The 538,606-nt window shown below is 43.7% G+C and overlaps 4 protein-coding genes and 1 long non-coding RNA gene across 7 annotated transcripts in view; 3 read left to right on the top strand and 2 right to left on the bottom strand.

The window, feature by feature from the left end:
* Positions 1-162,192: 162,192 nt before the first annotated feature.
* Positions 162,193-167,775, bottom strand: LOC311233866 (polyubiquitin-C). The gene is made up of 2 exons (XM_084320926.1): positions 167,648-167,775; positions 162,193-165,052 (listed from the first exon to the last, which is right to left on the bottom strand). The coding sequence occupies exon 2, from the start codon at positions 165,042-165,044 to the stop codon at positions 162,531-162,533; it is 2,514 nt and encodes an 837-aa protein (XP_084177052.1). The 5' UTR covers positions 165,045-165,052; positions 167,648-167,775; the 3' UTR covers positions 162,193-162,530.
* An 11,731-nt stretch (positions 167,776-179,506) lies between these two features.
* Positions 179,507-179,977, top strand: LOC311232882. Its single transcript, XR_014619988.1, has 3 exons — positions 179,507-179,570; positions 179,724-179,793; positions 179,874-179,977. It is a non-coding gene; the product is annotated as an uncharacterized lncRNA (long non-coding RNA).
* Positions 179,978-181,548: 1,571 nt separating this feature from the next.
* pigl (phosphatidylinositol glycan anchor biosynthesis, class L) lies at positions 181,549-249,001 on the bottom strand. The gene is made up of 7 exons (XM_084319716.1): positions 248,712-249,001; positions 248,168-248,267; positions 196,711-196,801; positions 189,967-190,034; positions 188,072-188,103; positions 185,988-186,121; positions 181,549-183,195 (listed from the first exon to the last, which is right to left on the bottom strand). The coding sequence occupies exons 1-7, from the start codon at positions 248,995-248,997 to the stop codon at positions 183,067-183,069; spliced, it is 840 nt and encodes a 279-aa protein (XP_084175842.1). The 5' UTR covers positions 248,998-249,001; the 3' UTR covers positions 181,549-183,066.
* Positions 249,002-249,626: 625 nt separating this feature from the next.
* On the top strand, positions 249,627-487,211 carry ncor1 (nuclear receptor corepressor 1). Of its 3 annotated transcripts, none has more exons than XM_084320851.1 (47): positions 249,627-249,764; positions 270,969-271,154; positions 283,281-283,375; positions 283,920-284,127; positions 287,526-287,711; positions 297,426-297,539; positions 307,760-307,816; positions 307,945-307,997; positions 314,492-314,558; positions 318,882-319,054; positions 331,488-331,544; positions 333,088-333,178; positions 334,028-334,206; positions 334,822-334,876; positions 335,037-335,159; positions 367,223-367,359; positions 372,981-373,273; positions 391,344-391,415; positions 404,783-404,919; positions 408,897-408,990; positions 420,560-421,007; positions 421,579-421,699; positions 424,553-424,826; positions 429,627-429,794; positions 434,428-434,594; positions 435,662-435,776; positions 440,071-440,156; positions 441,780-441,948; positions 443,059-443,184; positions 443,388-443,471; positions 444,584-444,834; positions 446,300-446,606; positions 447,976-448,200; positions 450,070-450,279; positions 451,403-451,555; positions 452,014-452,244; positions 455,181-455,322; positions 456,632-457,095; positions 464,450-464,566; positions 466,682-466,833; positions 467,103-467,326; positions 468,188-468,331; positions 472,334-472,476; positions 473,778-473,831; positions 476,342-476,533; positions 479,493-479,666; positions 484,611-487,211. In XM_084320851.1, exons 2-47 carry the CDS (start codon positions 271,044-271,046, stop codon positions 484,799-484,801), a joined length of 7,434 nt encoding a protein of 2,477 aa, XP_084176977.1. In that variant the 5' UTR covers positions 249,627-249,764; positions 270,969-271,043; the 3' UTR covers positions 484,802-487,211. The 3 variants fall into 3 exon arrangements, with proteins under 3 accessions (XP_084176977.1, XP_084176978.1, XP_084176979.1); XM_084320852.1 differs by having other exon boundaries at positions 472,334-472,437; XM_084320853.1 differs by lacking the exon at positions 429,627-429,794.
* Positions 487,212-508,676: 21,465 nt separating this feature from the next.
* The window catches only part of specc1 (sperm antigen with calponin homology and coiled-coil domains 1), a 292,788-nt gene continuing 262,858 nt past the window's right edge, over positions 508,677-538,606 (top strand). The window contains exon 1 of the mRNA XM_084320784.1: positions 508,677-508,744. The gene's annotated coding sequence lies outside the window, so the exon portion shown is untranslated. The remainder of the gene's footprint in view (positions 508,745-538,606) is intronic.

Consider the following 538,606-nt stretch of genomic DNA (forward strand, 5'->3'; position numbering starts at 1 on the left):
GGGAGAGGAGCCAAACTATGGGCGTGGTCAACATAGACCAATGAAAGAGGACATCCCTACTGAGTACAATAGCACAACCCACTAGTATCTACGACAAACGGTTCAAAAGATACAAAAAGGGGGCGGGACCTAATTATAAGGGGGATGGGCCGAACCATGGGGGCGTGGTCAACATATGAGTAATCCCCTGAAGGGGGAGGAGCCGAACCATGGGGGCATGGTCAACATAGACCAATGAAAGAGGATATCCCTACTGAGTACAATGCCACAACCCGCAAGTCTCTACGACAAATGGTTCAAAGGATACAAAAAGGGGATGTGGCCTAAGGATCTGGGGAGTGGTCAACATAGACCAATGAAAGAGGATATCCCTACTGAGTACAATGGCACAACCCGCAAGTCTCTACGACAAATGGTTCAAAAGATACAAAACGGGGGTGTGGCCTAAGTGGGTGTGGCCTACGGGTCGGGGGAGTGGTCAACATAGACCAATGAAAGAGGATATCCCTACTGACATACATCAAAAATACATCATTTTGAAGTGTGTGACTAAATTGTGTTGTGGAAATAGTTTGTAATTAGTTTCACCCAGCTGACAGAAACTGGAGGTGTGGCCTTTGTGCATGTGGCTTTTGTAGTTAAGTGGGCACTTGTGACAGTTTTTTTTTTGGTTAAATACCAGCTTTTTCTCTGTTGGAATCATTCTGATGACAGCAGCAGAGAGGGTAGGATCTTTTAACTGAATAATACTGTGTACATCATTTTGAAGTGTGTGACTAAATTGTGTTGTGGAAATAGTTTGTAATTAGTTTCACCCAGCTGACAGAAACTGGAGGTGTGGCCTTTTGCTGCAGGTGTCACTCATCAGTAATTAGTGATAGTGATTTAAGGACTTGCTGGCATAGCGTCAGCGAAGCGTCGAGAAACGAAGAGGGACAAAGAGGAGTTTTCCTGGAGTTATCCGTGAAATCCACCCAGTGCTAAGTACACCATAATCCTATATTTCCCTCCCACTCTGCCATTTCCCTACTATCTCGCTCCCTCCCTACAACCTTCTCCCTGCCACTCTTGACACCACAATGTGCCTCATACCTATATCCACAATCTGCTCCTCCAGAACTGACTCTACCCATCCACGCCAGTTTGCTAGCAACCCGGCAAATCTCTCCTACCCTCCTACAGCCACTAATACACCTGTCACAGTACGGGGAGGCTTATGGAATTGTCAATCAGCAGTCAAGAAAGCTGACTTCATTACTGCCTACGCCCATAGTCTAAATCTGCAGCTCCTGGCTCTAACTGAGACCTGGATAACTCCCAATAACTCATCAACACCTGCAGCATTATCTACAAACTATAACTTCACTCACACACCTCGACCCTCCAGACGGGGTGGAGGCACTGGCCTCATGACATCTCCTTCATGGGCTACAAACCTAACACAACTCCCAGAACTGTCACTCTCCTCCCTCGAATATCATGCAATATCTGTCTCTAATCCTTTCAATCTCACCATTGTTACACTCTATCGCCCTCCAGGTCCCCTCGATCACTTCATAGATGAGCTGGACATGCTTCTAAGCTCCTTACCGGAAGATGGTACCCCGCTCCTTCTATTGGGCGACTTCAACCTGCCTGACTCATCTCAGTCGGTCCCAGTGGTCTCCCTCCTACAACAATTTGACCTGACTCCCACTGCCATGCCTCCCACCCACAAAGTAGGCAACTCCTTGGATCTCATATTTTCCCGTAACTCCAGCATCATTAACACCACGGTAACTCCCCTACATGTATCTGACCATTCCTTCATATCCTTCTCACTAACTCTCATGCTTAACCGAAAGGTCTTCACCCCAACTCAAACCGTCTCACTCAGACGTAACCTGGCCTCCCTATCCCCCTCCACCCTCTCCTCTGACATAATATCCGCTCTACCTTTGAGTGACACCTTCTCTGCTCTCCCCACAGAGATGGCAACCTCCACCCTCCTCTCAGCCCTTGCAACCTCCTTTGACAAGCTCTGTCCCCTCGTTGAGAAACCTGCCCGCCGTTCCCCACCCAGTCCATGGCTGACGGATGCAGCGAGAGAACAAAGACAGATCCTGAGAGCGGCTGAGAGGAAGTATAGAAAGTCACGCCTCACTGCTGACATCGACACATATCACAACCTCTTGTTAACATTCTCCAAAACCATTACTAATGCCAAAGCTTCTTTCTTTCAACATAGGATCGAGGCCTCTGCCAAGAATCTTCGCAAACTGCATGCTACCATGTCCTCCCTCCTCACTCCCCCCCCCCCCTCCTCCCTCATCTTTTTCTGCCGAAGACTTTGCGATCTTCTTTGAGGAAAAAGTGGAGAACATCCGCAGCTCCTTCTCCCAACCCCCACCCATTCCAAACGCTGAATCGAGAACCTCATCCTTCACTCTGTCATCTTTCTCTCCCATTACAGAAGCCGAGACCCTGACACTGGTAACGTCGAACCGTCCGACTACATGCCAGCTGGACCAGCTACCCTCCCCACTCCTCCAGACCATAGCACCGGACATCCTCCCATTCCTAACTGCAACCATCAACTCCTCACTCAACTCGGGGGTGGTCCCCACCTCCCTAAAACAAGCCAGAGTCACGCCCCTCATAAAAAAACCAACCCTGAACCCCACCGTCATAGCCAACTATCGTCCTGTCTCTCTTCTCTCCTTTCTTTCTAAAACACTTGAACGTGCTGTATCCAACCAACTTACTGCTTATCTCTTACAGAATGACCTCCTAGACCCCAATCAGTCTGGCTTCCGGACTGGCCACTCCACAGAAACGGCCCTCATTGCGGTCACAGAGGCACTTCACTTAGCAAAAGCGAAAGGCCTCTCCTCTGTCCTGATTCTCCTAGATCTATCTGCAGCCTTCGACACAGTCAACCATCAGATCCTCCTCGCGGCCCTCGCAGGAATGGGAGTGGCTGGATCTGCGCTGACATGGCTGACATCATACCTCAACGACCGCTCCTACCAAGTGTCATGGAGAGGGACTCTGTCGGCCACCCGCCCCCTCCGGACGGGTGTCCCCCAGGGCTCAGTCCTAGGACCCCTTCTCTTCTCCCTCTACACTAAATCACTGGGTAACATTATCACGTCTCATGGCTTCTCATATCATTGTTATGCCGATGATACTCAACTCTTCCTCTCCTTCCCTCCCTCAGATATCCACGTCTCTGAGCGGATCTCGGCCTGCCTGTCCGACATCTCCGCCTGGATGACGACCAACCACCTCAAACTGACCCTAAGCAAAACAGAATTGCTCCACCTGCCGGCCAAATCCTCCCCCCTGACCGACCTCTCCATCACAGTCGAGAATGCAGCTGTGACCGCGTCCCCGACCGCCAAGAACCTTGGTGTTGTCCTCGACGACCAGTTGAACTTCTCTGCTCACATCGCAGCGACAACCAGAACCTGCAGATTCCTCCTGAGCAACGTCAGAAGGATACGCCCCTTCCTGACAAAAGAAGCCACTCAACTCCTCGTCCAATCAACAGTCATCTCCCGCCTCGACTACTGCAACGCACTGCTAGCCGGCCTCCCGGCCACTGCCACCAAGCCTCTTCAACTCATTCAAAACGCAGCGGCCCGCCTGATCTCAAACCTACCGAAGTCGGCCCACTTCTTAGGGACCTGCACTGGCTCCCCATTGCTGCACGTATCCGCTTCAAGGCCCTCGACCTAGCATACCGTGCGGCAAAGGGAACCGCTCCCGCCTACCTCCGGTCAATGGTCTCTAACTACACACCCTCAAGACCCCTACGCTCTGCATCTTCTGGCCGCCTCAGACCTACTCCTATCCAAGCTCCCGGAGGGTCATCAAAGAGAAGCCGCCTATTCTCAGTCCTTGCCCCACAATGGTGGAATGAACTACCCATCCCAGTTAGGACAGCCGAATCCCGTCCAATCTTTCGCCGTCGACTAAAGACTCACTTCTTCAACCATTATCTGAAATGATTTATAAAAAAAATAAAAATAAAAAAAAATCTAACCCTGACTAACCTTACTGTCATGCACTTGTCCTAATAAACTAACCTACACTGTAACACGCAACACTTGATGAACATTGTTACTCAGCTGATAGAGTTGTACCCTTCTTGCTGTCTTGTCGTACAGAACTTGTAAGTCGCTTTGGATAAAAGCGTCAGCTAAATGACTAAATGTAAATGTAAATGTACTGAGTACAATGCCACAACCCGCAAGTCTCTACGACAAACTGTTCAAAAGATACAAAAGGGGGTGTGGCCTAATGATCAAGCGGTAATCCCCTGAAGGGGGAGGAGCCGAACCATGGGGGCGTGGTCAACATAGACCAATGACAGAGGATATCCATACTGAGTACAATAGCACAACCCGCAAGTCTCTAGGACAGGGTATCTGCAGGTTTAGCCCAGTCAGATTTAAAGCTTTTTAATACTATTTTTTTTTTTTTTTTTTTAGCGTTTATCGCTTTATTCTACTGGGCAGTCCAGTAGAGAGAGAGAGAGGAGGGATGGGAGACAGAGTGGGGGGAAGACATTCGGCAAATAACGACGGGTTCGGGGGGCGCCCCTTTTTAATACTTTTTAATGCGACTCAGAATGAAATTTAATACCAATTTCACAATAACAAAATGGGAGAAATCACGCAACGACACCAATTAGTTTAAGTTTATGGACACATTGGTCCAAAGATGTTTATTAAAACATAAAGGAGTAACTGGATTGGATGAAACAAAGGGGTGACAAACATAAATATCTCTCCGTCTCTCTCCCTCTCTCATGTCAGAAGTCACCTCGCTGGCAGACTGCCGTCCCTCTCTCTCTCTCATGTCAGAATATAGTTCCTCCATGTACTATAGTATTGCAATTGGGCCAGGATCACATAATAATAGTGTCTATCCGGTACATACAATCAAAACTAGAATATCTCATTACGCTCCGCTTTACCCAGCTCGTCCTTGTGCGATAAACCATGCCAACTTAATTGCGATTAAACCTACCCGCATGGCTGAAAATCGTGCTGTTAAATATACAGAGTGCGTGAAGGTTGGCCTTATCAACATTCGCTCTCTGCCAACCAAAACTCTTTTGGTAAACGAGTGAACTGTATTGGGCCTCACTGAGACATGGCTTAAACCTAATGACTTTCTGCCCTTAAACGAGGCTTCACCCCCTAATTTTAGTAGCTCCCATATCACAAGCACCTCCAAGAAAGGAGGCGGAGTTGCTCTAATTTACGACTCTAAGCACAACTTTACATCCGACGCAAACTGTAAGTTTTCCTCGTTTGAGGTGCCCCCTCTCCCCCCAACAGAAAGTGTGGCGGTCTGATTCCTACCTCCACTGCATCCTTTGTAATGGCTGTCCTTTACCGCCCCCCAGGCCCTTACACCCTCTTCCTAGATGAGTTTTCCACTTTTATCTCTGAGCTTATTACGCGCTCAGATAACATTTTAATTGTTGGTGATTTTAACATTCATTCCAACAAAACTCTAGATCCCCTAAATAAGGCTTTTCCCGACATCATTGACTCTGTCGGTCTCATTCAAATCGTTGACCAACCCACTCACAGTGGTGGGAACACCCTTGACTTAGTCCTAGCCCGCGGTCTCACTGTGTCAGATTTGACCGTTTCTCCCTATGTTCCTGCTCTCTCAGACCACTACCTCATCAAATTTCAAATTGATTTGACGGTTTCTGGTCCAGACAGTGTAGAATCCTACATGAGCCGTCGTATTAATGCCTCAACTGTCCCAATTCTAGTTAACTGCCTACCAGACACCCTCTCTCCCTTCCTCTCTTACTCTGGCCCCCTTGATCTCTTTACAGACAAACTTAACGCCGCCCTTCGTAGCACGCTCGACATTGTCGCTCCCCTTAAAGGGGAACTCCACTTTTTTTGGAAATTAGCTTATTTAACATCTTCCCTGGAGTTAGACAAGAAGATGCATACCTTTTTTGTCTCTGTGCGTGCATTTTAGCTTTGGGAATAGACGCTCCATTAGCATAGCTTAGCTTCATCACTGGAAGTGAGGCAGGACAGTAGCCTTACAGTGCCTTACAGTGTATTGCAAGGTCTGACATTGACCAAACTTGATATGCATGACCTTGGTGGGCTCTAGGTCAACTCCTGAAAAGGGGGTCAATGTCAGACTTTGCAATCAAAAGTTAGGGGGCTAATAACCCTTGCCATAATTTCAGTGCGCCCCCTAACTTTTGATTGCAAGGTCTGACATTGACCCCCTTTTCAGGAGTTGACCTAGAGCCCACCAAGGTCATGCATATCAAGTTTGGTCAATGTCAGACCTTGCAATACACTGTAAGGCACTGTAAGGCTACTGTCCTGCCTCACTTCCAGTGATGAAGCTAAGCTATGCTAACGGAGCGTCTATTCCCAAAGCTAAAATGCACGCACAGAGACAAAAAATGTATGCATCTTCTTGTCTAACTCCAGGGAAGATGTTAAATAAGCTAATTTCCAAAAAAAGTGGAGTTCCCCTTTAAGCCTAAAATTAAACGAGCTCCGCAAAAACAAACTCCCTGGTTTACGGAGGAAACTCGCTCCTTTAACACATTGACGACCAGCATGTAGCGCCGATTTATAGGCCAGAGGACAGAGGTTTGTTTACAAACCGATGTACTTTCTAACAGCTATATATATAATTTATAGTATTGCTATCGGTCCATTCTCATTGTCACTTGAGTGCATAAACCGTGCCTTCATAATGGCTTAAAGAAAATAAAAATCCATCGGTTGGTTGTCATTTTATAGCACTGTGAATATAAGGTTTATCGCAGTTTTCGCCTCGGTTTTTTTCTGGGGAGCTAGATAATAGGCTAAAGGCTAGTCACGTTATATCAAACGCCATTTCTGCTGTATATATACAAATGAAATAAAACAAAATGCGTAGCATCCGGACTATTACAGAGCATCTATGGATGAAATGGGGGCGACGGGGAACGCCGATTACTATTATTGATTAGCAATACAGTGTGCGTTCAATATACCATTTTCACTGATCGATCACGTTACGTTTTAAAACAATGTCCAATCCAGCTGTAATTTGGGGGAATAGTATCCTACCGTCAGGCCATGTGATCGCCGGCAGCATTTCGTCATTAGTCATTGGAATCTGGTAGATCGATATGTCCATTGGCTAATCATAAATCCCATTATTCCAGGCTGAAATATGCGTTCGGTAACGGGATCAAAGATGGAGGGTGTTCGTTTGGAACCGAGGCTCATATGAAACGCCCACAGACAGTGAAAAGAATTTTTTTTTCAATCGCCCTCAATGATACTGCAGTGGAGCGATGGCACCCCTAAGCGGATCTGGCCGGTATTGCATGTTTCGAAAATCAAATATGTGGGTAGGTCCTGCAACTCGATCGTGGACGTTAATAGCGTTATTAATATGGAATAAAACAATAACAACTCGCCACGAGTTAACTCGTGGTTCTGGTCCTCAACGGGTGGAATCGAAACACGTATATATACGTGGACGGTCCACATAGTGTTAAAAAGGCATGTCGCAAACTTGAACATAAATGGCGTTCGACCAAACTCGAAGTATTCCGCCTTGCCTGGAATGATAGTTTACGTAACTACAAAAAGGCACTCTCACTTGCCAAAACCTCATATTTTTCCAGGCTCAAAAACAAAAACAACTCAAAGTTTCTGTTTGACACAGTTGCAAAACTTACTCAGAAACAATCAAGTGCCCTAAACCATGCGTTCTCGGCTAACGAATTCATTAAATTCTTTACCAAGAAAATTGATCTCATAAGAGATGAAATTGTTGGCTTACTCAACAATCAGAGTCCCTCCCAACCTCTGATGGGCTTTCCCCCCGACTTTGAATCCAGCCATACGCTATGCTGCCTTGAAAACATCTCACTCAGTGCCCTCTCTAAACTAGGCCCTGCCCTACTCAATATCTTCAACACCTCCTTGTCTACTGGCGTGGTGCCCCTGGCTTTTAAATCAGCCGTCATTAAACCACTACTTAAAAAACCGAACCTAGACCCTCTAATCTTAAAAAATTTAAGACCCATCTCCAATCTTCCGTTCCAATCCAAAATATTAGAACGGATTGTTGCAATGCAACTTACTGACCATCTATCAAACAATAATCTTAATGAATCTTTTCAATCTGGCTTTAGAGCTTTACACTCCACCGAAACGGCGGTTACCAAAGTCACAAATGACTTACTGCTCTCTCTTGACTCAAACCTAACTTCTGTGCTCTTATTGCTTGATCTCAGTGCAGCCTTTGATACTATCGATCATTCGATTCTTCTAGCTCGGCTTGAGAATCATGTTGGCATTCGGGGTCACGCACTTGCTTGGTTTAAATCTTATTTAACTGATAGAACACACTGCGTGGTTTATAATGATTTAACATCTGAGACCCTCCCAGTGCAATGTGGGGTCCCACAAGGCTCTGTCCTGGGCCCTTTACTATTTTCGATTTACATGCTACCCCTCGGCAATATCATACGCAAATTTGGCATAAACTTTCATTTTTACGCTGACGACACCCAATTATATATACCTATTAAACCAAATGATTCCTCCCAATTACAAAATCTTGAGGCTTGCCTGCTTGCCGTCAAAGAGTGGATGTCGCAAAACGTTCTACTCCTTAATGCAGATAAAACTGAGATGTTAATTGTTGGCCCCTCAAACCACAGAGGCTTGTTTCAGGAGATCTCCCTCAACTTTGATACTTGTCATGTATCCCAGAGCTCCACCATAAAAAACCTCTGAGTAATTTTTTATTCCTCCCTCTCATTTAATGCACATATAAAAAATTTCACCAAAATTGCCTTCTTCCATCTTCGTAATATCGCAAAAATTCGCCCCATTTTAACTCTGGCTGATGCTGAAACCCTAATTCATGCTTTTTTCTCATCACGTCTAGACTACTGTAATGCACTTTTTTCAGGCCTACCTAATTCAAGCATAAAAAATCTTCAACTTGTGCAAAATGCGGCTACACGGATACTAACTAAAACTAGAAAATTTGATCACATCACACCAGTTTTGTCCGCCCTACACTGGCTTCCTATTCAAGCCCGATCTGACTTTAAAGTGCTACTCCTCACCTACAAAATTTGAAATGGGCTTGCACCGCTCTATCTATCCGATCTCATCTCTCGATACTCGCCCGCTTTTGCTCTGCGCTCACAAAATGCGGGGCTTCTATCGATTCCTAGGGTTAAAAAGAAATCCGCCTGCCACAGAGCTTTTGTCTACTGCGCTCCCTACCTGTGGAACAAATTACCTGCCATCGTCAGGGGCGCCTGCTCTGTCGAAGCTTTTAAATCCCTGCTTAAGACCCATCTTTTCTCTCTCTCCTTTAACCTACCCTGATCTCACCTGATCGGGGTCTGACCCTTAGATTAATCTGTCTAGTTTAGTTAGGATGTCTATTTGCTCTGGTAACCCCCTCCTATAGGTTTTAGTGAGTTTTTCCTTTTCCTTACCTTCGTGTGGGGTATGTCTGGGAGTGTTGCTTTTATTTATTTTGCATTTATTTTAATTTAATTTTAATTTTTAATTTTTAATATTATTTTTATTATTATAATTTTTTTGGACCTTGTGGTGTTCTTGTTTTGTTCTTGATTTGATGTGATGTTTCTTCTTGACTTGTTTGGGGAGGACGTGTACGGCCCATGGGGACATTGACGTGTGTTGTTGGGCCTTATAAATAAATTTGATTCGAATTTGATTAGAAGTCACCTCGCTGGCAGACTGCCGTCCCTCTCTCTCTCATGTCAGAAGTCACCTCGCTGGCAGACTGCCGTCCCTTTCCCTCTCTCTCTCATGTCAGAAGTCACCTCGCTGGCAGACTGCCGTCCCTCTCTCTCTCTGTCTCTCTCTCATGTCAGAAGTCACCTCACTGGCAGAGTCCTGTCCCTCTCTTTCTATGTCTCTCTCTTCAGGGGTTTTGCTGCCACTTCCTCCATTAGAACAGATTAGATTAGATTAAAATTTATTGTCATTAAAAAACACTTAGTAGTTGTACAGTACAACGAAAAGAAGTTTGGCCTTCAACCAGAGTGCAACTGTAACAGTAAAGTGCAAAAGTAATATACAATGTACAGGTGAATAAACTGGGTATATAGCATATATTCATTAGTACTACTATTGAGTAATAGTGCTAATCAGATGTATGTACAGAGCTGTATTAGAGTAGTATTAATTAATGTGTACAGTGATACAGGTATAAAGACACTAAGACACCCACCCACCCTCTCCTAATGGACAGTCTCCTCCCCGCCGTATGTATATATTTTCTCCCACCCACCCACTCCCTTCTAATGTACAGTCTCCATCCCATCATATGTATATATTTTCTGTTAGGATCTCTGGGTAACAGTACTGTATATTTGCATATCATATATGTCACAAATGTAACAGTACTATATATACCTGTATGTCATGTATGTCCCTATGTCATAAATGTCATGATGTCACGTACAGTATGTTCAGTTGTGTATGTCATAAATGTCACTATGAATTGAAAATGGGGGACCCTGATGTAAACAAGACAAACGTCTTTCTCTGGTCTGCATCCAATTAACAATTGTGTATTGAGCCGTACTGTATTGTACCCATTCTGCAATCTGTTAATAAAGTTTTCATTCATCCAGCTCATTAAATTATAGTAGATATTATAATGTTGCCATCTGCGAACCACCAGAAATAGGTCTGCAACTATCTGCACCCATAAATAAAGCAGGCTTCAGAGGAATGTCTGTTATGGCTGTGGCCAATGCATCTATCTTCTGTGTTACAAAGGATCAGATTAAACCGAATATATATATTTATTGATTGATATATATTGCATAGTATTTGTATATCGTTTGATATCCCTTGTATATTCCTTGTACATATACACGGAATATCCCTTTAGCCTAGTACAGACCATAATATTTCATTCTCCTATTGGACAGCGGTCCACAGGCGCCAGGGCCATGCCTCCAGAGTCAGGTTCAAGGCCACCGTCAAGACATGTCTGTACATGCCCGGCCTTGCCCAGGGATACGAGACAGAAATGAGGTTGGCACTAGATTGTTCGCTGTGCATATAAATATGGCGCAGGTGAATACAGAAGTAGAGTTACCCAATAAGTTGAAGCCTCACCCACGATACTCCGTGCGGTGAAGTATGGCCTGTTTGGCCCCAAATAGAGCATTGAGGCCGCGTGCGAATTAATAACTGAATTGTCAGAGTTTGGCGCTATACCGTCGAGTGCGACATATTTCTATTAAGTCAGTAATAGTCTATTTGTGTATAGTGTATCGTGCGGCTAAAGTTCTACAGTGACCAGCATCACCAACGCTTCCTCGTACCAGCTAGAGTGCTTATCCAGGCTGGGCTGCTTTCATGGCGCTTTCACCCGAGGAGACCTAGACGAGAACCGTGTGGACATGTACACTGGATTAATCTACCCGACGACTACATAGCCCTTTGCGGCTGGATTATATTTGTTTTGGTCCTGTGATTTATGGAGCGGAGAATCGCCGACGCCTACACGTGTGGGATTTACCCTGTGAGGAGCCACGTCGAGTCTGCGCCTCAGAGAGCCTGAGGCCGGCTAGCTTTCTTCACTGTGGAGCTACAGTCTACGGAGAACAGCTGTATTCGTCTGTGGATCAAGAGACTATTGCACCGTCTCCTGTACTTGGAGTCTCCTTAGTCATCTTTGACCAGACTCTCTACTACCGACAGATCCTCTACCCCTGCTGGCTTACAACCGGGGGGACCCTTCCAGTATCTCCCGCTATATATTACTAGTGTACCATAGATATAATTCCCTAAGATTCAGGTTGTATAATTACCTCCTGCGTAACCAGAGAATGGACATTCATTATTGATTTGCCTACGCACATTCCTTTGCCTTATAAGCGCATCCAAAGTAAAATAGAGAAGTATATTATGTACCTTTTGCTGCAATAAATACTTAATTACCACTTTGTGTGGAACCGATTCATTGTGGGAAGTGTTCATCATATTTATATATCATGTACTGTATGGCCAGTAATTAAAGTACATAAAGCGGTAGTGGTTTAATGATACCATACTTATCAATACAGTCAGGGAATTGTACCCCTCAGTTACATTCTGCTTGTGTAAGGAAGTTGAACTCTCAATTTAAACATATCCCAGTTTTGCGCTATGCCATTTTCTTGTTTTGAGTTTTTTTCCCCACAGGTTTATGTCTTCTTTCTTCTCGGAAAATATGCCTGATATTGCAATGGATACAGTATTTATACGAGACCCAATACGTCATTTGGTGGTATCCATCCGCCTTTAAAATAGTATATTCCAAAGTACAACACAATTGAATCTACATTTATCGTATTTATCTTGCTGAATTAATTTGTTAATACTCTTTACACACATTTACTATACATATCCAAAACGAAATAATTTTGAGGCACTATGAACCAAATGTGAGCCTAGAAGACACTTATGAGTATTGCAGAGTATAGCAATGACAACCAATTGTATAAGTATTAATATTTTGGAGAGGTTATCCTTTCAGCTTCCAAGTTAAACATTCAGATGAAGAATCTTGTTTTCAGATTAGTGATATTGCTAAATAACCTTATCTAAATACGTTAGTTTATTCAAATTTAGACTGTAGAGGTTGTGTACTTCCAAGACATAAAACATTCACACTCTAGATTAAATTACAACAGCATGTTCACACAAAAAAAATCTAGTATATGGTTTATTGTAAGGCTTCAAATGTTGGGTCTACTTTATACAAAAGTATTGGACATTTAGTTACTCTGCGGAAAGACAACATTTTGCATACAATATACCATGGTTAATGAAAATAATGTATAATATTGTATGCAAATGGGCCTCATTCAACAATACTCTCTTATTATTTTTCTTATATTCTTGCTTACCTGTCTGTTAAGAGAACAATAAGAAAATCCACCGCCACATTCATCAAACCATTCTTAAAGTCCAAATCTGTTCTTACCCAGGTTTTTTGAATGGTGAATTCCACTCATTCTAAACTGGATGCGCGTTCTCGCGCAAGTCATTTGCATACAGAGACACGCCTCGCGGGCTCATTATAATACGAGAGCGGTGGGCATTGTATATGAGCGGATCCCCCGGCCGTATTCAAGCGCTGGATCAAAATTAGATAGGAATCAAATGTATTGTCATCATCATACAGCACCTATATAGCTATATAATGGAATAGACTGTATTAATATAGTAATATAATAGTAGTTGGCTAGTTGCACGCTTCATGGCCACCTCCCGCAGTGCGTGCATACACACGTACTGTACAGTACGTGCAAAATTAATCGTTCCAGCAAAGTACTGTAGGCTTTGTCAATATACTGAACGACTGTGCGTTGTCAAGAGCCAATCGCACAGGTTGCCTCATCTCATCTGGCTCTGCAAATAGATCTAGAGTCCTGCTGATGATCTCTCTCTCTCGAATCTCTGTCAAATCCATTCTGAGAACGGAATGCAGTGCCCGCGACGCAGGTCTTGATTGATTGATTGAAAATTCTATTAACAGATTGCAGAATGGGTACAATACAGTACAGCTCAATACACACAATTGTTAAGGGGATGCAGACCAGAGAAAGACTTTCGTCTTGTTTACATCAGGGTCCCCCATTTTCAATTCATCAGGATATATGACATACATCATCATCATCATCATCATCATCATCATCATTTATTTATTCGTACATGGAATTACCACAGTCCAACAGTACATATTCATATAATTCACCAAATACCATGGCCGAAAGGAACAGGAAGAAGAAAAAATCTTATATATACCTGCCCCTACACACACACAACACACCGATAGACTTATTGTGTAAAACCAAACAGAATATACCGATTTTGCAAAAATGGAAACATCAACACAACCAAATTAAATCAACATAAATAAACCCATTTTGTGTATCTATCAGCAAACTACATATTTAGGTTCATTCATTTACACACACACACACACACACACACACACACACACACACACACACACACACACACACACACACACACATACATGACAAACAGATAGACAGTACTGCTACATCTATACATTTATGAAACCGTACATTAGGTGGGGTGGGGGGGGGGCTGTACATTGGAGGTGGTTGGGTGGGTGGGGTGGGGGGGGGTTGGGTATATGGGTAGGAGGGGTGGGTGGACACTGTACAACTGTACAAGCACAACTGTACATTGGAATATTGACAAAACCATGTTTGGTAATTTACTGTACATTGGAGGGGGTTGGGTTAGGACATTTTCGAATTGCAGTCTCCCGTAGGTGTTCTTTGAGAGTGGTTTTGAAAGTGGGTAGTGATTCACATTCCTTTACAGCTTTGGGTAGGGCGTTCCACATTGATGTGGCATAATTGCGAAACGTGTTTAGTCCCTGTTTGAGCCGAATCTGGGTTTAACATGATTTGTGGAGCTCCCTCTGCATGGTGTTGTGGTCGTGGTATTCACTGACCTTTGGGAAGTATTTTGATGTACACATGGGTACCTTGGTCGTGTAGTGTATCTTGTAGACCAGGCCCATTGCAAGTTGCTGTACTCTGTCGTCTACTCTAAGCCATCCTAGGTTGTCAAAGTGGGCAGGGGTGAGGTGGGTTCTAGGAGTAAGGTCAAGCAGTAGTCTGACCAGTTTGTTTTGAGATGTTTGTGTAGCAGGGTGGATTATCCCTACTTTATGAGAGTAGATGTACACTGTCACCAGGTAGGGGGAACGCAGCATGCAGATCTGAGTCCAACTGAATCCCCGACTTTAGTGCAGGAGTATTAGAGTGGAGCTTTAGCAGAGGGAGTGGATGGGGCCTAGGATTTACTAACCTAGGGGTAGTGCGCTGGTCCTTCTTGCCCTCCAGGGCGACTCGCAGTAATTCCCCACACACCCACACTTCTCCTAATACTACCCGCACCCTCCCACACCCGGTGGCAGTAGTGATAGATGATATACTTTCTCCCCAAAGCAGTACCTTTCCTTGCTGATGAGCAGAGACCTGTCCCAATTATGCCTCCCCTGTTAGGGTTGAAATGCTGGGCTATCACACAACAATCATGTGTACTTAACCCATGCTAGCCTGCTAGGCCTTAGCGCCTTTGAGGTGCTATGGTACCATGAGGTGCAAGTAGTGATAGATGATATACTTTCTCCCCAAAGCAGTACCTTTCCTTGCTGATGAGCAGAGACCTGTCCCAATGATGCCTAGGCTCCCCTGTTAGGGAAGTTTAGGCTGCCGAGGACTATGATGGTCCAGTTCTACACTGCCATCATCCAGTCCATCCTCACCCTCTCCATCATCACCTGGTTCCCTGCAGCCACGGTCAGGGACAAGGCCAAGCTGCAGCGGATGATACGATCAGCGGAGAGTGTGATCGGCTGCCCCCTTCCCTCCCTCGAGTCCCTACATTCCTCCAGGGCCTTGAGGAGGCAGAGGAAGATCATGGCAGACCCCGCCCACCCGGGTCACGACCTCTTCACCATGCTTTTCACCCTAGCAACCACCTAGAAACACCCTAGCAACTACCTATAACACCCTAGCAACCGCCTAGAAACACCCTAGCAACCACATATAACACCCTAGCAACCACCTAGAAACACCCTAGCAACCACTTATAACACCCTAGCAACCACCTAGAAACACCCTAGCAACCACATATAACACCCTAGCAACCACCTAGAAACACCCTAGCAACCACTTATAACACCATAGCAACCACCTAGAAACACCCTAGCAACCACATATAACACCCTAGCAACCACCTAGAAACACCCTAGCAACCACTTATAACACCCTAGCAACCACCTAGAAACACCCTAGCAACCACATATAACACCCTAGCAACCACCTAGAAACACCCTAGCAACCACTTATAACACCCTAGCAACCACCTAGAAACACCCTAGCAACCACATATAACACCCTAGCAACCACCTAGAAACACCCTAGTAACCACTTATAACACCATAGCAACCACCTAGAAACACCCTAGCAATCACATATAACACCCTAGCAACCACCTAGAAACACCCTAGCAACCACCTAGAAACACCCTAGCAACCACCCATAACACCCTAGCAACCACCTAGAAACACCCCAGCAACCACATATAACACCCTAGCAACCACCTAGAAACACCCTAGCAACCACTTATAACACCCTAGCAACCACCTAGAAACACCCTAGCAACCACCCATAACACCCTAGCAACCACCTAGAAACACCCCAGCAACCACATATAACACCCTAGCAACCACCTAGAAACACCCTAGCAACCACTTATAACACCCTAGCAACCACCTAGAAACACCCTAGCAACCACATATAACACCCTAGCAACCACCTAGAAAAACCCTAGCAACCACATATAACACCCTAGCAACAACCTAGAAACACCCTAGCAACCACTTATAACACCCTAGCAACCACCTAGAAACACCCTAGCAACCACATATGTGACCAGGTATGGACTTCAGGGTCATGTTGAGGGATCTTCATTTTTTTTTTTTTTACATATTATGAAAGTACAGATTCATACCTTCAAAATAAGCCATCACTTGAACATTTTGGTGGGATACTTTGCAAGCTACTTCCTATGATTCATGGTGATTATCACAAAACGTATTCAGAGATAATAGCCTTCAAGAGACGAGCAGGCTATTCGGTGACTGTAACTGAGGGGTACAATTCCCTGACTGTATTGATAAGTATGGTATCATTAAACCACTACCGTCTTATGTACATTCCTACTGGCCATACAGTACACAGGTATCTAATGATGAACACTTCCCACAATGACTCGGTTCCACACAAAACTGGATTTAAGTATTTATTAGCAGCAAATAGTACATAATATACTTTACTTTACTTTACTTTGGATGCGCTTATAAGGCAAAGGAATGTGCGTAGGCAAATCAATAACGAATGTCCATTCTCATATTACGCAGGAGATAATAATACAACCTGAATCTTAGGAATTATATCTATGGTACACTAGTAATATAGCGGGAGATACTGGTAGGGTCCCCCCGGTTGTAAGCCAGCAAGGGTAGAGGATTTGTCGGTAGTAGAGTCTGGGTCAACGATGATAAGGAGACTCCAAGTACAGGAGACGGTGCAATAAGATCTTGATCCGCAGACGAATACAGCTGTTCTCCATAGCATGCAGCTCCACATGGAAGAAAGCTAGCCGGCCTCAGGCTTCTGAGAGGCGGACTCGACGTGGCTCCTCACAGGGTAAATCCCACACAATTGTGGGTGTCGGCGATTCTCCGCTCCATTAATTACAGGACCAAAAGCAAATATAATCCAGCCGAAAAGGGCTATGCAGTCGTCGGTAGGTTATCCAGTGTACATAATCCACACGGTCCTCGTCTAGGGCCCCTCGGGTGAAAGCGCCATGGTAAGCAGCCCAGCCTGGATAAGCACTCTAGCTGATACGAGGAAACGTTGGTGATGCTGGTCACTGTAGAACTTTAGCCGCACGATACACTATACACAAATAGACTATTACTGACTTAATAGAATCGGTCGAACTCGACGGTACAGCGTTAAACTCTGACACTTCAGTTATTAATTCGCACGCGGTCTCAATGCTCTATTTGGGGCCAAACAGGCCATACTTCACCGCACGTTGTATCGTGGGTGAGGCTTCAACTTTTAGTTACTAAGACTTCTGACTAAGTGCTTCTGTATTCACCTGCGCCGTATTTATACGCTACGTGAACAAACTAGTACCAGCTTTATTCCTGTCTCATATCCTTGCGCAGAACCGTTCATGTCCAGGCAAGTCCCCGGCGGTGACTTTGAACCAGACCTTGAAGGTATGGCCATGGCGTCTGGTGGACCGCTGTCCAATAGGAGAATGAAATATTATGGTCTGTACTAGGCTAAAGGGATATTCCGTGTATATGTACAAGGAATATACAAGGGATATCAAACGATATACAAATATTATGCAATATATATCAATCAATAAATATATATATTCGGTTTCATCTGATCCTTCGTAACAGCCGCCTCCTAATTAGTCCCACCTAATTAGATAAGCAGAGACAGATTAACCGCACTGTCCACTACTCAATGTCTGTTGGGAGGGTAGGGCAGTTCACAAAGTCAGGGGGTCATGGTCGTCATCAATAGTATCGGGGAGCCTTGGCAACTCTATTAGCCTCGCCACGGGTCGGGTGTAGATCCGCCCTTGGACGAGCACTTCGGCCGCTCTGACCTTTCCGTCGGCACCGGTGATCACTTTGCTTACGCGGCCAGCCGGCCACATAGCTCGGGGTAGTGACTGGTCGATAATCATGACGACTGTTCCTTCTGTCAAATTGTCTCTCTCTTTCACCCATTTCTGGCGGGTCTGTAGAGACGGTAGATAGTGGAGTAGGAAACTGTTCCAAAACTTGTCAGCCAATACTTGACTGTACCTCCACATTCTTCGGCCGTTCGCTTCTTCAGGCCTGTACACTGTCTGTGGTAGCGCGGGGTCCAGCCGCCCCATCAAGAGAGTGTTGGGGGTGACTGGGTCGACATCTGCTACATCACTTGAGACGTAACCGAGGGGCTTTGAGTTCAATACTCCCTCGATCTCCGTGAGGACTGTCATTAGGACTTCTTCCGCCACGGTCTGGGCCCCAAGCACGGCGTACAGGGCTGTCTTTATTGAACGTACTTCTCGTTCCCAAGTTCCACCGAAGTGAGGTGCATTCGGGGGATTAAACTGGAAATCAATCTGGTATGGAGCGAGGTGGGTCTTAAGTTCTGGGCCCATAGCTTGGAAGCTCTCTCTCAGCTCTCTTTCTCCGCCTTTGAAGTTTGTCCCGTGATCAGACAATAATATAGACGGTTTCCCTTTCCGCGATGTGAATCTTCGGAAGGCCATAAGGAATGAGTCTGTGCTCATGGTTGGAAGGAGTTCTATGTGCATCGCTCGGGTGGTCATGCATTTGAATACAATACCCCACCGCTTCTCGGTCCCTCTTCCTTTCTTTACATACAGCGGGCCGAAACAGTCCATACCGGTGGAGTGAAAAGGCTTGTCGCCGAGTCGGAGGCGACAGGGAGGTAGGTCAGCCATCCGGGGTATACTGGGCTGTGCTCGCCATTTACGACAGTCTAGACAAGTCCGCTGGAAACGTCGTACTGCTTCTCTCCCTTGCAGTATCCAATAACGACGTCTGATCTCCGCGAAGACTCTCTCTGCCCCGGCGTGATGCACGTCCTCGTCGTATTTCTTTATGATAAGCTCTGTGACCTTGTGTCGGCTGTTTAAGACTATCGGGTACTTGACGTCATCCGGTAAGTCTGGAGCTCTCCTCAGACGACCACCCACTCTGATGAGGTTATGGGCGTCGCTCTCGGGGGCTAGGTGGAGCAATCTGCTGTCTGACGGGACGGGCTTTGCTCCCTGTAGACAGTCTAGCTCATCGGGGAACGAGTCTCTCTGGGCTCGCTGTAAGAGAAGAAGTTCTGCTTCTTCGTAGTTAGCTGCAGTAATGTCAGTAGTGGGCTGAACCTCTGGGTGATGCCACAGGAATGTCTTTAGCTGCGCACTCTCAAGGGTGAGGCAATCGTCTATGTTGGGGTCTGTGGGGACGAGTGTGTGTGTCAACCCACAGAACATAGATTTCTTGTTCTCTGCCTCCTCTTTACTCGCCTCCCGTGGGGTGGGTGTAGGCCACTCTTCTTCCGGGAGCTTGAGGAACTCTGGCCCGTCACTGTATAGATTGTGACGGGTGAGGTCATCCAGGGACATTCCCCGGGTGATGACGTCAGCTGGGTTGTGTTTTGTGTCCACATACCTCCAGCTTGCTGCTTCTGTTAAATCTTGGATCTCTGTGATTCTGACTCCCACGAAGACCTTGTATCTACACGAATCAGACCGGATCCATGTGAGTGCGGTCGTGGAGTCTGACCACAAGATTGTTCTTTGCACCGGGATGGTGAGTTCACGTTGGATTAACGTGGTGAGTTGCGCTCCTGCTAGGGCTGCGCAGAGCTCTAGACGCGGGATAGATTGTTGCTTGCGTGGGGCTATTCTTGAGCGAGCCAGGATGAAAGCAGTATGTATTTCTCCTCCCTCCTCTCGGGCACGCAAGTAGGCCACCGAACCGTAGGCTACTTCGGAGGCGTCGCTGAAGACGTGCAGGTCCATCTGGCACGTCTCCGGCCTCACTGTGGGTGGGAAGTAGCTGCGGCGTATGTTGACACCTGGGAGTGAGCTGAGTTCTGTCTCCCACTCTCTCCATGTGGAGGCAAGGTGTTCGGGTATGGGGTCGTCCCAGCCCTGGTCCTTGTCCCATAACGCTCTTACAATCATCTTTGCCCTGGTGGTGTAAGGTAGAATACATCCCAACGGGTCATATTGTCTGGCGAGTGTTCTGTATACACCCCGTCTTGTGGTCGGTAGTGCAGTCGACCTTCCCTGCTCCTTGGTCAGGGGTGTGTGTTTATAATGGAGCGAGTCTGTTTTGAAGCGCCAGACTAGTCCTAATGTCATTTCTTGGGCTTCTCCTGGGATGGTCGCCATCCAGGTCTCGCTGCTTGCTGCCTTGTCCTCTGGGGAGAGGCTGCGCAATACTTGAGGGTCGCTGCTAGCCCACTGCCGGAGATCAAAGCCGCCTTTGATCAGGGAGGCGCGGAGCTTGAGTAGGAGGGCCTCGGCTTCTTCTGGCGTCGAGACGCTTTGCAGACAGTTGTCCACGTAGAAACTATTTCCTACACTTTGTCGGACCTCTTCATCAGCTGCTGGGTCCTCTGCGACGTGTTTTTGCAGTGCAAACGTAGCACAGCATGGGCTGCATGTGGTTCCGAAAGGGAGGACTTCCCATTGATAGATGGCTGGTTGCTCGTCCCCGATCCTCTCTCTCCATAGGAACCGCAGCAGGGGCTTGTCCTCCTCCACTAGTCGCACCTGCAGGAACATCCCTTTGATGTCGCCGCTGATGGCCACCTTGTCTTGGCGGAAACGTAGTAACACGCCTAGTAGAGAGGGGCCGAGTGTTGGGCCGGGCAAGAGCTCTTTATTCAGATTTTGTGATCCGATCTGGTAGCTGCAGTTGAACACAATACGATCCTTGCCGTTGTGGTGGACTTTGTGGTGCGGCACGTACCATGATTCGGTCGTCTGATCGGCCTCTTTAATGTCAATTTTCTTTATGTGTCCCGCTGTGATTAGCTTGTCAATCTCAGCGCGGTACACAGTCTCTTGAGCGGGGTCTCTGGCTAGGCGCCGCTCTGTGTTCAATAGATACCGCTCCGTCGCTTCTTTTGGGGCGTGGAAGGTAGGCATACCCTCTCGCCTCAGGAGTGGAGTTGCGTATCTCATCACTCCGTTGACTTTGACTCTCTTTGTCCCCCGCTCGAGGAGGGCTATAGCATAAATGTCTTCCTTGGAACGAATGTCTTTCTTTTCGTTCTTAAAGGGCATTGTCTCTAGTGTCCATAGCCTCTCGACATGCTGTAGGAGGGTGGTGTCTTCACTTAATCTGATCCTTCGTAACAGTGACAATAGTGAAACAACTACAACACTACCCAGAAGTCATTGTAATCCATGGCCCCCCTCTCTCTAGGGCAATTAACACCTGGCAGCTTTCCAGTCTGAGGCTCTTTGTTATTACAATGAGTCTGGTGACTGCAAACACAACACCCAGAGGAAAAAGGAAAAGTCATGATAGTTTATTAAAAAATTAGTGTGGTAGTGAAAGGTTAACCTTCTGTAGTGTGGTAGTGAAAGGTTAACCTTCAGTAGTGTGGTAGTGAAAGGGTTAACCTTCTGTAGTGTGGTAGTGAAAGGTTAACCTTCTGTAGTGTGGTAGTGAAAGGTTAACCTTCAGTAGTGTGGTAGTGAAAGGGTTAACCTTCTGTAGTGTGGTAGTGAAAGGTTAACCTTCTGTAGTGTGGTAGTGAAAGGGTTAACCTTCTGTAGTGTGGTAGTGAAAGGGTTAACCTTCTGTAGTGTGGTAGTGAAAGGTTAACCTTCTGTAGTGTGGTAGTGAAAGGTTAACCTTCTGTGGTGTTGTAGTGAAAGGTTAACCTTCTGTAGTGTGGTAGTGAAAGGGTTAACCTTCTGTAGTGTGGTAGTGAAAGGGACCCTGATAATAAACAAGAGACAAATCAAGTTTCAAGATTTTATTAGTATTTAAAATAACACGAGATAAAAATAGACATGCTAAAGTCAATGTTCAATGTTCTGATGGCCTCTCCAGAAGCATTTAGATGTAAATACATGTAGTGTGGTAGTGAAAGACACAACAACTAGGTTAACCTTCTGTAGTGTGGTAGTGAAAGGTTAACCTTCTGTAGTGTGGTAGTGAAAGGTTAACCTTCTGTGGTGTTGTAGTGAAAGGTTAACCTTCTGTAGTGTGGTAGTGAAAGGGTTAACCTTCTGTAGTGTGGTAGTGAAAGGGACCCTGATAATAAACAAGAGACAAATCAAGTTTCAAGATTTTATTAGCATTTAAAATAACACGAGATAAAAATAGACATGCTAAAGTCAATGTTCAATGTTCTGATGGCCTCTCCAGAAGCATTTAGATGTAAATACATGTAGTGTGGTAGTGAAAGGTTAACCTTCTGTGGTGTTGTAGTGAAAGGTTAACCTTCTGTAGTGTGGTAGTGAAAGGGTTAACCTTCTGTAGTGTGGTAGTGAAAGGGACCCTGATAATAAACAAGAGACAAATCAAGTTTCAAGATTTTATTAGCATTTAAAATAACACGAGATAAAAATAGACATGCTAAAGTCAATGTTCAATGTTCTGATGGCCTCTCCAGAAGCATTTAGATGTAAATACATGTAGTGTGGTAATGAAAGACACAACAACTAGGTTAACCTTCTGTAGTGTGGTAGTGAAAGGTTAACCTTCTGTAGTGTGGTAGTGACGGATAAAAAAAACGGATAAATAGTTTTTTTTACCATATTTCTACACATTTCGCTGCCACATTACAAATTATGAAATCTCGACGAAATACCTCTGAATAAGAATTAAAAAAAAATTAAAGATTCGATGACTAATTCGGCCAGAAACGGCTTTGAGGCGAAGCGTTACTAAGCGCTTCTGTAGTGTGGCAGTGAAAGGGTTACAACAAAGGGTTGCAGCAGCAGCAGCAGCTCTTCAGCGTTGCTGTCAGCGTTGCTGTCAGTGATTATAGCCCGCATAACGTCTGCGTTGTCTTCTTCTTCTGAACCAGAATCTGAGTTTCTTTTTGGATTTTTATTCTGCACAAAGAAATCCGTGTTACTAAGCGCTTCTGTAGTGTGGCAGTGAAAGGGTTAACGCGCGCCTCGTCTCCCCTGCTCGACTCATCTCCCCTCGCGCTGCACCAAGCAGCAGCACCAGTACCAGCAGCCGCGCGATTGGACATTAACGTCGACACAGCCAAGCTTTCAACAGTGTTATTTAGATGTATTTACCCATTAGGTTGGAAAAAATGCACCCTAACGAAATTCGTTCGCTCATAAAATTCTAACTGTGTTTTAATGGTTTTTAATTAAGTTAAAACATGCGTTTTATAACGGGTCAAGGTCTCTCTTTTTTTTTATCCTTTTTTTAGACACTGCGTTACGTTGCTTATAACTTATAACATTAAGATAGTGTATTAATAGTGTGTTATTCTCTCTCTGAGAAAGGAGAGCTAAATAATGATGTCTGTGTGTTAACACCTATTAAGTACAAGTACTTGCTACCTGTGGACAGGCCCACAGCCCGCTCGTGTAGTTTTTTATCCTCAATTGAAAGAAAATTTGTGGAACTATTATAGCAATAATTACCTCATTTACAAGTTGTATTTAAGTTTGCAACTAAGGGCAAATAAGGGAACAGATTAATGACAATTCAAATATGTAAAAAAAATCAAGATTTCGATTTTTGGGATTTTCTGGACAGCAAGACATTTTGTTCATTAACAGCACCTCCCCCTTTGCGCATCAAATCGGGTTTGGTCACGGCGAGTCACATATAACATCCTAACAACCACCTAGAAACACCCTATCAATCACTTATAACACCCTAGCAACCACCTAGAAACACCCTAGCAACCGCCCATAACACCCTAGCAACCACCTAGAAACACCCTAGCAACCACCCATAACACCCTAGCAACCACCTAGAAACACCCTAGCAACCACATATAACACCCTAGCAACCACCTAGAAACACCCTAGCAACCACTTATAACACCCTAGCAACCACCTAGAAACACCCTAGCAACCAGCTATAACACCCTAGCAACCACCTAAAACAACCTAGCAACCACCTATAACACCTTAGAAACCACCTAGAAACACCCTAGCAACCACCTATACCACCCTAGCAACCACCTAGAAATACCCTAGCAACCACCTAGAAACACCCTAGCAACCGCCTATAACACCCTAGCAACCACCTAGAAACACCCTAGCAACCCTGTGGGGGGCCTGTGCAGGGGCCTGTAGAGGGGCCTGTGGAGGGGTCTGTGCGGGGGCCTGTGGGGGGGTCATCAGGCGGGGTCGGGCCACAGGACCTCGTTGACATCGCAGGCTATGTTTTCCCTCGCCAGGCAGCAGGGGAAGAAAGCTCTGGCATGCCGGCTGTTTGGCACCTTCAGCAAACTGTGCATTCTAAACTGGCCTATATAGGTGTTGTCACATCATTGGCAGGTGTCTTCAATTTTGATTCAAGTCATTGTGTTTAAGCAATGAGGTTGTGCATTCTAAACTGGCCAATATGGATGGTGTCACATTATTTGCAGGTGTCTTCAATTTTGAGTCACCGTGTTTAAGCAATGACACCCGTGCTTTCATTGTGTTCAACTTTTGATGAATGAGTCTACCATTTTGCATTGTGTGAGCAAAATGTGTTCAGTGAATGAGAATGTGTTGTGCAACGTGTGTTTTAGCAAGTGCGGAAGTGTTTAGAGTAAGTGCGAATGTGTTTAGAGTTCTGCAACGTGTGTTTTGGCAAATGCCAATGTGTTCAGAGTTTTGTGAAATCTGAGATTGAGGTGAAATGTGTCCTGGGGGCCTGATTTATTAAATGTGTTTAGGCAACTGGTCATTGTGCTCAGAGATCTAGAAATAGTGCTTTAGCAATCGAGAAAAACTGTAAGGGGATGCAGACCAGAGAAAGACTTTCGTCTTGTTTTGTATACAATATTAAAATTACAATATTTTATTGTGAAATAAGAATAATATAATGTGATATGTTGATATGCTATTGTGAGATTACAACATCTGATGTGATATTACAGAGAAAGACTTTCGTCTTGTTTTGTATAAAATTACAATATTTTTTTGTGAAATAAGAATAATATAATGTGATATGTTGATATGCTATTGTGAGATTACAACATCTGATGTGATATTACAGAGAAAGACTTTCGTCTTGTTTTTTATAAAATTACAATATTTTATTGTGAAATAAGAATAATATAATGTGATATGTTGATATGCTATTGTGAGATTACAACATCTGATGTGATATTACAGAGAAAGACTTTTGTCTTGTTTTTTTTATAAAATTACAATATTTTATTGTGAAATAATAAATAAATTATGTGAAATATTCATATGCTACTGTGAGATTACAAAATGTGATGTGATATTACAGAGGATTTTGATTGCAATATTTTATTGTGAAATAATAAATAAATGATGTGAAATATTCATATGCTACTGTGAGATTACAACATCTGATGTGATATTACAGATGATTTTGATTGCGGTATTTTATTGTGAAATAAGAATAATATAATGTGATATGTTGATATGCTATTGTGAGATTACAACATCTGATGTGATATTACAGAGAAAGACTTTCGTCTTGTTTTGTATAAAATTACAATATTTTATTGTGAAATAAGAATAATATAATGTGATATGTTGATATGCTATTGTGAGATTACAACATCTGATGTGATATTACAGAGAAAGACCTGCGTCTTGTTTTGTATAAAATTACAATATTTTATTGTGAAATAAGAATAATATAATGTGATATGTTGATATGCTATTGTGAGATTACAACATCTGATGTGATATTACAGAGAAAGACTTTCGTCTTATTTATTATAAAATTACAATATTTTATTGTGAAATAATAAATAAATTATGTGAAATATTATATGCTACTGTGAGATTACAAAATGTGATGTGATATTACAGAGGATTTTGATTGCAATATTTTATTGTGAAATAATAAATAAATTATGTGAAATATTCATATGCTACTGTGAGATTACAACATCTGATGTGATATTACAGAGGATTTTGATTGTGGTATTTTATTGTGAAATAAGAATAATATAATGTGATATGTTGATATGCTATTGTGAGATTACAACATCTGATGTGATATTACAGAGGATTTTGATTGCGGTATTTTATTGTGAAATAAGAATAATATAATGTGAAATCAAAAGATACTGTCTTTTTTACATGTATTTGTTGGGATATTACAGGAGGCCTTAATTACAATATGTTACTGTAAGATAATACTGTTAAATGTTGTGAAATGCTGGTTAATTTTTAGTGTACAGATATAGACAGTACTGCTACATCTATACATTTATGACATACCAGATTTACAAATACAGTACTGTTTGTGATACAAAAATAGTAAAAAAAAGAAAAAAAAAAAAGAGTATATACATTTGATGAAGAAACTGTACATTGGAGGAGGTGGGGGGGGGGTCAGGGCCGCCTCAGGGGGTGTGCGAGCAGTGCGGTCGCACAGGGCCTCGCGGGAAGGGGGGCCTCGCACAAAAAAAAGAAAAAAAAAGAAAAAGATTTTTTTTTTTTTTTTTTTTTTTTTTTTGCGAGGCCCCCCTTCCCGCGAGGCCCTTTTTCATCACAGACCTAAAATCTAGTTTTGCTTATATGCTTATATATTTCACATTAGACACGTTTGTAGAATGTGTCTGACTTGTTCCTGGCTCTGCGGCTCTGCAGCAGACATACTCACTATTGGAGCTCTGGGGCTCTGCAGCAGACATACTACTATTGGTTTCAACGAAGGGAGGGGTTACATGTGTACAGTCAGCCGGCGTGCGTCAGCTGCATTTGACTATTTCGCGCGTGCAGCATTGGCGGTTATGCTTATGCCAGCCAAGACGAAGAGGACGGTCGTTCGGCAGATGGACAGAAGATGAAAGTTGTTGCATGTTAGACAGTTCAGTCAGGCTAGCCATGTCGGCTTAGCTAAAGGCAGGGACAGCTAGTTAGCTTTAGCTACGTTATAATATCGAGTGCTAACGTGTGGTTCAGTCGGGATAGCCATGTCGGCTAGTAGCTAGCTTAGCTAAAGGCTAACTAGCATTAGCTAACCTAGAGAGTGCGTGCAGCATTGTTATGCCAAGATGAAGAGGACGGTCGTTCGGCAGATGAACTTCGTCAACTCCACGCGGTTGTCTCCATCCTCTTGGACGTTTGGTGAGTTTTTAATGCACTCTATTCTATTCCCGCCGTGGATATATCTCTCTCTCTCTCTCTCTCTCTCTCTCTCTCTCTCTCTCTCTCGGGCCGGCTAGCTATCATGGCTAAGGCTAACGTTATGTTGGCTAACGTTATGTTGAGCCAAGCGGGCCGGCTAGCTAACGTTATATTGAGCCAAACGGGCCGGCTAGCTGTTGTAGCTAATGTTATATTGAGCCAAAGCGGGCCGGCTAGCTAACGTAGCTAACGTTATATTGAGCCAAACGGGCCGGCTAGCTGTTGTAGCTAATGTTATATTGAGCCAAGCGGGCCGTCTAGCTAACGTAGCTAACGTTATATTGAGCCAAACGGGCCGGCTAGCTGTTGTAGCTAATGTTATATTGAGCCAAGCGGGGCGGCTAGCTAACGTAGCTAACGTTATATTGAGCCAAACGGGCCGGCTAGCTGTTGTAGCTAATGTTATATTGAGCCAAAGCGGGCCGGCTAGCTAACGTAGCTAACGTTATATTGAGCCAAACGGGCCGGCTAGCTGTTGTAGCTAACGGTGTGTACCTGGTGTCAGTACCTAGCTACTCTATTTGCAGTTAGCCTATTTAGCTGATGTCGGCCGTTGGCTCCTTGCTACTTTGTTGTCTCTGGTATAGACCCTCTTCTCTTTGGATTTAAGTGTTGATCTTTGTCCTTTTGGATCTATGTATATTCATGTTGCCTTTGTGAAGTTATCTTTTCCTTCTGTTTTGTTCTTCCATTAAAAGTTGAATATCCTTTAGGGGCTCATCTTAGCTGTCTTGCTTATCTCTCTCATACATGCTCTCTCTCTAACACACACACACACACAGACATGCTCTCTCTCTCTAACACACAAACACACATGCTCTCTCTCTATATTTCTCTCTCTTTCTAACACACATATACATGCTCTCTCTCTAACACACACACACAAACAGACATGCTCTCTCTCTATCTCTCTCTTTCTAACACACACAGACATGCTCTATCTATCTCTCTCTCTTCAATTCAAATGGGCTTTATTTCACATTCTTGTATTTCTCCCAGTAGGTATGGGAGTTTTGAGTTATTGTCCATGTTTTCAAAGTCTCTTTGGGTGTTTGCAATTTGTGGGAAGTATATGTCTTGGTATAGTGGGCAGGTTGTTAAGAAGTGGAGCTCGGTTTCCACCTCATCTTGTGTGCAGTGGGTCTGTCTTCGCTTGGGAGCCATATCTGCCTATGGCGGCCTTTCTCGATGGCTAGGCTGTGCTCGCTGAGTCTGTACCTAGTCAAGGATCTTCTTAGTATTGGGTCAGTCACAGTGCTCAGGTATTCTGCCACTGTGTACTCTCTGTTTAGGGCCAAATAGCATTTCAATTTGCTCTGGTTTTGGGTTGTTTCTTTCCAATGTGTGTCTCTCTCTCTCTCTCTCTCTCTCTCTCTCTCTCTCTCTCTCTCTCTCTCTCTCTCTCTCTCTCTCTCTCTCTCTCTCTGGCCTTGCTCTGGTGGAGGGTCAGGGGCATTGCCGGGTCTGTGCAGCGATAACACTGTATATTGACTGTAGAACGGGAGCTCTCTCTCGCTCTCTCTCTTGCTATATGTTGACTGTATCATGCCCAGCCTCGGGCAGCGCTATTATTTAAAGGGACTATGTACTGCTATTCCTAGCACTATTTGGGCAACTTTACACAATTCCTGTTAGTCTATTGAAGACATTTGTAAGGTTTTTTTCAAAAAGAATGCATTGTTTTATATTTCTAATCAAGTACTCAAAACCATCATTTTTCAGCCTCAAGATTTCAGGCTGTTATGGCCTGGCTCCGCCCATAAGCACTTTGAGTGACAGTCAGTCCACACAGTCTGCACTGGTAGAGAGAGAGAGAGAGAGAGAGAGAGAGAGAGAGAGAGAGAGAGAGAGAGAGAGAGAGAGACAGAGAGAGAGAGAGAGAGAGAGAGAGAGAGAGAGAGAGAGAGAGAGAGAGAGAGAGAGAGAGAGAGAGAGCGAGAGAGAGAGAGAGAGAGAGAGAGAGAGACAGACCGCATTAACTCACTGTAGTTAGTTGAAACGTGGTCCGGAGGACTTGATAAAGTGTATAATGTCCACTGTCCCACAGTCCCAGTCTCCCAGACTGTTGTAGTCGATGTATAAATATCCCCACTGTCCAGAGTGACTGCATGTCTGCATCACAACACTGCATGTCTGCATCACATAACTAACATACTAACTTCCTAACCAGAAACCGGCGTTGGCCAATCAGAGAGAGCGTCTCCGCGAAATGCGGCTACGGAAAAAAATTTGACGTCGGCCAATCAGAGAGCGTCTCCGCGAAATGCGGCTACGGAATTTATAGACGCTGCTAAGGCTGCTTGCCTAGACCACTTCAAATCGCGCCCGGCTTCCAACATAATACATCATATTTCAATGCACAGCGTGTTACGCACTGATTGGCTGCGACGGATACAGCGATGAAACAGTGACGCGCACTCAGAGCGCTATTGCGTCTAGCCCGGGCCGAGAGAAATACGGCTAGGAGAAATGCGGCTATGCATTCCTGTTCAGGAAAACGATTATTTTTATTTGATATATTAACGTTATATTGTGCATTGGAAACACAAACATACTTAAAATGAGTAAATATTATTCATTTTAAACATGTTTATATTATTTATAGGGCTATAAAACAAAAAACAAAACAAAAAAGATTTCTTGTTCTTCTCTCTTTTAACCAGGGGGGGTCGCCAGCCAGCCGCCACTGTCTGCCATATTAGAAATGTCACTTCCTGCCTATCTGAAACAGTATTTTGCCAGTTTACTTGATGCAGATGTGAAATGTTGCATACTACCGTTAGTAGATCCATAAAAGTAGTAAATACATTATCCATATTTTAATAACAATGCCAACATTTTTAAATGCAATGTTCAAATTTATTTTATTGGGTCATGACCAGTAACAAAAACAAAAATGATCTCTTACCACGGTAATACTGCTGATATTTTACTCATGTATACGGGAAAATTGGTAATCAGGAGATTAACATGCATATAAACACCACCATATCCTATCCAAGACGGTAACTGGATATTGGCTAGTATCTGGAATATTCATAAGCATATTAACAATCATTGTAAAAACAAGAACAAGTAGTCAAGAAAATGGAATAATTTACTGCCCCATTAAAAAAAAGTTATTACTCAGGTTGGTGCCAATAAATATACTGCAATGGGACCCTTACAGTGTGTAGACCTTTCTTTCATGTTTACACTTTACTGCCCTCCCCTCAGAAGACGCAGGACAAGGTGGAGAGTGGATTCTTTCTGGATGTTGTAGTCGGATGTTTACAGTGATATATTGGGGGGGACATATCATATTTTTCTCATGATGGGGGAGACATGTCCCCCCTGTCCCCCCGTGGGATTTCCGCGCCTGCCTGAGACGCAGGACAAGGTGGAGAGTGGATTATTTCTGGATCTTGTAGTCGGATGTTTACAGTGATATATTGGGGGGGACATATCATATTTTTCTCATGGTGGGGGGGACATGTCCCCTCTGTCCCCCCGTGGGATTTCCGCGCCTGCCTGAGACGCAGGACAAGGTGGAGAGTGGATTCTTTCTGGATGTTGTAGTCGGACAAGGTGCGGCCATCTTCCAGCTGCTTGCCGGCAAAGATCAGCCTCAGCTGGTCTGGCGGAATGCCTTCTTTGTCCTGGATCGTGGCCTTGACATTCTCAATAGTGTCACTTGGCTCAACCTCTAGGGTGATGGTTTTGCCGGTAAGGGTTTTCACAAAGATCTGCATGCCTCCCCTCAGACGCAGGACAAGGTGGAGAGTGGATTCTTTCTGGATGTTGTAGTCAGACAAGGTGCGTCCGTCTTCCAGTTGCTTGCCGGCAAAGATCAGCCTCTGCTGGTCTGGGGGAATGCCTTCTTTGTCCTGGATTTTGGCCTTGACATTCTCAATAGTGTCACTTGGCTCAACCTCTAGGGTGATGGTTTTGCCTGTAAGGGTTTTCACAAAGATCTGCATGCCTCCCATCAGACGCGGGACAAGGTGGAGAGTAGATTCTTTCTGGGTGTTGTAGTCGGACAAGGTGCGGCCATCTTCCAGCTGCTTGCCGGCAAAGAGCAGCCTCAGCTGGTCTGGCGGAATTCCTTCTTTGTCCTGGATCTTGGCCTTGACATTCTCAATAGTGTCACTTGGATCAACCTCTAGGGTGATGGTTTTGCCAGTAAGGGTTTTCACAAAGATCTGCATGCCTCCCCTCAGACGCAGGACAAGGTGGAGAGTAGATTCTTTCTGGATGTTGTAGTCGGACAAGGTGCGGCCATCTTCCAGCTGCTTGCCAGCAAAGATCAGCCTCTGCTGGTCTGGGGGAATGCCTTCTTTGTCCTGGATTTTGGCCTTGACATTCTCAATAGTGTCACTTGGCTCAACCTCTAGGGTGATGGTTTTGCCGGTGAGGGTCTTCACGAAGATCTGCATCTCTGCACCTGTACAGTAAAAACAAAAACCTAAAAAAGAGTGCAACACGTTATATAGATCCACAAATCAAGCATACATTTCAGGCAAGCCCACTGCAAACTTAGTCATAATCTCAAATAGCATTATCTTACAGCTAGCAGTACTAGGCTGTCTTGTGCTGCTGGGACGAAAATGCTCGTTTGGTCGCAGCTTTCGTTACACAGTAGCGGGAGTTGGTTGGGCTTGACGTGCCGAGACAGCTTGTACACAACCCGAAACCTGTCTGGCCTCACGTGGTATGAGGCTGCAATCCATTACCTGGAAGACAATAGGTCAGGGGAGGGGACTAACAAACCAACTCCAAAACACCAGAAGCCAGAAATGGTGGAAGGTTGGGCTTGGGGCCAGCGACCCATCCTGTAAAAACCCCATTGCTACAAAAACGTCAACAAAGAAAAACCAAGAATCTCCGGCCCTGAGAGGATGGACCTCAGGTAGGAAGTATGACGCAGTGTGGTGAAAGCCGGAAACATCCGGAAGCTACCCTGCCGACCACCATTCTCTCAAGCAGGGCCATTACCACCATCGGAACATGGAATGTAAGGACCATGTATGAAGCCGGAGACTGCGCAGGTGGCTGCCGAGATGAGGAATTACAATATTGCCATACTCGGAATCAGTGAATCAAGGTGGATCAGATCCGGCCAGAAGAGGCTTGCCACGGGTGAGATGACACTGTACTCAGGCCATGAAGAGGACGATGCACACCATACCCAGGGAGTGGCCTTAATGCTGTCCAAGGCTGCCTAGAGAGCACTTATTGGATGGGAGGCACATGGTCCCAGGATCATTGCATCTTCCTTTAGAACTATGAAGGCAAAAATAAACATGAACATTATCCAGTGCTATGCCCCTACAAATGACAGCAATGAAGAGAGAAAAGAAGAATACTACAGCAGACTACAGGACATCATTCAGAAATACCCAGAAAGAGACATCAACATCATAATGGGAGACTTCAATGCCAAGGTAGGAAGTGACAACAGAGGCTACGAGGAGACAATGAGAAAGCAAGGTATAGGAGCGATGAACGACAACGGGGAGATTCGCAAACCTATGCGCCACTAACAACCTGGTCATCGGCGGAAGCATTTCCCCCCACAAAAGGATACACAAAGCTACTTGGATCTCACCGGACCTCAACACCGAAAACCAGATAGACCATGTGTGCATCACTAAGAAGTTCAGGAGGTCCCTTCAAGATGTATGTGTTGCCTCAGACCACCACCTCCTGGTTGCCCGGTTGAAGCTGAAATTAAAAACTGGACAGGAGAGAAGAATCGGAGACAAACATTCAACACAGCACTTCTGAGAGACCCAACCAAGTTAGAAGAATACAAACTCACACTTAGGAACAAGTTTCAAGCCCTGCAAGAGTTGATGGAAGAAGAGGAGGAAAACATCGACAACAAGTGGAAGTCTGTGAAGGAAGCAGTAAGTACAACGTGCAAAGAAGTACTGGGCCAGAAGAAACACAACTATAAGGAGTGGATATCAGCAGAGTCATTGAGGAAGATAGAGGAGAGGAAAGGGAAGAAGGCACTAATCAACAACAGTCGCACAAGAGCCGAAAAAGTCAAAGCCCAAAACCAGTACACAGAAGCCACAAAAAGGGTTAAGAAAAGCATCAAGGCAGACAAGAAGGACTATATAGTCTTGCGGCAGAGGCTGAAGAAGCAGCTAGACATGGACATTTGAAAGACTTATATAACACCACCAAGAAGCTGTCAGGAAGGTTTAGTAAACCAGAAAGACCAGTTAAGGACAAAGATGGACAGCCAATCATCGGAGAGGAAAGACAAAAGGAAAGATGGGTAGAACATTTTGAGGAACTGCTAAACAGACCAGCACCACAGTACCCACCAGACATCCAGCAAGCTGACAGGGATCTGCTGATAGACTGCAGCGTGGCAACAAAGGAAGAGATCCGCAAAGCCATCAAGAAGCTGAGGAACGGCAAGACTGCAGGACCCAACGGTATTCCGGCAGAAGCACTGAAGGCCGATATAAAGACGATGGAAGAGATGCTCCATCCTCAAGAAGATATGGGAAGAACATATCCCATCAGAATGGAAGGAGGGCTACCTCGTCAAAATACCAAAGAAAGGAGATATGAGCCAATGTGCAAACTACAGAGGGATCACACTACTCTCCATCCGAGGAAACGTATTCAACAGGATTATACTGGACAGGATGAAGGACGCCGTCGACCCACAGCTACGAGACCACCAGGCGGGCTTCCGCAAAAACAGATCCTGCACAGACCAGATTGCAACACTGCGGATAATACTGGAGCAGTCATTAGAGTGGAATTCACCCTTATTCATTCATTTCATTGACTACGTAAAGGCTTTCGACAGCGTGAATAGAGACCCTCTGGAAGCTACTCAGACACTACGGAGTGCCAGAGAAGTACAGAAATATCCTCAGGAACTCCTATGAGGGGATGACCTGCAGGGTGATTCATGGCGGTCAACCCACCGACGCCTTCCAGGTAAAAACTGGAGTGACAGGGCTGTTTGTTGTCACCATTTCTGTTCCTGCTGGCAATAGACTGGGTCATGAAGCAATCCACGGCAGAGAAACTAAATGGCATACAATGGACATTATGGACGCAGTTAGAAGACCTCGACTTTGCAGATGACCTGGCCCTTCTCTCTCACACCCAGCAGCAGATGAAGTACCATCGCTGACAACTCTACTTGGCTTGGGCTTAACATCCACAGAGGGAAGAGCAAGGTCATGAGAATCAATACTGACAACACATCACCCATCATTCTGGAAGGAGAAGCGTTGGAAGAGGTAGACAACTTCACCTACCTGGGCAGCATGGTTAACAAGCAAGGTGGAACAGATGCTGATGTGCGAGCCAGGATTGGCAAGGCCAGAGGAGCCTTTCTCCAACTAAAGAACATCTGGAGCTCAAGAGAACTTTCCATCACAACCAAGATCAGGATCTTTAACACCAACGTGAAGTCAGTCCTACTCTATGGCGCTGAGACCTGGAGGACCACTGTCACCACAACCAATAAACTACAAGTTTTCCTAAACACCTGTCTGCGCCGAATCCTCCAGATTCGCTGGCCTAACACCATCAGCAACAAAGACCTGTGGCAACAAACACAACAGCCAGCAGAGAAAGAGATTCTCCAACGGCGTTGGAGATGGATTGGCCATACACTCCGTAAACCATCCCTGAGCATCACAAGACAATCTCTCAGGTGGAACCCCCAAGGGAAAAGAAAGAGAGGCCGACCACGAAACACCTGGCGCAGAGACTTGGAAGATGATGCCAGGAAGATGGGACACACCTGGGGCCAGCTTGAGAGGTTGGCTCAGGATCGGGATGCTTGGAGAACCCTTGACGGCCTATGCCCCAAATGGGGTAAAAGGCGTAAGTAAGTAAGCAGTACTAGGGTGGGTGGGGGGGCTGATAATTGATTATTTCTAAGATAAATTAAAGATAATCAAAAAATATATATTCAGTGTTGTGATATGGTTTTGACTATCATGAGCCAAGAACTAAGATATACCTGGCTAAATCCAACAGATGGCAAAGATTAGCCGAGGAGAATGACTCATGACAAATACAATATTTGTAAGGTGTATAGTAATCTCTAGACTAGACAATTCCGCATGGGGAAATTGTGAAAGTGTGGATGATGCCTGTGCACCGCTGGCCAACGGGAGAAGGTCTGTATTGTCTCTGTATTGTCTTTCCACAGCAAACCGGTAGGCAAGGCACCTTGGTTGAGAAATGCAGGCTTCAATCTATGTTGTTTAGTCCATCTGTTCAGTACTGTTCAGTACTGTTTCAAGATGCACAATGAGATCTTCTGAGAGAATTGTTGAATAGATACACAAATGTTCTAGAATGTTTGATTATGACCTCATACTGTGACATCACAAATGTTGTAGTATGTTCTATTATGACATCATACTGTGCCATCACAAATGTTCTAGAATGTTCTATTATGACATCATACTGTGACATGTCATAGAAAATATCATCATGTCATTATAGATCTGTGTTGAGATATCATTTTATCTTTGTACAGCTTGACTGGTTATGGCCAGCTAGTATAATGTGTGTGTGTGGCTCTTTAAAAGGTCCAAAGTACCCAGCTAGCCAAAGCACGGTTGTGTTATTACTCCCCTACTGAGAACCCAGTTTGTTTATACTTTCATCATCATATCTGATGTATAATGTTACGTCTTGCAAGTGTGTATAAACTATGTTCTGCCCAGACCTCTTGGTCACTTTGCTGGTCAGATTCAGGGGCTGTCTACACGAGCGCTGGGTTTAATGTAACCTAGCCCCTTACATGACTGCGGTTTGCAAGCCTGGGGCTTTTGTGACCGCAGTCACTTGCTGGTGGGACGAGACCAGTTTAAAAAATAACAACCAAGCGTGATCGCGGTGCTGGGGGTGTGTCAAAAATATATCAGATATGAATTTCAAAGATACCCAGCATACAATATGGGTTTAACACAGCTTTACAGTGGGGTCTGGAAGCTCGGAGTTGCTCCACGAGTGGTACTCACAGAGCCAGTGGCGGCTCTGCCACTAGGGGCGCAAGGGCGCCGACCCACCTGCTGACTGCTGTTAAATCAGAGAAGAAGAATAAAATAAAACTTTTTAGTTTTTTGTTTTATAGCCCTATAAATAATATAGACATGTTTAAAATTAATAATATTTACTCATTTTAAGTATGTTTGTGTTTCCAATGCACAATATAACGTTATTATATAAAATAAAAAAATACTCGTTTTCTTGAACAGGAAGTGACATCACTTTTTTTTTTTATATATTTCTCGGCCCGGGCGAGAGGGGAAGGGAGGAGAAATTAGGTATTGTGGCCTTCGTGGCAGGGGTAGTTACTGGTATGGCAGAGGCTAAGGGTAGAACAGAGATGGTGAAGATGATTGTTAGGATAGCGGTTCAACATCTGGGATTGGAAGGTCTGGACTGGAAGGAGGTGTATAGTGAATTGGCTGAGGGGGCTGCGAGGGACAAGGCTGCGAGGGACAAAGCAGCCCAGGATAAGATAGCAGGGGGCAAGGAGGGTCCCGCGGAGGGGGGCTCAGGCAGGAAGTAGCAGCAGTAGCTGCACTCCAATGGACAATGTAGTTGATGACGGGGTCCAGTAGAAGAAGAAAAAGAAGGTGAAGAAGGAGAAGAAGGAGAAGAAGAAGAGCCCATAAAAAGAATTGCGGAGGGCAGTAATACGCCACGATGCGTCTACTCTGCCGGAAATTCAAAAAAGAAGAAGAAGAAGAAGAAGAAGACGCAATAGCGCTCTGAGTGCGCATCACGGTTTGATCGCTGTATCCGTCGAAGCCAATCAGTGCGTAACGCGTTGTGCGTTGAAATAATTATGACTATTATGTTGGAATCCGGGCGCGATTTGAAGCGGTCTAGCCAGTAGTGTCAAGAATGTCTGTAGCCGCATTTCGCGGAGACGCTCTCTGATTGGCCGACGCCAGTATTTTTTTCCGTAGCAGAATTTCACAGAGACGATCTCTGATTGGCCGAATCCAATTTCTAATGTTCCAATTCTAGCTTATTCCGGTCCGTTGCTGAGAGATAGTTGTGTTGTTGTGTTGTTGTGAAATGCAGGCAGCAGAGCGTGCCGTGACTGCAAGTTCTTTAGATGGTTAAGCTTAGGCACTCTTTCAAAGTTGGTTAAGGTTAGAGTTTGTCTTAGAGCATGGCGATAGAACGCCAGGTAGTTTGCAGTCTGTTCGACGCGGAAAAATGGACAAAGAAATGTACTTGTGTTGTGCTAACAAGCTAACACTTGGCTAACAAGCTATATGGCGGATGCAGTCTGGAGACAGTGGACAGTGGTCTGGAATACATCATTCAACAGTGGATTATACACGTTTATCAAGCTCTCCTGCCATGGACGTTTCAACTAAACAGTGAGTCTCTCTCTCTCTCTCTCTCTCTCTCTCTCTCTCTCTCTCTCTCTCTCTCTCTCTCTCTCTCTCTCTCTCTCTCTCTCTCTCTCTCTCGCTATACACAGCTGTCTCCGCGAAATGCGGCTACGGAAAAAAGTATTGACTGTGCTTGCTGAGACGATAATTAATAGGCTAGCGATTCAAAACGCGCTGCTGTGTTGTGAACTATAACATTAATTTAGCTGCTGCTGATGCATAATGAATGAATGGTGAGTTGTTTAAAATGACAACATACATGTGTTAATTATTTGATTTGATTGATCCGAGAGACAGAGAGAGATTGCTCCAGAGCATCTCAGAGCATTACATTTTCAACTCGACCTATTAACGTGAACTGCGACTTACAAGGCACCAGCGCCAGCGGCCGCCACTGCACAGAGCGAGCCGTGTATTTCCGCCTGTAATGCCTGGACCAGGCAGCCAAATGCCTGGTGCGCATGCGCGGTGACACCAATGGCGGAAATACACGGCTCGCTCTGTGAGTACCACTCGTGGAGTAACAATGATTTCAACTGTTTATTAGAAACTCTGAGCTTCCAGACCCCACTGTAAAGCTGTGTTAAACCCATATTGTATGCTGGGTATCTTTGAAATTCATATCTGATATATTTTTGACACACCCCCAGCCCCGCGATCATGCTTGGTTGTTATTTTTTAAACTGGTCGCGTCCCACAGCAAGTGACTGCGGTCACAAAAGCCCCAGGCTTGCAAACCGCAGTCACGTAAGGGGCTAAATGTGATTGTATGTGCGCAGTTGCACTGTTCGCCCACACACAACCGGGGTTTTGCTACACTCCAACCGCAGTCATTTAAAACCAGAGTCCAGGGTGAAGTTTTGCGCACATCCCGGTTGCAGTGGTTGCGTGTGGGCATAGAAACCGAGGTTATTTCCAGTGTTTACAGCAGAGCTGTCCCAAGTAGTGTTATATGAAAATGATTGTAACAAACCTTTGTTCGAAACGTATCATCTGTGTTGAAGAGTGTTGTGATCGACTGATAATGTCTGTTGTCGCATTCCTGATCTGATGCTCAGAGTAAACCTGTAGCTGCAGCTAAACTAAACTCATGTGTTGTCAAGTTATTGTTATAAGGAACCCAGTCCAGACTGCATCCCCTTAACAATTGTTTGTATTGAGCCGTATTGTATTGTACCCATTCTGCAATGTGTTAAATAACGTTTGCATCCATTCATTCTACTAGCGTTAACGTTACCATATTATTACGTTAGCATGTAAGCTAACAACACCGGAGATCTTTTTGTGAGACTAAACTATCCGCTCTTGGTGGTAAATTGTGTTGATGTTGGTTTTGTTTCATCAACAAATGAGGCAGAACACACAGTGAATGTATCCGTTTTTGTTTATTGCACTTCTTGCTGAAAAATAAATGCTAGTTTGTGTTCCAGGGCTGCGTGTATATTTCCGGTATTAACCCTAAACGCTTCTGGTTGGTTGAAATGGCCTTCATGTCTGAACAACATCGCCACCTACTGCTTTGGCATTGTACTACATGTGTAACTGAGGGGTACAATTCCCTGACTGTATTGATAAGTATGGTATCATTAAACCACTACCGCTTTATGTACTTTAACTACTGGCCATACAGTACACGATATCTAAATATGATGAACACTTTCCACAATGAAATCGGTTCCAGTCAAAGGTAATAATCAAATATTTAATGGAGCAAAAGGTACATAGAATATTTATCTTACATTTATCATTTGAATGCACTTGTAAGGCAAATGAGTACTCATAGGCAAATCAACACTGAATGTCCAATCTCTGGTTACGCAGGAAGCAAGTATACAACCTGGCTCTTTATATTATATCTATGGTACACTTAATGATATAGCGGGATATTCTGGAGGGGGTCCTCCCGGTTGTAAGCCGGTAGGGGGGGTAGGAGAGCCGTCGGTAGTAGACCGTCTGGTCAACGATATCTATGGAGACTTCAAGTACAGAAGACAGTGCAATACTCTTGATCCGCAGATGAATACACCTTGGTTCTCTTGTAGGCTGTAGCTCCACAATGAAGAAGAAGCTAGGCGACCTCAGTCTCTCTGAGCGCCGACTCAACTTGACTCCTCTCGGGGGTAAATCCAACACTCACAGGCGTCGGCGATTATCCGCTCCACAAATCACAGTACCAAAGCAAATATATATTCCAGCCGCATAGGGCTCAGCAGTCGTCGGGTAGGTAATCCAGTGTACATGTCCCTCGGTCCTCGCCTAGATCTCCTCGGATGAAAGCGCCATGTGGTCGGCCCAACCTGGATAAGACTCTAGATAACACGAGGAAGCGTTGGAGATGCTGGTCACTTTAGAACTCTAACCGCACGATGCACCATACTCGATAGACTATTATTACTTGATAGAAATACGTCGCACTCGACGGTACAGTGCCAAACTCTGACAATTCAGTTATTAATTCGCACGAGGTCTCAATGCTATTCTAAGGCCAAACAGGCCATACTTCACCGCACGTCGTATCGTGGGTGAGGCTTCACGTTCTGTTACTAAGTTGGGAAGAAGGGTAAGGGACTTCTACATTTACTTGCGCCATATTTATATGCACGGTGAACAAATAGTGCCACTCTCATTTCGGTAGCCGTATCCCTGAGCGGAGCCGGGGCTAGTACGGACATGTCTCGTCGGTACCTTTGAACTTGACGCCAGGGGCTGGTCCCCTGGCGCCTGGTCCTTTGTCCAATAAGAGAATGAACTATTATGGGCTATAGTAGGCTAAAGGGATATTCCGTGCATATGTACAAGGAATATACAAGGGATATCAAACGACATACAAATACTATTCAATATATATCCATAAATAAATATATATATTCGGTTTAATCTGATCCTTCGTAACAACATGCATATGACTTCACTCTGTGCGGGGTTCGTGTGGAGTTTTATTTTTTGAATAATAAAAAAAAGAAGAACGGTGTCATTAATACCCGTGATCGTGTGGACTGGGCCTCAATGTGTGAACACATGTTGTCTCTGATTGTAAACTGAACTTTCATTTTGTGGCCACAGATGAAATAAACTATGTTTCCTATTTTTAATAACGACTCAGAATGATTTATACAAACGGCTCATCTTTTTGTCCTTTAACATTTCCCATAACAGACATCACAACAAAACATGTTTGAGTTCCATTTGAATAATATAAATAATATGTTTGGTAAGGCTGTCCCCAAAGCCTGTTTTTGGGATTCAAACTTCGTCAGGGTTCTTCGAACGGACGTTCGAACCTTCGTTTTTATTCGAATTATCCTCATTTCTTTTTATAATATATATATTTTTTATTATATCCTCAAACTCAACCCTCAATTTGAATAAAGTGATTAATCTGATTAAATTAGTCTTTTTTCTTTTATTCAATTAACTTTCCAGCCCCCTGTCAACTGTCAAATGATGTCAACTGTGAACCTGAATTAACATTCAGTATTCAATATTGTCTGATTCAATATTAACATTCAGTATTCAAGTAGAACAGCTAGCTAGCCGTTGTGGACACTCACCTTTCCACAGCAAAACGGTAGGCAAGGCACCTTGGTCTAGAAATGCAGGCTTCAATCTATGTTGTTTAGTCTATCTGTTCAGTACTGTTCAGTACTGTTTCAATATGCACAATGAGATCTTCTGAGAGAATTGTTGAATATATACACAAATGTTCTGTAATGTGTATTATGACATCATACTGTGACTTCACAAATGTTCTAGAATGTCCTATTAATAATTAATAATATTATATTTTAATAAATAATATGTTTGGTAAGGCTGTCCCCAAAGCCTGTTTTTGGGATTCAAACTTCGTCAGGGTTCTTCAAACGGACGTTCGAACCTTCGTTTTTAATTTCTTTAAATCTAATTATAATATTTTTTTCTTTTTTATATCCTCAAACTAAATCCTCAATTTGAATAAAGTGATTCAAACTTCGTCAGAATTTTTCGAACGGACGCTCGAACCTTCGTTTTATTTTTTATTTATTTTTTGTCGTTGCCGCCATCTTTAGTGTTACATCCCCTCACACACTCCAGTTCTCAGGCTGCAGCTGTTTGAAAGCTAAAGTAAACCGGCTTCTATCTTTTTCCGCTTTTTTGGTGGACAAACCACGCACATGTGCACCGTGACTGGAGACTAGCTCTGCTAGCACACAGCCTACTGTGTACAGACGGTTTCAAACTGTATTTTACATTAGAAAGCAAACAAAATAAATGGACAAGAGAAAAAGAAATCTCAATTTGGTCAGTATTGTCATTTGGACAAGCAAAGCCATTACTTTAAGTTGCAGGCAAGAAAGACAAGTCTGTCCACTGTCTCTGGGTTTAACAAAAAAAAAAGTTGATTATTAAAATATATCACAATAATTATCGTTATCGTTATATCGCCCAGCCCTAACCACTTGAATGTGTAAACACCATGTCCTCATGCCTCACCATAGTGTGAACAATATGTATATATATACCATCTTATATATCTTTACATATTGTTTTCAAAGGCATTTGTTTTGGTCTCATGAGTTTTACAAAGGTGTGAGAGAGAGAGAGAGAGAGAGAGAGAGAGAGAGAGAGAGAGAGAGAGAGAGAGAGAGAGAGAGAGAGAGAGAGAGAGAGAGAGAGAGAGAGAGAGAGAGAGAGAGAGAGAGAGAGAGAGAGAGAGAGAGAGAGAGAGAGAGAGAGAGAGAGAGAGAGATGATATAGACAGACAAATGATCAACCATATTATCCTTTGCTGTTTTAAGCTTGTTCTGGAAGAAATTACTGTGAGTGTCAACCTTTAGTAAAGTCCATTAGTTATCCTAAATAAATCTTATACAATTGATATCTTAATTATAACTTATTAACCTAGTTGTATAGTGCATAATGAAACGTTTGTCAATCTGTATTGTTCTAGAGAAAGAATGGGCATTCATTCAAGTCAAAGTTAATTTATCATAATGATTCTAAAATGTATATATTTCAGTTGTATATTGGTATAACGAATTTAGATGTTGAATCAACTAAAGATATTAACCAAATTACATTATGAATCGTTGTCAATAAGCAAGTTATAGTGCTGTTATCGTTATTTATCGCGAAACCGGACGTGAGATCAAACTACAATTCAAAATGGTCGCTCCTCGTGGCGTCACTACGCCCTTTGTTGTTGTCTGATTCTCCGTAAACCCGGAAGTGTTTAACACTTTGAGTGCCAGCCACGAGAAAACTCGTTAGTTCATGCCATGCGTTGAGTGCCAAGGATGAGAAATCTCGTTATTTAATCGTTATTTCTTTTATTAGCGATTTCCATTCATTTTAAATCAATCTAGCCTCACGTTACCATTGGGACTGTCTCTGAGCTCGAACAGGGAAAATATGTGTATGTGTGTGTGTGTGTGTGTGTGTGTGTGTGTGTGTGTGTGTGTGTGTGTCAGTGTGTGTGTGCTGATCAGGAAATAGATAATAAATTGTTCAGCCCGCTTCTCTAGCGTGCATAAGTACACATATACTATCGATAATATAGCGTTTATTTGAAAACGATTCATAAATAGGCCGAAAAATGACAACGTGTTTTGTGTATTCCACTAAAGGGCGATTCCTGCAGAATCTTTTTTCCCTGGAAATTTCCAAAAACTAGCTTTTTTCAAAATAGTATAAAACGGAAATGTACAGATGAAAAAACAATCCGTTTCCTACATGTTGACTGGAAGCAAGTCATTGATAAGCGACAGGCGTATTAGACACATAGCGATAATTTAAGATATAGTTTATGCGTTCGCAAATGTGCTCGCCCTCTCATTGACTTAAGCGCTGGCACTCAAGCGATAAATCGTGCGCCCCCTGCTGGCACTCAAAGTGTTAACAGGGTCGCTTTTGTTGACACCGGAGGTTACTAGGCTAGCATTTCGCGCGATTTACAATGGTCGGGTGCATGAGACTGTCGACTCACGACTGTCTAAACACAGTATTAATATGAACACAACTATTTCGAGTGATATAGGATCGTTGTGTATGAAAATAAAGTTATCTCCTGTAATTGTTACACACACTAGGCAAAGCTATAGTGTTCACGCCGACAATCACGGATCTAACACGCTGTATAACGTACGTACCCCAAAACACGTTATCTAATTTATCCTCCTCTCTCCTGTATACGCGCTCTCCTGTATCTCTCCCTAAACAACACAACCAAAATGTCTCGCCGTTTCCCTGCCCGCCTATCTGTTATGACAATAGTTAACTTAACCTAAGATCGCTTTCAGGAAGGAAGGGGAAAATAATAACAACCACAACGTCTTTTATGGCCAAACTTGGAGCTTTTGAATAATACAACAATATTTGGATGAATTACCTCAATCCCCTGTTGTCAGTCGCACGTCCTACCCATTACAGAGACCGAGAACAATCCAATCCAAATATTGTCTCCAAGAATTACACACAACCGTATAGCGTTAGCTATGCGTACAAACACACGTACGCTCGGTCGAGTCGTACACACATAACAGATATTGTACCTATTTCTTTGTCGGCAACACCCAAACTGGGATTTGTACACCACAACCCAGCAAATCCCCCAGTAACACTGTAGAGGGCCGGGATGCGTGCGTTCTCCCATAACAATTCACAATACGTCCCCCCCCCCCATATCACACAAGGCCATCTCGTCTGATCAAATGTCCCCGAAAGCACAGTACAGTCAGTGCAGTGCAGTATAGCACAATTGCCATGCCATCTCTCAAAACATACCAGTAATCATAACCAGCCAATGGCATGGTGAAAAATATACACTGTTGTGAAGGGCCAGATTAAACCGAATATATATATTTATTTATATATATATATTTAATTGTATTTGTATATTCTCTAATATTCCCTGATATCCCTTGTATATTCCTTGTACAATATGCATTGAATATCCATTCTAGCCTACTGAACATCCCATAATAGTCTCCATTCTACTATTGGTCGAGACCTTGGTGCCAGGCTGCCATACCCCTCAGACCCAGTTCAAACGTACCGCTCGACATGTACGAACAAGTCCTAGTTCCGCGTAGGAATTTGGCTACCGCACCACTAATGGGACTATTTGTTCATAGTGCGTATATATACTGCGCTACTAAAGTAGGACTTTCTTTTCAGTCAAGTTTCTTACCCTCCAATAGAGTCACAGACGTAAAGCCTCCCCGCGATGCCACGTGTGGGAGTAAGGCCAAGTTCGGCCTACCATCGGTATTGAGACATCGTGTATATTAATATTTGAATAGTCATATTTGGCACTATATCGTCGAGTTGGACGTAGTCTATTAAGCTAATAATAGTCTGTTAATATATAGTGCTTCGTGCGGTGAGAATACTACCGTAGTCAGTACCCCATCGTTTCGGGCAGAGAACTGGCTGCTTACCCAGGGTGGTTGACCCTATGTGAAGCTGCACCCGAGGAGCCCCAGAGCCGACGAGCGAGTGGACCTGTATACCGGATTATTCTACCGACGACAGCCCGCCTTCCCAGGCACGGATTATGCTTTGGATACTTTGATTATTCTATGGATAAAGACCCCCGACACTACCGTGTGTTGGAACCCCCCCCCCTGGAGAGGACGCAAGGTGAGGAGACGCTCTGCAAGACGAGGTCTCTCCACATCTCTCCCCCGTGGACCGGAGAGAGCCGGCCCACAAAGAGTCCACCTGCTTTCATCTGTGGTCCAAGGATCGCCGGCGCATTGAACGGCACTACAGTGGGTTCACCTGGGATACCCTTGGCCGGACGAGGCAGCTGGATTCTACCCCCCCCCCCCTCCTACTCCTGTCGGCTTACAAGCGACCGGATTAACCCCCTCTAGTGTATCCAGCCTATAATCATTAAAGTATCATTGCTGTTATTCCTTAACTATTCCAGGTCGTATATTTACCACCTGCGCCTTCAGAGATTGGACATTATCTATTGATATACCGACGAATACTCCTTGCCATAAAAGTGCATACTATTTCAATTCATAAATGTAATTAAGTGATTAAGTGCTTATTCTACACACCATCGCTGTGTAGGAAATAAAGACCTGTTTCTAATTCGTACATTTGTGTTGGATCCGTTTCATCTACGTGAGAGTGTTCATGATAATATATTTATGCCGTGTACTGGGTGGCCGAATATTAAGTACAAAGGTAGTGGTAGTAAGTATCATATCTAGTAATACAGTCAGGGAATTGTACCCCTCAGTTACAATTGGTCCTTCGAGCCGGAGGGTAATTAGTGTAATATTAATATAGTGTTATTAATATTGAAATGGCCTATGATGAACACTCCACGAAACGATCCTCCTAACCAACGCCCGCAGCGCGAACGACGGCTCCCTCAGTACTTAGAGGCTTACGCTGTCAGTCAACAACCTAGCCTTCTACTAACAGTAAACGCGGTAAAACTAGAAAGTAAAAGTATGTCTAACCCCAACGCCCAGACTACCCCGACCATAGAGGCCCCTACGGGCTCTAATGTAACTGACCAAGTTCACGGTGGGGACCAGTGGGAACCAGACATGACTTCACACCCCGCCAGTACTGAAGAAGTAGTCCCCGATGAGTCCCGGGAGGAATACAACGCTACCGAGAGAGAACTCGGCACGGAAGAAGACGGGGAGAGCACCGTGGAGATAGAGCTCCAAGGCTCCGCAAGGAGTACCCCGAGGGAAGGCTCCCCTATACAACCGCCTTCTCCCAGCGAGGCAGAGAGGACCCTACAGCAGGCATTCCTCGTCAGCCTGAAAGCCTCTACTGAACGCGATAGACTCCAGGGTGAACGCGATCGATTGCAGATACAGCAACGGAGCGAAGAAGAGCACATACGCCTGGAAATAAGACGCATTCAGATGGAAGAGAATGTGGCCCGAGACCGAGCAGACAGCCAGCGAGCAGCTGCTGGTGCTCTACGGGACGCAGAGCGCGACAGACAGCAAGCGCAACTAATAGAACAGCTGATCAGACGGACAACACCCTCTCCCTCCGCCAGAGGCTCCAGGAACTCGTCTAGACACACCTCCAGGGCGGCATCCCCTAGCCGAGTAAACAACCCTGAACTTGACCAACAGACGAGGTCTATACCCCCCACAGACCACCTCCCCCCACCGGTCCAAGCGAGACCTAGCAACCGGGAAGGAGCAGCATATCCTGTGGAGAGGCTAAACCAGAGACTACAAGCACTGGATGACCTAACTGAAGACGAAGAGGAAGAGGAGGAGAACCGCGCCCGAAGACAGCACAGTACTCTACCGGACCAGGAGGTCCGGTACAGCCCAGGCTATACTCCCGCGGAGCTGCGCTACAGACCCCCGACTCTATACACGGGTGAGCACGACGCACGACCCGCACCGAGGAACAGCACCTAGACAAGCGGGCCATGGTACACTGCCGGTACCAGCCCATACCAAGGAGCGGGAGGAGACTCGCCTAGGAGGCCTCTCCCCCAACGCTCGCCGATGTATCCACAGTCAGCGTCATACATTGGCACGCCTATGGTACCCGACTTCACCCAAGAGAACCGGGCCCAGTATACAGAACTCCGCATGTGTCTGGAGACCATGTTGGTGGATGTATTGGATGAACGCCACAAATACGCCATCCTACTGCAGCACTTAAAGGTGCCCCGCGCACATAATATAGCGCTCGCCTACGCGACTTCCACCACCCCATACACAGCAGCGCTGGTAGCATTGGACCAGAGGTATGGGCGCATATGGGATTACGTGATCCAGGAGATCCGACACATCGACCGCTTACCCCCAGCAATAGACAATCGAGCACTGGACGACCTGTCCATCAGAGTGCAGTCCCTGGTAGGGATGTTGGGAGCGCAAAGAGAGAAGGGGAAGTATGAACTTTACGCCAACTCAAATGTGGAAAGGATCCTGGAGAAGCTGCCGCCCGCTCGTCAGGAGCGCTTTAGGCGGCAGAGGGACCACAGAGACCCGAATGGCCCCGAACCGAACCTCCTCGATCTAGCAGACTTCCTGGCGAGAGAAGTCAGCAGCCTACGGCTAGATACATTCGGACGGAGCACCCCTGGCTCCAGAGAAGGAACCAGACGACTAAATGATGGAAGAAGATCGGTGACTGTGATGCACCAATCGGAGTCAGTACCGAGCAGCAGGAGCCACAGTACCCCCTCCAGAACGGAGAAGTGGAAGATAGTGTGCCCCTACTGTGTGAAAGAACACTGGCTAGCGCAATGTGACTCCTTCCCCAAGCTGAACGCGGAGGAAGCAGGTCAATGGATAAAGTCCAACAAGCGCTGTTTTCGCTGTGCGCGCTCACACATGGCAGCCGAATGCCGCTTAAAGAAAAGGTGCACCAAGTGCGATGGAGCCCATCTGGACATACTTCACGACAGTAACAGACGGCGCCCTTCACCTGCACCATCCAGCCGCAAAGCGAGCGTCATGTACATCGATCCCGCCAGCAGCAGTGGAGCCCGAGTACTCCTAAAAGTAGTGCGTGTGACACTAAGCTACCAGAATAAAGTCCTGGACACTTACGCCGTCCTCGATGACGGGTCAGAGAAGACCCTGCTGCTCGCCTCCGCTGCGGCCCAGCTAGGGCTGCGGGGAAGCAAAACCCAAATGACAATTCGGACAATAAGACGAGATTTGAAGACGATAAAGGGCGAGAATGTCTCATTCTCTATCGCAGCAAGCGGCCAGCCTGAGCGACGGTACCAGATTGCAGACGCTTTCACCAGCCAAGAAATAGGACTGTCGCGGTACACATACCCCGTCGCCAAGCTGATGGAGAAATATGCACATCTGCGCAAGTTACCGATCCCGCTCATAGACAATGCTATGCCGACCCTGTTGATAGGCTCCGACCATGCAGACCTCATTGTCCCGATAGACCGGGTTCATACCGGACCCCGAGGCTGTCCTGCAGCAGTCGAGACCCGTTTGGGATGGACTCTCCAAGGCCCGCTCGCCAAATCTCTCAACCGAAGTACAGCCACTAGATGTCTCCACTCCCGAGTCACAGAGGGAGAAACCGCACTCCTGCAACACGTAGAGCGGCTATGGAGCTTGGAACAAATGCCCTTTAAGAATGGAAAGAAAGACATTCGCTCTAAAGATGACATTTACGCCATTCACCTCCTCGAGACAGGGACCAAGAGAGTCCCGGTCAACGGCGTGTTGAGATACGCCACGCCACTCCTGCGGCGAGAAGGAATGCCTACTTTCCACGCCAAGACAGACGCCATAGAACGGTACCTGCTGAACACGGAGCGGCGCTTAGCCAAGAACCCCGCCCAAGAGAGTGTATACCGCGCTGAGATTGAGAAGCTCATCACAGCGGGACACGTCACAAAGATGGACATTAAAGAGGCTGACCAGACCACTGAATCGTGGTACGTGCCCCACCACAAGGTCCATCACAACGGTAAAGACCGCATAGTATTTAACTGCAGCTACCAGATCGGATCCCAAAATCTGAATAAAGAGTTACTGCCCGGTCCCACACTCGGCCCCTCCCTACTCGGCGTTCTACTCCGCTTCCGCCAGGAAAAGGTGGCCATCAGCGGGGACATTAAAGGAATGTTCCTGCAGGTGAGATTAGTAGAGGCGGACAAGCCCCTGTTACGGTTCCTATGGAGAGAGAAGCCAGGAGATGAGCACCCAGCCATCTACCAATGGGAAGTCCTCCCCTTCGGAACGACGTGCAGCCCCTGCTGTGCGACATTTGCACTACAGAAACATGTAGCAGAGGACCCAGCAGCGGACGAAGAGGTCCGACACAGCGTAAAGAACAGCTTCTACGTAGACAACTGTCTACAAAGCCTTTCAACCCAGGAAGAAGCCGAGGCTCTCCTGATTAAACTCCGCGCCTCATTGATCAAAGGCGGCTTTGATCTCAGGCAGTGGGCCAGCAGCGATCCGCAAGTACTGCGCAGCCTCTCCTCCGAGGACAAGGCAGCCAGCAGCGAGACCTGGATGGCTACAATCCCGGGAGAAGCCCAGGAGATGACCCTGGGATTGGTGTGGCGATTCAAAACAGATTCGCTTCACTACAGACACAAGCCCCTGACTACGGAGCAGGGAAGGCCGGCGGCGGCGCCGACCACCAGACGGAGTGTGTACACAACACTCGCCCGACAATATGACCCGCTAGGATGTATTCTACCGTACACCACCAGGGCAAAAATGATTGTACGAGCATTGTGGGACAAGGACCAGGGCTGGGACGACCCCATTCCCGCACACCTTGCATCCACCTGGAGAGAGTGGGAGATGGAGCTCCACTCACTCCCAGGCGTTAATATGCGCCGAAGCTACTTCCCACCCACGGTGAGGCCAGAGACATGTAAAATGGACTTACACGTCTTCAGTGACGCCTCAGAGGTCGCATACGGATCAGTAGCCTACTTGCGGGCCCAAGACCAGGGGGGAGAGATCTACACAGCATTTGTCCTCGCCCGCTCGAGAATAGCCCCACGCAAGCAACAATCTATCCCACGTCTAGAGCTCTGCGCAGCCCTAGCCGGAGCGCACCTAGCCACGCTCATCCAACGTGAGCTCACCATACCGGTGTCTAGAACAATCCTGTGGTCAGATTCCACGACGGTACTCGCCTGGATCAAATCGGACTCATGCAAGTACAAAGTCTTCGTGGGAGTCAGAGTCACCGAGATTCAAGACTTAACCGAAGAGTTAACCGGAGAAACAGAGTGGCGCTACGTTGATACAAAACAGAACCCAGCTGACGTCATCACCCGGGGGATGCCCCTGGATGACCTCACCCGTCGCAATGTCTACAGTGACGGCCCCGCATTCCTAAGACTCCCGGAAGGACAGTGGCCCATGCCTATCCCGAGGGAAGCAAGTCCAGAGGAGGTGGAAATTAAGAAGTCTGTGTTCTGTGGATTGAGCACCGTAGCCTCCACCGACCCTAACATAAACGATTGCACGTCCATAGAGAGTGCACAACAAAGAACATTCCTGCGGTACCACCCGGAGTGCAAGTCCCCCGCTGATATGTCAGCAGCTAACTACGAGGAAGCAGAATTGCTTCTACTGCAGCGAGCCCAGAGAGACTCGTTCCCCGATGAATTGGCCTGTCTACAGGGAGGAAAGCCCGTCCCATCCGACAGCAGATTAATTCACCTGGCCCCCGAGAGCGACGCTCACACCCTCATCAGAGTGGGTGGTCGCCTACGCAGAGCCCCCAATCTACCGGATGACATTAAATACCCGATCGTATTGAACAGCCGACACAAGGTCACAGAGCTGATTATAAAGAAATACGATGAGGATGTACATCACGCAGGAGCAGAAAGAGTCTTCGCGGAAATCAGACGTTGTTACTGGATCCTACAAGGAAGAGAGGCGGTACGACGCTTCCAACGAACATGTCTAGACTGCCGCAAGTGGCGCGCGCAGCCCAGCATACCAAGGATGGCTGACCTTCCTCCATGTCGCCTCCGAATCGGTGACAAGCCATTCCACTCAACGGGTATGGACTGCTTTGGCCCGCTGCACATAAAGAAAGGAAGAGGAACCGAGAAGCGGTGGGGTATTGTATTCAAATGCATGACCACCAGAGCGATACACATCGAGCTTCTCCCGACCATGAGCACAGACTCATTCCTTATGGCCTTCCGTAGATTCATATCACGGACCAGAAGACCGTCTACCCTATTGTCCGATCATGGGACAAACTTTAAAGGCGGCGAAAGAGAGCTGAAAGAGAGCTTCCAAGCTATGGGCCCAGAACTTAAGACCCACCTCGCTCCAGCACAGGTTGATTTCCAATTCAACCCCCCAAACGCACCCCACTTCGGTGGCACTTGGGAACGAGAAGTGCGCTCCATAAAGACAGCCCTGTACGCAGTACTTGGGGCCCAGACTGTGGCGGAAGAAGTCCTAATGACAGTCCTCACGGAGATTGAGGGAGTACTTAACTCGAAGCCCCTCGGATATGTCTCCAGTGATGTGGCGGATATCGACCCAGTTACCCCCAACACACTCCTGATGGGGCGGCTAGATCCCACATTACCCCAGACAATGTACCGGCCTGAAGAAGCGAACGGCCGACGAATGTGGAGGTACAGCCAAGTATTAGCCGACAAGTTTTGGAACAGTTTCCTACTGCACTACCTACCGTCTCTACAGACCCGCCAGAAGTGGGTAAAGGAGAGAGACAATTTGACAGAAGGAACAGTCGTCATGATTATTGATCAATCACTGCCCAGAGCTATGTGGCCGGCCGGCCGCGTAAGCAAAGTGATCACCGGTGCCGACGGCAAGGTCCGAGCAGCTGAAGTGCTCGTCCAGGGTCGCACTTACACCCGTCCCGTGGCAAGGCTCATAGAACTGCCTCGACTCCCAGACACAATCGATGATGACCATGACCCTACAACCCTATGACTTTGTGAAGTTGACTGACCCCTACAGCAAACCCTTATGTGTAAATAGACAACGCGATTAATCTGTCTCCGTTTAACTGATTAGGTCTGGGACCTATTCAGGGGGTGGCTGTTGTGAAGGGCCAGATTAAACCGAATATATATATTTATTTATATATATATTTAATTGTATTTGTATATTCTCTAATATTCCCTGATATCCCTTGTATATTCCTTGTACAATATGCATTGAATATCCATTCTAGCCTACTGAACATCCCATAATAGTCTCCATTCTACTATTGGTCGAGACCTTGGTGCCAGGCTGCCATACCCCTCAGACCCAGTTCAAACGTACCGCTCGACATGTACGAACAAGTCCTAGTTCCGCGTAGGAATTTGGCTACCGCACCACTAATGGGACTATTTGTTCATAGTGCGTATATATACTGCGCTACTAAAGTAGGACTTTCTTTTCAGTCCAGTTTCTTACCCTCCAATAGAGTCACAGACGTAAAGCCTCCCCGCGATGCCACGTGTGGGAGTAAGGCCAAGTTCGGCCTACCATCGGTATTGAGACATCGTGTATATTAATATTTGAATAGTCATATTTGGCACTATATCGTCGAGTTGGACGTAGTCTATTAAGCTAATAATAGTCTGTTAATATATAGTGCTTCGTGCGGTGAGAATACTACCGTAGTCAGTACCCCATCGTTTCGGGCAGAGAACTGGCTGCTTACCCAGGGTGGTTGACCCTATGTGAAGCTGCACCCGAGGAGCCCCAGAGCCGACGAGCGAGTGGACCTGTATACCGGATTATTCTACCGACGACAGCCCGCCTTCCCAGGCACGGATTATGCTTTGGATACTTTGATTATTCTATGGATAAAGACCCCCGACACTACCGTGTGTTGGAACCCCCCCCCCTGGAGAGGACGCAAGGTGAGGAGACGCTCTGCAAGACGAGGTCTCTCCACATCTCTCCCCCGTGGACCGGAGAGAGCCGGCCCACAAAGAGTCCACCTGCTTTCATCTGTGGTCCAAGGATCGCCGGCGCATTGAACGGCACTACAGTGGGTTCACCTGGGATACCCTTGGCCGGACGAGGCAGCTGGATTCTACCCCCCCCCCCCTCCTACTCCTGTCGGCTTACAAGCGACCGGATTAACCCCCTCTAGTGTATCCAGCCTATAATCATTAAAGTATCATTGCTGTTATTCCTTAACTATTCCAGGTCGTATATTTACCACCTGCGCCTTCAGAGATTGGACATTATCTATTGATATACCGACGAATACTCCTTGCCATAAAAGTGCATACTATTTCAATTCATAAATGTAATTAAGTGATTAAGTGCTTATTCTACACACCATCGCTGTGTAGGAAATAAAGACCTGTTTCTAATTCGTACATTTGTGTTGGATCCGTTTCATCTACGTGAGAGTGTTCATGATAATATATTTATGCCGTGTACTGGGTGGCCGAATATTAAGTACAAAGGTAGTGGTAGTAAGTATCATATCTAGTAATACAGTCAGGGAATTGTACCCCTCAGTTACATACACCATCAATGCGTTTACCTGCTATTAACCTCAGGGCCATCACGGTCAAGCCAAAGCAGACCTCCTCTAAAGAAGTCCAACAAATAAAATTAGCTTTCCTAAATGTCAGATCACTGAATAATAAAACATTCTTAGTAAATGATCTGATTAAAGAAAATAACTTAGATTGCATCTGCCTAGTAGAGACATGGCTAAATAATGACACAGCTACATCAATAATGATAGAAGCTTGTCCACCAGACTATAACTCTTTTCAAATACCCAGAAAAAATAAAAGGGGCGGAGGAGTTGCAGCAATCTTCTCCTCAAAACTCTTGTTTAGAATCACAGAACTAGGCGAGTTCATGTCAATGGAATATCTTGCCATTGAACTAAAAACAGAATCAACTATTATTGTCACAATATACCGCCCGCCTAGACACTCACCAATATTTATACAGGAGCTCTCTGAACTGATCTCACTATGTGTTACCGGATATGATAAGGTGATCCTAAATGGAGACTTGAACATCCATTTTAATAAGAAAACAGACTCCAAAACTATAGAACTAAAAAATCTACTGGATAGCTTTGACCTAATACAGCATATAACAAATGCAACTCACAGGCTTGGGAATACACTAGACTTAGTTATAACAACAACTGGGCTAAGCATAACAAATATCTCAATAACTGAATTACCTCTCTCCGACCATCACTGTATATTTTTTGATACTCAAATAACCCTTACTAAAACAAAAAAAGAAATCATAGTTAAAAAGAGGTTCTTAAACGACAAAGCTGAATCAAAGTTCATTGATCTTATCAGACTACATGAACCACACAATCATGACAGCTCTCTAAATGAAATGGTAGAAAATCTCAATGATGCAATGTCATCTATATTAAATTCTGTCGCTCCATTAAAAACGAAAAAGAAGAAAACTAGAGCCTCGCCCTGGTTAAACTATAATACGGTCAACGAAGAAAAAAGGAAATGTCGTGCAGCGGAGCGAAAATGGAGAAAAACAAAAACCACCATATGCTGTGATATATACAAAGATGCTTTAACTGCTTATAATAAAACCATCCGCTTAGCAAGGAAAGATTACTTCTCTAAAATCATTACAGAAAATGCTGGAAACTCCAGAATCCTCTTTTCCACTATTAATGTACTACTCAACACTGCCCCTACACCTCCTCAGTCATCAACGGTTAAGTGTGAAGAACTTGCACTATTCTTTAACAACAAAATAACCTTGATCAGGGCCAGCATTACTCATGATGGAAATAAAGCTGATTGCGGCAAACCGTGCAATGTAACCATGAGAAGTTTCACATGCATCACATTAGATGTACTCTGCAAAACTGTCTCAGAATGTAACTCCTCCACCTCAGACATTGACCCTATACCTACAGCTTTCTTCAAACGGGTATTTAATAGTGTTTCAAGTCCTGTGCTAGATATCATAAACACTTCCTTTAGGACTGGTATTTTCCCGGATGCCTTTAAAACAGCAGTTGTAAAGCCATTACTAAAAAAACCTAACTTGGATAGTAATGAAATGGCAAATTATTGTCCAATATCCAACCTACCATTCATTAGTAAAGTACTTGAAAAGATAGTTTCAGTTCAAATAAATTCCTTTCTTGAAGAAAACAACATCTTAGAAGAATTTCAGTCAGGATTCAGAAAATATCATAGCACTGAAACTGCCCTCACCAAAATAATCAGTGACCTCAGACTAAACTCTGACGAGAATAAGATCGCCATCCTTATCCTGTTAGATCTCAGTGCAGCATTTGATACAATCGATCACGATATTCTAATCGATCGTCTTGAAAACCATGTCGGTTTCTCAGAACATGTGCTGGGCTGGTTTAAAACATACATCAGAGGGAGGAAATTCTATGTTAAACTAGGATCACATGTCTGATATATACGACAACAACTATGGAGTTGCACAAGGGAGTTGCTTAGGTCCTTTACTCTTCTCCCTTTACATGTTACCGCTGGGTGATATCATCAGAGAACATAATGTAGATTTCCATAGCTATGCGGATGATACACAACTGTACATATCTGCTGAACCAAATGCTACAGCGATTAGCTCCATTACAGACTGCTTACTGGCAATAAATAAATGGATGAGTAAGAACTTCCTGAAACTAAACGAGAACAAAACTGAAATTCTAATTATCGGCTCCAAAACTAGAAAAGAAACATTAATAAAGAACCTGGGGGGACTAACCCCTTAGATCAAATCTGAGGTCACTAGTCTTGGGGTTATCATAGATTCAGAACTGAACTTCAATTCTCATATTAGCAAAGTGACGAAAACATCGTTCTTCCATCTCAGAAATATAGCAAAAGTACGACCATTTATTAATCAGAACGATGCTGAGAAGCTAATTCATGCATTAATTTCTAGCCGGTTAGACTACTGTAATGCACTTTTCACAGGTCTCCCTAAGAAAACCACAGAGAGGCTTCAGCTAATCCAAAACTCTGCAGCCCGACTGCTAACTAGAACCAAAAGGAGAGAGCACATTTGTCCAGTCTTAGCTGCTTTACACTGGCTTCCTGTAACATTTAGAATTGACTTTAAGGTCCTTCTCCTTACATACAAAGCTCTAAATGGACAGGGACCTAGCTACATCGCCAACACTCTAATAAATTACACACCAGCAAAAACACTGCGATCATCAGCTGCTGGACTACTAGAGGCTCCCAGAAGCAGTCAAAAGAGGATCGGTAATGCAGCCTTTATCAACTATGCCCCAAAACTATGGAACAAACTACCCCAAAACATCAGGGAAGCCAACTCGCTAGACATCTTTAAAAGACAGCTTAAAACCTATCTCTTTGCTCAGGCATTTCACTGATAGATATCTGCTACCACCTAGTGGCAAGAGGAAACATCAGGGATATCCTGACACAACTTGTATTTACCTGCACTATTCTTACCCTGCCTACTCTTATACACTGCCTATCAAATTCATGTGTCGGTTATTGCACTTTTTACTTCTTACTGATGACTATTTTTAAACTGAATCATTTTAAACTATTTTTATTATTTGCTAGATCCAAATGTGAAACACTGTGATTATTTGTTCATGCAATAGGTCCCACTATTTAGTATGGGTTCGAGTCCCTGTGATCTAGTATCACTAAAGTTACAGTGTGGGTTCGAGTCCCTGTGATCTAGTATCACTAAAGTTACAGTGTGGGTTCGAGTCCCTGTGATCTAGTATCACTAAAGTTACAGTGTGGGTTCGAGTCCCTGTGATCTAGTATCACTAAAGTTACAGTGTGGGTTCGAGTCCCTGTGATCTAGTATCACTAAAGTTACAGTGTGGGTTCGAGTCCCTGTGATCTAGTATCACTAAAGTTACAGTGTGGGTTCGAGTCCCTGTGATCTAATATCACTAAAGTTACAGCAATATGTACTGGGAAGTATGTTGGGAATTACAGGAGTATTACTGAATAGAGAGCCTATTAGGATGCTAGATCCAAATGTGAAACACTGTGATTTGCCATATCTTGCTATGCTCGCTCATGCCTGTATTTTTTATGTCCGTTCTATTTTATAATTTTTTTACTATTTTTAAACTGAATCATTTTAAACTATTTTTACTATTTGTGTTACTGAAAACTGTAAGCGGAGAGCCTATTGGGATGCTAGATCCTAATGTGAAACACTGTGATTCTACCTGTCTATCTTTTTATGCTCGCTTATGCCTGTATTTTTTACTGTTGTGAAGCACTTTGAACTGCAACCTCTGTATGAAAAGTGCTATACAAATAAAGTTATTATTATTATTATAATACAGACCAAATATTCAATGCACGTCACTCTACTACTAGCCATGATCTCAATATTAATATACACCGTAGATGCTCAAGCGTGCGCAGAGAAAGAGGGGGAATGCACCAATGCATTCCAATAAAGCCGGCTAACTACTCCCTTTTTTTCTATGCATGAGAGCAAAACACAGTTGAACAAGCACGAAAGTTTGCGATGCCAAATTGTAGGATATATCAATAGTAGGAAATTAGTCAAATTACTTACTCACTCTGTGGGTCCGATTAATAACAAGGTTTATTAGCCAGATAGATCAAATATACAAGGTAGTTAGAGAAAATGGCTGAGGCTTCCGCCCAGATAATCAGCTGAAATTGCCCAAGTAGAAAAGACCGATTGTTGTCGGGAGGAGCCCTATATAGTGAAACGGGGGGGGGAGGAGAACACTCACATGATAGGTCAAACGAGTGGGGGGGTGGAACACAGGATAGGCGACAAAGGAGAAGGGAGGGGGATATCCCTACTGAGTACAATGCAAGTCTCTACGACAAACGGTTAAAAAGATACAAAAAGGGGGCGCGGCCTAAGGATCAGGGGAGTGGTCAACATAGACCAATGAAAGAGGATAACCCTACTGAGTACAATGGCACAACCCGCAAGTCTCTACAACAAACGGTTAAAAAAATACAAAAAGGGGGTGTGGCCTAAGGATCGGGGGAGTGGTCAACATAGACCAATGAAAGAGGACATCCCTACTGAGTACAATGGCACAACCCGCAAGTCTCTATGACAAACGGTTCAAAATATACAAAAAGGGGGTGTGGCCTAAGGATCGGGGGAGTGGTCAATATAGACCAATGAAAGAGGATATCCCTACAGAGTACAATGCCACAACCTGCAAGTCTCTACGGCAAACGGTTCAAAAGATACAAAAAGGGGGTGTGGCTTAAGGATCGGGGGAGTGGTCAACATAGACCAATGAAAGAGGATATCCCTACTGAGTACAATGGCACAACCCGCAAGTCTCTACGACAAACGGTTCAAAAGATACACAAAGGGGGCATGGTCTAATGATCGGGGGAGTGGTCAACATAGACCAATGAAAGAGGATATCCCTACGGAGTACAATGCCACAACCTGCTGCAAGTCTCTACGACAAACGGTTCAAAAGATACACAAAGGGGGCGTGGCCTAAGGATCGGGGTAGTGGCCTAAGGCTCGGGGTAGTGGTCAACATAGACCAATGAAAGAGGATATCCCTACTGAGTACAATGCCACAACCCGCAAGTCTCTACGACAAACGGTTCAAAAGATAGAAAAAGGGGGTGTGGCCTAATGATCAAGGGGTAATCCCCTGTAGGGGGAGGAGCCGAACCATGGGGGCGTGGTCAACATAGACCAATGAAAAAGGATATCCCTACTGAGTACAATAGCACAACCCGCAAGTCTCTAGGACAGGTTTAGCCCAGTCAGATTTAAAGGGGAACTATTTTACTATTTCTTTCACTATTTGGGCACTTTTACACAATTCCTGTGAGTCTATGGAACACCTCTGTAATATATATTTTTTTTTTATTCATTGTTTTGTATTTCTAATCAAGTCCTCAAAAACAGCATTTTTCTACCTCAAGATCTCGAGCTGTTTTGAACCTGGGCTCCTAAACCACTGCGCCGGGCCGGCCCCGCCTGAACATTAACATGCAGCGGTGTCTTTATGACATCACATATAGGGCACATTTTCAAATGACTCAGTTCAGTGAGGGTGAATATTGTGAGAGGAGAATTGGAAGAATGCGCCAATATGAGAATTTTGAGACATAGATCATATTAATATAAGTTCACATAGCTAGGAAACAATGCTAAACACTCAAAAAGGCCATTTATAAGATAGTTCCCCTTTAAGACTTTTTAATACATGCCACTCAGAATGAAATTGAATACCAATTTCACAATAACAAAATGGCAAAAATCACATAACGACACCAATTAGTTTAAGTTTAGGGACACATTGGTCCAAAGATGTTTATTAAAACATAAAGGAGTAACTGGATTGGATGAAACAAAGGGGTGACAAACGTAAATGTCTCTCTCCCTCTCTCATGTCAGAAGTCACCTCGCTGGCAGACTGCCGTCCCTCTCTCTCTCATGTCAGAAGTCACCTCGCTGGCAGACTGCCGTCCCTCTCTCTCTCATGTCAGAAGTCACCTCGCTGGCAGACTGCCGTCCCTCTCTCTCTCATGTCAGAAGTCACCTCGCTGGCAGACTGCCGTCCCTTTCCCTCTCTCTCTCATGTCAGAAGTCACCTCGCTGGCAGACTGCCGTCCCTCTCCCTCTCTCTCTCATGTCAGAAGTCACCTCGCTGGCAGACTGCCGTCCCTCTCTCTCTCATGTCAGAAGTCACCTCGCTGGCAGACTGCCGTCCCTCTCTCTCTCCGTCTCTCTCTCATGTCAGAAGTCACCTTACTGGCAGACTGCCGTCCCTCTCTCTCTCTGTCTCTCTCATGTCAGAAGTCACCTCACTGGCAGAGTCCTGTCCCTCTCTTTCTATGTCTCTCTCTTCAGGGGTTTTGCTGCCACTTCCTCCATTAGAACAGATTAGATTAGATTAAAATGTATTGTCATTAAAAAGCACTTAGTAGTTGTACAGTACAACGAAAAGAAGTTTGGCCTTCAACCAGAGTGCAACTGTAACAGTAAAGTGCAAAAGTAATATACAATGTACAGGTGATTAAACTGGGTATATAGCATATATTCATTAGTACTACTATTGAGTAATAGTGCTAATCAGATGTATGTACAGAGCTGTATTAGAGTAGTATTAATTAATGTGTACAGTGATACAGGTATAAAGACACTAAGACACCCACCCACCCTCTCCTAATGGACAGTCTCCTCCCCGCTGTATGTATATATTTTCTCCCGCCCACCCACCCCCTCCTAATGTACAGTCTCCTCCCCATTATATGTATATATTTTCTGTTAGGATCTCTGGGTAACAGTACTGTATATTTGCATATCGTATATGTCACAAATGTAACAGTACTATATATACCTGTATGTCATGTATGTCCCTATGTCATAAATGTCATGATGTCACGTACAGTATGTTCAGTTGTGTATGTCATAAATGACACTATGAATTGAAAATGGGGGACCCTGATGTAAACAAGACAAACGTCTTTCTCTGGTTCCAAGTTCCAAGTCAGTCAGAAGATCCTTAAGAACTTCTACACATGTACAATAGAGAGCATCCTGACTGGCAATATCACCGCCTGGTTTGGGAATAGCACCGCACAAGACCGTACAGACTACAGAGAGTGGCCCGTTCAGCTGAGCCCACTCTCCATAACATTTACAACAAGCGGTGCAGGTGTAGCCGGTCTGCAGCCTACTCCTCTGTCGAACGTGTATAGGAAGTGAAGACAGGCTCGTGATACATTTTAGTATTTATTTCACCTGTCAAAACAACCAGACAGATATGGCATTACTTCTTGTCCACTAGATGGCACCAGTTCACAGGCTCCTCAATACCCAGTAGTAACTGCTGCGTGAGGAGGGGCGGTCGAAAGGAAATACGTCACTTCGGGAGGAAGTGACAACGGTATCGATTTCAAAATAAAAGACTTAGCTCCCAAAAGTGCAGTAAAACAAAAAGAAAGCAATGAAATAAAACCAAAGCAATAAAATAAAATGTGAGGGATTATTTGTGGAATACATAACAGTATATTATATATACCTGCTACATACACCCCCCCTGAATTCCACTAAAATCCTGAACCGACAGGACACACTAACAGGGACCTCCAACACTACGTCAGAACCCGCACGGGTTTACCTAAAGATACGCATCTTCAAAATCAGCTAGAAGCTACCTGTCACACAGGTTCAGAGAAAACAAAAAGATGATTGGTCCTATGTTCCTCCTAGAATCACTCAGTGCCTTGTACACCAAACTACCCGGCCTACTTGAGTCCCATATCTCATTTGTGAGCACATGTAGTAAGTACGCCACTTACAGTGTCACAGTGCAAGATAATTTTTTTTTTTTTAAACTGAAAGAGATAGTACAGAACGCCTAGGACAGAGCGAGAAGAGACTGGGGACTCCTACCAACTGAACGGCCTCTGAACCATCGTCTCTATCAAACGGTTGACTCCCCTAACCACCCTGCCAGCCCGTGTCCTGACTACACCCTCTGTGCCCCTTAGTGTAGGTGTACGGCAGTCTCGGTCCCGTTCTACAATAGCCGGAATGACTACAGGGATAATGGTCGGGGCCCTTGGCACTGTGTCTGATGTGTCAACTGCAGACACTGGACCGGAGGACTGGGCACTACTTGCATCAACCACCGACACTGTCCCTGATACACTCCGCAGACTCTGGTCCATATCAGACTGATCTTCGTCCACATCAGCTACGTCACGGGAATCATGACTGGTAGCTTCTTCAGCCCCACTCAACACCCATGCACCCGTCCTATCCTCCGAACCTCTCTCTTCTTCCAGAGAGTTGACGAGACCCATCTGAGACCCTTCCTCTGATCCTCTCTCTTCCTCCAGAGAGTTGACGAGACCCATCTGAGACCCTTCCTCTGATCCTCTCTCTTCCTCCAGAGAGTTGACGAGACCCATCCGAGACCCGTCCTCTGATCCACCAAGACTGTCATCAGTCTCCGGTGCGTCCCCATCAGCAGTCTCTATGGGTAGGAAGCTTATATCCAGGATAAGGTTGCAATGCACCACTCTCGTCTTCCCCTTGTCATCTTCCAGCTTGTAGACATGAGTCTGTGGGTTGCTGTCCATGACAGTATAGACTGTTGGTTCCCACTTGTCCGCAAGTTTCTTCTTCCCCCTCTCGCCTTTGTTTGCAAGGAGCACCCTGTCTCCCACGTTTAAACAAGCCCCTCTGACTTTACGGTTGTAACCTTTGGCTTGCATGTCTTGCTCCTTGATGGCATGTCTCCGAGCAATGTCTGCTGCTTCATGGAGGTGGGACATAAGCGTCGTCACATAGCTGCTGTAGTCAACAACCACTGGGTCATGCAGAACCTGTCTGAACATCACATCAACAGGGAGCCTCGGAACCCGCCCAAACATTAGGTGGAAAGGTGCATACCCAGTTGTCTCATGCACCGTCGCATTGTATGCAAATGTCAGAGTCTGTATTTGCTGAGGCCACCTGGCCTTCTCTCTCAGCGGCAGTGAACGGATCATACCTCCCAGGGTTCTGTTAAACCTCTCAGTCCCTCCGTTCCCCATGGGATGGTAGGCGGTAGTGTGTAACTTGGAGACACCTGACAACCTAAGCAGTTCCGCTATGAGCTCGCTCTCGAAGTTGGCTCCTTGATCCGTATGTATGCGCTTCGCAAATCCATATACACAGAATACGTTATCCCACAACTTCTTCGCAACTTGCTTCGCTTGTTGATTCGAGCATGGAAAGGCATGTGCCAACTTTGTGAAATGATCTGTCAAGACAAGGATGTCCACCGAACGCTGTTTGCTATCTTCCGCACTCCAGAGGTCCAAACACACTAGTTCCATGGGAGCGGAGGTCCTTATACTCTCAAGTGGAGCCCTCGCAGATGGATCTGGAGTCTTGGCCAAAATGCACCTCTGGCAGCACTTCACATAGACTTTAATTTGACGCTCCATCCTCGGCCAAAAGAAGCGTTGTCTTGTCAGGTCGATCGTTCTTGCCTGCCCTTGATGTCTGGCTAAGTCATGTACGCCCGCAAGGCCTTGTCCACTAGACTTCGGGGCAAGACGAACTGAAGCCTCTTCTGCTTGCTCAACGGATCCTTAGTGACTCTATAGAGCACTCCATCAGTGACCTTCAGTCTCTCCCATTGTCTGATCAGTACCAGAGCGCTTGCACCCAGACCGTCTCTCTCTCGCCTCGATGGTCTCCTCTGTCGAGTCAGAAAAGACGTGACCTTAAAGATGTCAGGGTCACTCTCTTGGCTTCTCTGAAGTTCTGCCAGAGAAAAGGCAGGTAGCAAATCCTGTCCTGGTGGAGCAAAATGTTGAACGGTTTGGACCAACTCTGTTGCCCTGGACTCCGCAGCTGCATCCCAATGGTCATGGGAATCAAGGACCGCCTTCACAGCGTCGTTACACAAGGGTGGCGAACACTGGGACTGCATCACAGCAACGTGCTCTGACCTCTCTGTCCGTTGACACTGGACCTTCAAACGGAAAACATCTTGAACCCTGTCCTCTCCAACCTCACCCGATTCGGCGAGCAGATTGCTGTAGGACTCTGTGACCAGCCTTCGCCCAACCGTCTTGGCAAACGGATCCAGACTGAGAGCATCAGCCACTACGTTCTTGGTTACTGCGATGTGCTTCAGGTTGAACGTATAAGGAGCAAGCTTTGCGACCCAACGTTGTTCGCAAGCATCGAGTTTGGGCTTGGTCATTATATAAGTGAGTGGATTGTTGTCCGTCCATACTGTGAAGGAGTTGCCCTTCAGCCAATGGCTGAACTTGTCGCACACACTCCACTTCAGTGCCAAAAACTTGAGCCGGTGGGCTGGGTAATTCTTCTGAGAACTGCTCAGGGTCTTGCTTGCGAAAGCTATGGGGCGCGCTTTACTTTCACCAGCTGGTACTTGTGACAACACCGCTCCGAGCCCATCCAAAGAAGCATCAGTTGACAGAATCAAGGGACGTGAGAAATCAGGATGCGCCAGAACCACACAGTCCAGCAGACTCTCCCTTAGACTGACGAAGGCAACGTCACACTCTGAAGTCCAGTCTTCGGGTCTCAGTCTCCTGAATGTTCCCGCCTTCACCTTCACCTTCATCCTTCCTCTCCTCTTTTGTCCCCCAGTCAGAGCGAATAGCGGTTTGGCGATGGAAGAGCAATTAGGGATGAAGTGCTGATAGAAGAAAACCATTCCCAGGTAAGATTTGATCCTGCGTACTGAGGGTGTACACCCATCCTCCTCCATGAGATCTGTCTTGGACATGCTGGATATGACTTCCACCTTTGCGGGATCCACAGCCACTCCGCTACCGTCTATGATATGGCCCAGAAACTTGACAGACAACCTCATCAGATGACACTTCTTCGGACTCAACTTGAGATTGTGGTCTCGCAGTCGCTGGAAGACGACCTCCAGTCTTTGTAACGCCTCCTCTTCCGTTGATCCGAAGACCAGCAGGTCGTCCAGATAGCATAACAGGCTGCTGAAGTTCATATCCCCGAATATACTCAGCATCATGCGCATAAATGAGGCGGGACTATTGCACAGTCCCTGCTGCATTCTATTATACTCATGTAGGCCTATCGGTGTAGTGAACGCTGTATATCTCTTATCCTCTTCAGCCATGGGAACGTTGTAGAAGCCAGACGGCAAGTCCATTGTGCTTGAAGGAGGTATTCCCTCCCAAGGCAACCAGACAGTCCGACTGATGTGGAAGAGGATGGGAGTCCTTGAGTGTCCTCGCATTCAACCATCGAAAATCGGTGCAGATCCTCAAATTACCGTCCTTCTTCCATACCATCACCAGCGGCGAAGCATAATCGCTCAGTGATTTCCAGATTATCCCTTGTTGCTCCATGTCTGTCAAGACCTGTCGTAGTTTCTGGTAGTGAGCAGGGGGTACTCTCCGGTAAGGAAGGCGGAATGGACGATCATCGCTAAGTCGAATGCGGTGGACGAAGCCCTTTGCCTCACCACAGTCCATCTCATGCTTGGAGAAGATGTCGTTGTAAGACTCGAGTAGCTGGACTAACTTCTCCTTTCCTGTGTTGCTGGTATGACAGGGTTGGATATCGAGCTTGTCAAGACCAACATCACGTAGCCTCTGTTCGAAGTCTGAAAGACTGGTTGCCGTATGGCGCTCGGTCGGAGGAGCCCTGTCAATCCGACTACAGCCTTGGAGAAGCTACAAATCTTCCACAGCCAAGCAGGGAGACACATCTGCCAGCTTACAGTTCCTCTTCAGCGTAACTGGTCTATCAGACAGGTTGGTGACCTTCATGGGGACCCACCCATCACCCCACAGAGGTGTCACGATCCGACCAACCATAATATTCCGTGGCATGGATCTTGATGAAGTCGGTTCCACTATCACGGTGCTTCCCGGCAACATGATGGTATTTTTGGGTAGTGTAACTGAGGGGTACAATTCCCTGACTGTATTGTTAGATATGATATTTAATACCACTACCTCATGTACTTTAACTTCTGGCCATCCAGTACAAGATATAAGTATGATGAACACTTTCCCACCTGATGAAACGAATCCACACAAATGTACCAAATCGAAGGTTTAATACAGCAAAAGGTGTATACAACGATCACTTAATTACATTTATGATTTGAAATATGAAATATGCACTTTTATGGCAAATGAGTATTCGTAGGTAAATCAACATTGAATGTCCAATCTCTGGTTACGCAGGGAGTAAGTATACAACCAGGAATATTTAGGAAACGATAGCGATGGTACTTAGATGATTATAGCTGGATACACTAAGGGGGGGGGGGGTGTCCCGCTGGTTGTAAGACAGTAGGAGGGGGGGGTTAGAGAAGCCGCTGGCGGTATCCCATCTGGCCGACGGTGTCTTGGGAGAATCCAAAGTCTTGGACACGGTGCCCACAGAACCTCGGACCGCAGACGAATACAGCTGGACCCTCTGTGGACGGTAGCTGCCGGTCCACAACGGAGAGACGTGAGGCGACCTCACTGGTGTAGAGCGCCGTCTCACCTGGAGTCCTCTCCGGGGGGTAGTTCCAACACTCTGCAGTGTTGGCCTTTATCCATGGAATAATCAAAGCACCCAAAGCATAATCCAAGCCGTGGAAGGCTCGCCGTCGTCCGGGTAGAGTAATCCAATATACAGGTCCAGTCGCTCTTGGCCCGGAGCTCCTCGGATGCAAGCACCACTAGGGGTCTGCCCAGCCTGGTTAAGCGTCCAGATAACGTCAGGAACGATGGGGGTACTGATAACTTTAGAACTCTAACCGAACGATGCACCATACATAAATAGACTATTATTAGCTTAATAGAATACGTCCAACTCGACGGTATAGTGCCAAACTATGACTATTCAACTATTAATCTACACGATATCTCAATGCCTATTCTGGGCCAAGTAGGCCTTACTACACCACACGTGCGTCGTGGGGAGGCTTTGCGTCTGTCACTCTGTTGGAGGGTAAAGAACTGGACTAAAAAGGAAAGTTCTACTTTACTTGCGCCATATATATATGCGCTATGAACAAATAGTACCATTCGTATTTCGCCCGACATATTCCTGCGCGGAACCGGGGCTTGCCACGACATGTTAGGCGGCACGATTGAACTTGGACCTAGGGGTATGGCAACCTGGCGCCAGGTTCTCGTCCAATGGTAGAATGAAACTATTATGGGCTGTTTAGTAGACTAAAGGGATATTCAGTGCATATTGTACAAGGAATATACAGGGGATATCAAACGATATACAAATACAATTAAATATATATATATAAATAAATATATATATTCGGTTTAATCTGATCCTTCACAACAGCCGCACCCTAATTAGTCCCAGCTAATTAGCTAAGCAGAGACAGATTAACCGCACTGTCTACCACTCAAGGTCCGCTGTAAGGGTCAGTCAACTCACAAAGTCATAGGGTCATGGTCATCATCGATAGTATCTGGGAGTCGGGGCAGTTCTATGAGCCTCGCCACGGGACGTGTGTAGGTGCGCCCTTGGACGAGTACTTCAGCTGCTCGGACCTTGCCATCGGCACCGGTGATCACTTTGCTTACGCGGCCAGCCGGCCACATAGCCCTGGGTAGTGACTGGTCAATAATCATGACGACTGTTCCTTCTGTCAAATTGTCTCTCTCTTTTACCCACTTCTGGCGGGTCTGTAGAGACGGTAGGTAGTGAAGTAGGAAGCTGCTCCAAAACTTGTCAGCTAGTACTTGGCTGTACCTCCACATTCTTCGGCCGTTCGCTTCTTCAGGCCTGTACATTGTCTGGGGTAGCGCGGGGTCCAGCCGCCCCATTAGGAGTGTGTTGGGGGTGACTGGGTCGACATCTGCTACATCACTGGAGACGTAACCGAGGGGCTTTGAGTTCAATACTCCCTCGATCTCCGTAAGGACTGTCATTAGGACTTCCTCCACCACAGTCTGGGCTCCGAGTACGGCGTACAGGGCTGTCTTTATAGAACGTACTTCTCGTTCCCAGGTTCCACCGAAGTGGGGTGCGTTCGGGGGATTAAACTGGAAGTCAATCTGGGATGGAGCGAGGTGGGTCTTAAGTTCTGGGCCCATAGCTTGGAAGCTCTCTCTCAGCTCTCTTTCTCCGCCTTTGAAGTTGGTCCCGTGATCAGACAACAATGTAGACGGTTTTCCTTTCCGTGATGTGAATCTTCGGAAGGCCATAAGGAATGAGTCTGTGCTCATGGTCGGAAGGAGCTCGATATGTATCGCTCTGGTGGTCATGCATTTGAATACAATACCCCACCGCTTCTCGGTGCCTCTTCCTCTCTTTATATACAACGGGCCAAAGCAGTCCATACCTGTGTAGTGGAATGGCTTGTCGCCGATTCGGAGGCGACAGGGGGGTAAGTCAGCCATCCGTGGTATGCTGGGCTGCGCGCGCCACTTACGGCAGTCTAGACAGGTTCGCTGGAAGCGCCGTACTGCTTCTCTCCCTTGCAATATCCAATAACGACGTCTGATCTCCGCGAAGACTCTCTCTGCTCCTGCGTGGTGTACATCCTCGTCGTATTTCTTTATGATCAGCTCTGTGACCTTGTGTCGGCTGTTCAAGACGATCGGGTACTTAATGTCATCTGGTAGATCGGGGGCTCTCCGCAGGCGACCACCCACTCTGATGAGATTATGGGCGTCACTCTCTGGTGCCAGGTGAATCAGTCTGCTGTCTGATGGGACGGGGTTTCCTCCCTGTAGACAGTCTAGCTCATCGGGGAACGAGTCTCTCTGGGCTCGTTGTAGTAGAAGAAGTTCTGCTTCTTCGTAGTCAGCTGCTGACATGTCAGTGGTGGACTGAATCTCTGGGTGGTGCCGCAGGAATGTTCTTTGCTGCGCACTCTCTAGGGTAATGCAGTCATCTATGTTGGGGTCTGTGGAGGCGGTCGTGCTCAGTCCACAGAACATAGGTTTCTTGTTCTCAGCCTCCTCGTTACTTGCTTCCCTCGGGGTGGGCGTAGGCCAATCTCCTTCCGGGAGCTTGAGGAATTCTGGTCCGTCACTGTAGATGTTGCGACGGGTTAGGTTATCCAGAGACATTCCCCGGGTGATGACGTCAGCTGGGTTGTGTTTGGTGTCCACATACCGCCAGCTTGCTTCTTCTGTTAACTCTTGAATCTCGGTGACTCTGACTCCCACGAAGACTTTGTATCTGCATGAATCAGACTTGATCCATGTGAGTACTGTCGTGGAATCTGACCACAAGATTGTTCTATGCACCGGAATGGTGAGTTCACGTTGGATTAACGTGGCTAGATGCGCTCCTGCGAGGGCTGCGCAGAGCTCTAGACGTGGGATAGATTGTTGCTTACGTGGGGCTATTCTTGAGCGGGCCAGGATGAAAGCAGTGTGTATCTTTCCTCCCCTCTCTTGGGCACGCAGGTAGGCCACCGATCCGTAGGCTACTTCGGAGGCGTCGCTGAAGACGTGTAGATCAATCTCGCATGTCTCTGGCCTCACTGTGGATGGGAAGTAGCTGCGGCGTATATTGACGCCTGGGAGTGAGCGGAGTTCCGTCTCCCACTCTCTCCATGTTGAGGCAAGGTGTGCGGGTATTGGGTCGTCCCAGCCCTGGTCCTTGTCCCATAGTGCTCGTACAATCATCTTTGCCCTGGTGGTGTAAGGTAGAATACATCCCAACGGGTCATATTGTCTGGCGAGTGTTCTGTACACACTCCGTCTGGTGGTCGGTATCGCCGTCGACCTTCCCTGCTCTGGAGCCAAGGGTTTGTGTCTATAGTGGAGCGAGTCTGTTTTGAAGCGCCAGACTAGTCCTAGTGTCATTTCTTGGGCTTCTCCTGGGATTGTCGCCATCCAGGTCTCGCTGCTGGCAGCCTTGTCCGCGGAGGAGAGGCTGCGCAATACGTGCGGGTCACTGCTGGCCCACTGCCTGAGATCAAAGCCACCTTTGATCAGGGAGGCGCGTAACTTGATTAGGAGAGCCTCGGCTTCTTCTTGAGTCGAAACGCTTTGTAAACAGTTGTCCACGTAGAAACTGTTCTTCACACTGTGTTGGACCTCTTCATCTGCTGCTGGGTCCTCTGTGACGTGTTTCTGTAGTGCAAATGTAGCACAGCACGGGCTGCATGTGGTTCCGAAGGGGAGTACTTCCCACTGGTAGATGGATGGGTTCTCATCTCCGATCTTCTCTCTCCATAGGAACCGTAGCAGAGGCTTGTCCTCCTCTACTAGTCTCACCTGCAAGAACATCCCTTTGATATCCCCGCTGATCGCCACCTTGTCCTGGCGGAAGCGCAGTAGCACGCCTAGTAGGGAGGGGCCGAGTGTGGGGCCGGGCAAGAGTTCTTTATTCAGATTTTGGGATCCGATCTGGTAGCTGCAGTTAAACACAATGCGATCCTTGCCGTTGTGATGGACCTTGTGATGCGGCACGTACCATGATTCGGTCGTCTGATCGGCCTCTTTAATGTCAATCTTTGTTACGTGTCCCGCTGTGATTAGCTTCTCAATCTCAGCTCGGTACACACTCTCTTGAGCGGGGTCTTTGGCTAGGCGCCGCTCTGTGTTCAGTAGATAGCGCTCCGTGGCGTCTTTCTTTGCGTGAAAGGTGGGCATTCCCTCTCGCCTCAGGAGTGGAGTTGCGTATCTCATCACTCCGCCGACTGTGACTCTCTTTGTCCCCTGCTCGAGTAGGTTGATGGCGTAAATGTCTTCTTTAGAGCGAATGTCTTTCTTTTCGTTCTTAAAGGGCACTGTCTCTAGGGTCCATAGCCTCTCGACATGCTGCAGGAGAGTGGTGTCTTCTTCTGTCGTTCTGGAGTGGAAGCAGCTAGTGGCTGCTGTTGGGTTGAGAGATGTAGCGAGGGGGCCTTGTAGGGTCCACCCTAGGCGGGTCTCGACTGCTGCAGGACAGCCTCGGGGGCCTGTATGGACCCGGTCAATCGGGACTATGAGTTCTGCATGGTCGGAGCCTATCAGCAGGGTCGGGGTAGCGCCGTCTATGAGCGGGATAGGTAATTGGCGCAGGTGCACATATTTATCCATCAACTTGGTGACAGGGTAGGTGTACTGCGATAGTCCTATTTCTTGGCTGGTGAAAGCATTTGTGATCTTGTACCGTCGCTCTGGCTGCCCGTTGGCTGCGATGGTGAAGGAGACATTCTCGCCCTTTATCGTCTTTAGATCTCTTCTTATTGTCCGAATCGTCATTTCGTTCTTGCTCCCCCGCAGTCCCAACTGGGTCGCAGCGGAGGCGAGCAGAAGGGTCTTCTCTGACCCGTCATCAAGGACGGCGTAAGTGTCCATGACTTTATCTTGGTAGCTCAATGTCACACGGACTACCTTTAAGAGCACTTGGGCTCCGCTGCTGCTGGCGGGGTCAATGTACATGACACTTGCCTTGGTGCCGCTCCGTGGTGCAGGTATAGGCCGTCTTCCGTTACTTTCGTGTAGTATATCTAGATGGGCTCCATCGCACCGGCTGCACCTTTTCTTTAGGCGGCATTCGGCTGCCATGTGGGGCCGCGCACATCGATAACAGCGCCGGTTGGACTTTATCCATTGACTCACTTCTTCTGCATTCATCTTTGTGAATAGGTCACATTGTGACAGCCAGTGTTCTTTCTCACAGTAGGGACACGCTATCTTCCACTTCTCTTTTCTCGAGGGGGTGCTGTGACTCTTACTGCTCGGTACTGACTCTGATTGGTGCATGACAGTCACCGATCTTCTACCATCATTTATTCTCCTGGGTCCCTCTCTGGAGCTTGGCGTGCTCCGCCCGAAGGTATCCAGTCGTAAGCTGCTGACTTCTCTCGCCAGGAAGTCGGCTAGATCAAGGAGGGATGGCTCGGGGCCGTTGGGATCCCGGTAATCCCTCTGCCGCCTAAAACGCTCCTGTCTTGCGGGTGGCAGCTTCTCCAAAATCCTCTCGACGTTAGAGTTGGCGTATAGCTCATGCATGCCCTTCTCCCGTTGCGCTCCCAGCATCCCTACCAGGGACTGCACTTTGATTGACAGGTCATCTAGTGAGCGATTGTCTGTGGCTGGGGGTAGGCGATCAATATGCCTTATCTCTTGGATTACGTAATCCCATATACGTCCATATCTCTGATCCAGCGCTGCAAGGGCCGCTGTGTATGGAGTCGAAGAGGTAGCATAGGCTAGCGCTATATTGTGCGCTCGCGGTACTTTCAGGTGCTTCAGTAATATTGCATACTTGTGGCGTTCATCAGCGACATCCACCATCATTGTCTCTAAGCACATCCGGAGCTCCGTGTACTGTGCTCGACTCTCATAGGCGAAGTCTGGGAATGATGGTGTGGCATTGTATGACGCCGTGGATGGCTGATACATCGGCGAGCGTTGGGGGAGAGACCTCCTGGGCGAGTCCCCTCTTGCGCCTCGCTGTGGGCTGGTACTGGCAGGGTACCATGGCCCGCTGGTCCAGGTGCTATTCCTCGGGGCTGGTCGTGCGTCGTGCTCACCCGTGAATAGAGTCGGGGGTCTGTAGCGCAGCGCCGCGGGGGTATAGCCTGGACTGTATGGGACCTCCTGGTCCGGTGGAGTACTGTGCTGTCGTCGGGCTTGGTTCTCCTCCTCTCCCTCTTCTTCCTCTATCAGATCTTCCAGATCCTGTAATCGTTTATTTAGCTTCTCCGCAGTGTATGCCGCTCCTTCCTTGTAGCTGGGTCTCGCTTGGACCGGTTTGGGGAGGGGGTCTGCGGGGGGTCTAGACTCGGTCTGTTGGTCAAGTTCAGGGTCGCTTGCTCGTTGAGGAGACGCTGCTCTTGACTGTTGTCTCGACGAGTTCCTTGAACCCCTGGCGGAGGGAGAGGGTGTTGTCCTTTTGATCAGCTGCTCCATTAGCTGCGCTTGTAGCTTGTCGCGCTCGGCTTGTATTCTGTCGCGCTCGGCTTCGCGCTGGATGAGAGCGAGTTCGCGCTCTGCGTCTCTTTGGGCACCGGCAGCGGCACGCTGGGTGTCTCCTCGGTCTCTTGCCATATTCTCTTCTATCTGAAGGCGTCTCATCTCCAGGCGTATGCGCTCTTCTTCGCTCCGTTGTTGCGCTTGGAGTTGTTCGCGCTCGCTAAGCGTCTGTGCTTGGAGACGATCGCGTTCGGTAGAGGCTGTCAGGCTGACGAGGAACGCCTGTTGTAGTATCCTCTCCGCTTCGTTGGGGGAAGGTGGTAGTGGAGGTGAGCTGCTCCTGCGTGAGCCGCTCCTGGGGGTACTCGTTGGGGAGTCCTGGAGCTCTATTTCCTCGGCGCTCTCCTCCTCTTCTTCCGTGCAGAGTTCTCTCTCTGTAGGGTCGTCTTCCTCCCGGGGCTGGTCGGGGACTACTTCTTGAGTAGTGGCGGGGGGTAAAGGCATGTCAATTCCCTCCTGGTCCCCACCGTGAGCTTGGTCAGTTACATTAGGACCTACTAGGGCCTCTGTGGTCGGGGAAACCTGGTCGTTAAGGTCAGACATAATTTTACTTTCTACTTCTACCGCGTTTACCGTTTGTCGAAGGCTAGGTAGTTGACTGACAGTGTAAGCCTCTAAGTACTGAGGTGTCTGTCGTCTGCGCCGCGGGCGTTCTAGGTTAGGAGGATCGTTTCGTGGAGTGTTCATCATAGGCCATTTCGATATTAATAACACTATATTAATATTACACTAGTTACCATCCGGCTCGAAGGACCAATTGTAACTGAGGGGTACAATTCCCTGACTGTATTGTTAGATATGATATTTAATACCACTACCTCATGTACTTTAACTTCTGGCCATCCAGTACAAGATATAAGTATGATGAACACTTTCCCACCTGATGAAACGAATCCACACAAATGTACCAAATCGAAGGTTTAATACAGCAAAAGGTGTATACAACGATCACTTAATTACATTTATGATTTGAAATATGAAATATGCACTTTTATGGCAAATGAGTATTCGTAGGTAAATCAACATTGAATGTCCAATCTCTGGTTACGCAGGGAGTAAGTATACAACCTGGAATATTTAGGAAACGATAGCGATGGTACTTAGATGATTATAGCTGGATACACTAAGGGGGGGGGGTGTCCCGCTGGTTGTAAGACAGTAGGAGGGGGGGTTTAGAGAAGCCGCTGGCGGTATCCCATCTGGCCGACGGTGTCTTGGGAGAATCCAAAGTCTTGGACACGGTGCCCACAGAACCTCGGACCGCAGACGAATACAGCTGGACCCTCTGTGGACGGTAGCTGCCGGTCCACAACGGAGAGACGTGAGGCGACCTCACTGGTGTAGAGCGCCGTCTCACCTGGAGTCCTCTCCGGGGGGTAGTTCCAACACTCCGCAGTGTTGGCCTTTATCCATGGAATAATCAAAGCACCCAAAGCATAATCCAAGCCGTGGAAGGCTCGCCGTCGTCCGGGTAGAGTAATCCAATATACAGGTCCAGTCGCTCTTGGCCCGGAGCTCCTCGGATGCAAGCACCACTAGGGGTCTGCCCAGCCTGGTTAAGCGTCCAGATAACGTCAGGAACGATGGGGGTACTGATAACTTTAGAACTCTAACCGAACGATGCACCATACATAAATAGACTATTATTAGCTTAATAGAATACGTCCAACTCGACGGTATAGTGCCAAACTATGACTATTCAACTATTAATCTACACGATATCTCAATGCCTATTCTGGGCCAAGTAGGCCTTACTACACCACACGTGCGTCGTGGGGAGGCTTTGCGTCTGTCACTCTGTTGGAGGGTAAAGAACTGGACTAAAAAGGAAAGTTCTACTTTACTTGCGCCATATATATATGCGCTATGAACAAATAGTACCATTCGTATTTCGCCCGACATATTCCTGCGCGGAACCGGGGCTTGCCACGACATGTTAGGCGGCACGATTGAACTTGGACCTAGGGGTATGGCAACCTGGCGCCAGGTTCTCGTCCAATGGTAGAATGAAACTATTATGGGCTGTTTAGTAGACTAAAGGGATATTCAGTGCATATTGTACAAGGAATATACAGGGGATATCAAACGATATACAAATACAATTAAATATATATATATAAATAAATATATATATTCGGTTTAATCTGATCCTTCACAACAGGTAGCTTACCCCAGACGAGGTGTTCTTGCATCGCCAGAAGAGTGATCGACTGCTTGAGCTTGACCGTGCCGATCTTATCTGGTAGCTCTTCACCCCTCCAACGGGATGTATTCGCCATGAGGTCCAAAAACTGTTCACACCCTGGGGATGAGGATGGACTGCAGACGGAGATGAGCCGCCAGTAATCGTCACTGTTCTTCAACTTGTACATGAGGAACTTGATCACATTTGTGCCGATGATGAGATCATCCCGCTGGCCTGGCACCATAAGAACTGGTACGATGCAGCTCACCCCATATACTTTCAGTTCAACTTCGTACACACACTTCGGTTTAGTGAGTTTTCCTCCACACCCCACTAAAACCACTTCCTCAGTCATTGGTCTTGATTCTTGCAATACTTTTCCCTTCAACATCCTTTCCTCTGCATTTTCACTGAAAGTACATGCCATGGAACCTGAATCGAGCATCCCTTGCATCTGAAACATATTATTTACATTGACTGGAGCATAGAACAGCTCATCATACGACTCAACTCTATGCGTGTTCTGTGCTATGATCTTCACACCAGCCCGTGCTGCACTGCACTCTTTTACATAACACTGTTCATGTTCACTTTCAGCACTGAGGGTTTGTTCGTCCTCACCCACACGTTCCCTCTTCCAATGCGGGTTAGTCAGTTTAAAGACTGCTGCTCTCGAGGTGAGTGCGCGGCCTGGTCTCCCCGTCCAGGAGTGTAACTGCGACAGTCTCTGTGGATATGGCCAGGTTTAAAACAACCCCAGCACAGGTGCTCCCGCATGCAGTGTGACTTGGTGAAGTGCTCCGCCAATCTGCATATCTTGCAGTTAACCTGTTGTCGTCTATACATTGGCTGGTTGTTCTGAGCCATCGGCTGGTAGTTCTGAACCATCGTCTGGTTGTTCTGAGCCATCGGCTGGTAGCTCTTAGCCCTCGGTTGGTTGTTCTGAGCCATCGGCTGATTGTTCTGAGCCATCGGCCGATTGTTCTGAGCCATCACTTGGCTGTTCTGAGCCATCGCTTGACTGTTCTGAGAGACTGTTCGGTCAAGCAGGCCAATCAAAGTCTTCAGGCAGTTACCATCAATCTGAGGAGCAGACGTGTCACGTGACACTCGCTCCAACCTGGACAGGGGGCGACTCTGGAAGGCTAGGCGTAGACACCTCCTCAAACACAGGTGTCTGGACATGAACTGTTAAAGGTCTCCCCAGACCTGCACGGTCCGTTCTGGTGTTCAGCTGTCCTCTCATGCTGATCTGATGACGGTCAACATGCTCCTGTATTTCACCAGCTGTCCACTTCTCTGGTGCTTTGAACCGAAAGATTGCAGCAAGGGAGGGATCGGGGCAATACTTTATGAACACCATGGTCACCTCTCGACGGGGGTCATCAATATGTCGCCCATGCCTGTTCAGGCCCTCCTCAGCTGCATCAACAGCTTTGTTAAGGCGGATCCAGTATTCAACAGGGTCCTCCCCTGCCACAGGCACAGTGTTATAGAAATCTGCAAGAGGCATGCTTGAACATGACATGCCACCGAAATGTTGTTTCAGTATGTCAGTCACAACTCTCGGGTTCTCACGAGGCCTTAGCAATGCGTTTCTACGGAGCATTATCTTTACAATGTCTCTGGCTCTGCCCATCAACCTGGACAACATCTCCTGATGCTGCTCGTCCACTCCTATACCCCTCTTCCTTAGGTAGGTGTCCATAAGCTCCTCCCACTCATGCACTGAGATCTTGTCAGACCCATCTCCTCTGTACACTGGAGGCTCCCTCACATCCGACTGCATGACCAGCTTTACGCCAGTCAGATTGAGTGTGGAGTCGACGCGTGGTTGGCTCCTACCTGGGTATTGAACCCGCTCTTGACTGCCTTCATTCGCCTGGCTCTCTCCTCTCAGCTGAGCCGATATTGACTGTCCCACCTGCTGGGCGATGTGTGTTATCAGGTCACTCAATGCTGGGTCGTTCCTGTCGGGAATGGCCGCAGGTGAAAAGGTAGGTCTGTGGGCAAAGGGTGTGTGGCTTGGTAGATGGGTTGAGGTGAAGACTGGGGAACCTTCATTGCCCGGGACACTAACCTGTTGGGTCTGACTGGGCGCTCGTGACCTCCCCTCACCTGGGCTCGGCCCTGGGGAATTAAATAGCTGTAACCCTCTCCCATAAGAATTAAGCAGCGATGAACCCCTCCCCAAACCAACACCCGATGAGTTAATTCGAGCCAAAAGCTGTGCCCCCCTCCCGGACGCAAAATCACTAGGGCCATGAACCACCCTCTCCCCAATGGCTCCCCCCTCTACAACAGACCCGCTCTCTTCGACGGCTCCCCCCTCTACAATAGACCCGCTCTCTGCGACGGCTCCCCCCTCTACAATATTGGGATCCATCCTTTTTTTCTATAAAATGAGCTATCAGCTACCAGGGAAGAAGGACATTTTTATTTATATATTCTACTGATCACAATACTTTTTTCTTGACTATTCCTACACCAGGAAAGAGGAGAAAATATATATATATACTGATTACAATATTTTTCTTGACTATTCCTACACCAGGAAAGAGGAGAAAAAAAATATATATACTGATTACAATATTTTTCTTGACTATTCCTACACCAGGAAAGAGGAGAAAAAAAATATATACTGATTACAATATCTCTCCCTTCTACTTGACTAAGAGAGGAGAAAAACCAGATATAAAAGATAAAGAGAGAAGAAAAAAAAAATTCACATAATTTCACATAATTTCACGTTCGACGACTTCCGGTGACCAAGCTGGTGTTGGTTCTTGTGCAGATCCGGGTCAAACGGCACCAATGTAGCCGGTCTGCAGCCTACTCCTCTGTCGAACGTGTATAGGAAGTGAAGACAGGCTCGTGATCCATTTTAGTATTTATTTCACCTGTCAAAACAACCAGACAGATATGGCATTACTTCTTGTCCACTAGATGGCACCAGTTCACAGGCTCCTCAATACCCAGTAGTAACTGCCGCGTGAGGAGGGGCGGTCGAAAGGAAATACGTCACTTCGGGAGGAAGTGACAACGGTATCGATTTAAAAATAAAAGACTTAGCTCCCAAAAGTGCAATAAAACAAAACGAAAGCAATGAAATAAAACCAAAGCAATAAAATAAAACGTGAGGGATTATTTGTGGAATACATAACAGTATATTATATATACCTGCTACACAGGGGTAAGGCTAAGAGAATTATCAAGGACTCCAGCCACCCAAACAACTGCCTCTTTGAACTGCTGCGGTCAGGCAAGCGATACCGGAGTCTCATGGCAAGCACAGAAAGACTCAGAAGAAGCTTCTATCCCCAGGCCATCAGGTTGCTCAACAAACAATAACACTATGCAACAACCATCAAATGCACTCACAGCACACACATCCACACGCACACACTCACTTTAAACAAACAACACACTGCAGCACCCACTCTCCACACTTTAGAACACCTAGACACACTTTATATTTATTGGCAAAGAATTTGCACTACAACCCATACCTCAGTACACCTACTGTAAATTGTACCTAAATTGTACCTCATCCCATTTCTGCTTTGCACTATATAGTATATTGTATATTAGTATATTGCATAGTATATTGTATGGTAACTCAGTTACTTCTATTCTGCATTGAACATTGTACATATGTACATACTGAACACTTGTGTCTACGTACGTGACTTCTATTTTTTACATGCTATACTTATTTTATTTCATACTTATCTTTTTTGTCTAGCACAGTCTCTGGAGCGTAACAGAAAGAAGCATTTTGTATAAAAGTATTCTGTACTTCTGCATGACAACTATTAAAGAAACTTGAAACTTGAAACTGCATTCCCTTAACAATTGTGTATTGAGCCATACTGTATTGTACCCATTCTGCAATTTTTTTAAATTTTTTTTAACAAATGTTTTTAATTTTCCCTTTTTTTTACATGAAACAAGACAAACAATACAGTAACAGTAATAATCAATGATAAATCACAGGACAATAACAGAAATAATAATAACAATAATGACAGTCCAGTAATTAAATCAGAATGAAAGTAGATTAAAAGACATAAAAATAATAAATACAATACATGGGCTCTTGCTCGCTCTTCCCCCCCCCCCCCCCCCTCCCTCAGGACCCCCACTTGGACTATACATCCACTCAGGGGCGTAACCGGGGGGGGGGGGGGAGGGGGGGTAGTTTAGGATGATTCCAAGGGCCCAGCACTGGGGGGGCCCACATTTTTTTTTTTTTTTTTTTCTTTTTTTTTTCTAGACATCACTCAGGTGTATTATTGATGCTCTCATTGATACTATGTTTGTTTCTGAAGTGTGTGTGTGTGTGTGTGTGTGCGTGTGTGTGTGTGTGTGTGTGTGTGTGTGTGTGTGTGTGTGTGTGTGTGTGTGTGTGTGTGTGTGTGTGTGTGTGTGTGTGTGTGTGTGTGTGTGAGATATATAGAGAGAGAGGGGGGGCTTTGGTAGACTATTGCATTGGTCCATTCATTGAAGATGAACGCAATGCGACATCCTTTACTAGGCTCACCCACCAACAGTGCAGGTGCTGAACTGCTGATCCGAATGTATAGGTAAAAACCATATTATGCGTTTTCATCAATAAAAAAATTTCCAAAAAAAATTCTGCTTACGCGCGCTCGCATTCACTGGGGGCCTACAAATACATTCTTTCATGGGGCCCAGAATCTGGAGCTACTTCATTCAACATCAGAAAATTCCACATTTATATGCGTTCCTTTATCTTATCCACCACAGCTACCCAGACTGCTATGCTGGCTTCATTAACACCTAAAATTCGTGCAGTGGATATCTCTAGATAAATCACATCGAGATAGGTGAGAACCCATACCTTCTGGCACATTTTATCCGGTTGAATCCAGCGTGCCGCTATCAACTTTTTGGCAGCCATAAGACCTGCCAAAATGAGTCTCTTTACATGTACAGAGGACGATAACTGAGAAACATCATTCAACAACAATACAGAAGGAAGTGTAGGTATGGTCAGAGACAAAAATTCTGATAATTGAGTGGTGACATTTTCCCAGAAAGTCTTGACAGGAGGGCATTCCCAATACATATGCATATATGATATATGTACCAATAGCATCATTTGAACACAAGGAGCATCGAGAGTCCGGTCTGAGACCCATTAGGTGCAATCGTCTAGGGGTCAGGTAAGTCCTATGAACAAAGTTAAGATTAATCTGTTGGTGATCTGGGTTGCGTGATGATAGCCGAACATTTTCCCAGACTGCATCCCAATCAAAATCTACTTCCAGGTTTGGGATATCCTTCCTCCAAGCCGAGTCTAGGGGAAGGACCTTATGAGGACGTAAGTAAGTGGCAATAAAAGTCAGAGACGAAGCCTCTCGACGTCTCCTTGTCATAAAAGAATTTGTGAAATTTGTGGTGCTCAAGTGGAACATCGAATGGGACTCCGTGAGCCTTCAAAGCTGCTCTTATTTGTAGATAGAAGAGATAAGTGGAACTGGTGAGGTCAAATTTGTTGAATATATCTCGATAACTGCGGAGACCATGGTCATGGAAGATATCCCCCAATGTGTGTATGTCTTTCTTTTCCCAACCAGGGTATCTGATAGGTTGTTGTTGAATAAGGATTAAATTGTTATTAAATAGGGGAGATTGCCTGTGCCATTTATGGTGGTTAGTACACGTTTTCTGTGTGTCACGCCATATCCGGATCACATGTGTAATAAGAGGGCCAAATCTTAAGTTGCATTGCTTAATTGATAAGTTGGTCTACACTATATCCTGCAGTCTATGTGGTGCCACTATGTTCTCCTCTAATGGTCTCCAGGATACCGCTGATTGAGAATCAAACCAGGTGATCAGTGGTCTCAAAGAGAACGCTTTAAAGTAATAATTGAAGTCTGGAAAGGCTAAACCCCTGTCGGTTTTATTTCTCTGTGCAGTGGATCTTTTTAATCGTGGATGTTTGTTGTTCCAAATAAATGTATATGCAGCGGAGTGTAGTTTTTGCCAGTAACCAGCAGGGGGGGGTAACGGTAACATCGAGCTGACAAAGTTAATTCTGGGCAAAACATTCATCTTAACTATTGACGCTCGGGCCTGTAATGAGTTTTTTTATTTTGACCACCTGCCGAAGTCATTTGTGATCCTGTCTCGCAATCCGGAATAATTATACTTCACCGTTTGGCTTATAGTGGGGAATATTTCAACTCCAAGACATTTAAAGTGTTCTACCATGGGTATATTTGCTGGGAGGGTGGTAGCCTTCGCAGTCAGATTGAGTGGAAGGAAGGCCGATTTTGGCCAGTTTATCTTAAATCCCGATAGATTGCCAAAATCATCTATTACTTTGAGAAGATGAGGTAGGGAAGTGTCAGGGTTTTGCATGAACAAGATTACATCATCTGCATATAAGCTAATGTGATGCTGTGTGCCCTTAATTGAGATCGGTGCTATGGACAGGGATTGTCTTATGTACTGTGCTAAAGGTTCAAGGGATAGAGCAAATAGTCCGGGACTAAGAGGACAACCCTGTCTGTACGAGCGCGATACAGGGAAGAGTGGAGAGCAGAGTTTACCTGTTAAAATCATGGCTGATGGACCTGTATATAGTACTTTGATCATATGAATGAACCCATCACCTAACCCCATCCTTCTAAGTACTGCTCATAAATAAGACCATTCCAACCTGTCAAAGGCTTTCATCGCGTCTAAGGATAATACAGCCGTAGGAGGTGCGGCATCCTTGCTGGCATCTATCACATGCAGTAACCGTCTAATATTATCCGTGATCAGGCGGCCTCTTATGAAGCCTGTCTGATCAGGCTGAACTAAAGATGTCATATGCTTTTGAAGTCGGATGGCTAGTACCTTAGCGTACAGCTTGAGATCGGTTCCAAGGAGGCTTAAGGGTCTATAACTGCCACATTCGGTGGGGTCCTTATCTTTCTTAAGTAGGACAGATATGAGTGCCATATTGACATCCCTGGAAAAGTTTCCCTCTTTGACTGAGTGTAAAATCATATCAAGTATTAGGGGTCCAATTACATCCCAGCATGAGAGGTACAGTTCGGATGGAATGCCATCCCAGCCAGGGGCCTTACCACTTTGCAAATCAGAAATAGCCTCCCTAAGTTCCTCTAGTGTAATAGGTGCATCTAACCGTTTAGCGCAGGGGTAGGCAACCCTAGGCACGCGTGCCTGCATAGGCACGCAGGGGCATTTTTATAGGCACAGGGGGCAGCATAAAAAATAAAAATATTATACTTTTTTTTTTCTTTTTCTTTTTTTTGCTTTGAAATAATTGAGTAACATTTGCAGAGCCTTATAACAAAAACATTATTACGGTCACCATTGTGACCAGTGGGATTAATCAACAAATTGTATTATTTATTTTTCTATTTCATTGAACATTGCACATGTTAAAAGCCATTTCTTTTACTCAAAATGTGAGTATTACCAAGTCAACTTGTGTTCTTAAAATAATGACAATAAACATAGTTTTATTAGGTTGAAATAATGTGGTTGTGTACTTATTTTTCTGTTAACTTATTATGGATTGAAAACTGAAAACCTTAATGCACAGTAACTGAACTCAATATTTTAAAGTTCTGGTAACTTATTATTATAATTTTTTTTACAGTGTAGTCTTGCGATCAATCAAAACTTATTTACACGATATACCTCACATTCATCCTCCATTCACATCCTGGTGTTCTCCTGGTGTTCTCCATTAGGCCTGTAGGTGGAGCTATGACAGCACACGTACAGTACACACACCGATGGTGTGTGATGTGTCCAAAAATGAATGGGCAAATGTGAGTGAAATGGTCGCACTGTATGCAGCTGTTTGTCTGCATTGCACCCCCCCCCCCCCCAACTCAGATTTAGGGTTGATACAACCATCATAATAATATTGTTAATAATAACAATAACAATAATGATGTAATAATGTAAAAATTGTCATTAAAAATACCTGATTATGAGAAAAAAAATTACGATGCATGGAATATTGTTGAGGCACACTAGTTACAACCATATTTCAAACAGGCACTCCATGTCAAAAAGGTTGCTGACCCCTGGTTTAGCGTCTTCCTCTGAGAGTTGTGGTAAGTTAATTTGATCAAGGAATTCCTCCAGTTTATTATGATCGAAGATCACTTCTGACTTGTACAGGTTAGAGTAAAACGTACGAAAAGTCTCGTTGATTTTTTTGGGGTCGGTGGTAATCATCCCTTGTTGGTCCTTGATGGCAGGGATATCCGCAAATTGTTCACTGGACCGTATCTTCATAGCTAGTAGGTGACTAGGTTTAGAGCCATGAAAGTAATAATGTTGTCTTGTTCTGTGTATTTGAAATTCAGATTGTTGTTTTAGGCTATGTGGCCACCGGGGATGTTTTTTTCAAGGCGGACCGATTTGAAAAGTAAAAAAAAGCATGTTCAGGGTGTTTTGATAGCGTTTTTTTTGGGGCGCCGACAGCGTTTATTTTTGCGTCATCTGCGTCACGATCAACGCGTCATCCGTAGGAGGTCTGCACCTGGACACACTTGATTCAGCACCACATGCTAACGTTACGCCCTGCTAAACGGCTCTGCATTTTTTTGGTCTGAGGTAAGTAGCTAAAACGATCTTGACTTCTGTCGGAATTTTAAACTGGATAGCCCGCTTCTTGTTGACTGCAAAGATGAATGCCAGAAACCGAGCCATTGCTGTTGCTGCTTTTGCGGGTATTGATGAAGACCCCCCTGTCGCGAGAAGGCGTGTGTGGGTGCACGCCATTAATCGTGGTAGGAGGCAGTTTGGTGAATATCACCGGCTTGTACAAGAGTTGCGCCTGGACGATGCCCGGTTCAAGGCCTACTTCAGGCTGAACAAGGAGCAATTTGAGGCGGTACTCTTGAAGATCGGGCCAAGCATAGCCAAAATGCAGACCAACTACAGGGAGACCATCAGCCCTGCTGAACGGCTCTGCATTTGTTTGAGGTGAGTAGCTAACTAACTTAAAACTAGCACCAACGTGGCTAGCTAGCTAACGTTACTAACTTAAAACTAGCACCAACGTGGCTGGCTAGCTAACCTTACTAACTAGCACCAACGTGGCAGGCTAGCTAACCTTACTAACTAGCACCAACGTGGCTAGCTAGCTAATGTTACTAACTTAAAACTAGCACCAACGTGGCTGGCTAGCTAACCTTACTAACTAGCACCAACGTGGCTAGCTAGCTAACGTTACTAACTTAAAACTAGCACCAACGTGGCTGGCTAGCTAACCTTACTAACTAGCACCAACGTGGCTGGCTAGCTAACCTTACTAACTAGCACCAACGTGGCTAGCTAGCTAACGTTACTAACTTAAAACTAGCACCAACGTGGCTGGCTAGCTAACCTTACTAACTAGCACCAACGTGGCTGGCTAGCTAACGTTACATGTACTTGCAAGTCGAGTTGTGTCTCAATGGCAGGTGGATTACAATAGATTGATTGATATTAGACACAACTCGACTTGCAAGTACATGATCAATACAATACAGTACAGCTCAATACACACAATTGTTAAGGGATTGCAGACCAGAGAAATACTTTCGTCTTGTTTACATCAGGGTTCCCCATTTTGCAATTCATAGTGACATTGATCAGGGTTCTCCTGAGCTAGCCAACGTTACTAAACTATATAACTAACGTGGCTAGCTAGCTATTTTGTCTGTCTGTCTAGATAGATGCAGTATCTATTTAAAGTATATTGATAGGTCTGTGTCTGTCATATCAATTCAATATTGCCAGAGATAACTTAAACAGTACTGTATATTTGTATATCTTGTATATCATAAATGCCTGGATGAAACAGTACTGTATATCTGTATGTAATAAAAGTCTTGATGAATTGAAAATGGGCGACCCCGATGTAAACAAGACGAAAGTCTTTCTCTGATCTGCATCCTCTTAACAGTTGTTTTGTATTGAGCCATACTGTATTGTACCCATTCTGCAATCTGTTTATAAAGTTATCAAAATATACCAGATGAAATTAAAAAAAAAAAAACAGCAGGAGTATTTTTTATTTTAAAAAGATGTTTACAAACAGGGTTCTAGAATCTTATAGTAAAACTTAAACTACAATCTGTTTTTCTCTACCATGAAACTCTGGTATTGCAGATGAATTTTTTATTTTCCTATGTTGGCTTATGTTCTTTTCAGGAACGTTTTTTGTTGATTTTCGAAATAAAATAATTCATTCATTCATATCAATCTATTTATTTATCCTGTGTACTGGTATACATGGCATTAAGACGCACGCCGACTCGACTAGTTTATTATGCAATTACACATGCAAACACAGTTCTCTTTTGTATCTTTTTTATGTTGCAGGTATCTGTCAACTGGAGACTCATTCCGCTCCATCGCCTTCAGCTACAGAGTGGGGTTCTGCACTGTATCCCGGATTGTGCGGAGTGTGTGTAAGGCCATATAAGTGTATGGTCTCTGACTACATGCCCGTACCAGATAGAGATATGGTGAGTAGCTCTGGTGTTATAGAGATACGGTGAGCAGCTCTGGTGTTATAGAGATATGGTGAGCAGCTCTGGTGTTATAGAGATATGGTGAGCAGCTCTGGTGTTATAGAGATATGGTGAGTAGCTATGGTGTTATAGAGATATGGTGAGCAGCTCTGGTGTTATAGAGATATGGTGAGCAGCTCTGGTGTTAAAGAGATATGGTGAGCAGCTCTGGTGTTATAGAGATATGGTGAGTAGCTCTGGTGTTATAGAGATATGGTGAGCAGCATGGTGTTATAGAGATATGGTGAGCAGCTCTGGTGTTATAGAGATACGGTGAGCAGCTCTGGTGTTATAGAGATATGGTGAGTAGCTCTGGTGTTATAGAGATATGGTGAGTAGCTCTGGTGTTATAGAGATATGGTGAGCAGCTCTGGTGTTATAGAGATGGTGAGTAGCTCTGGTGTTATAGAGATATAGTGAGTAGCTCTGTTGTTATAGAGATATGGTGAGTAGCTCTGGTGTTATAGAGATATGGTGAGTAGCTCTGGTGTTATAGAGATATGGTGAGTAGCTCTGGTGTTATAGAGATATGGTGAGTAGCTCTGGTGTTATAGAGATATGGTGAGTAGCTCTGGTGTTATAGAGATATGGTGAGTAGCTCTGGTGTTATAGAGATATGGTGAGTAGCTCTGGTGTTATAGAGATACGGTGAGCAGCTCTGGTGTTATAGAGATATGGTGAGTAGCTCTGGTGTTATAGAGATACGGTGAGCAGCTGGTGTTATAGAGATATGGTGAGCAGCTCTGGTGTTATAGAGATATGGTGAGCAGCTCTGGTGTTATAGAGATATGGTGAGTAGCTCTGGTGTTATAGAGATATGGTGAGCAGCTCTGGTGTTATAGAGATATGGTGAGCAGCTCTGGTGTTATAGAGATATGGTGAGCAGCTCTGGTGTTATAGAGATATGGTGAGTAGCTCTGGTGTTATAGAGATATGGTGAGCAGCATTGGGGTTATAGAGATATGGTGAGCAGCTCTGGTGTTATAGAGATACGGTGAGCAGCTCTGTTGTTATAGAGATATGGTGAGTAGCTCTGGTGTTATAGAGATATGGTGAGTAGCTCTGGTGTTATAGATATGGTGAGCAGCTCTGGTGTTATAGAGATATGGTGAGCAGCTCTGGTGTTATAGAGATATGGTGAGCAGCTCTGGTGTTATAGAGATATGGTGACAACTCTGTAGATGAGGGAACGGGTACATACAATACGCAACATCTAATAAAAACGTAACTAAATATCCTAACCGACATAACACAAAGACGCTATGGTTTGGAAAAGCCTTATGGACCCAACTCTGTAGATGAGGGAACGGGTACATACAATACGCAACCTCTAATAAAAACGTATAATATAATAATAAATAAAAAAAGATGAGAGATGGAAAAATGATGTCACTGGATAACCACTAAGTTTAACACTGCTGGAAATGCCAGAAAACACATAGTGGTGGTAACTGACTCCCTCTACTCATCTCAAAACCTTAGTCGGTGTACCTGGCGCTCATATAAATAGAAGCGCCACCCCACGGTCGCAAAAATAATAATAATAATCCATTTGGCCTTTACAACACCCCCCCCCCCCCCCCCCCCCCCCTCTCTCTCTCTCTCTCAATCTCTCTCTCCAACTGCTACTCTGATCCAGGGTTCCTGTCCTTCATCACGGTTGTAACTAGGGATGCCCCGATCATGTTTTTTGCCACCGATACCGATCACCGATCGTCTTGAGCCATATCGGCCGATACCGATCCGATATCGATCGTTTTTGGTATAAAAAAAATAAATAAATAAAAATATATATCTAATTTTTTTTTTATAAAAAATATATATTATATAATCATACTTGTAGTTGTATTATCTGCGAGACATCCACTGTCTGTGTGTACTCGAGTAGCCTCCAGCTACGGCCAGGATTCTCTGGCGCTGCAGCTGGACCCTATTGGTATAAATCACATTCAGCATGCCCTCAGCTCGAATACGCATCGAATCAATGTTATAAGACATTGATATCAGGAGCTATCTGTAGCTACTGCTAGCCGGCTAGATAACGTTAAGACAACGCCTCAGTGAACTATTTAGTTTAGAGCTAACGTGAGCTAACGTGAGCTACCGAGTCAACGGAGGTAACTTATCATACACTCGACTATTGCTGGAGCATTTGTTGATATCAGCAGCTATCAGTAGCTAGCCAGCTAGATAACGTTAGACAATGCCTCATGTAGTCACTGGGTCATTTAGTTTAAACAGTAACGTTAGCTCGGTAGGTAGCCAACGTTAGCTCACGTCGCATGCACCAGACTATAGCAGACTGCGAGGCAGAGCCTCTTGTTTACACGAGTGCGGGAGGGGCTGGGGAGGAGGAGGGGCCGTACACTGCAGGCAGCTGTGTGTCTGAGAGAGAAGTCAGCAGTGAGATCTCCGCTAAGAATTGGATCATGTTTTTCGATCGGTTTTGACGATCGGCGAAAATAAAGCATTATCACCGATCTCATATTTATACTGAATATCGGCCGATACCAATCGCTGGCCGATCGATCGGGGCATCCCTAGTTGTAACGGCAAGTATAAACAGCTATAACTGAATCCTGAAAAAAAAAAATCTACATCTCCCTGATTATGACTTGGGGTTTGCCGCCTTGTGTTGCGTTTGTTTGTATAATGCATAATACATATGACCTTTACCTCTTTTCAGTTATGTGTGTATTTTAGATGCCAGCATGTTATGTTATATGTTATGAAGTATGTATTCTGCTAATTCCCTGTATACTCTGCTTATCTGTTGCAGAATACCACTCACTACCGAACACTAATCTCTCTTTCATCCAGCCTTACAACCTGGATGAAACCCACTCTGGAATACCATCACTCTGAAACACTCCTTCATTTTGAGAGATCTCTCATTCAACAACAAATCCTAATTAAAATACAAAAGGACTGTTCTCTGTCTCTTGTGTCCCACTCTCTGACCGGGGTTGTGCTGAAGTGGCTCTAGCAAGCAACAGTACAAAACGTTATATCTTCAATAGATATAGTATCTAAACTATCTACACTCTACAGAGTTGTAAAAATTATTATATGCAGGTATGTACAGACGTGGATATATATATGGTAAGAGTAAATACAGCATTATTGTGCATGTATCATACAGAGTTGTATGGGTTATATGCAGGTGTATAAGTACGTGGTAATCTATTGGGTTTTGCTGAGGTTGGTCTGTCTTAGCTTGGCTCATCAAGGTCGTGATTTACATACAATACACTTGAATTGCAACTGACAAGATGTGAGGAGGATTTGACTTGTTTTCATGAGGCATGGATTCTAACATCAGAAGCAGACAACAATCAAGCGAGAGATGAGCTACTAATGTGCCCTGCTTCTTACCATTGGCAGCAAACCAGCTGCTACACACATCCCTACCTAATACATCTAGTGATGATGATAATCAAATAAAATATCTAAACTTATTAAAAAGGTAAAATGCAGTGTGGCAATACATTTTGTATTGTTGAACTGTTCCACTGCATGCCAGCAGGCAAGTAACAAGTAAAAACATCCGTAATTTAAAATAATTTATTGGAACATATAAAACAAGTGAAAGAACAAGAAAAAAGAACAAGTAAAAAGCAATCTTATTTGAAATATTTACAGAACATCGGGACATTAACATTTAACATTAAACACAACGCAGACCAGTATGATCCGTCACAGTGGTGCTCAGTGACCCGGATGTCCTGAGGGGCATGAGTTTAGGGAGGTGAGTGTAACGGGGAAGCCCGTGGGTATGTCCACAGTCACGGAAACAGGTGTGTTGACGAGTGACTGTGGCAGTGCGGGCTGGTAAATTAAACTCACTTCCCCATAACAGGGTTAACAGACGCATAGGTACGGTAGTTAGGAGTGAATTCACTTCTTAGTGCAGCGGCCTGTGTTGTCGCCTGCGGACGCGGGAGCCCCCTGTTCGACTCCCCCTCGGGACATTAACATTTAACATCAAACACAACGCAGACCAGTATGATCCGTCACACAAGCTGTGTTAGGCAGGGGGCAGTAGCGGGCTGGAGGCGCGTGCTGGGTGATGGCGACCTCTGCTGGACGGGACGAACTCCCGTGCTAGGCTGCTGACTGCCGGTGCTGAGAAGCTGCTGACTGCCGGTGCTGACAGGCTGCTGACTGCCGGCGTCGACAAGCTGCTGTCGACGAGCTGTGTTGACGCGCGTGGTAATCTGGTGGCTACCTTAACTGAAGCTACTCTGTGGGTCCTAGACAGCCCTCCTGCTAGTCGAACATGCAACAACGCACGGTGCCTCTAACCACCAGTTCTCTTCAGGCAAGGATAAGGGAAGAAAGAAGTTCAAGGAGGGTCTCTGTATGCCTTAGTCAGTATTAAATTTTTTTGAGTAGGTATTATATTTGTATACCTGTTTAAGGGCGGTACACAATCAGTCTTTGTATTAAGTACCTGGAAAAACAACTGAAGTGGAACCAGATAACTAACCATGCTAACCATGTAACCATTTATGTGCACTGCATTCTTTCTTATTGTGTTGTTAGTTTCATTTTTGTGTAAGTGTTGTTTGTCTATAAATGTTAATAAAAATTTAAGTAAAAAAAAAAAAAAAAACGTGAATTCACTCCTAACTACCGTACCTATGCGTCTGTTAACCCTGTTATGGGGAAGTGAGTTTAATTTACCAGCCCGCACTGCCACAGTCACTCGTCAACAGACCTGTTTCCGTGACTGTGGACATACCCACGGGCTTCCCCGTTACACTTGCTAGCTCCTGGGACGAGAGCGCTCGACGTCATCTTACCACCCGGACTAGTGGTGGTGCGGCGAGGCCGCCATCTTGGTTGAGTACACTGGCACTTCGGTGACCAAGATCCTATCGTACATTACACAGTGTGTCGCGGCCTACGGGCGAAGCTAATGGTTGCTAACCACAGTTCATAGGGGTACCCCATAAACATTACATGCCGGCATTAGTTTAGGACTTTTGTTAGGTAAAGTGGGCCCACCTTTTTCATTTCCTTTGAGTGTGATAACGTGTATGTTCCTTAATATTACTTTCCCATCTACTTAACCCTTTCCCTCTTGGAGGTAAACGTAACGCTGCCATATAAGTAAAGCCTTAGAGAGGTATTATTATTGGTACTAGCCCAGACGTGGGTAATGAGTCAAGTACATTGAAGTCTACAATATCTGGGTCTATTATATTTGGGTCTGCAATACCTGGTTCTATACGGTGTGGGTGTACGATATAAGTGTCTGCAAGGTATTGAATTACAACTGAAGTAATAATAGAACTACCTTCCATTTGACCCATTGCTATTAAATATTTGTAGCTGACCAGTCCTTAAATAACGATAAAGAATGTAGATGGGAGTCTTGTGTGCGTGTCAATTCCTGAGCCTTAACATTAACCCTTTTGGTGCGGGTAACGTTAACACACTTAACCCCTTCCTACCCAACTTCCCCTTTCAGCTATTAAGGTCTCTAATGTCACAGAGGGAGGGTACTGCTTGCGGGAGGAACTAAGCTATTTATTTACATATCAGTCACTAGGTGTGGGAGGGTTAACGGAGGTATTGGGGGAAGTGAGAGCGAGTTGGGGAGTACTGCTGACCGCGTCGGAAAGGCGAGGAAGACCAGAGTACCAGACCAGGTTGGTAAATCCTGGGCCCCATCCACTCCCACTGCCGGCCTCCAGTTCGACGCTCCAGGCCCAAAGACGAAGGTGCAGTCAGACGGAGCTCTACTGTGTCTCGCTACCCAGTGACTGTGCACACCCGTTCCCATGAAGCAGGGATAATCCACCCTGCTACATATACATAAAGGTTTAACCGAGTTGAGAGTATAAAAAGAGGCTTTTAAAGTCAAATACAAAAAAAAGGGAGCAGCAGCTTAGCAGAATGCGACCTCACATCCTGTTAAATAAAGTTTTCATTCATTCAAGTCGTACTAGCCAGCAGCGTAACTAAGAGTAAGTAAGATATATGTACAGATATAGATATAGTATTAATAGGTTGAATGAATGAATGAATGAATGAATGAATGAATGAATGAATGAATGAACGAACGAATGAATTAATGAATGAAAACTTTATTTAACAGATTGCAGAATGGTACAATACAGTAGGGGAGAGTGGGGTGAGCAGTGCCAATTTTTACTTAAAGTGCCTTTAAAGCAAGGGGATTACAGTAATTCCCCCAACTAAAATATGTACATATAGTTTAGGATGTTGTGCATCCCTGGGGACAATCACTTTGGATCTTAAATAAACTGTTTCAGAAATATAGCTTTAGAAAAAATAAAGTGGTTTTGTGGCACAACTTGCCCCTGGTGCAGGGTAAGTTGTGACATTAGAGAGTGGGGTAAATTGTGCCATTGATAATTTTAAGTAAAACAGATCATTTTAATCTCAAACGCGGTAAAAGCATCCTGCAGATCTTCATCTCCTTTCCAACCTGACGTATAGTCTTCCCCTGTTGCACCTCTTTCACTGCTCTTTCCAACTTCTCAAGAGGAGTTGAAACCCTGTCTGTCTTCCGTTTGTATATCTGCGTGGCATGATGGATTTTGGTCTAAAATTAAGAATATCACATAGTTTTAATGATTAAATGTAAGAATACAATGTACAATAACAATAAAATACAATAAAGTAATATATATATATAGTTAATAATTATAAGTTGGGGCAACAAACAGAACACCTGGCACAACTTAACCCAGGCCCTTTGGCACAAATCACCCCAAGCCTACCATTTTGAAAAAAATACATCCCCCAGCTGTTTTGAGCTAGCATCATGCTAACTGTATAGACTCATGGTGTAGCTTACTAAAGCACTAAAACATGTGTGAACTGTTTTCAAAGTTGTCTATAATTGTTCAAACACAGCAATCAGAAAACCTTGATCATACAAATTTTACTTTGGAGGGCACTTTTTTTTTTTTTTTTACTTAAATGTGCTTACCTCTCAAGTCAGGTGTCTCCCTTCTTTGAAGGTTGAGTGAAATGGATGCCTCTTCAAAAATATGTTGTCACATGACCAACTTCTTCTAGTTAGTTCTAGCTAGTTATAGGCCCTGAAGCATATGATAGATTATCGATTGACGTTTCTTTCCTATACACGCTATATTAAAAAATTCAAATTTATATGATCGGTATACATTATACTTCATCATGCGTGAAGGAAAGGGGGGGGGGGTCGTTTATAATTCCTTGATCGTCAGTAACGGCTTTATTTAGTATGGGTTTATATATTGATCAGACTGATTGCAAACAAAGAAATGGACAATCAAGCTAACGTTAGAAAGTAACGTTAGTTTCCTCTTACCGTTCGCTGATGAGACTGGAGGAAAAATATCCCAATTATTTGACGTCGATCTGCTAGATCTTTCCGGTTTGTATGACGCAATAAACGCCGAAATCATATCGATTATTGCGTTTCGAAAAGCGATCCAAATCCACTTGAGTGTGTATATTGATCCACGTAACAACATCTCTCTGGCGGAGGAATTTCCTCGATGCACCGATCGCCACTTCCGGTTTGGCGTGAGTGTAACTCGCCCGACCATCCACCAGGCGGCGGTATAGAGGCGTTGCAATATCAGAACAGGCTCCGGCTGTGATTCGGAGGGAGGCTGGATGAATTATGAATGCCATGGCGAAAAAATGAAATATTGATCCCAAACACATGATACGGCGTTGTTGCCGTTCAACGCATGGTGGGCAATAACGATTTACGCCGTTCTTGGCGCACAATGTGTTAATTGTTGATAAACAAATTTAAGACTTTTTTTTGTATCTACTTTTTCTCCCCATTTTTCTATTATTCTCCCGTCCCCAATTTCGCATTGTCCAATTCTACCCTCCCCTGTCTCGAACGTTGTTAGGCCATGCCTCTCACAAGCCGGCTGCAATGTGGACGAAGCCTTGCATCACGTGTCCCCTCTGGTACTCGAGGAGGCAGCCGTCTCATCTTTTCACCTGCACAGCGCGATCTCTCAGCGGCGAGGGTCTGCGTGGGAGGGACACGCCGCCCTCGTCACTTCCTGATTCTACTGTGCTGGCGCACCAACCGACCTGTAGGAGTCGCTGTCCACAACGTCCGATCCCCACCCACCAGCTTCCCACCCCCTAATACTGCCAATTGTATTAGTATGAACGACCAGCCAAGCTGGTAGCAACGCCGAGAGCTGGGCTCGAACCCAGCATCTCCTGCATTGGTGGCGAGTGCCTTGCCCACTGCGCCACCTAGCCACCCCAAATTTAAGACTTTTTAAGACTTTTTAAGTTTTTAAGGATCCGTGGATACCCTGTAGGACAAATGGTTCAAAAGATACATGTGAAGGGTTATGTGCGATATTGTGAAATTCCGTCGACAATTGTGGCCTGTGTGGCGATCGGAAAACAAGGGAAGGAACGGTAAAAAATCTGATTTTAGCTATAGTGGAGAGCCCATTCGTGTCTATGTGGAGCAGTGATTCCCAACCTGGGGTCCGCGGACCCCCTGGGGGTCCGCCAGGGGGCGCAGGGGGTCCGCCAGACCACAGATGATTTGATTTTTTTTTCTTTTTCAGATAAATATTTAATTAGCATATTTGTATCATCAGAAGCATGAATAGTCTCTCCACTACAATAAAAAATAAAGATAAATAAATAAACATCTAGACATGATTTTTGAACGTTAACAGTAGGCTACCGGGTAGCCGCTAAAACGCAAATCAGTTGACTGTATCACTTTCCGTAGCTAGCCTAGCACGCTAGTTAACTTTCTCGGCTCGTCTGCAGTCAGCCGCCACAGGCGAAAATGTGTGACAAACGAAAAGGAGATGACGGCAGCTCCAAAAAAAGTTAGGACCTACAGCAATCGCGAAAATTACATCACCATGGGCTTCACTGAGGGACCAGACAAACGACCTGAGTGTGTGATTTGTGGAGAAAAGTTGGCAAACTCGAGCCTGAAGCCCAGCAAGCTGAAGAGACATCAGGCGTCTAAGCACCCAGAAACCGTTGGGAAGGATCCGTACTTTTTTCGGAGGAAAGAACAGTCTCTCAAGGCGAACAAGCCCGTTGATGTTAGAGTAGCGTGGAGCAGGGGTGGCAGTGATTTACTGTTCCTAATTTATGCAAATGACATGTCGTCAGCTTGTGACTGCAACTTGTTCCTGTTTGCGGACGACTCAGCCCTGCTGGTCTCTGACAAGAACAAATTACAGGTTGAAAAAACCCTCAGCTCAGAACTAAGGAAAATCTGCATATGGCTCGCTGATAACAAACTATCATTACACATGGGCAAAACAGAGTCCATTCTCTTCGGTTCAAATAACAAACTCAGCAAGACCGACGGCTTCTCAGTTACAGTGGGTGACAATATTGTCACAAGGAAAGAAGATATTACCTACCTGGGTTCCATCCTAGAGGCAAATCTTTCCTGTGACAAAATGGCATCCAATGTAATAAAAAAAGTCAACCAACGAACTCGTTTCTTGTACCGGATCTCCTCACTGGTAAACAAGAATACCCTGAAGACTCTAGCAGGAGCACTCATTCAAGGGTACTACGACTATGCTTGCACCTCATGGTACCAAAGCACCTCAAAGGCGCTAAAAACAAAATTACAAACATCTCAAAACAAACTGGTCAGACTACTGCTTGACCTTACTCCTAGAACCCACCTCACCCCTGCCCACTTTGACAACCTAGGATGGCTTAGAGTAGACGACAGAGTACAGCAACTTGCAATGGGCCTGGTCTACAAGATACACTACACGACCAAGGTACCCATGTACATGACTAAATACTTCCCAAAGGTCAGTGAATACCACGATCACAACACCAGAGGGAGCTCCACAAATCATGTTAAACCCAGATTCGGCTCAAACAAGGGACTAAACACGTTTCGCAATTATGCCACATCAATGTGGAACGCCCTACCCAAAGCTGTAAAGGAATGTGAATCACTACCCACTTTCAAAAACACTCTCAAAAAACACCTAAGGGAGACTGCAACTCGAAACTGGCCCCTGTAAATGTCCGAACACAACCCCCGCCAACACCCCCCCCCCCACACTCCTACCCCCCCCCCCCCCCCCCCCCCCCCCAACCACCTCCAATGTACAGTCCCACCCCCACCTACCCAATCCAATGTACAGTTTCTACGCCTAATGTATATACTCTTTTCTTTCTGGACTCTTTTTGTATCACAAATACAGTACTGTAATTGCAAATCTGGTATGTCATAAATGTATAGATGTAGCAGTACTGTCTATCTGTATGTCATGTATGTCATATATGTTACGATGAATTGGAAATGGGGGACCCTGGTGGAAACAAGACGAAAGTCTTTCTCTGGTCTGCATCCCCTTAACAATTGTATGTATTGAGCTGTACTGCACTGTACCCATTCTGCAATCTGTTAATAAAGTTTTCATTCATTCATTCATTCATACAGAAGGCTACCGAAGCCTCCTTTGAGTGTTCGCTTTTAATTGCAAAAGCAAAGAAACCGCACAATATTGGCGAGCAGCTCATCAAACCAGCCTGCATCAAAATGGTTTAGAAACTGTGCGGCCCACAAGTGGCGGATAAACTAAAATCAGTACCACTCTCGAACAATGTAGTGAAAGACCGAATTGATAAGATGTCAAGTGATTGCGAGCAGCAGCTGTCAGAAAAGCTTAGAAAGGGTCCATTTGCCATACAACTTGATGAAACTACAACTGTCGCAGACGAGGCTGTGCTCATCGTTTATGTGCAGTATATCGAAAATGAAGATCTGAAGCAGGACATTCTCATGTCAGTCAACCTTACTACCACCACTTGAGGTGAGGATATTTTTACTGCAGTGGATTCTTACTTCATTCAACATAAATGCAAACCGTTCACCATTAGGGCCTGATTTGAGAGGATGAATACAGGATTTGAATGTTGGCCAACATTTTGAAATACATATGGTGCAAGATGAGATTTGTTGATTGAAGGCACAAGTCAAAGAAGCATAGTGGGTCTAATTATGATGCATATGCCTGTGTATAAGCAGTTTGTTATTAAAATGACAAAAAAAAGTATTAAAATGACAAAAAAAAAGTATTTTATGGTATTTTATTAGGAGGGGGGTCCAGGAATTTCATCAGAGATGTTTGGGGGTCCCTGGGGGAAAAAAGGTTGGGAACCCCTGATGTGGAGCATGACTTTCAAAGAAATGGTCATATACACACTCGAGTGCAAATGGTTGAGATAGAAATGTCCAATTCCATTTATTTTTCTTTTGTGAGCGGGACAGTCGTGTCATCGTTTTGGTGTGTTGTTTTTATATCTACGTCCAAAATTGAGATCACTGTCGCAATTTACAAAAGGTGATGGTAAAACAAAAAAATGCAGCTTCTACACTCTAGTTCTGCCATTCATTCCTTATGGACCAAAATGTCCTGTTTAAAGTCGATTTGTAGCCAAACGGTGCGGTGAAACTTTCCAAAAAGTTATAGCAACTTGAGTTGGACCAAGCCGGTCGTTTTGATACCTTATACATTTGTGTGTGGTGTGAAAGCTCTGGCAGGAGTTACTGGACAGAAATCGGCAGAATAAATAATAAATAGTATAGATGGTCACCCACACTAAATATGATGAATAGCCTATATAGATATGAATTTTAGAGTCGCCATTCATAATTTAATTCATGGGAGTGCCCACCCACCCCTAAGCAGAACCCACAAAAGTCTTTCTCGGGTCTGCATCCCCTTAAGCAACTGACGGACGAGATTTTGGAGCTAGATAGACTACATAGCCACTCGCCATCAACCGACACGTTGAAAAAAAACGTATATCGCTGCGAACTGAGTTTGACCTCCTGTCAACGCGACAGGCTGAGTACCTCATTACTAAAAGGCGACAGGGGTACTATGAACATGGGGAGAAGGCCGGACGGATACTTGCCCATCAGCTGCGACAAAGAACTGCCAACCAGTCCATCCCCACTATCAACGACGAGCGGGGCTCAAAAGCTACTGACGGGGAGCTCCAGTAGCTCACCACGTACCTCGAGCGCTATTTCGGCGCCGGGGACAACCGTGCTCGTCACGGATCTGGTGTTTAGCGAGTTCGAATCCCGGACTGCAGCCGTGCCTTTCCCAGAGTGTCTTCCCCCCCATCTGTACCCCTTCAGCCTGTTTCTGTCGGTCATTCTTGACCAGAGTAAATGCGATAAACGCTAAAAAGAGCCAGGGGAATGGCCAAAAGTTTAAAAAAAAAAAAGCTACTGACAACCTTAAAATTAATAAAAGTTTTAAAACTTTCTACCAATCGTTATACACCTCGGACTCGCAAGTGGGGCCCTCCACGCTAGACGATTTCTATAGGACCCTCTGCGTCCCGACAGTCGACCCAGAGAGGGCCGCAGATCTGGAGGAGGAACTTACGGTTGCGGAGATTACGTCAGCGATTAGATCTATGCAGAGTGGCAAGTCCCCGGGGCCAGACGGCTACCCTACAGACTTCTAAAAAAATTTCTCAACCCAGCTGTCCCCGCTGCTGCTAGCCGTATTTGATGAATCATTCTCAACAAATTCTCTTCCTCCGACCATGCACCAAGCGGTTATCTCCTTAATCCTTAAGAAAGACAAGAACCCACTGGAATGCGGCTCGTTCTGTCCAATTTCCCTCCTTAACGCCGATTTCAAGGTTCTCGCTAAGGTTCTGGCCCGTCGTCTGGAGGGGGTTCTCCCCTCAATTATCTCGCCGGACCAAACAGGCTTCATCAAGAATCGGTACTCTTTCTTTAATATCAGACGCCTCCTAAATATCCTGTATAGCCCCTCTCCACCCGGAACACCTGAGGTGGTCCTCTCCCTTGATGCGGAAAAAGCGTTTGATCGGGTGGAGTGGGACTATCTTTTTCACGCTCTGGAGAGGTTTGTGTTTGGCCCTAAACTCATAGCTTGGATTAAAATTCTATATACGTCTCCGATGGCTGCCGTTCATACCAACAACAATCTATCCACCTACTTTGAACTCCATAGGGGTACGAGACAGGGATGTCTTTTATCTCCACTCCTTTTCGCGATCGCAATGGAGCCCCTTGCGCTGGCTCTGAGGCAGAACACCGATATCAAGGGGATCATGCGCGCGGGCTCGGAGCATAAAGTCTCGCTCTACGCGGACGACATGTTGTTGTATATATCACAACCCCAAACGAGTCTTCCTCGGTTGATGACCCTACTTGCGGACTTTGGCAAAATATCCGGATACAAACATTCAAAAAAGCGAACTGATGCCCGTCGGTACCTCGGCGGATCGGATACCTCTGAGCACATTCCTGTTTAAAATTAGCCCTAAAAAGTTCAAGTACCTCGGGATATGGATCACGCATGAACATAAGGACCTATATATGGCTAACTATCAACCTTTACTGTCTAACCTGGCGAGAGATATTGAACGTTGGGACCCCCTGTCGCTATCCCTGGGTGGGAGAATCAACACAATAAAGATGAATGTATTGCTGAAATTTCTATATGTATTTCAGTCTTCCAGTCTTTCTGTCCAAAACATTCTTCTCCAAGATAAACAACCAGATATCTTCCTTTATCTGAAACAAAAAAACGCCCCGGATCAAAAGATCTATGCTGCAGAGACCCCGCGTAATGGGTGGGATGGCGCTTCCAAACTTTATTTACTACTACTGGGCAGCAAACATAAGATCGTTATTATACTGGGTAAAGGGGGAGGACACAGCCCCCTGGTGGACAGTACTGGAGAGAGCGTCGGTTAAATCCACCTCCCTATCTGCCTTGTTATGTGCTAAGCTCCCGTTCACACAGCCCATATCTAGCTTTACCTCGAACCCAGTTGTCATCCACTCGATAAAAGTGTGGAACCAATTTAGAAGAACCTTCTCCCTCAGGGAACTATCACTGACTGCTCCGATCACAAGAAATCACATGTTTGTCCCATCAACGATGGATAAGACCTTTGACAGTTGGGTTGGGAGTGGAGTGATTACGCTGTCTGACCTCTATATAGACGGCAACTTTGCCTCCTTTGAACAGCTAGTACAGAAATACAAGATCCCTAGGTCACACTTCTATAGATACTTGCAACTCCGGAGCTTCGTAAATTCGAACTCGGACTGCTACCCAGTGTGTCCTCCTGCCTCCCTTTTAGACTCAATCTTGAACAGTAAACTGATCCAGAAACAGGCTATAAGCAGAATTTATGAACTACTTAATAGAAGCAACTCGACACCTTTAGACCTCCTCAGGGGCAGATGGGAGACTGACTTAGGTGAACCAATCAGAGGTCACATGGGACAAGATAATACAGGGGATTTTCTCCTCATCCATTTGCCGTAAACATGCGGTTATCCAATTTAAAATTGTACACCGACTGCATTGGTCTAAAGACAGGCTCTCTAAGATATATCCCGACATAGACCCTCTATGCGACCACTGCAGACAGGCTCCAGCCACTCTGCTCCACATGTTCTGGACATGCCCAAAGTTGCACACCTACTGGAAGACCATCTTTGGAAAGGAAGTGGAGCCATCACCATATATTGCATTATTCAGAGTGGCCCCAGCGGACATCCACTTTAGATGGTGGGAATCTAGAATGCTGGCCTTCTGTTCACTTTTGGCCAGAAGGCTGATACTGTTCAAATGAAAGAACCCAACTTTCTTTGAGGGTATGGAAGCGGATAATGTGACAGAGGCGATCTGACTGGCCTTCCTGGTCTCTCAGCTTGTTATTATTTATTTTTTCTATTATGTTCTTACTTTTCTTCTTCTCTATCTGCAGAATGCAAGCGGTGTGACTGCTGTCGGGTGATTTAAAAGCTAAAAGGAAAAACAATGATTAATAAACTATCTGATATTTTTGAATGATTTTGTCTGGTATAGGGGAGGGAGGGAGGGCCTTATTTAATTTTTATTTTATTTTGGCCCATGTGGGACCGCCTGTTAAAACGAAATTTTCAAATAAAAAAAAACCTTGTTCAAAAAAGAAATGTCACTTCCCGCCTATCTGAAACAGTATTTTGCCAGTTTACTTGATGCAGATGTGAAATGTTGCATACTACCGTTAGTAGATCCATAAAAGTAGTAAATACATTATCCATATTTTAATAACAATGCCAAACATTTGAAATGCAATGTTCAAATTTATTTTATTGAGTCATGACCAGTAACAAAAACAAAAATAATCTCTTACCACGGTAATACTGCTGATATTTTACTCATGTATACAGGCAAATTGGTAATCAGTTGTGTAACGGTACACAGAAGCCACAGTTCGGTACAAGTTCGGTACAACAGAAAATTGGTAATCAGGAGATTAACATGCATATAAACACCACCATATCCTATCCAAGACTGTAACTGGATATTGGCTAGTATCTGGAATATTCATAAGCATAATATTAACAATCATTGTAAAAACAAGGACAAGTAGTCAAGAAAATGGAATCATTTACTGCCCCATTAAAAGTTATTACTCAGGTTGGTGCCAATAAATATATTGCAATGGGACCCAGTGTGTATACCTTTATACAATTGCATGCAAATTTCTCAATTCTCATTGGCTGAAACAGTCAAGTTACACATGGTCATCATAACCCCCGCTCGTGGTCCTAGAATCTGCCCACAACCGAATTACGATCACTCTGCCAGTCGTGGATTTAGAAGTGAAAGCAAGATGGCGGACAATAAACGTTACGAATGGATATGTTGACAGCATCATAACGACTAAATCAAAAACGATTCTGTCACGGAGAATGTGTTAGTTCCTTACACAATGTTGGCTTATGTAATTGGTGGGTCATGAGTCATTGTGGAACAAAATAAATATTGCGCAAATTGATTGATTGCAAATGTTATTTGCAATTTTTATTTTTATTTTTTTTACCCTACTTTCTATAGAAGCAGCTGGGAAGTGCGCTGTTTTAAGTGAGCATGGATTATTAAATTGATTGATTGATTGCACATTTTATTAATGTCCGCCTTGTTTCCAACTGGTTAAGCTTAGGCACTAGGGGTGTAACGGTACACAGAAGCCACGGTTCGGTACAAGTTCGGTACAACAGAAGAAAAAAATTATAATAATTATTATTAATATACTTTTCTTTAAATTTATTTATTATTATTTTTTATTATTTTTATGATAATTACTAAATAGAATAATTTTCTATAGGCTTGCCGTGGTAGTCAGTGATACTGGTGTCATTCTGTGTTCAGGCATCCACTTGCCTACTGCCCCTTTAACAATTTATCCTTGATAAGTTTCAGTTTCTCTTCTAGAGAGAATTTAACTTCACGACGAGACTGAATACTAGAGAACAGATGACATATTACAACAATGGCAGAGGATTATTTTGATTTAAACACAGTAGCAGACAGTTCAACTGGAGAAGAGCTCAGATGATCTGTCCGGAAAAGTATGTTTCTTTTTTTATTTGATGAGCTGTGCCTGTGAGTCCGGCGGGGGAGAATGTTGATGTGTTTGTTGGCGCGTGTGTGTGTCGGCGACGCGTGTGTGTTTCTTTCCATTGGTTTCATTTGGTTAACGTTATTGGGCGAACAAGAAAACGAAAGAAAACTGTAAAATTGTAATGACCCTGCAGCTGTTCCAATGTATGTGCCTTTCTCCGTGCACTTTCGCCGCTCTGAAGTCTGACTCGCACGCTGTTCTCCCACGGACCTCGCGAGTGCCTGCATGTGCGACTCGTGTGTGTGTGCTGTGGGGCGTATTCGTCGCATGGCTGCGCGTACCGCACCGTGACGGCCGTACCGTAAATTCGCGGGACGAATACACGTACCGTTACACCCCTAATAGGCACTCTTTTGAAATCGCCCTCTTTCGAAGTCGGTTATGCTTAAGAGTTTATCTTTAGAGCAGGGCGATAGACCACCAGCCCTGATTCCAAACTCTAAGCATAACCAACTTTGAAAGAGGGCGACTTCAAAAGAGTGCCTAAGCTTAACCAGTTGGAAACAAGGTGGACATTAATAAAATTTGCAATTAATCAATCAATCAATTCAATAATCAAAACTCACTTAAAACAGTGCACCTGCCAGCTGCGTCTATAGAAAGTAGGTTAAAACAAATATATTCCTCCTATAGGGCAAAGAAAACAATTTTTTTTGTTTACCTACTTTCTATAGAAGCATCTAAGAATGAAGTTCTATAGAAAGTAGGTTAAAAAAGAAAAAAAAATTTATGTGTTAGTTTGTTGGATGTGTTAGTGAGAACAGTTGGATGTGTTAGTTTGTTGGATACATGTGTTACTGAGAACAGTTGGATGTGTTAGTTGAGAGACAGTTGCACTTGCGAGCTACTTCCACACGGAGGCAACTTCTCTCTTTTTTTTTAGGAACTAGTTTTTCTGCGGATGGTTTTGTCAATAAATCTTCAATTAACACATCCACCGCCGGAAACGGCTTACGACGTGTTTCAAGGTCATGCGAATTCCGCCATTCCACGGCGTACAACGTTATTGAGATCATATTTAATTTTTTCGCCATGGTATTCATAATTCCCTCACCGAGCCTGGTCTGATACAGTGGGAGCCTGTACAACAGTGCAACGCTTCAATACCGCCGCCTGGTGGATGATTGGGCGAGTTACCAAACCGGAAATGGATCGAGTCGATCTCCGTGCATCTGGGAAATGCGTCCGGCAGTCACATATTGTTGCGGGATTCTAGACACACATCCGTGTATATGGATCGCTGCCATAACTCAATAATCGATATGATTTGGGCGTTTATTTCGCCGTCAAAAAACCGGAAATGGATCTAGTCGATCCACGTCAAATAAGTGGGATCTTTTTCCTCCAGTCTCATCGGCGAACGGTAAGAGGACAGTAACGTTACTTTCAGCGCGATTGTTTATTATTATTAATGCAAACTGCTCTGATCAATATATCACCCATAGTACATAAAGCATTTACTGACGATCACGGAATTATAAACGACCCCCCCCCCGTTCATCCACGCATGATGAGTCATAACGTTTAGGATCGTATTCAGTTGGATTTTTTAATATAGCGTGTATCACGAATAAACTGCAATCGATAATCTATATTATGCGTTTAGGCCTATAACTAGCGTTCTAGGAATTACTGCAGAAAACGATAAAAACATATTTATATTCTAGATGGTATTTTCGTGTGAATCTATAAATGAAAAAGTATAACGTTTCTACATCCTGAACGATAGATAATCGATGTTGAATGGGCCATAGTAATGTCAATTTAGCAATACAATTAAAAAAGTTATAGCCCTGCAAAGAAGGTGAACATCTCCATAGGCTTAAGAGTGGTGGCAGAGAGTGGTATGAGAGGGGTAAACTGCGTGGCAGTTAATGTGTTAATGCGTGTTTATGGCGGCTGAGTGGCGCAGTGGGCAAGGCGCTCGCCACTAACGCAGGATATGCTGGTATCGAGCGCAGCTCTCTGCGTTGCTACCGGCTTGGCCAGTCGTCATACTAACACAATTGGCAGTGTTAAGGTGCTCCCATAGTCGAGCGGACTGTACACGGAGCAGACTCCCGTGGACTCAAAGCGGACCCAAAGGGTACTAAAAGCAGACCCAAGGGGCGGTCAGGTGGCGTAGCGGAGATTGTGCTCGTCACCAATGCAAAAGGCTGCGGTCTCGACTCCCGGAGAGTCAGCATTGCCTTGGCTCGGGCTGATCGCTATACTAACTCGTTTGGCTGAGTTAGGGGGAGGGGAGCCGTGGGTGGGTCCTGGGCATTGTGGACAGCGACCCCTACAGTTCGGTCAGGGCGCCTGCTCAGCGAAGGTAGGATCTGGTGAGAGGTAGTGCGGCCTCCCACACGTTACACTCTCCCAGTGAGAATCTGCGCCGCCAAGCTGGCTGCCGGCTGGCTGCACATGCGTCGGAGGAAAGCATGTGACAGTCTCCGGCCTCTCGGACCAACAGTAGGGGAAAGTGTGCAACAACCAGGAAGGGGGTTGGGAATTGGCATAACGACTAACAGTGGGATGGGAGAAAAATCGGAAAAAAGAAGGAGGGGGAAAAAGAGAATACAAAAATAAAAATAAAAAAAGCAGACCCAAAGCAGACTCCAAGTGCGAAGCTCCAATTTTCTAATGCGCGGACGTACGCGGCGCTGACTTGGTGTCACACAAAACGCTGCTCTGCGTTTTGGTTGACATCGAACTGCATTTAATGTGACGCCGATCTGCATTTTACTCTGACCACTCGCTCCGTGCCAAGAGAGAGTAGGGCTTGAGATGTTTGAATGGCTTTTCTAAATGAAGTGTGTAAAACTGCCAGTTTTTTTTTCGAAATATTGGAAACGGAGATAACATAGAATGAACCAGTAGAGGGCGGTTAGGTGGCGTAGCGGAGATTGCGTTCGTCACCAACCCCGGAGCTGTGAGCTGGATTCGCCTGTTCGAATCCAGCTCACAGCTCCGGGGTTGTCACCAGCTTGGCTGGCCGTTCACACTAATACAATTGGCTGTATTAGAGGGTGGGAGAAGCTGGCGGGGTGGGTCCGGGTCGTTGTAAACAGCGACTCCTACAGTTTGGTTGGGGCGCCTGCTAAGCGCGGATAGGACCTGAGTGGGATAGTGTGATCCTTCCACACACTACGCCCTCTCTGGGAGGATCCGCGCTGCGAGGTGAAAAGAAGCGGTTGATTGGCTGGACGTGTGTCGGAGGAAGCACGTGATAGCCTCCACTCTCCCAGATGATCTGACTGTGGGGGGTAAGTGCGCAGCGACCAGGAAGGGGATTGGGAATTGGCATACGACTAACATTGGGATGGGAGAAAATCGGAGGAAAATGGAGGGGGAAAAAGATCAATAAAAAAAAAAAATGAACCAGTAGAACCAGTTTTATTTCGAAATATTGGAAACGGAGATATCTCCGTTTCCAATATTTCGAAATAAAACTGGTTCTTTTATTTCATGCAATGCGTGTTTGTCATTTCAGCACCAGGCGCTGTCCACCTCAAGCCTATACGGTACATTGCACCTCGCTGCCTATATACCTGTTATTCAAGTGTGTAAAACTGCCCGTTTTATTATCGAAATATTGGAAACGGAGATAACATACTCTTTATTTTGACATCGGATGACGACGACATGACAGAAGTTGAACAGCGTGGGAAGAATTGTGTAAACTGGCGCGAGACATGTAGGAAATTGGTCCACGGAGGTCCGTTCGACTATGAATGCTCAGAGTCCAGCAGACCTCCGCTGAGTCCAGTCCGCGTAGTCTGCTCGACTATGGGAGCACCTTTAGAGGGTGGGAAAGCCGGTGGGTGGGGATTGGACGTTGTGGACAGCGACTCCTACAGGTCGGTTGGTGCGCCTGTACAGTAGAATCAGGAAGTATCGGGGGCAGCGTGAGCCTCCCACGCGTTACTCCTCGCCACTGAGAGATCGCGCTGTTCAGGTGAAAAGATGTGACAGCTGCCTCCTTGTGTACCGGAGGGGACACGTGATGCAAGGCTTGGTCCTCACTGCAGCCGACCAATGGGAGGCATAGTCTAGCAACGTTCGAGACAGGGGAGGGGAGAATTGAAGGGAGAATTGGTGAGGCGAAATTGGGATGGGAGAAAAATTGAAAATGTGGATAGAAAATTAATGTGTGTTTATTGTATAGCAATAAGGTTGGATGACGTCGGCCATTGTATAAAAGCCATTACACCACGCAGTCGTGGGTTATGAGAATTAGACCATGCCTAGGGGGGTCTAACGACCCTCGGCTGCGCCTCGGGCCTAACAACCACCCGTAGGCATGGTATAATTCTCATAATCCACTCCTGCGCGTGATGTAATGCTTTATTCTTTCATGTTTACACTTTACTGCCCTCCCCTCAGACGCAGGACAAGGTGGAGAGTAGATTCTTTCTGGATGTTGTAGTCGGACATGGTGCGTCCATCTTCCAGCTGCTTGCCGGCAAAGATCAGTCTCTGCTGGTCTGGGGGAATGCCTTCTTTGTCCTGGATCTTGGCCTTGACATTCTCAATAGTGTCACTTGGCTCAACCTCTAGGGTGATGGTTTTGCCGGTAAGGGTCTTCACAAAGATCTGCATGCCTCCCCTCAGACGCAGGACAAGGTGGAGAGTGGATTCTTTCTGGATGTTGTAGTCGGACATGGTGCGTCCATCTTCCAGCTGCTTGCCGGCAAAGATCAGCCTCTGCTGGTCTGGGGGAATGCCTTCTTTGTCCTGGATTTTGGCCTTGACATTCTCAATAGTGTCACTTGGCTCAACCTCTAGGGTGATGGTTTTGCCGGTAAGGGTCTTCACAAAGATCTGCATGCCTCCCCTGAGACGCAGGACAAGGTGGAGAGTGGATTCTTTCTGGATGTTGTAGTCGGACATGGTGCGTCCGTCTTCCAGCTGCTTGCCGGCAAAGATCAGCCTCTGCTGGTCTGGGGGTATGCCTTCTTTGTCCTGGATTTTGGCCTTGACATTCTCAATAGTGTCACTTGGCTCAACCTCTAGGGTGATGGTTTTGCCGGTAAGGGTTTTCACGAAGATCTGCATGCCTCCCCTCAGACGGAGGACAAGGTGGAGAGTGGATTCTTTCTGGATGTTGTAGTCGGACATGGTGCGTCCGTCTTCCAGCTGCTTGCCGGCAAAGATCAGCCTCTGCTGGTCTGGGGGAATGCCTTCTTTGTCCTGGATTTTGGCCTTGACATTCTCAATAGTGTCACTTGGCTCAACCTCTAGGGTGATGGTTTTGCCGGTAAGGGTCTTCACAAAGATCTGCATGCCTCCCCTCAGACGCAGGACAAGGTGTAGAGTGGATTCTTTCTGGATGTTGTAGTCGGACATGGTGCGTCCGTCTTCCAGCTGCTTGCCGGCAAAGATCAGCCTCTGCTGGTCTGGGGGAATGCCTTCTTTGTCCTGGATTTTGGCCTTGACATTCTCAATAGTGTCACTTGGCTCAACCTCTAGGGTGATGGTTTTGCCGGTAAGGGTCTTCACAAAGATCTGCATGCCTCCCCTGAGACGCAGGACAAGGTGGAGAGTGGATTCTTTCTGGATGTTGTAGTCGGACATGGTGCGTCCGTCTTCCAGCTGCTTGCCAGCAAAGATCAGCCTCTGCTGGTCTGGGGGAATGCCTTCTTTGTCCTGGATCTTGGCCTTGACATTCTCAATAGTGTCACTTGGCTCAACCTCTAGGGTGATGGTTTTGCCAGTAAGGGTCTTCACAAAGATCTGCATGCCTCCCCTCAGACGGAGGACAAGGTGGAGAGTAGATTCTTTCTGGATGTTGTAGTCGGACATGGTGCGTCCATCTTCCAGCTGCTTGCCGGCAAAGATCAGCCTCTGCTGGTCTGGGGGAATGCCTTCTTTGTCCTGGATCTTGGCCTTGACATTCTCAATAGTGTCACTTGGCTCAACCTCTAGGGTGATGGTTTTGCCGGTAAGGGTCTTCACAAAGATCTGCATGCCTCCCCTCAGACGCAGGACAAGGTGGAGAGTGGATTCTTTCTGGATGTTGTAGTCGGACATGGTGCGTCCGTCTTCCAGCTGCTTGCCGGCAAAGATCAGCCTCTGCTGGTCTGGGGGAATGCCTTCTTTGTCCTGGATTTTGGCCTTGACATTCTCAATAGTGTCACTTGGCTCAACCTCTAGGGTGATGGTTTTGCCGGTAAGGGTCTTCACAAAGATCTGCATGCCTCCCCTCAGACGCAAGACAAGGTGGAGAGTGGATTCTTTCTGGATGTTGTAGTCGGACATGGTGCGTCCGTCTTCCAGCTGCTTGCCGGCAAAGATCAGCCTCTGCTGGTCTGGGGGAATTCCTTCCTTGTCTTGGATCTTGGCCTTGACATTCTCGATAGTGTCACTTGGTTCAACCTCTAGGGTGATGGTTTTGCCGGTGAGGGTCTTCACGAAGATCTGCATGCCTCCCCTCAGACGGAGGACAAGGTGGAGAGTAGATTCTTTCTGGATGTTGTAGTCGGACATGGTGCGTCCGTCTTCCAGCTGCTTGCCGGCAAAGATCAGCCTCTGCTGGTCTGGGGGAATGCCTTCTTTGTCCTGGATCTTGGCCTTGACATTCTCAATAGTGTCACTTGGCTCAACCTCTAGGGTGATGGTTTTGCCGGTAAGGGTCTTCACAAAGATCTGCATGCCTCCCCTCAGACGCAGGACAAGGTGGAGAGTGGATTCTTTCTGGATGTTGTAGTCGGACATGGTGCGTCCGTCTTCCAGCTGCTTGCCGGCAAAGATCAGCCTCTGCTGGTCTGGGGGAATGCCTTCTTTGTCCTGGATTTTGGCCTTGACATTCTCAATAGTGTCACTTGGCTCAACCTCTAGGGTGATGGTTTTTCCGGTAAGGGTCTTCACAAAGATCTGCATGCCTCCCCTAAGACGCAGGACAAGGTGGAGAGTGGATTCTTTCTGGATGTTGTAATCGGACATGGTGCGTCCGTCTTCCAGCTGCTTGCCGGCAAAGATCAGCCTCTGCTGGTCTGGGGGAATTCCTTCCTTGTCTTGGATCTTGGCCTTGACATTCTCGATAGTGTCACTTGGTTCAACCTCTAGGGTGATGGTTTTGCCGGTAAGGGTCTTCACGAAGATCTGCATATCTGCACCTGTACAGTAAAAAAATTAAAATAAAAAGAGTGCAACACATTATATAGATCCACAAATCAAGCATACATTTCAGGCAAGCCCACTGCAAACCGATTCATAATCTCAAATAGCATTATCTTACAGCTAGCAGTACTAGGGTGGGTGGGGGGGCTGATAATTGATTCTATTTTCTAAGATAAATTAAAGATAATCAAAAAATCTATTTCAGTGTTGTGATATGGTTTTGTCTATCATGAGCCAAGAACTACGATATACCTGGCTAAATCCAACAGTTGGCAAAGATTAGCCGAGGAGAATGACTTGTGACAAATACAATATTTGTAAGGTATATAGTAATCTAGACTAGACAATTCAGCGCAGGGAAATTGTGAGTGTGGGTGATGCCTGTGCACCGCCCGCCAACGGGAGAGGGTCTGTATTGTCTCTGTATTCCTATTTCCACAGCAAAACGGTAGGCAAGGCACCTTGGTTGAGAAATGCAGGCTTCAATCTATGTTGTTTAGTCTATCTGTTCAGTACTGTTCAGTACTGTTTCAAGATGCACAATGAGAGCTTCTGAGAGAATTGTTGAATAGATACACAAATGTTATAGAATGTTTGATTATGACATCATACTGTGCCATCACAAATGTTCTAGAATTTTCTATTATGACATTATACTGTGACATCACAAATGTTCTAGAATGTTTGATTATGACATCATACTGTGACATCACAAATGTTCTAGAATGGTCTATTATGACATCATACTGTGACATCACAAATGTTGTAGCATGTTCTAGTATGACATCATACTGTGCCATCGCAAATGTTCTAGAATGTTCTATTATGACATCATACTGTGACATGTCATAGTAAATATCATCATGTCATTATAGATCTGTGTTGAGATATCATTTTATCTTTGTACAGCTTGACTAGTTATGGCCAGCTAGTATAATGTGTGTGTCTCTTTAAAAGGTCCAAAGTACCCAGCTAGCCAAAGCAAGGTCGTGTTATTACTCCCCTACTGAGAACCCAGTTTGTTTATACTTTCATCATCATATCTGATGTATAATGTTACATCTTGCAAGTGTGTATCAACTATGTTCTGCCCAGACCTCTTGGTCATTTTGCTGGTCAGATTCAGTGTGTGAACACATGTTGTCTCTGATTGTAAACTGAACTTTCATTTTGTGGCCACAGATGAAATAAACTATGTTTCCTATTTTTAATAACGACTCAGAATGATTTATACAAACGGCTCATCTTTTTGTCCTTTAACATTTCCCATAACAGACATCACAACAGAACATGTTTGAGTTCCATTTGAATAATATAAATAATATGTTTGGTAAGGCTGTCCCCAAAGCCTGTTTTTTGGGATTCAAACTTCGTCAGGGTTCTTCGAACGTCCTCGAACCTTCGTTTTTATTCGAATTATTCTCATTTATTTTTATAGTTTTTTTTTATTATATCCTCAAACTAAATCCTCAATTTGAATAAAGTGATTAATCTGATTAAATGAGTCTTTTTTCTTTTATTAAATCAACTTACAAGCCCCTTGTCAACTGTCAAATGATGTCAACTGTCAACCTGAATTAACATTCAGTATTCAATATTGTCTGATTCAATATTAACATTCAGTATTCAAGTAGAACAGCTAGCTAGCCTTTGTGGACACTCACCTTTCCACAGCAAAATGGTAGGCAAGGCACCTTGGTCTAGAAATGCAGGCTTCAATCTATGTTGTTTAGTCTATCTGTTCAGTACTGTTCAGTACTGTTTCAATATGCACAATGAGAACTTCTGAGAGAATTGTTGAATATATAAACAAATGTTATAGGATGTTTGATTATGACATCATACTGTGACATCACAAATGTTCTAGAATATCTATTATGACATCATACTGTGACGTCACAACGGAACATGTTTCAGTCCATTTGAATAATATAAATAATATGTTTGGTAAGGCTGTCCCCAAAGCCTGTTTTTGGGATCCAATTTGAATAAAGTGATTAATCTGATTAAATTAGTCTTTTTTCTTTTATTATTTTGTTAGTGATGTAATAAAAAATAACACTATAATAAAAAACGATAATATACGATTGGTAAACACTCTGATTAACGTTAGGTTATGACTATAACCAAGTTCTGTTAACACTAGTGGACGCTCAGCGTCTCATTGCATATATCTCGCTTCAGCATACTGAATACATTTGTCTGGCCACACCCCCATCCGCTTACCTACATAAGCAGGGGTGGTGCCACCAGGGACGCGGGCGAAGGGGGGGTGCGCAGGGTGCTGCAGCACCCCCTCTCAATTATTGCAAAAAAAAAATTTAAAATAAAAAAAAGATTTATGGCAGTATTTATATATTTGTATATACTGTAACTGTATAACTGTAACACTGTATATTATAAGTTTATCCTGCTCAAAGCACGTCACCATTTTAATATTGTGTGTATTGAGCCGTACTGTATTGTAGCCATTCTCCAATCTGTTAAATAAAGTTTTCATTAATTCATTACACTACTGTATGTACACAATCATACGTGTAAAACCGAGTAGATTTTCGAGTGATGACAGACTGTCACAGACTGATTGAATGACAGGTGAAACAACTAATTGTATTCACCTCCCGTCTCCCGCCCTTCCCACGCGTCACGAACCACTGAGCCAGTGGCGGACTGGCCATCGGGACGTTCGGGACGAATCCCGATGGGCCGGGACCAAAGTGGGCTGGTCAAAAAAAAAAAAAAAAATTTTTTTTTTTTTTTTTTTTACTTTTTTTTAATTTTTTTTTTTTTTTTTGGGCCAGTGTTTGGGCCAGTGTGTGGGCCACTAATGTGGGCCGATGTGTGGGCCAGTGTGTGGGCCAGAGTGTGGGCCAGTGTGTGAGTCGGTGTGTGGGCCACTAATGTGGGCCAGTGTGTGGGCCGGTGTGTGGGCCAGTGTGTGAGTCGGTGTGTGGGCCACTAATGTGGGCCAGTGTGTGGGCCAGTGTGTGGGCCGGTGTGTGGGCCAGTATGTGGGCCGGTGTGTGGGCCGGTGTGTGGGCCAGTATGTGGGCCAGTCTGTGGGCCGGTGTGTGGGCCAGTGTGTGAGTCGGTGTGTGGGCCACTAATGTGGGCCAGTGTGTGGGTCGGTGTGTGGGCCAGTATGTGGGCCGGTGTGTGGGCCGGTGTGTGGGCCAGTATGTGGGCCAGTGTGTGGGCCGGTGTGTGGGCCAGTGTGTGGGCCAGTGTGTGGGCCACTAATGTGGGCCGGTGTGTGGGCCGGTGTAGTGTGTGGGCCGGTGTAGTGTGTGGGCCAGTGTGTGGGCCATATGTGGGCCGGTGTGTGGGCCATTATGTGGGCCGGTGTGTGGGCCAGTGTGTGAGCCGGCAATAAAACAATAAACAAGTTGCATAAACTAAATCAGATTAAAAATGATCACAGTTCTGGTTTGCCTTAAGATGCAGTTTAAGATGGGTCTTGAACATGGAGTATGTAGGGCACTCTCTAATCACAACTGGCAGGCTATTCCAGTAGTTACCACTTTTAACAGAGAACACAGTTTTTGCAATGGTAGTATACCGAAAAGGCACCTTACAGTCCCCTCTACTGATGGCCCTGGTGGTAATGCCAGTGTCTGCTTTCTGTTGGATGAACTCATTCAATGGGGGAGGGGCAAGTCCATGCAGAACCTTGTACATGAAGCAAGTATATTTGAAAACTTGGAAATTCTCGAAACTTAGCATGTTATGTTTTTCTAAAACATTACAGTGATGAAATGAAATTGGTTTCCTATCAAATACTTTTATGGCTTTTTTGTAGAGTAATTATATTGGTGTAAGAGTAGTGACATATAAAAGAGACCAGTTGATAAAACAGTAGGCCTACTCGATGTGTGATAAAATCATTGAATGCAGAAACATCCTTGCAGCATTAACTGGCAGGCAGGGCCTGATCTGCCTGAAGTTTTCGATGTTAAACTTGACTGTTTGTCACTTTCTTCACATGACTTTTTGAAGGTCAATGTAGAGTCCAATGTGACCCCAAGATACTTGAATTAATGTACAATGTCCAGCTCCGCCTCTCCCAGAAACACATTAGAGTGAGTGACCTCTACTGGTGACTTTGTGAACATCATACACACTGTTTTCTTGGTGTTAAGTGAAAGACATGCTTTTGTTAGCCAGTCTTGAATGAGACATGAGACATCAGTGAATGAGATTCACGTTTCCTCCCAACCGCGAGTAGGCCTAGAAGCGCAGAAATGGAGAATGCAAAAAAAGAAAGGGTGGAGCTGAAAAAGCTAGAATTAAAAAACTAAAATTGCTAGTAAAAGACGCAGAACAATGTTCTAAAATTACAGACATGTTTACCCGCTGCTGCTGCTAATGATGATGAAGTTCAAGTGGAAGGAACCAACAGTAACATGACAGGTACATGCAGTAGCCTAGTGCATATTCTACTGTTGGTGTCTGCCGGTTCATGAGGGCTAGCTAGCCTATACTAGCTCTTGCAGTGATTTCAGTCATTCTATTACAAGACAATGTGCTTTCCGTATTCCTGATTCCTTACAGCACGTGGACGAAAATAGTTGTGACTCGTGATGTTTTTTCTCTGACTAAAAGTTTAGTTAGCAATGTTAGGACTAGTGCCCACCACAGCATCAGAAGCTAAAGTGCTAACCTAGAGAGCCAATCAGAACCTAGGACGGGCTGCAAATTAATCGGCTACTAATATTATAATAGTAAATACTCAAATAAAATACTATTATGTTCCCTTCCAAATTTTCATGTTGATATAATATTGGTAATCTAATTGATTGAATTGATTAGTTGCCATTTTACATGCTTAAATAAGATGTACCTTAGAATTCCCAACTGTTAGCCATGTTCTCGAACTGTATATGATTAGTCTCATCTACATGTTTGTAAATAACCACAGCTAACTAGCTTAAGCTAACAACTAGGTCAACTACTACCCCGTAGTTAAACATATGTGATTGCATATAACAGCTAACTGCTACAGCTAAGTTGGTAGTTAGCCTATTCCATTAATGTTGAATGTATTTATGAAGGTTGTTGATGGTGGTTGGCGCTGATTAGCAGACATGATTCCGTCAGTCTGCCACAGGGCAGCTGTGTTTGCTGATGCTGCTCACAACCACCAGTAGTGTATGACTGTGTGAGTGTGAATGCTTGATGGTTTCTGTGAAGCACTTTGTGGAACAATGCTGATATACAGTTAAGAATGAGTAATTCGCTTTTGGTTTTTAAGAAAAATTTGTAAAGCTATTTTTGAAAACTACAGGGGTGAATAATACTGTTTTCTTTTGCTATTTTCTTTTAGAATACTGTTTTGGAGCCTTAATTTTTTTAATTTTTTTTTTGTATCCACTTTTTCTCCCATTTTCTACATTTTCTCCCATCCCAATTTCGTATCATCCAATTCAACCCTCCCCTGTCACGAACGCTGTTTCTTGCCTCCCACAAGCCGGCTGCAATGTGGACTAAGTCATACATAGCACAAGTCCCCTCCGGTACTTGAGGTAACAGCAGTCGCATCTTTTCACCTGCGCAGCTCGATCTCTCAGTGGCGAGGAGTAACGCGTGGGAGGCTCATGCTGCCCCCGACACTTCCTGATTCTACTGCGCAGGCACACCAACCGACCTGTAGGAGTCGCTGTCCACAACGCCCAATCCCCACCCATCAGTTTCCCACCCCCTAATACGGCCAATGTGTATTAGTATGAACGACCAGCTAAACTGAAAGCAATGTGGAGGGCTGGGCTCGAACAGGCGAGCCCAGCGTCTCCAGTATTTGTGGCGAGCGCCTTGCCCACTACGCCACGTAGCCGCCAATTTTTAAAATTTCTGTTAAGAATATAGGACAGGCATATATAAGCATTATGCTTCAGTCTGTACCTTTTCAGTCACTGTAAAAGCAAATATTGTTAAATGATGGGGTATATTGTATTGTGTGAGATGATGACTGAATAAACTACTACTACTACTACTACTACTTTGGGTGTTTTCAAAAGGCTGAAAAACGCTGTATGAATTCAAGCCATTATTATTGATTGCTGATGTTCTTCTTATGCAGTTGACTCTGAGGAAAGAGAGAGCGCCCAATCCAGCACAGCTGACCCTGAGGAGAGAGAGAGCGCCCAGTCCAGCACAGCTGACCCTGAGGGGAGAGAGAGAGCCCAGTCCAGACAGACAGACAGACAGACAGACACACAGAGAGAGAGCCAGAGAGAGAGAGACACAGAGTGAGAGACACACAGAGAGAGGGAGAGACAGAGAGAGAGAGACACACACACACAGAGAGACACATACATAGAGAGAGAGAGAGAGAGAGAGAGAGAGAGAGAGAGAGAGAGAGAGAGAGAGAGAGAGAGAGAGAGAGAGAGAGAGAGAGAGAGAGAGAGAGAGAGAGAGAGAGAAAACAGGCTCTTGGAATGGGTGTCTGGGAGGAAGTGGGGGGTCTTTCAATGTTGATTAAACGGCAAGCAACTAATGTCATGAGTGCCAAATTAAAGGACAATAAATCCAATCTAACTGAAATTGTGTAGCACAGACCTTTCTATTAGGGATGCTCGATATTGGCTTTTTTACCGATACCGATATACCGATATTGTCCAACTCTTAATTTCCGATACCGATATCAACCGATATCAACCGATACCGATATATGCAGGGTTTCCCGCCCCAAGAAATGGAATAATTTCAGGTAATTAACATTACATATCTCTTGTTGTGGAATTAACACAACATTATGCATACTTTTGACAATAAATAAAATCAGAATTGGTTCTTACTTGCTTGCCTGGGTAAATAAAGGTTATAGAAATGTAAATAAAATATTATTTCTTTAAAACCGATACCGATATTTTTCGATATCACATTTTAATGCCGATATCGGCCGATAATATCGGTAGGCCGATAATATCGGACATCCCTACTTTCTATGGATCAAAACCTCAATATTATTATGGTGTAGTTAATACTTCATGTATCCTTAATCCCTAGGCTAATGAGGCACTAAGATGTTAGTAAAAAAAAAAATATGCCAATGACGGGAAGTAACGGTATATGTATGTGTGTGTCTGTGTGTGTGTGTGTGTGTGTGCACTGTGCATGAGTGCACATCTAGGGGCGGTGTGTAGATTTGGTCTCCCTGATGTTGACTCCTTAGCCTCCTTAGGTTGTTTAATACTGGACAAGTGTTTCATAACGCCCGTTGTGTGGGCCGGTTTCGGGGCCGGTGCGTGGGCCGGTGCGTGGGCCGGTGTGTGGGCTGGTGCGTCTGAATGTCCCGGGCTGAATTTGTGTCCCAGTCCGCCACTGCACTGAGCTACTGTGATACAGTGCTTGCGCAGTCAGTCGATTTGAGCTAGTAGTCAGACTTTGCTAGCACAGAATGTCTCACTCGCAGAAAAGAAAAATATCAGATTTATTTTCTAAACGTCCCGCCGGTCCCAGTGACAGTCCCACTAAATCTGATAAACGTCAGAGAGAGACAGAGACGACAGGTTCAGCCTCAGCATCAGGTATTGAAGAGTTAACTGAGTCTGTTCCCCTATACCCCCCCTCGGGCGCCAGGGGCTTCCACTGAGGGGTGATGAAAATAGGGATGGGGTGTTATGGCAGCTCATGATGGAAAGAGTGCGTACCGAGTCTGATCCCGAGTTGAAGAATTGGCTCCTAAAGAGAGACAACTGGATGTCCAACAACATCCAAAACGAAATCTTACAGCTGCTTGCCCATGATATTCAGCGACAAATTAGAGGCAAAGCATCCAAAAGCCCAATCTTTGGCTTGAGCGCTGACGGAACCACTGATGTCACTCACTGGAAAAGAACAATTCTTGTGTAATATACAGTTAGCCGATGACAACTTGGAAGCTCAGAACTTCTTTTGGGGTTTTTACAATGTCCGGCCCAGACACAACAGCCGAGACAACAATTGATGAACATTGTTACTCAGCTGATAGAGTTGTACCCTTCTTGCTGTCTTGTCGTACAGAACTTGTAAGTCGCTTTGGATAAAAGCGTCAGCTAAATGACTAAATGCAAATGTAAATGAGACGCTGTTTTTGTGTATAAAATACTTTTACGCCTCGACCTGCCCATGGAGAGGCTGATAGGATACTGTTTTGACGGGGCCAGCAACATGTCTGGGGGGTACAGGCTAGACCAGGGGTTCGCACATTTTTCAGGCCGCGACCCAAAAAAAACGGTGTCAGAGAGCCGCGACCCCCACTATTATAGGAGGTAAAAAAGAATTATTTTAAATGGAAATCTATGGTTGAAACATGCAAACGTTCAAACGCACACACACTAATGAGCATTGGAGGCTTTTAAGCAGGGCCGGACTGGGGAAATCATTCAGGCCAGGAAATATAGCCCCAGTCAGGCCACTTTTTAAGCAGGGGGTCTGGGGGTCCCCCACCAGGATTTTTTTTGTTACAAAGACTTAATTTCCTGCATTCTGGTGCAGGCATTTTTTTTATTTGTACCCTTTAAATGCCAGTGTTTGTGATGGCATCACAACTTATTGTTAAAAAACAGGCTAGCATATGTATGATTAGCAACAACACAGATTTTTATGGATTTTCAGTTTTTTGTAATTGATAAATACAATATTTTATTCAACTTCAGCCCTGATCATAACACCACATATTCATTTTATAATTCTAACCCTTTAAATGCCAGTGTGTGTGATGGCATATATTTGCAATATATCAAATGCAAAGTACATTTTTCTGGGGGGGATTATTACAGGCTAGCATGTGTCAATGATTAGCAGTTTTTCGTAAGGATCCCGCCTCCACCAATCACATGCGGCTCCCTTTGTGTGTGTGTGAGAGTAAGAGAGAGAGAGAAAGAGATAGTTCTCCAACTTGTGTGAGTTGCAGTGATCTCCTGGTTGTTCCCCACCTAGGTTATCTAACTATTGCGCTGGTGCAACTAGAAACACTGGCCTGGCCTGCTTCTAAGTTCAGTGGCCTGACCGCAAAAAAAAAAAAAAAATTATCTGGCGACCCCCAGCACCCCCTGCCGTTTTATAGTTCCCGCGTGCCTGGGTGCCACACACTCATCTCCTTCCCAACAAATTTCACCACAATGAAAAATCAAGGGCCGCAGCGGCGTCTAGACGCTGAGCGTCCACTAGTGTTAACAGAACTTGGTTATAGTCATAACCTAACGTTCTGTATCACACTAGCTCCCGCTCAGCGTCTCATTGCATAATAGGAGCTGAGCGGGAGCTAGAAGCTCGACAAATGTACCCCGCTGAGGCCCCCCACAACCATCAGATCAGGGAGGACCGAGCCCCCCCGACCCCCCCTAATGGAGGGCACCCCCCCTATTGGGGGCTTCACGGGAGGGCGACGGACCCGACCGTGCGAAGAGGCACTCAAGCAACTCAACGCACAGGGTGAGCAGACCGTGGCTTGACCCCACGACTACACACACGCACAACCCGCATGCCACCCGGGAACGAACGGAGGGAACAACCTCGTTACTGCCCCCAGAATCACGGGGGCAAGGGCAAACCCAACCCCGTGGCAAGGCCGTAGCAGCGGAGCGTGAAGGAAGACCCAGACCCACCAAAGGGACTGGATCCCCTGGAACGGGGGCCCGGAGAAGTCCATGATGCCAGCATCAAGACCCCACCAGGTGGGCACTTAGTGATCCCGCCCCCCACATCGCCAGCGTATTCGGACAAAGGCCCCTCAGCCGAGCGGGCCCTGTCCCCCCAATAGTACACCGCCTGGCACACTGACCCTGCAGAACAGGCAGTCAGCATGGCCGTAAGCACACAAAAAAGGTTAACCAACGGAAGCAGGCAGCGCACCGGGGAAAAACCAGGCAACAGGCTGTTAACCCTAGCCTGGAGACTGCGGACGAGACAGGCGCCAGAGGGGACAGCTGAACACAGCCGCCCCGGCGGAAGGGGCATATGCTGGCGTTGTTGCATGACCAAGCCTCCATTTAAAAAAAACCCACCCAGAGGGGTTGAGGCAGAGAAGGCTGACACGATTGGCAGACGTCATGAACGTGCAGGGGCACCCTCAACCGGGTAACCCGGGAGTTGACACTGCTCCCAACACACCAGGGAATCAACCACCTTGGTGTTACCCAATGCGGTGGTTGTTCCTATAACCCCTCAAGAAAAAACTCCAAAACACACCTGCGGGTATACACCGGCTATACCGCAGTACAAGTGTTTCAGTTTTCAAAAAAGGGTTAACCCAGGCCTACGGGTCGACGAAACATTACTCCGGACCGGGCCCGGCGATACGGAAAGCACAGGGTCACCAGAGGAGGTCAAAGACCACCCCAACAGGCCCCTCTTCGCCATGCGTGAGAGAGGAGCGAAAAAGAATGGAGAACCAGCCCCAAGCACACCGTACTTGGTATTCCCAGGCGGTCTCCCAACCAAGTACTAACCAGGACCAACCTGTGTAGCGGCCGAGATCTGACGAGATCGAGCGTGTACAGGTTGGCATGGCCGTAAGCCATTACGACAGTGCAGAGTAAAAAATGTACCCAACCAGGGTCTCCATAGCGCTTAACCCTGTGACACCCGGACCGACCTGGCATTTTTCCCCCTGAAAAAAGCCCAAGTCCCTCAGGGTACCAGAACAGCAGATCTGCATCCCCGGCGGACAACGGGTTCAACTGATCCGGACCAGCGTGACCAGAACCAGTCCCGTGCCCTAACCACGCCGATATGCCTACTCCAGGAGAAGGGGCAGATATGCGTGTTGATCTTAAACATGAAAAGAAGGCGCCACCCAGACGTTCGGGGCGAACCGCGCCCGGTGGCCCACCCCCAGGGCGTGAGACCCCTCTACATACGTTCAGATCCATTCCGTCATCATCCCCCAGATATGAACGAGAATCCGTGGACAACCAAAACAGGTCGTCGGAAGAGGAAAAACCTCCATCCCAGTTGCTCTATAAAAACGCCGTTTTAACCCCAAGCAACCAAGGCGTGCCAGTCAGTCGCCTGATTACAGAACACCCCGAGCTAGCACTATGCGTGCGTCGGGACACACCCACATCAATGAACAGGCTATTTAGACCTGTCATTGAATCCCCAAGGCGCCCAGGGGAACGACAAGAGGGGTGTGATACTTCCTAACTCCAACTCTTTTTAAAAGAAAAGAAGGAAGCACCAACAGTATGTATCCCAGTCTACACGGCCGGGGGTAAATTTTTTTTACATTTTTACATTCCACCACCCTCCCATAGAGAGGAGACGGAAATCCCCAGAGAGACTTCCCACGCGAGCTGCACAGATTGAAAAGAATATATTGCACCTTGAGCCATGTAAAAGTTTGGTTTTAGGGCTCTCCGGGGAGGAGGCACTGAACCCATACACACTCAATAATCGAATTGAATCGAATACACACACAATAGAGTAGGACTCCTTCTTGAGGTTCCACTCACCTTATCAATCTGAGGAGGAGGCTCTGTACTCTGAGGAGGCTCCCTCACATGGAAGGAGAGTCCCAACTCACAGAAGGCCCGAATAGGAGCTTCGTGAGGAGGAGCCCTGACCACCCCCCGTTTTAAACAGATCCATCATATGGACCTGAACAGCACACGGAAGTCCTACCAAAAGAGACGCGCACAGTGACGTACTCTATGGTGGGGGAATTTCTGCGGTGCACACGCCCAATATTCCAGGGCGTGGGACCAGGAAACTCCCTCCCCCCCCCCCCCCCCCCCCCCCTCACCCTGTAACGTGCCGAACCGCAACGTGACAGGAACCTTGAAGGACAGGTGGGTTTACCCCTGACCAACAGAAAAAAGGGAAGGAAAGGTTACCAGTTCACCCCTTTACGACCCCACACCCATGATACGATGTAATGACAAAAGAGAGTATGACACAGTCATAGTCAGCTCCATGAAGCGTCTAACAGCTTCATACAGCGCATGTGCTAACCTGCTATCTGATTTTTACTAAGGAAAAAACACAGAATAGAGAGGGCTCTCCAAGAGCCCTGGTACCAAACTTACACATGTGCTTCTGTGGCCAGCCCAACCCAGTTGTAGGTCACATGACACACACAACCCATCATCACCTACAAAAAATGGCAAAAACACTCTACAGAGGAACACCGTTTTTCATAATGAGAGAATACATAATTCTCGATTAGTATCGGCCACAGGCCTTGCTAAGCACACACGAAAAGCGACCAAAAAATTTTTCTTTTAGGAAAAATAAAGTTTCTCAAGCAGTGTTTAGCACAACCTCAGCAATCAAGCTAAGGGTTACATCGTATCCCTACCACACAGTGACACAATGTAGTGCAACAACATGTCTGAGAGGAGGATGAAGAAGTCCCCAGGGAACCGGGGGGAAACACAAGCCTCCTACTTTACCCTTAATACGGCCAGTTGAACAGGTAAACCTGTTAAGTTTCAAGTTTCAAGTTTCAAGTTTCTTTAATAGTTGTCATACAGAAGTACAGAATACTTTTGTACAAAATGCTTCTTACTGTTGCGCTCCAGAGACTGTGCATGACAAGATAAGTATGAAATAAAAACATAGTAAAAATTAGAAGTAAAAAAAAAGAGGTCACAGTGTTCAGTTTAGACATATGTACAATGTTCGTAGACGTAGTTACCATACAATATACAATACTGTGCAGTGTACTAATATACAATACTATATAGTGCAAGGCATAAATGGACGAGGTGCAGTTTAGGTACAATTCACAGTAGGTGTACGAGTTGTAGTGCAAATCCTTTATCAATCAATATAAAGTGTAAGTGTGTTTGTGTGATCTAAAGTGTGGAGAGTGGGTGCTGCAGTGTGTTGTTTGTTTGAGTGAGTGTGTGCGTGTGGGTGTGTGTGCTGTGTGCATTTGATGGTTGTTGCATAGTGATTATTGTTCGTTTAGCGATTATTGTTCGTTTAGCAGCCTGATGGCCTGGGGATAGAAGCTCCTTCTGAGTCTTTCTGTGCTCGCCATAAGACTCCGGTATCGCTTGCCTGACGGCAGCAGTGCAAAGAGGCAGTTGTTCGGGTGGCTCGAGTCCTTAATAATTCTCTTAGCCTTCCCCTTGCACCGCTTGTTGTAAATGTTCTGGAGGGTGGGAAGCCCCCCTCTAATTGTGCGTTCGGCTGAACGTGTCACTCTTTGTAGTCTGCTACGGTCTTGTGCAGTGCTATTCCCAAACCAGGAGGTGATGTTGCCGGTCAGGATGCTCTCTATTGTACATGACTAGAAGTTCCTAAGGATCTTCTGACTGACTTGGAACTTCCTTAGGCGCCTGAGGAAGTAGAGGCGTTGTCGTGCCTTCTTCACAACACTGTCAATGTGTGTGGTCCATGTCAAGTCCTCGGATATGTGGGCTCCGAGGTACTTGAAACTGTTCACTCTCTCAACTGGTGCCCCGTCGATGCTGAGGGGGCTGTAGTCCTTGACCCCCGACCTCCTGAAGTCCACAATCATCTCTTTTGTTTTGCTGACGTTCAGGGAGAGGCAGTTCTCCTGACACCACTGTGACAGGTTCTCTACCTCTTCCAGGTAGGCCCTTTCGTCGTTGGCAGAGATCAGGCCCACCACTACTGTGTCATCAGCAAATTTGATGATGGTGTTGTTGTTCCGCTGTGACACTGTGACACTGTGACACTGTTCATTGTCATTACAGGCTGAGAGAAGAATCATTCTTTACTCATATGTCACTAAGCATAGCTTTATAGGTTAGTTTAACCGCCTTAGTTGAGAGTGCTCGGTACAAGAACACACATGATGTTTCTCAACACAACAAACCAGATCATTTTCACATCTGTAATAAACAACCCTATTTGCATGGAGAAGCTAATACCAGTGACAAGACAATTCACACATAACTCGCATCGTATCTGAATAAAAAAAAAAAAAAAAAAAAATCTAACCCTAACTAACCATACTGTCATGCACTTGTCCTAATAAACTAACCTACACTGTAGCACTCAACACTTTGATGAACATTGTTACTCAGCTGATAGAGTTGTGCCCTTCCTGATGGCTTGTCGTACAGAACTTGTAAGTCGCTTTGGATAAAAGCGTCAGCTAAATGACTAAATGTAAATGTAAATGTAAATGTATCCTAAATGTAGTGCAGCAACACTCGTTTTGGAAAACATCGTTATTTACAAAACATTTAGAAGGGAAAGCAAGAAGACGTGCTCAAGGTCTGGTCCAGACCTTGCCTACCTGGAGCGCAGATCAAGCGAAGTGCAGTCTCAAGGCACCGTAGTAAACACAGCCGTTCTGTGTTGTCGACCTGGGCAGCGTCGCCGCTCCATCCCGTCGCTACGGTCCCCCTTGTTGACGCAGTCCTTGCCGTCCTGGCTCAGGGCAGGGTCGACGAACATCCTCTGTCAAAGATGACGTTTTATTCAAGAGTGTTTAAAACATGTTATAATCAAAGCACGTTCAAAAGTGTAGCATTAAGCTAACGGCCGCTCTAACCGTCGGGCGCTACCGCCCCTGCCCGCGAGACGCCGAGCGAACGGCGCACACGACCAGAGGGGAGACTTCGAATCCCCCCCGCCTCTTCCCGTGAGGGAGAGGGGAGTTGGGAACCGCGGCGGTGCGCGAGGGGCCGGAGCCACCCCGCGCTGGGCCTCGGCCGATAGCAGCAAGCTAACGTTTCCTAGCCTAGCCTAGGTAGGCCACGACTAGCACGCAAGCTAACGTTTCCTGGCCTAGTGATCACAGCAGGCTAGCGCCGCAGCTAACAGCTGACTGGCTAACAGTAGGCCACCACTAGCACCTAAGCTAAGCAGCTATCACCTGAATTTGTACACAATGATATAACACTCACTCAGACAGGCCGCCGTTCTGAAACCCTCCTCACTTTTTAAGAGAAAAGAGAAACAAGATGTTAACACAGTTTTACAACGGTGATTTTACCAACACCCGACAGAGCCAGCACAATACCCAACTGGCCTGTAGCTGACTTGAACACAGATCTTCCGCTAATGAACATCCATGCCCATATTTCCTCGTGAGGGAATACTCTCATTTGGATATGAAAGACGGTGACAGAGAAAACATCCACTCGTCCAGAAAACACAGGAATCACCAGTGTTAATGGTCGTGGCCCACTAGTTAACTATAATGGGCTTCAGATCAAGGTCTTCCGCTGTTGCCTAAGAGGCTGAACAAAAGACCTTAATCTGGGGCCGGTGTTCGTAAACATTGTCAGCCAGCCCCCATAGCACTAACAGACAAGTGGAGCCGCAAGCAAAACATCACTCACCAACCTGGAACTCACCGCTTCTCACAACAGCGGCGCGTCCTACAGTTCAGCTGTGTCCTGAAAGGTTTTACCGCAACCAGCCACAGCAAGGAACTGCAGTTGAGAGGCATGCAGCGGCGTGCTCCCAATACGAAAACCGGTGGAGGATTTTAGAATGATCACCATCTTCCAGACACTCCAGTGACGAAGACAATATCGCCGTATTTTCTCGAAAATAGTGAGAGAGAAAATAAAGATATGATGTCAACGTATCTCCTTGTTCTTCCTTTCCTCAGAGTAAATATTTTTCTCCACGTCAAGTGGGCATATGAGCAACACGTTGCTTGTGATGAAATTTGAGAAGGAGATGAGTGTGTGGCACCACCCCTGCTTATGTAGGTAAGCGGATGGGGGTGTGGCCAGATGAATGCTGGCATTTAAAGGTACATTTTGAAATGTATTCAGTATATATATGCTGAAGCGAGATATATGCAATGAGACGCTGAGCGGGAGCTAGTGTGATACAGAACCAAAACACTTAAAAGAAAACTGGATGAATTATTATAATAATATGTGGTTGGCACTTCTTTATCGTTGCTATTGTAGATAACTGTGGCAATTCTAGAGTTAATACATGTAAAAAATTGTATTCATTGATAACCCAAAAAAAACATTATCTACTTGAGGAGAGAATGTGTAAATCTGTGTTTTAACTTTGTGTACACACTTAACGCCCATAATGGGAGTAGGTATGCGTTACTCATAAATTGTTTCTGCTTGGGGAGAAGTCTTGGTTTTGGGGAGAGTAATACTTAGGGTTTCCAACCTGCTCTACTTCTAGAAACAAAACAGTGAACAAAATGTGTATTTTAGCAGCTTTAGGGGCTACAGGCGTGTAGTTCACCAGTTTGATAAGAATCTATTATTTGGGAAACAGAAAATACTCTGTTACACTATAACCACTTGTAGGGCTGGGCGATATGGCCAAAAATGATATTGCGATAACGATATCGATAACAATATCATATCACGCGATATCGATAATTATCGATATTGTTATAAGTATTATTTTAAACAACAGATATATGTTTATTTTGCAGCAATTCTTTGTCGTTGCCGCCATCTTTAGTGTTACATCCCCTCACACACTCCAGTTCTCAGGCTGCAGCTGGTTTGAAAGCTAAAGTAAACGTACGGTTATGTATATAACCATAGTTATATGAGCATAGTGATGCTCTGCATCTACTGCAATACTCTTCCATATCAGTATTAGCACTGAATAAATTTTCACATGCACCTTTACATACCTCATCTGTCTGGCCACACCCCCATCCGCTCCTCTACATAAGCAGGGGTGTGGCCACACCATCAGCTCCTTCCCAAGTCTTTCACCACAAAGGCAAGACCACGGGGTCCTCAGTGAGTCCGACGCAGAGCGTCACTATGCTCATATAACTATGGTTATATACATAACCGTACGTTATATTATCGCATAGCTCCGCTCTGCGTTTACTGCAATACAGGAGCTGAGCAGAGCGGAAGCTCGACAAATGTACCAGCTGAGGCCCCCCACAACCATCAGAACCTGGGAGGACCCGAGCCCCCGGACCCCCCTAGCGGAGGACGGGAGGGTATCGGATCCGACTGCGCGAAGAGGAGTTTAGCAACTCAAACGCACAGGGTGAGCAGACCGTGGGACTTACCCACGACTACACAAACGCGCAACCCACATGCCACTAGGGAACGAACGGAAGGAACAAAACCCCTGTTACAACCCCTAATATCACAGGGTCAAGAGCAAAAGCCCAACCCCGTGGCAAGGCAGTAGCAGTGGAGCACGAAGAAGGACCCAGACCCAGGAAGGGACTGAATCCCCCTGGAAAAGGGGGCCTGGAGAGGCCAACGACGCCGCAGCATCGAGACCCCACCAGGCGGTCACTAGTGACACCACCCCCCACATCGCCAGCGTATTCGGACATGGGCCCATCCAAGAGCAGGCCCTTCCCCCCTACAGCACGCCGCCCCGAAGCACTCAAGAGGCTACACCCACAGCGGGAGCAGGCAGCGTACCGGGGTGACGACCCCCAAAAGAGGTCGATCCCTGAATCCAGGCAACAGGCCACTCGACCTGAGCCTGGAGCACTGCGGACTAGACAGGCGCCAAAGGGGTCTGCTGAAACAGCACCCCAGCGGACGGGGCGTATGCTGGCATGTTGTGCACCATGTCGCAGCCTCCACAAAAACCCCTTGACTCTCTAGAGGGGCCGAGGCAGAGAAGGCTGACATGATTGGCAGACGTCATGAAAGGTGCGGGGGCACACTCACAGGTAGACGGGGCCAAACCCGGCCTACCCCGAGAGTTGACTCCGCTACCAACACACCAGGGAACCAACCAACCCCTTGGTTCTAACATGAGGTGGTTGTTCCTATAACCCCCCAAGAAAAAACTCCAAAACACAACTGCGGGTATACACTGGCTATACCGCAGTACAAGTGTTTCAATTTTCAAAAAGGGGTTAACCCAGGCCAACGGGTCGACGAAAACAATTTCGAACCCGGGCCCGGCGGACCGGGACGTACACAGGGATGCCAGAGGAGTTCTATAAGAACCACCTCAACAACCCCCTCCCAGCCCTGCCTAAGCAGGAGAAGAGAGGGGCGAAAAAGAATGGAGAAAGACCAGGCTTCTTTAGCACAGCGCAAGGTACAACACAACATGGACCAAGCAACAGTGAGGGGTAACACGTAGTAACACAACCACGAACATCTCCATAACGTCAAACCCTGCAACGCCCGGGCCGACCCGGCATTTCCCCCCCCGAAAAAAGCACAAGTCCCTCAGGGTACCAGAACAGCAGATCTGCGCCCCGGTGGACAACGGGGTTAACTGACCAGGTCCGGCGTGACCAGAATCAGTCCTGTGCCCTAATCACGCCGCCATCCCCAGTCCCAGGAGGGGGGTAGGTACGCGTGTCGATCCAAAACATTATAGAGGGCGCCACCCAGACGGTCCCTTTCATACCGCGCCCGGTGGCCCACCCCAAGGGCGTGAGACCCCTCTACCTATGCTTTGATCTATTCTGTTAACATCCCCCAGATATGAACGAGAATTCGTCGAGACAAGCCTAGTACACTGGTGCTCGGAAGAGACAAACTCCATTCCAGTTGCCCCATAAAAACGCTGTTTCAATGATGAGCAACCAAGGCGCGCAAGCCCATGCGTGGTTCCTATCAGAAGCACCCATGGGCCAGCACTATGTACTAGGGCTGCAACGATTAGTCGACATAATCGACGACGTCGATTATAAAAAAATCATTGACGAGATAGTGTTGCGTCGATTAGTCATTAAAAAAAAATAAAAAAAGTTATTTAATTTTTTTTTTTTATTATTATTTTTTTTGCACTACCTATCTTTGTGAGAGTGGCTTCTCAGGGTTCCAGACAACATCATAACATGATGATCCCATAGCAAATTTTGGACATTGAAAACATTGTTCCCCTGCAGGAGATGCTGATCAGACTAGACACACAATACATTACACACGCACTCCTCTCACTCACACACAGCGATCAGAGTAAGACACACACATACACACTCTTCTCACTCACACACAGCGATCAGAGTAAGACACACACACATACACACTCCTCTCACTCACACACAGCGATCAGAGTAAGACACACACACATTCACACTCCTCTCTCTCACACACAGCGATCAGAGTAAGACACACACACATTCACACTCCTCTCACTCACACACAGCGATCAGAGTAAGACACAGAGTAAGACACATACACAAATTACACAGTACACACCTCTCACTCACACAGCGATCAGAGTAAGACACACACACAAATTACACAGTACACACACTCCTCTCACTCACACAGCGATCAGAGTAAGACACACACACATACACACACACACGGACTCCTCTCACACACAGCAAACAAAAGTTATTTAAAGTACACTTCCACTTTAATTTGTATTATTTAATTTATTTATCTTGTTATGAGAGATTGCTGTATTGTTCTTCAAATACATTTTCATTTAAAGTGGCTTAAAGATCCAAATTCAAATGTTTCATCAGTCATTATTTTAATTTGCTATGGGATCATCATGTTATGATGTTGTTGTTTGGTCCTGACAAGAGTCTCAAAGTCTGGGGTGATGGTAGACAAGCAACTCTGAGGTCATGCTCAATGTCCAATCTGTTCCTCTGCTCTGTCTTCAGCTGGACCAGAGCTGAGAAGCCACTTTCACAAAGATAGGTAATTAAAAAAAAAAAAAAAATCATTTTTTTTTTTTTTTTTTTTACATTGGTTTTCGATTAGTCGACTAATCGAAAAAATAATCTGCAGATTAGTCGACTACCAAATTAGTCATTAGTTGCAGCCCTACTATGTACACGTCGAGACCCAAAACATATCAATGGACATTCTAACAAGAACCCAGATACCGTTCCTCCAAGCCGCCTGGGAGAACGACAAGAAGCCGTTTTTTTCACAGAAAAAAATACGGACATGGACATGGGTCCCATACGACGCGGCTGAGGGAAAACAACACCCCATCAACCATGCTCCATAAGGGCGGTCAGGTGGCGTAGCGGAGATTGCGTTCGTCACCAACGCTGGAGACGCTGGGTTCGCGTGTTCGAATCCAGCTCCCGGCGTTGTCACCAGCTTGGCTGGCCGTTCACACTAATACAATTGGCAGTATTAGGGGGTGGGGAAAGCTGGCGGGTGGGTCCTGGGCGTTGTGGACAGCGACCCCTACAGTTCGGTCGGGGCGCCTGCTCAGCGAGGGTAGGATCTGGAGAGAGATAGTGCGGCCTCCCACACGTTACACTCTCCCAGTGTGAATCTGCGCGGCCATGCTGGCTGCCGGCAGGCTGCACATGCGTCGGAGGAAAGCATGTGACAGTCTCCGGCCTCTCGGACCAACAGTAGGGGAAAGTACGCAACAACCAGGAAGGGGGTTGGAAATTGGCATAACGACTAACAGTGGGATGGGAGAAAAATCGGAAAAAGGAGGGGGAAAAAGATAATACAAAAAAAAAAAAAAAAAAAACATGCTCCATAAAAGAGGGGACGGGAAGCGACGTACCCTATGACGGGGGGAAACCCATGACTCAACAGACCATTACAGGCGAGGAGTCAGGGAACTCCCTAAACAATACCCCGTCAACCTGCTCCATAAAGGAGGGGACGGGGAACCCCCAGCTTAGAGACTTCCCACGTGAGCAATAGATTGAAAAGACATATTGCAACATTGAGCTATGTAACAATTGGACTAAGACTCCCTGAGGAGGAGGCTCTGAAACTCCCTGAGGAGGAGGCTCTGAAACTCCCTGAGGAGGAGGCTCTGACCCAATACACACACTACTAGTAGGGAGCAGAGCAGAAGAACAAATCGTCTCTACTGCGTTGCATCACCCACCAAGCTCAATACACATACAACAGAGCAGAACTTCTTTTTAAGTTCTACTCACCTTGACAATCTGAGGAGGAGGCTCTGAAACTCTGAGGAGGCTCCCTCACTGAGAGGGACGGTCTGAACTCACAGGAGGCTCTGAAACTCCCTGAGGAGGAGGCTCTGAAACTCCCTGTAACAGAGGTCCACAACATGGAGCCTGAATAACTCACGGAAGTCTAACCAATAGAAACGCGCCCAGTGACGTACTCTATGGCGGGGGGAATTCCGTGGCCCACCGCCCAATATGGCGTGGGACCAGGAAACTCCCTTACCCCCCCCCCTACCCTGTGACGCGCTGATCCAGCAACGTGACAGGAAGCCCGAAGGACAGGAGGTTTTTAGCCCTGACCAATCAGAAAAAGGGGAGGAAGGTTTTACCATTTCACCCCCTCATGACCCCTCACCCCTGATACGATGCAATGACAAAGCAGAGCCATGACACCAGTCATAGCATGCTACATGAAGCGTTAACAGGTTCACATAGACTCATGTGCGAACCTGCCATCTGAATTTTTCAAAGGAAGAAAAACACAGACCAAACACAGACCGGTACAAGAGCTTACACATGTGACTTCTGTAGGCCAACACCTAACCCAGTTGTGGATCTTAACGACACACACAACCCTCCATCACAACAAAAAAAGGCAAAAGTACATGTGGTACCCTTGACTGAGATTTCATAATCAAAATGTTAGATCAACCCTGAAAACTGAAAATATCTGTGGTAATAGTTCATTACATGGACTCTCAGAGTACATTCCGGAGGAAACCTTCAGGCAAAACCTCTCTAATGATAAGGTTGTTTACACAGTTGTAGAGGCGCCATTCCAAACCCCCAGGAACCAAACACCTTCTAGACATGTGACGGTTGAGCATAGCACAAGAGGCTGAAAGCGGAGATGCCTCTGTGAGACAAGACCAATGTGGTTGAATCTATACAATAATAGATTACCATTTTAGGAATGCCAAAGCTGGTTCCTTTCATAGAGTAATACAAAGTGTCAGTTTGGTAGATGGGGTTTGGTACTGGCTCTTGTGGACTGAATGGTATTAACCTAAGAAGCAATGACTGTACTGGGTTAATGCTAGATCATTACACAAGCCCTATTAAGGGAAGTTTAAAAGGTCTGAAGTCATCAGACCTCCTCGCTGTTGAAAACTGGAAGAAGACACCAACAAGGAAGTCAGGGGGGGGGCTGACTAGCCTCCCCCAGAAGGTCATCTAAGGAGAAAACGCCATGTATGGAAGCAAGGAAACTAACTATGGGGGGAAGTCAGAGTATAAAACAATGTATTTGGTGAGGGGGAGGCAGGCCAGCTCATGACCCACCACGACCGTTCCCCAGGGGGTCTGAGTCTGCGCCTCCATCACCCATCGACCATGGTTTTCTACGTTGCCGCTATGTAAGTAAACTGGATATATAATCACTGTTGGTGATTAGAAGATGTCTATTTAGACCAGGTTTACCATGTGGCGGCAACAAAGTACTATGGTCTATTTCATAACATAACATGAATACTATTAATGTGCAATACTGTCTTGATGTAGAGAGCCACCGTGTCTGGGCTATTGGGATTTACCTCATCAAATCCTTTTGTACAATCATGTATTATGCTGAAAACATTTCCTGTATGTAACCAATGCATTAACTCTTGGCCGCGCTGCAAATAAATGAGTTTGGACCAAAGCTCCTGGTTGTCTGGCTAATACAAGCTTATTTCTCAGCTGACTAAGTCAGGTGAGGAGACCATTCTATCACTCTGTGATCTTTCCCTCCTTCCAGATAGCAACCTCATTGTGCTGTAATTAACCGTAGATATTCATTAGGAATATACGACATACACTCTCACTACCGTAAGAGGAACGTCGTTTTTCATAACGAGAGAAGACACAAGTCCTCGATTAAGTACTGGCCACAGGCCTTGCTAAGTCCACATGACAGCGACCAAACAATCTTTTCTAGAAAAAATATTGCTTCTCTAAGCAGGAGCACAACCCCAGCAGAAACTGAGGGGTTACACCGTATCCCCACAAACATAGTGAAACAATATATTGTAAACAAAATCATGTTTGAGGGGAGGCCCAGGGGAAAACCGGGGGGACCACCCCTCACCACCTTACCCCTGATACGACTCGGTTGAACAGGTACAGCCCTGTTAATATGTGAACACGCCACCTGTTTTATTGTCATCACAGGCTGAGAGAAGGACTCACCCCTCGATCACATGTCACTATGCATAGCTTTGCAGGGTTATTAACCCAACCAGTTGTGAGCTCAACTACGTTGCCTAACGTTACATGAACACACAATGTCTCATCATACAACCAAACCAGTTCATTTTTACTCACGTAAAAAACAACGCTGATTTTCTAGGTAGAGAGAAAGCTATACCAGCGATCAAGACAATTCACACACAACACATGTCGCATCCCCAATGTAGTGAAGCAACATACGTTTTGGAAAAAAACATCGTTATTACAAAACATTCAGAAGGGAAGGAAGGAAGAGGCGTTAAGTGTCCAACGGACCCTTACCTGCACCAATGAACGCAGGCTGAGAGGACCGCAACAGGCTGGTCTCCTTACGTTGACGAAGGCCCTCGCTGGCGGGGCAAAGAAGCTCTTCAAGGCCGGAGCAAGGCTCCGGCGAAACGCCCCCCTCCAACAGCCGATCATAGTGCAGGGTCGACTACATCCTCTGTCAAAGATGACGTCGTAGTCAGAGTGTTATGGCCTGCTATTCTCACGGCTAATGTTCAACGGTGTAGCGTAAGCTAACAGCCAACTCCAGGCCAACTGGTAGCATCAAGCTAACGTTCCTAGCCTAGCGAGCGTACAGAGCTAGCGCCGCAGCTAACAGCTAACTGGCTAACAGGTAGCTCAACCCAGCTAGAACGCAAGCTAAGCAGCTATCACCGAACTGTACAGCGAGAAAACACAATATAGGCCAACACTTCAGACAGCCGCCGTCTGTCCCCCTCCTCATCCTAAGAGAGAAGAGAAAAAGAAGTTAACACAGTCTTCAGAACGGTGATTAACAGATACAGCGGTGCCAGCACAATCCCCATGGGCTGCAGCCGACTTGGGCGTGGAGAAATTCCGATAACGAAACACCAAAACCCACTTCCCTCGCGCTGGGTAACTTTCATCTTGAAAGATGGGGCCTCGCACGGTGACAGAGAGAATCCGTTCGTCCAGAAATCCGGGGGTTTGAACTGCAGATTCGGTCACGGTCCCAAGCAAATAGAGCTCCCGATGAGGAGCTCATGTAGCGTGGGCGTCAGACCAGAACCCTCTCCACGCCGTTAAGAGGCAGCAAAAAGGGTACCAGCCTGGGGCCGGATTTCGTAAGTTGTGTAGCCATTCCCCCCATAGCAACACAACTGGCGCTCGCATATCAAAACCATCACTCACCCCGAGAGGCAGCTAGCTCTCACAACAGCCGATCGCCTCTCAAGAAAAGTCCAGCTGCAGTAGCGGAGGTGTCACATACAAAGGTCTGATGACCATATAGAATATACCTGGAGCGGGCTGTATGTGAACACCAGCCCGTCCAGTCAGGTGCCTTAGCACGGGTCCAGGTAGGCAAGTAATAAACAAAGGCGTTTTCAAATGGCAAGGGGAAAATTATGTTTATTTTAGTGGGGATTTAAACCCATAACACACACAAAGGGAAAAAGGTAAGGGGAGAACAAACAAGGTAAGTATAAATAAACAAACTAAATTAGCGTCCACCGACACTAACCAACCAGCCAGAGGTTGGTACTGGGAACCACCCAGCAAAACGTACCAAACGTACAAGTCCACACAAAGTGGCAATGGCATACAGTTTACAAATACATATATATATACAGTTCCACTTAAATGGAACAATGGCAAAATGGCAGCAGAGTATCACTCCACACTCAGTGGAAATAGGCACAAAGGCCAACAAGAGAATACTCACTCAAGTAGAGAAGTGGCACATAGGCCAACAATATATATATATTAACACACAGTACTTGGTCCACACAAAGTGGTAAATAAGCACAGTATCGTTCCACAACAGTGGCAAACAATGGCAACCCCACTCCACTCTCGTCACTGGCAATTGACAGAATGAGGCGCCCTGGATGTGTGTCATCCTCCAGGTTATATCCCACTCATCCCAACTGACTGCCCGCAGGTGCACTCGAGCAGGTGCAATCAGCCCAATCAGTGAGATGTGTGGCATCTGGGAAGGGGAGAAAGAAGAAAGGGTTTAGGAGATGACACACATCACACACAAACAAAATAACACATACTACATATACTAACCTGATGTTTACATGGTGTTAAAAATATGGCAATAATGATAATGAACAACCCACGTACGTGACAGAGGTAATACCTGTCCAGCTGCAGCTTGGAGGAATGCAGGTGGGGATTAGGCCAGCGACGCGAGCCCCTAATACGAAAATGCCGGTGGAGGTCAGAATGATCATCATCTTCTAGACACCCCAGTGGCGAAGACATTATCGCTGTATTTCCTCGAAAATAGTGAGAGAGAAAACAAAGATATAATGTCAACGTAGCTCCTTCATCGTAGCTCCTATTCCCTTCTTCAATATTTCAGCAATCTCAAAGTGTGATACATGCAGGCACTTGACGTGGTAAAAACTAGGAAGGAGCTGATGGTGTGGCCACACCCCTGCTTATGTAGAGGAGCGGATGGGGGTGTGGCCAGACAGATGAGGTATGTAAAGGTGCATGTGAAAATTTATTTAGTGCTAATACTGATATGGAAGAGTATTGCAGTAGACGCAGAGCGGAGCTATGCGATAATATAACCAGCTTCTCTGCTGGCTGTGGCTCCAGGGGAGTTGAACATTTCTGGCTCTGCTAGTTTCTTTTCTATCTTTTGATGCTTTTTTGGTGGACAAACCACCACACATGTGCACCGTGACTCGTGACTGGAGACTAGTTCTGCTAGCACACATAGTCTACTGTGTACAGACGGTTTCAAACTGTATTTTACATTAGAAAGCAAACAAAATAAATGGACAAGAGAAATAAATCTCAATTTGGTCAGTATTGTCATCTGGACAAGCAAAGCCATTACTTTAAGTTGCAGGCAAGAAAGACAAGTCTGTCCACTGTCTCTGGGTTTAACAAAAAAAGAATCGATTATTAAAATATATCGCAATAATTATCGTTATCGTTATATCGCCCAGCCCTAACCACTTGAATGTGTAAACACCATGTCCTCATGCCTCACCATAGTGTGAACAATATGTATATATATATACCATCTTATATATCTTATTCTTTACATATTGTTTTCAAAGGCATTTCTTTTGGTCTCATGAGTGTTTTACAAAGGTGTGAGAGAGAGAGAGAGAGAGAGAGAGAGAGAGAGAGAGAGAGAGAGAGAGAGAGAGAGAGAGAGAGAGAGAGAGAGAGAGAGAGAGAGAGAGAGAGAGAGAGAGAGAGAGAGAGAGAGAGAGAGAGAGAGAGAGAGAGAGAGAGAGAGAGAGAGAGAGAGAGAGAGAGAGAGAGAGAGAGAGAGAGAGAGAGAGAGAGAGAGAGAGAGAGAGAGAGAGGGGGGGGGAGAGACAAACAGACATGATATAGACAGACAAATGATCAACCATATTATCCTTTGCTATTTTAAACTTGTTCTGGAAGAAATTACTGTGAGTGTCAACCTTTAGTAAAGTCCTGTCTTTAGTTATCCTAAATAAATCTTATACAATTGATATCTTAATTATAACTTATTAACCTAGTTGTATAGTGCATAATGAAACATTTGTCAATCTGTATTGTTCTAGAGAAAGAATGGGCATTAATTCAAGTCAAAGTTAATTTATCATAATGATTCTAAAATGTATATATTTCAGTTGTATATTGGTATAACGGATTTAGATGTTGAATCAACTAAACATATTAACCAAATTACATTATTTATCGTTGTCAATAAGCAAGTTATAGTGCTGTTATCGTTATTTACAGCGAAACCGGACGTGAGATCAAATCAAACTACAATTCAAAATGGTCTCTCCTCGTGGCGTCACTATACGCCCTCTGTTGTTGTCTGATGATTCTCCGTAAACCCGGAAGTGTTTAACACTTTGAGTGCCAGCCACGAGAAACTCGTTAGTTCATGCCATGCTGTAACGTTCTGGGTTCTCGGGTCTGGTTGAACTGAGATCCCGGGTACCATCCTGTCACCTGTCACTTGTCCTCTCCCTTGATTGTATTATTGGTTGTCACCTGGGATTACTCTGTGGAACGTATGGAACGTCTGGTATGTTGCCCTCAAATAACTCCTGTCTTCTCTGTTCCTCGTCGGCTCTTCACACATTCTCCAGAACCAGTATGCGGCGGTACCAAGAGACAAGTGCTGCAGTAACTAGCATTCTATTCTTTTGTTCTCTGTTGATCAGTACTCCTATTTACCTAACTGCTCTACGGTTGTTCCTAATAAAGAGGATACCCGAATTGTGAAGAATGAACCTACTCTCCGTCTCCTTATTGCCAACCACTATTGGAACTCTACACTCTTACCTGGTGCCATCGTAACACCATGCGCTGAGTGCCAAAGATGAGAAATCTCGTTATTTAATCGTTATTTCTTTTATTAGCGATTTCCATCAATCTAGCCTCACGTTACCATTGGGACTGTCTCTGAGCTCGAACAGGGAAAATATGTGTATGTGTGTGTGTGTGTGTGTGTGCTGATCAGGAAATAGATAATTGATTTTTCAGCCCGCTTCTCTAGCGTGCATAAGTACACATATACTATTGATAATCTAGCGTTTATTTGAAAACGATTCATAAATAGGCCGAAAAATGACAACGTGTTTTGTGTATTCCACTAAAGGGCAATTCCTGCGGAATCTCTTTTTTTTCATGAAAATTTCCAAAAACAAGCGTTTTTCAAAATGGTATAAAATGGAAATGTACCGATGAAAAAACAATCCGTTTCGTACATGTTGACTGGAAGCAAGTCATTGATAAGCGACGGGCGTATTAGACACATAGCCATAATTTAAGATATAGTTTATGCGTTCGCAAATGTGCTCGCCCTCTCATTGACTTAAGCTCTGGCACTCAAGCGATAAATCGTGCGCCCCCTGCTGGCACTCAAAGTGTTAACAGGGTCGGCTTTTGTTGACACCGGAGGCTACTAGGCTAGCATTTCGCGTGATTTACAATGGTCGGGTGCATGAGACTGTCGACTCACGACTGTCTAAACACAATATTAATATGAACACAACTATTTCGAGTGATATAGGATCATTGTGTATGAAAATAAAGTTATGTCCTGTAATTGTTACACACACTAGGCAAAGCTATAGTGTTCACGCCGACAATCACGGATCTAACACGCTATATAACGTACCCCAAAACTGTCAGGATGGAGGTAGGTGAGTTCCAATTGTTGTAGGCAATCACAGAGACGGAAAAGGTATACTCTTGAACAGGTTCGACTTTAATAGTAAAAAACACAAAGAGTAATACTAGGATACTATGCCAAGGGCAAAGGAACGAGAGAATAGATAATGGAGCTTAGTGGTGGTCCAGAACTGGAACCGGCCGTGTTATCTCCGAACGCCTATAGTGAAGACCTGATGAATGACAAGCAGAGGAAAGGAATGTTAAATAGCCACCAAATACCAACATTCCACACACACCCCCGTGACAGCCAATCAGAAGCCAACCCCTAAGTGACAGCACTAAATGACAGGGAAAAACAAGTGACAGCAGTCAGGTGACAGGTGACAGAGAAGGTGGGTGGTTCCCGACCGTAGTCAGGAACCAGAATCGTAACAGTACCCTCCCCAGACGAACGGCACCAGACGTTCACCTGGGGGCCTCGGGATTCAGCCGCCGGAAATCAACGATCAGGCTGGGATCTAAAATATCCCTTTGAGGCACCCAAGAACGCTCTTCTATCCTGTACCCCTCCCAATCCACCAAGAACTGAAACCCCCTACCCCTCCGCCTACAACCCAGTATCCTCTGCACCGTGTAAATGGGCTGACCACCAATAAACCGAGGCGGAGGAACCGTAGGCAGTGGCGGGGCCAAGGGCGATGAGAGGAACGGCTTCAACAGGGACACATGAAACGTCGGATGAACCCTCATAGAGCTCGGAAGCCGTAGCCTGTATGCCACAGGATTCACCCGACGTACCACTTTAAAGGGCCCTATAAAGCGAGGAGCCAGCTTCCTGGGCCCTCATTCATCAACTTGACGTAGAAAATGTTCTATTTCCACACGTAAGCACAGAATTTAGAATGAGTGCACGCACAAAATAAACGGGATTTACCACACGTGCGTACGCAGGTTCTACGCACACCTGTCATGATAAATATCACCTTGGCCCTGCGCCGAGGCTCGTGCACACTTTCACGTATTTGCATACCAAAACCGCCCCGATTAACCATATACGGTAATGGACACCCCTATGAAATGTGGAAGAATGGACTAAACCGAGGGAAGCGTGTTATGAGACAGGCTGACAGACGTGTACACGTACGGTGATGTCGGATATGATATCTATTAACCATTGCTGCCTGGGCAGCGCAAACACTAATAAAGACCGTGCTGGAATATGACTGCCTTTTTCCGTTTTGTTTGATTAATACCCAGGGATTAAAGTTCTCCTCAATTTTATTCCAAATCGCGACGGATTTTCCGTAAATTTTCTACCTGCTGCATACAATTTCTAGAGGCATACAATCTATTTTGATGTCAGTATTGGGTAGCCTATATAAACAATAATACGAGAGCATATACAAGAACAATGAATCTCACTGCCAATGATGTAGCCTATACGCCATGTGTAGCCTGCCTATATGTGATCAATACAAACTTGAACTTGAATTCCATCATGTCTGTGTGCGGGTCACTGCGGGAACTCACAAGGCTGTTGTCACAATGTAAATAAGAACGTGCACTGAAAAGTTACAGTATGTAGTTGGTTGATTATTTGTATGACAGTCAGTAAACCCTTGCAAAAAGTATCCGTTTTATTTAATGAATTGAAAACATTCAGCATCGCCTTCCTCCCGGCATGCAGCAACAACATGTATCAGGCAAATGCGCATCGCAACATTGACTGAGTGGAATCCCTTTCTATTCACATAACTGCATTTGTGATGGAGCTTTGACAGCTACAGTAACAGTCTATTGCTCGATCCATCTACAATATCACGATGGACCGTGCCGGTGGCAAAGACCCGAGGGTGGAGAGGATCTTGAATGAATTCCATCATCATATTTATATGTTGTGTGTCTGTCCACTATGTTTGTTACTTTGTTATCCCCCCCCCCCCCCCCCTATCTATGTAAAGCGACCTTGGGTCTCTTGAAAGGCGCTATATAAAATGAAGCTATTATTATTATTGTTATTATTATTATCATCACATCTGTGCGGGAGCTCACAAATAGACTGTTAGTCTCAGTGAAGTTTCAACGGAGGTCATCTATTCTAACCAACAAATTGAAGTAGAAAGCATTTCGTGACCAATCTTATTTGGAAACATGACACACAAAATAATTCGCTTTTTATTTGAAACAATATTTAATCGCGTTTGGAGGTTGGTGTTTTGCGTCTGCCCCCCGTGCCAAACAAGCAGGCCAACCTCTTGTTCGCGTGTGAGCCCGTTATAATTACACTACTGTCGCTATTTTACAATGAACTATAATGAATTACGGGTCATACAGAAGTTGAACACTAATGCACGGAAGCTTATTTCCGCCTTGAAACTAATGCAGAACTGAGGAGCGCTTATGCTGTAGTAACGATGTTCTACCACTGGGCGTCAGCTACGCATGCTCCGAGCTGTGCGTAAATATAAGCACAAAGTCAAGTTCAAGTTGAAATTGATGAATCCCACTCTTTGCTTAGAAATGGTCGTACGCACAGCTTAAGCACATATCTGTGCGTAAGTCACGTTGGTGAATGAGGGCCCTGGATTCCACCTGGAGAGGGAGATCCCGGGTGGAAAGCCAAACCCGCTGCCCAGGACGGTAAACTGGAGCCGGACAACACTTGCGGTTAGCCTGCCGCTGGGTACTAACCGAAACCTTCTGCAGCGCCGCCCGGACCCGCTTCCACGTCCTGCGGCCACGTGTGCCTGGGCCGAGGGCACCTCCGCCTCCTGCTCCTGCTCGGGAAACAGAGGAGGTTGAAAACCATACTGACACTGAAAGGGAGACATACCGGTAGAGGAGGAGAGGAGGGTATTATGCGCGTACTCAGCCCATGCCAACCTCCTACTCCACGTTGCCGGGCAACCGGCAATGTAACATCTCAAGACCCCCTCCAGGTCCTGGTTGACGCGCTCCGTCTGCCCGTTCGACTGCGGATGAAACCCAGACGAAAGGCTGACGGAGGCGCCGAGACCGGCGGCGAAAGCCTTCCAGAACCTGGAAGAGAACTGAGGACCCCGGTCCGACACGATATCCACCGGAAGCCCGTGGACCCGAAAGACATGCTGTATCACAAGATCAGCAGTCTCTCGGGCCGATGGAAGCTTGGGGAGCGGAACAAAGTGAGCGCCTTAGAGAACCGGTCCACCACCACCAAAATGGCGGTGAACCCGTCCGAAAGGGGGAGGCCAGAAATAAAGTCCAGGGATATGTGCGACCAGGGCCGTTTAGGAATAGGAAGCAGCCGGAGGAGACCTGCTGGTGCACGGTGAGAGGTCTTACTGCGCGCGCACATCGGGCAGGCCGCCACAAAGGAACGCGTATCCCCCTCCACTGTCGGCCACCAGAACCTCCTACGGATAAATTCCAGGGTCCTGGTGGCCCCAGGGTGGCTGGTGAGGGATGAGGCATGTGCCCACTGCAGCAAACGTGAGCGTGCCGCCTTGGGCACATACGACCGCCCCGGAGGGCCCCCGCCAGGATCGGGCTCCCGCGTCAGCGCCGACCTTACCACCTTATCTATGCCCCAAGACACGGGTGCCAAAATCAAGGCCGGTGGAATAATGGGATGGGGCTGCTCCTCCCGACCAGGAAGATCAAACTGGCGCGATAACGCGTCAGGTTTGATATTCTTGGACCCGGGCCTATAGGAGATGGTAAATCGAAATCGTGTGAAGAATAACGCCCACCTGGCCTGGCGAGCGTTAAGGTGTTTAGCCCCTTGGATGTAAGCCAAGTTCTTATGATCGGTCCAAACAATGAAAGGATGTGCCGCTCCCTCCAACCAATGTCTCCATTCCTCCAGTGCCAATTTGATAGCCAACAACTCCCGATTACCCACGTCGTAGTTGCGCTCGGCTGGTGACAGACGGCGAGAAAAAAAAGCACACGGGTGCACTTTCCCATCCTTTAAGCACCTTTGAGAGAGCACCCCCCCCACCGAGATGTCAGAGGCATCCACCTCCACAATGAACGGAACCTCCGCATCATGGCGGATCAATACAGGAGCGGATGTAAACCGACGTTTGAGATCGCAGAAGGCCGACTCTGCCCTAGGCGACCATTCAAAGCCAGGGAGAGAGGCCTTAGTGAGAGCTGTTAACGGATTGGCTAAGGTGCTAAAGTTGCGAATAAAGCGCCTGTAAAAATGTGCAAAGCCCAAAAACCGTTGTAACCCCTTGAGCGACGAAGGCCGTGGCCAGTCCAAGACTGCACTCACCTTGGCCGAATCCATGCGTAGATCACCCTTCGTCAACAGAAAGCCCAGGAAGGAAACGGTATCAGTATGAAACACACACTTCTCGGCCTTAACGAATAGTTGATGCTTGAGGAGACGGTCTAGCACCTCCCGAACATGCAGTTGGTGTTGCACCATATCGCGAGAAAACCCCAATCAAGTCTCGCAGCACGTCGTTAACCAGGGCTTGGAAGACTGCCGGAGCATTAGCCAAACCAAAGGGCATGACCAAATACTCATAGTGACCATTAGGCGTATTAAATGCAGTCTTCCACTCGTCTCCTTCTCTAATCCTGACCAGATTGTATGCATTACGTAAGTCAAGTTTAGAAAAGACCTGCGCCCCCTGTAAGCACTCAAAGGATGTGTCCATGAGAGGTAAAGGATATCGGTTCTTGATGGAAACGTCATTCAATCCCCTATAATCAATGCACGGACGCTGATCCCCATCTTTTTTATCAACAAAGAAGAAACCAGCGCCGGCCGGGGATGTGGAAGGACGTATGTGCCCCGCAAGCAATGCCTCCTCAATGTAGGTGTTCATGGCCAAGGTCTCGGGCGTGAGAGCAGGGGTGTGAAGTACTTGAGTAATTGTACTTTGTTACAATACTTAAGTACTGTTTTGGGGGATTTGTACTTTACTCGAGTATTATTAGGTTTGTATACTTTGTACTTTTACTCCATTACATTTCAGAGAAAAAAAACATACTTTTTACTCCTTACATTTAAAATGCAGACCTACAAAGTACAAAGTACAAATCTTGCAGGTCCAACCATTTTAATGAGTATTTTTTAATTGTTTATCTGGTCAAACTAACGTTATAATCCTGCGACCGCAGGTAAACAGCCAATCAAATCCCCATCAATGGAAAATGAACCCGCCCATACCCATGCTGATTGGTCCTTGTGCAAGACTAGAAAGTGGGGATCTTTGATTAAACACCTGCTATCAGAAGAATAGAGTCAGTGACAAGATGTCTTGGATGGGGATGTGGTGGGGATTGATGTGTGGGGTGGGGTGTTTGGAAAACTGACTGTTAAATTCCTCAGTCTAAAGAGATGACCTTGCCCCTGGCAAGCCTTCTAGTGATCCATTGTTAAAGCGCCTCTGAGTGAATCTTTTCCAGTAATGAAGAACACTCTTATCTCAGTTTTTGGATGGATCCCACTCATGAGAAACAACTAATATGTGATTCTTCTTGCAGGAGTGCAGAAACATCTGCACTCTTATCACAGATAGCTGATAAATGACATTATTAAATAAAATGTCCTCTGTTCTTTCATTTCAGCATTGTCTATCGCAGAACACATTCCATTGTGGGCAGAGTGTATGCTTGGTTTCATTCCAGCCTTGCCTAAACACCAGCTGATGATTTCACTAATTGGCTCACCTCTTCAACTAACTCACCTGGTGCAATGTATAGTTAAAATGAAAACTTGGCCGTTGATGGAATCCTTTAAAAAAAAAAATTACTTTTACTTTTTAGTACTTAAGTACATTTAAAAGTAGGACTTTTTTACTTTTACTCAAGTGTGTTTTTAGCCAGATACTCTGACTTTTACTTGAGTCAGATTTTGAGACAGTACCCATACTTTCACTTAAGTATAATTTCTGGGTACTTTTTACACCCCTGCGTGAGAACATTCGCCCGCGAGGCGGGGAGGTACCGTGTAGGAGATTAATGGGACAGTCGTATGATCTATGAGGCGGTAGTGCTTTAGCACGCGTCTTGCTAAAAACGTCCGCCAGGTCCCAATAGATCTCAGCAACCCCTATCAAATCGGGATTAGAGGGTGGAACAGAATCTGCGACGCTGAATGAAATTGCCCGCCGACCCTGAGTCAATAAGAGCCTTTGTTCCCCTAACGTTACCCCCACAGTTAACCGCCACCTCCAGAATTGTACGTGTGTCTGATGGTAGTGCTGGCGCCCTCTCGAGGCCCGACGGAGCACCTCCTCTTCCCGACTGGCGCCGAGTTGAGCCAGCCTGTTCCCGACAGCTGCCGAAACGATGACCGATGCGGCCGCACCGGAAGCAGCGTCGCTCCTCGATGAAGCGCCGCCGCTCCTCGTCTGAGAGCGACAGCGCCCCAAGCTGCATGGATTCATCACCCAGTGGCCCACTCGTGTAATGCAGGAAAGTATCAACAACGGGAGGAGAAGGGACACGTACCTGGGTAGTATCTTCACGCTCCCTCTCTCTCTCCCGATGTCGGTTGTCCATCCTTATGGCGGTGTTGATGAGCGTTTCCAGCTGCTCAGGGATCTCACGCACGGCGAACTTGTCCCTCATCCGTGCGGAGAGTCCCTTGAGGAACAGGACCACACAAGGAATTTCCGGACAAGCTGCCTCCCGAGCCACGATCCGAAATTCGATGGCGTAATCTGAGACCGTGCGGAGGCCCTGCCGGCAGGCGAGAAGCCGCCCACCGGCCTTGAAGATCGAGAGTACTCGGGAAGTGTCGAATACCCTTCTCAACTCCCCGGTGAAGTCGTCCACACAGTCGCAGATAGACGAACCGCTCTCCAATTCGGCCGTAGCGCAGGAGAGTGCTCGACCGGTGAGGAGGGTGATAATATATGCGACTTGTGCTCTGGAAGAGGGAAATGAGCGTGGCTGCAGCTGGAACACGAGTGAGCACTGGGTGATGAACTCCCTGCATCCCTCCGGTGCTCCCGCGTAGCGGCCTGGTGCGGGTAGCCGTGGCTCCTGGGTCCGATCCTGGTGCCCAAGAGCTCCCCGACTCTCCTCGGTGTTGAACGTGGTGTTGAACGCCGCCTCTCCTGCCGCCGTCTCTCCCACCGTCGTCCTTACCCCAGCCACCTCGACTTGTGCCTGCTGGGCTGTGAGTAGCGCCGACTGCGCCGTCTCCTGCGACGAGCTGACGATCCCGCCCAGCCGAACCAACTCGGCGCTGACCAGATGTTGGTGTTCTTCCATGCGCTCCTGTGCACTCTTCTGTGCCCGGAGCATCTCCATGATTGCCTCCATGGAACTCTGATGGTCAGGTCTTCTGTCAGGATGGAGGTAGGTGAGTTCCAATTGTTGTAGGCAATCACAGAGACGGAGAAGGTATACTCTTGAACAGGTTCGACTTTAATAGTAAAGAACACAAAGAGTAATACTAGGATACTATGCCAAGGGCAAAGGAACGAGAGAATAGATAATGGAGCTTAGTGGTGGTCCAGAACTGGAACCGGCCGCGTTATCTCCGAACGCCTATAAGATAAGATAAGATATTCCTTTATTGATCCCCTTGGGGAAATTCAGAGTGATCTATAGTGAAGACCTGACGAATGACAAGCAGAGGAAAGGAATGTTAAATAGCCACCAAATACCAACATTCCATACACACCCCTGTGACAGCCAATCAGAAGCCAACCCCTAAGTGACAGCACTAAATGACAGGGAAAAACAAGTGACAGCAGTCAGGTGACAGGTGACAGAGAAGGTGGGTGGTTCCCGACCGTGGTAGAAAAGGGTAACCACTGCGCTCAGACAGGTGCGTAGTCCAATATTAATTATGCAAAAAAGGGACGTAGTCAGGAACCAGAATCGTAACACAAAACACATGATCTAATTTATCCTCCTCTCTCCTGTATACGCGCTCTCCTGTATCTCTCCCTAAACAACACAACCAAAATGTCTCGCCGTTTCCCTGCCCGCCTATCTGTTATGACAATAGTTATAAGAAAGCTAAGATCGCTTTCAGGAAGGAAGGGGAAAATAATAACAACCACAACGTCTTTTATGGCCAAACTTGGAGCTTTTGAATAATACAACAATATTTGGATGAATTACCTCAATCCCCTGTTGTCAGTCGCACGTCCTACCCATTACAGAGACCGAGAACAATCCAATCCAAATATTGTCTCCAAGAATTACACACAACCGTATAGCGTTACCTATGCGTACAAACACACGTACGCTCGGTCGAGTCGTACACACACAACAGATATTGTACCTATTTTTTTGTTGGCAACAGTGGCGCACTGGCCATCGGGACGTTCGGGACGAATCCCGATGGGCCGGAACCAAAGTGGGCTGGTCCAAATTTTTTTTTTTTTTTTTTTTTTTTTTAACTTTTTTTTTAACTTTTTTTTTTTAACTTTTTTTTTTGGGCCAGTGTGTGGGCCAGTGTGTGGGCCACTAATGTGGGCCGGTGTGTGGGCCAGTGTGTGGGCCAGTGTGTGGGCCAGTGTGTGAGTCGGTGTGTGGGCCACTAATGTGGGCCAGTGTGTGGGCCGGTGTGTGGGCCAGTGTGTGAGTCGGTGTGTGGGCCACTAATGTGGGCCAGTGTGTGGGCCGGTGTGTGGGCCAGTATGTGGGACGGTGTGTGGGCCACTAATGTGGGCCGGTGTGTGGGCCAGTATGTGGGACAGTGTGTGGGCCAGTATGTGGGCCAGTCTGTGGGCCGGTGTGTGGGCCACTAATGTGGGCCAGTGTGTGGGCCGGTGTGTGGGCCAGTGTGTGGGCCAGTATGTGGGCCGGTGTGTGGGCCGGTGTGTTGGCGAGTATGTGGGCCAGTCTGTGGGCCGGTGTGTGGGCCGGTGTGTGAGTCGGTGTGTGGGCCACTAATGTGGGCCAGTGTGTGTGCCGGTGTGTGGGCCAGTATGTAGGCCGGTGTGTGGGCCGGTGTGTGGGCCGGTGTGTGGGCCAGTGTGTGGGCCGGTGTGTGGGCCAGTGTGTGGGCCAGTGTGTGGGCCGGTGTAGTGTATGGGCCGGTGTAGTGTGTGGGCCGTATGTGGGCCGGTGTGTGGGCCATTATGTGGGCCGGTGTGTGGGCCAGTGTGTGGGCCGGCAATAAAACAATAAACAAGTTGCATAAACTAAATCAGATTAAAAATGATCACAGTTCTGGTTTGCCTTAAGATGCAGTTTAAGATGGGTCTTGAACATGGAGTATGTAGGGCACTCTCTAATCACAACTGGTAGGCTATTCCAGTAGTTACCACTTTTAACAGAGAACACAGTTTTTGCAATGGTAGTATACCGAAAAGGCACCTTACAGTCCCCTCTACTGATGGCCCTGGTGGTAATGCCAGTGTCTGCTTTCTGTTGGATGAACTCATTCAATGGGGGAGGGGCAAGTCCATGCAGAACCTTGTACATGAAGCAAGTATATTTGAAAACTTGGAAATTCTCGAAACTTAGCATGTTATGTTTTTCTAAAACATTACAGTGATGAAATGAAATTGGTTTCCTATCAAATACTTTTATGGCTTTTTTGTAGAGTAATTCTATTGGTGTAAGAGTAGTGACATATGAAAGAGACCAGTTGATAAAACAGTACTCGATGTGTGATAAAATCATTGAATGCAGAAACATCCTTGCAGCATTAACTGGCAGGCAGTTAATGTTAAACTTGACTGTGTTTGTCACTTTCTTCACATTACTTTTTGAAGGTCAATGTAGAGTCCAATGTGACCCCAAGATACTTGAATTAATGTACAATGTCCAGCTCCGCCTCTCCCAGAAACACATTAGAGTGAGTGACCTCTACTGGTGACTTTGTGAACATCATACACACTGTTTTCTTGGTGTTAAGTGAAAGACATGCTTTTGTTAGCCAGTCTTGAATGAGACATGAGACATCAGTGAATGAGATTCACGTTTCCTCCCAACCGCGAGTAGGCCTAGAAGCGCAGAAATGTAGAATGCAAAAAAAGAAAGGGTGGAGCTGAAAAAGCTAGAATTGCTAGTAAAAGACGCAGAACAATGTTCTAAAATTACAGACATGTTTAGTAGAGGAAGGGCTGGCGTTAGAGTAGCTGATGCTGCTAATGATGATGAAGTTCAAGTGGAAGGAACCAACAGTAACATGACAGGTGCGTGCAGTAGCCTAGTGCATATTCTACTGTTGGTGTGTGCCGGTTCATGAGGGCTAGCTAGCCTATACTAGTTCTTGCAGTGATTTCAGTCATTCTATTACAAGACAATGTGCTTTCCGTATTCCTGATTCCTTACAGCACGTGGACGTAAATAGTCGTGACTCGTGACGTTTTTTCTCTGACTAAAAGTTTAGTTAGCAATGTTAGGACTAGTGCCCACCACAGCATCAGAAGCTAAAGTGCTAACCTAGAGAGCCAATCAGAACCTAGGACGGGCTGCAAATTAATTGGCTACTAATATTATAATAGTAAATACTCAAATAAAATACTATTATGTTCCCTTTCAAATTTTCATGTTGATATAATATTGGTAATCTAATTGATTGAATTGATTAGTTGCCATTTTACATGCTTAAATAAGATGTACCTTAGAATTCCCAACAGTTAGCCATGTTCTCGATTAGTCTCATCTACATGTTTGTAGATAACCACAGCTAACTAGCTTAAGCTAACAACTAGGTCAACTACTACCCCGTAGTTAAACAAATGTGATTGCATATAACAGCTAACTGCTACAGCTAAGTTGGTAGTTAGCCTATTCCATTAATGTTGAATGTATTTATGAAGGTTGTTGATGGTGGTTGGCGCTGAATAGCAGACATGATTCCGTCAGTCTGCCACAGGGAAGCTGTGTTTGCTGATGCTGCTCACGACCACCAGTAGCGTATGACTGTGAGTGTGAATGCTTGATGGTTTCTGTGAAGCGCTTTGTGGAACAATGCTGATATACAGTTAAGAATGAGTCATTCGCTTTTGGTTTTTAAGAAAATGGTTTGTAAAGCTATTTTTGAAAACTACAAGGGTGAATAATACTGTTTTTTTTGCTATTTTCTTTTAGAATACTGTTTTGGAGTCTTAATTTTTTTAATTTTTGTTAAGAATATAGGACAGGCATAGGCTATATAAGCATTGCTTCAGTCTGTACCTTTTCAGTCACTGTAAAATCAAATATTGTTAAATGATAGTGTATATTGTATTGTGTGAGATGATGACTGAATAAACTACTACTACTACTACTACTACTACTACTACTACTACTACTACTACTACTACTACTACTACTACTACTACTACTACTTTGGGTGTTTTCAAAAGGCTGAAAAACGCCATTATTCAAGCCATTATTATTGATTGCTGATGTTCTTCTTATGCAGTTGACTCTGAGGAAAGAGAGAGCGCCCAGTCCAGCACAGCTGACCCTGAGGGGAGAGAGAGTGCCCAGTCCAGCACAGCTGACCCTGAGGGGAGAGAGAGAGCCCAGTCCAGACAGACAGACAGACAGACACACAGAGAGAGACAGAGAGAGAGACACAGAGAGAGAGACACAGAGAGAGACACACAGAGAGAGGGAGAGACACAGAGAGAGAGAGACACACACACACACACAGAGACAGAGACACACACACACACAGAGAGACACATACACAGAGAGAGAGAGAGAGAGAGAGAGAGAGAGAGAGAGAGAGAGAGAGAGAGAGAGAGAGAGAGAGAGAGAGAGAGAGAGAGAGAGAGAGAGAGAGAGAGAGAGAGAGAGAGAGAGAAAACAAGCTCTTGGAATGGGTGTCTGGGAGGAAGTGGGGGGTCTTTCGATGTTGATTAAACGGCAAGCAACTAATGTCATGAGTGCCAAATTAAAGGACAATAAATCCAATCTAACTGAAATTGTGTAGCACAGACCTTTTCTATGGATCAAAACCTCAATATTATTATGGTGTAGTTAATACTTCATGTATCCTTAATCCCTAGGCTAATGAGGCACTAAGATGTTAGTAAAAAAAAAAAAAAAATGCCAATGACAGGAAGTAACGGTATATGTATGTGTGTGTGTGTGTGTGTGTGTGCACTGTGCATGAGTGCACATCTAGGGGCGGGGTGTAGATTTGGTCTCCCTGATGTTGACTCCTTAGCCACAGCCTTGGGTTGTTTAATACTGGACAAGTGTTTCATAACGGCCGTTGTGTGGGCCGGTTTCGGGGCCGGTGCGTGGGCCGGTGTGTGGGCTGGTGCGTCTGAATGTCCCGGGCTGAATTTGTGTCCCAGTCCGCCACTGGTTGGCAACACCTCATACTAATACAATTGGCAGTATTAGGGGGTGGGAAGCTGGTGGGTGGGGATCGGACGTTGTGGACAGCGACTCCTACAGGTCGGTTGGTACGCCTGCGCAGTAGAATCAGGAAGCAGCGAGGGCGGCGTGTCCCTCCCACGCAGACCCTCGCCGCTGAGAGATCACGCTGTTCAGGTGAAAAGATGCGACGGATGCCTCCTCGAGTACCGGAGGGGACACGTGATGCAAGGCTTCGTCCACATTGCAGCTGGCTTGTGGGAGGCATGGCCAACAGCGTTCGAGACAGGGGAGGGTAGAATTGGACAAAATACGAAATTGGGGAAGGGAGAAAAATAGAAAAATGGGGAGAAAAAGTTAATTAAAAAAAAATATATACGAAAAGGGGGCGGGACCTAATGATAATGGGGAGGGCCGAACCATGGGGGCGTGGTCAACATAGGAGTAATCCCCTGAAGGGGAGGAGCTGAACCACGGGGGCGTGGTCAACATAGACCAATGAAAGAGGATATCCATACTGAGTACAATGACACAACCCGCAAGTCTCTACAACAAACGGTTCAAAAGATACACAAAGGGGGTGTGGCCTAAGGGGGTGTGGCCTACGGATCGGGGGAGTGGTCAACATAGACCAATGAAAGAGGATATCCCTACTGAGTACAATAGACCACCGCAACACTTCCGGGATTCTGAAATCGGGGAGGAGATAGCGGGGGGAGCAAATGAATGAATGTGGATGAGAGCCGTGATGTAAGTGGTTGCAGCTACGGCTGTGGGGTGCTAGAGACATGATCGAATAGACTTTTATGCACCTGAGTTTCCTGAACACGACCCATTCCTAATCGATCAGAACTAAATCGGCAGAGCTTAAGTCCCTTTTCAAGCACCTACTCCCCATACACATGTGCAGATTGTCAACGGAGTCTGGACGACGCGAGGCGACACGCGAATGAATGTGGACTGTTCCATCAGAGGGGGGAGCTTCGGTGGTAGTGTGAGTGGCTATAGACCACTGCACTTAAATATAAACATTAATCTACCTGGAGACTCAATGAGGTAATTGTAGATGTCGCCATAAGACGCGCCTGGCCATTTAGTGGGATAATTTTTTCATTATCCTGTTCGGCTGAAAGGACACTGGCCACCGAAGCTCCCCCCTCTGATGGAACAGTCCACATTCATTCGCGCGTCGCCTCGCGTCGTCCAGACTCCGTTGACAATCTGCGCATGTGTATGGGGAGTAGGTGCTGGAAAAGGGACTTGATCTCGGCCGATTTAGTTCTGATCGATTAGGAATGGGTTGCGCCGTGTTCAGGAAACTCAGGTGCATAAAAGTCTATTCGATCATGTCTCTAGCACCCCACAGCCGTAGCTGCAACCACTTACATCACGGCTCTCATCCACATTCATTCATTTGCTCCCCCCGCTATCTCCTCTCCGATTTCAATGTAACGCGGAAGTTCAGTGGTCTATGCCACAACCCGCAAGTCTCTACGACAAACGGTTCAAAAGATACAAAAAGGGGGCATCAAGGGTTAACTCCCTGAGAGGTCATTGCTAGGTCAGCAGTACTGAGCTGATTGACAGCTCCCTCTGAGTCATGCCACCTGCCACGCCTAATTGATTCGAATCCTAACTGACGCAATGACTATGCATTATGGACCCAATGTATTTCAATGAGGGCTGAGGCGTCCTTCACTCTCACGATGATTAAAGCAAAACGATAAGAGATGAAGCTTAGTCGTCTTGATATGAGCACTTGAAGGGTTATGTGAAGGGTTATGTGCGATGTTGTGTAATTCCGTCGACAATTGTGGCCTGGGTGGCGATCGGAAAACAGGGGAAGGAACAGTAAAAAATCTGATTTTAGCTAGAGTGGAGAACCCATTTGTGTCTATGTAGAGCAGGGATAGGCACGCGGGGGCATTTTCATAGGCACAGGGGGCAGCATTAAAAAAAATAAAAAATAAAAAAATATATATACATTTTTTTTTTTTTTTTTTTGCTTTGAAATATTATAGTGAAATATTTTGCACTGTTGTCACATTTATCTTGTTGAAATCCTCCCACAGGTTCTTTTTACTACCACATATTTAATTGAGACCCTTTATTTGTCTATTATTTCAATTTAGCTGGAAATACATTGCTACATCATTCAGTAACATTTGCAGAGCCTTATAACAAAAACATTATTACGGTCACCATTGTGACCAGTGGGATTAATCAACACATTTATTATTTATTTTTCTATTTCATTGAACATTGCACATGTTAAAAGCTATTTACTCAAAATGTGAGTATTACCAAGTCAACTTGTGTTCTTAAAACAATGACAATAAACATAGTTTTATTAGGTTGAAATAATGGGGTTGTGTACTTATTTTTCTGTTAACTTATTATGGATTGAAAACTGAAAACCTTAATGCACAGTAACTGAACTCAATATTTTAAAGTTCTGGTAACTTATTATTATTTCTTTTCTTACAGTGTAGTCTTGCGATCAATCAAAACTTATTTACACGATATACCTCACATTCACCCTCCATTCACATCCTGGTGTTCTCCTGGTGTTCTCCATTAGGCCTGTAGGTGGAGCTATGACAGCACACATACAGTACACACACCGATGGTGTGTGATGTGTCCAAAAATGAATGGGCAAATGTGAGTGAAATGGTCGCACTGTATGCAGCTGTTTGTCTGCATTGCATTCCCCCCCCCCCCCCCCCCCCCCAACTCAGATTTAGGGTTGATACAACCATCATAATAATATTGTTAATAATAACAATAATGATGTAATAATGTAAAAATTATCATTAAAAATACCTTATTATGAGATTTTCTTTTACGATGCATGGAATATTGTTGAGGCACACTAGTTACAACTATATTTCAAACAGGCACTCCATGTCAAAAAGGTTGAGCGAGGGCACAGTCGTGTCATCGTTTTGATGTGTTGTTTTTATATCTACGTCCAAAATTGAGATCACTGTTGCAATTTACAAAAGGTGATGGTAAAACAAAAAAATGCAGCTTCTACACTCTAGTTAATTACATTCCGCCATTCATTCCCTATGGACCGAAATTTCCCATTTGTAGCCAAACGGTGCAGTGAAACTTTCCAAAAAGTAATAGCAACTCGAGTTGGACCAAGCCAGTCGTTTTGATACCTTACACGTGTATGTGGTGCGAAAGCTCTGGGAGGAGTTAGCGGAGTAAATAGTATTGTCTCTATGACAAACGGTTAAAAAGATACAGAAATGGGGCGTGGCCTAATGATCGGGGGAGTGGTCAACATAGACCAATGAAAGAGGATATCCCTACTGAGTACAATGGCACAACCCGCAAGTCTCTACGACAAACGGTTCAAAAGATACAAAAAGGGGGCGTGGTCTAAGGATGTGGTCAATATAGACCAATGAAAGAGGATATCCCTACTGAGTACAATGGTACAACCCGCAAGTCTCTACGACAAACGGTTCAAAAGATATAAAAAGGGGCGTGGCCTAAGGATCGGGGGAGTGGTCAACATAGACCAATGAAAGAGGATATCCCTACTGAGTACAATGGCACAACCTGCAAGTCTCTACGACAAACGGTTCAAAAGATACAAAAAGGGGGTGTGGCCCAATTTACAAAAGGTGATGGTAAAACAAAAAAATGCAGCTTCTACACTCATTCCTTATGGACCAACATTTCCTGTTTAAAGTCGATTTGTAGCCAAACGGTGCCGTAAAACTTTCCAAAAGGTAATAGCAACTCGAATTGTACCAAGCCGGCCGTTTTGATACCTTACACTTGTGTGTGGTGTGAAAGCTCTGGCAGGAGTTACTGGACGAAAATCGGCGGAATAAATAATAAATAGTATAGATTATAATACTGCCCTGTCAAGGCAGACCGCAGTAACTTCCAAACAGTGAAACTGAGAAAAATGGCTTTAAAGTTTTTTTACTTGCCATCCAAAATGTGTTATAGGTAGATAGATGATAGTACCCAGATTTAACATGTATTAATGAAGTAATCTTTAGGCATACAAAAATATGACGTAATTATTTTAATTAACCCCAAAAAAGCAGATACTGCACTCTGCTGCACAATTTCCTTAAATAATTATACAGGTAATGTACAGGCAAAGTGCAGTAACTTCAAATACAATGTTGTTTTCCCTCCAGCTTTCATAACTGTTTATTTTAACTGTTTATTTAAACGGATCCCCATTAGCTGACGCCTTAGCGGCAGCTAGTCTTCCTGGGGTCCAACAACATACATATACACAAGATAACATACACCTAGCATATATCACAAAGCCAATTAATCATAGAATAGAGTAAAAACATGTATCATAGAAAAAAAGAAATGTAAAACAGGAGATAAAAAAACAAGAGATAAAATCCAGTTATACCAAAATAAAACAATTTATCAGGGTGTGCATGTATTCCAGCTGTGCTGAATACAAAATTGTATTGTGTGTGCAAGTGTAAATAGTGTTTAAGATTTCTTTTAAAACTAGCCTTGTCTTTGATGTTCCTAACATCGCTGGGAAGACAGTTCCAGGATACTATCGCCCTATAAAATACTGCCCTTTTCATAAAATTAGACTTATGTAGCAGGGTGGATTATCCCTGCTTTATGGGGGTGGATGTACACGGCCACCTGGTAGTGGGAACACAGCAGAGCTGGGTCCAGCTGGGTCCCCGACTGTAGGCCAGGAATGTTGAAGTGGAGGTGGAGCAGCGGGAATGGATGGGGCCTAGGATTCACTAACCTAGGAATGGTGCGCTGGTCCTTCTTGCCCTCCAGGGCGATCAACAGCAGCTCCCCACACACGCACACTTCCCCCAATACTTCCTGGGCCCTCCCACACCCGATGACAGTAAAGATGGATGATATATTCGCTCCCCAAAGCAGTACCCTTCCCGAATGATGAGTGGAGACCTTTCACAATGAACTATAGGCAGGGGGTGGGGAAAGGGTTCAATTGTAATAAACATTACCCGGAAGGAAAGGGTTAGGTAAGATGCACATTAACAGACACGCACACAGTGGTCCCATTTACTTCTCCTTTCCTTTAAGTCAGATGCACGTTACAACTTATCACACATCTATGAAAGTTATTTCCACACTGGGCACCTAGTGCTCTCGCTCTATACTACAGACTCAAGTTATTCCCACACTGGGCTAGACACAGTAATAACCTCTTCCCTTTAAGAGTTATCTACTGCTTTGCTTCTCCGTAGGTGGGGGAGAGAGGGGAGGAAGAGGGAGAGGGATAAAGGAGTTCAATGGGATTTTTATAAAAGAACACACGTTATTATTACACTCAACCAAAATGACAGTGGGCCCACGTTACAAATAAAAGTCCTATCTATAGCCGGCTTTTCCCCAAAATAATAAATGGTCGGGCGCCCCTAGACACTGTTATCAGCGTCAGTTCAAAGCACTGTTTTCTCTTCGCCCTTAGAGAGCCCGCGCCGCCCAGTGGCAAATGTCTACCGATAAAGCTTCAGCACTCTGAGCGCTTGCTGTACTTATCCAAATGGCGGACCCGCTCCCACCACCAAACGTCCGTGTGGTGAGATGGCCGTCCAGAGGTCCCGTGATAGCAGGCAGCCGGGCTGGGTAGACGTTGGGCAGGTGACTGCTGGGGTAACGGCTTGGAGGGGCTGGAGGAGCGTGCAGTACAGTGACGTCCGCTGCTAGGCTGAAGGGGGTGGGGCGACACGCGGGCTAAAACTGGGCCCTAGGCCTAACTGAAGCTAAGCTGTGGGCTACGGCGACCCCCTGTCTCGACGCCTATACTTCAGCTAAAACGCAATGTGGGCAATATCTACCACACTCTTCGGTAGTAGCTCGTCTGCTTCTTAGTTCACAATGTCTCTTCCGCATTAACTAAAAGCTAAGCTATCACATACTCATTACTAACCCGCTTCGTAACTGGGTTTATATCTCGCGTGCTGATCTCCGGAGCTCCAGCTCTGTGCGTCCTCTTCCCTCCGTGGAAAACGCTGAAGAGGAAGTGCCTCCGTCGGCGCCTCGCCCTGAGCCCATCCTTCTTCACCTGTATCTCCCTGCCCAACGTAGTCACCAGCTCCCCCTGGTGGCACCTGTATCCTGTTCCACTATGAAGTGTCAATGTTAGGATAGGAAGGATCAAAGAGAGGTAGCAAGTTAAGTGTCAATGTTAGGGTAGGGAGGGTCAAGAGCGGTCAGCCGGTTACACAACGTCCTCGCGAACACAGGGAATGCAAGGAATTAGCGTTAGACACATTGAATTATTGTCAGACATATTCAGGTGTCTACACTTAGGTAGAGGTAAATTAATCAATCCACCTCTTGCCCCTCTGGTTGAATGTGTGTGAGTACTTGCGCTGTACACAATGCAATTATAAAGGAACTTTGGAGTTTGAGTTTGAGTAACTCTATGAAAATATGTAATTAAGTTAGCAGATAATCTTACCTTAACACTGAGCCATGAGAGACGTGCGTGCATGTCAACTACACTAGCCCTAGGTGAGCAGCCTAGGACCAGTCTAGCTGCCTTGTTTTGAGCTACTTGTAGTTTTCTGAGTAGACCATTGGATGCAGATGACCATACTACAGAGCAGTAGTCTAAATGACATAAAACCATAGAGCACACAACTTGACGAAACAGCACTGATGTGAGATAAGGTGAGCTTCCGTGTGACTGCAACCGCTCTGCCCATTTTGGCCACCACCTTGTTGATGTGATCAAACCAAGACAATGCACCATCAAGCCAGAGTCCTAAAAGCGTCACAGTCTTTACCTGTTCAATGGTTTGACCCTCAATCTGTAAATTCAATTTGGGATTGTGTGATAGTCTATAATTAGAGCTGAATATTATGCACTTTGTTTTTGATAAATTAAGTATACATTTATTTGATTTTATCCAGTTATATATAATGCTCAGCTCACTAGACAGAACCTGACTAAGCTCTGTACATGTTGCAGCCGCATAATAAATTGTGGAATCGTCTGCATACATTGTCAAATTAGCTCTACTAATTGCAAACGGCATGTCATTTGTAAAAATTGAGAATAAGAGGGGTCCTAGGCAACTTCCTTGCGGGACCCCGCAGTCCAGGGCCCTACTGCTCGATAGAGCCCCATTCAAATAAACTCTCTGCGACCTGGCCAACAGATAACTCCTAACCCATTGGATTGCAGAGGATTTAAAACCATAGCACACAAGTTTAGACGTTAAATGTCGTGGTCGATTACATCGAAGGCTGCGCTAAAATCAAGTAATACTGTACCAATGAGCTTTGAGTTGTCCATAGAGGTGAGCCAACTATCAGACATTTGAGTGATGGCGGTACAGATGGAATGACCAGGCCTATACGCATGTTGGAATAAAGTAGTTAAACCATTAGCAGAGAAATAGACTTGTATTTGCTCATACACAATTTTTTCCAACAGTTTGCTAAGTACTGGCAGAATGCTGATAGGCCTGCTATTGGGACCACAGAAAGTTGCTTTTGTGTCTTTAGGTAGTGGGATGATCTTTCCCTCCTTCCACAATTTTGGACACACGCCGGAGTCGCTGTTTACAACGACCCGGACCCACCCCGCCAGCTTCTCCCACCCTCTAATACAGCCAATTGTATTAGTGTGAACGGCCAGCCAAGCTGGTGACAACCCCGGAGCTGTGAGCTGGATTCCTCACAGCTTCGGGGTTGGTGACGAACGCAATATCCGCTACGCCACCTAACCGCCCCTCAAAAGTGCACATCTTATTATTCATGATGTGCTTTTTTATAAGCACATCAGAGTTAGAATTGACAGTGTTAAAGTTAGAGGTTCTATGTAGGATTGCTAGTAACTGTCTAACTGCATATATAACTGTTTCCAATAGAGGGCGCTCTAGGCGGAGCCACTCATGATACCACCAGGTGGCGAGTATAAAAAGAGATGTCTCCTCCGCCTCTATCTCTTCTTCCTTACCTACCTCTCACGGAGAGGAGGACTCATGTGCTGCTGTTTAACCATGTGAATGAAATAAACCACGCCAAAGGCTAAAGATAGAAACCATGCCTCTTGACCACATTATTGTCGCCCCATAGCCAGATTCTGTCAACAGACAGTACTGTCCATATTCTCTCTAAGTTTAGAGACCTTGTTGACACAATAATCATTAAAATAATTTGCGATCTGAAGTGGCTTAGTCAAGTAGACGCCATCTGATTCTACAAAAGAAATGGAGGACATCTTTTTACCCATGATTTCCTTCATTACATTCCATAATTTTTTCCTGTCGTTACCGCTTTCAGAAATTCTCTTTTGATAGTAGGTTCTTTTATTTATTTTATTCATTTTGGTTACCTGATTTCTTAACGTACAATAAAGTTTTCTGTCAACAGAAGATCCAGAAAGAGCAGCAACCTTTTTGGCCTCGTCCCTTTGAGCCATCAAGTTTTGATTTTACATTTTGCTTTAGCCGTGAATTTCCTTAATGGTGCATGAATGTTCACAATTTTCATAAAATGCTCCATAAATAAATTCAAAGAGATCTCAGGATCGTCAATGGTGCATACATCAGCCCATTCAATATTCTTAAGATCTTCAAGAAAAACATCTTCATTACATTTCTTATATGATCTAGAAATTATAATTTTGGGACAGGCCCTAGGTAGCTTAGGGAGACAGCAACTAAATGATGGTCACTGGGACTGAAACGAGTGAAGAGCTCAGATCGGGAGTATTAGTGTAAATGTGATCAATACATTTAGAAGTTTTAACCCCAAAATTATTCTTGGCAATTCTCGTTGGTTGGAAAATTAATTGCAATAATCCACAGGTGTCAGTTATGGTTTTGAGCCTGTTCTTCAGAGGACAGTTTTCAGAAAGCCAATCAATATTAAAATCACCAAGACAGTACAACTCTCTATTTTCCTCTGTGGCCCTGTCCAACATGTCACACAAGCTACTTAAATACTGTATATTGGCACTGGGTGCCCTATAACAGCAGCCAATAAGTATAAGTTTCAGGTGTGGGAGTTGCACTTGTAGCTTCAATATCATTTATCATTAAATCCTGCCTAAGTTTCACAGGGAAATGTTCACGAATAAAAATTGCCACACCACCACCAAACCTGTTTCTATCATGTCTGTAAATTGTGAAACCATAAATCTCAACCTCAGAATCTTCGAAGGAGCTGTCCAGATGAGTTTCGGTAACTGCTAGAATATCAACCTTATTTGACTCCAAGAATAGAGCAAGGTCGTGAGTTTTGTTCCTCAGGCTACATATATTAATGTGAGCAAGGACTAGGCCTTTCGGCAGGTTGACTATGGCATCCATAATAAACGGTTAATGTGATAAGTGATAGATAATAGATAAAATAGTGAATGTAACATGTCTTCTAGGATGGATGATCACTCTTCGGTCTTGAACCCTTTCATAACTTAACCTAGCCATTTTATTTGGATCATCATCATTCCAATATATTCAGGTGTTAAATTTCATTTTCAAAATGGCTAGGTTAAGTTATGAAAGCTGGAGGGAAAACAACATTGTATTTGAAGTTACTGCACTTTGCCTGTACATTACCTGTATAATTATTTAAGGAAATCGTGCAGCAGAGTGCAGTATCTGCTTTTTTGGGGTTAATTAAAATAATTACGTCATATTTTTGTATGCCTAAAGATTACTTCATTAATACATGTTCAATCTGGGTACTATCATCTATCTACCTATAACACATTTTAGATGGCAAGTCAAAAGACGTTAAAGCCATTTTTCTCAGTTTCACTGTTTGGAAGTTACTGCGGTCTGCCTGGGTTTTGAGTGTGATTTTGTAGTTACTGCAGTTTTTAAAACCCCATATCTCCAAAAGGGAGCGACATTAACATCTGAAACTTGGTCACAAGATAAAACATTTATTGACAAGTTCAATTTCACTCATAACTAAATTTAGACTTCTTTCAAGTTACTGCGGTTAGCCTTGACAGGGCAGAATATTCATGGGAGTGCCCACCCACCCCTAAGCAGAACCGACTGGTATTACTATTATTGGATAATGCCTGAAATTACTACATGCCGCTTCGAGGCTAGTCGAGGGACGTGAAAAGTAACTAGGCCTAAAACAAAGAAACGAAAATGTAAAGTGTTATATCCCTTTAGGACCACGCCTATAATATAGGATATAACACTTTACATTTTCGGACCAAGCCTATATTCCCTATAGATTATATATTTTTTAATCCGACAAGGACTTGTCCAACATTAACAATAGACGGGTACAGGTATATACATATGTTGTATTTATTCTATGTCTGTTGTTGTTCAAGTTGTCACTTATTCAAATCACAAGTATAAAATATATATAAAGAAAAAATTTATATATTCCTATTTACAATGGGTTCGTAAAGTACTTCCATAATAAAAACTCTTCACGAATGTAACTAACCGTACTGTGATATAATTTAAAGAAGGGCCCGGATTTAGGCTTTTAACCCTTTCACTGCCACACAACAGAAGGTTAACCGCGGAGCTAATGATGCAAATGATGGAGCATCGCCGTAGGTTGTGTGATAGTAAAGGCGGGGCGGGCTAACCTTCTGTATTGTCACAGTGAAAGGGTTAACCGGCTGTCGTGTGGTAGTGAAAGACTGCAGACTTGTATCTGTTGTTTTGTATTTTTTGTATTTGTATTTTTTTTGTTTTGCCTTTCACACCTTCCCTATGCAGCAACATGTTCATTGACTGCAAATTTTACTTTTTCAATCTAAGAAATCATTTGCAAATCATAATGGATGCCTCTCATCCATTTATATGATATAAACATCTAAAACATATTGTGAACCTAGATAAAAACCTTATAATAAAGAGCTCACTATTTTAATTATGTTCACTGATTAAAACGATTATTTATTCTATGTATTTTGTGTTTGCTAATTTTCTGTTTTCGAATGTATTTTCTTTTACTGACGTGACGAGAGTACTGTACAGAATTAGTTGTTTGGCCTATTTGTAGTATGTCAAAATGACCCTGTTGTATTATTAGATCTGACATTATCTGTAGCTGAAGACAGGCAGCCAGCAGCACAGTCCAGGCTGGGTGAGAACTGTTTTAGATCAAGGAGACCACATGGTTTTTCTTGGTCTGATCATCATTACCTACCAGTATATCATTGACCATGAGAAGCTATTTAATTTTCACCACTGTCAGTGAATGGTGATTGATACCATGGAAAGCTATTGTAAATGTCTACATCTACCACTTTATGTCTATGATAGTGTCCTCGTATCCACGTTTTAAAAGTGGACATTTTGGTGGTTCTGGCATATCTCGAATACTGTGTAGCAGCTACAATGGCCCAGCTATCTGTAGACAGCAGGTGGCGCCCATGCACACAACCAGTGCCTTTTCCATGGTGTGAAGCGAAGGACTCACTTGTGGAGTGACGTGTTGTGGCCTACGTCTCTGAAAATATAGGTCAAGAAGAACTAGACCCCCAGGGCCAAGGAGAGAGACAGGGAATTAAACACTTCAACACGGTAATATGAGGGCAGCTCAAGAAACGTCACGGGGAAAGCCTAGAGAAGTTTCTTTGTTTTTTAAGTTAATTATTAACGTTTTCAGCGTGGAACCCAATTAAAATAAATCCCACCCTGGGATGCCAGCTCATTAAATTATAGTAGATATTATAACGTTGCCATCTGTGAACCACCAGAAATAGGTCTGCAACTATCTGCACCCATAAATAAAGCAGGCTTCAGAGGAATGTCTGTTATGGCTGTGGCCAATGCATCTATCTTCTGCTTGTGTAAGGAAGTTGAACTCTCAATTTAAACATATCCCAGTTTTGCGCTATGCCATTTTCTTGTTGTTTTTTCCACCACAGGTTTGTCTTCTTTCTCCTCGGAAAATATGCCCGATATTGCAATGGATACAGTATTTATACAAGACCAATACGTCATTTGGTGGTATCCATCCGCCTTTAAAATAGTACCGTATATTCCAAAGTACAACACAATTGAATCTATTTATATTTATCTTGCTGAATTAATTTGTTAATACTCTTTACACACATTTACTATAGATACCCTAAACGAAATAATTTTGAGGCACTGAACCAAATGTGAGCCTAGAAGACACTTACGAGTATTGCACAGTAGGTAGCAATGACAACCAAATAAGTATTAATATTTTGGAGGTTATCCTTTCAGCTTCCAAGTTAAACATTCAGATGAAGAATCTTGTTTTCAGATTAGTGATATTCCTAAATAACCTTATCTAAATACATTAGTTTATTCAGATTGTAGTGGTTGTGCACTTCCAAGACATTCACTCTAGATTAAATACAGTATGTTCACACACTAAATCTAGTCTTGTATGGTTTATTGCAAGGCTTCAAATGTTGAGTCTACTTTATACAAATGTATTAGACATTTAATTCGTTACTCTTGGGAAAGAGCATTTTGCATACAATAACATGGTTAATGAAAATAATGTATAATACAACCATGGTATTGTATGCAAAATGCTCTTTCCCAAGAGTAACTAATTAAATGAGTTCCATAAATTTGTATATAGTAGACTCTTGCTGTGCTTTCACTTGCAAATATTCAATACACCAGAGTAAAATGTCTTATGACCTGGAGATCTCTTCCGCCACTGTATCTGCCATATTAGAAATGTCACTTCCAGCCTATCTGAAACAGTATTTTGCCAGTTTACTTGATGCAGATGTGAAATGTTGAAATGTTAGAACCATAAAGTAGCAAATACATTATCCATATTTTAATAACGATGCCAATTTTTAAATGCAATGTTCAAATTTATTTTATTGAGTCATGACAAAACAAAAAATCTTACCACGGTAATACTGCTGATATTTTACGCATGTATACGGGCAAATTGGTAATCAGGAGATTAACATGCATATAAACACCACCATATCCTATCCAAGACTGTAACTGGATATTGGCTAGTATCTGGAATATTCATACGCATATTAACAATCATTGTAAAAACAAGGACAAGTAGTCAAGAAAATGGAATCATTTACTGCCCCATTAAAAAATAAAATATTACTCAGGTTGGTGCCAATAAATATACTGCAATGGGACCCTTACAGTGTGTAGACCTTTTTCATGTTTACACTTTACTGCCCTCCCCTCAGACGCAGGACAAGGTGGAGAGTGGATTCTTTCTGGATGTTGTAGTCGGACAAGGTGCGTCCGTCTTCCAGCTGCTTGCCGGCAAAGATCAGCCTCTGCTGGTCTGGGGGAATGCCTTCTTTGTCCTGGATCTTGGCCTTGACATTCTCAATAGTGTCACTTGGCTCAACCTCAAGGGTGATGGTTTTGCCGGTAAGGGTTTTCACAAAGATCTGCATGCCTCCCCTCAGACGCAAGACAAGGTGGAGAGTGGATTCTTTCTGGATGTTGTAGTCGGACAAGGTGCGTCCGTCTTCCAGCTGCTTGCCGGCAAAGATCAGCCTCTGCTGGTCTGGGGGAATGCCTTCTTTGTCCTGGATCTTGGCCTTGACATTCTCAATAGTGTCACTTGGCTCAACCTCTAGGGTGATGGTTTTGCCGGTAAGGGTTTTCACAAAGATCTGCATGCCTCCCCTCAGACGCAAGACAAGGTGGAGAGTGGATTCTTTCTGGATGTTGTAGTCGGACAAGGTGCGTCCGTCTTCCAGCTGCTTGCCGGCAAAGATCAGCCTCTGCTGGTCTGGGGGAATGCCTTCTTTGTCTTGGATCTTGGCCTTGACATTCTCAATAGTGTCACTTGGCTCAACCTCTAGGGTGATGGTTTTGCCGGTAAGGGTTTTCACAAAGATCTGCATGCCTCCCCTCAGACGCAGGACAAGGTGGAGAGTAGATTCTTTCTGGATGTTGTAGTCGGACAAGGTGCGTCCGTCTTCCAGCTGCTTGCCGGCAAAGATCAGCCTCTGCTGGTCTGGGGGAATGCCTTCTTTGTCCTGGATCTTGGCCTTGACATTCTCAATAGTGTCACTTGGCTCAACCTCTAGGGTGATGGTTTTGCCGGTAAGGGTTTTCACAAAGATCTGCATGCCTCCCCTCAGACGCAAGACAAGGTGGAGAGTGGATTCTTTCTGGATGTTGTAGTCGGACAAGGTGCGTCCGTCTTCCAGCTGCTTGCCGGCAAAGATCAGCCTCTGCTGGTCTGGGGGAATGCCTTCTTTGTCCTGGATCTTGGCCTTGACATTCTCAATAGTGTCACTTGGCTCAACCTCTAGGGTGATGGTTTTGCCGGTAAGGGTTTTCACAAAGATCTGCATGCCTCCCCTCAGACGCAGGACAAGGTGGAGAGTAGATTCTTTCTGGATGTTGTAGTCGGACAAAGTGCGTCCGTCTTCCAGCTGCTTGCCGGCAAAGATCAGCCTCTGCTGGTCTGGGGGAATGCCTTCTTTGTCCTGGATCTTGGCCTTGACATTCTCAATAGTGTCACTTGGCTCAACCTCTAGGGTGATGGTTTTGCCAGTAAGGGTTTTCACAAAGATCTGCATGCCTCCCCTCAGACGCAGGACAAGGTGGAGAGTGGATTCTTTCTGGATGTTGTAGTCGGACAAGGTGCGTCCGTCTTCCAGCTGCTTGCCGGCAAAGATCAGCCTCTGCTGGTCTGGGGGAATGCCTTCTTTGTCCTGGATCTTGGCCTTGACATTCTCAATAGTGTCACTTGGCTCAACCTCTAGGGTGATGGTTTTGCCAGTAAGGGTTTTCACAAAGATCTGCATGCCTCCCCTCAGACGCAGGACAAGGTGGAGAGTAGATTCTTTCTGGATGTTGTAGTCGGACAAGGTGCGTCCGTCTTCCAGCTGCTTGCCGGCAAAGATCAGCCTCTGCTGGTCTGGGGGAATGCCTTCTTTGTCCTGGATCTTGGCCTTGACATTCTCAATAGTGTCACTTGGCTCAACCTCTAGGGTGATGGTTTTGCCGGTAAGGGTTTTCACGAAGATCTGCATGCCTCCCCTCAGACGCAGGACAAGGTGGAGAGTGGATTCTTTCTGGATGTTGTAGTCGGACAAGGTGCGTCCGTCTTCCAGCTGCTTGCCGGCAAAGATCAGCCTCTGCTGGTCTGGGGGAATGCCTTCCTTGTCCTGGATCTTGGCCTTGACATTCTCAATAGTGTCACTTGGCTCAACCTCTAGGGTGATGGTTTTGCCGGTAAGGGTTTTCACGAAGATCTGCATGCCTCCCCTCAGACGCAGGACAAGGTGGAGAGTGGATTCTTTCTGGATGTTGTAGTCGGACAAGGTGCGTCCGTCTTCCAGCTGCTTGCCGGCAAAGATCAGCCTCTGCTGGTCTGGGGGAATTCCTTCTTTGTCCTGGATCTTGGCCTTGACATTCTCAATAGTGTCACTTGGCTCAACCTCTAGGGTGATGGTTTTGCCGGTAAGGGTTTTCACGAAGATCTGCATGCCTCCCCTCAGACGCAGGACAAGGTGGAGAGTGGATTCTTTCTGGATGTTGTAGTCGGACAAGGTGCGTCCGTCTTCCAGCTGCTTGCCGGCAAAGATCAGCCTCTGCTGGTCTGGGGGAATGCCTTCTTTGTCCTGGATCTTGGCCTTGACATTCTCGATAGTGTCACTTGGCTCAACCTCTAGGGTGATGGTTTTGCCGGTGAGGGTCTTCACGAAGATCTGCATCTCTGCACCTGTACAGTAAAAATAAAATAAAAGTGCAACACGTTATATAGATCCACAAATCAAGCATAAATAGCATAATCTTACAGCTAGCAGTACTAGGGTTGGCGTGGGGGGGGCTGATAATCGATTCTATTTTCTAAGATAAATTAAAGATAATCAAAAAATCTATTTCAGTGTTGTGATATGGTTTTTGACCATCATGAGCCAAGAACGAAGATATACCTGGCTAAATCCAACAGATGGCAAAGATTAGCCCGGGAGAATGACTCATGACAAATACAATATTTGTAAGGTGTATAGTAATCTAGAATATGATGAATAGCCTATATAGATATGAATTTTAGAGTCACCATTCATAATTTTATTCGTGGGAGTGCCCACCCACCCCTAAGCAGAACCCACTGGTATTACTATTATTGGATAATGCCTGAAATTACTACATGCTGCTTCGAGGCTAGTCGAGGGACCTGAAAAGTAACTAGGCCTAAAACAAAGAAACGAAAATGTAAAGCGTTATATCCTTTAGGACCAAGCCTATAGTCCCTATAGATTATATATTTTTTAAACCCAACAAGGACTTGTCCAACATTAACAATAGACTGGTATATACATGTTGTATTTATTCTATGTCTATTGTTCAAGTCACTTATTCAAATCACAAGTATAAAATATATATAAAGAAAACATTTATATATTCCTATTTACAATGGGTTCGTAAAGTACTTTCATAATAAAAACTCTTCACGAATGTACCTAACCGTACTGTGATATAATTTAAAGGGCCGGATTTAGGCTTTTAACCCTTTCACTGCCACACGACAGAATGTTAACCCTTTACTATCATACGACCGACGGCGATGCTCCATCATTGGCATCATTAGCTCCGCATCAACCTTCTGTCGTGTGGCAGTGAAAGGGTTAACGTTACTGGTAGAGTCCAGGCGGCGTGTATATCTTCCCCAACAGAGTTTCACTTCCGCGTTCGGTTTGCGCGATCTGATTGGCCACTGACGTTTTCAGCGCCAACGGAGCAGGAGCACTCATTCAAGGGTACTACGACTATGCTTGCACCTCATGGTACCAAAGCACCTCAAAGGCACTAAAAAACAAACATCTCAAAACAAGCTAGTCAGACTACTACTTGACCTGACTCCTAGAACCCACCTCACCCCTGCCCACTTTGACAACCTAGGATGGCTTAGAGTAGACGACGGACAGAGTACAGCAACTTGCAATGGGCCTGGTCTACAAGATACACTACGCGACCAAGGTACCCATGTACATGTCAAAATACTTCCCAAAGGTCAGTGAATACCACGATCACAACACCAGAGGGAGCTCCACAAATCATGTAAAACCCAGATTCGGCTCAAACAAGGGACTAAACACGTTTCGCAATTATGCCACATCAATGTGGAACGCCCTACCTAAAGCTGTAAAGGAATGTGAATCACTACCCACTTTCAAAAACACTCAAAACACCTACGTGAGACTGCAATTCGAAACTGGCCCCTACAAATGTCCTAACCTAGTTGTACAGTAAATGACCAAGTAAGGCTTTGTCAATATTCCAATGTACAGTGTAAAATGTGTGTGTCCCCTACACAACCCCCCCCCCCACCCAACCAACCTCCTCCAATGTACAGTTTCTACGCCAAATGTATATACACTCCTTTTCTGGACACTTTTGTATCACAAACAGTACTGTATTTGCAAATCTGATATGTCATAAATGTATAGATGTAGCAGTACTGTCTATCTGTATGTCATATATGTTGTGATGAATTGAAAATGGGGGACCCTGATGTAAACAAGACGAAAGTCTTTCTCTGGTCTGCATCCCCTTAACAATTGTATGTATTGAGCTGTACTGTACCCATTCTGCAATCCGTTAATAAACTTTTCAATCAATCAAACCCCTAACAATCGCGCCAGCAGGCTGTTACCCTAACCAACTAACCCTAAACTTAACCTCGAAAGAGTCGCCAAGCTTATCCAGTTTGTTAGGAGTAAGGCGATTGGCGCCGAGAGAAACGTCAGCAAACCGAAGGCGGAAGTGAAACTCCGTTGGGGAAAATATGCGTTATTTTTTAACTCTAACCTTAACCAACTTCGAAAGAGTGCCTACGCTTAACGGGTGGCAGAACTAGGCGTCACACGATTGGGCGCACATCAGAGAGCGTCTCCGCAAAATGAGGCTACGAAAAAAAAATTACGCGGAAAATATACAGGCGACCAGGCGCCATCTTGTGTTCCGCTTTCCGGACAGACACTAGAAACGCTGACTCACAAGGCCTAACGCTACGTTTCTGTAACATTAGCGAAGCTACCAGAAATTAACCGGTCGAAGTCAATAATAAACCGGCAGACACACAGGTGACGAAATTGGTGACAACAATACATTGCTAACTTAACGTTAAATTGTCCCAAAACGTACCATATTGTGTCCGTGTTAACGTTAGCATTGGGCCTAGATAAATAAAAAATAACACATACGACCTCCAAAAACAAAAATCACAATAACCGAAGCAATACATTTATGACAAGATACATTTAAAATAGTATTTACATTAAATAAAGATACAAGGAAGAACATTACTTACGATTCGATATTGGTATAGCAGTAACAGGTTTTTGTCTTTCTTTCTTCTCGGGAAATATGCGGGACGTTGCGACGGACACAGTATTTATACGAGACCTAAAGACGTCATTTGGTGGTATCCATCCGCCTTTAAAATAGTACCGTATATTCCAAAGTACTGTAGTACAACACAATTTAATCTACATTTGTCGTATTTTTCTTGCTGAATTAATTTCTTAATACGTTACAAAAAATTTACAATCAGACTCGGACGCAAAATACACTTGTAAATATAAAATATCGACAATAACAAATCACAGCGGAGTGATACTTCATACTCCATGACGACATATCCAGAATTTGCTAGAACAACTGAAACACCAAGAGCCCTCCCCCAAACCTCTGATTGGATGCTGGAAATGTTTGTTTGATCAGTGACTGGTTGGATTGATTGATTGATTGAAAATGTGGGTACAATACAGTACAGCTCAATACACAACTGTTACTGTTGATCCAGCGCCATTTCATGTCCTGTGACAATGTTGTCATGCCAGTCTGCTAGAATTATTAGAATAATGTTATTCTAGTCTGCCTTTATAATTATATGGCATGTAATCTGGCACCATTTGCAGCGGACGCCAGTGGCGAGCCCAAATTTGGGAAAACCTGTTATAATCTGGATCGTGTCTGAAATACTGATTATTTTCTGTTTTTAAATACCATCATTTGATACATAATGTTTGTTTTGATGGATGCATTTACTGGGCTAAACTTGCAAATTTCCAAGCTGCTGATATAAAAACTGACCCATGACTGTGTTTCTTGTGTGAACAAGCACTAGCACTGTATGTCCTCAAACAAACGTGCCTGGCAACAGATGGAAACGTGTATCCTAAACACGTGCTACCAGCTGTTGTGACTTGGCTGCCAGAGAGGAATCTGACACCGCTTGTTGGCTTGCTACCTTCCCCATACATTAGTAGTTGAAGTCAATGTGCACATTAATTTATTATATGGAGACAAGCTAAATATAGGGAATATATAACCATACATGAAATCCAAAGCGGATTTGCCAATAAGCCACTGGCTGACACTGAATCACTCTTAGGCCTTACACAAGGCTACGGTGGTCATAGAGAAGTGATGTTTGAAGTAAACATTTCTAAATTCAGTACCAAGCCTTGCAGTAAAATAACGCTCAAGTATTTGGCCAAGTTTGGGGTATCTAAAGGGGGAAAATATGCATTAACCAGGTTCTGGACCACTATCTAATTTTTGCCTTATTTTAATTTATAATGCTGTTACCCCACAGGACTTCCTAAAAGTCAGCCCACCCCTACCTTAAACCTAACCTTACCCTTATTGGACCTCACACCTTAACTTAGACTTGGACTTGGTACATGAGATGTCTGGTTTTTTAGTGAACCCTGTTACATAACAAGAGTATAATTTTTTTGTGAGGTTATATTGAAGGTTGTGTATGCCAGAATAAAATATAAGCCTTTGTCCCCCCTTTGTCCCCCTAGCGCTCTCCAACCTAACAAGGCCACTGGCCATGACAATATCCCCTCCAAATTTCTCAGAGACTCAGAAGCCGCCATCACCCCAGTCATCACACACATAATAAACCTCTCCATAAAACAGGGACACGTACCCAAATACTTCAAAATTGCAAGAGTAACCCCCCTGCACAAAAAGGGCAGCAAATTAGACCCAGGCAACTACCGCCCTGTTTCTATTCTTACCTCCATCTCGAAAGTCATGGAAAAAATAGTATACGAACAGGTCGAAAAGTACCTTGCGGAAAAAAATCTAATCTTCGAATTCCAATCTGGCTTCAGAACATCCCACTCCACTGACACATGCCTTCTCTATTTGAACGACCACATCAAACAAGCAGTGGATGTGGGCAAATACTGCGGCATGGTCATGCTGGACCTACAAAAGGCCTTCGACACTGTCAATCACTCCATTCTGATTGACAAGCTAAAAGCAATTGATTTTGATAGTCTATCAGTGAGCTGGATGCAATCCTACCTGGAGGGGAGAGAACATATGGTGGAGGTAAACGGTACCCTACCCCCCCCCCCCCCCCTCCCAGTGAGCTGTGGTGTTCCACAAGGAAGCATACTAGGACCACTACTGTTCCTAATTTATGCAAATGACATGTCGTCAGCTTGTAACTGCAACTTGTTCCTGTTCGCGGATGACTCAGCCCTGCTGGTCTCTGACAAGAACAAGTTCCAGGTTGAAAAAACCCTCAGCTCGGAACTAGGCAAAATCTGCACCTGGCTCGCTGACAACAAACTATCATTACACCTGGGTAAAACAGAGTCCATTCTCTTTGGTTCAAATAACAAACTCAGCAAGGCCGACGGCTTCTCAGTTACAGTGGGTGACAATATTGTCACAAGGAAAGATGAAATTACATACCTAGGTTCCATCCTAGAGGCTAATCTTTCCTGCAACAAAATGGCATCCAATGTAATAAAAAAAGTCAACCAACAAACTAGATTCTTGTACCGGATCTCCTCTCTGGTAAACAAGAATACCCTGAAGACTCTGGCAGGAGCATGCACTCATTCAAGGGTACTACGACTATGCTTGCACCTCATGGTACCAAAGCACCTCAAAGGCGCTAAAAACAAAATTACAAACATCACAAAACAAACTGGTCAGACTACTGCTTGACCTTACTCCTAGAACCCACCTCACCCCTGCCCACTTTGACAACCTAGGATGGCTTAGAGTAGACGACAGAGTACAGCAACTTGCAATGGGCCTGGTCTACAAGATACACTACACGACTAAGGTACCCATGTACATGTCAAAATACTTCCCAAAGGTCAGTGAATACCACAACCACAACACCAGAGGGAGCTCCACAAATCATGTTAAACCCAGATTCAGCTCAAACAAGGGACTAAACACGTTTCGCAATTATGCCACATCAATGTGGAACGCCCTACCCACAGCTGTAAAGGAATGTGAATCACTACCCACTTTTAAAACCACTCTCAAGGAGCACCTACGGGAGACTGCAATTCGAAACTGGCCCCTGTAAATGTCCTAACTCAACCCCCTCCAATGTAAATGTCCTAACCCAATAATACACGAGATGTGGGACCAAGTAAGGTTTCGTCGATAATCCAATGTACAGTTACCCCCCCCCCTCCCCACCTCATCCAATGTACAGTTTCTTCGTCAAATGTATATCTAAATCTGGTATGTCATAAATGTATAGATGTAGCAGTACTGTCTATCTGTATGTCATGTATGTCATGTTATGATGAATTGAAAATGGGGGACCCTGATGTAAACAAGACGAAAGTCTTTCTCTGGTCTGCATCCCCTTAACAATTGTGTGTGTATTGTACCCATTCTGCAATCTGTTAATAAAATCTTCAGTTGGCTGGCTACAGCTTTATTTACTAAATTATGGAGGTTTTTTAATCGTCAAGGTAAGAGAGGATTTGTCATGATCAACTGAAGGCGTATGCTATGGAACAAATGTGCTTGGGTTTTCACATCCCGATCAAGCTCAATAGCTTCTGTAACACGCAACTACTCTGTAGGCTACATGCCATTGTTGTTTAATAATAACTCCCGGTGTTATGTGTTTAATAAACACTTCTAGCCAGGACATATCTGGACATATAAGACATATATGTATCATGTTTCTTTTTTTGTTGGCTGGGTTTTGTATGCAGAGGGAAATGTCAATCTGTTGTCGACGGGGGGGAAATAAGAATTAATTATTTTCACAGGGCATTATGACCAGAGATTTAAATATCAACAGATTTTCTTCTGGTAAAAAAAACAGGAATTACCGGATAATGGAAACCCTGCCCACTGTGCCCAGTGTATGTATCCAGACAATAGTTCACATTTAGGAGCTAGTTATGCGGGGTAAGGGAGAGGTGGGCTATCGCGTCATCGGTTCAGGAGAAGACGCGTATTGCTTGTAAAGATGGTGACGCAATGGGGGGCGTCTTCAGGCGTCTTCAGAATTGCGCACTCTGGGAGCTGGTATCAGAAAGTAGCGTCTTCAGGCTGCCAGAACGCAGTTCCGTGTGGCTGAATGGTGCAAACGATCAAATACTTTGCCTGATACGACCGAAATCGTTTTAGTCTAGACATGGCCTTATTGTAGGTAACTATTGTGAATCCTGCTCATAATTTCAGTTTATCTTGATGGCCTGTCAATGAAAAGATGGTTGTCATGAGACAAATTCCAAAGTGCAGAATAAACAGCAACACTATAACACAAACTAACGGCACTCAACTATACCATTTGATCTGTCTCACTGGAGACCTTATGTCTAACCATATTACATGTTTGTCATGTCTTTTTGAAAATGCAGTGATTTTGTACTCTAAAACTCGGCCATAATGTGAAAACCATCTCCCTTTCCTTTTTGAGAAAGTGGGAGTTATTGAATAACAATCAGTGAAATGGGTTATTGTTAGGTGTTCAAACATGACCTGACTTGTCTGTTGTTGCTATCAACCTTATTTAGTAGGCAGCACAGTCTCTCTCCTTCTGAGTGGAAATGGCTAAAGAGATGAATGAGAATGATATTGATTTGATAATCATTGTTAAATGCCTCATTGCTCAACAAGAGGACATCCTACGATTATGTTTCTTTAGGCTATGCAGCACATGACGTTGACACACTGGTGTCACTGACTATTGTATAGGAAAGCCTGTCAAATGTAGGCTTATAAATATAATCAGTGATGGAATATGAAACTATATACAGTATGTTGTATATTTTATAGGCTACATTGTAGGAAAAGCTTCCAACAGATGTGCTGTAAAGTCATCAGTTATAATCTTCTTTTTGAACAACAACATTTTGTGATGAGATGTTGACCAGGCTAGGCTCCAGCTACAGTGACTCAGCAAGAAGCTATACTGTAAACTACTGGTTCAATAAGAGCAAGGAGTGGTGATCTAGGTCAGGGTATTCCCAGGAGTCATGTGACGCTCAGCGCGTGATATTGCAGTCTACTCCAAGGAAAGGGTGGCACTTCTGCCTAAACTGGTTTAGCCTGAATGGAATGCATTTGTGCAAGTCTCCCGTACTTGTAAATAAGGTCTCAGCTTTCAAAACATGTTGATGGGAAAAGTACATTGTTTTAAGCAGAAAATATTAATTATATACATTTTGAGAAACTGTAAATTAAAAGATACATAATGAAAATTCTACATTTTCTTGTTTCTAGTTCTATCTATTTTCTATCTGACGATCCAATCAATCAATAGCAGCAAACAGAATACAAATATCTTATTATGTATTTATATAATTTTTTACATAAATGTGATAACAGGATTGTTTATCCGTGAATGGGGTTCGTGTTTACTGTGATTGAGAAACATTATTATCTATCAGGGTGGGACATTTTACCCCGTGCCTCAGAGGCTCTGACCTGCTATTCCATTCCACGTCACCAAGTTTCACAACACTGGCCAATTAGGATGCAGGTCAAACTGGTATATGAATCTCTTACCAGAACATTCTGTGATAACTGGTCATTGATATGTATTCTAAGGTCAAATGTTAACATAGTAAAAATGAGATTAACAGAGAAGAGTCAGAAAAGAAGGTCGATATCTCCTGATATGATATGGATATTTCTGTTTCCAGGCAGGATGGCGGTGAAACATCCAGGCCACAGTGGGGCTTCCAGATTTGAAGTCTGAATCAAATCAAATCAAATGTATTTGTAAGGCCTGACAACACACGTTAATGTCCCCATGGGCCGGACATGTCTTCTTTAATTAAACAAGTCAAGAAGAAACATCACAATAAATCAAGAACAAAACAAAAAACACCATGAAATCCAAAATAAAATGTAAAATAAATAAATGAATGCAACACTCCCAGACATACTCCACGCGAACGTTAGGAAAAACTCACTAAAAACCTAGCAATAGGAAAAAATCGCCACAGGCAATGTGGAGGAGAGAAACCTTAGAAGGGCCGTTCAAAGGGGGATCTCCCTTCTTAAATGTCGTGATAGTAGTGTTGCTATAAAACAGGCGAAACAGTTGGTAAGCATGTACATACGTGTAATGAAACACAAATAAGTACATGCAATAGCAAATGGGGTACATAAGAACATTTTGAAAGATTGAAAATAGAGCTGATGACGGAAACCTTTTGAGGTATGGTGGGGGTGGCGTAGAGAGGATTGCAAGTGTAACGGGGAAGTCCGTGGGTATGTCCACAGTCACTGAAACAGGTGTGTTGACGGGTGACTGTGGCAGTGCGGGCTGGTAAATTAAACTCACTTTCCCATAACAGGGTTAATAGACGCATAGGTACGGTAGTTAGGAGTGGATCCACTTCTTAGTGCAGCGGTCTGTGTCGTCGCCCGCGGATGCGGGAGCCCCCTGTTCGACTCCCCCTCGGGACATTCTCATTTAACATTTAACATCAAACACAACGCAGACCAATATGATCCGTCACACATCCTCCCGGCCATCACCACGGCATTCTGTCTGGCATTCTGCAGACCTGCCATGGTTGGCCATATGGAACAATGTTGACAAAGACCCACTTGAATAAAACAAATACATTTTATTATCAATCTCACAACATACACATTCAAATTCAACACGCACTAAGCATACCTTCTGTGGAGTTCAGAGTTTCTACACTCCATATTCCAATCCAGATGGCTACAATAAGCACAACACATACCTTTTGTTTAAAACTCTCCTAATGTAAAGTTGTACCACCACCCTGTATTATTTAGTATAATACTAATTTAGTAGTCATGAATACATACAAGGGATATTAGTTGTTGTTAAAACAACAAGTGTGAGGCGGCCCCAGAGGCATGGAAATGTGAAGAATGGATTCATTCTGGATGTTCTAAAATGGTAAATGGTGCATTTATTCAACTTTCAACTATTCAGCACAAAATCAAGACAGTACAGATATGCAGATATATTTACAACACGTTCTCAATTAACATCATGTCTGTACTGTTAGACAGCTATGCTTGGGGGAGGGGAAGGGGTGTGGGGGAAACATAAAAGCAGATAAACCAGAATATACTACATGTGTGGATGAAACCACCAGTAAGTGTTGAAACAAAGACAGATTTAAGAAGTAAAAATAATAATAATGATGATATGCGAGTGATATTAGTAGTTACAGTTTAGATGCAATCATGGTTGTATATTGAAGGAATTCAGATTCAGATTCCTTTATTAAGCCATATGTGTAACCACATTGGTAATTGTCACAGCGATACAGTGCTTTCCTCCGGAAGTCCACTACCATCAGCCTGCCTCCCACCACCCACGAACACCAACCCCCCCACCACCCCAGCCAACAGCACACTACCTATCGAGACAACAGCCACAACTCGAGCAGGTGCCACATACAGAAGTTCTGTTACATCTGATCGTTACTGTAATGTAGTCTCATATTCCAAGTCTCACCCTCAATAGAAGCTAACAGAAAAGGATTGCCTAAAAGGACTCCAAGTCTAATTTTGACTGTTCGCAGGGTTAGCAGAGATTGCCCCTATCTTTACATAATTTTGTATATATAAGTGTATACACTATACTTTAGTAGATCTCAGCCTTACATTTAAATGTTGAAACAGTGCGTAAAAACAGCAGACTTGAAAGTTGCTACAGTAGGTAGGTAATTCACCCTTTTGAAAATCACTACTGTCACGGCTAGACATATTGAACCCAATATGTGGACACAGAGAGGCAGACAGGTCTTGTTAAAACCCAGCACGGGTATATTTATTTAGAAAGGGGTAGTCAGGTATCCGGGCAGGAATCGAGGGACATGGGGGGGGGGGGGGGGGGCAGGATCTCGTACAGTCCAGGGAGCGTGTGTGGGACAGGGTAGTCAGACAGGCAGGGGTCGATAACGTAACGGTTACTCAGGTAATAAGGGGGAGTAGGTGTGACGGATCATATTGGTTAGGCAGGGGCAAGGCAGTCCAACAGGCAAGGGGTCATACACGGGTTCAGGTCCTCATACGTTCCAGGAAATGGCAAGGAGAATAGTCAGGCAGGTGGAGGTCAGAGCACGTTATCCAAGCACGAGATCAGGGTGAAGAGCCAGGTATCGGACTGCAGGAAAGGAGGACAACACAGGGTTAGGCACGGATTAAAGAACACGGAATAGATCACTCACGAGCGCACAATAAACTACACGACTGACTGGGAAAACACAAAGTTCTGATCTGGCAGCATCATGACATCTGAGGCGGGGTTATATAGGTGGTGACGGCCCACAGACGTCAATCAGCTGCTCCCATGACTCCAGCACACCTGAACTTCATACCTGACATACGTTGACACATATTTTCAGGTACATTTCAGGTACAACGTGTATTAGAAAAAACTAAAACATAAAGCAATTTTAGGAAAAATTTTAACTATGTGACCGATGTTGACAATGGACAGTGACATTTAATAACACTGGTATGGTCCTTTAATACTAAATTTTAACTACATCTTTCATTCTGACAGTAATAGATTCAAACAAAGTTTGGTATTTATTACCATATATTACCAACACTTTACCAACACACCACACTTTGAGATGATATTGTAGTGTGTGTTTTTACTATGCCCCACGTAGTTTTCTTGATTTAGAACAGTCTCTGTCCTGGCCACAATTGAAGCAGGGCCTCTGTGTACTTTGGTTCTGTTGATAAGGTTGCTGGAACTGTCGTCTGCCCCAGCCTCCTCTCTGAAAACCTCTTCCTCTGCCCCTCCGTTGGTTAAAGGCTTGCTGGTATACGGCAGCGCCGGTGCCTTCAGTGAGGTTGGTGACTGCTTTGATGAGCTGGGATTGCTGGAGCAGTCTGTTAGATATCTTGGCCTTGGCTTTGTTTTCCTCTTTGTATCTTTGTTCATCGTGGTTTGCATGTCTTGTGCTTATCACAAAGCTATTCAATAATGTTGCTATCCCATCTGGAACTGTCCCATAGCTGGGTGATGGTGTTTGTAGCTGCGGTAGTGGAGCGGGGGGCCTCTGCTACTGGCTGCCGGGTGGGGTCGGCTGCACCTGCCTCCTGGTTCTGGAGCAGTGGGGCCGGTGGGCATGGATAGGCATCATCAAGGTCAGGATCCACCATGAGAAGAGACATACAGTAGATGGGTAGTAGATGGGTGTCGTGAGTGTGTCATCTGTACCTTTCATTGTTTCATCATTACTACCTGTAGACAGAGTGGTGGTGAGGCAGGAACAGGAAGAGACCCATATAAGGCCATGGAGACCTGCTGACAGACAGGGGAGAGAAAGGCCCTGGCTGTGGCTGTAACAGGTGTTTTCGCCTCACGTGGTATTAGGACTCTTCTCTGGACCGCTACACAATATATATATATATATACACGTATAGTGTGATTTTGCGAGCTCGGTAACCTGCGTCATCCTAACCCCTGTTCTCTGATGTGCAGGACCTCATCCCTCCGGCCTGCACTCACCCACGGCTCTCACCAGCCTGCACCCCCCTGGAACTCACCTACCCACTTGCCTGTTTGTCTCTCCTCCCACTCCCTGTACTTCATCACCAGACCCCTACACCTTGTCCTTACCTGGCTGCATTAAACATCCTAAACCGCCTCCTAAATCCTAAATCTGATTTGATTCATTCTCCTCTACCTGTGTTTTGCTCTTGGGTTCAGTCTAGACAGGGGCAGTGGTGGCCTAATGTTTAGAGAAGCGGGTTTGTGACCAGAAGGTCGCCGGTTCGATCCCCGGGACCGGCAGAAAAAATCTGCCGCTGAAGTGCCCTTGAGCAAGGCACTTAACCCCCAACTGCTCCAGTGGAGTTGCTCAGTGGCCAACGGTGTCAGACTGTGGTTGTACTGGGCAGCTCCCAGGTGTGAATGGAACTGTGTGAATGTGAAGCAGGGCGTAGCTGAAAAAGAGCATCTGTGCTCAGCGAACCTACCCTGGGTAAATAAAGGTTAAACAAAGACTGATACGCCTTTGACTGGTTTCAAAATTGTTATGTTCCTTTAGTTAATGTTATTCCTTTAGTAGGCAGCTAGCAGACTTTGTCATGCAAACTAACCAGCCACATATCTAGCTACTGTAGCTAACTTTCAGCAGCTAATTTCCATGTATAACTAATAATAACTAATCATTCCTTTGCTGCCCTAGGGGTTGATATGCTCACCCTGCTGCACACTAGCCCTACAACAGCATAACCTAGTATGTTGATATCAGAACAATGAACACTTGTGGAAAGACTTTATTCTTATTAAATCGATTGTATTCTTCTTTTTTTCAGTTGATACAATTATTTTTCTATTTTAAACTTTAACTTGTGGTTAAAGTTGTATGGGTGGTTATGAAAGCAGACAAAGACATAAACAGCTCAACACTCCAGAGTCTTGCATTGTTGGGTTGAGTTATGTATAGCTCTTTCGGCTCAACACAGTGTAGTGTACTCATTGGCCAGCAATAATTGCTCAGACACAGATTTAACTTAGATAGGGATATATAATGAAAGCTGTGGTCTTCCTGAAAGGTGTGATAGTTTTCATGTTGAGACGGCACAAATGTACCTACAGTGCCCAACATATTCTGAAAATGGCACATTTGTCTAGTACGAGTGGTTCTAAAAGCCAGTAACAATTGTTCGGACACGCTGTGTAGACCACTGAGCATTTATTCTGAAATTGGCAGTAGCCTACCTTGTAATTTATACAAATGTATGCAGTGAATAAACATTATTAGGCGTATATAAATGTTTTTTTTCACAATTTCATGGCATCGAACAATAATCTGACAGTTCATTTGGTGACTTTGATTGTTAAATAAAACAAAGATCATGTGAAATGTATGTTTTTAAAAACATACATTTTCGGGCATTTATTTTGAAGGCTAAACTCGTCCAAACCGGAAGTTAATTGATCTGGAACTCTTATTGTTGCGTGCGGAACGGAGCTGTAATAGGGAATCATAGTTATGTAGCTAAGTAATAGTTATTATTTCTTCTCGTAAAATATGTATCCATCCGCCTTGAATGTAAAATAGTTTTAATAGATTGCAGAGAAGAAAGGGCCAGAAAAGAAGCAGATCCTGATATGCAGTGTTGGTGGTGAGTAGCTTCACTAGTACAAATCAAACTAGTTTTGCATTAGCCTGCTCGTAGTTCAAATTATTTCAAGTTATTTAAATTGTTAATTACGTTTCTTTCTTCCTAATTTGAGGTGTAGTTAACTACTTAAACTACAACATATTTCTTTGTCTATCAAATAAAGGAACAATAACTTTGAGACTACTCGCGTGTCAGTCATACATACGAATTCTGCTCTTATCTTATAATGAAACTGACATTATTTATTAATTTGATATGCCCATTATTTAGACCATTGTTCTGATCAAGTTGTTAAAAGTTCAGATACAATTTTTGTTGACTTTTCTAACTGTTGATTATGATTATGCAAGACACATGCAACAAAAAAAAAAGTTTTTTCTGTGAAGAAACCAGATTAGGGTTCACGTCCAACTGGCAGGCAGCTATTAACATGACATGTGTGCACTATAGCTTTCGCAATACACTCAATTGAGTTTTATATTATGCAGTCATGTGACTTCCCTTTGTATTATATTTGTAATCATTTTGTATTGCTTTGCATGCCGGTATGTGGATATGATCTTGTACTGTACTGTACCCATTCTGCAATCTGTTAATACATTTTTCAATCAATCAATCAATCAATCTTTTATTTATTTTTCTAAGTAACTTTAAAACGATACACTTGTCCTGAGGGTATAGCTTTGCTGTAGTTCAACTTCTTCCAGTGTGAAATGATTGGTAGCTTTGATAATATGCGTTCTGTTTTCAGAGCGGATGGATGTTGTGAAACATGCAGGCGGCTGCCACTGTGGGGCTATCAGATTCCAAGTCTGGCATTCTGCAGCCCTTCTTGTTTTCCACTGCAAGTATGGTTGGCCATATGGAACAATGTTGACAAAGACTTGAATAAAACATTTTTATTAGCATTCTAATGAAACCGATAAAACCCAGCTATTGTAAACAATATTGTTTTTTGGCTAATATTTTTGGCTAATATAATCATGTACTTATTTCTCAAGCTGCAGCATCTGCACCAAAAAGCAAAACCATCATTTTATTGTTCCAAAAAGCAAGTTCACACTTCTACAGGTAGGAATGTAGGTAGCCTAAAATGACTGATACAATTTAATAGAAGATGATGATAGTACAACGTCATCAGTAATGCATAGCCGACACTTCTCTCCTTTCATAGGGATCCGAAAATCTCACAACATACACGTTCAACACGCACTTGGCCAAGCACACCTTCTGTAAAACATGTGGAGTTCAGAGTTTCTACACCCCACGCTCCAATTCTGATGGCTACGGTAAGCAGCACAACACACACCTTCTGTTGAACTGTTTAAAACTCTCCTAATGTAAAGTTGTACCACACTACCCTGTATTATTTAGTGTAATACAACATTTAGTAGTCATGATTAAATACAAAGGTACGGAAGCGTATTGCTGCCACACCAGAAACAGAAAAAAATATCAGTATCATGTTATAACTTCTTGTTTTAACATAAAACGTTTCACATTATAATGTGATAACTTCTTTTTTTATATATATTTATTTTATTATCTTTTTCCGTTTTTCTCCCATCCCAATGTTAGTCGTTATGCCAATTCCCAATCCCCTTCCTGGTCGTTGCGCACTCTGCCCCCTACCGTCGGTCTGGGAGGGCGGAGACTATTGCATGCTTCCTCCGACACATGTGTACCCAGCCCACCGCTTCTTTTCACCTGGCAGCGCGGACTCTCACTGGGGGAATGTAACATGTGGAAGGTCACACTACCTCCCTCCAGATCCTTCCCTTGCTGTGCAGGCGCCCCGACCGAGCTGTAGGAGTCGCTGTTTACAACGACCAGGACCGACCCTCGCCGGGTTTCCCCACCCGCTAACACCGGCAATTGTGTCAGTATGGACGGTCGGCCAACCCGGACCCTAACCCGCCCGATAACTTCTTGTTTTAACATAAAACGTTTCACGTTATAACGTGATAAGTTGGTCTCAGGCGGTGGTGGTCCTAGCCCCACTCATCCTAATGAGGAGCATAAGGATAGAACACCGACAGCGTGCGTAACAGGGCGCAGCTCCATAAAACGCACAAAATGTGAGTATCACATCACACATCCCAGCCATTTACAATAAGAGCGGGATGAGGTCCCAGCACTAAGGACTGCATGAGAGACAGAGCTCTCAGTCCTGTCCATCAGATAGAACCTGACAAAAGGACCCGGGGAGGACCACCGCTGCCGCAGCGCAAATGTCCTCCACCGAGACCCCTCTAAGCAGGGCAGAAGAGGCTGCCACACCACGAGTGGAATGCGCTCTCATGCCTGCGGAGGGAACCTGTCCAGCCAAGGTGTAACAAAGGAAGATGCCCTTGCAAAACCAAGGCGTTGTTTTGACAGCGCTTTACCTTTGTTAGGGCCACCGTGACAGACAAACAAACAGTTGACTGGTAGCCCTGAGGTCTCATGTGCGCTCAAGACATAATTGGAAGCGCACGAATATAGGACACAACAGGCGAAGGCTCCGTGAAACGTTTTATGTTAAAACAAGAAGTTATCACGTTATAACGTGATACTGATTATTTTTTTCTGTTTCTGGTGTGGCAATACGCTTCCGTACAAAGGGTATTAGTGACTCAAAACAATGAGTGGGCCTTTGTTGTTTGTTTATCCCCAGGCATCGCTCCTCACTGTCTAGACCCAGGCACTGTACGCAGTGTCACAGTTGAGAAGTTCTGCGGAGAGAAGTGGGAAGAAAGCATGCAAGCCCACAAGACCATCGGAGACATGTCCAGACATAGCACAGCAGCACACCCAGGCAGCTGAGAAAACAGGCCTACCTGTGAGAATAACACTGTTTCTGAATACGCATGTTTTGTACATCTACATAAACTATATGAACATTAACTAATCTTTACAACATTATTAAAATAAAAACAAGAAGCAATCTTTTCATTGTTCAAAGCACAACAATTTCAAAGTTCTTTATTTATTTCTTCTTTCCAGTGTAACAAATGAGAATATAAAAGTAAAGCAGCATTCCAAAAGTATGAAATCATTACAGTATTACAGGTCTGCAGATTATAACTATGAACGGCCTCAGTAGAGTGCAGACCTCCACCAAGGCCTAACAATCGCCCCACTTTGCCATCACATACAACATTTTACTGGGTAGATGACAGAAACGAGGGTTGTTTTATGCCTTATGTATGGGTTCGCTAAGGGGACTGTAGAAGACGCCACAAGGACACAGTCTTCAACCGCCATGTGTTTGGTTACTTAGTTAGGTTCTTTTGTTAGTTTTAGTGCTGTCAATCGATTAAAATATTTAATCTGATTAATCGCATGATTGTCCATAGTTAACTCACGATTAATCGCAAATTAATAGCTTTTTTTTCTTTTCTAAATCTACCTTAAACAGATATCTTTTAAGTTTTAACTTGACAACAAAAACAAACTTAAAGGAAAACTCAACATTTTGGGAAATTAGCTTATTTAACATCTTCCCTGGAGTTAGACAAGAAGATACATACCTTTTTTGTCTCTCTGCATGCATTAGGCTTAGGGAACGCCCGCACCGTTAGCATAGCTTAGCTTCATCACTGGAAGAGGGTCAGACCTTTACCCTGAAGTTCCCTACAGTCCCCTACAGTCACGAAATACACTCCAAATACAACTCAAACGTTCCTGTAAACATGTTGTGACCTGTGTATTTACCACGTGGAGAAATAAAAAATAATTGAATTCGACATTTACATTTTCTAAGCAGATATACTCGTAACAATTTTTTGCCAAACCACTCCTCTCTGGGCTCAGTGATTTCACGTCACCAGTGCTACTTTCTAACGTGAGGCCAGTCTTTGTTTACATTTTCATTTCATTCAAAGGATCCGAACCGATTGAAGTTATTATGGATACCATGACTGTGGTAAGTTTTAAGGGGCTAGAGTTACACAATAAATGAGTTATAATAATACCACGAGTGTGGATTCACTCGCCCAAACCCTGTAGCCGTGCATCGCAGTCACGAAAGGGGCTAACTAGGTCGATAGTCCAGCAACGTTATGTCCTATTCATCAATCTCACAATATTCGCTAACGGTAGACAGATGGAATACAGCCTTCCATCTAAAAACACACACACACACACACACAACTTGTAACATAACAAAATGATGTCATGCGCTATTATGATCACAACTTTATTTGATAGATCCAGGGCATTGAAAGGTATTACAGAAAGTAAAGATCTATAATCCGTGGACAGCACAGCTCTTTGGACAGACCTTAAGGGAAGCTACTAGCTACATTTCAGCTATTAAGTAGACAGGCACTTTAATAGAATGCATTCACATGTGTCTGAGACTTAATAGACCTTTAGGTTCTTGGGTCCATGCGGGATCATCTGGAATGTGTTTACAAGCATGTACCGTGAGAACATGATGTAGAGGTAACGGAACCACAGGAGTTGAGTGCGATGGCATAACATCGCCCCCTGGTGAAGAAGAAGAAACAGTTGTTTGAAAGATGGATGAGACACTAAACTCTAATCACTAATGTCCTTCAATGGTTACTTAAAAGCTGGGATTTAAAGGGGACATGCATTGCTATTCCTTGCACTATTTGGGCAACTTTACACAATTCCTGTGAGTCTATGGAACACCTCTGTAAGGTTTAAAAAAAAAAAAAAAATTCATTGTTTTATATTTCTAATTAAGTACTCAAAAGCATCATTTTTCAGCCTCAGGATTTCAGGCTATTTTTGGATGGGCTCCGCCCATAAGCGCTTTGGGTGACAGTCACCCACAGTCTGCGACTGGCAGACAGAGAGAGAGGGAGGGACACGGAGCATAAAGTTATCGCTCCACTGCTTCCCCTGCTACACACTGTTGTGTGTAAATGCGTGTGTGCCACTGCTTCCCCGCGGGTCCAGGTTGTGTGTGTAAATGCGTGTGTGCCACTGCTTCCCCGCGGGTCCAGGTTGTGTGTGTAAATGCGTGTGTGCCACTGCTTCCCCGCACGGCCCAGGTTGTGTGTGTAAATGCGTGTGTGCCACTGCTTCCCCGCACGGTCCAGGTTGTGTGTGTAAATGCGTGTGTGCCATTGCTTCCCCGCGGGTCCAGGTTGTGTGTGTAAATGTGTGTGTGCCACTGCTTCCCCGCGCACGGTTTGTTTCCCGACAGAGAGCTCCTCTCTCTCTCTCTCTCCCTCTCTCTCATTCTATGCCTCGCTCTGTTTGAGGAAGTGTCAGGTTACACTATGCGCTACAACCATAGAGGTGGCGTTACTGCAAATCAGTACCTTATTCACGTCAGCAATACCGTCAAATCAGAACAGCTTAGTTGAGTGAGGGAAGATCTTGTGAACGAGACTAGACTGGATGAGTCAATATGATAATTAACGACAGACCACATTGATATAATCCCCAATTGCTAGGATACAATGCTAAACACTGGAAAAGGCCATTTATAATGCATGGGACCTTTAATGTAAATACTTGTGTTTGTGAAGAGAGGGAGAGCAATTTATGATTCTAATTCACTGACATACTCCTGATACACAACAGTTACAACACAGTGACACAACATGCTTGTTAAAGGAACATGCCAACATCATGGGAAAATGCGCTTACCATGTTCTCCAGAGTCAGACAAGAAGATAGATACCAATTTCCTCTCTGTGCATTCAGTAGAAAGCTATCCGGCTGCAAGCTAGCCTAGCTTAGCACACATGCATGGAAGCGGATACGGACCACTAGCCCAGCTGTTGGGCCAAAAACACCTCTCCCGGAGTTTTAAGCTATCTTCTTGTCTGACTCTGGAGAAGACGATACGCATTTTCCATAATTCTGGCGTGTTCCTTTAACCCATTCAGTGCCAACCACGAGATTAGTCGGGTTAACTCGCCATGCGTTGAGTGCCAAGACCAGAGAAAACCCGGGTTTTAATAGTTATTTCTTTTATTAGCAATATCCATAAATTTTTCATCCATCCAGCCTGACGTTATCATTGGGAATGGGTCTGAGCTCGGGGCAAAGGGCAAATACCGCCGCCTATCGTCTCCCGGATGGTATTGCACATCATTGGATTGGATTGGGTGGGACTGTGAATCAGAAAAAAACTCCGGTCCGGGGTTTTCCCTTCTTGGGCATACAGTATCGTATACCACATTGACTGGGGAGGTTCGGAGCAGCTTTCGATTATGTGTTTTGGACTATAACGTTGGATCAATAAACACGATCAATATTTGGAATGGCGATCAGGAATTGGATTAATCTTTTTGCAGAACATCTGATGTGAGGTAAGGACTCTATGTTACCAGTCTTGGGTTAATCAGAATTTTTTTCCTCCGCCATCACAGCGTGTGTGTGTGTGTGCGCGTAACGTTAGCGCTGACCACGGCATGGATAATCAATTTTCAGCCCGCTTCTCTAGCGTGCATAAGTACACATATACTATCGATAATCTAGCGTTTATTTGAAAACGATTCATAAATCAGCCGAAAAATTACAACATGTTTTATTGTTTTGTGTATTCCACTAAAGAGCTATTATCGCGGAATTTCTCTGGAATTACTAGACATCTCCAAAACTATACTCGTATTCAAAACGGTATAAAACGGAAATGTACCAATGAAAAAACTATCCGTTTCGTACATGTTGACTGCAAGCAAGTCATTGATAAGCGAGGGGTGTTTTAGACCCATAGATATAAGATATAGTTTAAGCGTTCGCAAATTTCCTCGTCCTCCCATTGACTTCCTTATTGGCACGCTAGCCCTAATATGGTCAAAGGGGTGTGGCTCTGAATGAGTTAAGAGAGCCCAGAGCCATCACCACCTTGAACTCCAATATGCACCAATAACTCACCCCCCTCCCCCTCCTCCCACACTGTGCAACATCCTACCCCCTAAGTGCAATATACACAGTGCAATACCCACTCACTAGTCTGACACTGATTGTTATTTTGTATATTGTTCTTATTTTATATATTGTATTGTAACATTGTTTATTGTATAGTATCGTATGTTTCTGTATAGTATTTTACGGTTCTTGTATAGTATTTTATGTTTCTTGTATAGTATTTTATGTTTCTGTATAGTATTTTATGTTTCTCTTTTATTACTCGTGTGATTTTATATTCCACTTCTGCACCTTAAGTTTGAGTCCCAAATCTCGTTGTATGCAAATATAATGACAATAAAGTACAATCGAATCTAATAGCAGGAGAGACATTGGCAGCAAACAGTGCATGTCTACTTGAGCGCAGCAGGCTAATGCCAGCACACCTTGGCCTGCCTGTAGCCCTCTGAGTCGATGATGCAGCAGAGGCGGGAGGACATGAGCCAGCTGAGGGGGAGGTCCAGACAGGACAGGTACTTCCTGAGGACGCCAACGGTCACCAAGGACAGCAGACGACAGTCTGTGGGAGACAACAGACAGAAGAGACCCAGTTAGCCGTTAATGCTATTTAACACTCACTCCCTACTTCCGACAAAGCACAGACTAGTTACTGACACACCCAGGCTCTTCTTCGTGGTCTACATTGTGTGGGATATGGAAAAGCGAGGAACCTTTTCTATACAGCAACTGGCATAATATGTTGCATCTAGAAAGGTTTCAAACCCTTTCAAGTACTTTTACAAGCACTATTTTCCATTTTAAAAGGGCATTTAAAATGATCCAATTCACTTTTAAATGCTGTTTCTTTATTGAAAAAAAAATCGGATCCACTATTTATGGCTTAAAACCAATTTCCGACAATTAGTTACACTTAAGATTAAAAAGTTTATTTATTTGGCTTTCCATGTTCCGTGTGCGTTTGCCATACTATGAGGCTATGCTAAATTACAGGTCATCTCTCTGTGGTGTGTGTGCGTAGGCTGAACGAACAACATCCGGCCCTTTGAGCAAGTTATATTTTGGGAAGGGGGTGAACTTGGGAGCTTTGAATCAAATTCTGCACGCAAATAAAAGTTCTGCGTGTGCGTTCCGTTGGCGGTTAACATACCGTTGCATTCGTTCGGTACACAGTGCGTACCGAATCGAAGGTCCAGTACATAAATGGTTCGGTACAGATATGTGTACCGTTACACCCCTACCTACCAGTGAAAGAGGCTTTCCTTCGGTAAGCTGTTGGAAACGAGCAGACAGCCTAACTGCACATAAAGAGTAAAGAGGCTTAAAGAGTCACACCGGGGCAGACAAATATCTCTATCTATCTATCTCTCTCTCCCTCTCACACACACTCACTCACTCTGCCTCTCTCTCACACACACACTCACTCACTCTGCCTCTCTTTCTCTCTCTCACTCTCTCTCTCTCTCTCTCTCTCTCTCTCACACACACACACACACACACACACACACACACACACACACACACACACACACACACACACACACACACACACACACACACACACACACACACACACACACACACACACACACACACACACACACACACACACACACACACACACACACACACACACACACACACACACACACACACACACACACACACACACACACACACACACACACTCTCCCTCTCTCTCTCTCTCCCTCACACTCATACCAGGGCATACAGTGAAATGCAGTTGGCCATGCCCGCTACGATTGTGCAAGAATACAGTAGTAATAATAGTAAATAGTAATAAAAATAAGTAGAATAGTCATGATAAAATAGAGGTCTTAGAGAGAGAGAGCAAGAGAGAGAGAGAGACCCAGAGAGCTGATCTTCCAAGTTCCAAGTTCAGACAATTTGGAATACCAAAGCCAATATGGAGTTAAGAGATTGATTGAAAATTGTATTAACAGATTGCAGAATGGGTACAATACAGTATAGCTCAATACACACAATTGTTAAGGGGATTCAGACCAGAGAAAGACTTTCGTCTGGTTTACATCAGGGTCCCCCATTTTCAATTCATAACAGAGGGGTTGCGAGTTTGGGTTATTAAAAGGAATGCGTGTTTGTGTGAAACACACACACAATACAACAGTTGTCTGATTTATTGAGATGTATTTCACACTGTACACAGTAAGATCTAGATAAGGCAGGGTCATGGCTGACACCTGACACCACTGTTGTTTTCCAAGCAAAATAAGTGACTTCACACAGCCACCGGAACATTTTGGAAGGAGACGCACACAACTCATTTGAACAGTAGAGGGCGCTCTGTACCAATAAACATCTACTCGGAACAGCTACTGTTCCCTCTCTTTCATTCTCAAACATAACATGCAAACTTGTTGAGATGATGCATTACATTATTATAGCAGGCACATTTTTTTTTACAGTAACACTCTTGAGATATATGAATACTGCTTAATCAAGGAGCAATTAAGTGGAGCTTCAAACTCACCATCAGGTAGTTTCCCAGTAGAGGCAAGATAACTGCAAGTAGAGAAAAAAAAGACATCACTCGGGGAAATTCCAGGGGGGGCACTAATCATGTTGTCAAATTGATTGCACTTTTAAGTAACAGCCAATTTAGAGTATCAATCTGCTCAATTTACCTTTGCTGAACAATATAAACTTGGATCATTTTTATGTATTCATTATTTATTCAAATTATTGGAGATATAATTCATTTTCATAAATTTTTTGTATTTATTTATTTATCTTTTGCTGTAGTGGATAGGTATATTCTTTTTTTATATTGATAGATAACTTATTACATATGAATATGATATTGTAAGGAAGGGGTTCCTGGTATGGGGTTATTGTATTTACTTCTGACATGTTGTATAACTCTTGGTATGGGTTATTGTATTGGGGGAAATGCTCCTTATACTGATACCCTATACAGCCCTACTGATACAGCCTTTCCTTTCGTCTGGCAGGGTGTGATGGTTCCACTACCCATAATGCCACAATGAGATTAAACTTTCTGCCTCGCTGGCTGCAGCCTAAATGGGTAAAAGGTCAACTACTGTAAGCCCCAAGGAAATGCCAAGCTGCAAAGCCAACGGGTGCCAATGGGTGTACTTCTTTCTCTTCAGTGATTGGGTGGCGGTCCTTGAAATTGTAGTAACAACCTGATAATTTCATGGAATTATCATATGCTGCTCATTATAAGTAATGGACTACTGTATGGATGGTCACATTCTAGTATGGGTTGACAGTTTCACCCCCCCCCCCCTCCCCCCCCCCGAACTCTCGTCATCCCATGGTTAATCCGAGTTGATGGAAAGCACGAGGCTTCCTGCATTCGCTTCTACACTATTTTATTTATTTATTTTACACGGGCCGGAAATAGAATCTGAGAGAGCGAAAAACCCTTGGGATTTGGAACATTGAGAAACTAGCGCACGCACATCCTCTCTTGAGTTCCAAACTAATGCAAATCATGGGATGTGATGTGGAGAGCAGCACACAACATCTTATCCACAGAGCTCTACAGACTGGCAGGGAGCCAGGGAGGCTCAGCCAAGGAAGAGACTAATGCTACTAGCAGAGCGGTCAACTGACCTATCCCAAGCCCTTTCAAACTGACCTATCCCAAGCCCTTTCAAACTGACCTATCCCAAGCCCTTTCAAACTGACCTATCCCAAGCCCTTTCAAACTGACCTATCCCAAGCCCTTTCAAACTGACCTATCCCAAGCCTTTTCAAACTGACCTATCCCAAGCCTTTTCAAACTGACCTATCCCAAGCCCTTTCAAACTGACCTATCCCAAGCCCTTTCAAACTGACCTATCCCAAGTCCTTTCAAACTTTGTTTGTCAGAGGAAAGCAACAGAGTTGCGATGGGAGGACCAATAAAAGAGGGTGGGGCTTGAGATATCGGCAATTACGGCATCAGCACAATGCGTCCACTACACTGCTACATGCACACCGCAATGACCCCCCCCCCCCCCCCCCCAGAAATGCAACCTTTATTCCACATGCGTCTGATGCAACTGGCTTGGCTGACCCATCCAGACCGGAACTATCTTCCCATCTCACCAACCCCAGGAACGTGAGATGCTCTCGAGGAGCAAGGCCATGTGCTGTGTGTGTGTTTGGATGACCTCTCAACTGTGTAATAGATCAATTATGCATAGCGTCTCTCTCTCTCTCTCTCTCTTGCAAGAGGGGGGAGGGGAGGGGGGTGGCGTTGATGTGTGCCTGGATGTTTTGCACATGGTGGTGTGTGTCTGTACAGTTTATAATTATAGAGTCTGGGAATGCAGGCTACGGGGCTGTTTTATTGGTGCACGTTCAAGTCTCCAGCGTATCCTGACAGACGGACGGCGTGTGAGGTTTGACGGGTACCTGACTGCGCTGTGGATGGCTATGTGGTTGGCATGGCCGCTCACTCCTCTCCCATCGAAGGTCAACACCTGAAACAACAAAATACAGGGTTCCCACAGACATTGCAAAATGAAATTCAAGGACTTTCAATTACTTTTCCAAGCACTATATTTTCTTTTAAATGTTGTTTTGTTTTATATATATATATATATATATATATATATAAAAAAAAAGAAAATCGGATCCAATATTTATGGCCCCTTGTGCACCCCTGGTCCCTTTTTCTACTTTTTTGAAATATTTTGAGTGTGTGTGTGAGCACAGCGGTGTCTGTGTTTATTATTATTTCATGAAATTGGGTAAATATCTTAATTTTACATATATGTTCATTGTGTGAAAAGCTTATAACATGAAACACTCTAGAAAAATAGTTACAGATTTAGTGCCTTGTTCACCCCTAGTCCCTTTTTGAACTCCCATCCGCGCCAATGTTAAAACGGCATTTTTTACCATTTTTAAATATGCTCTTATTCGTTCAATTCTCGATATATCTTCCCACCCTTTGCATATTCCACGAGCTAAGGACCTTGTATATGCCGGGATGTGCTGTTACCGATGTAAAACTCATGGTGGCGTCATCGCTCCACAGATAACTTTGCCACAATTCAGGGGAGGTGAGATAGGCTGTGGCGGGCTGCCGGTGATTGAAACTCCGGACACAGGTTTTGGGGTGGTGGGGGGGGGAGCGAGTGGATTTTCAAGACAGAACCAGAGGCGAACCGGACCGCGCAGTCCACAGCGCGCCACACGCCGAAACACAAGCCCCCCATAGCCGGCGCGCGCCAATGAGGAAGGAGCAGGTCTGGTTCTCCTCCCACCAGCAAGCAGAGCCCAAGATTCTTGCCGCAGAAACACTTGGAACCGCCCGCAGCACATTTAGGTCAGTTGAGCGCTTAGTAACGTTTCGCCTCAACGCCGTTTCTGGCCGAACTAGTCATCGAATCTTTAATATTTTTTTTGATTCGTATTCAGAGGTAATTCGTCGAGATATTTCTAAATGTTATTTATCAACAAAAAAAATGGTAAATATGGTCAAAAACAACATTTATCTGTTTTTTTCGATGAAAAAACACGTTCTATCAAACAAACACAGGTTTGAGTGGTTATAATTCATAAATATGAGTAATATGTTGAGATATATTGAGATTATGCTATTACTGTTAATCATGGGTAGAAAAATGTTTTAAAAATAGTAAACAGGTAAAATTATATGGCTTTAAACATGATGTATCATTTAAGGACCAAGCCCAGTGAGTTCCACCATTGCTAGGCGTGCACAAGGGTTAAAAACCAATTTCCGACGATTAGTTACACTTTAAATGTATTTCTTGATTCAGAACAATTGAATCATGGATGAACATTCAATGCGAATGGTTGATTTGAATTTCAATGACTTTTTAAGCACCTTGTTAAAAGATTGGCTGTTTTCAAGGAATTCCAGGCCTCGACTTTTTTTTGGTAAAAAAATCAAGCACTTTAAGCACTTCAAGGACCTTGTGCAAACCCTGAAAATAACATCCCATTGTGCCACGGAGGAGACCGTGGGCAGCTGGAATGGAATTTAAACACACACAAGCAAAAAGGAGGAGATTTCTCTCGAGGGCTAATGGAAGGGTTTGTGTGTGTGACAGCGGAGCTGCTTGGCAGGACACAACTGATATTTAAAAAAGCCTTATTCTGCCTGCATGCTTGAGCACCAGAGTAAGGGAAGAACAGAAAAAATAAAAACCAGGTCAAAAGGGAAAGAAAAGGTTGCTTGATTAAAATATCATTGCTGTCGGGTGAAAAACCTTGCAAAACTTTTTCAGGAATTAATAAAAACAACCTCATTTTTAGAAGACATTTGTGTCTTTTTGAAGTTCTCCATTGGGGTTTTGAATGGGTTTTTACGGCCCGGAGGGTGATGAAACTGACTCACATCTTACACATGTCAAGTTTCGATTAAAGTAAAACAATGAAAATCTGCTAAATTGGAGATACAAGGTTTTCACCCGACAGCAGCCACATACAGCATTTGTTAGGTTCAGGTTTAATGTGCCGTGATTATACCTCTGAAGCTAAACAGGAAGGGGGTGACCCCACCCACGGCAAACATTCTCCAACACAGCGGTTCTCAAACTACGGGTCACGACCCAAAGTAAATATGCCTCGTTTTATAAATGTGTATTGATAACATAGTGCTGTAATAAAATGTTCTAATAAATATGCATGATCAAGTTCAACAACGTGTGCTTTTATTTTGATATTCCTTAATTCCACATTGAAATTACGCGATACATTAAGTGTGGGGTCGCCAGAAGAAATCCTAAATAAAATGGGGTTGTGGTATAAAAAAGTTTGAGAACCCACACATGAACTTTGCGTGTGAAAAAGTTTCACTCCTGGTGGGTTACATGTGGAAAACCTATATTAATTTAATATTTCTTGTTACAAGGGAGACAAAAACACATTTCTGTAGAGGGTGGTTTCTGCCAAAACAAGCAAATCATAAAAATTGCCTCAAAAAAGTGAAACTGAGAGATGATTGTTAAATCATGCTTTACTGTTGGGCGGCACGGTGACGCAGTGCACAGCACTGGTGCCACAACGCAAGAAGGTCCTGGGCCTCTCTGTGTGGAGTTAGCACTGGTGCCACAACGCAAGAAGGTCCTGGGCCTCTCTGTGTGGAGTTAGCACTGGTGCCACAAAGCAAGAAGGTCCTGGGCCTCTCTGTGTGGAGTTAGCACTGGTGCCACAAAGCAAGAAGGTCCTGGGCCTCTCTGTGTGGAGTTAGCACTGGTGCCACAAAGCAAGAAGGTCCTGGGCCTCTCTGTGTGGAGTTAGCACTGGTGCCACAACGCAAGAAGGTCCTGGGCCTCTCTGTGTGGAGTTAGCACTGGTGCCACAAAGCAAGAAGGTCCTGGGCCTCTCTGTGTGGAGTTAGCACTGGTGCCACAAAGCAAGAAGGTCCTGGGCCTCTCTGTGTGGAGTTAGCACTGGTGCCACAAAGCAAGAAGGTCCTGGGCCTCTCTGTGTGGAGTTAGCACTGGTGCCACAAAGCAAGAAGGTCCTGGGCCTCTCTGTGTGGAGTTAGCACTGGTGCCACAAAGCAACAAGGTCCTGGGCCTCTCTGTGTGGAGTTAGCACTGGTGCCACAAAGCAAGAAGGTCCTGGGCCTCTCTGTGTGGAGTTAGCACTGGTGTCACAAAGCAACAAGGTCCTGGGCCTCTCTGTGTGGAGTTAGCACTGGTGCCACAAAGCAAGAAGGTCCTGGGCCTCTCTGTGTGGAGTTAGCACTGGTGCCACAAAGCAACAAGGTCCTGGGCCTCTCTGTGTGGAGTTAGCACTGGTGCCACAAAGCAACAAGGTCCTGGGCCTCTCTGTGTGGAGTTAGCACTGGTGCCACACAGCAAGAAGGTCCTGGGCCTCTCTGTGTGGAGTTAGCACTGGTGCCACAAAGCAACAAGGTCCTGGGCCTCTCTGTGTGGAGTTAGCACTGGTGCCACAAAGCAACAAGGTCCTGGGCCTCTCTGTGTGGAGTTAGCACTGGTGCCACACAGCAAGAAGGTCCTGGGCCTCTCTGTGTGGAGTTAGCACTGGTGCCACACAGCAAGAAGGTCCTGGGCCTCTCTGTGTGGAGTTAGCACTGGTGCCACACAGCAAGAAGGTCCTGGGCCTCTCTGTGTGGAGTTAGCACTGGTGTCACAAAGCAAGAAGGTCCTGGGCCTCTCTGTGTGGAGTTAGCACTGGTGTCACAAAGCAAGAAGGTCCTGGACCTCTGTGTGGAGTTAGCACTGGTGCCACACAGCAAGAAGGTCCTGGACCTCTGTGTGGAGTTTGCAACAGGGTTCCCACAGACATTGCAAAATGAAATTCAATGGGAGGCTGGTAATAGCACGCAACGTGTGTCCCTACACACGCTACAATTAAAAAATCAAATGCATATGATAGGTATTATGTTCCATCATGAATGCATGAAAGGGGGGGGGGGGGGGGGGTTCTCTGATCGCCACCAACGGCATACGTTGTGGAGTAACGTTACAGTAACACTTTCGGATCACAATGAAGGCATGCTCGGATCAACGCAAGATTGATATCATATAGCCCTTACCTTGATTAGGATGTGCCCCAAAAAGAATATTCCAATGATCTGATCGCCATTCCAAGTAATTATGTCCATCGTGTCGCCAACATAATCCATCACAAAACACGGACCGGGAGTACTTGATTCTTCTCAATCCGATCGGGACAACCGCTCCACTTGCCCGACAAAGAAAAGTCCGCCCGGTCCCATATAATCTACGCACAGCCCAAGACACAATGTTTCAAAGGTTGCTCGATACCGCCGCCTGGTAGGATGCGGCCGGTACTGCACATTCGGAGTCCCAGTATGTCTTTTACAGGCAACATACAGCTCCCTGACATTGAATAGGGTATTAAAATCGATAAAAATGAAAGACGACTCAGAAACGTGTTAACACGTGATTGGCACTGAATGTGTTAAGCACTTCAAGGACCTTGTGCGAACCCTGTTGCAAGTTATCCCTTATGACCAAGATACTAACTGGAGTTGGTCCACAGACAGTTCAGTCAGTATTTGTGACCACATCATACACCACTCTCTCCTAAAGCTAGAAATCAAAGAACCCTCCAATCTGTGATGTAACATCTGAAGCTCTTACACCCAAATTATGTTTATATTTTAGCATTGCTAGAAGGTCTGAATAATTAAAACCTAATTTGGGTGTAAGAGCTCACACAAAATGTTATGGCCTCATAAAGTCAGAGCCCCATTCATTGTCTATGGAGCAGCCGCAGATTTGACATCCCAGTGACATCAACAATTGACAAATACTGACGCCCGTAACACATCAAGTGCCGTTCAGCAGGGGGCGCTGTGGGCCGTGAGTGCCAGCGCTCTGTTCAATGGGGATAAATGCCGGTTTTTGCTACCTATATTAAATATTATAGCTATGGATCTAATAACAACGTTGATTGTCAGTGAGTTTCTTCCAGTCAACATGCAAAAAACAGATACTTTTTTCATCCATACATTTCCGTTTTATACCGTGGTGAATAGGAGTATAGTTTTAGAGTGATCCTGTGTAATCCCAGGAAACTCCGGCAAACAGCGCTTCACCTTGTCTCTGATGTACTGCAAAAAGAAGAATCCAATTATCTGATCGCCATTCCAAATATCCACAGCAATCCTGTGTCCAACGTTATCCAGCATTGCACATGAACGGGCGGGCGGGGACCCTCGTCGAGGCAACTGTGGTGACCGATTGTCTTGCCGGAGTGTTCAGAACCCGCCCCCACGCCGCAGCTCGGCCGAGAAAACAAACCACATCGTTTCAAATGGAGTGCAATAGCGGCCACAGGGAGAACATGTAAATTCTTAAAGGGCATTCCCCTTTAACTTATTTAAATCTGGACTAGGGATGTCCGATATTATCGGCCTACCGATATTGGCATTAACCGTTTCGTGGCCAACCACGTATATATACGTTATTGGGATCCGACCGTTGGAGGCCAACCACGTATATATACTAGGGCTGTCAGTTGATCACGTTAATTAGATTAATTAATTACACAGCAAATTATCGCGTTATGAAAACCCAACATCTCTGGAAACATGGTTTGCAGCAAACAACTACGAATGGGCATGATTGATAAGCATATAAATTACTGTTAGACTAGTTGGTCCCTGGTCCTAAACCGAGGTCCTGACTGAATCTCGGTCGTTAAAGAATCCAGGACGCCTATCGCAAAGAGTAGGGGGTTGGGGTTCCCCCGACGTTCCTGGCCAAATTCCCAATCAGGTCTCTGACATCAAGGCCACCTAATCATCCCTTCGCCTTAACACATTAATTGCCAAGAACGAGTTAACTCGTTATTGCCCGCCATGCTAATATCGCCAAAAACGATTTAACTCGTTTTTATGATCGTTATTTCTTTTATTCGCTATATCTATTCATAATTCATGGCTGCAGCCTCTGCAGACCCTTCAGACCCTGTCTGAGCTGGCAGACGGTCAACACCGCCCTCTACTGCCTTGCGGAGCTATTGCACTTCATTGGAAACAGTCTGGTGTGTTTTCTGAGCCGATCTGAGCCGTGGGGGCGGGGTTTAAATACTCAGGCGAGGCAGGCCTTTACAACGATGGCATGGAATACTAACCCCGCCCGCCCGTTCATGTGTAACGCCCGGTAATGTCGGGGACAGGATCGCTGTGGATAACTGGTAGGGATGGGTACCGAATTCGGTACTTTTAAAAGGTACCTACCGAAACACGTGATTCACGTGAGATCCAACGGTGCCTACTTTCGGTTATGAGAAAGAAAGAAAAAAAGTCAGATGACGTCACATTTTGTTTACTGCAAAACGAAACCGCATGTTAATGTCAACGGCACAATACATGTTCACATCTAATTTAAAGACATGTGGCAGAGGAAGCAGCGCCCTGACGGCCCTCGATTACTAAGGTAATGGGGACTCGACTCGGACTCAGGCTCTTCTTTGGTGACTCGGACTCGAACACTGGGGACTCGACACTCGACTCAGACTCGAGATGTAGTGACTCGACTACAACATTGCATTCATATTTGATCATGGACATTGATGGGACGGGAGTGGAACTTTGTACAAGCCCTTTGGGCTTCGTTCCCTCCTAGCACTGTTTTTATGTGCTAAATAAATAAATAAACTAAACTAAACTGAACCTACCACATTGATGGAGCGAGCTCTCACGTGCTCCACGACGAGAGAAGAGACCAACGAGATACTCCATTCCGTCTTGGGGTCGTCTGGAAGTTCTCTGGAAAAGAGAAAAGGCCACAGTGAGACATTCTACTTCCACAGGCAATCGTGAATCTTGGTAAGATAAGGTTCCGTCTGAAATTTTGTAAAAAGATTTACTTCTAGAGTTAATTATATTTTACTTTGTATTCTACTTTTACTTCTCCACTGTACTATAATTCTGTGACCTGTATGTCCTCTTCTACTACCTGTACCTCCCCTCCCACCTCCCCCATGCTGTTATGATGCCTGAATTTCCCCAATGGGATCAATAAAGGAATATCTTATCTTACATTGCAACTGTAATGAGACAAATTAATCACCAAATGTTGGACATCTGCAATTGGATGCAGTAAAATCTTGTGCTTCAAAGACCAAAAGCATATTTGTTGTAAATATTATTGTGATACCAGAGATTATAATTTTACAGGGATTAAAAAAAACTGACAAAATGGCTAATAGACAGGGGGAAAACATTTGCATTAACTGAGACACTAATTGACTAAGGGAGGGCAGCTAGTAACCACAAACTATCCTTAGTTAAACTGTTCTCCATACAAACTATACTTACCGTAATTTTCGGACTATAAGCCGCGCCTTTTTCCCCCATTTTTCGACCCTGCGGCTTATATAACGGTGCGGTTTATATGTGACTTGACGTGACCAAACCCAGAAAATGTAAAAATCGAAATATTGCTTTTTTGACTGCATTGAAATGTTATTTATCTGTTCCCTTATTTGCTAAACTTAATACAACTTGTAATTGAGTTAATTCTTGTTATTTGTCCGACAGTATTGTGTCCCAATGCTAATTACATAATATGGTAATTAAACATTAAAACACCTGCGGCTTATAGTCCAGTGCGGTTTATATATGTACACATCATTCAATTTAGCTGCTGCGGCTTATATTCAGGTGCGGCTTATAGTGCAAAAATTACGGTAGTTAACCTGTTCTCCATACAAACTACCCCAGCTAACCTGTTCTCCATACAAACTACCCCAGCTAACCTGTTCTCCATACAAACTACCCCAGCTAACCTGTTCTCCATACAAACTACCCTCAAGATAACCCGGCCGTTATTGATACAAACTACCTTCAGCTAACCTGTTCTCCATACAAACTACCTTCAGCTAACCTGTTCTCCATATAAACTACCTTCAGCTAACCTGTTCTCCATACAAACTACCTTCAGCTAACTTGTTCTCCATACAAACTACCTTCAGCTAACCTGTTCTCCATACAAACTACCTTCAGCTAACCTGTTCTCCGGGCGGCTACGTGGCGTAGTGGGCAAGGCGCTCGCGACGAAATGCTGGAGACGCTGGGCTCGTCAGTTCGAGCCCAGCGCTCCACATTTGCTTTCAGTTTAGCTGGTCGTCCGTACTAATACACATTGGCCGTATTAGGGGGTGGGAAACTGATGGGTGGGGATCGGGCGTTGTGGACAGCGACTCCTACAGGTCGGTTGGTGCGCCTGCGCAGTAGAATCAGGAAGTGTCGGGGGCAGCGCGAGCCTCCCATGCGTTACTCCTCGCCACTGAGAGATCGAGCTGCGCAGGTGAAAAGATGCGACTGCTGTTACCTCAAGTACCGGAGGGGACTTGTGCTATGTATGACTTAGTCCACATTGCAGCCGGCTTGTGGGAGGCAAGAAACAGCGTCCGTGACAGGGGAGGGTTGAATTGGATGATACGAAATTGGGATGGGGGAAAAATATAGAAAATGGGAGAAAAAGTGGAAAAGACTGTTTCAAACTGTATTTTAAATTAGAAAGCAAACAAAATAAAAGAGAAAAATAAATCTCAATTTGGTCAGTATTGTCATTTGGACAAGCAAAGCCATTACTTTAAGTTGCAGGCAAGAAAGACAAGTCTGTCCACTGTCTCTGGTTTTAAAACTGCCCTGTTGCAGGTAAAAAAAATAAAAAATAAAAAAACTATTTTTCGATATCGATTATTAAAATATATCGCGATATTTATCGTTATCGTTATATCGCCCAGCCCTACCTTCAACTAACCTGTTCTCCATACAAACTACCCCAGCTAACCTGTTCTCCATACAAACTACCCCAGCTAACCTGTTCTCCATACAAACTACCCCAGCTAACCTGTTCTCCATACAAACTACCCTCAAGATAACCCGGCCGTTATTGATACAAACTACCTTCAGCTAACCTGTTCTCCATACAAACTACCTTCAGCTAACCTGTTCTCCATATAAACTACCTTCAGCTAACCTGTTCTCCATACAAACTACCTTCAGCTAACCTGTTCTCCATACAAACTACCTTCAGCTAACCTGTTCTCCATACAAACTACCTTCAGCTAACCTGTTATTCATACAAATTACCTTCAGCTAACCTGTTATTCATACAAACTACCTTCAGCTAACCTGTTCGCCATACAAACTACCCTCAGATAACCTGTTCTCCATACAAAATACCTTCAGCTAACCTGTTCTCCATACAAACTACCTTCAGCTAACCTGTTCTCCATACAAACTACCTTCAGCTAACCTGTTCTCCATAGAAACTACCTTCAGCTAACCTGTTATTCATACAAACTACCTTCAGCTAACCTGTTCTCCATACAAACTACCTTCAGCTAACCTGTTCTCCATACAAACTACCTTCAGCTAATCTGTTCGCCATACAAACTACCCCAGCTAACCTGTTCTCCATACAAACTACCTTCAGCTAACCTGTTCTCCATACAAACTACCTTCAACTAGGGCTGGGCGATATGGCAAAAAATCATATCGCGATAACGATATGATAATGTTATATTTCTCGATATCGATAATTATCTAAATTGTTATAAGTATAAAAAAATATAAATTTTTTTAAACAACAGATGTATGTTTATTTTGCAGCAATTCTTTGTCGTTGCCGCCATCTTTAGTGTTATATCCCCTCACACTCCAGTTCTCAGGCTGCAGCTGGTTTAAAAGCGAAAGTAAACTGGCTTCTCTGCTGGCTGTGGCTCCAGGGGAGTTGAACAGTTCTGGCTCTGCTAGTTTATTTTCGATCTTTTGGCGCTTTTTTGGTGGACAAACCACCGCACATGTGCACCGTGACTCGTGACTGGAGTCTAGCTCTGCTAGCACACATAGCCTACTGTGTACAGACGGTTTCAAACTGTATTTTAAATTAGAAAGCAAACAAAATAAAAGAGAAAAATAAATCTCAATTTGGTCAGTATTGTCATTTGGACAAGCAAAGCCATTACTTTAAGTTGCAGGCAAGAAAGACAAGTCTGTCCACTGTCTCTGGTTTTAAAACTGCCCTGTTGCAGGTCACAAAAATATATATGATAGATATTCGATATCGATTATTAAAATATATCGCGATATTTATCGTTATCATTATATCGCCCAGCCCTACCTTCAACTAACCTGTTCTCCATACAAACTACCTTCAGCTAACCTGTTCTCCATACAAACTACCTTCAACTAACCTGTTCTCCATACAAACTACCTTCAGCTAACCTGTTCTCCATACAAACTACCTTCAACTAACCTGTTCTCCATACAAACTACCCTCAGCTAACCTGTTATTCATAAAAACTACCCTCGGCTAACCTGTTATTCATACAAACTACCCCAGCTAACCTGTTCTCCATACAAACTACCCTCAGCTAACCTGTTATTCATACAAACTACCCCAGCTAACCTCCATGCAAACTAACCATCTATGCAGCATCCCACATCATTGGCCAAAAAAGAAAATAAATCCCTGGCTCTCCCTAACTCTCTCTCTCCCTCCCTCTATCCAGAGACATCAAACATTAAAATAAAGAGCGAGGCAGTGAAGCACACAGAGTGATTCAGACTAACTGGGGTCAAGGCGGTTCAGTTGAAAACAAAGTCCTCCTGAGGGCTTCACTTGGAAGGCGGGTGGGGTCGGCTCCGCTCGCAGGTTAACCATTTCTCTGCTCCAGTATTGAACACAGAGACAGCCAGAGAGAGGGAGACTTGATACAGCTGAGGCAAATGGATAGAGATATACCACTGGGAGTGCGTGAATGTGCACGTATTGAACAAAAAAACAAACGAGAAGAAGAGCAAACTCTAGAGAGGGAATAAAATGGGGCTTGGGGGGTTGCTGAGATAAGGGAGAAAGATTAATGACCTTGCATTTCCCTGTACGTTTGGACATAGGTGGTTGTGTGTGTGTGTGTGACAGTGTGTGTGTATGTTGGTGAATAAAGGTTGGCCCTCCTCCCCCTTGGCTCTTAACAATGAAGCAGGACATTGCAGAGCAGGGAAGTGATGGATCAGGACACAAATCAAACGGCTGACATGGGTGTGAGGGTGTGTGAGGGTCAAGCGTAGTGGCAGTGTCACAGGGGTGGGGGGTGGTGTGGGGCCGGGGCAAGGGTCGGTTTCACATGGTCTGCCATCAAGCAGAAAAACCAGACACTTCCATAACAGTGGGCCTGAATCTAGTATTAAATCTAGAATTCTGCCCAAAATAAACTAATATAAAATAATAATAATAATAATAACAACAACATAGGCCTAAAGGAACAAATTTTTTCTGATTGCAACACTGATAATACAATCCATGCAAGTTGTAATGCAAAGAAACCTGAATATGGAACACAACAAAAACATCAAATTTGTATCCTTCATAATCATATCGCTTCAAGTTCATATATATATATATTTTATAGTTTATATTAGAGTTGTTCCGATACCGATACCAGTATCGGAAATGCCTCGATACTGCCTAAAATTCTGGTATCGGTATCGGCGAGTATGCCGAAAGTCTAGCCTCCGATCCCATGACGTAATTTATCTTCTGCGGAGAGTGAGGATTATAAAATGAACGTGTTTTAAAGTGTGATGCTGTTTGTCATTTTAACAGCAGATACACTTTCTTAAATTCCATTGTCCCAGACAGAGCGGTGTGACGGGGAGCTCGGATGTGTTTTGCTTGCTGGTGTTATTATACTGTAGCATTAGTTGAAAAGCTAGCTAGTTGGAACAACATCCGCTTTAACATTACATCAAATCAGATGATCGCCTGTCCTTTCTCCAGGACCTGACATTACTGTCCGTCTATCAACAATAATGCACCCACGGTGAATAGTATTTAAGTCAAGTAGCTACTGACTAGCGTTAGCTGACTAACGTTATCAAATGTCAATTGAGAAAACCTTGCAGGGAAGACGAGCGAAGACAGCTAGCTTAGCTTGATAACGGTACCTTGGCTAAAGTTGGTGCTATTCATAATCCAGCAATAATGGCTGCAGACCTGCAAGCAAAGTACAGCAAGTTCCAAGTGCCAAAGGATAGGAGTCTGAGGCGGAGTCTCAAAAGAGAATGTTGAATATTTATTTTGCATCGAAAATCACAACATGAACGTTCTATCTGCTACTAGCTTACAGACTGGGTAGCGAGTGGAACACCGTCTAATGTCCGTGCGGATCATTGGAGTACGGTATATCTGCAGTGCCGCAGCCCCATACTCATTGATTAATGATACTAATACTAATCTATACAATCACCTGTTGTTGAATAAATACCATTACTTTCTAGTTATTACTAAAAAACAGTATATATAAAACAGTATCTGTAGCTGTTTTAAGCTTAGGTATCGGAATCGGATCGGGAAGGAAAAAATGGTATTGGAACATCTCTAGTTTATATAGTATATTTTTTAAGAACAATCACCTTACACCTTGGCAACTGTAGCGAACCAATGGTGAACAAGAATAGGAAAAATAATTAATGAACAAAAGACAGACACCTGACCTTTTCAAGCAGGATGCAGAGTGCTGTCTTCACTATGGCAACAGAGTAAAACGACCTAGAGTAACTTCCTGCCCCCCCCCCCCCCCCCCCCCCCCCATGTAGCTTTGCATGTGGATGTCTATAATTGCTTGCAGGCATCTGTACGCAGCTGTTGAACTTGGCCCACTTTAGCCCAGTACAGGGATTCTGCATGTTAGAGAGAGAGAGAGAGAGAGAGAGAGAGAGAGAGAGAGAGAGAGAGAGAGAGAGAGGAGAGAGAGAGAGAGAGAGAGTTTGTGTGTGAGAGGGAGAGAGAATGAGTGTGAGGAGAGAGAGAGAGGTAGAGAGTGAGAGAGTTTGTGTGTGAGAGGGAGAGAGAATGAGTGTGAGGGAGAGAGGTAGAGAGTGAGAGTGAGAGAGAGAGAGGAGAGAGAGAGGGAGGGAGAGGGGAACAGAGTTTGTGTGTGTGAGAGTGAGAGAATGAGTGTGAGAGAGAGGTAGAGAGAGAGAGAAGAGAGAGAGAAGAGAGAGAGAGAGAGAGAGAGAGAGAGAGATAGAGAGGGGGGCTTGTTTAGTCTAGTCACATGGCCTATAGGCCTCTAAAGCTGCGGGCCTCTGTCCCCACAGTCTGCTCATTACTGCACTACTGGGAGGGCTGTGGTGGCGATCATTCACCATTATCCTTTATCATATCAGTATCGTATTGTGATGTGCACAACTCTGTCATATAAATGAGTAATAGCAACCGCATATTAACACTTTAATCGCCGGGAACGCCGTAACTCGTCTTTGCTCGCCATGCTCATTCTGCCGAAGACGCCGTAACTCGTCTTTGATATCAATATTTCAAAAATCTGTGATCGAAATCATATTTCTCCTCCGGAGACATGAGATGTACTGGTGAGCTCCACTCAACTGTCTAACGGTTCAAGAGCGCCATCTGGTGGCCGATCGGCAGATCGGCCAACAGGAAGTGACGCGCCAAACAGGAAGTGCTCATCCATATTTCGTCCGGGCACTCGCGATCGTTAGCCGGACTCCATCTCAACACACTGGATAATCAATCGCTCGCCCTAACTCAATAAACAACGTTATTTGGACGTATATAGTATTATACAACCTGGAAATGGTTAATCTATATCAACATCCCATAATCGAAAACTGTCTACTCCAAGCTGATCGTCCAACGGCGCGAGGAAGATACGGTAAGATCCAGCGTTATTTTCTAACGTGTTCCATATAAACTGCTCTGATGACCATATGACCCACACTAGACAAATGATATAACGTTGCCCACGGAATTATAAACGACCCCCCGCCCATCCGGTCAATATCAGATGATACGTAGTAACTTCTAGAAGTACCTCCAGTTGAAATTTTTCATCTGGCACCGATCGCTACCAAACTGTATTTGATCATCAATATAATGCATTTAGGGCTATAAATCAAGTTCTGGAGAAAGCTGCAGAAAACGATAAAAACATACTTATACTTTAGACCATATTTTAGTATGAATATGTGAATGAAAAAGTATAACGTTGCTACACCCTGAACAATGGATATAGGACATTGAATGGGCCATAATAATGTCAATTTAACAATAGAATTTAAAAAGTTATAGCCCTGCAAAGAAGGGGAACTTCTCCATAGACAAATAGAGCTGGCTAGGGATGGTAAATTATGAATTTAACCATGGCGATCAAAGTGTTAACTCAAAGATTTCTCTCAAAATTAGATCTTCAATATTTGAGGAGATGTCATTTGAAAATAACAAGATTTATTTTATATCACATTTTACATCATCATGCATTTACATTTATGTTTTGCATAGGGCTGGGCGATATAACGATAACTATCGCGATAAATTATTTCCTCGAAATAAACATGAAACGTGGTCGCAAAGTTTCTATATATCGATTTTCCAAGCTTGGATATGAGCACACGCACTAACAACCAATCAGTGAAGGAGATGGCGACAGCGAAGGAGACCTGCGGTGCACCTCTGGGTAGTAAACAAGGCTGGCTAGGATCATTAGCTTACACGCCGCTATTTTATAGTTTATGTGCGGAGTGGGTGTGTGGCGTCCCCCAGGGCTCGGTTTTAGGACCCCTTCTCTTCTCCCTCTACACTAAATCACTGGGTAACATTATCACGTCTCATGGCTTCTCCTACCATTGTTATGCCGACGATACTCAACTCTTCCTCTCCTTCCCTCCCTCAGATATCCACGTCTCTGTGCGGATCTCGGCCTGTCTGTCCGACATCTCAGCCTGGATGACGTCCAACCACCTCAAACTGAACCTAAGCAAAACAGAATTGCTCCACCTGCCGGCCAAATCCTCCCCCCTAACCGACCTTTCAATCACAGTCGAGAATGCAGCTGTGACTGCGTCCCCGACCGCCAAGAACCTTGGTGTTGTCCTCGACGACCAGTTGAACTTCTCTGCTCACATCGCAGCGACGACCAGAACCTGCCGATTCCTCCTGAGCAACGTCAGAAGGATACGCCCCTTCCTGACAAAAGAAGCCACCCAACTCCTCGTCCAATCAACAGTCATCTCCCGCCTCGACTACTGCAATGCACTGCTCGCTGGCCTCCCGGCCACTGCCACTAAGCCTCTTCAACTCATTCAGAACGCAGCGGCCCGCCTGATCTCAAACCTACCGAAGTCGGCCCATGTCACCCCACTTCTTAGGGACCTGCACTGGCTCCCCATTGCTGCACGAATCCGCTTCAAGGCCCTCGACCTAGCATACCGTGCGGCAAAGGGAACCGCTCCCGCCTACCTCCGGTCAATGGTCTCTAACTACACACCCTCAAGACCCCTACGCTCTGCATCTTCTGGCCGCCTCAGACCTACTCCTATCCAAGCTCCGGGAGGGTCATCAAAGAGAAGTCGCCTATTCTCAGTCCTTGCCCCACAATGGTGGAATGAACTACCCACCCCAGTTAGGACAGCCGAATCACGTCCAATCTTTCGCCGTCGGCTAAAGACGCACTTCTTCAACCATTATCTGAATAAAAAAAAAAAAAAAAAAATCTAACCCTAACTAACCGTACTGTCATGCACTTGTCCTAATAAACTAACCTACACTGTAGCACTCAACACTTTGATGAACATTGTTGCTCAGCTGATAGAGTTGTGCCCTTCCTGATGGCTTGTCGTACAGAACTTGTAAGTCGCTTTGGATAAAAGCGTCAGCTAAATGACTAAATGTAAATGTAAATGTAAATGGCGTGAATTCTGAGGCCACGGTTCGAGTAGTGTGGGGTATGCCGTGGACGTTGTTGCAATGTATTGGGGCGGAACGGAGTATTTTAGGGTGATAGTTAGTACATTGGAAACAAGGCTGGCTAGGATCATTAGCTTGCACGCAGCTATTTTATAGTTTACGTGCGGAGTGGGTGTGTGGCGTGAATTCTGAGGCCACGGTTGCAATGTATTGGGGCGGAACGCAGTATTTTAGGGTGATAGTACATTGTCATGGGATACACCGCTTGCTCTGGCTAACTGTTAGTTCCATTCTTATAATGCATATGATCCAGTGGCGGTAGGTTACCCCCTGGTGGAATATAATAATCTATGAGAATAATCTAGAAGAACGTGCGCGGACTGATGGCGACATCAACTTGAGACATTCGCAGCAGCCAAACAAGTGAGTCTATTAATAGCCCGTCCATCGGCGCCGGGCATAAGAAGTTAATTCAGGGGTCGGCAACCTGCGGCTCCGAGGCCGCATGCGGCTCTTTAGCCAATCAGCTGTGGCTCCCTGGCCCCAAAAAATAAAATAAAAAAAATTATTAAAAAAAGATTTTTTACTTTTTTTTTTTTTTTTTTTTAGATCGATGTCATACTGTGACACTGAAATGAAAACATATTTCATCAACTAAGATATTTAGTCAACAAAACTAAGGCTTACCTGTATGCCTGATATGTGGTGCGAAATTTGCGAACAACGAAAAATTTACTTTTTATTTGATAGATTTTCCACAAATAAGGGAAGGACTCTAATAGAGCTGCATAGTTCAGGGTTTTATTTCAAAGTAGGTCTACAGATGCCAGTGTTTTTTCACCTTTTCTGTGTTTTATTTCAAAGTAGGTCTACACATGGTAGTCTTTTTTCAAAGTGGACTACCGTACTTTTCGCACTATAAGCTGCACCCGACTATAAGCCGCAGCAGCTAAATTGAATGATGTGTACATATATAAGCCGCACTGGACTATAAGCCGCAGGTGTTTTAATGTTTAATTACCATATGTAAGGGTTCGTGCACAGAGGGGATTGTCACAATACTGTCGGACAAATAACAAGAATTAACTCATTTACAAGTTGTATTAAGTTTAGCAAATAAGGGAACAGATAAATAACATTTCAATGCAGTAAAAAAAGCAATATTTTAGGGTTTGGTCCACATATAAGCCGCACCGTTATATAAGCCGCAGGGTCGAAAAATGGGGAAAAAAGCCGCGGCTTATAGTCCGAAAAGTACGGTACTTTTTATTTTATAAATGTTCCACAAATAAGGGAAGGACTCAAATATACCTGAATAGTTCAGGGTTTTATTTCAAAGTCGGTCTACAGACACCAGTGTTTTGTCTCCTCTTCTGTGTTTTATTTAAAAATATGTCTACACAGCCAGTATTTTTTTCCCTCTTCATAAGAGTTTGAGGTTTTCCTTTGTTATACAGGTAAAAACAGCAATAAAAAGTCAAAATGTTTCTTTTTGTTGCTTTATAATCCCATTAATGCAACCAACTGTGTGCTATAAGTATAAAGTATAATAAATCGCAAATTACTTTGGGTATGCAATTGTTAGGCGTTTTATGCTAAATGTGGGGTATGCTTGGGGATATATAAAACGTTATACACCGTGTTTATCTTCATTTTAAGAGTAAATAGTTGTGCGGCTCCCTGAGCATTTTATTTTGTGGGACGGGGGAAAAGTGGCTCTTTTGATAGTAAAGGTTGCTGACCCCTGAGTTAATTAAACTTGACAGAAATTATATCGACGATAATTATCGATATCGAGTGATATGAAAATAATTTTATAATTGTATCGCGATAACGTTTTTGGCCATATCGCCCAGCCCTAGTTTTGCATAATGTTCACATGAAAAAAAATCCAGATGATTATAGTGATATTAACTTATTTTATATTGCCCATCTACTTGGATCCACTTCATTCCGAAGTGTGCCGAACGCACAATTGGAGGTGGGCTCCCCACGCTCCAGGACATTTACAACAACTGTTGCAGGGGCAAGGCTAAGAGAATAATCAAAGACTCTAGTCACCCAAACAACTGCCTCTTTTAACTGCTGCGGTCAGGCAAGCGATACCGGAGTCTCATGGCCAGTACAGAGAGACTCAGAAGGAGCTTCTATCCCCAGCCCAGGCCATCAGGATGCTCAACGACAATATGTAACAACCCATCATCTACACTCACTTTAAATAAACACTCACCGTAACACCCACTTTACTCACGTTAGACACTTTAACACACTTTATATTTATTAGTAAAGAGATTTGCACTACAATTCATACCTCATTGCACCTTACATTGTACCTCATCGCATTTCTGCATTGTATCTCACTGTTACTCTTTTTTACTCTGTATTGTATATACAGTATGTATATTGACTGAACACTTTTAGTTTATGTACTTTTGACTTTTTCTATTTTATACTTTTTATCTATTTTATCTAGCACACTCCCAGGAGCTCATACAGAAAAAAGCATTTCATGGAAAAGTATTCTGTATTTTACTATGACAACTAATAAACAAACTTGAAACTTGATTCTGCCATTATGCCCACAGTATGACTAGGGATGGGTACCTTTCACATTTGAACCGATACGGTACCGGTACCTGTGAATCGATACCGGTACCCAACGTTACCTTTTTTCTGTACTTTAGTCTCAAATTTTTTTATTTACCTACCTCAGTCTTAAAAAAAATCCTAACTTCAAATAACTACAATTTCGACAGTTTTCGGCTTGCCATTGCTCCGACTGCTTTGTTGTTGAATCAAGTCTAATCCTAGGTAAGCATATATTGTGCGTGTGAACGTTGACATGAAAAGAAAAAAGGTAAAATATATATATATATATTTTTCTGTATCTCACTTGAATTGATACTCGGTAGTACCGACGTGTTTCGGTTCGGTACCTCAAAAGTACCGAATTCGGTACCCATCCCTAATATGACCTCATAATAAATGTGAAATGTGTCATAGGTGGCCTATACCTAGTCGTAACATATATAGATTTAAAGAACCTTCATAGATTTGACTGGTTTTACAATTTATTTTTTTTAATTTATTTATCAATTAAGTAAAAAAAAAAATCTTTATTATTCTTACATGTAGGTTACGGTGAAAACTCAATGTAGTTTAATTGACAGTTACTAAAGATAATCCACAGACCTCATTGTGAACAGTTTCATTCAGACATTTTTTTTACCAAAGAAAACCCACGTGATACTTCTTAATGAAATGAGGTCTGTGGATTATCTTGAGTAGCCCTGTCAGGATTTCTGGAAAGATGTCTGTGGTAGAAATTGTATGTTTCCCCTCCCTCCCATTTGTCATCGCCCCCCCACACCCGTCTCCCTTGATCAATCCCTTTGTCCCCTGATCAATCAGTAACCCCCCCCCCCCCTTCCGGTATAACCTGGTTACCTGGTCACACGGCCACACCGCTTCCTGCCATGCATAAAATATTGACGTATTCTGTGTCTCGGGGAGCTCATCATGGACCCCCCACCACCCCCGGCCAGGGGCTCATTGAGTCTTCTCAAGCCAAATCCCCTATTTGACCTGTTGTGGAATAATTCAAATGAGCCATGATAATACATTTGTAACAACCAACTATGGACGAAGTTAATTATTTCCACCACAATGTCAAATGTATTTTTCCCCCCACAAACCCAATGCCATTCAGGTGCGCTGCGCCTTTAATACATTTGGTTTTCCAATCTCCATGTTTGTGACAAGAAATATATATAAAAACATTTTTACTGATCAGTTATCTGAATTATCCTATTTCCTCAGTGTACACAGAAAACTCAAAATAGTCAAAATTACCGTATTTTGTATTGTAGTGTCCAATTGGAATTGAGAGATGTTAGTGTTTTGACTGACTAAATATTACTTATCTCTTAATCCGTCATTAAATATTTTGTATGGATTATTATTACATTTATCTGATTAAAAAAACATGGACGTTTCAAACTTGCAAAACTGTCAATAATTTCCAATTAAAGATCTAATTATACCTCAAATGTATTGTTGCAGAAGCTTACCGAGAAGGGAGAGGTGGTGGAAAAGGTGTATTAAAAGAAGAAGCCGACAGATCAGACTAGGAGGGAATAATACATGGAGAAAGGGGGGGGGGGGAAGAGATAAAGAAAAATAAAGTCTAGGCGAGCGGTTCTCAAACTACGGGTCGCGACCCAAAGTGGGGTTGTGGGTAGGTGACAGTGGTTGTGCATTGCCAAGTAAAAAAAACTCTTAACTGGCGCCCCCAAAAGTGGCAATTTTTTAACTTTAACTTGAGGACTGCATACCTTTTTTTGCAAACCAAATACAAATACTATACTTATAGCACATGCATGGTAAATGGCTGCTTTTTTATATAGCGCTTTTATCCAAAGCGCTTTACATTTTGTTCCTCACATTTTACCCATTCACTCACACATTCACACACCGACGGCGAAGGCAACCATGCAAGGTGCCAACCTGCTCATCGGGTGCAATTAGGGGTTAACTTCCCAACCTTTATTCCCCAGAGCCCCACGATTCCTTGGAGACATAGGAATAATGATATGATATAAAGGTATACTGGTCCGTCAGCGAGGAGATAGCCCACAGCGGATAGCCATTAAATGCCATTTGAGAATATAGGCTATTAAGGCAAAACGACGGCCTATAGCCTATACATATTATTTAATGTTTTCATAAGCGTAAAGATACAAGGACAACAGTTATATTAACGATCAAGTTAGTTTACTGTATGCAGGCGCGGGGCTCTGTGTGACATGTTGCGTTATGCGCAAATTACTGTTGCATAATGTAGGCTATGCATATATAATTTATATAGGCTATACCTAATACCGACATCAAAATAGATTGTATGCCTCTACAAATCATATTAAACCATGCAGGTAGAAAATTGACGGAGAACTTTAATCCCTGGGTAATCGAACTTTAAAAGAACAAAGCGAAAAGGGGCATTCATATTTCAGCATGGTTATTATTAATGACACCAACGCCAAACAGTGGTTAACGGTCTTTATTAGTGTTTGCGCTGCCCAGGCAGCAATGGTCTTTAGGAAGTTAATAGATATCATATCCGACTGTTTCCGACATCACCGTGTACATGTCGCATATTTCTCCCAGGCGTTCGCTCGGTTTAGTCCACTTTTCCACATTTCATGGGGGTGTTTCATTACCGTATATGGTTAATTACGGGCGGTTCTATATGCAAATACATAAAACCGTGTGATCAAGTGATATTTATCAACACAGAGTACTTGCAGGTGTGCGTGGGACACGTCTACGCACGTGTGATAAATCCCGATTTTTCTGTACGTACACACATTCTAAATTCTGTGCTTAAGAACGAAAATAGAACACTTTCTAAGAATTTGAACAAAACAGAGGATATGGAGAGGGCTTCAGCGTTCTTATTTTGTTTCAGGTAGGTGCTCTTTGGATTAAATCCGGGGTAGGATTCGCTTATAAAAGAAAGGTTGAGATCCAAGGCAGCTCTACAATTTTTTAAAAAGCCTTTATTTATTGGCTTACATCATTTAGAAAAATCTTTTTAAAAAAAACAGACATGTTTCAGCCTACATGGCCTCAACACCCTGAAGAAGGCCATGTAGGCCGAAACATGTCGGTTTTTTAAAAAGATTTTTCTAAATAATGTAAGCCAATAAATAAAGGCTTTTTAAAAAATTGTAGAGCTGCCTTGGATCTCAACCTTACTTTCTAAGAATTGTTGATAAATGAGGGCCCTGGACCGCGGGGCTCCCCGGCCACCTCCTCCCACCCAACGGCACACAGCCACACACACACACACACAGCTTCGATCGGGGTAGAAAGAAATATCAGATCAACCCAAGATTTTATATATAGAGTTCTTACCTGGTATCTGATGTAATGCAAAAGAAATAATCCAATTATCTGATCGCCATTCCAAATACTGCTCGTGGAGGTCCGTCCAACATTACAGAGCATTACACATGAACGGGCGGGCGGGGTTACTGTTCCATGCCATTGTTGCAAAGGCCTACCTCGCCTGAGCACCTAAACCCCGCCCGCACGGCTCGGAACGTCCCAGAAAAGAAACTACACCATTTCCAATGGAGTGCAATACCAGCTGGAAGGCATAGGCGGAGGTATTTGCCCTTTTGCGAGCTCAGACCCATTCCCAATGATAACATCAGGCTGGATGGATGAAAATTAATGGATATAGCTAATAAAAGAAATAACGATTAAAACCTGAGTTTTCTCGTGATTGGCGCTGAACGGTTGGCGAGTTAACCCGACTTTTCTCGTGGCTCGAGTCCGGGATATGAAAATAAATCCTGATTTCATCTGTGAGTTCTAAACTGTATGGAAACGTGAAGTTAGCTCATGCAACTGGAAAACGGACGTCTCGTCATTTAATGAACAGAGTTAAAAATGATCATGCCCCTTTTTTTCCCCCACGGTTGCCGCGGTTGTCTGTTCTCCATCCGCGGGTGCCTTGACACACCGAGGGATTGCGGTGATGCGGTTACCGTGTCAGGCTAGTTCAGAGCACAAGTTCAGCTATTCCACCTCTTAATTACATTATTCATTGGCCTAGACCAGGGGTTCTCAAACTGTTTTATACCATGACCCCATTTTATTTAGGAATTAGGATGCTTTTTTTTTTTGGCGACCCCACACTTAATTTATCGCAGAATTTCAATGTGGAATTAAGGAATATCAAAATAAAAGCACACGTTGTTGAACTTGATCATGCATATTTATTAGAAATGTATTACAGCACTATGTTATCAATACACATTTATAAAACGAGGCATATTTAACCAGAATATGTTGCCAGAACATATAAAATAGAAGGGCCTTCTTGGCGACCTCTAATATATATATAGAATTAAAGCCATATTTGTTGCCTGTCGATTGCCGTTTCAGGCAACAAAATCCGTTCAGCGGTTCTCGAGTTACATGCCGATTACATGTGAGGCGTGTGCCAAAGACTTTAAATTTTTTCGAATACCACTCCCGAGGCTCTAGCTCCGTCAATCATTTGGCGATCGAGAATTCTTGGACAGGGTTGTATCCAATGAGTGTGGCTTTCCAATGATACCCCACATGGGGTTGAGTGAATCAGGGATCTAGGTGAAAAGTCACAAGCGTAAACAGGAAGTAAAAAATGCGCCGAATGCATTGAAGTCTATGAGAAAATGGAAAGCTGCAGACCTTTTTTTTCTCACATTTTACCAAAATCGCTCTATATCACTCATTTCTGAACGTATTTTTATGATATTTGGACATGTACTACACAAAATTTCAGGCTATGGACCCAGTTTCTTTTGGAAATATACTTTTGGATATTGCAACTACTACAGAAAAACGTGAGTAACAAGTTTTTCTACAACTCAAGTTCAGACCTATGTTACTCTATTTAGTCTATTTCATTAGCACTAAAAGTGAATTTTCTTTATTGTATCAGAAACTTAAGAATGTTATCTTTCAAAAGAGACCAGGCTCGGGCGGCTGGGTGGCGCAGCGGACATTGCGCTCGTCACCAACGCAAGAGACACCGGGTTCGAATCCGGCTGTCGGCGTTGCCTCCGGCTTGGGCCGGCCGTCATACTAACTCGATTGGCAGAGTTAGCGGGTGGGAAGTCGAAGGGTGGTAGTCTGGTCGTTGTGAACAGCGACTCCTACAGGTCGGTTGGGGCGCCTGCACAGCAAAGTCAGGAAAATGGCGGGGGCAGTGTGAGCCTCCTACACGTTACTCCTCGCCAAATGAGAGTCCGCGCTGGCAGGTGAAAAGATGTGACAGGCTGCCTCCACATGTATCGGAGGGGACATTTGATGCAAGGCTTCTATCCTCCCTACAACCGGCCAGTGGGGGGCATATGCGAGCAACGATCAGGACAGGGGAGGGAGAATTGGCACGAGAGGTAAAAATTGGGATGGGGAGAAAAATCACAGAAAAAAGGAGGAGAAAAAGTAGAAAAAAAAAAAAGACCAGGCTCATGCATAGGGGGCGACAGTGGCTTGGGAGGTAGAGCAATCGTCTGGCAATGCGGAGCTTCCCGGTTCGATTCCCGCTCCTCCCGGGCAGCGTGTCAATATGTCCTTGAGCAAGACACTAATGGAAACCCTTGCTATAGCCTATCCTAGGCTATTTTATTTACAGTAGTATTTATGATTTGTTTCCATAGCCGGTCTCAGTTATGCTGTGGCTGAGATGGGTCGGGATTAATGAAGCTGATAGGAGACTGCTTCCCGGCTACGAATTAAAGCCACGATTGAAAATAATGTACTTCCTTCTTGACAATAGCATATACTATAACAATAATACGAGAGTAGAACAATGAATCTCACTGCCATGTAGCCTATGTATAGCCTGCCTATCATATTTATACATTGTGTCTGTCCACTATGTTTGTAACTTTGTTATTTTCCCCCCCTATGTAAAGCGACCTTGGGTCTCTTGAAAGGCGCTATATAAAATGAAGCCATTATTATTATTATTATTATTATTATTATTATTATTATTATTATTATTATTATTATTATTATTATTATTATTATTATTATTATCACGTCTGTGCGGGAGCTCACAAATAGACTGTCTTAGTCTCAGTGAAGTTTCAACGGAGGTCATCTATTCTAACCAACAAATTGAAGTAGAAAGCGTTTCGTTGTGAGTGACCAATCTTATTTGGAAACATGACACAAAATAATAGTATTTCGCTTTTTATTTTAAACAATATTTAATCGCGTTTGGAGGTGGGTGTTCTGCGTCTGCCCCCCCCCCCCCCCCCGTGCCAAACAAGCAGGCCAACCTCTTGTTCGCGCGTGAGCCCGTTATAATTACACTACTGTCGCTATTTTACAATTAACTATAATGAATTACGGGTCCCCTTATACAGAACACGCCAGTGTAATGCACTAAAGCTTATTTCCGTGCTGCAGACTGCAGTCTTCATATTCTACCGCAGGTACGCATGCCCTGAGCTGTGTGTAAATATACGCACAAAGTCAAGCACACGTTCAAATTGATAAGTCACACACTTTGCTTAGAAATGATCATACGCACGGTTACGCACATATCTGTGCGTATGCACCATTGATAAATGAGGGCCCAGGGCTCTTTTCATTCTTGTATGAGGAAGGATGGTAGTGATGATCTAGCGTTGATTTCAGGAAGATTCGATAATCAGGCGAAAAATTACAACGTGTTTAGTAGGGATGGGTACCAAATTCTGTACTAAAAAAGTCTGATGACGTCACGTTTTGTTTACCGCAAAACGAACGTTAATGTCAATGGCATAATACATGTTTTCAAACTCTTTGGGTGTTTGCAATTCATGGGGAGTGTATATGTCTCTGATATCTTGGTACAGTGGGCACACTGGGCAGGTTGTTAGAAAGTGTAGCTCATTTTCCACCTCTGCTCTTGAAACACTACTAACGTTAGCTCCAAAGAGTCCAAACTTCCACCCCTTTCGAAAGTTTATTTTGTTATCTGCTCGCGCTGCGTTTTCTTTTTAGCGGTCGGCTTATTCCTTCCATAGTTTCACATATTTGTAACTTATTTAACGTTATAGCTAACGTTAGCTAATCGTCGGGCATAACGTTAGCTCCCTAACTGTAACTGAGGGGTACAATTCCCTGACTGTATTGATAAGTATGGTATCATTAAACCACTACCGTCTTATGTACTTTAATTACTGGCCATACAGTACATGATATATAAATATGATGAACACTTCCCACAATGAATCGGTTCCACACAAAGTTGTAATTAAGTATTTATTGCAGCAAAAGGTACATAATATACTTCTCTATTTTACTTTGGATGCGCTTATAAGGCAAAGGAATGTGCGTAGGCAAATCAATAATGAATGTCCATTCTCTGGTTACGCAGGAGGTAATTATACAACCTGAATCTTAGGGAATTATATCTATGGTACACTAGTAATATATAGCGGGAGATACTGGAAGGGTCCCCCCGGTTGTAAGCCAGCAGGGGTAGAGGATCTGTCGGTAGTAGAGCCTGGGTCAACGATGATAAGGAGACTCCGAGTACGGGAGACGGTGCAATAAGATCTTGATCCACAGACGAATACAGCTGTTCTCCGTAGCCTGTAGATCCACAGGGAAGAAAGCTAGCCTGCCTCAGGCTCTCTGAGGCGCAGACTCGACGTGGCTCCTCACAGGGTAAATCCCACACACGTGTAGGCGTCGGCGATTCTCCGCTCCATTAATCACAGGACCAAAAGCAAATATAATCCAGCCGCAAAGGGCTATGTAGTCGTCGAGTAGATTAATCCAGTGTACATGTCCACACGGTTCTCGTCTAGGGCTCCTCGGGTGAAAGCGCCATGAAAGCAGCCCAGCCTGGATAAGCTCTCTAGCTGATACGAGGAAGCGTTGGTGATGCTGGTCACTGTAGAACTTTAGCCGCACGATACACTATACACAAATAGACTATTACTGACTTAATAGAAATATGTCGCACTCAACGGTATAGCGCCAAACTCTGACAATTCAGTTATTAATTCGCACGCGGTCTCAATGCTCTTATTTGGGGCCAAACAGGCCATACTTCACCGCACGGAGTATCGTGGGTGAGGCTTCAACTTATTGGGTAACATACTTCTGTATTCACCTGCGCCATATTTATATGCACGGCGAACAATCTAGTGCCAACCTCATTTCTGTCTCGTATTCTTGGGCAAGGCCGGGCATGTACAGACATGTCTTGACGGTGGCTTTGAACCTGACTCTGGAGGCATGGCCTTGGCGCCTGTGGACCGCTGTCCAATAGGAGAATGAAATATTATGGTCTGTACTAGGCTAAAGGGATATTCCGTGTATATGTACAAGGAATATACAAGGGATATCAAACGATATACAAATATTATGCAATATATATCAATCAATAAATATATATATTCGGTTTAATCTGATCCTTTGTAACACTAACGTTAGCAAGCGCAGTCAGGAGGACAGAAGAGTACCGGATGTGACGTCGGTAAACAAGCCACAGGCTGTTATGTAAGACGCACAATATATGCTTACTTAGGATTTGACTTGATTCAACAACAAAGCAGTCGGGGCAATGGCAAGCCAAAAACGGTCGAAAATGTGGTTACTTGAAGTTTGGATTTTATTTTTTTCACAACTGAGGTAGGTAGATTACATTTTTAGAGACTAAAGTACCGAAAAAAGGTACCGTTGGGTACCGGTATCGATTCACAGGTACCGGTACCGTATCGGTTCAAATGTGAACGGTACCCATCCCTAGTGTTTAGTGTATTCCACTGAAGGGCTATTATCACGTCTTTTCCTGGAATTACTCAGAAGCACCCAAACTATATTCATATTCAAAACGGTATAAAACGGAAATGTACAGATGAAAAAACAATCTGTTTCGTGGATGTTGACTGGAAGCAACTCACTGACAGCCGACGGGTGTATTAGACCCATAGATATAATATAAGATATATTTTAAGCACTCGCAAGTGAACAAAGCGCCCGATTGACTTACAGCGCTGGCCTTATAGCGCCCTCTGGCGCCCTGACCCGTGGCGCAGAATGAGTTCATCTGAACAGTAGTGGAGTACAGGGGAGCGTTCTCCCTCCCGGGCCGAAGTGCCGGTCATGTAACTTGCTCAATGTTATTGACTAACGTTACACGCAAATCAAGTGCTGCCTCTCTCTACCGACCCCGCTACACTCTGACTAACCCCTACGCTCACTTTGTTAACGTTATCATAGCTATTATGATCTGTAATGTCAACTGGATAACGTTAGCTTTGTTTGCAAACGTTAGCGTTCGCTATCTATAATGTTAGCTATTAGGCTAGCTATCTATAACGTTAGCTATTGGCTAGTTTCCCCCAATGATTGATGACACAAGTTGTGATATTTAACTAGCTATGTATGTGCATTCAAATTCACTAACGTTAAAATAGTGTTATAATAACGTTAAATGTTCACTCAAATAACGTTAGTTTTAAGTTGGAGAAGGGACGTGTGACTGCTTGCTGCTTGCGTAGACCTACAGGGAACAAACTTAACTTTTTGACTTACCAGCCATTTGGCTGGTAGATTTTTAAAAGTACCAGCCGGGCAGATTTTTTACCAGCCAAAAATTATAAATAGCTTTTTAGTATATCGCCATGTGTTATTATTACATATAATACTCTCATATGCTATTTTCAATTAATATCATAAACAACATAAGGAATATTAGCATAATTTTGAGTGGACTGAAGGAATGAGTCAGCGTTAATAGTTTTAAATGCAAATAATTTATTGAAACATAGAAGTGGGGTCGGGACACACACACACACACACTGTGTTTCAACTCACCACCCCCGCATCATATTGTAGTCCGTCTTCAAACTTCCACTCCTCTCGGAACTTTTTTATATTTGAATATCAACATTATCTGTCCATCCTCAGTAATCCTCAGTTTACTATAATATACTCCTGTCCTGAGTCCTGACTAGTGACTCCGTCGTCTTTCCAAACGCACGCACACACACACACAGGGAAGGGGAGAGTGCCCCCCCCCCCCCCCCATTTCCCTTTCCTCAGTGCTGTTCACTATGGCTCTGCCTCGTTAGCTTACGTTAACGTTGTAGTGATTGGTACATAAACGTTAATTTCGGGCGATGTGGGCATAAAGGAATGGCGACGGTGCAAAGCATGTAGCTGCATTGGACTCGTTGTGAGAAGAAAAAAAACATCACAGACTTCTTTTGCGTCTGTAGGCGCACTGCTGTGTTAACGCTGCTGTGTTAACGCTGCTCTGTTTTCAAGAAAGTGAAACACGGAGTGGGCGGATATCATATGACTCGCGGAGTTGGTTTTTCAAAATAAGAGTATCATATGAACCTGAACGTTGCTAGCTGCCGGAGCCCAGATATTATGACTGGAGCTGCGCTTGGGGCGGCAATGAGACCCGCACAGGATTTTCAAAATAAGAGTATCGATATGAACTACACGCCAGCTGGCGGGCAGATTATTATTTTTAGTCGCCAGACGGTAAATCTACACGCATTTGGCGAATGGCGTGTAGTTATTTTGTTCCCTGCGTAGACGGGTTTAACCAAGAGAGAGGGGAGATGAGAAAGATGAGCTGGTGCTGATGGGGAGTGAAGATGAGCTGGAGGACTGATCATAAAGTATATACCGCACACACACAAATGAACACACACTGTGTTTAATTTATTAAATCATAATAATTGTCCAAATCTCTTGTCGGTTTTATAAAAAATTTAATAGGCCTTTATTTTCACAAGTACATTTCAGACAAGTAAGTTTAGCTTTCGGACAAGTAAAATATCTGAGCCACTCAAAAAGTTAATGTCAAGCCTGATTATCTAATCATCCTGAAATCAACACTAGATTATCATTATTATATCTCGTTGTGCATACATGAAATTACCATTGTAGCGGGGCGCTAGACACAAATAGCTGTGATCGTGGTAGAAATATATCAGAACAACGATCAAATTGATATATAGTGTTCTTACCTTGTATCTGATGTAATGCAAAAGAAATAATCGAATTATCTGATCGCCATTCCAAATACGGCTCGTGGAGGTCCGTAGCACACTACCGACCGTTACATATGGGCGGCGGGCGGGGTTACTGTTCAATGCCATCGTTGTATAGAACTGGCTCGCCTGAGTATTTAAACCCCGCCCTCCCGGCTCAGATCGGCTCCTAAAACACACCAGCCCATTTTCAATGAGATGCAATAGCTTCGTAAGGCAGTAGAGGGCGGTGTTGACCGTCTGCCAGCTCAGGCAGGGTCTGAAGGGTATACCAGAGGCTGCAGCTATGAATTATTAATAGATATAGCGAATAAACGAAATAACGATCCCAAAAACGAGTTAACTTGTTTCTGGCGCTGAACGCATGGCGGGCAATAACGAGTTAACTCGTTTCCGGCGCAGATTGTGTTAATAATAAAAGAATATATATACAGGTATATTAAAAAAAAAGAAATGTAAAGAATTAATGAAAATTATTCTTTTTTTGAATAGAAGTGCGGTACCACCGCATCCCGCAGTGATTAGCCACACACACACAACCGTGGTGAGAAAATGTCATACCGCGACAGCCCTACTCTGAACTCTCTGGTGTGCAGAGAGTTGGACGGAGTGCCAAGTGGAGAGGCAGCAGAGCATGCTCAGATTGGGCCTGATCACAAAGGGCACTGGGGCCCCAGATACAGTCAACACAGCTGTCCTATTCAATTGACCGCGTATTCACACGGCGGCCATTTTGCTCTTATGTCATCAATGCTCAGGTTGGGATTCCTTTCCACCCTGTTCCCACCCAGGGTGGAAATTAATCCCAACCTGAGCACGACATAAGAGCAAAATTGGCCACTGTGTGAATAATGGTCAATAAAGGCATTAAAGGGAGAACACACCCCAAAACAGAACTCCTGATGAAGATGCATCGCAATGTTAATAATATTTAACTAACTTTATTGGCCTACATCTGTGTACTCCAGTGTTCCACTTTGGACCAAGTGTCTCTGAAGTGTGTCCTCTATTCAACACTGTTCTATTCCGAGAGCCCCACATGAGCCTACAGTTCCCTATATATGCGTGAGACATCCAGAACTCATATGTTATTCCTAGAATCTTGGGACTGCTTAGCCTAGGTCTGGATTTACTACTGAACATGTGCATTTTATGACTGCATAAATTATCATCAGGGACATTTTGTAAAGCTGTAATTAAAAGGTACTCTTTTAGCTTCTGTGTGTGTGTGTGTGTGTGTGTGTGTGTGTGTGTGTGTGTGTGTGTGTGTGTGTGTGTGTGTGTGTGTGTGTGTGTGTCAGTGTGAGGATCTGTTCTCTTGGAAAGTAATGGCCGGATTGCCATCAAATCTGCTGTGCACATTCATGACCCCAAGTAGAAGAGCACCATTGAGATTTGGTGACCCCCATGATCTTTCCTCTATAGCGCCACCATCAGGCCAGGGCAAAGTATTTAAATGAGCGTATCTCTTGACCAATTTGTCATACAGTCGCAAGACTTGCTGTGCACATTCATGACCCCTAGAGGGCACACCTATTGATTATGGTGACCCCATGACCTTTCCTCTAGTGCAGGGGTTCTCAAACTTTTTTATACCACGACCCCATTTTATTTAGAATTTTTATTTGCGACCCCACATTTAACACTTTGGGTGCCGGGAAACGCTTTACAGCGTCTTTCCCGGCCATGCTCAAGGTGCCGAGGACGCTGTACAGCGTCTTTGATCTGTTTACATCTTTTTTCGATTTTCCCCGTCTGAACTTCACCGCCGAGCTTTTGGAAGAAAATTTTAACCGGAAACTGCATTTCCTCTCAAATTTCACTAGGTGGCAGTGTCCCCCTATTTTCTAACACTATCACAATAGGGGGAATATTGTACCCCACAATGAATCTGGCATTTGATTGGCCAGCATACCTGGCCAATGTAACCACAGGTATAAAACGTTAGCGCGATCCCAGAATCTACGAGGTTTTGGAGGAGAGAGAGAGAGAGAGATAGATAGAGCGATAGAGAGATAGAGAGAGAGAGAGAGAGATTGAGATTTGAATTGAGATCAGCCTATAGTCTATATTTATAGTGTTATACAGTATAGTGGTAGTATCAGACTAATTGTAAGGTTTCAGCTGTGCTTTAGAAAGTACTTAGTCGTGCTAAGTAGTAGTACTATTCGAGGGATTAGTGTGTAGTCTAGGTAGTATATTTCAGTAGTAGTAATAGTAGTTTGATCAGTTAGTAGTTTCATTTAGATCAGTATGAAGAGACGTAGTGTAGGAAAGCGAGGGGACAATCCGGCGGCGGGTCGCTTTGTTCAGACGAAGCTGGCGTTTGGACCCGCGGTTGTTCAAGCAGCAGCAGCACCAACAGCACCAACGTCTTTGGTAGCTCCGATCGGAGAGAGCCGTGAGACCGTTGCTGGGCCCAGTAACGCGTCTCTCCCCGGGACCGGGAGCGGCTCTACCCGACGCAGTTCGAGGAAGAGGAAGGCTGCCGCTGTGGTCATAGCTTCTTCATGCGAGTCAGGGGACAGCGATTCGACCGCCCACGAATCTGATGGGAGCGCCGATTGGGAACCACCAGGTAATTACACGGTCTTATATATATATATATATATATGTGTGTGTGTGAAACGTGTATTTGATGATTTACATACTGTGACTATGTAACGTTAGTTCGACAAACCAACGGCGATATGCATGTGATTGTGTGTGTGTGTGAAACGTGTATTTGATGATTTACATACTGTGACTGTCTATGTAACGTTAGTTCGACAAACCAACGCCGGCGATATGCATGTGATTGTGTGTGTGTGAAACGTGTATTTGATGATTTACCTACCGCTTATTCTGTGACTATGTAACGTTAGTTTGCCAAACCTAACGCTGATATGCATTTATTATATTCTAGCTCCGGAATCATCTGACGATGATCTCGGCTTGGGTCGGAGGTATGAGTCTGATTCATCGCACGATTCAGACGTGGGAGTCGGACACGGTGGTGGTCGACGGGGCAACGGTACGTCATGTTTACTAATGCAATGTGAATATTGTTTTGTGCATGTTCAAATCGATAGTTGAATGATATAGGATATAGTAGGGATGTAGAGTACAGGCCACGCGACCATGTGCTACAGTTAGGTTGTCTTGTGTGCGTGTGTGTGTGTGTGTGTGCATGTGCACGCCCTTTGAAGTGGCTCTTTGAAGTGTGTAGCTATCATGTAAGTGATAATAGTTGCATGCTGGGCATGATACGACGTGGTGGTGGTGGTCGACGTGGTAATTGGTATGTTGCAATGTGAATATTGTTTTGTGCATGTTCAAATCAATAGTTGAATGATATAGGATATAGTAGGCATGCAGTACAGGCCACGCTACCATGTGCTACAGTTAGGTTGTCTTGTGTGCGTGTGTGTGTGTGTGTGTGTGCATGTGCACGCCCTTTGAAGTGGCTCTTTGAAGTGTGTAGCTATCATGTAAGTGATAATAGTTGCATGCTGGGCATGATACGACGTGGTGGTGGTGGTCGACGTGGTAATTGGTATGTTGCAATGTGAATATTGTTTTGTGCATGTTCAAATCGATAGTTGAATGATATAGGATATAGTAGGCATGCAGTACAGGCCACGCTACCATGTGCTACAGTTAGGTTGTCTTGTGTGCGTGTGTGTGTGTGTGTGTGCATGTGCACGCCCTTTGAAGTGGCTCTTTGAAGTGTGTAGCTATCATGTAAGTGATAATAGTTGCATGCTGGGCATGATACGACGTGGTGGTGGTGGTCGACGTGGTAATTGGTATGTTGCAATGTGAATATTGTTTTGTGCATGTTCAAATCGATAGTTGAATGATATAGGATATAGTAGGCATGTACAGGCCACTACATTTAGTTACATGGATGTGTGTGTGTGTGTGTGTGTAGATGCCTCACCCCATGCCATTTGATGTGTGTGTGTATGTGTGTGTGTGTGTGTGCAGTGTGTGTACACACACACACACACAAGATCAAAAGACATGCATCCTCTCCAACACCTTTGAACTTCGCAGTACATGGTGAGGCCTCTATATGCAAATTCCATTGATTACAGCACACACATACACAATGGCATGGACACATGGCGAGGCCTATATTTAAATGCATGGTTGTGTAGCATATGTAAAATTCCATTGATTACAACACACACACATGTACATGCTTTGATGGCCGCTGATTTATTTTGTGTTCACACAGCAGAACACTCCGAAACCGAATCCGGGGCCAATACACCAACATGCTTGGGTATGTACTAACTACATTTATGTATGTGTAAATGTATTACTATTGTGTTTTGTGAGACTTACTTACTGAATGAATTTAATCCAATTCAGATTCTGGCGCAGACCCTGCAGATAGTGACGCTGAGACTGGCAACGACATAGGATCACATTCTACTCCTGCAGGTAATTGTACATGGTGGTGACTGGCTGCTGCTAGAGCCTGGGCCTGGTGGTAGCTGGCTGCTGCTAGAGCCTGGGCCTGGTGGTGACTGGCTGCTGCTAGAGCCTGGGCCTGGTGGTGACTGGCTGCTGCAGGGCCTGGGCCTGGTGGTGACTGGCTGCTGCAGGGCCTGGGCCTGGTGGTGACTGGCTGCTGCAGGGCCTGGTCTGGTGGTGATGGTGGTAAATACAATGACAATGCGTTGCCCTAGTGTAATGTATTACATCATGTGATTCTAGAACTGGATGCTAGTCTGGACATGCCGGAACCTGTTGCAGGGCGGAAACGCACATCTAAGAGCGGTAAGTTGGCCTCACTCTGCACACCACTTCCAGCTCTGACCTCTGACCCCCACACCACGTCCAGCTCTGACATCTGAACCCCACACACACTCACTCATTCACTCACACAGTTTGTAACTACGTGGCATATGAATGTCTACAGTAGGGGTGTTATAGTATATTTGTATAATTGACAGGTCGTGGAGGAGCGAAGAGCAGGGCTGCGATCCGTCAGGAAGAGGAGAATGCCTGGTCTCGTGAGGGCTGGGTGCCTCAAAGGATCCCCTTCACAGCCCAACCGGGGTTGCTCCAGGACGCCAAGGCACTCAGATCTTACCGGCCTGCGAAATGGATGGATCTGTTCCTGACAGATGCTTTTCTGAACTCTATTGTTGCCCAGTCCAACCTCTACGCTGAGCAGTCCATTGCCCGGCTGGACCCCACGCTAACCAGTAGCAGGGCACTGCTTTGGAAGCCCCTCACATTGAAGGAGCTGAAGAAGTTCCTCGGACTCCATTTCCTTAGCAGTGTCCTGCGGAAGCCTCGCGTGGACCAGATGTGGACCACTGACGACATGATGTACACACCGTACTACTCTGATACCATGCCACGCAACAGGTTCCAATTGATCTGGCGATTCCTCCACTTTGCGGACAATACTTCCCTGGAGGTTAGAGACAAATTGTGCAAAGTACGCCCTGTAGTCGACCATGTAAACACGAGGTGCAAGGAGCTGTACCAGCCTGAACGCGAGCTCGCCATTGACGAGGGGGTGATGGCATGGCGAGGCCGCCTGACCTTCCGGGTCTACAACCCCAACAAGCCCACCCGCTATGGCATCAAGTCCTACTTCCTGTGCGAATCACGCACAGGATATTGCTTTTCATTTAAGCCATATTGTCGGGAAGGCTCGCTCCTGGGGGACACGGTCGTCGGTCTGCTTGGACGTCTGTCTGGGGCCGGCTATACGCTCTACATGGACAACTTCTACAACTCGGTACGTATGTCAGCCAGGCTCCGACAGTTGAGGACCGACGTCTGTGGTACCCTCAGGAAGCACCGGGGCGAGCCAGCCATCATCAAGAACATTACCAAACGTGACATCGGTGTGGGGGAGCGCATTGCGGTCAACAACAAGGAGGTCCTGATCGTGGCATGGCGCGATAAGAGAATCGTGAAGACCATCAGCAGCTTCCACGAGGACACTATGGAAAAGGCGATGGTGTGGAAGAAGCAGAAGAAGGGCAAAGCGCTGAGGGTGGAGATGCTCAAGCCAACATCAATCCTGGAGTACAATAAATTCATGAACGGCGTCGATCAGCTGGATCAAAATATATCGTACTATCCGGTTACACGTAAGACTGGAAAGTGGACCAAAAAGTTTGTGATGTATCTGATCCAAATATGTATCTTCAACGCGTTTGTCTTGTACAAAAAAAAGCACCCACAAGGGCATTACTCCAACCTCTTCCGGTTCACCAGGGCTGTGGCGCGGACCTACACAGACGGTAAGGAGAAGAAGATTCCTGGGGTGACAGCGGAGATGGAGGCGGAGGCGGAGGCAGGGGAGGAGGCAGGGGAGGAGGCAGGGGGTGGGGATGAGGAGGAGGCAGGGGCTGAGCAGGTGGGGCGTGTCGACCCTAGGGCCCCACTGGGGGACCCGCAGAGCAGATTAGTGGGTGGCTTTGTGAAGCATGTAATGGTTGCATACAAAGCCACCCCGAAGAGAAAGCTACCGTGTAGGAAATGTCGTGTCTGCAGTAGGCGTGGCATCAGGAGTGAGACCAGATATTTTTGCACATCGTGCAAAGTCCCCCTGCATCGTGACAAATGCTTCGCTCTGTACCACACAAAGAGGGATTTCTCTAAATAGTTTCTTTATTAGTTGTCATACAGAAGTACAGACTACTTCTAAATAATCCGGCACACAGAAGTACAGATTACTTCTAAATAATCCATCATTGTGTGATACAGACAGAACCATGTGTACCGGTACATAGTATAGCTAGCTGAGTGTAGTATAGTATAGTGTAGTATAGTATAGTATAGTATATTGTAGTATAGTATAGTATAGTATAGTGTATGGGTAGTTGCACTGTTTTCTGTACAAGACAAATGCGTTGAACACATGTATTTGGGCCACGGTTGTCGATATTGCATAGGCATGTTTGGACCACTTGCAGATGAGACGTTATGTTAGCGATCTAGCTGTATCGACTCCATTCATAATTTGCATTGTGTGTGTATATAGTTTTTTTTTATTTATCTTTTTCCCCCCTCATTTTTACCGTTTGCACAGAACCAATGGTTGCTGACAGTCACCCAGTTTAAAAAAGTATATACTGTAGGTAACATACCACACTTTTCTAATGCAGTCCATTGGCCTATTATTTATATACTTTGGAAGCATGTATTGGATATTTTTTGGTCCACAGATCATCTGGCGCTTCATCCATTTATCAATGGACAATGCAGTCATCGATGCGAGAGACCAAGTAAGATATGCCCTGTAGTTCATGTGACGTGAATGTTACCAGCAAACTTCTAAATGCACTGAAACAATGGTTGGTTATCCTCCAGTGTTCACTTTTTATAAGGTATTGTCTTTGTAAATTACCATAATCCTATACTGTGAATGTTACCAACAAACTCCTAAATGCACTGACACAATGGTTGGTTATCATCAGCCAGTGTTCACTTTTTATAAGGTATTGTCTTGGTAAATTACCATAATCCTATACTGTGAATGTTACCAACAAACTCCTAAATGCACTGAAACAATGGTTGGTTATCATCACAGTGTTCACTTTTTATAAGGTATTGTCTTGGTAAATTACCATAATCCTATACTGTGAATGTTACCAACAAACTCCTAAATGCACTGAAACAATGGTTGGTTATCATCACAGTGTTCACTTTTTATAAGGTATTGTCTTGGTAAATTACCATAATCCTATACTGTGAATGTTACCAACAAACTCCTAAATGCACTGAAACAATGGTTGGTTATCATCACAGTGTTCACTTTTTATAAGGTATTGTCTTGGTAAATTACCATAATCCTATACTGTGAATGTTACCAACAAACTCCTAAATGCACTGAAACAATGGTTGATTATCCTCCAGTGTTCACTTTTTATAAGGTATTGTCTTGGTAAATTACCATAATCCTATACTGTGAATGTTACCAACAAACTCCTAAATGCACTGAAACAATGGTTGATTATCCTCCAGTGTTCACTTTTTATAAGGTATTGTCTTGGTAAATTACCATAATCCTATACTGTGAATGTTACCAACAAACTCCTAAATGCACTGAAACAATGGTTGGTTATCCTCCAGTGTTCACTTTTTATAAGGTATTGTCTTTGTAAATTACCATAATCCTATACTGTGAATGTTACCAACAAACTCCTAAATGCACTGACACAATGGTTGGTTATCATCAGCCAGTGTTCACTTTTTATAAGGTATTGTCTTGGTAAATTACCATAATCCTATACTGTGAATGTTACCAACAAACTCCTAAATGCACTGAAACAATGGTTGATTATCCTCCAGTGTTCACTTTTTATAAGGTATTGTATTGGTAAATTACCATAATCCTATACTGTGAATGTTACCAACAAACTCCTAAATGCACTGAAACAATGGTTGATTATCCTCCAGTGTTCACTTTTTATAAGGTATTGTCTTGGTAAATTACCATAATCCTATACTGTGAATGTTACCAACAAACTCCTAAATGCACTGAAACAATGGTTGATTATCCTCCAGTGTTCCCTTTTTATAAGGTATTGTCTTGGTAAATTACCATAATCCTATACTGTGAATGTTACCAACAAACTCCTAAATGCACTGAAACAATGGTTGGTTATCATCACAGTGTTCACTTTTTATAAGGTATTGTCTTGGTAAATTACCATAATCCTATACTGTGAATGTTACCAACAAACTCCTAAATGCACTGAAACAATGGTTGATTATCCTCCAGTGTTCACTTTTTATAAGGTATTGTATTGGTAAATTACCATAATCCTATACTGTGAATGTTACCAACAAACTCCTAAATGCACTGAAACAATGGTTGATTATCCTCCAGTGTTCACTTTTTATAAGGTATTGTCTTGGTAAATTACCATAATCCTATACTGTGAATGTTACCAGCATATAATGCACAGCAACAATGGTTGGTACTGATGACTTGTCACCCAGTTTATTGAACATATTTTACAATAAAAATGTTCATGGCATCAAAGTTTCAAGTTTTTTGCATTGTAAAGTATTCTGTATTTTATAATAATGTTGTCTGGACCTACACCAGTAGTTATAAAACTTACTTGTTCATTAGCGCCAGGCATATCAATCAAATGACCAACAAAGTAATCAATCAATCAAACAAATCAATCTATGAATCAAACTATCAACAAAACAATCAAACATTCTATCAAGCAAATGACCAACAAAGTAATCAATCAAACAAATCAATCTATGAATCAAACTATCAACAAAACAATCAAACATTCTATCAATCAAATGACCAACAAAGTAATCAATCAATCAAACCAATCAATCTATGAATCAAACTATCAACAAAACAATCAAACATTCTATCAAGCAAATGACCAACAAAGTAATCAATCAAACAAATCAATCTATGAATCAAACTATCAACAAAACAATCAAACATTCTATCAATCAAATGACCAACAAAGTAATCAATCAATCAAACCAATCAATCTATGAATCAAACTATCAACAAAACAATCAAACATTCTATCAAGCAAATGACCAACAAAGTAATCAATCAATCAAACCAATCAATCTATGAATCAAACTATCAACAAAACAATCAAACATTCTATCAAGCAAACTATCAACAAAACAATCAAACATTCTATCAATCAAATGACCAACAAAGTAATCAATCAATCAAACAAATCAATCTATGAATCAAACTATCAACAAAACAATCAAACATTCTATCAATCAAATGACCAACAAAGTAATCAATCAATCAAACCAATCAATCTATGAATCAAACTATCAACAAAACAATCAAACATTCTATCAAGCAAATTACCAACAAAGTAATCAATCAATCAAACAAATCAATCTATGAATCAAACTATCAACAAAACAATCAAACATTCTATCAAGCAAACTATCAACAAAACAATCAAACATTCTATCAATCAAATGACCAACAAAGTAATCAATCAATCAAACAAATCAATCTATGAATCAAACTATCAACAAAACAATCAAACATTCTATCAATCAAATGACCAACAAAGTAATCAATCAATCAAACAAATCAATCTATGAATCAAACTATCAACAAAACAATCAAACATTCTATCAATCAAATGACCAACAAAGTAATCAATCAATCAAACAAATCAATCTATGAATCAAACTATCAACAAAACAATAAAACATTCTATCAATCAAACCAATAAAACAATCTGTCAAACAATCAATCAATCAAACCATCCATCCATCCATCCCAGTCTAAATTGCTTTATAACACGTTCAGTACCTATTATCACCCCGCCGGCACACCTTTCATAAAAGTGCCTGTAACTTCTGTTCTAAATAATTTACCTCCACTTTTATCTTTTGTTGACGTTTTTTAACTTGTAATTGTGAACGAACGAAGACATGCAGAAACAAACGGTTTTTTGCATTGTGTACATCAACTTGTCGTCTTCAAATGAGCCCAACCATTTCCCCATAGTTATAATATAAAATATAGAAATAGCTCCGCTAAGATCATGAGATATGCTAGAATCGTCCAGGAATCCTGGCAACCCACAGTCATTTTCCGGATTTTTGGCCGGCACCCAAAGTGTTAATGTATCGCGTAATTTCCATGTGGAATTAAGGAATATAAAAATAAAAGCACATGTTGTTGAACTTGATCATGCATATTTATTAGAAAATGTTATTACAGCACTATGTTATCAATACACATTTATAAAACTAGGCATATTTAGCCAAAATATGTTGCCAGAACATTAAAAAAAAAAAAAAGGATATAATATACCACCATCAGGCCAAACTTTGACAGATTCCCTCAATATCACAGATATTATTAACGTTACATATTATTTGGATTCCCTGGACATTTTATCTAACATTTTTAAATGATTTAAAAGGTCATGGGTCACCAAAATCAATAGTTTGTTCGTCTGGGGTTATGAATGTTCACAGCAACTCGTGTGACTACATGACTAACTGTACAACAAACGGGTCAGGAGATACGCTCATTTGAAATATTTGTCCTGAAGGTGGTGCTAGAGAAAAGGTCATCACGGGGTCACCAAAATCAATAAGTGACTACAAAGAAATCACTGCAAATTTCATGGCAATACAGCCATTACTTTTCCAAGATATCTCATGGTTACTTACTCACCCACTTAACAGATGGGACCGATTACATGACCGCTGCCCTGGCTGCACCTTGGTGGAAGTAACAGAGCCAAGTAGTGGGCTGACCGTGTTTCAACAGAGGGCACCCTAATGCAACCATGCACTAAGCCTTTAACCCTTTCACTACCACACTACAAACCGTCTGTAGTGTGGTAGTGAAAGGTTAACCTTCTGTGAAAGGGTTAAAGTGTGAACACACCCTAAAATGGAATTCACATAATTATTCCTAGGACATCAGACAGCTAGGTCTAGACTTGTGAACATGGATAATGTCTCTCACAGAGACATCATCGAAGCCTAATGACACGTGTATGGAAGACATATAAACACTGGTTGATATTATAGAGATTAGAGAATGTCCAATCAACTCAATAGATCATTCGTAGTCCACGGAGGAGCTCCAGGTTCTAGCTTCAGGAGTGTAATATACTCATAATAGCTCATAATATTGAATGAACAAACATCCCAGGGACAACTAATAGGCTTGTTTATATGGTTGGTTTCACTCTTAAACTCTGATTAGAGGTCCAGTTATGCCCGTCAACATCGTATCTGTTCACAAGTCCTTTAGATCTGCCAATGTAATGAAACAATTTGGAAGCTGTTTTTATAGGGCTGCTCGATTATGGCAAAAAAATTATAATCATGATTATTCTGATTGATAGTGAAATCATGATTATTAAACACGATCACTGAGAACATCATATGACGATGACTATTAGTTTGACCTTTCTTCTAGACCGAAGGCTGCCTTTCTGTCATGTTTTACAAGTTACCAAAGACATTTGAAAATAACTGGAGAAACACTGCTCCCTCCTCCCTCACAACACGAACTGAAACTACTGTTTGGGCTTGAGGGCAGAAACTGTATGTGTTTTTCAGCCCCATTAGACATTTTACTAGCACTAACAAATAATTCTAACAACTTCTGCTTCCAAAACAGAAGTTTTGGACTACTGTACATTCTACTGTATATTTTTGGCTGGATAGTTGTATATTTAAGATTTTAGAATGTATATATACCAGAATGTATATCCCGGACCGCATTTTATTCTTTATTCTATTTTATTCTTATTCCTATTTTAGTCCTATTGACTACCTAAATGTTTATTGTTGTTCAATAATGTGAGCGATCTGTAGTGCCAAATTTCCCTCTGGATTATTAAAGGATTTCTATTCATGTGAGTACTGTCTTTTGGATGCACTGAGGGGGCTCTAATGGTCCATCTGATACATAGCTGTCAACATTGGCATTTGAAAAAAACTGGAAATTTCGCCCGCCCCCTCCCAATGTAGTCTCCTCCCCCTCGTTAAATTTAATTAATCAGATACCTGGTTGAAAGTGAAATGCTGTGAACATCCCTGCATTAAATGAATGGAAGTGTAAGACAAATTCAGTATAAATTCACTTTATGTAGTATAGCATTAACATGTTCATATTTATTGAAATCTTACAATTCATACATAAATGTTATGATGAATTGAAAATGGGGGAAGAAGTCCTTCTCTGGTCTGCATCCCCTTAACAATTGTGTATTGCGCCATACTGTACCCATTGTGCAATCTGTTAAAGTTAGCAATCAATCAATGTATTACCATAGTGTCTTTATACCTTCATCACTGTACATATTAATACTACAACTCAAGAAGAATCAAGGTTTATTTGTCACATACATACAGTGAAATGCGGGTGGTCATGCCCGCATTGATTGTGCAAAATACAATAAAAATAGGCATAGAAAAAAGAATAGGTAACAAGACATGCCAAGTTCCTGAAAAACTGGTTCCTATGTACACTACAATACAATATACAATTGTAACTCTTAATGTATCTAAACTATACAATACCTCCTTCCTTTAAAGTGACATTTTGTTTAAAGTGATCTGTACTGTACATACATCTGATTAGTATTGTATATTACTATTGCACTTTACTGTTACATTTCACTCTGGTTGGATGCCAAATGTCTTCGTTGTACTGTATAATGACAATACATTTTAATCTAATCTAATTAGACTGTTTTATCACTCTGGAATGGATGGGGGATACCACTTCATTCCCTGTGGGGGTCTCTTGCATCGGCCAGGGACCTGTTGTAGGTATAGGTTGCAGACCTCGCATTTCTCAACACCTTCTGAGAAGGAGTGTATTTGTGAAATTTTTTCATAGCCTCTATGCCTCGCCTATGTTTTTCGCCGATTGGTCATGATGACTGACGTCGCTTTTTCCTCTGTGTGCGACATTGAAATCAGCGCGGCATAATTTACAAAAAGCATAGTGTTGAAACTTTTCGTGAGGTACGGGAACGTCTCCTCCCACTTGGCGAGATATTTGCAGCTCTTCTTGGCTTTCTTAGCTGGTGGAACCGCACAATCCTCAGAGTCTCAAGTCCATCGTAGAATGTAATACATTTCGAGCTAAACCGCTCCTTTATCCGGTCACTGTTCTTCTTCTTCTTCGGGTCACAACCGTCTTTCGGTCTGACTTCCTGTGCTAACGTTCTAATCTACACTGATGCCACCTGTCGTCACGGAGGGGAATTGCAGCCATTTTGTAAAAATGTAAAAAAAATGGGAAAAATACGGGAAAATATTTTAGCGGGATGACGGCGGGAAGGAAGGTTGAAATACCATACAATCCCGGGAAAAACGGGATGTTGACAGGTATGATCTGATAGGCTTCTGAAATCTGAAATATCCTATTAATTTCAAGTAGCTACGACTTCATTCACATGCAACGATACTTCAACTGCAACACAACTACTGACTGTTTCCAACAATCCCGTTTGAAATGGATATCCAAAACTATGTGACCCATTTACAACGTTTTTTTTTATCCACTTTTTCTCCTTTTTCTATTTTTCTCCCATCCCAATTCCACTGTGCCAATTCTCCCCTCCCCGGTCTTGAACGTTGCTCGCATATGCCCCCGACTGGCCGGATGTAGGGAGGATAGAAGCCTTGCATCACGTGTCCCCTCCGGTACACGAGGAGGCAGCCTGTCACATCTTTTCACCTGCCAGCGCGGACTCTCAGTGGCGAGGTGTAACGTGTGGGAGGCTCACACTACCCCCGCCATTTCTCTGCTGTGCAGGCGTCCCTCAACCGACCTGTAGGAGTCGCTGTGCACAACGTCCAGATTACCACCCATCGACTTCCCACCCGCTAACTCTGCCAATTGAGTTAGTATGACGGCCGGCCCAAGCCGGAGGCAACGCCGACAGCCGGAGTCGAACCCGGTGTCTCTTGCGTGGTGACGAGCGCAATGTCCGCTGCGCCACCCAGCCGCCCCACCCATTTACAACGTTTGAAAGGGATGAAGGTGTACACTGCTGCTGTGACCACTCACTGGTAACACTCCTTCTGTTACCATTCCAACGGTGATGTCACACAAAGGCTGAGTCATAGCCAAACTCAACATGTGTATAGCAACAAAAGAGTACTCTCTACAGTAACTTGTAGTTACTATTTAACTCTCTACAGTAACTTGTAGTTACTAACTTGTAGGTGTGTTGTTCTAATCTAGGGCCATTTTGTGTAGCTTACACTTTGAACCAATCTGTCTCTTCCTGCGACATTATGCACTGCTTCGCCATTGTGTTTGAATATAAAAAAAGAAAAACAAACACATCCGAGATAACATGTTATTTCCATTCTCGCCTGTTGAAATCACAACTAGAGACAATGTAGAAGTCATCAGAAGTTGTGTACATCTGCACATCCTTAGAGCTAGAGATGCTCAGAATAAAGCTAAACTGTGACCAAAAAATTTACAGAAAAAAAACACACATCAGAATGACCTACATTGGAAGTGCTCAGAGCAGTGCCAAAATGTATCCCACAGTCCTTGGCAGTTGGCTGCAGCAGACAGGGGAGGAGGAGGAGGAGGAGGATGTGAAGGAGGGGGAGAGCAGTGGGAGGGAGGGGGTGGGGGTTCTCCCAGAGCAGTTTAGGGGTGTGTTCTTGGGCAAACAACACAAACACTGGAGGGGAAAACGGGCTGTACTCCAGTTTGGCAGAAAAGCAGACAGCGCCGCTGATCAAAGTTCAGCCATGTTCTGTGTGCGTAAGATGATAAAATGGTGTGGTGTGGTGTGTGTGTGTGTTTGAAACGGCAACAATGTTCTGTGGCGCAGACAATCTGGGCCGGCTGCCAGCTTATTACTGTTGAGTTCCAGGTTAGTGCCTGAGTTAATTTGCCACTCCTGGCGAGTCGCACAAACTCACATGTGTAGACAGCCCCGAAGTTCTCAGAAACCCAGATAGTTTCCTGGAAAACCCAGCGGATCGCCCATAGAACATTCTCCACTTTCTCCAGTGCTTTCTCTTTCACCCTGCCAGCAGTCAGAGCCAGGGGCCTATAAATCTTACAGCTGCAGCAACAACAACACAAGAAAGCAATATAGCAGTAGGACGTATTCCATGTACACAAACGTGACCAACAATCGCAAGCAAATGATTAGATTAATATTTGATAATTCTGTAACTTTATCATATATTATGTAAATGTAGCAATTGCATTTCAATATGCTGTTATGGGAACTATCTCGCAGTGAGTAATTTGACCCTGGAGAGCAGCGTTAGAACTGGCCAGTCTCCCAACCCTGTTATTTTAGAGGATTATTAAAGGATACATTTGATGAAAGGATAGATTTTTAAGGAGTAGCCTACACTGATTTAGACTCCTTTATCCAGTTGAGCCCCAGTCAAAATGTAATGATATGCATGTTTTCCAAGGTCTCTGTGCACATGACTTGAAATTAATAACACTTTCGCGGCCACTGGGATTCAAATCAAATCTAATTTATTTATAAGGCCCGACAACACACGTTAATGTCCCCATGGGCCGTACATGTCTTCTTTAAACAAGTCAAGAAGAAAACATAACAATAAGTCAAGAACACCATAAGGTCCAACAAATTTAAAATAAATGCAAATAAATCTCACTCTATAAGGCCAGCTTCTCATAACAAGGTTTAACTGTGTGTGAGGTTGTTTGTAGAGCTAAATCTATATTTTATATTATTGCTATGTGTCCATTGTCATTGTCAATTGACAGTATAAACCTTCCCTTCAATATGCCATAAAGATAATTTTTTTCATCAATACGTTCCCATTTTATAGCGTTGTGAATATGAACGTTATACCAGAATGGTCTAGGCTAATTCCTGCAAAGCTAGTTACAGGGTGCTAAGCTAATAACGTTAAATCGATTGGCGTTTCGGCCATACACAAGCTAGAAGCTAGAGTTAAAAATCAAAATGCATATGATCGATATCATGTTCCACCATGAATGCATGAAAGGGGAGGGGGGGGGCGGGGGAAGTCATTTCTGATTATCAATAGCGGCATTCGTTATTGCAGCATCATACGCTGACCAGAGGCGTGGCTATGAGAGCAAGGCCCGATCGGGCTGTAATTGACGTCAAATCGCTCTTACCTGTGGCCGGTTGGATTCCAAAAATGATTTCCCAGTTATTGATCGCCATCTGGTAGATCGATATGTCCATTGGCTGATGCTATATTCCTTTCCTGCATACTGAATTCGGCGTCGCAATAAGTATTCCATGCGATCTGGTGACGCTATAGCTTCAGGCTAACAGAAAAAGTAGCCCAGAATGGGAAAAAAGTTACATCCGGTCTGCAACAGGGAAAACTGCATTATCGTGACAGCACCACTACCAGGATCTGGCCGGTACTGCACTTTCTGAATCCCAACAGGCATTTTCCAGCCAACATACAGCTCTGTGACATTGAGTAGGATATTAAAATGGAATAAAAGCAAAAACGAGTTTAACACGTATATACGTGGTTGGCCCTTTAACACATTGGGCGCCGGGCATTGTGCCCATCTTATACCACTCTCTGCCAGCACTGTAAGCCTATGGAGATGTTTACCTTCTTTGCAGGGCTATAACTTTTTAAATTGTATTGCTATATTGACATTACTATGGCCCATTCAACATCGATTATCTATCGTTCAGGATGTGGGAACGTTATATTTTTTCATTCATACATTGTTGTGTTACTAGCGTCGAGAATATAAGTATGTTTTTAATCTTTTCTGCTGTAATTCCAAAAACAGTAGTTATAGGCCCTGAAGCATATATAGATTATCGATTGGCGTTTCTCTCCTATACACGCTATATTAAAAAATTTAAATGTATTATGATCGATATACATTATGCTTCATCATGCATGAAGGAAGGGGGGGGGGGGGGGGGGGGGGTCGTTTATAATTCCTTGATCGTCAGTAACGGCTTTATTTACTATGGCTGATACATTGATCAGATGGTTTGCAGTGAAATGAATAAACAATCGGGAAAATAACGTTACTGTCCTCTTACCGTTCGCCGATGAGACTGGAGGAGAAAGATCCCAATTATTCGACGCCGATCTCCTACATCCATTTCCGGTTTGTATGGCGAAATAAACGCCAAAATCAAATCAAAAATCGATTATTGTGTTATGGCAGCGATCCATATGCACTAGTGTTTGTCTGTAGTCCCGTAACATGATGTGACTGCCGGAGGAATTTCCTCGACGCACCGATCACAACATCCGGTTTTGAGAGTGTAACTCGCTCGACCATCCACCAGGCGGCGGTGTTGAGGCGTTGCAGTCTCATTCAGGGTCCCGCTGGAGCACCGGAGGTTGGCTGGATGAATTATGAATGCCATGGCGGAAAAATGAAATATTGATCTCAAAAACGCGGTACAGCGTTGTTGGCGTTCAACGCATGGCGGGCAATAACGCTGTAAAGCGTTTTTTGGCGACCAATGTGTTAAGCATGGCGCCCAAAGATATACGTGGTTGGCCCCGAATGAAGGAGAATACCCTTCACATACTGTATATTATACGGTTACTGTCGGTAGTGTGATAGTAAAGGGTTAACCTTCTGTAGTGTGGCAGTGAAAGGGTTAACCTTATGTGTATTGTCGCAGTGAAAGGGTTAACCGTTTGGTAGTGTGGCAGTGAAAGGGTTAAAGCTCTAACAAGGGGCACCATGTCCCACAGGGTAGGCCTAGCAATGCCTCTGGGGTCTAATGGGTTATTGCCCTAGTGTCTATAGAGTGCTGAGACATCAGGCCACGCTGGCTGAACTCTGTTGTGGTAAGAATGGAGGAGTTTGATTTGTGGTCGACTCACTGTTTGTTCTGACAGACAATGGGGGATGGGGGATGGGGGAGGGGCTAAACCCAGTTTGATGTTTATTAATACATAGGCAGGCAATATGGAGTTGTGTAGCTCAATGGTTATGAAGCTTTGGCGCTCTGGACATGGCACTGACATAGCCAGGGTTAGGGGTTCAATTCCCACTGGGGCCAAAAATAATGCAGTGAAAATGTAAAGCCTTTTGAAAAGTTTTGAGTAGTACTTGTACTAGAAAAGTGCTATAGAAATGAAGCCGTATGGAATCATGTATAATGTGAATACAAATGTAATGGTATCTAAGGGCGTTTTCACACCTAGCTCGTTTGGAGCTGTTGTTCCGGAACCTGGAGCGTTTACCCCCTATTTCGGTTAATTTGGGCATATGTGAACACAGCAATCGCATTCTGTTGCGGAACAAAACAAGCGGGCAGAGACCGCCTAGAGAGGGTGGTCTCGGCGCACTTCCAATCGAACCCGAAGCGACTCGTGAGTATACAGTACTCACTTGCCGTACTGTATATGTGTTGCATGATGACGCTTTCGCATTGAATTGTGGGCGGGATCAGTTTGTAGTCTTTAGGCAGCTAGATCGGTAAAGTTAACGCGCTATAGACCACTGCACTTCCGCGTTACATTGAAATCGGAGAAGAGAGAGCGGGGGGAGCAAATGAATGAATGTGGATGAGAGCCGTGATGTAAGTGGTAGAGACATGATCCAATAGACTTTTATGCGCCTGAGTTTCCTGAACACGGCGCGACCCATTCCTAATCGATCAGAACTAAATCGGCCGATTTACATCACGGCTCTCATCCACATTCATTCATTTGCTCCCCCCGCTCTCTCCTCCCCGATTTCAATGTAACGCGGAGATTCAGGGTTAGAGGGGGGGGGGCACACCCCAAAATCTGACCAAGTGACAGTTTGCTCGCGCGTGCGTTTGTTTTGGTCCGCTGTTAACACAGCCGTGTGAACACAAACGAACTAAGGGACAAGTGCAACTAGGGCTGGGCGATATAACGATAACGATAAATATCGCAATATATTTTAATAATCAATAGCGAAAAAAATATACCTATATAGATTTTTTTTTGTGACCTGCAACAGGGCAGTTTTAAAACCAGAGACAGTGGACAGACTTGTCTTTCTTGCCTGCAACTTAAAGTAATGGCTTTGCTTGTCCAAATGACAATACTGACCAAATTGAGATTTATTTTTCTCTTGTCCATTTATTTTGTTTGCTTTCTAATTTAAAATACAGTTTGAAACCGTCTGTACACAGTAGGCTATGTGTGCTAGCAGAGCTAGACTCCAGTCACGAGTCACGGTGCACATGTGCGGTGGTTTGTCCACCAAAAAAGCGCCAAAAGATCGAAAATAAACTAGCAGAGCCAGAACTGTTCAACTCCCTGGAGCCACAGCCAGCAGAGAAGCCGGTTTACTTTAGCTTTTAAACCAGCTGCAGCCTGAGAACTGGAGTGTGAGGGGATGTAACACTAAAGATGGCGGCAATGACAAAGAATTGCTGCAAAATAAACATACATGTTACATTTTTTATTTTTTTTATTTAAGATTTTTTTTTTATACTTATAACAATTTAGATAATTATCGATATCGAGTGATATAACATTATCATATCGTTATCGATAAGTGCAACATTGTATCATTATAGTCCCTGTGTCCCCCTGAATCGGAACAAAGCAAACTAACTACAGGTGTGAAAACGCCCTTATACATTTGCATTTGAAACTGTAAGTTTACTCTGTTTAATTTGTAACTAAACATGTGAAGATGCAGGTTTGTTGACTTTCTTCTCCTCTAACAGATGATATTATATTTTCCTCTGAAACTTAGTGCAAAGGACTTTAAGAGTGACCATAAAGTGGACGTATATTCTACTTTTGAGTGGGGAAAAAATGAAAACAATGTATAAGACTGCATATGGAAATAAAATAAACACTGTACAAAAAGAATCAGTCATTACTACTAGGGGTCCAAGCAGCGAAGCTCCTCGAACCCTATTGTATTAGTAAGGATTATTATTTTTCTCGCCACCCATTTTGCCCAGATGGTGGCGCTATAATAAGAAGTTACACCCAAGGTCATAACTCCCACACATTAGATGCACCCGACATGAAATGTAACACATATGCAGCTGAACATGCTCTACAACTTTGCTGCTGGGACCACCCATGTCTTCCATACTGAATTGTCGCAAGTAGCTAATGTGATTTATGCAAAACATTTTTGCCTTTAAGGCTTTTTCAATTGTTATCGTATCAACACCGACGCTGTCAGAAAGCATAAGGAGCTTGAGACACACAAACTGAAGAAAGGAATGTTTATATAAAAAAAAAACAGTATGGCCACTGTCAACCGACAAACTTCTCTAACTGACGAACATGAAGTTCAAATCTTTGAAAATTCATAAAAAATCAGCTGGGTCAAATCCATAGAGGTCCAAGCACTCACTTATTACCACCGCAGAGACTCAGGTTTAAATCATTAGCTGGGGTTAGGTGCATTAGCGACTCCTACTGGTCGGTCAGGGCGCCTGTTCGGCAGGGAGGCGATCTGGGTGAGATAGTGTGAACCTCCGCACGTTACGCTCTCCCAGTGAAAACTCCTCGCTGTCAGGTGTAAAGAAGCGTCTGGTGACTCCACATGTATTGGAGGAGGCATGTGGTAGTCTAAACTCTCAGACTGAAAGTAGGGCAGTGCAACCACCAGGGGGGAACTGGCATAACAACTAAATTGGGGGATGGGAGACAACGGTAGAAAGTTAAAAAAGAAAAATCAATAGTATGTGCTAGAGGTCTGTAATCCTCTGAGGTTGTCCGCCAGAATGAGACGAATCATTCATATGCTGGTACCCAATGGTGGAAGAAGTATACCTTTCCTTAAAGGAAAACTCCAACATTTTGGGAAATTAGCTTATTTAACATCTTCCCTGGAGTTAGACAAGAAGATAAATACATTTTTTGTCTCTGTGCGTGCATTTAGCTTTGGGAACAGTCGCTCCATTAGCGTAGCTTAGCTTCATCACTGGAAGTGGGGGAGATCCGGAGCCTGACGTTCCCTTACACTGTATACAGTCACGAAATACACTCCAAATACAACTCCAAAACGTTCATGTAAACATGTTGTGACCTGTGTATTCACCACATGGAGAAATAAAAAATAATTGAATTAGACAATTACGTTTTATAAGCAAATATTTCGGTATTTCAGTAGACTTGTGTCGCGAAAGTCCTCATTTACAAAATGTTCTGAGCAAACGACTCCTTTTTTAATTATTTCAATCGGTGTGTTGAGATCCATGTTCAGAGCAAGTAGCCATGTCTTCATCCTTTCCGGATCTGTTGGAAATGGAATTCTATGAAAAGAAAAGGGATCACCTGGCCTACCTTGTAGATTATCACAACCATTTACAAAACAGTAATGTACCATGATTATAAAGTTGAGATAGAGCGGTTAGGTGGCGTAGCGGAGATTGCATTCGTCACCAACCCCGGAGCTGTGAGCTGGATTCGCCTGTTCTGGATTCGCCTGTTCGAATCCAGCTCACAGCTCCGGGGTTGTCACCAGCTTGGCTGGCCGTTCACACTAATACAATTGGCAGTATTAGAGGGTGGGAGAAGCTGGCGGGGTGGGTCCGGGTCGTTGTAAACAGCGACTCCTACAGTTCGGTCGGGGCGCCTGCTAAGCGCGGATGGGACCTGAGTGGGATAGTGTGATCCTTCCACACGCTACGCCCTCTCGGAGAATATCCGCGCTGCCAGGTGAAAAGAAGCGGTTGATTGGCTGGACGTGTGTCGGAGGAAGCACGCGATAGCCTCCACTCTCCCAGATGATCTGACTGTGGGGGGTAAGTGTGCAGCGACCAGGAAGTGGATTGGGAATTGGCATAACGACTAACTAATGGAGGTGGAAAAAGATCAATAAAAAAATAAAAATAAAAAATAAAGTTGAGATATCAGAGCGAGCAGGTAGCGATAGCTTCAATTCAATCGGTTCGGATGCTTTGAATGAAATGAAAATGTAAACACTGGCCAGACAGTATAGCAGGTAGCACTGAAATCACTGCGCCCAGAGGAGTGGTTAGGCAAAAAATTGTTCCGAGTATATTTGCTTATAAAACGTAATTGTCTAATTCAATTATTTTTTTTATTTCTCCACGTGGTGAATACACAGGTCACAACATGTTTACATGAACGTTTTGGAGTTGTATTTGGAGTGTATTTCGTGACTGTATACAGTGTAAGGGAACGTCAGGCTCCGGATCTCCCCCACTTCCAGTGATGAAGCTCCGGTCTCCCCCACTTCCAGTGATGAAGCTAAGCTACGCTAACGGAGCGACTGTTCCCAAAGCTAAATGCACGCACAGAGACAAAAAAGGTATGTATTTTCTTGTCTAACTCCAGGGAAGATGTTAAATAAGCTAATTTCCCAAAATGTTGGAGTTTTCCTTTAAGTAAAAGTAGAAATACCCAGAAAAAAATAGTACTTTGGTCAAAGTAAAATTCCTCCATTCAGAATTCTACTTAACACTTTAATCGCCATGGGTTAAATTCATAATTTACCATCCCTCGCCAGCTCTATTTGTCTATGGAGAAGTTCCCCTTCTTTGCAGGGCTATAACTTTTTTAATTCTATTGCTAAATTGCCATTATTATGGCCCATTCAATGTCCTATATGTATTGTTCAGGGTGTAGCAACGTTAAACCTTTTCATTCACATATTCATACTAAAATATGGTCTAAAGTATAAGTATGTTTTTATCGTTTTCTGCAGCTTTCTCCAGAACTTGATTTATAGCTCCAAATGCATTATATTGATGATGAAATACAGTTTGATAGCAATCGGCGCGAGATAAAAAATTTCAACTGGACGTGATTCTAGAAGTTTCTACGTATCATCTGATGATGACCGGATGGGCGGGGGATCGTTTATAATTCCGTGGGCAGCGTTAGATGATTCATCCAGAGTGGGTCATATGTTCATCAGATCAGTTAGTATAGAAGACGTTAGAAAATAACATTGAAACTCACCGTGGCTTCCTCGCGCCGCTGGCAGATGATCGTGGAACAGAATTTTTTCTATTATGGGATGGAGAAATGCCCGATCCATTTCCAGGTTGTATAATAGTATATACGTCCAAATCATGTTGTTTTTTCGAGTTATTTGCACCGATCGATGTTCACTGTATCAAGACGGAGTCTCTCTAACGATAGCGAGTGCCCGGACCACATATGGATGAGCACTTCCGGTTCAAAGGTTCATTTCCGGTTGGCGATCTGCCGATCGGCCACCAGATGGCGCTCTTGAACCGCTAGAGAGTTGAGAGGAGATCAGCAGTGTGTCTCAGGGCTCCGGAAAGGAAATATGATTTCGATGACAGATTTTTGAAATATTGACATCAAAGACGAGTTACGGCGTCTTCGGCAGAATGAGCATGGCTAGGAATGACGTGTAAACTCGTCCCCGGCGATCATAGTGTTAAGTTAAAGCAGAGAAGTCAAAAACAGAAAAGGCAAATCCAAGGCACTTAGTGGATTAGCTTTTTCAGTTTTTGATGTATTTCCCTCTCCTTGTACCAAAGAGCACCTTCATAAAGCTTTGCTTCACCAGCATTTGCTACGCCATAATAACCCTCCTCTATTTCAGCTTTTAAAGTATATTTTAACAATATCAGTATTTGATATTGAATGTACTTAAGTATTGAAAGTAAAAGTACACATTCTATATGATGTTTGTGTATTCCAGTGTTTGGGAGCATTCCATTCTCAATTCATTGACCATTAAACGTTATGTTAGCGTAGTATGTGGTCCGGTTACGCTGTTCTGATTATGTCCTCTTGAAGTTGGGCAGGCTTTTTTTTATCCACTTTTTCTATTTTTCTCCCATCCCAATTTTTGCTGTGCCAATTCTCCCCTCCCCTGTCTTGATTGTTGCTCGCATGTGCCCCCCACTGGCCAGTCGTAGGGAGGATAGAAGCCCATCGCATGTCCCCTCCGATACATGTGTAGGCAGCCAGTCGCATCTTTTCACCTGCCAGCGCGGACTCTCATTTGGCGAGGAGTAACGTCTAACGTGTAGGAGGCTCACATTGCCCCCGCCATTTTCCTGTCTCCCCAACCGACCTGTAGGAGTCGCTGTTTACAACGTCCAGATTACCACCCCATCGACTTCCCAACCGCCAACTCTGCCAATTGAGTTAGTATGACGGCCGGGGCTAAGCCGGAGGCAACGCCGACAGTCGGATTCGAGAAGTTGGGCAATGGGCAGGCTTTAACATTTTAAATATGTTATATCTTCATACATTTTTGCTATGTTCTCTCTCTATGCAAAATCTTTTTCCTATAAGTAATTAGTAAATGGTGGGTTCAGATAAATTAAGTGGAGTAAAAAGTACAATATTTTCTTTGAAATGTAGTGGAGTAAAAGTAAAGATTTCCCAAAAATGTAAATACTCAAGTAAAGTACAAGTACATAAAATCTTACTTAAGTGAAGTACATAAGTGAAAGTACTTATTTACTCCACCACTGCTGGTACCTATGGTCAATGATCAAATTCATAAAATGTGCATTAAATGGTAATTTGCTAACAATGTGGTGACTGAAAGCCATACACATACAATATCACAGAGGACATTCCAAGTTAACATGTAGCTTTTTAAAATACATCCATGACTTTTCAACTAGCGCCACCATCAGGCCAAACTGAGAACAAGATATCTCGAAAAGCAATGGCTGGATTGCCATACATCCATGACTTTTCAACTAGCGCCACCATCAGGCCAAACTGAGAACAAGATATCTCGAAAAGCAATGGCTGGATTGCCATACAATTTGCTGTGCACATTATATCGTGTCGATACGATGGCGCGACCGAGGTCAGTCGCTGTTGGAGGCAGCGCCGACAGCCGGAGTCGAACCCGGTGTCTCTTGCGTTGGTGACAAGTGCAATGTCCGCTGCGCCACCCAGCCGCACCAAACCTCTTGATTCTTTTTTTTTTATCCACTTTTTCTCCCATTTTCTATTTTTTTTCCCATCCCAATTTCGTATCATCCAATTCAACCCTCCCCTGTCTCGAACGCTGTTTCTTGCCTCCCACAAGCCGGCTGCAATGTGGACTAAGTCATACATAGCACGAGTCCCCTCCGATACTCGAGGTAACAGCAGTCGCATCTTTTCACCTGCGTGGCGCGATCTTTCAGCGTCAGGGGTCTGCGCTTTGGAGGGGCGCCGCCCCCATCGCTTCCTGATTCTACTGCGCAAGGCGCACCAACCAACCTGTAGGAGTCGCTGTCCACAACGCCTGATCCCCACCCATCAGTTTCCCACCCCCTAATACTGCCAATGTGTATTAGTACGGACGACCAGCTAAACTGAAAGCAATGTGGAGCGCTGGGCTCGAACAGGCGAACCCAGCGTCTCCAGCATTCGTGGTGAGCGCCTTGCCCACTGCACCGCGTAGCCGCCCCTCAAACCTCTTGATTCTTTTACCCTTGCTATTCTTTTACTTATTTTTTTATTTTAATTTTATTTTAAAAGGTTTTTGGGTGCATACTATGACCTTTATCGTGTTTTGTAACAAATTACAGAAATTCAAGAAGCCTATTGGAACATGAGGTTCTGATATGATTTGATTAATATATCTGCATTATTTTATCCCACTTTATGCTTTGCTCTTGCTGCTTGTTTTACACTTCTTTTATGTCTTATTTCTTACTGGTGTAAAGTACTTTGAACTGCAATCCCCCTGTGCTATACAATTAAAAGTTATTATTATGACCTCAAGAAGAAGAAACGTATGTTCATGGTGAACCCATGACCTTTCCTCTAGTGCCACCATCAGGCCAAGCTTTCAGTTTTTGAGTGTATCTCCTCTCCTGACTCATTAGTCGTAATCACAAAATCTGCTGTGAATATTCATGATCCCTAGAGGAACAATCCTATTGATTTTGGTCATTCCATTACCTTTTCTCTAGCGCCACCATCAGGCCAAACTGACGAGATATCTTGACCTTTCCTCTAGTGGCAGCATAATGCCATAATGCCCAATGACATAGTGCTTAATGCCTAAATGCATAATGTCCAATCCCCAACACCAAATGCATAACACCATAATGCTTAATGTCATAATACACAATGCCATATTGCTTATGCTTCAGTGCTCCATATGCCCAATGCTTGGATCCCTGCAATGGCCGTGTGCGGCTATCTTTATTAATTACCTCAGACGGTAGCTCAGGTCCTATTCTTTTCATTTATTTTCATCCTAATTTCTAAAAATAACACATGCTACAACCTAGCAGTCTTGCTCATTCTGTAGACTCATCGTTCTGCTGAGGTTTCTTGACTTTTCTTTAACAGAGTTATTTATTTTTAATATAAACAGTTACAAGATGATGCTCCAGTTAGTTACATCCTTATGTAAAGTTCTAAAGGTTAGTTATATCCTTCTATACAGTTCTAAAGGTTTGTTACATCAATCTGTACAGTTCTAAAAGTATTATTAACACTTTGGGTGCCATGGGTTAAATTCATGATATACCATAGATTGCCAGCTCTATTTGTCTATGGAGAAGTACCCCTTCTTTGCATGGCTATAACTTTTTAAATTCTATTGCTACATTGCCATTATTAGGGCCCATTCAAAGTCCTATATGTATTGTTCATTGTGTAGCAACGTTAAACTTTTTCATTCACATATTCATAGTAAAGTATGGTCTAATGCAGGGGTTCCCAAACTTTTCAGGCCGGGGCCCAGAAAATAAGGCGTCAGAGAGCCGCGGCCCAATGCACATCGCCTGGCTTTTTTTTTTTTTTTTTTTGCCAGGCGACCGATTTTTTAAGCCAAATATCACTTCAATCCTATTAAGTTAGTTCAAGTTAGTTATTCATTTATATGTGCTATTTATGAGAGGGCTAACTTGTTGCAAAATAATAATGATAATAATAATAGCCTCATTAAAATACTATTGTTGCTTCGGTTGTTTTTAGCGTTTTATGTGCATAATCTGTTATTTAGTTTGAAATGTTCGTTGAAATAAGTAGATTTTTCGTTTTTGTTTATTTATTAAGTTAATATAAAACCATATAGTCACATTTTAGAATACAATAGAATAGAATTTTAGAATACAACTAGAAACACTGTCCTGGCCTGCTTCTAAGTTCAGTGGCCTGAAATTTTTTTTTTTTTTTTTTTTTTTTTTTAATCATCTCGCGGCCCATCCGTGGCTGCTCGCGGCCCACCTTTGGGTCGCGACCCCGACTTTGGGAACCACTGGTCTAATGTATAAGTATGTTTTCATCTCTTTCTGCAGCTTTCTCCAGAACGTGATCTATAGTCCCAAATGCATTATATTGATGATGAAATACAGTTTGATGGCAATCGGGGCGATATAAAAAATTTCAATTGGACGTACTTCTAGAATGATCTACGTATGATCTGATGATGACCGGATGGGCGGGGGATTGTTTATAATTCCGTGGGCAGCGTTATATCATTCATCTAGTGTGGGTCATATGTTCATCATAACAGTTTATATAGATCACGTTCAAAAATAAGGTTGATCTCTTACCGGATCTTCCTCGCGCCGTTGGACGATCAGCGTGGTGTAGACCGTTTTCGATTATGGGATGTTTATCCTGATGAACCATTTCCAGCTTGTATAATACTATATACGTCCAAATCATGTTGTTTATCGAGTTATTGGCAATGGATCGCTATATATTGTGACGAGCCAGAGTGCCGGCAGCCAAACCGAGTGCCCGGAAGTAATATGGCCGACCAGCACAACCGCCACAGCACTTCCTGTTTGGCGATTGCGCCGATCGGCCACCAGATGGCGCTCCTGAACCGCCAGAGAGCTCAGTGGGTCCTCCTGGTGGATCTCAGGCCAGCGGAGGGGAAATATGAATCCGATCACAGATTTTTGAAATATTGATATTAAAGACGCTGTAAAGCGTCCTTCGGCAACTTGAGCATGGCCGGGAATGACGCTGTAAAGCGTTTTCCGGCATAGAAAGTGTTAAGGATACCACAAGAAAGCTTGAAAGCATACTTCCATTGTGGTCCTTCAGAGGGTATGAGGGGTGGGGGGGGGGAACATTGAAGCAGAGGTTTGATGTTTCAGTAGAAAATAATTTGCTGTTGTATTTTGTTACAATCTGTGGTCTTACATGTGGTCTACTATGGTAACAGTCTGGTCTTATTTGTAGTCTACTATTGTGAGTAGTCTTACTTGTGGTCTACTATGATAACTCAGTGTGTGGTCTTACTTGTGGTCTACTATGGTGACTCAATGTGGTCTTACTTGTGGTCTACTATGATAACTCAGTATTTGGTCTTACTTGTAGTCTACTCTACTATGGTGACTCAATCTGGTCTTACTTGTGGTGTACTATGGTGCGTAATCTTACTTGTGATCTACTATGCTGACTCAATCTGTGGTCTTACTTGTGGTCTACTATGGTGAGAGGTCTTACTTGTGGTGTACTATGATGACTCTCGAGGCTGGTATTCCCAACACTGCACAGCTGTCTAGAAGTTCCTTTTTACGCTGGACTCCTTCATTGTAGTAATTTCCTGTGTAGCATTTTGGGGGAAACAGGATTTGAATATGCTGCAATATGATTTTCATCTTTCAGTCAGTATCCAAGTGCAGTCAAGAGTTATTTTTACACATTGAAAATCTGCACAAATCAATAGATTACACTTTTTTTTTCTCCCATTGCTGAGATAGACAGAGGTGGCTAGTGGCTACTTTGTACACTGTAAACAACAACAGTGTATCTCTACATTACATTGTAAACAACAACAGCAGGCTAACTTTTCAGGCAGCTTTCTAGCTTCCGTCTGTCAGGGCCTCAACCCCCCCCCCAGGACAGTTTCAGCAATGGAAACATAGCCCAGTACAACAAATCTGATTAAGCCTAGTCCATCCACTAGGCTACATGTGTAAAACAGAAAAATGTAATAATATATATTTTAAATAATCGCCAAAAGCAACTGTTAATAATAATAACATACCTTGAGACAAACACAGCAAGTGGACATTGGCATTCACTTCCAAGAGTTTCAAAATTGTTGGTGCAAAAAACATGCATTCATCATCTGGATGTGCTGTCACAATGAGTGCTCTGGCGTCGACGTTGTTTGTTTGGAGTAAAGGGAACTGGTTGTCGTTATTTGGTAACTCGTTCATTAAACGTTTAAACGCCTTTGCGAAATGATGTCGCCCATGTCGACGGTAAATGCACGTTATGCAGAGAAAGTAGCACAGAGTGGCCAAGAATACGACGAGAAAAACACTCATTGTGTTTGGACCGTTGCCATAAACAATCCGTGTGTGAACAAAGTCATACACGCCAATCGTTCCACACGAATCTAGTTATTTTCAGCACGCCTGAAGTAACCGTTATTATCCAGTTATTGCAATGGAAGTCATAAAATGCGTATTTTAAAAGCAACAGAGAAATAGATGGCCACATCTGAAATGGTTTTGGAACCAGAGTGTTGCCGTAACTTGCGTGTGTTGCACATAATAACACCTTGGGGCAAAGGCCTGAATAACTATGGATATAAATGCGTATGTGTAATGTTTGGTGATATATAAATATGTAGACGTCTTTGGAACGGAAATGTATATCAAATCAAGCAAGGATTTGTGTATTATAGATTATAGCCATTAGGAACTTTATCTCGTCTTGGGGGAAGATTTAGCTGTCACACCACATAGTCATTGAAGGTGCACAAAACATGTACTTTTAGGTATTTATATACTCGTTCAGACGCGGACACGACGGTGTTTTTCTTTCGTCGACGTGTAAGTAAAACACATTATACATTATACGACTTGATAAAAGTGTGCCACGCTGGTTGTTTTTTTAATCATGTAGGAAAATATACACCGTGCTGCCAAGACGTCGACTAAACAAATGCGGCGCAGCCTCTCGGTGTGTCTGCCCAGTCGATCACAGTCCGCAACCCCGCGGATTTACAACAATCAACACTCTATAACTACACCATACGACCAAGAAGGGATACGTTTCACTTCCTTCGGCATATTTTTATGAATATGAGGTGAGCTCGGATCGTTTATTTGCATCAGATCGTTGGGACTGTTTGAATGCTCTTTCAGTTCCTAGTGTGTACGCTGAAAATCTGCTTTGCAAGATGGCGACGTGGTTGAGAATTCAAAGGTGAAACAGAACTGCCAAGTTAACGCAGCTAACTGTTAGCCTGCTGCAACGACAACAACATTCCACAATGTCGATTTATTACGTCGAAATCGTCCGTTTGTTTTTGATAGATAACATTACTTGTCATGCCACGCATTTGTACATTTCCGGAAAATACCCTCTGTTGTGGAATTAGAGACCCATCCCCCAGTTCAACCGAGGCGAGAAAACCTATTTGGGGCCCTGATGTAAACAAGACGAAAGTCTTTCTCTGGTCTGCATCCCCTTAACAATTGTATGTATTGAGCTGTACTGTACTGTACCCATTCTGCAATCTGTTAATAAAGTTTTCAATCAATCAATCAATATTGAGTTTGCGTGATACTAGCGCGCTAACAGAATGGCAACAATAACACACAACAGCAGTCCTAGCGATGCAGACGAGGTCTTGTTTATTGTTTATTGCTAACTTATGTTACCGTGGTTGGCGTGATATCTAAAGAGGGAGCAATAGAAAATGCCCCCTCAGAAGTTGCATATTGATTTGACTTAGAAATTAACAGTAGCGAGCTAGGTCCACTAAATTAAACATAAAGACAAGTGCAAATACATTGTATACAGGTACATGATAAAACTACCCCCCCTAACATTATTGTCAATAATGGTTCCCGGGGGGTGCTTAGGAAGGTTTGATTCGATTATTTTTTTAAGGCCAGAACATGACATTCAAGGTGAGGAAACTCCACTTAGCTACTGTCTGTATTTCCTACTGTAACGTGTTATGTAAAATATTAAAGGACAACAGATGAGCCGTTGTATAAATCATTCTTTAGTCGAGTTATTAAAAAATAGAAAGCATAGTTTAATTATTTCTCTGTGGCCACAGCAGAAAGTTCAGTTTAAAATCAGAGACCTCATGTTCTTACACACAAGAGTCTGGCCAGCAAAGTGACCAAGAGGTCTGGGCAGAACGTACACACTTGCAAGACGTAACATTATCAGTGTTTCCCACAGGATTTCCAGAGACTACGGGGGTCCGGGGGCATGCCCCCCCGGAACTTAATTTTTTTTTGTACATTATAAAGTTAAATGCATCAATCTGGTGCACTTTGAGAGCAAAATAAAGAGGCTAGATCTATGATGAACTTTGTGCTCAAAACACAAAATCGACTACATTTGACTTTTGAGCCATTAAAGATATGAAGCAAAAGTGGTTACCTGTGTTGAACTGGTTTATTTTTTTAGAAAATAAAAAAATATATAGTGGATTACGACTACTACCACTGCCAATACTACTGATACATCCCTATTGGCAAACTTTATATTTAAAAAAATAGTAAAAAAAATATTTTTTTAAAGATTTTTTTTTGGTTCATTATACAACTGTGGCGGGACTAATTAGACTGTGACGGGCCGCCACAGTCTAGGTAATTAATGGGAAACACTGATTATACATCGGATATGATGATGAATAGTAAATAAAAATGGTTCCCAGTTACGGGAAGTAATAACGCAACCTTGCTTTGGCTGGCTGGGAAGATAACCTTGGTGGTACTTTGGGACCTTTTTAAAGAGACGCACATATTATACTAGCTGGTCATATTGAACCAGTCAAGCTGTACAAAGATAAAATTATATTTCCAACACAGATCTATAATGACATGATAATATTTCCACGACAAACGTAAGGTTACTTGGGGTAAATGCAGGTCACCTAATCGTCGTGGCCCAATAATACTACTCTTAACAAAACCTTTTGACATGGCTAGGTCTAATGTTACATAGGCACTAAGGCAGGCTGCTATCCAGTGCACTAGCTCTAACATCAGTAAATGGGGCCAGCCAAAATAATGTAATTTAGTGGGTCTTTAATTGTTCCATCCAGACTACAACAGATTTTTGGGTCCAATAAGCTCAATTCAGATAAGATCCGGTATCTTAACACATTGGGTGCCATGCAGTATGCCCATCTTTACCACTCTCTGCCAGTGCTGTAAGCCTATGGAGTGGCTCACCTTCTTTGCAGGGCTATAACTTTTTAAATATTATAGCTATATCGACATTACTATGGCCCATTCAACATCGGGTATCTATCGTTCCGGATGTGGGAACGTTATATTTTTCCATTCATACATTGTCGTGTTAGTACCGTCGAGAATATACGTATGTTTTTAGACTGTATAGCAGTAATTGACGTCACGGTATTGAGAATCATACCGGCGGGATCTCGAAATACCCTGGTATACCGTAATACCGTCATACCGCCCAAGCCTAGTATCGGTGGCAAAAAACGTGATCGGGGCATCCCTAGTATGTTTCCTTTGCAGAACACGTTTTCCAGTAGGAGCCTTAATGTCTGGCATTGATTTTTGGCCACTGTTATTCATTAATATTTTTAAAGGATTCAAATGACTTATTCTCGTGACACCAAAATTATTATTGGACGTCCCTCGACTTAATTTGTGAAAAGCTAGTGCCAAATTCATACTCTTGTGTCTGTTTTATTTTTTTTATCCACTTTTTCTCCTCCTTTTTCTGTTTTTCTTCCATCCCAATTTAGGCGTGCCAATTCCCCCCTCCCCTGTCTTGATCGTTGCTCGCATGTGCCCCCCACTGGTTGGTCGTAGGGAGGGTTGATAGATACTATCGCATGTCCCCTCCGATACATGCAGAGTCAGCCAGCCACATCTTCTCATCTTTTTTTTTTTTTTTATTTAATTTCTTTTTAGTAGTCTACTCTTTATAGCATATAGCCTGCCTCTAGTCTAAATGTCTATCTTTAGAGGATGACTTTGCAGTATGAATATTGTTTGGGATTTGGCAAGCACGCATTCGTTATTGAAAGTGAAACACGGATTCGAAGTCTCCCCTCTGGTTGTGCGCCGTTCACTCGGTGTCGCTGGCAGGGGTGGTAGCGCCTGGCGGTTACCCCCCCCCCGACCCTTTCTTCTTCTTCTTCTTCTTCTTCTTCTTCTTCTTCTTCTTATTATAAAGTTACTACTTATGATTAACAAAGGCATTCGTTTTGTGGCATTAACGTTATATAGTTACACGTTCAATAACATCAGCGTATTTACCGGACCATAGCAAGGCAAGCATTACTCAATTCATATCTCAGTTCCTTCCATTGCTCAGAGCGTGCTGAGTTGTGCCCATTCTGCGGTCTGTTAATAAAGTTTTCAATCAGACAAGTGTATAGAACGAAGGGCTTTTATTATAACATTCGTTGCAGTAAAATCATTATGCCTCGTTTAGTACTCCTGTGGAGCGCTGGTAGTCCACTCCGGCGGGGAGCTAACGTTATTAGCCTTGTTGTGAGCTCTGATCAATGGCTGACATACAGGAAGTAAAAAACGAATACGCGCTTGCCGATTGGTGGTAACAGCAGAGGCGGGTGCAAGCGGTGTGACGTAATTGGCAGAATCGACTGTCAATCAAAATTGTTCCGTTGCATTGCTTTGGTTGAGAGTATTATTATAAAAAACAGCGGTGATGCGGTATTCAGTTAAACTCTGCGGTGGGCGTGATGTAACAGCGATAATGCGGTAACCGCGGCAGCTCTACCCTCGCCCATCTCCTGTCCTTGCTGTGCAGGCGCCCTGACCGACCTGTAGGAGTCGCTGTTTACGACGACCAGATTACCACCCACCGGCTTCCCTCCCGCTGACTGCCAATTAGGGATGGGTACCGAATTCGGTACCTTCAACACATGGGTTGTGCCCATCTCATACCCCTCTCTGCCACCGTTAAAAGCCTATGGAGATGTTTACCTTCTTTGCAGGGCTATAACCTTAAAATTTTTATTGCTATATTGACATTACTATGGCCCATTCAACATCGATTATCTATCGTTCAGGATGTGGGAACGTTATACTTTTTCATTCATACATTGTTGTGTTAATATCTTCGAGAATATAAGTATGTTTTTAATCTTTTCTGCTGTAATTCCAAAAACGCTAGTTATAGGCCCAAACGCATATGATAGATTATCGATTGCAGTTTCTTTCCCATACACGTGACGCTATATTAAAAAATTCAAATGTATGTGATCGGTATACATTATGCTTCATCATACGTGGAGGAAAGGGGGGGGGGGTTGTTTATAATTCCTTGATCATCAGTAACGGCTTTATGTAGTATGGGTGATAATATATTGATCAGATGGTTTGCAGTGAAATTAATAAACAATCGGGCTGAAAATAACGTTATATTCCCCTTACCGTGGGCCGATGAGACTGGCGGTGAAAGATCCCAATTATTCGACGCCGATCGCCTAGTTCAAGTTCAAGTTCAAGTTCTTTAATAGTTGTCATACAGAAGTACAGAATACTTTCATACAAAATGCTTCTTACTGTTACGCTCCAGAGACTGTGCTAGACAAGATAGTATCAAATAACATAATAACATAATATAGCATGCATTTAGAAGAAGAAAAATGAGGTCACAGTGTTCGGTATAGACATATGTACAATGTTCTGAGTTACCATATAATATACAATACACAATACTATGCAGTGTACTAATGTACAGTACTATCTAGTGCAAAGCAGAAATGGGATGAAGTACAATTTTAGGTACAATTTACAGTAAGGTGTACGAGTTGTAGTGCAATCCTTCATCCATAAATATAAAGTGTGGGGAGTGGGTGCTACAGTGTGTTTGTTTAAAGTGGGTGTGTGCTATAAAGTGTGTGGAGTGGGTGCTACAGTGTGTTTGTTTAAAGTGAGTGTGTGCGTGTGGATGTGTGTGCTATGTGCGTTTGGTGGTTGTTGTTGTGTAGTGTTCATTCATTGTTCGTTTAGCAGCCTGATGGCCTGGGGATAGAAGCTTCTTCTGAGTCTTTCTGTGCTCGCCTTGAGACTCCGGTATCGCTTGCCTGACCGCAGCAGTTCAAAGAGGCAGTTGTTCGGGTGACTGGAGTCTTTAATGATTCTCTTAGCCTTGCCCCTGCAACGCTTGTAGTAAATGTTCTGGAGGGTGGGGAGCCCCCCTCCAATTGTGCGTTCGGCTGAACGTGTCACTCTTTGTAGTCTGCTTCGGTCTTGTGCAGTGCTATTCCCAAACCAGGAGGTGATGTTGCCGGTCAAGATGCTCTCTATTGTACATGAGTAGAAGTTCTTAAGGATCTTCTGGCTGACTTGGAACTTCCTTAGGCGCCTGAGGAAGTAGAGGCGTTGTCGTGCCTTCTTCACAACACTGTCAATGTGTGTGGTCCATGTCAAGTCCTCGGATATGTAGGCTCCGAGGTACTTAAAGCTGTTGACTCTCTCAACCGGTGCCCCGTCGATGCTGAGGGGGCTGTAGTCCTTGACCCCCGACCTCCTGAAGTCCACAATCATCTCCTTTGTTTTGCTGACGTTCAGGGAGAGGCTGTTTTCCTGGCACCATCCCGCCAGGACCTTGACCTCTTCCAGGTAGGCCCTCTCGTCGTTGGCAGAGATCAGGCCCACCACCACTGTGTCGTCAGCAAATTTGATGATTGTATTGCTACTCCGCTGAGCCACACAGTCGTGTGTGTACAGGGAGTAGAGGAGGGGACTCAGAACACAGCCCTGGGGGGCCCCTATGTTGAGGGTGATGGATGAGGAGGTGCAGTTGCCTGCTCTCACCACCTGGGGTCTGCCAGTCAGGAAGTCCAAGACCCACTAGCAGAGGTCATAGCCCAAGCCCAGGTCCCTGAGCTTGGCTATGAGTATGGAGGGGACTATGGTATTGAATGCCGAGCTGTAGTCGATGAATAGCATTCTCACATAGTTCCCCTGCCTCTTGTCCAGGTGTGATGCTGCTGTGTGCAGCACATGGGATATGGCGTCCTCCGTGGACCTGTTGGGGCGGTATGCAAATTGCAGGGGGTCCATGTTGATGGGGAGGGACTAGGTCCATTTCCGGTTTGTATGGCGCAATAAACGCCGAAATCATATAGATTATTAAGTTTAGAAAGCGATCCATATGTACTATAGTCTCTGTCAGGAGTCCCGTAGCGAGATGTGACTGCTGGAGGAATTTCCTCGATGCACCGATGGCACTTCCGGTTTTTGCGACAGTGTAACTCGCCCGACCATCCACCAGGCGGCGGTATTGAGCCGTTGCAGTCACATTTAGGGTCCCGCTGGAGTCCGGAGGTTGGCTGGATGAATTATGAATGAATGCCATGAATGCCAAAAAAATTAAATATTGATCTAAAAAACGCTGTAAAAAAATTCGCATGGCGGGCAATAACGCTGGAAAGCGTTTCTGGCGCCCAATGTGTTAGGTACATACCGAAACACGTCGGTACTACAGAGTATCGATTCACGTGAGATACCGTTGTCGGTACTGTTAAAAAACAAAAAAAAAAAGTTTAAAAAAAAAGTTATGTGAACGTTCACACGCACAATATACGCTTACCTAGGATTTGACTTGATTCAACAACAAAGCAAGTACCGAAAAAAGGTACCGTTGGGTACCCGGTATCGATTCACAGGTACCGGTACCGTATCGGTTCAAATGTGAATGGTACCCATCCCTACTGCCAATTGAGTTAGTATGACGGCCGGCCCAAGCCGGAGGCTACGCTGACAGCCGGATTCGATACCGGTGTCTCTCGCGTTGGTGACGAGCGCTTAGACCTTAGACCGCTGCGCCACCCAGCCGCCTGCCTGTGCATTATGTTTGTTCTGTGCGCCACCTCTCGTGTGCCCAAGCCGCCTGATTGCTTTTACCAACTCGTTCGTGTTTTTGCGTCTCTGATTGGCCAGGTCATGTGACATGTACGCCCAATTGTGGGACCGCAAGTTTCTACACTGGTTAAGCTCAGGCGCTCTTTCGAAGTTGGTTAAGGTTAGAGTTTGTCTTAGAGCAGGGCGATAGAACGCCTGCCCTGATTCCAAACTCTAACCTTAACCAACTGCGAAAGAGTCGCCTAAGCTTAACCAGTGATAAACTAGGCGTTAGGTAGTTTGCAGGCTGTTCGACCCGGAAATAGGCGCAGAACTTGCCCTCCCACGATTGGCGCACATGTCACATGACCTGGCCAATCAGAGCGCAAAACGGGAACCCGGAAACACGAACGCGTTGGTAAAAGCATAGACGCGCCCAAGCCTCTCATAGTAGTGCACCAGTCACGCAGCTTTGGTTCCAGGAACAAGGACGCTGCTAGCTTGCCTATTTCCAAAGGGATAGATTAGCCTTCCAAAGGCCGTCATATTTCGAATGGAAAAACACGAGACCTCTTGTTCTATTTCATTACACATATCTTTGTTAAAACGGTAATTAGTGAGCTAAGCAGTTTTGGGCATATATTGGATGCACAACAACCTTTTTTCGAATAATTATGAATGACGTTCCTCTTATAATCTCATGGGTGGATAATACAGTGTTGGGTGCAGTTTATTTTGCCTTGCCAACCTCCACTGAAACAGATTCATCTTTGTTTTGTTGATCAAAACCGATTTTTAGGTTGTGTGCTTGCCAGGAAATCCTGCCTCATTGCTCTCAAGCCCAGTCATTACCTCTGTGGCGTCTGCTGCGTAGTGATGTTTTTCAGGAGATGCTGCTAGCGAGCCTCCTGACGGCTCACCGCTTCCATACAAGTATACATTGGACCATTCAGACTTCACCAAGTTTGAAATGTTGAAAACAAAAAAGAAATTGGGACCATAAAAAAACCTTAAAATATTAATTCGAATTTTCAAAACTACAAGAACCACAAGTCTGAATTAGTGTTGTCACGATACTGGAATTTCGAACTTCGATACGATACCTTGAAAAGTATCGATATATTCGATACCATTTTCGATACCACAGGGAAAAAGGTTCAATCTTAAAAAAAAAAAAATAATCTTTTGTTGCTGGTTGATTCTCCTCAGCTTCTCTCTGGTACTATAAGAGAAGATAAATATAACACTTTTAAAACCCTTTGTTTATCTTTAGATCACACATTTAAAAATAACTTCATCTCACTTCAATCATTTTTATTGCAGAACATGGTATTTTCTCAAGCAGACAGCTGTAAACACTGTAATCTGTGTTGCATGTACCTGACAAACTGAACTCAACTGTTTGTATTACAGTCATATTCCAACTTAACTGAAGCACATGTGTGTGTGTGGACTACTGTACTATTACAGGTATTGAAATGAACAATGCAACTTCCTTATACAATTTATTTTTGTTTTTTTGACAACACTAGTCTGAATTATAACAAAATGTCTATATGTTATGCTGATTTTATGGTGTTATGGTCTATGCCTTGCAGTGATTCCCCCTAGGATTTTGGCCAGAAGCGGTGCTCATGGTTTTTTTGTGTGTTGTTTTTATTGACCTATAGTCCATTCATGCTGAGTGAATCAGTTCCCCCAGCCACATTTGTGTATTCAAATTTTTTTGGGGAACTTGCCGAACCACTGCTGCCTGAGCGCAGTTATTTCATCACCTCAAAATCATTAAACAAGCCTAATGCATGCACAGAGAAGAAAAAGGTATGTATCTGCTTGTCTAACTCCAGGGTAGACGGCAAATAAGCGAATTTCCCCAAAAGTTGGCATGTTCCTTTAACACTTTCCAGTGATTTTATTATTACTAGCAGCTGGATATTAATTAGCTTACTTATCTACCACAAGCAATTTGTTGAGTTCAAAATGTGTACATAACGGTGCAATACAAATATGTATTGTTGTTGTTACACCCCTATCTCAGGTGGACCATTGGACCAAAGGGCATTGTGCCCCTGATTGGTTGATTTGAGAATGGCCTGAACAAGTGCTTGGTAGTTAGAACGATACGCATTCGGGGTGGAACGATACGCATTCGAACCGTACACCGTTCAGCACGACCTCCACGGTTCGGGGCGTCTGTGTATTGTACGGTTCAGGGGATGCGCAAATAAATAAAAAAAACTTCATTTGGCACGGAGCCGGGAGAGGTGAGCGCTGGCTGCAGGCAGCAGCAGCAGCACTGCAGGTGCTAGTCAGTTTGTGTAAATGGCAAGCACAACATAAATCAATCTTCATTACGACTAACACTTCCTGCGCCAAAAACGTTGTACAACGGGTTTAAAGTAGGGATGCACGATATTGATTTTGACACCGATACCGATACGATAACTTTATGCTCCTCAAGCCGATAACCGATACCGATAACCGATATTTATTGTATTATAATATTTTTTTTTCTTTTTTTTTTTTATCTTTCTTCCCCTCCTTTTTCCCGATTTTTCTCCCATCCCACCCTTCCTGGTTGTTGCGTACTTTCCCCTACTGTTGGTCCGGGAGACCGGAGAGACTGTCACATGCTTTCCTCCGACGCATGTGCAGCCTGGGGCAGGCCAACCTGGCCGCGCAGGTTCTCACCGGGGAGAGTGTAGCGTGTGGGAGGCCACACTATCTCTCCTTAGTGCCAACCCTTGCTGAGCAGGCGCCCCGACCGAACTGTGGGGGTCGCTGTCCACAACGCCCTTGACCCACCCTTCAGCTTTCCCACCCCCTGATACAGCCAATTGTATCAGTGTGAGAGGCCAGCCAAGCTGATAGCAACGCCGGGAGCTGGATTCGAACAGGCGAATCCAGTGTCTCCCGGTGTTGGTGACGAACGTAATCTCCGTGCGCCACCTGCCCCCCCCCCATAATATTTTTTTAAAATATATATATATCTCTTTTTTTATCAATTTTTTTTGAGTATTTATAAGCTCCGACGTCATCGGTACTGCTATCGGTACTCGAGAAATTATGGAGTTTTTTTTTTTAGGAATTTAAACGTCGCAAACTAATCTTGTTGGCCGTTGTCTATATCTCTCCTGCCTCAGTGTCTCTGCCTGCGCGGGGAGCGGGCTGTGCTGTGCTCTCTCCTCTCTTCCCCTCCCACACACACACACACACACTCACACACACACGGGTGCCGCTGCTGCCGAGTACAGACAGCTCTGCTCTCATAATGGCGGACAGAACGAAACGTTCAAAAGTCTGGGTCTATTTTACTAAAGTCGATGCTGACAACGCTCGTTGCCACAAGTGCAACAAGACATTTGCCAGTAATGTATAAGCGCTGGTACTTGTCAATGTGGCTGGCGGGGAGATAACGTTAGCTCCGAGTAGAGTAATGGCTGACAATCCGGAGGCAGGGTTAGAAATTAACATTTTTTTTCAAGGGCTTTTTTTGCCCCCCTTAATTGATTTTCGGGGGCTTTTTTTTGTATTTCGGGGGCACTGAATTTTTATGATGAAAATTAACATAAGGATTATAAAACATTGTTGACACTTTTTTTTACAGTCTTCGTCCCTATGTTTGATAATGTAATGTTAATGTCTCCATATATAGGGCTCTACGCTAACCTTTTTCCCAAGGAGCACATGTGCTCCTAAATAAAATGTTAATAAATAAAATCTAAATAAAAATTTAGGAGCACACAAAGAAATGTAGGAGCACAGTGAAAATTGTTCAAGTAACAGAGTTTATTAACTATTTATCTCATGCATTATTATACTGTGCGTGTGCACACTATGAATTGAAAATGGGGGACCCTGATGTAAATAAGACGAAAGTCTTTCTCTGGTCTGCATCCCCTTAACTTGTGTGTATTGAGCTGTACTGTATTGTACCCATTCTGCAATCTGTTAATAAAGTTTTCAATCAATCAAACGCAAAGGATATCGGTTGTCAAGCTGCTTTTGTATGTTGTAGTGTTGTTATGATACCAACATTTTGACTTTGATACAGATAGGAAAGGTAATGGAATATATTATTAGATGACAGAACATTGAAAATTCTTTATACAATTATTTAATTCATTATGAAATAGAAATTCCGTTTTTGGGTGGAACGTTTGTTGCAAGGAGGGAGGAGGCGGGGACCGCTGCGTGTTACACACAACACGGAGAAATGGTCTAGCTGCTTCGGTGCGTCGTTAACGTTAACGTCGGAAGAAATTCCCCACTAAGCCCTAAATTCAGAGCAGAGCAGTATCCTAATGACTTTTATGCTTCAGTCGATAAGGTGTTTTGCGAATTCTGTCAACATACCGTGGGGACTGGACCCGCAAAAACACGTGCGAATATCACTTCAAAAGCCATGTCAGCCGGATTCCTCTCTTTCTCCTCGTCTCTCTTTTGCTCAAAATAAAAATGAATGGGCTTCATGGCTGGCTGATTTTTTTGCGTTGTCTGATTCTGAATGTATAACTTGCCTAAGCCGGTAACGTGACTTTGTTTTCGGGCGCTACTGTGATTGGACGTTTATGCGCCTTGTGTAATGTGGGACTATTATAACAGCGGAGCTGTTTTGTAATCGTCACTCGTCTCGAGTAAATGATTTTTCCGGGTGGCGCGCACACACATATTATTAGGGCCAAATACAAGGGAAATGCTCGCACTGTAGATCATATATATAATTATATATATAATTAGTAAACTGTCGGGGGCATTTTCTGCCCCCCTTAACTGATATTCGGGGGCATTTTGTCCATTTTCAAGGGCATTTTGCCCCGAGCCCCCGTTAATTTCGAACCCTGTCCGGAGGTAAATAAACGAACGAGAGCTTCTGATTGGTGGTAAGAAGAAGAGGTGGGTGCAAGCGGTGGGACGTAATTGGCAGATCGACTGTCTGCCTCCGAATGTAACGTGACTACGTCACAGCCAAGAAAGGGAGCGCTGGATTTGTGAAAAACTCCCTGTTCCTAAACCACACGCTATCAGTTTTACCACAGTACTGGCAAAACGGGAGGAGGCTATAATAAAAACAAGCGCCCTTCATCCAAATCCACCCACACCGGATTTCTTTTAACCAAAAAATGTATTATATATTATCGGAGCTATCAATAACGTTATCGGGTTTATCGGGATGACGTCATAATTGCTGATATCAGCCCGATAATTATCGTGCATCCCTAGTTTCAAGTTCATGCGAATTCTGCCAGATCACGGCGTACAACGTTATTTTGATCATATTTCATATTTTCGCCATGGTATTCTTATTTCCCTCACGGAGCCTTGTCTGATGCTGTGGGACTCGGCACAACTCTGGTGGATGATCGGCGAGTTGCCAAACCGGAAATGCCGGTTGGATATCGGTGCGTCTCCTAAATACGTCCGGCCACTCTCTTATCGTTGCGGGACTCAAGACACACGTCCATGTGTAGCGATCGCTATATAGTATATATATAATATAATATAGCGTGGATCGGCAACAAACGGCATTTGATAATGTATATATGCATTTATGCCTATATCTCATGTTCTAGGAATTACTGCAGAAAACGATAAAACATTTATAATCTAGACGGTATTTTCGTATGAATGTGTGAATGAAAAAGTAAAACGTTCCTACATCCTGAACGATGGATAATCGATGTTGAATGGGCCATAGTAATGTCAATTTAGCAATGCAATTTAAAAAGTTATAGCCCTGCAAAGAAGGTGAACACACTTACAGTACTGGCAGAGAATGGTATAAGATGCTGAAACTCTGTGGCAGTTAATGTGTTAAAAACATAGCCATTAACATTACATAGGCCTACACACATCTTCCCATAACGTTAGCAGTTTGTACAACACAACGCGCGTTTTAACTATGGTAGCCCGCCAGCTAATACAGCCAATGAAATGTTATCGTAGCTACTAGCTAGCAGAGGAGAAAATGGGAGTCTGAGAGGCGGGGTGTTTAAAGACAATGATAGGCGTTTATTCAACATCCAAGAAGGCTAACATACAACTGTGTTTACTAACTCCAACCGGGACTATTGCCGCTTTTCCACTGCATGTTATGAACTCCGGTAACGTTAAGAGTCGAGAAGGTCCGTGACGCTAAAATGTCCGTGCGGTCCCCCAACCCAGATAGTTCCAAGTAACTCACCGAATTACGTTAATCCACCACAGTTGCACTCAATATTTAAATAATGTTAGTCTAAATAAATGTAGACAGATAATGTACGTATTTTAAAAATAGAATGAACAGAGCAGTGTTGTTTTGAAACGGTACAGTGTGTGTGTGTTAGTTTGATGTATGCTGCAATTTATATTGATGGCCTTCTAATTTGTTTATTTATTTATTTTAAATAACAGTGACACTTTTCCCTTTGATAAGAAATCCAGCCATATTCCTCATTGTATTTCAAATACTGCACTTTAATTTCAAGCGGAAAACTAATCTTTCCAACTGACGAGCAGGGAATTTAAACATTATTGACGTTGTTTTTTTGTGTTACTTTGAGTGCCACGCCGTGTTTTCCTTTTTACCCCCTTGAATGCCACGGTCCACTCCCAATGTTAACGTTAATATCGCCTAATCTATGTTTTAAATTATGGCTATTTGTCTAATCTGCCCGTCGCTTATCAAAGAATCATTTTCCAGTCAGTGTTGTCAAGGCAGATTGGTTTTTTATCGCTTCATTTCCGTTTGAGAGCATTTTGAAAAGCACCCGTTTTCAGGTGAAAAACAACATATTCTATGATGATCGTTTTTTACTGGAATATTCCAGAACGTTGATATTTGTCGGCCTATTTATGAATCGTTTTCAAATAAACGCTAGATGATCAATAGTATAATGTGCACGCACGCACGTTCGAGCCGCGCGCTGATAATAGTTTCTTTCATTTCCTCATGGATTTTACAGTGAAACAGCTAGAGCACATATCACAAAATAGCTTATATCTCTGTGAAAACGAGTCTGATTATCCTAACACTGATAACATAGATTCCTTACCTGACATCAGATGGTATCCAAATGGTATATTCCAATTCCTGATCACCATTCGAAAAAATCGATAAGTATATTGATCCAACGTGTGTACAGTATTACCCATGCTTGCCACGGCTCAGAGTCTCCAGAATGAACTCTGGTAACTCCGGCTGCATCAGTGGACTGGAAAATGTGGACTGGAATATTTTTCCCCCCCCATCCATTTTCATTCAGTCCATTCCAAAAGGGTGATTTACCATCTGGGAGACGATAGGGGGCGCTTTTTTCACATTTGATCGCCGGCGGCCCCTGGATTTCCAACGGTAGGCTCGGGTGATGCAATATGATTTCAGATCGCTAAAAAAAAAGATTCCGAGAAAAGCCGTGACGTGGCGCTCAAAGTGTTAACACATTCCCGGCCATTGGGGGCCGTCTAATCTCACGCTATACGGCCAGCATTTCAAAACAAACTTGCATTGTGCGTGAGGCTGTTTGTAGAGCTAAATCTATACTTTATAGTATTGCTATCTGTCCATTCTCATTGTCAATTGAGACCATAAACTGTCCCTTCAAAATGGCTTAAAGAATATTTTTTTTCATCAATACGTTCCCATTTTATAGCGTCTTGAATATAAGCGTTATATGGGATTTGGTCTAGTATATTTCCTGGAAGGCGAGATACAGGGCGCTAAGCTAATAACATTAAATCAAACGGCGTTTCGGCACTACAGAAGCTAGAGCTAAAACTCAAAATGCATATTGTCGGTATTCATGGTCCACCATGAATGCATGAAAGGGGGGGGGGCGGGGGACGTCATTTCTGATTATTGATTACCAATAACGGCATTAGCCTCAGTAGCCACATTCGCTGATCGGCTGGTTGAGTATGATAACAGGCCTAAATCAGCATGTAATTTACGTGAAAAAGATCTTTCCGTGGGCCGGTTGGATCCCCAAAAGGATTTCCCAGTTATCGATCGCCATCTGGTAGATCGATATGTCCATTGGCTGATGATATATTCCTTTACTGCATAGTGAATTCGGCGTCGCAAAAGGTATTCCAAGCTACAGACTACACGTATAGATTCCAGCTAACAGGAAACTCCATTGAAAGTCAAAAAGAATAAAGTGCCGTTCTGCCACAGGGAACACTGCATTATCGAGACAGCGCCCCTACGAGGATCTGGCCAGTAATGCACTTTTCAGAATTCCAAGAGTAGGGTAAATCTGCAGTGCCGCTCGGTGACATTGAGTAGGTTATTAAAATGGAATAAAAGCCAAAACAACCTTGCCACGGACATGTCTGTGGTTGGCCCTCTACCGTTGGATCCGAAACACGGACATGTCCGTGGTTGGCCGGGAACCAGTTAAAGAAAGGAAAGTCTAGTGCTGGCTGAGCATATTGTTTGTTTGCACTAAGTTAATACTTTGACAAATGTAGTAGGGGTGGACGGTATAAACGGTATACGGTATAAACGGTATGAATTTGCGCTACGGTATGGATTTTGACTATACCTTGTGACCGGTATGAGCAGCTAAGTCACAGCAGTAGCAATGACGTTAACGTTACTTGACGACTCACTCAGCGTTTGCAGTGGTCGTTGCATAGTGTTTAATTGTACTGAGTTTTTCTCCACTTGTTCACGGACCTTGCCATATAGTTTGGCCATTTCAATTTGGCTAAGGAGGCTGAGAGGAGACTTGCTTTAGCGCAGCAACGGGCTAACGTTAGCCACTAAGCTAACTCACGTTAGCCGCTAAGCTAACGTTCTAACGTGACTCTGCGACACCAGTTCCATTAGTGAGGAAAGGGGGGGGGGGGGGTATATTGACGAGGCTTGTGTTGACATCCTGGTTTGACATCATCACCTACGGCATCTTAGGAAGCTCAAACCGCAAACTCAAACCTATTACATCACGCTCTCTCTCGCTCTCTCTCTCTCTCTCTCTCTCTCTCTACGTTGTCAAACATGTACACTAAACTTAAGTTATGTTGGAGTTGTATTGTGTTTGAGTTGTTTGAGGAAAAGAAACCTCCTGTCCAGCTGTAGTTTTTATTTTCACTTTGTGCCGCTTGATTTGATTGTATAATATTTCATGAAAAAGGTGTTTTTCAGAGATGGAAGTAACTTGAGAAAAGGTTTAGCATTTTTATATTGCAGTTTTGCACAATAAATGTTCTTAAAATATCTCTGTACTATGTGAAATATGTCCTATTAATACAAGAGTACAGCAATAGCTGCCATACCAGTGTTTTACCCCTTCAGAAGCATAATACAGACATTTTAAGATGAATGAATATACCGTGATATATACCGTTATTGTCTATGCTTCAAATTATACCGTGATATAAATTTTAGACCATACCGTCCAGCCCTAAAATGTAGCCTATATTTTTCAGTCAGTTCGGTCTTTGTGTGCCAAACATTACTTAAGGCTGTAAACACTGTAACACTGTAAACCTTTTTTCTTTTCTTTCTTTTTAATAAATGAGAAGCATGTTTAGAGTGTTAAATTTAAAAAGAAATAAAAAACAACGTAGGGCTGGACGGTATTGTCTAAAATGTATATCACGGTATAATTTGAAGCGTAGACGGTAACGGTATATATCACGGTATATTAACTTATCTTAAAATGTCTATATACATGCTTCTGAAGGGGGAAAACAGGGGGGGGGGGGGGAGAGCTGCTAGGAGTAGCCAACGTCAGCTTGCTGAAGCTACATCAACAGGCTGCTAGTAGAGCTAACGTTAGCTTTCTGAGGCTACATCAACATTTAACATTACTTAAGGTTTTAGCGCGACGTGGGCATTCCAGAATGGCAAGGATGCAAAGCATGTTAGATGATTGGACCCGTCGCAGAGTTTACATTACACATATAAACTGCGCGACTCGACTTGATAAATTTACCATACCATTTTAGCCCACATACCCTAAATACAATTTACTCGCATAAACCTCCTTTGAGAGACTTTTAAAGATAATGGAGTTCAGTGTTTGGTCTACATGTAGATGCAGCAGGCTTTAGGACAGGTATTCAAGACAAATGTTAGTTTAATACAAAAAAAGTTAAAATGATCTTTCTGCTCAACAAAAATAAATACATTTCTTCATTTAGGCCAGCGGGATTACGTGTGGCCCCAGAGGTTGTGGATCTTAACCCCCCTACTACACCATCCAGGGAACAAAATTAACTTTTTGACTTACCAGTCATTTGGCTGGTAGATTTAAAAAACTACCAGCCAGGCAGATTTTTTACCAGCCAAAAATTATAAATAGCTTTTTAGTATATCGCCATGTGTTATTATTACTATATGAATGAATGAATGAATGAATGAAAACTTATTATGGCTATGTGTCTAATCTGCCCGTCGCTTATCAAAGAATCATTTTCCAGTCAGTGCTGTCGAGGCAGATTGGTTTTTTATCGCTTCATTTCCGTTTGAGAGCATTTTGAAAAGCACCCGTTTTGAGGTAAAAAACAGCCCATTCTGGGCCATTCTGTGATAATCGTCTTTTACTGGAATATTCCAGAACGTTGATATTTGTCGGCCTATTTATGAATCGTTTTCAAATAAACGCTAGATGATCAATATTATACGTGCACGCACGCACATTCGAGCCGCGCGCTGATAATAGCCGTGTTCATTTCCTCATGGATTTTACAGTGAAACCGATAGAGGACATTTCACAAAACAGCTTATATCTTCATCAAAATGAGTCTGATTATCCTAACACTGATAACATAGATTCCTTACCTGACATCAGATGGTATCCAACTGGTATATTCCAATTCCTGATCACCATTCGGAAAAATCGATAAGTGTATAGATCTAACGTGATACAGTAGAATTCATGATCCGCGGCGCTCAGAGGATCCATAATGAACTGTGGTAACCCCGGCTGCATCAGTGGACTGGAAAATGTGGAGTACAGGATTTTTTTACCCATCCATTTTCATTGAGTCCATTCCAAAATCCCTTATGTCATCTGGGAGATGATAGGGGGGCGCTTTTTTCCACATCTGATCGCAGGCGGCTCTCGGGTAGACTAGGGTAGGCTCGGGTGATGCAATATGATTTCAGATCGCTAAAAAAAACAAAAAAAATTATTCCGAGAAATCTCGTGAGTGGCTTTCAACGTAATATTAATAATTCCGAGAAAACTTGTGAGTGGCATAGAAAGTGTTGGGATGCAGACCAGAGAAAGACGTTTGTCTTGTTTACATCAGGGTCTCTCATATGCTATTTTCAATTAATATCATAAACAACATAAGGAATATTAGCATAATTTTGAGTGGACTGAACGAAGGAATGAGTCAGCGTTAATAGTTTTAAATGCAAATAATTTATTGAAACATAGAAGTGGGGTCGGGAGTCGGACACACACACACACACACACACACACAGTTTCAACTCACCACCCCTGCATCATATTGTAGTCTAGTCTGTCTTCAAACTTCCACTCCTCTCGAAAGTTTTTTATATTTGAATATCAACATTATCTGTCCATCCTCAGTAATCCTCAGTTTACTATAATATACTCCTACGCTGAGTGCGTCCTGACTAGTGACTTCATCGTCTTTCCAAACGTGCGCACTAGAGATGTTCCGATACCATTTTTTCCTTTCCGATCCGATTCCGATACCTAAGCTTTGGGTATCGGCCAATACCGATACTTATCCGATACCAGTGCATACATTAAAAAAAATAAAAGAAAACGATATTATATAAATATTTTTTTTTATTTTTTTTTAACAGATACTGTTTTATATATACTGTTTTTTAGTAATAACTAGAAAGTAATGGTATTTATTCAACAACGGGTGATTGTATAGATTTGTATTAGTATTATTAATCAATGAGTATGGGGCTGCAGCACTGCAGATATACCCTACTCCAATGATCCGCATGGACATTAGACAGTGTTGCACTCGCTACCCAGTCTGTAAGCTAGTAGCAGATGGAACATGCATGTTGTGATTTTCTATGCAAAATAAATATTCAACATTCTCTTTTGAGACTCCGCCTCAGACTCTTATCATTTGGCACTAAAAGCTAAACATTGTCACCGATATGGCTGTCCGCAACATGTCATTAATTGTGTACGCGAGGTGGTCGATCAATGACGATGTTAACGTGAGCTAGGTTAGCTAGCATGAGCTACCGGTATATGGAAAGACTGTAACGTTACTGGTAGGGATGCCCCCCGGACCCCGGTTTTAAACGGGAACCGGTACTATATTAGAAAATACCGGAGTATTTATAAGCTCCGACGTCCTCGGTACTGCTATCGATACTCTAGAGAAATTATTATTATTATTATTATTATTATTATTATTATTATTTAAAAGTTGCGAACGATCTCTCCTCTCTCTGTCTCTGCACGAGAAGCAGCGAGTCATTATTACACACACTCCTCGCGAGTCGCGCTACACATACATACGGGTACTCCTTAATGAAAGCGCTGTCAATAGTATGCAGCTGCAGCACGTCAGACAGCAGCGCTTACAAGCCCCGCACATACAAGCCCCGCACACCTGATGTGCTGCAGCTGGAAGCATCTCAGCGCTGTCTCCGTGCCGACGCGCGCTGCACACAGACACAGACAGCTCTGCATGGACTGAGTCGTGATGGCGGATAGAGCGAAGCGTTCACAAGTGCAACAAAACATTTGCCAGTAAGGGTGGCAATACGAGCAATCTATCAAAACATTTGTTTGCAAAACACTATATTAGTGTGCAGAAATGCGCCGTATTCGACTGCCTTGCGCGCAGTGGTCCATCTGCATCCACGTCCACTGCAGCCGGTAAGCCAAGATACGGAGTTTCCTAGGCTAATAACGAATTATTACAAATAGGCTAATAAACAAAATAATTGTTTAGCTACAAATACTACAATCTAAAAACTTTTTATAGATCGTCAAGCTGAGGTCAGCCACCAATGTGTCCCGCAGGCCAGTGAGCCCACCACACATCCTCCCTCTACCTCCACCACCCAAAGTCCTTTCTCCCTAGCAGCTAGAGGAAAGATGACAGAGGATAGGGTGAACGAGTGTCACAGGGCTGTGACAAAGTTTGTTGTCAAAGGCCTGCACCCGTTCTCTACAGTGGAGTCCAAGGACTTTAGGTAACAACTAATCATTCAGTGTATATCGTTTTTTTTGTATACATAGTTGTCTAACTTGTCTGTTGTTGTTATAAGTTATTATTGAAGCAGCTATTCCCACCACTCCACACACATTTACAATAATTCAATCATTTCTAATCTTTACTGTAGGGAGATGACCAATGCTCTCTACTGCAAATATAAAAATCATAAAAAAATTATCAAAAAGAACCGATAAGAGTATCGATAGGAGTAGTAGTATCGATAAAATCCTAACGATACCCATCCCTAGTTACTGGTGACATTGTGATTTAACTTGGAATACTCCTTTGCCAACTTGCTGTACTTTGCTTGCAGGTCTGCAGCCATTATTGCTGGATTATGAATAGCCCCAACTTTAGCCAAGGTAACGTTAAAGCTAGCTTTCGGTTAGCTGTTCAATGCTAATAACACCAGCCACCAAGCGAACCCATCAGAGCTCCCCGTCAACAGCGCTCTGTCGGGACGATGGCATTTTAAGAAAGTATCTGCTGTTAAAATGACAAATGGCATTGACACTTTAATTCACGGTCGATTAAGCACACGTTTGTTTTATAATGCTCACTCAACAGACCGCAGTGTTGTTGATAATTACGTCATATGGTATCGGAGCGCAGCATTAGAGCAGCATCGGCCGATACCGATACCAGCATTTTAGGCAGTATCGGCGGCTTTTCCGATACTGGTATCCGTATCGGAACAACTAGTGCGCACACACACAGAGAAAGGGAGAGTGCCCCTCCCCCCCCCATTTCCCTTTCCCCAGTCCACACTGTCTGCTGTTCTCTATGGCTCTGCGCCTCTGCCTCTGATCAGGATTAGCTTGTTAGCTTACGCTAACGTTCATTTCGGGCGTTGTGGGCATAAAGGAATGGCGACGCATGTTAGATGCATTTGACCTGTTGTGAGAAAAAAAAACACCACTGACTTATTTCGGCTCGCAAAATAGGGGCACTGCTGTGTAGCCCTGCTCTGCTTAATGCGAGCAGACAGCACGGACTGGGCAGATATGACTCGTCGAGTTGCCACAGGTTTTTTTCAAAATAAGAGTATCATATGAACCGAACGTTGCTAGCTGACGGAGCCATAGATATTATGACTGGAGCTGCGCTTGGGGCGGAAATGAGACCAACCACGGATTTTCAAAATAAGAGTATCGAACTACACGCCAGGTGGCGGGCAGACCTCTCATTGTTAGTCGCCAAACCTTAAATCTGCCCGCCATTGGCGGTTGGCGGGTACTTATTTTGTTCCCTGACACCATCTCTCTGGGCATCAACATCTAATATTCACCTGTTCGGTCATAATACAGGTGTCTTGGATCTCCAGCCATGCTCCAGCTGAACCGCTGATACACGCAGCAGCAGCCAGCTTCCCCTGAGCCAGGATGTCCAGTAGCTCGGGCTACCCCCCCAGCCAGGGGAGCTTCAGCAGTGAGCAGAGCCGATACCCACCACACTCTGTCCAGTACACCTTCGGCACCGCTCGCCACCAACAGGTAAAGCCTTCCCTCTGCAGTTTCAGACCAGCTGAGTTTACTTCCTGAGAGGTAAAGGAAGGTTTTAGTCTACTAATTGGTTGCAAGGGTCTTCGTCAACTAAGACTTAGGCTGCGGTTACACTAGGGCCATTTAATTTTAGTTTCATTTAGCTTTTCAGAACGCTGCGTATTGGCAGGCAAGTAAGAGTTAAGTTAGACGTCGTTTTGTCTCGTCTACTATATACATGTAGTACAATGCCAAAGCAGTAAGTGGCGATGTAGTTCATACATGAAGGCCATTTTCAACCAATCGGAAAGGTTGAACGAGACACTCCACATCCTGCTCAAAATCTCAAAAGCCAGCATCTTTATACCTCGCATGAGCCATTTAGCCACATAGCATTTATTTTTCAGCAAGAAATAAAGTGCAATAAACAAAAACGGATACATTCACTGTGTGTTCTGCCTCATTTGTTGATGATTTGTTGATGAAACAAAACTAACATCAACACAATTGACCACCAAGAGCGGAGTTTAGTCTCACAAAAATATCGCAGATTTTGTTAGCTTACGTGCTCACGTGATTGGGATATGCCAGTATAACAGTATAGTAGGGGTGGGAATCACCAGTTTCATCACGATACGATACGATATAGATTCTTTGGACAACGATACGATATTTGCCGATATCACAAAGTCTGCCACGATACGATACGATTCGATTTGATTCAGGTGCCTGCGATCGATACGAGACGATATTATGTGCACACAATCAGTCACATTTAGATCAACTAAAAAAAGGCTACGGAAATATCAATTGACGTTTTTATTTTTGAGCTCTTCCAGACATTTAAATGAAAAACAATCTATTGTTTTTAATACAAATAGACCTCCTGTTCACTGTAAAGTGCCACGTTTTTATATATTGAGCTTTAAACTTTAAGTAAAATGTTTTGGAACTCGCAACATGCAAGCTAAAACCCCTTCCTCTCCCAAACCGTTCCTACAATTGTTTTATGTTGCATGATGATCGTTTAAATATCAACATTATCTGTCCATCCTCAGTAAATAATAACAATATAATAATACTCCTGACTTCATCTGGTATTTTCAAACGCACGCGCGCACACACACACACACACACACACACACACACACACACACACACACACACACACACACAGAGACAGAATGCCCCCGCCCCTCCTCCTTCCCCTCTCCTCTCTCCGTTTCTCTCTCTCTTAGCTTAGTTAGCTTAAGCAGCTAATGTAACGTTAATTTAGGTCTGCCCACGCGACGTGGGCATAAAAGAATGGCGACGATGCAAAGCATGTTAGATGCATTTGACCCGTTGCAGGGAAAAAAACTGCACAGACTTATATCGGGTCTCAAAATAGAAGCTCCCTAGCGCTGCTCTGCTGTACAGAGCTACACAGAGTTTCACAACACTGGGCCAGTCTGGGCGCGGGGCGGATATGACGTCGCCGGATTTTCAAAATAAGAGTATCGCAATATGAATAGATCTTTTTACGTTGCATCGATCCTATTTGATTATTGATAATAGATCGATATATCGATCTGGATCGATGTATCGCCCCACCCCTAGCATTGTGGCTAGCAGCGAAGTAACGTTAATGCTAGCAGAATGAATGGATGTAAACGTTATTTAACAGATAGCAGAATGGGTACAATACAATACGGCTCAATACAAACAATTGTTAAGGGAATGCAGACTGTTGTAGCTTGTTATATTAATCAGCGTCCCCAGAGTGATAGTTCAACTTGACTAACAGGGTCTGAAAGTAACGTTAGCTAGGTAGCTAACGTTAGCTCACGAGCGACGCTAGCCAGCCAGCACCTGCCAAACTGATATCAGACGTTGATATCAGGAGCTATTAGTAGCTAAACATTAGACAACGCCTCATGTATTAAACAAGTGAATAGATGACTGGGCCATTTTGTTTAATGCTTGTTATGTTGAAAGAGGAGCTCAGCTTCTCATGCAGTCGACTCTTGCGTGGTAAGGGTTTGTTGACATGACATGGGTCTGGGAAGGGGAGAATTTGGCGTCGGTCTCTACTGCGCATGGGCATTGGGCAGAAGGGCTCCGTATCCGGCTCACGCAAATTACATGGCACCATTGTCGGCGAGTTTCCAAAACGAAAACACCTTTTCAGCGTTCCCGCTAGGGAAACACGTTTTCCTGCCAAAACGGCGTTTCTTTTTAACCCTTTAATCGCCGTTGACGCTGAAACACGTCATTCCCCGTCATGCTTATTCTGCCGATGACGCTGTACAGCGTCTTTGATATCAATATTTAAAAAATCTGTGATCGAAATCATATTTCTCCCCCGGAGACTTTATATGTACTGGTGAGCCCCTGTCGACTCTCTAACTGTTCAAGAGCGCCATCTGGTGGCCGATCGGCAGATCGCCCAGGGAAGAAACAGGGAAGTGGAAGTTGGTGCTCATTTCAATTTGGTCCGATCACTCGCTATAGGTCCCGGGACTCGAGCTTGACACAATGGATATCGATCCGTTGCCAATAACTCGATAAACAACATGATTTGGACGTATATACTATTATACAACCTGGAAATGGATCGGGTATTTCTACATTCTGTTCCACGCTCATCTCCCAACGGCGAGAGGAAGCTACGGTGAGTTTCAGCGTTATTTTGTAATGTCTTCTATACTAACTGCTCCAATGATCATATCACCCACACTAGATGAATGATATAACGTTGCCCATGGAATTATAAACGACCCCCGCCCATCCGGTCAACATCAGATCATACGTAGTAACTTCTAGAACCACGTCCAGTTGAAATTTTTTATCTTGCGCCGATTGCTATCAAACTGTATACAATCATCAATATAATGCATTTGGGGCTATAAATCACGTTCTGGAGAAAGCTGCAGAAAACGATAAAAACATACTTATACTTTAGACCGTATTTTAGTATGAATATGTGAATGAAAAAGTATAACGTTGCTACACCCTGAACAATAGATATAGGACTTTGAATGGGCCATGGTAATGTCAATTTAGCAATACAATTTAAAAAGTTATAGCCCTGCAAAGAAGGGGAACTTCTCCATGTTAAATAGGGCTGGCGAGGGATGGTAAATTATGAATTTAACCCCGGCGATCAAAGGGTTAACTTGGACATGCAAACGTAATCATTCAGCAACAAAAACAAAAACCCCAGTGTAACCATGGAAGTGGAGATGAAGCAGTGAGCAATGTGATCCTAGTTTGTTTGTTGTGTACCTTGTGTAAGACAGGGTTCTATAATCAAATGTTCTTATTTGTCTGAAAAATATAATATAATATCCCTGTTTTCAACATGGGCGCCGCCATTTTGTTGCTGACGTCATACCGTTGGTTGGGTGTATACACTCTGGTTAGCTGCCTATAGTGAATGGGTCAGTCAGCAAATAAAATGTTGCCTACAAAACAACGGGACCGCGGTGGTTCTGTTTGTATTGCTCCTGGCTGTTCAAACTAATTTTACCATGTGAGAGAGAGGAAAGTTGGTTAATTTCCACAAACTACCAGTGAAAAAAACAGTGTTGTTGACATGTTGGCTCGGGCTGGCTGCACTCAGGCGGCGCGACCAGCCTGTTGGACAGGGAAGGAGGATCTGCAGAGAACACTTCATTGCCTCGGATTATGTTGTTGGGGTGGGATGTTTGTCCAGAAGACCACTAATCAGCTGAAGCCGGACGCGGTTCCCTCGGTCTTCGACAGACAGACCGGCGTTAGCTCTCGGGAAACCGGAGCTAACGGTAGCTGGCTCCAGGCTCCAGCACACCGACAAGCTGTGTAGCCAGCAGGCTGAATGCTCCGCGACGCTGGTTGAAGTGGGTCTAGGTAGCCAGCAGGCTGAATGCTCCGCGACGCTCCGGTTGCTAACGCTAACTAGCTAGCGAGAGCTAACGCCGGTCCCCGGCTGGTGCCAACTAGCTAGCGATCGCTCCCGAGAGCTAACGCCGGTCTGTCTGTCGAAGACCGAGGGAACCGTGTCCGGCTTCAGCTGATTAGTGGTCTTCTGGACAAACATCCCACCCCAACAACATAATCCGAGGCAATGAAGTGTTCTCTGCAGATCCTCCTTCCCTGTCCAACAGGCTGGTCGCGCCGCCTGAGTGCAGCCAGCCCGAGCCAACATGTCAACAACACTGTTTTTTTCACTGGTAGTTTGTGGAAATTAACCAACTTTCCTCTCTCTCACATGGTAAAATTAGTTTGAACAGCCAGGAGCAATACAAACAGAACCACCGCGGTCCCGTTGTTTTGTAGGCAACATTTTATTTGCTGACTGACCCATTCACTATAGGCAGCTAACCAGAGTGTATACACCCAACCAACGGTATGACGTCAGCAACAAAATGGCCGCGCCCATAATGCTAAATGCTTCAGAAATGTACACAACAAATCGTTTTTTCTTAGAAACTGCTTATTTTTATAACGTGACTTCTTCTGTGGCTTATCTAAATACTAATGTGATGCTATGAATATGTATTTATCGCACTGCTTCATTTCCACTTTCACTTTCAGTGCTGGCCATTAACATGGTAAAGCATTGTTAACACTTTGATTGCCTAAGGCTAAATTCATGATATACCATCCGTTGCCATCTCTATTTGTCTATGGAGAAGTTCCCCTTCTTTGCAGGGCTATAACTTTTTAAATTCTATTGCTAGATTGCCATTATTAGGGCCCATTCAAGGTCCTATATGTATTGTTCATTGTGTAGCAACGTTAAACTTTTTCATTCACATATTCATAGTAAAATATGGTCTAAAGTATAAGTATGTTTTCATCTCTTTCTGCAGCTTTCTCCAGAACGTGATTTATAGCCCCAAATGCATTATATTGATGATGAAATACAGTTTGGTAGGAATCTGTGCGAGATCAAAAATTTCAATTGGACGTACTTCTAGAAGTTTCTACGTATCATCTGATGATGACCGGATGGGCAGGGGATCGTTTATAATTCCGTGGGCAGCGTTATATCATTCATCTAGTGTGGGTGATATGATCATCAGAGCAGTTTATATCGAACACGTTCAAAAATTACGCTGAATCTTACCGTATCTTCCTCGCGCCGTTGGACGATGAGTGTGGAACTGAAATATTCCTATTATGGGATGTAGAAATACGCGATCTATTTCCAGGTTGTATAATAGTATATACGTCCAAATCATGTTGTTTATCGAGTTATTGGCAACGGATCGCTATGTATTGTGTCGAGATCGAGTCCCGGGACCTATAGAGAGTGCCCGGAAGTAATATGGACGATCAGCACTTCATCCACATGACTTCCTGTTTGGCGCTTCTGCCGATCGGCCACCAGATGGCGCTCTTGAACCGCTAGAGGGTTGAGAGGAGGCCAGCACTGTGTCTCAGGGCTGCGGAGGAAAAATATGATTCCGATCACAAATTTTTGAAATATTGATATTAAAGATGAGTTACGGCGTCCTCTGCAACTTGAGCATGGCGGGGAAGGACGCCTAAACACGTTTTCGGCACTTAAAGTGTTAAATGCCACCACCCACTTCAATGATAGCGTTGTGAACGCATAATCTCTGTTTTAAATTATGGCTATGTGTCTAATCTGCCTGTCTTGCAGTCAACATTGTCGAAACGGATTGTTTTTTAATCGGTTCATTTCCGTTTTATAGCATTTTGAAAAGCCCTCGTTTTCAAGGAAAATATATAGATTCCGTGATAAAAAGGCATTTACTGGAATATTCTGGAATACACAAACACATTTCTCGGCCTATTTATGAATCGTTTTCAAATAAACGCTAGATTATCGATAGTATGTGTACGTATGCACGCTATAGAGGCGGGCTGAAATATCGATTCTCTCATTTCCTGATCGTGCACACACAGACACACACACGCATAGGGCAAACGCTTATATCTCTGTGAAAATAGCTCTGATTATCCTAAGACTGGTAAAATAAATTCCTTACCTTAGATCAGATGTTATCCAAAAACATTATTCCAATTCCTGATCGCCATTCCAAATATCGATCACACTTATTGATTACAGTGTTGGGTACTGTAAATACATAATCCACACGTTTTCCGGGCCGGCGAGCACAATGGATTCTTCAGTTGGCTTGAGGGAAAAGTAAAATTAGGAAACTGGCCACCCCCCCTTCGTCAGTGAAAATTAATGGGGTGCAGTTACACAGGGAGAGACGATAGGGGGCGGTATCTTCCCAATTGAGCTCAGAGAGAGTCTGCAACACTAGCGTGAGGCTCGATTGATGAAATATGAATTAAAATCGCCAATAAAAAAAAAAGACAAACAAACGCTATATAGCGTCGGGGGCACTCAAAGGTCGGCATGAACTAACGACAAAACGTGCCTGTGGCACTCAATGTGTTAACAGTCCTGCACATTTTGCATAAAATGCCTGTCGATTGCATACCCAAAGTAATTTGCGATTTATTATACTTTTTTTTTTAATCTTTTTCCCCCTCCATTTTCCTCCGATTCTCTCCCATCCCAATGTTAGTCGTTATGCCAATTCCCAATCCCCTTCCTGGTCGCTGCGCACTTACCCCCCACAGTCAGATCATCTGGGAGAGTGGAGGCTATCACATGCTTCCTCCGACACACGTCCAGCCAATCAACCGCTTCTTTTCACCTGGCAGCGAGGATTCTCACTGAGAGGGCGTAGCGTGTGGAAGGATCACACTACCCCACTTAGATCCTATCCGCGCTTAGCAGGCGCCCCGACCGAACTGTAGGAGTCGCTGTTTACAACGACCCGGACCCACCCCGCCAGCTTCTCCCACCCTCTAATACAGCCAATTGTATTAGTGTGAACGGCCAGCCAAGCTGGTGACAACCCCGGGGCTGTGAGCTGGATTCGAACAGGCGAATCTAGCCGCAATCTCCGTTACGCCACCTGACCGCCCTCGATTTATTATACTTTATACTTTATGCATGAGTCTGGTCTCTTTTGAAAGTTCATTCATTCTGAAGTTTCTTACACAATAAAGAAAAATCACTTTGAGCGCTAATGTAATAGAGTAACAGAGGTTTGAACACACTGAAATAAAATATTTGCTCCTTACTTTTGTGTTGACTTGTTGCCAGATGCCTGTTTTTGGGTTCCAGCTGAGAGGTAGGAGCTGGAAAACATAACTGTTCCATAGCCTGAAGTCCTATAGTCATACAGGTCCAAAGTTTATAAAAATCCCACAGAAGATGAGTGTTTTACAAAGGTTTTTTGTAATGTGTGTACCGCAATAATTCAGCGTGATTATCAAAAATGGCCATCCGCTTCCATTCATTCAGACGTGCGAGTCAAAAGAACTTGTTGGTCTTCTTCTGCCCCCTTCTCGTTGCAATCAGCGCTCGTCTGGGATCGCTTTTGGAGCAGACGCTCCTTGGCTACAACGGTGGTCAATAATTTTCGCCATCAGTGGTGACTGGTCAGTTCAGGACCGCTCACAACCGTCGGAACGGCTTGTCAAATGACACTCAGCGGATATTTCGCCCTGTAACTCGAGACGCGAAAGCGTGCAATAGGTCGAGTGTGGTGACGATCGAAAGGCGGCAAATTCAACTTTCCAACAATGTATTGAATGATTGGGAGAAACGCAGCTCGGAGCCCACAGACGAGAACAAAGTGCTGTGACCTGTGCGCATCCCGAGCACGGGCGTGACGGCCCATATGAGGGCTGTCAAACGTTAAGAGGGTTAATCATGTAATATATTATTTTATCATGCTGAATGGTTTATGTTCTGTAAAATGATAAGCGCATCTATGGCATCACATTTTTGAATAAAACACACAAGAGACGTGTACCCTAATGATAAGAATAAGCGCTCAATGAAGAAACTCAATCCCATTGCCAAAAGAAAGTCCAACATGCCTATAGATACTATGGAACTACACACTATACAATATAGATGTATTACATGGCTCATAACGGCATTGCCAACTTTAGTAGACCTGTCACCTGTGCCCCTTTGATGTGAGCTTGACAATGCTGATGCTACATAATCCTACCACATGGCCCGTAATGGCCAGTTTGGCCACCACAACCCAATGTAGGGCTTAAAGGAAAACTCCAACATTTTGGGAAATTAGCTTATTTAACATCTTCCCTGGAGTTAGACAAGAAGATACATACTTTTTTTGTCTCTGTGCGTGCATTTAGCTTAGGGAACAGTCGCTCCGTTAGCTTCATCACTGGAAGTGGGGCGGAGTTAGAGCCTGACGTTCCCTACAGAGTCCTACAGTCACGAAATACACTCCAAATACAACTCCAAAACGTTCCTGTAAACATGTTGTGACCTGTGTATTTACCACGTGGAGAAATAAAAAATAATTGAATTCGACAATTACGTTTTCTAAGCAAATATACTCGGAACTATTTTTTGCCTAACGACTCCTCTCTGAGCGCAGTCAGTGATTTCAACGTGTCGTCGTGATTGTTGACATTCTCATTCATTCAAAGGATCCGAACAGATTGAAGTTTATGGATACCATGACTTAAAATCCTCTTACCTTGACGATTAAAAGCCTCCCCAATTTAGAAAACAGTAATCCAATGGCTGGTATTGATATACTGCACGCTAACGGAGCTAACCAGCAACCGGACACTCAAGCAGATAACGAGAGCAATGACTTCCTTTCTGGGGGGTTTCAAAATAAAAGAGCGACGTCTATAGCAGCGGAATACGTTTATTTTGTACATTATCTAACGTTAACATGAACCTAAACTAACTTTAGGTTAGTTGTAACGTTAGTTTAGGTTCATGTTAACGTTAGATAATGTACAAAATAAACGTATTCCGCTGCTATAGACGTCGCTCTTTTATTTTGAAACCCCCCAGAAAGGAAGTCATTATATTAGCTTTAGTGTCCGGTTAGCTTTAGTGTCCGGTTGCTGGTTAGCTCCGTTAGCGTGCAGTATATCAATACCAGCCATTGGATTACTGTTTTCTAAATTGGGGAGGCTTTTAATCGTCAAGGTAAGAAGATTTTAAGTCATAGTATCCATAAACGTCAATCGGTTCGGATCCTTTGAATGAATGAGAATGTCAACAATCACGACGACACGTTGAAATCACTGACTGCGCTCAGAGAGGAGTCGTTAGGCAAAAAAAATTTCAAGAGTATATTTGCTTAGAAAACGTAATTGTCGTATTCAATTATTTTTGATTTCTCCACGTGGTAAATACACAGGTCACAACATGTTTACAGGAACGTTTTGGAGTTGTATTTGGAGTGTATTTCGTGACTGTAGGGCACTGTAGGGAACGTCAGGCTCTAACTCCGCCCCACTTCCAGTGATGAAGCTAAGCTATGCTAACGGAGCGACTGTTGATTTTATTTTATTTTATTTTATTGATGGATTAAAAACACACAACAAGGATCCAAAGGATAACATGAGAGAGTAAAACCCTTATTTCCGTCATGGTCCCAGGGCTGTTAGGCCACAACAAACACACGACAATAATACAAAACTCATACATTTAAAACATAAGACTAACCTATCGCTAAAATTGTATACCCCACAATAACTAAAAACTGATTGGAAACCCATTCAAACTATAGGGGGCTATTCCAATATTCTGTCCATGAGCCACTTCCTGACACTTCTCTTGAAGCTGTGGAGGCTCAAGCTCTGTTTGATGGGGATAGGCAGCTTGTTCCAATCCTGGGCTCCAGAGAAAGTAAGGGAGCACTGGCCCAGTTTGGATCGGAAAGAAGCAGGCTTCAGGTTTGCTATGCTTGCTCTAGTTCTGTGGTTGTGGGATTCGTTGACCGGGGTGAAGTTCCCTAAGCTAAATGCATGCACAGAGACAAAAAATGTATGTATCTTCTTGTCTAACTCCAGGGAAGATGTTAAATAAGCTAATTTCCCAAAATGTTGGAGTTTTCCTTTTAAGAGGTTAATAAGCACTAGATTTAAATAAGTCCCGTTGCATGATCACATTAATTTACGGAAGGACAATAATGTAGGAAATAAAATGTTAAATGTTCGAAGAGCTAATAATAATTCTGGAGGCCAAAGGGATGGGCACAGAACGCCTGAAACATAATCTGTGGAGGAAGTGAGGACAGGTATGCAAGCTTGGCAGGCCTCTCTCGACCGTCCCAAATCCTTCTGAACTGATATTTTCTTAAGGCATGCGTTACAGTTTAAAGGGGGGCATTTCACCAATTTTTTACCTGAAACTTATCATCTTCTTGTGAGGAGGACATTTGATAATCAGAAATAAAACGGAATCAGACAGTGCGTGCTGTGTTTCAAGAGCCTCGTGAGCCCCTCATAGCGGCACAGTGGTGTAGTGGTTAACACTGTCGCCTCACAGCAAGAAGGTCCAGGGTTCGATTCCCGCTTGGGGACCAGGTTTCCATGATGCCAGGTACCCAGGTGGGTGATCTCCCAGGCCTCCAATTGCATGTCCAGTTCGTTGCATGCCGAATAAAGACCCCCTAAAGAGGTCCTGCATTATATTATTATAACAGTCCCTACACCATCTTCACTTGTAAGAGGCTTCGAACCTTGAAGAAACAGCTGAGGGAATAGTGTTTATAAAAAAAAAAAACACTAACCAATAGATGACTTTTAGACTAATGTAATGGGTCTAAAGACGGCCCTGGAGGCTGGTAAGTTTGTCTATTTTATACTCGGTAATACAGTTGAGAGACACGCCCTAATTTTCAATGCAGCCGTGATTACAAAAAAACAATAACAAGCAATACATTATAATCTAACACTATAAGAAAACACAATTAAATAGGCACAATAAAACAAGACAAAGTAAACAAATAAATAGTGGACAGAATCCTGCATATAAATCAATTGAAACAGGGATGTTCAGAATACGCCATCTGAACTGCCCATGGGTAAAGTGATCATTTTGAGGGATGTTTGGAGCTTATTCCACGTGCTTGGGGCATTAAAGAAACATGCTTGTCTTCTTCACAACCTTATTCAAATGAACAGACAGAATCCCCAAGATAAGTCCTTACACTTTGAGAGGCTTTGTGAATATGGATCCAGGATCATTTTTTTTTTTTTTTTTTTTAACCGCTTTCCAGCACAGAGCACCAGGTTCAAATCGGGGGTTAATTTGTCAGGTGAAATACCGTGGCTGCAAGTGGGGCTATGGAACTGTTCTCTCCACACACGCATTGTAACGGACAAAAATCTGTGTCGTCTGTCGATAAGTGATAATGCATCAATACTATGGCTGGGCAATTAATCGAAAAAAAATCGATCTCGATTCATAGACCTATGCAATCTCATTTGTAAGTTATGACTATTTTCCTTTTTATTAAAAAAAAATTTATTGAATTTTTTTTCTTTTTACTTTTTACTTTACTTTTTAAATGAGTTTATTGACAAAATAAGAATCGTGAGAGAATCGTGATCTCAATTCTTAGAGAGAAAAATCGTGATTCACATTTGAGCAAGAATCGCCCAGCCCTAATCAATACCTGGCACTAAGTACCAGAATTCTATAGACTTTGACCTCGTCTTACATTTCAATTAAATGAGTTTCTACCCTCGTGCCAAGATGGCCGTATAATGTTTGATGGCTTAATGTGACGATAAAACTCTTGGAAGCTGACTTCCACAGAAAGTCTGTGGTGCATTTCTGGGCATTTGGCCTATTTGTAACAAAGCTGGAGTTTGGAAATGTTTCCCTCTCAACCGTATTTACCTGCTCTGGGTAGTTTGAAGTTCACAGCACGCTGACGGCCACTCTTTCCAGGCTCGCACAAGTTTTAATCCGTTTGCTTGAGGGTTGTGATAGTTAGCCGAGATTTAAATGTCATGTTTTTTTCTTTTTTGTGGAACCAAAGTGAAAAGATGCTTGTAATCTAAGGACAATGGCTGAAACTAAAAAGTGCCTTTAACCACAATTTAGTACCACATTCTGAAAAAGGTTTGGGGGGGGGGGGGAAGGTTTGTAAAAACGTGGCTGTCGTATGCTTGGTTAGACTCCGCTTTTAGAACCCATTGCTCTGTGTCTAGTTTAATTTCATGCTCATATTGGTTTTGGTATTAATTATCTGATTCTTTCCTCAGGCCTTTTTATTATAATTTTTTTTTTATGAGCGTGTGTTCTTTTCTTCTCGCCGCTAGGAGTTCACCGTCCCGGATTATCGGACTCACATGCAGGATCCGCAGGGTCGAAGAAGACCCTCTTTGCTTTCCGAGTTCCACCCTGGAACCGAGAGGTAAGAGCCTTGCTTGCCCACAATCTGGAAGAAGAATGCTGACTTTGTGCACATTAATCTTTCCTTTAGTGTGACGGTTTATTGATTGACGCTAACATTTTCAGCACCATTACACCCAGATGAAGGCTTGGTGCCATGTTAAGGAAACACGAGTGTGTTTTGTTGTCCTAGCCAACGCCTGTTTTGTTATGTTCCGTTATGTCATTGGTTGTTTTTAGGGATCACATTGACATTTTGAATTGGAATTCATTTTTCCTTAGTTACTTCACACAGTTTGGGACATAAAACCCTATATTTGTGCTTACATTTCCCTAAAATGGCATGTTAGCATTGTTGGCAAACTTCTTTGAAACTAAAGGGGAACCCCCCTGCCTAGATCCTAGTAGTGCCCCTTAGCTTCAATGAAGAATGCTAACATGTCACTTTAGGGAAACTGAAGGATGAATTAAACTTTTATGCAAACCTCCACAATGTGACAAGCGTCTTGTTTAGAAAAACAACCAAAACGGAAGAATGCCAAGATTTCAAATGTGCGCCCCCCCAGGCCCCCGGAGAGACGTCATGGCTACGATCAGCAGTTCCACTCCATCACCGCCCAGTCGGAGCACGACGCCTTGGAGGCTAAACGCCCCCGCATGGAGACCGTCTCTGAGGCCCACATCTCCCGCACCCCTCCCACCGCTGGGGGTGTGGTCCTGCCCCTTCCACACTCGGTCCAGGACAGCTTGAGGTCCGCGGCGGAGGTCAAGAAGGTGGGTCTCTTTGCTTCTTTACAGTTATACTTAGGGACTTACCTTGTGGTATTACCTACCATGGATTTTATATGTCAAGTGAGGCCCCCGTGTCAAGAAACATCAGAATCACTTTATTGGCCAAAGTTGGTATACATCAGAATTTTTCTTTGTTATCTGCATAACCGTTCTAACAGGATAGCATACAAGATATGCAACATAATGCAAAGATGGCACACTGACGATACAACAAATGTGACATATACAACATTTATCCTAATGCTGTACACCAAAAATGAGAGAACAAATGAAAATTGCACTCGGTGTGGCTACACGTTTTGACAAATTAACACCTAATTAGGGTAATTCATGTTTTTTGCAGTTACCACGGATGCAGTTTTGTTTGACTTTTTAATCATTATTTGCAATCATAAGTCAATGCTGAGCAAAACTCAGGAAACGTAGCCCAGTTCTCCTCCATCTCTATCTCTCTCCAGCTCATCTAGCTTGTTGGGCCGCGGCACTTTTTATTTTTTTTTAATCCACGTTTTCTCCTTATTTTTCTATTTTTCTCCCATCCCAATTTCGTATTTCCAATTCTCCCCTCCCCTGTCTTGAACGTTGCTCGACTATGCCTCCCACTGGTCGGTCGTAGGGAGGATAGAAGCCTTGCATCACGTGTCCCCTCCGGTACATGAGGAGGCAGCCTGTCACATCTTTTCACCAGACAGCGCGGACTCTCAGTGGCGAGGTGTAACGTCGCACTACCCCCACTACTTCCTGTCTCTGCTGTGCAGGTGTCCCCCAACCGACCTGTAGGAGTCGCTGTCCACAACGTCCAATCCCCACCCATCGACTTCCACCCGCTATTTCTGCCAATTGAGATAGTATGACGACTGGCCCAAGCCGGAGGCAATGCTGACACCCGGATTCCAGACCAGAGTCTCTTGCATTGGTGACGAGTGCAATCTCCGCTGCGCCACCCAGCCGCTTGGGCCGTGGCACTTATGTAGCTCTCTCTCTATCCCTCTCTCTCTTAACACGACCACAATATAAAACAAATCCATCTACCAGACACCCGCGCTACATAAACACAGCGATCATACATGATTTAACACTGCTCATCACAGCACAATGCTTGCTAGTGCTTAATAAATACACTGTGCCTGCCTACATGACAACTGTAATTTGACTCACCATTAGTAGAGACACTTGTAAACTGTGTGAAAAGGCTGATCCCATATGCAGGGGTTCCCAAACCTTTTTATACCACGACCCCATTTTGTTTAGGATTTATTTTGGCGACCCCACACTTGACACATCCTGCGCCAAGAACGAGTTATGCCGTTTTTGCCCGCCATGCGCTGAACGCCAAGAACGACTTACGCCGTTTTTGGGATCAATATTTAATTTTTTCGCCATGGCATTCATAATTCATCCAGCCAACCTCCGGACTCCAGCGGGATAGTGTATGAGATTGCGACACCTCAATACCGCCGCCTGGTGGATGGTCGGGCGAGTTACACTCTTGCCAAAACCGGAAGTGCCGATCGGTATGTCGAGGAAATCCCTCCGCCAGTGATATCTTGTTACGTGGCTCCAGACAAACACTATTGTGAGGGCCGACGATCCACTCCACTGGTCAAATTACTTACTTGTGAGTAGTACGTCCGTTGATAAAGAAAAGCAATGTCCACAGCCGCTCCAGTGCAAAGTAAAGATATCCAAATGGTTTATTTGCAAAGTCTTTCTTTACAGAAGTGGTCCTAAATCTACTTTCCTAAATATTCCTGTCACTACTACAAATACTACTTACTACAAGTGGCTCCTACTAGCCACAAGTACTAATACAAGATACAAGTACTACTACAAGTGGCTCCTACTAGCCACAAGTACCAATACAAGCTACAAGTACTACTACAAGGTAAGAAAACTATTTACCCAGTCTCCAAAATCACAGCCGACTCGACACATGAAATTTCCTTCCTAATGTGAAAGCCGTAAATCCACCTGCTGGCTTCTGGCTTCAGTCCATCCGTTCGGTCCTGTTCAGTCTGGTCGAAGATGCAAAACTGCCGTTCTGAGGAAACGCCCACTTATATAGAGACCCAAATGTTCTAGAATGTCGGTTATGACCTCATACGGTGACATCACGAAGATTCCATAACTTTCTATCATGACGGCATACTGTGGTTCTAGAATGTTTTATATTCTAGAAAGTTCTATTACGACATCACCACCAACGTTCCAGAATGTTCTATGTTCCAGAAGGTCTGTTATGACATCACCACAAACGTAGTAGAAGGTTGTATGTAGTTGTATGTAAACAAAGCATTTGGATCACTTTCTCAAGCGTAATAATCGATATGATTTCGGCATTTATTGCGCCATACAAACCGGAAATGGATGTAGGAGATAGGCATCAAATAATTGGGATCTTTTTCCTCCAGTCTCATCGGCGAACGGTAAGAGGACAGTAACGTTATTTTCAGCCCGATTGTTTATACATTTCACTGCAAACCATCAAGCCGTTAATGACGATCAAGGAATTATAAACGACCCCCCCCCCCCCCTTTCCTTCACGCATGATGAAGCATAATGTGTACCGATCATATACATTTGAATTTTTTAATATAGCGTGTATAGGAAAGAAACGCCAATCGATAATCTATCATTATGCTTCAGGGCCTATAACTACTGTTTTTGGAATTACAGCAGAAAAGATTAAAACATACTTATATTCTAGAAGGTATTAACACAACAATGTATGAATGAAAAAATATAACGTTCCCACATCCTGAACTATAGATAATCGATGTTGAATGGGCCATAGTAATGTCAATATAGCAATACAATTTTAAAAAGTTATAGCCCTGCAAAGAAGGTAAACATCTCCATAGGCTTTCAATGGTGGCAGACTGGGTATATTGATGGATATAACCCATGGCGCCCAATGTGTTAATGTATCGTGTAATTTCAATGTGGAATTAAGGAATATAAAAATAAAAGCACACGTTGTTGAACTTGATCATGCATACAGTATTTATAACATTTTATTACAGCACTATGTTATCAATACACATTTATAAAACGAGGCATATTTAGCCAAAATATGTTGCCAGAACATACAAAAAAAAATATATATATATACGGTGTATATATATATATTATTTATTTGTTTTAATACATATTTTTACTTGCCAATGCGCGATCCCACTGTCACCTACCCACGACCCCACTTTGGGTCACGACCCATAGTTTGAGAACCGCTGCCATATAGGCTAGTTGTGTACAATGATTGAAGCAAATAAAAGGACAAACAAACAAACAAAACAAACTGAGTGAGAAGTCATCAGAATATACTTTTCTCCCCTCCCCCTGGTGGTTCACTAAAACAACCCCCACTTGTTTCCCCCCAGGACTCTCAGTTCGGTGGCAAGGGGGAGTCCTCGTCCTCGGGCAGCGCAGCCCTACTACACATGTCTGAGGACCAGGACACCTCTCCTTCCAAACTGTCTAAGGAGGAGCTGATCCAGAGCATGGACCGCGTGGACAGAGAGATCGCTAAAGTGGAGCAACAGATCTTCAAGCTGAAGAAGAAGCAGGTGGGTTGTTAATAACACCAGCCTAAACTGACCTAATTGATCTCAACCCCCCCCTCATCCAATCATGACTGTTTGCTTCCCTTGGACATACAAAAGTCCCTAGTTTTTTGGCAGGTAACGTGGATGTCTTGAAGGTATATATTCTTCAAGGACAATATAAGTGTCATAGATGCTAAGCATGAGGGCAAGGCTCTCTAAACATAGTGCCATGCATGTGAACTGCCACTAGGGGCAGAGTGGCTAACTGTGACTGACTGATTGAGGTGCTTTGTTTGGTAGAATAGTAGAGTAGCCAGTGAGCTTTGGCATTCACTACTAGCCACTGTGTTCTGAGGATAAAACCCTTCCATCTGGCTTTCCACAGCGTTTAATTTGGCCCTCCAAAGATTCCCATTGAGGGATTGTCTTCTGGTCTACTTTGATGACACTTAAAGGGCCCCTATTGTAGAAATTGCCTTCTCATGTGTTTTGCATTGTTTTTACACAATGAGGGGTTGTCTCAACACTGAGAAATTGTGAAATATATACATAGTGCAGTTTCTGTTCAGCTCTGACAAGAATCCTCCCTATTGAAACAAGCTATTCAGAATTGCAGCCCTAGAGTAGAACAACTTGTTGCTATTTCTGCCATTTGCCCTCTACTTCAAAAGTGTTTATATAGTAGTTAGCATGCTGCTAATATGACTTGGACATGATATTCTTTGAGATCATTTCTATGGTTTTTAACACATTGTCCGCCATGCATTGTACTAGGGCTGGGCGATATGACGATATTATATAAATATCGGGTACAGTTCATAAACGATACACTTTTTAAACGTATCGTGGACATTGTGATGTTCCTCACAATCCCTCACATCAGTTTATAAGCCGCCGCGGTTGAGATGACTTACTTTGGCGCAGCGCTCTACTCTCTCGTCTCTCCCTCTCAAAGAAAAAAAATACACACAGACTCGCCCCAACCTACGTTATGTACACGCCCATACACACACACACTCACACACACACACCCCCAGAGAGGCGGTGCTACAGGTTTGTTTGGAGGACTCTACTCGAGGGAACAGGGAACGGGGATACGACAGCGTGAGAGAAGTGGACAGAGCTTCGCAAGTTTAAATGTTAGCCATACGTGTTTTATTCAGAAACGGCAATGGAATATGGAGGCGCCGAGGTGGATGAACTGGTAATAGCCTCGCGTTCTAACCGTTAGCATTGCGGCTAGCGCAAATGAGCTAATGAGGCACTGAATTCATACAGTAGCTTGTTAGCTAGCGTCGAAATATGTTTGTCGCATTGGCGCTGACGTCACGGCGCCCCAGCTACACTGACGGCGTCTTTATATCTATCTAATCTACATTCACATTTACATTTAGTCATTTAGCTGACTTTTTTATCCAAAGCGACTTACAAGTTCTGTACGACAGGTCATCAGGAAGGGTACAACTCTATCAGCTGAGTAACAATATTCATCAAAGTGTTGCGTGTTACAGTGTAGGTTAGTTTATTAGGACAAGTGCATGACAGTAAGGTTAGTTAGGGTTAGATTTTTTTTTTTTATTATTATTATTTCAGATAATGGTTGAAGAAGTGCGTCTTTAGTCGACAGCGAAAGATTGGACGGGATTCGGCTGTCCTCCCTGGGGTGGGCAGTTCATTCCACCATTGTGGGGCAAGGACTGAGAATAGGCGGCTTCTCTTTGATGACCCTCCCGGAGCTTGGATAGGAGTAGGGGTGGGACGATACATCGATCCAGATCAATATATCGATCTATTATCAATAATTACATAGGATCGATGCAACGTAAAAAGATCGATTCATATTGCGATACTCTTATTTTGAAAATCCGGCGACGTCATCGCCCCGCGCCCAGTGTTGTGAAAATCCGTTTAACATCAACAGCACACAGCAGTAGCGTCTAGAGCGTCACTAGAGCAAGACTAGTGTGCCTATTCTGTGACCCAAAACATGTCCCTGCTGTTTTATTCCGCAACGGGTCCAATGCATCTAACCTGCTTTGCAATCCTCGCCACTCCATTATGCCCACGTCGCGTTAAAGATCGAAGATAACGTTACGTTAACGTAAGCTAACAAGCTAACCCAGAGCCATAGGCAGAGAGAAGTGGGGACTGGGAAGGAGGGTGCATTCTCGGGATAGCCCCACTAACAGGATCTGGCCGGTACTGCACATTCGTCCTTCGGACTCCCAATATGCCTTTTCCAGCCAAAATACAGCTCTGTGACAGTGAATAGGATATTAATATCAGAAAAAAAAGAAAAACTAACCAAAAACAGTGAACAGGAGGTCTATTTGTATTAAAAACAATAGATTGTTTTTAATTTAAATGTCTGGAAGAGCTCAAAAATAAAAATGTCAAATGATATTTCCATTGCCTTTTTTTTTTGTTGATTTAAATGTTACCGATTGTGTTAAATGGGCATATAATATGGTCTCATATCGATCGCAGGCACCTGAATCGAATCGTATCGTATCGTGGCAGACTGTGTGATATCGGATAATATCGTATCGTTGTCCAAAGAATCGATATCGTATCGTATCGTGATGAAACTGGTGATTCCCACCCCTAGATAGGAGTAGGTCTGAGGCGGCCAGAAGATGCAGAGTGTAGGGGTCTTGAGGGTGTGTAGTTAGAGACCATTGACCGGAGGTAGGCGGGAGCGGTTCCCTTTGCTGCATGGTATGCAAGATTGAGGGCCTTGAAGTGGATACGTGCAGCAATGGGGAGCCAGTGCAGGTCCCTAAGAAGTGGGGTGACATGGGCCGACTTCGGTAGGTTTGAGATCAGGCGGGCCGCTGCGTTTTGAATGAGTTGAAGAGGCTTGGTGGCAGTGGCCGGGAGGCCAGCTAGCAGTGCGTTGCAGTAGTCGAGGCGGGAGATGACTGTTGATTGGACGAGGAGTTGGGTGGCTTCTTTTGTCAGGAAGGGGCGAATCCTTCTGACGTTGCTCAGGAGGAATCTGCAGGTTCTGGTTGTCGCTGCGATGTGAGCAGAGAAGTTCAACTGGTCGTCGAGGACAACACCAAGGTTCTTGGCGGTCGGGGACGCGGTCACAGCTGCATTCCCGACTGTGATGGAGAGGTCGGTCAGGAGGGAGGATTTGGCCGGCAGGTGGAGCAATTCTGTTTAGCTTAGGTTCAGTTTGAGGTGGTTGGTCGTCATCCAGGCGGAGATGTCGGACAGACAGGCCGAGATCCGCTCAGACGTGGATATCTGAGGGAGGGAAGGAGAGGAAGAGTTGAGTATCATCGGCATAACAATGATATGAGAAGCCATGAGACGTGATAATGTTACCCAGTGATTTAGTGTAGAGGGAGAAGAGAAGGGGTCCTAGGACCGATCCCTGGGGGACACCCGTCCGCAGGGGGCGGGTGGCCGACAGAGTCCCTCTCCATGACACTTGGTAGGAGCGGTCATTGAGGTATGATGTCAGCCATGTCACCGCAGATCCAGCCACTCCCATTCCTGCGAGGGTCGCGAGGAGGATCTGATGGTTGACTGTGTCGAAGGCTGCAGATAGATCTAGGAGAATCAGGACAGAGGAGAGGCCTTTCGCTTTTGTTAAGTGAAGTGCCTCTGTGACCGCAATGAGGGCCGTTTCTGTGGAGTGGCCAGTCCGGAAGCCAGACTGATTAGGGTCTAGGAGGTCATTCTGTAAGAGATAAGCAGTAAGTTGGTTGGATACAGCACGTTAAAGTGTTTTAGAAAGGAAGGAGAGAAGAGAGACAGGACGATAGTTGCCTATGACGGAGGGGTTCAGGGTTGGTTTTTTTATGAGGGGCGTGACTCTGGCTTGTTTTAGGGAGGTTAATCTATGGGGGGTACTACCGAGTCGAGTAGGTAGTAGGGCACCATGCAGACCGTGTAAAAGCGGCATAAGAGAATACTTCATAATGTTTCATGCAATTAAAAAGTAAATATATATATATATATATATGATGATGATGCACACACGTTTAGTGTTTTGTTTACCAGTAGGATGTTATAACATTGCTGATAATAAAAAATCATAAGTTTAAGCTATCAAGTCTCCCGTGATTTTATATTACTATATATTAAAAGTATAGGCGGACCATTCCTTGGTTACAAGATAATTATTTTCTCACAGTAGTGTGTGTGTATTTTTGGCTAAAGTGGATAGAAAACAGTACTGTGCAAAAGTCTTAGGCACCCAAGAGTATTTATATAAATTATCTTAGATGTTAATAAAAAAATTTCTGTATTAGTGTATCAGTAGACTACTCTTTTAGATTTTTAGAAATGTTTAATAAAATTATTTTTGAAAGCATCTTCATGGTTTAATGCAGACATGTTGCAGGGACTATTTTAATCGTCATGTTGGCGTGACTGTAGGCTTCAAAAGCATTTTTAAGGGCTTTAGAGGAAATGTCAAAATATCGTGATGTACATCGTGTATCGTGACATAGCCGAAAAATATCGTGATATCATTTAGAGGCCATATCGCCCAGCCCTACATTGTACCCATCCTTATGCCCAGTCTGCCAGTGCTGTAACCCTATGGAGATGTTTACCTTTTTGCAGGGCTATAACTTTTTAAATATTATAGCTATATCGACATTATTATGGCCCATTCAACATCGGGTATCTATCGTTCCGGATGTGGGAACGTTATATTTTTTCATTCATACATTGTCGTGTTAGTACCGTCGAGAATATAAGTGTTTTTAAGGTTTTCTGCAGTAATTCCTAAAACGCGAGTTATAGGCCCTGACGCATATGATAGATTATCGATTGGCGTTTCTTTCCTATACACGCTATATTAAAAAATTCAAATGTATATGATCGGTATACATTATGCTTCATCATGCGTGAAGGAAAGGGGGTCGTTTATAATTCCTTGATAGTCAGTAGCGTATTTTCTTACTATGGGTTGATACGTTGATCAGATGGATTTCTGTGAAATGAATAAACAATCGGGCTGAAAATAACGTTATATTCCTCTTACCGTTCGCCGATGAGACTGGAGGAAAAATATTCCAATTATTTGATGTCGATCTGCTAGATCCATTTCCCGTTTGTATGACGCAATAAACGCCGAAATCATATATCTAAATCCACGCTACAAGATATTACTGCCGGAGGAATTTCCTCGATGCACCGAGCGCCACTTCCGGTTTGGCTTGGAGTGTAACTCGCCCGACATCCACCAGGCGGTGGTATTGAGGCGTTGCAATATCAGACAGGGTCCAGCTGCAGTCCTGGAGGGAGGCTGGATGAATTATGAATGCCATGGTGGAAAAATGAAATATTGATCCCAACAACGAGTTAACTCGTTTCTGGCGCACAACGCATGGCGGGCAATAACGAGTATACTCGTTTTTGGCGTCCAATGTGTTAACCCATTCCCGCCAAAATCGCTGTTCAGCGTTATTGCCCGCCATGCGTTGTCTGCCAATATCGCTGTACAGCGTGTTTCAAGTTCATATTTCATATTTTCGTCATGGAATTCATATTTCACCGACGGAGCCTTGTCATATGCTGCGGGAGCCATCACAACTCTGCAACGCTTCAATACCGCCACCTGGTGGCTGATCGGTGAGTTGCAACCGGAAGTCGATCTCTTGGGTTCCCGGTGCGTCTCACTATTCCGTCCGGGCACTCGTTTATCGTCCCTGGACTCAAGACACACACCGTGGATATCGATCCGTTGCCATAACTCAATAATCCACATGATTTGGGCGTATATTAGTATTATACAAACCGGAACTGGATCGCATCGATCCACATCACATAACTGGGATCTGTTGGCTCCACTCTCATCGCCCATCGCTACGAGGAAGCTGCCGTGAGTTTCAGCGTTTTTCTTTATAATTTTCGATACAAACTGCTCTGATCTATATATCACCCATACTACATAAATCATTTAACGTCGGTCACAGAATTATAAACGACCCCCCCCCCCCCTCCGTTCACCCGCGGATGATCAGTCATAACGCTTACGCTAATATATGCATTTATGTCTATATCTCACGTTCTAGGAAATACTGCAGAAAACGATAAAAACATTTATACTCTAGACGGTATTTTCGTATGAATGTGTGAATGAAAAAGTTAAACGTTCCTACATCCTGAACGATAGCTAATCGATGTTGAATGGGCCATAGTATGTCAATTTAGCAATACAATTTTAAAAGTTATAGCCCTGGAATGAAGGTGAACATCTCCATAGACTTATAGTACTGGCAAATATTGATCGCGTTTATTGATCCAACGTTATAGTCTGAAACTCATGATCCAAGCTGCTTCCAGCCTCGCCAGTGTATCTGGTAACATGACACTGCTTTCCAGAGGTTGGGAAACCCTGGGGCGGAGTTTTTTTCTGATGTATTTTCCCATCGACTCCAATCCAATGATGTGCATTACCATCCGGGAGATGATAGGGGGCGGTATTTTCCCTTTTCGAGCTCGGAGCCATTCCTAATGATAATGTCAGGCTGGACGGATGAAAAATGAATGGATATCGCTAATAAAATAAATAACGATTAAATAACAAGAAATCTCGTTATTGGCAACCAACACATGGTGGCCAACAACGAGATATCAAAAATATCAATGTTTACATTACGAATTGACTCTCAAGCAGTTACATTAATGTACTTTTTATTGGAACATTGGCTTTTGCATATGTCACGTCTGGGTGATGTCTCAGTAAGTGGTTTTGTAGATTTGTTGTATTTCCACAATCTACAATCTACAAACGTTCCCTAGTGAGAGTTACTTTGCTATTGACTTCAGAAACGTTCTCTAGTGAGTTACTTTGCTATTGACTTCAGAAACATTCTCTAGTGAGAGTTACTTTGCTATTGACTTCAGAAAAGTTCCCTAGTGAGTTACTTTGCTATTGCCTTCAGTAACGTTCCCTAGTGAGAGTTACTTTGCTATTGACTTCAGAAACGTTCCCTAGTGAGAGTTACTTTGCTATTGACTTCAGAAACGTTCCCTAGTGAGATTTACTTTGCTATTGACTTCAGAAACGTTCTCTAGTCAGAGTTACTTTGCTATTGACTTCAGAAATGTTCTCTAGTGAGAGTTACTTTTACATCAGCATCCATTTTCTAACAGTAGACAATACTTTATTCAGATGATTGAGATCTCATTTTGCACTGGAACTCAATTTATTGTCATGTCCTTCCTCTGGAAACGGTCTCGGCTCAGTGTATCTGGCTCCTGCTAAGCCCTGTTGGCTAGCAAGTCTTCTCCGCGAGGGTCAGTAATAATCACTAGGTAGAGCTACCGGTTGCCCTCTGCCTGCACCAGCAGTGTTTGAAGACAAATCTCCCAGGGCTGCAAGACGCTTATGCTGCTCACACACACACACACCTATGTCTGCTCTCAATTAGTCGTTCACAACAATGGGCGAAGTTGTGGAGCCGGAGGCCTATTTACTCTATCAATCTCCTCTTCCTGTCTTAATCCCCTCCCACCACCAGCGCCACCACAAAAGAGAACAGTTCTCCTGTGCCTCCACTGCTTGTTTTTCTCCCGCTATCTTTTTGGAATTCTCTCTCATTAGACAGGAATGCAGGCTTCAGCTTGGCAGGGTGAGCGTCTATTTTCTCTGCTGTTTTCCTACTTGCTTTTTCCATTTTCCCGGGATTTATTTGTTTATTGGAGGTATTTCAGGAGCCCCTAATCTTGTCCTTGTAACCTGGTGGTTTACATAACCTTTGGCATATAAAGTGTCACTCACCAGTCCAGCTATCTATCCGCCCTGGCCCCAGTGGCAAAAACCAACAATCCTACTACAAAATGAGGATAACTCAGTCCGTCTGTCTATCTGTCTGCATCCATTTCTCTCAATGGGTTGGCCAAACAATCTGAAATTGCACATCAGCATTGAGCATTGGTTCTATTTTTCCATTTTCCAAAATGTCAGCTGTTTTGGGCAAGTAAGCCGAGTTGTGGTGCGCGCAACCCCCGGAAGTCTGCGCGTAGTTGTGTCACGCATTCCAAAGTGTGCTACGCGTTATAACAATTGAAAACATCTTTTGTAAAAATGGATTTGACCTTTTCACATCACATAACGATTTCTCAAAACGGTACAGAGTGACTGAAACAGTAGCTAGCTGCTACGTACAATTCACGCCGATTTCAATGGTGAAATCTGTTTCCTTATCGGTTGCTGAGGATAGTGTTTTTCATCCGGACGGTACCATGGAAGGGATGTTTCGGAATCTCAAAGTTAGGGCTGGGCGATATAACGATAAATATCGCGATATATTTTAATAATCGATATCTAATATCGGAAAAAAAAATAGTGCATTTTTTTTTTTTTTTTTTTTTGGACCTGCAACAGGGCAGTTTTAAAACCAGAGACAGTGGACAGACTTGTCTTTCTTGCCTGCAACTTAAAGTAATGGCTTTGCTTGTCCAAATGACAATACTGACCAAATTGAGATTTATTTTTCTCTTGTCCATTTATTTTGTTTGCTTTCTAATTTAAAATACAGTTTGAAACCGTCTGTACACAGTAGGCTATGTGTGCTAGCAGAACTAGACTCCAGTCACGAGTCACGGTGCACATGTGCGGTGGTTTGTCCACCAAAAAAGCGCCAAAAGATCGAAAATAAACTAGCAGAGCCAGAACTGTTCAACTCCCTGGAGCCACAGCCAGCAGAGAAGCCGGTTTACTTTCGCTTTTAAACCAGCTGCAGCCTGAGAACTGGAGTGTGAGGGGATGTAACACTAAAGATGGCGGCAATGACAAAGAATTGCTGCAAAATAAACATACCGGTACATCTGTTGTTAAAAAAATATATATATAATAATATAACAATTCGATAATTATCGATATCGAGAAATATGATAACATTATCATATCGTTATTGCGATATGATTTTTTTCCATATCGCCCAGCCCTACTCAAAGTGTACATTGACACTGCTTGTCCACATTCATTCATCTCCCAGGGTTCGCACAAGGTCCTTGAAGTGCTTGATCTTTGACAAAAAAAAGTCGAGGCCTGGAGTTCCTTGAAAACAGCGTATTTCTTTTAACAAGATGCTTAAAAAGTCCTTGAAATTCAAATCAACCATTCGCATTGGAAGTTTTGTTCATCCATGATAAAATAGTTCTGAATTAAGAAATCTTAAATATTTTTATAAGTGTAGCTAATTGTTGGAAATTGGTTTTAAGCCATAAATATTGGATCAGATTTATTTTTCTATAAAAAAAGTTAATTGTAACCTTTTGTTTGTGGCAGCCCATTTACCTCTTCAATTGTTTCTTTTGAGAAAACCATAATATTAAAAATAAAACAATAATTTGCGGGATATTGCAAGTCTGCACATGTTGTGGTGCGCGCATACCCGGGCACAAAACGAACCGTTAAAACTAAAGCCCAAACAAGCGGTTGTGGAATAATCGGATAAATCCAGCATGTGCCTCCTCAGACATCAAAAGCCTGGGATCAGATCGGCATCAACGGTCTACATGGAGCTTAGTTTTCCTTCAAAATCATTTACTGTGGATGGAAGTACTGCAGACAAGCAGCAGCACAGACATGAATGTGTAACACAACAACCTCGTATACGTTCTAATTCTGTAATTTATGCTAGAAAAGGAGGTGTCCCATGTCTCTCTCTCTCTCTCTCTTTCCCTCTCTCTCTCTGTGTTTTGTGTATCTTTGTTCGTATGCTGTTGACTCAAATGTTTTGCATTCATGTTGTCTCTTAGCAACAACTGGAGGAGGAAGCGGCGAAGCCCGTGGAGCCAGAAAGGCCGGTGACCCCTCCCCCGGTGGAGCACAAGCACCGGAGCATAGTCCAGATCATCTACGATGAGAACAGGGTCAGTCGTCCAGACACGTCCTCCTCCTCAGCTCTTTCATTCATCTGTAGTCTGTGATTGTGTCATTATATACACGTGTTTAAGTGTCTTTCATCTTTTCACTCATTCATTCATTTATTGACTTACTTGTTTCCATTTGGTGCCATTTTTTTATCCTTTTTGTTTCCTCTATTCCCTCAAAAAGCTGAAAGGATGTAAAGGAGTTTGCAGGCAGTAGTTTCAGTTGCAGTCTTCAGAATACTCCTGTGGGTCCCCCTGTCAGTTCATACTGGAAGTCTTGTACTTTTATGCATTATTGATATGTTTTGAAGACTGTTGTGTGTGTTTCCATTTAACCCTTTCACTACCACACTACAGAAGCTTAACCGTCTGTAGTGTGGTAGTGAAAGGGTTAACCCTTTGTTGTGTGGCAGTGAAAGGGTTAACCTTCTGTATTGTCGCAGTGAAAGGGTTAACCATTTGGTAGTGAAAGGGTTAAGCTTGTTTTTAACAGCAGATTTGTAAGCGCAAATATTTATTTAAAATGACTGCCTGACAAGTGGAGAGAGGCAGGCTGCATTATCCATATTTCACTAGAGGGGGGGGGGGGGGGGGTGTGTGTGTTCTGGCAGGACAGTGCTGGGGCCTTTGTGCTCAGTCAGCCATTAACCCTTTGAGCAGGAAAGCGGCACTAGCTCACACATACTGTACAACATTCATCTCGTGGCCTCACAGTATTTGGGCAAAGTGTTGAGAAAAGGGTGGGTTTTAATGATCTTGCAGAGCAGACCGTAGATCCAGGAGAATTGTCATTGCCACTCGTTAACTGAACCCTTGCACAGAGGAACCATATAACTCCACTTTTGAAAGGTTTTGGATGGACCATGTTACGACGGGGGTTGGGGTCCGTATTTAAAATAGTATTTTCTAAATTGCATATGATGCGTCATGTTGATGGAGCAGCTTCTGAGAAACCCATGAGGATAGGAACTACCAATGCAGAGAGATGATGGGTTTGGAACACAAGAATTTGAAAATGGCACCAAAATGATTTTCTGGTGGTGGAGAATATTGAACTTGGTATGGAACGTGTATTTCACAATAATATATGCACATTTCCATTGCATATACTAATGAATCCCATACTATGCACATACTGACTTAGGAAATATTTGATCAATGCATTCATGATTTTTTGTTTGCATGAAACTATTTTGAACTAGATTACTCTCACTGGCACAAACGCGTGCGCGCGCACACACATGCACACACACGGACACAATGATCAAAACAATGGGGTAAAAAGCACATTTTACCCATGAAATACCTGCAGTTTTGTAAATAAAGACCAACATATGACGTTTGAAAGTTGGAGAGATGTTATGATTGTGACACAATGTGATTCTTAGAACTGGAATTACTTGTTTTAACAATTATTTGCAATGCAGTGTCTTCCCAGTAAAACTTTGGAAAGTTTCAGGGAGTTGCAGGGGGAACTCACCCTCCCTATTTACCATGAAATGTTAAAAATATTGTGGCTTTAGATATTTCAGCTTTTAGCAATTAGCCTATTATCTATATGTTATAGGTTATGTTATAGCACTTACAGGCCTATATGTTACAGCCAGGCTATTAAGTTTATCTCTCTCACTAACATGGCCACAATAATGTCTAAACGTAAAAATGGCCATTCTGTTTGCAACAGGAATTTTATTTCGCTAACTAGTCATTTCATAATACACATTATTGAAAAGTGATCAATATATTATATGAGCGCTGACCATTCCTGGGAAGCTCTGGCATGGAGGAGGAGGAGGTGGTACAGGAACTAGCTAAACAACAGTGTGGTGGGCCAGCTGGATGTCTTTCAAACCCCCGCAACATATACATCAAAATTAAGCGTAGAACCTAAGAAAGCTTAGGAAAAAGTTGACGTGTGACCTTGCATTTCAGTCAATATTCATCCGTTTAAAATGTAACTTCCTGTATTTATTTAACCTTTATTTGACCAGGTAGTCACTTGAGATCAATGATCTTTTTTTCTTCTTTTTTTTTTGCTCTTTCTAGTGTTGTCTCTCTCCATTCAGGCCTGTACAGCTGCTCAGTTTGTATTGTTTGGGGAAGTCCATTGTCAAAAAGTACTCTTGCCAGCTTGAATGTCGGTGTAACTAGTTGGGCTACATTTTCATTATGCCAGTGGAACTATGTTGACCTGTGAATGGCCTCCAGTTTAGCAACATTGTTTCCAATGAGGACAGAGCTCTCCCCGCAGTGCTTGGGGAGACTTGGAGGTGTAGTGGTTAGTAGGGCTGGGCGATATAACGATAACGATAAATATCGCGATATATTTTAATAATCGATATCGAAAAGAAAAAAACAGAAAAAAAAATATCAATATTCTTTTTATTTTCTATTTATTTTTTTGACCTGCAACAGGGCACTTTTAACACCAGAGACAGTGGACAGACTTGTCTTTCTTGCCTGCAACTTAAAGTAATGGCTTTGCTTGTCCAAATGACAATACTGACCAAATTGAGATTTATTTTTCTCTTGTCCGTTTATTTTGTTTGCTTTCTAATTTAAAATAGTTTGAAACCGTCTGTACACTGTAGGCTATGTGTGCTAGCAGATCTAGACTCCAGTCACGAGTCACGGTGCACATGTGCGGTGGTTTGTCCACCAAAAAAGCGCCAAAAGATAGAAAAGAAACTAGCAGAGCCAGAACTGTTCAACTCCCCTGGAGCCACAGCCAGCAGAGAAGCCGGTTTACTTTCGCTTTTAAACCAGCTGCAGCCTGAGAACTGGAGTGTGAGGGGATGTAACACTAAAGATGGCGGCAACGACAAATAATTGCTGCAAAAGAAACATACATCTGTTGTTTAAATTTTTATTTTTTTTATATATACTTATAACAATTTCGATAATTATCGATATCGCCTAAAGGTACATGCCTAAGTAAATGGAAGATTGCTCCACTTCTACAAGGTCAATTTTCATGTTATTGGTATCTAGGAACATCTAGGGACCTGGGGTATGTATTCCCAGTGTCAGAAATATTGTGTCTGTTATTAGGCTTGAGTAAATTGTAATGAAAAAAAGGAGAATATAAATGATATTTTTTTGCATCTGTGCCGGTGAATAACACTGTTACAATTGTGCGCGAACCGAGCTTGCTCACTGAGCTCACTCACCACCTTATTGAGATCAAGTGTACAAAAAATCTAAGCAAATGAATAAAGGTAAGATGATTAAACAGAAGGATTTGTAGATACTAGTGATGCACCGATGTGAAAATTGTGGCCGATACCGATAACCGATATTAATATTGCTGTTCTGGCCGATACCGATATTTACCGATGTCGATATCTCTGTATAGAAAACACTTTTTTATGATAATCAAATAAAGAGCTATTTTCCAAAACCCTTTTTTTATATATATTTTTTTTTTAACTTATTTTCAGAAATGACTGATATTTTGAAACTATTTAAGGCCAAAAATGTAAAAAAAAAAATTAAAAATCTATCTTGATATCGGACCGATACTGATGTGTAAAAAATATTATATCGGCGGCCGATATATCGTGCATCACTAGTAGATACAGTAATAAATGATAATCCATTTTAATTTTCATATTTGACCTTGAACTTGACCTTATTATGGCCAAATCATACATCTATGGATAGGGAAAAGGCTCCTCTTTCCAACGGCAGGGTTACATCTGGATTTAGTCATTTCCTCACGGTTTTACGATAAAAGAGATATAATTTGCGTTTTTCCGATAAATTCGTATTTTCGGTAAATCTTACAAAACATCGGTAAAAATGAAAATATACACATTGACTGCTGTTTTGATAGGGTTATGGTCTTTACTCTTGGCAAAAAAATTAAATAAAAACTAACCTTAACATCCAAGGGCCCACATGTGGGCCCTCATGAGGACGATTCGCGACATGCCACTTTGCTGACCTCTAGCGGTTCGGGTGTGCATTTCTTTTAATACAATATATAGATAGAATTATAGCCCTATTTGTTGCCGGTCAATTGCCATTTCAGGTGACAGAATCCGTTCAGCGGTTCTCGAGTTACATGCTGATATGTGAGGTGTGCGCTAAAGTACACATTACCACCCCGACCTCCGGGGGCTCTAGCTCCGTCAATCATTTGGCGATCTCGAATATTTTTGGACAGGGTTGTAGCCAATAAGTGTGGCTTTCCAATGATACCCCATGATATGATAATTGGGGATCTAATACGGTCTCTATTGATCGATTTATGATAAAAAAAAGCAGGGTCCCCCAATTTGGGGACCTACAGCCTTAACAGGTTAAAACAAATAAAGCATGAACATTGGCATGGGTGTACCTTTCTGTGTGTATTCATCCACAATCTAGCTCAACATGAAACAATTCGCATTTAATCATAAAGGTAGCAAAATAACGTTTATGTTTTTGTTCACTGAGGAACTACACTTCACTCTGCCGCTGACGTCACCACAGAGTAGACTCCTGGCTTTAGCTGACCCAACACTAGTCCTCTGATGATCTAAAGCCAGTTATAATTAAAATCGTATAACGTTAATTTGCTGCATATTATATCACTGTAAATACTCATGTAAATCATTGTTTCGTTGTACATATTGTGTATATAGTTTATAACGTCATTGTTTTTATGCAACATTCCGCAAAGTATGCTGCCAGGGAATTTATGGACACAACAGTAGACATGCTAACGTCTAGTACAGGGGTGGCCAACCAGTCAGAGACTAAGGGCCCTTTCTCACTCACCTATTCGTTTCTATTCCGTTCCGTTCTGGCCCCGTTCCGAATCTGATGCGAACTCCCCCCCCCCCCCCCCCCTCTCTCCCCTCTAGTTTGTGTACACACTGCGGTCTTGGTTCGCTTCGGGTTCTGTTTACGGTTTGCCTTTTGAGCGTTTACGCTTGCCGTAGGCGATGATGTCACGTTCGAAAATGTAAACAGGAAGTGTCTTAACACTACTGCGGAGACTGGATGATGATATAAATGAACAAATTGCCAATAAATATGAAGTTATATTTGAACCTCTGTTGTCAAGCCTTGTCAATATAACCCACCCTATTTTATCACGAATGGATGGTGTTGTAGAGTCCGCTTTTGAGCGTTTTAACGATAGCGCTAAGCTAATGGCTAAACGCTAGTTAGCTTAGCCTTTACTAGTAACATTGCTGCATCGATTATATGCATTATATTGAATGTCATTGATCTACTGGTCGACCACGGCCGACTGGTTAGGCACCACTGGTCTAATAGAAATAAATGCATTCGAACAAGAAAGTATAGTATACAGCAATGGCTAACGCTAGTTAGCTAGCCTGTTCAGAAGCTAACATTATCCCATCGCTTGTGGCAATTATATTGCATGTCATTGATCTACTGGTCGACCACGGCCGACTGGTTGGGCACCACTGGTCTAATAGAAATAAATGCATTCGAACAATGTATAGACATAGCAATGGCAAACAAAATTGCCAGGCCTAACCGCCCCCACTAGTGCGCACCTGAGACCACCTATTTCAGCGGTCCAGGTTCAGCGCCCCCGGGGACGAATCAGCGGGGGGCGGGGACGGGGACGGGGGATAGCGTTCTCACTCAGACAGACGCACCCTTTTCTGATGCGAGCCGGGTCTGATTCGACACAGAGCAGTGAGTGAGAAAGGGCCCTAAGAGCCACAAAAATGACTGTGGTACCACAAAGAGCCACACGACGAGAGGGCCTACCTGGAAGAGGTCAAGGTCCTGGCGGGATGGTGCCAGGAAAACAGCCTCTCCCTGAACGTCAGCAAAACAAAGGAGATGATTGTGGACTTCAGGAGGTCGGGGGTCAAGGACTACAGCCCCCTCAGCATCGACGGGGCACCGGTTGAGAGAGTCAACAGCTTTAAGTACCTCGGAGCCTACATATCCGAGGACTTGACATGGACCACACACATTAACAGTGTTGTGAAGAAGGCACGACAACGCCTCTACTTCCTCAGGCGCCTAAGGAAGTTCCAAGTCAGCCAGAAGATCCTTAAGAACTTCTACTCATGTACAATAGAGAGCATCTTGACCGGCAACATCACCTCCTGGTTTGGGAATAGCACTGCACAAGACCAAAGCAGACTACAAAGAGTGACACGTTCAGCCGAACGCACAATTGGAGGGGGGCTCCCCACCCTCCAGAACATTTACTACAAGCGTTGCAAGGGCAAGGCTAAGAGAATCATTAAAGACTCCAGTCACCCGAACAACTGCCTCTTTGAACTGCTGCGGTCAGGCAAGCGATACAGGAGTCTCAAGGCGAGCACAGAAAGACTCAGAAGAAGCTTCTATCCCCAGGCCATCAGGCTGCTAAACGAACAATGAATGAACACTACACAACAACAACCACCAAACGCACATAGCACACACATCCACACGCACACACTCACTTTAAACAAACACACTGTAGCACCCACTCCACACACTTATAGCACACACCCACTTTAAACAAACACACTGTAGCACCCACTCCCCACACTTTATATTTATGGATGAAGGATTGCACTACAACTCGTACACCTTACTGTAAATTGTACCTAAAATTGTACCTCATCCCATTTCTGCTTTGCACTAGATAGTACTGTACATTAGTACACTGCATAGTATTGTGTATTGTATATTATATGGTAACTCAGAACATTGTACATATGTCTATACCGAACACTGTGACCTCATTTTCTTCTTCTAAATTCATGCTATATTATGTTATTATGTTATTTGATACTATCTTGTCTAGCACAGTCTCTGGAGCGTAACAGTAAGAAGCATTTTGTATGAAAGTATTCTGTACTTCTGTATGACAACTATTAAAGAACTTGAACTTGAACTTGAACCATATACCAGCATTTCTCAACCTTTTTTTTCAGTCACGGCACCCTTCATGTGTTTTATAGGTCTCACCCTCTGGCCTCTGAAGTTGCTAATGTCTTTTTTATTTGGGCCTCACAGGGTTAACCTCTTAAGCCCGGGATATACAGTAAAAGTGTATATTTTCAGCATTACGTTTGTTTACCAATGATTTTAACTGTTATTAGGGAAATATAAGATTATAGAAATCTCAGGGCATTGAGTCGGAAACCGGCACATATTGACAGGAGGAAGTGGAGCAGCCAAGAAGTGAGTGTAGTCTTTTGAAGGAAGAGCCAATAACGGCATTACCAATAACGGCATTCGTTATTACCACAACATAAGATGAGCGGGGAGGTGGCTATTAAATCCTTGCACGATCAAGCTGAAATTGACGTCAAATTGCTCTTACATGTGGCCTGTTGGATTCCAAAAAGAATTTTCCAGTTATTTGATCGCCATCTGCTAGATCATATGTCCATTGGCTGATGCCATATTCCTTTACTGCATAATGAATTCGGAGTTGCAAAAAGTATTCCATGCAATCTGGTGATGCCCTCGCTTCAGGCTAACAGAAAAGTCCGCCCAGAGCGTAAAAAATGTGACACCAAGTCTGCAACAAGGATTACTGCATTCCTGAGACAGCGCCAATACCAGGATCTGGCCGGTACTGCACTTTCCGATTCCCAATATGCCTTTTCCAGCCAAAATACAGCTCTGTGACATTGAATAGGATATTAAAATCGAATAAAAGAAAAAATTTGTTAAAAGCGTATATATACGCGATTGGCCGGGAATGTGTTAAGTGTGTGTGCATGTGTGACAGATCGTATCGGACTCTGCGTTGTGTATTAAATGCTGATGCCCCGACGGAGAGTCGAACCCGGGTCTCCCGCTCCGCGGGCGACGACATAGGCCGCTGCACTAAGAGGTGAATTCACTTCTGGGTACCGTACCTATGCGTCTTATTAACCCTGTTATGGTGAAGTGAGTTTAACTCGCAGCCCGCTTACTGCCACAGTCACTTCTCAACACACTTGTTTTAACGTGACTGTGGATATATTCACGGACCTCCGTTACACATGTTGATGATAAACATACATATTTTTCCTCAGTTGTGTTGTGAGAGAGAATCTCTTTCTTTGTTTAAATAGCATTGTTTCTCTGCTTAAAACTGCAATAACCTTTGTCATAGATTAAATATTGCTTCTTTAGCAACCTAAATCACAGAATTGAGTTGAACAAGAGAAAACCCAAACAGCGAGATGAGAAAACGGCTATTTATGAAACACAATGAAATGGCCCACAGCTCTTCCGGTCGGGCACGACCAGTGCTGTGAAACCTGTAAAAGCCTATGTTGCCTTTTCTAGATAATTTTTTTTTAGTGTTTGGTATTTAATGTGAATGACACAAATGTAAAACAATTACTTCACTTGAAGAAAATCTTTTTTTGTTGCAGTTTTCTCTTATCCTCTGTTTTAAACAGTTTTAAAGCTGTTTTAAAGCTTTTTGGGAAATTAGCTTATTTGCCATCTATCCTGGAGTTGGGCTCCAGACTAACTTTTTTCACCACTGTCCCGAAATACAATTGTAGTGAATGTAAACCGTCCCAAAAATCTAAATGTCATATCTTTACTTTGGTTTTTCCGTCTATAGTCGTTATTGCCATAAAGACACCATTCAAATGATTAGGAAATAAATAATTATTTGTATTTGAAATAATTATTTATTTTAACAATAGGCACATTATATCAGCAGGTAACAACAAAACAACAACCAAAGCAATAGCAATATTGAAACACCTTTCTTATTTTATTGTCGGAGTAATACTGTGTGTGTATGCGTGTGTGAGAGAGTGATGAATGAGAGCAAGAGAGCAAGCATCAAGTCTCAGTTGCCTCAGTCTTTGTTTCTATAGAGAAAGAGAAAATAAATGTATTTAGTCAAAAGGCAACTTATTTCACAAGAATCATTATGATAAACAATATATATACTGTATAATATGTTAGTGTTAATGATGTCTTGTAGATAGATTATTATGGATATTTGCAACTCTATTATTTTAAGGATTGATAGGATAGTTAAGAAGTAATAAAACATATAGTGACAAGTACAGAAATCATCTGACATATCTAAGGGAGTCAAAGTGTCCAATTTCATGGATACTGTTGTAAGGAATACAAGTGTGTTCATTCATTCAGCCATATTTATTCCAAACTGAACATTTTTGGTGGCAGCATAGTCATTACAACAGACAACAGTGTTCACTGTGCCTTTAAGACGGCACTGTGGTCTTACGACAGGGCTGTGAAATACAGTCAAGTGTTGTGGTAACGTCAGTTGGGTTGGTGTGTTGTTGTGCACTGGTTGAGCATGCAATAAAAACGTCTAACGTTACGCCGTAGTCCGGTGCGTTTTTGGAAACATTATAGTCAATATACCAGATACACCACCTAGCTAACATGGGTCTGGCTGCTTTGAGCACACACACACACACACACACAGGGCTAACGTTAGCTAGCAAGCAGCTATATAGCTAAAACACTAACTAGAAGCTAACCACTGTATATACACTATACAGTTCCAATAGACTAACATTACACTTCTGTGATTTAAATGTATCCTTACCTTAGACTCAAGGGTTGGATGCAGTTCCCTGTTGGTCAGTCTGTCTGTTTTCCATCTTCTGCTGTGTTTAACGTTATCTGTTTGCGAGTGCTCCCTTGACTGATGGCCAGTCTTTTATTAAACATTCTATATGTTGGTGGGTTGGCCAGTATCGCGGGAACTTTTATTAAACATTCTATATGTTCGTGGGTCTTGTGCAGTGGTCTAGTGGCACTGTCATCTAAAGCGAGCACTCAGAAGACGCGCATAATTTGCCAGTGATAGTGATATGCGCACTGACAGTCGGCGCAGTTGACATTTTCCAGATAAATCCTCTTCGTCCCCACTGCGTCCCGGGTAGGATTTGTGTTCGTCCCAAATACTTAATTTGATCATCCCCGGGACGACGGGACAGTGTTAGTCTCGAGCCCTGTTAAGACAAGCAGATACATACCCTTTTCTTCTCTGTGCATGCATTTGTCTTAGGGAACAGCCACACCGTTAGCCTAGCTTAGCGCCATTCACTGGAAGTAGGTGTGCCAGTGTAGCCTAGTTCCCAACAGTCACGAAATACACTCCAAATACAACTCCTGTAAACATGTTGTGATCTGTGTATTTACCATGTGGGAAAAAAATATATGGACATTTTCATTTTCTAAGCAGATTTTTTGTGTGACTTTATTATTTATCTTGCTTTTTTTTTTTTTTTACCCATTACATTTTGCAGAAAAAAGCTGAAGAGGCCCATAAGGTGTTGGAAGGTCTCGGTCCCAAGGTTGAGCTGGTAGGTGATTCAGTGGTTTATAATGTTTTAATGCCCACATTAACACTGTGCTACATGTTACTGCTTGGTCAATAGATTGATCCTTTGATGACAAATGATTAACCTGTCCTTTTTTTTAACCTTCTCAGCCTTTGTACAACCAGCCCTCCGATACTAAAGTGTATCATGACAACATCAAGACGTGAGTATTTTACATTCTCACTATTACATTCTGTCTATAGCCTTGTTTCGTAAACATCTGTAGGTCCTGCTTCAACATCACATCCTCTGCACTATATATTTAAATCCTCTGCACATCACCAAAAAGAAACAAGTGCCTATGTCGTCAGCCAATCAGAACGCTTGTTACGTAAAAAAAATCCCCATCTGCCTAACTCACTCGTGTGACTTGTGCATTTTAACGTTACGTACACAGATGGCGATCGCATGACTTAGGCAAGTATAACAACTGCCTTAGTGTATGACATGTATGTACGAGAAAGAAATTCCTAAGTCACAACATATTTAGTTTAAAAGTCACCTTATTTTGTTACGCAATGGTTGTTGTGTTTTTGTATTTTTGCAAACTTGTTAATACACCTTGTGGAACTTATTTTCAAAATATAAATTAAAAACTCGTACACATTTGCTGGAAAATTCGTTTTTTCTTCCTTTCCAAAATCTTGAAAAATTACTAAGGCAATTATCGTATGAGGCTAACGGTGAGATTAAGTGCAAAATAAGTTAGCAATGTTTTTTTTTTGGTGAAGTGACCCTTTAAGTATACAATACAGAGGATGTGATGTTTATGATGCTGTAAGGAAATGACGAAGCTACTCGACGGAAACGTTTCATGTAGCGCCTGCTTGACCTCATCTAGATAAACCAAGATGGTAATTCAGTTATCTGAGCTGATGGCTGGCTCAGTCACCTGGTCTGTTTGCCCTACTTGCACCGCAGGACACTACAGGATAAAGGCTTGATAAAAGAAGTGAAAGGAAGCCCTGTGTGTGTGTCAGGGTTCGCACAAGGTCCTTGAAGTGCAGTGCTTTGATTTTTTTTTTACAAAAAAAATTATTCCTTGAAAACAGCCAATTTTTTTTACGCTGTGCTTAAAAAGTCCTTGAAATTCATTAAATCAACCATTCGCATTGAATGTTCTGTTTTAATCAAATCTGACGAGTCGCTGTCTCGCTCCCGCCAACTGCTTTTCCTCATTTCTTGGCGTGTGAGATGCTCTAGCTGGCCAGCAGGCCAAGAAGATGCTTAAAAAAAACAGCATTTAAAAGTGTATTGTATCCTTCGAGTGACATCCTTGAAAATGAAAAATAGTGCTTGGGAAAGTACTTAAACGTCCTTGAATTTCATTTTGCAATGTCTGTGGGAACCCTGGTGCGTGCACGTGTCTGTCAGGCGGAGGTGTGTGTGTGTGCGTGCACGTGTCTGTCAGGCGGAGGTGTGTGTGTGCGCACGTGTCTGTCAGGCGGAGGTGTGTGTGCGTGCACCAGGGTTTCCGTTAGAATTTTTTTTTGCAGGTCTGAGTGTCCGGTAGATTTCAATCTACCGGACAAATGGGATAAATTCCGGTCAGAGTTTATTGAGCTTAAAAACAATTGATAGGCCTATATAAAGAATGACATCATCAAGGCATTTATAACATTTTAACTTAAAACTAGGCTACTTTTGCGTATACAGTCATTAATATATTCTAAATAAAATAAGTCCCTCGAGACTTCGTGCTGCTGCCGACTTGAGGTGTTGGTGGGCAGTCTGCCCGACATTAAACAGCAGTCTGTTATAATCACATTTTTATGAGCTAACGAATTCCGTTATGTTGGACATTTGTATTAATTATATCAAGCGAAGAACTGAGAAATTTGGCAGAGAGAGACGGCAACATTATCGTGGGTTTGCGTGATGACTCCACCTCCCAACGACTTGGTGCTGGTCATAATGTCCTGTGAAAATAATTCCCTCTAAGCACAATTTGATTATTTGAATTGTATTAAAATAGACTAAAATTAAATGGCCTATGCGATGAACGAAACAATCATTACATTTGTTTCATCGTTGCTTCACCAAGCAGCCGGTCTAATAATGACACCGCTGTGTCAGCGCGAGCTGGCTGTTGTTAGATTTACGTGAAGCATGGAGCTGCAGACCGACAGAGCAGCGGTGTTTTTAGGTCCGGTCGGGTCTGGGCTCAGCAGCGCCGCCCACCCAACAGCTGAATTGCCAATGGCTGGATTGGAGTACTGCATTCTGTGGGGCTGCAGATGGATGCTTCTCACAAATCTAGGAGCAGCAAGCTCGCGCTGACACAGCGGTGTCATTATTAGACCGGCTGCTTGGTGAAGCAACGATGAAACAAATGTAATGATTGTTTCGTTCATCGCATAGGCTATTTAATTTTAGTCTATTTTAATACAATTCAAATAATCTAATTGTGTTTAGAGGGAATTATTTTCACCGGACATTATGACCGGAGAGATTAAATATGTCGGACTTCAACAGATTTTGCCGGTCAAATACCGGTAATTACCGGCTAACGGAAACGCTGGCGTGCACGTGTCTGTCAGGCGGAGGTGTGTGTCAGGCGGAGGTGGGGCTGTCTTAAATGCTTCAAAGCTTCGTTCGATGGGCATGGGATTCGAATATGAAAATAAAATTCGATTATGTAAAAAAAAAAAATATATATGAATTTCTTGTTCTTTTTTTTTTGCAAAATCAACTCTGCCTCTCTTTGTTAACTACAACAAGCAATGTTGTTTGTTATTTAAGATGAGGTCGGACTCTGCACTGATTTGTGTTCATTGTGCTGCTTTTATAAAGCCTCAAATGACGGCTTACAATATTTCATGGTGTTTAGTTTGTTTAAGATTTAAAAAGGTTTAAACTTTACAGCACTGACAAAGTTGAACAACGTGCTGTACAACCACAACATAAAAAAAAAAGAATAATAATAATTTTTTAAAATCTTTATTTTTATTTCGAAGCTTCGAATTAAAATCGAATCTCGGCCCCGAAGCTTCGAATTCCAAAAAAAAATATCGAAGGTCAGCCCTAGGCGGAGGTGTGTGTGTGCGCGGACATGTCTGTCAGGCGGGGGTGTGTGTGTGCGCGCACACAGGGAACAAAATTAACTTTTTGACTTACCAGCCATTTGGCTGGTAGATTTTAAAAACTACCAGCCAGGCAGATTTTTTACCAGCCAAAAATTTTAAATAGCTTTTTAGTATATCGCCATGTGTTATTATTACTATATAATACTCTCATATGCTATTTTCAATTAATATCATAAACAACATAAGGAATATTAGCATAATTTTGAGTGGACTGAAGGAATGAGTCAGCGTTAATAGTTTTAAATGCAAATAATTTATTGAAACATAGAAGTGGGGTCGGGGACACACACACTGTTTCAACTCACCACCCCTGCATCATATTGTAGTCTAGTCTGTCTTCAAACTTCCACTCCTCTCGAAACCTTTTTATATTTGAATATCAACATTATCTGTGCATCCTCAGTAATCCTCAGTTTACTACAATATACTCCTCTCCTGAGTCCTGACTAGTGACTTCATCGTCTTTCCAAACGCACGCACACACACAGAGAAAGGGAGAGTGCCCCCCCATTTCCCTTTCCCCAGTCCACACTGTCTGCTGTTCTATATGGCTCTGCCGCTGATCAGGATTAGCTTGTTAGCTTACGCTAACATAACGTTCATTTCGGGCGATGTGGGCATAAAGGAATGGCGACGATGCAATGCGTGTTAGATGCATTTGACCCGTTGTGAGAAGAAGAAAAAACCACAGACTTATTTCGGCTCGCAAAATAGGCGCACTGCTGTGTAGCTCTGCTCTCGGGGAACAAACTTAACTTTTTGACTTACCAGCCATTTGGCTGGTAGATTTTAAAAACTACCAGCCAGGCAGATTTTTTTACCAGCCATTGGCGGTTGGCTGGTACTTATTTTGTTCCCTGCGCGCACATGTCTGTCAGGCGGGGGTGTGTGTGTGCGCGGACATGTCTGTCAGGCGGGGGTGTGTGTGTGCGCGGACATGTCTGTCAGGCGGGGGTGTGTGTGTGCGCGGACATGTCTGTCAGGCGGGGGTGTGTGTGCGCGGACATGTCTGTCAGGCGGGGGTGTGTGTGTGTGCGCGGACATGTCTGTCAGGCGGGGGTGTGTGTGTGTGCGCGGACATGTCTGTCAGGCGGGGGTGCGATAGGGTTGAAGGCCGAGCCGTCTAGACTGGAGCCATTATCAGCCCCTACCATGGGAGAGGTCCATCTGGTTTGAGGCCTTTATCAGGACAGAGACCCCCCCCCCCCCCCCCCCCCGGTCACAGTCGTAGGGTCAAACTCGCAGAGTGCTACATCTACCACCATCATGAGCAAACAAAACTGGTTCCCAATGTTTTTGTGCCCTGCTAAAGTGCAAGTAAACAATGCCAATGACTACCGTGCCATGCATTGTTGCTTTTGGAAATGGAAGGAGTGAAGGAAATTAAGATGGTTAAATCATTTTCTAATCCGCTAAAGGAATGGAGATTATGAGCGTTGAACTCATTGACTGGGGGACCTTGATCTATAAAGCAAAGCATTCCCCTTATATTAGGTCTTTTTTGCCTCAGTTACTATTATGTAGATTCAGCTGTAGACATACTATGATGCATTTTGATGATATGATCGACTGATATGGGTTTTTCAATTGCCGCCCTGATGCTGATATTTGGAGAGCAGGGTGGTCGATATAATGATTTTTTATAATAATAATAATAATAATAACTTTATTTGTATAGCACTTTTCATACAGAGGTTGCAGTTCAAAGTGCTTCACAACAGTAAAAAAATACAGGCATAAGCGAGCAGGGTAAGGCAAATCACAGTTCTTCAGTAATACAAATAATAAAATAGATTAGATAGAGTAAAAAAGTGCAGTTTAAAATAGGCTAAAAATAATCAAATAGAACGGACAGTAAAAAAAGTGTGATAAGATTGTTCAATAAAAAATATATAACAGAGCAGTGTTTCACTCTTAGTACTTTGAGTTTCTTTACAAAGTTCTAACATACAACAGAGCATCGCTCTAACATACAACAGAGCAGTCCGTCGCTCTAACATACAACAGAGCAGTCTGTCGCTCTAACATACAACAGAGCAGTCCATTGCTCTTAAAACTTTGAGTTTCTTTACAAAGTACAGTTCTAAATTACCTTATAGAACAACAGAGCAGTGCATCGCTCACAACAACAGAGCATCGCTCTAACATCATAGAACCGTCATATGAATTTGATTGGAAGTGTATGGAAGTAGGTAGGGTAAGAATAGTGCAGGTAAGGTACAATTTGTCAGGATATCCCTGATGTTTCATTGAAATGCCTGAGAGTCTTTTGAAGATGTCTAGCGAGTTGGCTTCCCTGATGTTTTGGGTTTGTTTGTTCCACAGTTTTGGGGCATAGTTGATAAAGGCTGCATTACCGATCCTCTTTTGACTGTTTCTGGCAGTCTCTAGTAGTCCAGTAGCTGATGATCGCAGTGTTCTTGCTGGCCTGTAATTTATTAGTGTTGGCGATGTAGCTAGGTCCCTGTCCATTTAGAGCTTTGTATTTAAGGAGAAGGACCTTAAAGTCAATTCTAAATGTTACAGGAAGCCAGTGTAAAGCAGACTGGACTAATGTGCTCTCTCCTTTTGGTTTTAGTTAGCAGTCGGGCTGCAGAGTTTTGGATTAACTGAAGCCTCTCTGTGGTTTTCTTAGGGAGACCTGTGAAAAGTGCATTACAGTAGTCTAACCAGCTAGATATGAATGCATGAATTAGCATTTCTGAGATGGAACGATGTTTTCGTCACTTTGTTAATGAGAATTGAAGTTCAGTTCTGAATCTATGATAACCCCGAGACTAGTGACCTCAGATTTGATCCAAGGGGTTAGTCCTCCCAGGTTCTTTATTAACGTTTCTTTTTTTGTTTTGGGACCGATAATTAGAATTTCAGTTTTGTTCTCGTTTAGTTTCAGGAAGTTCTTACTCATCCATTTATTTATTGCCAGTAAGCAGTCTGTAATGGAGTTAATCGCTGTATCATTTGGTTCAGCAGATATGTACAGTTGTGTATCATCCGCATAGCTATGGAAACCTACATTATGTTCTCCGATGATATCACCCAGCGGTAACATGTAAAGGGAGAAGAGTAAAGGACCTAAGCAACTCCCTTGTGCTACCCCATAGTTGTTGTCATATATCTCAGACATGTGGCCTCCTAGTTTAACATAGAATTTCCTCCCTCTGATGTATGTTTTAAACCAGCTTAGCACATGTTCTGAGAAACCCACAAGGTTATAACACATTAGACACAAAATTACTAAACTTAAGTTCACTAATGTTAGCGGTATTAGCTTGCTAGCTTAGCTAGTTGATGATAGCTATGTTTACACTTCGCTAGCTAACTAACATCTCTAGTTTCATATGATACCAAAACCTTTACTCTAGCATTAAAATGTACCCTGCTGGAGCCCGTGAAAGATAATAATGTCGACAGGCCAATTTAACGGCCAATATATCAGCCGACCACTACTTTTGTATGCTTTGTGTTCTGTAGCTCTCAGGTTCAAAACAAGAATGTTAGACTCTGTTAATGATGGCACATCGCCATCGGCCATTTGCTCATTTCACTGAAGAAATGTGTTCTCTTGCAGTAACCAAGTGATGAGGAAGAAGCTAATTCTGTTTTTCAAGAGGAGGAACCATGCACGTAAACAAAGGGTGAGTCTCTCCTCTGTTGGGGGAAGGATGCTCAAATAGGAGCCTCCAGGAATGTGTGTGAATGCTTTGAGCCTAACATTTAAGCCCTAATAGGATTTATTTTTATTTTAACCATAAAGATGTGTGGTGGGGCATATTCATATATATTTGTAGATGGAAAATGTGCTCTCTGGAACAATCTCGACCCATTTAAAATTAGAATACAATATAGTTGGTCTGTTTTACTCTGCTGTTTGAAGCTTTACAAATATTACCAACGTAAATACAGCTTTTACAGACACAAAATTCCCTCAACTATGGAATGAAAACAAGTCTGTTCTTCCTTTTTTTGTGCGGTGGGGCTACCATTTGTTTACATTTGGATTACCGATGGCATTTAAACGCATTCCCCATTCATGCACAGACAAAGACCAACACTAGCTATACTCTTACACAGATGTCCAGCATACTGGGATGTTGATGGATAGAGGCATGTTGTGCCCATCCTGTGTACCTGAATGTGTACCCAGGGTTTGGACAAGGTCCTTGAAGTGCTTAACCGTTTTTGTGCGCCAAGAACGAGTTTACTCATTATTGCCCGTCATGCGTTCAGCGCCAGAAACGAGTTTACTCGTTTTTGGGATCGTTATTTCGTTTATTCGCTATATCTATTCATAATTCATAGCTGCAGACCCTTCAGAGCCTGTCTGAGCTGGCAGACGGTCAACACCGCCCGCTACGACGGTCATTTCATGTATGGACGAGGAGACATAATAATGATAATCTAGCGTTGATTTCAGGATGATTTGATAATCAGCTGAAAAATTACAACGTGATGACTGGATTACATTAAATGCCCTTTTCTCGCCTTTTTCCTGAAATTACTGAAAAACACCCAAACCATACTCTATTCAAAACAGTATAAAACGGAAATGTACGGATGAAAAAACAATCTGTCTCGGGCATGTTGACTAGAAGCAACTCACTGAGACTCAACAGCGTTATTAGACCCATAGATATAATATGAAATATATTTTAAGCACTCGCAAATGTCAGTCTAAAACTATCCATTGAATAAAGACCTGGCGATGAATGGGGTATCAGCGCCTCCTGCTGCTGGCGGTCAATGTGTTAAAGTGCTTGATTTTTGACCAAAAAGTTAAAGGCCTGGAATTCCTTGAAAACTGTACTTTTTTTAACAAGGTGCTTAAAAAGTCATTGAAATTCAAATCAACCATTCACATTGAAAGTTTTGTTTATCCATGATACATTCTTTCTGAATCAAGAAATGACATTTTTTCTATTTAAAGTGTAATTAACACATTGAGTGCCACACCCCTTTGACCAGATAACCCCTTCCGTGCCAGCGCTTTAGTCAATGGGAGGTCGGGATATTTGCGAACGCTTAAACTATATCTTAAATTATGGCTATTGGTCAACATGCAGTCAACATGTACGAAACGGATTGTTTTTTCATTGGTACATTTCCGTTTTATACCGTTTTGAATACGAGTATAGTTTCGGAGAGTTCTAGTAATTTCAGAGAAATTCCGCGATAATAGCCCTTTAGTGGAATACACAAAACACGTTGTAATTTTTCGGCTGATTTATGAATCGTTTTCAAATAAACGCTAGATTATCGATAGTATATGTGTACTTATGCACGCTAGATAAGCAGGCTGAAAAATCTATCTATGCCGTGCTTAGCGTTAACGTTACGCACACACACACACACACACATTGTGATCGCTGTGAAAAAAACATCTCATTAACCCAAAACTGGTAACATAGAGTCCTTACCTCACATCAGATGTTCTGCAAAAAGAATAATCCAATTCCTGATCGCCATTCCAAATATCGATCGCGTTTATTGATCCAACGTTATACTCCGAAACAGATAATCGACGCTTCTTCCAGTCCCCTCAGTCAATGCAATAGTATCCAGATGCATGCCCCAGAAGTAAAACGTGGACCGGAGTTATTTTTTCGATGCACTTTTTCAGCCAATCCAATCCAATGATGTGCAATACCATCCGGGAGACGATAGGCGGCGGTATTTGCCCTTTTCGACCTCAGAGCCATTCCCAATGATAACGTCAGGCTGGATGGATGAAAAATTAATGGATATTGCTAATAAAAGAAATAACGAGAAAAAAACTAGAAAACTCGTCATTGGCACTCAACGCATGGCGAGTTAAGACGACTAATCTCGTCGTTGGCACTCAAAGTGTTAATTGTCGGAAATTGGTTTTATGCCATAAATATTGGATTTGATTTTTTTTCTATAAAAAAACTGCATTTAAAATGTGAATTGTATCCTTTTAAATGCCCCCTTTAAAATGAAAAACAACGCTTAGGAAAGTATTTGAATTTCATTTAGCAATGTCTGTGGGAACCCTGTGTACCTGAATGTGTACGGACACGGTAGGAGGAAGACGAAGCCACCAGGCGCCACACATTCTCTCTGTGCACAGATGACGAATGCACTGACATCATACTCATCCTGAAGAACTTTGTCTTGATTCTGCATAGTTTTGAGTTGGGAAAGCTTGCATCTTACATGATGAAGATTTCATATTAAGAATAGGATACTGGGGGAGCTCCAGTAGCTCACCACGTACCTCGAGCGCTATTTCGGCGCCGGGGACAACCGTGCTCGTCACGGATCTGGGGTTTAGCGAGTTCGAATCCCGGACTGCAGCCGTGCCTTTCCCAGAGTGTCTTCCCCCCCATCTGTACCCCTTCAGCCTGTTTCTGTCGGTCATTCTTGACCAGAGTAAATGCGATAAACGCAAAAAAGAGCCAGCGGAATGGCCAAAGTTTAAAAAAAAAAAGAATAGGATACTGATCACGGTAGTTTGTAAAGTGTTGGATTTATTTGGAATTTGGATCAAAAGTAGAAACTTGGAAGAATAATGATTTCTTAATATTTCTCCATATGCCGTAAATGGCTGCTTTTTTATATAGCGCTTTTATCCAAAGTGCTTTACAATTTGTTCCTCACATTTTACCCATTCACTCACACATTCACACACCGACGGCGGAGGCAACCATGCAAGGTGCCGACCTGCTCATCGGGAGCAATTAGGGGTTAAGTGTCTTGCTCAAGGACACACCGACACGCTGCCTGGGAGGAGCGGGAATCGAACCCGGAACCTCCGGATTGCCAGACGACTGCTCTACCTCCCGAGCCACTGTCGCCCTGTTACCTGCATTGGAAGCAAAGAAAGTCCGTTTGGAACTCTTATTAATTACAGATATGTTAAGATGTTGTATTACTGGGTGTTTTTCAGGTATGTTTATATAGACTATTGTGATAGAGTATTTTTGTATTCATCTAATCATATACCATGTGTGCTTTTAAGTACGATCTATCAATCAAACTTTCCAGTGTTTCACAGGATTGATCTCAGAAACACGCCAGGCCAAATGACTCCTCCATCTTATCAGCAAGGCTGTGGTTAAATATAGTCTAATCACCCCCATGTAGAAGCATTTTTCTGCTCTGCAATGGAGGTACAGCTCTGCGAGCACAATCTTTGCTCCCCAGTCTGGGTCAGACGGACCTTTTGGACCCGACAATGGAAGAGTGCACATGGCCATGTGCCAAGAGGAAGGTGAATTGTTTGGCCCTCGCTGGCGAGAGTGGAAACAAGGCTGTATTGTCTTCTCTGTACGGGACTCTTTCCACTCTTATATCTCTGGATCTCTCTCTTTGAGCAATGGAATGCCCTTGAAGGCCGAGGGTTAGCATTTGTTAGCACTGCTTGTGTAAGTCAATGGGGAATGAAACCACTCCTCTCAAAATAGCATACAACTCCTTTTAAACCATCCTACCACTTGTTACCATTACTAATTTGTAAATCCGTATTTGTTTTGGCAGTCTGAGAGTTGTATGTTGAGATTTTCAGTTTTGCAGGATTTTTGGAGAAAGCATGGCACTTGAGACAAAACACATTATCCTATATAATTTTATATGAATTCCTCTTGTTTCTTTGAAGTACATTGTTTCAGCTTATGTTTTAGTTTGTTTAATTTTTTAGTGGCCATCTTGGTCTATATACTTATTGTTAAGTATACTATATACTTATTGTTTGTGTCTTGTAAGCCCATATGGGCTGGGCATACATCTGTATGTAAGACACAAACATTTTCAATATCAATCAATCAACTAGACCTTAGAGGGAAAAAATGCAACGGCTTGCATGCGATGTTGAGAGATAAACTCGTTGCTAACGTACCAAACAATCCTGATGTCGTCTCAAGGCAATTAAGAGGATCACGTGATAAAACATCTACCCGATGTGTCTGGTAAAACATTTTTTGCACGTCGTCTCTGCACAGGAACAGAAGATTTGCCAGCGCTATGACCAGCTAATGGAGGCATGGGAGAAGAAGGTGGAGCGTTTGGAGAACAACCCGAGACGAAAGGCCAAGGACAGCCGGACGCGAGAGTACTACGAGAGACAGTTCCCTGAGATCCGCAAGCAGAGAGAGCAGCAGGAGCGCTTCCAGAGGTAATGGTGGATAGGGTAGGGCTGGGCTGGGTAGAGCAGGATTACTAAGGTGTGGTGGTGTAAAGCTTTTGACTCGGCAGCAGTCAAACGGGTGAAGGGTGTAGTTGGGGGTGGGCAGTATACTGGTGGAAATCCCTGCCAAGGTAGAGATTTTACTACTGAAGGCTACTTTTTAGGCTTTTATCACATTTACCAATGTAACACACAAAGCTAGCGAACTGTGCACGGACGTTAAAAGATGATAAACTAGTTTGTGAAAAAGACACGTCAAAAAGTTGGCCAATTATTGGCTAATAAAAGAAAAACATGCACGTATTGCAACGTAAACCTCGAAGTAAACAAACGGATGCTTTCTGAAATGGAGGGCACAGGGCAGCGAGCGTGATGCGGGGGCTCTGGTTCCATAATCATTCCAGTCTTGATCAAATAACAAATGGCTTTTGAAAAAATCTTAAAGAAATTAAATCAAGTGAATGAATGAATAAATGAATGAGAATGAAAACCCCTAACAGCAACTACTATGATAAAGTCTGATTAACATGAGATTAAATTTAGCCACCAAGGCGATGAAGCAAAAAAATTTAAAATGCTTTTTCAAATGAGTCAAACTGGAACTTTATATCTTCATATTAGGGCTGGGACTTTATTGCGTTAATTTCAATGAATTAACTACAGAAAAAATTAAACGTAAAGAAATGTACGAATTTGTTCGCATGTCGCGGCACTTTGCTCTCGTCTGTCGGCTCCGGGCTGCGTTTTCGCCGATCAACCAATACATTGTTGAATTTGCCGCCTTTAGATCGTCACCCCACTCAACCTATTGCGTGCTTCGGATCTCGAGTTTGTTTTGACTCGAGTTTGTTTTGACTCGAGAGGCGAAATAAAGGCAGTGGACGACCATTTTGGATAATCACGCTGAATTATTGCGGTACACACATTACAAAAACGTTTGTGAAATATTTTCCGTGGGATTTTTATCAACGTTGGACCTGTATGACTAAGACTTCAGGCTATGGAACCGTTATGTTTTCCAGCTCCTACCTCTCGGCTGGAACTTAAAAACAGGCATCTGGCAACCACTAAACAGAAATGTGAGTACAGTGTACACACAACTTTTACTTCAGTGTGTTCAAACCTCTGTTACTCTATTTCATTAGCATTCAAAGTGATTTTTCTTTATTGTGTAAGAAACTTCGGAATGTTACCTTTCAAAAGAGAAAAGGTCCTAAAAAAAGACTTGTTGGTCTGTGTAGTAGCTAATAAACAAGGTTTTGCTGCTTAAACGTATGTATAATGTATATTCATTGATTCACTCGTATACCAAAATCCATTTGAATTGAAAATTTTTGCTTTTCGCATCAGATATTGATATGCGTTTAAAATGTGATTAATTTTGATTAATTAACTATAAAGTCTCGAATTAATTCGATTACATTTTTTTATTGAGTCCCACCACTACTTCGTATACATTTGTGACATTTCATCAGTCCTACAATATATAAAATGCTTGCATTTATAAAAACATATCTAGCTTTTGGCTAAATGGCTAGGTGGTGTGCAGTGGCTTGAATCCTAGGGGTTGGATCCATAGATATATATAACTAGATGGTGCAAGGCGGAGTCTCCAGTGTAGTTCGCCGGCGGCCATCTTGTCACAGGCAGCACGCCCACTCATAACATGAATGTCTATGGTGCATGTACTATTGAAATAACCATAGCTTGCTCAATTTTCAACCGATTTACAAACGGTTTGGTTTATTACAAACGTTATTAACGTGGCTATGATTCAGGATGCTTGGACATGAAAGTCCATTATAAGTATGCAGTATAATAACTACATCTCTGACGTTTATAACAAACCAAACAGTTTGAAAATCGGTTGAACATTTTGCAAGCTATGGTTATTTCAATAGTACATGCGCCATAGACATTCATGTTATGAGTTGCGTGCTGCCTGTGGCAAGATGGCCGCCATGTGGCAACATCGGTCTCCATTGGCCAGCAGCGCGGGTGAGTCATCTAGCCTTTATATATGTCTATGGTTGGATCTGTGTGTGTGTCTTTGCGTGCACGTATGTGATTGTGTGCATGCTTCAGGACAGGGTGGGAGACAGGGTCAGGGTCCAGTCTCTGCTTGTTCCTGGCACTGAGGCTTTGGGCTTTTCACAGAAATCTCCCAAGCAAGGGTTTGTAGGTCAGCTCTGTTAATTCAGACCATTAGACCCTCAAAGAGGAAGCAACCAATGACGGCTCAAATAAGTCTCCTTTTTATTTACAGTGTGATGAAGAAGAATGATTAATAATAATAATAATTAATTTAATTTATATAGCGCTTCTCAATGACCCGAAGTCGCTGACTCGTTACAATTATTATTCCTTTTATTTGTTGTACCCTTGACTCTGCATTTAGCTTGAAACATAGTGTAAATAGCTTTGTTGGAAGTTTGAAGGAAACTGCAATGTAGCTTTAATCTGTGTTAAAGAACTTTTTGTTCCACAGAATGTTTAGAACCTTTCTTCCATCAATGCGGCATGTAACCATTGTAACCAGTCCCCCAACCATTCCGTGCAAGGCTCAAATACACAGCACACTTCTGTTTTTATTTTTCAGTGGTAATAAATCTGTAAAGACGCATCAAATGCCAAAACAAACATGTACATTTGACTCAGATTTTAAATCTGCAAAGCAGTAGTTTGTTTATACTTCAGAGGTATGATATTTAGATTTTGTCCCCAAAATTTATGGAACTGGGAGGAACGGTGGTGTTGACAGCGGATGACAGGGACAGCAGTGGTCGCTAGCTTATTTGTAAATGTTCTTAGATAGAGTAAGACTGCTGGCTTACTTGTACATGTTCTTAGATAGAGTAAGACTGCTGGCTTACTTGTAGATGTTCTTAGATAGAGGGAAGACTGCTAGCTTACTATATAGGTTCTTAGATAGAGTAAGACTGCTGGCTTACTTGTACATGTTCTTAGATAGAGTAAGACTGCTGGCTTACTTGTAGATGTTCTTAGATAGAGGGAAGACTGCTAGCTTACTATATAGGTTCTTAGATAGAGTAAGACTGCTGGCTTACTTATAGATGTTCTTAGATAGAGGGAAGACTGCTAGCTTACTATATAGGTTCTTAGATAGAGTAAGACTGCTGGCTTACTTGTAGATGTTCTTAGATAGAGGGAAGACTGCTAGTTTACTTGTAGATGTTCTTAGATGGAGGGAAGACTGCTAGCTTACTATATAGGTTCTTAGATAGAGGGAAGACTGCTGGCTTACTTGTAGATGTTCTTAGATAGAGGGAAGACTGCTAGCTTACTTGTAGATGTTCTTAGATGGAGGGAAGACTGCTAGCTTACTATATAGGTTCTTAGATAGAGGGAAGACTGCTAGCTTACTTGTAGATGTTCTTAGATGGAGGGAAGACTGCTGGCTTACTTATAGATGTTCTTAGATGGAGTAAGACTGCTGGCTTACTTATAGATGTGCTTAGATAGAGTAAGACTGCTGGCTTACTTATAGATGTGCTTAGATAGAGTAAGACTGCTGGCTTACTTATAGATGTGCTTAGATAGAGTAAGACTGCTGGCTTACTTATAGATGTGCTTAGATAGAGTAAGACTGCTAGCTTACTTGTACATATTCTTAGATAGAGTAAGGCTGCTGGCTTACTTATAGATGTGCTTAGATAGAGTAAGACTGCTAGCTTACTTATAGATGTGCTTAGATAGAGTAAGACTGCTAGCTTACTTGTACATGTGCTTAGATAGAGGGAAGACTGCTAGCTTACTTATATATGTTCTTAGATAGAGGGAAGACTGCTGGCGTACTTATAGATGTGCTTAGATAGAGTAAGACTGCTAGCTTACTTGTACATGTTCTTAGATAGAGTAAGACTGCTAGCTTACTTATATATGTTCTTAGATAGAGGGAAGACTGCTGGCTTACTTGTAGATGTGCTTAGATAGAGTAAGACTGCTAGCTTACTTGTACATGTTCTTAGATAGAGTAAGACTGCTAGCTTACTTGTACATGTTCTTAGATAGAGTAAGACTGCTAGCTTACTTATAGATGTTCTTAGATAGAGTAAGACTGCTAGCTTACTTATAGATGTTCTTAGATAGAGTAAGACTGCTGGCTTTCTTATAGATGTTCTTAGATGGAGGGAAGACTGATGAAACTTTGGAGTTGTGTTTTATGTATTTATTTAGAAATGGATTCAGGAGAGGAAGATAAATGTTGAAACTCAATTTGGCCGAGCCGTTCCCTTCTTTGAGTTCAGATTCCTCGGCATACTAGTTTGCTGTTGCTCAATTTCTGTATTCCGTCTTTATCATGAAGTACAGTAATGTAAAAGGGTCTTTATCTTGAAGTACAGTAATGTAAAGGGGTCTTTATCTTGAAGTACAGTAATGTAAAAGTCTTTATCTTGAAGTACAGTAATGTAAAATGGTCTTGATCTTGAAGTACAGTAATGTAAAAGTATTTATCTTGAAGTACAGTAATGTAAAAGTCTTTATCTTGAAGTACAGTAATGTAAAAGTACAGTAATGTAAAAGTACAGTAATGTAAAAGTCTTTATCTTGAAGTACAGTAATGTAAAAGGGTCTTTATCTTGAAGTACAGTAATGTAAAATGGTCTTTATCTTGAAGTACAGTAATGTAAAGGGGTCTTTATCTTGAAGTACAGTAATGTACAGTAATGTAAAACGGTCTTTATCTTGAAGTACAGTAATGCAAAGGGGTCTTTATCTTGAAGTACAGTAATGTACAGTAATGTAAATGGGTCTTTATCTTGAAGTACAGTAATGTAAAAGGGTCTTTATCTTGAAGTACAGTAAAGTACAGTCATGTAAAAGTCTTTATCTTGAAGTACAGTAAAGTACAGTCATGTAAAAGTATTTATCTTGAAGTACAGTCATGTAAAAGTCTTTATCTTGAAGTACAGTAATGTAAATAAAGTACAGTAATAATGTAAAAGGTGACGAGGGAGGAGCAGCAACACTAGAGACATTGTGGACTGTAATACATTTGGTTACACTTTTCATCACTTTCACTACCAGATATGAAAATGTCTGCAGGTGCTTAACCCTTTTCACTACCACACTACAAAAGGTTAACCCTTTTCAATACCACACTACAGAAGGTTAACCATTTTCACTACCACACTACAGAAGGTTAACCCCTTTCACTACCACACTACAGAAGGTTAACCCTTTTCACTACCACACTACAGAAGGTTAACCCTTTTCACTACCACACTACAGACGGTTAACCCTTTTCACTACCACACTACAGAAGGTTAACCCTTTTCACTACCACACTACATAAGGTTAACCGTGTGTGGTAGTGAAAGGGTTAACCTTCTGTAATGTGGTAGTGAAAGGGTTAACCTTTTATCATGTGGCAGTGAAATGGTTAACATTCTGTATTGTCACAGTGAAAGGGTTAACCATTTGGTAGTGTGGTAGTGAAAGGGTTAACCATTTGGTAGTGGTAGTGAAAGGGTTAACAATTTGGTAGTGGTAGTGAAAGTATTGTCGCAGTGAAAGGGTTAACCATGTGGTAGTGTGATAGTGAAAGGGTTAACCATTTGGTAGTGCGGTAGTAGTGTGGTAGTGAAAGGGTTAACCATTTGGTAGTGTTGCAGTGAATGGGTTAACCATTTGGTAGTGTGGTAGACAGTGAAAGGGTTAGGATGGCATGTGTCATTAGTGACAGTGGCTCAGGAGGTAGAGGGGTCGTCTGGTAATTGGAAGTTTCTCAGTTCGATTCCTGCTCCTCTCTGCAGCGTGTCGAAGTGTCCTTGAGCAAGACACTTACTAACTAACTTATTAACCCCTAACTGCTCCCGATGGTTGTCTCTGCCGTCGGTGTGTGAGTGAATGGGTGAATGTGAGGCATAACTTGTAAAGTGCTTTGGATAAAGCGCTATATAAATGCAGTCCATTTGCCATTTAGTAAAAGTTTCACACAATACTATTTATATTTGTATAATGTTCTCCTCTATTTTACTTAATCTTCAAATACTTGAATCTTATATTAAAGGGGACATGTCTTGCTATTCCTTTCACTATTTGGGCAACTTTACACAATTCCTGTGAGTCTATGGAACACATCTATAAAGTTTTTTTCAAAAAAATTCATTGTTTTATATTTTTAATCACGTCCTCTAAAGCAGCATTTTTCCACTTCAAGTTTTCAAGCTGTTTTGGGCTGGGCTCCGCCCAATAAGCGCTTTGAGTGACAGTCACCCACAGTCAGACAGAGGCAGACAGAGAGTGATGGAGGAGGGGGATACTAATTAATTTCACAGCGGGGGGGCATAATCACCTTTTATTTTACAAAAAGTGATGTTTGGTGAAAGTTAGATTTGCTCTTTATTAATCCCAATAGGGAAATTCATTCTTGTTTGATGATCAAGAGGCACATTTTATTTGTTTTAAGGTGAGACACCCCAGGTGAATAGGCAAAAAAAATATTTGAATAGATATCACTATGAAACTTTCCCAGTTTGTTATGTACATAACAACTTAGAAAAAATGTATTGCAAGTTTTCTGAGATCTTATGTTTATATATGCAAAATAGGCATTACCTCATTAAATATACACTAATTTGCATATGACGTTTGGGTATAAATACCAACATTGGATGATGCCAGATAAAAAATAAATGGTTTCATTATGTTGCCACATAACACAGTGAACTTTTTACAGAAGGGATTGTGGATATGTCTTTTTATCATCCCATGAATCAGGAAATGCTGACTACAGTCATAAAAAAAAATCTATTTTCGCCATGTTTTTTGGTCTAAATGTACTATAAATCAGGCTATGAATGATATATCAACAAACCCCTCTGTAAAAAGATGCAGGGTATATATAGGAAGAAATGTGGAAAGTATGGTGTGTGTAGGTGCTATGGAATGGTACATGTCTACCCTTACGTGTAAGAAAAACGCATAAAAACACATTTTTGGGAAAACGCCTTCAAAGTTCTGTATTGTAAAATGCCATAATTTTTTTTTGGAAACAGCTATTTAAAAACACAATACCTAATCAAACCATTAGTAATTGACACCCTAAACACATGCCTGATAACTGAATAATAATAATGATGTTATTGAACTGAACAGAACTACACACAGGCTACAAACGGTGTAGTACAGTGTAGTACCCCCTAATAGGCAAAACATATTTGAATAGATATCACTATGAAACTTTCCCAGTTTGTTATGTACATATAAACTAAGAAAAAAATTATTGCAAGTCTTCTGAATTTTATGTTTATATATGCAAATGAGGCACTTCCCTATTAAATATGTGCACATTTATGGATGCAATAAGGCAAAATGAAGTAGAATAAACAACTAAATGTGTGTTATTGATGTTTTATTGTCACTAGTTTCATAGAAGACATGTTTAGGAAGCAAAATATAACAATCTCAAAATCAACAAAAATAATTATATTTGCCTATTCACCTGGGGTGTCTCGCCTTAAGTGAAGTTTGGTGAAAAAACAAGTTATTGCACTATTAATCCCAATAGGGACATTCATATTTGTTTGATCAAGAGTAACCTTTTATATATATATATATATATATATATATATATATATATATACATATATATATATATATATATATATATATATATATATATAGTATTATTATTTGAAGATTGGTGAAAGTTAGGTTTGCACTTCAATCCCAATAGGGACATTCATCTTGGTTTGATAATTTTTTTTTGTGTCAAATAAAAACAAACGTTATTTGAATGATTTCCTTGGCGTTTCTAGTTTTCAAGAGAAAAAAATCGATTAAAATCGTAAATCGGATAAAATAAAAATAAAAATCTGATTTTATTTTTAGGCCATATCGCCCAGCCCTACTTAGAGGTAGACAGCATGGTGGAGACAGTAGGAGTGCTTAGAGGTAGACAGTAGGAGGGCTTAGAGGTAGACAGTAGGAGGGCTTAGAGGTAGACAGTAGGAGGGCTTAGAGGTAGACCGTAGGAGGGCTTAGAGGTAGACATTATGGTGGAGACAGTAGGAGGGCTTAGAGGTAGACATTATGGTGGAGACAGTAGGAGGGCTTAGAGGTAGACATTATGGTGGAGACAGTAGGATGGCTTAGAGGTAGACATTATGGTGGAGACAGTAGGATGGCTTAGAGGTAGACAGCATGGTGGAGAGGGTAGGATGGCTTAGAGGTAGACAGCATGGTGGAGACGGTAGGAGGGCTTAGAGGTAGACATTATGGTGGAGACAGTAGGAGGGCTTAGAGGTAGACATTATGGTGGAGACAGCAGGAGGGCTTAGAGGTAGACAGTAGCGCTGCACGACTCGAGTCTTGCTCAAATGTGAATCACGATTTTTCTCCCTAAGAATTGAGATCACGATTCTCTCAAACATTTATTGCACTCTTTATTAAACAGCCAACATAACATATATGAAAGGGCTTGACTTAAACTTAAACATAACATATGAAAGTGCTTGACCTCTTGAGCCCTAGCCCTATTTTCTGAAAATCCGCCTAAAAATACATACCCAAGTAAATGGAAGATTGCTCCATTTCTGCATGGTCCATTTGCATGTTCTTGGTATCTAGGGACATCTCTATGGATCTCCTGGAATGTATTCCCAGTGTCAGAAATATTGTGTCTGTTACTATGCTTGAGTAAATTGTAATGAACCAAAGGAGAATATTTTTTATAATTTTCTTTTTTTATCTTTGACAGCGAATAACACCATGCTAAAAATGTCCAGACATGAGGAACTCCCACTGAGCTCGTTCAGCACCTTCTTGAGATCACGTGTACAAAAATATAAGCAAATGAATAAAGGGAAGATGGTTAAACAGAAGGTTTTGTAGATACAGTAGTGAATTCTGCCATCTGGACACATGCAATTTGAAATATTATAGAATATCAGCTCTATAAATTACCTTATTATAGCCAAGTCACACATCTATGGATCGGGCCAAATCTCCTCTTTACAATGGCAGAGTTCAAACTGGATTTAGTATCACCACGCGTGCAGCAAAAACCGTGAATGAAATCTACTGTAAGTACAGTTACTTTTTTATTATGTAGATTCCTCCGTCATTTTTCAACAGATTGTAACGCCGTTTTTAGCTGACGTTCACAGAAAGGTAGCGAAACTAACTGTTCTAATTTATGCCAATAACCTTCAGGTTTGTGGTAGATAATCCAGAAAAATAAGATAAATAAAAAAGTTAATCCACAAGTCATTTGATTTACAGGAGCTGGCTTGAGCTGGGTAGTGTCGTTTTTAGAAATTCCAACACCCATTGAAAGCCCTGGGTCTCCTCTCCTCATATGACTACAAACAAAATGGTGGCGTGCATTTCCTGGCGTCTATATTCGCTAGTTTCTGAATACATTTCCAAAACTCATATTTCACTAATAACACTTTAACCTATTGGTAAACAAACATATTGCTGAAAATATACACTATGACTGCTGTTTTGACAGGGTTAGGGTCTTTACTATTGGCTAAAAAAAAATAGATAAAAAACATGACATTAATTGATACAGTCTGTAGAGATGGATTTATGGCGTGATGTCATTTTGGATCCGACGCTGAGAGCGATCATTGAAGGGCTTCTACAACGGTGCTGCTGCTGGAGCTGAAGTGATGTACAGTTTATGCATTCGCAAAATATGAGAGCGCTGTCATTGAAGGGCTTCCTACAACAGTGCTGCTGCTGAAGTGATGTACAGTTTATGCATTCGCAAAATATGAGAGCGCTGTCATTGAAGGGCTTCCTACAACGGAGCGCGGCCGCTGCTGCTGCTGGAGCTGAAGTGATGTACAGTGACGAGTGAATCTGGTAGTTGGTTGTTAAAAACGCGAAACATAATAACGTTACGCTTTCTAGTTCAGCGCATTTCATAACTGTATGGGCTTTGTTTATACTTCAGAGGTGATGTACAGTGACGAGTGAATCTGGTAGTTGGTTGTTAAAAACGCGAAACATAATAACGTTACGCTTTCTAGTTCAGCGCATTTCATAACTGTATGGGCTTTGTTTATACACGAGTGAATCTGGTACGAGTGAATCTGGTAGTTGGTTGTTAAAAACGCGAAAAACATAACGTTACGCTTTCTAGTTCAGCGCATTTCATAGCGCTCCACTGCTACCGCAGCTGAACACAAGTTGGTTGGAACAGCGAACACAAGTTGGTTGGTACACAAGTTGGTTGCCCGCGCTGCCGCTCGCTTGCTCCTTGGATTTCATTTGGGACGTGGGACAACTGCCGCTTGCCGGGGCGGGGGGGTCGCGGCCAATCAGAGAAAAGCCGAACACAAGTTGGTTGCCTTTAATATTCACGCGTTACGGGACCCATCGGGCTCAAGAGGTTAAAAGTATCTTGTAACATACAAAATAACTCACGTCTCTTTTCATCTCTTATTTTAGAACACTTAACCTCTTAATGTTCGGCGTACCGTATACAGCAGCGGTTCTCAACAGGGGTGCCCGCGGCACTAGGGCTGCAACTAATGACTATTTTGGTAGTCTACTAATCTGTCGATTATTTTGTCGATTAGTCGACTAATCAAAAAAAAATATTAAAGAAATATATATATTTTTTTTTTTTATTTTTTATTTTTGCACTACCTATCTTTGTGAAAGTGGCTTCTCAGCTCTGGTCCAGCTGAAGACGGAGCAGAGGAACAGCTTGGACATTGAGCATGACCTCAGAGTTGCTTTGTCTACCATCACCCCAGACTTTGAGACTCTTGTCAGGACCAAACAACATCCCCAGTTATCCCATTAGTTCCGCCAAACTTACTGTCTGTCTGTTATGTTAAGCTAAGACGTCTTCAGCTGGACCAGAGCCTTGAGATTTAAAAAACAAAAAATTTGTAATTCTTTTTGGATTACAGAAAATTATCACTAAAGTGCATCTGTTGCAGCTGCACTGTTTTCCATGAAAATACCATATTTGGATAAGTTTGACCATTTCTCAAAATCTGAAAATCATTATTTAATAAAACACAGAAAAGGATCACTGTTACTCTGGATAAAAAAAACCTTTACAGACAACATTGAGACAAAGCTTCCTGACACATCTCCATCCAAACTCTTGGAAGAACTCAATGAAATCTCATACCACCTGGAGAGCTAGTTTCAGAGTGTGGTGCTGAGTACCAAGTATCTCATGATGCAGCAGTTAAGGTGTTGATACCATTCAGCACCACATATGTGTGTGAAGCTGGCTTTTCATCCATGACAGCTCTGAAAACCAAATATAGGGCCAAGTTGAGCCTTGAGGATGACATGCGTGTTGCCTTGTCAAAGATCTCCCCACGTATTGACCGTATTATTAGCCAGCAGCAGCAGACCTCGCATTGAGCTAGAAATGTCCACTGAGTGAACGAGTGCTTATTTTCTGTATTTATTTATATTTTTTGAGAAATGGTAACTTGGTGATCCTTTTCTGTATTTAAAAAAAATACATTATTTTCTATTTTTGAGAAATGGTCAAACTTATCCAAATATGCAATTTTTATGGAAAAGTGTGCAGCTGCAACAGATGACACTTTAGTGATAATTTTCTGTAATTTTATTTAAAGAAATATGCCATTTGATTTACTACTACAAGCAGTGTAATGTCAACAGTACTAAGCCATTTAGACCTGAAACACCTGTTAATAATGCATTATATAGGCATATACACACAAATGTGTTTCCCGGTTTCTTAAATAAACATTATTTTGAAAGCAAGCACTTTTGTCATCATTGTAGCAAAAAAGACAAGACCGGAAAAGTCTTTATCGTATGTAGGGGTGCCCTGGAATATTTTATTGAACACAGGGGTGCCTTGGCAGCAGAAAGGTTGAGAACCCCTGACAGCACACCACGCCCGTGTGCGGGACGCGTGTGCGTCGTGGCACTTTGCTCTCGTCTGTCAGCTCAGGGCTGCATTTTTCGCCGATCACCCAATACACCGTTCGAAAGTAGGATTCTCCGCCTTTCGATTGTCACCACACTCAACCAATTGCATGCTTCGGTCTTGAGTTACAAGACGATATATCCGGCGAGCGTCATTTGACAAGCACTCCATCAAATGACCACTTCCGGTTCTGACCGGACCTGAACTGACCAATCACAGCTGATGGCGAAAATGATTGATCGCCGTTGTAGCCAACGAGCGTCCACTCTGAAAGAGATCCCACACGGGCGGATGAGAGTGGGGAAGGTTGACTAAGAAGACCTTTGTCCCGACTCTAGCGTCAGAATGTTATGTTGGAAAGTGAACGGCCATTTTGGATAATCAGGCTGTATTTTTACCGGTACACACACATTACAAAAACCTTTCTACAGAACAAATTTTCCGTGGGATTTTTATAAACATTGGACTGTATGACTATAAGACTTCAGGTTATGGAACCATTGTGTTTTCCAGCTCCTACCTCTCATCTGGAACCCAAAAACAGGAATCTGGCGACAAGTCAACACAAAAGTAAGAAAATGTATTTTACATCAGAATCGTCGTCATTTAGAAATGAGATCGCATAGATGTATGAATCGGGATCGCAATTTTTTTTACGATTATTCATGCAGCCCTAGTAGACAGCATGATGGAGACAGTAGGGGGGCTTAGAGGTAGACAGCATGGTGGAGACAGTAGGAGGGCTTAGAGGTAGACATTATGGTGGAGACAGTAGGAGGGCTTAGAGGTAGACATTATGGTGGAGACAGTAGGATGGCTTAGAGGTAGACATTATGGTGGAGACAGTAGGAGGGCTTAGAGGTAGACATTATGGTGGAGACAGTAGGATGGCTTAGAGGTAGACATTATGGTGGAGACAGTAGGAGGGCTTAGAGGTAGACATGGTGGAGACAGTAGGATGGCTTAGAGGTAGACATTATGGTGGAGACAGTAGGAGGGCTTAGAGGTAGACATTATGATGGAGACAGGAGGGCTTAGAGGTAGACATTATGGTGGAGACAGTAGGAGGGCTTAGATGTAGACATTATGGTGGAGACAGTAGGATGGCTTAGAGGTAGACATTATGGTGGAGACAGTAGGAGGGCTTAGAGGTAGACATTATGGTGGAGACAGTAGGAGGGCTTAGAGGTAGACATTATGGTGGAGACAGTAGGAGGGCTTAGAGGTAGACATTATGGTGGAGACAGTAGGATGGCTTAGAGGTAGACATTATGGTGGAGACAGTAGGAGGGCTTAGAGGTAGACATTATGGTGGAGACAGTAGGAGGGCTTAGAGGTAGACATTATGGTGGAGACAGTAGGAGGGCTTAGAGGTAGACGGTAGGAGGGCTTAGAGGTAGACAGTAGGAGGGCTTAGAGGTAGACATTATGGTGGAGACAGTAGGAGGGCTTAGAGGTAGACATTATGGTGGAGACAGTAGGAGGGCTTAGAGGTAGACATTATGGTGGAGACAGTAGGATGGCTTAGAGGTAGACATTATGGTGGAGACTGTAGAAGGGCTTAGAGGTAGACATTGTGGAGGATACAGAAGAGAAGGATCTGGTGGGCTTTGGTCAGCAGGGTTCCAGAGACTAGGTATTTAAAATGGCACTCTTTATTTCAATGTCTCTTCTGACAGCAACTGAAATGAGTTGCAAGGACACTGAATGTTTTTTTTTTATGTCAACAACCGTTTTCAGGGGCTCTTATCACAAAAGGTCTCTTTTTTTCCAGTAATTAGTTAATTCCAATGTTCCACAGTGTGCTGTCCCTCTAGTCTCTCTTTACTTTAAACAATGTCTTGACTATGGCGTTGCCTGTGCACTGGTGTGTCTACGGTCACTGTACTCGTGATGTCTCCTGGCCAGACACGCTAATTGAGGAGTGTTTTTTTTTTGTAAATCTGTCGCTCCAAACTGCCGTTGTGTCGCACCTCGCAAGTATCTCCTGTTAATAATTCGTTTCTTGTCACCACATTAAGTCTTTGTGTGCAAGTGTTTGTTCAGACAACCCCATCGTGGATGATGACTCCCATCGTTGAGGGCGTTTTCTCTTCTCTCCTCCCTCCCTCAGAGTTGGCCAACGGGGAACGGGCCTTTCTGCAACCATTGCAAGGAGCGAGCATGAGATCTCGGAGATCATCGACGGCCTTTCTGAACAGGAGGTACGTCCAGTAGCCGTCAATCTGTTGTCCTTTCCCCAGCTATGTTCTCAGGGTCTGCAAACGCCAGTCTCCGAAAACGGTGAGAGGCAGGAGGGGGGGCGGCCGGCTACTAACGTTACTACTTTTTGGGTGGTTTGGTGTTTTCATGGTGTGCTGTGCACAACGAAGAAAACGTGTGAACAGCTGAAGAGATATTCATCGATTCAAGATGGGGGAAATGACTCGACGGGACGAGACGGGAGGGGTAACGGTTCACTCCCGTGCCGGACCTGCTCTCTCCTCTCCTCCTTCTCCCCCCGCATCATCCTCTTCTCCCCTCTCCTCTCCCCTTATTTAGCTTTTTAAAGGAATCATCTGTAGACCGCTTCATTTTGTCACACGAACAAGTTGAATAGGCTATAGTGCAAAATGAGTTGTTTCAGTCGGCGTGTTCCAACTGTGGATAACATTTTTGGAGACCTCAAGTTACCGCTACTCTGAGATGGGCAGGAGGTTATTATAGGCCATAATAGTTGGACATGCCAGGCATGCTTAGCCAATAGAAAGATAAGCAATACCAGTGCAATGTGTCAAAATATCACAGTAAAACAGATTACACGACTGCACATCTTGTTTTAAGGAACCATAAGAGCCACACACACACACACACACACTCACACTCACACAGACACAGACACAGACACAGACACACACACACTCACACTCACACTCACTCACAATAATGGGACCAAGTCAAATATGAAAATATTTTGGTTGCAATTTTGAGCCCTGCTTAAAAATAATCTTAAACGAATGAAAGAACTCCCAACACTGCTAACCATCCCCTCTTCCCCCTGTCTGTATCATTAGAACAATGAGAAGCAGATGAGACAGCTTTCTGTCATCCCTCCCATGATGTATGACTCAGAGCAGCGGCGGGTCAAGTTCATCAACATGAATGGCCTAATGGACGACCCCATGAAGGTGTACAAAGCCCGTCAGTTCATGAACGTGTGGTCTGAGCACGAGAGGGAGATCTTCAAGGAGAAGTACGTTTTACGGCTGTTGTTGTTGTTGTTGTTGTTGTTGTTGTTGTTGTTGTTGCTGCTGTTATTGTCATTGCCAGAAAGTGGTTTGATTGATGAATGTCTTTTTTAGAAGTTCAGAGACCTACTCAGAACAGACTTTCTAAACAAGGTCAACGAATCTGTCTTTCTAATTCAGTTAACGTGCCATCGTGAGGGAACGCTCTTCATGATATCATGAGTAAAAAGATGTTTCTGGTTATTTGAATAGAATAAAAATGTCTTGGGTTGTTTTGACGGAAGCAGAATGGGGTTATGCAAGGCCAGGCCAGGCCGGACAAGAGGCCAATGGGAGTTGGTTTAATATCCTGTGTCCACATAGATGTTCAGAACACTCTTGGCGTATGCAGTGTGGGGGAAAAAGAATTCTAAACAAATTGGCGTTCATGATCATTTTCATTTATTTTCCCACCACAAATGTATGAATGTTTGATGTAATGCATTCCTGCCGAGAATGGAAAAGCATTCAGCGCTGTAGGCCGCAAATATTGTTTGCGGAGCTTCAGTGGCTCACTACTCTACTTTATATCGCCCGCCTCTGACAACTTAACTCAAAGCGTGTTTTTTCCCAACGTGTAGGTTTGTTCAACACCCCAAGAACTTTGCCCTCATCGCCTCTTATCTAGAGAGAAAGGTGAGCCTTTATTAATCACTGGGATACTATTCTCTCCCTGCTTCCCTGTTTTAATGGACCAGACCCAAAAGCACATGGTTTGCATTTGTTGCCGGTCTGTCATTTTCTCTCTCTCCCGTCTGCTCATAATATCCTTTGCCCTCTTCCCCCTTGTTTTCAGTGTGTGTCCGATTGTGTCCTGTTCTACTACTTGACCAAGAAGAACCAGAACTACAAGACCCTGGTGAGACGCAACTACGGGAGACGGAGAGGAGGAAGGAACCAGGCGAACCAGCTTACTCAGGTGCATTTCACTTTCCAAATACGATGAATGGATGTGGATTTGTCTTGCTCTTTTTGTTTTATAAATGTTTTTATTTTACCTTTTTATTTAACCAGGCAAATCAATTAACACATTGGGTGCCATGCAGTATGCCCATCTTTACCACTCTCTGCCAGTGCTGTAAGCCTATGGAGTGGCTCACCTTCTTTGCCGGGCTATAACTTTTTAAATATTATAGCTATATCGACATTACTATGGCCCATTCAACATCGGGTATCTATCGTTCCGGATGTGGGAACGTTATATTTTTCCATTCATACATTGTCGTGTTAGTACCGTCGAGAATATACGTATGTTTTTAGACTGTATAGCAGTCATTCCTACGCTATATTAAAAATGTCAAATGCTTATGATCGCTATACATTATGCTCATTGCTCCATAATGCGTGAAGGAAAGAGGGGGGGGGGGGGGGGGGGGGTCATTTATGATTCCTTGATTGTCACTAACGGCTTTCTTTAGTAAGACACCATACGTTGATCGGACAGATTGAAATGAAATAAATGGACAATCGAGCTGGAAATAACGCTAGATTCCTCTTACCTCTGGCCGATGCGTCTGGAGAAAAAAATGCCAATTATTTGATGTCGATCTGCTAGATCCATTTTCCGTTTGTATGACGCAATAAATGCCGAAAGCATATTGATTCTTGCGTCTCGAAAGCGATCCAATGCACTCGAGGTGTGTATATTGATCCACGTTACAAGATATCTCTGGCGGAGCTTTTTTCCCGATGCACCGAGCGCCACTTCCGTTTTAATTAAATTTTTGTCCCCACTTTTTTCTCCCAATTTTCTATTTTTCTCCCATCCCAATTTCGTATTTTATCCAATTCTTCCCTCCCCTGTCTTGAACGTTGCTAGACTATACCTCCCACTGGTCGGCTGTAGTGAGGACAGAAGTCTTGCATCACGCGTCCCCTCCGGTACACAAGGAGGCAGCCTGTCACATCTTTTCACCGCAGCAGCTCGAACTCTCAGTGGCGAGGAGTAACGCGTGGGAGGCTCACGCTGCCCCCGCTACTTCCTGTTTCCGCCGCACCGGCGTCACCAAACCGACCTGTAGGAGTCGCTGTCCACAACGTCCAATCCCCACCCACCGGCTTTCCCACCCTCTAACACTTGCCAATTGTGTTAGTATGAACGACCGGCCAGCCGGTAGCAACGCAGAGAGCTGGGCTCGAACCCAGCGTATCCTGCGTTAGTGGCAAGCGCCTTGCCCACTGCGCCAATCAGCCGCCCCGCCACTTCCGGTTTAGAGTGGCGTGTAACTCGCCCGAAATCCACCAGGCGGCGTTATTGAGGCATTGCAATATCAGACGGGGTCCAGCTGGCTCCCGGAGGCTTCCTGGATGAATTATGAATGCCAATAGCGAATAAAAGAAATAACGATCATCGTTGTTGGCACTCAACGCATGGCAAATTCCTATTTACAATGATTGCCTGGCAAGAGGGGGGGGGGGGGCTGAGAAGGAATTCAGGATTAAACATTTCCAACATACAATATAAATATACATACACCAAGCAATATAGCAGTGAGAAGGGCACCATGACAGACAGGGGATTGGGCATGTTACTGGGTTGAGAAATAGTTGCAGGAATCAGTGAGAATGTTCATGCTTGAGAATGCTTGAATGTTGACTTAGGCATAAAGGTGACCAGTTTGAGAGATTTCTGTTATCTGTGTTCCCCTGGTATGACACAATCTCAAATACAGTTCACAGGGACTGCATCACAAACAAATAGAAAGTAGTCATACATATGACTTTCCATATATACATTTAGCACTACTGTGTGTGTATATATCAGTGCAAGCAGTGTGGCATATGGTGAGAGTTATTTCTTCAATATTTATTTGATCATTTGCAGCCATATTACCACTTAGAAGATGTAGTATACCTGGAAACGGAATGCACATGGGGGAATTATGCGCATATGTTTTCAGCGTGAATGAAACCTTCTGTCCGGTGATAGCGGAGCCTTTACATTTTTACTGCATATATCATTCATACTTTCAGTGATTCATCCATCTTTCATATCATTCATACATTAGTTAGTTGATCCTAGATCTTAAGATGTGTAGCACAAGGCCCTCTAGTGTACAAAGCGTATTGTGGCTGGTGTTAAAGGTCTCTCTCTTCCACCTCCCTGAAAGCCCAGTCCCTCCTCAATTTTCAGTACTGGGCAGAACCACCGGGGGTTGTCGCTCGCTGGGTCAAACCTGCAAATACTTTTCACCTAAAAAGTTTCAAGTTGTCACCTAAACCTAATTAGGATGGAGGTGCTTTATGTGAATCGTGAGGGATAATTAAAAAAACGCGTCAAACAGGCAAGACGAATTATGGAAGAACCGTGGTGTAGTAGACGGCTCCTGGAAATGGTTTTATCTGGTTGCTACAGCAGAGCAGGCTCTCTGTTGCCTTTCCAATGCCTGAGGGAAAGAGAGGAAGAGGGAGTGACAACAAGAACGATGGTTAACCTCTGAATGCTCACTTGTCATCCTCCAGACTCATACCTTGCAATTAATGGAATAACAAGGTATAACAGGTCTTTTGATACTGGGGGATGATGGGTGCCGTTTACAGAATAGGACCAAAAGCTCTGTTCCATTTTTCTTTCTGATCTTTGATGAGTTGTTGTTTTTGCTCCAAGAGACTTGATCTATAGGAGTTGCATTGCTGCTGCTGCTGTGAATCTGTTTTCATTAAAACTTCACACCAGGATTTATAAGCATTCCACTTGCAGACGAACGAGACAAATTTGCTTCATCAACTTTAATTAGAAATTGTGCATCTTTCACACATCCTCGCACGCTTAAATACTGATTATTAATGAAAATGAATGTGGGGAGCACTGGTAATGTCGGGATGGGGGTTTGCCGTTTTTTCCCCAGTTGGTTAAATAAATTAGGTAGGGAGGGATGTCCCCAATTTTTATATTTTTTTTGCCCCCGATCCGAGTAATTTGATATTGAGTATCTGCCAAGTCCCGTTTCCTTAGCTAGCCTAGCTTAACACAATGAATGGAAGCGGAGGAGAAGCGGCTAGCCGGCCCTAGACGTTGGTCAGCTAAACGCCTCTCCTGGGGATTAAAGCTAGGTTAGCCACTTCTTATCTGCTTCCATTCATTGGGCTTCTAGGCTAGGCGAATGTGCAGCCTAATAGCTTTCTACTGAATGCACAGAGAGGAAACTGGTATACTATCTATCTTCTTGTCTGACTGTGGAGAAGACGGTAGGCGAATTTCCCTTAACACATTGGTTGCCAACGATGAATGACGAATTATCGCTTGGTTGCCACCACTCTAATCAATGAGAGGACGAGCACATTTGCGAACGCTTAAACTATATCTTAACCCTTGGGCGGCTACGTGGCGTAGTGGGCAAGGCGCTCGCCATGAAATCTGGAGACATTTGCTTTCAGTTTAGCTGGTCGTCCACAGTAATACACATTGGCCGTATTACGGGGTGGGAAACTGATGGGTGGGGATCGGGCGTTGTGGACAGCGACTCCTACAAGTCGGTTGGTGCGCCTGCGCAGTAGAATCAGGAAGTGTCGGTGGCAGCGTGAGCCTCCCACGCGTTACTCCTCGCCACTGAGAGATCGAGCTGCGCAGGTGAAAAGATGCGACTGCTGTTACCTCAAGTACCGGAGGGGACTTGTGCTATGTATGACTTAGTCCACATTGCAGCCGGCTTGTGGGAGGCAAGAAACAGCGTTCGTGACAGGGGAGGGTTGAATTGGATGATACGAAATTGGGATGGGAGAAAATATAGAAAATGGGAGAAAAAGTGGATCAAAAAAAAACTATATCTTAACCCTTTATTCGCCAAGGACGTTTCCACGTCATTCTCCGCCATGCGTAATCTGCCAATGACGCCGTAAGGAAATGGATCGCATATATCAACATCCCATAATCGAGAACTTTCTGCGCCACGCTGACCACCCAACGGTCAGAGGAAGATGCGGTAAGTTTCAGCGTGTTTGATTATTATTAAACGTATAATCTGCTCTGATATATATATCGCCCATACTAAATAAATGATTTAACGTCGGCCACAGACTTATAAACCCCCCCCCCCCCCCCCCCCCCTCCGGTCACCAGCAGATGATGAGGCAGGACGTTTAGGACCTTGTACAATTGAACGTTTTAATATGACGTCAATCGGTATCAAACTACATTTGATGATGTAATATATGTATTTATAGCTATAACTCGTGTTCTGCAGAATGCTGCAGAAAACGATAAAAACATATTTATACTTTAGAGCGTATTTTAGTATGAATATGTGAATGAAAAAGTAGAACGTTGCTACATCCTAAATGATGGATACTTGATGTTGAATGGGCCATAGTAATGTCAATTTAGCAATACAATTTAAAAAGTTATAGCCTTGCAAAGAAGGGGAACATCTCCATACACTTATAGTGGTGGCAGAGAGGGGATTAAGATCAGAATAATCCCTGGCAGATAAAGGGTTAAATTATGGCTATGGTTCTAATACACCCGTCGCTTATCAATGACTTGCTTGCAGTTAACATGTACGAAACGGATTGTTTTTTCATCGGTACATTTCCGTTTTATACCGTTTTGAATAGTTTTGGAAATTTCTAGAAAGAAAAAAGATTCCGCAGTAATAGCCATTTACTGGAATACACACAACACGTTGTCATTTTCCGGCTGACTTATGAATAGTTTTCAAATAAACGCTAGATTATCGATAGTATATGTGTACTTATACTACATGTACTACATGTATGGCTAGAGAAGCGGGCTGAAAAATCGATTATCTATGCCGTGCCTGGCGCTAATGTTACGCACACACTGTACACACACAGGAGACACGTTGTGAACGCTGTGAAAAAAACCTCTGATTAACCCAATACTGGTCAAATAAAGTCCTTACCTCAGATCAGATGTTCTGCAAAAAGATTAATCCAATTCCTGATCGCCATTCCAAATATCGATCGCGTTTATTGATCCAATGTTATACCTCGAAACAGATAATCGACGCTTCTTCCAGTGTCCTCAATGGATGCAATAGTCTCCGGTTACATGCCTCAGAAGTAAAAATGTGGAGCCCGGAGTTTTTTTTTCTGATGCATTCCCATCAACTCCATTCCAATGGGTGTTGCAATACCATGCGGGAGACGATAGGGGCCGGTATTTGCCCTTTTCGAGGTCAGAGCCATTCCCAATGATAACGTGAGGCTGGATGGATGAAAAATGTATGGATATCGCTAATAAAAGAATAACTATTAAATAACGAGATTTCTCGTCATTGGCACTCAACGCATGGCGGCCAACAACGAGATTTCTCGTCGTTGGCACCCAATGTGTTAATGTTGGTGTTAGGGGTGGGAATCGCCAGAGACCTCGCGATACAATACTATCGCGATACTTGAGCCGCGATACGATAGTATCGCGATACTCGATATATCGAGAATATTGCGATATATATATATATATATATATTTTTTATAACATTTTTTTTTAACTGCAAAGTAAAAATGTCAACATGTTTTATCTAATAAAATAAAGTTCAGTCTTCATCTCACTTCAATCATTTTGATTGCAGAACATGGTATTTTCTCAAGCAGACAGATGTAAACACTGTAATCTGTGTTGCATGTACCTGACAAACTGAACTGTTTGTATTACAGTAATATTCCAACTTAACTGAATGCACGTGTGTGTGTGTGGACTACTGTACTATTACAGGTATTGAAATGAACAATGCAACTTCCTTATACAATTTTTTTTTATTAATAATTAAATATCGATACTGTATCGATACAGTATCGGCACGCAAAGTATCGCGATACTACTACGTCGATCGATTTTTTTCCCTCAACCCCTAGTTCAAGGGTGGCCAACCAGTCAGAGACTAAGAGCCACAAAAATGACTGTGGTACCACAAAGAGCCACACCATATACCAGCGTTTCTCAACCTTTTTTTTCAGTCACGGCACCCTTCATGTGTTTATAGGTCTCACCCTCTGGCCTCTGAAGTTGCTAATGTCTTTTTTATTTGGGCCTCACAGGGTTAAAAGTACCCTGTGAGACCCACGGTTGCAAAATTACAAAATCACTTTTAGCCATTTAAAAAAATAATGTTTATTTAAAAAATGTTAAAGGGGAACTATTTTACTATTTCTTTCACTATTTGGGCACTTTTACACAATTCCTGTGAGTCTATGGAACACCTAGGTTTTTTTCAAAAAAAATGCATTGTTTTGTATTTCTAATCAAGTACTAAAAACCGCATTTTTCTACCTCAAGATCTTAAGCCGTTTTTGAGGCTGGGCGCCAACCACTGTGTGGCCTGGTGCCAACTGCCACATCAACTGCCACATTATTATGCAGCTGAGAAATCTCTGACATCACAGATATGCACATTTTCAGATTACTCAGTTCAGTGAGGGTGAATATTGTGAGAGGAGAATTGGAAGAATGCGCCAATATGAGAATTAGAGACATATATCCTATTAATATAAGTCCACATAGCTAAGAAACAATGGTAAACACTGAAAAAGGCCATTTATAAGATAGTTCCCCTTTAAGCACATGTATAGTCAATTGGTCCTGTTGTTCAGCCTCACAATGCTATTTTATAGTAAATGTGTTTATATGTCCCACCCTCTGGCCTCTGAAGTTGCTAATTTCTTTTTAATTTGGGCCTCACAGGGTTAACCTCTTAAGCCCGAGATATACAGTAAAAGTGTATATTTTCAGCATTACGTTTGTTTACCAATTATCTTAACTGTTATTAGTGAAATATAAGATTATAGAAATCTCAGGGCATTGAGTCAGAAACCGACGCATATTGACAGGAGGAAGTGGCACAGCCAAAAGTGAGTGTAGTCTTTTGAAGGAAGAGACTCAGGGCTTTCAAATTTCGAAAAACTACCCTACCCAGCTCACACCAGCCCCTGTCAATCATCTGACTTCTGGATTTACTTTTTAATTTCTCTTATTTTTTCGGATTATCTCCCACAAACCTGAACGTTATTGCCATAAAACAGAACACAGTTAGTTTCTCTACCTTTCTGTGAACGTCTTGCAAAAAACTGTGTTGCAATATGATGAAAAATGGTGGAGAAATTTACATTATAAAAAAGATGGCAGAATTCAGTACTGTATCTACAAAACCTTCTGTTTAATCATCTTCCCTTTATTCATTTGCTTAGATTTTTCAGGTCTGGTGAATTTTAGCATGGTGTTATTCACAGTCAAAGATACATTTTTTTTTAAATAGAATTGATATTCTCCTTTGGTTCATTACAATTTTCTCAAGCCTAGTAACAGACACACTATTTCTGACACTGATCCATATATGTCCCTAGATTCAGATACCAAGAACATGCAAATGGACCATTAAAAAAAAAAAAAAAAAAATGTTTATTCTACGTCCTTATGGAATGAGTGACATAAAAAAAAAGTAAAAAAAAAAAAAAAATTATGGGTGGAAGAGCCGCACATTGACGGGCAAAGAGCCGCATGCGGCTCGCGAGCCGCGGGTTGGCCACCCCTGCCCTAGTTGGTGTGTTCCTTTTAACACATCCAGCGCCGGAAACGCTTTCCAGCATTATTGGCCGCCATGCGTTGTCTGCCAGGATCGCTGTACAGCGTTTTTTAGATCAATATTTAATTTTTTTGCCATGGCATTCATAATTCATATACCCACCCCCGGTCCTGCAGCTGGACCTTAGATGTGACTGCAACGACGGCTGAATACCGCCGCCTGGTGGATGGTCGGGCGAGTTACACTCGCAAACAGGATGTGCCATCAGTGCATCGATGAAAATCATCCGGCAGTCACATCTCGTTACGGGACTCCCGACAGACACTATGTACATAATGGATCGCTTTCTAAACTTAATAATCGATATGATTTCGGCGTTTATTGTGCCATACAAACCGGAAATGGACCTAGGCGATCGGCGTCGTATAATTGGGATCTTTCACCGCCAGTCTCATTGGCCCACGGTAAGAGGAATATAACGTTATTTTCAACCCGATTGTGCATTTCCTTGTTTGCAAACCATCTGATCAATATATCCACCCAACCTACATAAAGCAGTTACTGATGATCTGGGAATTATAAACGACCCCCCCCCCCCTTCCTCCGCGCATGATGAGGCATAATGTATACCGATCATACACATTTGAGTTTTTTGGTGTAGCGTGTATGGGGGGGAAACGGCAATCGATAATCTATATAATGCATTTGGGCCTATAACTAGCGTTTTTGGAATTACAGCAGAAAAGATTAAAAACATACTTATATTCTAGAAGGTATTAACACAACAATGTATTAATGAAAAAGTATAACGTTCCCACATCCTGAATGATAGATAATCGATGTTGAATGGGCCATAGTAATGTCAATATAGCAATACAATTTAAAAAGTTATAGCCCTGCAAAGAAGGTAAACATCTCCATAGGCTTACAGCGCTGGCAGAGAGGGGCATGAGATGGGCATAACCCCCGGCGGGCAATGTGTTAAGGGAAAGCTGTGATGCAGGCTATTTATTTATTTGGTTTATTTTTTAACAAAGGATCAGAATTTGATCGGTTCTCAAACTTTTTTATACCACAACCCCATTTTTATTTAGGATATTTTTTTGTGACCCCACACTTACACATGTATTGCGGAATTTCAACATGGAAATAAGGAATATCAAAATAAAACCAAACATTGTTGAACTTGATCATGCATATTTTTTAGGAAATGAAATTACAGCACAATGAAATTAATGAATATTATCAACAAAAGCAACGGAATTGTTTCTGTATATACATATTTATAAAACAAGGCATATTTAGCCAAAATATGTTGCCAGAACATAAAAAAAGAAAAGAAAATGCATTCACATGCGCTTTTCAAGAATAAACAAAAACGAGACTTAATGGGAAGGGTGTGCTTGTACATTTGAACAGTTCCATGATACGTGGCTGCGCTGTGCTGAGAAAGAGGCGGAGATCCGCTTCTACTCTGAGACGAGATCTGTATTTATTTTTTATTAATGTCGGTGACGAAAATCCGGCCTCACAGAGGTATGTTGATGCAAAGGGGACAAGCTTTCTCAGCGCAGCATTACACAGCACTGAGTACTCGTTCCGGACTGATATCCAGAACTTTGTGAGGGCCTGTCCAGTGAACTTGACTTTCAGTAGCTCGTCACACGAAAGATCGATGAGCGCCTCCTGACAGTGGGAGGCCTGTTGCGTCCTGCTTAATGAACGGATCTTGGTTCCAGTTGTCCAAATTGTCCCTTCTTTCTTTTGGAAAAATAGTTCCGAAATTGTTCAATGAGCCCTTCTATGTGGCTACAGATGATGGGCTTCAAATCATTCCATGCTACATTCTGTTCCTCCAAAAAGCAGAGTAAACACCCCAAAATCTCTGCTGATTATCCTGGAGTGCCACAAATGGCTCTCCATTTTAGCTGTGAGTCCAAACGTGTCTGTGTCCCGACCTTGTAGTCCCAGATTCAACGTATTGAGGCCAGATGTGGCCTCCGCGATTATACCTGTGCAGGATTATAGTGAGATGTGTAACCATAACCCTTTCACTGCCACACTACAGAAGGTCAACCCTTTACTATCACACTACCGACCTGCTGTTGTGTGGCAGTGAAAGGGTTAACCTTCTGTGTATTGTCGCAGTGAAAGGGTTAACCGTTTGGTAATGCGGCAGGGAAAGGGTTAGGCGGCCCTCATAGGGGCCGTCGGGCACGCTTGCACACGTCGCGGCACTTTGCGCTCGTCTGACTCGCAAAAGACCAGACGTGGCCTCTGCGATTATACCTGCACAGGATGTAGTGCGGTGTGTATTGGAATACTGTGTGGCCGCCGTTGATGAAGGGGCGAGATACACACAGCTGCCAGGTGGAAAAACTCAATCGGAGTTGGACTTTATTTTGTGTTGCCAATGCCTGTCGCTTACCCACGACCCCACTTTGGGTCGCGACCCGTAGTTTGAGAACCGCTGATATAGCCGATACGGATCAATTAAAATATGCTGTGATTACCCCTGATACCAATCATTCAGATCGACCTTGGGACATCCCTATAAACTGACGCACTACTTTACTTTCACCCAGTTTGTTGTGATTGTGATGTTGGAGATTCTCCCTCTCCAGTGGCAGAGGCCCTGTTCTCTACCCAGGGGCTTTTCCCTTCCTCTCTGCCGTCACTGTCCCTGCTCAGGACACTGTATGGATTATGGTCCCAGCCAAACACAGGGGTCAGGTCATCTGTCTGTATGGATTATGGTTCTTTGGAGATCAAAGTAAAACATATTTACACCAGCAGTGTGACATTTTTCGGTCCATCTTAGTATTGATTGGTACATCAAAAGCACAATTTTGGTACCAAGCCCTACTTAGAATGCTTGAAATACTTTAAAAACACAGTATGTAAATTTCTGCCGTGAGGGATCAGTATGTCGTTCCGGTGGCGTCGCGTGGGTAAAATGACAGAGGATGCCAAAAAAAATTATTATAAAAAAAAATATATATATATTTAAGCCAGGTTAACACTTTGGTTGCCTAAGGTTAAATTAATGATATACCATAGATTGCCAGCGCTATTTGTCTATGGAGAAAGTCCCCTTCTTTGCAGGGCTATAACTTTTTAAATTCTATTGCTACATTGCCATTATTAGGGCCCATTCAAAGTCCTATATGTATTGTTCATTGTGTAGCAACGTTAAACTTTTTCATTCACATATTCATAGTAAAGTATGGTCTAATGTATAAGTATGTTTTCATCTCTTTCTGCAGCTTTCTCCAGAACGTGATATATAGCCCCAAATGCATTATATTGATGATGAAATACAGTTTGATGGCAATCAGCGCGATATAAAAAATTCCAACTAGACGTACTTCTAGAAGTTACTACACGTCATCTGATGTTGACCGGATGGGCGAGGGGGCGTTTATAATTCCGTGGGCAGCGTTATACCAATCATCTAATGTGGGTCAAATGTTCATCATAGCAGTTAGTGTCGAATACGGTAATATTACACGCTAAAACTCACCCCAGTCTCCGCGGGCCGTTGGGCGATCAGCGTGGGGTAGACAGTTTTCCATTATGGGATGTTGAAATAGTCGGTCCATTTCCAGGTTGTATAATAATATGTACGTCCAAATCATGTTGTTTTTTCGAGTTATTTGCAGCGATCGATGTTCACTGTGTGAAGACGGAGTCTCTCTAACATTAGCGAGTGCCCGGACCCCATATGGAGTGAGTCCTACCGGGTTAAAGGTTGACATCCGGTTTCGATCTGCCGATCGGCCACCAGATGGCGGTCTTGAACCGCTAGAGGATTGAGAGGAGATCACACTTGTGTCTCAGGCCAGCGGAGGGACATTATGAATCCGATCGCAGATTTTTGAAATATTGATATAAAGACGACGTACAGCGTCCCCCGGCAACTTTAGCATGGCCAGCAAAGACGTCTAAAGACGCCCCCTGGCAGTCAAAGTGTTAACCGTCTGTAGTGTGATAGTAGTGTGATAGTAAAGGGTTAACCTTCCGTATTGCCGCAGTATTACCAGTTAACCGTTTGGTAGTGCGGCAGTGAAAGGGTTAAGGAGAGGCTTATTTTAGGCGGTCAGAAAAACACTGACGTTTCTAAATCTAAATAAGATAGAAGCAGTGGTGGAAAGTAACTAAGTATTTTTACTCGAGTACTGTACTGTACTGGACGTGGACGGCATACTGTACCTTTAACATATTAGTCCAATGGATCGAGGATTGAACGCTCCCAAGCACTGGAATACACACGCGTCATGTAGAATGCATACTTTTACTTTAGATACTTAAGTAAAAGTAGAGACGTATTTGTTATTGAATTGACTTAAGTATAATTTGAATGGAGGACTTTTACTTTTTACCAGAGTACTTATTAATCTGGGTATCTACTTTTACTTAAGTAAAGGAACTGTGCACTTCTTCCACCACTTCAACTAATGGATCCACATAGACAGAGTAGAGTTGAGAAATGTATTCTTCAAGTTTCAAGTTTCTTTAATAGTTGTCATACAGAAGTACAGAATACTTTCATACAAAATGCTTCTTACTGTTACGCTCCAGAGACTGTGCTAGACAAGATAGTATCAAATAACATAGTATAGCATGTAATTTAGAAGTAGAAAATGAGGTCACAGTGTTCAGTATAGACATATGTTCGATGCAGAATAGACGTAACTGAGTTACCATATAATATACAATACTATGCAGTGTACTAATGTACAATACTATATAGTGCAAAGCAGAAATGGGATGAGGTACAATTTAGGTACAATTTACAGTAAGGTGTACGAGTTGTAGTGCAATCCTTCATCAATAAATATAAAGTGTGGGGAGTGGGTGCTACAGTGTGTTTGTTTAAAGTGAGTGTGTGCTATAAAGTGTGTGGAGTGGGTGCTACAGTGTGTTTGTTTAAAGTGAGTGTGTGCGTGTGGATGTGTGTGCTATGTGCGTTTGATGGTTGTTGTTGTGTAGTGTTCATTGTTCGTTTAGCAGCCTGATGGCCTGGGGATAGAAGCTTCTTCTGAGTCTTTCTGTGCTCGCCTTGAGACTCCGGTATCGCTTGCCTGACCGCAGCAGTTCAAAGAGGCAGTTGTTCGGGTTCAACTTTGTGTGCAATGGTGTCTCAAATCTCACCTAAGTGGTTTAACATTTTCTTCTGACTTCTTACCATTGCCTATTGTAGGGTAGTTTACTCAGTTTATTTGATCAGGGACAGTGCATATCAATTAACAGTTATACATTTATTAGGGGTGGAACGGTTCACAAAATCTACGGTTCGGTTCGTATCACGGTTTTGATGTCTCGGTTTTCGGTTCGGTTCGATACATTAATGATTTTTTATTTAACACTCCAAAAAGGCCATACATCAGCATAAGATATAATTATAGCCTAAAAATAATCCAACTTTTCAGTTATTCTTAAGGACGTAGTCGTGCAAAAACTGAAAGAATGAGGCAGTTTGACATCAGGCACATTATTTTGACAGTGACGGTTAGAGCTAGGAGAGAGAGGGGAGGCATTGCTGATTTAAACATTCTTCTCATTTATTTGGTAAATTTTTTTTTTTACCTTTTTAATAATGTTTGGCACACAAAGACCAAACTGACTGAAAAATATAGGCAACATTTGTCAAAGTATTAACTTAGTGCAAACAAACAAAATAATTAAACCTTTTCTATTTTTGTGGCCACATTATAGACAAAGGCCATCAACATAAAGTATGAATATGCTCAACCAGCACTATACTTTCTTATCAAAAAGGAAAAGTCACTGTTATTTAAAATAAATAAATCATGTGTACTAAATATATATTAACTTTTTAATTGCATGAAACATTATGAAGTATTCTCTTATGCCGCTTTTCACTGCATGGTACCTAATTGACTCGACTCGCTTTTGCTATTTGAGTGTCCTGGTAGCCGTATTTGGGTAGGCGGGGTGGGGGGGGGGGAGGTGTAACTGTACATTGGATTATCTACGAAACCCTACTTGGTCCCAAGAAGAGGGTCTTGTGTATTATTGGGTTAGGACATTTACTGTACATTGGAGGGGGTTGGGTTAGGACATTTACAGGGGCCAGTTTTGAATTGCAGTTTCCCGTAGGTGCTCTTTGAGAGTGGTTTTGAAAGTGGGTAGTGATTCACATTCCTTTACAGCTGTGGGTAGGGCATTGCACATTGATGTGGCATAATTGCGAAACGTGTTTAGTCCCTTGTTTGAGCCGAATCTGGGTTTAACATGATCTTGTAGACATCTTGTAGACCAGGCCCATTGCAAGTTGCTGTACTCTGTCGTCTACTCTAAGCAGGGCTCTACGCTAACCTTTTCCCCAAGGAGCACATGTGCTCCTAAATGAAAAAATGTAGGAGCACACAAAGAAATTTAGGAGCACACAAAAATATTTAGGAGCACAGTGAAAATATTTCAAGTAACAAAGAGTTTTTCTTTTTTTCTTCTTTTTTTATAAATGTGTATTTGTACTGTGCGTGCATGTGCAAACGGGAACAGGACACACATCTGTGCAATAGCACATACCACCAAAGTCACTGGCCCACTGTGTGTGTGTATCTGCGCGTGCAAATGGGAATGGGACACAGACATTTGAACTATTAAGTGATTAATGCCTACTGTGGCAAAGTTGTAGCCAACAACTAGGCTTAATAAAAAAGGCAGTGACATTGAACAAAAAGGAGACACTGGCATTACCATCAGTAGAGGGGACTGTAAGGTGCCTTTTCGGTATACTACCTTTGCTAAAACTGTGTTCTCTGTTAAAGGTGGTAACTACTGGAATAGCCTACCAGTTGTGATTAGAGAGTGCCCCACATACTCTCCATGTTCAAGACTCATCTTAAATTGCATCTTAAGGCAAACCAGAACTGTGATCATTTTTAATCTGATTTAGTTTATGTAACTTGTTTCTTGTTTTTATTGTTGTTTTTATCATTGATTGTCACAATGCTTTTTACCCTAAGCAGGCTATTTATTTATTGAAAGAGTTTTGCTGTCTCCTGGTGTAAATTAGCTCTTGCTACAACCCTGCATGTTTACATTTTGTATTTTGTACTTGATGTTCATTAACATGTGCTGTCCCTATCAAATAAACTATCAAATCAAACTACTGCTACAAAAGTAACAGTCACTTAACTTTAGCCCCTTTTATGCATACAATGCCTATGTTTTGGCTAGTGTTGCTCTTCTAGAAAAATAATCCTTTCAGGCTTGCCTATTGAAATACTGTACACCTCCAGTACAGAAACATTGTTTATGAGTTTGCGTGTCAGGTAGACCATTGATTGACAGTCGATTCTGCCAATTACGTCACACTGCTTTCACCCACCTCTGCTGTTGATAACGCTAGCCAAGTTAGCACACACACAGATACACACGCACAGTGGGCCAGTGACTTTGGTGTAGGGGTGTAACAATGCATCGATCCTAAGGGGAAAATTCAACTGCATCGATTTGAAAATGTTAGAATCAATTATCGCAATTTTAATGTGCAGCCAACACAACGACATACGCTACTGCATCAACGTTATGATTAACAAAGTAAGGCATTCGTTTTGTTGCATTAACGTTATATTACTATTGCTATCGCTAAATCTAGGTGTTCTAAAATCTATTGCTATTGGTAAGACTAGAATAAGTTACTGTCTCGGAAAACTCTCATATCGCAATGGCGGACTTTCAGGAAGTAAAAAGGCAAATGAGAGCTTCCGATTGGTCATTTCCTTTTCCCCCCTTGAAACCAGTCACGTCACTCTACTGTGATTGGACCGTTGGCTTGAGTGCAATGTGGGACTTGTAGTTTTTGAACGATTATCAGCGGAGAGAAAAAAGCACACCGTGCGAATAATTGATTTTTCCGGTTCGCGCACACATATTTCTAGTGGCAAATGCGAGCAATATGGTCGCACTGTAGAGCCCTGACTTTAAGCCATCCTAGGTTGTCAAAGTGGGCAGGGGTGAGGTGGGTTCTAGGAGTAAGGTCAAGTAGTAGTCTGACCAGTTTGTTTTGTGACGTTTGTAATCTTGTTTTTAGCGCCTTTGAGGTGCTTTGGTACCATGAGGTGCAAGCATAGTCGTAGTACCCTTGAATGAGTGCTCCTGCCAGAGTCTTCAGGGTATTCTTGTTTACCAGAGAGGAGATCCGGTACAAGAATCTAGTTCGTTGGTTGACTTTTTTTTTATTACATTGGATGCCATTTTGTCACAGGAAAGATTTGCCTCTAAGATGGAACCCAGGTATGTAATTTCTTCTTTCCTTGTGACAATATTGTCACCACTGTAACTGAGAAGCCGTCTGTCTTGCTGAGTTTGTTATTTGATCCGAAGAGAATGGACTCTGTTTTACCCAGGCTAACGCTAGTTAGCTTGTGGCTAACGTAACATTAGCCTAGCTTGCGGCTAACATTATAACCGAACCGTGCCCCGAACCGCGGAGGTCGTATCGAACGGTGTACGGTTAGAATGCGTACTGTTTCACCCCTAACATTTATACATGAATACAAATGAAAAACTGTAAATATGCCAATGTTAGCAGGGTTGCTAGTTTTCAGTTGTAGTCCCTGGGCTAGATGTTTAACACATTGAGTGCCAGCGACGAGATTTATCGTTAGTTCATGCCGACCGTTGAGTGCCAGCGACGATAAATCTTGCTTATTTTTTTATTAGCGATTTGAATTCATATTTCATCAATCTACCGTAGTCTCACGTTAGTGCTGCAAACTCTCTTTGAGCTCCATTGGGAAAATACCGCCCCCTATCCTCTCCATGTGGTACTACACCCCTCCAGCTTCCTCATTTTACTTCTCGGGCAAGCCACCCGAGAGGCTCAGATTAATTTCCGAGCCCCAAAACAGCGTGGAATACATATTTCCAGTATCCAGCGTTGGATCAATAAACGCGATCGATATTTGGAATGGCGATCAGGAATTGGAATAATCTTTTTGGAGAACATCTGATCTGAGGTAAGGAATCTATTTTACCAGTCTTAGGATAATCAGAACTTTTTTCACAGATATCAGCGTGTGCCGTGTGTGTGCGATCAGGAAATAAGAGATGCGATTGTTCAGCCCGCTTATATAGCGTGCATAAGTACACATATACTATCGATAATCTAGCGTTTATTTGAAAACGATTCATAAATAGGCTGAAAAATGACACAGTTTTTTGTGTATTCCAGAATATTCCAGTAAAGGGCGTTTATCACAGAATCTTTATATTTTCCTGAAACTTTCAAAAAAACGAGTTTTTCAAAATGGTATAAAACGGAAATTAACACTTTGATCGCCGGGGTTAAATTCATAATTTACCATCCCTCGCCAGCCCTATTTAACATGGAGAAGTTCCCCTTCTTTGCAGGGCTATAACTTTTTAAATTGTATTGCTAAATTTACATTACTATGGCCCATTCAACGTCCTATATCTATTGTTCAGGGTGTAGCAACGTTATACTTTTTCATTCACATATTCATACTAAAATACGGTCTAAAGTATAAGTATGTTTTTATCGTTTTCTGCAGCTTTCTCCAGAACTTGATTTATAGCCCTAAATAGAGCTGCCGCGGTATTGATGTTTTCCTTACCGCACACATTTGCAATATATTTCCTACCGCCGCGGTATTACCGCACACACACAAAAAAAAAAAGTTTGAATGCATTTTTTTTGTAGTCTACTCTTTATATAGCATATAGCCTGCCTCTAGTCTAAATGTCTATCTTTAGAGGATGACTTTGCAGCATGAATATTGTTTGGGATTCGGCATGCACGCATTCGTTATTAAAAGTGAAACACTGATTCGAAGTCTCCCCTCGGTGTCGCGCCCGCCGGTTACCCCCCCGACCCTTTCTTCTTCTTATTATTATAACGTTACTACTTATGATTACAAAGGCATTCGATTTGTGGCATTAACGTTAGTATAGTTACACGTTCGTATTTACCGGACCACATAGCAAGGCAAGCGTTACTCAATTAATATCTAAGTTCCTTTCTTTGCTCAGAGCGTGCCGAGTTGTACCCATTCTGCGGTCTGTTAATAAAGTTTTCAATCAGACAAGTGTATAGAACGAAGGGCTTTTATTATAACATTTCGTTGCAGTAAAATCATTATGCCTCGTTCCCTGAGGAGCGACGGTACGTCGGTAATACACTCCGGTCTCCGGTGGGAGCTAACGTATATTAGCCGTGTTGTGACTGAGCTCTGATCAATGGCTGAGATTCAGGAAGTAAAAGCACTGCAAGACGATCCAACGTGTGAAGCGTCTCTCTTCTGACCAATCAGTGGTCTGCAATGTTTCATGTGACTTTTCTGGTACCCAATAGGGTCGCTTGGAATCTCGACAGAGAAGTAGGGTATATCTGCAGAGCCGCAAGCCCAACGAGAGCGTAATAATAATAATAATATAATAAAAAACAGCGGTGATGCCGGTATTCAGCCCAACGCTGCGGTGGGCATGATGTAACAGCGATACCGCGGCAGCTCTAGCCCTAAATGCATTATATTGATGATCAAATACAGTTTGGTAGGAATCTGTGCGAGATAAAAGATTTCAACTGGACGTGCTTCTAGGAGTTACTACGTATGATCTGATGTTGACCGGATGGGCGGGGGGTTGTTTATAATTCCGTGGGCAACGTTATATCATTCATCTAGTGTGGGTGATATGATCATCAGAGCAGTTTATATGGAACACGTTAAAAAAAAATTATCTTACCGTAGCTTCCTCATAGCGTTGGGCGATGAGCGTGGAGCAGAGATATTCCTATTATGGGATGTAGAAATACCCGATCCATTTCCAGGTTGTATAATAGTATATACGTCCAAATCATGTTGTTTATCGAGTTATTTGCAACCGATCGACATCCATTGTGTCAAGATGGAGTCCTGCTAATGATAGCGAGTGCCCGGACAAAATATGGGTGAGCACCACTTCATCCGCATCACTTCCTGTTTGGGCGAGCGGCCGATCGGCCACCAGATGGCGCTCTTGAACCGTTGGAGAATTGAGAGGGGCTCACCAGTACATATGTCTCCGGGGGAGAAATATGATTTCGATCACAGATTTTTTAAATATTGATATCAAAGACAATGTCCAGCGTCTTCGGCAGAATAAGCATGGCGGGGAAAGACACTGAACTGCGTCTCCGGCGATTAAAGTCTTAACCGATTAAAAAAAACAATCCGTTTCGACAATGTTGACTGCAAACAAGTCATTGATAAGCGACGGCCAGATTAGACACATAGCCATAATTTAAGACATAGTTTATGCGTTTGCAAATATGAGAGCTCTATCATTGAAGTGGACGCTGGCATACGGAGCCCTTTAGCGCCCCCGCATGGCTGGCACTGAATGTGTTAAGCCAGAAAATAAACAGAAAAATAGAAGGACATTAAAGCTAATATAAAAACAATTTAAAACATATCCTGTACATTCACTCACTAGGCATTCATGCATCTATAAAAAAAATTGTGTACAGGGACAAATCAAAGCCCATACATGGACAAGCACTGTATAGGCAGGCACACGTATACACAATCGGGACAGTCAGGGTAGTGGGCAAGCATATGGGGGTTGGGCAGTCCATGTTTTTATAGATGCATGAATGCCTAGTGACTGAATGTACAGAATATGTTTTAAATTGTTTTTATATTAGCTTTAACTCTATCCACGCTGTTTCCGGGATATGGCTATGTGCTGCCACGCATTAAACCAATGGAGTCAGTCACCTTGTTTGCAGGGCTATAACTATATTCTATATTATAGCTATGGATGTAATACTATGGCCCATTTGACATCGAGTATCTATCGTTCAAGATGTGAAAAAGAAAGAATTTTTCCATCAATACATTCCCGTTTTATACCATGGTGAATATCAGTATGGTTTTAGAGCGGTTTAGGGTAATTCCTGGGAGGCTAGTAATAGCCTGCGACATATATTATACTAAATCCATTGGCATTTCGTCCCTACACACGCTACAATAAAAAATTCAAATGCATATGATCAGTATTATGTTCCATCATGAATGCATGAAAGGGGGGGGGGGTCGTTTCTGATTAATTGATTGTCAATAACGGCATTCGTTAGTACAACAACATATGCTGATCAGGGCGATGGCTATGAAAACAAGGCACAATCAAGCTGAAATTGATGTTAAATTGCTCTTACCTGTGGCCGGTGGGATTCCAAAAAGAATATTCCAATTATTTGATTGCCATCTGGTAGATCGTATGTCCATTTGGCCCACGACATAACCCACCACAGCATAATGAATCAGGGGTCCCTAGGTTACTAGAAATTATAATCGACGCACAGCCCAATACAGAGTTTCAAAGGATGTGCAATACCGGCCGCATCCTACCAGGCGGCGGTATTGGACTTTTGCAATCTCAGACTCATGGTAACACCAAGGTCCCTGGATGAATAATGAATAAAAATATCAATCAAATAACGTATATATACGTGGTTGGCGTTCAAAGGATGGCGCCCAATAACGTATATTTTCTGGCTTAAACATCTAGCCCAGGGACTACAACTGAAAACTAGCAACCCTGCTAACGTTGGCATATTTACCGTTTTTCATTTGTATTCATGTATAAATGTATAACTGTTGATTGATATGCACTGTCCCTGATCAAATAAACTGAGTAAACTACCCTACAATATCGGCAATGATAAGAAGTCAGAAGAAAATGTTAAACCACTTACAAGTGAGATTTGAGACACCATGCACACAAAGCTCACTGATAAGACAGTCCAGTGATTTTGGTAGATATAGATAACAGTTTATGCAATGCACCAGGCTATATATTCACTCATCGTAACGAGATGAGATGGCAGCTGTGTTTTATGTCCATTCATGGCCTTGAATCATCATCTTGTTGTATTTAAGCAACAGAGAGGGCATTGTGTCTTGAGAGCCTTTTTGGGACAGATCACAAGTTGTTTTGCTTTTGGTGTGGCCAGCAGCAGTTTGATCCCGATAATGAGAGAGCACATAGCCGTCTCTTCAGTGTGACTGAATTAATAAATGTTTCCTCAAGGTCCTCGAATGATTCCCCCCAAAAAACTAGAAGATGTTTCCATTGAGAACGAAGTGAAAACAAGCCTCGATGGAAAAACAGCTCAAGATGTAGTGGCGTTCCAAACGAAAGTGCTGCTTTGAGAGTTTTTTGTTTTGGCTGTAATTCCCCACATTCTGTGGAGTGAGTCATTACAAGGGGGGGGGGGTGCAAGCAAGAACGGAGGGGGCTAGGAGCAAGAGAAATGGAATGTTGGGAGAGAGTGAGTGAAATAAGAGGGAAAAGGGAGAAGAAATTGTCAGCGGCGCAGAGTCAGCACTAGCAGTGAGCTTAATGCGTGCGCTTTTTGCACTCCTATCCCTCTGAGAGAGACACCCCCTCTCTGTAACAACTAAATGGTACAGCCCGGCCATCTGACAGGCGCACAAGAAGAAACCTCCCTGTCACACTGCTACGCAGAAAGTTGGACTACGTTCCACCGTTTAAGCGGGCTGTGACGTACAGGCGTATAGAGGCAGCTCTGCGTAGGACTGTGACTCACTGTGCTGCTGTGAGTGCCAATCAAAAGGGGGGGGGGGGGGGGGGGGGAGCGCTCGGCAGGGATTACCTTGAGTGACCCCGCGTAGATTAGAGCGTGCATGTGAGATGGACAATTCTTCTGGTGGCTTAAGCGGCCCGATGACACGCTTTCCTGGAATATGTGTGGCAGTGCCGTGGCCAGGCAGCCCTTCTAAGGAGCTCTGTGCAATGGTGCTCTCCTGCCTCTCTACTGCTACCGCTGCCGCTGTTATGGAAGTACCGAAGGCTAAACTAACATCGCCGATGCCTGGAAGCTGCAGCTCACTCTTGTTTTTTTTAATGGTTTAACAAATGAGATTACAGGTACGTGGAGATGGCTTTGAGGCTAGGGCTTCTCCTTTATTATTATTTTTTTATATGTTTTACTGTCGTCACGCTCCTGTCATTCTTACCTTCTTCCTCTTTAATTTGTAACTCTTCCTTGTACACCATATGTCACTGTCTCCCACTGTCTTTATTTTTTTCTCTCTCTCTCGCTCTCTCTCTCTCTCTCTCTCTCTCTCTCTCTCTCTCTCTCGCAGTTTGCTTTTAAAACCTGTTGGACTAGATATCTACCTGTAGTTTTCAGACAAATTTGAGTTATTTGAGATTTTAAGCCAGCTGCATTTCTCTTTTCTGTTGCACAGCCACATGTTCATGATCCTATACTCCTCCATTGTTGTTGTTGTTGTTGCTGTTGATGATGTTGTAGCTTTTGCAGTTCCGCATATGTAGCCATGCAAACGGGAACATCAACAGTTCCATCTGGCATTGCTACAGTTTCTCTTGTACCCATTCACATTATGAGGCTGATTGCGTTTGATGTTGGGGCATTATAGATGGATACTTTATTGCCATTTCAACACATGGTTTCAACACATTATGTAGTTGTACTTTCTATTCTATTCATATCTTTTACCAAAGATCAAGGAACTGATTTCAGTTTAGTTGCCGTGAACTTTGATCAAAATCATTGATAATAAAAATATATAGCTGGGACAGCAGATATGCAAGATTTGCAGATTTGCTCATCTTTTTAATAATAAAAAAATATATACCTGCATTCTTTGATACCAATACCATATGTTGTCTAATGAGCAGGTCTGACTTCAGTAATAACCTATACCTATTAGTTACAACATGTCAACAACAGACCAGAGCTGCACCATTATAGTCGAGTAAGTTAAGTCAGGATTCCACACACCTTGTGGCAGCTTGAGGCTCTGATATAACATGTGTCTTATACTAAGCAGCACTAGTCAACATTGCGATTTGGATTTTTATTTCTCCAATAATGAGGCTAATTGTGCAGCATTATATAACATCATGTGTCCAGAAGCAACATTTGCATTCTCCACTTCTAATGGGCTCCTGGAATCAGTGTTGTTGGATTTGACACAAGCGGTCTGCTGATTGCATCTCCAGCCATGGACTCTGAAAGGTCACCCAGGGAGTAGATCACTGACTCCAGTTCCGCGTCGTCAAGACCTAATGGCTCAAATAATATTTGCAAATTATTATTCGTTTTTTTTTTTTTACACAAAATTGGCTTCCAAATATTCTTCCTCGCATTCATTGCTTTGTCATTATGCGCAAACACCCCGTCTCTCAAGCATGATAAAACAAACGTGAAGAGTTATGTGCATACTAATTGAAATGTCTGGTGTTTCAACTATAACTAAAAATAATAATAAAAAATCTAACCTGAAACATAGTAATGAAATAACCTCACATAACATAATACACAATTATTAAAAATACACTCATAACAAACTTTAAATATACCGGTAAGGGGGCGGCTAAGTGGCGCAGTGGGCAAGGCGCTTGCCACTAACGCAGGAGATGCTGGGTTCGAGCCCAGCTCTCTGCGTTGCTTCCGGCTTGGCTGGTCGTTCATACTAATACAATTGGCAGTATTAGGGGGTGGGAAAGCCGGTGGGTGGGGATCGGACGTTGTGGACAGCGACTCCTACAGGTCGGTTGGTGCGCCTGTACAGCAGAATCAGGAAGTATCGGGGGCAGCGTGAGCCTCCCACGCGTTACTCCTTGCCACTGAGAGATCGCGCTGTGCAGGTGAAAAGATGCGACGGCTGCCTCCTCGTGTACCGGAGGGGACACGTGATGCAAGGCTTCGTCCACATTGCAGCCGACCAGTGGGAGGCATAGTCTAACAACGTTCGAGACAGGGGAGGGTAGAATTGGGTAATACGAAATTGGGATGGGAGAAAAAAAAATAGAAAAAATTGAGAGAAAAAGTAGATACAAAAATATATATATACCGGTAAGGGAGATAACTGCAACGAGCGATAGCAGCAGCACACCATTCAATGCTACTAGAGAACACAGAAATCATTGACAGCCAGAGTCTTACCTTGCAAGCCACAACAAAACGTTATTCATAAATGTAAGATGAAAATGTTTTAATGTGAAATGGCCGAGTTTATCAACAAAGGATCATTAATAGGCCATTCTATTCCAGGCTGCATCTACCAAAGAGCTGCATCTAATTACAGAGGGCAGCCTGAATGGCACAGGGGGTACTAGGAGGACAACCACTGGCCTAGGCCAATATGAGATTTAAATATTTGTGAGCTGAAATTTCTGATAACCAATACATCTGACAACACACTTTCTCTAATTATTTTAAAGCGGTATGAAAATTATACATTTCCTTGCATATACAATCCCTCATTTTATCATTTGAAACAGACCAGTACTTATTGAACTAGAAGAATACACTAGTAGAGTTCAGACCTCCGCCCCAGGCCTAACAACCTTCAGACTTTGCCGTTAATTACACACTGAACATGAAATATTTTCTGGATCTAGGGATCATACAGTTTGGCTTATACTGATAACACACAATATGATAAAGGGACAACATATTTCAAATGTCATCATGTACAGTATCCTGTATAGTCTAAAAATGCCACTTGCAATATAACATAGGTGGCTTTTAGGGTGAGTAGAACTCGGACAGGAAAAAGTCACAGAAATTGCACTTATTTGACAGGCTGCCTCCTCGTGTATCGGAGGGGACACGTGATGCAAGGCTTCTATCCTCCATACAACCGGCCAGTGGGGGGCATATGCGAGCAACGTTCAAGACTGGGGAGGGGAGAATTGGCACACTGGAATTGGAATGGGAGAAAAAATAGAAGAAGAAAAAAGTGGATAAAAAAAGAAATTGCACTTAAATCAAATCAAATTTATTTGTAAGGCTCGACAACACACGTTAATGTCCCCATGGGCCGGACACGTCTTCTTTAAACAAGTCAAGAAGAAACATAACAATAAATCAAGAACAAAACATACCCCACGCGAAGGTAAGGAAAAACTCACTAAAACCTAACAATAGGAAAAAATGCACCACAGGCAGTGTGGAGGAGAGAAACCTTAGAAGGGCCATTCAAGGGGGGATCTCCCTTCTTAGATGTCGGTGATAGTAGTGTTGCAGACTGACAGTTGGTAAGCATTCACTCATGTGTGTAGTGAAACACAGATGAGTGCATGCAATAGCAACTGAACATTTTGAAAGATTAAAGATAGAGCTGATAGCGGATCTATTTGGTCGCGTCCTCCCCGCCTGAATACTTTAGACAACAAATGTTCTCTGATTGGCCAGGTCATGTGACATGTGCGCCAATCGTGGGACCGCAAGTTTCTACACTGGTTAAGCTTAGGCGCTCTTTCGAAGTTGGTTAAGGTTAGAGTTTGTCTTAGAGCATGGCGATAGAACGCCTGCCCTGATTCCAAACTCTAACCTTAACCAACTGCAAAAGAGTCGCCTAAGCTTAACCAGTGATAAACTAGGCGTTAGGTAGTTTGCAGGCTGTTGGACCCGGAAATAGGCGCCGAACTTGCCGTCCCACGATTGGCGCACATGTCGGAGCGCAAAATGCCTGGCCAATCAGAGCGCAAAACTCGAACGCGGAAACAAACATTTGTTGTCGAAAGTATTCACGCGTCCTCCCCATCTTAATCACGGGACGTTCAACACTCCGAGACAGCCGGAGACAGGGAGATAGGGGGCGGCGCAGAGAGGGTCGCAACCTCCCCGACATCATCGCGGGACGTCCAGCACTCCGGTCATTACGAGACAGCCGGAGACAGGGAGACGGGAGGGCACGCAGAGAGGGTCGCATCCTCCCGAGGGGGGGGGGGTCGCATCCATCCACTTATTTGTATATTCACTTATAGTGACAGAAGGGTGGTAATTTATAGAGACTGGACAATATACACTCGGAGGTCAACGTGTGTTTTGAGTGTTTTGATGGAGAGTCTACTGTAGACCTAAAATCCTACCCATCAAGTCCCACTTGAATGTTTTGAGTGATATTGGTCTCTGCTTTGTTAGCAGGAAAGACAAAATAATTTTCACGAAAGCCAAGTGTCGTGCCGGGCGGCTACGTGGCGTAGTGGGCAAGGCGCTCGCCACAAAATGCTGGAGACGCTGGGCTCGTCAGTTCGAGCCCAGCGCTCCACATTTGCTTTCAGTTTAGCTGGTCGTCCGTACTAATACACATTGGCCGTATTAGGGGGTGGGAAACTGGTGGGTGGGGATCGGGCGTTGTGGACAGCGACTCCTACAGGTCGGTTGGTGCGCCTGCGCAGTAGAATCAGGAAGTGTCGGGGGCAGCGTGAGCCTCCCACGCGTTACTCCTCGCCACTGAGAGATCGAGCTGCGCAGGTGAAAAGATGCGACTGCTGTTACCTCAAGTACCGGAGGGGACTTGTGCTATGTATGACTTAGTCCACATTGCAGCCGGCTTGTGGGAGGCAAGAAACAGCGTCCGTGACAGGGGAGGGTTGAATTGGATGATACGAAATTGGGATGGGAGAAAATATAGAAAATGGGAGAAAAAGTGGACCAAAAAAAAAAAAGCCAAGTGTCGTGCCCATGCGACACTAGACATGTTTTGCAAAAAACATTAAATATCTTTGGAACCGTGTATGATAAAGACTCTTTGAATTGTATCTAAATCTGGAGATTCTCCAGAATACATTTGTGTATTTATCCCTCGTCCACATGCTGATTGGCAGTGCACTGGCCTAGAATCTTGAAATATCTAGATTGGTATTTTTCCCTTTTCCGATACCAGGCTAGTAAATCCTTTGTATCTATCTATATACATTATTTATATGTCGCTGCCGAGCTTTTACCCTATAGCCAATGGGAATGCTAGAAATGGTCACATGGTCTGGAAGGACCAATGGAAAATTACTGTAGTTTCTCTATACTCCAAAATGGCATAAAGACATGAAAAGTGATATACCGTAATTTTCGCACTATAAGCCGCACCTGAATATAAGCCGCAGCAGCTAAATTGAATGATGTGTATAAGCCGCACTGGACTATAACCCGCAGGTGTTTTAATGTTTAATTACAGTCTTCCCACCAGCATTGGGACACAATACTGTCGGACAAATAACAAGAATTAACTCATTTACAAGTTGTATTAAGTTTAGCAAATAAGGGAACAGATAAATAACATTTCAATGCAGTCAAAAAAGCAATATTTAGATTTTTACATTTTCGGGTTTGGTCACGTCGAGTCACATATAAGCCGCACCGTTATATAAGCCGCAGGGTCGAAAAATGGGGGGGAAAAGGCGCGGCTTATAGTCCGAAAATTACGGTAATGTTCAACAGGCATTGGAACCTGTTGAGGATGATCTAGAATAGATGATATTAATGAGAAGGATTCTGAGCCAGATAGCTGGTACAGTGATGTTGACAATCATAGTGAAGGATTTGGTGCTAGATCAATTGATCTCACAACTATATAATTTATTGTGCAGCTTGAATGAAAATCACCTGTTGAGGATTCATGTGTATAACTATTTATACATATAGAGGGAGCGAGTCTAACCGTGTGCAGATTCTATTATTTTAAATGTACCCGGCCCCCACCACCACCCATTTACCTGTGACGCTTCCCCTGAAGTTCATCCATAACCAATCAAATGGACCTCATTATCTGTAAATGGTTGTGCCAAGCAAGGCTTGCCCTCCATGTCTCCCATGATCCATGGCAGAGTTGTCTGATGACTGCAGGGGAAACTGTATTTAACTCCTATTGATCAAACTACTTTGTTATCTGGGGGAGAGGAGTAGAGACTGGCCATAACTGTCCAGGCCACTTTATAAAGCTTTTCCTCAGTGTCTTTGGAGACTAATTTCACACCGCTGGTTCTTTTTTTTTTATTTGCGCGACTCTCTATTTAATCATTTTCATGTTAGATAGACAGCTACACACTTTGGTATTTCTTTTGGCACCATTGCAAAGGAATGCGTAAAACATTCTGTCAAGCACTCCAAGACAACTCTGCAGGCGACACTAGGCCACCTTGTCCCCTTCTCTGCTCTTCTACCGTTTCCCCCCCTCATATCTCAGAAGGGTTGTCGCCAACAGTAAAACGTCCTAAACCATGTTACGCCCCAAGTGAAGTTAGTTGAAGTTGATCACCCTTTTTCTTAATTATTTGCAATATCCTATTATATAATTGGAGAAAAATGTCAAGCATGATTTTACTAGTAATTGTGTTATTTGATGATGAAAGATTAAACCACAGTGTATTGCATGGAGGTGGGATAGTTGCAGTACACGATGACAGGGAGGTGGATAGTTGCACTACATGACAACAGCTGAGTCCTTCATTCTTATTTCAAGACTATTAATTTCCCTCTTGGAGAGAGAGAGAGATTCCTCTGGTGGCCCAGGCTATGTGGTAGGAAAGGGCAGATTGGCTTGTGGCTCTGTCATTTCCTAAGTCAAACGGGTCTCGTGAATCAGCAAAAAAAAGAGGGGGTAATTAAAACTCTCAAAATATTCAGGCCAGGTCAGGAAAGCGCTTCATCTAAAAACATCACAAACCACGGAACCACAGAGGGGCCCCATTGACTTTTGGAGAACATCTGTGTGCGAAGGTTCCACAGACATGCGGGGAGAGGAGGAGGCAGGAATGCCACGGTTCCCCGGGAGCCTCCAAAGCAAACACGGGTGCTCCCTGACCCCACCAGAGCAGCGTGGCGCTGAAGGACATGTATGGTGTGAGAGCCACAGTTATGGAGCGCGCTGGTTTACCCTGCTGCCAAGTGGTCTCTCTCTGGGTTTCCTTCAGCCAAGAAATGCGCTGTGCAGGCCTGGCAGGCTGCTCAAGATGGAGGAAAAGAGTCAGAAGAGGTCCTAGTCTTTTGTGCCTTTTTTTTTTTTTTTGGAGGAAGGGCTCATCAACCAACAGACTTGACATTGTATAAGAACTGCTTTGAATCTGTGTGAATAATGTTTTAGCAACAAGTAAAAAGCTTGGTGTAAAGCCAGATTGTGCTGCTTATTTTCAAATAAGCAAGCTAGCAACATTGTATTGAACAGCAAATCACATTGGATTTACCAGATTGCATTTCTGGATCGAATTGATTCAATAGAGAATTATGGGAAAGAACTTCAGGAATAATGGCAAATATAAGGGGAGAGTTAGCTGGACGTGTTTTGGTTTTGGCTAGCCCTATATTTTCTTTCTCAAATGTCGGATCACACGCTGATGATTGACTGTTTCTTGCCCACAGCTTAATGGCACCCAAGCACAAATTCTGCAAGTCAAATCGGCTGACGCATCACTTAAAAACTCCCACACACAAAGACCTAACTCAGGGTGACTACCTCAATCTGCCACAGACAGTTGCTCAGCGAATGGTATCTAGTGATAATTGTAAAACTTTTGAGAGTTATGTTTTAGATCTGTATTTTTATGAAGAGGAAACCAGAGCCACATTGTCATAAGAGTAGATTGATCCAGCTGAAGACGACCTCAACCCTGCCCCTGTTCTTTTTAAATGGCCTCACTGTCTCCCCTCTCTTATCCTCAGTCCCTCCTTTCTGCCTTTACCATTGAGTTAAGCACATTCCTTGGCCCCATCTGGTACCAGCATGGGATGTTTGGCTTGGCATAGCCAGACTTGTTCCAGCACAGCACTTTCATGGAGCAGGCAGGGGGAGGGATTCTGTGGCGGGCCACGCCAGCAGTGATGATAAAGAATGTTGCTCTGTCCTCAATCACTCTGTCAGACCTGTTTTTAAGATCCTCCTCAGAATTATGTTTTTATTCTGTTTGTTAGGGTTGTGATATTTGTTTGAGCCCAAGCTTTATATAGTTGTATGTATTTTCTTTAGGATCATAATGAGGTTTTCTTTTAGCAGGGTTGCTCTTCACTGTAGTCTAGGTTCATAATGAGGTTTTCTTGTAGGAGGGTTGCTCTACTCTGTAGTCTAGGTTCATAATGAGGTTTTCTTGTAGGAGGGTTGCTCTACTCTGTAGTCTAGGTTCATAATGAGGTTTTCTTGTAGGAGGGTTGCTCTACTCTGTAGTCTAGGTTCATAATGAGGTTTTCTTGTAGGAGGGTTTCTCTCTGTAGTCTAGGTTCATAATGAGGTTTTCTTTTAGCAGGGTTGCTCGGGGGCGAACAGGCATCGGGACACGGACGCATCATCAGGGCCTCAGATCATCTCCACTGCTTGATTTCAGAGAACAATGTGTCCATTGTAGTCCCCCTGTCTGTGCGTGTCATGTTTCTGTGGAGACCCCCCTCCATGTGAGGACCATCAAAGGACGTCATAAAGTCATAATCTTATCTGGCCAGGGTGCATGACCAGTGCTCCTCAGCCCCATTTTAGTCCGTTATCTGTTCTCTTATCTTGTTAGCTTGGAGGAAATTGTGCTGCCTGCAAGACGGGTATAATCTTGAGGGCAGCTCATCATCACATTATTACATTTGTCTTCTTCCCATGACTGGGTCAGGTCAGCTTTCAGACTGAATAATTAAGCAGAGGAGCGCTGTGGTCCGTCCTTCACTGTGTGCTTTCAGAGGGGCCTCTGGATGGGAGGAGGGGTCACCGTGGGGACGCATGATCTATCATAACCTCAGCTGGAAAGTTGTTAGGTTGTTGCTTTCAATTAATGGGGGGGGGGGATCATTTTTATAAACTGGTCAACACGGCTCAAAACGGCTTTAGCTGCCTGATGCGCCTGCGCTGTGATCACAGCGCAGGCGCATCAGGCACCCAATGCTGGAAATAAAGCTGTGTGTTGACCAGTTTATAAATATTATTTTAAATGTTTATTAGCAACGCCGAGCTTTCAAACCATTGCGATTCTCTGTCCAAGACCCTCGTGCAACTGAGTACCTTTGAAATTTCTCTGCGATACTTGTATAACGAACGTTTTGCGTCGGACCAGTTCTTCAGGGTAAATCTAGGTTGGTTTCCTATTGAGGAGCAAGGGACTGTGGATTCACTCTGCCAACCTTGTTGGCGTGCGTCACAGTCACGAAAGGGGCTAGGATTCGATCAGATTCAGATTAAGTTTGATTGTTGCATCTGGTCATATTCACGTACAAAAAGAGCAACATCCTTGGGTGTCGCCCCCTCGACCTACAGCATGTCAATAACATACACAATAGAATACATACGGGGGAAAAAACACAATAAAAACCAGCATAATAGTGATTTAAGAAAAGAGTGACAGTGCTGAGAGTGGTGATATAAAAAGTGCAACAGTAGAATAAAATGTACGTACAGTACTTAAAAATACTTAAAATACTAAATGCATATAAACACAGGGTAAAATCATAATTGTTAGATATTGTTCATGAGTCTGATGGCTTGATGGTAGAATGAGTCCTTGAGGCTGCTGGACCTGGCTCTGAGCCTGCTGGACCTGGCTCTGAGCCTGCTGGACCTGGCTCTGAGGCTGCGGTAACGCCTCCCGGAAGGCAGTAGTTGAAACAAACTGTTGTGGGGTGGCTGGGGTCTTTAATGATCCTCCGGGCCTTGCTGATTGACCGGTTGTTGTAAATGTCCTGTATACAGGGCGTCGGAGTATATTTGTCCTGTATGTTAGTTATGCATATTAGTAGGCTGGCTGCATGTGAACATAGCAAATGAAGATGGCTGCTACTTGATATGTGGGTGAACAGAGAAGTCTGACATGTCAGTGATAGATAGGGTACAGGCCTGTTGCATTGTTAGTAGATTAAAGTACTACCGGTAAGTGATTAATGGCTGGCTCCCTGCTTGACACTCGGCATCAAGGGTTGGTTTGGGGGGAAGTCCTTGCGACATACTAGCGTCATGTCCAAGGGGTGTACTTGTACATCAAGCTGCCTCACGCTACGGAAACAGGAGATAGGCTCCTGCCCCATGTGCCGTTACGGCTCGAGAACCATTGGTTCTCAAAGGCAAAACAAAACTATAGGGAGGTGTAGTCTGACGTCACTTTAGTTTCCCGCGCGGTCCACCCGTATAGGGATTCATCATTGGGAAAATGTAATATCATTGGCTATTGTAATAATTCTGCCTCATGAATATTGGCAAGCTTTCCATTTTCGCACAAAACGAGTTCCCTTCTATCACTAACATTATTGTTGAATTGTCGTTAAAAAAAGAACTACACTTACCAGTAGCCTGTCGTTCAGTGCTGTTGCCTAATAGAGCCAGGGGTCTATGCTGTGGTGACGTCAGCCAGCAGCGCCAAAGTGAAGTGTAGTTCCTCAGTGAACGAAAACATAAACGTTGTTGTTTTGCTAAAACAATTGCGAATTGTTTCATGTTGAGCTATAGATTGTGGATGAATACTCACATAAAGGTACACCATGCCAATGTTCATGCTTTATTTGTTTTAAACGAGACTATTTAGAAATGGGTCCATTGGAAATACATTGCAATTTCAAGGAGGGTGGACCGTGCGGGAAACACCAAAGACGTACAGTAACCACTACACCTCCCTATTGTCAACTTGGGCATTTTCATTGATCAATATGTTTGGTACTAACACATCCCAAATTACCGTTTATACTCGAGTAACGATTAACAAAAAATCGTTTGTGTTTTGTTTACAGCAATTAACACGTCCTGTACAACAAGAAGAAAAGGTGGAGGACAAAGTCGAAGAGGAAAAATCTGCTGAGAAATCTGAGAAAAAAGAGGACGAGGAGAAGAAGGAGGAGGAAGAGAAAGATGAAAAGGAGGACACAAGGTGAGAACTTTGTAACTAGCTGTGTGTCCTGGGCTGGTTTAACAAGCTGTTGATTAGAAAAGGCTGTTTAATCACGATTTACACATTTTCGAAAATGCAAGCACCCCCACTTTACTTTCTACCCCAAAGTAATAACTAGATATGTTTGCAAGACCCTATGAAGTCATAAGACAGACGTAAATGATGCAAAACGTCTTCTACTCGCTGTAAAGTAAATTTTATTCACTAAGGTTGGACGATTGTTACCTTGCGAGGTAGCTGAATCCATCTCGTTAGGCTTCAAGTTATCCACGGCGGGGCGGCTAGGTGGTGTAGTGGGCAAGGCGCTCGCCATCAACGCTGGAGACGCTGGGTTCGAATCCAGCTCTCGGCGTTGCTATCAGCTTGGCTGGACGTTCATACTAACACAATTGGCAGTGTTAGGGGTGGGAAAGCTGATGGGTGGGTCCTGGGCGTTGTGGACAGCGACCCCTACAGTTCGGTCGGGGCGCCTGCACGGCGAGGGTAGGATCTAGAGCAGGGGTCGGCAATAGGCGGCCCGCGGGCCGAAATTGGCCCGCCAGCAATAATTTCTGGCCCGTCAGTTTAATTTGAGAATATGATATTTATTTTATTTTCATCACATTATTTATATTATATGCATACTTCATGTTTTATCCATGTTGAGAGTGAATAACAGGTATAGGCAGTGAGGTGCAATGTACCATATATATATATAGGCTTGCTCAAAGTGAGGTGGACAGCACGTGGTGCTGAAATGGGAAACACGAGTCCATGAAATAAAAACACCAGTTCAGTAAGTCATTCCAGCTTTATCTTTACTCATGACTGACGGCACCACACATGCATGTGAACAGTAATGCAATTAAAAACAATGCAAAAACAATGCAATTAAACTTTAAACAAAAAGAGTGCTTGAAGAAGCTCCTGAAATGACGGCGCTATAGGTATTTGAATTACGAGACATTCAGAAGTCCATTAGCTCCATTTCCAGTGCAGCCTCATCTAACAAGGTTAACTATCATAATCGATCGTCCCACTATATTCCTTTATAATTGATCAGTCTCCCCAGTTAGTAGCTAGATTAATATATTTAGCGGAAGTGTCAATAATCAATCACGAGGGATTCCCCAATCTGGATGCGTCAGCCCCAGTCTCCTCCGTAGACCAGACCGTCTCATTTAACAAGACGAGGTTTGTTTGAGATTCAATAAGTATAAGTAAGACAACAGATAAGTTTAACGAATTCCATATAAATTGATAGTTTTAACATTAAACATTCAACATTAAACCGGTCCGTGGCCGTCAGATAGACGGTTGCGCGCGCGTAATGTAGGATAGACCGATAGAGAGGCGCTTTATAATACAATGGAAAAAAGACAAAGGTATAATGTTCAGTGCATGTATAAGTCGTTTACAGTTTATTATGCCACCTATGCAGCTCGTTTATTTTGACAGAGTTAAACATTTTTCACTATCATTATATTAAATTAACCATTGTTTTTGGTTCTGGCCCGCCACACAATAGCTTGGGGAAAATTTGGCCCGTGGCCAAACCTAATTGCCGACCCCTGATCTAGAGGGAGGTAGTGTGACCTTCCACACGTTACACTTTCCCGGTGAGAATCTGCGCTGCCAGGCTGGCTGCCGGCTGGCTGCACATGCGTCGGAGGAAAGCATGTGACAGTCTCCGGCCTCCCGGACCAACAGTAGGGGGGAGTGCGCAACAACCAGGAAGGGGGTTGGGAATTGGCATAACGACTAACAGTGGGATGGGAGAAAAATCGGAAAAAGGAGGGGGAAAAAGATTTTTTTTTTTATTAAAAAGTTATCCACGGCATGTAGCTGAACCACAGTGGTTTGGACCAATCGGCATCCTACGAGGAACTACTGGCAGCTTCATATTCCTTACATAGATGGCAAGAATTGTCTACTGACATGCTAACCTACATAGCTAGCTTCCTCTTCAGTGCTCTCCTACTATGTCATATGGTTCATTGATCTGATTGGTTGAAGGTAGACGTGATGGACAGATGGTTCATCCAATCACCATGCCTTTGAAGGTACATGCACAAACGGATTCCAAGGATGATTTTTTTGGGTTCTGTGTAACAAACCATCTGGTGCATCAGGTTAGGGTGTGACACCCTATCCATATTTTACCAGCACAATATTAAGGCTGAGACAATATGCCATTTGGAAGAATCGATAAATCGGGACAAAATTATCGATAAATATAGATTTTCTTTATTATTATTTTGCATGTGTAAAAGAAAGAAAAATAGTTTTAAATACTTTTTTCTTAAAAAAGAAAATATAATTTAACGTTAGTTTGTGTGTGTCATGTGCACTCACTGTAGTTTTCGCGATGCTGTAGTTGGCCCACGGCACACACACACACACAAACTAACGTTAAATAATATATAATATTATATATATAAGAAAGTATTAAAATATTTTTTTAAACGTGACGCCACCTATTGATTTCACGCAGTTATCGATAATTGTCGATAAATCGATAAGTGGTCTCAGCCTTACACAATATTATTGTCATTCAAATTCTCTTGACAAGCAGTGGGTGCAGCAGGAGGTTTAATATGGTCAACATGCCAAACCACAACACAGCCTTGCCATGTCATGTTTGTGCGATTAACACTTTAATCGCACTTCACCCTTCATCACAGTTGCTATCTCAATCATTTATTAATCCCTGTGGTGTAATCAGAATGCACTCTCTTTCAAATAGTGAGCCAGATTGCACTTTGAAACACACTCATGTAATGTAGAAGCATAATGTATTCAACACTCATTATTTGTTTAATAACCTTGAGTGAAAGCAACATTACCTGACATTACTCAAAACCTTGACAACCTGGACATTTAACTTTAAAAAATTTAAATGTCATGGAAAATGAAAAGGTTACAGGTATTTTTCTCAAAGGTCTAAAAGAAATTATATATATAATAATAATAATTTGATCCACCATTATATTTGTATATCTAAAGCAACATAACCAACTGTATTCTCCCACGTTATTCATTCGCAAATGGATCAATGATGACCCGGACACGTCCTTGATAGTGATTTCCTAAAAAGAGTTGGGAACTAGAGTTGCAACATCTTGGCAAACTGTTTTACGAGTTCAATGGATCATATTCCAGGAAAGCCTATTTTTTCCACAGTACCGTTCTGAGAGCAAAGACGTTTCTTTGTTAGTTATTCCTTAACACTTTGACTGCCGGGAACCGTCTTTAGACGTCTTTGCTGGCCATGCTAAAGTTGCCGGAGGACGTGTTACGTCGTCCTTATATCAATATTTCAAAAATCTGCGATCGGATTCATATGTCCCCTCCGCTGGCCTGAGATCCACCAGCAGGACCCACTGAGCTCTCTGGCGGTTCAGGAGCGCCATCTGGTGCCCGATCGGCGCAATCGCCAAACAGGATGTTGCATAGAGGTTGTCCTAGACGTCCGTAGTACTTCCGGGCGCTCGCTATAGGTCATGGGACTCTGGCTCGTCACGCTACACGGTGATCGATTGGCAATAACTCGATAAACAACATGATTTGGACGTATATACCATTATACAAGCTGGAGATGGACCGGGTAAAAATATATCCCATAATGATAAGATTTCTACTCTACGATGATCGCCCAACGGCGCGCGGAGACTGGGGTGAGTTTCAGCGTGTAACGTTACCGTCTTCGATACTAACTGCTATTATCAACATTTGACCCACATTAGATGATTGGTATAACGCTGCCCACGGAATTATAAACGCCCCCTCGCCCATCCGGTCAACATCAGATGACGTGTAGTAACTTCTAGAAGTACGTCTAGTTGGAATTTTTTATATCACGCTGATTGCCATCAAACTGTATTTCATCATCAATATAATGCATTTGGGGCTATAGATCACGTTCTGGAGAAAGCTGCAGAAAGAGATGAAAACATACTTATACATTAGACCATACTTTACTATGAATATGTGAATGAAAAAGTTTAACGTTGCTACACAATGAACAATACATATAGGACTTTGAATGGGCCCTAATAATGGCAATGTAGCAATAGAATTTAAAAAGTTATAGCCCTGCAAAGAAGGGGACTTTCTCCATAGACAAATAGCGCTGGCAATCTATGGTATATCATGAATTTAACCTTAGGCAGCCAAAGTGTTAATCATATCACTGAATAATGTCATGTCCTTGTTATTGCATGAACGAGTGCAGGTGCAATGCATTTCCTCCTTTTGCGAACACATTCTCAAGCACACTTGCACACTTGGTCCGACTCCAACATCAGGTGTCTCTTCCCAATTCACTGTCTTTGTACAACTCAATAATGTTATTGTGATTGGTATTTTTTTTTATGTAAAAAAAAATTTAATAGTTTAATAAAAGTTATTTTTTTGTATTTAATTTTTTTATTATTTTTTAAACAAACACATAAACAAACATGACAACACACGATAAGATATACAAGCATTAGTTGTCAGTGCACATCCAATGAAATCACATTTTAGTTAATTGTCTTATATAGGATATACCCCTAATACCTGTTATCTAAAAACCTACACACATATGCTCCAGCTCGTACCCCCCCCTTCCGGACCCCCCATTGGATAATCCATCCATTTTCCCTCGCTCCTAACCAGACATTACCATTATATGCTAGCTTTTATTTTCTCCACCACTTCTAACCACAATGTCATTTTGGATTCATTGAGACCCAAAATTCTTGCTGTAGATATTTCTTGATAGATCACATTGAGATATGTAATAATCCAGACCAGTTTAATAAAAGTTTAATAGCGATCTAGTCAATTACTGCCAGCTAGAAATGACATTGCATCCAAAACCCATCCCTACTGGTTGGTCAGATTTTTAACATGAGCCCTCCAGCGATTCAGAGTTGAACATGAAATAGGACATGAAATAATAGGAAATAAAGCTCACGGAGGTGTCCAGACTCGATAGTAAGTCAGCTTTGCACTCACAGTCAATGATTTCTGTTTTAGGGTGGGTTTTCCCTCTTTAAAAGGCTAAATGGAAATCCTATCTGCGTGTGTGTGTGTGTGTAGTGATGATGGGAAAGTTCTCCACCCCAGAGACCTGGCTAGGGGTTATTGGACGTTCACAGTCTGAGCAGAGGCGAGAGGAGAGGCGTGCGCAGCATGCATCTAACCTCCGGACGATCAGCCATTAGACGGATCACTCTATGGTTGTTTACACAGTTGGCTCGATAGGCAGCAAGTCATGACTCATGTCCAGACATCAAATGAGAAATGCAAATGCTTGTAAAACAAAACCTGCTAAATGAAAATGGATTTAACTCTTGCTAATGGACCAACCCACAAATGGCTTTCTAATGCTTTTAGTTGTGCAAGGAAAGAAATACAAGGGGTGGGGGGCTCCTCCTCCTCCCCCTCCTCCCATGCATCTGTCTTCAAGACTCAAGAATTAGCTGTAAAAGATAATCTCCTCCAGTTGTGCAGGAGAAAGCAGTTAAATGAAAATACATATTTGGATCAAAGTCCAAAGAACTGTACCACCGTTGTTCACGAATGTGTGTGTGTGTGTGTGGAGCTGAAGCCGCGTGTCTCTCCCTGTCCTCCAGGGACATTGGAAAGGACAAAGACAAGTGTGACGGCACGGAGGAGGACGACGGGAAGGAGCAGAACACGCCACGTGGCAGGAAGACCGCCAACAGCCAGGGCCGGCGCAAGGGCCGGATCACCACCCGCTCCATGGCCAACGAGGCTGCGTCCGTGGCTGCCGAGGAGCCTCCTCCCCCTGCCGCCCCCGAGCCCGTCCTGCCCGAGCCGCAGCCACAGCAGCAGCAGCAGCAGCTCCCCATGAAGGAGCCCGCCAAACCTCTAACCCCGGTGACCACCATGGACACTAGTAAAGGTAAGCGCCGCCACTTCTAACAGGCAATCGTTGGGAGTGATCGCACGAACATCCTGGTGGGGTTATGTGGATTGTTGTTATAACGTCATGTGACGAGTTGCTTTATCAAACTTTGCCGCTGGTTTTGTTACCCGGACCTCTTCTCTCCTTCTCTCTTCACTGCTGTTGCTGGTGCTGCCATGACACCTGCATTTCTCTACGGGGACAAATAAAGGTGTATCTTATCTTAGCTATATATATATATATATATAATTGTATTTTATAAAAAAAAAAAATGGAAAGTTGTCAGGAAAGGTACAGATGTGTTTTCAGGAAAGGTACAGACGTGTCTTCAGGAAAGGTACAGAGACGTGTCTTCAGGAAAGGTAGAGACGTGTCTTCAGGAAAGGTACAGAGACGTGTCTTCAGGAAAGGTAGAGACGTGTCTTCAGGAAAGGTAGAGACGTGTCTTCAGGAAAGGTAGAGACGTGTCTTCAGGAAAGGTAGAGACGTGTCTTCAGGAAAGGTAGAGACGTGTCTTCAGGAAAGGTAGAGACGTGTCTTCAGGAAAGGTAGAGACGTGTCTTCAGGAAAGGTAGAGCCGTGTTTTCTGGGAAGTTATAGAAATGTTTTCTGTGTGAGAAGGGAATGTGTTGGTGATGGTGCAACTAGGGAACAACGATGCCAAACAGAAGTGTGTGTGTAAATAAGGCTGAGATCATGCAGCCTGTCACACTCAACCCAATGCCACGTCTTCAGTTTAACAATCTATACAGAGGGCATCGTGCTGACATAATAGATGGCCTACATGGATTTTAATTGAATATTTACAGTGTAAGAAAATAAGGTGTGATCCGGAGCAAACTGCTTCATGTAAAGTGAAATTCCATGAAGATTATCTCTATAAAAACACTGAGTTGGGTGGTCTAGCCCAGCCTGTTAGTTAGCTTATTGTCATTTGATAGTTTGGGCAAATAATTTCATCAGCACACGGTATGTTTCAAGGTAAAATGTAATGGATAGTAATGACAATACAGCAGTTCCAGTTCTTCACAGGGCTGAGAAAAGTAACTGTTGTGGCTAGAGGCCACAGTAAGTAAGTAAGTAAGTAAGTAAGTAAGTAAGTAAGTAAGTAAGTAAGTAAGTAAGTAAGTATTTATAAAGCACCTTTCATACATGTCATGTAGCTCAAAGTGCTGTACACAAACATAGGCATATATAACGATAAAAGCAATAAAGTCACAGTGATCAGTTAAGATCAATGTTTAAAAAAAATTATAATAATAATAATAATAATAATAATAATAATAATAATAATAATAATAATAATAATAATAATAATAATAATAATAATAATAACGTAAAAATGAAAATAACGTAAAAATGAAAACATGAAAACAGTCATTTGCTTACCAGTTTGGGAGAACAGGTCCGCACAAACACAGTGGCTGATATCCCAAAATACACCAGCCACTTTTAAGTACTTTCCAGCCAAACTCTATTTTGCTGGACCCATAACTCATTCACGGCCAATCACGACTATAGTCGGGTTATCTCGCCATGCGTTGAGCACCAAAACCCGAGTATAGTCGGGTTTTCGATCTTTTTCATAATTTTTTCTTTTATTTGATTTTCTTATTCTATACAGTCTCACGGACCTCTGTGTATCATTGGGACTCATTCTGAGACGCCGAGATTGCAATGCCGGCCAAATCCTGCTAGGTGTCAGTATCGCCTACCCTTTGAAACCTTTTTTCACACTGTTACATTTTATATGGTCCGGGCGGAGAAATGGTACCCAGGCAAGTGAAAGGCTTCATTCGAGCTCCTTGGAGCGCGTCCAGCACACTTCATGCATAGTTTGTCCCATTTCCTGTCAGGGACCCGATGGACATCAATACTGGAAAACGCGATCAGACAATTGGAATATTCTTTTTGCAATACCTCCTAGCAAAGGTAAGGACTATATGACCTCCAAAACGTATGCCATTGCTGACGATCAGAGCATCACAAAATGACCCCCCCCCCCCCCGCATTGATGCCTTCATGATGAAACATAATACCTATTATATACCTTTGATTTGGAAATAGTATCGTGTCCAGGCAAGAAACGCAAACGACTTTAGCAAAATGCACATAGCGCTCCATAACTCAGCTTCCAGGAATTAGCCCGGATCATTCTGAAACTATACAATATTCACCACGGGATAACACACAAACGTATACATGAAAACATTTTCTCTTTTTTACATGTTGGACGAGAGATAGTGACTGTCAAATGAGCCATAGTATTGTCTCCATAGCTATAATATAGAATATAGATATAGCCCTGCAAACATCGTGACGCATCGTGAAAATGCCTATCTTTTAAAGGGTGGCCCATTGACCACAGGGATGGGGTTACAGGCTGGCGCTGAATGAGTTAAAGGAACACGCCAACTTTTGGGGGATTTTAGCTTATTTGCCATCTACCCTGGAGTTAGACAAGTAGATTACATTCCCTTTTCTTCTCTGTGCATGCATTAGGCTTAGGGAACAGCTGCACCATTAGCCTAGCTTAGCGTCATTCACTGGAAGTAAGTGTGCCAGTGTAGCCTAGTTCCCAACAGTCGCAAAGAAAATACAACTCCAAAACGTTCCTGTAAACCTGTGTATTTACCAAAAAAAATCTAAGCAGATTATATACCGGTACTCGATTTTTTTTTGCCGAACCACTGCTGACTGGGCACAGTGATTTCATCACCTCAAAATTTCCCAAAAAGTTGGCGTGTTCCTTTTAACCCATTCACGGCCATTCGATATCCCCATCTAGCTATAGCTGGGCCAGCTTTCCATTACACACTTTCACTGTGCGTCACGTTGTTTGTAGAGCTAAATCTATATTTTATATTATAGCTATGGATAAAATATCATGGTAATTTGACAGTAAGAACCTTCCGTTCAAGATGCAAAAAAAGAAAAGAAATGTCCATCCATACGTTCCCGTTTTATACCGTGGTGAATGAGTTATTTCGGAATGATCGGGGCTAATTCCTGGGAGGCTGTTTATAAGCCGCAATGTGTATTATACCAAATCCATTGGCGTTTCGTCCCTACAAACACTAGAATTAAAAAATCTAATTCATATGATGGATATTATGTTTCATCATGAATGCATGAAAGGGGGGGGGGGGTGTAGTTTCTGATTAATTGATTGCCAATAACGGCATTCGTTATTACCGCAACATATGCTGATCAGGGAGATGGCTATGAAAACCTTGCACGATCAAGCGGTAATTGACGTCAAATTGTTCTTACCTGTGGCCAGTGGGATTCCAAAAAGAATATTCCAATTATTTGATCGCCATCTGGTAGATCGTATGTCCATTTGGTCGACGACATAACCCACCACAGCATAATGAATCGGGGGTCCCGAAAACTATTCAATGCGATCGGGTGAAGCCCTAGGTTCAGGTTAGTAGAAAAGAGCGCCCGGAGCGTTTTCAGTGTGGCACCCGTATCTGGAACAGGGGTTACTGTATTCTCAATACAGCGCTACTAGCAGGATCTGGCCGGTACTGCACCTTCGGAGTCCCAATATGCCTTTTACAGGCAAAATACAGCTCCCTGACATTGAATAGGGTATTCAAATCGAATAAAAGAAAAAACAAGTCAAAAACATATATATACGTTTTTGGCCGTCAACCGCTGGCTCCCAATAACATATACGTGGTTGGCCAGGAAAGTGTTAAAGGTTTTCAACTGTAATCCTATCATTCTGTTATATCGGGACATAAAAGCTACCATATGTGTTCTGTGTAGCGAGAACTCACACAGGAGCTGGTCAGCCAGTTCGCCAGGTTCAGGTACTCGCCAGGTACTCGTTGACTCCATTCTGTGCAGTGTTGCATAGAACAGGGCCCTCGACAGGCCTCTCTGTCACCATGACAACACAGTCTCTGGTGGAGTCATTGTTATTGTTCTCGGTCATCTACGCACATCATCCACTTTATTTGTCCTTGTATGCCGAGATCTTTTCATGCCGGTGTTACTTTTGTCAACATCAGCTCAGGTTTATCGGCAGTGTTTTGTGTTAAGTGGGTTGAGATTTTAAAGGAACAAAAAACGGTTACTAAACAATTCACTTTGTGCAAAAGAAGTGATTTGTCACAAACGTGGAGGCTTTTTAATCTATCCCCAAAAAAATAACCGGCACCAGTGTTTTGCCGTTTTCGATTATTGGCACTCGAAATTGTTAGCTATGCTAGTGGAAGTCAATGGGGATCTGTTAGCATGTCTCTGACAAATCACATGTACTGTAACAACTTCCTAACTATATGATAACATTGTTAACTATATACAGTGAAGTCCGTACGTCTTCCTTTTCCAAGGAAACACTTTTTTGTTGTTTGGCTCTGTAGTCCAGCACATTGGATTTTAAATGGAACAATGACCTATGAGGTTAACCTCTTAACAGGTGGGGTACCGTGCACGGGCCGAGGTCACGCAAGTCACGGCACTTTGCGAGCATCCAGCGGCTCGAGGCTGCATTTTTCGCCGAACATATATATTACCGTTCGAAAGATCTATTTGTTGCCATTCGAACGCCACCTCACTGGACCGAATCCGTGCCTCGGTTCTCGAGTCTTTTTACTCGCCACGCGTCAGATGACAACCCTGTACTCCAGGCGCTCCAGAACTGCCAATCATCAGCTGATGGTGAAAATGATTGGTCAGCGTTGTAGCCAATGAGTGTGTACCTTTCCAACGATACACCACATGGGGGGGGGGGTTTGCGAATAAGGGATCTAGGTGAAAGTTGATGAGCGAAAACCAGAAGTTAAATGACGGTGGATATGGCGGCTGAGTGGCGCAGTGGGCAAGGCGCTCGCCACTAACGTAGGAGATGGTGGTATCGAGCCCAGCTCTCTGCGTTGCTACCGGCTTGGCCGGTCGTCATACTAACACAATTGGCAGTGTTAGGGGTGGGAAAGCCGGTGGGTGGGGATTGGATGTTGTGGACAGCGACTCCTACAGGTCTGTTGGTGCGCCTGTACAGCAGAATCAGGAAGTATCGGGGGCAGCGTGAGCCTCCCACGCGTTACTCCTTGCCACTGAGAGATCACGCTGTTGAGGTGAAAAGATGCGACAGCTGCCTCCTCGTGTACCGGAGGGGACACGTGATGCAAGGCTTGGTCCTCACTGCAGCCGACCAGTGGGAGGCATAGTCTAGCAACGTTCGAGACAGGGGAGGGGAGAATTGAAGGGAGAATTGGCGAGGCGAAATTGGGATGGGAGAAAAATAGAAAATAAGGAAAAAAAGTGGATAAAAAATAAATAAAAATGGCGGTGGATGAGGAAATGGATTTTGGAGAGCTTTTTTTTTGTCGCTGGTTGTACTCTGACGTCTCTCAAAGACTCATTTCTGAACAGAATTTTATAACATTTGGACCTGTACTACATAAGACTTCCGGCTATGGAATCGCAGTGTTTTCCAGCTTATACCTCTATGCTGGAATATTGGAATATGGAATCTTGCAACCACTACAGAAAAAGTTCAAGTTAAATAAATTGCCACTTTTCTTTTTTTAAGAGGTTAAAGTGCAGACTTTCATCTTTAATGTGAGGGTGTTTACATCCATATCAGGTTAACCATGTAGGAATTGATAAGATACGATATTCCTTTATTGAACTCCTTGGGGAAATTCGGGAGCCCATTTTATACATAGACCCCCACCTGACCAAAAGTAATAGGCTTCAACTTAATCAACTTAAATAAAGTCTTCATATTTAATATTTGGTTGCAGATCCTTTGCAAATAATGAATAATGAATCAAATAATGAATCAACAACCCTTACAGCATAACTCCGGTATTTTTTAAACCTAGACCTATTTTCTATAATTTGGAGTCAACAGACTTATGGGGACCAAGATATTTAGATTGTGTCCAGTATTGAGTGAGCTAGCTTCACCCAGGTGCCGCAAATGTTTTGGGGAAAACGCGCCGGTCAAAGAATGTTGTCCATCATCAAAAGAGGCACCATCAGACTCTCACGCCTGGCACACACCAAGCGCTGCGACCGGCAGCCAGTTTCCTTTCGGCACCCTTGTTAACAGATCTGACCGCTCGCGCCAGCCGCGCCACAGCTGGCTCTCGGTCCGCAGCGATGGTTTTCGGTGTCTGGTCTATTTTCAGCTCAAGCCACGAGTGAATCGGATGTATTACCGGATTAAAAAACCATCGGAACTGGATAAACAAACACATTATTAACGGGGTTCGCACAAGGTCCTTGAAGCGCTCACAGTGCTTTTTTTTTTTTTACAAAAAAGTGCCAAGGCCTGGAATTCCTTAAACAGTAAATCTTTTAACAAGGTGCTTAAAAATTCCTTGAAATTCAATCAACCATTCGCATTGAATGTTTTGTTCATCCATGATCAAATTGTTCTGAATCAAGAAATTGTTTTTTTCTGTTGTGTTTTAATACAATCTGAGTCGCTGTCTTGCGCGCTCCAACTGCTTTTCCTCATTTCTTCATGTGTGATGCTCTAGCTGGCAAGCAGGCCAAGAAGAAAACGCCATTTAAACATTTTTATCCTCCGAGTGTCATCCTTGAAAAGGAAAAATAGTGCTTGGAAAAGTACTTAAAAGTCCTTGAATTTCATTTGGCAATGTCTGTGGGAACCCTGTATTAAGGTTTTAATGTGTTAATTGTATAGTAAAGGTGCAGATGACGGGTAGGATGCTTTGTTAATTATATATATTTAAATGGAGTAGGATTTGCAGTCGGGAGAGCAGTAGGGAATGCAGAGAAAGACACACACAAAGGGGGAGGGGTTGTGGGACAGCGAGTTGAGAGACGGCGCAAGGTGATAAAGAGATACACAAATAAAGCATTAACATTTGCATGGTGTACCTTTCTGTGCGTATTCATCCACAATCTATAGCTCAACATGAAAATATTCGCAATTAATAAAAAAAAAATCGTCGAATTTTATTTAAACCAAAAATGCTTAAACAATAATGTTAGTGATAGAAGGGAACTCATTTTGTGCAAAAATGGAAAGCTTTTCAATTTCCATGCGGCAGAATTGTTACAATAGCCGATAATCCATTTTCCCAATGATAAATCCCTATACGGGTGGACCTCGCGGGCGGTACCAAAGCCACGTCAGACTACACCTCCCTATAGCTAGCTACTTCACTTAACCCTTTCACTGCCACACAACAGAAGGTTAACCCTTTACTATCGCACAACCGACGGCGATGCTCCATCATTAGCATCCGCGGAGCTAATGATGCTAATGATGGAGCATCGCCGTCGGTTGTGCGATAGTAAAGGGTTAACCTTCTGTATCGTCACAGTGAAAGGGTTAACCGGCTGTCGTGTGGCAGTGAAAGGGTTAAGTTTTACCTGTACCTGTTCCGCTGGTCTCTGCCTTTCTCAACAGTCAGACTTATAGTTTGCTCCCTAATGTGATTAACCCTCTGTAGTGTCCTTTCAACCCCACAACCATCTGACCTCTCTGGCCATGCTCCTGGTGTGTTCAGGGATTTACCTAGGTCCGTGTCAGGTACAATCTCCCTAACCGGCCACTGAGTGGATTGTGCATGGGCATGGAACTTAAAGCCGGCGTAGGCAACTTCAGTGAGCTTACCTGTCCAGCTGAACTATGGCAAGCTCTGCATCGCTGTTCCGCTCTGCTCTGCTCTTGCTGTAAGTTTCCCAGTGACTCCCAGAGGCACTGGCAACTTTCGGCAGGATATTATTTATTCATTATTTATTAAAAAAAGAAAATAAACATCCATCAACTCTGATCAACAGGCGGTTGTGCACACTATAGATATTTTTAGACGAGGAACGTGATGGCAGTTGTAGTTTTCCCATGCGACCCTAGGAACACCACTGTGTGGCAAAAAAATAAACCTGATTGGCTACGATTCACGCACCCTGAGATTTTGGAGTGGCTGATTACAGGCCTGGGACAGTCACAGAGACCGGATATTTTTCTCAGAGCATTTGATTTATTAGTAGCTGTCGGGATGTAAAGAGAATTTCACCCATAAATATATATTTGCCTACTCCAGCTTTAAAGTTTTTAAGGATTGCAAATTTGAAGTGTAATGATGTGGTCTGATTGAAAACTGGAGGGCAGTTAGCTCTTCTATTAATTTCACTGTCTATTTTCAGGTCCCGCACTTAACACTTTCAGTGCCAGCCATAACGTTGATTAATGTCCTTGAGTGCCATCATCCACTTCAATGATAGCGTTAAAAATGCATAATCTATGTTTTAAATTATGGCTATGTGTCTAATCTGCCCGTCGCTTATCAATGACTTGTTTGCAGTCAACATTGTCGAAACGGATTGTTTTTTAATCGGTTCATATCCTTTTTATAGCATTTCGAAAAGCTATTGTTTTCTCAAAAATTTCTGGAAAATAGAAAGATTCCCTCATAAACGGCATTTATTGGAATATTCTCGAATACACTAGACACGTTGTCATTTGTCTGCCTATTTATGAATCGTTTTCAAATAAACGCTAGATTATCGATAGTATATGTGTACTTATGCACGCTATAGAAGCGAGCTGAGAAATTAATTCTCTCATTTCCTCAACAGCACTAGGGATGGGAATTGATAGGATTTTATCGATACGATTCCATTATCGATTCTGCTTATCGATTCGATTCTTTATCGATTCCCTTATCGATACCTGATCAATTTATAATTTAAATAAATAAATTGGAAATGCAACAGAACTACATTTAGTCATTTAGCTGACGCTTTTATCCAAAGCGACTTACAAGTTCTGTACGACAAGCCATCAGGAAGGGCACAACTCTATTTATTTTTTTATTCTTAAACTAATTTAATCTATTGAATAACAGGTCGTTATTCCTCTGACTTCTGTCTCTCACTCACACTCTCTCTCTCACACACGCACACGCACACGCACACACACACACACACACACAGAGAGAGAGAGAGCTCCCTCCCCGGGCCCCTGTCCTATAAGGTATTGGCTTGTGTTGCTACACGGACACATTTGTATGTTGCACCACTGTACTTCCTGGCTTACAGACTTGTAAACAAACATTCCGTCTCTCATTATATGTGAACTAAAGAGTACAAGGTTTACACAACAGCCCCCACCTGCTGTTTTAGTGTATTTGTACCTGTACTATCCGCTGTCAGCTGTTTATCTCTCTTTGTGAGCTTGATTAAATAGCGTTAGCTCACGTTAGCTCCGCGGCTAATTTTAGCTCACCCTGATCTAAATCAATGACTAGGTTCTAAAGCATTCAAGTAGTTTTCACTGCACATAGAAGTAGCCAAACAGCGGGAGCATTTCGGGAGCATATTACCAAAACCCAGGCAATTTCGAGCCATTAAGGAATCAAATAGAGTCTGCCATGGCTACATGCTAACGGCTAACATTATTGCGCAACTGTAGGCAGCGATAAGGGAATCGAAAGTCACGGGAGCCACACGGTTCCAGGCATCGGCCAATTAGGAACCAACGGGAACCGGTTTTCGATTCCCATCCCTAAACGGCACACACACACACACATACGGGACACGCTGTTATCTCAGTGAATACAGCTCTGATTATCCTAAAACTGGTAACATAGACTCCTTACCTTAGATCAGATGTTCTCCAAAAAGATTATTCCAATTCCTGATCGCCATTCCAAATATCGATCGCGTTTATTGATTGATTATTGGCTGCTGTAAATATATATTCCAGGCTGCTTTCCAACTCGCGATCACTTCCCTCATCATCAGATCCCTCGCCAGCATAGTGGAGCGAGGAGGCTCCCCCTCCACAGATCCACCAGTATAATCGAATGGCCTGCAGTTACACAGGGATAGACGATGGGGGGGGGTATTTTCCCATCGGAGCTCCTAGAGGGGCTGCTGTACCAACGGGAGACTCGGTTGATGAAATATGAATTCAACGAAATATGAATCAAACGACAATTTGCGTCGTCGGCACTTAACGAGGGGCATGAAAAGACGACATAACACGTTGCTGGCACTCAAAGTGTTAAAGGGGAACTATCTTATAAATGGCCTTTTTGAGTGTTTAGCATTGTTTCCTAGCTATGTGAACTTATATTAATATGATCTATGTCTCTAATTCTCATATTGGCGCATTCTTCCAATTCTCCTCTCACAATATTCACCCTCACTGAACTGAGTCATCTGAAAATGTGATGATTTGTGATGTCAGAAAGACACCGCTGCATGATAATGGCGAGGTACAAGATGAGCTGCACACAGTGGTTGGAGCCCAGGCTCAAAACGGCTCGAGATCTGTTTTTGCTGTTTTTGAGGACTTGATTAGAAATACAAAACGATGAATAAAAAAATATATATATATTACAGAGGTGTTCCATAGACTCACAGGAATTGTGTAAAAGTGCCCAAATAGTGTAAGAAATAGTAAAATAGTTCCCACGCAAACATTATGGGAAACGTGTTTACCGTCTTCTCCAGAGTCGGACAAGAAGATAGATACCAATTTCCTTTGCTCAGTAGAAAAAGCTATCCGGCTGCAAGCTAGCCTAGCTTAGCACAAATTAATGGAAGCGGATACGGACCACTAGCCTAGCTGTTGGCCAGAAACACACTCTCCCGGATCTTTAAGCTAGGCTGGTGGTTCGTATCCAGTCCACTATATCTTCTTGTCTTACTCTGGAGAAGACTGTAAGTGCATTTCCCATAATGTTGGCATGTTCATGCTATTATTAGTAGGGATGTCCCGATCAAATTTTTTTGCTCCCGATCCGATCCCGATCATGTGATTTTGAGTATATACCGATACCGATCTTTCCCGATCCGATCAAAAAAATGTATATAATAAAAAAATAATAATAATAAAAAATTCACCTATCCCAATTTCTCACATTACATTCACCCTGAATGTTGACGTTATCCAGGTGAAAAGTTAACTTCATTCAAGCGAGGCATTGCAACCGGAGTAATCTAAAAACTCTGCCTCCAACCTGCTGCTTCATGAGAGCAATGGGCGCCATCGTCTGTAAAAATCTGGTTACTGCAAGTTCTGCAACTAATGGATGTCCCTCATCCTTGACATAAATCATTTGATGTATAATTTAATCAAAGGAAATGCGTTTGTTTTGGCAAAATTTTTCTGCTCTGTGTGACAATAAATTAATGAATGATGATACGCAATTTAAACTCAAAACTAAGGCCTCAGTATGAGTTTAAGACGTGAACATGGTCATGTTTGTTGAATTAAAAAAATAAGTAAAAATTAAATAGAAAATTAAATAAAATCCTGATTATTATAATTTTTTTTTATCCCGATCTTCTGAAAATCGGATCGGGACATCCCTAATTATTAGGGTTTGGTACCGTTCACATTTGAACCGATACCGGTACCGGTACCTGTGAATCGATGCATACCGGCAGGGCTCTACAGTGCGACCATATTGCTCGCATATGCCCCTAAAAATATGTGTGCGAACCTGAAAAATCAATTACTCGCACGTTGTGCGAATGCATATTACAGCCTCAGTCGTTCTTTTTATTTCTCCGCTGAGAATTGTTAGAAAACTACAAGTCCCACATTGCACTCAAGCCAACGGTCCAATCACAGTAGAGTGACGTGCCTGGTTTCATGGGAAATAAAGCAAATGACCAATCGGAAGCTCTCATTTTGTTTGTTTACTTCCTGAAAGACGAGCGAGCGTTTTCCGAGCAGCAGAACTCTGTGGAGTCCAGTCCGAGTACAGTCCGCTCGACTATGGGAGCACCTTTATTATAGTCTTACCAATAGCAATAGATTTTAGAACACCTAGATTTAGCGATAGCAATAGTAATATAACGCTAATGCAACAAAACTAATGCCTTGCTTTGTTAATCATAACGTTGATGCAGTAGCGTATGTCGTTGTGTCGCACACAACAGCAGAGGTGGGCAATAGGGTCTAGCTGCAGCGCCGGACGGCCGGAGTGCAAGCAGTGTTACGTAATTGGCAGAATCGACCATCAATCAATGGTCTACCTGACACGCAAACTCATAAACAATGTTTCTGTACTGGAGGTGTACAGTATTTCAATAGGCAACCCTGAAAGGATTATTTTTCTAGAAGAGCAACACAGCCAAAACATAGGCATTGTATGCATAAAGGGGGCAAAAGCTAAAGTTAAGTCACTGTTACTTTTGTAGCAGTAGTTTGATTTGATAGTTTATTTGATAGGGACAGCACATGTTAATGAACATCAAGTACAAAATACAAAATGTAAACATGCAGGGTTGTAGCAAGAGCTAATTTACCAGGAGACAGCAAAACTCTTTCAATAAATAAATAGCCTGGTGCATGGTGACAATCAACGATAAAAACAAGAAACAAGTTACATAAACTAAATCAGATTTAAAAATGATCACAGTTCTCGTTTGCCTTAAGATGCAGTTTAAGATGGGTCTTGAACATGGAGTATGTGGGGCACTCTCTAATCACAACTGGTAGGCTATTCCAGTAGTTACCACCTTTAACAGAGAACACAGTTTTAGCAAAGGTAGTATACCGAAAGGGCACCTTACAGTCCCCTCTACTGATGGCCCTGGTGGTAATGCCAGTGTCTCCTTTTTGTTCAATGTCACTGCCTTTCTTATTAGGCCTAGTTGTTGGCTACAACTTTGCCACAGTAGGCATTAATCACTTAATAGTTCAAATGTCTGTGTCCCATTCCCGTTTGCACACGCAGATACACACACACAGTGGGCCAGTGACTTTGGTGGTATGTGGTATTGCACAGATGTGTGTCCCGTTTGCACATGCACGCACAGTACAAATATACATTTATTTTTGAAAAAAGAAATAAACTCTGTTACTTGAAATATTTTCACTGTGCTCCTAAATATTTTTGTGTGCTCCTAAATTTCTTTGTGTGCTCCTAAATTTTTTCATTTAGGAGCACATGTGTTCCTTGGGGAAAAGGTTAGCGTAGAGCCCTGACCGGTACCCAACGGTACCTTTTTTCAGTACTTTACTCTCTAAAAATGTAATCTACCTACCTCGGTTAATAAAAAATTATGTTTTACATAATAACAGCTATGAAATGATTAAACAAACCACTCTAGCAGCAATGAACGTGCATTTGTTTTGTAAATAGTAGCGTGTCCAGGCAAGCCAACGCTTTTAGTCAAATTCACGTATTGCTCCATAGCGCCGTTTTCTGGAATTAGCCACGATCACTCTGAAACTACTTATATTCACCACGGTATAACACGCAAACATATACATGACATTTTTTATTCTTCTTCACATATTGGAACAATGGATAGTTGATGTCAAATGAGCCATAGTATTGTATCTATAGCTATAATATAGAATATAGATATAGCCCTGCAAACACCGCCACTCATCCCTACCTCTTAGAGCGAAGGCGCAGTAGGAACAAAGATGGGCTAGGCCCGCAGCGCTGAATGAGTTAAGAATGAGAACCATTGTCAGTATCCTCCAATAACAACTACAACGTTCTCATTAAGTACTATTATAATGTTTGGAAAAGTTGTAAATTGGCATGGGAGAAAAATACAGAAAAAAGGAGGAGAAAAAGTAGATTAAAAAAAACTAAGTTTTGCTGAACTAGTACATTTCCGGACAGGATTTTATTTACCAGTGGCAGCGATACATTGGTGTATTCAGGTGTCAATAATAAAAAAAAAAAAATTTGACTTTATTGTCCCCAGAGGGAAAACGATTCCTCTGTATGTAACCCGTCCTAGTTACAGACTTAAGTGGGTTGCCACAAGCACCCAGGGAGCAGTTAGGGGTTCAGTGTCTTGCTCAAGAGCATTTCGACACACAGCCGGGATCGAACCGGGAACCTTGAGATTACCAGACAACCTCCTGAGACACTGCCGCCCAGAATCAATCAGTCAATCAATCACACACTTGAAACAGTCGGTGCGACATAATGCGGGGAGGGTGATTAAACGACTCACTCTCACAATCTTCTTAAGGTGGAACAGTCCCACCCACACATGACGAAACTGAGCTTGTCAGTTTATTTTATTCATGTGAATACCAGCTATTCTTTCTAACCATAGGATAAATCTCACTCGCCTCCCAGTCTAGTTAACTGATAAAAAAAATTGTATCCACTTTTTCTCCTAATTTTTCTATTTTTCTCCCATCCCAATTTCGTATTTCCAATTTCTTCCCTCCCCTGTCTTGAACGTTGCTAGACTGTGCCTCCCACTGGTCGGCTGTAGTGAGGATAGAAGCCTTGCATCACGTGTCCCCTCCGGTACACGAGGAGGCAGCCTGTCTCAGTGGCGAGGAGTAACGCGTGGGAGGCTCAAGCTGCCCTCGATACTTCCTGTTTCTGCTGTACAGGCGTCGCTCGATACCAACATCTCCTGCGTTAGTGGCGAGCGCCTTGCCCACTGCGCCACCCAGCCGCGCCTAGTTAACTGATGATTCAACTTATTTGAATTATTAAAAAAAAAATTATTTACTGTTCAAAAAGCTAAGAAAGGGATTAAAAGGAGATGTATTTCTATTAGGGCTGTCAGTTTATCGCATTAATTAGATTAATTAATTACACAGAAAATTATCGCGTTATGAAAATTAACTCAAAATTAATTAAAAATAATAAAAAGATTATATATATATTTTTGTATCTCATTCATTCCATAAGAACGCATAATACACATTTACAGACTTTTTTTTAATATGGGTCATTTGCATGTTCTTGTTATCTGATTCTAGGGACATCTATGGATCTCAGGGAATGTTTAACTTTGACTGTGAATAACACCATGCTCAAATTGACCAGACCTGAAAAATCTAAGCAAATTAATAGATGGAAGATGATTAAACGGAAGGTTTTGTAGATACAGTACTGAATTCTGCCATCCGGACACATGCCATTTTAAATATGATTATAGAATATAGAATATCAGGCATAAAATGGTTATGAGATTAAAATGCGATTAATTAGATTAATTCATTACAAATCCTGTAATTAATTAGATTAAAAAAATTTATTGCCTGACGGCACTAATTTCTATTGTTGGGGTTAACTTGTGGAACAATGCTGATATACATTTTAAGAATGAGTAATTCCCTTTTTGTTTTTAAGAAGATGGTTTGTATACAGTAGCTATTTTTGAAGATTACAAACGTGAATAATTTTTTTTTGGTTTTCTTTTAGAATACTGTTTTGGAGTCTTAATTTTGTTAAGAATATAGGACAGGCACGTATAAGCATTATGCCTCAGTCTGACTCTGTACCTTTTCAGTCACTGCCAAATCAAAGATTGTTTTTTTTTTCTTTTTTATTATTATCTTTTTCCCCCTCCTTCTTTTTTCCGATTTTTCTCCCATCCCACTGTTAGTCGTTATGCCAATTCCCAACCCCCTTCCTGGTTGTTGCGCACTTTCCCCTACTGTTGGTCCGAGAGGCCGGAGACTGTCGCATGCTTTCCTCCGACGCATGTGCAGCCAGCCGGCAGCCAGCCTGGCCGCACAGATTCTCACTGGGAGAGTGTAACGTGTGGGAGGCCGCACTACCTCTCACCAGATCCTACCCTCGCTGAGCAGGCGCCCCGACCGAACTGTAGGGGTCGCTGTCCACAACGCCCCAGGACCCACCCACGGCTCCCCTCCCCCTAACTCAGCCAAACGAGTTAGTATAGCGATCAGCCCGAGCCAAGGCAATGCTGACTCTCCAGGAGTCGAGACCGCAGCCTCTTGCATTGGTGACGAGCACAATCTCCGCTACGCCACCTGACCGCTCTAAATCAAAGATTGTTGAATGATTGTGCATATTGTATTGTGTGTGACGACTGAATAAAACGACTACTACTAACTCACCTGCAAAACAAAAACTACTCTCCACTGGCGAGTGGGAGAATAGACTTTCCATCCCTGATTGTGTGCCCACATCTCTCTCTCTCCGTGTGTGTGTGTGTGTGTGTATTTTCTGTGTGTGCTTGTTCTCCAGTAGTTGCATTTTCTTCTCAGAAGTGCACTAGTAGGCACAGAGGACAGCTATCTGTTAGTCTGGCCCTGCTGGAGTGGGGCCAAGCTGCCTCGGCCTGCTGCTGGTTCAGTGGGCGTCCAGGCCTTGGTGGTTTGATGTCATTAGGAGCAGGGATGCTCCCATATTGATATCGGATATCGGCCCTGATATGACTAAAATAGCTGGATCGGGTATAAAAATGTATATATATATATATTTTTTTTTTTATAATATAATATAATGATAAATACAATAATAAATAACAATTCAGTACATTTATATCTGTGTTAATTTGTTACATTTTGTTTCACTAAGTTAGGAAAGTAATGTTTTAAGTCAAGTCTGATGTTGCCTTGCACAAAAGAATGATCCCAGTCTCTTCCACACAGTGAGGCATGCAGTTTATTAATTGAACAAACGGGTATCGGATCGGACTGAAAAAGTCGGATTGGTGCATCCCTAATTAGGAGTCATGGGGTGGGGGGTGGGGGGGGGGCTCTGTTGTCATCATGAGATGAGGTGCTACATCGGCACCCTGTCCCGTTCTGGCTCCCGGCCCCTTCAAAGGGGCTCCCGAGGGAGATTAACGACCACCTCACTGTTGCTAAACGGTCATGGGGGGAGCGCTGGATTAGTAGAACATGTGAGCATGCCATGGGAGAGAAGAATGCCACTCTCTCTAGGAGACATGCATTTTGAGTGGCTTTACTGGACCTGTGTGTGTGTGTGTGTGTGTGTGTGTGTGTGTGTGTGTGGGGCCACAGAGACCTTCGGTAGGAGCCCCATCTAAACGGGTGAGAAATGAATGGATCTTCTCCTAGTCTCTGGAGGCTGAGCGGGGAAGGGGTGGGCTCCTGTAAATGTCAAGGGTTCATCCGCTTCTATATTTGTCCAAATGTTTACACAATCTCACCGGGTGCCATGGAGGAGAGTGGGCTAGGGTTCACTCTCTCTGTCCCCCTCCTCCTGCCCCGACCCGCGCCGCGCTGCTGCTGTCCTGTTCTTTGAGTTTAGCTGTGAGTCCAGGGGACAGAGTGGGCCGCACTGAAGCAAGGAGGGGGGGGGGGGCTGTGGTGTGTGTGTGTGTGTGTGTGTGTGTGTGTGTGTGTGTGTGTTTTATGGGCCAGTAGAGGGAGGGGGGGCTGTTGTGTGTGTGTGTGTTAGTTATGGGCCAGTACAGAAACAGTAGAGGGAAGGAGGGGGGGGGGTTGTGTGTGTGTGTGTGTGTTATGGGCCAGTACAGAAACAGTAGAGGGAGGGAGGGAGGGGGGGGGGGTGTGTGTGTGTGTGTGTGTGTGTGTGTGTGTGTGTTATGGGCCAGTACAGAAACAGTAGAGGGAAGGAGGGGGGGGGTTGTGTGTGTGTGTGTGTTATGGGCCAGTACAGAAACAGTAGAGGGAAGGAGGGGGGGGGTTGTGTGTGTGTGTGTGTGTTATGGGCCAGTACAGAAACAGTAGAGGGAAGGAGGGGGGGGGTTGTGTGTGTGTGTGTGTTATGGGCCAGTACAGAAACAGTAGAGGGAAGGAGGGGGGGGGTTGTGTGTGTGTGTGTGTGTTATGGGCCAGTACAGAAACAGTAGAGGGAAGGAGGGGGGGGGTTGTGTGTGTGTGTGTGTGTTATGGGCCAGTACAGAGACGGTAGAGGGAAGGAGGGGGAGGGGGGGGGGGGGGGGGGCTGTTGGGGCTGGCTGTCCTATCTGTCTATTTGTCTCCATCCAAGGCCATTTCCTAAAGAGGGAGGCATGGCACTACTCCTCTACTGTCTGGCGCTGGATCAGCTGACCATGGCCCTCCCCCCTCGCGGGTTAGAGAGAGGGGGAGGGCTGCTCTGAGCTGTGGAGAGAGAGAGAGAGAGAGAGAGGGGGGGGGCTGTTCTGAGCCGTGTAGAGTGAGAGGGGCAGGTCTCAGCAACCCTGAATGTAAACAGATTATTAGATTAGTGGCCATGAGAAAGAGACGGCTGAGAAGCGGACTCTCTCTCTCTCTCTCCCTCTCCCTCTCTCTCTCTCTCTCTCTCTCTCTCCCTCTCTCTGTCACTCCCTCTCTGTCGTTCTTCCTCGCTCGCTCAGTGCTGATGGGGCTGTGTGTGTTTCCTCTGTGATTCAGCTGGGCCTGGGACGGTGGAAACCGGAGAAACTTCTCGCTGGACCGAGGAGGAGATGGAGGTCGCCAAGAAAGGTAACGTTTCATTCTTCTTTCTTTTTGCGTTTTCCATCGCCTCCGTCTTTCTCCTCGGCTCCGTCTTCCTCTCGTCTCTCGCTCTCATCCCCTCTCGCTGTGTCTCGTCCACTTTTTGGGGGGTAAACTTCTCTCTCTCTCTCTCTCTCTCTCTCTCTCTCTCTCTCTCTCTCTCTCTCTCCTCTCTCTCCCTCCCCCTCCCCCCCCCCCCCTCTGGTGGTCCGATCTCTCCCTCCCCTGCCTTTTACAATACACACACACACACACACACAAACGGGTGTGCACACATGCTCACACGCACACAAACTTGGACGCCGCTCCAGTGGAGGCTTTCAGGGGAAGACGAAGACTTTCAATGAGGTTATTTCTTCTCTCTTCTTCCCCCATTGCTGCAGTGCTTTCTCTGCCTGCCTCTCACAAGTGATCTATTAAGGCCACGCGTGAAGCGACAGAGCGTGGCAGGCAGTCGGGGGGCTTCCTTCAAAGATCGCTATCTATTATTCATATTTAAAAACACTCTTGTCAAATAGAAAATGTATTTGATTGCAAAATGTAAATGTTCAAAAAGCTGCTTCCCATGCTTCAGACCGACTCAGACTGCACCACCGGGTCAATCGGGTCAACCCCCCCCCCCCCACTCAGTTTGATCAGTATAGGTTCTTATGGAGAGGCCCAACAGGGCTAAGAGTGCGGTAACCAGGGAAAGTAAATAAAGGGATTAATGTAGACTAATTAAGGCCCTCTCGGGTGGGTTTAGAGGATCAGGTCTCTTTTTTTCAGGAAGAATTATTTTTTTACTACCTCAGACTTCTATGCTTGGGGATGTCGACCAGTGCGATTAACGGATTACGCAGTACCTCTCTCATACAATGAGGCGGATTAATGATTATCTCGTTATCCTCGCTATTGAACATGGCTGGTCACACATGCACATTGCACACAGTTTGCACGTTTGTCATCCTGCAAGGCGAACCTGTAAATGTGGTTTAATCTATGTAAGCTCAGGGTATTTAAACCGGGCTAATAGATGCCAGACCCGGGCACAGTACCAGGCAGGCTAGGTTACAGTTCATATAATGTATATATACAACTTTGAGCCATGTGCTACAACGCTTGCAGTTCTAGGCGCACACGGAATAACTTGGAACCTGGCAACGTTTAGGCTATTCACTTTGTGATTAAGAAGATTATCATATAGGCTCAATTGGGTTTCATCTTCCATTGCAGAATCCGTCTGTGCCTGTGGCTTACCCTGCACATCCCATTATTGCTTACTGTCGAGGCTGTTTTGAAGATGGGAACAAACGTATATGTACTAATATGTACCTGACATTATTATATATATATGTGCAGAAGCACCACATTCATTCAAGGGAATTTACCCACTCACTGTTAGACAGTCTGCCCCTAGTGGTGGCTCACAGTAGTACAAGTTGTCACTAGCCAATGATTCACCTCAGCTGCATAAACAAGCAGGGTGCTGTCGTGGCTGATGGTGAAGCCCCAAAGACTTGTGTAAAACATTTGAGCCTATAGGCGATAATAAACACCTTGACCTCTTAATGTTACTACGCATGCTGCTCCGCCTCGATGACCCTTTGTGTCCTTGTTTTAAGTGTGCGTGTGTGGATCTCCCCCTCTTAACCCTTTCACTGCCACACGACAGCCGGTTAACCCTTTCACTGTGACGATACAGAAGGTTAGCCCTTTACTATCACACAACCGACGGCGATGCTCCATCATTAGCATCATTAGCTCCGCGGATGCGGAGCTAATGATGCTAATGATGGAGCATCGCCGTCGGTTGTGTGATAGTAAAGGGTTAACCGTCTGTCGTGTGGCAGTGAAAGGGTTAAGTAGTACGATGTGTGGCCAAAAACTCCCAAGTAGGCACTAGAAGCTTGTTATCTCGTCTTGCATTGTTACATTTGGACTTTCTTTATCCTTGTGGTGTTTAAGCGACCTTGGGTCCTCTGAAAGGCGCTATATAAAACGAAGTATTATTATTATTATTATTATTCAAAGGTCTGGAATTATATTTTTAATAAAAAAATGTAAGGCAAAATCTTCATGGCAGATTAAACATTTAGCGTTATAAAATGATGCTCTTGACACGAGTTTGACTTGTAGACGAGGAAAAACACATTTCAGAACTGTCTTAGCCAATCACAACTAATAATACATTGTATGTTTATTCCATTATTATTCATTATACATTATATGTTTATTCCATCTTTTACGTAAGGGATAATGTATGGCTACGAGGTCATTGTCGCAAAATAATTGACCGACACAGAGTTTAAAATACCGAGGCGCCGCGCCGAGGTGTTTTAAACGTAGTGAAGGTCAATTATTTTGCGACAATGACCGAGTAGGCTATACATTATCCCGCTTATTACATGGCTAACTTACTAACAATATACCTAATTCATTTGACAAATCGCAGTTGTTCTGTGGCTCTGTCAGCCCAAATAAAGTGATTATTATTATCGCGGGCAGCCTCTGTGTTCTGCTCCGCTCGTCGCTCCGCCCCCTGTCATCGCCGGCACGGCAGTGTCTAATTGCACTGAAACAGTGTGTCAGTGGGCTTGATTGCGAACAGCTGCGCTCTGCGGTCATTATTGAAAAATCTGCGGTCATTATTGAAAAATAATGACCGCAGTCGGGGGGCTATTGACCAATCACAAGCAAGCATTTTGGCGAATGTGAAAACGCCATGTAATAAAGCCTCATAATTAATGTACAATAATTGTTCTAGTTTAAATGCTGCCAGTACTTATCAATGGCCTAAACGGTGAGTTTCAGGGTGAGACATGTCTTCAATGAAGTGAATTACAGTGGAAATAATCTGAGCTAGTAGTAGTGGGGCAACAGGGTAATCACAGATTCTGCCTTTAAGTGAGAGGTTGGAATTTTAGACCGTGTAGTAGGACATGTTTTAATTCAGTAAAAGAAATTTAAAAGTACATTTCTACTTTTTATTTTGACTTAGTCATGTAATACTTAGAATACATAGACATCCTAGATCCCTGATGATGCATGATTTTTAATACATATAGACATCCTAGATCCCTGACGAAGCATGATTTTTAATACATATAGACATCCTAGATCCCAGGTGAAGCATGATTTTTAATACATATAGACATCCTAGATCCCAGGTGAAGCATGATTTTTAATACATATAGACATCCTAGATCCCAGGTGAAGTGTGATTTTTAATACATATAGACATCCTAGATCCCAGGTGAAGTGTGATTTTTAATACATATAGACATCCTAGATCCCAGGTGAAGCATGATTTTTAATACATATAGACATCCTAGATCCCAGGTGAAGTGTGATTTTTAATACATATAGACATCCTAGATCCCAGGTGAAGTGTGATTTTTAATACATATAGACATCCTAGATCCCAGGTGAAGCATGATTTTTAATACATATAGACATCCTAGATCCCAGGTGAAGTGTGATTTTTAATACATATAGACATCCTAGATCCCAGGTGAAGCATGATTTTTAATACATATAGACATCCTAGATCCCAGGTGAAGCATGATTTTTAATACATATAGACATCCTAGATCCCAGGTGAAGTGTGATTTTTAATACATATAGACATCCTAGATCCCAGGTGAAGCGTGATTTTTAATACATATAGACATCCTAGATCCCAGGTGAAGTGTGATTTTTAATACATATAGACATCCTAGATCCCAGGTGAAGCGTGATTTTTAATACATATAGACATCCTAGATCCCAGGTGAAGTGTGATTTTTAATACATATAGACATCCTAGATCCCAGGTGAAGTGTGATTTTTAATACATATAGACATCCTAGATCCCAGGTGAAGTGTGATTTTTAATACATATAGACATCCTAGATCCCAGGTGAAGTGTGATTTTTAATACATATAGACATCCTAGATCCCAGGTGAAGTGTGATTTTTAATACATATAGACATCCTAGATCCCCGACGAAGCATGATTTTTAATACATACAGTCATCCTAGATCTGGTTAGTGTGACGTGAGGTGACATTTGTGTATGTTAAAAGAACCGTTGCATCGTAGAGAGGTGGCCTTTCTTCCGAGGTACATCACAGCCAAGTCTATTCTATATCTTCATGTTAGTAACATGACTTTAGAAGGACATGTGAGCCAAGGTCTTCTTGGTGCAAAAGGGACATGTGAGGGAACAGCTTATGCGTGTGTTGTGTGTGTGTGTGTGTGTGTGTGGTGCAGCTGCCCACATGGTGGGTTCAGTTGGGTCATAAATGGAAAACGTGGTGGAACATGCCTTGGACGATATAAATGCTTTGGTAGTGCTACCGGTAGTGATCATGTTACTAATGAGACTTGTGTAGATGTTCCACGGCTGCTAGATGAAGTATAGGAGACATGTCTGTGTGTAATGTACATGTTTTGCCGGTCAAAGCAGAAGACTACCACACGGGGAGTGAGTTCCAGTGAGCATGAGACTGTTTTCAACAAGGCTGTTCTATTTATTCCGGTTGAATCAAAGCCTGTCAATCAAACAGTGTTTCAGTTTCAGTTTATTTAAAAACAGTACCGTACACATTAATCAACATTTCTGTAAATGTGTCGGTTTTAGCCAGCTGGCTCATTCGCAACTGTAGCCCTTTTGGCAAGATGTTCTAAGACCATAAACCTAAAACAGAAGCATTAAAAGTAAAACACAATATTTACAACACAATCCAACATAATGGTAAAAGCAATAACAAAAACACAATGAACTGATTAAAAGTAGGGATGCTCGATATTGGCTTTTTTACCTATACCGATATTGTCCAACTCTTAATTTCCGATACCGATATCAACCGATACCGATATATGCAGGGTTTCCCCCCCACAAAAAACTGAATAATTTCAGGTAATTAACATTACATATCTCTAGTTGTGGAATTAACACAACATTATGCATACTTTTGACAATAAATAAAATCAGAATTTGTTCTTACTTGCTTGCCTGGGTAAATAAAGGTTATAAAACTGATACTGATATTTTCCGATATCACATTTTAATGCCAATACCTAATTAAAAGTGATCACATGTTTGATTGGTTAATAGCCAGGTCTTGGGAGTTTTTTTGTAAAGGTGTGGTAGGTAGGATGTTCCAAAACTGAGTGGCTCTGACTGCAAAACAGGATTGACTGAAGGAGCTTGGTTTGGTTAATTTGGGGAGGTGTGAGTGACACCACACTACAGCACCCTGGTGGTGACACCACACTACAGCACCCTGGTGACACCACACTACAGCACCCTGGTGGTGACGCCACACTACAGCACCCTGGTGACACCACACTACAGCACCCTGGTGACACCACACTACAGCACCCTGGTGACACCACACTACAGCACCCTGGTGGTGACACCACACTACAGCACCCTGGTGACACCACACTACAGCACCCTGGTGGTGACACCACACTACAGCACCCTGGTGGTGACACCACACTACAGCACCCTGGTGGTGACACCACACTACAGCACCCTGGTGACACCACACTACAGCACCCTGGTGGTGACACCACACTACAGCACCCTGGTGACACCACACTACAGCACCCTGGTGGTGACACCACACTACAGCACCCTGGTGGTGACACCACACTACAGCACCCTGGTGACACCACACTACAGCACCCTGGTGACACCACACTACAGCACCCTGGTGACACCACACTACAGCACCCTGGTGACACCACACTACAGCACCCTGGTGGTGACACCACACTACAGCACCCTGGTGGTGACACCACACTACAGCACCCTGGTGGTGACACCACACTACAGCACCCTGGTGACACCACACTACAGCACCCTGGTGACACCACACTACAGCACCCTGGTGACACCACACTACAGCACCCTGGTGGTGACACCACACTACAGCACCCTGGTGGTGACACCACACTACAGCACCCTGGTGGTGACACCACACTACAGCACCCTGGTGGTGACACCACACTACAGCACCCTGGTGGTGACACCACACTACAGTGTTCTCTGTCCGCTTCCAAGTGAACTCTGGAGCAGTTTGAGGTGAAACTACAATTGGACCATATTTCCAAATGTGCAATTTTTTTTGTCGTTTGTCATCACAAGGTTATTTTTGCTTTTAGTAATGTTACTAAGCCAAATGAGGTCGTGATATTAAACAACTACCTTGCGTTCTTCAGGTGACGGTAGCCGCAAACATTAGCGCATAATTAATTACAGACAATGAATTGTAAAACATAAATAATATTTCACAACATTTGTCCTAGCCGGACGATGACGGGAGTATTTTTGTTTGTTGCGGATTCAAACCTGTGTCCAATAAATGGGTGACCTGCATGATCACATGGCTTTGTTAAATTAAAACTGTAACAAAAGTAACTATTTCACTTCTGATTGCGACCATTTCAAACAACCTTGGGCGTAAGAAAAGGCCATGAAAGGGCGACTAGGTGGTGTAGTGGGCAAGGCGCTCGCCACCAATGCAGGAGACGCTGGGTTCGAGCCCAGCTCTCCGCATTGCTATCAGCTGGTCGTTCATACTAACACAATTGGCAGTGTTAGGGGTGGGAAAGTTGATGGGTGGGGATCGGACGTTGTGGACAGCGACTCCTACAGGTCGGTTGGTGCGCCTGCGCAGCAGAATCAGGAAGCGACGGGGGCGGCGTGTCCCTCCCACGCAGACCCTCGCCGCTGAGAGACCGCGCTGTGCAGGTGAAAAGATGCGACGGCTGCCTCCTCGTGTACCGGAGGGGACATGTGATGTAAGGCTTCGTCCACATTGCAGCCGGCCTGTGGGAGGCATGGCCTAACAGCGTTCGAGACAGGGGAGGGTAGAATTGGACGATACGAAATTGGGATGGGAGAAAAAGGTAGATAAAAAAAAAAAAAAAAAAGAAAAAAAAAAGGCCATGAAACTACAATATACCCATCCCGAGAGAGAGACATTCTCATCCTGAGACCTGACCTGGGCTCTGCGTATTTTACGGGATTCTGAAGTTCAACCCAGTCCGAATGGTCCCAATATCCCCATTCATTCGGCTGCAGCAGGAATTGGACTTTGTCTTTGTGGTGGTTTTCTCAAAATGCCTGTGTTGTTTAGCGCAGCGGGGCAGAGAGAGAAGAGCCGGGCAGAGAGAGAAGAGCCGGGCAGAGAGAGAAGAGCCGGGCAGAGCATTCGTTTTCACAGTTTGGTGGCAGAGCGGTACAGAGCGAGGAGGGCAGGGAGGCGGGCAGGGAGCAGAGGCAGTGGGTGCATGTTGTGCGGTGGGATTAAGGGACATCCTAATGTCAGAGGTAACTGGCAGGCTTCCAGTTTGCTGTCGCTTGGAAGCGAAGCCTTAAACAATGTCTCGAGACCGTCGGAGCTGATGGTGAGCTTAGCGTTCGGTCAGGATGGGGCCCCGGCCCTCAGCAGACCATGGCAATGGGGATAGCTTAACGTGGATTGTAAAGTAATACCATAGGCAAATTAAGAGTGCAACGGTCATAGACACGGTTCAAGACAAGCGCAGAGTGCGTCTCTATAGGTGCATGCAGAGTGCCTCTCTATAGGTACATGCAGAGTGCGTCTCTATAGGTACATGCAGAGTGCGTCTCTATAGGTACATGCAGAGTGCCTCTCTATAGGTACATGCAGAGTGCGTCTCTATAGGTACATGCAGAGTGCCTCTCTATAGGTACATGCAGAGTGCCTCTCTATAGGTACATGCAGAGTGCGTCTCTATAGGTGCATGCAGAGTGCGTCTCTATAGGTACATGCAGAGTGCCTCTCTATAGGTACATACAGAGTGCGTCTCTATAGGTACATGCAGAGTGCGTCTCTATAGGTACATGCAGAGTGCCTCTCTATAGGTGCATGCAGAGTGCCTCTCTATAGGTACATGCACAGTGCCTCTCTATAGGTACATGCAGAGTGCCTCTCTATAGGTACATGCAGAGTGCCTCTCTATAGGTACATGCAGAGTGCCTCTCTATAGGTACATGCAGAGTGCCTCTCTATAGGTACATGCAGAGTGCCTCTCTATAGGTACATGCAGAGTGCCTCTCTATAGGTACATGCAGAGTGCCTCTCTATAGGTACATGCAGAGTGCGTCTCTATAGGTACATGCAGAGTGCCTCTCTATAGGTACATGCAGAGTGCGTCTCTATAGGTACATGCAGAGTGCGTCTCTATAGGTACATGCAGAGTGCCTCTCTATAGGTACATGCAGAGTGCCTCTCTATAGGTACATGCAGAGTGCCTCTCTATAGGTACATGCAGAGTGCGTCTCTATAGGTACATGCACAGTGCGTCTCTATAGGTACATGCACAGTGCGTCTCTATAGGTACATGCAGAGTGCCTCTCTATAGGTACATGCAGAGTGCCTCTCTATAGGTACATGCAGAGTACCTCTCTATAGGTGCATGCAGAGTGCGTCTCTATAGGTACATGCAGAGTGCGTCTCTATAGGTACATGCAGAGTGCCTCTATAGGTACATGCAGAGTGCGTCTCTATAGGTACATGCAGAGTGCGTCTCTATAGGTACATGCAGAGTGCCTCTCTATAGGTACATGCAGAGTGCGTCTCTATAGGTACATGCAGAGTGCCTCTCTATAGGTACATGCAGAGTGCCTCTCTATAGGTACATGCAGAGTGCCTCTCTATAGGTACATGCAGAGTGCCTCTCTATAGGTACATGCAGAGTGCCTCTCTATAGGTACATGCAGAGTGCCTCTCTATAGGTACATGCAGAGTGCGTCTCTATAGGTACATGCAGAGTGCGTCTCTATAGGTACATGCAGAGTGCCTCTCTATAGGTGCATGCAGAGTGCCTCTCTATAGGTACATGCAGAGTGCGTCTCTATAGGTACATGCAGAGTGCCTCTCTATAGGTACATGCAGAGTGCCTCTCTATAGGTACATGCAGAGTGCCTCTCTATAGGTACATGCAGAGTGCCTCTCTATAGGTACATGCAGAGTGCCTCTCTATAGGTACATGCAGAGTGCGTCTCTATAGGTACATGCAGAGTGCCTCTCTATAGGTGCATGCAGAGTGCGTCTCTATAGGTACATGCAGAGTGCGTCTCTATAGGTACATGCAGAGTGCGTCTCTATAGGTACATGCAGAGTGCCTCTCTATAGGTACATGCAGAGTGCCTCTCTATAGGTACATGCAGAGTGCCTCTCTATAGGTACATGCAGAGTGCCTCTCTATAGGTACATGCAGAGTGCGTCTCTATAGGTACATGCAGAGTGCCTCTCTATAGGTACATGCAGAGTGCCTCTCTATAGGTACATGCAGAGTGCCTCTCTATAGGTACATGCAGAGTGCGTCTCTATAGGTACATGCAGAGTGCCTCTCTATAGGTACATGCAGAGTGCCTCTCTATAGGTGCATGCAGAGTGCGTCTATAGGTACATGCAGAGTGCCTCTCTATAGGTACATGCAGAGTGCCTCTCTATAGGTACATGCAGAGTGCGTCTCTATAGGTACATGCAGAGTGCCTCTCTATAGGTACATGCAGAGTGCGTCTCTATAGGTACATGCAGAGTGCCTCTCTATAGGTACATGCAGAGTGCCTCTCTATAGGTACATGCAGAGTGCGTCTCTATAGGTACATGCAGAGTGCGTCTCTATAGGTACATGCAGAGTGCCTCTCTATAGGTACATGCAGAGTGCGTCTCTATAGGTACATGCAGAGTGCCTCTCTATAGGTACATGCAGAGTGCGTCTCTATAGGTACATGCAGAGTGCGTCTCTATAGGTACATGCAGAGTGCCTCTCTATAGGTACATGCAGAGTGCCTCTCTATAGGTACATGCAGAGTGCGTCTCTATAGGTACATGCAGAGTGCCTCTCTATAGGTACATGCAGAGTGCCTCTCTATAGGTACATGCAGAGTGCCTCTCTATAGGTACATGCAGAGTGCCTCTCTATAGGTACATGCAGAGTGCGTCTCTATAGGTACATGCACAGTGCCTCTCTATAGGTACATGCAGAGTGCCTCTCTATAGGTACATGCAGAGTGCGTCTCTATAGGTACATGCAGAGTGCCTCTCTATAGGTACATGCAGAGTGCCTCTCTATAGGTACATGCAGAGTGCGTCTCTATAGGTACATGCAGAGTGCCTCTCTATAGGTACATGCAGAGTGCCTCTCTATAGGTACATGCAGAGTGCCTCTCTATAGGTACATGCAGAGTGCGTCTCTATAGGTACATGCAGAGTGCCTCTCTATAGGTACATGCAGAGTGCCTCTCTATAGGTACATGCAGAGTGCCTCTCTATAGGTACATGCAGAGTGCGTCTCTATAGGTGCATGCAGAGTGCGTCTCTATAGGTACATGCAGAGTGCGTCTCTATAGGTACATGCAGAGTGCCTCTCTATAGGTACATGCAGAGTGCCTCTCTATAGGTACATGCAGAGTGCCTCTCTATAGGTACATGCAGAGTGCCTCTATAGGTGCATGCAGAGTGCCTCTCTATAGGTACATGCAGAGTGCCTCTCTATAGGTACATGCAGAGTGCCTCTATAGGTACATGCACAGTGCCTCTCTATAGGTACATGCAGAGTGCCTCTCTATAGGTACATGCAGAGTGCCTCTCTATAGGTACATGCAGAGTGCCTCTCTATAGGTACATGCAGAGTGCGTCTCTATAGGTACATGCAGAGTGCGTCTCTATAGGTACATGCAGAGTGCGTCTCTATAGGTACATGCAGAGTGCCTCTCTATAGGTACATGCAGAGTGCCTCTCTATAGGTACATGCAGAGTGCGTCTCTATAGGTACATGCAGAGTGCGTCTCTATAGGTACATGCAGAGTGCGTCTCTATAGGTACATGCAGAGTGCCTCTCTATAGGTACATGCAGAGTGCCTCTCTATAGGTACATGCAGAGTGCGTCTCTATAGGTACATGCAGAGTGCCTCTCTATAGGTACATGCAGAGTGCCTCTCTATAGGTACATGCAGAGTGCCTCTCTATAGGTACATGCAGAGTGCCTCTCTATAGGTACATGCAGAGTGCCTCTCTATAGGTACATGCAGAGTGCCTCTCTATAGGTACATGCAGAGTGCCTCTCTATAGGTACATGCAGAGTGCGTCTCTATAGGTACATGCAGAGTGCGTCTCTATAGGTACATGCAGAGTGCCTCTCTATAGGTACATGCAGAGTGCCTCTCTATAGGTACATGCAGAGTGCCTCTCTATAGGTACATGCAGAGTGCCTCTCTATAGGTACATGCTTGCCTTGGAGTGGCAGGGTGGCCACTCCTGTAGGGGGATCCTATTTATTTAGATGCACAACTCTTATTTATTTGTTTGTGTATTTATTAATTGATGAATTCAGTGTTTCAGTGCTTTTAGACAATGTGTCATTACAGTATATTGGTTTAAGTTAAAGGTTTAATTCAGATTTTTGGAACTCTAGACCCATTTCTTACTTACCAATGATGTTGTTGATCAGTAACGTTTTTTTCCTCAAATGAATGCAAAGTCGATGGGGACGAGCTCCTGTCTGTACAAGCTGACTGAGGCTCAGGCTTCAGACGGGAGCTCGACCCCATTGACTTTGCATTAGTTTGAGGCTAACGAGCCGGAGCTAGTATGAGGAACAGCGTAGATTGTGCAGAGAAAGGACTCTACCAATCTACCAATATTGGGTTCCAAAAATCGGAACCATCACTTTAAATTACATCTGTGGTGAGTGCAGGGTTCGCACAAGGTCCTTGAAGTGCTTAAAGTGCTTGATTTTTGTCCAAAAAAAGCCAAGGCCTGGAATAGGGCTTGTTCTACGTGGGATGTAGTAAATTACTATATCGTGAACATCGAGTATATGTTGTCACGTCGCGGCTGATATGAGACTTGCTTTAGTGCAGAGCGTTCCTCTCATTTCATTATGACCAGCGCGGACCTTAAATTACATGCAATTGTAATTTCATTACACGACCAGCGCGGACCTTCAATGACATGCAATGGGCTAACGTTAGCTGCTAAGTTAAACCATAATAGGCTAAGCTAACTAGCGTTAGCTCTTAGCTGCTAGCTCTTAGCTGCTAGCGTTAGCTCAAAGCGGACTCCACGACACTAGTTCCATTAGTGAGAAAAGGGGGTGGGTTATATTGACGACGCTTGACAACAGAGGTTTAAAGATAACTTCATATTTATTGGTTATTCGTTTCTTGCATCCAGTTTCAATCTCCGTGTGTTCAACCTCCTGTGTTTACATTTGAGTGTGACATTATCGCCTACGGCAGCTTATACGCTCAAAACGCACACATGTTTTTTTCTCTCTCTCTCTCTCTCTCTCTCTCTCTCTCTCTCTCTCTCTCTCTCTCTCTCTTTAAAGTGGGATAGTTGATGATATAAACATTTCATTTCATTATCTGAAATATTCTAAAATCATTAAGTCTGCTATAAGCCAAAATCCCTTTGTAAGGCTTTGTGTGTGATTATTATTTTCTCACAGTAGTGTGTGTAATGTGTATATATATATATATATATATATATATATATATATAAAACACAGTACTGTGCAAAGGTCTTAGGCACCCAATAGTTTTTATATAAATTGTCTTAGATGTAAATAATTTTTTTTATTAGTGTGTCAGTAGACTACTCTTAGTACATTTTCATTTAATTATTTTTTAAAGCATCTTCATGGTTTAATAATGGAAACATCTTTTGCAGGGACTTATTATAATCATCATATTGGCGTGACTGTATGCATCAAAGGGTTAAATCAAGCATTTTTAAGTGCTTTAGAGGAAATGTCAAAATATCGCGATATATATCGTGTATCGTGATATGGCCAAAAAATATCGCGATATCATTTAGAGGCCATATCGCCCAGCCCTAGCCTGGAATTCCTTAAACAGCAAATTTTTTAACAAGGTGCTTAAAAAGTCCTTGAAATTCAAATCAACCATTCGCATTGAAAGTTTTGTTCATCCATGATAAAATTGTTCTGAATCATGAAATATAACTTTTTAATCTAAAGTGTAACTAATTGTCGGAAATTGGTTTTAAGCCATAAATATTTGATCCGATTTTCTTTTCAATAAAAAACTAGAAGTGAATTATATCCCCTTTAAATGCCCTTTTAAAATGGAAAATAGTGCTTAGAAAAGTGTTTGCAATGTCTGTGTGGGAACCCTGTGTGCAGCCATGCTCATCCGTATTCTCTCGAGCCATGGAGAGTCCAGGTGTCCCTCACTGCTGAATCTCTCTCTGTCTCTCTCTCTCTCTCTCTCTCTCTCTCTCTCTCTCTCTCTCTCTCTCTGTCTCTGTCTCTGTCTCTCTCTGTCTCTCTCTGTCTCCTCTCTCTCTGTCTCTCTCTCTCTCTCTCTGTCATGTAATCAGGGCTAGTTGAGCACGGGCGCAACTGGCCGGCCATCGCCAAGATGGTGGGCACCAAGAGTGAGGCTCAGTGCAAGAACTTCTACTTCAACTACAAGAGACGACACAACCTGGACAACCTGCTTCAGCAGCACAAACAGGTACCGCAGGGCGACGGGCCACAGTGTCTTCTAGCTTCCACTTCTCCCCTCAGTGAGGGAGTTATCCTAACCGTAATGTAAAAACCTGATAGATAGATAGATACTGGTAGTACTTTAATTATCCACATGGATAGTATTTTAATTATCCCTTTGGGAAATAGATAGATAGATAGATAGATAGATAGATAGATAGATAGATAGATGGATGGATGGATGGATGGATGGATGGATGGATAGATAGTACTTTAATTCTCTCTTGGGGAAATAGATAGATAGGTACATATATAGTACTTTAATTATCCATAGATAGGTACATGGATAGTACTTTAATTATCCCTTTGGGAAATAAATAGATAGATAGATAGATAGATGGATATATAGTACTTTCATTCTCTCTTGGGGAAATAGATGGATAGGTACATAGATAGTACTTTAATTATCTCTTGGGAAGATAGATAGATAGGTACATAGATAGGTACATAGGTAGTACTTTAATTATCTCTTGGGGACTGCAATGTCATAGGGCACTGATTTTGTACACCCTTAAATGCTTGTGCTTAACACATATATAAAGTTACATACTACTGCAGACCTGTTAGCGACACTAGAATAATATATTATTATAAACCTCATCTGGGTGCGAGAACACATTTTATGGCTCCACAAAGTCAGCGGCTACTTCATCGTCTATGGAGCAGCCCCAGATTTAGCATCCAAGCAACAGCATACATTTGAGGGCTCTTTATCTTATTTTATATAATATATTTAATGATATATATTTTTTTATTCATTTTAACTCATTCCCGGCCAGCCATTAGATGGGCCCCACTCTAGGAAGGCCACCTTTCCATTACAAACGTTCACTGTGCATCACGTTGTTTGTAGAGCTAAATCTATATTTTATATTATAGCTATGGATCCAATGTCATTGACAGTATGAACCTTCTGTTCAATATGCCATAAAGAAATAATTTTTTCATCAATACGTTCCCGTTTTATACCGTGGTGAATATTAGGGATGCCCCGATCGATCGGCCAGCGATCGGTATCGGCCGATATTCAGTATAAATATGAGATCGGTGAATTCCGATAATGCTTTATTTTCGCCGATCGTGAAAACCGATCGAAAAACATGATCCAATTCTTAGCGGAGATCTCACTCGCTGACTTCAGTCTCAGACACACAGGACCTGCAAACTGCCGCTCCTCCTCCTCCTCCTGCCCCTCCCTTACCCGTGTAAACAAGCTCTGGCAATAGTCTGCTCTAGTGCATGCAACCTCTGTGAGCTAACGTTAGCTACCGTTACTGTTTAAACAAAATTACCCAGTCAACTATTCACTTTTAGTTTAATACATGAGGCATTGTCTAACGGTATCTAGCCGGCTAGCTACTGATAGCTCCTGATATCAACAAATGCTCCAGCAATAGTCTAGTAGTGAATGATAGCTCACGTTAGCTCACGTTAGCTCACGTTAGCTCACGTTAGCTCACGTTAGCTCACTGTTCAAAACGAAATGTCCCATTAAACTAAATAGTTCACTGAGGCGTTGTCTTAACGTTATCTAGCCGGCTAGCAGTAGCTACAGATAGCTCCTGATAGCAATGTCTTATAACATTGATTCGATGCGTATTCGAGCCCCGGCTTGCATCTCAGTCATGAAAGGGGCTAGCTGAGGGAGTAGGGTATATCTGCAGAGCCGCAGATATACCCTTCTGAGGGCATGCTGAATGTGATTTGACCAAAGCAGAGTATACACACAGACAGTGGAGATATCGAGCATTTTGACTTGTTGCGTGGTGGCGATGTCTTGCAGATAATACAACTACAAATATAATTATATAATATATATATTTTATAGAGCTGGGCATAGATTAATTTTTTTAATCTAGATTAATCTATCTGCAATCCTGGATTTAATCTAGATTAATCTAGATTAAAATGGCTAAAAAAAAAAAAAACTGCCGAAGGCATTCAAAATATGTGTGTTCTACCCAAATAATGACCAGAAGTAAGTCCTTACTTTTTCTTTCCTCCTTATGTTTCTCAGGCCAGGTGGCCCATTACACCATGAGCCCATCTCCCGTTTCCAAAATGCATTACAGACTGTTTGAAAAAGCTGTTTTGCTATGATAATTGGTAATGAAATATCAAAATAATGTTCAATAAGATGTACTTGTGTTTAATAAGTTGTTTTATTCAGAAGTTAACACAAATACATAATATTACCAGTACAGTACAGTATCTAGCACACTCTCAGGAGCAAAACAGAAAGAATCATTTCAAACTTGAACTATGTGACATGGCTTGAATCAACTGCTTGCTCAGTGGCCAATGGTGTCAACTGTGGTTGTACTGGGCAGCTCCCAGGTGTGAATGGAAAAGAACATCTGTGCTCAGCGAACCTACCCTGGGTAAATAAAGGTAGAAAAAAAAATGTAAAAAAAAAAAACTTTTTTTTGTTTTGTTTTTTTTGATTAATGCGTTAATTATATTATCGCGCGATACTAGTATAGCGTTAACGCAGCACGTTAACGCCGTTAACGGCCCAGCTCTAATATTTTATAAAAAAATTAAATAAAAAAAAAGTATATATATATATATATATATTTTTTTTTTTTATAAAACCAAAAACGATCGGTATCGGATCGGTATCGGCCGATATGGCTCAAGACAATCGGTGATCGGTATCGGTGGCAAAAAACGTGATCGGGGCATCCCTAGTGAATATGAGTGTTATATCGGAATGATCTGGGATAATTCCTGCAAAGCTATTTATAAGGCGCTAAGCTAATAACGTTAAATCGATTGGTGTTTCGTCCCTACACAAGCTAGAGTTAAAATTCCAAATGCATATGATCGGTATTATGTTCCATCATGAATGCATCGTTTCTGATTATTTATTACCAATAACGACATTCGTTATTACCACAGCATAGGCTGAGCAGGGGGATGGCTATGAAATCCTTGCACGATCAAGCTGAAATTGACGTCAAATTTCTCTTACCTGTGGCCGGTTGGATTCCAAAAAGAATTTTCCAGTTATTTGATCGCCATCTGGTAGATCATATGTCAATTGGCTGATGCCATATTCCTTTACTGCATAATGAATTCGGCGTCCCAAAAAGTATTCCATGCGATCTCAGGCCATGTTTAGACGGAGAGAGTCTGAACAAACCAGTATATACTGGATTACTATTACGACTACTACCACTGCCAATACTACTGATACATCCCTATTGGCTAACTTTATATAAAAAAAATATATATATATATATATTTTTTTTTTTTTATTAAAAATAAATGTGGTTCATTATAAAACTGTGGCGGGACCAATTAGACTGTGGCCACAGTCTAGGAGGTCATTAATGGGAAACACTGGATCTGGTGAAGCTGATCACTTCAGGCTAACAGAAAAGTCAGCCCGGAACGTAAACACTACACCAAGTCTGCAACAAGGATTACTGCCTTCTCGAGACAGCGCCAATACCAGGATCTGGCCGGTACTGCACTTTCGGAGTCCCAATATGCCTTTTCCAGCCAAAATACAGCTCTGTGACATTGAATAGGATATTAAAATCGAATAAAAGAAAAAATATATACGTGATTGCCGGCAAGCGCTGGCTCCCAATCACGTATATATACTTGATTGGCCGGGAATGTGTTAAATGTTTTAAACCCTTTTTATTCTTATGTATTTATTTTATTAATTTGAATGTTTTCATGTTTTAAACCTTTTATTTTAATTTTATTCTCCTTCAGCTGTGAAGCACCTTCAGATCTCACTGAGTTTAAAGTGTGCTATATATATATTATTATTATTATTATTTATAGGTTTGGGAGATATTGGTATGTGTTGAAAAATATTGACCGAACTGCCGTTTGGGGCACAAGGATAACACCTGTGACTTGTTAAAAAAAAAAAGGGTGTGGCATTCCCCTTTAATCCAGCATGCTAACAGTGTTTGTGTTTGGCAGGACTCACGGCGGGCTCGGGCTGATCGGGCCCAGGGTGACGGTCTAGCCACAGCATCAGCAGATGACGACGAGGACAATCCAGATGACAGTGACGGTCAGTGATGGAGACAGAAGTTGTAAACAAGCGTGTGCACACACACACATACATACATATGCAGTACACATACAGTACACACATTTGTAGTTGTTTTCTTTGGGAAAACATGGACACCAGATCATACGACATGGGATTTCGGGGCGTGATTGTTAAGGGATATCACAATTTCAAGGTTTTGGTGTCCATGTTTCTTTAGGCTTTAAGCCTGGCAGGAACGATGGAAAGTTACAGAGGTAAAAAGAGAGAATGAACAACTGGTCCAGAACTCCCTCTGAACTGTCACAAGTGCAATTATTAATTGATTATTAAAATATATATATATATATATACAGTACGTATATTTTTGCAACTGTCTAGTTTTAATGAGAGAAAAAGAGGATCAATTAGAAAGAGAGGAAAGGCAAAAGATAAAAGATCTGAATTCATTCCGACTACAGGGGCCACTGTTAGGTAACGCTTGCTTGGCTTTGAAGACTCCCCTTTCTGTTTCCTCCCTCCACTGCAAAATACCTCATATGCCCTCATCTTGGCTGTCATAACATAGTTCACAAGACCTGCTTTGAAAAGCAAAATCCTAGGACTTGAATGGTTCAAATCTACATCATTTGAAATGGTTTCAACGGAATGTCTGATCCTGTTGTTCAAAATGGCTTCTACAGAATGTTTGATCATGTTCATCAAAATGGCTGCCACCGAATGTTTGATCATGTTCTTTAAAATGGCTTCCACTGAATGTTTGACCGTGTTCTTCTTTAAAATGGATTCCACCTAATGTTCTTCAAAATGTCTCCCATGGACATTTTGAATTAGAAGGTGTGGATGGGTCAGACCCAGGTTCCTCTTTACGACTGGGAGACAAATCGCATTGTAAGAAGTAGTGTTGGCTCCTCTTCCTTGAGGACAATGGGTCTCATTCCCGAACGAAGTTACGACAAAATATTTCGTCTTAGCCAGATTTCGGCCCATTTAAGACATATTAGGGCTGGGAGTGGGAGTCCCCAAACTTTCCTGAGATCTTATTTGATCGTGGCTGAGAGCAGATTTAAGAGTGCTGAGGAGCACACTTAAATATGCTCTCAGCCCACGATCAAATCTCATGATTGATTGACTAATTTAAAATGTTATTATAACTTGACAGACTGTGTTCTCATAGTGATTCCTTCACGTCAACGCTACAGGCCTCCTTGGAATTAATTACTTAATCATAATTAAAATAAATATGACAATATTTGTACGATAAGAAATTACGCATTTGATGTCGGAAAAATTAATAATATGGATTCATCTGATCACAGGGCAGCTGGATTAACCATATCTGAACCAGCTATTTTGGACAAATAATTACTCAGATATTCAAACACAATTATGCAATTATTGTGAAATGATTGAAAATAATTATAATTTAATGCCTTCTGTGGAATTTGTATTTCTTATTTGTTACACATCTGTTTTAATGATTAATTATATACATTTGAAAGAATGCAGGTCAACATGCAATGTATCCCATTGATTGGTATACAATGGGACAGACCTTTGTTTGATTGATTGATTGATTGATTGATTGATTGATTATTGAAAACTTTATTAACAGATTGCAGAATGGGTACAGTACAGTACAGCTCAATTACATAAGGGGATGCAGACCAGAGAAAGAATTTCGTCTTGTTTACATCAGGGTCCCCCATTTTCAATTCATCATAACATATATGACACACATGACACAGATAGACAGTACTGCTACATCTATACATTTATGACATACCAGATTTGCAAATACAGTACTGTTTGTGATACAAAAAGAGTCCAGAAAAGAGAGTACATTTGACGTAGAAACTGTTGGAGGAGGTTGGGTAGGAGGGGTGGGTGGGGGATAGACTTACACTGTACAAGCAAAACTGTACATTGGAATATTGACAACCATACTTGGTCATTTACTGTACATTGGAGGGGGTTGATATAGCTATAAACCTGCATTCCTTCGAATATATCATTAATCAATTAAACTTATATTGAAATACACTATATAGCCTATACACCAACACTGAAATGACAGTGGATAAATAAATAAGAACTAAAGCTAATCGGTGGAAATAGACTGCATTAATATTCCATAACAAGTCTTGTGTGCGCCTACGAATGAACAGTAGCCTATAGGCTTAATTATGGAATAATAAGCCATACTGCGTTCATTCATTACGCCCGCCGTAGGCTATATATATTATGTCATTCATTCATTCATATACAGTACTGCGCGCGTGTGTGTGTCTGTGTGCGCGTGCGCTGCGGCAGGTGTGTACCGCGAGCTGTATATGATGCCAATACATTAATCTAATCTAGTTTTGATGGGCGCAAGCGTGATTACGAAACCTAGCCGCATTTCTCGGAGACGCTCTCTGATTGGCACTGACTGACGCTAGGTTTCGTAATCACGCGGCTTGCAAAGCACTTCCGCCATTCCATTTCACACAGCTGCGTCACCAGTTGCCTTATAAGGAGCTATGGAGGCGTTGCTTTGTATGCAAATGAGCTGAACGGGAACACGCTTTAGAGTTTAAGACAGAATGCCATTCTCCAAGCAGATATCAGATAATATAATTTGTGCGACCTTTTCAGCCACTTAAGACATATTACCAGCACGTTCAGGACTCAGAGTGTACTTGTCATAGATTATGTCTCAGTGGTTCCAAGATAAGTCTTCCAGAATATATCTTTGAAAAAATTTCGGGAATGAGACCCAATGTAGCTGCATTCCATCCTCGTTAAAGATGAATGTGTTACCATAGCAAAGCCATAATTTAGATGAACATTCTAGTGGCAGTTGTGATTAACATTCCAACGTTTGCATTAGCAGAATCCATCCGCAATGGTTTGGAGGGACCGTGCGGTGATATAGACCTGGGGAATGAGGTTCCAGCTGTGATCTTCCCCCATTGTAACCACCTATTAAAGATGGCAGCCAAACCGTATTGTGTAGGTTCATAATGTTTGACAGTGGTATATATAATTTAATTCTTATACTGTTACAACGAATAACGGTAAATATTTTTTACTTAATTGTAAACCACTAACGAGTCAGTCGCAGTCAACCAGCACCTGATGGGTCTGACCCTTTAACTCAACTGGTTACTGCAGCCACCTGTGGAGGATCCTATGGTCCCAGGTTAAAATCCACTCTTGTTACATTGGTGACAGCAGTGGGATCTCACTGCCCTGTGAATCTGTATCCAGGTTCACGTAGCAATGGGGGTGGGATCTCAGTGCCTTAACACTGGGAAAGTGTGTGCATGGACGAAAGAATGCGTGAGGACGCACTTCTCAGGGGGAGGACGACTGTAAACTACCGGTACTAACGAGTCGGTCACAGTCAACCAGCACCTGCTAACAGATCTGACCCTTTAGCTTAGCTGGTTTGTGGATCCGATGGGCCCTCGGTTACATAATCTTTGAGAAAATTTGTTCTCAATGTGTTCTAATCTTTACTAGTTTCCATGGTAACTACTAGGGGTGGAACGGTTCACAAAATCTACGGTTCGGTTCGTATCACGGTTTTGGTTTCACGGTTTTCGGTTCGGTTCGATACGTTGTTTTTAATTTAAAAAAATATTTAACACTCAAAATACCATATACATCAGCATAAGATATATAGCCTAAAGATAATCCAATTTTTCAGTTATTCTCAAGGACGTACTGTAGTCATGCAAAAACTGAAAGAATGAGGCAGTTTGATATCAGGCACATTATTTTGACAGTGACGGTTAGAGCTAGGAGAGAGAGGGGAGGCATTGCTGATTTAAACATGCTTCTCATTTATTTGGTAAAAAAAAAGGTTTACCTTTAATAATGTTTGGCACACAGACTGAACTGACTGAAAAATATAGGCAACATTTGTCAAAGTATTAACTTAGTGCAAACAAACAGGGCCGCTACGTGGCGTAGTGGGCAAGGCGCTCGCCACGAAATGCTGGAGACGCTGGGCTCGTCAGTTCGAGCCCAGCGCTCCACATTTGCTTTCAGTTTAGCTGGTCGTCCGTACTAATACACATTGGCCGTATTAGGGGGTGGGAAACTGATGGGTGGGGATCGGGCGTTGTGGACAGCGACTCCTACAGGTCGGTTGGTGCGCCTGCGCAGTAGAATCAGGAAGTGTCGGGGGCTGCGTGAGCCTCCCACGCGTTACTCCTCGCCACTGAGAGATCGAGCCGCGCAGGTGAAAAGATGCGACTGCTGTTACCTCAAGTACCGGAGGGGACTTGTGCTATGTATGACTTAGTCCACATTGCAGCCGGCTTGTGGGAGGCAAGAAACAGCGTTCGTGACAGGGGAGGGTTGAATTGGATGATACGAAATTGGGATGTGAGAAAATATAGAAAAAATGGGAGAAAAAGTGGATAAAAAAAAAAAAAAAGATAGAGCTGATAGCGATAGCAACTGAACATTTTGAAAGATTAAAGATAGAGCTGATAGCGGATCTATTTGGTCGCGTCCTCCCCGCCTGAATACTTTAGACAACAAATGTTTGTTTCCGCGTCTCTGATTGGCCAGGTCATGTGACATGTGCGCCAATCGTGGGACCGCAAGTTTCTACACTGGTTAAGCTTAGGCGCTCTTTCGAAGTTGGTTAAGGTTAGAGTTTGTCTTAGAGCATGGCGATAGAACGCCTGCCCTGATTCCAAACTCTAACCTTAACCAACTGCAAAAGAGTCGCCTAAGCTTAACCAGTGATAAACTAGGCGTTAGGTAGTTTGCAGGCTGTTAGACCCGGAAATAGGCGCCGAACTTGCCGTTCCACGATTGGCGCACATGTCAGAGCGCAAAATGCCTGGCCAATCGGAGCGCAAAACTCGAACGCGGAAACAAACATTTGTTGTCGAAAGTATTCACGCGTCCTCTCCCCATCTTAATCACGGGACGTTCAACACTCCGAGACAACCGGAGACAGGGAGATAGGGGGCGGCGCAGAGAGGGTCGCAACCTCCCCGACATCATCACGGGACGTCCAGCACTCCGGTCACTACGAGACAGCCGGAGACAGGGAGACAGGAGGGCACGCAGAGAGGGTCGCATCCTCCCGAGGGGGGGGGGGTCGCATCCATCCACTTATTTGTATATTCACTTATAGTGACAGAAGGGTGGTAATTTATAGAGACTGGACAATATACACTCAGAGGTCAACGTGTGTTTTGAGTGTTTTGATGGAGAGTCCACTGTAGACCTAAAATCCTACCCATCAAGTCCCACTTGAATGTTTTGAGTGGTATTGGTCTCTGCTTTGTTAGCAGGAAAGACAAAATAATTTTCACGAAAGCCAAGTGTTGTGCCCACGCGACACTAGACATGTTTTGCAAAAAACATCAAATATCTTTGGAACCGTGTATGATAAAGACTCTTTGAATTGTATCTAAATCTGGAGATTCTCCACTCTTTGTGTATTTCTCCCTCGTCTACATGCTGATTGGCAGTGCACTGGCCTAGAATCTTGAAATATCTAGATTGGTATTTTTCCCTTTTCCGATACCAGGCTAGTAAATCCTTTGTATCTATCTATATACATTATTTATCTGTCGCTGCTGAGCTTTTACCCTATAGCCAATGGGAATGCTAGAAATGGTCACAGGGGAGGGTTGAATTGGATGATACGAAATTGGGAGGAGAAAATATAGAAAAAATGGGAGAAAAAGTGGATAAAAAAAAAAAACTTAGTGCAAACAAACAAAATAATTAAACCTTTTCTATTTTTGTGTCCACATTATAGACAAAGGCCTTCAACATAAAGTATGAATATACTCAACCAGCACTAGACTTTCTTATCAAAAAGGAAAAGTCAGTTATTTAAAATAAATAAATCATGTGTACTAAATATATATTTACTTTTTAATTGCATGAAACATTATAAAGTATTCTCTTATGCCGCTTTTCACTGCATGGTACCTAATCGACTCGACTCGCTTTTGGTATTTGAGTGTCCTGGTAGCCGTATTTGAAGTGACGTCACACGAGGTAGTAAATAGTCAACAGTAACACAGCGTTGGAAGGAGAAGACCTGATGATATAATATAAACCAACAGCCAATAAATGTGAAGTTATCTTTGAACCTCTTGTCAAGCCTCGTCAATATACCCCCCCTTCCCCACTAATGGAACTAATGCAACACAGCGAAGTGACTCCACAGTTAGCTTGCGGCTAACGCCAGTTAGCTCGTGGGGCTAACGCTAGCCTAACGTTATCTTAGCCTCGCTTGCGGCTACGTTATAACCAAACAATACACGCATGCCCCGAACCGCGGAGGTCGTATCGAACGGTGTACGGTTAGAATGCGTACCGTTCCACCCCTAGTAGATTCAAGATTCAAGATTGTTTATTGTCATATGCACAGTTAAAACGACAGTTTGCCATACAATGAAAATCTTACTTTGCTAGTCCACCCTTCACAAAAAATTACACAGTACTTAACTTAAACATATTTAAATACAAGCGAGTGCTAGAAAATAAGGTAAAATAGATAAAAATATATATACAAGGCACAGTGAGTTACATTGCACGTTCCGATCATGTGAATGGAGGTGACAGTGGGTCACAGCAGCAGTTAAAAGTGTCTTTAGTGATTCATAGTTCATAGTTCATAGTAGAAGGTGTGTGTGGAGTAAATGTCTTGTAGTGAGGGGAAGGCTGCTCCAGAGATGTACTGAGCAGTTTTAATCACTCGCTGGAGTGCCTTCTTCTCCTTAGCAGTGCAGTTTCCATACCAGACCGTGATTGAGCTGGTAAGGAAAGGACACTCTCAACCGTACTTCTATAGAAGTTGCTGAGAATCTTGGATGGCATGCCAAATTTTCTCAGCCTTCTTAGGAAGTACAGTCGTTGGTGGGATTTTTTAATTATATGTTGGGTGTTGTGAACCCAGGTGAGGTCCTCGCTGATGTGGATACAGAGGAATTTAAACCCTATCCACCTCCGTCTCACCTATGTACAGAGGTGTATGCTGTACACTCCTCCTCCTCCTCCGTGGGTCAATAATCATCTCCTTGGTCTTGTCTGCGTTCAAGGAGAGATTATTGTCCTGACACCAGGCCACCAGTTCCGCCACCTCCCTTCTGTACGCTGCCTCAGCTCCCCCAGTGATCAGTCCGATGACTGTAGTATCATCTGCAAACTTGATGATACTGGTGTTGTTCTGGGAGACCACACAGTCGTGTGTGAAGAGGGTGTACAGCAGGGGGCTCAGCACGCAGCCCTGGGGGGTCCCTGTGCTTAGAACCTTTGTGCCTGATGTCCGGTTGCCGACTCTGACTGACTGGGGCCTGTCTGTAAGAACGTTCAGCACCCAGTTACAGAGAGCCGGTGTCAGACCCACAGTGAGGTGTTTAGCAGAGCGTTTGTGTGGGAGGACCGTGTTAAATGCAGAGCTGCAGTCGATGAATAATAGTCTGGCATAGGTGTCCTTGCCCTCTAAGTGGGTGAGGGTGGTGTGGATGACAGCGTTGACTGCATCCTCAGTGGACCGGTTCTGACGGTACGCAAACTGCAGAGGGTCCAGTGTGTCTGGGATGGTCTCCTTGATGTGTGACATGACTATCCTCTCGAAACACTTCATCACTATTGGGGTGAGTGCAATGGGACGATAGTCATTCAGACAGGTTACAGTGTTTTTCTTTGGCAGGGGCACGATGGTGGTGGTCTTGAAGCAGGTTGGCACAACAGCTTGTGCTAGTGACGAGTTGTAAATGTCAGCAAGTACGTCAGCCAGCTCTGATGAACAGACCCTGAGGTCTACTACAGTACCCATATGCCTCCTTATTTTCTGACATCACGATGCCTTGTCGAGTCATGATGACTATAAATGTCAAACGTAATTGTTAATGATACAAATATTGTAAATCTTTATTATTATTATAAATATTTAATTCCGAGGATGTCTTTAGAATCGACGTGAACGCAATCGCCAATGATTTCTCCCAAATGAAGCCCTTAAGAACACGGGCGCACACCAGCCTGTTCTATTTAAGACTTCCTTCCCAAGCTCATAAATCCTGCTCTTAGCTACAAGCAAATTCCCGAAAAGGAACCGTTCGAGAATGCCAAAATCGTCCAGGAGAAGCTTGCAAGTGGAATTACGATGAAATTTGTGCTCGTAACTGTTCTCTCGTAAGTCCGTTCGAGAATGAGGGCCCGTTGTGTCCGGAACCAGGCGGGTCTTAAAACGATCACCTGACTTCCCAGGTATTATAAACCCAATTGCTGAGACTCCGGTAGCTGGCACAGGGCTCGTGTGGGTGCTCCAGACCTTGTTACCATGCAGCTGCTCTGTACTGGTCCACATTGACATGATTAGCTGTAGGGCTGTACCGAATAGTTCAAAGCTTCGAAGCTTTATTAATAATGTTGACGTTCGAATTCTAAATCAACATTCGATTTATTTGTATTTATAAAAAAAAGAATGTATGTGTCTATTCATTCTGTTTAAGCCAATGGGGTTTTTCTTCACAGTTGCAGATAAAGATTAGGCTACACACTATTATTATTGTATTATACTATTATAGTATATGACTCGTCAAAAGATTTAATACAACATTTATCATAAATGATGTAGCCTATCTGCATCCGCTTGGCGCTCGGCGCTCCATCAAGACATCACCATCACTTTCGTACCAACCGTGTGGCGTGCCCTTATTGGATTATTTATGTTGACGAAACTGACGAGTTATATTCATTAAAGAAAGTTGATTATAATTTTTAAAAAAAAGTCTAATTTAATCAGATTAATCACTTTATTAAAATTGAATTGAGGATTTTTTAATATTTTTTTTTTAATTTGTTTATGATTATGTCATAAAATATGACGACAGACATTCAAAGCTTCATTCTAAAAGTTCAATAGAAGCTTCGAATGTAAAAATAAATAAAAATAAAAATGACATTCAGTACAGCCCTAATTAGCTGATAGGAGTCCAACGAATGACGACCCTGTCCCCCCTCTCTGTTCCGTGAAGAAGAACTATGGAAGGCCTCCACAACCACCGTGTGTCCCTCTACATACAGTGCCATCTCGATTTAGCATAAATCCGGCGTCAGTCTTGTGCACTGTCCCTACATGAAATACTCATGTGTATGACAATAATGATGAAAGGAAAATCCATGTAAGCCATCTTAGGTGCTTAGAAAATTGCCATGATACACTTTAGGAAAGGCCCTTTCTATGCATTCAAATGCGATGACCAAAACACCCTGCCGTGTGCTGGGGGGGAAGTAGGTTATAGTGTGCGTTCAGATTGATCTGGGCCTCTTTCGGTGGTCATCAGTGTCTGCATGAATTCCTTTGTTTAGGACGGAAGTCTCCCAGGGGACAGATCCTCTATACTTATGGGTGACGAGGTAACACACGATCCTTGGTGACACTGGACACCCACTGCACGGTCCGTTGAGGAGGCAGTGGCACCGTCACAGGGATGGCAGGGGCGGCTCCTACAGCGAGTTCACGTTTGCTTGTATTTGTCACGTATAAAGTAGGGATGTCACGTCACGTGCACGACTGACCAAAATCACCTACTGTTCTTGAGACCGAATAATTAGACAATTCTAATTATTTTCTGTTTCAGTTTAAATTCAGTTAAAATGTTCAGTTTCAGTTAAATTCAGTTATTCTTTTTAATAGAATGGATCATTCAAATCAAAGCACATAAATAGGCACTTCAGATAATCCTTCAGAACGTTGATCGGCTCAGCTGACCGACAATAAATCAAAATGACACCATTCACCATCGTAGCCTATAATAACAGCATCAACCGGTTAAAAAAAAAATCTAAAAAAATCAAACAGTAGCATGTGCATCTTTTACATCAATTAGGCTATGAAAATTAGGCTGCAAAAAAAAAAAAAGTACCGTATATATATATTTTGACTTTTTTTTCAGTGCAATAAAATCTTTCTGGATTACTCTAACAGTTTAAAGTCGTCTTTACCTTCTCTGTTTGGCAGCCACAGTCTTCCCTCCTGTTTGATACCCACTTTGACCCTTCGAATTGCGGCGGTAGATGAGGAGGATTAAATTCAAACATGGGGACAGACATCTAATACAGTTGCTCATTTCTATGCAGTCGGCACTCAGACAAATGGATATCGCAGGACAAGTGCAACAGGGTTATTGAGGCCTTGGCTTGGGTTGACACAGAGAGGTCATTGAGGTTTAGTTTAGCAAAGCGGCATTCTCCAATAAGCATAAATTGATGGTGGAGCCATCAGGAGATCAGCAGTAGCTAAATGAGATATGCCAAACCAGTTTTTCCACCCAAGTAGGGACAATGAATGATCACCTGGTAAAGTGTGGGGAGCAGATAATGTGCTGGAAAGACCTGTGCTGGTTACATTACCTGTGCTGGTTACATTACATTGCCTGTAGTGGTTACATTACATTACCTGTGGTAGTTACATTACATTACCTGTGGTAGTTACATTACATTACCTGTGGTGGTTACATTACATTACCTGTGGTGGTTACATTACATTACATTACCTGTAGTGGTTACATTACATTACCTGTGGTGGTTACATTACATTACCTGTGGTGGTTACATTACATTACCTGTAGTGGTTACATTACATTACCTGTGGTGGTTACATTACATTACCTGTGGTGGTTACATTACATTACCTGTAGTGGTTACATTACATTGCCTGTAGTGGTTACATTACATTACCTGTGGTGGTTACATTACATTACCTGTGGTGGTTACATTACATTACATTACCTGTAGTGGTTACATTACATTACCTGTGCTGGTTACATTACATTACCTGTGGTAGTTACTGTACATTACATTACCTGTGCTGGTTACATTACATTACCTGTGCTGGTTACATTACATTACCTGTAGTGGTTACATTACATTACCTGTAGTGGTTACATTACATTACCTGTGCTGGTTACATTACATTACCTGTGGTGGTTACATTACATTACCTGTAGTGGTTACATTACATTACCTGTGGTAGTTACATTACATTACCTGTGGTGGTTACATTACATTACCTGTAGTGGTTACATTACATTACCTGTGGTAGTTACATTACATTACCTGTGGTGGTTACATTACATTACCTGTAGTGGTTACATTACATTACTTGTGGTGGTTACATTACATTACCTGTGGTGGTTACATTACATTACCTGTGGTGGTTACATTACATTACCTGTAGTGGTTACATTACATTATCTGTAGTGGTTACATTACATTACCTGTAGTGGTTACATTACATTATCTGTAGTGGTTACATTACATTACCTGTGGTGGTTACATTACATTACCCGTAGTGGTTACATTACATTACCTGTGCTGGTTACATTACATTACCTGTGCTGGTTACATTACATTACCTGTGGTAGTTACTGTACATTACATTACCTGTGCTGGTTACATTACATTACCTGTGCTGGTTACATTACATTACCTGTGGTAGTTACTGTACATTACATTACCTGTGCTGGTTACATTACATTACCTGTGCTGGTTACATTAGATCTTGTATGTTGTTAGACTTTTACTAACCCCCGTCCTCTTTGTGTTTCCTTAGGCGGTGAAAACAGCTCTGACACAGAGAGTGCCCCCTCCCCGTCCCAGGTGGACCCCTTGAAGTCCGCCAACTCCCAGAGGCCAGATAGCGGGGCGGGAGAGGGCCAGTGCTCCGAGCTGGACAAAGGCCAGGCCAACAGCGGGAAGGGGCCGGAGCCTCCGTACGGGGAGCTGCGCGTCAAGCAGGAGAAGAGCCCGGAGGGTGAGCCTGGCTCTCAGGACGACAGGGCCCGGATAGCGGGCTACATGGGCCAGGTACATCCCAAGAGCGAGCCCCAGGATGTGGACATGAACACCGGAGAGGTTCAGGTGAAGATGGAGCCCGAGGCCAAGGAGAAGGGAGACAAGGGGGACCACGGCGAGAGGCAGAGGGAGCTCCACTCCGATAATGATTCCAGTGCCACCTGCAGCGCCGACGAGGACGTGGAGGCCGAACCTGAAAGACAGAGGTGGGTGCATGCAGAATTTGATCTGATCAATATATCTGGCCGTCGTTACCATAGATATATATAATGACTCACCTTCCCGCGCTGCTGGCCAACGGAGACTGATGTTGCCACATGGTGGGGTGGCCATCTTGCCACAGGGCAGCACGCCCACTCACAACATGAATGTCTATAGTGCATGTACTATTGAAATAACCATAGCTTGCTAAATTTTCAACCGTTTGGTTTGTTAAAAACGTCAGATGTAGTTATCATACTGCATACTTATAATGGACTTTCATATGAATAATTTTTTTTTATATTACATAAAAGTTCTTCCATGCATGAATCATAGCCACGTTAATAACATTTGTAATAAACCAAAAACCGTTTGTAAATCCGTCAAGATTTCAGCCAGTTAAAGAGTATTTTTTGTTTGTGCAGATCACTCGCCTTAAAGCAGTAGTTAACTGTAGCAAGATGGCCACCGTCTAGTCTTTATAATATCTATGGTCGTCGTTACTAACACGTTGTGGGTCACCGTCGGAGCGAGTCTGATGGATTTGTTTTTCTTTTTTCCTTCTCTTGTCCTCAGAATGTTCACTATGGACAAGCCTTCTCTGCTCAACCCCCCAGGCACGGTGCTGGTGTCCTCCAAGCAGCCTCACCTCAGCATGCAGCAGATACACCAGCGCGCCGCCGCCATCCCGCCCATGGTCAGTCACTATAGCAACCCACTCTGTTCCGTCTGCCGTGTCTATTCAGAGAGGCAGGGTGAGAGCATCTCTCGTTTCCACTAACCTACCTCTGAAGCCATGGCCACACATCTGTGCCAGTTTGCGGCGGCTGCCATAAGAGACTGGGAACGCTGTAACATCACTATCTTGACGTGGTATTTCTGTGCCGGTACGCAGCTGCGTTAACGCACATTTGTGTCGCAACTTTCAATTGTGTGATGTGACCTTGGATCAGTATTTTCCCTAAATCCCATTTACTTGCTTCTCAATGGCCTTGTTGGGAGTTTTTCTCCTGGGTTTCCCTGGTAACAGACCAGTCATTATTATAATTTTTATGTATCATAATATTTTATTATTATTTAGCCAGGCGGAACAATGAACCCATCTCAAACCCTGCCCTCTTTTGTTGATCCTGCAACATCTCCAGTATCGTCGGATGACATTCAGCAGTAAGAGACCAGAATAGAAGCACACGTGATTAGCACAGATGGGGCAAGAAGTAATTTTACTGCCAAAAGAAGCAGGTGCAGATATTGGGGAGAAGGTCTGGATGGAGTCGACAGTGGCTCGGGAGGTACCGTATAGCCAAGGCCAGATTAAGAATTCAGAGGCCCCTGGGCCAGATTCTTGTGGAGGGCCCCCCCCACACACACAGTGGCGTTTTTATATGTCACTTTAAAAAAAAAGGGGGGGGGCCTCACACACACACACTTAGTTTTTTTGGAGGCCCCTCGTCACTAGGGCCGCGGCCCATACGGCCCGGTCGTTAATCCGGCCCTGCGTATAGCAGTCGTCTGGTAATCCGGAGGTTCCCGGTTTGATTCCTGCTCCTCCCAGGCAGTGTGTCGAAGTGTCCTTGAGCAAGACACTTAACCCTTAATCGCTCCCGATGAGAAGGTTGGCGCCTTGCATGGTTGCCTCCGCCGTCTGTGTGTGAATGAATGGGTAAAATGTGAGGAACAAAGGAACAGTTTACAAGACGCCACTGATAAATCAGTTATCGTGAGTGGCAGGTGTGTATGCTATTCCAAGTTTTCCAGACCAAATAATGTTTTGTAAGATGGTGTGAACCAGTTTTCTTTTGTATTATTATTATTTTTGCTGCGAATGCAAAGGAGGCCAGCTTACCTTGAAATCCTGATTGTAATGATGTGTCTTTACAGAACATGGTTACATAACATCTCACGGATCAAGGCCATCCTGTGTAAGCATTGCCACCATTATCCAGCATGGGGCAGAGGATCATTGAAATTGGCCTGTTAGGACGAGGGAGCGTAGGAGGACGGATCATGATATAAAAATTCAAGGCAATCCTAGCTTTGACCTTTTGATTGCAGTGTTGTATATTACGATGCGGGGATAGGATGTTTTCAAGGCATGTAGCCAAGTACTCTTAAAGGAAACTAGGCAAAGACAACACACTTCTTGCCACAGGGTATTTTCTGGTATTTAGCACGTGGTCTGGCGTGGGGAAAGACTTCAACACGCAGTGGATGAAGAGAATGAAGAGAATTTAAATACAAACGGGGGGGCAACTGGATTATAGGATTGCATCATCAGCCTAGTGGAGGAAGGAGCCGCCAAACTCGATGAACAATGTCATTTATATAAACAGAACGTTTGGACTGGGATGGGGCGTTGGGGGCTGATGCTCTGACCTAAAGTAACACTCTTGCTTTGGAAACAACACAGCACTATGTCTACAACGACACTCATTACAACAGCTCTGTTGGGGAGAGGGCAGAACGGCAGGGCGAGACGACTCCTGAAATGAACGTCCATTTAGCTAAACTGAAAGAGTTGTAAGCATTAACATTAGCCAAACGTGCCTACTAGTTAGTGGGGGAAATGGCTATTTCGGCATCACTGGAAAGTGATTTTGCACTATTCGCGAACCACCATTTGTCATATTCACACGGCAGCCATTTTGCTCTTATGTCATCATCAGGATGGGATTCCTTTCCACCCTTATCCCACCTCCCGAGTCTCTTAATGTCTTGGTGGAGGGCGTTCCATGCATGAAAGGATACTATATTCAGGGTTCGCACAAGGTCCTTGAAGTGCTTAAAGTGTAAAGTTAAAGTAATCAAGGCCTGGAATTCCTTGAAAACAGCAAATCTTTTAACAAGGTACTTAAAAAGTCCTTGAAATTCAAATCAACCATTTGCATTGAAATTTTGTTTGTCCATGATAAAAAAAATCATTTTTTTTTTAATTTAAAGTGTAACTAATTGGTAATTGGTTTAATTACCAATTTAAATTTAAGCCATAATTATTGGATACGTTTTTTTCTCTCTATAAAAACAGCATTTAAAAGTGAATTGTATCCTTTAGTTTTAAAATGTCCTTTTAAAATGAAAAATAGTGCTTGGGAAAAGTACTTGAAAGTCCTTGAATTTCATTTTGCAATGTCTGCGGGAACCCTGTATATTGTAGTTCTTTGTTGTTTCCCTTCCAGGTGTATCCATCTGTAATCAGCCCAGGTGTTTCTTGTCTCGTCATCCCCTTGTGCATAACTGTTCTGTTCTCCCCTGTGTGTGGTGGCTGACCCTGTCTGTACAGTCCTGTGGTTTTTGTCGTCATTCTTATGTTATCCCTTCACCTTCAACCATGGTAATTATAATTAAACCTTTTTTGTTACTTTGGCTACCGATTCTTATTATGTTTCATTGACGAGACAGCGAGCACTTTACAGGAGTCAATGGTAACGTAATATAAATACATGGAACGGCTGGGGTGCCTCGAGGAGAGCTTTGGGAACCACTGCTCTAGACGGTTCTGTCCATGTCTTGTAAACGGAACTCATTCGGCGGGGGTTTCACTCACTTCTAGGTGGCCGGTGCCTACGGCCCTGGCGGTGTGCCCGGTGGCTACGGCGGTGTGCCCGGTGTCTACGGCGGTGTGCCCGGTGGTGCCTACGGCGGCGTGCCCATGAGCGCCCCGCTCAGCGGCTTCACCATGCTCCAGCACCAGATCAAGGCGGTGCACGAGTCGGCCCACCAGGAGGACCAGCAGCGGCAGGACCAGCAGGGAGACCTGGAGCGCAGCCGAGCCCTGGGCTGCCCCCGGTTCAACACCCACAGCCCCACCCTGCTGGAGCGAGAGGGTGAGACACACACACACACAGCCCCACCATGCTGGAGCGAGAGGGTGAGACACACACACACACACAGCCCCACCCTGCTGGAGCGAGAGGGTGAGACACACACACACACAGCCCCACCCTGCTGGAGCAAGAGGGTGAGACACACACACACACACAGCCCCACCCTGCTGGAGCGAGAGGGTGAGACACACACACATACAGCCCCACCCTGCTGGAGCAAGAGGGTGAGACACACACAGCCCCACCCTGCTGGAGCGAGAGGGTGAGACACACACACACAGCCCCACCCTGCTGGAGCGAGAGGGTGAGACACACACACACAGCCCCACCCTGCTGGAGCGAGAGGGTGAGACACACACACACACAGCCCCACCCTGCTGGAGCAAGAGGGTGAGACACACACACACAGCCCCACCCTGCTGGAGCGAGAGGGTGAGACACACACACACACAGCCCCACCCTGCTGGAGCGAGAGGGTGAGACACACACACACAGCCCCACCCTGCTGGAGCGAGAGGGTGAGACACACACACACACAGCCCCACCCTGCTGGAGCGAGAGGGTGAGACACACACACACACAGCCCCACCCTGCTGGAGCGAGAGGGTGAGACACACACACACACAGCCCCACCCTGCTGGAGCGAGAGGGTGAGACACACACACACACACACAGCCCCACCCTGCTGGAGCGAGAGGGTGAGACACACACACACACACAGCCCCACCCTGCTGGAGCGAGAGGGTGAGACACACACACACTATTGGTTTTTTTTTTTTGCCCCCCTTAATTGATTTTCGGGGGCTTTTTTTGTATTTCGGGGGCACAGAATATTTATGATGAAAATGTACATAAAAATGATAAAACATTGTATTTTTTTACAGTCTTCCTCCCTATGTTTGATAACGTAATGTTAATGTCTCCATGTATAGGGCTCTATGCTAACCTTTCTCCCAAGGAGCTATGTGCTCCTAAATAAAATCTAAAAAGAAAAATAGGAGCACAGTGAAAATGTTTCAAGTAACACAGTTTATTAACAAACTATTTATTACATGCATATTATACTGTGCGTGTGCATACTAAGGGCTAAACATCTGTGCACATACCACCAAAATCACACATTGGCCCATGCCTACTAGACGCAAAGGATATCGGTTGTCAAGCTGCTTTTGTATGTTGTAGATAGGAAAGGTAATGGAATATATTATTAGATGACAGAACATGGAAAATTCTTTATACAATTATTTAATTCATTATAATTGAAACGCTATTGAATAATAGTTAATACAATTATTCTGTTACAGCTACAACTGAGCTATAATTTATACTATTTACTATTTACCCACAAGGTGCAAAACCATTCCAAACCAAGAATTTGATAACTAGGCCTATAGATGGGTTTCTCGTCCACGTCAGCAAGGAGGCCAAAAGGAACGTAATAATCCTGGTCAGAACAATGGGGCAGACTGTATAGAGGATACTTTGTAGGACATGACCTCGAGAACATTTGAAACTGTTTGGGGAGTGATTTCACACAGACACAACCAGGAATGAGGAAGATATGGATAGTGGTTTATCATTGTATCTTTGTTCCTGGATTGTAGCCAGCTCTTGATAACAACTCATCAACAATAGTCTTCCGGGATTCTGAAATCGGGGAGGAGATAGCGGGGGGAGCAAATGAATGAATGTGGATGAGAGCCGTGATGTAAGTGATTGCAGCTACGGCTGTGGGGGAGCTGGAGACATGATCGAATAGGCTTGTATGCGCCTGAATCTCCTGAACACGGCGCGACCCGTTCCTAATCGATCAGAACTAAATCGGCAGAGAAAAAGCCCATTTTTAAGCTCGCCCCTCTGATGGAACAGTCCAGGGCGGGTGTGCGTGGCGTCACAATCCGTGGGCAATCTGCGCATGTGCATGGGGAATAGGTGCTTAAAAATGGGCTTTTTCTCTGCCGATTTAGTTCTGATCGATTAGGAATGCAACCACTTACATCACGGCTCTCATCCACATTCATTCATTTTAGGGACAAATGCAATCTCCTCCCCAATTGTAATGTAACGCAGAAGTGTAGTGGTCTATTAGGCGCTCTACAAATTAAAGTTGTTATTATTATTATCATTCTGTTTACAATTGAACATTCCATGAAAATTATCTATAAATTCGGCATCTTCTGAAACATTTATAAACAGAAAATTCATAAAAAATGGCACCAAAATTTGGTAAATTCCAGTAAATATTGCAATTTTGAAACTTTTTTTCTTCTCAAGTATAATAACTGGATTCAGTATCCCGAATAACCCCCAAAACAACTCCAACATTGTTGAAATTGATCAAGTAGTTTCTGAGATTTGGCCTTTTTAGGCGATTATGCAAATGTGTGCTAATTATGCAAATAAAAAAAGTTGCCCAACATTTACAACTTAGCATCCGGCAGTTTCTGAGTGCTGGGGATCCGTACTATCCATATCCATCATAAAACTGGTGGTTCCGAAATTTCCGGGTTCACAATGGGGCTCTATGGGATGGCAAATAGACTATATTTTGCAATTCTTACTAAAAAGGCTACATTACCCGCTGTGAATACGACAGGCAGCAGCCTGGAGCCCCTGCCAGTAGGGACCCCCCCCCCCGAGGGCTGACATAATGGCTGTACTCAACAAAAGCGACCGCAATTCAAATGGATGATATGCAATAAAACGACAGTAGTAAACCCCCTTAGGGGCCCCATGGCACTTTGTGTCAACCCCCCGTTCACCCCCCACCCCCCTCCCTCGCGGGGAAATCTCCCTTATTTTAAAATCCCAATGTTGACAGCTATGGCTTACTACTGTATGTGCGCGTGTGTGTATGTGTGTGTGCAAACGGGAACGGGAACGGGACACGCATCTGTGCAATAGCACACACCACCGAAGTCACTGGCTGGCCCACAGTGTGTGTATGTGCGTGTGCTAACTTCGCTAGCGTTATCAGCCGTCAATATAGCGCTATCCGCCTCGGTAACATTAGCTGCCTCGCCAGATTCCTCTTTCGCTCAAAATAAAAATGAATGGGCTTCATGGCTGGCTGAATTTTTAGCGTTGTCTGATTCTGAATGTAGAACTTGCCGTGACTTTCTTTTCCAGCGCGTACTGTGTTATCTATCGTGTCCTTTCTCTCGCATGAAACCAGTCGCGTCACCACAGGAAACTCTACTGTGATTGGAACGTTTATGCGCCTTGTGGAATGTGGGACTTGTAGTTTTTGAACGATTAGCAGCGGAGCGAAAAAAGCACAGAGTTTGTAATCTTCACTCGCACACTGCGAGTAAATGATTTTTCCGGTTTGCGCACACATATTTTTAGGGACAAATGCCAGTGAAATGCTCGCACTGTAGAGCATATATATAATTATATATAATTAGTAAACTGTCTGGGGCTTTTATTTGCCCTCAACTGATTTTCGAGAGCATTTGGTCCATATTCGAGGGCATTTTGCCCCAAGCCCCTGTTAATTTCGAACCCTGGGGTGAGACACATACACACACTGTACTGGACCGAGAGGGTGAGACACACACACACACACACACACACTGTACTGGACAGAGAGGGTGAGAGACACACACTGTACTGGACCGAGAGGTTGAGAGACACACACACACACACACACACACACACTGTACTGGACCGAGAAGGTGAGACACACACACACACACACACACTGTACTGGACAGAGAGGGTGAGAGACACACACTGTACTGGACCGAGAGGTTGAGAGACACACACACACACTGTACTGGACCGAGAAGGTGAGACACACACACACACACACACACACACACTGTACTGGACCGAGAGGGTGAGACACACACACACACACTGTACTGGACTGAGAGGGTGAGACACACACACACACACACACACACACACACACACACACACACACACACACACACACACACACTGTACTGGACCGAGAGGGTGAGACACACACACTGTACTGGACCGAGAGGGTAAGACACACACACACACAGCCCCGCCATACTAGACAGAGATGGACGGTGAGAGAAACACGCAACCCTTTTTCCCTCTTTGTCCCTTTTTATTTCTGTCTCAATCTGATCTCTTGTTCAAGTTGGTTGTTAGCCCCAGGGTTGCCTGAGGTTCCTAACAACAGAGCACTTATTTATAGTCGATGCATTTGTTCCATTTTCAGTTCAGTGTCGGGGGGGGGGGGGGGTGAAAATGGGAAAGTTATCTGGACTGTTGCTGCAACGTGCCTTCAGCCAGAATAAGAACAAGATGTTAGCTTGACTGTTAGCTGACCCTGTCCCTCCCCCCCGAGATGCGAACCAAGAGATGAGCGTGCACGGCCGATGTGCCCTTTGGCAGCAGAGGGGGGGGGGGGTTGTGTTGACTCTTGAAGGTGTGTATGACGGACTAGGAAACCCTGCCCCCCTCAAGGCAGACGGACACGTCTGCCCCTTAGCTTGGAAGGGCATCCTGGCACATTTGCGGAATACAGTGAATTTTAACGGCTTGATTGTACAAAAGCTTTTTAGCACTTCAGTCGGGGAGTGCTGTGGAAAGAGTGTCCGGACCGCCGGCGGGCCTCTGAGCTCTGTTGATACGATAATGTGTACGCTGTGTGTATCAGAGCCGCGGTGGCCGGCGGGGAGTGTCCCTACGCTCGCGTATTGGAATACTTTCATCCGGTTTGGCTCCGTCCTCACACGGGCGCGTGGGGGTTGGTCTCTTTAGTCGTAAGCGTGTCTTTCCCTCTGTGCTCACGGTGGTGTACTGTACTGTGTACCACAGGTAAGCCCTTCCCCTACATGCCTTATGAAATGAAGCTAGCTCTGGACCAGGAAGCCCAGTCTGGTCGGCCAGGCTCCCCCTACCGACTCTCCCCCCGGGAGCTGAGCAGGGCCTCGCCCCAACCCGACCCCAACGACCCCAATGCCTCCCGCTACAGTGTGCCTCCAGGTAACCAGCACACACCTCCTCCTCCTCCTCCGCCTCCGCCTGACGCTCCTCCACCCCTCTCCTACCAGCTCCTTCCTGATTCTTCTCCCATCCCCATCTTCCCTTCCCCCTTTGCCGAGTATCCGCTGGCTTTGAGTGGCCAGCCTTTCCCTCTTTGAAAATCGAGGTGGAAATGGAATGGTATTCGGCATTGAGGTCTAGTCTTGAGTCCGTGTTGGGTGTCAGATTGATGGCTGTTCTCTCATAATCTATGTAACGGGTGAATTCAGTCAACAGTTTGTTTGTCCTACTTATGTTGCGTTCTGTCCTTCTGGGGATTCTTCTCTTTGTGTTGCTTTCCATTCTCAGGGGCTTCTTTCTTTCTTTCTTTCTTTCTTTCTTTCTTTCTTTCTGTCTTTCTCAATGATCTCTTCAAGGTTGTAGCCTTGAAGACTGTGTTCTGATCAATCAATGTAATAAGAACCGTGGAGCACTTGAATTGAGATTGAATTGTCCCTTTTTGCAAAGGTGTATTCAGTTTGACAGCGTGGTATTGAATGTGAAACGTCACGTGTTAACTGAGTTAACGTTAACTGTGACACATTAGGGCAATGCAGTACTCTGTGTCCATGCTGGTGAGACCAAGTTGAGGTGATGCGTTCATAAAGCAAGTGGTGCTCGTTGAGATTATTGGAATACAGGACTAGGGTTTGGCACCGAAAATATGTTCCTAATTTCACTTTGTGGCGGGCCACCGTAGTTTCTGCCTGAGAGAGTTGAATTGTTACAGCTCTCTGTCCTGGACCAGAACAAGCGCCGCGAAAAGTTTAAATTAAATAACGTTTGTCTTTATTCTATAACAGTGAGATGACAAACCTGTTATACTTTACCAAATTGCTAAAAACTGTTTGTTGAATGTAAATACTGCAGTGTACTGTATTATTTGGTATATGAGTTGCCTCCTGCCAAGCCAGTGATGGGACAATCCATACTGGGAAAGATGTATGTGGTGCAATAATAATAACTTTATTTATATAATAATAATAATAATAATAATAATAATAATAATAATAATAATAATAATAATAATAATAATAATAATAATAATAATAATAATAATAATAATAATAATAATAATAATAATAATAATAATAATAATAATAATAATAATAATAATAACTTTATTTATATAGCACCTTTCCTACATGGATTGCAGCTCAAGGTGCTTCACAGCAAATAGCATAAAATGAACATAGGCATACAATACAGTTGACGGAATCAAAGCAATGCATAAATTGCAGACACAAGAATAGGTATAAAAGACAATAAAAGTAGTGCAATGCATAAAGTGCAGACACAAGAATAGGTATAAAAGACAATAAAAGTAGTGCAATGTAGAAAGTGCAGACATAAGAATAGGTATAAAAGACAATAAAAGTAGTGCAATGTAGAAAGTGCAGACATAAGAATAGGTATAAAAGACAATAAAAGAGTGACAACATAGAACGTGCAGACATAAGAATAGGCATAAGAGAAGTACAGTGTTGTATGGCGGCTGGGTGGCGCAGTGGACATTGCGCTCGTCACCAACGCAAGAAACACCGGGTTCGACTCCGGCTGTCGGCTTGGGCCGGCCGTCATACTAACTCAATTGGCAGAGTCAGCGGGAGGGGAGTCGATGGGTGGTAATCTGGACGTTGTAAACAGCGACTCCTACAGGTCGGTTGGGGGACGCCTGCACAGCAGAGACAGGAGATGGCGGGGGTAGTGTGAGCCTCCCACACGTTACACCTCGCCACTGAGAGTCCGCGCTGGCAGGTGAAAAGATGTGACAGGCTGCCTCCACATGTATCGGAGGGAACATGTGATGCAAGGCTTCTATCCTCCCTACAACCGGCCAGTGGGGGGCATATGCGAGCAACGTTCAAGACAGGGGAGGGGAGAATTGGCACAGCGGAATTGGGATGGGAGAAAAATAGAAAAAGAGGAGAAAAAAAGTGGATCAAAAAAAAATAAGTAGTGTTGTTCGAAAGCATGTGAACCCCCCAGCCAGTCCCCCCAAACACCCCACACATCAATCCCCACCACATCCCATAAATAGCTGCATCCCATTAAAAACACCAACATTTAGTTAAGCAAACATAAGAATAGAGCTAAGCGAACTAGCTAGCTAGCTACTAGGGGTGGGAATCGCCAGAGACCTCACGATACGATACTATCGCGATACTTGCGTCACGATACGATAGTATCGCGATACTAAATATATCGCGATACACTGAGTATTGCGATTTTTTTTAATTTTTTTTATCAAATTTTATTTATTACCTTTTTTCAACTGCAAAGTAAAACTTTGTCAACATGTTTTATCTAATAAAAGAAAGTTCAGTCTGTTCATCTCACTTCAATAATTTGTATTGCAGAACATGGTATTTTCTCAAGCAGACAGATGTCAACACTGTAATCTGTGTTGCATGTACCTGACAAACTGAACTGTTTGTATTACAGTCATATTCCAACTTAACTGAATGCACATGTGTGTGTGTGTGTGTGTGCGTGTGTGTGTGTGTGTGTGGAAACACTAGCGGAAGAAAACCTCGTAACTCCATTTATTTATTTTTTCTTTATTATTTTATAAATTAACTCAGTAGATCATCCTCCATGTGTGTGTGGTTTTACAAAGTTTAAACAATGGGAAAGCATTAAACCGATCATCTGTCTAAACCTCGTAACTCTATTCGCCCTCAAACCTGTTCGTTTTTTTCATCTCCTGAAAAGTAGGGTTTTTGGAGTTACGAGGTTTTCTTCCGCCAGCATACAACTAAAAAAAGATTTTTTTCATGAATAATTAAATATCGATACAGTATCGCCACGCAAAATATCGCGATACTACTATGTATCGATTTTCCCCCCTACTAGCTACCCACCACTCTGCCTTACAATAACAGTGTGTTGCAGTTATAGTAATTTACAGTAAAAAAAAATATAGGATTTATTATTGAATCATTAATAACAGAAACCAAATCAAACTATGCATTAATTTACAGGTTCAACTGTATCAAAAAGCATGATTGTTCAAATCCAAACGATGCCCAACCCAGGGTGCACACAAGGTCCTTGAAGTGCTTAAAAAGTCCTTGAAATTCAAATCAACCATTCGCATTGAAAGTTTTGTTCATCCATGATAAAAATGTTTTGCATCTTTTTATTTAAAGTGTAACTAATTGTCAGAAATTGGTTTTAAGCCATAAATATTGGATCAAATTTTCTTTTCTATAAAAAAACTGCATTTAAATGCCCTTTTAAAATGAAAAATAGTGCTTGGAAAAGTACTTGATCTGTGGGAACCCTGAATAAAGGTAAAATCTGTAATGCCGTCAAAACGGAGACCTCTAGGCAAAAGTGCCCTGCTTGGTATTTGTCTGTTAGGGCATCATGGCAGAATAACGAACGACTCTCATCAACAACATGCAACAATAATCCATTGATTTCACAGTTTAGGAAAAGAAACCATAACAAACTTGATATCTGATTTATGTACTTAAGCGACACAAAAATATCTGTACCTGCTTCGACAGCAGTGAAGGCCTGATCTCGCTTACTCACAGCAGCGATAGGAAGATGGGCCTTGTCAATCAAGGGGAAGGGGTAATCCCCCCCCCCCCCCCCCACACACACCCTCCCACCAGATTTCCTTGTATTGTTTCTCACACACATACACACAGTGGGGGATATCTAGGTTCCGTCATGGAGGGTCTGGTTTTGTTATCTTACACTACGTAAAGCCAGCAGGAGACACGGCCATGGAAGCCCGCTGGAGGAACTCTCGCACAGCCATTTGCATTTGTTTTTTAATTTGGTAAAGTGCCGGAAAGGAAGGGTTCTTCCTGCCTGGCGGGTCACTTCCTGTGCGTGTGTGTGTGCGCGCGCGCACAATCCATAGTCTGTCCATCTCTCACAGTCTCCTCTCTGCTCCCCAGCAGACAGAGAAGCAGATCTGACCTCATGATGGGACAAAGGGGTTTAGCTTCATTATTTGAACTGAACTCCACTGTGTGTTTTCACCACTCACTGCTTCAGTCTTGCATCCAGATGACGCTCAAGTGTTTTCCTCATCCATCCTCCACTATTTGGTGTGAAGCGGAGGGCTCGGTTGAACGGCTGTGTTGTTGTCGACTGGTTTTGGAGTTGCGGTGTCTGACGGGAAGAAAATACATTTAGAGGATAGTTGAGACGCTGTCAGAAGAGCGTCGGTTTCCCGTGTGAGCTCACAGTCCGTGACACTAGTCTGTTACTCTACTTGTGATGTCATTTCACATGTGGCTTTTGAGAAAGAGAGAGGGGGGGGGGGGGCCTTGTTTGTTTGCTTTTTAGTCCAATATCACCTGAACCCTTGAGACGAATAATCGTATAAGACCGTTTTCAGATGAACAGATTATAAGCGTTGCTTACATTCATAGTTAAGATTGAGTACTTTTCGGCTGTCTCACTGTATTGCAGTCTCACTCTTGAGTCATTTGGATCTATGACCTGCAAAGGAAGGACAATTAAAAAAAATAGACTTATATTGTTCTTCATCTCTAAAGGGTTACCGTAACTCTCCACAGAGAAGTAGTCATGGTTTGATTCTTGCTTCTCTCTCTCTCTTCCCCTCCAGTCCTCCACCCGGCCCCCAACCAGCTGGTCCAAAGCCTGCCGGATGGAGTCCGAGTGACGTTCAGCAGGCACAGTCGACCGGCCAACATTCCATCTCCTCCTCCACTCATTCCCACCTCCAAGCCCACGGACAAGCCCTCCTTCATCCAGGGCGGCTCCATATCCCAGGTAAAGCCCTCATCTAAGGTGGCTTCTCATTTTGAACGATCTAATCAAAAACCCACTAACTGTTATCTGTCCTGCCACTGATGCTCAATGGCTTTCCCCAGGATTCTCAAACATTTCTGGACTCTTTTTGTATCACAATGTTGTTGTCATAAATGTATAGATGTAGCAGTACTGTATATCTGTATGTCATGTATGTCATATATGTCCTGATGAATTGAAAATGGGGGACCCTGATGTAAACAAGACTAAAGTCTTTCTCTGGTCTGCATCCCCTTAACAATTGTGTGTATTGAGCCGTACTGTATTGTACCCATTCTGCAATCTGTTAATAAAGTTTTCAATCAATCAATCAAGATGGTGCTGAGTGTGGAATAGGGGGTGGTCCAGAGGGGGGCTGTTCCCTCCATCCAGGAGGCAAAGAAAAGGGCCATTTGCTCTAATTTCCTGCAACTTAAAAACATAATAGAAATAGAATAAAAGTTATTTATTTAAGTACAGTGTATAGAATAGAAATCCTTTAATAATCCCGAGGGAAATTCAGCACTACAGATCGCTCACATTGAACAACAATAAACATTTTAGTAGTCAATAGGACTAAAATAGAAATAAGAATATATTATAAAAAAATAAGAATAAAATAGAATAAAGAATAAAATACGGTCCGGGATACAGAAATATACAGTAAAATGTACAGTAATAAGTGTAAATCCCTCCTTATACATATATATATATATGTATGTATAAGGTTGCACAATAGTTTAATGTTGAACACGAAAACATATGCACACACACACACACACACACACACACACACACACACACACACACACACACACACACAGTCGACCGAGCAATGAGATATTAGACAATGATGTGTCTGTTTCTAAGCTGGCCTGAAGCTTTCACTGCCAAAAAAAACCCAACTAAAATAAAAATGTGTTTATCTTAAACACATGAGGTTGCTGGCGCTACGCCCCTATACCATTGTTTAGGGGAAAACCCTGATGTCGCTCGGTCCCCATGTCCTTGTTTGACCGTGTATTTCTGACCTCTCCTGCTGTTTTCAGGGAACTCCTGGCACCTACCTGCCGTCCCACGCCATCTACGGGCCTGAGGGGACCAAGACTTCTGTGGGCTCCATCTCTCTGGGGCTGCCGCGCCAACAGGACCCCACCAAGCCTGGTAAGACTGCAACTAAAACATTTTAGTTAACTGAAATTTAAAAATTTAAAAAACCAACAATATTGTGTAGTAACAAAATGAACTAAGATAAAAAATAAATATGCATGAAGTCAGTCTTTGTCAATTTGGTCAAATTTGTCAACATGGCAAGCATGAGGAGGCGTTGGTGCATTATGACTGCGATGTCTACATTACTGGGAGTCAATTACCTTCATAAAGTGATGTGTTTGTATTACACAATACCTATTCTGAACATCTCAAATCTTGCCCCTGATAAACACCACCCAGATTACAATGTGAATTATATAATAACAGTGGAAAGAGTGAGTCATATGGTCAGAATAGTCACTCTTATACTATATTCTCATTGGACTCACTTCTAAAACATGAAGTGTCGTTTTCTGAGGACCCGGCCCGCTGGAACCCCTCAAGCACCCCGGGCCCCATGTTGAGAACCACTGATCCAGCACATCATTTATTGATGTTTGGAACACCCACAGGTTTGACCTGATGATGAAAGGCCTTTTAGTTTGAAAGGTTGCCAAAGGGTGTGTGTGTGTGTGTGTTGGAGAAATCGAGTGCGAACGCTCTATTTTCCATTCCAGTTGTTTTGTTTTTGTTTGTTTTTTTGACTCCCCACTCCCCCCAGACAGTACAAAGTGATTCATATTCATCTCTAGTTATAGCCTGGCATTACTTCACCCTCCTCCCATTTCGTACCAGTCTACAGTTAACCCTTTCACTGCCACACTACAGAAGGTTACCGGTAAGCGGTAACCCTTTACTATCATTACCGTCGGTAGTGTGATAGTAAAGGGTTAACCTTCTGTAGTATGTCAGTGAAAGGGTTAACCCCTAACCCTGGCAGTGAAAGGGTTAACCTGCTGTTGTGTGGCAGTGAAAGGGTTAAGTTGTGAAAAGTGAAGGAGTGATCATTTGAGGGTGCTTTCTCACTCACCATTCGGGTCCGTACCGTCCTCATTCCGGGTTAGGGTGCGAACTCCCCCCCCCCCCCTCTCCCCCCTCTAGTTTGTGTACACACTTCAGTCTTGGTTCGCTCCGGGTTCTGTTTACGGTTTGCGCTTTGAGCGTGTACGCTTGCCGTAGGCGATGCCTGAAAGAGCTGTGGTTTGCTCCCAAGTCTCCCTCACACAGTAGTGGGTCTCCATCGCCCGTCACCCACAGTGGTGTCTAGTGGGGGGGGAAATATCCATACAGTATAGTTTCACGATACTTTGCGTGGCGATACTGTATCGATACAAGGACGCCAAGTATCGATATTTTATTATGCCAAAAAAATAAAACATTAAAAAATATATGTATATAATGTTTAAGGAAGTTGCATTGTTCATTTCAATAGGGAGGTGTAGTCTGACGTCACTGGTTGTTCCACCCGTATAGGGATCTATCATTGGGAAAATGGATTATCGGCTATTGTAACAATTCTGCCGCATGGAAATTGAAAAACGTTCCACTTTTGCACAAAATGAGTTCCCTTCTATCACAAACATTATTGTTTAAAATTCGGCGATTTTTTTGAATGATTAATTGCGAATATTTTCATCTTGAGCTATAGATTGTGGATGAATAAGCACAGAAAGGTACAGGGTGGAACACGAAAAACGGCAATGACAACCACTACACCACCCTATACCTGTAATAGTACACACACTTTGCAGTTGAATAAAGGTAATAAATCACAATATATCGCAATATTGCGGCTGGGTGGCGCAGCGGAGATTGCGCTCGTCACCAATGCAAGAGACTCCGGTCTTGAATCCCGGTGTCAGCATTGCCTCCGGCTTGGGCCAGTCGTCATACTATCTCAATTGGCAGAGGTAGCGGGTGGAAGTCGATGGGTGGGGATTGGACATCGACTCCTACAGGTCTGTTGGGGGACGCCTGCACAGCAGAGACAGGAAGTAGCGGGGGTAGTGTGCGTTACACCTCGCCACTGAGAGTCCGCGCTGTCTGGTGAAAAGATGTGACAGGCTGCCTCCACATGTATCGGAGGGGACACGTGATGCAAGGCTTCTATCCTCCCTACGACCGACCAGTGGGAGGCATAGTCGAGCAACGTTCAAGACGGGGGAGGGGAGAATTGGAAATACGAAATTGGGAGAAAAAGTGGATCAAAAAAATATATATCACAATATTAATATCGCAATACTCAGCATATCGCAATATATTTTGAATCGCAATACTATCGTATCGTGATAATATCGTATCGTGAGGCCTCTGGTGATTCCCACGCTTGTGTCCCTGTCCGTACGTGGATACAGCAGGAGGAGGGCTAATACAGACCACCCAGACCAATGGCCTTCACTTCAGGTTATGCTGTCAGCGTGTAGTCAGACGTGCATGGCAATCTCTGTCAACATGTCTGCATAGTAGGGAATGGGATGGGTACCGAATAGTGTAAACTAAATATCTGCATAGTGTTTTGCTTTATAAACTAGGCCTGTTTGGGAAAAGTAGCACCTGGACCACTCAAACGTTGAAAGTTGAAGACGGTCAACCAGTGTTAATTTAGTCAACGAAAATGATGACTAAATATGGTCGTCAACAAAGCTTTTTCCCCTGACGAAAGCGAGACGAGACGTCACGTTAACACATTGAGTGCCACGGACGCGTTTTGTCGTTAGTTCATGCCGACCTTCTAGTGCCCCCGACGCTATATAGCGTTTGTTTGTCGTATTTTTTTTTATTGGCGATTTGAATTTTTCATATTTCATCAATCGAGCCTCTGGTTAGTGCTGCAGAGTCTCTCTGAACTCAATTGGGAAGATACCGCCCCCTATTGTCTCTCCCTGTGGTACTGCACCCCATTACTTTACACTGATGCAGGGGGGGTGGCCAGTTTGCTCATTTAACTTTTCCGTCAAGCCAACTGAAGGATCGATTGTGCTCGCCGGCCCGGAAAACGTGTGGATTATGTATTTACAGGACCCAACACTGTAATCAATAAGCATGATCGATATTTGGAATGGCGATCAGGAATTGGAATAATCTTTTTGGATAACATCTGATAGGTAAGGAATTTATTTGACCAGTCTTAGGATAATCAGAGCTGTTTTCACAGAGATATAAGCGTTTGCCCTATGCGTGTGTGTGTGGCTGTGATCGCTGATGAGGAAATGAGAGAATCGATTTTTCAGCCCGCCTCTATAGCGTGCATAAGTACACATATACTATCGATAATCTAGCGTTTATTTGAAAACGATTCATAAATAGGCCGAAAAAATTACAACGTTTTTGTGTATGCTAGAATATTCCAGTAAATGCCTTTTATCACGGAATCTATATATTTTCCTGAAAAACGAGGGCTTTTCAAAATGCTATAAAACGAAAATGAACCGATTTAAATAAAAATAAATAAAAAAATCCGTTTCGACAATGTTGACTGCAAACAAGTCATTGATAAATGACAGGCAGATTATACACATAATTTAAGAGAGATTATGTGTTCACAACGCTATCATTGAAGTGGGTCCTGGCATTTAACCATGTTTCCCATGTTAATGGCTGCCACTCAAACTGTTAATGGAGAAGACACTAACGTGACGAAATTATTTATGCAATGTCGTTGACTAAAAACGATGACGCAAAATCTAGTTTGCCAAATAAAATCTTGCTAAACGTTTATTCAACTTCAACTTGCTACTTGCTAGCTAACAGGAACTTGTTTGCAGGCAGGAAAGTAACCAACATAAATGTCCATGCAGAGGGGAGCTCCAGTAGCTCACCGCGTACCTCGGACGCTATTTCGGCGTCGGGGACAACCGTGCGCGTCACGGATCTGGGGTACACGAGTTCGACTCCCGGACTCGCCGTATTTTCTCAGAGTGTCTTTCCCCCGATCTATACCCCATTCAACCTGTTTCTGTCGGTCATGCTTGACCAGAAAAAGCGATAAACGCTAAAAGAACCAGCTGACTGGTCAAAGTTTAAAAAAAAAAAAATTCCGTGCAGAACCCTTATCCCCAACACATCGTTCTGTGGGTGAATTATTGTAATGTCACATCTAGCTCTCCTAGTCACCTCCACCTCCATCTGCCCTCTCACCTCCACATCTTTATCTGATGCATCACGTCATTTAACGGATACACCAACCATACATACCAATACCTCTCTCTCTCCCTCTTTCTCTCTCTGCCCCTGTCTTGCTTCTGTCTCTTCTCTCTCTCTCTCTCTCTCTCTCTCTCTCTCTCTCTCTCTCTCTCTCTCTCTCTCTCTCTCTCTCTCTCTCTCTCTCTCTCTCTCTCTCTCTCTCTCTCTCTCTCTCTCTCTACAGGAGGCACAGTGCCATCCATGCAGGATGCAAGAGGCAACCCCCCCAAGGTGGGTGAGGGTCTGGCTTTCCGGGGATCAATTACTCAGGTAAATTCATCATAAACGTATAAAGAGCATTTCCATTTAAACTGTGTGGCGTGCCGAGAGATGGGGGGGGGGGCATGGCTTCTGGGCAACTTGTTACGTATAGACTCTTTTTGTATCCGTTTGGCTTTTTTTATTATATTTTTACTGAAACATTAAAACAGCAGCAAAGTGTTGTTTCGCGTCTGTATGCAGGGTTCGCACAAGGTCCTTGAAGTGCTTAAAGTGCTTGATTTTTTTACAAAAAAAAGTTGAGGCCTGGAATTCCCTGAAAACAGCCACATTTTTTAACAAGGTGCTTAAAAAGTCATTGAAATTCAAATCAACGATTCGCATTGAAAGTTTTGTTCATCCATGATCAAATTGTTCTGAATGTTTTATTTAAAGTGTAACTACCGTACTTTTCGCACTATAAGCCGCACCTGACTATAAGCCGCAGCAGCTAAATTGAATGATGTGTACATATATAAGCCGCACTGGACTATAAGCTGCAGGTGTTTTAATGTTTAATTACCATAATGTAATTAGCATTGGGACACAATACTGTCAGACAAATAACAAGAATGAACTCATTTACAAGTTGTATTAAGTTTAGCAAATAAGGGAACAGATAAATAACATTTCAATGCAGTCAAAAAAGCAATATTTTGATTTTAACATTTTCGGGTTTGGTCACGTCGAGTCACATATAAGCCGCACCGTTATATAAGCCGCAGGGTCGAAAAATGGGGGGAAAAGCCGCGGCTTATAGTCCGAAAAGTACGGTAATTGTCAGAAATTGGTTTTAAGTAGTGCTGTCAGGCGATTAAAAAAATTATCTAATTAATTACAGGATTTGTAATTAATTAATCTAATTAATCACATTTTAATCGCATAACCATTTTAGGCCTGATTTTCTATATTCTATAATCATATTTCAAATTGCATGTGTCCGGATGGCAGAATTCAGTACTGTATCTACAAAACCTTCTGTTTAATCATCTTCCATTTATTCATTTGCTTAGATTTTTCAGGTCTGGTCAAATTTAGCATGGTGTTATTCACAGTCAACGATAAAAAAAAATTAATTGATATTCTCATTTGGCTCATTACAATTTACTCAAGCCTAGTAACAGACACAGTATTTCTGACACTGGGAATACATTCCCTGAGATCCATAGATGTCCCTAGAATCAGATACCAAGAACATGCAAATGGGCCATATTAAAAAAAAGTCTGTAAATGTGTATTCTACGTTCTTATGGAATGAATGAGATAAAACATTTTTTTTATTAATGTTGAGTTAATTTTCATAACGCGATAATTTGCTGTGTAATTAATTAATCTAATTAACGTGATTTTTTTAATAAATGTTGAGTTAATTTTCATAAAGCGATAATTTGCTGTGTAATTAATTAATCTAATTAACGCGATAAACTGACCGCCTTAGTTTTAAGCCATAAATATTGGATCCGTTATTTTCTATAAAAAAACAGCATTTAAAAGTGAATTGTATCCTTTTAAATGCCCTTTTCAAAATGCTTGGAAAAGTACTTGAAAGTCCTTAAATTTCATTTAGCGATGTCTGTGGGAAACCTGTGTATGATGTTCCTTGCGTTAATTCTCGTCTCCTTTTCTCTACCACAGGGTACTCCAGCCCTGCCCCAGTCCAGCATCGCCGCTGACCTTCTAAAGGGCACCATCACCAAGCTGGCCACAGAGGACCTCGGCAGCCCAGATAAGGCCAGAGGGGAACAGCTGGCCAAGGGACACGTCATTTACGAGGGCAAGAGTGGCCACATCCTGTCCTACGATGGTGAGCTCCCTGTTATTATCTCTGTGACGCCGCTACTCTTAAAATAAAGACTTTTGGTTGGTGGATTGTGTTTTAAAGGCAGCTGCTTTGACCAATCATGATCATACTCCCCCATTTCTAAGAACATAATTGTCACTTCATGTTTAAAAATCAATAGAATCATAGATCTGTTGAGTCAATAGACTTGATCTTGGTTAGTATTCAAGGGTTTAAATTGGTACACAATGTTGGGAACAATAAAACATTAAAAACCCAGAATTCGGCAATAATAAGCATCTATCGTTAAATTTTGATGATCAATGCAGAATCTCAACAGGTAGGATCGTGACTATCACATGAATTGTATTTCTCCCACCGCTAATGTTTACCTGCAGTAGCCTTAAAACCTTAACACGCATGTTTGTTCATGTGCTCATTTGATCTTATCTGATCCATCTATAGAGCCATTAACCAGTGCACCGCATAAGGGCTTGTGTCCATAGCGGATGTTTTTTTCAAGGCGGACCGCTTTGAAAAGCAAAAAAAAAAAGCTCAGAGCGTTTTCCTGAGTCTCGCGACTTGGATGTACTAGGATGTACTCCAAAAAGAATATTCCAATTATCTGATCGCCATTCCAAGTATTGATGTCGATCATGTTGCCAACATAATCCACCAAAGAACATGAACCGGGAGTGCTTGATTCTCCTCAAGCCATGCGTTATAAACGCTTGTCCTGCCCGACAAGGAAACCCCGGCCCGGACTTTTTAGATCGACACACAGCCCAAGCCAGATAGTTTCAAAGGATGTGCAATACCGGCCGCAAGGCGGCAGGCGGCGGTATTGGACGTTTGCGATCTCAGACTCATTCCCAATGATAACACAGGCTCCCTCGATGGATTATGAATGGGAATATCGAATAAAAGAAATAACAGTAGAAAACCTGATTTTCTCGGGTTTGGCGCTCAAGCGTCGGCGAGTTAACCCGACTTTATTCATGAGTGGCGTCCAATGAGTTAAGAGGGTTTATAAAAATATATAAAAAATAGAATATTCAAAACCCGGGAAGAACTGGAAGAAGGAAGTCTCTTCTTCTACTCTGCTGACGGTATGTGATCTGATGTCTCTTGAAGCCATTAAGAACCCCAGGGAGGCCACCCGCAGCCCCAGAACAGGCCACGAGCTCAAACGCACTTACGACATGCTGGAGGGACCCATGGCCAGAGGACACCCAGGCCGGGACGGAGCCCCGTTTGAGGGTACGGCTTATGTATGCTGTAGTAGTAGTAGTAGTATACTGTAGTAGTAGTAGTAGTAGTATACTGAAGTAGTAGTAGTAATATACTGAAGTAGTAATATACTGAAGTAGTAGTAGTGATATACTGAAGTAGTAGTAGTAATAATATACTGTATCATGCATTCAGTGTCTGGAGAAGTGACCGTATCTCTTTGGGTTCCTCAGGGTTGATCAGCAGAGCGCTGCCCAGGGAAGGTCTCCATGGAGACTCTAAGGAGAGGCCGATGATGTCTGGATCCATTATGCAAGGTAGCTTAACTTCATCGCTCTCGACAGTCTGATGATACGGAGCTTTCTGTTTACCCATTACTTCTCTTTGATTTGATGGAGGCCCACCATCCATATATTCTATCTTATTCGTGTGTTTGTTTGTCTGTTTTTCCATAACCATCAAAACTCATGCATCCCTTATCCGATCTGGCTAAACACCTGGTGGATAGGTTGTCAGGCACCCAAGGGTTTGGACTCTTTTCTGGACTTAGATTCAAATCGGTCAAAGACCAAAGTTTGGCCATTTACTGTAGTAGAGACCAAGGTGGTCGACCGACGCAATGTCCATCTTGGGACGCTGGGTTGGGGTTGTGACCTTGGTCTGCTCATACTAGTGTTGTCACGATACTGGAATTTCGAACTTCGATACGATACCTTGAAAAGTATAGATATTCGATACCATTTTCGATACCACAGGGAAAAAGGTTCAAAGCAAATAACCTTTGCTTTTGTTGCTGGTTGATTCTCCTCAGCTTCTCTCTGGTACTATAAGAGAAGATAAATATAACACTTTTAAAACCCTTTGTTTATCTTTAGATCACACATTTAAAAATAACTGTGCATCTCACTTCAATCATTTTTATTGCAGAACATGGTATTTTCTCAAGCAGACAGATGTAAACACTGTAATCTGTGTTGCATGTACCTGACAAACTGAACTGTTTGTATTACAGTCATATTCCGACTTAACTGAATGCACATGTATGGGTGTGTGTGGACTACTGTACTATTACAGGTATTGAAATGAACAATGCAACTTCCTTATAAAAAAAATATATATATATATGAATAATTAAATATCGATATTTCGGGAAATGAGTATTGAAACCGTTTTAAATATTCAGAATCGATATGTATCGATTTTTTGATATTTCTGACAACACTAGCTCATACTCACAATATTAGTGCCAGTCTAGCTGCTGCAATGTATTTTATCTGAAATGTTGACAATGAAAGAAGTAAAATGTGTCGGAAGTCCTTTCTCCATTAGCTCTACAGGGACATCTAGTATGTCTAGGTTTATTTCATTTTGATAATGAAAAGAAATAAAAACGAATGGGAATGTTAAAATCCTTCCTCTGTCTCTACAGGGACACCCAGGACCTCTGCAGAGGCGTACGAGGAAAGCATAAAATACGGGAAGCAGATAAAGAGGGAGAGCCCACCTATTCGCTCCTTTGAGGGGGGTATCGGCAAGGGCAAGCCCTATGAGGGAGTGAACACTATCAAAGAGATGGGACGTTCCATTCATGAGATCCCCCGACAAGACCAACCCGGCCAGGACAGCCGCAAGACCCCCGACATGTGTGACAGGAGGGTTATGGATGGCTCCATGTCCCAGGTAAGAAGGTGTGGGAGTTCAAAGGAAAAATCCACCAAAAATATAAAGCTAATCTATGACGCCCCCATTAGGGCTGGGCGATTAATCAATATGATCGATTAATTCGAATTAATGATTTAGGAAGATTTTGAAAAATTAAAATCGATTTTCAAAAAGAAAAGGGTTACCCGGTACCTTTTATTTGACAAAAAGTGATGTTTGGTGAAAGTTAGATTTGCACTTTATTAATCCCAATAGGGAAATTCATTCTTGTTTGATGATCAAGAGGCACCTTTTATTTGTTTTAAGTGAAGTTTGGTGAAAAATCAAGTTATTGCACTATTAATCCCAATAGGGACATTCATCTTTGTTTGATCAAGACTGAGTAACCTTTTATATTATATATATATTATTTAAATTTAAATGGAAAGTGACGATTGGTGAAAGTTAGGTTTGCACTTCAATCCCAATAAGGACATTCATCTTGGTTTGATAATATTTTTTTGTCAAATAAAAACAAAGGTTATTTGAATGATTTCCTTGGCGTTTCTAGTTTTCAAGAGAAAAAAATCGATTAAAATCGTAAATCTGATTTAAAAAAAAATAATAATCTGGGATTTTATTTTTAGGCCATATCGCCCAGCCCTAACGCCCATAATCTCACACATAATCACAAAAGTATAAACCTGTCTTGTACAAATTAATTTGGTTTGAGAGTTATTGAGGTCATCCTGGAATATATTACATTTTAGTTTATAGGTTTAGGATATGTTGGAGATAATGGCATAATAAATTATCTTTATCTTGTGTTTATCGTGTTCCTTTTTAAGACCGTAGGGTCTCGTCAGTTAGCAAGTCTCCCAGGTACTCCTCGTTTCTAGCTACTTGCTATGTCCATAGATATATATATAACTAGATGGTGCTGCGAGGCGGGATCTCCAGCGTGGTTCACCGGCGGCCATCTTGTCACGGTCAACTATCAGTGACAGTCAGTGATCTGCACAAACAAAAATACTCTTAACTCACTGAAATCTTGACTGATTTACAAACGGTTTGGTTTATTACAAACGTTATTAATGTGCCTGGATGCTTGGACATGTTGAAATTATTTTCATATCAAAGTCCATTATAAGTAAGTACCTATGCAGTATGATAACTACATCTCTGACGTTTATAACAAACCAAACCGTTTGAGAATCGGTTAAAAATTTAGCAAGCTATGGTTATTTCAATAGTACATGCACCATAGACATTCATGTTATGAGTGGGCGTGCTGCCTGTGGCCAGATGGCCACCATGTGGCAACATCGGTCTCCATTGGCCAGCAGCGCGGGTTAGTCATCTAGCCTTTATGTCTATGGCTATGTCGACGTCATGCGGCTATGAGCTTCTCCTACTCTGGTGCTTGTTGAAAGCCAATCTGGATAAGAGCATCTGCTGGATGCTTGAGGAAGAAAAGCGACCTATCTCCCCTCTGTCCCGACAGATCCACCAGTCTGCCATCAAGCACAACGTCAAGTCCCTGATCACCAGTCCCAGCAAGCTGTCCCTGCCCCAGCTGGAAGCCATGGAGCGGGCCAAGTACGAGGAGAGCAAGGCGGTGGCGGAGCGCGTGCGCCACACCTCGGTGGTCAACTCCACCGCCTCCGTCCTCCGCTCCACCAACCAGGAGGCCAGCAGGTCGCAGCTCAGCCCGGGCATGTACGAGGACGCCAACGCTCGCAGGACCCCGGTCAACTACACCACCAACTCCGTGTCCAGGGGATCACCCATGCTGGGCCGGGCGCCAGAGGGTACGCTTTGCAGTGGTCCTTCGTTTACCTTTCAACTGTAGCCTTATTGACCATGATCTTACTATTTGGACTGTAGTGTTGGTGTGGTTTCTTTTTATATCGGTGCGTATGCGAAATTACATATTGATGTAACCATGGCGCTGAATGGTCGTGTGAAGTGTGATATCATTTTCAAATACTATTTAATTTTTTATTTATTTAGCCTTTATTTAACCGGATTTGTCCCATTGAGATCCAATATCTCTTTTTACAAGGGTGACCTGGTCAAGAATAGCAGCAACACTTTCAGAATAAACACAGACATTACAGATACCATTATAAAAACAGTAACATTATAAAATGATCAGATAAAACATTTGTACACTGAAAACCCGGTTACAATAGGCTTCACCATAGCCTTAAATACATTCAGGTTTACCAAGCTTTGAATTTTAAGATCAGACTGAAGATTGTTCCAAGCAGTAACTGCAGAAAGTCTTTTGAACAGAGATTGTAATTTCTATTCAAATAAAAAATGTCAATATCTCCAATCTCAAATATTTCAAAACTAATTTTGTGGGAAATGTTCATATTTGCCGGTCCTATAATTAATTCAGATAACAGAATTATTTACCACGATATTAGCGGCATCATAATTTCATCACGATATGATCCCATTGAAAGATGGCAAACAATAATATTTAATAATTTCCCACCCCTGGGTGGGATTAAAATAGATACCTAGTCTACCAGACTACTGTATTTCAGTTAAACTTAGCAGTGATTGATTCCTTTATGTGCATTACTGATTTATGTTTTAAAACCTTTTGTTTAAAACCATGAGCACTTATAACCACAGCATAGCAACTGGTACCCTATGTTGCCTAGCAACGGGGGAACTAATTGTTGTAGATGGAGGATGAAAATCAAGCTTATGATTGACAGGATAATGTAACAGATGAACTAGAAGTCATGCTATATGGTGGTTTATTAGTGTGCTGATCTACAGAACTCAGTCTACAGCTGCAGCGCACAATAAGATAAGATATTCCTTTATTGATCCCCTTGGGGAAATTCAGGCAGCATGGGGGAGGGGGGAGGGGAGGTACAGGTAGTAAAAAAGCAGTGTAAACAATATAACAAATCAATATAATTAACTCTGGCCATGTGCATATGGGCAACAAGGTGCTGGATGAGGGTATGTATGCCCTCTGTTATACTTGCCCTACAATAAATAGTTACAATATATAATCTAATAATCCAATAATTAATCCTTAATCTAATCTAATATATAATCTGAAAAAAAAATCAATATAGCACTCCCTCTCATATGTTACTACTTATTTATCATATCGCTAGTGACCCTCGCTTATTCTTTCTTCCTATAAAGGCGGCATCGGCTCTGGGAAGCCTGCCTCGCATGACAGGAAGAGCTCCATGACCCCGACGCTGAGGGACAGTGTCCCGGCCAAGTCCCCGGGGCTGGGGGGCGAGCAGCACCCCATCGCCTCCCACAGCCCCTTCGACCCCCACCTCCGGCCCGGAGAGGTGTACCGAGCCCACCTGCCGCCCCACCTGGACCCGGCCCTGGCCTTCCACAGAGTCCTGGACCCTGGTAACAACAACACCCACACCCTTAACCCTGTCACTGCCACACTATAGAAGGTTAACCCTTTACGATCACACTACAGAAGGATAACCCTTTCACTGCCACACTATAGAAGCCTTTACGATCACATTACAGAAGGATAACCCTTTCACTGCCACACTACAGAAGGTTAACCCTTTCACTGCCACACTATAGAAGCCTTTACGATCACATTACAGAAGGATAACCCTTTCACTGCCACACTATAGAAGGTTAACCCTTTACGATCACACTACAGAAGGATAACCCTTTCACTGCCACACTACAGAAGGTTAACCCTTTACTATCACAATACAGAAGGATAACCCTTTCACTGCCACACTACAGAAGGTTAACCCTTTACTATCACAATACAGAAGGATAACCCTTTACTATCACAATACAGAAGGATAACCCTTTACTATCACAATACAGAAGGATAACCCTTTACTATCACAATACAGAAGGATAACCCTTTACTATCACAATACAGAAGGATAACCCTTTACTATCACAATACAGAAGGATAACCCTTTACTATCACAATACAGAAGGATAACCCTTTCACTACCACACGACAAAGGGTTAACCATTTCACTACCACACGACAAAGGGTTAACCCTTTACTATCGCAATACAGAAGGATAACCCTTTCACTACCACACGACAAAGGGTTAACCCTTTCACTACCACACGACAAAGGGTTAACCCTTTCACTACCACACGACAGAAGGTTAATCCTTTACTACTACTAGGGTTAACCTTCTGTAGTGTGGTAGTGAAAGGGTTAAACCCCCCCTGTGCACTCGTCTCCGACCCCGTCGTCCACCCTCCATCTTGAGCCGAAAAACAACAATAGCCCTGATTCTGTGAAAAACTGATTGCGCAAAGACCAGGGGTAACTCAGGTCTCTAATACATAGACCAGGGGTAACTCAGGTCTCTAATACATAGACCAGGGGTAACTCAGGTCTCTAATACATAGACCAGGGGTAACTCAGGTCTCTAATACATAGACCAGGGGTAACTCGGGTCTCTAATACATAGACCAGGGGTAACTCGGGTCTCTAATACATAGACCAGGGGTAACTCAGGTCTCTAATACATAGACCAGGGGTAACTCGGGTCTCTAATACATAGACCAGGGGTAACTCAGGTCTCTAATACATAGACCAGGGGTAACTCAGGTCTCTAATACATAGACCAGGGGTAACTCAGGTCTCTAATACATAGACCAGGGGTAACTCGGGTCTCTAATACATAGACCAGGGGTAACTCGGGTCTCTAATACATAGACCAGGGGTAACTCGGGTCTCTAATACATAGACCAGGGGTAACTCAGGTCTCTAATACATAGACCAGGGGTAACTCGGGTCTCTAATACATAGACCAGGGGTAACTCAGGTCTCTAATACATAGACCAGGGGTAACTCGGGTCTCTAATACAAAGACCAGGGGTAACTCAGGTCTCTAATACATAGACCAGGGGTAACTCGGGTCTCTAATACATAGACCAGGGGTAACTCAGGTCTCTAATACATAGACCAGGGGTAACTCAGGTCTCTAATACATAGACCAGGGGTAACTCAGGTCTCTAATACATAGACCAGGGGTAACTCGGGTCTCTAATACATAGACCAGGGGTAACTCGGGTCTCTAATACATAGACCAGGGGTAACTCGGGTCTCTAATACATAGACCAGGGGTAACTCGGGTCTCTAATACATAGGCACCGTGTGGCCAGTGTCTGGTTCAGACCATTGACGTCAGCAGAAGTGATCGGTATCTTGGGAGAGAGCCGTCTGTTCATATGTTTTTTTTTCTTTTTTTTTCTTTTTCCAATCCCCGTCGTCTGCAGCGGCTTACATGTTCCCCCGGCAACCGTCGCCGACGGGCTACCACAACACCTACCAGCTGTACACCATGGAGAACACGCGGCAGACCATCCTCAACGATTACATCACCTCGCAGCAGATGCAAGTCATCCCGCGGCCCGACATGGTCGTCAGGGGCCTGTCGCCACGGGAACAGCCCATCGCCGCTATCCCTTACCCTCCCGGTGCACGAGGTACACTGCTCTTCTCTCAGATCGACCCCCCACACACACACACACACACACACTCTCTCTCTCTCTCTCTCTCTCTCTCTCTCTCTCTCTCTCTCTCCCTCCCTCTCTCCCTCTCTCCCTCTCTCCCTCTCTCCCTCTCTCTCTCTCTCCATCTGCAACAACAGGAGAGAGAGGGGTGGGAGGGGCTCTAGTATGAAGAGGCCGTGTGGGTGGGTGTAGTGGCTACCTTTTCCAGAAGCAAACGACCCAGTACCCCATTTTGTTGTATATTCTTATGAACTTGAGGACTGCATACTTTTTTTGTAAAGCGTATCGTTATACTTATAGCACATGCATACGCCTGGTCTCTTTTGAAAGATAACATTCTGAAGTTTCTTACACAATAAAGAAAAATCACTTTTAGTGCTAATGAAATAGAGTAATATAGGGCTGAACTTGTTTCTGTAATAGTTGCAATATCCAAAAAAAGTATAACCAAAAAAAATTGGTATAAGCTGGAAAACACAGTGGGTCCATAGCCTGAAGTCTTATGTAGTACAGGTCCAAATTTCCGTTCTGTTCAGAAATTGGTGATTTAGAGTGATTTTTGGTCAACTGTGTACAAAAAAGAAGTTCTCCAGTAATCCATTTCCTCATTGACTGCAATGCATTCTGTGTATTTTTCACTTCCTGTTTTCACTCGTAAATGTTCACCTAGATCCCTGATTCGCACAACCCCACGTGGGGTATCATTGGAAAGCTACCCTCATTGGCTACAAGTTACAACCCTGTCCAATCATTTTCGCAATTGGTGAATGATTGACAGTTGCAGAGCCTCGGGAGTCAGGGGTGGTAATCTGAGGCTTGCGTGTACAAAGTCGCACGCCTGACATATTACGGCATGTAACTCGAGAACCGCTGAGCGCATTTGGTAGGGTGAAGTGGCATTCGAACGGCAACAAATAGGGCTTTAATTCTATATATTATATGTTTTATAAAAAATGCAGACCCGAGCCGCTAGACGCTCACAAAGTGCCGTGTCGCGCCGGTGGGCAAATCGTCCTAAAGAGGGCCCAGGCCATTGCACGTTAAAAGGTTGGTTCATATTGTTCACCGTTGGCCCTTTTGCTTCGGTCTGTAACAGGGATTATTGATCTAGCCCAGATGCCTCCAACCATCCTGCTGCCTCACCCTGGGGGCGCAGGGTCCCCTACTTTGGAACGCATCTCCTACCTCCCCCCCGGAGCTCAGCCCCCTTTCCCTCAGAGGGCTTTCAACCCAGCCTCCATGTCTACAGGTGAGGTACCCCCACCCCCTCCCTGTGCCCCCCCCCCCCCCCCCCCTCCCTTCTTCTTGAACCCCATCCTCCTCCACACGCCTCTTAACCCTTTCACTACCACACTACAGAAGGTTAACCTTTCACTACCACACTACAGGCGGTTAACCTTTCACTACCACACTACAGACGGTTAACTGTCTGTAGTGTGGTAGTGAAAGGGTTAACCTTCTGTATTGTCACAGTGAAAGGGGTTAACCCTTTGATAGTGTGGTAGTGAAAGGGTTAAGCACGCTTCCTTGCACTACTGCCCTGAGGTCAGAGTTCAGTCATGCCCGTCCACCAGACCAAAGCTCAATCATACATACATCGTACTTAAACACACCAGAGGGGAGATTTCTCACAAAATGGACACTGACTGTGGTGTGTGTGTGTGTGTGTTAACCTCCCTGTGTGTGTGTGTGTGTGCGTCTCCTCAGGCCACCAAGCCCACCTCGCAGCCACCGCCGCGGCCGCCAGCGTCGAGCGGGAGCGTGAGCGGGAGAGACAGGAACGAGACAGGGAACACAGGGAGCGAGAGAAGGAGAGGGAGAAGGAGCGAGAGAGGGAGCACCGGGAGAGGGAGCAGCGGGAGAGGGAGCGCGAGCAGCACCGGGAGCGAGAGCGGGAGCGTGTGGTGGCAGCAGCCGCCAGTGAATACATGCGAGGAGGTGAGTCGGCGTTGTGCCAATGTCCCGTTGACCGGGGGACACACCAAAAGTAGTGCTGTAACACATAGCCTACGTTGTAATATGTTAAATGTATATTGTGGAACAGAGTTATTTTGTATGTTAGAAGAGACTTTTAAGTTTAAGTAAAGCACTTTGATATGTTATGTTGACTGTTTAAACAAATCGTGGTTCAGTCACCAGTTTAAGTTTTTTATTTGTATCCACTTTTTCTCCTTATTTTTCCATTTTTATCCCATCCCAATTTCATATTGCCAATTCTCCCCTCCCCTGTCTTGAACGTTGCTAGACTATGCCCCCCACTGGTCGGTTGTAGTGAGGATAGAAGCCTTGCATCACGTGTCCCCTCCGGTACACGAGGAGGCAGCCTGTCGCATCTTTTCACCAGACAGCGCGGACTCTCTCAGTGGCGAGGAGTAACGTGTGGGAGGCTCACACTACCCTCGCCACTTCCTGTCTCTGCTGTGCAGGCGTCACCCAACCGACCTGTAGGAGTCGCTGTCCACAACATCCAATCCCCACCCATCGACTTTCCACCCGCCACCTCTGCCAATTGAGATAGTATGACGACTGGCCCAAGCCGCAGGCAATGCCGACTCGGGGAGTCGAGACCGGAGTCTCTTGCATTGGTGACGAGCGCAATCTCCGCTACGCCACCCAGTCGCTAGTCACCAGTTTAAGTTTGAGAGTGTCAACAATCCACGGCATTGTCCAATTATGTTCAAATAAATGTTAAGAATTTATTCTTAATTGGCTTGCCTGGGTAAATAAAGGTTAAATAAATTAAGTCTAAAAAATAGAGAACATTTGATAATGTTGCCAAACAAAAACTCAACAAACTTACCGTACCTGAGACTCCCTGTCTCTGCCAGTCTGTTCCTGCCTACTGTATCTGTCCCCAGCTCTGCTGTCGGTGTCTGTGTACCATGTCTTGCCTGCTCTGCCTAATGACATCATTATGAAATGATTTTAGCAGTTCACCTCTTTCGTATGAACATTTTTCAACTACTGTAGTCTTAAGTCTTTGAGATATTAGGCTACTAGGGTTCTTACTTTGCGTTTTGGTGTACTGAAAAGGGCTCTGATGTCGGTCTTTTTTCTGCCATGTTCTACCTCACTGGCTGGCTACACACACACAGTGTGCAGGTTATTTACAGTCGATCATATTATCTTCTATCATTCTATAATGGGCTTCGATCTACCAGGTAGCTAGTCAAACACACAAACACTGGTTGAATGATGTTACTAGCAGCTAGCAACGTCAGCTAACCGCTAGCTAACATAAAGAGTGACCTGTAATTCAATGCAGCGAAAATGAAGAGAAGGTGATGATGATTATAAATGTGTTTTATTGTATTGAGTGGTAGAAGTAAAGACATGTCTAACATATCCTTTGTTTGAACAACTTACTGGAAAGGACTGCCACCAATGACAGACTCGGTCACGGTGATATTCCCACACACGCACTATAGCCTACCCGCATGCGCCACTGACTGCTGGGGGTGGGAGGCAGTTGATCAAACCATTGTGAGGGAAATGTCGGGGGGTCGCAATCTTTGGCAACTTAAAAAACTCGCTATTAAGTGTCTATAATTAGCCCAAGTTCTTTCATTGCGTATTATTAATTCTATTGAAATTACATAGTTATGTTTACAGTGATATATTGGGGGGGGACATATCATATGTTTCTCAGGATGGGGGGGACAGCGTGAGAGCTCTGTGAGGGGAGGGGGGGCCGCTGGCGTACTACAGAGTACAGCGTGAGAGCTGCGTGAGGGGAGGCGGGGCCAGTACTACAGAGTACAGCATGAGAGCTCTGTGAGGGGAGGCGGGGCCAGTACTACAGAGTACAGCATGAGAGCTCCGTGAGGGGAGGCGGGGCCAGTACTACAGAGTACAGCGTGAGAGCTCTGTGAGGGGAGGCGGGGCCAGTACTACAGAGTACAGCATGAGAGCTCCGTGAGGGGAGGCGGGGCCAGTACTACAGAGTACAGCATGAGAGCTCCGTGAGGGGAGGCGGGGCCAGTACTACAGAGTACAGCATGAGAGCTCTGTGAGGGGAGGCGGGGCCAGTACTACAGAGTACAGCGTGAGAGCTCCGTGAGGGGAGGCGGGGCCAGTACTACAGAGTACAGCGTGAGAGCTCCGTGAGGGGAGGCGGGGCCAGTACTACAGAGTACAGCGTGAGAGCTCTGTGACTCGTTTTGTATACGCCCATCAACAGCCGCTCGTGAAAACTTCCGTGTGTGAATACGTTACAGCATAGCTCCAGAGTGCTTTGGTCGAAATAAGTCCCAGCTCCCCCCCCCCCCCCCCCCCCCCCCCCCGCGCTGTTTCTATGTGCAGTGAAAACGCCAATGCTTCTAACGAGCTCTGCAATGCATCCTCGTCATTCCGGATGCCCACCAACGTTAGCCGCTAGCTAGCCGACCCAGTCACACAGACCGAGAAGACAGCAGCTCTACTAGTAAAAAAAGGGTGGGAGGGATTGGGTCCATTTTATTGTTTTTGGTTTATTTATTTAGGATATTTAAAATGTCTTCCAATTCCAATGTTAAATATTCTTTTGTTAATATTCTCTAGAAATAAAAGTGTATTGCACTTTGAAACGGTTTCCTTGCATTGTTATGCTATTATCATATTAGTGAAAAATGTTCTCAAAACGGCAATAATATCGCTTATCGCAATAATTTCTGGGACAATTAATGGCCCAGCTAACTGTTTTATCGTGACGGGCCTGTGTCTCGCTCAAGGACACTTTGACACGCTGCCCGAGAGGAGCGGGAATTCGAACCGGGAACCTCCAGATTACCAGACGACTGCTCTTACCTCCCGAGCCACTGTCGCATCTCACCCGTTGTAACTACCATCGTTAATGCAGTAGAGGTTTACACTGTGTTTTGTTTTTTTGCGTTCAGGTCCAGAGCAGCCAGGCCGGCCCGGTAGCCGTGGTTACCTGCGCTCCCCCTCCCCCTCTATGAGGTCACAGGAAGGGGTGGTTCAGCAGCGGGCCAGCATCTTCCAGGGCACCAACAGCAAGAGTGTCATCACCTCTCTCATGTGAGTAGAACCAGGGGTGTAAAAAGTACCCAGAAATTATACTTAAGTGAAAGTATGGGTACCGTCTCAAAATCGTACTCGAGTAAAAGATTATCTGGCTAAAAACACACTTGGAGTAAAAGTTACAAAGTTTCTACTTTTAAATGTACTTGAGTACTAAAATGTAAAAGTAACATCTTTTTTTCTGACTATTCTTCTGATAGCAGGTGTTTAATCAAATATCCCTGCTTTCTAGTCTTGCACAAGGACCAATCAGCATGGGTATGGGCGGGTTCATTTTCCATTGATGGGGATTTGATTGGCTGTTTTTAAATAAATTGCGGCCGCAGGATTAATAACTTTAACGTTAGTTCGGCCAGAGAAACAAATATACTAATTAAAATCGTTGGACCTGCGAGATTTGTACTTTGTAGGTCTGCATTTTAAATGTAAGGAGTAAAAAGTATGTGTTTTTTTTTCTCTGAAATGTAATTGAGTAAAAGTACACAAACCTAATGATACTCGAGTAAAGTACAAATCCCCCAAAACAGTACTACGTAGTAACAAAGTACAATTACTCAAGTACTTTACACCCCTGAGTAAAACCCACAGCACCTTTCTGACCACATCTCACTTCCCCTCTGCAGTGTGTGTGTGTTGGTTGGTTAGTTTCTGCACGTGTGTTTATCCTCATCTCATATACATTTTCAGTCATGGGCGATTTAGTAGTAGTGGTTTATTGGCATTTATTGGCAATACTGTACTTGCTTACTTGAGGTAGGGGGGTTGCTACAGGGAGTTCAGTGTTCGTATGGCAGGGATCTGTAGCGCCTCCCGGAGGGCAGCAGCTGGAAGATATGGTGTGCTGGGTGAGTGGGTGTGACTGACATGTGTCTAATGCCTCCCTCTCATATGAACCTCTTGTCTTGAACCTCATTATTATTATTATTAGGGATGTCCGATAATCTCGGCCTACCGATATTATCGGCCGATATTGGCATTAAAATGTTTTCTGTTTTCCCAAAAAAAAAAAAAAAAAAAATTACATTTATTTAACCTTTATTTACCCAGGCAAGCAAGTAAGAACAAATTATTATTTTATTTATTGTGAAAAGTATGCATAATGTTGTGTTAATTTCACGACAAGAGATATGTAATGTTAATTACCTGAAATTATTCCGGTTTTTTGGGGGGGGGGGGGGGGACCTTCATATATCGGTATCGGTTGATATCGGTATCGGAAATTAAGAGTTGGACAATATCGGTATATCGGATATCAGTAAAAAAGCCAATATCGAACATCCCTAATTATTATTATTCATTATTTTAGGCCCCCGACGTGTTCCGTGGTCACGGCGGCCTCCCAGGCCAGCTCTCGCTACAGCACCGCGGCCGACGCCCTGGCCGCCCTGGTGGATGCCGCGGCCTCTGCCCCGCAGATGGACGTGGCCAAGGTGGACGACATGTCCTCGCTCTCCGCGGCTCGCAGGGCGGCGGCCCACAGCGAGCAGCAGCAGCAGGAGGCGGACCGGCGCTCCATGCAGTCTCCCTACGGTGCCATGTCTCTGCCGGGAGGGAAGCCCCACCAGGGGTACGCGGAGGGGCCCGGCGGCATGGGGGCCAACAAGGACAAGGGCCCCCAGATGAAGTCGCGCATCGAAGAGGAGCTTCGCACGCGCGGGAAGACCACCATCACCGCCGCCAACTTCATCGACGTCATCATCACGCGGCAGATCGCCTCGGACAAGGACTCGCGAGACCGAGGCTCCCAGAGCTCGGACTCCTCCAGCAGCTGTGAGTCTGTCGGATACATGAAGAGATATCTTGAGCTTCAGCAGCTGAGTCTGTCAGATACATGAAGAGATGTCTTGAGCTTCAGCAGCTGAGAGTCTGTCAGATACATGGAGAGATGTCTTGAGCTTCAGCAGCTGTGAGTCTGTCGGATACATGAAGAGATGTCTTGAGCTTCAGCTGAGTCTGTCAGATACATGAAGAGATATCTTGAGCTTCAGCAGCTGAGAGTCTGTCAGATACATGAAGAGATGTCTTGAGCTTCAGCTGAGTCTGTCAGATACATGAAGAGATGTCTTGAGCTTCAGCTGAGTCTGTCAGATACATGAAGAGATGTCTTGAGCTTCAGCTGAGAGTCTGTCGGATACATGAAGAGATGTCTTGAGCTTCAGCAGCTGAGAGTCTGTCAGATACATGAAGAGATGTCTTGAGCTTCAGCTGAGAGTCTGTCAGATACATGAAGAGATGTCTTGAGCTTCAGCAGCTGAGAGTCTGTCAGATACATGAAGAGATATCTTGAGCTTCAGCAGCTGAGAGTCTGTCAGATACATGAAGAGATATCTTGAGCTTCAGCTGAGAGGCTGTCGGATACATGAAGAGATATCTTGAGCTTCAGCTGAGAGTCTGTCAGATACATGAAGAGATGTCTTGAGCTTCAGCAGCTGAGAGTCTGTCAGATACATGAAGAGATGTCTTGAGCTTCAGCTGAGAGTCTGTCAGATACATGAAGAGATGTCTTGAGCTTCAGCAGCTGAGAGTCTGTCAGATACATGAAGAGATATCTTGAGCTTCAGCTGAGAGTGTCAGATACATGAAGAGATATCTTGAGCTTCAGCAGCTGAGAGACTGTCAGATACATGAAGAGATATCTTGAGCTTCAGCTGAGAGTGTCAGATACATGAAGAGATATCTTGAGCTTCAGCTGAGTCTGTCAGATACATGAAGAGATATCTTGAGCTTCAGCTGAGTCTGTCAGATACATGAAGAGATATCTTGAGCTTCAGCAGCTGAGTCTGTCAGATACATGAAGAGATGTCTTGAGCTTCAGCAGCTGAGAGTCTGTCAGATACATGAAGAGATATCTTGAGCTTCAGCAGCTGAGAGTCTGTCGGATACATGAAGAGATGTCTTGAGCTTCAGCTGAGAGTCTGTCAGATACATGGAGAGATGTCTTGAGCTTCAGCTGAGTCTGTCAGATACATGAAGAGATGTCTTGAGCTTCAGCAGCTGAGAGTCTGTCGGATACATGAAGAGATGTCTTGAGCTTCAGCTGAGAGTCTGTCAGATACATGAAGAGATATCTTGAGCTTCAGCAGCTGAGAGTCTGTCAGATACATGAAGAGATGTCTTGAGCTTCAGCAGCTGAGAGTCTGTCAGATACATGAAGAGATGTCTTGAGCTTCAGCTGAGTCTGTCAGATACATGAAGAGATGTCTTGAGCTTCAGCTGAGAGTCTGTCAGATACATGAAGAGATGTCTTGAGCTTCAGCTGAGAGTCTGTCAGATACATGAAGAGATGTCTTGAGCTTCAGCTGAGAGTCTGTCAGATACATGAAGAGATGTCTTGAGCTTCAGCAGCTGAGAGTCTGTCAGATACATGAAGAGATATCTTGAGCTTCAGCAGCTGAGAGTCTGTCGGATACATGAAGAGATGTCTTGAGCTTCAGCTGAGAGTCTGTCAGATACATGGAGAGATGTCTTGAGCTTCAGCTGAGTCTGTCAGATACATGAAGAGATGTCTTGAGCTTCAGCTGAGAGTCTGTCAGATACATGAAGAGATGTCTTGAGCTTCAGCTGAGAGTCTGTCAGATACATGAAGAGATATCTTGAGCTTCAGCAGCTGAGAGTCTGTCAGATACATGAAGAGATGTCTTGAGCTTCAGCTGAGTCTGTCAGATACATGAAGAGATGTCTTGAGCTTCAGCTGAGTCTGTCAGATACATGAAGAGATGTCTTGAGCTTCAGCTGAGAGTCTGTCAGATACATGAAGAGATGTCTTGAGCTTCAGCTGAGAGTCTGTCGGATACATGAAGAGATGTCTTGAGCTTCAGCAGCTGAGAGTCTGTCAGATACATGAAGAGATGTCTTGAGCTTCAGCTGAGAGTCTGTCAGATACATGAAGAGATGTCTTGAGCTTCAGCAGCTGAGAGTCTGTCAGATACATGAAGAGATATCTTGAGCTTCAGCAGCTGAGAGTCTGTCAGATACATGAAGAGATATCTTGAGCTTCAGCTGAGAGGCTGTCGGATACATGAAGAGATATCTTGAGCTTCAGCTGAGAGTCTGTCAGATACATGAAGAGATGTCTTGAGCTTCAGCAGCTGAGAGTCTGTCAGATACATGAAGAGATATCTTGAGCTTCAGCTGAGAGTCTGTCAGATACATGAAGAGATGTCTTGAGCTTCAGCAGCTGAGAGTCTGTCAGATACATGAAGAGATGTCTTGAGCTTCAGCTGAGAGTCTGTCAGATACATGAAGAGATGTCTTGAGCTTCAGCAGCTGAGAGTCTGTCAGATACATGAAGAGATATCTTGAGCTTCAGCTGAGAGTGTCAGATACATGAAGAGATATCTTGAGCTTCAGCAGCTGAGAGACTGTCAGATACATGAAGAGATATCTTGAGCTTCAGCTGAGAGTGTCAGATACATGAAGAGATATCTTGAGCTTCAGCTGAGTCTGTCAGATACATGAAGAGATATCTTGAGCTTCAGCTGAGTCTGTCAGATACATGAAGAGATATCTTGAGCTTCAGCAGCTGAGTCTGTCAGATACATGAAGAGATGTCTTGAGCTTCAGCAGCTGAGAGTCTGTCAGATACATGAAGAGATATCTTGAGCTTCAGCAGCTGAGAGTCTGTCGGATACATGAAGAGATGTCTTGAGCTTCAGCTGAGAGTCTGTCAGATACATGGAGAGATGTCTTGAGCTTCAGCTGAGTCTGTCAGATACATGAAGAGATGTCTTGAGCTTCAGCAGCTGAGAGTCTGTCGGATACATGAAGAGATGTCTTGAGCTTCAGCTGAGAGTCTGTCAGATACATGAAGAGATATCTTGAGCTTCAGCAGCTGAGAGTCTGTCAGATACATGAAGAGATGTCTTGAGCTTCAGCAGCTGAGAGTCTGTCAGATACATGAAGAGATGTCTTGAGCTTCAGCTGAGTCTGTCAGATACATGAAGAGATGTCTTGAGCTTCAGCTGAGAGTCTGTCAGATACATGAAGAGATGTCTTGAGCTTCAGCTGAGAGTCTGTCAGATACATGAAGAGATGTCTTGAGCTTCAGCTGAGAGTCTGTCAGATACATGAAGAGATGTCTTGAGCTTCAGCAGCTGAGAGTCTGTCAGATACATGAAGAGATATCTTGAGCTTCAGCAGCTGAGAGTCTGTCGGATACATGAAGAGATGTCTTGAGCTTCAGCTGAGAGTCTGTCAGATACATGGAGAGATGTCTTGAGCTTCAGCTGAGTCTGTCAGATACATGAAGAGATGTCTTGAGCTTCAGCTGAGAGTCTGTCAGATACATGAAGAGATGTCTTGAGCTTCAGCTGAGAGTCTGTCAGATACATGAAGAGATGTCTTGAGCTTCAGCAGCTGAGAGTCTGTCAGATACATGAAGAGATATCTTGAGCTTCAGCTGAGAGTGTCAGATACATGAAGAGATATCTTGAGCTTCAGCAGCTGAGAGACTGTCAGATACATGAAGAGATATCTTGAGCTTCAGCTGAGAGTGTCAGATACATGAAGAGATATCTTGAGCTTCAGCTGAGTCTGTCAGATACATGAAGAGATATCTTGAGCTTCAGCTGAGTCTGTCAGATACATGAAGAGATATCTTGAGCTTCAGCAGCTGAGTCTGTCAGATACATGAAGAGATGTCTTGAGCTTCAGCAGCTGAGAGTCTGTCAGATACATGAAGAGATATCTTGAGCTTCAGCAGCTGAGAGTCTGTCGGATACATGAAGAGATGTCTTGAGCTTCAGCTGAGAGTCTGTCAGATACATGGAGAGATGTCTTGAGCTTCAGCTGAGTCTGTCAGATACATGAAGAGATGTCTTGAGCTTCAGCAGCTGAGAGTCTGTCGGATACATGAAGAGATGTCTTGAGCTTCAGCTGAGAGTCTGTCAGATACATGAAGAGATATCTTGAGCTTCAGCAGCTGAGAGTCTGTCAGATACATGAAGAGATGTCTTGAGCTTCAGCAGCTGAGAGTCTGTCAGATACATGAAGAGATGTCTTGAGCTTCAGCTGAGTCTGTCAGATACATGAAGAGATGTCTTGAGCTTCAGCTGAGAGTCTGTCAGATACATGAAGAGATGTCTTGAGCTTCAGCTGAGAGTCTGTCAGATACATGAAGAGATGTCTTGAGCTTCAGCAGCTGAGAGTCTGTCAGATACATGAAGAGATATCTTGAGCTTCAGCTGAGAGTGTCAGATACATGAAGAGATATCTTGAGCTTCAGCAGCTGAGAGACTGTCAGATACATGAAGAGATATCTTGAGCTTCAGCTGAGAGTGTCAGATACATGAAGAGATATCTTGAGCTTCAGCTGAGTCTGTCAGATACATGAAGAGATATCTTGAGCTTCAGCTGAGTCTGTCAGATACATGAAGAGATATCTTGAGCTTCAGCAGCTGAGTCTGTCAGATACATGAAGAGATATCTTGAGCTTCAGCAGCTGAGTCTGTCAGATACATGAAGAGATATCTTGAGCTTCAGCTGAGTCTGTCAGATACATGAAGAGATATCTTGAGCTTCAGCAGCTGAGAGTCTGTCAGATACATGAAGAGATATCTTGAGCTTCAGCAGCTGAGAGTCTGTCAGATACATGAAGAGATATCTTGAGCTTCAGCAGCTGAGAGTCTGTCAGATACATGAAGAGATATCTTGAGCTTCAGCAGCTGAGAGTCTGTCGGATACATGAAGAGATATCTTGAGCTTCAGCTGAGAGTCTGTCAGATACATGAAGAGATATCTTGAGCTTCAGCTGAGAGTCTGTCAGATACATGAAGAGATGTCTTGAGCTTCAGCAGCTGAGAGTCTGTCAGATACATGAAGAGATATCTTGAGCTTCAGCAGCTGAGAGTCTGTCAGATACATGAAGAGATATCTTGAGCTTCAGCTGAGTCTGTCAGATACATGAAGAGATATCTTGAGCTTCAGCAGCTGAGAGTCTGTCAGATACATGAAGAGATATCTTGAGCTTCAGCTGAGAGTCTGTCAGATACATGAAGAGATATCTTGAGCTTCAGCAGCGGAGAGTCTGTCAGATACATGAAGAGATGTCTTGAGCTTCAGCAGCTGAGAGTCTGTCAGATACACGAAGAGATGTCTTGAGCTTCAGCTGAGAGTCTGTCAGATACATGAAGAGATGTCTTGAGCTTCAGCTGAGAGTCTGTCAGATACATGAAGAGATATCTTGAGCTTCAGCAGCTGAGAGTCTGTCAGATACATGAAGAGATGTCTTGAGCTTCAGCTGAGAGTCTGTCAGATACATGAAGAGATGTCTTGAGCTTCAGCTGAGAGTCTGTCAGATACATGAAGAGATATCTTGAGCTTCAGCAGCTGAGAGTCTGTCAGATACATGAAGAGATGTCTTGAGCTTCAGCTGAGAGTCTGTCAGATACATGAAGAGATGTCTTGAGCTTCAGCTGAGAGTCTGTCAGATACATGAAGAGATGTCTTGAGCTTCAGCAGCTGAGAGTCTGTCAGATACATGAAGAGATATCTTGAGCTTCAGCAGCTGAGAGTCTGTCAGATACATGAAGAGATGTCTTGAGCTTCAGCTGAGTCTGTCAGATACATGAAGAGATATCTTGAGCTTCAGCAGCTGAGAGTCTGTCAGATACATGAAGAGATATCTTGAGCTTCAGCAGCGGAGAGTCTGTCAGATACATGAAGAGATATCTTGAGCTTCAGCAGCTGAGAGTCTGTCAGATACATGAAGAGATATCTTGAGCTTCAGCTGAGAGTCTGTCAGATACATGAAGAGATATCTTGAGCTTCAGCAGCTGAGAGTCTGTCAGATACATGAAGAGATATCTTGAGCTTCAGCAGCTGAGAGTCTGTCAGATACATGAAGAGATGTCTTGAGCTTCAGCTGAGAGTCTGTCAGATACATGAAGAGATGTCTTGAGCTTCAGCTGAGAGTCTGTCAGATACATGAAGAGATGTCTTGAGCTTCAGCAGCTGAGAGTCTGTCAGATACATGAAGAGATATCTTGAGCTTCAGCAGCTGAGAGTCTGTCAGATACATGAAGAGATGTCTTGAGCTTCAGCTGAGTCTGTCAGATACATGAAGAGATATCTTGAGCTTCAGCAGCTGAGAGTCTGTCAGATACATGAAGAGATATCTTGAGCTTCAGCAGCGGAGAGTCTGTCAGATACATGAAGAGATATCTTGAGCTTCAGCAGCTGAGAGTCTGTCAGATACATGAAGAGATATCTTGAGCTTCAGCTGAGAGTCTGTCAGATACATGAAGAGATATCTTGAGCTTCAGCAGCTGAGAGTCTGTCAGATACATGAAGAGATATCTTGAGCTTCAGCAGCTGAGAGTCTGTCAGATACATGAAGAGATGTCTTGAGCTTCAGCTGAGAGTCTGTCAGATACATGGAGAGATGTCTTGAGCTTCAGCTGAGTCTGTCAGATACATGAAGAGATATCTTGAGCTTCAGCAGCTGAGAGTCTGTCAGATACATGAAGAGATATCTTGAGCTTCAGCTGAGAGTCTGTCGGATACATGAAGAGATATCTTGAGCTTTAGCTGAGAGTCTGTCAGATACATGAAGAGATATCTTGAGCTTCAGCTGAGAGTCTGTCAGATACATGAAGAGATGTCTTGAGCTTCAGCTGAGAGTCTGTCAGATACATGAAGAGATGTCTTGAGCTTCAGCTGAGAGTCTGTCAGATACATGAAGAGATATCTTGAGCTTCAGCTGAGTCTGTCGGATACATGAAGAGATATCTTGAGCTTCAGCTGAGAGTCTGTCAGATACATGAAGAGATGTCTTGAGCTTCAGCTGAGAGTCTGTCAGATACATGAAGAGATATCTTGAGCTTCAGCTGAGAGTCTGTCAGATACATGAAGAGATATCTTGAGCTTCAGCAGCTGAGAGTCTGTCAGATACATGAAGAGATATCTTGAGCTTCAGCTGAGAGTGTCGGATACATGAAGAGATATCTTGAGCTTCAGCTGAGAGTCTGTCAGATACATGAAGAGATGTCTTGAGCTTGAGATAATTTGGACTCCTAACGCTAATATTATGAGAACTCCTTACTCCTGACTACTGTTGATAAGTATAAATCGAATATTTTTTTCTGAGCATTTGGCGTGAACCGTTTGTGCGCGCTTTTCCCCGCAGTGTCATCTAGTCGCTATGAGAACCCCAGTGGAGGAGCCGTAGAAGTGATCAGCCCCGCCAGCTCCCCGGTCCAACCCCAACAGGACAAACCGGAGGACAGACAACCACAAGCAGCAGGTTAGAACACAAAGCCCTGTCTGAAGTTTGCCGTAAGGTTCCCAGGGTTCGCACAAGGTCCTTGAAGTGCTTAAAGTGCTTGATTTAAAATTAAAAAATTAAAACAGTCAAGACCTGGAATTCCTTGAAAACAGAATTTTTTTAACAAGGTGCTTAAGGGGGCTTTCACACTCAGCCTTTTGTATCGAATCACCGTCCCGGAGCACGGGGGGCAGTGTTCTCACTCACCACTTTTGGGGTGCGAGTCGGCGCTGAATCGTTTCACCCCCCGCTGAACGGGACCAGCTGGCAGAGGTGGTCTCGGGGTCGGTCCCGGGAGAACGGGGGGTGTGGCTTTGCGAGCTTGTACCTTTTCACGGGCGTGGCGCCTGGTGCTGACATAACGTCATAAATTTTGTTTGCCATTGCTATGTCTATAACATTGTTCGAATGCATTTATTTCTATTAGACCAGTGGTGCCCAACAAGTCGGCCGTGGTCGACCAGTAGATCGCTCAAAACGCTCAAAAGCGGACTCTACAACACCATCCATTCGTGATAAAATATAACTTCATATTTATTGGCAATTTGTTCATTTTATATCAACATCCAGAGTCCGCAGTCGTGTTAAGACATTCCCGTTTACATTTTCGGTCGACCAGTAGATCAATGACATTCAATATAATCGATGCGAGGCTCGAGCAATGTTACTAGTATGTTGCAGTAACGTTAGCGTTAGCCGTTAGCTTAGCGTTATTGTTAACGCTGCAAAACGATCAAAAGCGGGCTCTACAACAGAGTTCCATTCGTGAGAAAAGGGGGGTGGGTTATATTGACAAGGCTTGACAACAAAGGTTCAAATATAACTTCATATTTATTAGTTATTTGTATCTTTATATCAAGATCCAGTCTCCGTGTGAACACTTCCTGTGTTTACATTTCGAGCGTGACATCATCGACTACGGCAAGCTTACAAGCTCAAAACGCAAACCGTAAACAAAACCCAGAGCGCACCCAGAATGAAGTGTGTACATAAACTAGAGGGGGGAGAGGGGGGGGGGGAGTTCGGATCAGATCTCGGTACGGGAAGAACGGAACGAAATAGAAACGAATAGAGTGAGTGAGAAAGGGCCCTAAAAAGTCATTGAAATTCAAATCAACCATTCGCATTGAAAGATTTGTTCATCCATGATAAAATTGTAAAAGTGTAACTAATTGTCAGAAATTGGTTTTAAGCCATAAATATTGGATCAGATTTTTTTTTAATAAAAATTCAAAAAATAAAACGCATTTAAAAGTGAATTGTATCCTTTTAAATGCCCTTTTAAAATGAAAAAGTGCTTGGAAAAGTATTTGAAAGTCCTTGAATTTCGTTTTTGCAATGTCTGTGGGAACCCTGGGTTCCATTTTAGCTTTTTACAATCGGAACATGTATTTGGTGAAATTCCATCTCTGTTTTCATCAGAGGTGGCCTATAATAGAGATCGGATGGACTCGCAGCTGTTAAAAAAGCTGATTGAATATAGGCGTTACTGTATATCCAGGGCTAAATTTAGCCGGGTTAGTGATATGGAGTAAACATACCACAACTTGAATGAGTTATCGCCGACCCCAGCGACCTTGTCATCCGAGTGCAGCAGAGGACACCATTCCTCCTGAGCGGCTGTCTGGTCACCAGACTGCTGGAGAGCTATTCCTGTCGGCCGCAGGCGAGATGTACATCAGTTGCTGTTGTTGGCATACAGTCTATAAGCCCCTCCCCCTCGCTTCCCGCTACTCATTCCAACTTTTCTTTTTTATCAAATGTTGTTATTTTCTTTCTTTTCTTTTACATAAAATATGACCACACACAATATAATAATAATAATAAACAGGACTTCACAGGACAATAATCATAATAACAATAATGACAATAGAAATAACAATCATCCCATCTCCTTTTCACTTTTTTTCCCTTTTTTCTTTTTTTTCTTTTCTTTTCTTTTACATGAAACATAAAATATGACGACACACAATATAATAAACAGGACTTCACAGGACAATAATAATAATAACCACAATAATGACAATAGAAATAACAATCATCCCGACTCTTTGAAAGTGAAACAACATGTGTGTGTCTGGTTCACCTCCGCAGCTGGCATGCGCGCCTTCGATATGAGCCGCTACCGGTCGGCGGGGGAGCCGCCACAGCCCAGCGCCCAGCAGCAGCCCCCCTCCTCGCAGTCCGACGGCTACTCCCAGGTTCCCAAGACCCACCGGGTCATGACCTTGGCGGACCACATTTCGGTAAGGTGCCATGGAAACACACGGGATCTCTTTGACGCCTGAAGCGGAACGTTTGATGTGGTTGCTAGGAAACGGCTAATGCTACATTTGATTTCCTGTCGCAGTGTTTGCTAATGTCAGTGTTCGCTAATGTCAACAACTGACAGGAAATCAAATGTAGTTTTAGCATGCATTCTAGAATGTTTACATTCGTGTGTTTTTTTGTTATCGAGATGAAACGGTCTGTTCTAAATCCTCTTGGGTTTGTTTTTTCTCTTTCTCTCGTGCAGCACATCATAACCCAAGACTTTGCCCGGAATCAGGACCCGCCTCCACCCTCCTCTGCTAGTACCACATTCCAGAGTGCGGTGCCAACCGTCTCCAGCTCGGGTCGGCCCAGGTTGTCCAACCGCTACAGTCCGGAGAACCAGGGCCACCAGGGCCAGGCCCCTCAACACCAGAGACCCCCCAGCAGAGTATCCCCAGAGAATGCCCCTGACAAGCCCAGAGCCAGGTACATCATCCACCCACCCAACCATATGCCCTGGAAGACTCCACAAAGTTAGTCAGATTCATGGTAGATTACGTTTCACATGCTCCGACTAACAAACACGTAAAGAGGAAGTGCAGGTCCATCCGGTGAGAGGAGAAACTTCACAAAGACTTGGTCCCAAGTAAAAAATTGTAATAATAATACTGGAGCGCACGGATGTAGGACAGTTCACTTTATCAAAACATTATTCTCTAATGCCGTTTATTGTCCTATATCCATGTGCTCCGGTATTTTACTTTGGACCAAGTCTCCTTTTTTTTTGTATCCACTTTTTTCTCCTCCTGTTTTTCTGTGTTTTTCTCCCATCCCAATTTAGTCGTTATGCCAATTCCCCCCTCCCCTTCCTGGTCGTTGCTCGCATGTGCCCCCCACTGGTCGGTCTAGGGAGCCCTGACGTCTATCAGATGCTTCCTCCGAGACATAGGAGACAGCCAGCAGCCTCGTTTCACCTGCCAGCGCGGACTCTCATTGGTGAGGTGTAACGTGTGGGAGGTCACACTACCCTCACCATCTCCCTCCCTCGCTGTGCAGGCGCCCTGACCGACCTGTAGGAGTCGCTGTTTACAACGACCAGATTACCACCCCACCTGCTTCCCTCCCGCTGACTCTGCCAATTGAGCCAGTATGACGGCCGGCCAAGCCGGAGGCAACGCTGACAGCCGGATTCGATACCAGTGTCTCTTGCGGTGGTGACGAGCACCTTGTCCGCTGCGCCACCCAGCCGCCTGGACCAAGTCTCTCTTTGAAGTTTTCTCTTCTCCTTTAGACAGATTCACCCTCGGATTGCCACTATTCTCTCTATTTCTCCCCCCGTCCATCCAGGCCCGGTAAGTCTCCAGAGCGAGGGGGCAGGTCGCTGGAGAGCTACGAGCCCATCTCCCCTCCCCAGAGTTACCAGAGTCTGGACAGACAGGACACCGGCGGGCCGGCCCTCCAGAGGCGAGACGCCGACACCTCTGAGATCAGGTACCGCCAGAGATGCACCGTGTAGAGTTTGATTGATTGATTGAAAACGTTATTATAACAGATTGCAGAATGGGTACAATCAGGGGAGGAAATTAGGCCATTTTACTCGCCAAATGCGAGTATTATTTATGTTTGGCGAGTGATTCATGAAGAGCACTCGCCACACTGGCGAGTAGTAAACAAAACAAAAAAAATCATTCTGCTGATTTGCTCACTGGCACAAGCCGAACTCTGACTCCCCCCTTATGATTTCTCCCATTTGCGCCTCATAATAATCCATAGCCAATGAACATCATCGTTGCGCTCTAAGCTCCTCCAATGAACACTCGTTTTCTAGAAGATGTCGCCCATCTAGGGGAAGTGGACAGACCACTGCGTGCGGCCCTACAGACTCCTGTCACCTGCTTGACAACGTAGACAAACTTAGACAAAAACACATCAGTAAATGAAAATAATTGCATGTAGAGTCGTCGCTTTCGGATATCAGTGCGGTCTGACATGGGGGCGAACAACAGCACGCGACACGTCTCCTTCGAGTCTGGTGAGAATGACAAGTGGGTGTGAGGCTAACGATTCCACTCACTCAAGTCAACCAGCATTAGCCGGCTAGCTACCTAGCATGTAACAAGCTACCATAACGCGCGTTCAACATAGTGGACTATACTGAGCGGCTTTGCTTAAATGCAGCCGAGTGACATTTTATTATTACCGGGTTTTCCCCCATATCACCACTCGCCCATATGCCCTTCACAACGGTGATGTTGTCATACTTGTCATTCAGAATACACCTGCTGAACCCCTAGCGTTGACATGAGATTCGATTCCAATGTATTGTCATCATACAGCACAAGTACAGTGTACAACCAGAATACGTTTGGCATCCAACCAGAGTGCAAATGTAACAAGTCAAGTTCAAGTTGTTTTATTTAGCTATTACATTACAGTGAAATGCTTGGTTCTTTCACTGCCCAGCCCAGTCCAGCCCAACCCAGTCCAACCTAGACCAGCCCAACTTTCCCTGCCCAACCCAGTCCAGCCCAGCATCTTTCACTGCCCAGTTCAGCCCAACCCAGTCCAGAATAGCTCCCTCTTTCATGTTAATATGTGATATCCTAATATTTTGTAGGATAGAGACGGTGTGATTAATATATGTTTTATGCTAATATTGTGAAGAGTAGAGACACTTATTAATGTTTTATGGTCATAAATATTTTAAAGAGTAGAGACACGGTGTGATTATTACTATGATTGAAAATCTATTTAGATGGAAGACATAGAAAGAAGTAATTATCACAATTAGCGATTTATTTATGGCTGGTAAAAAATCAGTTTGGCTGGTAAAAAAAATCATATACTCGCCAGTTGGCTGGTAAGCCAAAAAGTTAGTTTCCTCCCCTGGGTACAATACAGTACGGCTCAATACACACAATTGTTAAGGGGATGTAGACCAGAGAAAGACTTTCGTCTTGTTTACATCAGGGTAGGGCTGGGCGATACGGCCAAAAATGATATCACGATATCGATAACGATATCATATCACTCAATATCTATAATTATCGATATTGTTATAAGTATTATATATATTTTTTTAAACAACAGATGTATGTTTATTTTGCAGCAATTCTTTGTCGTTGCTGCCATCTTTAGTGTTACAGCTCCTCACACTCCAGTTCTCAGGCTGCAGCTGGTTTGAAAGCGAAAGTAAACCGGCTTCTCTGCTGGCTGTGGCTCCAGGGGAGTTGAATAGTTCTGGCTCTTTTCTATCTTTTGGTGCTTTTTTGGTGGACAAACCACCGCACATGTGCACTGTGACTCGCGACTGGAGACTAGCTCTGTGTACAGACTGTTTCAAACTGTATTTTAAATTAGAAAGCAAACTAAATAAATGGACAAGAGAAAAAGAAATCTCAATTTGGTCAGTATTGTCATTTGGACAAGCAACGCCATTACTTTAAGTTGCAGGCAAGAAAGACAAGTCTGTCCACTGTCTCTGGTTTTAAAACTGCCCTGGTGCAGGTCACTTATAACAATATCGATAATTATCGATATCGAGTGATATGATATTGTTATCGATATCCTTATTGCGATATCATTTTTGGCCATATCGCCCAGCCCTATGTAGATGGGTATCTTAGTGGTGTAGTGTATCTTGTAGACCAGGCCCATTGCAAGTTGCTGTACTCTGTCATCTACTCTAAGCCATCCTAGGTTGTCAAAGTGGGCAGGGGTGAGGTGGGTTCTAGTAGTAAGGTCAAGTAGTAGAGAGAGGGTGTTGTGTGCAAAAGTTACGCCTTTTTTTCAAGATTAAAGGGTCGAGGTTCGGTTTTGTTAAGTAGTGGTTTAATGACAGCTGATTCAAAGGCCAAGGGCACCACACCAGTAGACAAAGTGTTTAAGAAATTGAGTAGGGCAGGGCCTAGAGTTGGGAAGAGTTTTTTGATGAGAGTTGCTGGAAGAGGGTCAAACAAACAGGTTGAGGGTTTAGCCGCACCAACCAATTTAGAGAGGACACTAAGTGAGACGTTTTCAAGGCAGCATACTGTAGCGTATGGCATCAGAGGTTGGGAGGGACTCTGATTCTTGAGTAAGCCAACAATTTCATCTCTTATGAAATACATTTTCTCTAAAGAATTTAATGAATTTGTTAGCCGAGAACGCATACTTTAGCGCAGTTGGTTGTTTCCGAGTAAGTTTTGCAACAGTATCAAACAGAAACTTCGAGTTGTTTTTGTTTTCGTAGATGAGCCTGGAAAAATATGAGGTTTTGGCAAGTGAGCGTGCCTTTTTGTAATTATGTTAAACTATCATTCCAGGCAAGGCGGTACACTTCGAGTTTGGTCGAACGCCATTTATGTTCAAGTTTGCGACATGCCTTTTTCAAGGTGCGAGTTTCCTCCGTAAACCAGGGAGTTTGTTTTTGCGGAGCACGTTTCATTTTAGGCTTAAGGGGAGCGACAATGTCGAGCGTGCTACGAAGGGTGGTGTTAAGTTTATCTGTGAAGAGATCAATGGGGCCAGAGTAAGAGAGGAAGGGAGAGAGGGTGTCTGGTAGGCATTTAACAAGAGTTGGGACAGTGGAGGCGTTAATACGACGGCTCATGTAGGATTCTACACTATCTGGGCGAGAAACCAATCAATCAATTTGAAATTTGATGAGGTAGTGGTCTGGAAGAGCAGGAACATAAGGAGAAACGGTCAAATCTGACACAGTGAGACCGCGGGCTAGGACTAAGTCAAGTGTGGGGCACCCTCTCCTGCCCCTCACTCACCCTCTCCTGCCCCACACTCACCCTCTCTCCTGCCCCTCACTCACCCTCCCTCCTGCCCCACACTCACCCTCTCTCCTGCCCCTCACTCACCCTCTCCTGCCCCTCACTCACCCTCTCCTGCCCCTCACTCACCCTCTCCTGCCCCACACTCACCCTCTCTCCTGCCCCTCACTCACCCTCCCTCCTGCCCCACACTCACCCTCTCTCCTGCCCCACACTCACCCTCTCTCCTGCCCCACACTCACCCTCTCCTGCCCCCCACACTCACCCTCTCCTGCCCCCCACACTCACCCTCTCTCCTGCCCCCCACACTCACCCTCTCCTGCCCCCCACACTCACCCTCTCTCCTGCCCCCCACACTCACCCTCTCCTGCCCCACACTCACCCTCTCTCCTGCCCCCCACACTCACCCTCTCCTGCCCCCCACACTCACTCTCTCCTGCCCCCCACACTCACCCTCTCCTGCCCCCCACACTCACCCTCTTTTGCCCCCCACACTCACCCTCTCTCCTGCCCCTCACTCACCCTCTCCTGCCCCCCACACTCACCCTCTCCTGCCCCCCACACTCACCCTCTCCTGCCCCCCACACTCACCCTCTCCTGCCCCCCACACTCACCCTCTCTCCTGCCCCCCACACTCACCCTCTCCTGCCCCCCACACTCACCCTCTCCTGCCCCCCACACTCAGCCTCTCCTGCCCCACACTCTTACCCCTGTGTGTCTTGGGTTCCAGGACTGACTCGCGCTCCCCGGGCAGCGTCAGCTACCTGCCCTCCTTCTTCACCAAGCTGGAGAACACCTCCCCCATGGTGAAGTCCAAGAAGCAGGAGATCTTCCGTAAGTTGAACTCCTCTGGTGTCGGTGATTCTGATGTTGGTAAGTGGGCTCCTCCTCCTCCTCCTCCTTAATGCTCTTTCCTCTGCTGAAAACAGGAATGCCACTCGCTCTTAAGAATTCTTCTCATGTTGGCGGCTAGGTGGCGCAGTGGGCAAGCCGATTGCCACCAACGCAGGAGATGCTGGGTTCGAGCCCAGCTCTCGCCGTTGCTACCAGCTTGGCTGGTCGTTCATACTAATACAATTGGCAGTATTAGGGGGTGGGAAGCTGGTGGGTGGGGATCGGACGTTGTGGACAGCGACTCCTACAGGTCGGTTGGTGCGCCCGCGCAGTAGAATCAGGAAGCGACGGGGGTGGCGTGTCCCTCCCACGCAGACCCCCGCCGCTGAGAGACAGGTGAAAAGATGCGACGGCTGCCTCCTCGAGTACCGGAGGGGACACGTGATGCAAGGCTTCGTCCACATTGCAGCCGGCTTGTGGGAGGCATGGCCTAACAACGTTTGAGACAGGGGAGGGTAGAATTGGACGATACGAAATTGGGATGGGAGAAAAATTGAAAAATGGGGAGAAAAAGTAGATAAAAAAATAATTCTTCTCATATTCCCAGTGGTGGAAAGTAACTAAGTATTCCTATGGTGCCATTGAGATGTATGATCTGCGGCGGCTCCATAGAGAATGAATTGGGGAGGATGATAAAGATGACAGCAGTTATTTTTAGGCATTAGGGTAAGATTTTAATACAATTTAAGCACATTTTGGTATAAAAACGACAACAACAAAAATTCCACAAATTCTTTATTATTATTATTATTTATATATTTATTCACTGTTAGTTTTGTGGTTTGTTGTCAAAGAGTTATGGGTGTTGATAAATATGGATTGGACTGTCCTCAACCTTATGAATTCTTAAGTCGAGAGGTATTTCTCTTAAACTAACTTGCATGCATCATTTGATGTAACTCACACAGTATTAGATGTAATATAATATGCATGTACTTGACTTCTATTTTATACTCACTATACTTATTTTATACTTATCTATTTTTATCTAGCACAATCTCTGGAGCAAAACAGAAAGAAGCATTTTATATAAAAGTATTCTGTACTTCTGTATGACAACTAATAAAGAAACTTGAAACTTGAACTTGAATGTAAGACATACATGGTGATTGAATTCTGCTAATTCCTTCTCTTAAGTCACTGAATGACAGATGAATAGGGTTATGGGTAGTTGGGTACACAATGGCAACTTGACTTAAATTTGCATTCTTTCCTTCATTTTAGTTTGACAGACATTTGTATTTATTGTTGTTAATAGAAATGACCACTGTGTCTTTCAGGAAATGCACAACCAGGCACAGAGATCTTCAACTTGCCGGCTGTTACTAGCTCAAGTAAGTAGCTGCGTGAAGCTCGCTCTTAAATCTAAAACATTCACTTATCTTAGCCACTTTGGGCCGAAACTATTTTCTTTCTTTCTTTCTTTCTTTCTTTCTTTCTTTCTTTCTTTCTTTCTTTCTTTCTTTCTTTCTTTCTTTCTTTCTTTCTTTCTTTCTTTCTTTCTTTCTTTCTTAACCCATTGAAACTGGGAATGCATATGCAGGCTATATAATGCATTATTAGAATGTGTTTTAGGTCTAAATGGGTTAAATGTAAATAATAGTCTGTTTCTGTATACTTTGGTCCCTAAACAGTCTTGGAATTGCACAAATTATGGCTAATTATAGCATGGCTCTAAATCTGGGACTATTGTGGATCCAATAAGCCCAGTTGTATTCATGTGTGATCCTGGACTCCAGGGTGTGTGTCTTGGATGGGGATGTGGTGGAGATTGATGTGTGTGGGGTGGGGTGTTTGAAGTATTGGTATTAAATTCCTCAGTCTAAAGAGATGACCTTGCCCCTGGCAAGCCTTCTAGTGATCCATTGTTAAAGCGCCTCCGAGTGAATCTCTTCCAGTAATGAAGAACACTCTTATCTCAGTTGCCCTGGCAAGCCTTCTAGTGATCCATTGTTAAAGCGCCTCCGAGTGAATCTCTTCCAGTAATGAAGAACACTCTTATCTCAGTTTTTGGATGAATCCCACTCATGAGAAGCAACTAATATGTGATTCTTCTTGCAGGGAGTGCAGAAACATCTGCACTCCTATCACAGATAGCTGATAAATGACATTATGTACATGCATCCATGTTGTTGTAAACATTTTAATTAAATAAAGAAATTCCCTATCCATAGTCGCCGTGGGAAAGAATAAAATAAAAAATAAAATAAAATAAATTCCCTACCTACCCATGGCCTTAACTGACAACCAACCGGAAACAAACAATATTTTTTGTTATGCCTAGTAGCCCTCTCAAGGTGGTGACACTGTTTATTTTTATTTATTTTATTTACCTCACTGTATAAAATGGCCTGTCGTGACCTGTAGGGTAATCAGAGCCCTGTGAAACAACCACAAACTAGATGGGTATTTCAGGGAATGTGCGGCCTGCCTGGTGGATACATTGGCAATAAGTAGGATTTTCTGAATTTCTTGGAAGCTGGAAAGCTACCTGAAAAGTTACTGTTTCACTGTTGTTGTATTCAAATGCAGGGTCTGCAAGTTGGTTACAAACATAATCTAGGCTTATGTTTGATTCACAGTGCCTCAAAATGATTTAGTTTTCATTTACGTCAGGATAGAAAATGTACACTATTATGTACATGGGACTTGGATAAGTCCTGTGGACCCAACTCTGGCCACTGACCACATGAGCGAACGGGTATATACGCACACAATACACGGCCACTGATGGATCCGTGGGACTTGGTAAAGCACTATGGACCCAACTATGACCACTGATAAAAACGTAACTACACTAGCATTATAAGACCTAAACATTGCTACCTACCATACAAGTGCATTGGTTTAGTGCATTTCCGGTTGCCACTGAGCGGAAATGTTTGTGCGGACCTGTTCTCCCAAACTGGTAAGCAAATGACTGTTTTTACGTTATTTTCATTTTTACGTTACTACTATTATTATTATTATTATTTTTTTTTTTTTTCAACATTGATCTTAACTGATCACTATGACTTTATTGCTTTTATCGTTATATATGCCTATAATTGTGTACAGCACTTTGAGCTACATGACATGTATGAAAGGTGCTTTATAAATACTTACTTACTTACTTACTTACTTACTATTAGGTGGGGTTGGGGCCGGTTGGGCACAACTCAAACCTTTTCAAAAAGTCTCTTACTGGGTTTGGAAAGAAATACTGAAAAATTACATTTTCCGTGAGTGCTGGTAATTCCTTCCATTGTTCTAGAATGATTGAAAGAACTACATCTACATGTATTGTAAATATCTCTTGAAAAGCAATTGCAGGCTCTGCAAATGTAAACAAATCCCCTCCCCTGAAACAGAGCAGAGTACACAATACAATCTTTCTCAAGGAACGCATCAACTTCAAAACATTACTCCTCACCTTCAAAGCCCTCCATAGCCTGGCCCCCCCCCTACCTGACTGATCTCCTTCTTCCTTACCGCCCCACCCGTTCCCTCCGGTCCTCCTCCACTGTCCCGTCATCCAAACTTTAAAACGTTGGTGATCGGGCCTTCTCACGCACTGCACCCAGACTCTGGAACTCCTGTTCTCCCTAGCCTTCAACCTTCCCCACCCATAACCCCCCCCCCTCCAGCCTGTTTTGATGTTTGCTACTGTGGCTTTATGTTTCGCATGCTGTTTCCCTGTTTCCCCCGTGGTCTTATGTCTTATGTTCCTTTTTGTTTCTTTGTTTTTCTTTTGTTTCTCTGCCTACGGTCAGCGACATCGGGTTCTTGAGAAGCGCTATACAAATAAAATGAATTATTATTATTATTATTATTATTAACGTCTTCGTTGCGTTTGGCTCTGCAGGCAGCATCAACCCACGGAACCACACCTTCGGTGACCCGGCCAGTAACCTGGGACTGGAGGACATCATACGCAAGGCCTTGATGGGCAACCTGGAGGAGAGGCAGGATGAGCACCAGGGAGGACAGCCCGGCAACAACACGCCCAACACGGGCAGCGAGGCGCGCCAGGAGGCCAGCCCGTCACCTAGTATGGGTGAGGGACCATCCCAGAACCCCCCTTGTATGGGTTTCAGAACCCAGTTGGAGTATTATTTTGCAAATAAGTCAATGCAATAATGCAAGTAATTATGACCTTCTTGGAGTACTAGATAGGTGAGGTTTGCAGTAGAGGACAATACAGTAAGAAACAGAGTGTTTAGACCAGGGGTTCTCGAACTTTTTTATACCACGACCCCGTTTTATTTAGGATTTTCTTTTGCGACCCCACACTTAACACTTTCAGTGCCACGCTGTTTGGTTAAAGTTACCCTTAGAATGCCAGCCTTCTAGTCGTTTCCGTGGTCGTTGCACTATGTTTTGCGAAGCTGTGTGTGTGTTCTGTATTATAGCTGTAGAGACACGGTGTCGACACCACATAAACATTACTTGTAGTCCAGCATGGGAATAATAGTTTGTTTCCACACGCTGTAGTTTATTACACGCCAAACATTGCGCATTTCCAAGATAATAGTATTTTTCCATAGATCGTGAGATAAAACACGTTATGTGCAATAAGCCCAAACCGTTCTGGCTGATCCCCTGAAACCCTGAATACTCCCATATCAAAGGTACCGGTATATGACTTGTATATATGTATCATCACAAAATCATCAAGGGGGGGGGGGCGTTTTAACTCAAAACTATGATCGTGTTTGCGTTTTTTGTCCAGTGAAACACAGAACTGTGATCGTTAGAAAAACACGTTTCAGATTCGGTAAAATAGACATAGAATGTACCTTACCTTAGCCAGAAGGTATTCCAAAAGAATAATTCCAAGTGATCACATCGCCATCGCGATTACCAGTGTATATACACGTTTCGATGGTCAAATATAGGGGTGGAACGGTATGCATTCGAACCGTACACCGCTCGGCATGACCTCCCCAGTTCGGGGCGTGTGTGTATTGTACGGTTCACGGGACGAGCAAAAAAAAACTTCATTTGGCAGGGAGCCGGGAGAGGTGACGCCGCTCCTCAGCTGGCAGCAGGTGCTAGTCAGTTTGTGGAAATGGCAAGCGCAATATATTATAAATCAATCTTCATTACGACTTTAAAAACATAGCCATAGCCAACATTACATAGGCCTACACACATCATAACGTTAACGTTAGCACGGTTTGTACCACAACACAACACACTTTAACTAGCCCACCAGCTCTAATACAGCCAACCTGAAATGTTACCGTAGCTACTAGCTAGCAGAGGAGAAAATGGAAGTCTGAGAGGCGGGGTGTTGAAAGACAATAGATAGGCGTTTATTCAACATCCAAGAAGGCTAACATACAACTGTGTTTACTAACTCCAACCGGGACTATTGCCGCTTTTCCACTGCATGTTATCAACACTATTCAACTCCGGTAATGTTAGAGTCGAGAAGGTCCCACACGCTAAACTGTCCCTGCGGACCCGCCAACCCATAGATAGTTCCAACTCACCGAATTACGTTAATCCACCACAGTTGCACTCAATATTTAAATAATGTTAGTCTAAATAAATGTAGACAGACAACGTAGGTATTTTAAAAATAGAATGAACAGAGCAGTGTTGTTTTGAAACAGTACAGTACAGTGTGTGTGTGTGTGTGTGTGTGTGTGTGTGTGTGTTAGTTTGATGTATTGCTGCATTTTATATTGATGGCCTTCTAATTTGTTTGTTTATTTATTTTAAATAACACAGTGACACTTTTCCTTTTGATAAGAAATCCAGCCATATTCCTTTCATTGTATTTCAAATACTGCACTTTAATTTCAAGCAGAAAACGAATCTTTCCATTAAGAACTGACAATCAGGGAATTTAAACATTGTTGACATTGTTTTTTTGTGTTGATTTTAAAGAAAGGAAAGTCTAGTGCTGGTTGAGCATATGCATACTTTGTGTTGATGGCCTTTGTCTATAATGTGGCCACAAAAATAGAAAGGTTTAATTATTTTGTTTGTTTACACTAAGTTAATACTTTGACAAATGTAGCCTAGTCAGTTCGGTCTGCCAAACATTATTTAAGACACACCGCTAATTTTTTTATATAAATGAGAAGCATGTTTAAATTTTTGGAGTGTTACATAAAAAAAAACAAAAAAAAACAAGGTATATCGAACCGAACCGAAAACCGTTACCCCAAAACCGTGATATGAACCGAACCGTCAATTTTGTGAACCGTTCCACCCCTAGTAAAATACGCTTTGCACTCAACTGTCGGCGCCCAATAACGACTTTTTACGTTTTTGGCACAGACTGTGTTAATGTATCGCGTAATTTCAACGTGGAATTAAGGAATATAAAAATAAAAGCACATGTTGAACTTGATCATGCATATTTATTAGAAAATGTAATTACAGCACTATGTTATCAATGCACATTTATAAAACTAGTCATATTTAGCCAAAATATGTTGCCAGAACATTGGCAATGCGCGACCCGTAGTTTGGGAACCGCTGGTTTAGACTGTTTGAAACGTAAAATGGTAGCTTGTACTTTCCATGATTTGATAACTCACCATCTGAATTGTCCTGATGTGGTGAACTCCACCCACCTGGTACTCAAACCTGGTAGAAAGTCTTGATGGGTTTCAGAGGGATCGCACGTTCAACATATCACTGACGTGGAAACAACCTAAGAAACTCACAATGATTAATTAGTCTTTGACAGTATTGGATATAATTTATATGGAGTTCTCTACGGCACAGCATTGAACTGTGGGTCTCAGCGGCCGAGAAAGTTAAAGCCATGATCTAGCGGTGAAGCGGGGTCGGGATGTTGGTCCTGAGGGGTCCTGGGGTGGGGAGTGGGGGAAGAAATGTATTTTGTGGTGTCTGTCCTGTGATGTCTTGAGTGTTATTGTTGTTACTGTATTTGTGTTGTGTTTTGTTACATGTAAAAAAAAAAATGGAAAATAAGAATTGTATCACAAAATATCACTTGACGCATGGCATGTTTCTGTCTCTGTCCAACACAGGCAAACAGAAACTGCAGAGCAAAGCCAACAGCCGGAAGGCCAAGTCACCCAACCCAGGTCAGGCATCGTATGCAGCAGTGGAGCGCCCCTCCTCCGTGTCCTCCGTCCACTCGGAGGGAGACTATCACCGCCAGGCGCAGACCTGGCCCTGGGAGGACAGACCTTCGTCCACCGGTCAGTAGATATGATCCACCCGCCCCCACGCGTGTTCCGATGTCAATAGGGAGGTGTAGTCTGACGTGGCTTTGGTACCGCCCGCGAGGTCCACCCGTATAGGGATTTATCATTGGGAAAATGGATTATCGGCTATTGTAACAATTCTACCGCATGGAAATTGAAAAGCTTTCCATTTTTTTTGCACGAAATGAGTTCCCTTCTATCACTAACATTATTGTTTAAGCATTTTTGGTTGAAATAAAATTCGGCGATTTTTTTTTTATGATTAATTGCAAATATTTTCATGTTGAGCTATAGATTGTTGATGAATACACACAGAAAGGTACACCATGCAAATGTTAATGCTTTATTTGTTTTAAACGAGACGATTTAGAAATGGGCAATGGGGAAATACATTGCGTTTTCAAGATGGTGGACCGGCCGGAAACAGCAATAACGTAACCACTACACCTCCCTATAGAGGCCCTTTTCACAGTAGCCATTTTGAGCTGTCACAGCAGGGTCAACACGGGTGTTTCCAAGTTCGCTTTATTGTCAACTGCCAATAAACAAAGATCCTTCCTTCCACTGCCATATCAAAGCGGTAACATGGTAATGAAGTGCATAAGCAGTCACAGTGCACATACGGTGCATACTACTACAACAAAGTGCTAGTAGGTAAGCGAGGAATTAATCATTATTTGTTTGAAATGTTTAACAAGCATATGGCCTTGAGGAAAAACTGTCCTAGAAAGGTGTAGTTCCGGTCTTTATACTATGACCTCTGTGATGACAGGGTGAGAGTTGTCATTGATGATGCTAGGGGCTTTTTTTTTGGAGAGGGATTTACCCACCTCTTAACTCACTGGAGGCCAAACCCGAGATAGTCCGTGTTAACTCGCCATGCTCTGGGCGCCAAACCCGAGAAAATCCGGGTTTTAATCCATATTTCTTTTATGAGCGATATCCATTCATTTTTCATCCATCCAGCCTGACGTTATCATTGGGACTGGGTCTGAGCTCGCAAAGGGCAAATACCTCCCCCTATCGTCTCCCGGATGGTATTGCACATCATTGGATTGGATTGGTTGGAACAGTGCAGCAAAAGAATTAGTCCGGTCCAGGTTTTCTTTTCTCTGGGATGCAGCTGGATACCATTGCATTGACTGTGGGGACTGGGAGCAGTGTGGATCTATGTGTTTTTGGATATAACGTTGGATCAATAAACGCGATCAATATTTGAAATGGCGATCAGGAATTGGATTAATCTTTTTGCATGACATCAGATGTGAGGTAAGGTCTTTATGTTACGAGTCTTGGGGGTAATTAGGTGTGTGTGTGTGTGTGTGTGTGTGTGTGTGCGCGCCCGCGTGCGTGAGGTCGCGCCGACCAGAGTACGGCGAACTGATTTTTCAGACCCCGCTGCTCTTTGTGCATAAGTACACATATAATAGCGATAATCTAGCGTTTATTTGAAAACTATTCATAAATCTAGCGACAAATGGCACGATTTCTAAGGAAATACATTTAAGCACGCTTTGCTGGGGTTTATTGAGATGAGACGGAACGCTCTAGAAATATATTGATATTCATCACGGTATAAAATGGAAATGTATGTATGAAAAAATTATCTGTTTCCTGCATGTTGAAGCAACATGGAAGCAACTCATTGGCGACCACACATGTTATTTAGATCTATTGCTATTATATTTTATATGTTTTATGCACTCGCAAATAAGTCCTTTCATCCATTGGATACAGTGTTGGCCCAGAAGGGCATCAGCAGAGGGCGCTGTTGGCCCTGAAAGAGTTAACATGCGCCCAGAAAAGTGGCCATTTTGTTTTACTTGAACTTGAGGACTGCATACTTTTTTTGCAAAGCTTATCTTTATACTTTATGCTTATAGCACATGCATAAGCCTGGTCCCTTTGAAAGATAACATTCCGAAGATTCTTACACAATAAAGACAAATAACTTTTAGTGCTAATGACATAGATTAACATAGGGCTGAACATGAGTTGAACTTGTGTACTCACATTTTTCTGTAGTGGTTGCAATATTCCCCAAAGAATAATAAAAAAAAATAGTTATAAGCTGGAAAACACCGCAAATCCATAGCCTGAAGTTTCATGTAGTACAGGTCAAAATTTTATAAAAATCCGTTTAGGAAATTAGTCTTCTAGAGAGATCCGGGTAAACCATGTGCCAAGAAAAAAAGCTCTCTGGTATTCCATTTCCTCATCCACGGCCATGCATTTTGGAATTCTCTTCACTTCTGGTTTTCGGGTATCATCACTGGTCATCGGGTATCATTGGAAAGCTACAGTCATTGGCATTTTCGCAATCTGCGGATGATTGGCAGAGTTAGAGCATTGGGACTCCGACGTGGTAATCTGACGCTCGCGCATATCATCATGTAACTCGAGAACAAGGCACGGATTTTGTCAAGTGAGGTGGCGTTCAAACGGCAACAAATAGAGCATTCATTTATATGTTCGGCGAAAAATGCAGCCCTGAGCCACTAGACGCTCGCAAAGTGCCGTGACTTTCGTCTGTTCCGCCGGCCGGCCGTTGGATGTTAAGAGGTTGGCACCGCAAGTAACTGATGACATTAACACAATAGCTGCCACGCAATATAAGCATCATTAGTAGCTGACGCCATCACTGTAAACGGTGGGAGTCGCTCACCTTGTTTGCTATAACTATTTAAATATTATAGCTATATCTGCAATACTATGGCCCAGTTGACATCGGGTATCTATCGTTCAAGATGTGGGAAAGTAATATTTTTTCCATTCATACATTGTCGTTTTGTACCGTGGTGAATATAAGTATAGTTTTAGAGTGGTCTAGGATAATTCCTAGAACGCTAGTAATAGGCCGCGATGCATATTATACTTAATCGGCATTTCGTCCCTATACACGCTACAATAAAATTCAAAATTCAAATGCATATGATCGGTATATATTATGTTCCATCATGCATGCAGGAAATGGGGGGGGGGGGTTGTTTATGATTAATTGATTGTCAATAATGGCATTCATTAGTACAACAGCATACGTTGATCAGATCGATTGCAATGATAGAAATGGACAATCAAGCTGGAATTAACGTTAGATTGCTCTTACCTCTGGCCGATGAGACTCCAGAAAGAATATTCCAATTATTTGGTTGCCATCTGCTAGATCGTATTTCCGTTTGGCCGACGCCATAAGCTCCAAAAGCATAATGATTCTTGCGTCTCGAAGGCGATTCAATGCACTTGACTGTGTATCTGGATCCACGTTACAAAATAACTCCGCCCGGACGACATTCACTGACGCACAGAGCCAAGCTTCCTGCAGAAAGTAAGTGCAACATCGGCCGAATACCACCAGGTGGCGGTAACGGGCCGTTGCGATCTCAGAAAGAGTGCCAGATTTCCCACAGGCTTGCTGGTTGAATTATGAATGGAAATAGCGAATAAAAGAAATAACGATCATAACGAGTTTACTCGTTGTTGGCGTTATTCGATTGGCAGGCTATAACGAGTTAACTCGTCTTTGGCGGGGAATGTGTTAAAGGTCCACTGAAACGGAACTGTCGGTTCAGGCAGTAATATGCATTCGTGTAGGGGTAAAATAGGGTAACATTTTTATTTCACATCTAAATCTGAAAGGATGTTGATATGTCTCATTGCTCAGCATTGGGTTTATGTGGAACTTACCACCATGACATGAAAGGCTTGGTTTTACCCTAAAACAGCTTAGAAATCACAGACAGAAATGATGCTTCCATTTCGTTTTGGTTTGGCTGTGCCATGGTTCTGGTATTGTGCATGCTGGCTCACTGGAACGTCTCTGGCGCACCTAAATAAAACTGAACCTTAATCAATGTTATTGGTTACACCTGTGTACACTCTGCTATGACATGTCCGATTGGTTGGATTGAAAAGGGTCTACATGAAGGTAAAAATCAAATAAAACATGTTAAGTTTTTACTTTTTAGACATGCCCATCTTGAGACTAAGTGGTATCACAGGCGTATGGGAGGGGGGGTATACTTCCCAGCAGGTTGGTCCCAATCAAATAATCCAAGTGGAAAACAAATGATTTACAATTATATACAAATATTGTACCACAATAGAACTGAGACATCGGCTGTACAGCTTGCTGTTGTAAGCCTGTTGACGTTTGAATGACTTGAACTGAAAGTGAACCCTGTTCTTCCCAGGAAACAGACCTTCAAGAGAGGGAGTGACTACATGCCCTAACATAACCAGAATGCCTTGCGGTCGGACTAAGCATGTCAGGATGCTTTTTTAACACATGCATACTATGGTCATAGACCCTCTTTGTGATTGTACTAGACAGACATTGTTATTGGCTAATAACAATGAGTTACTGTGATCTACTTGCTAACTTAATGGCTCATCTGAAAATATTAATATCTGAAAATAAAGGCTGTATTACACACTTATCTTACTTATACGTCTCATGTGTTTTTCAAACTGTTATAACTTATGATGTTTATTCAGCAGGTCAGGAATAAAACAACTACCGTAGTTGACTTTCCGTATAGGGATTTATCATTGGGAAAATGTATTATCGGCTATTGTAATAATTCTGCCTCATGAACATTGGAAAGCTTTCCATTTTTGCACAAAATGAGTTCCCTTCTATCACTAACATTATTGGTTGAAAATTTTAATAAATAAATTATACATAATTATTTAACGATTAATTGTTAATTGTTTCATGTTGAGCTATAGATTGTGGATGAACACGCACAGAAAGGTACACCGTGCCAATGTTCATGCTTTATTTGTTTTAAACGAGACGATTTAGAAATGTGTCCGCTGGAAATACATTGCAATTTCAAGCGAGGTGGAGGACCGCACGGGACACGACAATGACGTACAAACCACTACACCTCCTAATCTGACTCCCTCTGTCTCTTCTTCTTCTTCCCCAACCCCCAGGCTCCATGCAGTTCCCCTACAACCCCCTGACCATGCGCATGCTGAGCAGTGCGTCGCCCACCTCCATGGCCTCCCCCTCCATCCAGAGCCAGCAGCAGCAGCAGCAGCAGCAGCAGCAGCAGCAGCAGCGCGTGTGGGAGAGGGAGCCCCTGCTGTCGGAGAAGTACGAGACCCTGTCGGACAGCGACTGAGCCCCCCACACACCCTGCCACTATTCTAGCCCCCATACCAGAGAGGAGAGGCCCCCCGACCCACCCCCCCCTGCCCCTGCCCCCCTCCTCTCCGTAAACTAATCTCACTCGCTGGTGAGTGTGTGGGGAGCACAGAGGGTGGCTTTGCCCCCTTTTTGGTGCTATGGCGCCCCCTGGCTGCGTTAGCTGGAAGAAAAGCAAGCAGCTTATGACAGGCTGGACCCTTCAAAGAACAGAACTCCTTTTTGTGGTCCAGAAGCACTGGCCCAGCCTGTACACAGGGAAGGAGAGAGAGAACGGAACGGAGAGGATGTGACACAAGCTATAATAAAGATGAAGAACTTATAAATGTAAAAAGAAAAATGACATAAGAGGCAATTTCTTGAATTTCTTTTTTTGTTTTGAATTCTGTAAAGAAATACCTTGTCTTTAAAGAGGAAAAAGAAATCATTGTATGTAAATAGAGTAACCTTTTGCAGTGTTTTTTCTTTTTTCTTAACTTGATTATTTCTCATTTTAATGTTGCTTTTTAAATTGATCCACTTAAAAAAAAAAAAAAAAAAAAATGGGGAAGAGGAGAGAGGGGTTCTACCTTTTTAATATCACAGTTGGTCTCTCCCTGTCCCATCGTTCACCCACCACCACCACAGCCCCGCCCTCCCACCCAGTCTATGACCATAGTGAAGCCGAGAGACCCGAGACCCTGTACTTGACACAGTGAAGTGGAACACAGAACTATAGGCCCCCCCTGTCCACCATCCAAACACCACCAGAGCCTGAACCTTGTGGAACGTCATCGAATGAAACAAACAAACACGACAAGCAAACATTTCATAACATTGTGATTTGATGCCTGTCTTCGCAATATTGTGGAGAAGATGCATGGATTGTAAACAATATCAACTGATATAAGCCAATTTCTTTTTGTCACCCCTTCTTAGACAAAGAGAAATGTCTTTTTTTTTGGGACAAGTTGAGAACACTGGTGTCGGAGCAGAAAGGTGAAAAGTCTGTTATAAGCTTATTATTTCTTTTGCCGAAGTCTTATGACTACTTCTGGGCCCCGTCTCGAGCTGACTTATAAAATTGAGCCAATTCTTTTTTCTTTTTCTTTTTTTCCCCTGAAGCTGGCCATGGTGTATGAGGCATCGTCCCTCACCTGTTGCTGCCTCTATGGTTTCCAACCAGCATGAAACGATCTGCTCTGCAGCGTTGTCATGGTAACTAAAGTGCGTCAGGAACCTGTTTATAGAGGGGTTTTGCCATGCCTTGTGGCTTGAGAAAGACGGCAGCTTTAACTAATTTTCTCAGAGATATACGTTGGTGTTTGATGTTTGTATTTGTTTCCGTAGTCCCTATTTTTTTTTTTTTTTCTTTTTTCTTTTTTTGATACTGTCCTGACAGAAATCTGAACTCAGTTGTCTTTACGTTTAGACAAAAAAAAAAGAAAAACACAACAACTAACCAAACATAAAGAATGGGCTGCACCATTGTTGCACTTTTTTTTTGCTTTGTAGCTTTTGACAATAAAAGCTACTACCTGTTGTATAACTTATTCAGCCTCCAGCACAGGAGTATACTGAGATGTGCTTTAACCTTTTTCCCACCACTCATGGAAAATCTGGATGTTTTTTCAGTTCCTGTCGTCTTCTTGCTGGTACATGATCTTGTGTGAAACTCGTATCATAGTCTGAACTAAAGTGTAATGGTACAGTCGGCTGCGTGTGAGTTTTGCCGTCATGGCTGTTCAACACCGTGACCTTTTCAATCTCTGCTCTCCTTTATATCCTGAATTGATATTGGTTATTTTCATCCCAACAGGCATGAGCTTTTCAAATAAGAATTATACCTACTAGGTCAACATCGATAACGAAAGTAATGTTCTATTGCAAAGTCCTTTTTGTCGAATATGTGAAACCATACCATGGTTTGACTTTCTCAGCTTTCGCTTTGCTTAAATAACAAATCTAATCCGCTCTAAACTTGATATTTCCTTCCTTTTCGTTTTGATTTTGAATTGTTTTGTCATAGCTGATGTTCAGAGGTTTTTATTTTAAATTTTTTCTATCATTTTCAACATCAAATGTTATTCATCCTGTCGCGACGGGATGTTAAGTGTTTACAACGGCAATGACAACAACAAAAAAATAAGAAAATAAAAAGTTTACAAACTTGAATCTTAAAAACCGAAATGAAGCCGAAAAAGAATTGGAGCATCTTTTTAGCTCTCTCTCTCTATCAAACACAGTGGTGATTTTTTTTTTTGTGTGTCTTTTATGAAATGAGACTTGAAAACCCCCATGTATCCCATCATGATGTTGAAATGCAATGTTTGTATCTCGCACAATGTCTCTTAGTAGTCTCTTACAAGAGTTCAGACCAATCAAATAAAGTGGATCAGTTCTCCACCTCTCTGACAACAGCATCTCCTCTGTGCTCGACTACTGTTCAATCAAGGAGACTATATAAGAGAAGGAGGGCTCGTCGTCGTCATGTCAGAATTCCACCGTTCTATGCTCTGCTTTGGTGGCAGCTCTTTTGAAGCCTGTATTAAAAATATACACGCTATCTCTGGAACGTATCAAACGTTGGCTAGTTAACCCTTTCACTGCCGCACTACCAATCGGTTAACCCTGTCACTGCGACGATACACAGAAGGTTAACCCTTTCACTGCCACACAACAGCAGTCGGTAGTGTGATGGTAAAGGGTTAACCTTCTGTAGTGTGGCAGTGAACGGGTTAACGATGCAACAAATTGCCAATGATACTGACATGTGAGGTAATAACGGGTCATATATATATACGAGGAGATGGCTGATCCCATTCAACTGCCATGTTTGCCAAACTGAAAGTGTTCACAGTGACGTGATGATGACCCTTCCTCCTTTTATAGTTTCCTTGTGTTTGATAAGGAAGCGTGGGCCCCACTGGCAGTTGGCATCGGGGCTCAGCGTGGCCCTTTCCTGTGGAGGATCACCAAATATGGTCAATCTGTAGTCCGTTATCACAGTGAGTTTCACGTCTCTTAACCCTTTCACTGCCACACTACAGAAGGTTAACCCTTTACTATCGCACTACCGACGGTTACCGTTGGTAGTGTGATCGTAAAGGGTTAACCTTCTGTGTATTGTTGCAGTGAAAGGGTTAACCGCTTGGTAGTGCGGCAGTGAACGGGTTAACAGGTCCACGATACAATAGAACGACACCCCCTGACCTTCGTCCTCAGTGAACACAAACCCATATGGGGGGGTGGGTGGGGTGCATGGAAGACTCATCAGGAGGGCAATTAAAAGAGACACACCCCCACAGGATGGTCCGGTAGGTGCTGAGGGAAATTCGGGTGTCAAAGCAGCATGGGGTGGATACAGAGCTTCACAGTCCAGTATCTATATACACTAAAGATAGAACATAAAATATAAATACAATATAATATAACGTAATACATGGTTGCTGAGCAAAACAATAGTTTATAGAAAATGATATTAATGATGGTGAAAGCCGTGAGACCTCTCATCACCCATACCTTGATTGCGCATTATGCACAATAGCCTACACATCATGTGCCTATATCCAAAACCCATGCTCCTTGCCGCCACCCAGTGGTGAACTTAACCAACTACAGACATAACACAAAAACAATCAAATAGCTCCTACACAGATGAAACCACATGCAAAGCTCATCACTGTTCAAGTACAGCTGACCCCTAACCCTAGAATGGCTGATTCCATATACAGCCATACTGTATGCAGTTAGTCACTCATCAGGGGCTTGGGGTGCTGCAGGACCTGCCTCTCGAAGGTCTTCATGTTGTGATGTCAGAGCGATGGCCTGTAGTCACAGAGGACACTTTGGTGTCCCTTCTTTTCCACCGGGACAATGCAGGAGGTCTTCCAGAGCCGGGGCACCCTCTGCAGCCTCGGGGAGAGGTTGAAGAGCTGCTGAAACGCTGCTGCCAGCTGCCCGGCATACACTTTGAGCAGCCTGGGGTTGGTGTTGTCTGGTCCTCGGGCCTTGTTCCTGCTGATCTTGGAGAGCTGCCTCTCCACCTGGCTGGTAGTGATGGTGGCTGGGCTCAGTGGGCTGGTAGTGATGGTGGTTGGGCTGGTAGTGATGGTGGCTGGGCAGGTAGTGATGGTGGCTGGGCTGGTAGTGATGGTGGCTGGTAGTGATGGTGGCTGGGCAGGTAGTGATGGTGGCTGGGCTGGTAGTGATGGTGGCTGGTAGTGATGGTGGCTGGGCAGGTAGTGATGGTGGCTGGGCAGGTAGTGATGGTGGCTGGGCTGGTGGTGGCTTCTAATGTCTGCCTCAGTTTCACAGATGAACAAAACAAGTTGAACTTAGAGAAATGATCCAGAAAAAATGAATTTTCACTTCCGTAGTTTTTGTACTGCTCTTTATACTTTGTTGTTGCTTTTGAGCGCACATCAACATTTACAACCATCCTCATCTTGTTTTGTTGCACATTTTGTTTGATCGCATATTACCTTCTCTACTGAACTTCTCCGAGAACCGGCAAAGGTAGGATATTCTACAGTAGATAACTCAAAATCCCTTGGAAGGTTGCACTCCCGCGGCATTATTCTATTTTGGCATGCTCTGTGTCTATTCACCCAATAATTAAATAGATACATACTGTAATAAGATAAGAGAAGACATTCCTTTATTGATCCCCTTGGGGAAATTCGGGTGGCATAGCAAAATGGGGGATTGGGGACAATGGGGAGGGGAGGTACAGGCAGGGTGAGCAGCTTCAAGTACCTGGGGGTCCACATCTCAGAGGACCTGACAGGACAACACACATAGACTCAGTCGTAAAGAAGGCGAAGCAGCGCCTCTACCACCTGAGACAGTTAAGGAAGTTCAGAGTATCTGGGAAGATACTCCAGTCCTTCTACCCCGGAGCTGTAGAGAGCATCTTGACTGGAAACATCACTGCTTGGTATGGAAACAGCAAGGTACAGGACAAGAAGGCCCTACACGGGTATTGCACTACCACCCCTGCAGGTCCTATACAACAAGAGGTGCAAATCCAGAGCCTGCAGGATAATGAAAGACCCTCACCACCCCAACAACAGCCTGTTCAAGCTGCTGCGGTCAGGCAAACGCCTGCGAACACCAGCAACTAGGACAGAGAGACTTCGGCTCAGCTTCTTCCCCCAGGCCATCGGAGCCATGAACACTGAACTCTCCACACACAAGCACACATGAGCACACACACAACACACACTGTACACGCTCACACACTAGCAGCCACTTTAACATGAGCACACACACAATCATGCTGCACACGCTCACACTTATGGTCACTTTACAAAAGGAAAGGTCACTTTAAGAATAGTATAGTATAACTTGAGATTGTATAATATAGCATTGTGTAGCAGTGTACATAAAGACCCAGTGCCTCATCCGTAGCTAACAGTGTATTTCACTACCACAGGACCATAGCATGTCCTACCATGCTCTGTAAATAACTCATGTATACCGATATGCCCTACTTTGTTTACTGTTTTATTGCACAATGTCGTTCTATTGGATTCTTATTATATATTACTATTGTATTATGCACATCGTTGCGGGCAGGATCCCCCGCATTTCATTGTATACTTGTATGCCGTGACAAATAAAACTCTTGACTTGACTTGACTTGACTTGACTTGACTTGACTTGACTTGACTTGACTTGACTTGACTTGACTTGACTTGACTTGTAATGGAAAGACATAAATATAGGCAATCAAATTTGAGAGAAAATTTACAGTGTAAACAATATAATTAACTGAATATAAATATATATATATGTCCCCTTTAAAAGCCCAATGTTTTCTGGACAAGACTACATTTACTAATTCTGGTCTCCACTGGAAACATCACTGCCTGGTATGGCAACAGCACGGCACAGGACAAGAAGGCCCTACAGAGAGTGGTGCGCTCAGTACCACGGGTATTGCACTACTACCCCTGCAGGTTCTATACAACAAGAGGTGCAAATCCAGAGCCTGCAGAATAATGAAAGACCCACACCACCCCAACAACAGCCTGTTCATGCTGCTGAGGTCAGGCAGACGCCTGCGAACCCCAGCTACTAGGACAGAGAGACTTCGGCTCAGCTTCTTCCCCCAGGCCATCAGAGCCTTGAACACTGAACTCTCCACACACAAGCACACATGAGCACACACACTGTACACGCTCACACACTAGCAGCCACTAAGGAAAGGTCACTTTAAAAATAGTATAGTATAACCTGAGATTGTATAAAATAGCAATGTACAGAAAGACCCAGTGCCTCATCCGTAGCTAACAGTGTATGCACTACCACAGGACCTAGCATGTCCTACCATGCTCTGTAAATAACTTATGTACAAATACAGATATGCCCTACTCTGTTACTGTTTATTGCACAATGTTGTTTTATTGGATTCTATTATATGTTGTTACTACTGTATTGCACATCGTTGCGGGCAGGATCCCCCGCATTTCATTGTATACTTGTATGCCGTGACAAATAAAACTCTTGACTTGACTTGACTTAAAGGAATACTGATATTATACAAGGAAGGCATAGGCCTATACTATTTTCAGCACTACGTTTGTTTACAGATGATTTTAAGATTTTCCGAAAATACGAATTTATCGCAATAATGCAAATTATATCTCTCTTTTATCGTAAAACCGAGAGGAAATGACTAAATCCAGTCATCATCAACTAAGATCCCTAAAAACTTTGTTGAAGTTACTTGTTTGATTTCGGTGTCACTGATTAATAGCTGTGCCTCCTTTTTTGAATAATTTTTACCTTTATTACAAAATACAATAAAATTATATATTTCTACATTTAACGATAGCTAGTCTGGAACCAATCTGAGACACAAGATAAACCATCATTGGCTTCCCTAATTAATACTGCAAAATTCTCATGTCATGTGACATTCTAATGTTGGTGTCATCAGTGAACAAGATCGAGAATACTCTAGGTCAAGGTCAAGCAGTAGTCTGACCAGTTTGTTTTGTGATGTTTGCAATCTTGTTTTTAGTGCCTTTGAGGTGCTTTGGTACCATGAGGTGCAAGCATAGTCGTAGTACCCTTGAATTAGTGCTGCTCATTCAAGGCTGTAGCCTGGTTGAATGATCTGCTAGAGAGGGCTTCTCCAAATCTGCGCTGCTTTTAACATTCTATGTTATATAACAAACGAGTTTCACCAGAATGAGGGAACAGATATTTGGAGTAGAATAACGTTTCATTTTCAATGGGAACATTAGATGTAAACAAAATCACCTCATGTGCAAATCATCATATATCCAAACAGTCAAAAACCCAGTTGCATGTCAACGTATTTTGAGATATTTTATATGCATAATTTCAGTTTTGTTTGCTTCAAGTTGGGAAGACATCTAGTTTCTTTATTAGTTGTCATACAAAAATACAGAATACCTTTATATGAAATGCTTTTTTTCTGTTCTGCTCCTGAGAGTGTGCTAGATAAAAATAAAAATAGATAAGTATAAAATAGAAAGTCAAAAGTATGTAAACAAGTGTAAACAAAAGTGTTCAATATACATATATACAATACAGAGTAGGAAAAACAATTATATTATATATATATATTATATATTACAATACAATATACAGTACAATGCAGAAATGGGATGAGGTACAACTTAGGGTAAGGTGCAATGAGGTATGAGTTGTAGTGCAAATCTCTTTACCAATAAATATAAAGTGTGTTAATGTGAGGTTTTGTCCGCTGCCCACCTACTCGCTCTGTTCCTTTAAGGTATTTTGTTAAATTAATTGCATTCCGCGCCTCACGCTTCTATCCTGTAAGATGCCATTTGATTGGTGCTCTCCCAACCACACGCTTCTGGAGCAATGATCAATTTCATCCCGCAGCTGTCACAGCTTGTCATTAAGCGCCCCGTGGCTTTAAATACCCTGATCTCCCTAATATTGATGTTGGATCGTTTTGAAACATTCCCTGCATTTGCCTGTTCCTTCCCGTCGCTGCTTTCCCTGTTCTGTTGCTTCCCAGGACTCTCGAGAAATATTCCGTTTGGAGAAACCTGCTTCCCCGTTACGAAGCGGCCGCCTCGTTTGATCTGCCCGCCTCGTTTGATCTGCCCGCCTCGTTTGATCTGCCCGCTTTACGCGTTGCGCTCTGGTGAGTTTTTGTAAACAGTCTTTTGGATCTATCGTTTTTGTGTGTTTTTAAAGCACCGAAGAGATCCCGTTTTTGTTCATACTGTTCTCACCTTTTTGTCTGTTGGAATTACACGTTTGGATTACCTAATTGTTTTCACTCTGGACACTGCTCACTGTGTGTTTCACACCGAAGATCTGTCACTTGGATTATTTGTTTGGACAATTCACCTCACCAGTCACCTGTCAGTTTCAATTGTGCGCTGAGCTAACTCAGGATCTCTCTCTCCCTCTCCGCCTCCATCTGGAGCATATGCTGGGAGGATCTGCAGAGCGGCTCAGACGTCACAGACAAATTCCACAACATCACCTTCTGGGAGAAGCTGCAGAGCAGCAAACATTCCTCACATGCCTGTTTCCCAGTTTGTTCTGTTCACCACCTAATTCATTCTTGTTTCTCAGTAAATAAACACGCCCTTGATTTTGGCTAACTCTGAAACAACTCTCTCTGTGCCGTTTGCGTTTGGGGTCGGTTTCAAACCCTAACATTACGATCCAACCATGACGACCCCAGCCGACACAGAGAGAGTCAGAACAGCATTAGCAGGCCAGATTGAGTTAACCAAGGAACACAGCCAACAGCTAGACAGGGCTGCGGCTGCAGTACAGGAACTCCGAGAGCAGGTCCTGCCTATTCAGGGGTCCCTGGGCGCTCTGGCTAGCCAGCAGTCAAGTATTCTCCTCCACTTACACACGCTGAGTGACACCGTTAACACCTTGCTTGTACCCCCACTTCCTTCAGGAGCCTTGGCCGGAGCATCACCCGCAGCCCTGGCAGGCCCCGCGCCTCCCGATCCCGCACCTCGGGAGCCCCGTCTCTCCGAACCACGGCTGTTCGACGGCAACTTCGAGGATTGTGCCACATTCATCATGCAATGTGAGTTGGTTTTTCGTCATCAACCCAGTCGTTTCACTTCAGGGGGAGCCCAAGTGGCCTACATGACTAACTTGCTCTCAGGCCGGGCAGCCCAGTGGGTCACTTCCTCCTGGGCAATGGAGGCAGACTTCTGTTTCTCCTACCCAGACTTCGTGGCTGAGCTCCGCAGGGTGTTCCACCATCCAGCCCGTGGTCTGGACCCTGGAGCCCGGTTGGGTACCTTCCGGCAGGGCAGCGGCGGGGTTACCGACTACGTGCTGGAGTTCAGACTGGCGGCTACGGAGAGCGGTTGGAACGACCAAGCACTTCGTCTTACCTTCATGAGGGGGCTCAACGACGCAGTCAGGGACCAGCTCGCGACCCGTGAGGAACCTGAGTCCCTCGAGGACCTGTTCAGCCTCGCCATTCGCATCGACGGACGCCTCCAGGAGAGAAGACGTGAGAGAACCCGACAGGTACCTCCTGAGGTACTCCGGACCACCCGTACTCGTGACAGTACTGCTGGTCGCCCTGCTCCCAACACGACTGGTGGTTTTTTTCCCTCCCGTTCGGTACCCGAGGAGGAACCCATGCAGCTGGGACGTTCTCATCTGAGCCAAGCTGAACGGGAGGCGAGGTTCAGGTCCGGCCTTTGCCTCTACTGCGGTCGGGAGGGACACCGTATCGCCAACTGCCCCACCCGGCCAAAAGACCAGGCTCGCCAGGACCCTGGGAGATCCTGGTGAGCCGTTTTTCTCGTTCCCAGAGCCGTGCACCACCTGGCCATCTGATGAGCGTCACCCTGGCCTGGGCGGACCAACGGGCCACGGTGGAGGCACTCATTGACTCGGGGGCAGACGAGAGTTTCCTAGACTTCGAGTTTGCTACCCGGGCCAACATTCCCCTTGAGGACCTAGTGAGGCCATTGGAGGTATTCGCATTGGACCAACACCGCCTGGCTGACATCACTCAACGCACCTGCCCTGTCCTACTGACCATTGCTGGTAACCACGTTGAGAGACTCCAGTTCCTTATCACCAGATCCCCTCTTGTCCCAGTAGTCCTGGGCCGGCCCTGGCTCGCGCTGCACGAGCCCCACATCGCCTGGTCCTCCGGTACCATCAAGGGCTGGAGCTCCTCCTGTCATGCCCAGTGTCTTCAGGCGGCGTCCTGTCCCCCGCCCCGGAGATCCGTTGGTGAGCCGCTTCCGGACCTTTCGACCATACCCCCCGAGTACCACGACCTCATGGAGGTTTTCAGTAAGTCCAGGGCTCAGGCCCTTCCGCCCCACCGGCCTTACGACTGTGCCATCGACCTCCGCTCAGGGGCTCCCCTTCCCGGCAGCCGCCTCTACAGTCTGACCGTCCCGGAGAAGGCGGCGATGGATCAATACATCTCTGAGTCCTTGGAAGCAGGACTCATTCGGCCTTCCTCCTCTCCTGTGGCGGCCGGTTTCTTCTTTGTTGGGAAGAAGGACGGGGACCTTCGACCCTGCATCGACTATCGCCAGCTCAACGAGATCACCATTAAGAACAAGTATCCTCTACCTCTCATGAACTCCACTTTCGAGCCTCTCACCCAGGCTACCGTCTTTACCAAGCTGGACCTCCGGAGTGCCTACCATCTAGTCCGTATCCGTGAGGGCGATGAATGGAAGACCGCCTTCAAGACTCCCAGGGGCCACTACGAGTACCTGGTGATGCCGTTCGGCCTCACCAACGCTCCGGCGGTATTCCAGGCGCTCATGAACGACGTCCTTCGTGACATGCTGGAGGAGTTTGTGGTAGTGTACCTAGACGACATTCTCATCTTCTCCAAGACCCTCGAGGAACACATCCAGCATGTCCGCCGTGTGCTGGAGCGCCTCCTCCACAATCGGCTCTTCGTCAAGGCGGAGAAGTGCCGATTCCACTCTGACTCCGTCGATTACCTGGGCTTCATCGTGGAGAAGGGCTTGACCCGAGCTGATCCTCGCAAGATCCAGGCAGTGGAGGAATGGCCTGAACCCACCTCTCGGAAGGAGTTACAGAGCTTCCTCGGGTTCGCCAACTTCTACCGAAGGTTCATCCGGAACTACAGTCAAGTGGCGGAACCGCTTACCAGACTGACCTCTCCCGCCCTGCCGTTCCGCTCCCTCAAGAAGAGGTTCACTTCCGCCCCGATCTTGCTCCATCCAGACCCCAAGAGACAGTTCATCGTTGAGGTGGACGCCTCGGATACTGGACTGGGAGCTATCTTATCCCAGCGGTCGGCAACGGACCAGAAGGTACATCCGTGCGCCTTCTACTCGCGTCGGTTCCTCCCTGCCGAGAGGAACTATGACATCGGCAATCGGGAGCTGCTGGCGGTTGTGGCTGCCTTGGAGGAGTGGCGTCATTGGCTAGAGGGGGCCGAGGAGCCGTTTACCATTTGGACGGACCACAAGAACCTGACGTACATCCATGCTTCCAAGCGCCTCAACGGCCGGCAGGCAAGATGGGCCAGCTTCCTCAGTCGGTTCGACTTCTCGCTGACGTTTCGCCCTGGTTCCCGCAACACGAAGGCTAGCCAAACCACTGATGAAGGACATTGTCCGAAACATGTCTGCTTTTGATTCAGGCTGCCAATAAAAAAACATTGAACCTGTGAGTGCTGGTCCGGCTACCCTGCTTTGATATACACAAAACAAGACAAACACAATACAGTAATAATAATAATAATAATAATAATAATAATAATAATAATAATAATAATAATAATAATAATAATAATAATAATAATAATAACAAGACCTCACAATACCACAACAATAATAATAACAATAATGACATTAGCAATAATACAAATAATAAATACAGAACATAAAAAATCTACTTATACTATTAGAGACACCACAAAAGACATTTCCTCCCCCACTCCCACCCCCACCTCAGCCTTCTATATATTATAGCTTTATTATAAACCGACATTTTCTGCCCATTCAATGTATTTTTATAATAACATCTTGGGTTGCTGATGCTGTATTGTTGCCGATGTTGATTCTGTTCATTGAGAGGGGGAGGGCTGTTCCAAATCTCACAACCTTAAATTGCACTCCTCTTGGACACTCAAACTTGACAACTCGGAAATACGTCAGTCAAGTCAACGAGGGCCAAGTCTGAGTCTGTAGTCTAGACAAGGGATTCAGCCAAAATCATTCCACTCCCCTTTCTTGTCTATTTTTATAAAGTCATTCCTGCCACAGAATGAGGCAAAGAGGAGAAAAGAGACCAACTTTTGTCATGGTGGCTCTCTTGGGGCAGAGCACTCTGCGTCGTGTGACTGGACGGCTGGATTCCAGTGTCATTTTGATATTCCTCTGGTGTCTAAAAGAACATAGAAAATATTTTCAGATCCTTTTTTTCCCCTACACTTTCATTGTCAGAATGAGGGCTTTGCTTATAAACAAAGTTTACTTTGACATCGAGGAGAAAATGTAATTTGACCATCCAGGCCAAAGCAGGTATGGGTGGTGTTGTGGTACCTTGAGCGTCCAGAGGTGATTGCGAATAATAATAATAATAATATATTTGATTTGTAGGGCGCTTTTTATAATTGTGGAGCAAATCTCAAAGCTCTACATTGTAAAAGAACATAAAAGGAGAGTAAAAAAAAAGAATATAAAATAAGCAAGACTAAAACTAGTAAGGAGTAAAAAGAACACTAAAACTAGTAAAAGAGTAAAAAACATAAAATAAGAAGGGCTAAAACTGGTAAAAGAACATAAAATGTGTGGAGCTAAAACTAGATAAAAATCAACAAAAGGCTCTATTAAAAAGATGAGTTTTGAGGCCCTTTTTTAAACGCATCCACAGTCTGTGGTGCTCTCAGGTGGTCAGGGAGAGTTCCACAGACTGGGAGCGGATGAGCAGAAAGCCTGATCTCCCATGGTGCAGAGTTTGGTCCTTGGGCGCTGGAGGAGGTTTGCCTGGTCGGAGCGGAGATGTCGAATGGTGAAAAAGGAGCTGGTTTTCACTCCTGCAGTCAGTAAATGGTCCTCTGGCTCACCCAGTGTGGGGATGATGAATCAAACTTAGAGAGGAAACACAGCAACATACCAGCATACCTGACACACCACTTCTCCATGTGGGTTTGGACTTTTGCCTGTAGTGTGGAAGAATCCCTTTTGGTTGTCCTAAGACAATAGCTTAATCTCACACCTAGGAGACCCAATGACCCTACTTCCCTCCCTAGCCCCCACCCTTCTCAGACCACAAGAGAGCTGGGTCCCTTGACCTCTCTGTGTGTGATTCCAGTGGCCACCACCAGGAGGACACTCCTCTGAGCTAAACTCATTACTGTCTGTAACCTACATGTACTATGAACCATGTGTTTCACTATTGTGACGAAATATAAAATCACCAAACATTTACATTAGTGATGCACCGATGTATCACTCCCGTCCAAATCCTGTTGATTTTGTTGTCATAGTTCCCACTCCCTTCTGCTCCCGTTGACTTTTACTCCCGGTCCTGCCCAATCACGGGATTCAAAGTGAAATTGACTCCCATCCTGTGGGAATCCCGCGTGACCCGCGGGAATCCCGAAAATATGTCATCCTCTAGTCTAGCTGTAGGTGGAACTGGCAGAGCAGAGCTGGGGGAGGGTTATCAGGCGAATTGGGGCACACCTGGGTCGGTGTCTCCCAGTCTGATAATTATAGAGGGAGGCTTCCTGTAGTCTCTCTCTCTCTCCACCTGTTTTGGTTCCTTTTGTTTGTTTAGACCCCTGCTTTTGTTTTTACACTTACAAAATGCATGCTGCACATACATTCTCATCCACACACTGCTTACACACTGATACTCATTCATATTGGCTGATCATTAGTGTAGGCGCCGTAATGGAAGTCTCTTTATTATCATTCAGTATTCTATTTGTGTTGTATTTGTTAGTTGTACTGTCACTTTAGGTGGTGGGGGCGTGCTCACAGGGGTGTGGCGCTAATGGGAGTGTTTATGGAATTTCATTCACCTTTTCACGTCTGACAGTTCACTGAGGTTGACAGTTCACGGAGAGAGGGGGTGAGAGTTAGGAGAGCATATTTTCTTTTGACCGCAATAACGCAAAGCGCAAATTGCAAATCGTATTTTGTTTGTCTCATGAAGCGAAAGAATAAAAGCTTCAAAAGTATTTCCTGGACGTGGAACGGAGTTATTTCACGGTGCGCGTCAATTGTTTGAACTCCTCCACTCAGCCCCTCGGCACTACCTGTCTATGACAGTCTACTGCCGCAACAATTAGTATTGTAGGTAGCAACCCTGGGATTTGGGTCGTTGGTCGGCCGGGCTGTCGCTCTGCGCTCTACCAACCTGGGGCTGACAGGCGACGCTGTTGGTCGCCCGGGGTTGGTAGAGGGGAGGGGGCAGGGGCTGACCTGGGAAAGGTATAAGAGGATGTGGCACCTAGGGTGCGCTCTCTTGATGCATGGGAAGTTAGATTTCATATGGCTTTACGCTCTGCTCTATTGGAACTGTCCCTTTAATCATATGCTATCATGAAAACTTTCAACCACGTGCACGCACCTACACCTGCCTGACCACGCCCACATCCGCTCACATAAGCAGGGTCATGGCCATACTACCAGCTCCTTCCCTACTTTCACCACCTGGAAGTCCGTGCTGCAGTGCACCTCTTCAAGTTCAGTGCTGAAGTAGTTAGTTAGTTATAGGAGCTGTGTTGACATTGTCTTTTGTTTTTCCCTCTCTCACTAATTTACGTGAGAAAGAAAGAATAATGTGGACAAATAACCCCACACATTGTGGGGGGGAAGCCTCCTAGGAGCGCTTCGGAGCGGCATGCCAGGTGGAGAAGGGCCTTCACTTATTGTAGGCCCTGTCCGATACGCTGGCGATGTGGGGGGTGGTGTCACCAGTGACTGTCAGGTGGGGTCTCGATGCCGCGGCCTCGTTGACCTCGCCAGGCCCATTTTTCGGGGGTCCTGGCCCCCGGGATGTGGCCTGGGGCTGGGGCCTCCTCCGCGCTCCGCTGCTATGGCCTTGCCACGGGGTCTGGGCTTTTTGACCCCGACCCCGCGATGTTGGGGGCTGTGACGTGGGTTTTTTGCTTCACGTCCGTTCCCTGGTGGCGTGTGGGATGCGCGACCGAGTAGTCGCGGGCCCTTCTAAACAAAGGTAAGTCCCACGGTCTGCTCACCCTGTGCGTTGAGGTACTGTTCCCTCTTCGCACAGTCGGGTCTGGTCTCCCTCCCGTCCCTCACTAGGGGGGGCGGGGGTGCCCGGATCCTCCCCGGTATTCTGATGGTTGTAGGGGACCTCAGCGGGTACATCTGTCGGGCTCTCCGCTCTGCTCCGCTCTTGTGTTCCAATAGAGCAGAGCGTAAAGCCATATGAAATATAACGAAGGTTATCCTATAACCCTAGTTATATGAATATGGAGAGCGCTCTGCTCTGACTCACTGAGGACCCCATGTGTCTTCCGTTTCGGCGGTGAAAGACTGGGGAAGGAGCTGGTAGTATGGCCATGACCCCGCTTATATGTGAGCGGATGTGGGCGTGGTCAGGCAGGTGTAAGTGCGTGCACATGGTTGAAAGTTTTCATGATAGCATGATTAAAGGGACAGTTCCAATAGAGCAGAGCGCTCGCCATATTCATATAACTAGGGTTATAGGATAACCTTCGTTATAGCGAGTCTACCGGTTACGTGCAGAGGTGATGCATCCAGTCAATTGTACTGAAGCCATATCTGATGTTTGCAATAAAGACATAAAGTGAGAAATAACAACAGCCTTGAGAGTTGTCAATAACGAACAAACCTGAGTTTGTTACAGTATATTTAAATAAATTATTTAGTTATTTCTTAAATTGTGCCTGTGTCTCCCCTTTCTTGTTGCGAGCTTGAGCCAGCTCGTAACACTATATTAAATCTATATTGATCATGAAGATCTGTCCACGAGCATAATGGATGAATCCGGTTCCACCACAGTAACCTCTATTAGAAATAGTGTATAGGGAATTTAACGGACCGCGTTGTATTAATTTCTCCATGGGAAGAGCTGACGTCCCAGAAAGCAGTCGGCCATGAAGACACAGCCCAGGGACCACATGTCTATGACCTCTTTGAATGGGAGGCCCAAGAAAATGTCTGGAGCCCTGAAGATGGAATAACAAGAGAACAATTGATAACTGTTACCGACTTATCTGGACCAATAATACAACATGGCACGTCATCACTTAAAACAAGACCATCTGTACTAAGACTCACACACAAGCCTGATTGTACGCACCAGCGGACCCTACAATCACCGCCAGTGATGCCACAGATTACTTGTTTTTTTATCCACTTTTTTTCTCCTTATTTTAAATTTTTTCTCCCATCCCAATTTCGTGTTTCCAATTCCCCCCTCCCCTGTCTTGAACGTTGCTCGACTATGCCCCCCACTGGTCGGTTGTAGGTAGGATAGAAGCCTTGCATCATCACGTGTCCCCTCCGATACACGAGGAGGCAGCCTGTCACATCTTTTCACCTGCCAGTGCGGACTCTCAGTGGCGAGGTGTAATGCATGGGAGGCTCAAACTACCCCCGCTACTTCCTGTCTCTGCTGTGCAGGCGTCCCCCAACCAACCTGTAGGAGTCGCTGTCCACAACGTCCAAATCCCCACCCATCGACTTCCACCCGCTACCTCTGCCAATTGAGATAGTATGACGGCTGGTCCAAGCCGGAGGCAATGCTGACACCCGGATTCGAGACCGGAGTCTCTTGCATTGGTGACGAGCGCAATCTCCGCTGCGCCACCCACCGCTGACAGTTGCTCGCCTATGCCGACTGCAGGACCAAAACTCTTGCCTTAACTGAAACATAACCAAACTAAAATAGCCAAATCAAACAACCAAATCAAACTATCAAATCAAACGATCAAGTCAAATGTCTGCTCCAAACTGCATCTCCCACTCAAAATGTAGAGAAAAATACTACCGCAAAAGAAAACCAAACGGCGTCAAACAAATCAAAATAGGACAAGCCCCCACTTGTCACAAACCGGCCGTACGGCTATGACAAAGAGGGAGACACAGGCAACCAAAGTCAATTAACTTTATTTAATTAATAAAGACAAAACAAGGAAACACTTACTAAATTAAACTAACAGTGGTGTGTGAAGTCAATGAGATCAGTAGTGTAAGTGAGTGCATATAGGTGTTGTGTTGTATAATGCTAACAGAAATCATAAGCACCAAACTATACTAACGGCGTCCCAAACGGAGAGCACCCAGCAGCATCTGAGCTCTGCAAGTCTTTTAACGGGAGCGTGGGAACACCGGGCCCAGGTGTTTCCTGTTCCGCTGATTGGCGCTCCAGCCACGCCCACCTCCAGTACCTGTAAACCAGAGCTGTAAACATAACCACCACCCAGGCGGACAATGGAGACCGAGTGGAAGGGGTCGTAACAACACCAGCTGTGGATAGCCATGTTCCACTTATCCTGGCTGGTAAAAGTAGGACATCCTCAGTGACTCATTTAGAGTAGAACTGTCCCATTTAATTTCAAACCTTTATATAAACTCAAAAGGCAACTGAAGTCTCCCTCATTTATAGAAATAACCTGAAAAAAACATGTAAAATCACACAGCATATAAAACCATAACCATAATGACAACAAGATGAGACAAAAAGCAAGGAAAACAAATAAATTAAAAGACGTACAACTTGATTGACAAAGGTTGGAGATGAAGGTTTTAAACACTGCAACAGAGGGGAGAATATTAACCCTTTCACTGCCACACGACAGAAGGTTAACCCTTTACTATCACACAACCGACGGCGATGCTCCGCGGAGCTAATGATGCTAATGATGGAGCATCGCCGTCGGTTGTGCGATAGTAAAGGGCTAACCTTCTGTATTGTCACAGTGAAAGGGTTAACCGGCTGTTGTGTGGCAGTGAAAGGGTTAAGCCGGACTGTTGGAGTTACATAACACATCAACTGTCCAGCCAGCTCTCAATAGAACTAATTACCTCCAGTACATGGTCTGAAAGATGGAGTAACGTCTAGCTGTTGAAGTAGGGATAGCAAGGCCACATTCGATGGGATTCACCCTGATGGACTAGCAAACAATATTGACCACCATGATATTGTCTGGTTTCAGGTCTCCATGAATCAGTCCAATTCTCTTGGAAATACAAGTTCAGGAACATTGTAACATACAATACAACACTGATCAAGTGGGGGTGGGGGGTTTGATAGTGGTTTCAATGAGGAGGGGGATATTTGGCAGTGACATTTAGTTGTCAAAGTAATTTACATTAAATGGTAAATGGTGCATTTATATAGCGATTTTATCCAAAGCGCTTTACACTGTGTTCCTCATATTTTACCCATTCACTCACACATTCACACACCGATGGCGGAGGCAACCATGCAAGGTGCCAACCTGCTCATTGGGAGCAATTAGGGATTAAGTGTCTTGCTCAAGGACACTTCCACACGCTTCCCGTGAGGAGCGGGAATCTAACCGGGAACCTCTGGATTACCAGACGACTGCTCTACCTCCCAGCCTCCCTATACCTGTTTAATGATTGGCATTGTGTATTTCAGTGACAGCCCGGGTACATGATGTATGGAAGCGTATTGCTGCCACACCAGAAACAGGAAAAAAGATCAGCATCACATTATAACATGATAACGTATTGTTTTAACGTAAAACGTTTCACGTTATAATGTGATAACGTATTGTTTTAACATAAAACGTTTCATGTTATAACATGATAACTTATTGTTTTAACATAAAACGTTTCACGTTATAACGTGATAACTTATTACCAAACTTATCATGTTATAACCTGAAACGTTTTATGTTAAAACAATGAGTTATCACACCAACTCATCACGTTATAAAGTGAAACGTTTTATGTTAAAACAATAAGTTATCACGTTATAACTTGAAACGTTTTATGTTAAAACAATAAGTTATCAGGGCGGTTAGGTGGCCGAGCGGAGATTGCGTTCGTCACCAGCCCCGGAGCTGAGCTGGATTTGCCTGTTCGAATCCAGCTCACAGCTCCGGGGTTGTCACCAGCTTGGCTGGCCGTCTGCACTGATACAATTGGCTGTATCAGAGGGTGGGAGAAGCTGGCGGGGTGGGTCCGGGTCGTTGTAAACAGCGACTCCTACAGTTCGGTCGGGGCGCCTGCTAAGCGCGGATTGGACGTGAGGGGGATAGTGTGGTCCTCCCACACGCTACGCCCTCTCAATGAGAATCCGCGCTGCCAGGTGAAAAGAAGCGGTGATTGGCTGGACGTGTGTCGGAGGAAGCACGTGGTAGCCTCCACTCTCCCAGATGATCTGACTGTGGGGGGTAAGTGCGCAGCGACCAGGAAGGGACTGGGAATTGGCATACGACTAACATTGGGATGGGAGAAAATCGGAGGAAAATGGAGGGGGAAAAAGACAAAAAAAAAAAAAAAAAAAAACAATAAGTTATCACGTTATAACGTGAAACGTTTTATGTTAAAACAATAAGTTACCACGTTATAGGGCGGCTATGTGGCGTAGTGGGCAAGGCGCTCGCCACAAATGACGGAGACGCTGGGCTTGCCTGTTCGAGCCCAGCGCTCCACATTGCTTTCAGTTTAGCTGGTCGTTCATACTGATACACATTGGCCATATTAGGGGGTGGGAAACTGATGGGTGGGGATCGGGCGTTGTGGACAGCGACTCCTACAGGTCGGTTGGTGCGCCTGCGCAGTAGAATCAGGAAGTGTCGGGGGCAGCGTGAGCCTCCCACGCGTTACTCTGAGAGATCGAGCTGCGCAGGTGAAAAGATGCGACTGCTGTTACCTCAAGTACCGGAGGGGACTTGTGCTATGTATGACTTAGTCCACATTGCAGCCGGCTTGTGGGAGGCAAGAAACAGCGTTCGTGACAGGGGAGGGTTGAATTGGATGATACGAAATTGGGATGGGAGAAAATATAGAAAATGGGAGAAAAAGTGGATAAAAAAAAAAAAGTTACCACGTTATAACGTGAAACGTTTTATGTTAAAACAATAAGTTATTGAAACGTTTTATGTTAAAACAATAAGTTATCACATTATAACGTGATACTGAACCTTTTTTTCTGTTTCTGGTGTGGCAGCAATACGCTTCCGTAATGCTGCATTTAGAGAGAACGAGAGAAGATGAGGGTAGCCTTTTATGCATGAGGTATTCATGCCAGCGGACAATGCTAATGGTTGTCTTCAGATCACAAAGTATTTCTAATGTGATCACCTGGGATAATGTAGAAGTAAGACTGATGGATATCAACAGTTCATTCATGTGTCATATATAGTATTTTCTGTCATCAAGCAAACAAGCTAGTTGTATAATAAATGTTGGTAAACATTCCTATCAATAACACTAAAGTTATACCTCTTCTCTGACGTCAGTGATGAAATGCACCCCTTCTTTTCGATTTTGATGGCCACTGTTTCATTTGTGCCCAATTTCAGGTACTTGGTCACTCACTTTGCCAAAGACTCCTTCCCCCATGAAGGCCTCCACCAGGTATCGTCTGGCGCTGCCAGGCAGCTGGTCATGATGCAGGGGAACTTGGAAGTCATCATCTGGGGCTTTCCCCATACCCTCAACTGTTGGAGAGGAGTTCACGTGTTGAAAAAGCATAGGCAAGCTAAAGGGAGAGAGGTGGGATATATAACGAAAATATGAGTGAAAAGAGATACATTTGTGCCATTGTAAGATATTCAATACACTGTTAATTGTGAATAATTAAATGTTTTTCTTAATTTGTTCATGTTTACTATTACTATCAGAATAGTCATGTGATGTATACATTATTTCACTGCAGCGCTTACTTCTAGTGAAGAGACTATTAGTGAAATTAAAATACTCCATTTAGCTGGGGGAGCCCCCACGGGCCCCTAGCTGTGTGGACACCAGTTTGAAAACCACTGTATTTGTAAATAAAGACTGGTTGCAGGCTGCAGCTAACCCAACTGAACCTTTGTCCAAGAAATATCCTCTTCAGTTGTATTTAAAACGTACATTTCATATCAATAGGCTTCCACAGGTCTGACTTGTCAGACTTGACATTTAATAAAGTTTATTAAATAAAAGAGACAGTCCATTTCCCCCTTGATTTTCATATATAATTGTATTTATTATCCGTGTCGGCACATTCGGCACGGTGACGATACTGCAGATGATGACCTTGAATCTTGAGCTCGTGATTATGGAAAACGTCCTGTGTCTGTAGTACAGTAGTTGTTGAGAGAGGGAGCCAAACCAATAATAGCTTTCCATGGCAATTGTTCTTGAGCGTGTGAATGAATGAATGAATGAATGAATGAATGAAAACTTTATTTAACAGATTGCAGAATGGGTACAGTACGGCTCAATACACACAATTGTTAAGGGGATGCAGACCAGAGAAAGACTTTCATCTTGTTTACATCAGGGTCCCCCATTTTCAATTCATAGTGACATTTATGACATACACAACATACATGACATCATGACATTTATGGCATAGATGACATACAGGTACTGTTACATTTGTGACATATACGATATGCAAATATACAGTACTGTTACATGTTACTGTGTCATAAAATGCTATCAATAAACTGGCTGTGTAAACAAAACTAAACAAAACAAAACAAACACAACACTGGTAAACAAACTACCCTCCCACTCAGAGCATTATGGGGTAGAACACATAGTAGCATACTACAAAAACCTAGGGGTCCACAAAGACGACTTCAAACTTGAAATGGTAACAACCGATGAGGTACTCAAAAAATTTAGCGCCCTCCAACCTAACAAGGCCACTGGCCATGACAACATCCCCTCCAAATTCCTCAGAGACGCAGCAGCCGCCATCACCCCAGTCATCACACACATAATAAACCTCTCTATAAGACAGGGGCACGTCCCCAAGGACTTCAAAATTGCGAGAGTGACCCCTCTACACAAAAAGGGCAGCAAATTAGACCCAGGCAACTACCGCCCTGTTTCTATTCTTACCTCCATCTCGAAAGTCATGGAGAAAATAGTCTACGAACAGGTCGAAAAGTACCTGGCGGAAAAAAACCTAATCTACGAATTCCAATCTGGCTTCAGAACATCCCACTCCACTGACACATGCCTCCTCTATTTGAACGACCACATCAAACAAGAGGTGGACGCTGGCAAATACTGCGGCATGGTCATGCTGGACCTACAAAAGGCCTTCGACACTGTCAATCACTCCATTCTAATGGACAAGCTAAAAGCAATTGGTTTTGATAGCCTATCAGTGAGCTGGATGCAATCCTACCTGGAGGGGAGAGAACAGATGGTAGAGGTAAACGGTACTCTATCCCCCCCCCCTCACAGTGAGCTGTGGTGTTCCACAAGGAAGCATACTAGGACCGCTACTCTTCCTAATTTATGCAAATGACATGTCGTCAGCCTGTGACTGCAACTTGTTCCTGTTTGCGGACGACTCAGCCCTGCTGGTCTCTGACAAGAACAAATTGCAGGTTGAAAAAACCCTCAGCACGGAACTAGGCAAAATCTGCATATGGCTCGCTGATAACAAACTATCATTACACATGGGCAAAACAGAGTCCATTCTCTTCGGTTCAAATAACAAACTCAGCAAGACCGACGGCTTCTCAGTTACAGTGGGTGACAATATTGTCACAAGGAAAGACGAAATTACCTACCTGGGTTCCATCCTAGAGGCAAATCTTTCCTGTGACAAAATGGCATCCAATGTAATAAAAAAAGTCAACCAACGAACTAGATTCCTGTACCGGATCTCCTCTCTGGTAAACAAGAATACCCTGAAGACTCTGGCAGGAGCACTCATTCAAGGGTACTATGACTATGCGTGCACCTCATGGTACCAAAGCACCTCAAAGGCGCTTAAAACAAAATTACAAACATCACAAAACAAACTGGTCAGACTACTACTTGACCTGAACCCCAGAACCCACCTCACCCCTGCCCACTTTGCCAACCTAGGATGGCTTAGAGTAGACGACAGAGTACAGCAACTTGCAATGGGCCTGGTCTACAAGATACACTATACGACCGGGGTGCCCATGTACATGTCAAAATACTTCCCAAAGGTCAGTGAATACCACAACCACTACACCAGAGGAAGCTCAACAAATCATGTTAAACCCAGATTCGGCTCAAACAAGGGACTAAACACGTTTCGCAATTATGCCACAACAATGTGGAACGCCCTACCCAAAGCTGTAAAGGAATGTGAATCCCTGCCCACATTCAAAACCGCCCTTAAAGAGCACCTACGGGAGGCTGCAATTCGAAACTGGCCACCGTAAATGCCCAAAACCCCCACCACCTCCTAATAGACAGTCTCCTCCCCACCGCATGTATATATTCCCTCCCCGCCGTATGTATATTTCCCTCCCACCCACCCACCCCCTCCTAATGTACAGTCCCCTCCCCATCATATGTATATACTCTGTCAGGATCTAGGGGTAACAGTACTGTATATTTGAATACCGCCTATGTCACAAATGTATCAGTACTAAATACCTATATGTCCCTATGCCATAAATGTCATGTATGTTGTGTATGTCATAAATGTCTATATGAATTGAAAATGGGGGACCCTGATGGAAACAAGACAAACGTCTTTCTCAGGTCTGCATCCCCTTAACAATTGTATGTATTGAGCCGTACTGTATTGTACCCATTCTGCAATCTGTTAAATAAAGTTTTCATTCATTCATTCATTCAGACAATGACTATATTTAAAAGAACTACAATAGCCAGAAATCTCCTCGAGCACTGCACCAAACTCGCGTGCTCCACCTACTGGGGCATTCAGTTTCAGTTTCCTCGACAGGCGCCAGCAGCAGCAGCGCTATGAACAGCAGCAGAGCCGCATCATTATTTAACAGGTGAGATGAGGGACTATTATTATTCCTCCTAACTCTTGGGTATCATTTTTTCCGTAACGTAAATTATTGATCAAATACAGCGTGCTATCAAATACAGTACAAATACAGTACTACCATTTGCCTGTCAGTTTGGTCGAAATGACAGAAAGCTGTCTGAGAGTTGTTCTTAAACGTTAGTTTGACAGAAACGGCCACTGACTTTGATGTCTGCTTGTCTTTGATGACAGTTGCCGAGTTTCCTTATTAAAATGCACTATTAAGTATTTAGCCCGCTGCCTTAATGTATCAAAACAAACAAGACATGTGTCGTCTTCTTCACACTGTCATAGTCATTCGGGATGTGTGTTGGTACAGTAGCAGCAGGATGCACAATGTTGTGCAAACATTCATCCTCATTTCTTAGTGCTTCTGTGGGCTGACTGATTGATTGATTGAAAACTTTATTAACAGATTGCAGAATGGGTACAGTACAGTACAGCTCAATACACACAATTGTTAAGGGGATGCAGACCAGAGAAAGACTTTCGTCTTGTTTACATCAGGGTCCCCCATTTTCAATTCATCATAACAATATAATGATTGATTGATTGAAAAGTGTATTAACAGATTGCAGAATGGGTACAGTACAGTACATCTCAATACAATTGTTAAGGGGATGCAGACCAGAGAAAGACTTTCGTCTTGTTTACATCAGGGTCCCCCATTTTCAATTCATCATAACATATATGACATACATGACATACAGATAGACAGTACTGCTACATCTATACATTTATGACATATCAGATTTGCAAATACAGTACTGTTTGTGATACAAAAGTGTCCAGAAAAGGAGTGTATATACATTTGGCGTAGAAACTGTACATTGGAGGAGGTTGGTGGGGTGGGGTTGGGTGGGTTGGGTGAGGGCTGTACATTGGAGGTGGGGAGGGGGGGGGGGGGTTGGGTATGGGACACACACATTTTACACTGTACATTGGAATATTGACAGCCTCAATGACATACACGACATACAGATAGACAGTACTGCTACATCTATACATTTATGACATACCAGATTTACAAATACAGTACCGTTTGTGATACAAAAAGAGTCTAAAAAAGAGAGTATATACAGCGTTGCTGTGTACTACTACTAGTTGTATTTTAACGGATTCATCTATTAGTATAGGCTTTATCAGTACAGATACCTGGGGGATTAATTTTTTTTTTGATAAACGATACATGGTTTGTTGTAGATGGCCAATTTACTACCAGCAACAGGCAAGAAAGTGAGCTCATGTGATGAAAGCAACTATGCTGAGGCAAGGTCTTGTTTTCAATTAAGCCATCAATTGCTCAGACAGTTTGGTTGTGAATCACTGACTTTAGACATTAATTAGCCAACATTTAAAATAGCTAACCTATAAACAAACAATACAATCCACCAGTAGACAGAAGATTATTATTATATTTTTTGAATAGCCAAATTTCCCCCACTTTTTTGTTCCACACCATTTTTGTTTTCCTTTTGTACATTTTTAAAAAGTGCCGGAAAATGTTCTGTCTTTGTAGGCTTGTCTTTTAGAGGTCTTCGCTGTCCAGTAGTCGGTGTGGGCATTCCTGTGGCTGTGTGGGTGACACTGTTTCGATCGGCCCTTGGAGCCCAAGTTGTCAGTTTTTGTTGTTATTTTTTTCAAACCTTATCTATTGTCCACACAGTGGTTCCAGGACGCCCACACAGTAGTTATCTTATGATGTGTGTAGCCTAAACCTTGTGCTTTAATTCACACAATTCCCATTCTTAAGACAAGGATTCAATGTTTATACAATATATTGTGATCCCTCTTAACACAACCACATGACGATAGCAAGACGGAGAAAAGATATTATCAAGATCATATCGGCTAATACTGATTGTTGGACACATGCCTATCCTCAGATAATGAAGAGGTGTCATTAGTGTTGGGAGGGGTAACTTACAACAACACTGGTTATATGAAATAAAGTGCATAACCACATGAATTATAGGAGACATTTGCCTAACTGAAATCACTTGGCATGCACATTAAGCAAAACAAATAAAAACGTATCAAATATAAAATAGCAAAAATGCCAATTCTACAATTGGCCAAATATTGGCTTTAATTTTATTAAGCTGACTTAATAAAGATGACTTATCCAGTGCCTTGGTGGCCAGTAGTAGCCTGTATCAGCTGCTTTTATCAAAAGGGTTTTTATTTTGTTCTGCTGTCAGAGCAGTTGGAAATTATATTTTTTAACTTCTTCCCAAGCTCTACAGTTTGGATTGTGCATTGTTAAATGACATGACCAGCCAGCCATTAGTTCCTCATTAGGCTAGTCCTATGTGAAGCCGTCAACAACAAGGTTTTGTTTGTGTTTAGTCTGGTCATCTGTGACAGCTTGTACTTGATTTCTAGATACTTTAAACATTTTGCTATTTTGGTCATGGTTTACTACTGTGTGTCATAATTGAATGTTTCGGTAATGACTAAAATATCCAGGGGTAAGTTATACTGTAACAAATTCTTAGGCTAATTAAAGACTTTTGTGTCGTTGGAGTCTAAACCTATACTTTTCGAGGAGGCAAACCTAAGGGGAGGAGTCCCGCATGTAGGACACAACACCAGTGGTTCGCCTGTGATGTATTAGTTATTCTGCTAGAAACCAAATGTGACGGCAAATCACATCTTTCACTTCATGTTTCTCTAATAACGCCAAGCGTGACAAAGAAGGATCAGAGAGGAAGTAGACGGCACCACCCACCTATCATTTCTCAGTCAGTGCAAACTCTGTTTGTATGTAATTACACCCTTTTGCCTTTCTCTTGGCTACCCATCCAAGCAATGGAAATAAATGGGTAGAAATGTGTCTTTGGCGGATGGTTAGGGCAGTGCTCGGAACAGAGACGGCAGGGCAGAGAGCAGCGTGCCGGGAGGCAGGTCCTATGGCAGAACCAGAACCAGAACCAGGAGGACTACTACTGAATACGGTAGTAGGGGCGTAACGGTACACAAAAACCACGGTTCGGTACGTACCTCGGTTTTGAAGTCACGGTTCACGGTTAATTTTGGTACAGTGGGGGTGGGCGGCTACGTGGCGTAGTGGGCAAGGCGCTCGCCACGAATGCGGAGACGCTGGGCTCGCCAGTTCGAGCCCAGCGCTCCACATTTGCTTTCAGTTTAGCTGGTCGTCCGTACTAATACACATTGGCCGTATTAGGGGGTGGGAAACTGATGGGTGGGGATCGGGCGTTGTGGACAGCGACTCCTACAGGTCGGTTGGTGCGCCTGCGCAGTAGAATCAGGAAGTGTCGGGGGCAGCGTGAGCCTCCCACGCGTTACTCCTCGCCACTGAGAGATCGAGCTGCGCAGGTGAAAAGATGCGACTGCTGTTACCTCAAGTACCGGAGGGGACTTGTGCTATGTATGACTTAGTCCACATTGCAGCCGGCTTGTGGGAGGCAAGAAACAGCGTTCGTGACAGGGGAGGGTTGAATTGGATGATACGAAATTGGGATGGGAGAAAATATAGAAAATGGGAGAAAAAGTGGATCAAAAAAAAAATGTTGGTACAGTGGGGGGAAAGTTTGCAGAACGTGGCTTTCCATGTTCCACTCGGGGGGGACGTAGAGTGCAGTTACTGTTAAGTAGGGCTGTCAACGAATATTCTATATTCGAATTAAGAATCGACTTGTAAATTTTTTTTAAAACACATACATAGAATGTAAAATGAATATTAGATTGTGGTCTTCTAGGTAGGTAGGTCGTTTGCATTCGCCATACTATGAGGCTATGCTAAATTACAGGTAATCTCTCAGTGGTGTGCGAACAACATCCGGCCCTTTTCGCAAGTTATATTTTGGGAAGGGGGCTTTTGAGTTGTGAATTAACGTAACGTATTTGTTGTATTCGTTCGGTACACAGCGCGTACTGAACTGAAGGTCCCGTACTGAAATGGTTCGGTATACGAATATGTGTACCGTTACACCCCTAATTGGTAGTATTGTGCAATAGCTTTCCTTCTCTCTTTGCTCTCGTCTTTTACTTGCTGTTGTAGGTGTGAATGAATGAAGCTAAGGAGCCGAGGCTGGTCTTGGTTACTATGAGACAGTTCATGATGAGTCACTTGGAAGCCATAACATGCTATTCGCTTTTTTCACCTTTGAAATTAATTTAAATTTAATTGAAAGTTCACATGGTACAGTAGGGTACTTTGTGTGCTGAAAAAGTTACAGCAACTTATACTGTCTAACCTGTCTATTCTATATATTTATTTGCATCATATGATTATCCTGATTTAAATGTCTTAATCAAATCCTAATCTGCCAGTGTTGGTGCTATCTCTGCCTATTTGCCCTATTCACTTCGCCGCCATCTTTGTTTTCATAGGTCACGTTGACTGAATTCAGTCGTTAAAGTACCGAGGGCGCCTATCGCAAAGAGTAGGGGGTTCCCCGACGTTCCTGGCCAAATTCCCAATCGGGTCTCTGACATCCCTCCCCCTTAATTGGCTGATATCAATCCCTGTCTCCTGAGCCGTTCAGCCATTGTGTAGTGTGATGTGTGCCAGTGTATGGCAGCCATTGAGCCTGCGTCGGCGTAGCCCAAGGTTGGGTGCTACCTGTGGTGGTGAAGGAGGCAGTTTCCACCCTACATTGTGGGGAGCGCTTTGAGTGTGTAGAAAAGCGCTATACAGTATAAATGTAATAATCAATCAATCAATGCATTTCAATGAGCTGATAACTCATTTACTTCCATTTATTTCAAAACATGACAAGTACAGCAGTTTCAAAAACAGAGTGCGGTAATCACAAGCTTGTAATTCCAATGTATATTCTGCCTGTTGTTTTGACAATTTATTTTTTATTTTTATTTTTTATCTACTTTTTCTCCCCATTTTCTATTTTTCTCCCATCCCAATTTCATATTATCCAATTCTCCCCTCCCCTGTCTCGAACGTTGTTAGACCATGCCTCCCACTGGTCGGCTGCAGTGAGGACCAAGCCTTGCATCACGTGTCCTCTCCGGTACACGAGGAGGCAGCTGTCGCATCTTTTCACCTGAACAGCGCGATCTCTCAGTGGCGAGGAGTAACGCGTGGGAGGCTCACGCTGCCCCCGTTGCTTCCTGATTCTGCTGTACAGGCGCACCAACCGACCTGTAGGAGTCGCTGTCCACAACGTCCGATCCCCACCCACCGGCTTTCCCACCCCCCTAATACTGCCAATTGTATTAGTATGAACGACCAGCCAAGCCGGAAGCAACGCAGAGAGCTGGGCTCGAACCCAGCATCTCCTGCGTTAGTGGCGAGCGCCTTGCCCACTGCACCACTTAGCCGCCCTGACAATTTTGGTTCTTGAAGTGGCATTTTTATAACTAAGTTTTAACATTGAAGTGAACAGACACTTGCACATCCATACCTCACGTTAGGGCTGGGCGATATGGCCTCTAAATGATATCATGATATTTTTTGGCTCTATCACGATACACGATATATATTGCGATATTTTGACATTTCCTCTAAAGCACTTAAAAATGCTTGATTTAACCCTTTGATGGATACAGTCACGCCAATATGATGATTATATAAACCTCTGTTGTCAAGCCTCGTCAATATACCCCCCCCCCCATTTTCTCACTAATGGAACTGGTGTCGTGGATCACTCCTGTGAGAGTTTCCAGGGTTAACGGCTAACGTTAGTTAGCTTAGCTTAGTTAGCGGCTAACTTAACCGCCTCTCTGTCTCTCCTCTCTGTCTCTGGGTGTGTGTGCGTGTATGTGCGTGTACGTGACGTAAATTGGGCGAGTGTGTCTGTGTGTCTGTGTGAGGGAGAGAGGAAAGTGCTGCCCTAAAGTAAGTCTCATCTCAGCCGTGGCGGCTTAGAAACTGACGTAAGGTTTTGTGCAAAACATCACGATGTCCACGATATGTTTAAAAAGTTTATCGTTGGGGAGCTCCCGTAGCTCACCGCATATCTCGGCGCTATTTCTGCGTCGGGGAAAACCGTGCTCGTCACGGATCTGGGGGAGTTCGATTCCCGGACCCGCCGTCATTTCTCACAATGTCTTCCCCTGCTCTACATCCCAAAAAGTGTATCGTTAATGAACTGTACCCGATATTTATTTAATATCGTCATATTGCCCACCCCTACCTCACGTTGCATCAAACTGGACCAATATGGCGGCGAGGTGAATGAGGTCAATTGAACTCGACCTACACAGGACCAAATAATGACTTGTTCTTAATTAACCTGCCTATTCAAATAAAGGTTTGATGATGATGATGATAACTGCTAATAGAATGACCACATTGACATCTCTATATTGAGTAGAACTACTTACCAACAGCTTCTACCACTAACATCCCTAAACCAGTGTCAGGGCTTTTCATGTCGCCTATTTGTTGTCATTCTTTCAAGCCACTATGTGGAGGCTATATTTCGACATCTTTCCCCATCACTTTGTCCTCACTCCCTTCACGCACGTTGTCATAATGCTTCTGCCTTGTTTTAATTGGTGTTGTTAAGCAGCACAGTTTTGGCCGTAACCCCGTCGTAACATTACGTTGTTCATCTGACGTCCCCATCTCTTCCTCTGGTGTAGATCTGTGTCTGATCCGTCTTATATTTTATTTATATCGCCCCTCGGTAGGTCTTCTGCCTCTTGCCAGGCCATCATCGTGAATAATACCAATCCGTCCTTAATTGACCTGCCCGGGTACATAATGATCTTTACCATGCTGTCTGTGTGTGTGTGTCCTCAGAGGGCCTGGACTGAGTAGTCCGTTTGCTTCCCAGTCCCGTCGTTTTCTCTGCGCCGCTCTATTCCGCTCAGCGCGGCTCTCTATCCAGGCAGCCCCTCTCTCATTGGAGGAGCAGGACTGCTATTTATAGCCAGGGCTCTGAGGTGAACTGGTCTGCCTGTGTGACGGGCGGGATGAGGCCAATGAAGAGGCACCATGCTCTCCTTGATTGTCCTGTCCACCTGAGTCTGTCCTTGGGGGATAATAATTGTGTGTGTGTGTGTGTGTGTGTGTGTGTGTGCACGTGTGTGTGTGTGCACGTGCACAGGCATTTGTGTGCATGCACGTGTTTGTGTAAAGTATGTCCTTTCTGAGAGGATTAGTGTTTCTGCTAGGTGCTGTCTCACAAAGTCAAGAGAATTCTATTATTGTTGCTGCTGCTGTCCTGAATTACTTCTGGAGCCTAAAGACCGGGGAGCTGCCCCCCCCGACCCACACCCCCAGCGGAGTGGAGAGAGCAGCCGCTGCAGCTGAGCTGCCGCCATGTTAATCAGTTGGAACAGGAACACATGCCACATCAGCAGCATCTGCAGGTAGCGCTGTGGGCTAATCTTTTGTCACAGTGCATTAGGGTTGGGTACTGTTCACATTTGAACCCGTACTGGTACCTGTGAATCGATACTGGTACCCAACGGTACCTTTTTTCGGTACTTTAGTCTCTAAAAATTGTATCGACCTACCTCAGTTGTAAAAAATGTGTCCAAACTTCTAATTATTTATTATCATTATTTATTTAGATATTTCTTTTATAGTATAATACTGTATATATATATATATAATATTGCAGCGAGCGTTGTCTGCATCTAGCTTTGTAAAGTGTAACCACACTTGCGACCGTTTCCGGCTTGCCATCGCCCCGACTGCATTGTTGTTGTTGAATCAAGTGAAATCCTAGGTAAGCCTGTATTGTGCGCGTGAACGTTGACGTGAAAGGTGCGGCACACTTCATAGGTTTCGTTTTGCGGTAAAACGAAACGTTGACGTCATACATTTTTTTTTAAATGAAATGTGGCACCGGTGGATCTCGCGTGAATCGGTACTCGGTAGTACCGACGTGATTAGGTCTCTATACCCTTAAAAGTACCGGATTCGGTACCCATTCCTAGTCATCACGGTTCTGTGCTAATCTTTTGTCACAGTGCATGTGTTGCCTTGCGAGCGAGGGTACAGATGACAGCAGGGAGCTGGACACTCGCCACCTAATATTAAAAATGACTAGCTATGCAAGTCAGGGGCCATCTTCCCCAAATGTGATGAAGAGGCAGAGACACGGAATGAATGAGTCACTGCATTTATATAGCGCTTCTCTAGAGACACTCAAAGAGCTTTACAATATAGAGTAGAATTTGCCTCCCCCGACAGTCACCATTATGTGTAACACCCAACCTTGGGCTACGCAGGCTCAATGACTGCCTTACACTGGCACCAGGCACACATCACACACACACAATGGCTGAAATGCTCAGGAGACGAGGGTTGATACCAGCCAATTAAGTATGCATGACACTCTGGATCAGATGCATGCTATGTATGTCTACACACTACTGCTCTCACACTCTCATGCAGTCTACGCTACTATCATAGACACAGTACTAAACTGAACAGTCAACGAGAACCTAAAACAGTTACCAAGGAGCTGCCTGCCTAACCCAAATCTAAGATAACTCACCCTAGTCTTCATGTGTGTACTGGCGGGTGGTTCTTACGCACCCATACACCACTTCCTTTGGGGAAGGTTCTTACGCACCCAGGGAACAAAATTTACTTTTTGACTTACCAGCCATTTGGCTGGTAGATTTTAAAAACTACCAGCCAGGCATATTTTTTACCAGCCAAAAATTAAAAATAGCTTTTTAGTATATCGCCATGTGTTATTATTACTATATAATACTCTCATATGCTATTTTCAATTAATATCATAAACAACATAAGGGATATGAGCATAATTTTGAGTGGACTGAAGGAATGAGTCAGCGTTAATAGTTTTAAATGCAAATAATTTATTGAAACATAGAAGTGGGGTCGGGGACACACACACTGTTTCAACTCACCACCCCCGCATCATATTGTAGTCTAGTCTGTCTTCAAACTTCCACTCCTCTCGAAACCTTTTTATATTTGAATATCAACATTATCTGTGCATCCTCAGTAATCCTCAGTTTACTACAATATACTCCTCTCCTGAGTCCTGACTAGTGACTTCATCGTCTTTCCAAACGCACGCACACATTTCCCTTTCCCCAGTCCACACTGTCTGCTGTTCTCTATGGCTCTGCCGCTGATCAGGATTAGCTTGTTAGCTTACGCTAACATAACGTTCATTTCGGGCGATGTGGGCATAAAGGAATGGCGACGATGCAATGCATGTTAGATGCATTTGACCCGTTGTGAGAAGAAGAAAAAACCACAGACTTATTTCGGCTCGCAAAATAGGCGCACTGCTGTGTAGCTCTGCTCTCAGGGAACAAACTTAACTTTTTGACTTACCAGCCATTTGGCTGGTAGATTTTAAAAACTACCAGCCAGGCAGATTTTTTACCAGCCATTGGCGGTTGGCTGGTACTTATTTTGTTCCCTGTACGCACCCATACACCACTTCCTTTGGGGAGGTCACCACTACTACCCGCATGGACAACAAACACTTGTTGCTACAGCCTAACTGGGGAGTTAATGTTCCAGCCAGCCTGATTTGACATAGCTGTCCGGCTACCATCCTCCCTAGCTGTACACCACATTACCAGCACTGACTCACCACTCTTTATGCTTGTGTACCTCAGTCCAGCCAGCCTGGCAAAACACTCTGGTATAGCTGGAAAACTGCAGTGGCGTCGCGTGGGTAAAATAACAGGGGAAGCCAAAAAAAATTATTAAAAAAAAATTATTAAATATTTTTATTAATATTTTTTTTTTATTATTATTATTTTTAAGTCAAGCAGTCACCATGTACACTACAGTATGGCTCGGCGGCCAGTCAAACTTTCTTAACAGATTGCAGAATGGGTACAATACAGTACGGCTCAATACACACAATTGTATAAGGGGATGCAGACCAGAGAAAGACGTTTGTCTTGTTTACATCAGGGTCCCCCATTTTCAATTCATAGTGACATTTATGACATACAAGACATCATGACATCAAATATACAGTACTGTTACCCATAGATCCTGACAGAGTATATACATATGATGGGGAGGGGACTGTACATTAGGAGGGGGTGGGTGGGTGGGAGAGAAATATACATATGGCCGGGAGAGAATATGACTGTCTATTAGACAAACGTGACAAGACAAACGTATTTCTCTGGTCTGCATCCCCTTAACAATTGTGTGTATTGAGCCGTACTGTATTGTACCCATTCTGCAATCTGTTAAATAAAGTTTTCATTCATTCATTCATTCATTCATTCATTCATTCATTCATTCATTCATTCACGTGTCTGTTGCGCGGCGCGCCCAGCCATCAGAGCGCTCCTACTGTAAAATGCGGAAGCAGCCATGTCAGCCTCAGTTTTACTCGTTTATAAAAATGATTTAAAATGTTTATTAGCAACGCCGAGCTTTCAAACCCCGCCGCATCTGTGTGTGAAACCCTAATGGAACGCTGGGTACCTTTGACATTTATATCCGATATATTTTGGACCCACCGCTAGCTTTTAAGCAGTGCTTGATGGTGCACATTAACCTGGCTACTACGGAGGAATAAGTGACTGCGTATTCCAGCCCCTGGCTTGCATTGCAGTCATGAAAGGGTATACAAGCTTGCCTGATAACGTTAGTTAGTCAGTCAGGCTGCTCGGTGCTTACCTGGTCAATAATGTGGTCCTCCTCTTGCCAGATAGATTTGTTAAATCATAATATCCACAGTGGTGTGCTCTGCTGGTCCTCAGTAAATGTCCCGCCGGCGAAAATAAGTTGCTATTAAAGTGCTAAATGTTAGATACACTAATAGAGGATTCGAACGTGCCCGCTCTGTTAATAACATTTTCAATCAATTCCGCGAGGGGATGATGTTCAGACATGTTTGTAGTAGACTACTAGACTGAGTGACGCCAGACAGTTTTATACTACTAATGGGATGTCACGTTAGGTAGTCAGGTGGAAACGTGAACTTCTGAGTGCCCCGCCTCCAGGGGGGAAAATATGCTGAGTGTTTTCCTCCCAGCTCTGTTTTAAACTTTTAGGTTGTGGCAGTCAGCTCGAATCTGATTGGCTAGGATCGGATTTGGACTCTATAATGCTGGAAGCCTGGAGAAAGAGACCTACCCACTGCCTCTCTCCTATACTAGCTGCAGTGAGCACAGTCTGACAGTGTGTTAGAGGGAGTGAGAAGGAGAAGAGGGAGACATTTAAAAAAATATATATATATATAACACAGATGCACAGATGAAAAAGAATGTAAACTATATTAATTTTTTTTTTTTTTTCATATTTCATATTTCATATTTGATATGAATTTATAGGGAGGCATGGCTTCCGTTGGCTTCCATAAGGATTCGCCACTGGAAAACTGTAGAGCCTATCTGATCCACTCCCCAACCTGTTGGCACACAACAACATTTATACAAATGCAAAGCAACCTTAACCAAAACAAAGAAAACCAGTTACCATGGACCTCCAAACATCTGTGGCTTGTACAAACCAAGTGCACCATGCAAACCACAGAGAGACTAGGGAATTTAAGCAATCCAATTCAACGTCACCCAAATCCCTATATAGACAAACTACAGCTCTCACACTCACCTGCAGTCTAAGCTACTATATAGACAAACTACGGCTCTCACACTCACCTGCAGTCTAAGCTACTATATAGACAAACTACGGCTCTCACACGCACCTGCAGTCTAAGCTACTATATAAGACAAACTACAGCTCTCACACTCACCTGCAGTCTAAGCTACTAGACAAACTACGGCTTTCACACTCACCTGCAGTCTAAGCTACTAGACAAACTACGGCTTTCACACTCACCTGCAGTCTAAGCTACTAGACAAACTACAGCTCTCACACTCACCTGCAGTCTAAGCTACTATATAGACAAACTACAGCTCTCACACTCACCTGCAGTCTAAGCTACTATAGACAAACTACAGCTCTCACACTCACCTGCAGTCTAAGCTACTATATAGACAAACTACAGCTCTCACACTCACCTGCAGTCTAAGCTACATATAGACAAACTACGGCTCTCACACTCACCTGTAGTCTAAGCTACTATATAGACAAACTACGGCTCTCACACTCACCTGTAGTCTAAGCTACTATATAGACAAACTACGGCTCTCACACTCACCTGTAGTCTAAGCTACTATATAGACAAACTACGGCTCTCACACTCACCTGTAGTCTAAGCTACTATATAGACAAATTACGGCTTTCACACTCACCTGCAGTCTAAGCCTCACGGATCTTGGGTCTACAGAGGGTTTGATTTAGTCTCTCATCAGTCATACACTGTAGGCCTATTTACAAGGTCCTAATGGTTTATTGACCCATGGTGAGTGGGAAATAATGGAATCAACAAACCCATAAATTTCTCTTTCTGGGCATTGCAGATGAAGAGAGAGAGAGTGGTAGAGAGAGAGAGAAGAGAGAGAGGGAGGGAGTAGTAGAGAGAGAAGAATAATACCAATAACCTATTTACGATGGGCTGGCACGACTTTCTTTCATCACATCATTTTTCATTCCCACACAGTGTTGTCAGAGTAGTGGTGGGGCATCTGGTCTATTATGATACTTTATGATCATATTTGGTGAAATTCTCTTTACATCCCAACAGCTACCAATAAATCAAATGCTCTGAGAAAGAAACCCGGTCTCTGTGACTCTTCCAGGTCTGTAATCAAATATTACAAAATCGAAAGTGCACATTGTTAGTGTTGTCACGATACTGGCATTTCTAACTTCGATACGATACCTTGAAAAGTATCGATATTCGATACCATTTTCGATACCACGGGGAAAAGATTTTAATCTTAAAATGTAAATTTCTTTATTTTATTTTTTTTTAATTTAGCTTTTGTTGCTGGTTGATTCTCCTCACCTTCTCTCTGGTATTATAAGAGAAGAGAAATATAGCAATTTTAAAACCCTTTGTTTTAGGGCTGGGCGATATGGCCTAAAAATAAAATCTCAGATTATTATTTTTTAAATCCGATTTACCATTTTAATCGATTTTTTTCTCTTGAAAACTAGAAATCATTCAAATAACCTTTGTTTTTATTTGATAAAAAAAAATCAAACCAAGATGAATTTTCCTATTGGGATTGAAGTGCAAACCTAACTTTCACCAATCTTCATTTAAAAAAGAAATAATAATAATAATAATAATATATATATAAAAGGTTACTCTTGATCAAACAAAGATGAATGTCCCTATTGGGATTAATAGTGCAATAACTAGCTTTTTCACCAAACTTCACTTAAAACAAATAAAAGGTGCCTCTTGATCATCAAACAAGAATGAATTTCCCTATTGGGATTAATAAAGTGCAAATCTAACTTTCACCAAACATCACTTTTTGTAAAATAAAAGGTGACCCTTGAAAAAAAAATTATTAATCGATTGGAAATTAGTATTGCAACTGTTTTAAATATAGAAAAATCGATATTTTTGACAACACTACAGTAGGCTACTTTGTGTGCTGAAAAAGTTACAGCAACTTATACTGTCTATACGTCTATTCTATATATTTATTTTCATCATTATGATTATCCTGATTTGAATTTCTTAATCAAATCCTTATCTGCCAGTGTTGGCGTTATCTCTGTCCATTTGCCCTATTCACTTCGCCGCCATCTTTGTTTTCATAGGTCACGGTGAATGCATTTCAATGAGCTGAGGACTAATTTACTCCCATGTATTTCAAAACATGACAACTACAGCAGTTTCAAAAACAGAGTGCAGTAATCACTTGTAAGCTTGTAATTCCAATTAAAATGGCCTGAATCTTAATAACTAATCACTAATCAGATTATTCTGGCCTGCCAAGCGGTGTTCCCAGGGTCGCATCGGAACACTAACCACTAACACCACCGTCATGTTCTTTGTCTAAAGGTCCACAACAATATGCAAATTTGCCTGCTGCTCGGAGGGAAATCTTTTTTTGTTATTTATTTTAAGAATGCAGCTTGAAGCTGCCTGTGCCGCTGGGAGTCTGTAGAAAACCTTTGTTGCCCGCGCACGGCGCCAGGTCTTGCAAAGTGGTGCAGAGCTCTCTCTATTTCAGCCGGACATGTAAGCTCTTTTCTTTTCTCCAAAATTGCCAGTTTCATATCCACTGTGTAGCGGTGGTTTGTTGAAAGATGTTTGTTTATTTGATTCTCTGTCACATAGCATTTAACCCCCGGGGCAATTATTTAGCCACCGCTAATGGAGGCCCTGCTTCTGTTTTAACAAGAGTGTCTCTCGCACTCCTTTTAGCATGAGGAGCTATGATCATCTGAAGCTCTTTGCCTCTTTCGTGCACACACACACGCACAGAAAGCAGCTTTAGTGTGATGTGAGTAAAAAAGAGACTGTTATCTATACCCAAGAGTCGACTGAGGCTAGGCCTGGTCTGCATACTGTTGGAGTAGCACATCCTCAGCTGCAGTGGAGGAGGCTCTTAACTCATTCAGGGCCAATCACGGAAAAAGTCGGGTTAACTTGCCATGCGTTGAGTGCCAATCACGAGAAATCTCGGGTTTTAATCGTTATTTCTTTTATTAGCTATATCCATTCATTTTCCCCCACTACAAGTCCCCTTTCATGGGTGCATGAGGAAGGATAAAAACGATAATCTAGCGTTGATTTCAGGAAGATTCGATAATCAGCCGAAAAATTACAACGTGATAACTGGATTTCACTGAAGGGCTATTTTCGCGTCTTTTCCTGGGATTACTAAGAATCACCCAAACTATACTAATATTCAAAACGGAAATGTACGGATTAAAAAACAATCTGTTTTTTGCATGTTGACCAGAAGCAACTCACTGACAATCGACAGTGTTATTAGATCCATAGCTATAATATTTCATATATTTTAAGCACTCTCCCCATTGACTTACAGCGATGGCGTTCTACCCAGAAGGTAAACAGCGACCCCTGGCGCTGAATGAGTTCATTGAAGAGAGAAGGGGAGCTTGGCCTGGCCTAGGTTTGGTCATCCCACCTCTGGAACAGTGTCATGATAGAGGAGTAAGCAGTGAACTTACCACAGGTTACTGGCCTGTTCAGTTAGGTTGCTGGACTGTACAGCTGGTTACTGGACTGACTGTATTGGATTATTGGCTATTGGACTATCTGTTGCTGGACTATACAGCAAGTTACTGAACTATACAGCAAGTTACTGAACTATACAGCAAGTTACTGGACTATACAGCAAGTTACTGAACTATACAGCAAGTTACTGGACTATACAGCAAGTTACTGAACTATACAGCAAGTTACTGGACTATACAGCAAGTTACTGGACTATACAGCAAGTTACTGAACTATACAGCAGGTTGTTGGACTGTATTGGTTGTAGGTATTTTGCAAGGATAAGACCAGCTCCCAGCCTTCACACCTTTCTCTTAACACATTCAGCGCCAATCACGAGTATACTCGTTATTGGCCGCCGTTGGGAGTAAACTCGTTTTTAGATCCTTTGATCTTTTTCCTCTGATCCCCATTCTAAATCATCATCCGGATCATTCTAGCCATCCCTGGCTCGTTTGTATATGTTGGAATTGCAATGCCAATCGAATATCACCAGGTGGCAGTATCGTCTGTGTCTGAACTGGAATTGCATTGGCGTGGATACACATTTTCCTTTAAAAAAAAATTGGTAAGGGCTCCTCCTCCTGCTTGAACAGAGATTCACATTGATCGCCTCGAAATTCCGTTGCCGAAGCATATTTACCATCGAAACGTGTATAGACATATACACTGGTAATCGCAATGGCGATGCGATCACTTGGAATTATTCTTTTTGGAATACCTTCTGGCTAAGGTAAGGTATATTCTATGTCTATTTTACCGAATCTGAAATGTGTTTTTCTAACGATCACAGTTTTGTGTTTTACTGGACGTAAAACATGCTTGACAAACACGATCACGATTTTGAGTTAAAACGACCCCCCCTTGATGATTTTGTGAAGGTACATGTGTACATGGTATATATCTTTTGATTTTGGGGTTTCAGGGGATCAACCAGAACGGTTTGGGCTTATTGCACATAACGCGTTTTATCTCGCGATCTATGGAAAAAGACTGGATTATCTTGGAAATGCGCGATGTTTAGCGTGTAATAAACTACAAACTACAGTGTGTAGAAACTAGAGGTGGGCATAGATTAATTTTTTTAATCTAGATTAATCTATCTGCAATCCTGGATTTAATCTAGATTCATCTAGATTAAAATGGCTCAAAAAAATTAAAAAAAACCTGCCGAAGGCATTCAAAATATGTGTGTTCTACCCAAATAATGACCAGAAGTAAATCCTTACTTTTTCTTTCCTCCTTATGTTTCTCAGGCCAGGTGGCCCATTACACCATGAGCCCATCTCCCGTTTCCAAAATGCATTACAGACTGTTTGAAAAAGCTGTTTTGCTATGATAATTGGTAATGAAATATCAAAATAATGTTCAATATTTGTACTTGTGTTTAATAAGTTGTTTTATTCAGAAGTTAACACAAATAAATAATATTACCAGTACAGTATCTAGCACACTCTCAGGAGCAAAACGGAAAGAAGCATTTCAAACTTGAACTATGTGACATGGCTTGACTCAATCAGTCCAATCTCTATTTCTCCTTCTTCCACCAGTCACTCAGGCAGACCAGCTTGTTTTATGTAGCGGTGTCTACTTATAGTGCCTATAATATTTTTCCCGTTGGGTGCCAATGCAAATCAACTGCTCCAGTGGAGTTGCTCAGTGGCCAATGGTGTCAACTGTGGTTGTACTGGGCAGCTCCCAGGTGTGAATGGAACTGTGTGAATGTGAAGCAGGGCGTTCCTGAAAAAGAGCATATGTGCTCAGCGAACCTACCCTGGGTAAATAAAGGTAAAAAAAAAAGTAAAAAAAAAAAAGATTTTTATTTATTTTTTAGATTAATGCGCTAATTATATTATCGCGCGATAATAGTATCGCGTTAACGCAGCACGTTAACGCCGTTAACGGCCCAGCTCTAGTAGAAACAAACTCTTTTTTTCCATGTTGGACTACAAGTAGTGTCTGTCAAATGAGCCACACCATTGTCTCCACAGCTATAATACAGAACACACACACACAGCTCTGCAAACATCGTGAAACACAGCGAAAATGACAATTTTAAGCTGGCCTTGAAGCGGCAGAGATGGAGACAGCTTTTTTTTTTTTTTTTTTTGTCTCTCATGCTTCCTGTCATGCATCATCTGTTTAAAATCCAGCGCAATAGGTTGACATTTCCTTTCTGATATGTACGACTAGCTGTGTGAAGCTGAGTGGCTGCTCCGAGCCTTCTCCCCTCTGGGTCTGTTTTTAGTGCAGGAATGTCCAGGAAGTAGACGGCATGCTTGTGAAGAATCATAGTCGGCCTCACTAACTGTGAGGAATGCTACCGTTGGCGTTACTGTAAATGGGCCATCTGGAACAAGTCTTTTTGTCAGAGGCATAGTAGAAATATAGCCTAGTCTTTGTACATTATGATGTGTCTGCTTCGCTCTATTGGCATGATAACAGCCATAGCAATGTCTTGACCTCACATTTGAACAAAAGCATCACTCGGAACTGTAACCAAATCAAGAGAAAGGCATAGGCTATTTGATATTGGCTCCCAAGTCATTCCTGTAGGTATCAGGGCAAGCAGGTTTATAGATGACATCCGTGTGTGTGTGTGTGTGCGCGTGTGTGTGCGTGTGCGTGTGTGTGTGTGTGTGAGATCAAATGTTTGCTCACTAGAGACGACGGCTGACCAACCCGTTATAATCCATTCATGTCCCCTTCTCCTACGCCTCAATACAAACAATCATAGTGAACATCAAATAGCTATCGAGCTCAAAACGTGTACAAGCTGCAGGTGACCTAGAGAATGGAACAATCCTTTTGGACAATGGTGGTGTACAGCATCGTCATCGTGATATATCTCTCTTTGAATATGGAATTTCATTGAGAGCAGTACTGTCCTTTTTTTTCTCTCTTCTCGTGGCTTCTCTGGTGGCGTTTCCATGGAATCGGTCCGCCCATTCATGTACTAAAGCAGGGGTTCTCAAACTTTTTTTATACCACGACCCCATTTTATTTAGGATTTTTGTTTTGGGGACCCCACACTTGTATGTATCGCGTAATTTCAACGTGGAATTAAGGAATGTCAAAATAAAAGCACACGTTTTTGAACTTGATCATGCATATTTATTAGAACATTTTATTACAGCACTATGTTATCAATACACATTTATAAAACGAGGCCAGAACATAATTCTTTATTTTTTTATTTTTGAATATTTGAATATGGATTTGGAATATTTGAATATGGAATTTCATTGAGAGCACTGCTGTCTTTTTTCTTTCTCGTGGCTTCTCTGGTGGTGTCTCCATGGAATCAGGCCGCCCACTCATGTACTACTAAAGCCAGGCAGGGAAGCGGAGAGCTGAGGTCTCTGAGTTGCAGGCTGCCTGCAGACCGACTGTTTCCTGGAGCAGAACTTTCACACCATTAGAGCAGGAAGTCGGTCCCGCTGGGAGCACGTCTCTGAGAGGAAAGATGAAACAGATTAAATATACATGAAGGCCGAGACTTTCTCAGCCCCGTGAACAGGACACGGGATCACCTTTATTGATGAGCTTTGTACGCATTACATAAACACAAAGCTCTATAACGAATCGCCGTGGATTCTGAGGGTTGAGTTAAAACTCGTCCTGACAAATTATTGCAAGTTTGCATTGTGTTTTTGAAGGGATCAACAGAAAGCTCAGTGTCTTGACAAAAGACCGGTGGGATGAAAACACAAGCTGCTGAAATACAGAATAAAATGACCTGTTTCTCCCCGAAGTCTCTTTGCCATTTCCCCTAGAATCAGACAAGAAGATTGATATCAGTTTGATCTCTGTGTCCAGTAGCCCCAGAGAGAGGTCCAGGTGCATGCTAACCTAGCTTAGCACAACCCTAGTAACCCTGAATGAATGAATGAATGAATGAATGAATGAATGAATGAATGAACGAACGAATGAATGAATGAATGAATGAATGAAAACTTTATTTAACAGATTGCAGAATGGGTACAATACAGTACGGCTCAATACACACAATTGTTAAGGGGATGCAGACCAGAGAAAGACGTTTGTCTTGTTTCCATCAGGGTCCCCCATTTTCAATTCATATTGACATTTATGACATACTCAACATACATGACATTTATGGCATAGGGACATATAGGTATTTAGTACTGATACATTTGTGACATATGCGGTATCTAAATATACAGTACTGTTACTCATAGATCCTGACAGAGTATATACATATGATGGGGAGGGGACTGTACATTAGGAGGGGGTGGGTGGGTGGGAGAGAAATATACATCCGGTGGTGGAGGTGGAGGTGAGGAGACTGTACATTTGGAGGGGGAGAATATATACATGCGGTGGGGAGGAGACTGTCTATTAGGAGGGGGTGGGGGTGGGGGGTTTGGACATTTACGGTGGCCAGTTTCGAATTGCAGCCTCCCGTAGGTGCTCTTTAAGAGCGGTTTTGAATGTGGGTAGGGATTCACATTCCTTTACAGCTTTGGGTAGGGCGTTCCACATTGATGTGGCATAATTGCTAAACGTGTTTAGTCCCTTGTTTGAGCCGAATCTGGGTTTAACATGATTTGTTGAGCTTCCTCTGGTGTTGTTGTCGTGGTATTCACTGACCTTTGGGAAGTATTTTGACATGTACATGGGTACCTTAGTCATATAGTGTATCTTGTAGACCAGGCCCATTGCAAGTTGCTGTACTCTGTCGTCTACTCTAAGCCATCCTAGGTTGTCAAAGTGTGTAGGGGTGAGGTGGGTTCTAGGAGTAAGGTCAAGTAGTAGTTTGTTTTGTGATGTTTGTAATCTTGTTTTTAGCGCCTTTGAGGTGCTTTGGTATAGAGCCATATGAAATCCGTTTAATTCTTTTCCAAATTCCATTTAATTTTTTTCCAAATTCCGTTTTTTTCGTTTGAATATTTCAGAATTCTGTATTTTGCTTTGTACGCTCATTTTACCACCAGAAATAGTGTCTAATAAGTGGGAATGAATAAATGTCCACAATTTAATAAGATATAACAGTCCATTTAATAGGGCTGTCTTAAATACTTCGAAGCTTCGTTCGATGGGCATGGGATTCGAATATGAAAATAAAATTCGATTATTAAAAAAATAAAAAGGTATATATATTTTTGCAAAATCAACTCTGCCTCTCTTTGTTAACTACAACAAGCAATGCTGTTTGTTATTTAAGATGAGGTCGGACTCGGCACTGACAGATTTGTGTTCATTGTGCTGCTTTTATAAAGCCTCAAATGACGGCTTACAATATTTCATGAAAGCAAAGTGTTTTGTTTGTCTAAGATTTCAAAAGGTTTAAACTTTACAGCACTGACAAAGTTGAACAAAGTGCTGTACAAGTCCCACAACATAAAAAAAATGTAAAAAAAAAAAAAAAATTAATAATCTTTTTTTTATAGTTGATTCCATTTTTATTGCTCAATTCCGCGATTCCGTCCGCGATTCCGTGATCGCGGATTCCATATGGCTTTACTTTGGTACCATGAGGTGCAAGCATAGTCGTAGTACCCTTGAATGAGTGCTCCTGCCAGAGTCTTCAGGGTATTCTTGTTTACCAGAGAGGAGATCCGGTACAAGAATCTAGTTCGTTGGTTGACTTTTTTTTATTACATTGGATGCCATTTTGTCACAGGAAAGATTTGCCTCTAGGATGGAACCCAGGTATAATATTGTCACCCACTGTAACTGAGAAGCCGTCGGTCTTGCTGAGTTTGTTATTTGAACCGAAGAGAATGGACTCTGTTTTGCCCATGTGTAATGATAGTTTGTTATCAGCGAGCCATATGCAGATTTTGCCTAGTTCCGAGCCGAGGGTTTTTTCAACCTGCAACTTGTTCTTGTCAGAGACCAGCAGGGCTGAGTCGTCCACGAACAGGAACAAGTTGCAGTCACAAGCTGACGACATGCCATTTGCATAAATTAGGAACAGTAGCGGTCCTAGTATGCTTCCTTGTGGTTGTGGAACACCACAGCTCACTGTGAGTGTGGGGGATAGAGTACCGTTTACCTCCACCATCTGTTCTCTCCCCTCCAGGTAGGATTGCATCCAGCTCACTGATAAACTATCAAAACCAATTGCTTTTAGCTTGTCAATCAGAATGGAGTGATTGACAGTGTCAAAGGCCTTTTGTAGGTCCAGCATGACCATGCCGCAGTATTTGCCCGCGTCCACCTCTTGTTTGATGTGGTTGTTCAAATAGAGAAGGCATGTGTCAGTGGAGTGGGATGTTCTGAAGTCAGATTGGAATTCGTAGATTAGATTTCTTTCCGCCAGGTACTTTTCGACCTGTTCGTAGACTATTTTCTCCATGACTTTCGAGATGGAGGTAAGAATAGAAACAGGGCGGTAGTTGCCTGGGTCTAATTTGCTGCCCTTTTTGTGCAGAGGGGTCACTCTCAGAATTTTGAAGTCCTTGGGGACGTGTCCCTGTTTTATGGAGAGGTTTATTATGTGTGTGATGACTGGGGTGATGGCGGCTGCTGCGTCTCTGAGGAATTTGGAGGGGATGTTGTCATGGCCAGTGGCCTTGTTAGGTTGGAGGGCGCTCAGTTTTTTGAGTACCTCATCGGTTGTTACCATTTCTAGTTTGAAGTCGTCTTTGCGGACCCCTAGGTTTTTGTAGTATTCTACTATGTGTTCTACCCCATAATGCCCTGAGTGTGAGGGTAGTTTGTTTACAAGTGTTGTGGCTATGTTTGTGAAAAAGATGTTTAAGTAATTGGCTACATCCAGCTTGTCTGTGATGAGCGTGTTGTCCGTCTTTATGTTTATGTTTGAGAATCTGGTTTTAAGTTTTTTACTGCAGCCTAGTTGATTATTGAGTAATTTCCAAAGTTCATGTGGTTTGTTTTTGTTTTCCTCAGTTTTGTCATTGATGACATTTTTTTTGCGGTTCTGATCATTGTGTTTACGTCATTTCTTAGAAACCCTAGTTTGGTTTCATTTGATGACAACTCAAAGGCTACTTTTGTGTTTGGTGCAAAGCAGCCACAGACAGAATCTATCTGTGCTGTTTTGAGTACACACACACACACACACACACACACACACACACACACACACACACACACACACACACACACACACACGGACACGGACACACACACACACACACACACACACACACACACACACACACACACACACACACACACACACACACACACCACACACACCACACACAACACACACACACACACACACACACACACACCCCCACACACACAAATCTACAACAGGTTACAGCCTTACAGAGATGTACTGTATACTGCCAGTGCTTGCAGTGTTTCCTGCATAGCATTCATAGGTTATTTGTGGGGGCGGTCAGCTGGGATATGTGCAATAGACCACTGCACTTCCGCATTACATTGAGCTCATGGAGGAGAGAGCGGGGGGAGAAAATGAAAATGAAACCTAGACTCCGTGGGCAATCTGTGCATGCGTAGTTCGGGAGTAGGTGCGGAAAAGTGACTATAGCTCGGCAGAGAAAGTGACGATCGACTTGGAATTGGTCTCTCCGTGTTCAGGAGACTCGGGCGTATAAAAGTATAATGGATCATGTCAACCACTTAATGTCAAGGCTCTCATCCACATTCATTCATTTTCTCCCCCCGCTCTCTCCTCCATGATTTAAGAATCCCGGAAGTGTTGCAGTGGTCAATACACAGGCGAGAAAACATGAGTTTGGGAAATGTATTTGTGATGGGCCAGTTTGATATTGTGATAGGCCCATCTGATATTATAGTGGGCTGCCCCGTTACATATAGACTTATGTATGGTTAACAGTAACACTATATTTAAGGGTGGGGGGGTTATGTGGTGTTTATTCCATCCTACTTTCACATCCACCGGAGTAAGGGGGAACACAGAGGCAGAACAGAGACGGGCTCACAGCAAGCAGTCCTGCCTGATCCTAGACACTTCCTCATTCTCTCTGAGCTGAGCTGATGACTTTGCACGAATACAGACACACACACGCACACGCACACCACTTCCCTAGACCCAGGTGCTGCACAGATGCTTGAGAGCTGCTGACGGGGTCAGACGAACACATAAAATACACACATAGACACCACGTCTACACACACACACACACACACACACACACACACACACACACACACGTTGACACACACACACACACACACACACACACACACACACACACACACACACACATACATTCTGTATGCACACAAATCTTTGTACAATGAAAAGGCTAACACATACTGTAGAAAGCTGACACATGTGCAGCTCAGAGAAAAACAAAAATCTTACACAACATGGTATTACTGGTATTCCATTTCTGTTCACTTGTTCCACACTATCTATAAGACCCTGTGAGTGTGTGAGAGAGAGAGAGAGTTCACAGAGCTTATGGTTGAACCTTTGGTTTGATCTTTTCTTTTTAAAAGAGCAACAGAGTCAAGAATAGCCAAGCAAGCACTATTGCATCACACTACGTGTGATGCAACAGTAGTTACGTTCATAGTGACTAGGGGTGTAAAGGTACACATATCCATACCGAACCGTTTCAGTGTGTACCGTACCGTACCGAACGGCTGTGTAGCGAACGAATACAACGGTATGTATGTGGGCTGTTTTTTTTCACAATCTAATATAATTATTATTATAATTTTTTTTTTACAAGTCAATTATTAATTTCAATATAGAATATTCGTTGACAGGGCGCCCCCCGGTGGCGCACCGCCTACTGCCTCGCAGACCCACGCGGCCGCCCCGGGTTCACCTCCCGCTCCCGGACGGATTTGCCGCATGACCTCCCCCACATCTCCTCCCGTTCTCCCTCTCCTCTGTCGGTCATGTCCTCCCCCACATATTCTCCCGCTCTCCCTCTCCTCTGTTGGTCATGTCCTCCCCCACATCTTCTCCCGTTCTCCCTCTCCTCTGTCGGTCATGTCCTCCCCCACATCTTCTCCCGTTCTCCCTCTCCTCTGTCGGTCATGTCTGACCAATAAAGCTGGAAAAACGCAAAAAATAAATCTTTAAAAGAAAATTGAATATTCGTTGACAGCCCTACAAGTACAATTAGTTACTGCACACTACATCACCCCTGAGTGGAACATGGAAAGCCAAACTTTCCCCCACTGTACCGAAAACCCGTACCGAACCATGACTTCAAAACCGAGGTACATACCGTACCATGGTTTTTGTGTACCGTTACACCCCTAATAGTGACTGTTCACTATGCCTCTGAAAATATTTAGAAATCCAGGGCAGCCGCCGGCCGGGTAGCGCAGCAGACTAAGCGTCTGTCTACCACCACAGAGACAGTGGGATCGAATCCAGTTGTGGTGCCTCCGGGTTGGTCGACTGTCCATACTAACACAATTGGCAGTGTTAGCGGGTGGGAAGCCGGTGAGGGTGGGTCCTGGTCATTGTAAACAGCGACTCCTACAGTTCGGTCGGGGCGCCTGCACAGCGAGGGGAAAGATCTGGGGGAGGGTAGTGTGACCTTCCACACGTTACACTCTCCCAGTGAGAGTCCGCGCTGCCAGGTGAAAAGAAGTGGTGGGCTGGCTACACATGTGTCGGAGGAAGCATGTGATAGTCTCTGCCCTCCCGGGACCGACGGTAGGGGGTAGAGCGCGCAACGACCAGGAAGGCATAACGACTAACATTGGGATGGAGAAAAACGAAAAAGAAGGGGGAAAAAGATCATACAAAAAAAAATATATATATATATTTAGAAATCCAGAAGTGGACAGACGTGCAAAGGTTTGGGCTAGAGGTCATTAAATACAATGGCCTTTATGGTCCGATACACAAATATATTTTGAGAAGTACCTCTGGTATTTTCGGCTACACACTTATTGCACCATGCAAACGCTACACACAGCCGCCAAAGCAATCGTGAAGGTGCTGAAGTGTGACTCTAAAACTCTGTGTCCTCGTTTTCCCATTGAGTTGAAGGGGAAATGGAGACTAAATTCCCCCTCCTGGATGACATGACATTGTGCTGAACCATCTCTGGAGAATCTGACTCACTGTTGTTTTTTGCAAGAGGGGAAAGGAGAGAGAGAGAGAGAGAGAGAGAGAGAGAGAGAGAGAGAGAGAGAGAGAGAGAGAGAGAGAGAGAGAGAGAGAGAGAGAGAGAGAGAGAGAGAGAGAGAGAGAGAGAGAGAGAGAGAGAGAGAGAGAGAGAGAGAGAGGAGAGAAGGGATAGGGCTGTACCGAATGTAAAAAAAAATTAACATTTGAAGCTTCTATTGAAGTATTCGAATGAAGCTTTGAATGTCTGTCGTCATATTTTGTGACGTAATCATATAAACAAATTTAATAAAGTGATTAATCTGATTAAATTCGTTTTTTTTTTTTTTTTTTTTATCAACTTTCTTTAATGAATATAACTCGTCAGTTTCGTCAACATAAGTAATCCAATCCAATAAATTCGCACGGTTGGTATGAAAGTGATGGTGACGAGTCATATACTATAATAGTATAATACTATAATATTAGTGTAGCCTAATCTTTATCTGCAACTGTGAAGAAAAAACCCATTGGTTTAAACAGAATTAATAGGGGGGAAATCACATGTTGATTTAGAATTCTAATGTCAACGTTATGAATGAAGCTTCAAACTATTCGGTACAGCCCTACAAAGGGGAGTGGGAGAGAGAGAGAGAGACAGACAGAGAGAGAGAGAGAGAGACGGAGAGAGAGAGGCGGAGAGAGAGAGGAGGTGGCACAGATCTCAGTTTTGTATTCAAGAGGTTCCTCCTCTCCTTGCCTCACGTGTGCCCGCCTTGCCCGGCCACAGCTCCTGTTTCTCTCTCGGAGGAGGAGTGTGATACTGAGTGGCTGTTCCTCCGCGCTCACATGTCCCACAGGCCACTGTGACAGGTGGCCATTCACAAGAAGTGATCCCCCCAGCCAACAGCCAGCCATCACTTTATGTTACATTATCATTTATTAATGCGTTTAAGTCCTGTTTCGGACTCTCGCCGTATTGCATTTCCTTTCCCACGCTACCTCTTTTGCCCTCTCGAAACGGTATGTTAGTTTGGGCATGAGTGTTCAGAATTAGGATTTTCAATTATTTAGCTGGAATAATATTTTTTTCCAAATGCAATGATCTAAAGTTTGTAAATTGGGGAGCGTCGCTTACATTCATAGTTTTAAGATGGTATAGTATTGAGTAGGGCTGGGCGATATGACGATATTATATAAATATCGGGTACAGTTCATTAACGATACACTTTTTAAACGTATCGTGGATATCGTGATGTTTTGCCCAAGAGGCTTGTGTCGCGTCAATCTGGTCCACCACGTTGACACTTTTGAACAGCGCCCGCCCCCACACACACACCTACTGCATCAAAAGTTACTACCGTACTTTTCGGACTATAAGGCCGCGGCTTTTTCCCCCCATTTTTCGACCCTGCGGCTTATATAACGGTGCGGCTTATATGTGACTCGACGTGACCAAACCCGAAAATGTAAAAATCTAAATATTGCTTTTTTGACTGCATTGAAATGTTATTTATCTGTTCCCCTTATTTGCTAAACTTAATACAACTTGTAAATGAGTTTAATTCTTGTTATTTGTCCGACAGTATTGTGTCCCAATGCTAATTACATATGGTAATTAAACATTAAAAACACCTGCGGCTTATAGTCCAGTGCGGCTTATATATGTACACATGATCGTTCAATTTAGCTGCTGCGGCTTATAGTCAGGTGCGGCTTATAGTGCGAAAAGTACGGTACTTATGATAACAAAGGCATTCGTTTTGTGGCATTAACGTTATATAGTTACACTTTCAATAACATCAGCGTATTTACATAGCAACGACCGAGGTCGACCCTAGATATAGCAAACATTAGTCGTTCATATCTCAGCCCCGTGCTGACTCAGTTGTGCCCATTCTGCGGTCTGTTAATAACGTTTTCAATCAGACAGATGTATGGAAAGGCTTTTATTATAACATCCGTTGCAGTAAAATCATTATGCCTCCAGTCGTTTAGTCTTCCTGCGGAGCTAAAAGCTAAACGTCGGCCGCGGCGAGCTACCGCTGCCATTGTTGTCATTGAGCTCTCCAATGGCGGAAGTAAAAACATGAATACACGTTTGCCGATTGGTGCTAAGAACAGCAGGGCGGGTGCAAGCGATGTGACGTAATTGGCAGACGCGACTGTCAATCAAAATGATTCTGTTTGCCGACTGAATGAATGAAAACGTTATTAAATTGCAGCATGGGTACAATACAGTACAGCTCAATACAACAACACTCAACAGTGGACTGGAGGATGCAGACCAGAGAAAGACTTTCGTCTTGTTTACATCAGGGTCCCCCCATTTTCAATTCATCATATTTCATATCTAAATCATATAATATCTCATTGCTAAATATATGCAATATATAATCTAATAATCCAATAATCTAAATCTAATATATAATATAAAAAATGCTAAATGCATGGGTATTTTATTTTGTCTTTAATGTTAGCTTGCAAACTCAAATACCTGTCTTGGTAAGCCTCATAATGAATTGTTTGGGGAAAAAAAGAAAAACATCGTGATGCGTATTGTGTATCGCCGAAAGGTCAGAAAACATCGTGATATCATATTTAGGCCATATCGCCCAGCCCTAGTATTGAGTACTTTCTGATGAAGGATGGATCCCATTCACACTGCAAATGTGAATGTTGAAGTGTTGAAAACTAGCACGTTTGTGCTATAAAACACACGCAAAACAACACACACCCCTGGTCTGTCCACTGTGACCAATGGTCCAATGTAGCTGTGGTGTCCCTTTTAAATAAAAGTTTTCATTCATTCATTTCATTCATTCCAATTAACTTTAAATGTCAGAAGAGGATTTTAAAAGCTACGGATCTTCATTGCAAGAGTTCAATGAATGGACGTGTTAACAGTATTAGCACTGACTGACGGCCATTTGTGTGGTTGGTGGTCTTTCCCCATTGTTGGCTGTGTTAGTCAGCAGTAAACACCGTGGACGCCGGGCAGAGAGAGAGACACACGTGACCACCCGGCTGCTCCTCCTTCCACCAGTGAAGGAGCGGAAGAATTGGTTAGACAGACAGACATTAGAATGGGGGGGGGACTTGAAATTCAGCGAAGCCGTTGTTCCCCTCCTCAGTGTCCAGACCGTTTGAAAGGCGTGTGGGAGGAAGGCAGCCAGTGTGTGCGAGAGCCGAGGCCTAGTAATCGCGTTCCAAATCTCAGTGTGTGTGTGCAGAGAGTGTCACACAGGATGTGGCGCCTGAAGAAATGTGCTCCGAGAAGCCGTCGGCAGCCAGCGGCAGGCAGCGCCCCCTTTTGTAAAGCAGCTTTTGTGGTCGGCGGAGGGGTGTGGTCGGCCCCAACGTTCCCTGTTTCACCCCACTTCACCACAAAACTGTGAAGCCTGTTTTTTTTATCATCGCAGGCCTGGAGGGGAAACACTCTCACTCTTCTACCACCACCACCACACACTTGAAGGCATGCCCGTAGGCTGTGAGATCCAAATTAGAACGGCAGGAAAAGTGCACAGAATGCGGACCCTCTACCGCATATCGCTGCTGTCGGGACAAAACCTCATAAACTCCATTTTTTGAATTTTTTTTTATTATATAAATCAACTCCGTAGATCATCCTCCATATGTGTGTGTGGGTTTTACAAAGTTTAAACAATGAAAAGCATTAAACCGATCATCTGTCTAAACCTCCTAACTCTATTCACCCTCAAATCTGTGTTCGTTTTTTTCATCTGCTGAAAAGTTGGGTTTTTGGAGTTATGAGGTTTTGTCCCGACAGCAGCGATATGTTCCCACACTTCTCACTCTTCTACCACCACCACCACCACACACTTGAAGGCATGCCGTAGGCTGTGAGATCCAAATTAGAACGGCAGGAAAAGTGCACAGAATGCGGACCCTCTCTACCGCCCTGGCCCTGCAGAAGAAGAAGTGTTCTGGAGACAAAGGGCCGCTTTGTCGGTGTTGTCGTCGGTGCCGCTGCGTGTTCCCTCTGTTGAAGCCCACGGACTGGAGACACAAGTGGGAATGCGGAGTGGTCGACGTGCGTCTGGCACCAGTCTTGATGTTCACGGTCCATGTTGGTCAGAGACAGCCGGCCCCTACTGGAGTTTTGTTAGCGGGTTATTAATTAACACTCAGGTTATTATTACTCAATCCATCAATTCTTGATTGATTGAAAATGGAGGACGAGATGAAAGTCTTTCTCTGGTCTTCATCCTCTTCATAGCAGTTGTTTGTATTGAGCTGTACTGTATTGTACCCGTTCTGCAATCTGTTAAAATCAATCAATACTGGTGGATACATGACAATGGGGTGATTGTGTCCCACCCTGCAGCCATGGCTGAATCAAATGATAAGCCACACTATCTTCCTCTCATGATCCGGAAACATCAAACACCTTTTTAAAGACGTCTTCATAACAGCATGACAAGAAGCGTTCTCCTCTCTCTCCTGTGTGGCCTTGACGTCACGTGACACAACTCTCTCCCAGACTGCTGCTGCTATTATTTATTTGCCGTCTGTTCTTCATGAGGAAGAACAGAAGAATTATGGAAAATTATAGTCAAGATGAGAGAAAGAGGTCTATGACTTTCCTCTCTCTCTCTCTCTCCTCTCTCTCTCTCTCTCCCCTCTCTCCCTCTCTCTCTCACCCTATGTGCTATGTGCTAGTGGAGTACCACTGAGGATGCGTAGTTTTCTCTAGTATGCTGCGCGGTCTGTCTGTCCCGGGACGCTCAGGAAGGGGACAGGCCTCAGGAGTCGTCGTCATCATCCGTTTCAAACGGCTGCCAGGCTAAAC

Source organism: Notolepis coatsorum (genome assembly GCF_963971535.1).
Source record: "Notolepis coatsorum genome assembly, chromosome: 8".
NCBI lineage: Eukaryota > Metazoa > Chordata > Actinopteri > Aulopiformes > Paralepididae > Notolepis > Notolepis coatsorum.

Excerpts from the sequence above, each read along its gene's own strand:
- ncor1 (XM_084320851.1), top strand. The coding sequence starts at position 271,044 with ATGTCCAGTAGCTCGGGCTACCCCCCCAGCCAGGGGAGCTTCAGCAGT. Across the intron at positions 334,207-334,821 it reads AGGGAGATCTTCAAGGAGAA|GTTTGTTCAACACCCCAAGA; the intron begins GTACGTTTTACG and ends CCCAACGTGTAG. Across the intron at positions 466,834-467,102 it reads CCTTGGCGGACCACATTTCG|CACATCATAACCCAAGACTT; the intron begins GTAAGGTGCCAT and ends TCTCTCGTGCAG.
- LOC311233866 (XM_084320926.1), bottom strand. The coding sequence starts at position 165,044 with ATGCAGATCTTCGTGAAGACCCTCACCGGCAAAACCATCACCCTAGAG.
- pigl (XM_084319716.1), bottom strand. The coding sequence starts at position 248,997 with ATGAGTGTTTTTCTCGTCGTATTCTTGGCCACTCTGTGCTACTTTCTC. Across the intron at positions 248,268-248,711 it reads CTTGCTGTGTTTGTCTCAAG|GAAATTACTACAATGAAGGA; the intron begins GTATGTTATTAT and ends AATGCTACACAG. Across the intron at positions 196,802-248,167 it reads GTCATCATAGTACACCACAA|AGAACTTCCAGACGACCCCA; the intron begins GTAAGACCTCTC and ends TCTCTTTTCCAG.